Raw genomic sequence first — 571,907 nt, forward strand, 5'->3', positions numbered from 1 at the left:
GGGAGTGATAAAAAGCGGCCATCAAGTGGCTGGGAGATGGGGTGAGAGGAACAGGCTGCTGGAGACAATGGGCCCTTCCCCCTCCCGGCCAAGACAGAAGGAGCAGGGGAGCCAGACAGCACATGGCTGGTGATGACTGCAGGAGCTGGGTATGGGTAGGAGGCTGCTGGAAGGGGCCCCTGCCGCGGGACTGGAGCCCATTCCCTGCCCCGCAGAGTAGCAGAGAGAGCCCCAAGATGATACACAAGATGGGCTGTTACACGCAGAAGGAATTAGGCCCAGGAGGCTGGTAATTTTCTGCTTGTGGGAGTTGCTGGAAGGACACTTCAGAACCATTTTCCACGTGCCTGTCAGATTGAGTGTTTGGAGCTGCGCAACCGAACATTAACAGCCACTGCGCACTGCCCCAGGCCGGCAGCTCGGGCTGAGGCCCAGGGCAGTTCCAAGTTGGGGGACGGGTTTGGGTGGGGAGAAAAAAAATCACTTCCACTGCCGCCTCTCCTAGTTTGTTTCCTCTCCAGCAGCCTTCCCGGGGTGGTCTAGGGGAGGAGGTGGCTGAACCTGGAGATGCGCGTTACCCCCACCCCCGCCAGCAGCTCAGTACAACGCATCCCCATCCTCTCTTCGCATGGTGCTGCGGAGAGGAGCTAAAAGGCGGTGAAGTGGCACAATAAGCTTTGCTCCAAAGGATACCCTCTCCCTCCCCCCCGCATTAGTGGTGTAGCGAGAGGGGGGCAGTTGCTCCTGGGCACCATGCTAGAGAGGCACTGGACTAGGGTAAGAGCACGCAGCCAAACACGGCAGGGCCAGGCGGCAGAAGCAGGCAGTTCAAAGGTAGGGTTACCATACCTTTGAACTGCCCGCTTCTGCCACCTTGCCCCCCCAGTCTAACCCAATGCCTGGCTCTGGGATAGGGGAGAGGCACTGCGTTAGAGTGGGGGGGCTGGCTCTGGGGGAGGGGTGGGTGTATTTGGGGTACATATAATTTTTAAAGGGGTACTTAAAGATTAAGAAACATTGATCTAGTAGACGCCTGAGGGGTTCATGAGTGTGTATAAGAGGAAAGGTTCTGGAGGAAGGATTGCTCTCTATCTGTGCTCTCCAGTGTTAATGACAAGATATTTACATTTAAACAAAAAGGGTTTGCTTCTTCCTAGCCTCTCCACTTCATACTGCAGATGGAATAACAGCACATTTATTTCCATGTTACAAGACAGCAGGTGACAAAGGCTATGACTGTTCCGTGGGATTCCATCAGCATAGGCCTGTGGGAGAGATCTTGTTGAAACATAACTATTGCTTGTAATAACAAAGACCCAGATTGTACCTGGTCTTTATTCAACTGCAGAGGGCTGGGCAGGAAGTCACAAGGAGCCTTCCACAGTCCAATGTGTGCCTCTTCCTCAAGGCAAGGTGTAATGGTAATCCCCAAACTACCATGTGTAGTGTCCCTGGATCTATAAACCATTTCTAAACGCCATGAAATGTTGTACCAACCCTCCTGCATTCTCTAGACGGAATTGTGCCTACAAACCCGCCCCCGTGGTGACTGTTGGTAGTTAGTGTTCCCAACTTAGATCCCATTTGTGCTAAGTGCTGTCCATACATAAATTGGTTCCTCCAAGAGCTTACATTTAGGCATAACCTCACCTCAAAATTGTCCCAAGGTTAACCCAAAACCAGACAGAGTAGGTATTACAGAACACAGTGGGTCAAAATGCTGGGAAATAAATGGGGAGCACAAAAATAAGCTGACTGAATATTTGCAGTACATGGACCACAAGTCACTTTGTGTGCGGCGCTACAGGAGAAGAGTACTATCAAGAGACAGGCTGTGTCTACAATGCCATTTCACTGTGCTGAAACTGTGAAAAAACACCCTCCTGATCTCAGCAAGTTTCAGTGTTGTGAAGTGCCGGTGTAGATAGTGCTGTTAGCTCCTCCCCTTGTTGGGGTGGGCTTTTTAGAGTGTTGTTGAAAGAACTGTCTTCTGCCAGTATCCCACAGTGCCTGCCCTGATGAGTCTGCTCAGTGTTTTTTAATCTCTGCTGCACTGCAGGCATGCACCTCTCCCCTTTCAAAGCTCCAGAAAGTATCTTACGTCTGAGTGAGCTGCTTCCTTTGGGGAACAGACAAAAACCAAATCATTGGAATACTCCTGCTGCTGCAGGGGGAAGGCTGGAGAGACTGCTGTGCTGCTTTGGTATTCCTCAGCACAGAGAGCTCACAGAGATACAAGGAAATTCCAAGAAGTGCAGGACAACTGCAGAGTCCTGCACTTGGGATGGAAGAATCCCAAGCACTGTTACAGGCTAGGGACCGACTAGACCATTTATTGTTTTTTAAGTTTAGCTAAGCGGCAGTTCAGCAGAAAAAAACCTGGGGATTACAGTGTATGAGAAGCTGGATACATGTGTGCCCTTGTAGCCAAGAAGGCTAATGGCATATTAGGGTGCATTAGGAGAAGCATTGCCAGCAGATCTAGAGAAGTGATTATTCCTCTTTATTTGGCACTGGTGAAGCCACATCTAGGCTACGTCTACACTGGCATGATTTTCTGGAAATGCTTTTAACGGAAAAGTTTTCCGTTAAAAACATTTTCGGAAAAGCGCGTCTAGATTGGCAGGATGCTTTTCCGCAAAAGCACTTTTTGCGGAAAAGTGGCCATGGCCAATCTAGACACACTTTTCCGCAAAAAAGCCCCGATCTCCATTTTCGCGATCGGGGCTTTTTTGCGGAAAACAGTACTGTGCTGTTTACACTGGCCCTCTTGCGCAAATGATTTGCGCAAGAGGGCTTTTGCCTGAATGGGAGCAGCACAGTATTTCCACAAGAACACTGACGATCTTACATGAGATCGTCAGTGTTCTTGCAGAAATTCAAGCGGCCAGTGTAGACAGCTGGCAAGTTTTTCCGCAAAAGCAGCTGATTTTGCGGAAAAACTTGCCAGTCTAGACACTGCCCTAGAGTACTGCATCCAATTCTGGGCCGCCAACTATAGAAAGGATGTGGACACATTGGAGAGGATCCAGCAGAGGGCAACGAAGATGATTGGAGGGCTGGGGCACATGACTTATGAGAAGAGGCTGAGGGATTTGAGCTTGTTTAGTCTGCAGAAGAGAAGAGTTGGGGGGGATTTGATAGCAGCCTTCAACTTCCTGAAGGGAGATTCCAAAGAGGATGGAGAGAGGCTGTTCTCAGTAGTGACAGATGGCAGAACAAGGAGCAATGGTCTCAAGTTGCAGTGGGGGAGGTCTAGGTTGGATATTAGGAAAAACTATTTCACTAGGAGGGCAATGAAGCACTGGAATGGGTTTCCGAGGGAGATGGTGGAATCTCCACCCCTCGAGGTTTTTAAGTCCTGGCATGACAGAGCCCTGGCTGGGTTGATTTAATTGGGGTTGGTCCTGCTTTGGGCAGGGGGCTGGACTCAATGACCTCCTGAGTAGGGATGTTAAAGACTAGTCGACTATCTGATAAGCAAATACTTATTGGATAGTCAGTTGACTAGTCGAATCCCTCCCACCTTGCTGTCTCTATCAGATAGAGGCAGCAAAGGGGGGGGGGGAAGAGAGGGTACTTCAAAAGGGACTGAAAGGGACAGCTCCGCACAGCTGAGCTGGGGCTCAGTTGTGTGGCTGCCCCTTTGAAATGCTGAGGCAGCGTTCAAAGGGGCAGTGCTGCATAGCTGAGCCTGGGTTCTGGGGAAGCCACGCAGAACCTGCAGTCAGTTGCCGGCTCCAGCTTCGTGTGGCATTTTAAATCAGCAGTGCAGCGTGACAATGGGAGGCAGAAAAACTGGTTTGACCAGTTTTTATTTGTGGCTGTTTTGCTTGTGGTCAAAACTTTTGTTGCCAAACCTTCCTCGTATAGACATAGCTTTAGCCAGGGCTGCCTCCTATTTACCTGCATCATGCAGTTGCAGTTCTCAGCCCTGGCTCTGCATGCAAGTCTGGAAAAGCAGTGAGGAGGGGGGCAGGGAAAGAAGAGGGCCTCAGGGGGAAGGGTGAGGGCAAGAGTGGTGTATTGGGGAAAGAGGCAGGGGAGGGGAGGGGAGGGTCTGCAAAGAGAAGGGGAGAGGGAGTAGAGGTTTTAGCACTCTTGCTGGAGTGTATTGGGTTTTAAATTACTATAACATTGGCAACCCTAACCAGGCTGGTGAGTTTCACATCTGTACTTCATGTCTCATGATGTGTACACTTTATGGCAGAAGCTGCTGAGCACTTCAAAATTCTAGTTATAGCGTCTTGACAGATTGTCTTCTGGGCAGGCTGGAAATGACAATTTTCACACAAGCTCATAACTTCCTTCAAACAACTCAGGTTTCCTTTCAAACCAATTAAAGGTAGCAGTTCTGAGTGAAGAATCTGTCACGTTTTAATTTCAGCCATTTTTGCTGTGATCTTCACAAATAAAAAAATGTGTGTGTAGAATTTATTTTTTAAACGGGGGAAAGTATTTCCCTTAACTCAAACAAATAGGTTTCTAGTAAAAATTACAACTTTGTCAGGCTGGGACCAGGGAAAATGTCAGGCTAAACATATTGGTCTTTATGATCAAGCAGTAGAAGGGGTTTATGAATAGTGAAGCATTTTTATAAACTTAAAAATACATCAGCCCCACGTAGAATGAGATAAGTCATCACTGTAACAATCTGTTCTTTCTGGACTTCTGTACAGTACCCCTCACTGTAATATGTGTGGGACTAATTACCTGTTCTAATAGTTAGGGTTGCCAGGTGTCCAGTTTTGAACTGGACAGTCTAGTATTTGTGCTTTCTGTTCAGGAAACAAATTAAGAAAATATAAATGACCGGTATTTTCTAAATAAGATGTAATATAGACTGTGATGTAATATCAAGTGTGCCCAGTATTTTTGTTGAAACCATCTGGCAACCCTACTAATAGTTGTGAGCTAAGTCATAAGCTATCTTGTTATCTCTAATACCTCTAAAAGTATCAGTATCTCCAAATCGTAACTCATCCCCAAATCATGACTCATCGAGCAGGAAGTGGATTTTGCCTTTTTGGATTTTCCCATTTCAGTAATGCCTGTTTCCCCCATTCTGTTCCTTTTCCCACTTACCTTTTCCACAATAGGCTTCTAGTGTAGATAGTTAAATATCCTTCAAAGTGAATGCTGGTATTTCTTCAAGAATCAGCCATCAGGGGGTGCACTAACAGCAGAAAACAGGCATCTTTGTAAGGGATTCAATTAAATGTCACACATTCCTGGTGATACACCCCATTTCCCAGCTCTGCTCAGAACTGAATTTCCAAGGTTAACCCTAGAGTCCAGGTCAGTGTCCTATAACTAGTACAAGGCAATGTACTATAGTTTTCCTGTCTTCCAAGACTTTTCTGCAGAGCCTTTAATTATCTGTTTTGATATCTTTATTGTCTTTGCCGACCATAGTTTGATAATGGTGCAATTGTTACAAAAGTCAAGTAGGAATTAAACAAAAATACAATCTCCTTTGCTACGTGAAGGTATTAAAGCGCCTTCCTTTCTTCCTAATTTGCCATTGATGTGGCATTGCTGAGTAGTTTATTGATGAAGTGCTCTATTTGCTTTTCACTTCCCTGTTTTGTTCTTGGCCTTATCCCCAGGGCCTGTGAAACCCTATAGAAATCCCCACTGGTGTTCACTAAATGAGAACAAAGCTAATCACCTCCTGGATCTCTCCTGCTGTTGAAAGCAACTAACAGCCTGCTCAGTGAGCCTTTTGCCCAACAATACCTCTTTTTTAAAGTCAGCAAGAATTTCCCTCTGTGAAGTTAGTTACCTCAGGGCTCTTGCAAATGCCAGAGAATTAAGGAAAGGTCCTGACATAACCAAAACCAATTAAAGGCAATTCACAGAACTGTTTATGACTGGTGTAAAATGAGCAGAGTTCAGTTGCTTAGCCTAGTTTTCTTTGCCAGATCCCTTACTGTTATAAGACACGTCACTAGCTGCTCCTTTAATGAGGGATGGCCTAATTGTGATGTTATGACTCAAAACATAAGAAATCTTACTAGAAAATTAAAACCATGCCAAATAAGCAACACAATATCATGAGCTCATCTTCAAGTATTTCCAGCTGGCACAGGTAAGAGAAATTAAATCCCAAGCGTCAAAGAAAGAAAGTTACTTGAGAAAATTCCCAAAGGATACCATCTCAAAAGGAGGACTGTCAAGATGTCATAAAAATCCCACTGTTAATTGTGCTTCGTAGTTTCCTTGGTCTGTACCATCTTTTTAAGCACTTGAAAACATTTGACCTCACTTTCCAAGGTGCGTAGTACCTATGGCAGCCATTAGCAGAAAGATCAAAAGAAAGGGTGGGCTTCTGGTTTGGGAATTAGCCTGTGTTTTAATGGTTCTTAGTTCAGTTCCTATTTTAGATTTCCTATGTGAGTTTGAGCAAATCATTGAGGGCCTGTTTCTCCTCTTTCGGGTGTAAAACTAGTATAAATGGGAGGAAAATCAAACCCTTAGGCTCAGTTTTCCATTTGTAAAATTCAGCTAACGTTTGTCATGTCTATTTAGACAGATCTTCAGAGGAGGGAATATGTAATAAAGGGCAACATGACCTTGGTCCATGCCTGGACCTCATAGGCTTTGCTCTGCAATACAAATAAATCATTGGTGAGTCCTGATCTGCGTTGGAAATGCCAAAGAAAAACTTCACTCTGCAAAATCCTAAAACCCGTTGTGTCTGTGGTAGCTCTTAGGAGCCTCCATAGTTTCCTTCCTTACTCATAAATTCCTGTGTCACTTCCTGGATATTTCTCGCTAACCCATTAAATAGTTCATGGCCCTGCCAGCTTCACACGGTGTGCTTGCGTCTGTAGTAGTCTGCATCAGGCTCCAACAAATCTGCAGCATGACTCAGTCCCACAATTGTTCTAAAACCATACCACCAGAGACACCCTGGCTTCTCCCTTTGATTCATTAAAATGGCTCTCAGATTTATTAAATTTTCTTGTCTGCTTGTTGCACAGTTTAAGAGCAGTGGGCAGCTGCGAATAAAGGATGAATTGTGACTGGCTAGATTATACAGTGATGTATTGTGCCTGCAGAATCACATTTGAGGTGCTATGTTTTTGTCAAGCCACATCACTGATTGCCGTGTATAGGGACAGGGCTGGAGCAGTGAGAGCCCTGGCAACTTGTGGGAAGGCTGACGAAGAATAAGCTCCCACATATTGGATGTGGGAGTATAGCAGCTGGTGGTTTCAGGAACACCTGTTACAAGATTGTCACAGGGAAGGTGCGACAATTCTAAAGCATGCATAATGCTCTTGCTGCCAAGGCTAAAACCAGTCAAAACCAGCTTAGGTGCACATAGATTGTTGCCCCATCCCCAAAACCACTGGACAAGACATCAAACTCAGGCAGATCAGTTCTGTTAAAATCTAGAGAAGATCATTCATGATATTGTGCTTTTTGGATCTAACAACATCTTGTTGGGGCTTTTGCCTTGTATCCTGTGCATGCCCAATAGGGACAGACTGTAATGGCTTTTGCCTCAATGTATTATATTGCATTTGTTTAGCACCAGGGACAGAGATTGGGGGGCAATTAGGGGCATTGCCCCTTAAATTGCATCTTTTTTGCTGCTGGCTCTGCAAGGGACGCGGTATTGGGTATCCCTGGGGTGCACTACCTTTGGGGATGAGGCCTGGAAAATGTCAAATATGGCAAATCTATAAAAAGGGAAATAAAGGCTACCAGGGGGATTACAGGCCAGTTACCTTAACTTCAGTACTCAAAAAGATAATGGAACAAATAATTAAGCAATCAATTTGCAAACATTTACAAGTTGAAATGCTCTTACCTGGGATTCTCTGGTTCAGCAACATCCATAGGCTGGCATGGATGTCCCAGTGGAGGGCCAGCACATGCCATCAGGGCTGCCCAGCAGGCTTGGGAGACCCAGCATGCGGCTGCCCAGCAGGGCTGGGAGTGTCGGCACTGGTGCGCAGCGCATGTGGGGCTGCCCAGGGAACCCCAGCACATGTGGCTGCTCAGGAAGCCCCAATACATGGTGCGTAGGGCTGCCCAGGGAGCCCCAGCACTGGGCTGCCCAGTGGAGCCATGGAAGTGATGGCTGCCCAGTAGATTGGGAGGGTAGTGAGGCCAGCAGGAGGCAGGAGGTGGGGAGTCAGCTGGGAGCCCGGCATATGGGCCGGGGGGCTGGTGGCAAAGGTCCACAAATGACCTCCCCTGGTCTGGCAAAATCCCTCATCTGGGACCAGTCAGGTCCCAAGGGTGCTGAACCAGGGAGGTCCAACCTGTACAAGATAACAAGGTGATAAGTAACAGCATATATTTGTCAAGAACAAAACATATCAAACCAACATGCTAACTTTCTTTGACAGGCTGACAAGCCTGTAGATATGGGAGAAGAGGTAGATATAATATATATTGACTTTAGTAAGGCTTTCAATAGTAAGGCTTTTTAGTAAGGCTTGCATGACCCTCATAAACAAACTAGGAAAATACAATCTAGATGGAGCTACTATAAGGTAATTGCATAACTAGTTGGAAAATCATTCCCAGAGAGTACTTATCATAGAGCTGGAAGAAACCTCAAGAGGTCATCAAGTCCAGTCCCCTGCCCAAGGCAGGACCAGTCCCAACTAAATCAACACAGCCAGGGCTTTGTCAAGCCGAGACTTAAAAACCTCTAGGGATGGAGATTCCACCACCTCCATAGGTAACCCATTCCAGTACTTCACCACCCTCCTAGTGAAATAGTTATCAATGGGACACAGTCATGCTGGAAGGGCATTATGGGTTCTGGGACCAGTTTTTTCAGTATTTTCAACAATGATTTAGGAGATGGCCTAGAGAGTACACTTATAGGCTGTGTCTAGACTGGCAAGTTTTTCCGGAAATGCTTTTAACGGAAAAGTTTTCCGTTAAAAGCATTTTCGGAACAGAGCATCTAGATTGGCATAGACGCTTTTCCACAAAAGCACTTTTTGCGGAAAAGCGTCCATGCCAATCTAGATGCGCTTTTCTGCAAAAAAGCCCTGATCGCCATTTTCGCGATCGGGGCTTTTTTGCGGAAAACAAATCTCTGCTGTCTACACTGGCCCTTTTGCGCAAAAGTTTTTTGGAAAAAGACTTTTGCCCGAACGGGAGCAGCATAGTATTTCCGCAAAAGCACTGACAATCTTACCTGAGATTGTCAGTGCTTTTGCGGAAATTCAAGCGGCCAGTGTAGACAGCGGCCAGTCTATACACAGCCAACCTGTGAGGGAAGATTGAAAAAAAATTGGGCTTGTTTAGTTTGAAAAAGAAAAGACTGAGAGGGAACACAATAGCAACTTTCAAATACCTAAAAGGTTGTTACAAGGAGGAGGAAGAAAAATTGTTCTCCTTGACCTCTGATGATAGGACAAGAAGCAGTGGGCTCAAATTGCAGCAAGGGAGATTAAGGTTGCATATTAGGAAAAATTTCCTAACTGTCAGGGTGGTTAAACACGAATAAATTTCCTAGGGAGGTTGTGGAATCTCCATTATTATTTTAAGAGCAGATCAGATAAACATCTGGGGGGTGGTCTAGATGCTGCTTGGTCCTGCCATGAATGCAGCGATCTGGATCAGATAGCTTCTCATGATCACTTCTAGTCCCGTGATTCTGTGATTCTATGAATATTTCTTTCTGCAAACAGTTTTCCCTCTTCTTTGATGACAATAGCGACTGGATCCAGACCAGACTGACTGCTTCAGTTTTAACAGAGCCTTTTGAGAGGTTGTTGGTTGGATGGGGAAAGGAGGAAGAAATACACTAAGGTTACGGCTACACTAAGAGTTTTGCTGAAAGAGGCATAAGGATCTTGCACAAAAAGGGTTTTTGTGCAAAAAGGAAATGTCCACTATGCTTGTTTTTGTGCAAAAACCCTTTGCGCAAAAACAGACCGAAAGAGATTATGCAAATAAAGTGCGAGAAAATGTTAATCCGTGCTTCATTTGCATTGCCTCTTCTGGCAAAACTCACAACGTAGCCATAGCCTCAGAGTGAGCCTCACCCACATGCTGCCTCTTTTACACTGAGTACAAGTACTAGTGCCCTAAAAACTGTGTTCTGGATGGAAGAGAATTTCCCCAGTGCAGACAATGCAGGAAACAGCCATACATGACCCTACCAAAAATCTTTGGTATTTGAGGCATACTGAGGGTGCGGCTGTGGAAAAAAAGGTTGTTATGTCCTATGTAGGGATGTAAAATTCTGGCTAATCAGTTAACCAGTTAATGTTAGGTTGACCTAAACTTTAACCTGTTAACTAACAAAAGTGGTATCCCAGGCTGGACCCTGTGGAGTAACCTCTGTCCAGGCAGGCTGGGCTCCCCATGTACGGAGGCTGCTCCAGACGCCAGAGTAGCTCTTCCTGTGGGAGTGCCCAGGCCCACCATTGGACAGTGGCTTCTCTGGATGAGAGCAGTCTGTCCACAGTGGACCCTGGAGCAGCTCCCAGCTGCCACAGGCAGAGGGCTGCTCCAGCCCCCACCGATTACTGGTTAACCTTTCACATCCCTAGTTCTATGTATGGCATTGCCTGCAATCTCTGCAGCTCTGTGACTCAGGAACCTACCATAACGTCAACCAGGACTCAGGGCTAGTTTAAGTTCTGCAGAGCAGCGTAGGATTGAGAGGGCAAAAATGTGTCTTAAAACCACCTTACAGGTGCAGCACAGATGCTCACCCAGTATCTTTTCTGATTTAGTTTCTACTCCTCTGGCTCATTAAAACTGTAGGGCTACGTCTAGACTGGCATGATTCTCTGGAAATGCTTTTAACGGAAAAGTTTTCCGTTAAAAGCATTTTCGGAACAGAGCGTCTAGATTGGCAGGACGCTTTTCTGCAAAAGCACTTTTTGCGGAAAAGCGTCCGTGCCAATCTAGATGTGCTTTTCCACAAAAAAGCCCCAATCGCCATTTTCGCGATTGGGGCTTTTTTGCGGAAAACAAATCTGAGCTGTCTACACTGGCCCTTTTGCGCAAAAGTTTTGTGCAAAAGGACTTTTGCCTGAATGGGAGCAGTATGGTATTTCCGCAAGAACACTGACAATCTTACATGAGATCGTCAGTGCTTTTGTGGAAATTAAAGCGGCCAGTGTAGACAGCTGGCTAGTTTAGCTGGAAAAGTGGCTGATTTTCCAGAAAAACTGGCCAGTCTAGACACAGCCTAAATGTGATGGGAGAACTGCCGTTTCTGACCTTCAAACTGAACATACAGCCGTCTGAAGTGGTGAAATCTTTGGAGAGGTATGGGGCTCCATGTCTTGGAGACTGTCAACTCTCCTCTGTAGGCCAAGGTGCTATATTTGCTCATGTGACCTTTGGTTAGGCCTTTGCGTATGATGGAGCCAAGAATCTCACTCTCAGAATGTTTTAATTCCAACCATCCTGTTTAATAAAGGTTATTCAGAAAGTAGCAATGAAGCCACTACGGTTTCTTTTGGAGACTGCTGTGTTCCTTGACCGTTCTTAGAAGGAAGTTTGAGCTGTTTTTTTGTCCCTGGTGGGGTTTGTTCATTGCACACTGCCCATCCACATGCTGAGAGGCTATGGCTATGTCTAGACTACAAGCCTCTGTCGAAATAGAGCATCTAGACTACAACCAGTACTTTCAAAAAAGCAAGCCACTTTTTCGAAAGAGAGCAGCCAGGCAGTCTGGATGCTCTCTTTTGAAAAAGCACACTTTGCATTACATTGCACCTTTTTTCGAAAGAGCACTTTTGAAAAAAGACATTATTCCTCGTAAAACGAGGTTGTCCACCATCGAAAAAACTGCTGCCTTCTTTCGATTTACTTTCAAAAGAATGCGGCAGCAGTCTAGATGTAGGGGAAGGTTTGGTTTTTTTGTTCGAAAAAAAGACACTTTTTTCAAAAAATCCCTGTAGTCTAGACACACCCTCTGATGGAGATTTTTTAATACATCCAAAAAGGGATGTCTGACACACCCATGTTCAGATCAGTAGATCACATATGCATTTTCCAAAGATCTTTTTTAATGGGCTCATTCTTTCCTGAGCCTGTATTTGAATAGGAAAATAGTTATTATAATATCATCCAATAGCTTTGAAGTTGTGTTGACCAGCAACGAAAGCTGAACATTTAATTCATCACTAATCTTTTAAATAGCCACATTGTACTCACACTTTTCAGCCTGGTTCTTTAGACGCTGTATGTCTTCTTTTAACACTTTTAAGTTTGCAGCTTCATCAGATCTGAACAGAAGCCTGTAATACTACTTTCTGTGGTGACTAGCCTTCTGGGAGGTGTGGAGTAATAAAACAGTCATCTGGGTTGAATTGCAGATATCTAATCCTCACACAAACTATGCTTCTTTGGTTTTGTGAAATGAACAAAGCCATCAATTTAGACATTCTCAGGACTAGATTTAGGCATCCTTCAGACCTCCTGATTGTACCAATGATTAACCAATGTGCTTTGGTCACTTTAACACAAAGGGAAAGCTTAGACTAAAAAACTCTTTTTCATGAAGGTTATGAATGGTAGATTTTCTGATGTTCATTTTATATGGGTATAAAGAAACGGACTGAGATAGCCACAAAACACTGGACAGAAAGCACTCATGACTCCAGCAGTATTAGTGTAGTTTGGAAGTAGAACAGTTGCATTCAAACTATGACATCAACGAGTGAACGACAATGTTTGAAATATACTTTAGTATATTGGCTCATAAATTACAAAACCATCTTGCACCAATCTGAATCCATTTTCTCTGCCCTTTCTCCAAAATTCTCACTCTGAAATATCAGTTATAGTAAAACAAAAGTTGTAAGTGCCAGATAGGATGTAGCTAGGCTCAGATTCTGACTTTTTAAGATCCTCCCTTCTCTCCCCCCGCAAATGGGGCATTTGGGCTTATATTTGCAAGGGCAACAGAAACTGTTTGACATACTGCCTTTCTTTTTTCAAGTCTGCATTAGAACGCCTCACTGACGGAAGGGTGAGTATTTTGCTATCCAAAGATGAGCTTATAGCTCAGGGCCAAAGGGTGCTGAATTTAAATGCCTAACTTAAATGCATAACTTTAAAAAAAATATTGACTTTGGTGACAAAAGGCTCTAATAGCATGATGGAAGAAGGCATAACATGTTGAATGCTTGGAAAGTAGCAATTCTGGAGCTAATCTTCCATCGGAATGTAGGGCTAGGTTGAGTCTTGCTTTTGGTGGGGATGGGTAAATTTCACTTCTTTACTGCATATTCTCAATCATCTCTAAATGCTCAACTAAGCAAAGAGAAGACTCATAGAAGTGTAGAATTGGAACAGATCTTGAGAGGTCATTGAGTCCGCTCCCTTGCACTCAAGGCAGGATTAAGTATTATCGAGACCATTCCTGACAGGTGTTTGTTTAACCTTCTCTTAAAAATCTCCAGTGATGGAGATCACACAACCTCCCTGTGAATGCATTGCAGTTCTTAACTCCCATACCATGAGCATTAGAAAGGTTTTCCTAATGTCCAACTTAAACCACCATTGATTAAATTTAAGCCCATTGCTTTTTGTCCTAGCCTCAAAGGTTAAGGAGAACAATTTTTCTCCCTCCTCCTTGTAAAATGTTTAAAACTTTATTCACATGTGGTGCCAAAGAAGGAGCTCTAGTGTTATTAATTGACATACTTGGGGCAAAACACATATTTATAAAAGTTTACACTCTACACCCACAGATTTTTGAGGGGCCATAATAGTTTATCATGTGAAGCCTCATACAGTTCTCTTTTTAACAAACACACTGTTTTTTTTTTTAATGGATCAAATTGACACTCAGAAGTAATTTAAAGGGGCATGGCCAACATGCTAAGGCCCAAAGTCTTCCTTGCATAAAGGTCAGTCCTAGCCCCTGTTAAAAATTATACCCACATGTGTTAACAGAAACAACCCTTCTCTCAGTTGTTAGTCATGATTAGTATGGACAGAGTGACCACCAGGGCACCTGTGTTATTTCCTGGAGGCCTCCTGTTTCAAAAGAACTCCCTCTTCTGCATCCACACATGCCTTTTTCCGAAAAAGCTTTTTTGGAAAAAGGCTTATTCTTCGTAGAAAGAGGTTTACCGCTATCAGAAAAACGCCTCTGTTTTTTCGACTGTCTGTCAAAAGAATGCAATAGCAGTGTGGGCATAAGTATAGTTTTTCCAGAAAAATGGCTGTTTTTCCAGAAAAATGCTGCAGTGTAGACATACCCACAGGCACATTCCTTAAAGTGTTGGAATAGCAGCCATTCCAGAGTGTTAAATCAACTGCATGGGGTGACGATCAGCCCTGTTTCGACATTTTGTGCAGCTCCATGTCAGATTTTATTTGTGTAAGCAAGGCCTGAATAAATGCTTCCTTGACAGCTAGCTGGGAGGGGGAAGCCATTCAGGGTGTGTTTGTGTAAATACAGTTTTCTCCTGATTTGCTAGATAGTCCACAGATGGAACAGTGTTCTGCTTGTTGTAATTAACTTGGCTAGTTTTAGGCCACAAATTAGTACTGAATGCAGGGGTGGTGAAATATGGTTGCCAATGGGTAATTATTGTGGGAATACAGAAAAGCAGGACTGTGCTAAATCTGTTCCCAAGGAAGGGGCTCACACTTAGTAGAAAGGACCTTGTTAAGCAGAGACTTCACTGTCAGAGCCCTGTCAGAGTGAGATGGGTATTCTGGTCAGGAGGCTGCACACACTCTCCCCGGGGATATTCCCATGATCTGTTGTCCCCACTATTCAAAGAATAGAGCTAAATAGGCTTCATTAGGAGTCTCTTTGTTATTTAATTGCAGCACCTTTGAAGCTGAAACTAGTTGTAACAGAGCTGTGTTTCCGCTCTGCCTGCTAAGAGTTAAAATCAGGGGTGCGGGAGCAGTGTTTCTGTCCATACAGTGAAAGAGCTGGAATTATTGATGTGCAGAGGATACGGTTCAGAGGTAGATGGCAGGGAATAGAGACTGACAGCCAGCAGTGTGGCAGCAGAGAGGTGCAATGAGCAGCCAGCATGGTGGCAGAGGAGAGGCATGATGAGCAGCCAGCAGAATGGGCAAGATTGGGCAACTGTGAGTGGGGTGCAGAGAAGGCTCAGGCATGTGAAGGGGACCTTTGGGCTGTTGGACTTAAGCACCTAGAGAGAAAAGGACACTGCCCAACCTACTTAGGCTTGGTTTATGTTCATGGGCCCTGTTTGTGGTGTTTTCCCAGATTAATAACGAGCTACTTCCCAATTTTTATCAAAAGTTTCTTTTCTATGGCCAGACTCTGTGCTTGCATGCAGGGAAGCATTGCTCTCAGAGGCGCCCAGGGGTGTGTGTGAATTTCCCCGCTTACTGGGTGAGGGCTCAATCCAATTCTGTGTTGGATGGATGGAGAGGGCCCCCCCAGATATTGAACCCAGCCCTGTGACGCCTTCTGTCTTCCACCGTCTCTCACAGCTGGGGCTGGGCCTAGTAGGTGATGTTTTTGTACTAGCCACACACATATGACAAGCATCTGCATAATCTCTCCCACTCTCCCCAAAGTCAGTTGCAGTTACTGACCCCACTCCTCAAAGGTCAGTGAGTGTCCCCTATCTCTGAGCATCTGGATGTTGCTGCTGTGCCTGCCACTCTCCAGGGAGCCAAGGAGCCCTAGGCCAAAGTGCTACTGGGAATGTGTTGCAATTGTCATGTCCCCCTGGCCAGATGGAAAGACTGGGCCCATATAGCGCAAGGCTGTGTGTGAGGCTGTGTGATGGGACTGATCTCTTGGTGCAGGGAATGCTTTGACCGCTGCAGGCAGCAGCACAGCCATTGGGGAAGCAAAGCCTCCCTGTGCCAACAGGTCTGTCCCTGCAGCGCTGGGGCTGAATGGCAATGGGGAGCATGGAGGGGGCAGGAAGGACTGAGTCCCTCCCAATGGACAGAGGTGGGGGCCCAGGATTCCCATGGCAGGGAGCTGAGAGCTGGCCCTGCCTTTTCCATGCAAAACAGAGCCAGGGAAAGGTCTTCCTTCCCAGTCTTTTGGGGGTGCTAGGGGCAGGGAGAGGGCTTCCCCAAGCCCTGCCTTTAGAAAGCCAGGCATAGCACGTAGCTGGCTAAGTGCAGGAGCTGGATAGCGCAGCCAGCACAAGGGGATGTGCTCCCTGAGATACGTCTACACAGCAGGGCAAAAGTCGAATTAAGCTACGCAACTTCAGCAACATCAATTGCACAGCTGAAGTAAAAATAGCTTAATTTAGGTTTTGGTGCTGTCTATACAGCCGGAAGTCGAAGGAAGAGCACTCTTCTTCGACTTCCCTTATGCCTCGTAAAATGAGGGTTACAGGAGTCGGAGTAAGAAGTCCTCCTGCTCAACATTATTTTGAAATAATGGCTTGCAGTGTAGACAGGCCTTTTGTTATTCCAAAATAATTTCAGTTAGTCTGAAATAACACTGCTGTGCAGATGTACCCTATGGACTGGGAGGTCAGTAGGTCCTATGGCAGGGGGGGCCAACCCATGGCTCATGAGCCACATGCGGCTCTTTCCCTCTTAAAGTGTGACTCATGAAGCCTCCCCTGTGACTTGCGAAGCTGCCCCTGCACCCCTAGAAATGGTCCCTGGCTCCCTGTGCTCACCAGGGCAGGGGAGAATCCAGCGTGGTGATTCAAAATGGCGTCATCAAGATGGCAGCGGCTGAAGGGCTGGTGATATGGCCATAAAGCCTTGTCTTTTAAAGGGGCAGCATCTTTTTTTCCCTTTTTTGCTCAACAAATCTGGGGGGCTGGTGGGGAGCTCTTCTTTTTTTATTTGTGCTCAACAAAAATATTCTGGTGCAGCTTGTCGCATTTTTTCCGCCGCTGTTTCGGCTCTCTTCGTTTAATGGGTTGGCCACCCCTGCTGTAGGGTCAGTCCCTTATAGAAATCAGGCTGGAGCACTTGATCTCTCCCAGAAAACTAAAGAGGAGCAAAAAGAAACACTGGGCCATCCCCATAGAATTAGGGGGGAATGGGCATTAGAGCAGTAGCAATTTTAAGGCCATGCAAGTAGAAGCAATTGGGAGGCGGCAGGAACCCACAACTGAGTGGCTGGAGCAGAGGGGCATGATGCAAAAATGTTGGAAGAGCAGGGAGAGTACAGAGAAATAATATGAAATAGTTCCCAGGGAATCAAGGCTAGTGGGTACCAGTCCTAATGGGAAATGTTCAGTGCCAAATTCACCAGAAGGCTTTCTTGTGCTGTTTCAAATGTGGGGGGTTAGTTAAGTCTTTTTGCATCTTAATCACTTCACTGTTGCCCAACATACCAGGGTGAATCTATCCACCTATACACAAAGGCCAACACAAAGCATATTAATCTCTTGAGCCCCATTTATGCCCTCTAAATGAGGGTAAGTGAGCCCAAAGTGATGCACATGTCTTGCCCAGCCCAGCCAAATGCCATACACCTTGTACAGCACTCATTCATTTCCCTGTGTGGTAATACTCTCCTACAGAGCACCTGTGGTTGCATGCACAGCTGTAGGAAAACAGTCCATTCAAGGGACATGCCACCGGCCAGAGTGGGGATGCAGGGGCAGTGACAATGCTGAAGAAGGAAGGTGGACGATTTGGGCAGAAGCAGTCAAATGGAACCCTAGTAGAGGGGGCAGCTCTTACTCCCTGGCTGCTGCTTTTCCACTTTGAGCCCTATTCATAACCCACCAAAGCGTGTTTTTGCACAAGAAAATCTACAGTCAATCGACAGAACAGAGGGCTTTTAGCGGTGTAGGTATACCTCTTTCTATGAGGCATAACCCCTTTTTGCTCAAGAGTTCTTGCACAAAAAGGCATGTGTGGACGCTCAACAGGGGTTTCTTGCGCAAGAAGAGCCTATCAGAAAAAGCACAGGTGCTATGATGGCCATTCTGTGCATGGCAATCATAACTTTCTTGCACAAGAGTGTCCATGCAGCGTGGATGCTCTCTTGTGTAAAAGCACATTGCTTTTGCGATATGCTTTTGAGGTCTGGACGCGCTTTTGCGCAAGAAGTTTTTGTGGAAGAGATCTTCCACAAAAACTTCTTGCGCAAAAACACTGCAGTGTAGACAAAGCCCAAGAGACTAATAGGGTATGTCTACAGTACAGAGTTTTTTTGGAAAAATATACAATAATTGTATATACATGTTGAAGTTCTTTGAATTCATGATAATGGGTAAATGGCACATGTATACTATATTTAAAGCAAATTAGCAGAGATTCTCTGCTTATCAGACACAATTTAGACTCACGAGAAAATATGTTAATTCCAATAAAATATCCTACTACTCTGATATTTCTGTATCATGTAAAGGTCAAATCATATTCCAATAGTTCTTAAAACATGCAGATGTTTGTTACACTTGTCACATTGTTTATAAAAAGGCTTAACAAGAACTAGTAAATTATTAATATATGCGATAAGTATGTTGGAGATCTGAGTTGTATGTGTTTACAAATGGTTATAAGCACACCAGCAGAAGATATTGTATATGGTTATAAGCAAGTGATTGATCTGCTAAGCTCTGTAAAAATGGATTTATCCTTTAATTAAAAAGATCCATTCATCGTTTATTAAGTCTTAATAACAAACAGCTTCTAATGTATTACTATATGGAGCCTTCATATAAAGAGTGACCTAGATTGTAAAATTTTGTGCTAGATATAACTTTACTTACTGTGATAATTGTTTATAATAATGAAGAAATTGTTTTAACCTATAAAAGAAACAAATATCCCACTCAAATCAACCGTCTTTGCAAATAAAACGTTGTTGGATGCATTTTTTTTCAAAATATGCCTGTAATTTAATGAAACAAATGAACAGTTGAATAAATAGACATTAATGATGAAATTCACATTAAGAAAAGAGACATCAGAACATTTTGATTGATTTACTTGGTGGAATTTTGATAGCTATTGAAAAAAAACATACTATTCATGTTTAGGTGAAAAATAAATGGAGTCAAATAAGTGTCACTGCATAGTACTAGAAGGTATACACAGCCACATGTAAAAATGCATAAAACACAAACATTTATGTACAGCAATTTTCCTTTCAGTTTGTATAGAGAAATACTGTTTTATAATATGAGAAAGTATAAAGCAGACATACATGCAACAAGGACATGACAGTTACATATAACCCCGCCCCAAAGCTACAAATAAAAAAAAAGAGTTGAAACCTGGAATGTTTTCATATTGAGGTTTCAGGAGAACATCAGCTTTGAATGTATCTGAAATATTTTTAAAGGCTTGATCCAAAGCCACTGGAAATCAATGGAATTATCCCAAAGATCCCATTTTGCTCTCCCTCACAACCCAATGCTTCAGTCTGAGGATGAAAATAAACAATCATACCATACAAAATTTTGTATATTAGAATACAAAAGGTAACCATTTACTTTTTGTATAAAATACAACTTTTTTGATAGTATATTTATTTCACATATATATAAATATAACCCAAAGAATATGATTTATTATTCCTACCAAAATATTATTATTATTAATTTGTTTTTACAAAAGTTTACAAAAACAAATAAATCTTTATATTTACAACCCAATACTGCAAACAGCTCCTGGTCTATGGTGAAAAATATAATATAAGGGTAGTGCACGTAGCCACTGTTACACAAAGAGAGTTTGTTTTAAAGAGAACTGAGACTGGTTTCAAGTTTTGGACACAAGTCATTCATAAGCTCGCATTTAAAATGTATCATGTATGTTTTAATAGAACAGCATATGGCCTTCACTTTGCTGCATATGAATTTTAGTTTATTTAAAATATACATTGTTGAATACAAAGGTGACAGAATTTAGATTCAATTAAGGGCTTGACCCAATGCCTGCTATCACTGGAAAAATTCTTGTTAACTTCAGTGGCCTATTAGTGGCAGTATAGAGCCCCACCAATCCAGGAAGGATTGTGCCTGAGAATCTGGGGAACTACTGACCAATCAACCTCACTTCAGTCCCTCTAAAGATCATGGGTCAGGTCCTCCTGGAATCAATTTTGAAGCACTTGGAGGAGAGGAACATGATCAGGAACAATCAACATGGATTCACCATGGACAAGTCATGCCTGACCAACCTAATTGTTTTCTATAATGAGAATACTAGTTCTGTGGATATGGGGAAAGTGGTGGACATGATATACCTTGGCTTCAGCAAGCTTTTGATGTGGTATTCCAGAATATTCTTGCCAGCAATTTAAAGAAGCATGACTCAGATTAATGGAGCATAAGGTTGATAGAAAGCTGGCTAGATTGTTGGGCTCAATAGGTGGTGACTAATGGCTCAAGGTCTAGTTGGCAGCCAGTATCAAGTGGAGTGCTCCCAGGGTTGGTCATGGGTCTGGTTTTGTTCAACTTCTTCATTAATTATCCGAATAAGGGAATGGATTGCACTCTCAACAAGTTCATGGGTGACATTAAGCTGGGGGGAGAGGTAGATACACTGGAGGGATAGGGATAGGGTCCAGGGTGACCTAGACAAATTGGAGGATTTGGGCAAAAAAAATCTGAACCAGGAGGTTCAACAAGAACAAGTGCAGAGTCCTACACTTAGGAGGGAGGAATCCCATGTACTGCTGCAGGCTGAGGAGCGACTGGCTAAGTGGCAGTTCTGCAGAAAAGGTCCTGAGGAATACAGTAGACAAGAAGCTATGCCCTTGTTGCCACGGACGCTAACAGCATATCGGACTGCATTGGTAGGAGCATTGCCAGCAGATCTAGGGAAGTGATTATTCCCCTTAATTCAGCACTGGTGAGGCCACATTGGGACTACTGCGTCCAATTCTGGGCCCTCCATTACAGAAAGGATGTGGACACATTGGAGAGAGTCCAGTGGAGAACAACAAAAATTATTAGGGGTCTGGAGCACATGACTTATGAGGAGAGGTTGAGGAAACTGGGCTTATTTAGTCTACAGAAGAGAAGAGTGAGGGGAGATCTGATAGCAGCCTTTAGCTACCTGAAGGGGAATGCTAAGGAGGACAGAGCCAAGCTATTCTCAGTGGTGGCAGATGACAGAACAAGGAGCAATGGTCTCAAGTTGCAGTGGGGGTGGTCTAGGTTGGATATTAAGAACAACCTATTTCATTAGTAGGGTGGTGTAGCATTTTGACTTTGTCATGGCCTAGCTCAGATGATTTAGTTGGGGATCGATCCTGCTTTGAGCAGGGGATTGGACTTAACTTTTTGAGGTCTCTTCCAACCCCAATCTTCTATGATTCTATGCCACAAGGCAGCTGATTTTGATCCTACACCTGATTGAAACAGGTGGAACTCCATTATAGCAGTGGAGCCATTCCTGATTTCTACAGGTGTCTGGGAGTGCAGGGTCACACCTATGGTATTGCTCTACTCCCATATACCCCCTCACTTCTCTCTAAATCTGGATGGTCCTTAATGTGACTTGTGCTGAAAAGTTGTTCTATTTTTGGGGGCTAAATAAAATCTGCCCTTCCGCTCCCTAGTGACTGTACAGAGGAGACAGTCCTGCTCTCTGAGCCCAAGGTGTGTGGTTAGGGGAGAGTGACTATTGGTTCTGGCACTGCTGAGCACTCCAGAAAGGGCATGTCTGGGTGGGTTATAAATATAATCAGAGCCTGGGTCCCCCACACTGGGAGGCTGATACACCTTTTCTAAAGGTGCAGAAGGAGCTTCTGGTCTGAGTCTCCTTGGAGATAAAACCCTCCTGCTGCCACCATCTCTTGTGTCATGGGTTTCTTCCCTTCTGCCATCTTGATGCAACTCTCTTCTGGGAGCCATACTTGATTTATTTTAGTAGGACTCGGCACAGGTGCACAAAGTAGGGAGAGTGTAAAGAGGTTTCCCGCTAGGCCTCCTCCATTTCACCTCTATGGATGCTAGCTCCGTGAAACAGGGAGAGGGGTGGATAGGACCACGGAGCTGTCCCCACCTGCACAACCAAAAGAACTGGGCAAGTGCCTTGTGTGAGCATGGTGCAACTTCTCTAAGGGTGCTGGAGCTCCTGATCTTGTGTGTATATATTCCAGGAGCCAGCAAGAACTTCCCCACAAAGTAATGGACATCTCTTATTGGCACCCTCAGGACCTGACCGATCCTGAACCAGAGAATTTGCCAGACCAGAGAAGGTTCCCTGCCACAGCTAACTCTGCCAGCTCCAGGGAAGGGAAAGGGACTATCTCCAGCCCCTGCTGGGCTGCCCGCTGGGTTGCTGGCTATGCTGCTGCTGCCCCAGCTGGACTGCTTGCCGGGCTCCAGCAGCCTGCACCGATGGGGGCTGCCAAGGGCTTGGGCTCTGGCCCCACTTCTGTGGGCTGTCTGGGGCTTCAGCCTCATGCTGCCATGGGCAACTAAGAGCACAGGCTCCTGCCCCCAACAGCTCACAGACTCTAGCCCCGCTTCCATGGGCTGCCCAGGGCTCTGCTCCCATGGGCTGTCGCTGGCCCAATCCTGCACTGCCATGGCCTGCCCCAACCCAATCCCAGAGGCTGCTGCCCCACTGCTACGGGCTTCTGGGGATTGCCACCAGCCTCTCCCCTTCCTGCTGCTTCAGACCCTCCTGGATTGCCCTCATGCCACTAAGCTACCAAGGTTCTCTGATCCAGGAACATCTGTAGTCCTGCCGGATCATGGATGTTGCCGGACCAGAGAATTCCGGTTTTGGGAGGCACCTGTACTGGAATGTGAGGAAGAGAACCCTTGCTAAACTTCTTGAACCATTCAGAATGCCCCATATGGATTCAGGAGATCCTGTAAAGCGTCAGCTCCATTCACAGTGGCACACAAACATGGATTAATTAAAACCCATAAAGGTGGTATAGCGCTGCCTTTTGGGTCACCTCCTGGCATCTGCAAATGGGCTCTATTTTCCCTTGCTGTGTCTAGTCTCCTCTGACTCAGACTAGGTTGTGAAGGATTCTCACATCAGCACAAGCAAAATCCCTCCCACAGTGCTATAAACAGAACACTCATCCCCTGGCCAGCACTCACCCAAAGCTGGCTGCTTTGTGAATTGATGAGTGTGAAGGGCTGGATTCTGATACCTTGACCCTGGCTGAGAGTACCTTCCTCTGCGAGTAGGCCCACTGATTTCCATACATCTGCTGCATATCTTGGTTTCAGTGGGGCAACCCAGAAAGTCAGAGACTATTTAACCTGAGTAAAGGTATTGGAATCTGCATCACCAGCACTTTTAGTGCCCAAGCCTGTCTCTTTGACGACTCCCACGACCTGGTGAACGAGAGAACTATTGATATTCTCCACAGGAGTCACGCTGTGTATTGTCAGACTGAATCAAAATCAAAATGGAAGCCTTCCCATATACACAGATAGCCCTGGATGAAGCAAATAGCTGAATACACGGGGCACTCAGCCATGGAGTGGGGAGGTATTCTTTAGGGGCCTAATCCTCTGCCCGTGTCTCACTCAAGCTGTCCATTCAAGTCACTGGCACCATCTGTGGAAGCAAGGCAGCAGCATTTGACCCTAGAATTTTGGAATGGCTGATGGCATATTTACACCAGAAACTAAACCAAATCTGTTACCTATTGGAAAACCAGCCTCCCGGGTTACAGCAAACCAAACACCAGGTGAGACTGTGTAAAAGCTAGTGACCAGTGAGTGACACTCCGGCATGTCTCTCATAGAAACCACTTTCCTCCTTCCTTGAAAGAAACCACTTGCCCTTTTCTACACAAGTTAGGTGGTTTGAAATGAAATCACTCACCAGGGAAAGATGAGAGTTTCTACTATGTAGAAATGATTTTTATAACACACAAGAATTAGTTTTGCAAGGGGCCTGATCTTATAAGACACTGAGTTCTCCCAGTGAGAGAGGAGGGCCCTGAACACTTTGCTCAACTCTGTATGGGAGGTGGCCACTTGCATCTGAGACACGAAGCTGCATGATCTGCTCACCTTTCAGCACCTCTATTTGAAGAGTGCGTATTACACACCTTCCTAAGACAAATGTGGACAGTTCCCATGAGAACAGCAGGTGCATATCTACTGCGTTGGCTATGCCCCCTCCCCACACTGTTTTTAGCTTGACAGGTATAACTATCATCCTACATTAGACTTTCATCTAGGGAAAGTTTAGAATCAGCTTTTGTTCTTAAACCGTCTCTTCAAACAGGGCAATCTCTCTACTTGGATCCTCATTTTAAACCATTGATTCTTATGACAATTCAACTGCAGGAGAGTAAATTAATAAAGCAGATTGTTGCCTTTAAAGAGAGATCTATTGTCAACCCTGCCTGTTAGTACTTAGAGCATATGTGTTTTATCATCAGCATTGTCTCCTATGAGTGGTTCCCCAAGATTTCATCAAGGTTGATGTCTTTCATCCAGTCATCATTACCAGGTTCTGTTTTCAGTAAAGAATCAATAAAGTCTGAATCACTGTTGAGTGCAGGCCCTATGTTGTCACCATGCTGGTTAAGAAAGTCAAAGGCTAAGTCATTACCATGGTCAGTTCCTTGGTAAGCTCTAGAGTTTTGGTTGGTAGATGTAAAATTGGTTGATGACAGGGATGAAGGTGGTGTCATACTTGTTCCTGGGTGATTCAAGTTAGGCACAGTCTGTGCTCTGATCTGGTTTGGTCCTACACTTAAACCTCTTAGTGACCCAACAGGTTGTCCATTTACGGTTTGGTTCATTTGGTTTAGAGGAGGTCTCATTTGCGCCACTGTTGTTAGCTGGTTAGGAGGTGCCATAGCACGCTGAGGAAACTGCGGGTTGCCTATGGAACGCTGCAGAGATTGGTTAGGATATGCAGTGCTTGTCGGGAAACGAATGCCTGTCTGTTTCAGTGCATCTTGCTGCTTTGTTGCTGCCTCTTGAGGGGCCCAGTTCTGAGCAACAGCACTGGAAGTGATCATCACATTCGATGGTCTTTGTGCTGGGATACCTGTCGTTCCATGATTTATACCTGTTCTCACTTGCTGAGTGTTAACCACTGATCCAGCCCCAAAAGTGGCTACATTGTTTCCTTGTGTTAGGGTTGGCTGGCGAGACATTATGGGGTTATTTTGACTGGTTACGATTTGGTTTTGGTTTCTGTGTTGTTGCATTTGGTTCATTCCTGATGTTATGTTGTATGAGCCTGGTTGATTAGAAGGAATGTTTCCGTAACAGCCCATGTTCCGGGCTGCTGAAATTGAAGGCATTCTGGTTCCATGGGGAGTTGTTAAAAGACTAGAATTCTGTGACAAAATGCTGAGAGTTGAAATGGGATTTGATAAAGACAGATTGGAGCTCATACTCACTGCTGGGGAACCACCTGGAAAAAGAAAAGAAAACAAAAATGAATGTCTTTATTGATACTTTTTTTCATTAAATGTGCAGTAGCTCAGAATCTAATTTCCCTACAGTATAAACTCAAACTCCCATTTAGTGCATGTTGCCCTTGGTGGACTCATGAAGACTTTATAGGTTGGTGAGGTCTCCAAAATGCATATTACTTAAAGTAAGACCAGATCAAATTTCCATTTAAGTCACTGGTGGTCTTTCCATTGACTTAAGTGGAAGCTGGGTCAGATCCATAGTCCTTGACTAGTATCAGTCATCTGCAATTCTTCTGCCTCCAAAAATTAGAAACAACAAAGAAAGGACCTTGACAAAAAATTGACAACCACCACCAAAGAGAGACGAATTTACTGAATTTTTACTGCAATAAAACACTAGGTAATGGGGGGCAGTACACTTAAGTGATCAAAACGCAGTGAAGTGGGGATCAAGATTCCTAGTTTCTTATTTATCAAAGACCCAATGAAAATACTCTTAATATATTTAAAAGGCTAAAGCACAGCAGGGGGGACCTGGTGCGAGCTGACAGGCTCTTAATACATTTAAAAGGCAGAGCCGCAGCAGGGTTAGCTCCTGGGGCCGGAAGCTAACCCTGCTGCGGCTTCCCCACTTATTGACTAATTGACTAGTCGATGAAAAATCCATTGACTAGTCAATTAGTTAAATAACCTATATTTAACATCCCTACTTCCACCCCCTTTACAAGTTTCTCTCTGTCTGGCTTCTAGACATGACCTTACAATGGGTACGTCTAGACTACATGCCTCTGCTGCCAGAGGCATGTAGATTAGGCTACCATACATAGTAAAATGAAGCGGTGATTTAAATAATCGCCGCTTCATTTAAATTTACATGGCTGCTGCGCTGAGCTGACAAACAGCTGATCAGCTGTTTGTCGGCTCAGCGCGATAGTCTGGACGCGCGGGTGTCGACATCAAAGGTATTTGTTGACCACCCAGGTAAGCCTCCTGGAATGAGGTATACCTGGGTGGTCGACAAATACCTTTGATATCGACACCCGCACGTCCAGACTATCGCGCTGAGCCGACAAACAGCTGATCAGCTGTTTGTCGGCTCAGCGCGGCAGCCATGTAAATTTAAATGAAGCGGCGATTACTTAAATCGCCGCTTCATTTTACTATGTCTGGTAGCCTAATCTACATGCCTCTGGCGACAGAGGCATGTAGTCTAGACGTACCCAATATGTCATACATTCCAAATCAAGACAATTGGACCTCCACAGCACTAGTAGCCCTAGGAGTATGGGAGACTGGGAGAATGCAGCATGGTTCTACCACAAAGTGCACCCTGGGCACATAGTCACAGGGAATACTATCAATAGGCCAATGGGACCAAAGTAAAAATCAGTGCTGAGTCGATAATCTCATCAATTAATCTCCATTTGCGATGGCACTAACAAATAATTTCTTGTGTACTGTTTTATCTGAAATATGCTAACATTTGTCAGTGACACCAAGGGAGACCTGGGGCTTGATTCTTCTCTCACTACCAGCAGTGTAAAAGAGGAACAGCTCCCCTGAAATCAGTGGAATTACACAGAGATAGAATTTATGTCAGAGAAGAATTGGGACTCTGTTAGCAGGTTACATAAAGGCACATTAATATGTTTACGGAATCACTTCACTTACTGCTGGGATGAAGCCACTCTTCGGGTGGAACATGCCAGCTCTTTCACAACCCCAAGTGCTACCTCCCCAACCCAACTCTTGTGCCATTCCATGAGATCGTTACAGATCAGTCGTGCTCAGGACCTTGGTTCCATAACTCCTCTGAGAGACAAAGTTTGCTCTTTCTTTGTGTTACTATTTTTATCCTTGTATTTTTAACCAAAATATTTTCCACTCTAATTTCTTCCAGATGGGAAGACATTTTTTCCATAGCAGTGTTGTCCAGACAACATATCCAGTGCATAGACACCAAAGGACACAGTGGTACTCAGGAGAATTTATTGCTAAGTTCACCTGCCATGGTCAGGGGGGTTATTGTTATGATGGAGGAAAAGAGCCCAGGAATGCAATGCTCAATAATGCTTCTCGGTATCTTCATGGTATTTCATCTAACTTCTTGCTGTTCTGAGCTGTCTCCCTTCTTCTCTGACTTAAGCACAGCTATTCCCAGAAACAAGCAACAGATTCCCAGCTGCTGCTCTCTTGTGCAACAGTTTTCTAATCAGTCTCAGAGGGGTAGTCATGTTAGTCTGTAACTTTAAAAACAAAGAGTAGTTCTGTGGCATTTCCAGCCCATTTAATTAGCTGCATTAGCACCGATCCTACAAGTGACAGGTATCTCCTCCCTCCTTTTTTTTTCTGTTATAAATTCTGGATTTCTATTATGCCTCCCCAGATCATCTGAAGAAGTGGATTTTGCCCATGACAGCTCATGATACTATATATCTTTCTGTTAGTCTCTAAGGTGCCACAGGACTACTCGTTGTTTTTAAAGTTTCCTCATCAGTGCATCCATGGTTTTCCTGCAAGCATACAGGAAAGCCCTGTCTCCTATTCTACTCGGAACAGCTACTCTACTCCATATGTATGTGCAATCATTGCTAGTGCCTTGAAGGACAGAATACCAGTATACTTACTCCAGCCCTGGCATGGGGGATGGACAAGCTGACCTCTTCAGGTCCTTGCCAGCACCCTATTTCTAGGGCCATGTCCAGACTCAGGGGTTCTTTCGAAAAAAGTAGCCTTTTTTCGAAAGAACTTCCCCTGCGTCCAGACTCAAGCCGCGTTTCTCTTTTGAAAGATCCGCCTGCAGTCTAGACGCGATCTTTCGAAAGAGCCTCTTTCGAAAGATGCTTTCGAAAGAGCCTCTTTAGAAAGAAGCCTGCAATCTAGACATAGCCTAGGATTCTAGTACTGCCAAGCCCAAACCTTCAAAAATAAGGAGTCAGACCCCAAAGCATCATGAGGCTGGCATAAATTTTTTTTTTAAATAATCTTTTTGGTATTCTTTTTATTTGCCTTCTGATCTTTGAATTTAGGGTACATTGAGCGGGGGGAGGGGGACCTATTTCCAAGCTTTTCTCCTCAACTGTGAGGGCTAGAAATGTACTTGTTTTTAAATAAAAGCAGAGTTACCGTTAATCACGGAACTCCAGAAACAAATCTCACAAGTGTCCTAATCAAACTGCAAGAGCCATGCTGTTTTCACTTTTTGTTGCACTGCAGGTGATGTTACAGCAGCAACAAATTGGCTTCTGTTCTTTCTGGGTCCCTGGCTTGGAAGCAGGCCCTTTCCTACCTACCTACCTGTGACAGGCTCCTATAAGGGAGAACAAGCCAACTCTACCTGGCTGGTTGGGTTAATTAGCTAATGACCCAGATAAAGGATCACCAGGGGCTCCACTGTGGTGGTTCCCAGACAGTTGGGACTGGACAACAGGGGTAGATCACTCAATCAATTACTCTGTGCCGTTCATGCCTTCTGATGCATCTGGCACTGGGTGCTGTTGGATCACTGCTCTGAACCAATCTTGCCATTCTTACGTTCCTAGAGGGAGCTCCAAGGAAAGCTGAGCAAGAGAACTCTCTAGCACAGGGAGTCTAGAGGATGTGCTCCTAGAACTAGGAAACTGCCAAATAATGCCAGGAAGCCCAGCCAGTCAGGAACGACAGGCTGCCCCACGGAAGAGCTGCAGCAGACAGATCTCTGCACACCCCTAACTCTGGGGAAGGTTTCTTTGGATACTGGAAAGAGACCTGCTGTGAGAGACCACCTTAGAGACCTGCTGTGAGCCAAACCGAGAGCACATCTGGAAAGGAGCAGTGGATATGGATGGGAATACATAAACTGAGACTGACTCTGTTAACCAGCTAAGATATTTAGGTAAAGACTTGCTTGTATTTTCATTGGGTCTTTGATTAATAAAATGGATTCCGCAGAAGGTATATTTTCCCTAAGTAAAGCCCTGGTGAACTTAGTGATTATATCAAGGGAAACTGAGACAGGGCACTCCCCTACAGTGCCAGATATGGCCAGGAGGGAGCATAAAGGGAAGGTACACCCTGTGACAGTCACCATCAACAGAACTGCTTGCTAAATTTGAGTCACTGACACCTATAGAAACTTGGTGAAGACAATGGATCTGCTTAAAGGGCATAACTTGACCTGAAGAACTTTGATACTGAAGTAGATATATGGGAAGGATAGAACCCAGATGGACTCTCAGATCCCAAGCTGAATTTACAAAGCAGCTTGTTAAAAAATAAAATCCTTTTTACTTGTGGGTTGAGCACATTAGATACGGAGATCACTGAAAGGCAAATGCTACAGAATCCCACAATCCTGTTTTTACAGGGTCAGTCTTCAGAATAAAACCCCATTCTAATCTCATCTGCTACATTTTCTGCACTTCCTGTCCTCTTCTCTCTGTATGTCTTTCTTATTCCATGCTGTGCAACCTACTCTTAATGTGGGGTCAAATCTATCGATCTTTAGTCCTTATGTAGGCACAACTCCCACTGGAGTAAGGACTTGTCCCAAAAGGATTATACTGGAGTATTATTATTTATCTCTACTGGACAATTTTGACAAAGAAAGCGAAAGATATAAAACTTAAAATGGATCAAAAGAACTTTTTTTTTTTTTTTTTTTACACATTTAACTGACCCGTGGAACTTATTGCTCCAAGATATCACTAGGACCAACATTTCAAAAAAGGAGGAGATGGTTATGTGGTTATTGAGATCATCACAATTATATCAGATAGGATGAAAATGAATGAATTAGGGATAAAGACCCTCATACTTCGGGACATAAACCATCCACTGATGGGCAGATGCTTTCTTTAAGGAGGTTTCTTGCCTATTCCTCTGAAGCAGTTGGTACTGGCCAATGTCAGATACTCGATACCAGACTGTGGCTATGTCTAAACTACAGTCACCTATAGGAAAAAGGTATGCAAATTGTGCTCTGCAATCAGCATACCTTTTTCCTATAGTTTTTTCAGAAGAGGCTTTTCTGAAATTTGGCCCGTCTACACTGGGCCAAATTTCAGAAAAGCCTCCTCTTTTGGAAGAGTCCTTCTTCTTTGTAGGAAGAGGAAGACAGGGCTTCCAAAAGAGCGCGTCTGTTCTTCCGCAAAAAACCCCCCAAACCATAGTGTAGACATAAAATGAAACAACTGGCTAATTCTTATTCTTATTTCATTTGTTGTTATTATTTATTATTTTTCAATAATGACATAGCTATAATCGAGGTTCGCCAAATGGTGGCGAGCCAGCCACGCGGTTCTGCGCTTTGCGCATACGCAGATCGCTCTGCGCCGACTCTTCTGGGTTGTAATCTACTCGCCATGGGCAAGTAGATTACATTATTTGTCGAGCCCTGGCTATAATAATGTTTTTGAAATGTACAGTATAAGAATAACTTGCAGAACCTGCTGGACGAGATGTGTGTCTATCTGGAAGGTTCCCTCAGAAGATTTCCTGAGGGTTCAGGAACCTTCAAGATTTTATTCTCCATTACTCCAGCTACAGTTATGTACACTAGTGCAAAGTGCCACATCGGAATGGTGGCATTTCACACCCACTTGCCACTAGCTTTTCCATGATGTAAATAACTACACAGAGAATCAGGCCCACACTGTCAGTATTTGCAGAAGCCTTCTGGCTGGTCTCCATAACCATGGTTTTCTTTCCGGTTAAGTACCCTTACCAGAATACTGGGTTGCTTGCTGCATGCTGACCACATTCCTTCTTTGGTCTTTGTAATCTGGTGGTGGCCTTGTCAAGTGTCGGTTCAACTGATCTTGTGGAGCAATTTTCTCCTAGAGGATTAGAACAGAAATGGAAACACGTTACTTGGTTTTCTTTATATTTTCTACGCACAAAGTTGAAGCTGTTCCTTCCCTTTGCAATACCCTGCCACAGCGGAAGTGCTAACCAAAGTGTTCAAATTGCTCCTTATGTGCCCAATCCATTAAAGCCAGTGAAAGTCTTCCTTTGATTTGAATAGCTTTCAGTGTGGTCCTACCTCCATTAAAATTACTGTCAAGTGGATCAAGCCCTAGCAGTCAAGTAGTCTGTTTTTCCTTATTTTGTGTCCCAATAACTCAAACAAATCTGTGTCAGCTGATAAGTTTGTACTAATGTAATCAAGCCATGATTCTAATTGGGGCCATCAGGCACTGCCATAGTATTAATAAGTAACCTCAATACTACTAGTCTGGTCTCAAAGAAGAAAAAAGCAAGAAATAGTGAAAAACTGAGGCCTGGGAACTAAAATTTGAGCCTCTGCCCTTCAGCCTTTCTACCCCTTTCCCTTTTCCCCAAAGTCAACCCCTTTCCTCTTCCTCCTTCCTCTCCATTGACCCATTCTGCCTACACTGCACTGCTGATGAAATCCCCTCTGTGCTCCACTGTCTGGCTGCCAGCCCTTGTACTAAGATTGTGCCTCTGAGAGGTGATGCAGAGATGCTGGTAGCAGGAAGTGCACAGGCCTGTAGGAAAATGGCCTTGATAGCTAAAAGAAGCCAACCCCTATAGTGGGAAGGCTTGTGCTCTAAGGCCTTGATTTCAATGGCTAAGTCTGCGACATAGGGAGAAGAGGGGCACTGTGATGGGGGGGAATGGCCAGCATATGATTAAGGGCTGCCTGTCAATTCAGATGGACTGTAAAGGGGGGGAAGGATGTGTCCTCTTCTAAGGAGACAGAAATGTAGCCTGTTTTCACTCAGTGTGCAGCAGCAGTCAAAAAAGCAAACAGAATGTTAGGAATCATAAAAAAAAGGGATAGAGAATGAAACAGAAAATATCTTATTGCCTCTATATAAATCCATGGTACGTCCACATCTTGAATACTGCATACAGATGTGGTCACCTCATCTCAAAAAAGATATATTGGCACTGGTTAAGATTCAGAAGAGGGCAACAGAAATGATTAGGGGTTTGGGACAGGTGCATATGAAGAGAGATTAAAAAGACTGGGACTTTTCAGCTTAGAAAATAGGAGACTGAGGGGGGATATGATAGAGGTCTAAAAAATCATGACAGGCGTGGAGAAAGCGAATAAGGAAAAGTTATTAACTTGTTCCCATAACATAAGAACTAGAGGTCACCAAATGAAACTAATAAGTAGCAGGTTTAAAACAAACTAAAGGAGGTTTTTCTTCATGCAGTGCACAGTCAACCTGTGGAACTCCTTGCCAGAGGATGTTCTGAAGACCAGGAATTTAACAGGGTTCAAAAGAGAGCTAGATAAATTCCTGGAGGTTAGGTCCGTCAATGGCTATTAACCAGGATGGGTAGGTATGGTGTCCTTAGCCTCTGTTAGTCAGAGACTAGAAATGGATGACAGGAGTGGGATTGCTTGCTGATTACCTGTTCTGTTCACTCCCTTTGGGGCATTTGGCATTGGCCATTATTAGAAGACAGGATACTTGGCTAGATGGACCGGTGGTCTGACCATGTATGGCCATTCTTATGTTCTTGTGTTTTTCCCGAGGAAAAGGCCTGAAAAGAGACTTAGGCTTAGCCCTAAATTCTCCCTGGGCTGCTGAAGGAGTGTACCGTCTTGCAGCCATTGAGTTCAAGGTGTTAGATTCATAATCTGACTATGTCAACAGCACAAATCACACTCTCCTCATCAAGAGCTTGAGTCAACACACTCTGAACTCAGTGGCAAAACCCCTGTTGATTTTAAGGGTGCAAGACCAGGCCTAATACTCCTCCAGGAGTGTGTAGGCAAATACAATCTTGTTTGACTCAAAAATCTGTCTCCGGAACATTATTCATAAATTCACAAGCAATGACACCACCCAGGAATTGTGTTACTGTCCCTTATCTCCTCAATCTCACACTTTCTCCTCAGCGTGCCCAGCACTGCACTTGCGTTTCACACTTGGGAATAGTGTGGGCCTCTGGTCTGAGGCAGGCAGAACAGGAGCAGCCTCCACCAGAAAAATGCTTGGAAAATAATATAAAAAAATAGGCCTCTTGGTTTAGTGCTCCATTTGTAAAAAGTGGTGGGCGCATCTCTCGCCCTCACCCTGTTTGATTCTCTAGTACAGTGTTCCTCAAAATGTGCTCCGAGGAGCCCCAGGGCTCTGTGAGACATCTCCAGGGGCTCCGTGAGGTTGACAAACTGGAAACATCGATAGGTACAACACATACCGCTGGGGCTCCGCATATATTTTTTGCATGTAAAGGGCTCCGGAGCCCAAAAAGTTTGAGAACCGCTGCTCTAGTAAATACATGCCAAAAACCAGAAGCCCAAGTTGTGACACGCTCCATGAGTTTTCAACACTTCAGACAGAATCTGCTCACGTCTAACAGCCCAGCTTACACACCAGTGAGCTGGGGATGTGTTCTCTACAGGTTCACAGGGGTAGCATGTGGGTGGTCTCTGAAGATTCCCATCATCTGCGAGCAAAGGAAGCTGAATATTCTTTGCATCCAAACAGTCCTGGGTCTCTGCAACCTGCTTTCCCTGTGAACCTGCCAGCAAAGTCTGGCCAAATTCTCGCCTTTATCTGAAACACAAGCTATATTTGGGACAGAGGAAAAGAAGAGATTTTTTGAGCAGAGGTGAGGAAGGTGGCAAGTTGTCATCTGCAAACCTCTAAGGGCATAGATTTCAGAATCATGATTAGAACAAGGCCTTGTCTACACTACAGTTTAATCAATAAAAGTCAGTTTTTATTGATAAAAGGTATACACACTGAAATGCTCCGCTTGCCATAGTACCTCCCCTGCTACTCTGACAAAATTAAACCATCATGACAAGCAGCATCGAGTTTTTTGTGATGTAGTTATAGCGATGTAGACACTGCCCTTGCTGACACTGCGTTAACTGGCCTCCAGGAGGTATCCCACAATGCCCATCCTGGTTTGCAGTTTGAACTCAACTGCCTCACAGCTACACAGGCATGCGCCTCTCTGTTCTAAAGCTCAGAAACTTTTGACATTTCTTTTTCCATTTGCTCAGCATGGACTGTTCAGACAGCATCTTCCCAGCTGACCATGCCGGCTGTCCGCCACAGATGTAGTCCTGCCTAGAATACATTGGAGCTGTCGGATCAGCTGGGTCTTCGGGAAGAGGAGGCTATGCAGTCAAAGCTCCGCTCCAGCTGGAGGAACTTTGACATCTGTGGCGGATTGCTTGTGGCATGAAGAGAAGGGACACGAAAGGGATGTGCAACAGTGCTGTGCTAAGATCAAGGCGCTGAGGCAGGTGTGCCAGATGGCAAAGAAGGTAAACTGTTGCTTTGGTGCAGCACCCATGAGAACCTGCTTGCTATCCTCAGCAGTAACCCCGCTTCCACTGGCAACAGTTGGGGACGGGGGACTGAAGGCTGTGGCCAGCAAAGTAAACCCCAAGGATGAGGTGGTAGGTGAGGAAGTGGAGTTGGAGGATTCTGTGGGACATGTGACAGGGCCATCTGGAGGCATGGCAAAGCCAGACCCTATTTTTGACTCCGGAGGGGTTGAGCCCCAGTCCCAACATTCCAATTCCGGTGCTCAGGAAGCCCGAGGGGCAAACCCTGGTAAGCACACATTTTGGTTTAATATTGCATAGGGAGGGACAGACAACTGAGGTCTCACTTCTTTGTCATATGGTAGAGGATGGTTAAGGAATAGAAATTAACAATAGCGCCTACGCAGCTACATCATGGGGGCCTGGCAGAAAAGTTGTTAATGTGCATCAGGATGTATTGGGAATCCTCCATAGAGAGCTCTAGGAAACTTTGTTTAGATACTATGTAATCCTGACAGTTCCTTGGCAGAGCTGCCTTGTTCCTCCACCTCCCCTCCCTCGTAGGAAACTTTGCCATGCCAACAGGCAATTATTTCTGCAGGGAGCAAAGCAACACACAGACAAGCAGCATCTAGACCTCTCAGAAGCTGCACACATGCAAGCAATGCACTCTTGCATCCTGGGTTACCCTTAGGAGTGAGGTATCGGGTTTGATTACCCCATCCTGTGGAAAAGGGTGCCAATATTCAGAATATTCTCCTTAGGCCCTTTCTGCAAACCACGCAGACCCATGGTCTCCTCTTGCCCATTCCCCCTTCCCACCATATTTGGTTTGGGACTCTCGCCAAGCTACGAGCTAGCCAAAGGACAGTGAGGAAGAAATACATATAACTTTTATGAGTCATGGCTGAGAGTGGACATATAATACCGTCTCTGTTCATTATTTCTTTGGCTTCAGGAGATGTGTCCTTAAGGATTAACTCAAGCACACCAGCCGAGCACTTCTATTAGATAAGGAGGTGAATCAAGAGGAGGAAGAAGGATATGTTTTGCAAAGCACTGCAGTCAACACACACAGCAGATAGAAACTGAGAGTATTGATGGAGACATTTAATGAAAAACTCAGGCTGGACTCTGTTGCAGCCAATTCAGAATGCGGTTACGTGCCTGTGACGGACCCTCCTGCCTTATGAAATGGACTCATGGACACAAATGTACATAACTCAGAGATGCTTGGGACAAATTACCTCATGTAGCCTATCAACCTTAATGTCATAATCTGCTGGAATCTGTTTCTCTTATTTTGGTATATGTGTCATTCTTGTGTGTAAAGTTAGATATACGGAGAATGGAATGCTTTATGGTTTTGGATATGCGAATGAAATCTGTCAAGGGTGTTACCCTCAATATCTAGGTGACCAACTGTAAATGGCCTCTTTTGTCCTTTGCGTCTTAGGAGTGGTTAGTTCAAGGGAGGTGGTGGAATCTCCCTCTCTGGAGATATTTAAGAACAGGTTAGATAGACATCTGTCAGGGATAGTGTAGATGGAGCTTGGTCCTGCCTTGAGGGCGGGGGGCTGGACTCGATGACCTCTTGAGGTCCCTTCCAGTCCTATTATTCTATGATTCTATGATTCTAGGAAGGCATGTGACCTCCCCAACTGGTAGAGCTGGCCAGGTGATTTTTCCACGTAAGGGTAGAATGTAGAAACAGAATTCCTGCCCAAATGTAGAATCCGTAAAACAATGGGAAGCTAGTAGTTTCTTTGTCTTTGGCTGGTGTGGCACACCCAAGAAGATGAACCAGAGACCCCAAAGAGAGGGAACTTCCCTGGAATAAGAACAATTTTAGGGTGAGTTTGTAATAAGTTTGTACTGAGGTTTTAGTGTTAGAATTAGCTAAATGTGCTCTGTTATTTTAAATTTGTAATCTACTTTGCTGGTTTTCACTTGCAACCACTTAAATCCAACTGCTTGTACTGAATAAAATCACTTTTATTTACTATCAAGCCCAGTGTAAATAATTGTTACCTGGTGGAGCAATCAGTGTGTACATCCTCCTTTCATTGCTACAAGAGTCTTACCTAAATAATTCATTTGGGTTCTGATCCCATTTGGGGAGTGGTATCCCATGAAGCTGGGCCCAAAACTACATTTTCCTTGGACCCGAAGAGTTTCAGTGTCTGTACTGCTCTTTGGGGGAGGGGGAGAGCAGTGATCTCAGCTGTGCCTTGGCTGGGGAAGACCAGGAGCTGGCCCAGCAGGACAGGGCAGTGAGAAGCTCCAGAATGCAAGAAGGGTGAGTGTCAGTGGCCTTATCAGCACTCCAGGAAGGACCCCCAATGGGTCTTCTGTGACCTCACCCTGTCATAATGCCCTCCCCAACTCCCCCAGCATTGTGTTGCTTTATACTCCGCTCCTAGAGACTGGTTTCATGATGAAAGCTGGAATTACACACAACTCCGAGAGCCTTAAGGACATAACTGGGAGATTGTTCCTTATTGCAATGTCCTCTATTTGCAAAAACAAAACAAAAAGTATTTATCCTTTAATTCAACTGAAGACTTTTAAACAAAATGAGTCTTTGTGTCATGCACATGGTAGTTGCTACTAAAACTGAAAGACAGTGGCTGTTAAGCAGGAACATTTTCTGAGTATAATTAAAGTTCAGGAAGCAAGGAGGCCATTCAAGGCACCAAGTAAACATTGTCGGGCCAAACACATTACATACAGACACATGATTGAGACTCATTGTCCAAAAGTTCCTTCAAAGCCTCTTTGATTCAAATGGCATCCTGCTGAGCCCTTTTAATTACCCAGGTATATGGCTGGTCAAAATCAGTAGCCAGACAATCTACCTCAGCACTCCATGCTAGGAAAACTTTTCCCCATCACTTTGCAAATATCATGAAGAGTACAGCAGACTGCTATGACTACTGGAATATTATTTTCACTGAGGTCTAATCTGCCTAAAAAGCAGAGCCAATGCCTTTTAATTTTCCAAAGACACATTCAACAGTCATTCAGCACCAGCTGATCTGTAAGGCTCAATGAGCAAGGGGTAGGCTGGATCTCCAAGGATCCCTATGGACATTTGAATATCCTCCATTGGAATCTTCTGGTCTGAAAGAAATTCCCTGCTTACAGCTGTCTGTACAGGTCAGTGTTCATATAGATGTCTACACTGTGCACCTTCCTTGACTAACACATGCTGATGTCAGTGAAACAGCCACTGTGATCCACCAACATCTGCAAGACAATGGAGAAGAAGCCCTTTTGGCTGATGTATTCTGTGGCATGATAGTTTGGGGCCAAAATTAGGATATGTGTGCCATCTATTACCCCACCCTGTTAGGGAATCTTATTGCTTCAGAGCCATCCAGTATTTCCTGCACATTTCCCAAAGCCACAGTCCTTTGTAGCAGAAGGTGATTAATGATCCCACACACTTGCATCATTGCAACCCCCACAGAGGAGTTTCCAACTTCAAACTGATTCCAATGGGTAGCAGTCTGGAGTTGCCAGTTTCCACAGAGCAATTGCCAATCACTTTTCCACTCTGAAGTCAGCTCTTGTTCTGGTGTCCTTGCACCGCAGGGCAGGGCTGAGCTCCATGCACAGTTCCGGGAAGGGGTGTTGCATGCCCAAAAGTTCTGCAGCCATTGCTTGTCATCCCAGAAAGGCATCAATCGTGAATTGGTTATTTGTATTGTGCACAGCACAGCAAGCACCATAGGTTCACTTTCTGTTTCACAGTTCATGGAATACTGCAGGACCACCTGCGCTGCACTCATTATACTCATCAGCAGACTAGTCAGCAATCCAGGATCCATGCTTCCAGGCAGAGATATCAGGTGTGCAGTTTATCGGGGCTGAACAAAATGGTGCAAACCAAAGTAGGAAACCCATGGAATGATGGGACGGAAAGTACTATATCATGGGCCAGTGAGCATTCCCCAAAGATGCAATGCGATCTGTTCCCAATTGCAGAAGGCAGCAAACAGCAGAGTGGGATAGCTACCTACGATGCAATGCTCTCTCTGTCGATGCAAGAGCACCAACTGCAGATGCACTCTGCCAACACAAAGAGCATTGTGTGGATGTGCACAACTGATGCACCTGAACCAGCTCATAATAATCAATGTAACTTTTTAACTCTGTAGTATAGACATAGCCTACATATCCCACTGGAGGAACGGGAGAGAGGCTTCTCATTTACACAAAGGCTCCTGTACACCACTCTGGCAATGCATAGGGGCGTTAAAGTGGAAGTAGATTACTATTTATTTTCTAGAGTCTTTACGTTGCGAGTATGGTGAAAAGGGGCCTCAGAGTAAATGAGAATCAGGCTCTGGATGTTTATCTGCAGCTGTATAGAAATCAGAACTATTCTGACCTATTCTGCCTGGAATCTGACATAAACAGGCCTTCTTGTGAGAAATATGGTTCTTCTGCTTCCAGACATGGTTTTACAAACCATGAGAACACTCTGGCTGTGTCTACACTGCACCCCTTTTCCGGAAAAGGGATACTAATGAGACACTTCGGAATTGCAAATTCCGTGGGGGATTTAAATATCCCCCACGGCATTTGTATAAACATGGCTGCCGCTTTTTTCCGGCTCGGGGTTTTGCTGGAGAAAAGAGCTAGACGGGATCTTGCGGAAAATAAGCCCTTTTCCGGAAGATCCCTTATTCCTACTTTCAAGGGCTTATTTTCCACAAGATCCCATCTAGACTGGCTCTTTTCTCCGGCAAAACCCCGAGCCGGAAAAAAGTGGCAGCCATGTTCATGCAAATGCCACGGGGGATATTTAAAAACCCGCGGAATTTGCAATTCCGAAGTGTCTCATTAGCATCCCTTTTACGGAAAAGGGTGCCAGTGTAGACACAGCCTCTTTGTTGTGGTATTCAGGCATTCCCATATTGCAGTTTGGGAACCTGTGGTCTGCTTAAGATTTATCAATCTTATCTTAACAAATCTTCTGTGATGGGGTAGACCAGGCCTTGAAACCCCTGCTGGAGTCTTGTGGCCTTGCCGCAACCTACCCAGAAAAGGAACACAGAGAGGTTCTCCGAGGAAGCTAGAGTGGCTGTAGAAGAAGTGGCCAATTGGGGGCCAGAAGGCCCTATAAAAGGAGCTGAAGGACCAGACAGCAGGCAGTTGTTCTTGAGATCTGAAGCTGTGAAGACAGGATGACTGGCTGGATGAGGAAGCACAGCACTGTGGACAGCTTTGTGTGGCGACTTTAATAAGACTAATGGAAAATGTGGGTCTCTGAGGGTGCATCTACACTGCATCTTTACCTTGAAATAACTTATTTCGAAATTTGGCACTGTCTACACATAAATAAAATAAAGCGCTATTCTGAAACATCCCTTAGCCCTCATGGAATGAGGGTTACATAGATGCCGGAATAGCATACCCATTATTTCGATATCTATTTAAAAATAATGGGTGCTCTCAGAAGACACAGAATAGCTATTTCAGGATACTTCCGGAATCCCAAAATAGCTCTGAAGTATAGACATAGCCTGAGATAAGGGAGAGGAACCTGTCTCCAGGAGAGGAAGCCCAAGTGGTGAACATACTGAGACAGACACTGGGGTATGTTTAGATTACAGGGTTTTTTAAAAAAAAGTGGCCTCTTTTCGAAAAAACTTCCCCTGCATCTAGACTGCCGCCATGTTCTTTCGAAATTAAATCAAAAGAACGCAGCGTTTTTTTCGACAGCGGTAAACTCAATTTTATGAGGAAGAATGCCTTTTTTCGAAAGCTTCCACGAAAAGGCATTCTTGACCACAAAGACTTTTTTGAAAGAGAGCATCCAGATTGCTGTTTTTAAAAAGTGGCTGCTGTCTGGACAATTTCTTTTGAAAGAAGCTTTTTTGAAAGATTATTTTGAAAAAGCCTCTTCCAAAAGAGGCTTGTAGTGTAGACGTATCCTAGCAGAAGGCACTGAGATGGGCTCCTGTTAGATGTGTACACCAGTAGGGATTTCATTCACACAGTGTGTGACTCAGCCAGAGGACTGAAGAAAGCTTCCTACTAAGGGAGTGCAGACATATGCACTCGGCCAGAGGGGAGTGCCTACAAGAGGTGCTGCCCTTTTACACCATCCAACCTGAACCCTTGAAGAGAACAGACACCTTTTAGCTCCCATAAAAATGTTGGTCTGCAGCAGTTCCTTTAAATTGCAACTGAAACTGTTTTGTGCTGTACATATTGCAAGTGCAGAACACAAATACAGGCTGATCCACAGAGGGAAGCACTTTGCAATTATGTTAATTCCCTTTTAACTTTCCTTTCCTTTTAGCATTGCTCAAGCTGCATGTAAGGCCTGATTCATCATTGTTCCACTCCTTGTTCAGTCATGAAAAGTGGCTGAGAGGAGCTACCAACTCAAATTTGTATGATTTCACATCCACTTTACACTGGTGTCAAGGGCTGCACAAGCTAAAGGGCAACAGAAAATTGGGCCCCTATGATTCAGATCTACAAATAAGTCAAGCATGTGTATATCCTGTACCTCATAACATGATGATCTTGCTACACAGAAAGAAACTCTCTGCTTTCCCTCAAATCAAAGGGGAAATACAGTAAATGGCTAAAAATATCTAAAGGCACGTCAACTATAAGAAATGGGATTGATACAGCTCATGAGCCAGGAAAACACTTAAGTAAGGGATCAACTTTAAGCACCTGACATTGAAGTCAATGTTCCTGGTTCCCCTTCACACCAAAACCACTCTATGCCATGCTGCCTGGCTGTAAACATAAATTATACTCACTTGAAAGCCTTTCTACATCGTCAGAGGGGTTACAGTGGTTTCACTATAAATGAGAATCAGGTCATTTGGGGCCACTCATATGCTTTAAATTAAGCATATGCTTTGCTGGATTGGGGCCATAATCTGGAGTAACAAAATGAAATGTAGGCTCAATAGCAGGAAAAATCTCCTAATGGTGAGAATTGTTAGACTGTAGAATAGTCTCCCAAAGGAAGTAGTGGTATAGGTTGAACCTATTTAAATGGGGATTCTTTGGTCCAACAACATGAGTGGTCCAGTAGGACCACGGACGTTCCAGAACTAAAGAGTTACTGTGGAGGGCTGGTGGCTAACAACCCAGTGGGCTGGCAGGGCAGTGGGCTGCTGTCAGTGGGACCGGGTGTCTGGCTCCCTGTAGCTTGGTTGCCCAGTGCACTGCAGCTGGGCTGTCAGGAATGACCCAGCTGGGCTGCCCGCCACAGCCAGGAGCCTGGCGCACTGGAAGCTGGGCTGGAGCTAGGCTGCTCACTGGGTAAAAGAAAGCTGGCCAGTGTCTGGAATTCAGGGCTGGGTGGGTGGCAGGAGCAGGGGGAGGGGACCAGATATGACCTCTTCGGTCTGGCAAAATTCTTCATCTGGGACTGATCAGATCCCACGGGTGTTGGACTAGGAAGGTCCAACCTGTAGCTTCAAACTTGACTAATTTAAAATAGGCTGAACAAAGCACTATTATGCTATAGGGAACAACGGTCACTGCTCATTGGATGGACAAAATGACCTAACTGGTCTTTCCCATCTTTAAACTCCATGTATCTGATGAAAATAAAACAGACATTAGAAAGAAAACTTACCGCTTCTGCCAGCATCTGCTGCTGTAGAAGGAGCTGCTGTTTTTGCTCCATCATCTGCCTCTGCAGAGCCTGTTTCTTTTCCATCAGTTGCTGATTCAACATTGATTGCTGGGATGAGTTCATGTAACCACTTCCAGTGTTGGGATTTGAGCAAGTACTGGAATTTGGACTGGGGCCTGCACCTTGGCCTAGCACAGAGTGCTGCTGCTGATCCTGAAAAAGAACAAACAGCTTATGAATGATAAAATCAAATGGAAAAGCATCCGGAAAAGGCAATGACTCTTTTTACACCCATAAATTATTAAAGATCAAATGTGGGACACTGCCCTGTAAGCTGCAGGGTCAGAGACTGATAGCGAAGGCTTATATGAAGAAACAAGCAGAGGAAATAACTCTAATGCAGCATGGGAAGCTTTGAAAACCTACCAAGTGGTTTCAGTGGGAAACTGTAACATTCTAACAGGAGTTTCTGGAACCTCAAAGGAAGTAACTGAGCTGTCCTGGGAATTTTACAGGGAACTCCCATAAGAACACATGGCAATTCGTGTAATTACATGGCAACAAACACTGCTTCTGTTGACTCCTCCAATTTGGTTTGTTGTTGTTCCCATTACACTGAGACTCTCTACTAGAAGTGACAGCTAATTGTAACCTTATTAGAAAACAAGAAAGAGGCTAGTTGTCACTCTACAGTGAAATGACCGGTGCCTTTTCTTTGGCTCCTTCATATTCCCCCAGAAACAATATCGGTGAAAGAACAGCGTAAATTCTGGTGCTACAGAATCAGCTCCAGTTATTATTATTGATTGTGTTCTTCTACCAGTGCCTAAGGCGGGGTGGGTAAAAGGGCCTTCCTGGGCTGGATATGGCTCGTGGAGGCCCTGCCACTCCCCTGCCCCCAGGCCAATCAAGGCCAAGAGACAGGGAAGCGCATGGCACTTAGAGTCAACCTTGACAGTTGACTCTAAGCGCTGCGGAGGGCTGGATGTGAGAGGCCTTGCACGCTCCTCCCTGCCCCCAGGCCAATCAGGGTCTAGGGGTGGGGGGAACGTGCAAAATCTCCTTCCACCTTGCAAGGGGCATGTGGTGCTTAGAATCAACTGCCAGCTGCTGCTCAGTTGGCAGGTGACTCTTAAGAGTGGCGCTCGCTTGCAGGAGGAGGGCAGGAGCCAGAGGCTTCCTGTACTCCACTTCCCCCAGGCCCTGATTGATCTGGGAGCAGGCAGGGGAATACGCAAAGTCTCCTCCCACCACCAGGGACATGGGCGCCTAGAGGGAACCACCATCTTTTCAGAACAGCTGGAAGTTTTCTCAGGGGGGAGGCAGGAGCAAAGACTTTGCATGCTCTCCCACCCCCAAACCAATCAGGGTCTGTGGGTGGGGAAGCACAGAAGTGTCCTGGCCCCACCCCTTCTGCCTGAGGCCCCACGTTTACTGAGATGGCCCAGGGCCATTTTAAAAATGTCTGAAATAGCCCCCAGTCAAAAATTATTGCCCACCGCTGGCCTAAGGGCTCACAAAGAGAGGTACCCCCATGTGCCAGGCACTGTACAAACAGAATAAGAGACAGTCCCTACTCCAAAGTGTTTACAGTCTAATGAGACAAGACAGATGTGCAGGGCAGCAATATGGGGTCTAACACATAAGCAAAGAGAAAAAAGGGATAGCAACAAATGGCATGGTAATTCAATGCATTTTTCTGGTGAGGAGGGGTGAATTAGGAAGGGATTCTCTAAATGGGAAGCAAAGAGAAGTGGTGGGGAAGAGAAGACAGAACAGGAGGTGAGAGGGTAAAAGAGGTGTGAAGGGAACCTGAGGTAAAGAGACAGAGAGGGAGCAAGGATTAGAGTAAACAGCCAATCATCAAAGGAAAGAACAAATCCAGTCAACACTGTGCAGGCCCTCTCTGTCCAGTGGTCCCTGCTTTGGCTGATTCTGGCCCAACCAGCTGGCTCCTGTCTGTAGTTTTCCACACAAGGTCACAATAGTATGTGGAGAGGAAGGGTCGGGTGTCCACTTCTTCAAAATGCAAAAACAGGACAGATGCAGGAGCCCTATTTCCACTGTGGTCCTGTCCCCTGCTCCATCTTGTTCCCTAAGACCACACCCTGGTCCTCTTTCCCCCTGAGGCTCTGCCCCTTGGCCAGCCTGGAAGCTAGAACTGGGCCATGGTAACAGACACCCAGGGACCCCAGGCTATTGTGGGGAGTCCCAGACCCTCTCCCTGGCCTGGGCAAGGAGCCAGGGTGCCTGAGAGCAGCCCCCAGCCTCTGCCCCTGCCCTCCTCTCTCAGTGGTGGGTTTGAAGCTCCCCACATGGTCTGAGATCCCTGGCTGGGTCTTACTATGGCCCCCTCCAGCTTCTGGCCTCAATAAGGATAGGTCCTCCAGGGGTGGGGAAGGAGCAGGAACAAGGGGAGGGGCTGATGTAAAGTGGGAGTTGAGGCCCACCTCAGTCCTCCTGCTGGGAAGAGGCTGGTGCAGGTCTGGAGACTTGGGTAGGTATGGAGTGGTGCTGTAAGGAATCTGGGACAAATGCTCTCCCAGAATCTTTCAGACCAGGATCAGGACTTGAACTCTGCATTTCAGAACTGTCCTGCCCGATTCAGGATGGAGGCTCACCCTAAGGCAGGCGTGGGCAATAATTTTTGATGGGAGGCCACTCCAAGATTTTGGAAAGTGGTCGAGGTCCACACTCTTCCATGATATTAAGGAGAAGATGTGGGGTCTGGGATGGAGGATGGGTGCAGAAGGGAACTTGGGGTAAGGACTGGGGGACAGGAAGGGGACTGGAGTCTGGGAGGGAGTCGGGATGAAGCAGGAGGTTGTGATCTAGGGCAGAGGACTGGAGTGCAGGGGTTTGAGATGTCACCTCGAGTAGGAGGGGATTGGGATCTGGGGCAGGAGATTGCCAGATCAGGGATAGGGCATGGGTGTAAGAGGGAGGCAGAGAGTTTGGGTATGTTGAGTGGGTGGGGGGAAGGCAGAGAGCTGGGGTGCAAGAAGCAGGCTGTGGTGAAGAGACTTACTTGTCAGCTGCCAAACTAGCCTGCCTCTCTGCAGAGCTTAAAATGTTTCCCAGCCAGCCAGCCTGCCTGCTTGCCTGGCCATGTGCTTCATGAATAACTGAGCCCAGGAGAGGGGGCGTGATTCTTCTTAGCTGCCTGTTATTCTAACAAGCTGTTCGCATTAGCTGGTTTCTGCTAGTAACTGGCCAATGGGAATGTGCTGGGGGAGGGGCAGCTCCTGAAACTTCCTCCCTCCCCTCCAGTTTCAAAACAGAAATGGAGCCCTGCAGCTGCTTTTCTGCAGGGCATTCAGGGCTGCGGCTCAAACTGGGGAGTCTGCCTGGGGCTCCCCACTACCTCTGCGGGCTGGATCCAGTGGCTTGGCGGGCAGGATGTGGCCCGCAGGCTGTATTTTGCCCAGACTTGCCCTAAGGAAAGGGGGCAGTATCACGTGGATCCTAGTGCCCCCCAGAGCACATGGGTCTCCCTTGCATTGTTCAAGGGGGTTGCTGGGGAAAGGGATGGAGCCAGATGGAAGATGCAGGATTCCACAAACTAAGAGTTTATACAGTTCCTTGAGCACAAACTCACTCAGAACTCACAGAACATGTTGTACAGTTTGGTTTCCTTGTCATGTTCTAGAGCTCAGCAAGCCCGAAGCCAAATGCTGTGTTCTAGGAATCACCACGTCGCAACGGAGCCAGAGTAGAAACTATTCTCCAAGTGGTGGAAAAGGCCTGTAAGCGGGGGCGGGGAGAGTATCCAACCCTGCCTTTCACCCTCCTTCCCTGGGAGGGGCTGAAGCTACACGTGTTGAAATGATAACAGGATTGGGGTGCATAGGGCTGCAGTGAGGGTGGTGACAAAAAAGGACAGAATCTTCCATCTGGTCTATGTTGAGGGAGGCAAACATGTTGAGGGAGGGAAATGAAAGATTTAGAAAGAAGAAAGCGTGTTGCATTGAAAAGACTTTGGCTCAGATCCTCAAAGATATGTAGGCACTTAACTCCTACAGATTTCAATTCATTGCTTGCAAGGATAATCAGGTACCTAAATATTTTTGAAGGTCTGGGCTTCTGTGACAGGCTGCAGGAGCTAACTCCAGGTTTGCTTCAACCCCCCCCCCCCCCCCTCCCCCGGGCAGCTTCCCAGGGAAAGAGTTATGTACAAGTGGCTGCTCCAAAGCAAGTAAGGAAAATGCCTTGGGGAGAGTGGGGTCTCCATACCCAGGGGACAGAGGATTAGGACTCTGTCTACACTACAGAGCTGATGGCAGCATAGCCTTTAGGGTAGAGGCAGTTCTGCTGGCATAGTAACTCCACCCCCGCTAAATGACATTAGCTTTGCTAACACAACAACATTGTTGCACCTATACAGGGCTTTGCTGGCATCATGATGTCGGCTAGAAGATGTGAATTTTCTAGCACTGCAGGAAGACATTTGTAGTGGAGCTCAAAAGCTTGTCCCTTTCACCAAAAGGTTGGCCCAACCAAACATTACTTCACCCACCTTGTCTCTCTGTTGGTGGTTACTGATATTTCTAATTGACAATAATTCAGCAGCATTCAGACTGCCCTATATAGACTGACATGTTTGGGTGGCCACCTCATCTGTCCTATGGATGGGACCCACGGGACACAGAGTGGCCCAGGGGATTAACTGGGGGGCCTGGTGAGGGGTGGCAGGCCTCTCCCTTCCCCTCCCCACAGTGACACTTACCACAGTGATGGGAGCTGGAGCAACCTGGCTCTGCCCCCAATGCAGTCTACTTTGTTTCACTGTAGCAGTGGGGAGTGCAGCAGCTTGGGAGATGGGTGGTAGGGTAGAGCACAGCAGGCTGCCTGGTTGCTCCAACTCCTGCCATCATGGTGTGTGCATGAGGGCTGACCCCGGCTGCTGCCCTGCACCAGGCCCCTGGTAATCCCTGGGCTCATGTTGCTTGGAAGATGAGGATTTTGGGCAAAGGGGTGTGAGGGAGCAGATGGCGTGGGGCTTGGTGGGAGGGGTGGAGTGGAGGCAGGGCAGGGATGGGGTCTGCGGTGAGGGGTTGCCCTGGGCCCCCCAAGGGAAGACCCTGCACAAAGATAAAGCATTTAACAATCTAAACATGAAATAAACCCCACAACTTTATTTTGGATCCACCTGCAGCCCCCAAGGCAGCACTACAATTGTACCCCTCAAAATGTGATAGGCTTTTACACAGGTCTATCTTGCACATCTTCTTTCAATTCAAGAAACACTCCAGAACTGCTCAGCCACTGCCACATTCTTCAGCCCTTATGTTAGCTGTGAGACAGAAAGTATTCCTTCCACAGACCAGCTTGCCAAGATGTTGTGCAAACTTTTGTACTTCTTAAAATATTTTGAAAGGAAAAATATGTTACAATAAATTGGCTTTGACTTCCATATTCAAACTACACTTTAGCTTAAACCCAACCCACATGTTACAACCATTAATAGAATTCATCTGTTTTCTCATTGCACACAAAATGCAGATTTCACCAATGTATGTTTTTGAGATTCATGGTATATACCTTTTACTATATATTTTATAAATGTCTGTCTGTCCATCTATCCATCTTTGAGTCCATTGGTTCAAGAACTTCTCCTAAATCTGCATTTCTCAATCTGTGGGTCCCGACCCTCCAAGGGGTCGTGAGCAACTTAGAGGGGGGTTGCGGTATCACAAAGTTTGAGAACCCCTGTCCTAAACAGTAAGAGCAAGGACCACCAAATTTGGTATGCAGCTTTCCCATACCATAATTTGAAACAAGGTCAGAGTTTGGTTCTGCCCGGATAATGGCATGTTGCATGGAATTCAATTATTTCTCATAAAATGGAAAGGAAGGAGTCTGGTTGGAGAGAGTTACACTGCACAATGACTACAGGGGGAAGCAAGGGTCCAGAGATGGGGACTCGGACAGTTACAACACCATTGGGCAAGCAGGGAGCAGGGATGGAAAAAGGGTCAGCTATCTGCTGTATATTTCAGAGAATGTGTTTGTTTGTATGTCTCCCAGCTAGGGGACTTGCACCCCTCTCCCGGCTGTACCTGCTGCACCTGCTATAGCCATGGACAGGCACTTCTCACCTGGCCTCAGGTTGCTGTGGTAAGAGAGGGCTGGGGCTGTCCTCTCTTCCCAGGGCAGCCTGCATACTGAACCCTTCATCCCGAGCCCCACCCCAGAACTATGATTTAAATGAAGAGAAACAATACTTATTTAAGTTAAGAACCTGAGCAACGTCGGGTAAATCTTCTAGTGTGTGTGTGTTAAGGATGTTAAGAGGCAGGTAACTGGGCAATCGTGTAGTCGATACAATTTGTATCAACTACACGATTAGTCGACAAGGGAAGGTGCTCAGAAGGAGCTACAGCTGTGTGGTTTAAATGTAGTAAGAGCCGGGCATACAGGCAGCCTGGCTCCTACTGCATTTAAACTGCAGAACTGCAGCTGGGGTAGTTCCTGGACCCAGCACGCAAAATGACTCAGCCGGTCTTGTTCAGTCCCAATTTGCATCGGATCCAGCAACTCTTGTCCGTGGGGGTCCCAATAGGGAGCTATGACCTCCCCTGGCTTCCTCACACTGCTGCCTCTGGCCTTTTAAGCTGGCTTCCCCCATCACTGGTTCCTGTTCTCCACCCCCCCACTGCCTCTAGTAGAGGCAGTAAAGGAGAGGAATGCAAGTAGTTGACTCAACTAATCGACTACTCTTTTACATCCCTAGGGTGTGTGTGTGTGTGTGTGTGTGTATGTATAAGTATACAGAGATGTAGATATTCTCCACACACTACCCATGTAACTGGAGGTTTTATTTTCAGATAAGCTGGACAGTTTCACTTCTTGATACCTAATAAATGATTTTTAACAGTCATGTTTATAATAGCAGTTGGTGCCATTTGGGAAAAAGACACTGCAAGAGCAGTGTAAATCATTAAATATGAGCTGTTTTATTTTTCTTTGCTGTCCATGAAATGCGAGTGTTAGTCTATGAATCTATAATGTGTTATTTGTCCTACTTGCTGGTGTTCCAGAGGAGGCTGTGTGATGTGAGCAGTTGCCTAATAAATCATACTTGGTGCAGAGGATTAGTTGTGCTGAACACTGACTCTTAAAGAGCTGGTGCTATTGGGCCTGATTCCCCTCTCACACCAATATAAATCAAGAGTCAACAGAGCTGCACTAGTGTAAAACAGATGCAGGTGAGATCAGATTTTTAAGCATACGTATACAGTGAGAAATTCTGGCCCTGGTGGATTTACACTGCTGTAAGTGACAATAGAATTCAGTCCAATGTGTTCTATATCTAATTATAACAATTCTTTTTTACTTGAATTATCTTTCCTTTTTAACTGGATGCCAAGTATACTGGGCAAGTTCCTATCTTAGTTTTACCAGTGTAAATCCAGAGAAAGGCTATATTTACACTGTACCTCTCTTGTGCAAAAGCCTATGCCAATGAAGTGTGGATTAGTATATTGCCACACTTCATTTGCATAATTAATTGGGGCTGTCTACTCAGCTCCTTTTTGCGCAAAAGTCTGTTATGCAAAGACAGCCCTTATTTAATTATGCAAATGAAATGCTGCAATATGCTAATCCACACTTCATCTGCATAGGCTTTTGCGCAAGAGAGGTACAGTATAGACATAGCACTAGTGAGCGTAGCCCGTGTAGGGATCTTAAGGGGTCTTCCTACTCTTGTGATTCAAGTCACAACCTAGTCCTACATTCATTATGTGTTATAGACCATTTCATCTCCCAGAATGGAGGCTGACATCAATGGCATTGGTCTCTAGAAGGAACTTCCTGTGGAAACTAGGCAAATCCAAAGTCAGACAGGTTTGTAGGAAGTGCTGCCAAACCATCTGTGACAGAACAGGGTATGTCATTATTAAATTGCAAATTCTGTTTTCTGTTAAGACCTCCATCTTGTATAGGGTGACCATATTTTCCAAAATGAAAACAGGACACCATGCAGGGCTGGCCTGAGGCTTTCCTATCCCTCCTGCATAGGGGTCACTTGAACCTCCTGGTGTTATTGCTTGTTTGAGCCCCCACCATGCATAGAGCTGGCTAGAGGTCTTCACTCCCATGTGGGGCTGGTCCGAGCTGCCTGGTGTTGCAACTCACCCAAGCCCTGGGCTGGAGCTAAGGCTCGCTGCCTGAGCCCTGCTGCCTGGCATTGCTGCTTATCCCATCAAATATTCCTCCTCATCCCCCTACGGAAGTGAACCCCACTTCTGGGGCAAAATTGGTCATTTGTCTTGTTTCCTTTTGCCAAGTTGATAAGAGCAAAAGGGGCAAATGCCCAGTTTTGCTCCAAAAGTTGGGAGGTCTGAGACAGGGCTTTAAAAGGGGACTCTCTTAGCCAAAATGGGACATATGATCAGTCACCCTAATTATGTGTCAGGTACTGAACACCTCTAAGGTTGCACAAGGCAAGCCTCTTGAATTGTATTCCATATAGCCACCTTTCCCAGGAAAGATGGTTGACACCTTCTTGAAGAATCATCATGGAAAAGCCATCAAAAAGGCTAGCAAGACCATCAACTTTGATGGGTCTGTCAATTGCTGGTTCATACCCCTCTGAAACAATAAACTATCTACTCAGGGACCTGAAGGAAAAAGAGTATAAACTTTCCAGCAGATAGTAAAAGGAGATTATATTAAAAGTAGAACTGCTGCTCTGAATTTAGAGCTGCTTTGTAGTGTCTATCACCATAACATTAAAAGCTTTTCAAAAACAAGGGAGCAAGGCAGACTCTGCAAAGCCTGAAATACTAAGATAGCCCAGAATCACAGAGGAGTGAGATCAGATTAGGAAGTGGTACATTTCAGGACTTTTGTTCTTTTGCAGTCAGAGATCTGTAACTCTCTAGTGCAATGGTCACCAACCAGTGGATCGCGATCGGTTGTTCGCGGTGCCCCTAGGGGTCGATCGCCGTGGCCAATTGGCTGGGCAGCTGCCCTTCTTTGATCCAGCCCAACTGGGAGGAGGGAAGAGGTGCACGTGCAAACACACGTGTGTGTCCCCACTCTTGCCTCCTGCTCCGGGACGGGGCTGGGCAACTGGTACATGTGGCATGCTGGGGACAGGGTTACGCCATCCTGTCCCCGCAAGCTGAGTGCAGGGTCGGAGAACCACCTTCCCCAGCACCTTGCTACGCCTGGCCGGGCTGAAGCCAGCCCTGGGCTCTGCCTGCCCCAAAACCAGAGCTACTGCCTGCAGGCAAAGGGCTGACCTGCCCCCCTCCTCCTCGCCCCAGTGCTGCTCCCTGGAGGCTGCGAGTTCCAGCACGGCTGCCCTGCTGGTGAGTGTGCTGGGGGCACAGGGATATGGGGATAGGAGGGGGGTGGTGAAGGAGGATATGGGGACAGGATGGGAGGGGGGAGGGGTTACACTGAGGGACATGGGGTGATACAGGGGACCAGGCTGGGAGGAATCATGGGGCTGAGGGGAGTGAGGTTGGAGCAGAGGGAAGATGTGAAGGGGGGGGGAATACAATTTTACTTTGCAGAAACTGCACTTTCCTTTCCTCCCCACTTCTTTGCCTCCCTCCCCAACTAGCTATTTGGCTGCATTCTCACCCATCCAACCTTTCTGCATTACTGCCCCAACCCCTGCCCGCCCCCAAACTCCCTCTCTTGCCACCAAACTCCCTTCTAGACCCTGCACCCCTCCTCCCACCAAGACACACACACATAAATGTTAAGACAGAGTTTCCTTTATTTCCAATGTGTACATTAGGTGTAAAATACAATAAAAATGGTAGGAGAAGATCTTGTTTTAGTTCTACTCACCACCTATCCAACCTCCACCCCCATCCTCTAAACACCACTGTTTGTTGATATCACCATATGGTAAAATCACATGTAACTCAAAGGCAGCTCAATCATTGTTGTGAAAATATAATAAAAATCACCAAGTGACCCTGGAAGACAACATGTACTGAAAAGTTATGAATCCGAGCAGATTTTTAAGCCAAGATACATATCCTTGAAACAGGAATTAATGATGGAAACACTGACACGTGGAAGAAAACACTTTCTACTTTTTCATTGGGGATGACCAATGCACAGCTGACTCATGGGTCAGCTTTGTTCCATCCCACATGGGTTACACAATCGGCCTTGTGTAATTAAATTGTTTACTTATCCTTTACTTACTTATCCTTTATGGGCCAGGCTCCCTGACCAGACTACACTTTACACTTTGTATACAGACTTCTCCATGTTGCAGTCTCTCCCCATATGCTCTATATCCATGGTCACCAACCAGTAGATCGTGAGCTACCGGTAGATCTCAGGGGTTCTAAGAGTAGCTCTTGAGCCCTCTCTGAACTGCGCACCTGCGCAGTACATTTACATTAGATTTCCTCATTTGAGGAGCAGCTACTCACTGAGCAACAACACAGGTGAGTAGCTGCGAGGAATGGTGGGAGCTGGGAGGTCGGGAGGGCTGAAACACCCCAGACAGCTGACTGTGGCTTTCACAGCTGGAGCTAGGCGCAGCCTCCCTGGGCTGAGCGCAGGGAAGCCAGGCTGGAGGGAAGAGAAGCAGCTGCTTGGCCAGCTGGCCATGGTGCTCAGCCAGGGTGCACCACGCTCCACGTGGGCTGGCGCAGAGGAGAAGCTGCCTGGCCTGCTGGCTGTGGCGTTCAGCCCAGAGGAGGCTGAACTGCGCTCCAGCTGATTGGGCGGCTTCCCCTCTGCACCTGCCCATGTGGAGCTTGGTGGCACCCTGGCTGAGCACCATGGCCAGCTGGCCGGGCAGCTGCTTTTCTTCGCTGCAGCCCGGCTGCCCTGCGGTCAGTCCGGAGGGAGCGCGGGTCGGAGGCTTCCCTCCATGGCTAGTGTAGGGAACTCCCTGCCCCCAACCTTGTTCCCTCTCCTCTGCCCCAAATTGTCCCCTGCCCTCCTGGCCCCCGTTCCCTCTCCCTTGCCCCCTTGGCCCCGCTGCAGAAACCTGCCTCCCCCTGCAGAAACTTGTCCCCCGGCACCCTACCCCCCCTGCAGAAACCAGTTCCTTCTGGCACCCTGTCTCCTACTACAGAAATCTGTCCTCCTGCTCCCCTCTGCAGAAACCTGTCCCCCCCAGCACCCTGTCCCCTGCTGCAGAAACCTGTCCTGGCACCCTGCCCCCACTGGCACCCTGTTCCCTGCTCCAGAACCCATTAGCACCCCTCCCCAGTACTATGTCCCCTGCTCCCAAATGACTTTTCTATGGGACAGTGACCCCTGACTCAAGGCAGGTTCCCTGCCATTCTCATAAATAAAGACAATGCAGAAACTTTTTGTGTTTAACATTGTATTCCATTTAAAAATGAAGCCTGGCCAACAAACCCCCAATTGGGGCCAAGCCCCCATATGGCCACAACCACTCCTGCATTACCCCTTCCCCAGACCCTAGATCTGAGGCTATCAAACACTGGAACCTCATGCCCTCAGCCCCTCACATACCCCAACCCAAATTCCTGCACCCTCACATCCACAAGCCTGTGGCTTGCTTAGTATCCCAACACTGCCCAGCCTGGAGCCCCCTCCCCGAGCCAGTGTCCCCTTCTCCACCTCCTCCTGCATCCAGATTTCCTCCCAGAGCTTGCACTTCTCACCCCTTCCCACACTCAAATCCCTCATTCCCACCCCAGAGCCTACACATCCTGTCTCAACACAGCAAGGGTCCAGCTAGACTGCAGGAGTTTTTCAGGATTCTGGAGATATCCCAGAAAAACTCTTCTGCATCCAGGGTTGTGTTTGTTCTTCCGCTTTTTTAGTGGAAGAGCAAACAGGCTCTTTTGGTCATCCCTATATTCCTCTTTCCACAAGGAATAAAGTGGCTTCCAAAAGAAGGGTTTTTTTCAGACATTTGATCCAGTCTAGACAGGCCAAATGTTGGAAAAACCTCTTCCTACAGAAGAATTAAAAAAAAAACAACGCAGCAGTATAAGGATTGGGGATAGCAAGTGATGGAGAGGAGGAGAATAGAGAGGGCAGGGCTTCAAGGAAGGGGCGGGGCAGTAGATCTTGGCTTGGTCTGTCATTTAAAAAGTGATCTTGGGTGTAAAAAGGTTGGAGACCACTGCTCTGTATGTATATGGCCATGTTCACAATCATACTGCCTACATATCTGGAGCCCTGAGCATCACAAGAATTCTCCCTTTGTTTTATATTGGTAAAAAGTGCCTACGATTATATCCTGGACCTCTGTTTACCATGTAATACAATTCTGAAATGTTCTATATTTCATATACTAGAAGATTTACCCAGCATTGCTTTGGTCCTTAACTCTTTTTTTAAATTAAATGAAAATATGCATGCTTCATTTGAACAATTGCTCTGGGGTGGGACTCAATATGCAGGCTGCCCAGGGAGAGAGGTCTACTCCAGCCTATTCTCACCACAGTAGCTTGGGGTCAGGTGAGAAGCCCCTCTCCGTGGCCACTGCAGCTCCAGCAGGCAAAGCCAGGAGAGGAGTGCATATCCCCCAACTGGAGCCAGTCCAGGTTTGTCTGCCCCATATTTTCCTCAGTCAGAGAGAGTAATGCAGCAAACTGCACACGTTCCCCCTGCTCCCTAACAAAGGGGAATAGCCAGCAATGTTTCTGTACAATTAGGGGTGGGGGAATTTCAGCCCATTTCACCCTTCCTAAAAGGTACCAGGGGGGTGGGAGGCTCTGGGATGGGGCAGCCCCGGATGGGAGCAGAGCATAACCCCAGCCAACCTTTTCTACCTTCCTGGTGATTCTGTTTCTTTTCTGTATAGTTTTATGAGAAGCAATCCCATTCCAAGCACACCCCTTTTTCCTGGCACAACCAAACCTTTACCTTGCTTTAAGCAGTACTATGTAGCTTGTATTGTGTCTGTAAATCACAGAATTATGGAACTGATGTGACTAGGCAGAGTGGCCCAATGGGAAAGATGCAGCGTATGGAGTTTTGCAAAGTAGCCTGTCGCCCTCAACAGGCCAGGTATAAATTCGTGTAACTCCACTGAGATGAAGGACTGTCATAGGCTTCTGTGCAATTTTGGGCAAGTCACTTAGGCCAACCTTTTCAAATTCAAGTACCTCATGTTAGGTACCTTAATAAGTGGCTTGATTTTCAGTGATGTCGAGCACCTGCATCTCCCAGTGGAGGTTTAAAGCAGCATATATCGTCAGAGGTCCTTATAGTAAAAGGAGACACCAACACAGATTGAGCATGGTTGCCAACTTTCGAGATTGTCCTGGAGTCTCCAGAAATTAAAGATTTAATCTTTAATTTAAGATTATGTCCTCTGATGAAATATCCAGGAATTTGTTCAAACGAAAGTTGGCAACCTTTAGACTGAGGACAGCTGACCATGGATCCCCCAGAATCAAATGTTCTTCTTGGCTGTTTGCAGAATTCCAGCTCTGGGACAGAGCGGGAGGAGCAGGGTGTGAATCAGATGATTCGCATGCTCTCCAAGTGCTTGGAGGGAGGGGGAGGAATAGGTAAGTGTGGGGGTTCAGTGCCCCAGTGTGCAAGAGGTGCGTGGGGGAAGGGAGACAAACAGAGGGACTGCAGGGTCACAGGTGGAACCCCAGTGGGTCAAAGGCTGATGAGGTCCACTGAGGTGAAGGAAGGCCACTCCTGCAGCCCACCCAATATTTGTGGTTACCCATCCCTGTTATAGAAGCTTGATGACAGACAAACACCACAAAGCAAAGAGCATAAGTTGACATTCTAAGCCTCTCCCCACATTTCCCTCCCTGTCAGCACCTTGTTCAGGCCCCCTGAAATACTTTTGTGAGTGTTTCTGAACACATAATTCAAAGGCGTTTTATTGAAATTTTGCTGGAAAAATAGGCACAAACTTTTAGTTTCCTTTGCCCCTGAAAGGCACTGAAATTGGTGATTATTAATTTTGGTGGGAGAAAATGAAAATAAGGTTTACTAAACCACAGCATCCTCAGAGACTTTGCCTCCTAACCAAGGAGAGTTGGCACTTGTGACAAGATGGGGTTCTAATTCTTGATTTTCTGTCAAAAGGAGACTTTTTTTTCTGATTTTGTTTATACCACAAAGCAGCGTATTTTGTTTTCACAATGTCTGGCTTGGAGAAACAGCTCTTGCTTCTCTCCTGGCATTAGTGCTGCTTTAAGGAGACAAATACAGAATAAAAATAAAAAGTGAAGCTCCTCAGATATATTCACTGAAGTCTGCCCAAGGTCTGATGGTTGACTGATTAAAACCTCTAGCTCTAGTTCTCTCCAGGGGTGATGCTGGGTAACTTCTTGTTTGCCTGGCAACTAATTCTGTACATTTTGTTCATTTTTCTTAAGCAGTGCAACCCAGTTGCCTCCATCAGCATAGCAAGCTATTCATGGTATAGATCAAGGCTTCTACATAGATTCCCCCTCTACAAAGTAGTGAAATTTGCTCGCAAAATATTCCAAGCTACTGTAAAACAGACTCAAACACCAATAAAAGCACGAGTAAAATGACTGGCTTTAGCCTAACGCTGAAACAATGCTAACGTTGGCACTGTGCGAATATCCCGAGGAAGAGAATTCCACAGCCTGGGACCAAAAGCTGAGAAGGCCCTGTTCCGCGTAGATGTTAATCTTACCTCCATAAGTGGGGAAACGCTGAGCAGAGCCTCCCTGGCTGACCTCAATCCCCAGGCAGGTTCATATGGAGAAGACGGTCCTCCAGATACCCTGAACCCAACCTGTTTAGGGCTTTATAGGTCATAACCAAGAACTTAAATTGTGCCTGGAAATATACCGGAAGCCAATGCAGCTGCCAGAGCACTGGCATAATGTGCTCTGTACATCAAGTATTAGTTAAAACTTGAGCAGCTGAATTCTGAACTAGCTGAAGTTTCCGAAGGCTCTTTAGAGGCAGCCCCACATAAAGCGCATTACAAGTAATCCAGTCGGGAGGTAACAAGAACATGGATCACTGTGGCCAAGTCATGCTTGTTCAGGAAGGGTCGCAGCTGGCCCAAAAGCACTCCTTGCCACTGAAGAAATCTGGTTCTCAAATGTTAAAAAAGGGTCCAGGAGGACTCCCAAGTTGCGTATCTGTTCTTTCAGGGGGAGAGTAACCCTGTCTAGAACAGATACCATGCCACATTCATGAACAGATGGCCTCCTGATCCACAGGATATCAGTCTTATCTGGATTCAACTTCAGCTTGTTTGACTTAATCTAGTCAATCACCTCCAGACACCGGTTTAAATCAGTCACCACCACACTTGGTTCTGATGTAACAGGGAAACAGAGTTGGGTGTCATCTGCAGGGCTTGCCGAACTGCGGTGAGCCCCGCTCGTCAGCCGCACTGTCCGGCGATCTGCACATGTGCAGATTGCCCGAACCCGGCTCTTCCGGGGTACAATCTACTCGCCACGAGCGAGTAGATTGTATTATTTGTCAAACCCTGGTCATCTGCATATTGAGGGCACCATCCTCCAAAACTCCTTATGACCTCTCCCAGTGGTCTCATGTACATGTTAAACAGCATAGGGGACAAGATGGAACCTTGCAGGACCTCTCAGAACAATCGCCACGGGGTCGAATAGCAGCCCCCTAGCTCCACCTTCTGAAAATGTCCCAACAGGTAAAACCAGAACCACTGCAGAACAGTGCCTCCAATACCCAACTCCTCCAGGTGTCTCAGAAGGATACCATGGTTGATGGTATCAAAAGCTGCTGAGGGGTCCAAGAGAATCAACAGGGACGCACTTCCCCTATCTATCTCCCGGTGTAGATCATCTACCAGGGCGACCAAGATGGTTTCAGTTCCAAAACCTGGCCTAAAGCCAGACTGAAATGGATCTAAGTAATATGTTTCTTCTAAGAAAGCTTGGTGTTGCAATGCCACCACCCGCTCGAGTACCTTGCCCAAGAAGGGAATATTAGCAACTGGGCGATAGTTATTCAAATCATGTGGGTCCAGGGAAGGCTTTTTAAGTAGCAGTTTTATCACTGCCTCTTGCAAGGCATCAGGAACCATACCAGTTCTAAAAGACGCATTAATAATCCCTTCGACCCAACCAATCATCCCTTCCTGGCTAGTTTTAATAAGCCATGAAGGTCAGGGGTCGAACGAGCATGTGGTCAGTCACACTCTGCCAAGCACCCTGTCCACATCCTCAGTCTGCAATAGCTGAAACTGTTCCAAAGAAAAACTGGGCAGTGCGCTCAACACATTCTGTGCCCCCCTTACATAGCAGCCAGCTAGACAATCGCCACCCTGCCTCCTTGACCACTGAGCCGCAGCTGATGCTGTACCAAGAACCCAGCCGGGCACAATTGGGAAAGGTCAACACCTCACTCCACTCCTAGCCAGGTCTCAGTGATACAGGCCAGGTCGGCCCCTTCATCCAGGGTTAAATCATGGATGACAACTGTCTTGTGGGCAGGAGCAGCCCTAGATGAGCTGCCAGCAACTGGCGCCCTAGGTGAAACGTGCAATCGGCGCGTGATCGGTGCCCCAGCCTCCAAAGCCCTCAATGACCCTTTATCTTGGCACCCTAGGCAACCGCTTAGTTTGCCTGTATTGACGGGCCACCACTGCTTGTGGGATAGCGACCTGGCATTCAGCAGCAGCACCTTCAGGGAACAAGACCGGAACAAGGAATAGCATGTAACTGTCTAAATCTTGTTCCCCTTGGCTGGCCAGTCTGGATCTTACTGCCGTATCTTCCCTTCGCTTCACAACTGCCACAATGCTATCTGAACCCTCCCCCTTAGCCACCCCATCTGTGTTAAGCACATAACCAAAAAAAGAGAATAAACTCAACCCTTCCTTGACCTTCAGTGTAGGCAGGTAAGGGGGACTTCCTCTCACCAAGAACCTTCCCCTGCGCTCCCTGCTGTCATCAGGGAATGAATAGGCCACCACACCTCAGGCGGAAGAGGTGGGGCTGCCAGTAGGTAGCCCTTAGAACACCAGGAGAGTGTCACACCTCCCCTCCCTCCGCCATCAGTGCTGCCTATAGTGCAAAACACAGCACTCCTGCAGCAATTTAAAGGACCTGCTGCTGGTGTAGAAGTGATGGCTAGGAGCTCTGAGTGCTTTTGTATCTCTGGGCTCCAGGGCATTTGCTCCCTTTGTCCCCTCTTCCAGCAGGCCTGCCTGTGCCAGCTAGCCTGGGCTTGCAGGACTAGGGTTACCAGGTAGACCCCCCCAAAAAACTGGACACACTTGATCGTGGGCGGGGGTGGAGGGGGAAGGGACCGGCCAGGAGGGGGAGCGGGGCTGGCCAGAAGGAAGGGGAGGCGGGAAGCAGAGCGGGGGGGGGGGGGTGTCAGGGGCCGCGGGGCTGGCCGGGAGGAAGGGGGGGACCGGAGGAAGGGGGGTGGGAAGCAGAGCTGGTGGGGGTGCAGCAGCGCTGGCCGGCGGAGTTCAGGAAGAGGAATTGGCCGGCAGGAAGCAGAGTTGGGGGGCGTTGTAGGGGGGCTGGCCGGGAAAGATCAGGAGGGGAAGTGGGGGAGAACCGGCTGGCCAGGAAGGGGGGGGTGACCAAATTGGCCGGCAGGGAGTGGGACTTGCAGATCCCGGGGTGCTGCCTGTCCCGCGCAGGCTCCTGGCGATGCACGAGTGAGGAGGAGGCTTTCCCTCCTCCTTACACTAAACCAATTGAGGGCTCCCAGTGGCAATCACGACCTCGCCTCCCAGCTGGGACTCCCAGCCGCTCCCCCCGCCCATGCCAGGCTTCCGTCCGGTGCGCAGCCGGAAAAATCAGAAAATACTGGACACTGCACGTGTCTGGTATTCTCTGGTTTTTTTTACCGGACAGAGGGCGCAAATACCGGACTGTCCGGCACAATACCGGACACCTGGCAACCCTATGAAGGACTCTGACAAAAAGGTTCTTTAATTCTGGTGTAGACCTTTGGATTTGGGCTACTCTGGAACCATCCCCCCAGAATGTCAATCAAATAGCTCCTTTAGTCTGAGCCCAAAGTGCCCAAGTCAGCTGGCATACACCAGGCATAGGTTTTAATTGCAGTGTAGACATAATCTGTGAAGTAGAACTAATATTAATTATTACTAGGAATGTTAAATAGTCTATTAATTTAAATGATAGCAAAATATGTGGGGCCAGATCTTCTATAGGTGTAAGTGAACTTGTGCCAAATTTTACCATCTGAAAATTCGACCAATCCGTATCAGAGCTGGATAAAAATAATACTAATCAGAGAGGGCTTGTAAAGGAAGGTAGGCTTAATTCTCTACTGTCTCGTACCTTGTTTGGTTAAAGTAGGTGCAAAAGTCTACTATTCTGATTTGGTAACAGTTTGCACTCTATTTACTATCACTTTGTACATGTATACAAGATAACACAAGGGGTGAGGCAGTGGCAAATCAGGCCCATTATTTTGAAACTAAGGATATTGTTTTCACATACAGTGTTATCTGAAAATATATCAAATCGTAATCTATTCAGATGCTTTTACAGGCTTAGATCCTGCCAGCACAAACAAGTTTATATGCACATCTGTAACCTAATAGACTCTAATGTGACTGCTCACATGGATAAAGTTAAACACTTCTATAAGTGCAAGACCTGGAAGAGAACATTGTCACTTTTGGAGTCAAAAATCTGGAAGTAAAAAATGCCAAGTGAACAATACAAAATATTTTTCCTTGAACATTTTTTTAAATGTTCACAAAAATGTTCCCTCAGTCCCATGGTCCCACCTCTTCATTTGCCTTCCATTAACATCTTGAGCAGTCAACCTTGAATGGCAAAAATGTTTGTGGGAGCCACATTTCAGAGGCATATGTATTAGGATTTGCAACCAGATTTTGCAATGGCACTAGTGAGAAATGGCTGCCAGATATGCTTGTGCTCTCCAATAAGAGAAAGGAAATAAACAATATGTGACTTCTTTGATCAACCACAGCCGAGATATACAGTACTCAAAGTACAAATACACACGAACCAGTCCAAAGAGCACAACATTTGAAAAGAATGTCACCAAAACATTTGTAAATAATATATTTGTGGAATCATGATTGGCTATTGGATATTGCATGCAGATGCTGCTCTGTCTGCAACTCACCTGGATTTCAGGAGAGTATTTATACGGGCAGATAATTTTATCTATCCATCTCGAAGTAACAGGATCAAGAAATAATCTGAGTGGTCCAGCTGCATTATATATTTAAAGCACTACAGGGCATCAGTGCCTTACACTATTCTAGGCTGAGAAGTAGCCCTATCAAGGTCTTGATAAAAGACAGGATAACCAATTTATATCTATCTAAGGTGCTTACATGGCCCCGTTACTATAGAGTCGGAGTTCTTCACAGAGTCGGAGTTCTTCACGTATTACCTTCATAACACCATTGTGAGAAAGGGAATTACTATCATCCCCATTGTACAGATGAGGTGAGATGCGAAGAGATTAAGGGTCAGAGTTTTAAAGATATTCAGATCCCTTCATACACAGCTCGGCACCTAGTGGGATTTTCAAAAGCACTCAACTGCTAATCAACCTGGCCATGAGTGTCTTGCCAAAAGTCAGACAGGAAGTGTGTGGCAAAGAAGAGAACAGAACCTGGGTTTTGCAGCATCCAAAGTGAGAACGCCACTGACTGACCAACCTCTCTCTCTATGCGCTCATCTCTCCTATAGCAGTTAAAGATATGGGCTTATGTCTGGGACACCACTAAGTGACAATGAGAGGAAAAATTACAACCCCCCCCTTTTTAAATAGTACAATCATTTTATCCTGGCATTTCAGCCGAATCGTTCTCTGTTCTCTTGGAAATGTAAAGCAACAACAACAATAATAATAGCTTTACGTGCACAGACTTGGCCAATGTACAGAACCATATCCAAGCACCAAATCCCTTTTTTAAACAGCCACTTTCAAATTACAGATGAGAAAAAATACAACTCAGAATCAGTTATTTGTGCAGTTCTTACTATAAACACTTTTAAGCACTTTGTTTTTTAATGTCACAAACAAGCTACTCACTCCTAAAACCTTGTTTGCCAAGTTTCAACTTGCAGTGTTTTCTTTTCTTTTTGTTTTTTTTTTATATACTGTACTTTTGCTATCAACGTAGGAACATGGGAGTTTATGTGTGAAATGCCAAACGATGGTATTGCCAATAGTAGGTACTGTTATAACAGTGCTTACACTAGCTCATTAAAATCTGGGCAAAGAGAGAGTTGCCTTTTTTGCATGGGCTGAAGATCAGATTCAGCACTCACACAATCTCTTAGCAACAGACTCAGAAACAGTGCCTCGTTACTAGCCTTGTCCAACAATCAAGTCTTTAACAAGAACAAAGGTTGACAGTGATTAATCATTAAGCAGTTTCTTGTTCCTTTCTGCACGAGTTCTATGCAGTCTCCTGCAGAGTCAGTCTGGCATACTTCCTGTCTGTGCTATACAGTGCCCATGACCAGACAGAGAAGCCTTTTGCAAAAGCTAAACCCACAGCAGAACGTCTTGTCTCTTATTCGGAGTATGGCAAAGTCTGAGTGCATGGACATGCTACAAAAATAAGAAACCCTCCACTATACATCAGTTAGTATATGTTCTGTGAAAATGTCCTACATTGGGATTTGTCCACGCAAAACATCTCCCCAGAGATTTCAAGGATGTATTATTAGAACTTTCCCAAGAACACCAGAGTAATTTTGTAATGTGCTTGTCTGGCCTAATTAGTAATGACTATATTTAAAGATCTCCATTTTGGAAAGATTTTGTTTGTTTGTAATGACAATAATATGCCTGTGTTGAAATATCAGGAAAGTTATTATAAAATGTCTGCATCCGAGATCATGGGTGAAATCCTGGCTCCATTAAAGTTAGTGGCAAAACTCCCATTGACTTAATTGGCAATAAGGTTACACTTCATGTCTCTTGCCATCTCCAGTGATACCATGGCACTGTTCCCTCAGAGTGACCTTAGCTCATATTTTATGGACCAGATTCTCAGCTAGCATAAATGGACACAGACATAGATGTCTTGTCCTATCCTCAGACAGTATAGGTGGAAATGGCTCCGCTGAACCATGCATGGTGCTGTAATTTTGTATACAGGCAGCCCCCGAGTTACGCGGATCCGACTTATGTCGGATCCGCAGTTACGAACGGGGCTTTTCTCGCTCCGGGGCGAGAAAAGCTGCTCCTCGTTTCCCTGGTCTGCAGGGAGATGGGGAGCAAAGCCTTGGAGCACGCCCGCAGCGGGACAGCCCAGGCGCTCTTGGGCTGTCCCGCTGCGGGCGTGCTCCGCGGCTTTGCTCCCCGTCTCCCTGGTCTGACCAGCAGACCAGGGAGATGGGGAGCAAAGCCTCGGAGCATGCCAGCAGTGGGACAGCCGTGGTGCGCCTAGACTGTCCCACTGCCCGCGTGCTCTGCGGCTTTGCTCCACGTCTCCCAGGTCAGCAGACCAGGGAGACGGAGCAAAGCCATGGAGGACTTGGGCGGTCCCGCCACCCCCATCTCGCTGGTCTGCTGCAGGGGGGGTGCAGCTAGTGCCCCCCCCCCCCAGCAGACCAGGCTTTTCTTGCCTACCCCTGGGGTAGAGCAGCTGGGGGCTGCCGGGTTGGTCCCGCAGCGCCAGTCCGGACCAACCCGGCAGCACCCCAACTGCTCTGCCCCAGGCGTCCCCAAGTCAGCCGCTGCTGAAACTGACCAGCGGCTGACTACAGGAAGCCCGAGGCAGAGCTGCTCTGCCCCAGGTTTCCTGGAATCAGCCGCTGATCAGTTTCAGCAGCCGCTGACTTGGGGACGCCTGGGTTTCTTAAGTTGAATCTGTATGTAAGTCAGAACTGGCATCCAGATTCAGCCGCGGTTGAAACTGATCTGTTTCAGCAGCGGCTGACACCAGTTCCGACTTACATACAGATTCAACTTAAGAACAAACCTACAGTCCCTATCTTGTACGTAACACGGGGACTGCCTGTATTGCACGTGCTCTTATTTATATTGAAGTGAATGGGTCTCTTTACATGAGCAAAGATTATTCCCACAAAAAAGTGTTACCTTTTCTACTTCAACGTTATCATTTATTTCAAAGCTTTTAACAGGAAACTAAAGGTCAATACACACACCGCAGTAAACTAACACCTTCAGACTACGTCTACACTGGCATGATTTTCCGGAAATGCTTTTAACGAAAAAGTTTTTCGTTAAAAGCATTTTCGGAAAAGCGCGTCTAGATTGGCAGGACGCTTTTCTGGAAAAGCACTTTTTCCGGAAAAGCGTCTGTGGCCAATCTAGACGCGCTTTTCTGCAAAAAAGCCCCGATCGTCATTTTCGCGATCGGGGCTTTTTTGCGGAAAACACTACTGTGCTGTCTACACTGGCCCTTTTCCGGAACAGTTTTCCGGAAAAAGACTTTTGCCCGAATGGGAGCAGCATAGTTTTTCCGGAAAAGCACTGATGATTTTACATTAGACCGTCAGTGCTTTTCCGGAAATTCAAGCGGCCAGTGTAGACAGCTGGCAAGTTTTTCCGGAAAAGCAGCTGATTTTCCGGAATAACTTGCCAGTCTAGACACAGCCTCAGTGTGTGAGGGTGCATAAAACAGAATGTGCACCTACAAGGGATGTGAAGGACTAGTCGACTAGTTGCTTGCCCCCCTCTCCCTTTCTTCCTCTATCACAAAGAGGAAGCAAATGGGGGTAGAGAAGGGGGTACTTCAAAGTGGCAGTGCCACATGGAGCCTGGGGCCAGACCCTGGGCTCCTTGTGATGCTGCCACTTTGAAACGCTGCGTGCAGTCCTGGACTAGCTGAGGTGTCCCCAGGATGCATGCGGCATTTCAAAGCAGCAGCATCACGTGGAGCCTGGGATAGCCTGGGGACTCCCTCACTGACCCCAGGTTGCACACAGAACTTCTGCTTTGAAACACTGCAGAGAGCCTGGCGTCAGGTTCCTTCTGGTGTTTCAAAGCCACAGCACTGCATGGCGCCTGTGATCAGTGGGGGAGTCCCCAGCTGATCCTGGGCTCCGTGCAGTGCTGCCACAGGGAGCCCAGTGTCAGGCTCCTCCTGGCGTTTCAAAGCAGCAGCACTGCGTAAAACCCAGGATCAGCTGGAGTCCCCAGCCAATCCCGGGCTCCACATGGCGCTTTCACCTTTGAAGTGTAGCAACAGCTCTAGGGCTGTTGCTACACTTCAAAGGTGGAATCGCTCTATTGACTAATTGAATAGTCAATAAAAATACATTGAATAGTCAATTAGTCAATTAATCGATATTTAACATCCTTAGCACCTACACAACCCTGTATATTTCTCTCTCTTCTGTATGGCTGTGTCCAGACTCAGGGGTTTTTTCGGGAAAAGTAGCCTTTTTTCGAAAAAACTTCACCTGCGTCTAGACTGCAGCCGCGTTCTTTCGAAATTAAATCGAAAGAATGCGGCTTTTCTTTCGACGGTGGTAAACCTAATTCCACGAGGAAGAACGCCTTCTTTCGAAAGTGCTCTTTCGAAAGAAGGCGTTCTTGAAAGCAAACAGGCTTTTTAGAAAGAGAGCATCCAGACTCACTGAGTGCTTTCTTTCGAAAAAGCGGCTTGCTTTTTCGAAATTCCACGTGCAGTCTAGACGCTCTCTTTCGAAAGAGGCTTGCAGTCTAGACATAGCCTATGTGTTGAATATATTTGTATATACATTGAGATTTACATTTCCTAATGGCAGCTTAGCTGGAAACAATGAAATCAAAGTAGTACATACAAAAAATCTGCAGCTCTTTTCTCCTGTGAATAATCCTTGGGTGACCAAAGAGTCTCTCACTGATTTGTAATTGTCCCAGTGAACGAAGAGTACTCATATGAGTGTGTACAGGATAAAATGCTCACACTGCAGCTGTCAATGAGAGACTTTCTTAAACATTATGGACATAAAACTATACACACAAAGGGAGGGAAAGACCTGCTTTTCTCAGTACTTCGTACCAATACAAATTACAACACACCAGCAAATTACATTTACTTCCTTATCACTACAATTTTCAGGCTAATTGCCAGTCTGTTTTAATTTTTGCCATTGATACTTAGCCACTCTTTACCCAGCCATATCAGCTAATTTGAACTAATTTGTTTTGCTTCTCAGAAAAAACAGAACAATGAAATCATTATAAAACCCCACTCAGGAAAACAAAATCTCTCAACAAACAATACTTAGTGCTCAAAGGGGCTGAGTTTTACACTGGGGAGGGGCACTTCAACCTGAGGTAAAAAATGTAATGAAGAAAGGAAAATAATTAAGAAATGCAAAGAATGCCATCAAGAAAGAAGCCCCCATAGCTAGTGCCTGAACACTTCCATACAAATGGGCACGACTAAGATGACAAAACAGTCAGTGGCACATCAAAGCACTCCTGCTGTGAAGGCGCAGCAGGAACATGGACATCTTTAAACTGGAGCCTGCAGGGATCAACTTTCTAAACTAACAACCCTGATCTCTGAACTCGGATGGAAAACAATGCTGAACACTGAAAAGCAATACTTCTACTGTACAAATAGGGCCTCATAGCCTGGACCTGCCTGCCGCCTCCATGTGTGTTGATTAGCCCCCACATGCGGGAGATTTAAAACTTTAGGAAGGCCTAGTTTCCAAGCTATATATTCTTAAATAATGAATTACATAATTAGGAACCCGGGTGTCAGGATGTGGGTTAGGTACCCGTGAGGACAGAGTAGGGAGTAAATTGTTTCTTAGCTGTAGCCACCTTATCATGGGTGTGTTTGGGCAGCGGGTAGTTCTAGCTGATCAGGCCAAATACTCGTCTACTGCAATAATCTGGAGACTTAGTTTTAAATGGCTACTTGGGTATATAGCAATTGTAAATGTAGTAAGAACCATGCAGCTACACTTCCCCTACAATCCTCCATTTAGAATGAACCCTGTCTGTTGTAAGAAACCCAAGGGTATATATATTGGTGCTTAATTTGAAGGATAGTTTAGGGCTGCTGTCATCCCTCTGTTTTGCCATCCAAGTAGTTTAATAAAGGATGTCCATGGGCAATGATGGCAGCTTGAGGGTTAGACAGATCTACGTATTTTTTAATCCATCTAGGGCAGGGGTGCCCAAACTTTTTTCAAAGAGGGCCAGATTTGATGAAGTGAACAAGCGTGAGGGCCGACCATTTTGCCTGACATTCTTTGAACCATTAAAATTAAATGCAAATTAACTATTTTATGCAAAGTTTATTGCAAACGGCATACTTTTCATTTCGTCACATGGATGACAAATCTAAACAGGTGTTAAATCACTCTGCCTTTCATATCTGAAGGCCAGATGAAAAAAAATCCAGGAAGCTGAAATATATGTCAGGAACATTGTAAAGTACATTACATATTATTGGTAATAAAGGTTGTCTGTCAACTTTTAAGTTCCAAAAATATGAACAGGAACATAACACCAAGTATACATGTTGTGTCCAAATATATTTATAACTGATTTAGACCAACTGACATTAACTGAGATTTTACAATGTATTCATCTCAATACATATGGATTCGTTGGGGGCCATAAAAGATAGATATTGCCAAATTACCTGTGGGGCCGTATTAAACCGGAACCCGGGCCGCAATTGGCCCCCGGGCCGGACTTTGGACATGCCTGATCTAGGGCAAGAGTGGCTTCATTAAAATGGGAACAAAAACGGTTTTCCAAAGATCACTGGAGGAGTTTTTAAGCATCTTTTTGTGTGTGTGGGTGTCAAGAAATGGTAAGTCAGTGTGATTTTGTCATGTGTCCTCATCCATCTACATATATCTACTCTGCTTAACCCGTGGCATGACTGGGCACGGGGATTGTGAAATGAAGCATGCACTGTGCATGCACTGTGTGGTTGCATGCTCGTATCGACACACAACTTTACAGACCCTTCCCAGAGATGCTGAGGTCTGAGTATGCCGAGCAAACAGAAAGGCTTGTGAGGTGTGTGTGTGTGTGCACTGAATTATTTCATTTGTTCATAACTATAGCCTTCTCTTTAGTAATCTAAGTAGGGCCAGCTAATGGGGTGAGAATAGTTCTGTCCACAATGGACAGCTTCTCTCTGGGGCAACATGACTCTGAGTAATGGTTTGAGAAAATGCTTCCTTAAATCAGAGTGAAAAGAGAACGATAATGACAGCATTTATTATTTACAATGCCCTAATTGCACAGCGGGGGAAAGCTACACTATAAATAGACAATACAGAAATCCCCTTCCTACACCTGATAAGTTCCATTCATGCTGTTGGGAAACAAACAGCCATGACAAGCCTCTTCTGTTCCTTGTATCACTTTTCTACAAGGGCAATTAAGTATCTCCACCCCCCCCCCCCTTTTATTCCACTTTTCCAATGAATAAAAGAGAGAGGGCTACCAAACATGTACCACAATTTCCCTACTTATCAGGAATAAGGCTGTGTGCTCTAGTGGGTAGGGTCCTTCTTTTAGTAATTCAAGGACATGGGGTCTAGTTCCATTTTGGCTGCTAATCTGGATTGATCAACTTCATGGGCCTGTGTTTGTTTGTCTGTCTTGTCTAACTATATTGTAAGCTCTTTGGGACAAAAACTTATTGTCTCTTATTCTGCATTTGTACAGTGCCTAGCACATGGGATTCCAATTTTGCAAGGGACCCCTTGGGATTACTATAATACTACTAAATGCTTGAATACTGATGGCTCAATTTATTAAACAGATCCATTAACATGAACTGTACACATTTTTTGAATTTTTAAATTTATTTACATTTGGAATCTATACTCTTTGGGGAAGGAATCTTATCTTCCTCCCTGCTTTGTGCAGTGCTGAGATCACTGCAGTGGCTTGGTAGTAATAGTATCATCCATTTATGAAGTGCCTGTTGATAAACAGCCAAGTGCAGCACCACAAAACATTAACCCACTCCGCCTAAACACGCCTTCCCCCAAGAGCCAATAGGGAGGGTGTCTGAGATGGGCAAGAATAGGTTTGCTGAAATAAATGGGAGCTGTATGATGCTTTGTAGACCTGTGGGGCTTTGTCTGAAAAACAATTCCAACGTAAGAGCCATTGGATAAGAAGAACTGCATGGCAGAGAGAATCATTCAAATGCATGTGCCTGGATTATGCAGCACTTAGTATATAGTAAGCCTGAATTGTAGCTTTTAACATACCAAGAACCAGTATAGCTCACACAAGGTGGAGTAACACTGTTTCCTGGACTAAGGAGGAAAGGCTGGATTCAGTCCTGTGCACTGGGTCAACACAAGCCTATTGTCCATTCAATATGGGGCTCAAATGGGATTTAAGTGATATTTTGGCTTTGTGATGCCTGGTGTAGTAGTGAATTTTACCCAAATAGAACAGTTGCTCTTTGAGCATCACCAGAAGTCCCCTCTCCCAAACCCTGCACTCCACAAATTATTTTCTTTTGGCATTTGGGCATTAATCTTGCCCGAGGGGTCTTGAAAACCAGATCGAAAATCAGTAGAAAGATTCTCACTGGGCTTTGACTCACGCCCTGCCATAGGAGGGGATTTACCTCAGTCCCTGGAAAAATCATGGAGGGATCCTCAAGGAATCCATTTTGAAGCACTTGGAAGAAGAGAAAGTGATCAGGAATAGTCAACATGGGTTCACCAAGGGCAAGTGTTGCCTGACCAATCTGATTAGCTTCTATGATGAGGTAACTGGCTCTGTGGATGTGGGAAAATCAGTGGATGTGATATATCTTGACTTTAGCAAAGCTTTTGATACCATCTCCCACAATATTCTTGCCAGCAAGTTAAGGAAGTATGGATTGGACAAATGGACTGTAAGATGGATAGAAAACTGGCTAGATTGTCGGGCCTAATGGGTAGTGATCAACGATCAATGTCAGGTTGGTGGTCGGTTTCTAGTGGAGTGCCCCAAGGATCGGTTCTAGGGCCGGTTTTGTTCAACATCTTTATTAATGACCTGGATGAGGGGATGGATTACATCCTCAGCAAGTTTGCTAGCAAGTTTGCTAGATACTAAGCTAGTGGGAGAGGTAGATACATTGGAGGACAGGGATAAGGTCCAGAGTGACCTAGACAGATTAGAGGACTGGGCCAAAAGAAATCTGATGAGCTTCAACAAGGACAAATATAGTCTTGCAATTGGGACGGAAGAATCCCAAGCATTGTTACAGGCTGGGGACCAAATGGCTAAGTAGCAGTTCGGTAGTAAAGTGGATGAGAAGCTGGATACGAGTCAACAGTGTGCCCTTATAGCCAAGAAGGTGAATGGAATATTAGATTTCATTAGGAAGAGCATTACCAGCAGATCTAGGGAAGTGATTATTCCCTTTTATTCAGCACTGGTGAGGCCACATCTAGAGTACTGTCATGTTCGGGGCCCCCCACTACAGAAGGGATGTGGACGCATTGGACAGGGTCCAGTGGAGGGCAACCAAAATGATTAGGGGGCTGAAGCACATGACCTATGAGGAGAGGCTGAGGGATTTGAGCTTATTTAGTGTGCAGAAGAGAAGAATGGGGGAGGGGGGGAGATTTGATAGCAGCCTTCAACTTCTTGAAGGGTGGTTCCAAAGAGGATGAAGAGAGGCAGTTCTCAGTAGTGACAGATGGCAGAACAAGGAGCAATGGACTCAAGTTACAGTGGGGGAGGTCCAGGTTGGATATTAGGAAAACTATTTCACTAGGAGGTGAAATACTGGAATGGGTTACCTAGGGAGGTGGTGGAATCTCCATCCCTAGAGGTTATTAAGTCTCGGTTTCACAAAGCCCTGGCTGGGTTGATTTAGTTGGTATTGGTTCTGCTTTGGGCAGAGGGCTGGATTCAATGACCTCCTGAGGGCTCTTCCAGCCCTATGATTCTAGGATTCTAGGAGGGTTCTTAGTTAAAATGAATACTGAGATGTAGCCAGAAAGAGCAGCTAGAGAGGAGAAAGGGGGAGGTAGCCCACTTTTCAATCACAGGAGAGTGAGAAGACAAACTGACATGCAAAGGGGACAGCTATTTTTTGTGGGACCTAAGCCTCCAACATGGTTTCTCTGCAAGGTTTCTCTTACCACATCTCCTGGCCTCACATCTGCCATTTCTAAGGTATAGTGTTTTATAAACCAAAAAGAGCAATACAAATGTAATATTGCTTGTTCCATTAAAATCCAGTTCTGCTCTAAACAGTAAATGTAAACATGGCACCTTCTCACTCAACAGGCCTGTTCCCTGCAAGTTACAGCTCTTCGTTTTAACGACCAAATGTCATTTTTAAAAGCTTTTGTCTCCTGCAAGCTCTGCACAGCTACAAAGCCTGAATTGTTCTCTTGTGCTTCAGCAACAGAAAAGTTTATAAGTTCCAATCACTTCCATCTCTGATGACTGAGTGGAGCTGCTCGGGTGACAGGAGCATAAGTTAGCCTGTAAAATCTTTACTACTGGTAGAGATGCGCAGCTTGACTCAGAGCCCAGGTTGTATGAGCAAAGAGGGAAATTAGTAATACAGGCAGTCCCCGGGTTACATACCAGATAGGGACTGTAGGTTTGTTCTTAAGTTGAATTTGTATGTAAGTCGGAACTGGTACATATTATAGGGGAAACTCTAGCCAAACATTTCTCCAGAGCTCAGTTTTATTCTCCCATACCTCACTTCCCTCAGTCCTTTATTCTCAAGCTGAGGTGTCTGCTGAGAAAAGCCACTCCGCGTCTCCCTGGTCTGCTGGGGGGAGGGGGAGGGCGCTAGCTTCGTATCTCCCTGGTCTGCTGGGGAGAAGCAGCTAGTGCGGGGTTGCCTCACCCCGTTTGTAAGTAGGGATCCGATGTAAGTCGGATCCATGTAACCCGGGGACTGCCTGTATTGGGCTGGAGTTAAAATTTGTTTTACAGACAATGGGAAGACTTCCACTGACTGCAATGAACATTGGATCATAACCCATACTGAACACATTTGATGTGGAATGACTGACAAAATAAACATTGTGTCCCACAATGGCATTTTTACAGGCACCGTTCAGAGCAGAACTGTACTTATGGTTTGTATTGTTCTTTGTAAGGGTCATACCATCCCAAACAGTGTGGAAAAAAGACCTTGCAAGAAGATTCTGTTCCACTGTAACTTAACCTTAATTGCTGTGCTTTAGAAACATTACAAGACTTTCTTTCCTTTTTAACCATACTACTTTTGATAGGTTTCTCTCTTTACTACCTGTCCAATTCTGCCAGATACAACATCTGATGATCATCTGGGGGAAAGAAGTATCCTTTTGAGTTCAAATTGTAAAATACTTTTTGTGCAGATTTGTATATTTTCAATCTGTTCCATACGAGGGAATTTCAAGACATTACCTCCTAAATGACACCCGTTTTGTTTGTGCAGTAATTTTGCAATGGGAGGGACGTGTTGAAGTGTTTTCTGTCTTTAAATTTAGTGACCCTATGTCACATGGATCCTTGTACAAATCAACGTTCTCTGCTCTTCCTTGTCCCCTTCATACATAAATTGAGGGAGCTGATTACCCACTCTAGCATCAGTCTAGCTAAGCTGCTCAAAGCTGGTTCAAATAGGCAGATCAGAGGACAAGTGGGCATGATTTAATTGCCACTTATATTGACAACCTTTAAGGAGAATATTTCAGTTTACATCAAGTGGCTGTCAGCCTTCGACATCAATTAGTTCCAGTGCAATTGGACAGAGGTCAGATGTCCCAATCTTGGTTTACCAATATTATGTTTCCATGCATAAGAAACAGGCAGATTACCATCCTACTTTCAGTCAGAAGGACCATTGGTTTTCATCAGCGTTTCTCAAAGTGGTCCACGGATCCACTCTGAGAAGGCTGCCAACAGGCTGCTCCAGTTTGTTTATTTACCAGCGCCGCTGCCATTGGCAGTGGTTTGTTGTCTGCAGCCAAAGCAGCTGCAGGAAGCAGCGGCCTGGGCCACGTCGCTTCCCGAGGCTCCCTTTGGCTGTGAACGGCGAACCACAGCCAAAGGGAGCCGCGAGGCTCCGTGGCTGCAGCAGTAGTAAAGAAATAAACTGGAGCAGCCCATTGGCAGCTTTCTCAGAGTGGATCCGCAGACCACTTTGAGAAACACTGGTTTAGATTAATTAAAAAGAAAATGAATATTGACAAAGGAAAAACAAACAAAAATGTCCCAAGAGCTAGTTTGGCACCTTGCAATTTGCCATTAGTAAGTGTACACAGAACAACACAACATAGCCTCTTGCTTCATGAGGGAAGTAAGCTATACCAGCTCTTTTCCTGGCACATCTAACTTTTGCCTTTGTGCCAGCTCTGCTGTGCTAGCTGGCACACTGGGCAGCACCAAGAGTATACCTATTCCTCACCCCTGCCTACCCACAGCCACCCAGAGTGGAACAAAAAATGACAGCTTGTCTCTGCAGAGAACAGAGTCCTTAGAGATTTAAAGAGGCAGCACACAGGGTAATTTATGGGCTAAATGGCCCAACAGTTACATACCATTGCCAATTAGCTCAATCCTAATAAAGAGGAACAATCCTCTTCACAGTTGACAGATATATCAGCATCTTTGATATCATTGTTCTTGTGGGAGCTTTAGAATAAAGGGCCCCAGTCTCACAGAGCTTAATTATGGGTGATTTTTAACTTCTGGTAAAGAATATGTTCATTGAACCTCACTAGCTTCCACTTCTGACATATTCCTACTCTTAATCCCCAACAGAGAGGTAAAATATTATTACTCGTCTAATAAATAGGTAACCCAAACACTCCAGATCTGAAGAAGAGCTGTGTGGCTCAAAAGCTTGTCCCTTCCATCAGCAGAAGTTGGTCCAATAAAAATATTACCTCAAAGATATTACCCTGTCTCTCTCATATCCTGGGACCAAGATGGCTAGAACACTGCAAATTGCAATTACACTCAATCCTCACAGAATGTTCTAAAATCATTTTATTTGGCAGGGTGATGTTCTGTAATGATGCAGGTGTGACACAAAACGTAGGAAGAATTAAAAGTAAACTCCGATTATGTTGAAAACTGGCAGCTCATCATGACAGTCAGGGCTATATTCTTGCCTACTGAGTAAGAACTCTTCCAGGAAGGAACATGCACAAATTAAGAGACAGTCAGTTTTATAATTTGCTAACAAGCAACTTTCGGTTCCAGCCCATTCCTCACTCCTGCAGATGCTATTGCATTTCTATGGTGCATACACCTTGCCAAAACAACCCACTCTCTCTGGAGAACAGTGCATTATCTGGGGAGTCAACGGGATTTATTTCAGCTCTGCCTCTGCAGCAAAGTTCTGACCAAATAGGGTTTCCAGATGGTTGAACCAAAAATACCGAATACCCCCCCTGCAAAAAACAAACAAACAAACAAACAAACAAAAAAAAAAAACCACAAACCACCGCACTGGGGAAAAAATTCTGTTGAAGAAGAAAAAAGGGGGGACACCAAAAAAAAAAAGGGACTCCAAGACTTATTAAGTAAACAAACAAACAAAACCGCACATCACTAAAACAGCATGGCCTCTTTCAGAGTGAGTGCAGTCAGAATAGAGATTGGAACAGAGGAACAGTTGAGCACTAAGACCCAGGGAAGGCATTGCTTCCCCTTGGTCTTTTTGCCGGCAGCCATTTTGTGTTTTTAGAATTTAGCTTCCCTGCAGAACCAGCTAAGCATGGGGTCGGGGGGTTGGGAGCTGGGGAGAAATCTGGGGGGGAGGGGGAAGACTGGGTGCTGAGTGTTTGTAGGGTTGCCAGATGTCCAGTATTTTCACCTCCTGGCCAGGAAAAAAATCAGAAACTACTGGACATTTCAGGTGTCCGGTATTTTCTGAATTTTTTTACCTGTCAGGAAGTGAAAATACCGGACTGTCTGGGTCAATACCAAACAGCTGGCAACACTGCACCCAGGCTATGTCTAGACTGGCCAGTTTTTCTGGAAAATCAGCCGCTTTTCCGGAAAAACTTGCCAGCTGTCTACACTGGCCGCTTGAATCTCCGCAAAAGCACTGACTTCCTACTGTAAGAAATCAGTGCTTTTTGCGGAAATACTATGCTGCTCCCATTCGGGCAAAAGTCCCTTTTCCGCAAAACTTTTGCACAAAAGGGCCAGTGTAGTCAGCTGAGATTTGTGTTGTGCAAAAAATCCCCGATCATGAGAATGGCGTTCGGGGCTTTTTTGCGCAAAAGCGCGTCTAGATTGGCCACGGACGCTTTTCCGCAAAAAGTGCTTTTGCGGAAAAGCATCCGTGCCAATCTAGACGCTCTTTTCCGCAAATGCTTTTAACGGAAAACTTTTCCGTTAAAAGCATTTCCGGAAAATTATGCCAGTCTAGACGTAGCCCCAATGTCCACAGAATTAAATTTGTATATAATGGAGCAAAGCCCTAACCTTTGTCTCATTTCTCCATCTCTAATATGGGGATAACAATATCTCCTTTCTTCAGTCCTTCATCTAGAATGTCTATTAAGATTTTAAGGTTGCAGAACAGGGACTGTGTCATCATTTTTATGTACAAGCACAATGGGATCCTGATCTCAGCTGGTACCTCTAGCTATTAATAATGAATAAATAAATAAAAGAATAAAGTAACTAATAACAACACTGTCAGGATTATCTATCTATATCTCCACAAGCCTGTCTGTGAAATCTGTCTGTCTGAGAGTCCATTTGGTCAATAATTCTTCCTAAACAGGAAGAGCTAGGACCAACCAATTTGGTAGGCAGCTTCCTTTTATCCTAATGTAAAGCAAGGTCAGGACTTGGTTGTGCCATGAAAAGGGAAAGTGCCTGGAATGGGACTATTTTCTGTAACATGGAAAGGGAGGGAGCAGATCACAGGACAGTGATACTGAGGTATGACCACTGGGAGCAGCCGCACCAGCAGAAGAGTGGCCAGCTGGAAGTAGGGCTCCACATGGCTGGCCACCAGATCAGGTAAGTGATTCCTCTACCCCAAACAATGCTGGATAGGAGCAGGGAGTCCCCTGCCCTCTAGGCCCACTGCCATGCTCCCCGCCCCGGGACCACTCCTGGGACTGGGCAGTGCAGTCAGTAGGATTGCCAGCTTTCCAGTTTTGATCTGGACAGTCCAGTATTTGAGCTTTCTCTTCGGGAAACAAATTGAGAAAATAGAAATGAGAACATATAAATGTCCAGTATTTTCTAAATAAGATGTAATGTAGATTGTGATGTAATGTCAAGTTGTGTCCAGTATTTTTGTTGAAACCATCTGGCAACCCTAACAGCCAGTCCCCACCCACAAGAAGTCTCCCCCAAAGAGAGCCGGGGCCAGGAACCATGAAGGGGAGACAACCCTCCCTGGACCAGCGGCAGGGCTTTAGAAGGGTAGTGGCTGGAGGTTGGCCCTGGCCCCCTGGAACCGCCCCCCCAGATCAACTGCAGGTTGGGAGGGGCAGCAGGAGGCGGAGCCTTGCCCCCTCTCCACTTCCCCGAGCAGCTGCATGGAGAAGCAGCTGAAGGCTAGGGATGGTTTCTGGATCCCCAAGTCCCCCCGGATGAGCTGGAGGGTGGGGGAAGCTGTTGCCCCCAGAGACCCACCCAACCACCAACTGGTGGCTGAGTGAGCAGCTGGAGTCTGAGGATGGCTACTGGATTCCCAGACCCCCTGGACCAGCTGGTAGGAAGATGGGGTGGGAGGCAGCTGCAGCCCAGGCCCAACCCCCAGAGCTGCTCTCTCTTGAACCAGCTGCAGGCCTAGGGGGCAGCCACAAGCTGGGGCCAGCCCCCAGAACCCTGCCCCTTCCTCCCTCCCCCAGGCCATCTTCAGGGTGGGAGACGACAGGTGGCCTGTCCTCTTGGGAGGAGCTACCTCCCAGACAGAGCTACCCTTCCTGCCATAGTTGCCCTGGAAAGCTCCTCCTCTGACCTCCCAGCTCCCTGCCCTGAATTCTGCACCTCTCACCCTCTGCCCTGAGTCCCTCCATCTTCCTGCCTCTGCCCTGAGCCCCTAACCCTCTGCCCTCACTCCAGCACTCTCCACCCACTGGCCTGAGCTCCCTCAGCTCTCCCAGCCCCCTGCGCTCACTCCTTCACCTCAAACCCCTACCCTGACCCCATCACCCCCGTCCTAACTCTGGCACCCACCCCTTTCTGCCAGTGCCATTCCACACACAAACCCCTGCCCTGAATTCTGCACCCCTACTCTCTACCCTGCGTCCCTCACCCCTAGTCCTGATTCTGCACCCCACTCCTCTGCCTAGAGCCCCCCACACCTCTCAGCCCCATACCCTGACTCCTGTACCTCCCACTCCCTTCCCTGGGCTCCCCCACACCTACCAGCCCCCCTGCTCTGAGCCCTCCCCCCCCCATAACCAACCCTCACCCCGATACAATCATTTAAATACAGCATGTACATTTTTCTTTTAAATAAAACAAGCAAACATTCCCCCCCCCCCCCAACCATTATTATAGATAAGGACCAGAGCAACACCAGGTAAATCTACTAGTAAAATAGTACTATTATTATTTTAAATACAGCAATTTCTGTATTTCCCTGAGTGGCTGGCATGCAGTCTACAATTTAATAAAACTGAAATGTCCCTCTGTCAGTCTCAGCATCTGACTTTACCTTCCCCAAACAGGCATCATAACCCTTTGACTTTGGACACCACAAGATGTGCGAAACCGGGCAGCTACTTTTGAATCAGATCCATCCTGGGGAATTTGACCCAAGTTTTAGAACAGTGACTAGATTTGTTCCTGTACTGGAGTAAGGAGCCAATATGTTTGGGAGCTTGGCCAAAGCACCAGTTCTGCCCATTTACCTGATGCATTCTGGGAAATTTCTGCCCACAAGCAAAACTTTGGCTGGTTCTCCTCACAGTAACTGATGCCTCAGCAGAAACAAAAAACACGACCATGTAGCACTTTAAAGACTAACAAGATGGTTTATTAGGTGATGAGCTTTTGTGGGCCAGACCCACTCCTGGCTTTGCAGTTTCTCTTGTTTTAAATCAGCATTCAATTCAATGTCATAGCCATGATACAACAAGGTTGAATATAAATTTTTCCCATTAAATATTGTTGATTGTGACAACTGCCCTCCCCCCATGCCATCCAAAAGCCAACTGTAAAAAACACATGAAGTTAATAAGCAGCTTCAACTTCACCTGTTTAGCTTTCTGTTAGGACAGGGCCCAATCCTGCAAACTGTTACACATGCATATAGTTTATTTCACATTCCAATCAGTGGAACTTGTAGCAATAGACAGGGGATTACTGCATGTTTAGAGTTAAACTAGAAGAAGCTGGTGTAATTCAGGACTGACTCTAGCCATATGTCTCCAGATTACAGGGAGCTGGCTCTGGGTAAGAGATTCTGTCTGGCCTTTATGAGAGATGATTCAGCTCCAATGAGACAGGGATGGAAAGCTCCCCAGGAAATGGCAAGAGGCTGTAGAAGCACCAGTAAGGTTGAACCCATGGTGGGTGGGGCTATCAGGACAGACCAGAGAGGCACCTCACTGAGCTGCAGAGGAGTGAGAGGAATTGGAGGGAAGGCATAAAAGGAAATATCATGCCCAGGCATCCAGAGGGTGCCAGCTCTCTGGTCCCTCTCCAGTAAAAATAAGGACATATGGTGTCCACCACAATGAAAAAGTATATCAATGTTGGGGTCCACTACACCCCAGGGTGGATAACTACATGAAAAAGTGAGAAAGCTCTTCTGCAAAATGCCCTGCAGCCTTGGGGAAGCATGGCTGACTATAGGCTAGATGACCCTCAGCTGTCGCCCCCATCTTCTTGACTCATTGCTGTTAAAATTTCTCTGCATTTCACAACCCTTATTTTTAACTAAGGCATCATGGCCCAGACTTTTAAAGGTAATTAGCCCCTGCTGCATTGAACACATCAATGCCTAGACTGATTTAAGAGCCTAAGACTCATTTTCAAAAGGGATTGAGAAGCCTGAATCTCATGGAGAGTCAATGGGATGAGCCCATCAATACCTAAATACTTATGAAAATCTGGGGCCCTCCCCCCTACCTTGAGGAAGAGCACTCCTGGTTTAACAGGTGAGATAACTGAAAGGTTCCATGAGGTCACTTCAAGAACTCAGACTATTGCACAGCCAACTCTTATTCATTTTCCCCCACTGTCAGAATGATGGTGCCAAATTATGTGCTTGGCTGTCCTAACTGTAACCACTAAACCACACTTTGCTTCTAGAGTCAGGCCTCCTGATACTCCACATTCCAGCATCGTCTAATAAATAGCTACGATACCAGACCCTACTGTGACCTAGGTCAGCTCTAACTGATGCCAGCTAGAATAGTCTTCTAGGGACTGCTCTGCTAACCAAAGACTGCTGAAATGCGCTGTGGTCTGCCCATGCTCCCTGCACGCAGGCCCTGGCCTAATCAAGAATGATTTCTGTGCTTGTGGTGTAGAGCTGGCTATGTTTTTATGCCTTCTAGAGGTCCTCTATATCTGCAATCTTGTACACTGGGGGAGCAGCAAAAAACAGAGAGAGCTGGGGGCTGTCCAAACCTTTTTGTTTGGAATTAAGTCATGTTTATTTACCCACCCCCGTCAAATCCAGACCGCTATTGCTTTTGCTTGATGGGCAGATTTCTCCTGTCATCCCCATATCTCTCCTGCTCCCAGTAGGGTTGCCAGATGTCCAGTTTTGAACCAGACAGTCGGTATTTGAGAGTTCTGTCTGGGAAAAAAATTAAGAAAATACCGGAAACAAAAAAAAGTCCGGTATTTTCTAATTAGGTGAGTTTTATTATTATTAGGAGTATCAGTACCTAGTTGAGTACTGCCTGGCTGGTAGACATGCTCTCGCTCTGTGAGTGTGTCTACCAGCCAGGAAGTATGCAACCACACGAGGGAGGGGAGGGGCCGGGGCTGGAAGAAATCCCCAGGGCCGGACTCGCTTGTGCTTCTCTGGGACCGTGCGCGGGACAGGCAGCGCCCTGGGATCTGCGTGCGCCCCGGTCAGTCCTGCTCCCCGCTGGCCCATTCTCTCCCTCCGCTCTGCCCCGGCAAGCCCCGTTCCCCACGACCTACTCCCAGCCAGCCCTGCTTCCCATTGGCCGGCCCCCACCGCCATCTCCTCCAGCCAGCCCTGCTGTCCCTGACTCCCCGATCTCTCCAGGCCAGCCCCACTGCCCCTGCCGCTGCCCCTGCCAGCTCTGCTTCCCGGCAGTCAGTCCCCCTCCCCACACATCCTCCTGGCCAGCCCTGCTCCCCATCCAGCTGGTGTGTCCTCCCACCCCCAGCTGAGATCAAATGTGTCCAGTATTTTTTTTGAAGCCACCTGGTAATCCTAGCTCCCAGTGCCTTGTCCTGGCTGAACTGAAGACTGCCCTTACAACACAGCTCCTGATGTGGAAATTTCCTAAAGTGGCTGATAAGCTCCAGAAAGAGAAAAAGTACAAGTTGAAAAAGCTTGGACTTCAGTCCCTAAATCTTTCCTAGCTAGGCAACAGAGGTGTCTTTGCACTGCAAAGTACGTGGTAAACATTCTACAGCTGAGGTATAATTCTGGGCAGAAAGCGGTTTCCCAGCCACTCCTGACCAGTAGGCCAGAGAGGTATCTGGATAATTCACCCATAACTCCCCGATCAGCAAAATAATGGTTATAACAAGCCACCAGAACCTGATAATTTGTTTTACACAAGAACGGCTGTGACGAAAAAGCTGGATTTGTATTGTCCCCGGCTGCTTTCATGACTGTATGTTAGGGTTCTGAATTTTTCAGTGTTTCTCTGACCTTTTGAGACTTTCCCATCAATAGTCTTTGGGACAGCAAAGGATGCATCATATGAAGGGTGAGAATGGTCTGAATATCCATTGGAGAAGATAAGGGTACACCCATGCCTGCTGTAGCATTCTGGGGGCCGAGTGCCCACCTTCCCTGTGGCTCCAGGGCAGGGAGGCTGGAGCTATGTGTCCTCCTCCCACCCTGAGGCTCCGGGGTTGCACCGTGAGCCCTCCTCCCTTCCCAGTGCTCTGGGGCAGGGGAGGCTGGGTCCATACCACACACTTCCCTCCCTCCCTTCCTTCCCAGTGCTCTGGGGTTGGGGCTGCACCATGTACCTTCCTCCCTTCCCTGGTGCTCTGGGAGGCTGGGTCGAGTGCTCCCTTCCTTGTGGTTGGTGGGGTGCATGCATGGCATGCTGCCCTGCCTCCCCATGGGGGGCAGGGCCTCAGCAGCAGGAACAGGGCTGGAGGCTTGTCTCCCCCAGGCCTACCTTCACCAGCCACCCATGGGTACACTGATCTGTTGTGATTACCTCTGCCCCTCACCTTGCCATTTGAAGGGGGTCAGCTTTGAAATTTCTTCACACTAAGATGGGGGTGGATCTCACTTGTGGAATGTTCCTTGAATCATAGAGTCATAGTATTGGAAAGAACCTTGAGAGGTCATTGAGTCCACTCCCCTGTACCCACGGCAGGACCAAGCGCCATCTACACCATCCATGACAGCTTTTGTTTAACATGCTCTTAAATAGCTCCAGTAATGGAGAGTCTACAACCTCCCTAGGCAATTTATTCCAGTGTTTAACCACCCTGACAGTCAGGAAGTTTCTTCCTAATCTCCAACCTAAACCTCACTTGCTTCAATTTAAGCCCATTGCTTCTTATACTATCCTCAAAGGTTAAGGAGAATAATTTATCTCCTTCCTCCTTGTAACAATCTGTTAGGTACTTGAAAGTTGTTATGTCCCATTTTAGGCTTCTCATTTCTAGACTAAACAAACTCAGTTCTTTCAATCTTCCCTCATAGGTCATGTTTTCTAAACCTTTAATCATTTTTGTTGCTCTTCTCTGGAACTTCTCCAGTTTCTCTGCATCTTTCCTGAAATGTGGTACCCAGAACTGGACACAGTACTCCAGCTAAGACCTAATGGCTACGTCTACACTGGCCCCTTTTCCGAAAGAGGCATGTTAATTTCAGAGATCGTAATAGGGAAATCCGCGGGGGATTTAAATATCCCCCGCGGCATTTAAATAAAAATGTCCGCCGCTTTTTTCCGGCTTTTAGAAAAGCCGGAAAAGAGCGTCTACACTGGCCCCGATCCTCCGGAAAAAGCGCCCTTTTCCGGAGGATCTTATTCCTACTTTGAAGTAAACCTTTGAAGTAGGAATAAGATCCTCCGGAAAAGGGCGCTTTTTCCGGAGGATCGGGGCCAGTGTAGACGCTCTTTTCCGGCTTTTCTAAAAGCCGGAAAAAAGCAGCGGACATTTTTATTTAAATGCCACAGGGGATATTTAAATCCCCCGCGGATTTCCCTATTATGATCTCTGAAATTAATATGCCCCTTCCGGAAAAGGGGCCAATGTAGACGAGCCCCTTGTGTCTTGCTCACAACACTCCTGTTAATACATCCGAGAATTATATCTGCTTTTTTCAACAATGTCACACTGTTGACTCATATTTAGCTTGTGGTCCACTATGACCCCTATATCCCTTTCGGCAGTACTCCTTCCTAGACAATCACTTCTCATTCTGTATGTGTGAAACTGATTGTTCCTTCCTATGTGAAGTGGAGAATCTGCTCCTAGCCAAAAGCTTTACTGTGCAGCACTTATACACTCTTGTGATGGCTCACATGATTAGTCCCATTAACTCTGTAGCTAGGAGAGCTCATACATACTACTCATGTAAGCATTTACCACCATATGCAAAGGTTGTGTAATTTGGATATTCTGGATTAAGAAACATCACATGGATCTCTCCTACCAGTGCTTTTTTTTGTGACGGTACTGCCAGGTACATAGTACTGGCATCTCCAGACACAGTACCAGCACCTCCAGTCAGAGCTCAACAACTTTTCCCCTGGAGTACTGGCACCTTTTTTTTTTTTTAAACAAAAAAAGTACTGGTCTCTTGTCGCTTTGTCCCCTGCTGAAGGCAAAATGATCAGAAGTTTGACGAGAAATTTAAAGAGCATAAATGGATACAGTATCTTTCCTACTTATACGCTGGGATCTTTTAGGAACTGAAGCAGCAAGAACAGATCTTTAGATAATAGATTTGCCTGCTGTCATTTACCTCATGGGAACTTGAGGCAACATGCTTCAGGGTCTTATCAACCTATACCTTTTTGCTCTGTGGATGGAGGAATAGGTGTATCTGAGACTGTTACCTACTTCCTATAAATTGTGAGGAACTCAAACTGAAAACATTAGAACAAAGTGGCAAATGAGGCTTGAAGGCTGAAAATGAATTTGCCAGAGCGTTGTCTCTACAATCAAGTGCTCCCTCACATCAGGCATATCAGATGCTGAGTGGTGCTAAGTCACTGATGTTCTTTTGCAAAGAGCAGAGTCGACCTAAGAACATATATTTTCATGATGGATTTGAAACATTTTAAGAGAGAGGAAGTGAGTTGATAGGAAAATTATGAAAAATTTACTGATTTATTCTGACTAATTGAGAGGGCAGGAAGCAGAGAGTACCACAGTCTATGTGTATATAAAAACATTCAAAACTTCAGTGATCAAAATAAAAATATTACCCAGGTAAGAATTTACTCGCATATTTTCTTTGCTATAAGTAATCACAGGAGGAGGACAACATTCTGAAATGACTCTTAAAAGATACAGATACAGCTAAGCAGGAAGAAAAGATTATTTAACCAGAATGTAATCTTCACATTTGTAAAGTTGTTTTATTTGTGAACATTTTTACTATACTTTTTTGGAGGAGAGTCTAATTGACTTACTGTGATTATCTAAAAACTTGAATTTGAAATTTATCTCATTTTCTAAAAAATGATCTTGCTCATCTGACTTAATAAATGTCCAATGACATTGGAACACTTGTTTTGGATCATGGAACTAAGGTTTTTAAATTTTCTTTCTTATATACTCAAACTTCAGGAAAAAATGCCAGTTTTGAATTATAAACTGTGCCTTCACATTTTTTTCAGTCCCTCCTCCAGTTTTTAAGCTTATTTCACAAAGAGCCTGTATCGACTTTTTGTGTCTATTTGTACATTCTTTCAGCTGACAAAGTTATGGTGCAATCAAATGAAGACAAGAAAGAGTCAATGCTAAGCTCTTTTTGCACATGCATATATTCAAACATATTAAAAGAAGACAAAACATTTACTGATACATATCCACAAATAGCTTTCAGTTGTTAAGACAGTTGTTCAGCAACTCCTCTGATATTCCAGGTAAGATTTTAGTGCTGGGTATTATTTGACATATTTTCATAGAATCATAGGACTGGAAGGGACCTCGAGAGGTCATCGAGTCCAGCCCCCCGCCCTCAAGATGGGTAATGTACTGAGATGGGTAATGTACTGTACCCATTTTGAGATGGGTAATATACTGTACTTTGTTTAGTGCAAGGGGGAGGAAGTTTCACAGGACTGAGAAGAGATGTGTTGCTTCTGCATTCTTAATTTGTGTAGAATTCTTTTTGGATATCCCCCATGCCTTCTGGCTTTAGTTCTCCTCTTCAACAGCCCTGTCCCTCCATTTCAGACATTTGTGGACTCTGACAATAAGGGTTTTTGGGTGCTAGAAATTAGGGGTGAGTAAAATAGAAGATATTCAGATGAGGGTGATAAATTCTGGGAATCTTAAAGATCCACGCATTTCAGCATCCAAATCTATATATCACTCTGACCTCCCTCTTCCCCTTCTTCTCCTAACAGTCCCTGAGCTCCCCTACTGGCCACTACTTATCCAGAACCACTGGTAGGTCACTAAATTTTCTGGCTATTTATCACTAGGTTAGGTTGGCAGGAAGGTAGTAGAGGACAAGGAAACCTTGTGCCCCTTCCTGATATCTCTACGGCTGTGTCTAGACTATACCTCTCTGTCAACAGAGAGATGTAGATTAGGCACATTGAAATTGCTAATGAAGCAGGGATTTAAATATCGAAACAGAGCTTTTTAAAAAAACCCAGCAGTCTAGACGTAGATCTGTCGAAAATAAACCCTTTTTCGGCAGATCCTGTAAACCTAATTTTTTGAGGAATACAGGATCTGTTGAAAAAGGGTTTATTTTCAACAGATTTGCGTCTAGGCTGCTGTTTTTTTTCCGAAAGAGTTCCATTAAAAAAAAAAAAGCAGCGGCCATGTTTATGCTAATGAAGCATGGGATATTTAAATCCCTGCTTCATTAGCAATTTCAACGTGCCTAATCTACATCTGTCTGTCGACAGAGAGGTGTAGTCTAGACACAGACGGGGCATAGCCAGCTTCAATCCTCCTCTTTGGTTGTGAGGGGTCCAGGCAATTGTACATGCTTTCACTCTAATCACCCCGTTATCTTCTGTGGGATAGTTAGTACACACCACCTGGTCTTCCCATGTTCTACTGCAGTGGGAGAGTAAAGCATTTTCCTAGTCCTGGCACTGCCTCTTGCTTGTATTTTAGCTGATTCTAAGGCCTACATACCTCAGAATATGGCTCAACATCATTAGGAACATTGAGGGACTTTCATTATCAAACTGAGAAAGTGAATGAGAATATTTTCAGAATCTGAAAAAAATGAAACACAGACCAGACAAGAATTCCAGACACACTCTCTCTCTCTCACACACACCCACACCCACACCCTTGATCATCTTCATCTCTGAACACCTTCAGCTCATATATGGGTATCTCTACACTACAATGTTAGTTCGAAGTAACGGACATTAGTTCGAACTAACATTCATAGGCGCTACACTAGCGCTCTGCTAGTTCGAATTTGAATCGAACTAGCGGAGCGCTTAGTTCGAACTAGGAAAACCTCATTTTACGAGGATTAAGCCTAGTTCGAACTTACTAGTTCGAATTAAGGGGTGTGTAGCCCCTTATTTCGAGCTAGTGGGAGGCTAGCCCTCCCCAGCTTTCCCTGGTGGCCACTCTGGCCAACACCAGGGAAACTCTATTGCCCCCCTCCCTTAAAGTGGCACGGGCTGGCTACGGTGCCCGTGCCAGGTGCAAGCCTGCCAGCACCCAGCCAGCAGACCCTGCACCTGGCACGGCACAGAGCCACCCACCCGATGTCCCCCAGCCCACCCCCTCTTCCCGGGACCAGGCTGGCGGCTCCTGGGAGCTTGCCCGGGACCGCAAGAGGCGGGCACCTTCCTGGGCTAGTGCGGACATCGTGGACCTCGTCCACGATCTCCGCACTAGGCACAGGAAAGCGGCCATCTAGGGCAGGAGAGCTACCAGCCTGGCCACCCAGGAGCAGGTGTGCATGATAATCAAGGGGGTCCACTGAGACCCCCGACCCTGAGCCCTGAGCTTACAATGGCCGTCCTGGGTCAGACCAAATGTCCATCTAGCCCAGTAGCCTGTCTGCCGACAGCGGCCAACCCTAGGGACCCTGGAGGGGATGGACCGAAGACAGTGACCAAGCCATTTGTCTCGTGCCATCCCTCTCCAGTCTTCCACAAACTTTGGGCAGGGACACCACTCCTACCCCCTGGCTAAGACTACTCCATGGACCCAACCTCCATGACTTGATCTCACTTCCCTTTAAACTCTGTTCTAGTTGTAGCCTTCACAGCCTCCTGCAGCAAGGAGTTCCACAGGTTGACTCTTTGCTTTGTGAAGAGCAACTTTCTCTTACTAGTTTGAAGCCTGCTACCCATTCCTTTCCTTTGGTGTCCTCTAGTCCTTCTTTATGGGAACTCATGAAGAACTTTTCTGAATGCACACTCTCCACCCAACCCCTGCTTTTAGAGACCTCTATCCTGTCCCTGCTCCATCTCCTCTTTTCTAAACTGAACAGTCCCAGTCTCTGTAGCCTTTCTTCATCTGGGACCTGTTCCCAACCCCTGATCATGTTAGTTGCTCTCCCCTCTCCCAGCCTTTCTCTTCCCCTCTCTCACCTCCTTTTCCCAGTCTCCCCCAGTTTTGTTCAATAAAGACAGAGTCAATGTTGGAAGAAACGTTATCTTTATTTTGTACATCAGGAAGGGGGGCTAGGGAGAGGTAAGTGGAAGGAGGTGAGGGAGGAATGGGGCACGAGCCCCCGATGGGGAGGACTGGGCTGGCTCTGCGGGCTTCTGGGGGTGGAAGCTCTCCTGCAGCCCCCCAATTGCCCCCTCTCCCCAGATGGCAGCCTGCGGCAAGTGCAGCCGGTCTGATGGCCGAGTAGTGTGATGTGCCCAGTGTGGGCACTCCGGGCAATCCAAGCCAGGACTGGTTTTCAAGCAGGGCACCCCTGAGAACTGTCTGTCCGGGGTGGGGGTCGGGTCCCTTTAAGCGCAGCCCTTGGCTAGCCTGAGACAGCAGCTCCACGCTCTAAGTCCTCCTCTGATGCCCTGCCGGCACTGCTTCCGGCCATCCTTAAGCCCTGTTCAGGGTCCACTCAATGTGGACATGCTAATTCGAATTAGCAAAACGCTAATTCGAACTAGTTTTTAGTTCTAGACGCGTTAGTTCGAATTAGCTTAGTTCGAATTAACTAATTCGAACTAAGTTAGTTCGAATTAGCGCTATAGTGTAGACGTACCCTATCAGAGGGGTAGCAGTGTTAGTCTGAATCTGCAAAAGCGGCGAGGAGTCCTGTGGCACCTTAAAAACTAACTGAAGTGTAGGAGCATAAGCTTTCGTGGGCAAAGACCCACTTCATCAGATACATGTAGTGGAAATTTCCAGAGGCAGGTATAAATATGCAGGCCAGAATCAGGCTGGAGATGATGAGGTGGATCCAATCAGGGAGGATGAGGCCCACTTCTAGTAGCTGATCTGGAGGTGTGAATTCCAAGAGAGGAGAAGCTGCTTTTGTAGTTAGCGAGCCATTCACAGTCTTTGTTTAATCTTTGTTTAATCCTCCCTGATTGGATCCACCTCGTCATGTCATCTCCAGCCTGATTCTGGCCTGCATATTTATACCTGCCTCTGGAAATTTCCACTACATGCATCTGACGAAGTGGGTCTTTGCCCACGAAAGCTTATGCTCCAACACTTCAGTTAGTCTATAATGTGCCTCAGGACTCCTCGCCGCTTCTTCAGCTCAAAGAAGTTTGTCTGAGCAACATATATTTTAAGTATCTAAACTGTTGGATGTCTTTACCATTAGTTGTTAATTGTTGAATTCTTCCAGTGTGTTAGATGCTGAATTATGAAGGAAAATATAGCACTAACTATTTAAATGAGATTGACAGTGCAGCACAGATATGTTTATCCATTTTGGGTGGCTTTAGTTCTACTCTCTCCTCTGTCTTTTTCTGTCCATCCAGCGCTCCTCTTCCCACCTCTTTCCACTATTTAATTCCTTCTCTCTATTTGCTCTTCCCTGCTTTTTTTATTTACTTTGGCATTTTGGTAATTAAAGTCCCAGAATGTCCCTTCACTTCTACTGCCAGTGCTCACAGGATGTGGTCAGCTTGAAGATCTTGCCACCCCATCGGATCTGTGAAGAACCACAGATTGGCCCTCCTCCAGATCAGCTACAGATTTCACACTTTTTCAACGGATTGGTTACTGAGCTCTGGCAGGAGCTGTACAGAACACACAGCACAAGTGTTATTTGAGACAGAGGCAGTCAACAGGCTTCTCTGTCTTCAGGCTTTACTGAAATATAGAGAAAAGCCTCCTTTCACCTTTTGTATGTTCCCATGCAGGGTGGCCCGTGAGCCTAGGCAAACTAGGCAGTTGCCTAGGGGGCCCTGGCCTGGGCACCCGATGATGACGTCATGGCCATTGATGGTCGTGCAAGCGGGGGTGCTGATCGCACCGTCCGCCTGGGCACCAGCTGCCGTAGCCGGCCTCGGGTCACTCCTGTTGCCATGTACTTCTAACCAATAGGAAAACAGCGGGATTCCATCACATGACATAGAATCGTAGAACACTAGAACTGGAAGGGACCTTGAGAGGTCATCAAGTCCAGTCCTCTGTGTGTTTACAAATTCTAAAATAGCATCCACCTTCTAGTTACTCCAGCAACAATCTATGAAGCATGTTTTGAGCCAGATTCTCTGCCTGTGGAAACTGGTATTATCCCATTTTACTGAACAAGGTGTTTTAAAAATGCATATTCTGTGGACAGACTTAAAAAAAGGTTGTAGTATTACCCTAATTCCACTGCCATAAAAATTAAAGGGAGTTTTACCATTGATTTCAACAGGAGCAGATTTATTCCTATTGACTTCAACAAGACTAGAGTTGGGGTAATGCTAAACATTTTTTTAAATGCCACTTCCCAGTGGCCTGATTTTAATTAAAATAGTACAACTGTCCTTTAACAAGAGATGGTTAGATTTTAACAATCATGAGGGACCCTGGTATCTTGACTCCCCTTACTTTTGTCTATATATGTTGTGAGATATCACATCTCTTATTTCTCTACCACACAACCATTACAGTAATTAATTAGGGTATGTCTACACTAGCTCATTAGTTCGAGCTAGGTAGGCAAATGAGGGCAACCGGAGTTGCAAATGAAGCCCGGGATTTAAATATCCCGGGCTTTATTTGCATGTTCCCGGGCACCGCCATTTTTAAATCCCCCTTAGTCCGAACTCCGTGCTCGCGGCTACATGCGGCACGGAGTAGGTAGTTCGAATTAGAGATTCTAATTCGAACTACCTACTCTGCGCCGAGTGTAGCCGCGGGCATGGAGTTCGGACTAAGGGGGATTTAAAAATGGCAGCGCCCGGGAACATGCAAATGAAGCCCGGGATATTTAAATCCCGGGCTTCATTTGCAACTCCGGTTGCCCTCATTTGCCTACCTAGCTCGAACTAACTTGCTAGTGTAGACGTACCCTTAACTACTAACCCAAATGCAGTGTAAAGAGAGCTTCTTTCTTGAAGGCTATCAATAGATGTGCAGCAATGTATATGATGTTTGGTTTGTCTTGATGTTTGTTTGTTTGATGGTACTTGGTCCTGCTCTGAGGGCAGAGGACTGGACTAGATGACCTCTCAAGGTCCCTTCCAGTTCTATGAGATAGGTATATCTATAATACTTATGGCTGGCATTCTCTGATAGCTCATATCTATAGGGTTCTCTTATTGTTCTGTCATTTTACAAAACTATTATTATTCCCAATGAAAAACAAATAAAAGTGCTAAAATCTGTGTCTCCTGCATGACTGTTGTGCAAATTTCAAAGTTTCAGTGCAACATAGGGAATTACAGTGTAATAATAAGGAGTACCAGAGAAACGGAGAATTAGATCAGAGAAACAGTTTATTCTTTGATATGTTGCTTTCTACTGATGTTTTTATTTTATTTTTAGCTGTGTGCGTCAAAGCCCTACAAACATTTGCATAGGTGATTAGCTTTACTCCTATGATGTTACTTTAGCTGCTCACCTAAATACAGTTAAATGTGTGTGTGTGGTGTGTGTGTGTGTGTGTGTGTGTGTGTGTGTGTGTGTGTGTGTGTGTGTGTGTGTGTGTGTGTGTGTGTGTGTGTGTGTGTGTATGTTTCCAGGGCATATTGTTTGGATATACCTATTGATTAATGACTAATTTATTGTTATTGTTTAGCAATTTCTCTTCCAAAATGCCTCTGGATTTATTTTCTCCACTCTTTCACATTCTTTGTTTTTACTTTTCACTCTCCCTTAATATTCTTTTTTACTAACTATGCCAGATCTTCTGTTTTGCTGTCTCCCATCTTGCTCCTCCCCAAACATTCCTCTGTAGTCTGATCTGTCTCAGACAAAACAGATCTCAGTAATTTAATAGTCAACTGTATAAGAACAGAAAATAAACTCTACTTTCAACTGGAAGGCAGCAATGCTATGATTGAACTCCAAGCTTCAAAGAAAGTAAAAGGAGGAATTCAGGCCATGCTAGTTACTGCTGACTAACTACTGGTCACTTGATAATTAATTTCAGTGCCCACATTATTTTGAGCAGTGTTTATTTCTGCTTCTCTTTTTGACAATGTCTGTAACATCCAGCAGATGGCACTTGTCTCTAATGTCTAGCAATATTCACTTTGCACCCAAAGGCAATTAAAATACTTCATTATTCTCCCACAAGTAAATATTTTACATTATACCTCTGATGGAAAATGCTAAATGAAAAGCAAAGAAGAATAAATCTATACCATTACCTATGTGTAGCTTGAGCTGTTAGGTTGCATCTCTCTGTGCTCACAATGACACCAGAATCACAATTTAGAAACAGATCAGCACAAAGAGAACAAATTAATAGTTAAGGTTAGTTCCCTTTGTGATCGAGTCTATTAGTAGAGAGACAAGGTGGGTGAGTTAACTTCTTTCACTGGACCAACTTATGGACACCTTGTATCTCTCCTATCATGGGACCAATGAGGCTACTGCAACACTGCAAACAATAACAACACAGTCCTTCTAAAAACTTGTTTAGCGTGTCAGCTACACAACAGTCTACCATCTAACCAAGTACAGAAAGCACTCTGTAATATCACCCAGTGAAATGAAAGAAGGAAACAACAACAGCGCTGCTACAGCAATTAATGTTCAAATATCATTACCCATATACTCCCTCTCTAAGAAGGAGACTGTTACCATCAAAGAGTGTGTTATGAATGAATGACCAGAGAAGAGATTTACATGGCTGCTTTATGGATGCAGAGCCACCCTTCATTTACCATGGATGAAGACATGAGTGTGATTGAATGACTTCTAACGTCTAATGACACCTTTGCTCCAGTGCTTTGTAAACTTCACACATGAATACACTGATCCATTTCCAGATGATCCGGGAGGCCCAGTTCTTTTGTAGCTCACACAAAAGAAACAGGGAGGGGGAGCAAAAGAAACAGGCAGCCTATGGAGCCAAGCCTTGAATAAGCTCTAAACTTCTAAGGGACCTGCATCTACTTACTACTATATTAGTTCTGGTGGAGCTACACTTTACGCAATGTAGATGAGCTGTAGTGACACAATACAGGGCTTGTCCCAGTTAAAGAAAAGTAATACAGTAACTTATTTTGGGTGCCATGTAACACTGTGCTAGGGATTTCTAGAAAAAAGGATATGAGTATCTGCAGCCTGACCTAAAGCCCAATGAAGTCAATAGGAATCTTTTCATTGGATCCAGGGTTGGGTCTTTGAGAGGAGATCTGTAGCAGACTCACACTTGTAGGTATCAGACATAGAGGGCAGGACATAGAACATACTGAATAGTGGGTTACCCAGCCCTGTTTTATCCCAGATTGATGCATTTACTCGCTGTAGATGCATCAGAAGAAAAAAAATCCCCGTAAAAAGAGAGCTCCTGACTGGTAACTTAGCAGTTTTAAGAAGTTTTATGAGCACCTTTCATTGCTATTGAAGAGAAATTTTGGATCCATTTAAAGTAGGGTTGCCAGATGGTATCAACAAAAATACTGCACACCTTCACATTACATCACAATCTACATTACATCTTATTTAGAAAATACCGGACATTTATATTTTCTCATTTACATTTTCTCAATTTGTTTCCTGAACAGGAAGCTCAAATACTGGACTGTCTGGTTCAAAACCGGACACCTGGCAACCCTATTTTAAAGGACTTAGGACCAAGAATATGCTAAATGAGTCTCCATTAACATTAACTTTTCAATAAGCAAATGGAAATCAATCTAAAAGTGTAAAAGAAAATGGTGTATCTCCAAGAAAAAAATCCCTGTTGCTTCATCTGGGAATTGAAATCAACGAACACCATACCATTGCTAGTCTCTAAAGATAAGAGCTGATTTGCCTTCTGGCCTAAACATATAGGCCGTGTCTAGACTGGCATGATTTTCCAGAAATGCTTTTAATGGAAAAGTTTTCAGTTAAAAGCATTTTCGGAAAAGAGCGTCTAGATTGGCACGGACACTTTTCCGCAAAAGCACTGTGGCCAATCTAGATGTGCTTTTCTGCAAAAAAGCCCCGATCGCCATTTTTGCGATCGGGGCTTTTTTGGGGAAAACAAATCTCAGCTGTCTACACTGGCCCTTTTGCGCAAAAGTTTTACGCAAAAGAACTTTTGCCTGATCGGGAGCAGCATAGTATTTCCGCAAGAAGCACTGATTTCTTACAGTAGGAAGTCAGTGCTTCTGCAGAAATTCAAGTGGCCAGTGTAGTCAGCCTGGCAAGTTTTTCCGGAAAAGCGGCTGATTTTCCAGAAAAACTGGCCTGTCTAGACAGAGCCACACAGAACAAAGACATGAAGTAGGAGAAGCATAGAAGAAATGAAAATATCTGTGAACTCTTACAGAGGAGGTCAAATGTATCTATTCTGTCTGGCATCTATGTCTGAAATTGGATCTTCTTCTTCCTTGAACTAAGAGGAGGAAAAGTCCCAAACTGATTCGGCTCATGTCAATAGACTATTACATTGCTTAAATAAAAACAAGGGCTACATCTAGACTTGGCATGATTTTCCAGAAATGCTTTTAACGGAAAAGTTTTCCGTTAAAAGCATTTTCTGAACAGAGCGTCTAGATTGGCAGGGACGCTTTTCCGCAAAAGCACTTTTTGCGGAAAAGTGTCCGTGGCCAATCTAGACGCGCTTTTCCACAAAAAAGCCTCGATCGCCATTTTCGCGATCGGGGTTTTTTTGCAGAAAACAAATCTCAGCTGTCTACACTGGCCCTTTTGCGGAAAAGTTTTACACAATAGGACTTTTGTTAGTATTTCCGCAAAAACACTGACAATCTTACATGAGATCGTCAGTGCTTTTGCGGAAATTCAAGTGGCCAGTGTAGACAGCTGGCAAGTTTTTCCGGAAAAGTGGCTGATTTTCCGGAAAAACTGGCCAGTCTAGACACAGCCAAGGAGTAGTCCTGTGGCACCTTAGAGACTAACAAATATATATATACAGTATCATGAGCTTTTCTGGACAAAACCCACTTCATCAGATGATGAGCTGGGAAACTGAAGAAACGGATTGACAGAGCCAGACAAGCACCTGGGAATCAATCTTCTGTGGGTTTTGCCCACAAAAACTCATAATACTATATATATTTTTGTTAGTTTCTAAGGTGCCACAGGACTAATTATTGTTTTTAAAGTTACAGGCTAATATGGCTACTCCTTTGGGATTAAATAAAAACTTCACTCTACATAGACCTGTCTATACTTAATGGTTTTGCCACCGTACCCAGGGCTTGACAAATAATGTAATCTATTCGCCCGCAGTGAGATTACAACCTGGAAGAGCTGGCACAGAGCGATCTGCGCATGTGCAGGATGATCTGCGCATGCGCAGAGTGCAGAACCGCGCGAAACTGCGTGGCTGGCGAGCAGGGCTCGCCGCTGCTTGGCGAGCCCTGGCCATAGCTATATAATCTTGTGCTAACATAGTTATGCTGCCAAAAGCCCTAGAGCAGAGGCAGTTATATTGGCAAAAAAAGTATTTTTTTACTTTTGCTCAGGGAACTGGTATCAGTTCTACAAGCAAAAATACTTTTTGAACACTATTTTTGCTGGTATACCTATATACATAGAACTAAATCAGCAAAACCTTTTAAATGCCAAGAAGAAATTCATTATTGTCCAAAACAAAGTATATGATCAACATCAGTTGTTCCTACTAGTCAAATTCTAACCCACCCTCTATCCAAACACAAAATTCCCTCAAATATTCCCTTAAATGTCTGCTTCTTGGAGCAGCTAGTTTTAGAATCTAAAAGAGAGACAACTCTTAATTTAGCCCTAAGTGCAACACAGGATCTGGTACAAGAGTTGAATATAGTTGGATCACTTGGAAATAGTGATAATAATATAATTAGATTTAATATTCCTGTGGTGTGGAAAACACCACAGCAGCCCAGCTCTCAAGCATTTAATTTCAGAATGGGAGAGTACACAAAAATTAGGAAGTTAGTTAACAAGAAATGCATAGGCATAGTGCCAAAAGTGAAATCCCTGCAAACTGCATGGAAACCTTTTAAAAAGATCATAATAGAGGCTCAACTTAAATGTATACTCCAAATTAAAACAAAAACAGAAAAGTGCCATTGTGGCTAAACAACCAAGTAAAAGCAGTGAGAGACAAAAAGGCATCATTTTAAAAAATCCTAGGGAGGAAAATAGACAGGAGCCTAAACTCTGGCAAATGAAGTGTAAACTAGGAAGGCCAAAAAAGAATATGAATAATGGCTAGCCAAAAACTCAAAAAGTAATAGAAAAAAATTAAGTATATCAGAAGGCAGAGGCATGCTATACAACCAGTGAGGCCATTGGATCAAGGTGCCAAAAGAACACTCAAGGATGATAAGACAATTGCAGAGAAAATAAATGAATTCTCTGAATCAGTCTTCATAGCCGAAGACATGAAGGAGATTCCCAAACCTGAGTCATCCTTTTTAGGTGACGGATATGAGGAAGATTGAGGTGTCATTAGAGGAGGTTTTGGAACAAATTGATAAACTAAACAGTAATAAATCACCAGAACCATTCATCTATGGGATTTACCCAAAAGTTCTGAAGAAACTCAAATGTGAAATTGCAGATATACTAACTTTAAATCATCTTCTGTACTAAATGACTGGCGGATAGCTAATGTGACACCAATTTTTAAAAAGAGCTCCTGAAATGATCCTGGTAATTATAGGTTGATAAGTCTGACATCTGTACTGGGAAACCAGGTTGAATAGACCTGTCAGACATATAGATTAACATAATTTGTTGGGGAAGAGTCAGCATAGTTTTTGTAAATGGAAATCATACCTCAGCAATCTATTAGAATTCTTTTGGGGGGGGGGGGAGGGGAGCGACAAGTATGTGGACAAGAGGGATATAGTGAAAACAGTGTACTTAAGTTTCTAGAAAGATTTTGACAAGGTCCCTCACCAAAGGCTCTTAAGTAAAATAAACTGTCAGGGATAAGAGGGAAGGTTGTCTCATGGATTGGTAACTGATTAAAAGATAGGAAACAAAGGGTAGGAATAAATGGTCGGTTTTCAGAATGAAGGTGTCCCCCAGGAGTCTGTACTGGGACCAATCCTATTCAATACATTCATAAATAATATGGAGAAAAGAGTAATTAGTTAAGTAGCAAAAATTGCAGATAATATAAATTATTCAAGATCGTTAACTCCACAGCAGAATGTGAAGAGCTTACAAAATATCTCACAAAAGGAGGTGATTGGACAATAAAATGGCACATGAAATTTCATGCCGATAAATGCAAAGTAATGCATATTAGAAAACATAATCCCAACTATACATAGGTGTCTAAATTAGCTGTTACCACTCAAGAGAGATCTTGGAGCCACTGTGGAGAGCTCTCTAAAAACATCTACTTAATGTGCAGTAGCTGTTAAAAACGCAAACAGAATGTTGGGAATCATTAAGAAAGGGATATATAATAAGAGAGAAATTATCATATTGCCTCTATATAAATCCATGATATGCCCGCATCTTGAATACCTCATACAGATGTGGTCACCTCATCGCAAAAAAGATACACTGGAATTGGAAAAGGTTCAGAAAAGGGTAATAAAAATTATTAGGGGTATGGAATGGCTGTCATATGAGGAGAGATTAATAAGACTGGTACTTTTCACGTTGGAAAAATGACGACTAACGGAGGACATGACAGAGATCTATAAAATCATGACTGGTGTGGAGAAAGTGAATAAGGAAAAGTTATTTACTTGTTCCAATAACGTAAGACGTAGGGGGTCACCAAATGAAATTAATAGGTAGTGGGTTTAAAACAAACCAAAGGAAGTATTATTTCATGCAATGCATAGTCAACCAGTGGAACACTTTGCCAGAGAATGTTGTGAAGGCCAGGGCTTTAACAGGTTTCAAAAAAGAGCTACATAGATTCATGGACAGCATCCCTAGCCCAGCAGGGCTGGAAATGGGAGACAGGAAATGGATCACTTGATGATTTTCTGTTCTATTTATTCCCTCAGGGACACCTGACATTGGCCATTGTTGGAAGACAGGATACTGGCCTAGATAGACCTTTTGTCTGACCCAGTATGGTTGTTCTTATGGTCTTATGTTCAGTTGTGGTATTTAGAGTGTGATCTATTTCTGAGCCCAGTCACACATAATTATGTCTAGGTCACCCATACTAGCTAGTGTGGCTGAGGGAGGGAGCACAGTGTCATGTTTTCAACAAGAGATGCAATGTTGTCCCATACCACCTCGCCAGTGCCTCTAATGTGGCCCATATGGCTACTCCATTTCCAAGAAGTGCAGTGGGAGCTGGGATGCAAAGTTTGGGATGTACGTCCAGAAGTCAACGCAGCTCACACAACTGACTGCTTTGGTCTAGTATGGTTTATTTTAATGTAACTTAAATTAATTTCTACCAAATTTAAGTTATACAGAAAATAACCTTGTTTAAATGGAAATAAGGGAGTCAATGCAGGGAGTTGCACAGTTTAAATGAACCAGTTTTCAATCACAATATTAATAAAAGCAACTTGCTGGCAAGACCCATGTGAGTCTCACTGGCTGCATCTCTCATATAGCTACTAGTGTCTACAAGGCAAGTATGACATGCTGCATTCTCAGAGAACTATATCCTGCCTCTATTCCTTTGTTCAGCCAGAGTAGAGGAGGAGAGGACAAGTGAGAGCTGGAGCAAAGCAGCAGCTGTTGTGTACCTCTTACGTACTGAAATCAGACTTCAGGATATATTATGTAGCTGCCATAACAGGCTATTTACAGATCTATGTACTTGCATGAGCCAATTATACTAACAACAAGGGACTCATTGTTCACCTTTAGCTCCTCTGGGAACCTTTAACAATGAAGAGCTCACCTTCAACTTAGATTTTGGTACTGCTATAATTATATTGGTTTAAAGACTGATATAATTACAGTGATATAAGCAGTTAGCATGGACACAGCTATGCTGGTATATCTTATGCTTCTGCTACTTGTGTAACTATATTGTCAAGAGGTGGTTCTGCTGTAACTACTGTATATTAATTTCTAAACCAATATAATTATACCAATACAAAAATTGTAGACAAAACTTTAATGATTATTTCAGTCGTGGGTTCTCTGATTTCTTGGGTGGGTGTTTTTTGCACAGAAGTCTATAGTGTATTTCTAAACTTTCTGCCATCCCTGAGAGATTTAAAGAGCGATTGCCAGCTCCTCAACTGGTGTAAACTGGCATATTCCACTGATTTCTAAGTATACTAACTTACAGCAATGGTAAATCCAGTACCCTGCCCCCACCCCATCTCTTCTTCAAAACCTAAGAGTTATGTCTGTCAAATTAAGGAATAGAAATGATGCCATACGTTGGATGAGACCAATCACAACTATTCATCACACCTCAAATATTGAGTATCAGGTGCTTGCATTGAATTCTTCATGCTCAGTCCACAGAGTGAAAAACAGTTCTCAAAAGAAAAAAATAAATTAAATGTGAAAACAGAATGCTGCCGTGGAAATTCTGATCTCCCCATGGACATTCTGCAAGCAGATAATAGTAAAATCTATAAGGTAAGTTAGTCCCAATAAATTATTTGGTCTGCTCTAACTTTTACCAAGATGTTCTCTTTGAAATGAAGATTTATGTTTACATCATAGCAGTTAGCTCTAATAATCTGATTTTTAATTTCAATAACATTGGCATAGAAGATGATAAAAAGGAATATACTAGCCACTTTTTCTGCATAAAGATTAAAATACCTGATGATCTGAAGGCTCATAAATCCTGGAAAATTTCTCAAGATTGGCACATTATTATATTGTACCACCTGTTTTTGTACAGGCTAAAATTTAAGAGCGCTTTTCAGCCAGAAGTTGACCAAAGGTTTTTGTATAATCCAAAACCTTTCTCCTGAAAATAATCGAAGACTCAATGGGATAATAAAAGAAATATGAGATGAAAAAGACATCATTTTTCCAAATCTCTGTATTAAACCAATACAGTGTGCTTTTGAAAATATCATCCCCTTAATTGGAAAGGATCAGTCATTTTCTTTGGCTTTTTAGGAAAGCTAACTCCTGTCCTGCTGAAAAGTCTCAGAAGGGATAGTCGCATGGGCAGTTGGTGAAGGTATGGCTGGGGGAGACAAGCCTCCAGCTACAACCCCAGCTATGCCCTTCTGCTGGGGTCCAACCCCACATGAGAGCTAAGCCGTCTCCTTTCCCCCTGCCCATGGCAGCGCCTGGCACGCCCTCCCTCAAAGGGAGGGGAGTGAGTGGGTGCACAGCCCTAGCCCTCCTGGCCAGGAGCACAGAGAGGCCAGATACTAGGGGCAGCAACATTCAGCCCCCAGAACACCTACAGCAGGCATTCTGGAGGCAGAGCATGGGTGAGGCCAGGCAGGTGGCTTGGGAAGGCAAAGTCTTCCCCAGCCTACGATACTGGCTGCCCATGGGTAGCTGTGTTAGTCTGTAACTTAAAAAAGAACAAGTAGTCCTGTGACACCTTAGAGACAAACCAAAATATATAGAGTCATGGATAAAACCTACTTCATCAGATGAACAGCAGAATATGCTTGATCTGGATTCTAGAAGAATTGCAAGTTATGTACATACCTAGCTTAGAATAGTTACTGTAGCTCTTATGATAGTGGCATTTTTAATCATGAGGCAGTGATGCCTAGATTGGAATTCAGAGAGCTGGGCTATATTCCTGGCACTGCCACAGTCTCTTTGGGAGCTGGTCACGATGCTGCTCTCTGCCTCAGTTTCCCCAACTGTAAAAGGGGGAAATGCCAAATGTTTGAGGCACTTTGAGTTTGACTGGTGAAAAGCACTATATCAGTGGTCCCCAACCATTTGAGGTTGCCGGGCGCCAGAGGGGTGTGGCCGTTCACCTGCCGGGCACCAGAGGGTGGGGACACTTGCGCACCCGGGGGCGGGACCCCCCCATAGCTGCGGGCCTGGGGCCAGCACCCCCCATGCGCTGCACGCCTGGAGCCGGTGCCCCCTCCAAGGGCCACGTGCCCGGGGCCGGCGCCCCCCCTCAAACCCCGCACGCCTGGGACTGGCGCCCCTCCCAAGTGCCGCACGCCCGGGGCCGGCGTTCACCGTGTGCCATGGGCCACGTGCCCGGGGCCAGGCCAGCCCTGAGCACTTGGCGGGCGCACACAAATGCCCCCGCGGGCACCGTGTTGGGGACCACTGCACTATATAAAAGCTAGGTGTTATTCCTGAGGTTCCAGGGCACCAGTGACATCATTGCCTCTCCAGCATGAGCATGAACATTTACACTGCAATTAAACAGACCCTTCGCCAGAGCTCTGAGAGCCCAAGTCAACAGCTAATGATATGTAATGGAGTGTAGACACACCCTTGGTGTCCCCTGCCCCCATGAACAGGCATGGCATGGTGAGTATTTGGGTGAAAGAGAAACATAGCACAGAAAAGGCACTTTTCTTTTTTCCTTAAGCTCCAGCTGGGATCTGCACACAAAAGATCTCCCTTCACTCACAGAAGCAGAGGAGAGCATGAGGGATTTAATTATTGTAAAACTAAGATCTCTCTCTGCCTACTGACTAACCAAATCTGCAGACTGCTCTCAGATGCCTTTGTATCAGGCAGACATCCTTATTCCCCTTCCTCTTAAATTGTCCCTTTGTTTAGCAGGCTAAAGCATGAGGATTTTTCCATTGGGAAAATTGCTCCCTGTAAGACACACTGCCATATACCCACAGAAGTGAGCAGGCTAATGAAAAGGTTGGGCTGTTTTGTTGCATGATGGAAAGCATAAAATGTATTGTCCTTTCCAGCAAATTAAATTAAAAACAAAGGAAATTGTTTTTAAAATTAATTAAATTCATGTTGCCCCCAGAAAGTTAATGTCTCCCAGAAAACACCAGCCAGCTTCCAGGAAGGGGTTGAAGTGCACATGGTAGCAGAGACATGAATGAAAATAGGAAGTGAGAGTGACCATGATACAATGGTTTGAGTACCAACCCCTTCATTGCCACATTCAATCACTGCTGTGGCTTTATGATTGTCTTGCTACAAAGACTATGAGTTGGATGGGGTGGACAGATTATGGCAATCAAAGAGCCAGATTGTGTCCTCCTTGCTCCTGGTGAGTAATATTTTCCTCTCTGAGTAGTGCCAGTTATTTGTATGGGATTTCCTTATAGATGAAGGTACCAACTCAATGTGAAGAAGGCATAAATATGATCCTAAAAATCTACACCCAGTCTGGCTAGGTACAGTACTTTGTTTTTTACTTTCTTTGAGGCCCAGATAACTTAAGCAGGGGTTTTCCAAAACCTTCAGTAGAACTGGATGAAATGCTTAAGACAGAAAACATTTTTGATGAAAAATGCTAGCTTGTGAAATGCTTAGATTCCATTTAATTTGTGTTGATTTTGCTGAAGTGTTTGGTCATAACCTACCACGCCCAAATTGGAAAGAAATAAAAATGTTTATTTCTGACATTTTCAATATCAATCATCTACATTTTTCAGTTCAAATGAATTCACACTTGAAATTTCCTTTAATTAAAAAAAAACCTTCTAAAAAGGTTAAAATCAAAACAGTTCTATTTTATCAAACAGAAATATTAAGTTTCATCACAAAATGAAACATTAAGAGTAAGATTTTTTTTGAGTTTTCAATTTGCTGAATGAAAATTTTGAAAATTTTTGTTCATGGATCGATCTGAAACAAGTACAGTCTTTTTATTTTTCAGAATTTCCAGTGAATGGAAAAATCTGTTATTTGCAAATTATCCCTCAGCCTTTGCCGACCAAGCTTTTCTGGAGTCCATGATAAAATGTTAGCAGAGGTAGGTAAATGCTGAGGGCTTTGGAAAGTCGCACCTCCAGTGTTTACATGACAGATGGTCCATATAAAGATGTTTGGTGTGAGTTATTGTGGTGTGAGGTGAGATGTAGTTACTGAAGATTGGAAGGCAGATAATGCACAGTACTGGGAGGGAGGTGAAACAGACTCTGCTCTATCTGCCACAGATTTCCTGTGTTGAAAGCCTTGGGTCAAGTAAGTTCTGTGCCTCAGGCAACTCATCTGTAAAATGGGTTAGTTAGAACTTCCCTGACTTGAGTAATTAGACAAAGGCAAAACAGTACAAAATTCCTTCCTCAGATGTAAGCATAGAGTTCACATCGATGTGAACAAGAATACCACATGTCTTCTGGAGGACAGAATTTAGTTCTGAATGTGAATTAGCACAAGATTTCTCTTCAAGAGGCTTTGCAAATGGAGTTCATTTAGCCATATTTAGAGCAGATAACCCTCATCACAGAATTTGTACTCTGTGCAAGACAGGAGAAATGGTATGGCCCTCATACCAGATGGGCAATATTTTGTTTCAGTATTCTTGGATCGATATAAATCCATGTACCTTTAGGTATCCCACTATGTATTTCTTTTGTTATTTACCTGTATCTTTTCCTTCCCCTTGTACCTCTCCCCACCCTAACTGGTGGCTTTCCTTACATATTTGCATAGAATAATTAGCCTCATTAGCCTGCACTACTATTGACAGGTACATTTTTTTCTTTCTCTTCTTTTTCTGTCTCTTCTTTTTCTGTTATAATTCTGATAGTCCCACCTTTTTTCTCCACTCAAACTCATCTGAGGAAGTGGGTTTTCCCCACGAAAGCTCATGATACTATTTATATATAAATATATATTTGTTAGTCTTTAAGGCGCTACAGACTACACATTATTTGCATATAATGTCAGACACAATGGGGCCCAGGCACAAAGGAAAAGGGAGGAGAAGTTGATGAAGCCAAAAGGAAGAAAAAACCTCCTCGTCCTTCCTGCTTAGAAGCTTGAGCTGAGAAATCATAGCAATGGTTATTTCATTGGGTGTGTGTGTGTGGAGGGGGAGGGTGCTGTATAAAAGCCACTCTGCAGTATTTAATCTTTCCGGCTGGGATTTTCAAAGTAGTTCCAGTGAGCTGAGGGCCCAACTCCCATTGAAAGCCCACGAGAGCTGCATACCTAACAAACTTAGGCACCTTTAAAAACATGAACTGTAGTTTTGTGCTTGCTTGCCATTACCTTAGCTAGTGCTGTGTATTGCTGAAGCCAGTCCTTATTTCTCAGTTTCAGAGGGGTAGCTGTATTAGTCTGTAACTGAATAAACTTAAAAAACAACAAACAGTTTTGCAGCACCTTAGAGACCAACAAAAAAATGTAGATGGTATCATGAGCTTTTGTGGGCACAACCCATTTCTTCAGATTTTTCAGGATGCTCTCAGTCTCCAGTTGGTCGGCTGTATTTGCTGTTCTCAAAGGCTAGCAAGCACAGGTCTCTTGGCTAATCTGCAATGCACTAAGGTGAGTATCTTCAGAAACTATGATGTGTCAAAAATAGTAACAAAAAGCAGTGTCTGACTTCCAAAAGCGCCTGCCTTCCACATTCAGAGTATGCATTTCAGCAAATTACAAGAGGCATTTCTGTCCCAATAAATGTGTTTCTTGCAGCCAGCTGCATATCCGTATAACAGTAATGCTTCTATTTCAGTAGGCAAGTCTATTATGTCTGCAACTGTCTAGCCACAATCATTCAGAACACAAAAGCAATCACATAATCCCCTTATTCTCTGTGAGATAAGTAAGGTTCCAATAAATGGAGTACTTCTTCTCTTGAAGATTAAATCCCCATTTGAGGGTTTTTTATTTTAAATTATCATTCTCCTTAATAAGCCACTGGCAAGCAAGGATTTAGAATCAAAACTGTCCCTTAAAGGCTTAAAACATATATATTATTACACACAATCACTAGATTCAGAAGAACCTTTTGATTTGATTCCAAAAACATGCGCCTTTCCAAACAGAAATGAAGTGCCATGGTTTCAGGCCAGTGGTTTCAAGTCGCAAACTTTAAGCTTTCACTGACCTTTGTGCAGACTTTCGTACATACATACATACATACATACATAAATTGGCACCTCCAGCTTGATGATGACAGAAACAGACACAAACAGTGCCCTTCTCCAAGCCTCCCAAAAGGAAAATAATTAGCTACCTTGCCTTTTTAGTTTGGCAGTAAAAGGGCAACAAGCCTTTTCTTAAGTAAAAAAGGCATTTACAATAAGAGTAAGACTTTTTCTTCTTACACATCTCTTGTTATGAGTTCTGAATCAAGTTTAGATCTTGACACTGTTTATCGCTGTCAGGACTTTATTTCTGACACTGGGTGGCAAGATCCTGAACCTTTGCTGTCCTGGCAGCATGCCTAAGAGAAGGAAAAAATGGTTTCATACAGTTTCCTTTGACCTAAAAAGAGCTGTTTTCAGGATAAGAAGCAGATTGTGGCTTAAAAATTAAAGAGAAAAAATTGCCAGGCAAGACAGTGAATCAAGTTTACAAGAAAGGTATTGTTCATGAATGATTAAGTGAAACGATAGTCCCTCCCTCTACTAGTGCCTCATGATTAATGCAACATTAAAAGTACACTTAGGAAAGGACAATATAGATTATATAGCTGTTATCAGGAGAGCGTTGTTTAGACCCAGTCTTTCTCAGATTCTGCCTATTTCTCAAAGTCCTTTACACACATTGGGCACAGTAGGAAGACCCTGTTTTCCCCAATGAAAAAAGTATGAATAACGTTAAAATGAAAAACTGTTGCAACTCCAAAGCCCTTTGTGCCTCCAAACTCTTCTCATCTTGCACTAAAATCAAGAAGGCAAAACTGAGGGTGAGCCAGGCATTTCACTGCATGCAACAGGAACATACAGTTGATACACAGATGTGTTCTCATAGTATGGCAATGAAGATAGTCTCTGTAGTGATTCTGTCAGCAGACACCAACACTCTTGTTTCTAACTTGCTCTAAAAACAAGAACACTGAAATGTTGGTGAACTTTTGCATGAGTCCATCTATTTATTGACAATGAAATCTTAGTTACCTTAGTTAGCTGAGTCAACAGTGTGTTGTAGCCAAAAAGGTTAGTGGCATATTAGGGTGCATTAGGAGGAGCATTGCCAGCAGATCCAAAGAAGTAACTATTCCCCTTTATTCGACACTGGTGAGGCCACAAGTGGAGCATTGTGTCCGACTGTGTCTGGATCCCCCATTACAGAAAAGATGTGGATACACTGGAGAATGTCCAGTGAAGGGCAACAAAAATGATTAGGGGGCTGGAGCATATGTCTTATGAGGAGAGGTTGAGGGATTTGGGCTTATTTAGTCTGCAGAAGAGAAGAGTGAGGGGGGATTTGATAGTAGGGTTGCCAGGTGTCCAATTTTCCCTTCACCTCAATTGGCCACAGCAGCCCTCAGCCCACTGGGGTTCCAACAGTGGCCCTGCGGTCCCCTTGCCTGCGCTAACTTCTCTTTCCCTTTGCATGTACTGGGGCACCAGAGCCCCGCACTTACCTGCTCCTCCCCCTGCCCCAGCACTTTTGGAGTGTGTGAATCACCTTATTTGTACTCTGTCCCTGCTCCTTCCCCTCCTTCCAAGAGCTGGAATGCCGCGACCATGCCTGAGGGAGGGGAAGGAATGAAGATAAGCCTTCTCTGAAAGTACTGAGAGGAAGGGCGGAGGCGTAGGAAGTGTGGGGCTTTGATGCCCCAGTGTGCAAAGCACATGGGGGTGGGGTACAGGCAAGGGGTCCATGGGCTGCAGGTGAAGCCCCAGTGGGCCACATGTGGCTTGCAGGCCGCAGGCTGTCCACCCCTGCTCTATCCGGCAGAGAAGAACTGTCATTTACTCTCTGTTTGACTAGCTCCTGGCACAATGGGGACCTAACCTAGTTTTCATTTAGCTGTTACTGAAATATAAATGTTATTAAGAAATAATAATAATAGTACCCTAATAATTGTGTTGATTCTCTGATCCTCCAATCACTGACTGCAGTGGCATTATGCACATGAGCAGCATTAAAGGCATGCATAAATGTCTGTGGAAGAGCCTTACATTATAGGCACTTCAAGAGATTTGTTACGTTTTGTTCCATGCATTTCAATCTTACCCAGTGTCTAATGAGGTCAATGGGAGATTTAGCATAATGTGTAGCATATTTATGGACATGGCAAATAATAAAAATGCAACCATCTTAAATTATATTTGCAACTTTTGAGAGTGCTTTGGATAAGACTCAGTTTTAAAATAATGCAAGTTTTTAGAAAAGCGTTTAATTTTTTTAAAATATACTCTTAGTTTTGGGTTCAATAGTGTTCTCAGTTAGATTTAATTACATGGCTATGGAAAGCAAGTAGGTATTCAGGGACAGTCTTAAATTTTAATGTCCATTAACAGGAAATATTTTTAACTGTCCTTCTGCTTCTATACCTTCCAATGCTGACTCTGCAACACATGCTTAAACACTGCAATAAAAGTATGCTGAGACATTATTGCCGATCTTTGCTGTTCATCTGTAGTTCCAAGTCTTGGATCCAAGTGACATTTTTAAAAGGGAGACATTTCATTTTCAGAGTTAAAGAAAAGGTTTAAATCTCAAAAAGTACCTGTCATAAGGGTGTATCCCCCTTGATACAAATAAAAGTGGAGTCATTGAAAGGATGATTTCTATTGATTTCAGTGAGCCTTGGAGTGCACTGCCATAGATTTCATTGCATTTAATTGATTTTATTCAAATGATTACATAAAGCTACTCTCTGAACATCGTCAGTAGGCCAAATTCTGTCCTCTCAAGGCAACTGCTACTGGTAGGGTGTTGTGCCTGAGCAAGGACTGTATAAGTCATTTTCTTGTATTAAAAATGTTCTTTCCTCCCCTTGAAATGATTCTCTTTGAACATCTTGCCCTCCCATCCACTAAAGAGTACAGGCAGTCCCCGGGTTACATACAAGATAGGGACTGTAGGTTTGTTCTTAAGCTGAATCTGTATGTAAGTCAGAACTGGCATCCAGATTCAGCTGCTGCTGAAACTGACCAGTGGCTGACTACAGGAAGCCCGAGGCAGAGTTGCTCTGCCCCGGGCTTCCTGGAATCAGCCACTGATCAGTTTCAACAGGCTGAATCTGGATGCCAGTTCTTACATACAGATTCAACTTAAGAACCCCAGGCATCCCCAAGTCAGCTGCTGCTGAAACTGATCAGCGGCTGATTCCAGGAAGCCCGGAGCAGAGCAACTCTGCCTCGGGCTTCCTGTAGTCAGCGCTGGTCAGTTTCAGCAGCGGCTGACTTGGGGATGTCTGGGGCAGAGCAGCTTGGGTGCTGCTGGGTTGCTCCAGTAGCGCTGCTCCTCGGCGCTACTGGACCAACCCAGCAGCACCCAAGCTGCTCTGCCCCAGGAGTCCTGATTCAGCCGCTGCTGAAACTGACCAGCAGTGGCTGAATCAGGACGCCTGGGGCAGAGCAGCTGGGGTGCTGCCGGGTTGGTCCAGTAGCGCCCAGAGCAGCGCTACAGAACCAACCGGCAGCGCCCCAGCTGCTGTACCACAGGCGTCTGGAGCAAAGCCGCGGAGCACGGTGCCGCGGCTGTCCTGCTGCCCGCGTGCTCCACGGCTTTGCTCCCCATCTCCCTGGTCTGCTGGACTGCCTGTACTATAGTTCTAAAAAGGAACACATTCACTTCTAGCTGGGCATTGGGAACTTCCTCCACCAATGTGTTAGCATACTTAATCCAATGAGTGCACAGCCTCAGGTCTCCTTTTTCTCACTCACTGTAGTGCCAGATGTCTTGCATTAGCCAAGTGGGAACCACAAGGCAACACTGGACAGAAAATGATAAACGCGGTTTATCTCCATCCCTTATTCTGGTGTCCAGGGCAAAACTTTTGATGTACTGGGGTGGCTTCACTTCTGTTCCATGCTGAAGGCCTATCTAAAAACAAACCTCTCCCATGAGCATTTTGTTGTGACTATAAATACTGCTATACAGAGCCTACATATGAACAGGGATATATAAACTGGAAAAAAATAGGCAGCTCTTTCGAATATTCATCTTCATAAGACTGTATTTATGGAGGTCCAAAAATGTCTATGCAAAAATGGCATCTACTTATCCAATAGAGCTATTTCCCTTGTTTAGTTAGAAGCTGATCTACTTATGTTAGTGACAACAATAAGAGAGAGATTCAGCAGTATGGTTTGTGTGCTTTGCTCTGGTGTTACTAACATGCCATTTAATCATCTAATTAATCTAGGTTTTAATCACTTTACATCACTGAAGCTGTGTACAGCCTGAAAAGAGGGCTGGAAAATCTGCCCTTTAGCTTGTCCTAATAGCACTACACAACAAGAGCACATGTGGGAGAAGCCAGATTCTGGCATATGCATTGTCAACATTAAGAATAATTAACTGTTGCATCATTTTATAATTCATAGAATAACCACGCTCTGCCCTCAGAAGATAGTGGGACTGCACAGGTGGCATTGAGGATAGGATTTCATTAACACAACCTTTACTTAATCTACCTCTCCACTGTAGGATTGTATGCTACCACTCCTCATGTATCTGAGTCACTGACATGCTAAAAACATACAACCTCACAGGGCCACGTTCAGATTTACTTTACATTGCAGAATCACACATCTAAGCTTCCCAGCTGCCAGCAATGACAACTCCACCTGAAGTTTGAAATCAGACTGTGTTCTTTCTAGCCTACGCATCACCAGCAGTAACACAGTGTCTGCAATTCAAACACAGTTAACAATTCTGTTGATGATGAGAGAGCCAAACTATGATCTAGTCAGTTCTCCCTTAGATGTCACTGCTCTGCATTGCTAACAGGAGGAAAACAATAGTCAAGACTTGTTTGTAGCAGTAAAGCAAGCAGATATGACTCTAAGTGCACACAGAGGCCAGATCACTTGAGTATGAAAGTGCCTTTTTCATATCTTCACTTTTCTAACCATAGCCATACTTTTATAAACTAGTGGAACTCTGGCTTCTGTGTTAATATTGCAACAGTATTGAATAGTGTAATTGGAGTATCTTACACTATTTTCTTCCAAAAGCTTTTCTTATTGGTACACAAATGGATATTTAGCCTATGCAGTTATTTAATTAATTTTGTTCTCCTTCCCCTTTTTATTTCTTCCTGATTTTCTATTATTTTATTTCTCTCTGCTAGCTCTTCTTCTAATGAAAGAGCTAATAACTATAACAGCATCCCATGACAATTCCACTATGTGATGACAAATATTCTTTGCCGAGGTCAGAATCATATTATATTTCTAGTCATCAACTTCAACATTCCAGTCAACAGTGCATAGAACTGTTACAACTGCAGAAATCCTCTAATGGGCCAAGTTCATCTCTGAGGTTACTTCTGTATGTCTAAAAGATTTAAACAGAGGCAAATATTCTTTGGTAAGTGTTTCCTTCTGAAATATTTCTTTGTTAGATGATTTGTTGATAGTTCAAACTACTTTTGAACAAGAGCCATTCATAGAAGACAGTCACCAGCTACTAATAGTGTGAGCCAGATTTTCAAAAGACTTCTACTTCCATTTTATACTCCAATCTATATGGACAGATGTTCAGAAGAGCTCTGCATGCTGGGTTCTGGTTGGCGGCAGTGCTCTTTTGAAAACACAGCCACAAGAAACTCTGCGAGATGCTGGGAACTGAGCCCTTAAAAATCTGATCTTCTGCTCCTTTGAAAATCCAGAAGAACGTAACACTTCAGGGCCAGAGTTTCACACCAGCTTCACACCCACCAGCTCTTATTTAGGCTTCTGCATGATGCCAGGCAGACTTTTCAAAGCACCCAGCCATAAGCCCTTGTTCTCAAGAGGAACTGTTGGGGGCTGAACTTTTGGCTATCCTGCCACTTTTATTTGAGTGCCTTAATGGCAGCTGAGCACTTCTGGAAATGTGGCTGCCACATGGGTGAGGAGGACCTGTGGTAAGCTGGCACTGAAAATCACATGCTGTTTAACTCTGGCGTACCCTAATCCTCCTTTATGTCACTTTGGCAAAGTACAGAGGGGCTGTAAGTGGAATTAATGTAACTGGCTAATAGTTTAAGGCCTTTTTACATTGTCACTATAAAGAAGACCCAGGGTTACTGAGAGCTGGTCCCATGGTTCATTTGGAATTCCTGCTTTCAATTCTTATATACAGCATGATTAGGGATGTAATAGTATAACTGTTTAAATGGTTAACTGATAAGCTTGGTTAGTGTTAACGGTTATACGCAGGCCCCCTGCTGAAGAGCTGGCTGCTACTCCTTGCTGCTGGTTCTGTATCAGAGGCAACAGCACAGGATGGCAACCATTTCCTGGGAGCAGGGTTGCAGGTGGGAGCCGGTGCGTGCCAGCTCCCAAGGAGCTGGTTGCCAGCATGTGCTGCAGGCTGTGCAGTATAAAGCTTATAATGCAGAGTCTGCAGCGCAGCCAGTTCCCCTGGAATGGGGCCAGCTGGCTCTGCTTCTAGGGAAATGGCTGCACTGCAGGCTCTGCAGTGTAAGCTTTAGACTGCAGAGCCCACAGCGAGTAACCATGTAACCATTGAGATTTTCAGCAGTTACACAGTTATCTAATTAATCGCTTTTTAACGTCCCTAAATATGACACCTTTTCTCCACTCTGGGAGTGTAAAAGGCTTTGGAATGGGTTTAACTGCACCTATTTTAAGGTCCCTTTACACTGCTAGAGCAGCACAAAAGGGGCTTAGTGTAAAAGAGAATGTGGTCACATATGGTTTTGATTTATGACATAAACTTGGGACAATGAAAACTGCCAGTGATCACATGCGCAAAGTTCTGAGATCAAGACCAAGTGACAAGGCTAGCAAAGTAAGCAATCAGACAGGCTCTGCTCTTCTCTGATGAGTGAAAATGCCGTTTCACTGGTGAAAAGCAGAATTTTCCCTGTTAGCTTCACACTCAGAGTAGTTTTGCTCTTGTGTGCATCTTTCATAGAACTTTGATGTATGTCATTTATAAAGGCTAATATCTCTACTGCAATTTATTTCAAAGTTACTTGCAGTAATAGGGTTCAGATGCTATCATAGTGCACGTCTACACTGCACCATTATTTCGAGATAACTAGAGTTATTTCGAAATAATAATGTGAGCGTCTACACAGACATTCCGTTATTTCAAAATAAATTTGAATTAACAGATGGCTTATTCCGAAATCTGTAAACCTCATTCTACAAGGAATAACGCCTTTTCTGAAATAGCTATTTTGAAATAAGATGTGTATAGACGCTGCACTGCTGCTATTTTGAAATAGCCTCTCACCAGAGCCATTCTAAGTTATTCCTTCCCGATGCCTCCTGGGGTCCTAAATTGAGATAGCACATCTACAAACCTGCCTCAGACTAATTTTGAGGCTTCCCTGCAGTGTAGACATGCTATTTTGAAACAAGTCATTTCAGAATAACTATTCCAGAATAGTTTATTTCAAAATAAGCTTGCAGTGTAGATGTGCCCATAGTTAGAGTCATGTAACACCACTGAATGCAAGACAATTTTTTTTCACCCCAAAGACTATGTGATCAAAGAAATGGGTAGGATAGTTATAATTTTGTCACGTGCACATTTGCTCACTCTCGTTTAAATCCTCACATGACCCAAGTAGCTTATCTTACACAGCTGGGTTTTCCAAAACTAAAGCCACTGCCTCAAACATGTTTTGTTTCTTGTTTATATCTTGTTGGAAGACTAGAAACAGAAGCTGGTGGGACAGAAATTAAGATTTAAAAATGCTATTTCCTGTGAAGAAAATCCATGTCCCTGGGTTACAGTTAACAAATCTGTTTTACAATGCCAGATGAGTGCCAGCAGAATGACAGAATTTGGCAAAAAAATTCCCATCATTCCTAAAAATTCCCTCCATTGGTGTATCAGTCTGGAAAGGGAGGCTGGAGAGGAAAGGATAAAATGCCACAATCTACATTGGTCCATTATCCACGGGCAATAAGGGTATATTTGAAAAATATGTTCATACTCAGAAGTTACTGAGTGTACCTTTCATCTTGATCACGAAACATTGCTAATGACTTTGTGCCATTTGGCTGTGAGAAATATTGTTTTAGCTCTGCAGAATCATCTCCCGGAGGACTTGTGGAAGCATTACCTCAAACATCAAACATGCATATTTTAATGAACAGTATTAGTCTATGCTCTGCTTAGCTACAGTTCTAGGCTTTCAAAACAGAAAAGTTAATGAGTTCTCCCTTCTGCCAATCAAATACAAATAATTGAAAAAAATCTTTTTTGCTGGTGGGGTTCTGAAATGAGCTGTATTTTAAAAAAATCAAACACACCTATTTGGTATTTTAAAAGTTATTCTGAATGTATAGCCGAGGATGAGGAGCCCCCTTCCTAGTGTCTGTGATGTCAGTGGAGCTATGCTAGCTGAAGATCTGTACTGCAATACACGTTTATTAACCCATTCAAATCTTCCAAAGGCCACAGGCAAAATTCTGCTCTCTGTATAGCCAGGCACAAAACAGGAGCAATTCCACTGACTTAGTGGAGTTACTCTGGATTTGCACGATGGTATAAAAGAGAGCAGAAACAGAAATGAAACTGTGTTTGAAAAACCTGAGGAGTGGTCAGAAATGTACATGTTAGGCATGCAGGCACTGAGTGTTCTCTCAATAAACTTCTATACTGATACCACATGTGCCACAAAGAGCATAATGGCAGCCAGCTCCTCTGTTCCTACTGATACACTCTTACACAGATTCACATCATGACTGCTGCTGCCTGCTTTGCCTTCTCACAGTAACTTCCTCCATTCATTCTGAGCTAGGACGGGGTCCCAGGGGAAAGCTTAGGAATCTCACTTTTGGCAAAGGATCTCATTCCCATGGAAGTAAGCACAGCTTTTACACCCCCATTTAACGACATGGCAACATTCTCATACATTAGACTCATTTCCTCACTGCCTTGACACGAGGAGCAAATGCTGGAGACCAGCCAGCCTGTGCAAAGTGAAGCAAATTCTTAAACTGTTCATCTCCTCTCAGATGATGTACAAAAAACTCAACTGCATTCTGTCCTGTACTGTTAGTTTAGGGTCATTATAAATGCATGACTTTGGATCATTTTACATTCTGAACTCCCTGGACAATATAAACAGGCTGACCTGCAGATTTCTGAAAAACAACTTCAGTTTGTAAGCTCGTGTTTTAGACTGAATTTGCATCCATTTTGCCTCGACTGAAATGCGAGTGGGTGTAATTATGTGTAAAGAATTTCACAACAGCACAGTCATCTGATGGAACAAGGCGGGGCAAAAGAGGAAACTTTTGAAGCTGATCAAAGCTTTTCTTTGTAGCTGAAAACTAAAATAGATCAAACAAACGAGAGACAGACCTAAGCTGCAAAACTCAAAGATGGACTTGAAAACCTGCTCCCACCAGCTCCAAACCGTACAGTGGTCTGAAACCAGATTGGAGGATACCAGAGATTTTTATCCAGAGGCTACTTCAATTGCAAACGATAAACTTCTTCAGCACCTTCCCTCTAATGGGATGTTTGAGGCTAGGTTTTCAGTGCCCTGTGATGGTTTCTTCAACCATTCTTTGCTGAGCTGGCTCTCTGCTCCTTTTAAAAGAAGCCTTAAAAATAGGCCCAGTTCAGTGTTGAGCTTCACTTGTTACAAAGAGCAAGGATCTTGTCCATAGCTTATGGGTTCATGTCCCACAGGTCATCATGAGACAAGGCAGTGTGGAATCCAAACAATGCAATAGCATTTCTGGATGAAATCTAGTGTCTTCTCCTATGCCTGTCCTATTTTGACTATTCTCTCTCTCTTTCTTTCTCTTTCTCTCTCTCCTGATGATGGTGCTGCTGCTTGCAAAGAAGTGCAGTGAAGCCTGGATCTGATATGACTGATCTTGTCAGCAGAAAAAAAGAGTAATTTACTTAGAGAGTGTTCAAATGAGGAGACCACTTCCACATACCCTTAACTCTTTCCCATTGTGCTAAACTTATGTCTCCGAGCCATTCACGCTACTACATTTGCTATATATGTTCTTATACCACCCTCATCCCTGTAGTACTGGAATGTGCAGCAGACAAGATTCTCCCAGCAGGTACTACAGATGATAGCCTCCCATACGCTGGGAAGCACAGAGGTCTCCACATGTATAGTTTAACAGTAATGAGTTAGGGTTCTTGGGGTACTAGAGATGGCTGTCCCATTACAGCATATTTACAGTTTTTAGTGCTTTCTATACATATGGTATATAAAATTAGCAAACATATAATTTATTACCCTTTCTCACTGTAGCTGAATGTTTGAAACAGAGCACCTATTCATCACTCTCTTACTAGTCCAAACAAACAGGTCTCCAATGTTGATTGATGAATATATCGGGTTTCTTTGCTGCTGCTGCTGTTGAATTAATTATTCTGAGTTTACTTTCCACATGGTTTTCTTTTTTTAAACAGCCTTTGAAACACATAGGTTCAGACTCACTACCACAAAGGTTCCTGTACACCGAAGGGCACCTTAATGTGAAATTACATTTCCATCCTCTTTGAATGGCAAAAATAGGGCTTTAGGGTTAAATGAGAATCAGGCTCAAAGTCTTTTACTTGCTGTTCGTCACCAGTAAGGAATAATAAAACAAAACACCAAAAAATTAAGACATCCACAGTTATTTCTGCAGGACATTCTGACTACCTTATAAAGCCTTTTTGAATATTATAGGGGAAGCTGGCAGCAACCCTATATTGAGACTGCCTGACACTTACAGTTATAAAGGTTTCTTGCAGCTATTTTCAAAAAGTTCTAACCCTTCAACTGTTTGCAGCAATCCACTGAAAGTCAGCAGGGACAGTGCCCTGAAGCTAGAGACAGGCCTTTTGCTTCCCCATGAAATTTCATTCACATTTCGATGAGTTGCAAACAGTTGAAAATCATCACTTGCTTTTCATTGCTTGTGTTCCTCGGGGAAATTCTGGTATCATGGCAAACAATGACTGAACATTAACATTCTGAACAGGTGGGTGCACTCTACCACCAAAGCTTCAACAGCAGCACATGCTACACTGGGAACACCTGGCAAGTGCCAGAGTGGCTGTAGCACTGGATGAGGAAAATAAGTGAGTCTTTTCCTTAAATCTGGCACACATGACCTTCCCTTGGAGGGCACCACATGGGCAAGAGATACCAAACTTCATGTGTGGGGAAGGAGAAGAGAGCCAAGCTGGGCTTCCCACAACCAAGCTGGGTTTCAGATCCAACACATGACCTCTACTGCCCTTTCCTCCTTGGTAGCACCACACCAGCATGATATCCCCTACATCAGTGGGAGAGACAGAATTAGCCAAGCTCCTACTGATTGCTCCCTAGATCTCACATATTGCCTTGGTCAGTAGCTTCTCCCCTGCTGGAGTAATAGCCTACTCCTGGCTACTGGCAAACACCACTAGCTTTGGCGCTCAAGTGATAGATATCTGCATTCCCGTGGTGTAGGCGGAAAGTTCCTGGTAATCAACAACACAGGTAAGCCATTTTGGAAAAGTCCAAAACAGAAACATAGACTCCATCTTGGCTGCCCTTCTCCTTCCTGCCCTGAGGCACTTTCCCGCTCTTTTGATGTTTTGGCAGAAAAGCTAGACAGACACGTGACCTAGGTTCTGTCCAGCGACAGCAGCTTATTTAAGGGCTGTCTCTTCAGTTCCAAGGGGCTGCCCTTCTGAGTGGCAGAGTCTGGAGCTACTTAGAGGGGTACGCCAGCACCACACAGATAGGTTTCGGTTGTCGCCCCATCCCTGCTCACTCCATCCTCTGCTCTCCCTTAGCCTCTCTCACTCACTCATTTGCAGGGGGTTGGATGCAGAAGAGAGTTGAGGCTCTGAGGTGGGCTAGGGTGGAGGAGGGGGTTCTGGACTGGGGCTAAGAGGTTTGGAGTGCAGGTGTGGGGCTTAGGGCTGAGGGAGGGGGGCTTAGGATTTAGGAAAGTTTGGGTGTGGGAGGGGACTCAGGACTGGGGTAGGAGGTTGGTGTGGAGAAGAGGATGAAGACTCTGGGTGGCACTTATCTCAGGCTTCTCTCAGAAAGGAGCAATATAGCCCTCTAGATCCTCCTAGGTATAGAGGCGGTTGGGGCTCCACACACTATTCCTGCCCACTGGTACCATGCCCACAACTCCCACTGGCTGTGGTTCCAATGTAAAGTGAACATTCCTTTTTTAAAGAGGAATAAGGGATCTTTTGGAAAAGGCTTTATTTTCCAAAAGATTCCCGTCTAGACTGGCGCTTTTTTCCGGCAAAGCCCAAAGCCGGAAAAAAGCGGCAGCCATGTTTATGCAAATGAAGTGGGGGGGATTTAAATCCCCGCTTCATTTGCAATTGCGATGTGTCTAATTTGCATCCCTTTTACGGAAAAGGGATGCAGTCTAGACTCAGCCAATAGGTTCCAAGTTACTGACATGAATGGGTGCTCGCTTAGCACTCTTGAAAATCAATTTGTCTATTTAGATGCCTTATTGTGGCTCTGGGTGCCAAGCTTTGGCCATGCACATTTGAAAATGTTCACTATAACTTCTGTCTCTGTTTATCTGTAAATTGGTTAATTAGTTACCAGCATCACAGACATGGTGGGGGTGAATTAATGGATGTAAAATAATTGGAAGATGCTACATATGTGTGTATTTATTATTACTATGTAGTATTGGAATTCAGGTGCCACAAAGGACCATCTTTTCTCTTCCAAGTATCTCATTTGTGCTTTTTTATTTTGGTGCTTCTAGAATGAGGCTGAAACAATACAAAAACAGGTCTTTTACCATTTGGGCACTGCTATCCATAAGTCCAGCATTAGCATTGTTCTGTCACTATAAATGACTTGCTGAGGTACTAGAAAAATCTGTTAGAAACACAGACACTTGTACACCCAGAAGAGTTACAGGGGAGTTACTCTGGGAAATGCTGCTCTTTTCCAAGAGGCCCTGGACTTTGAAAACTTTATTCTAGTGAGCCTGCAACAGGAAATCAACTGCTTGCTCTATTTACACACACACTTTCTTACCCTGAGAATAACGTGCCACTTTTATTGTTCAAATCCATTGTATCAAATGTAAATTTAAAGCTAGAGTTCTCTAATTAGAAGCCCAGGACTGCTTTTTGTTTGATTTTGTTTTGCATAGTGGCATCTCCTGCATGAAAAACAACAATGTAGATGAATACAACAATCAATTAGCATCACATCCCTTTGATCACTGCAGTCCAAACATTTCTGCACTCCCGGGTATCAAATGTAGAGAAAATATCTTAGGGACTTTCATTTTTTTTCTTCCCCCCTCCCGCACAACTGGCTTTCATCAACTATCAATGTGCAAATGCAATGGTATCAGTGGTTTCTGACTTACTTTGGATTCCATTGGGGAAAAAAAAGGAAATATTCTTCTTGAACAGATCATAACAATAGAGAAAAAAACCCTAATGATAACTAGCATAGCCAGGGGCCTTTGTGTCAGCTGTACTAATGCATGGTACACACATTCCCAATCATACTCTTGCAAGGGTCTGTATTCTGCTCAGTACATGCTCACAAAATTCTCATTAGCCTTCATTATTGAGAGGCACACATGAACATGAAGCAAGAGAACAAATTAATGTTTCAGCTCATAAGAGGTAGTATACAGGGTAAGGTGGGGAAGAGAGGCAGCAACTGATCTGGAGGAAGAAAAAAGGCCTGGAAATATTAAAATCACAGAATCGCCCAGGAAAACACCTAAGCTATGTCTATACTGCCTCCTCTTGTGCAAAAAAATATGCAAATGAGGCAAAGCATGGAATATCGCCGCACCTCATTTGCATAATTAATTACGCTCAGTTTTGGCGCCAGAGTCTTTTGTGCAAAAAGGAGACATCTACACGGCTTCTTTTTGCGCAAAAACTCCTTCTTGCACAAGAGCTGTTCTTTGTGAAAAAAATGCTAAAGAACAGCTTTTGCACAAAAGCCTCTTGCGCCACAATGGAGCCTCATTAATTATGCAAATGAGGCATGGCGATATTCCATGCTTTGCCTCATTTGCATATTTTTTTGCAGAAGAGGGGGCAGTGTAGACATAGTCCTAATTTTCTTGAATTGAGGCACTCTGCAGAAGATAAGCACTTATGACACAGATGTCCAAATCCCATGTTTTGGCTTTAAAAATCACAGCCCTTAAGATTCATTTTTATACCTTTACAAATCAAGGGATAAATTCCTTAAGCAAATATTTCCAAGTTATTATAGCATAACACATGAGTACTTCTCAGCAAAGACTAAAAGCACTATACATTATTTTGTTTTAAAAAAGAATTTGCTTCATGCATGTGGCTATTAAAAAACAGCTACAAAGAGTCCAGTTCAAAGCCTGCTGAGGAGAACAGAAAGACTCGCATTGATTCCAATGTACTCTGGATCGGGCCCTATTACTTATGAAACATACTGGTCTGAATAGCGTTTTTAGGATGAAGCCAGGTGTTAGTAACCCAACTGCCCTTAGCTTATGGAGTACAACATTTCCATGTTTGCCACAGAGGATTTAGTTTGTGGACTGTGAATAATCCACAAGTTATTTACTTATTTTAAAAATAAAATTCAGCTCTGAAAACTCTACCAGAAGGCTACTGAGTGCTAACACCAAAGGAAGGGAAGGGTCTCCTATATGTAAACCCAAAGGAGATGACCTCTTTCTTGAGGTGCTGGGCCATATGGTAGTACACCCCCACAAGAAAGTCAGCTGCACGAGTGATAGGGTGCTTGAAGAACTGGAGGGAAGGAGTGGGACAGACTTTGAGGAGAAAGAGACAAAGGCAAAAAGTGAAAAGCGGGATGAGGGATTCAGCAAGATAGTAGAGGGAGGTCAGAGCAAGGAAGAGAGGGCAGAGTGTGGCACGGAAGTCAGGAGGCTACAAGGCTGAGATTCTCAAAGGGGACACTGAATTTTGGGTGCCTAATATCCTCTGTCTCTTTTTGAAAATCCCAGCCTAAGTCAAGAAGGGACAGCAATTATAGCACTGTAATTAACAAGAATAGATTAGTGAAACAGGTCAGCTAGTTACATAGTATTTGCCACTAATTAAACAGACAATCAGCAGGACAAGGCAGATTAATTAAATAGCCAGAGCATCAGTTATGATAGGAAAAGGGGTAGGTAGATGGTTGTAGATTCACTCAGTTTGTGTTTTGGTTTGGTCACTGTGGCACACACCTCTAAAACACCACATTAAAGAGACATATTTGGTTCTGTTATGATAGTAATGTAAGTCACCCCCAAGTCTGGATCAGCTCACTGCCAATGAAATATCCCATAGGGAGCACTGGTCAAAAATAAGAATAAATTGTCCCCTTTTCGCTGGAACTTTTTGAAATTCCAATGATTTTGACCAGGTCCATTCACAGGAAGGGAGAAGAATGGAAAACTCCAGAAGGATGTACGGCCCTTCCAATCATTCCTGGAGGAAGGGTCGGTTTTTGTCACCCCATGAAATGGCTCCCACTCCATGGCATTCTCAAAAGCCAAAATGAACCAATCCAAACCAATCCAAATGCACCAGATTACCCTTTTCCTGGACTAGCTGTGTTCGACACTTTACAGAACATAGAATGAGACAGCCTTGTCCTGAAGTGCTGACAGTTGATAGAAGCAAGCCAGACAAAGCATGGGAGAAAGGGAGTATCATTATCCCCACTTTGCAGATGGAGAATGAAGGTAGTGAGACATTAATGGCCTCATTCAAAGTCAATGGGAAACCTTCCATCCTAGGAAAAAGGCAGCAAATCCATTCCTGAACTTTGGGATCCCAAAGGAGGCCAGGATCCTCCATGTGAAGGCTCAGTTCTGAGAAAGAGAAGAGCTAAATAGTGGGAATCCTCTTGGCAAATATTGACCAGCTGGCCTACTATTACTATTCTGTTCTCCCATTGGAATGCAACATTCACCAGCATGAGAGATGAGAGAAATGTGCTGCTCCTACATCCACCATATTGGTCTTTTTTTTCATAAGGGGTTAAGTCTGTTAGATTTTACACTTTCTTTTGTGGTGCCCTGGCATATTACACTGTGCCAGATTTGTGAAACACTAACAAAATAAACGCCCAGCGGATAACCTGGTTCTTTGGATGCAGTTAAATTAACACCCAGCAGGGACAAATTTGCAGCTTCGGGGACAAGGGTTAAGTTAATGTGTTTTCATTCCTGGAGTATATTGGCAAGTGTGTGACAGTAAAGATATAACTCTTCAGGCAAACTGGGAGGGAACAGATGTGTTTGGATTAAGTATGAACCTACTCACGTCATCTGCTATGAACTTCAGTCTTTACAGTTCTAAACAGTTCTGTTAGGCTGCTTCTACACTGCAGCACTATTTCAGGATACTGGAGCAGAGCCAGCCCAAGGTACGGGCTAGCCGGGCTACCACCCGGGACGCCCCATTGTAGGGGGTGCCGTGAGGAGCTGCCAGGACGGGCGGGGATGACACTGCGCATGTTCCGCGTCCTCGGGGTGGCGCTACACATGCGCCAGGCGCCTGGTGGCGGGGCTGTGCATGCACTGGGTGCCCGGGGGCAGGGCCGCACATGCGCCGTGTGCCCGGGGCGGGACCGTGCCTGGGGGTGGGGCCACACATGCAGCACCGTACTCCCGGAGCCTGGGGTGCACGAATGGCTTGGGCCGGCCCTGTACTGGAGGTATCCCAATATAGCTATTCCGTGTCTTTTGAGCGTGTCCGTTATTTCAAAATATAATGTGCTTGCTATTCCAATGTCCCTGTAAATCTCATTCCACAAGAAGGGACATTTCAAAGTAATGATTTATTTTGAAATAACTGCTGTGTAGACAGTTCCAAATTACGAAATAAGGTATTTTGAAATTGACTCAAAGTAAGCTACGCAATTTGCATAGCTGATTTCGAGCTTCAGGTGCAGTGTAGACACACCCTTAACTACTATACTCTTGCATGGGTCCAGCAGAGACCAAGAAGGTCACTTCAACACAATAGGTTAAAGTCAAATTAAGCTACGCAACTGCAGCTACGTCAAATCGCATAGCTTTAGTCAAAATAGCTTAATTCAGCTTTTAGCGCTGTCTACACAGCAAGAAGTCAAAGGAAGAACACTCTTCCTTCGATTTCCCTTATACCTTGTAAAATGAGGGTTACAGGAGTTGGAGTAAAAAGTCCTCCGACTCTACACTATTTCAAAATAAAGGCTTGTAGCGCAGACACAAATTGTGTTATTTCAGGATAACATGAGTTATTCCGAAATAATGCTGCTGTGTAGACATATCAGAAGAGTGCATGAAAGAGGCTATTTTCTACTATTGCTATTCTAGCTGACAGCAGAAAACACGGACATTATCTCAAGAAAGCCTGGATTTTTCTAGGTTTACAGTTTAGAGAAGTTCAGATGAGTTTAAGCACAGGATAAATGTGGTTGCTTTTCTAACCTCAAACAAAGAACTAACCCTTTTAGTCATTCACCCTAAATGTAGAGCCCCTGCTTAGGGATAAGGAAGTCCATACTGCATCAGATCATCTAGCCCAGCATCCTGTCTTCTAACAGAGGCCAGTGCCAGGTGCTTCCCAGGGAATGAACAGAACAGGTCAGTAGCGCAAAGAAATAAGGGGGCACAAAGTTCCACATTATTCCCCTCTGCTGTTTCCTTGTACCGCAAGTGGTAATGCAAGAGGGGATGGAGGCTCTGTTTTTCTTCACCTCTGTGCAGGTAGATGGGAGTGGGTGGGAACTGGATGGAGCTGCAGCTCCATCTCTCGTTAGTAATGCTATGATTTAGTCACAAAAGTCATGGAAGACATGTAATCTGTGAGTTCCAAAGAACTTTAACCAGTGGCAGATGGGAGCCTCAAGGTCCCGTCACTGTCTGTGGTGGCGGAGAGATGCCTGGTAACCCTGCTGCCTGAGGCATTGGGAGCGCTCTGAGCTCCAACCTAGATCTTCTCCTGGCTGTTGTGAGTGGTAGGGGGAGCCCCACAGCTCCTCACTGCTGCAAGCAGAAGAGGGGACTCCACAGTAGGAGATGGCAGTGGCATCCCATAGATCCTGGCTGGGGGACCCCACAGCTCTCCATTGTTGTGGGCAGCAGGGGCCCCTTGAAGGTCCTGCCTACTGTGGGCAGCATGGAGACCCTTGCAGTTCCATACTGCCATGTGCGGAAGGGACCCCCACAACTCCCCGCCACTATGGATGTCAGGATGGTAATGGGGGGGGGGGACCCTGGCTGCCAAGATGGAGGGATACCCTGGATATGTGAATGCCCATGTGGGGATAGGGGTCCTCAGAGCTCCCAACTGGCCCCTGCAGCTGCCCAGCTGCTCCCCATTTTGCCACAGACATTTTTGGTAAAAGTCAGGGACAAGTTACGAGTTTCTGTGAATTTTTCTTTATTGCCTGTGACCTGTCCCTGAATTTTAAGAAAAATATCCAAGGCAAAATCTTTGTCTGATTCACTGATCATCACAGTTGTGCTGGCACACAAGATGATGTACATCAGGGTACTTGTCCTTTGGGGAAGGGTAGCAAGTACCACGAGGCAGATTGTAACTTGCAGAGGAACCATCTGTCTCCTTTTCTATTGCAAAGGAAGCATAGCAGCAAACTGCCCTTTTCTGGGGGCTTGGGGCATAGTCTTAGTTGGGATCACCTCCTATTACCTATTTTGATCCAATTGATTTGACATTGTTGTTTGTCCCCACAGGCAGTATAATCCAATAGATAAGGGACCTGGAGTCCTGCTGGCTCTAATTCCTGGTTCTTCCACTGACTTACTCCCTGACCTGGATAAATCAATTAACCACTCGCCACCTCACTCTGCCTGCCTGTACAATGGGGATATAATCCTTACTTACCTCTTTAATGCTTTATAAAGTTAGGCTGGGATTTTCTCTGGAGACTAAAGGAGTGAGACACCCAAATCACAGTGAATTTCAATTGGAGTCTAGCTTCAAACCCTCATAAAGAAAAAATGAGGACCACACTACATGAGTTTTAAATAATCACAGACCATTGGTGGAATAAACTTCTGTTTATTACACAGCATCGCTTGGGTCCACATCAGTGAGAGTTGGGGATTTTTGGAGGGTTTTTTTTTTTTTTTTTTTTTTTTTGCTTCTCACTTGTGTGGTCCGCAACTGATTTTTCTGTGGGTCAGTGGCCGCCGACCCAAAAAAGGTTCCCTATCCCTGCCATAAATAAAGACAACCTTTTATGTTGGACATCATAATTTACTTTATTAAAAATGAAGTCTGGCCAACAAGCCCACAATTGGGGCCCAGCCCCCACCTGGCCACAGCTTCATAACCCTACAGCACCACTCCCCACCAATTCTAAGCCCATCTTACACCTGAACCCCCTGCCCTGAGCTTCTCATACCCTCACATCCCCAAACTCCTGCACCTCCCACATCCCCAGCCCCCTGCCATAAGACTGACAGAAGACAGCCAGCATGCATACATGAAACTGGATTTGACCAGTTATGATGTAAACATCATAGAAATGTGCAAAAAGCTGCAGCTGCAGAAGTCCCATGAAATAAAGTCTGAGAGTACATTGTTTCATTTATGCTATTATTAATCATTATGTCAATTATCAATAATATTAAGTTGTATATTTTCAATCATGCAAATGGGCATTCTTATGCTGCTCTTATTCTTATGACTACTTCTTCTGAATTTTGATGTAGTTTGGCTCTTTGGCTTGAAAAGGTTGCCGACACCTGCCTTAGGAGATGGCACAAAGCCCTGTCAGAGTCACAAAAGAGCTCATCAGCCAAGTAGGCCAAAAACTTGGAACAGAGAAGACCTAGGGTCTGACCAGACTAGGGGAAGTGAGGGCTATGCCCCCCAAAAGAGTGACTCATCATATCACACTTCTGGGGTTTTGAAAAGAAGAAATATACTGCAAGCCTGGCATGCAGGAGGAGTAATGTCCTCCCCACACTTTCCAAAGGATGAGCCCAGCCGTAGATGAGATTATGGAAATGATGATTTATTACGTAAATGCTGACAATGCCATGGTCCCGGGTATTAATTAAATAGGCAACAGACTATGCACTGGGAGATCCAGAGGTTTAAGAATGAGAACAATTGATGGCCCATGTGAAGTGGTGAGTGAAGCTCTCATGACCTCCACTTAAACTGACCCCAAGATCTGGAAGTCACTGACTACATGCAGCTGTCAGGACATAATGGCACATGTCTAGAGCTGTATTGAATTACCGTGGCTTCAGTCCACTGAGGGACTTGGGGAATTTATTCTGATTTCTGTTCACTTGAGTTCCTTCCTTTCTCATAGTACATAAAAATTAAAAAGAATCTCAGCTGAAACTTCGGAGTTTAACTCGCTTTGGGTCAAAACCCTGAATGGTCCAGGACTTGAGATACTTAGGTTCTGTTCCTGGCACTGCCACAGATTTTCTGTGTGACTTTGGGCAAAACACTTAGCTGCCCTATCCTTCAGTTTCCCATTTGTAACATAGTAATAACACTACTTACTACCCAACCACACAGGAGTGCTAAAGATTGTGAGTATCAGAGGGGTAGCCGTGTTAGTCTGAATCTGCAAAAGCGACGAGGAGTCCTGTGGCACCTTATAGACTACATGCATCTGACGAAGTGGGTCTTTGCCCACGAAAGCTTATGCTCCTACACTTCAGTTAGTCTATAAGGTGCCACAGGACTCCTCAAAGATTGTGAGGCAATCGGATACTGCAATTTAATGGGCACGTGAGAAGAACTACAAGTAGTCAAACAATATTTGTTTGGTGAGTCTGTGTACATATTCTGTCCAATTTTATTTTAGTGATTTGATTAATCATATTTAATAAGCCACACAGCTGATCAGAAGCTTTCAACAATATTTGCTGCATTTATTCAACTCTAGTCAAAATGACTGAATTTTGCAGGGGTTCCATCCCAAGGCCTAGAGTCTCATCCCAAAATCATACTCCAGTAACTGGTCCATGGTCCCTAAAACCTAAGTGAAAACTTGATTTCAAACTTTTCCCCAAACTCAGTCATCCAGGATTTCCCTAAAACCAGCCCAGATTCACTAAAAGGACCATAAACTTCATTGAGCATGGGCTAGACTTGGACTTATAATGAAACCTGAAAGCAAGAGAGTTTGGAATTTTATTACAAGAGAGTTTTGTTGTGACTGTACACTTACTGGTAGAGAATGGGAAACATAGACACAGACACAGAATAAAACATATGAGCAAACAAAACCCCAATTCAATGCAGCTTCTTCCAGGAAACCAAGAATATTTCATTACAATAACTCGTCCCTAGAGGCTAAAAAGCAGCTAATTAGCAAGTCTCACAGAAAACCTCCAGTTTAACAGAAAAGTGACTGAGACAGGCAGAGAAATTATAAGCCTGACAGTCCATTTAAAAAAGCTTTAGCTGATACAGCCATGTCCAGATGCTTTTTTGGAATGTCAAATCAGGGGAAAAAAAACCCAGAATGATCTAAAGCACGTGAATTGATAGTTAACAGTGTTGTGCCATTTGATGGTGGAGTTACAGCAGCTCTCCATGAACTGTGTACTCATGCTACAAATCCATTGCTCAAGCTATAGTAGCAAAGGGCCAGATTCCACACTCTGCTTTACAGTGTGTACAGTATCTAATATAAAAAAGCACTGATAATAAAGTCAATTATTAACCATTAATAATTAATATTTTGTTACCTTTAATAATGAGTGTGAAGCCTCACGGGCAGGAGGTAAAGCCCATGAAAAAAGGGAGTGGAGTCTACATGACATGATCCTTCCTCTTTATGAGAGCTGTAGTTAGGATCTCATTAGCGTTACTGGAGTTACCCCATGGATGAATTTAGCCCCCTATGTTCCCCAAAGCCTCTGCTTCCTGGATACTCCCATGTCACGCCCCTCCATACAGCTCAAGACCCTTTTTCCTACTCAGAAGAGGATACCATGACAGTTTCATGTGCTCAAACAGTTTTTAGATTGCTTCTTTCCTTCTCATGGGAGGTTTCCACAGAAGGGAGAATAAAGGAGATTTAAGAAAATTAAACTGTGGGCAAGTGGGGGGAGGTATATAACTCTATGAGAGTATGATAAGTCATTTTTTATAAACATAATTTGCCATTGATATTTTCTTGGATTTTTTATTATGTATTCCCATGTTCTGAATATTCAGTTTCTTTTCACAAATGCCTTCTAATGCGGAATCTGCTCCTCAGGCTTGCTGGTCAATGTGTCTTTGATGGACATCTGGATTTTAACATGTTTTAATTAAAACAACAACAAAAAAACCCTTCTCTTCTTATGAAGCCATGTCAATGACTCCCTAAATAAAATTATAATTTACTTTTCATTTCATTAAAAGCCCAATTGGGAAATATCTGAAGCCTCTCCCCCATCTTAAAAAAAACACATTTCTGTCTCAGTTTTTGCACTGGCTGTCTCTGGCTATATGATAATTTTCTGTGGAACATTTGATGATAATCAGAAAAGGCTTTGGTTTCTTACGAGAGCTTGGAAAATGAGATCTTTTTTTCCTTTTAGAAAATATTTTTAAAATGCCATATCTCAAACTGGTTTTGAGCAGACAATCCTCTCTGTGTTTTATGTACATTCTATGTCTTTCTTGAGGTTTATTAACTTTAAGTGATTTTATGAAAGATTGTGGTACTGGTTTTCTGGGAACATCTGATGATTTCAACAGGGGTTATAAAAGCTTCTTGAGAGCTTCTGAATTGTTTGTCAGGTCCAAAGCAAAAGTTTTCAGAACCAGCAAACTCCACCAGCTAAACCACTAGTGTTCAAGAAACTGAAAAGCTCAACATCTCCTGTAGCACATCCTGCAGACTTTGTAATGTCTGGAGTGCAAATAGCCAGCAAATAGCCAGCTGAAGATGCTTGCAAATTCTTCCGGCTCAGCCTAAGGATTCTGTTGGCTCTGCTGGCTAAAAAGTGAGGTACGAAGAAGTTTAGCAGGTGAACAGTATGACAGTTACAAATACTGCAGGCCAATATGGGTTAATGATATCTCTCTGTAAACACAGCTCCTGCTTCTGAAGAATTTCACCACTGTGTAATGAAAAACAGGACTGTGTAGCACTTTAAAGACTAACAAGACGGTTTAATAGGTGATGAGCTTTCGTGGGCCAGACCCACTTCCATCACCTATTAAACCATCTTGTTAGTCTTTAAAGTGCTACATAGTCCTGTTTTTTGTTTCAGCTGCACCAGACTAACACGGCTACATTTCTACCACCACTGTGTAATGACTGCTACAGAGTTTTGAAGTGACCACTCTGGGGCTAAAAGAAGATGAGATCACTTCAGAATGCAGATGTTCCAGAGTTTCTGCTACAAAATTCTCAGAACTGGCTCTTGCCTTTCCAAGGCTTTGTGTAACTGCACTGCTATGGGCTAGCTTGCCCCATTCTGCTCACAAAACTGTGGGCAGGGATTATGAAGTGTCCCTTGCAGAAGCTAATGATAAGCATTCCTTATAGTGAGAAGTCATTGGGGCCCTGAAAAAATTAATATGGGCAAAAGGCTCCCAATCCAGTTGGTCCCTTGAATGCCCAGAGATCTCAGATCTGCATGTATTACTCATGCCTTCCTATTGGTTGGCTGGCTCCCTGCCCTCTGGCAGAAGGAGCAATATTCCCATTGGTCATGTCCCTGAAGCTTGCTCAGCAGTAGCGACTGGGTGAGGGACACAGGAGGAAGCTTAAAACTGTTTCAACCACATGACTGTTAGTGTTTTAATTTGTACCCAGAATGTCGTCTTGTATATTTTTCAAAAATATTCATGGTTATAAAAGTCCTGCCTGTCTCTGCTATGCTGACAGATTGCATGAAGAGCACCATCATGGCTATATAACAAGTCTGCTCAAATCCATCTGACATTGCCAGTCTGTGAAGAGAGTGGGGAAACATTTGTGTAAGGACCATAGAAGTACAGTGGCTAAAGCATAAAGAGATCAGCCAAGGATCAGTAGATCCCCTGGAACACAGACTCATAAAATATTAGGCTAGAAGAGACCTCAAAAGATAATCTAGTTCAGCCCCCCACACTGAGGCATAGGGTTGCCAGATGGTTTCAACAAAAATACTGGACATACCTGACATTACGTCACAATCCACATTACATCTTATTTAGAAAATACTGGACATTTATATTTTCTCATTTATATTTTCTCAATTTGTTTCCCGAACAGAAAGCTCAAATACTAGACTGTCCGGTTCAAAACAAAGTAAACCTAGGGGTGGGCAAAAGGGCCAGATCTGGCCTACCAAGTGGGTTGATCCGGCCCGCGGATGCCCTGCCACTCCCCACCCCCAAGTCAATTAGGGTCTGGGGAGCACGTGACGTCTCCTCCCACCCTGCAAGGGGCACAAGGTACTTAGAGTCAACCATCAACTGCTGCTCAGCTGGTGCTTGACTCTAAGCATAGCGCTCCCTTGTAAGGTGGTAGCAGGGAGTGAGAGACTTCCTGTGCTTCCCCTGCCCCCAGGCCCTGATTGACTTGGGGGTGGGGAGTGGTAGGGCATCCACGGGAAAAGTCTTCTCCCACTGCTAGGGCCTTGGGTGAGGGGGCAGGGGCAAAGAATTCACTGCTCCTTCCACTCTCAGGTCAATCAGGGTCTGTGGGCGGGAAAATTGTTGTCCACACTTACCTAGACCATCCTTGACATTTGTGGTATTTGTCTAATCCACTCTGAAAACCTCCAATGATGGGGGGGTCCACAACCTCATTGAGAGTCTATTCCACTGCTTAACTATCCTTATAGTTAAAAAGCTGTTTTCCTCCAATATCTAACTTAAATCTTTCTTGTGGCAGATTAAGCCAGTAAGTCCTGTCCTACCTTCAGTGGACATGGAGAGCAATTAATTATGTACCTGTATATAAAAGCCCTTAATAGTCTTCAAATATGTTATGAGCTTAGCCCCCCCAGACTTGTTTCCTTAGGACTAATTCAGGTTTTCAAAACCTTTGAACATTTTTGTTGCTCTCTGCTAGATTCTCTACAATTTGTCCATCTCTTTTCTACAGTGTGGAGCCCAAACATGGCCCCATACAGATTGAACCTCTCTAGTCTGGCACCCTTGGGACCTGACTGGTGCCAAACCAGAGAATTTGCCAGACCACGGGAGGTCAATGTTGTCTCACAGCATTACCAGCACTTCCATTGCTTACTGGGCTCTTAGAAGACATTTAGGGAGACATAAGAGCTAAATCACAGCTGCTTCCAGGGTTCTGGGAAACCCTGGGAGCAAATGCTGCCGCCATGTGTGGGGCGGGGGAACCCTGAGAGCAGCTGCCCCTTCACGTGCAGGACTGGAGCCAGGGAACCCCGGGAGCAGCTGCCGCCGCACACAGAGCTGGGGCAGGGGAACCTTGGGGAGCAGCAGCTGCTGCCACCATTCCTGGGTCCAGGAACCCTTGGGAGCAGCTGCACTGTTGTGTGCAGGGCTGGAACCAGAGAATCCTGGGAGCAGCTACTGCCACTGATGCCATGTGCAGGGCTGGGAAAAGCCGCCGCGTGTGGGGCCAGATCCAGGGAACCCCAGGAGTAGCTACTGCCCTGTGCAGGGCTGGGGACAGGGAGCAGAGTCCCGTGAGAGGGCTGGGGGCAGCAGATCCAGGCAAGTGAGCCAGAGGAGGTCAGGTCTCTGGGATCTTCTGGGGCAGTTGCCAGGAGGGGAGACCCGGGACAGCCCAGACACCTGACCTCTCCTGGTCTGGCAAATTCCCTTGTTTGGGACCACTCTGGTCCCCAGGGTGCCAGACAAGGGAGGTTCAACCTGTATTTCAACCAGTCGTGCACCCCCTTTGTTGGAAATTCATCTACACCACATTTTCATAGTTTCCTTATGAGAATGTCATGTAGGATTGCCAAAAGACTTACTAAATATCAAGATATATTATGTCTTCTGCTTCCCCCCATGCATGATGCCAGTATCCCTGTCAAAGAAGGAAATTGGTTGGGCATGATTTGTTCTTGACAAATCCATGGTGGCTGTTGCTTATGATCTTGTTATCCTATTACTTATTACACTATCAACATAATATTGTCCAGGCCAAAACAACAGCTGCTTCCTCGCCAGCTTCTTCAAACAAACAAAAAATCCTTTCTGCCTGAAATTTCTCATATACTGTCTCCTATGAGGAGATGACATTTTGAGGAGGCAGTGATTTATTGACCAAGTTGTCTGGGAAGCAAAAAATGAATTTTCAGTTATACAAGTCTTCTAATTCATTTATTTAAATTTCTGCTTTTTGTACCACCTGATTCCATGTCAAATCAGGTGGATGTAGAAACTCCAGTTTTTTTGACCCATTTATATTAGTGCTATTTACATCTGGAAAGTTTGGTTTAGTCCATTATCAGTCATTAATTATAGGATTTGCCTCCGCTCCCATCTCTGACAAATTCATAGGTTACCTAGCAGATTTTATACATTTGAAATATTGCTAATCACAAGAATTCAATCATAAATCAGCCCCCCCCCCCATCATAATATTGCCTTAATATCACGAGATTAAATAATCTCCAATAACATTTGAGATTTCTTTCTGGTTTCTGAGCCTATAGGTTACATTTGGGTCACATTTTTAAGCTTTACTCTAGAACCATAAAAGATAGAAATGTACTTAAAATCACATGATTCCAAGAGCTGGTGCTTTAGGAAAAGCAGCAGTCATCACTAGGCTAACGATAAAAAAAATCACAAGAGTTTGCAACACTGCCTTTGTCTGTAGGTAATTGTAGCGTGCTCATCACTAAGCATCTAAGTGCCTCTGTGAATTTTATTCTCACACCACCCTGTGAGGCAAGTATTTACTATTCCCATTTCCCAAGAGAAGAAGTGAAGCACAGGGATGCAGATTCTCCAGTGCCTTGTAACTTGTACAGCCATTTATGCCATGCTAGCATTTTATACCCACTTCGCAGAAATATAGATAAGTACAAGGGACAACGGGGAATCAAGCCTAATGAGATTAAGGCCAAAATTATCAAAAATAAACTTGTAGGTTTTGACTGTCTCAGTTTTTGGTGCTCATCCTCAGTTATCTTCTTCCTGCTACTTTCTAGTCCCTGCTCATTTCTATCACATATATAGGTATGTATAAACCTACCGAACCTTTGCATTTGCGCTTTTTTTTTTAAACTGATGCCCACCATTCACTCTAAACATACACACACTTACGGTTAGAATTTATAACATTCTTTTATGAACAATTTTTCCATAGAACTTAATACTTAAAAATGATGTTAAGCAAAAGCAGAAATTACACTTGAGCAGTTTTAAATTGTCTTAAAAAAACAGATAATAAAATTCCCTGACAAAAGTTTTTATCAAGTTAGAATCAATATATGTCTAAGAATATTATTCCCCCTCACCCACCGTGCTCCCAGAACAAAACAATGATGTTGTTTGTCATCAAAGCTTTGTAATGATGTTGCCTTAGAAAAGGCAAAAAATAATACAGTGGTTCAAAGCAGTCTAAATTAGGGATATTAAATATAGTTTAATCAACTAATCGTTGATTATTTTTCTGTCAATTAGTCGATAAGCAGGGGAGCCACAGTGAGGTTAGCTCCCGGTCCCAGGTAAGCTCTTAATACATATAAAAGGCTAAAGCGCAGCAGGGGGGACCCAGTGTGAGCTGGGACAGCTGATTTCTGGTTCATGCTGGGTCCCCCCGCTGTGCTTTAGTCCTTTAAATGTATTAAGATCCTGCGAGCTCTTAATACATTTAAAGGACTGGTGTGCAGCAGGGGAACTGGCGTGAGCCAGGCCAGCTGATTCTCGAGTCACACCGGGTCCCCCCTGCTGCACTTCTGATTTTTAAATGTATTAAGAGCCGGCAGCTTTTGTTTATCGGATAGTTGAGTAGTTGCTTACCTCCCTAATCTAAATGTAAGCTAGGAAATGCAGTTAAGACTTTGGGCTATTAGCTTTCCTTACTGGAAAGTATCCATGAAATATGCAATGGTGACATGTTAATTGTGTTGTTACTGGAAGAAAACACAATATTGTGAATGTCTTTCTCATAAAGCTCTTAGGCCTATGCATCCATGGTTTGCACAGTATGATAATTCAACATTTCATCACCAGCTCTTGGGAGATGAGTCTCCATTAAAGATGAGTGGCCTTTGCATTTCATTACAAATTCCTCTAGGTCCGATCTCACTGGGAGGAATGACAGAGTAGAGAAAAGGAAAGTTTTACTGCTGTTTAGAAGGAACACATCTTACCTGTCTGTGCTGTTGAGAGATGGGATACTGCAGTCCTGAAATGTGTGGGCTTTGCTGCATTTTCTGTAGTAACATCTTCTGCTGCAATGCCAATGGTACATTTGGTGGCCTTTGAAGAGGCTGGTTTTGGAGAGTTTGCGGAGGTTGCTGTTGTTGCGCTTGCATGGCACTGGGGTTCGGCTGCTGCTGAGAGTAGTGCAGAATAGAAGACTTGCTTTGGGACCCCAAAACTGAAGGCATCTGCTGGTTGGTTTGCTCTGAGTTAAAATGACACAAAGGCTTTGTGTTGCCATGATGCTGCTCTAGTGGTGACTGAGTGTTGTTCATAAAGTTTCTGTTGAGATCCTGAGGCTTTGGTTGTATTATTATGTCAATGGGATTGCTCTGGGTTGTGGTGTTTGGTTTATAGATGTAGTTACTCATCGCTTTGGACTGATTCCCATTGACAGGTACCCCTGGCATGGCTGAACTTTGGGGGCTGAACTGTTGCTGACGAAAGGAAGGGCTGGGAATTTTCTCTTGTCCAAATTGTCCTGGGGAAGGGCCTGATGGGGACAAGGTGGGCCAGCTGGATGGCTGAGGTTGCTGCTGCTGCTGCTGCTGTTGCTGCTGAATCAAGGCATGTTGTTGTCGGTTGGCTGCTATTTGTTTTAGCTGCTGAGCATGAGATACTTCTTGCCAGTTAGTCATTGGTCGATTTGAGACAGAAGAGACCTGTGTCGACTGTGCTTGATTCTGAGGCACCGAAGGGATTGGTGAAGAGGTGGACATGGCAGCACTGGACATAGTGAAGGCTGGTCCTGTAGAAGGAGGCCTCATTTGTGGGGAGCCCACAGGTGCCTGAGTCAAGCCCGGTGAATATTCACTCTTTATCACTATTTTGTCCATCTGCAGAGAAGATCTAGCAGTGCCTCTCTGGTTTTGCTGCCCAAGATCAATGTTAAATGGCTCATCTTGTTTTATAGTGGCGTTTATCATATTTTCTAGTTCTAGGTCACTCATTGGTGGCACCGATATGTTAGTCAGCTCATTAAACAGCTCCTGAAGCTCTGGGTCCATCATCTGTTCCCCTGTATCTTCCCCATATCTGTTAGGGAAAATGTTTTCATGGGGCATCTGATCATCCAGGTGTTTGCTGCAAGATATGGTTTCTCCTGGTTCTTTCTTGACCTCTTTTAAAGGCATATTAAACATATGCCCACTAGAGTGCATACTGTTTGCTAGGTTGCTGGTCTTTCTTTGTGATCCTTGCCCCCCAGACAAAGTTCCTGACATTGATTGGCTTTGGCAACTGTTAACATGTCCGCCTTGTCCCATAGAAAGATTCTCACCCACTCGTATCCTCTTAATATCAAGGAAAGAGTTATCTGAAATACCATTGGGTCTCTTGTTGTTGTTAACAGGTGATAGATTTACCACCAGCTTCCTCTTCAAGGTGCCCTGGAGCTGAAAGAAGTGGGGAGAAAATAAATAATTAAATGACATTCAAGATCCAATCAATAGTCAGCCAACAGCAGGTTGATACTAATTTGATGCTTATTACGAGAGTTTGAAAAATTATATAGCAAATATTGGGCAATAGAGTAGGATAATCTGGGAATTAGGAGACTTTTTTGTGATACTAAAATTAATGGAGTTAAAATCGATTTCATAAATTTTAAGGCTAGGCTTATGATAAATTAATCTGACTTCTGATGTAACATAGAGCATAGAATTTCACCCAGTTATTCCAGTGTCTATTCCATAGAAGTGTTCTTACTGGCTGGCATTGACTCTGAGGACTCTCTCTGAAAGATGTTTCCAAAGACAAAACGAGTAATTAGCCATCCGCTCCCCACTGATTTTTGGCATAGCCAGATTTATACCAGCTAATGATCTGGTCCACGAGATATCTTCTACTACTGTGTCCCCCCCACGCAAATATGTAACCTCCTCAAAACAGCATCAGGAAGATATAGAAATCCATCAAACCACCATTCCCTCCCCCCATTTAACATAAAAGAACAAATGTCATGTTCCAAAGATGGTCGGAAGAACTGCCATTTGCAAATCTACAATGTAGTTTAGTTCTTTCACTTTATAGCAAAAGACATAATGGAGCCTCATCCACCTAACTGAGTGCATTCAGTACACTGGGTTTGTATTTTCTCTCTTTCATGGCACACTGAGTGAGATTTTTGGGTGGTCATTCACACTACAGAGTGCAATGACTGTAATCTGGTTAGCATGTTTCTTTTAACTTAACACATGAGTCACTGTACTTTCCTTTCCATAAAACCAGAAAACTACATTTCCTTTCGCCATCATCTTGCTATCATTTTGTTTATTAGAAATCATTCTCAAGTCCTCGCTTTCTTCTTTATGGGAAATGGGGAAGTACATATTTTGCTCTCCTATGTTTTGCTGACAGAAGTGCTATATAGATGATGAATAATTTATTCTGTGCATACAAGTGGGTTACCTGGCACTCAGGCCTTTCTTGATGAGCTTTGCATTTGCATTGACATTTTGAAACATGATTATCTGTTTTAAATGTCTTTTGGCCTTCAAATAACCCACCAGCCTCTCCAAGCCTATCATGAGAAACAAGCTCCACACAGACTAGGACAAACCAACTTAAAGTGCCACCAGACCTTCCAGAACAACAGATGTAAACCCTGTAGACATAATCTCCACTGCTGCAATGAACAATACCCCCACAACAAGGTCCACAGGATCTATACTCGCCTACCAAAACATGTGGTTTGCCCTCATTCAGTGCCCCAATAACAATTATGTGGATAAAACCAGACAATCACTATGCTCTCGAATGAACTCACATAGGAAAATGATAAAAAGACCAAAAAACCCTATGACCTGTGGGTGAACACTTTGCACAAAGAGATCACTCTATATGGGTATGTCTACACTACAAAGTTAATTCGAACTAACAGACGTTAGTTCGAATTAACTTTGATAGGCGCTACACTAGCGCTCCGCTAGTTTGAACTTAATTCGAACTAACGGAGCGCTTAGTTCGAACTAGGTAAACCTCATTTTACGAGGACTAACGCCTAGTTCGAACTAGCTAGTTCGAACTAAGGGCTGTGTAGCCCTTTAGTTCGAACTAGTGGGAGGCTACCCCTTCCCAGGTTCCCCCTGGTGGCCTCTCTGGGCACAACCAGGAAAACTCCTCTCTTCTCCCCCAGCCCCGGGCCCTTAAAGGGGTAGACGCTGGCCAGACGGCACTTTGCAGAAACAGCCCTGCCAGCAGTCTCTGCCCCTGACCCAGTGGCCGCAGGATGAGCCAGGCAGCCAGTGGCAGTGACGGGTCCCCCGCCCAGTCCCCCAGCACCCAGGAGCCAGCCAGGGGCCGTAGACGGCGCGCGGCCTCCTGGTCTAGTGCGGAGGTCATGGACCTCATTGAGATTTGGGGGCAGGCCCCCAATCTCCATGATCTCCGCACTAGGAGGAGGAACGCGACTGTCTACAGCCGCATAGCAGCCGCCATGGCCCGAAAGGGACACAGGCGCACCCAGGAGCAGGTGCGCCTGAAAGTCAAGCAGCTGCGTCAGGCGTACGCCAGGGCCACAAGGGGTGGTGCCACAGCAGGGGCTGCCACCTGCCCCTACTTCCCTGCCCTCAACCGACTCTTGGGGGGGTGGGGCGGTCCGTGCCAGCCCGGGGGACAGCGAGCCGGGACCGGAGGGCCCTGACCCGGGCACACCGGAGGGGCCACGGCAGGATGTCCCAGCACCGGAGTCGGCAGGGTCGTCCATGGAGACCGTACCGGGTAAGTAGTTTGAATTAAGTAGTTCGGGGGGGGGGGGGGAAGCCGGAGGGAGACCAGAGACCACGTGCGTGGGCCATGCCTTCCATGGATCACGCAGACACCTGTGCACGTGCGAGCACATGCCATGTCACCCTTGGGCAGGTGGCTCTAGCTGCGTGACACCCAGGGTCCATGGCCCAATAGGCACATGCTTGCGCGAAGAGACCTGACATGCTCCCAACCCCGGGGCGGGACCCAGCAGGATGCTTTCCCTCCACATGTCCCCTCTACACGGAGGCAGGGGACATCTCTCCCTCCCCCCCCCCGCCCCGGCCACACTATACATGGCACAGGGACATGGGTGCAGTCTTGGGGCAGCTCCCAGTCCCGGGAAGAGCCAGACATCCTGACCATGGCCTCTGTACAAGCACAGCGGCTCTGACGGTGCAGGACACGGTCACCCTCACGTTGCGGGGTGGGGAGAGGGCTGGGCATCATCCTCTGCGTCCCCAGGGAGAACTGACCACTTCTCTTCTTTCTCTACAGCTGCACCAGCTGCTCGTGCAGGGCGCACCACCCCGCCCGGGACATGCTCCCGCACCCGCGGTCTGCTCCGGACCGCCAGCATGGAGCAGGAGTACTGGGACCAGCACCTGGGGGCCCTGCGAGCCGTGCACCGCACACTGGAGGCCTGGATGTGGGCAGACCTCCAGCTCCGCCAGGAGCAGCTGGCTGAGGTCCGAGGGCTGAGCACAAACCTGCAGGTCCTGCTGCAGAGCATGGTGCCCCGTGCCAGTCCTGCGCCTGTTGCTCCCCCAACTGCTGTCCCTCCTCCCATTCCTGCCCCTCCTCCCACTTCTTCCTCCTCAGCCCCCACACCCTCTTCCTCAATGTCCACACCCCCCACCTCAACCTCCGCACCCTCCACCCCATCCCCCCAGGGACGCCGAGGCCCCCTCCCTCACTGTGCTGGGAGGCGGTTGGCCCGGTGAGACCCCCACCCCTGATCCTTCAGTTTCCCCACCCCCTCCTTTCCCTTGCTTCCCCCTTCCAGCTCCCTCCTCCCAGTTTTCCCCCTCCCCTCTCCCACCCTCTCTGTTCCCCTCTCCCACCTCCTTTTCCCAGTCTCCCCGAGTTTTGTGGAATAAAGAGAGTTTCTATTTTTGAACACAATTGTCCTTTATTTTGTACATCAGGAAGGGGGGTTAGGGAGGGGTAAGTGGAAGGAGGTATTGGGGGAATGGGGTACGAGCCCCCAATGGGGAGGACTGGGAAGGCTCTGCGGGCTCCTTGGGGTGGAAGCTCTCCTGCAGCCCCCCAATTGACACCCCCCCCCCCGGATGGCAGCCTGCGGCAAGTGCAGCCGGGCTGATGGCCGAGTGCTGTGATGTGCCGAGTGTGGGCACTCAGGGCACTCCAAGCCAGGACGGCTTTGCAAGCAGGGAACCCCTGAGAACGGCCTGTCCGGGGTGGGGATCGGGTCCCTTTAAGCACAGCCCTTGGCTAGCCTGAGACAGCAGCTCCACGCTCTAAGTCCTCATCTGATGCCCTGCCGGCACTGCTTCCGGCCAGCTTTAACCTCAGTTCAGGGTCCACTCAGTGTGGACATGCTAGTTTGAATTAGCAAAACGCTAATTTGAACTAGTTTTTAAGTCTAGATGCGCTAATTCGAATTAGCTTAGTTCGAATTAACTAAGTTAGTTCGAATTAGTGCTGTAGTGTAGACATACCCTATCTGATTTCTCAGTGCTCAGCCTCAAAGCAAACCCACACAACACTTTCAAAAGATGAGGCTAGGCGCTTTAATTCATTACTATGGTAGGCACTAAAATACTGCACTGAACAGAGACACTGGATTTATGGCTTATCACAACAATCCATAACGCAATAAAGCCCCTCCCGTGGCTCCTTTTTCCCACCAACTCCTTTCCTTTCTCCCCACTTCACCCTGAAGGGACTCCTGAAATATGTGTTACTACTCATGCTAAACAATCTGTCCCAATTTGTATTCAGATGTGACATTCAGAATATATTCCCCAGTTCTCAAGGAGAGCTGTGTGTGGCTTAAAAAGCTTCTCTCTCACCAATAAAAGTTGGCCCAATAAAAGAGGTTACCTCATCCACTTTGTCTTTCTAACATCCCGGAACCAATGTGGCCATAATAACACTGCATTCATGAGATTCCTGACACACAGAGAAGTGACAAGGTCATCACACACAAATCAGTGGTAACACTAGTAACAATATCAACATCTCTGATTACCCTTTATAAAGCACATATCGCTCATGGTTCTCAAAGTGCTTTACAAAGGAGGCTAGTATCATTATCCCCATTTTACAGGTGGAGAAACTGAAGCACAGAAAGGAAAAAGTAACTTGCCCCCAGTTACTGGCAAAGCTAGGAATAGAATCCCGGTCATCTGATAGACAAACCAATGAGATGGCTGCTGGATCACACTGCATTTTCCCTAAGTAAACTATGTAATGACAGTGTAATGAATGTCAAGTATTACAATATGAGTGTATTGTTCTCAGACACATCTGGCAGGGCAGGGATGGGGGGACAGTGCATCCTGCTAATATACTTGCGGAAAGGGCCTATTCATTTTTAAGTTTTTAAATCTTCAGTACACAGCAAATATTAATAAATTATCCTGACAACAGCTCTGCGGTTATGCCCATTTTATATAAGCAGCAACTGAGACAGAAAGAATAAGAGGCAGATCCTCATGCCCTGATAGGGTAACTCTCTGCTCCTCAAGAGGTACAAAGGGACCTTCGAGCCGCTCATAAGGGGCAGCAGAGGATTCTACTCTCTGAGACTGATTTACCTCCCTTGTTTAGGCATGGGGGAAGGGACAGGAAAGGGAAACATACAAAAGATGGGACCAAAGCACTCATGCTTGATTGGCTGGAGCAGTCCTATAGGACTACACCAATTCCAGAGCCATTTTCCATACTCTCTTTAGCTGGATTGAGTTGTTCTGAAAACTGCAGTCACTTTATACTGCAAGTGTTTTCACCTGTATGTTTGGTCAGGTGGTGGGTTGTGTTGTATTTGAGTGAGTTATAATCCCTCCCTTGCACAGTGTCCCATCAGAAGCTTGAGAAGAACAATGCCTCTATACTAGCCTGGGATGAGGGAATCAACTAATCAATCCAATCACATTAGCTATGTTTTTATGTTGGCATCCACCATTGCAACATCTGAACATTCGTGAACAATTTGCATGTGGGCTGGGAGAGAAAGGATCAGACTTCATTCTACTTTAAAAAAACACACATAAAAGGCACCCATTGAACATGCTCAGAACTAATTTTTCAAACGGCTGATAACTATTTTAATTGCCCAAGCAAAGCACATGCACCTCATGGATGGGGGGGGGGGGGGAAGAGGAGGAGGAGAAGAGAGAAATCAGACAGTTCATTTTTAAACATCATCAGTTCACACTGTAAGGGAGGACTTTAAGATTTGGCTCACTGTATACACGACAAAAAATGTTTGCACCTAACACAAACACATTTTTCAGGCCAGATGTGTTTGTGATTATAAATATAAGGTGATTTGAACTGTAAAATACTGAAAACATCTATGATGGGAAATCTGACAGTAACTGGGAGCCGAAGAAGTCCTTTGTGTACAATGCCATCCCACAAAGGTTAGGCAGTACTTAACATCAAAGTGTTTCCTGGTAGATAATATTATTGTAAGATCTTTTGATAAGCAGGGTGCTGTGGGTTCATGCACTTACTGTGAGGGAGCTCTGGATTATTAACTGCTTAAAATACTGGTTGAGACAGTGCAGTACTTTTACTGAACCTGCAGCAGAATAGTGCCAAGAGAATGCAAAACTCTAGAGTTGACTGACCTAAATTTCACTGAGGGACAAAAGGAAAAATTACTTCACATTTCAACCCTATTGTGAGGACTTAAATGGGAATTAGGAGATATATAAATCTCGCGCTAGCTCGTCTGCTGAAGGGTGAATTTTACAAAACTATAGTGTCTAAAAATGATCATGATGGTGGTGAATTTTTTCAGTATTACCAAATTTCACTCTCACTGATGCTGTTGTAAATCTGGAGTAATTCCGTTGAACTGTTACAGTGGAGCAAAATATTGGAGGAAATTTCAGTTTTTGTTGAAAACACCAAACTTAGAACTAAACTTTTTTTTTTTTTTTTGCTAAAATGCTTTCACATTTTTGTTGAAATAAACAAGATGTTTTCTTTGGAGGTTTAGAAAAAATGGAAAATTTTCAAAAGTTCCAGGAAAAAATAATTGGTATTTTTCAATACGAGGGCCTGATTCTGACATTGGCTGCATTCACGGGTGTTGCACGTAGGTGACCAAGGACAAATTTTGGCCATCACTATAGGGAAACGACAAAGATGTTTTTAAAACTCCTTTTTTTTTATTCAGTCTCCATTTCCTTATAAAAGTTTGTTTGGTGCAGGTGCTTATGTTGGATGGCAGTCCAGAGTTCATATTTCCCCCTTACTTTTAAAGATTGTATGTGGATATGGCATGTATGAAAAGTGATAGGGTTGCAGACTTAAGTCTTCTGGCTTCTCACACAAGTAATGCAGAGTCTCTCCATTCTGGCCTATCAGAGTATGTCTACACAGCAGGGCTAAAGTCAAATTAAGCTATGCAGCTTCAGCTACATTAATTGCATAGCTTAAGCTGAAACAGCTTAACTCGGCTTTAGGCGCTATCTACACAGCAGGAAGTTGAAGAAAGAACACTCTTCCTTTGACTTCCCTTACTCCCCATGAAAGGAGGTTTACCATAAGTTGGAGTAAGTCCTCCAGCTCAACATTATTTCAAAATAAAGGCTTGTAGTGTCGACATGCTCTTTGTTATTTCAGAATAACATTAGTTATTCTGAAATAACACTGCTGTGTAGACGTATGCTTAGCCTACGTCTATACTACAATGCTATTTCGGGATACTGGAGTATCTCAAAATAGCTATCCCGAGTCTTCACAGCAAGCCCATTATTTTGGGCTCACTATTCCAACGTCCCTGTAAACCTCATTAGATGAATACAGGATGTTTCGGAATAGCACTTTATTTCAACATTTGGCACTGTGTAGACAGGGCTAAATGACTAAATAACCTATTTTGAAATAGCATCAAAATAAGATACATAATCTGCGTAGCTGAAATTGCATATCTTATTTTGAGCTAGGGTGCAGTGTAGATGCACCCTTAGTGATGAGGAAGAACATCCTAGTATGGGTAGCAGAATAACTTAGTTTCCATAACTAATCAATCCTTGACCTGCTTGCAGAGATTATCAGTTTGTATCAACTGTGAACATTTATCTTCTTTAAATATCTGTACAACAGGCTGGACAGAACCACCAATTCATTTCATGGAAGCAAACTTCAGATAGTAACAATTTTAAGTCATCAGACTCCAGTCTCCTAAGACATCACTGGAAATTCCATACCCAGCATGGCAGTGTTAACTTTTACATTAAAACAATGGATGACTTGCAGCACAAACTCATGCATGCAAAACCTTCATGTATGTCACTACCAACTTCAAAACAAGTGATTATCATACTTGGAAACGGAGTGAGGTAGAAAACATGGTGACATTAAAAATTCATTTGGTGTAATAGTTTTGACATGAATATAAACATCTTTGCACCTGCTTTTGTAAAAACAAAATACAACCAGAGCTGCTTTAGAGCTTTGCTCTCATATTTTTCCCAGTCTCAGATTTGTTGTACAGTTGTGCTGATTGCATTGATAGAGGTTCTGTCAATAATATTTTTTATATTGTGGGAGGTGGATAGGATTTTAAACTAGCTATATGAAGTTACTGAAAATAATCAAAGAAAGGATTTTTCCAGAAATTTTGTGAAAAAGAATGTCAAAAATAAAAAAGAAGCCCATTTCAAAGAAGAACACAATGCCGATGAGTGTTCCCTGTAAGCTGAGTGCTTGGGTGGCCACCCAGTAGATTCAGATTCCTCCCAGCTGATTGGCACAGCACCCATAGCTTCCCATAGCCTGCAGCACACGTTTCTTTTAGTGATGCACATCTGCATATGCCTTAGTGCATGTAATAAAATTTATTCTGCACATGGATGGAAAACATTAGAGGGAAGATGGTTGCAGATAATTTATTATTTGCATTGTGGTAGTCCTCTAATGGCCTCTATCATAGCTCAGGGACCCATTGTGCTAAGTACTCTGTGTCTTCCACTACCTGAACATGACTGTGGGTCTCCTTAAGGATTTAGGACATGAACCTGCCAGATGCTATTGAAACCATTCCTCCTACCGTGAGATGTATTCACATTATTTCAGGAGTAAATCCAATGAAACTCTCAGCATCTGGTACAATCTGGCATTTAATTTCACCGGAACTTGGTCCAACCCGAACCATCCCAGACAGATGCCTGATATCTTCCCAGTGTTGTCTCTTTTCCCATTGGGATGGAAACTGAGGATGGCAAAGAGATGGAATAAAACTCCCTTTGCTCCCCCTACCAGGGTAATGCCTCCAGAGTGTTCTACCTCTCCAGTGCTCCTTTATTAATTCTGCAACGCTAAGCCCTCTGGGTCCAGGAAGGAACAAGAGTCCTTATAATACTCTAAGAACACAAATGCTGCTACTAACACCTGGGGAAAATGACCTTCTACCACTGTTATTCTTACACGGTAGATTAAATCATCCAGCTGTTTTGACAGTTCTTTCCTGCTGAATGTGGACCTGACCTACTTACAATTGAGTGTTGAACTATGGTAAGGCCTGGCTGGCTTCACTGAGTCTTCTTAAGATTTAATGCACTCAGTCTTGTTTTGAGCAGCAGGCCTCTTGTCTACCATGTCTGCTGCATGAAGAACAAAGCTGAAACCATAAATTCTTTATCCTGATATTAGCTTTCACTTGTTCTGGTTTAAAACACAGGACAAACATGACACATATTACGGAGATTATACCACAAAGTCCAATCTCCAGGATGAAGTTCATCTTGGAAAAATCTTATTCATTCAAGATGGATTGAATTCTGGGAATTCAGTCACCCTTATAGCCGACAGTGGCACAACACAACCAGTGCTCTTGCTAACAAACTTGATTAAGAAGTGAAACAAGTCTTTCCCCCACTTACTGTAATAAACATCACTAACTCAGAAATTATAGTAACAGATAAGGATGTTCTCCAGCTGACAAGTATCCATTTAATTCTTGTTAGTTGGGGGACACGGATGGAATAGTAATCACTGTGTTAAAATCCCACAATTTACCTTCATTGATGGAAAAGCAACATCTCTTGCCAACTGACATTACCAACATACAAATGCATCTATATTATCCACAGTGCACTGTCTAGAAACGCAACATCATGGCTTTGGTCCAAGTTGCTGAAGCACAATAATTATATCTCTTACGCAGATTCTGCCTCTGATGGATTATAAAATTTCATGTCTAGTTCTTAGTGTTTAAGGAGAATAGGAACACAGAGAAACAGTACAGCCTTAAATAGGTCACAATTGCTAATCAGGATAGAGCATTTGTAATTTGGTGCAAAACAAATAGGCATGAAAGATCTGCATTCCTTATGCGATGCTCTGTGTATTTTTCTTTTAGAAGACATTCAGTTCTTTTCTCTCTCCGATCCCTTTCAACCATGAATAAATTAACAATCACGTTATGTGAAATCTACAAAAATTAATGTCAACATTTATTACCATGAAATGTGGAGCAAAAAGTAATGCAATCTGAGCTTGGGAAAATACAACTGCCTAACTGATCCTATCCCGATCAGAAGGAAATATTAAAGGCATGATAAATGGTGACAGGATGATCAGGGATGTAAAAGAGGTCACCCAACACCACCCAGCACATTGTTTATCAGTTTTGTAAATCAGCTTAAAATACTTAAAACGTGCACGGTCTCACACAGGAAGCTCCTAATCCTCAAAAAATGTGGCTGCTGCTATTTGATTTGCCTTTTAGACACCACCTATCGTAGATTTACACTAAGAGATTACTGGGTACAGTCTGGCAATTTTTTTTCAACGTAGCAATGCCTGCAGAATTAATTTTGCGGGGGCTTGATTATGGCACGCACATTATATCACGCCCCTAGATTTGTATTACAGATCCGTGCCCCTCCTATACAACACTAAACTGGGTTTTAAAAGTTCAGTCAGTGGAGGGAGAGAGAGAGAGAGCAGACATCCAACCAACACTAGCAACAAGGAAATAACCACACCACTCAGAGTTCTTACAAATCAACGTATGTCATCTAGGAGACTCAGGCCAACCCTTTGGTTCTGAGGTCTTCCTCAGGGCAATTTATAGTCCACTGGAGATAGTCATTGCTTTGAGTTGAAACCTCCCTTCAGCATATTACCTGGTTATTCTTCCAGTATCACACAGTCTCTACCATTGGAGCGGGGAAAATATTCCTCCACTGTTTTCACCAAGGTACTTAGAAAAAAAAATCAACAAAATCATTCCTCTTTGGAAGGAAGGGTAAATAATCTTTCGGCAAAAACTTAGCAGTGGATAAGTGAAATTTAGGATCAAATCTAGACCTGGCATAGAAACAACTTCCAAGGAATTCAAGCAGAGTTGATGATTTAATTTGACCCATACTGGCATTCAACCTCTGCTTGCACTGTATTTCTCTGTATTGCCTGGACTGCAATGTCTTCTTGCTTATCTATGGTAGCGAACCAGTTTGGGATTTCAAGAAATACTGTTTACATATAAATAAGCTCCAGTTTATGGCATCACCTATGCAGCATACTATGCACCTCTTCTGTTAGTCTAGCAACAAGTGTGGACAAGAAGACCACTGTTGGCCCTTGTTATGGAGGTTCAAGGCATACAGAAGATGTCCCAGTATGAATTGATACAAGTGAATTGTTCTCACAAATCTTTCCAATATCCTGAGCCTCCTAAATTCCTGTTCTGCAGGAAACAGCCCAGGAAAGAGAAAATTAGTTTCTTATGTGTCCATTCACTGTGTAAGTCACAAAAAGTTGTTACTGTGGCAACAAGCATATCACAAGGTCTTTAGCTGAGAGTTCCCAGAAGAAGCTAGTTAAAGATGCACACACAGATCAATGTGACATGTGATGGTAGATAACTGGTAAATGAATCTTTATAGCAAATTTATGAACGTCACCATCCAATGGATGTCACAGAATACTAGAACTGGAATACTAGATCTGGAAGGGACTTCGAGAGGTCACTGAGTCCAGTCCCCTGCACTCATGGCAGGACCAAGCACTGTCTAGACCATCTCTGATAGATGTCTATCTAACCTGCTCTTAAATATCTCCAGAGATGGAGATTCCACAACCTCCCTAGGCAACTTATTATACACACACACACACACATATATACAGGGGAGGAAGAAAACTTAACTATGCAAGATATTGGACTATTATGCTATTCCCTTAAGGGAGAGCATCATTTTGGTGGCTCTTTACTTGGCATAGATAATCATCCAACTATTGACCAATTCAACAGATTCTGAATGAAATGAAGCAGATTTGCTAAGGAAGCAATGACTTTCTTTAGGCCCTGATCCAAAACCCGCTGGAGTCCACAAGAGTCTTTGAAAGTACTTCATGGGGCTTTGGATGTTTCCTCTAGATTGTAAGGTTCTGTATTTTTTGAAAAATAATTAGGGACCATAAAATAAATAATTAACAGTCCCAAATGTGAAAAATGATAGGTTTCCAAATTCTAATTGGTGCTAATGGGAGATCAGTACCTGTGAAAATCAGGCCACTCATAAGTGCTGAAATATGGAGTCTAACTTTCAGCATCTTTTTCAAAAATCTGAGCTGAAATGGTCAAAAAGTCCTTTTCTCTTTAGATCACCAGTTCAAATCTGACCTAACTTTGAAGTGAGTGGAAGGCATTACAGTGTGATGTCTGTTTGTCAGCCTGTTTATATATTGAAAAGGGATCTCTCAGAGGGCCAGGTAAAAGTATTTCTTGACAGGATGTTGTGGTCGGAAGGAGGAGCATTATGCTTTTTCTTTTGAATCCTCACTTTTGTAGTGGTTCAGATACACTTTGATGGTAGAATGATTTTGGTAATGGTCAATGCTTGAAAGGTTGTCTATGATACTTCCTCTATGGTGTTGGTGTATATATTCCCAGGAAACAGAAGGTGGCCCTTGAGTCTTTCAAGGATCCCTTTCACTAGTTAAATTCCTTCCTTCCTTCCTTCCCCACTGTAACATAATTAGCTGGGTGGCATATGAATTTTCCCTGAGTGGCCACACAAATTCACACACAGCTTACAAGGAACACTGCCTGCAACCAGCCTTTTAGGTATAATGATGGAATAGCCAGATGTGTTGATGGCTCACTAATAGGAATTCAGTCTCCCAATGGCCACCTCAGAAGACTTTTCACAGAGAGCATTCAGACAATGGAGATTGTTTGACCAGTGGGGGTGGACCCCACCCATCATGGAAACAAATCTTTCCAGGAATCTGGATGAAATCATAAAAGAAGGTAAGTGAAATCATTACTTGGCCTCTCCTCTCCGGTCCCCACAACTTAACACCTGGAAACATGTCTGAAGAACAAAGATTTTGAACTTGCGGAGGAGTGGTCCCACGTTGGAAAAGAATCCCAGCATATGTATTGAGGATCTGTGATTGGTTTGTACCATCTGTCAGGGTAAGAACCTCCTTGATTCAAATCCTGTTTAGTTAGTAGAACTTAGTCTGCAAATTTTTGTTTCTTAAGTAACCAACTCTGATCTCTATACCTGCTACTTTTAATCATTTAAACTCTATCTTTCTGTAGCTAATAAACCTGTTTTATATTTTATCTAAAACAGTGTGTTTTGGTTTTGGTTGAAGGGCTTGGGAAATCTTAGCTCAGTTTACAAAGGCTAGTGAGTGTCCTCTCCACATTGAGTGTGGGACAGATTGGCTAACAAATTTACATTGGCCAGGCTTCTGAGCAGAGCAAGATGGTACAGTTTGGGGATACAATAGTGGGGAGAATTCACTGGAGGCTCTCTACTGTTGGTGTATGAGTGGCTGCAAAATCATTCATGAGATTATTTGGCTAACCGTATAGTTGATACAAATTGTATCAACTATACGATTAGTCAATAAGCGCCTCTGCAGAGCCGCAGCAGAGGTAGCTCCAGAGGGGCTGACTTGAGCCGGGACTGAGCAGTCCTGGCTCATGCCAGCTCCAGAGCCACCTGTGCTGCAGCTCTGCATTTTAAATGTAGTAAGAGCCTACTGGCGCAAAGGTGCAGCGATCAGCGTGAGCTGGGACTGCTCAGTCCCAGCTTGCGCTGAGTCCAGCAGCCCTTGTTTATGGTAGACAACGTTGTCTGCCATGAAGAGGGCTGGTGCCAGAGCAGCCCCTGCTCATGGCAGCCAGGGCTGGCTGCCGTGAACAGAGGCTGCTCTGGTACCAGCCTCTGTTCATGGCCGCCAAGGCTGGCCACGGACATAGGCTGCTGCCTAAGCAGCCCCTGCCCACAGCCAACTATGTTCGCTGCAAACAGAGGTTGTTTGGTGGCAACAGACCCTGCCCGCAGGGGAGGGGAGGCAGCTCCCCGCTGGGACCCTTACGGACAAGGACTGCTTCACAGCAGCATCCCCTGTTCCCCCCTGCTGCCTCTGATAGAAGCAGCGGGGCGGGGAGGGGTGGCACTGGCTCTCTTAGAGGCAGCAAAGGGGGGACACTTCAGGAAGCATGGGGACTGCTTGAGTCTTTACTCGCCCTGTGCTCCCTGTGGCACTTTTGCTTTTGAAATATACAAGAGCCCTCCAGGGCTTTGCCTCTGTGCCCTGCTGTGCCTCTGCCTCTCCTGCCCCTCACAAAAATGGTGCTGGGGGATCCATCTTCATTGAGCCTCTCCTGAGGCAGGGTGTGATAGACCACAAGGCTTCCAGCAAGGGGCCTTGAAGGGCCCAGTAGGGGAGGAGGCATAGGCAGCACCATGGAGACGATGCTGGAGGGAACCAGCTTTTAAGCCAGCTCTCTTAGCACCAAATCCTGTCCCCTCCCTTCCCCCCACTGCCTCTCTCTGATAGAGGCAGCAAGAGGTGGGGGCAATAAACTAGTCAAGTCGACTATCCAATAAGTATTTGCTAGTTGCTTTCATCCCTACACTGAAGCATCCCAGCCTTGGAAACAGCCTTGATGGCTTTCATTTACACATTTAAAAATCATAAACCATTCCATACTCCATATGTCTAATTTTATACACAATAACGATACATATACCAAAATAGGATAAACAGATCCAGCGGATTAAGACATTAAGATTGATAGGTTACATGAGGCAATTTGGCCAAAGCATCTTTGACTTATGCATATTTGTGTTCCTAAGTCCATTTCATAAAGGATGGGGGTGTGGGGTCTGCCACAATATAGACACAAACACGCCAAGATCATCTTTTCATCCCTCAAGTGGCCTCCAGAAAGGCTGGTTGTTAGGGCAACAGGGTGAAAACTTGCCAGCTAGACCTGTTCTGATGGATACATTTATTTAGTGAGTGTTTATTAGGCATTACAACTTGAGAAAACATCTACAAAAATTCAAAGAGATCCATATCTAGAAAGGAATCTATTGTATTCCATCTCCTCACCTCAGGCCCCAGCTGTAGGAAAAGTCTTGACAAACAAGTAGGCTTTGCAGCTTGCATATCTGAACTGTGGATGAGAATTAAGAGTTATTCTCCAGGGCTGTTGGTGCTCTAGCAGACACGGATGACTCAATTCTAAGAGCTGTCAGTCAAGACCCTTTTCATGAGAGCTTGGGGCAGGGACAAGAATGGGGGGTGGGGGGAGAATGTTTTCCCACTATTCATAAGTATAAATACACTTCCCAACTGCATGTATGCCAGTATTCATCCACATAAATATATGCAGCGTGGACAAGTGTTTAAATAAAATGAAATAATGGACCAAAGTCTTAGCTGGTATAAATGGGTGTAACACCTTTGACTGGCCCAGTGTTTTATGAATCAGGGGTGATGGCTGATATCTTATTATGAATCAGCATTTACTGTAACTGTGGATTCCACCAGGAACGTTTGACAGATGGCTGTTGCAATAGATGCTTTACTTTTTTTCTCCTGTGATACAGAGTTTTATTGAAAGAATTCAGTAGAGCTGGCTGGACACCAACATCTCTTGACCATCTAAGAGCGAAAAAGGAGTCTTCTAGCAAATAGCATTGGTGAGTAGCTGGGACGATGAATTAACAATCTCTGACGTTTCCCTTCCCTCTGTTCTCAAAGATTTTAGTAACAAAGCTGGCAGGCTGAAAGGCCTGTGCTGTCAGGGGGGAATGCTGACGTCTATATTGTCAGTTCAGAAACAGAGCTTTTGCATTTACACAAATATGCCCATTCTCACTGAAGTCGTCACCTATAAAAATAATGCTGGAGTGTGCCTAGTGTCTGATCTCCACTTAGTTCTGAAATCAGTTTGCAGTTAATCAAAATATTAACCAACAAAGAGCAATTTACCCAGGTTTTTCTTTTACAAACAGGGAATTTTTAAAGAAAAAAAAATCTTTGCCCCCTAAAGTCAATAGGGCTGAATGAAAGTAACCCAGTGTACAACTTGATTTTCTATTTCCAAGGTACCCCATTAAAAGGCTGCAGTTTTCTACTCTTCAGGAGGCAAATTCATCCTGGTGCAAAGGGCTAACACCAGGCCAATGACCACTAAAGTGTCTCATTTATGGTCTCAAAAACGGGCACACTGAATAGGTCAGCGGACTTCGGTCACTCAGTCAGAGGTTATGGGCCTACTACAGAGATGGAGGTGGTGATGAGAGAGGTTCTATGCTCTGTAATGTGCAGGAGATCAGACTTGATGATCTTGCTAGTGCCTTCTAGCCTTAAAATCTAGGAATCTTGCACTGCCCCTCTCTGAGCTGGAACTCCCATGAAAATAAGATGAGTTATTCTTGGAGTGGCAAAGAGGGGGCTTATCAATGGGAGACTTGCCTTGAGGAAGGGGTGATGATGTATCACTATGACAACATCTGAAGAAGTGGATTTTGCCTATGAAAGCTCATGGCACCATCTGCATGCTTTGTTAGTCTTTAAGGTGTTACTAGACTATTTGTTTAAGTTTTTCAGCATAAAATATGTATTTCTGCTCTACTGAGATACAAGTTCCATTTTTATTTAAAAGTAGAGAAAATACATCCAGAGCCTAAGAAAATTAGGTAAATTTTGCATTGGGGTCACTGTGGTTAAAGCACCAGAGAAAGGTTTGACAGCATAGGCCAAACAGCGTGACAAAGGGCTCTTTCTTTCTTGTAAATATTCAGGGAAGCCTAGTCATCTATGGCTTTTAAACCATCCATAAATGTTAACTTTTTAATAAAGTTCAGCCCGGGATGTTTGTAATCCTCCTGATTTAGATGTTTTAATAATGTGGGAGTCCATCTTGGAAAGATGGTAACTGCCAAGGAATGAAAACTGTATCGGTGCCTACCTCAGGCCAGGGACCCAGACAGAAGAATGAAAATATAATAGTATTTGACAAATAACATACACACCTCTCTTTTTAAAATGATTTCAAAACAATTCAAATTATATGCAGCATTTTATTGTGTAAGACTCTTTCCCAAGTGAGGTAGCCCATTACATATTAACAGGGCTTGACAAACAATACAATCTACTCGCCCGTGGCAAGTAGATTTCAGCCGTGCGCCCCGTTCATTTGCAGCACGCGCATACGCATTGCGGCTCTTGCACATGCGCAGTATGGGACTGGTGAGCGGTTTTCTCTGCCGTTCGTCAAGCCCTGCATATTAATTCTCTATTTTGATATAATTAGTGGGGCTTTTCAATTTAATTACCTTAATTAATAACACTTTCAATTAAGTGTTTCACATTTCATTTACATTACTATAGATTAATAAGGCAGTCATTAAATGTTAAATTTATTAAACATCATTTGGGGCCTGTCCTAATGTGCCCTAAAGTCTACAATAATCTTTCTACATTAGTCTTATCAATAAACTAGGCAAATACAACTTAGATGGGGCTACTATAAGGTTGGTGCATAACTGGCTAGATAACCATTCTCAGAGTAGTTATTAACCGTTCACAATCTTGCTGGAAAGGTATAACAAATGGGGTTTCGCAGGGGTGTGTTTTGGGACCGGTTCTGTTCAATATCTTCATCAACTATTTACATATCAGCATAGAGAGTACGCTTATTAAGCCTGCAGATTATACCAAGGTGGGAAGGATTGCAACGGCTTTGGAGGACAGGGTCATAATTCAAAATGATCTGGACAAATTGGAGAAATGGTCTGAGGTAAACAGGATGAAGTTTAATAAGGACAAATGCAAAGTGCTCCACTTAGGAAGGAACAATCAGTTTCACACATACTGAATGGGAAGCAACTATCTACGAAGAAGTATTGCAGAAAGGGATCTAGGGGTTACAGTAGACTACAACCTAAATATGAGTCAACAGTGTGGCGCTGTTGCAAAAAAAGCAAATATCATTCTAGGATGCACTAACAGATGTGTTGTGAGCAAGACATGAGAAGTCATTCTTCCGCGCTACTCTGCACTGATTAGGCCTCAGTCGGAACATTGTGTCCAGTTCTGGGCACCACATTTCAAGAAAGATATGGAGAAACTGGAGAGGGTCCAGAGAAGAGCAACAAGAATGATTAAAGGTCTAGAGAACATGACCTATGAAGGAAGACTGCAAGAATCGGGCTTGTTTAGTTTGGAAAAGAGAAGATTGAGAGGGGACATGATAGGCGTTTTCAGGTATCTAAAAGGGTGTCACAAGGAGGAGGGAGAAAAATTGTTCTTCCTGGCCTCTGATGATAGGACAAGAAGCAATGGGCTTAAACTGCAGCAAGGGAGGTTTAGGTTGGACATTAGGAAAAATTTCCTAACTGTCAGGGTGGTTAAACACTGGAATAAATTGCCCAGGGAGGTTGTGGAATCTCCATCTGTGGAGATATTTAAGAGTAGGTTAGATAAATGTCTATCAGGGATGGCCTAGACAGTACTGGGTCCTGCCATGAGGGCAGGGGACTGGACTCGATGACCTCTTGAGGTCCCTTCCAGTCCTAGTATTCTATGATTCTATGATTCCATGATCAGCTTCTTTGAGAGAAGGGGAGGTAGGTTGTAGAAAATGTATTTAACTGGCCTATATTGAGGGCTTTTTAATATTGTGTGTGGGAAGAGATAAATGATTATTTCTGTAAATGGGTTTTTTATTGTGTGGAGACAGCAATCCATTATTTGGCTATGTTAATTGCTAACTAAGGCTTTGTCTAAACTACACAGCTTTTAGCCACATGTCTATGCTGCTAAAAGTCAGGCAGTGTATAAATACTTCCACCCTCGATGAGCAGGGTCATTTTGTCAACAGGAGCTGTTTATGCAGCAAAACTTTTGTTTTTCAGGGTGAGGGGCAGGGAGGGGGCTTATGCACCTTTGAATGACAAAGTTTTGTTGTTCAGTTGGCAGTGTGGACAAAGCCTGTGGAGCTGGCTCTTGCAATGAGCTCAGCACAAGCCAAATTCTCTGCACTCAAGGGGTCGCAGGGAATTCAATGGAGTTTTGCAGACACAGACCAGATTTTAGGCAGGGAGCGTAAATAGTGAGAGGTCCTTCACAGCACAGGATGATGTTCATTGGTGATTTTATACATTGTAAGAAATTAAGTAAATTCATGTATAACCCCTCCTGTTCACAAACCTAGCATGAGGTTATTTAACAGAGGGGAAGCCTTGTGATTTTTTTATACAACTCTGAGAGACGAGGCCTGAGGCTTCTTTGTGTGCTCTGTGTTGTGTATTAGTGTGTGTGCACCTCAGACCGAACCCACTCAGACAAACCACCAGGAACAGGCTTTATTCTGTAAAGAACACAGAACAGGATCACAGTTCAGCAGCCCCTTCTCTCTGCATGCAGCCTGTGTGCTTCCACCTCAGTCCCTGTTGAGACCCTGCTGGGGGCAGAGGGGACATGCTGTCAGGAACCAGGAAGTTCTCCCATCATGCCGCAGTTTGTATTCTACAACTTCTTGTTCCCTGGGGTGCTGCTGAGGTGCACTGGATCTTGGGCTACACATGCATTCCCATTTGCTAATAGGCATTTACTGGGAATCACTAACCAGGTCAATATGTTCTCCCACCGACTGGTGATCTTCACTGCACAAGCTTTAATAACTTTTTAAAACTTCAGTAGAAAGGGCTTCTGAAATAACTACATGTCTGTAGCCTTTCAAAAGACAAGAATGCAGGGATCAAATAATATATCAGGTAGAGGAGAAGAACATTTGTCTTCTTAAAATGCGTCAGATGCTACTAGAAAGAGTCATGCTTTACAGAGAAAGTCAATGGAAAGATAAGGAGAAGAAAGATAGTAGGAGATGAAGGGAGTCATAGAATCAGAACCTCAGAAGGTCATCAAGTCCAGCCCCTTGCTCTAGGCAGAGCCAATCCCAACTAAATCAACCCGGCCAAGACTTTGTCGAGACGAGACTTAAACACCTCTAGGGATGGAGACTCCACCACCGCCCTAGGTAACCCATTCCAGTGCTTCACTACCCTCCTAGTGAAATAGTTTTTCCTAATATCAAACCTGGACCTCTCCCACCACAACCTGGACCTCTCCCACTTCAGAGTCATGTTGGTAAAGAACACAGGCGAGACTGCCAGCCAGATCAGTAAAATGAAGGAGGGGCCTTTCAGCCTCTCCCAGCTGTGGAAGGCTGCAGAGAGATGACAAAGAGGAACAGTGTGACTGGAGAATCAGGAATAGATGGATATATGTTTAGGCCCTGATCATAGAAAAATTTATGCACATGCTTAACTTGACTCACAGGAGTTGTCTCATAGACTTCAGTATAAACGTATGTAAGGTCAGGACCACAGAGAGATACTTCAGGGTATAGTAAAACCATGGAGAATTGTAAAGGGTGGAAAGGCCAGTTTTAAATTGGCGGCACTGATGAATTAGGTTAATATATTTCCACTTCCTGATATGCGAAAAATCAGGTGTTTCCAACTTTCTGTCCTTCATGAAGTTTAGAGAGTAGAGCTGGTCAGACAGTGGATTTGCTATCCAGTGAAATACTGACATTTCTAATTTTTTCTTCACAATTCAGGACAAAATCAATTTTGAATTTTTTTTGTGAAACAAAATGTTCAAACATTTATTTCAGGCCAATCAAAATATGTCATTTAAGTTTTGACTCCTTTTAATTGTATTTTATATAGTAATTTCAAAATGAAAAATCAAAACTATATGTAACACACACACATAGGCTAAGTCTACACTGCAGAGTTTTTGCGCAAAAACTTGCGGCGCGTCCACACTACAAGTGCATTCTTGTGCAAGAAAAAGTACAGCAAATCGTAAGAACACAAGGGCTGTGTCTACTTTCAAGTAGGAATAAGGGATCTTCCGGAAAAGGGCTTATTTTCCGGAGAATCGTGTCTACACTGGCGCTTTTCTCCGGCAAAAACCCCGAGCCGGAAAAAAGCGTCAGCCATGTAAATGCAAATGCCGCGGAGGATATTTAAATCCCCCGCGGATTTGCAATTCCGAAGTGTCTCATTAGCATCCCTTTTCCAGAAAGGGATGCCAATGTAGACACAGCCAAGGCTTTTTGTACAAGAGTTATTCCTCTTTTTACGAGGAATAAGCCTTTTTTTGCAAGAGCTCTTGCACAAAAAGGCATGTGTGGATGGGCAACAGGCTAAAATGGCCATCAGAGCTTTCTTGCGCAAGCGAGTGTCCACACTGCTATGGACGCTCTTGCACAAAAGCACATGGCAGTGTGGATGTGCTCTTGTGCAAGAATTCTTACGCAAAAAGTTCTTGTGCAAGAAGCCTGCAGTGCAGACATAGCCCTAATGTGGTTCACTGCCCCATGTAGTGGCATTTAGACCACTTACAGCCAGAGATAAGAACAAGGGAGCTCCACAGCCTAAGCTGAGAGCCAGTTGGCTTTATAGCTCAAGCTGTAGAGCAGGTGTGGGCAATAATTTTTTACCAGGGGCCACTTCAGAAATTTTTGAAGTAGTCCCGGGCCACCTCATAAGGTGCGGGGGCCTCAGGCAGAAGAGCCAGGGGCGGGACACTTCCATACTTCCCCATCCACAGACCCTGATTCACCTGGGGGTGGGGAAGCGTGCAAAGTCTTTGCCCCCTCTTTCCCTGAGAGGACAGCTGGCGATTCCCTCTCTGTGCCCATGCCCCTGGTGGTGGGAGGAAACTTCATGTGCTTCCCTCTGTTGTCCCCAGGTCAATCAGGGCCAGGAAGGGGGAGCAAGTGAAATCTCTTGGTCCCGGCCCTCGCCCTGCAAGGGAGGGAGGAGACTTCACACGCTCCCTGCGCCACCAAGTCCTGTTGGCCTGGGGGTGGAGGGAGCGTACGAAGTCTCCTCACACCCTGCCACGAGCACGTGGGGCTTCTAAGCACTGCGCACTCCTTGCAGGGTGGGAGGAGACTTTGCATGCTTCCCCCCGCCCCCAGACCTTGATTTGCCTGGGGGTAGGGGCAGTGGCAGGGTCTCTGTGGGCTGAATCAACTTGCTTGGCAGGCTGAATCTGGCCTAGGGAGGCCCTTTTGCCCACCCCTGCTCTAGAGGCTCCCACACTAAGCTCCAGAGATCCCTGATTCAAATCTGCTGTGGGGTGGTTACATTTACACCCATAAAAGTGTTAGAACAAGACCGACATTTTCAAAAGCGATTTAAAAAAAAATATCAAAACTGATACATTTAGTGAAAATAAGGTTTTATTGAACAGCAGTTGGGGAGAGAAGACTGTTTCAACAAACTTTTTCTGATCAACTCTCTTAAGGAATACATATTAGGAAACACAAGACAGAAGAGTTGGAATGCTCAAGATGGAAAGTGAATTTCAACAAAGGCTGGATCAAGCCAGGCAAGATAAAAAGGAGATTAGACCATGTGCCAAAGGATGGACAGAATCACAGACAAAGGAGATGTAGGAGGTGTATCAAAGATGACTCACTGGCTGTGTCTACACTGGCCGCCTATTACGAAATAGGCATGCTAATGTAGAACTTTGGAAGAGGCAAACGCGCGGGGGATTTAAATATCCCTCGCGGCATTTGCACTTTCATGGCCGCCGCTTTTTTCCGGCTTGGAGATAAGCCGGAGAAAAGCGTCCAGACTGGCGCGATCCTCCGGAATAAAGCCCTATTCCGGAGGATCTCTTATTCCTACTTGAAAAAGCGGCGGCCATGAAAGTGCAAATGCCGCGAGGGATATTTAAATCCCCCGCGCGTTTGCCTCTTCCAAAGTTCTACATTAGCATGCCTATTTCGTAATAGGCGGCCAGTATAGACACAGCCACTATGTTTTTTGGCACTGGCAGTCAAGTTAAAGTTTGACTTAAGGAGAGTGTAAGCTGATGCTTATTCCAAAAGGAGTTCTAATTCTTAGAATTATAAATTTGATATGAGTGGACTTTGAGCAATAGCATTTGTGGATAACTCTTTCTAGCCTACATCACAAGGCTGTCGCCAGCCTCTTCCATAGCATGATTGCCTTTCAAGTCTGCTATCCTGAAAAGTCTTTCAAGGAAGAAAGTTTCATTGGGAAGGGAGTAGAGTGTCCCGCTCTGAAAGCGTCACCAAGAGGCACATACATAAACCTCTTTATTGTGATACAAGATGTGCTCCTTATTTTTAGAGCCACAGTAAAGAAGTTCTGAAAACAAAAAGCATAATGAGTCATACTGCATGCTGCTTCTGCACTCTGGGCCTAACTGAGATCACATATAATAACACTGCACTACTTTTATATAGCACTTTCCATCAGCTTTCCGAAAGTGCTTTCCAAGGAGGGCAGCATCTTTTTCCCTATTTTACAGATAGGGGAAAAAAACACAGAAAAGAAGTAGGTTGCTGAATAGGGGAACTACACAAAAATGAGGAAGTTAGTTAAACAGAAATTGAAAGGTACAGTGACAAAAGTAAAATCTCTACAAGCTGCATGGAAACTTTTGAAAGACACCATAATAGAAGCCCCACTTAAATGTATGCTCCAAATTAAAAAACACAGTAAGAGAACCAAAAAAGTGCCACCATGGCTTAACAACCAAGTAAAAGAAGTAGTGACAGATAAAAAGACATCTTTTAAAAAGCGGAAGTGTATCAATTTGTTCCAAAACAAATTGACACCTCAATCTGGGACAATGCCTCAGATTTGTCACCTAAAAAGAATGGCTCAGGTTTGGGAATCCCCCCCAATATCTAGTGCAGAAAATAGAAAGAAGCATAAACTTTGTCAAATTAAGTATAAAAATACAGTAAGAAAAGCCAAAAAGGGGTTTGAAGAACAGCTAGCCAAAAACTCAAAAAGTAATAGCAAAATGTTTTTTAAGTACACCAAAAGCAGGAAGCCTACTAAAAAATCAGTGGGGCCCTTGGACAATCGAGATGCTAAAGGAGCACTCAAACATGATAAAGTCGTACAGGAGAAGCTAAATGAATTTTTTGCTTCAGTCTTCACAGCTAAAGATATTGGGGGGGATTCCCAAACCTGAGCCATTCTTTTTAGGTGACAAATCTGAGGCATTGTCCCAGATTGAGGTGTCAATTTGTTTTGGAACAAATTGATACACTTCACGGTAACAAGTCACCAGAATCAGATGGCATTCACCCAAGAGTTCTGAAATAACTCAAATGGGAAATTGTGCAACTATTAACCGTGGTTTGTAACTTATCCTTTAAATCAGCTTTCGTACCTAATAACTGGAAGATAGCTAATGTGATGCCAATATTTAAAAAGGGCTGTAGAGGTGATCCTGGCAATTACAGATCAGTAAGTCTAATATCAGTACCTGGCAAATTAATTGAAACTATAGTAAAAAATAAAATTGTCAGGCACACAGATGAACATAATTTGTAGGGGGAAAGCCAACATGATTTCTGTAAAGGGAAATCATGCCTTACTAATCTACTAGAGATGATCCAGTAGAAATAGTATACTTAGATTTCCAGAAAGTCTTTGACAAGATCCCTCACCAAAGACTCTTAAGTAAAGTAAGTTGTCATGGGATAAGAGGGAAGGTCCTTTCATGGATTCATAACTGGCTAAAAGACAGGAAACAAAGGGTAGGAATAAATGGTAGGTTTTCAGAGTGGGGAGAGGTAACTAGTGGGGTCCCCTAAGTCTGTTCTGAGACCAATCCTATTGAACTTATTTATAAATGATCTAGACAAAGGAGTAAACAGTGAGCTGGAAAAATTCGCAGATGATACCAAACTGCTCAAGATAGTTAAGATCAAAGCAGACTGTGAAGAGCTTCAAAAAGATCTCACCAAACTAAGTGATTGGGCAACAAAATGGCAAATGAAATTTAATGTTGATAAATGTAAAGTAATGCAAATTGGAAAAAATAATCCCAACTATACATACATTCATCATCAACAACCATGGGCTCAATGCCCGTTGGTATCCAATGCCTCCTTCACTATTCCTTTCCATCTTTCCCAGTCCAGCATTCAGTGGCTTAGTTTCTGTAGACTAGCTCTGCACCAATCTACTATATCATATACCCATTCTCCGTGGGGTCTGCCTCTCCTATTCGGACCATGCATTATGCCAAATACCAGAGTCTTAACTTTCTGTTTGTCGTTCATTCTACAGATATGCCTGAATAGCTGTAACTTCCGTTGTATAACCTTCTGCAGTAGGTTCTCTTTTGGCTCTATCTTCCTATATAATTCCTCGCTGGTGACCTTCTGCATCCATCCTATTCTCAGGATCTTTCTATAACAACTCCTCTTGAACGCCACTATCCTTCTCTTCAAATCTTTCGTTATCACCCATGTCTCACATCCATACAACAGTTTCTTGCCTTGTTCATTTCTTTCTCCACATCCATACATACAATATGATGGGGACTAATTTGGCTACAACTACTCAAGAGAGAGATCTTGGAGTCATTGTGGCTAGTTCTCTGAAAACATCCACTCAGTGTGCAGCAGTAGTCAAAAAAACAAATAAAATGTTAGGAATCATTATAAAAGGGATTAGAGAATTTGACAGAATATCTTTTTGCCTCTATATAAAACCATGATACACCCAAATCTTGAATACTCAGTACAGATGTGGTCACCTCATCTAAAAAAAGATATATTGGCATTGGAAAAGGTTCAGAAAAGCTCAAAAAAAAATTATTAGGGGTTTGGAATGGGTCCTGTATGAAGAGAGATTAAAAAGACTCGGACTTTTCAGTTTAGAAAAGAGGAGACTCAGGGGGAGAGATGATAGAGGTCTATAAAATCATGACCTAATCACAATATTAGAACTAGGTGTCACCAAATGAAATTAATAGGCAGCGGGTTTAAAACAAACAAAGGGAAAATTTTCTTCACTCAGTGCACAGTCAATTTGTGGAACTCCTCGCCAGAGGATGTGGCAACGGCTAGGACTTTAACAGGGTTCAAAAAAGAGCTAGATAAATTCATGGTACTTAGGTCCATCAATGCTTATTATCCAGGATTGGTAGGAATGGTGTCACTCGCCTCTTTTTGTCTGGAGGTGGGTGACAGGGGAGGGATCAGGTGAGGATTACCTGTTGTGTTCCCTCCCTCTGGGGCATCTGGTATTGGCCACTGTTGGCAGACAGGATATTGGATTAGATGGACCGCTGGTCTGACCCAAGGCCGGCCCGAGCCATTCGTGCACCCCAGGCCCCAGGAGCGCAGCACCGCCCCTGGGAGTGTGACACATGCGCGGCCCCACCCCGGGTGCACGGAGCATGCGCAGTGCTGCCCCTGCCCGGCCCGGCAGCCCTGCATGGCACCCCCTACAATGGGGCGCTCCAGGCGGTAGCCCCGGTTGGTCCATACCTTGGGCTGGCTCTGGTCTGACTCAGTATGGCCGTTCTTATGTTCTTATGCATGCTGAGTCACTCAGATGGACCATTGCACGGGGCAGGGGCTTTGCTGAAATCAGTTTGCTCTGCATAGGTACCACAGTCCACCACTCACCAAGATCATTTCACAGGATTGGGGCCAAGGTTTTCTTTTGTTGTGCCAACTAAGAGCCTTGTCCTGCAGACACAAACATGCTCAGCTTTATGCACACACACTTCAATTATTATTTGTGTTGCCATGGTACATAGGTTCCCTAAGAATGGACTAGGACCCCTTTGAGCTAGGCACTATTCAAACAAAGGGAACAGAAAGATGGCCCTTGCTGCAACAAGCTTGAGCCAGATTTCCAAAGGGAAATGTGCTTGATTTGCACCAGGGCTTGCCAGGGTTGAGCCTGGCACTTGGCAGTACATAGTCCTGGAACCTCTGGGCTTGCTGCCTCAGTTAGCAATGTAAAAAAAGAATTTGTGGTCCAGCACCTAATTGCTCGAACCCCAGCACGTCTTTTGTTAAGCGTTGGGTATATAGGCAGCCTAAGGTGTGGATAGGCATGCAGCGAGATTTTCAGAACTGCCTAGATACCTAAATCGACACTTATGAAACTCTTACTGTCCAGCACACCTATGTGCCCCATAAGTGCCTAAATACCTTTACAAATCTGATCCTTGGTCTCTGTGTGTCAGTTCTCCATCATTAAGGTGGGGGGAATAGTACTTCCTTCCCTCACAGGATAAAGGATAAAGACTGGAAGATGCTCAGATACTACAGTCATGAGGGGCCATCTGAGTGCCTAAAAGAACTATTATCAGCTCTGTCTTGGGCCTTTAAACCAACCGTTCTGGACTGTAGCAGTGAGAGCAGGCTCCTCGCGCTTGACTCCTCAACTGAGAATGCTCTGCCATTGGTTGCGACAACTTCTATTCCATGAACTAACAGCCAGAGCTTTCTAGTCAATCTTAATTAGTGAGGTAAGAGAGCACGACAGAAAGAGGCAGTCAGGGTCATAACCTGCCCCATGAATTACATTTGGAAGGGGGCAAATAACCAATGCAGGGCATGGAGCACAAGTTTTATATACTCAGAATGACAGTGGTTGGGTTGCCCTTCAAAAGTACCCACCTGGCTTTAGTTAAAGAGGGATTAAATTACATGAGCAATTCAACTGTCCTTCCTACTTCCCTTGATTTACTACAGGAAATACCCGTTTACTGGAGTTTATTTCAGGTGTTGCCAAAGTCAGGTTTTCACATGTTGGGCTACTATGCTAAAGCCTGGCACTGCTGCCAGCAAAGTTAGTGGGAGCAATACTGGGCCCCGCAACGGGCGTTGGTTCCCAGTCCAGAATCAGAGCGTGGCGCTAAAGTCACAAGTACTGGAAAAATAAATAGGCAAATGAATATAGAGAAGGGGGAGATGCTTCAATCTTCTCCTGGGGTTTGGGCTAGTAGGGTGCTATAGAATGATGCTTTCTGCATCAGCACCTCTCAGTTGTACAGGGATTCCCTTGGTAAGGCCATATTGATGAAACAAATATAAAAGTGGACATTCTACCCTGTGGTCCCGGATCCACCTTCCAGCCCCAGTGGCCCAGTCCCTCAGTCCTCTCACCCCTGCTCCATCTCCTAGCCCTGGTGGCCCAATCCCCTGGCTCCTTCTCTGCCTCCAAGCCCTGGCAATCCAATCCCACAGTCTTCCTAGCGGTCCAGTCTCCCAGCCTCTCATCCACTGCTCCACCTCCAAGCCCTGGTGGTCCAATCTCTCAGCCCCTTGGCCCTCCCATTCCACCTCACAGCCCCAGCAGCCAAACCCTCCAGCCCTCCAATTTCCTGTCCCAGGCAGCCGAATCCCCCACCCCCCTGCTCTGCCTTCCAGCCTCCAGCCCCATACCCCATGCTCTGAGCCCCTTCTGGCCCTAGCAGGCCCCATCCCATGGCTGTTTCCTCCACCAACCAGCACCTAGAACTCCAGTCTCCCACTCCACCTCCCAGCCTGCAGCTCCGGTGGGCTACACCATTCCCCCTTCTGCCTGTTCCCCCCACCCGCCCCCTGCCCTGTTCCTGCCCCCAGAGCTCCTGTTGCCATAGCCCTGAGCACAACCCCTCTGCAGAGTTTCTGCCCCTCTCCCCAGCAGGGGCTAGGGGTGCAGGTACTTAGACTGCCTAGGGACCAGAATTCATAAGGACAGCCCTGGATGACCTGACCAGATCCAATACAAATGCTGCAAACAGAGCTGGTTGGAAAATCGTTGGTGAACATTTCTTTTGAAAATTTTCCATGAAAATTCATAACAGTTTCAAATTTCCAAACACGTCACCCCAGCTAGCTTGAAAAAAAGCAAAACATGCTCTGTGAAAATGTCAAAAATTCAAACAAAAAGTAGCCAGCTGTAAACAGCAGGCCAAAATCTGATCCCATGTGGTCAAACCGGATGGACTTCAATAGAGTTACTCAAGGGTAACCGAGGCTCAGATTTAACAAGGTACTTAGGGTTGCCAATTTTGGCTGGATATATTCCTGGACATGACATAATGTTTAATTCAAGATGAAGCTTTAATTCTTGGAGACTCCCGGCTAATCCTGGAGAGTTGGCTACCCTAATCGGTACTTAAACACTTGACTAATTTTAAGCACATGAGAACTTCCATTAATCTTGTTGGGACTCAACAGAAGGAAATTTCTGATTTTTGTCATGTAGTCCTCAAATAATAAGATCAGTTTTACAGCATGACTGAAGGATCACTAGTTATAGGATCTAAGCCTGAATACCTCATCTACCTGCTTAGAAACCAATAGTGACCTGAGAAGTTTCTTATGGGTTCTTCACATTTGCAAAGATTTGTGGGGGGGATACACGTGTGTAAGTGATTTGTTAATATCCTGAAGGAAGAAATCAAGTAATGGAAACATTGCAATCCTGCCTTGTGTAGAATTTCAATGCCTCATTTTCTAATTATTAGTAGTACCTAATTTTAAAGAGTATGATTTTCCCAAGTGTGAACTCTCCTCTACTGGTGGATTATTTATTAAACAGAAACAGTAGATTGAAGCTGTTTTCACTTATGAACAGTTCATACAAAACCGAGGAGAGTTACCATAGTTACCTATGCAAGCTACTCGGCACAACACTGTTACTTACTAGATTCTAAGAGTTAAGGTCAGATAAATATTTTTTCAGGCACAAAAATAATTTGCTGCTTAGTGGAAGTTAACTGGATTTATCAAGGAGGAGAAAAGAAGTGCAAATGAAGGAAAAATTGCATGGTGCTTTTTAAATTTTTTTTTGGCCCAACAATTCTGTAGGGTTCACACCAGCTGGAAATTCTGCAGTGCAACTGGACAGCTGGAGAGTTCAGAGTAAAAACACATTTAGATCTTGGCACGGATTTCTGCCTTCGAATCCAGCTCCATCATTAGCAGCTTCTGTACAGTATTGTTCTGCCTCTAGGGGCTGTAAAAATGAAAAAAACCTTTGTTCAACCTAAACTTCCTTTCCTTCTCTGCTGTTCCTGCAGACTTTCCATTCTAGTGGCCCTATTGTTTCATTTGGAAATGTCAGAGCTGCACAGCATGCCTATTTTATAAGGAGAATGTTCCATTTTAGGAGGCCAAAAACACACACCATGTTGTTCCACAATTAATTTACTTTAAATTTGCTTGGGCTAACTACAGCTTCTCTGAAATGGTCCTTTTCAGGCCCCAGAGCTGCATTTGGACTATTAGTTACTTTTGCATGCACCAGCTTTGCATCGAAGCAAACAGGATTGCTGAGGACAAGGAGAGCTCCTCTGTGCCATAGGATGAAGGGCTTTTTTTTTCTACTTGGGTGATAAGGAAAGAGACTGAACACCGTATATCTATGAGAGCTTTTAGCTTGAAGCAAGGACTACTGAAAACAATGGAGGAAGAAGTGAGCTCATAGACCAGGAGAGGTAAGGACGAAAGGAGAAGTGGAGTGAAGGGAAAGACTCAAAGCAAGGTGGGAACGAGGAGTTAATGATTTTATATGCATTTATGGCAGAAGCACACTGACGCCCAAAACCCATCAGCATCGTAAATACACAGAACTGCTCCCCCATCCTCAACCCCTTCATCCTTCTCCCTCTCTGAACTCCCCCTTCAGCTTTCTACCCATTGCACCTGTTTTCCATCTCCTGCCACTAATCTCTCAACCACAAACAGCCACCTTATGCTCCAAGCTATGCTCCCCTTTGATCCTCCATTTCAGTTCCCAATGGGCCCTGATATTTTAACCCATCTCTGCACCAGGCACCCAGATTTGTCATAACTGAAGGGGATCAGAAGGGATTATAAGGCCTTTCATTCTGGGCCAGATCCCCAGTGGTGGGCATTAGCTTGGTTGTCCTCAGTTACTCTCTGCAGTTTACACTAGCTTGTGATCTGGCCCTAGTCACCAAACTCTGTTAAACAGGCATCTTCTTACTCAGACGGTCTGTTTGCTTCGTGTGCTCAAAATCATATCTTCTGTGAGTCAGATGGGGAGGAAAGTTTTCACTTGTTTTCTCCCTGCCCCTCTTTCTTGTTTAGCACTGCTCAGGGAGTGGAAAATGGATTTTATTCACAAAGAGTTCTTTAATACCTTCTTACCAACTCCACGTGATCAAAGCCAGTGAGGTTTAACCACTGTTTCTGAAGCAGAATCTGAAGAGCGTAGGCTTGCAGATGTGTGGCTTAGGGATTAATTTTATCTGCAGAACTTTTATCACTTGTGTTTGACACACAAGAAAAAAACAAAACAAAAAACAACCCTTGTCTAACTCAGCGCCTCAGTTGAGTTTGCAGGACCGGCAGCCAGAAGATAACAACAACAGACTTCTACTTGTAAAGTAAACACATCAGATCTAAAAATAAAAACGTATTCCCCCCCCCCCCCCCCCCCGAGACAACACACAGGGAACTCCCCAATGCTATTTTGACAAGCTTTCCCTTCAAAGGTGAACTGCACTGGAAGATTTTCTAATTACTCATTCCTAAGAAAGTATTTGGATTCGTCTTCACTATTTAACTGTGTATGATGAACCAGTTTAGCTCAAATCACTCAGGTAAAGATAGAGTTAAATAATTAACAGCATATGATCTTCAATGCAATTTTCAGTCTCAAGGGATTAGCAGACTTCATTTTATGGCAGCCTATTTCAATCCACCATTCACAGCAGAATACTGGACAAATTCTCAGTCTACAAGACCAACCAACTGTCAGATTCTCAGTTTGCTTTACATCTGACGAGACTTCTTAAAAGGAGAGATTACAGTTACTTACTAAACTAATCAATAAGGATGGCTATTCCAGTGGAACAGGCAGTTTGTTCCTGTTCTTTTGGGTTGAAAACCCCCAAAGCTTGCCTTCCAGGATCAGCTGCAGTTCTAAAGAGGGTGATTTAAGTGCAGGGAATAGCTACACTGGAAAAAGAGAGAACATATAATATGCTGGAACCAAACAGTGAGTACATTTATATAATATAGTGAACTAAAGACACTGCCTTTTTCAGAAAGTCTTGGCAAACCAAATCTTTTGTAAAAGTCATGCAACGATGTTCACAAGGAACCACAAACGTGCATATTATTTAACATCTCCAGCCTCTGCAACATGGTCCCAGATCAATATGCGTATTAAATACTGCTGAACAACCTGTCTGAAAACTGAGTTCAAAGTCTTTCTTGAATTACAGAACACTCCTCACTCCAAACCCACCATGCAAAGAAAGATTCTGGGAATTTTGTTGACTGTAAGGTCATTAGTACAGGCATTGTCATTTGCAATATAGTTATACAGCCTTAGTGTGTGTTCACCTGATTGAGGCCCCTTGGTGCTAATGCAATATATCCTTAAACATCAAAGGGATCTTTCCTGTTTCCAAGATACTGAGACTGGTGAACCTGCTCCAAAACAATAGTAGCCATTGCTGTGGGAATTACTCAGTGTTAATTTCTGCAAAGTGAGAGAGAAACAAAACCACACACTTTGTTTTGGTTAATTTAAAAACCATTCCAATTGATTAGAAATAGATCTGCATTTCACCAGCACTTGATTACTCACAACTTTCCACTGGAGACATAAGGAACTGCAGTTGTTCAACACCCAAGATCTGTTCCCAGGCCAGGCAAGGAGGGCAGTTATCCTGGGCCCCAACTTCCAGGGGTTGTTCTACTGCTGGGCCACTTGGCCACTATTTGTTTTATTTTGCTGATTCTCTGGCTGGCAAAATGCTTAAGAATATTCCTGACAGCATCTTTGAAATTCACACAAGTCAAGTGCATACATGCAGTTTTAGATTCCTAAATTTGGACGCCCACATTTGAAAATTTTTCCGTGATTATTTGCCCTAGAAATACATTGAATCTGGTACATAACTCACCTTGGCAAACAGCTCCACAGTCCTTTACTTATTTTAAATAACCTTCCAAACTTCTCTCAGAGGACTAAGTCCAAACTAACCCACTGCAATGAGAAACAAGCCACAGAAAAAGCATAAGTGTAATCCTTTTCACAAGGATCAGACATCCAGTTCATGACACCACAATCTGCATATCCAAGAGATCAATGAAAACATTCTTGCCCTATGAAACACGCTGGCATAGTATTTTAACAGTGGCGAAATCTCATCCCCACTGTAGTCAATGAATGTGTTGGCATTGACTTCAATGAAGCTAGGCTTTCACCCCAAAAATATAAATCAATTAGCTGTGTAAGACAAGACCAGAAGCAGCAATGGATAGTCTAAGGACAGATGAGTTATCTCTAGTCAGGAGGTATTGACAAATTTAACCTTTTTTGTTCAAAACTCTCCATTATAGTTTTGCACCCAGAGGGAGCAAAACCACCATGTGCATGGACATGGACATTAACCTCTACTTTTTAATTTATGTTCCTGATACATCCCACTCTTCTGCCTCTTTGGCATGTGACACACAACAGGATAGACTTCCTTAGACTCAGAGGCAGTTTATTGGGAAAATAAATTATAGGTCAGTAAGTGGATGAGAATCTAAATGCCAAATTGGATAAAGAGCTTGGGGCAAACCTGATTGAACCAATGAGAATCTTTCCACTGATTTCAGTGAACTCTGGATCAGGCCTTCTATCCAAAATAATTCCACTGACTTCAGCAGAATAACTGCACATTTACCCCAGAATAACAGAGCCAGAGTTGTCCCTAGATCTCCCATTTTGAAAGCAGACTCGAGGCCTGTGTGAATTTCCTTCAGTCAATTGAAGGATGGGGCATTAGTGAGTTGAATTTACACACTTAGAAGAAGGTGTAAATCATACTAATTTTCACCTCTGGATTTGACCAATTAATTTAAATGGAGCCCTTCCTTATTAATGGAAAAAGAAGCAAGTGAGTTAACAGCCACTTGTAGAAACTGGGTTTGTAGATCAAATTAGTTATTTAGTTTCTTATTAATGGTTCTATTGGGTGTCTTATTTTTGCACCCTCTACATGCTATCTGTTTCTCCTGATAAAGCTAACAATGCTGCAGTTGTTTTGCTCCTTATAGCTGTTTAGAGCTCTGTTTTTAATAGCAATTATCTTGAGGGGGGAGAGGGGAGGTAAAGGGGTGGGGTGGGAATGGGAAATCACCTTATCACTCACCCACATTGTTTATGAAGTTAGTGTTTAGTTTGACGTAGGGGTGTATACTTCTCCTGAGCCAACTCCTCCACCTCTTTAAATTTAGAAAACTTTCATCTGTAGCATCTCTTGCCAATAAAAACAGTCATTTTGTTTTTGCTTAATATATTCCTCAAATGGATCCTTTTGATCAAACTGAATCTTTTGCATATTTAATGTGCCTGTTTTTGTATCCCAGCTCCCTTCAGTGCTTGGCATTTGGAACCATATTAGTTCCTAGAAGCTATGGTGATTAGCACTATATAAACAGATGAGAGAGAAAAGGGCTGTCACCATTTCCCAAACTATCTTTAGCAGTCACTTCGGAATCACACATCCTCCTTATCTGACCTCTCCATGGCTCTTCTATTTGTATCTAGGAAGTAAAAATATATCTCTGAAAAATTAACACAATCCCTTTTGTTTCTAATTCCTTAGGACCAGATTCTAATATCCCTTACTCAGGCTGAGTAATGTCCTATTCTGCAAATAATCCCACTGAAATCAGTAGGACTCCTTGTGGTGATAAGGGTGGGCCTAGTCAATTATTTCTATTGTTTAATGAGTGCTTTGTCTAGCCATAGGGTTTTCTAAATAAACTCCGATATAGGGGTATTATTTATTTATATCTCCCTTCCAGGAGTTGTGAACCTACTGTGAGATACCAAGAAACATCAACTTCACAATGCTGAAAACCCTACAACTCTACTTACTGGCACTCTGACAATTTGGCCTTCTATCCAAAATAATGGTGGGTTGCTGAATCCCACAATCTTTAGTGCAAGTTGACAGCATTCAGCACCTCTCAGAATTGGGCTCATTTCTGTACACAGTTGCTTCTTTTTAATACAGTGATCTCACTGTGTCAGTATAAAGTACTCTTATCCTTGTATCTTGTTATGTTTAATTTGCACATTGCTTGTTTAATCTACAGGAGTTGTTTATATTCTGCTTTCACATCCAGAAAGGGGGAATAAAACCCTCATCATTTCAAAAGGCTTTGTTTATCAAACACATTTTTCATTGGCTAGAGATTTGTTGATCATTAGTACATCAAGACAGGCTTCTGTGTCTGCTTAAAGGAGCACAATCTATTTCTCCCTGCAGAACTGAGCCATTTGTACAACTCTGAAAACCCCACTTTCTGCTTCACTTCCTGTAAATAACTTTACACTTATTCTGAAAGCTGACCTTTCACTCAGACAACAATCTGTGCTACTGAAAACCTCTTGGAAGAGAGGAATTCCATTGAATAGCTTGCGCATTGAATAATTAGTCTATTTTCCTACGTTTGTGTTTCTATACTGTAGAAGAGTCTCAAATCATCTATATGTATGTAGCTAGAATCCAGGGGTCGGTGCCACCATGCTGTGCGACAGACACTTGACATAATTACCGTACTTAGTGACGGATGTTGGGGTGGGGGTTATGTCTTTCAGTCATTCAATTTTTTGAAAAATTACCATTGCCCACAACATTTTTACCACGGACACTTTTGTCCCTGTAAAGACACATTGCTGACCCCTGCTAGAATCTATGAGGATGAACTCTTCATGTATATTCTCTAAATCAGGGGTAGGCAATAAGAGGCCCATGGGCCAGAGGCAGTTCTCCAGTGTTTGCTCCTGGTGGGCTGCTGATGCTTTATTTACCTGTGCCTCCACAGGTATGGGCACTTGCAGCTCACCGTTCTCAGCCAACAGGAGCTGAGGGAAGCAGTGTCCCAATTCATGCCGCCTCCCAAAGCTCCCACTGGCCAGGAACGGCAATCCGCAGCCAGTGGCAGCTGCAAGCAGCTGTACATAAGGATGCACTGGTAAATAAGGGCACTGGGAGCCTGCTATCAACTAACCCTGGTGATCTGCCTCTGGCTCATTACTCACCCCTGCTCTAAACCAAGGCATAATAAAGTAGTTATTGGCATTAGTTTTTCCTAAACTGCTTTTAAAAAACAGCCATCACATCACAAGCTCAACAGAAGCTTACTACAATCAACAACAAGGTTCTCAACACACATCACAGGCAGGCTACGTCTAGACTGGCATGATTTTCTGGAAATGCTTTTAACGGAAAAGTTTTCCATTAAAAGCATTTTCGGAAAAGAGCGTCTAGATTGGCACAGACGCTTTTCCGCAAAAGCACTTTTTGCGGAAAAGCGTCCGTGCCAATCTAGACGCGCTTTTGTGCAAAAAAGCCCCGATCGCCATTTTAGCCATCGGGGCTTTTTTGCGCAAAACAGTACTGTGCTGTCTACACTGGCCCTCTTGCGCAAATGATTTGCACAAGAGGGCTTTTGCCCGAACAGGAGCAGTATAGTATTTCCTCAAGAACACTGACAATCTTACATGAGATCATCAGTGTTCTTGCGGAAATTCAAGCGGCCAGTGTAGACAGCTAGCAAGTTTTTCCGGAAAAATGGCTGATTTTCCGGAAAAACTGGCCAGTCTAGCTGCAGTGTAAATGCATGTAAGGTCCATGATGGAAATTGCTTTATGGGAAGCCTACATTAGTAACTGTTTGCAATAGGCCTATCAAACAAGAAAATTATCAGTAGACTCAGAAACAGATTGGGCTTGGTTTTAAAAATGCTTAGACAAAACTGCAAATCCAATGTGAGTATGCAGTTACCATGTCTGCTTGAGCAAAAGAAGTAATTGTGTATGCAGATGATCAGTGATGATCATTTGGGCATGTAATTACCCAATGCAAAAGTGCAATTTGCATAGCTGTATGTGCAAATCAGGTGCAGAACTGCATGCTATTGGGAGTCTGCTAATAATTGTAAAAATCAGACCCATAACTTCTACTATTAATGTAATTAAATCAGAGCAGTGGAATTCTGCATGCTGGATAAATCTAATTTGATTCTGTTTGTAATGATTTGCCAATAAGAAAGTGAGTAGACAGATTTCTTAGCAGGCAGTATAACTACAATGCTGCTTCATTCTTTCCTCAGAAAGGGAAATCGCTATCTATAGTATACATAATTAAAAATATAGGTGAGAGGGATTAAAACGTTTGCTAAAAGAGATCCAAGAGTGAATGAGAATCAGCAAGGTCTTCCTTAAAAGTTCTTAGCTTTATTATTTGTTTATAAATACATATCTACTACATATTGGATGTGATGTGATTTTTTTATTTGTATTCCTGGTCCACACAATTCCAAAGGAAGCAGTAGAAACTCCATCACTTAGAATATTTATCACAAAATTATGCACTAGTACTATTAGATATCTCGTATGCTGAAAGGAAAATGAATGAGAAGATGATCTAAAGGTATTACTCTCGCCGAGTCCAATGATTCATAACATTATGTTCTGTAGACTGCTATCTTATAATCCTAGTGCTAATTATGAATGCATTGGCCATTTGTACTACCTTCGAATTTCTAAGTGATTGTGATTTATAGCAAAATGTATCAACTTCCCAAAGTATTTCTCTTTGATATTTGTACTTAAGTTTTTATTCTTCCCCAGAGGTAGATTGTACATTTTATAAAGCACACCTATGAAAACACAAGGACCAAGGAGTAGCCAAGAGATCAAATGCAGTGTATGGCTCCTCTCCAGTTTGCGCTCTTACTTTTGGAGGTAGAGTCACTGGAGGATGCTCATTCTAATGGGCATGAGACCAAGTCAGATTCCTCTAACAGTTTTGTTTTTCTGTACTGGAGTTCTCAGCCAACATGACTAGAAACTTCATCTGCTCTGTTGCCAACTCTCACGATTTTATCATGAATTGTACAACATTTGGTGCCCTGCCTTCTAGAGTCACGTGGAATTAAGAATTTTAGGTTTGTTTTTTAAATGTTTCCAGCCCTCATGGTTGCAGGGAAAACTGGTAAGTGTGAAACAAATGCACCTTAAAAGGTCAGAAACTAGAAGGCATAAAAGGCCAAATTTGATTTTTAAGCCAAATTCATTATTTATGAATGCTTGGAGCTGGCAATATTTCATCTGTCAAGGAAGACAGATGTAAAGGAAAACAGAATGCTGATGTGCATTTGTCATTTTTTAGTATGTAGATTAATATGAAAGTTGGGCACAACCCTCTGTGCCAGTGTCAAGCTATCATTGATAATCTTGGTATCACAGTGTTTACACATTGATGAGATAAATGGCTCAATTCTGTCTTCAAAACCACATGGTAGACAAGATTCTGATTCTGGTCACCAGCATAAAACCACCATAAGTCATATCAGAATGTTTTGCAGCGGTCTCTGGAAAAGAATGTACCTTCCAGGGATGCTTGCAGTTTTCCTTAGGCATCAAATTCTCCTAGTCACTTAGCCCAGATCTACACTAGGGAGTTATTTCAAAATAACTCCCCTTATTTTGAAACAAGTGGCATGTCCACACTACCAAGACCTTTTGATCTGAGGAAGTGGGTCTGGCCCACGAAAGCTTGTTAGTCTTTAAAGTGCTACATTGTCCTGCATTTTGCTTCAACTACCCCAGACTAACATGGCTACATTTCTATCACTATACTACCAAGACCGTTACTTTGAAATAACGGGCTGGTTATTTTGAAATAAAAACTCCTGCTTTCCACTAAATAGTTATTTCAAAATAGCAATAGTGTGGTCACTGCACTGCTGCTATTTCGAAATAACTACTCACCAGAGTCATTCAGAGTAATTACTCCCAAGTACTTCTTGGGGCTCTAAGTCGAAGTAGTGTGCTCACATTAAGGGAGTCTGCCTCAAACTAATTTCAAGGCTTTCCTGTAGTGTGGACACAGTATTTCAAAATAGTTATTTCAGGACTTATTATTTCGAAGTAAGTCATTTTGAAATAATTTCCTAGTTTAGACATGCCCTTAGAGAACTGTTGGCCAGCATTTCAGGTTTTTTGAAGATGGACTTTTCAGAGGACAAGGGTATCTTCCCCACACCTTATCCAAATCACCGTAGAGATTCCCGCCTCCTCCAATATTACAGATATTGGAACAAGCCAGGATGATCTTTAGATAATGGAATTCTGACTTTATATATTGGTCTCTCTTATGTTCCGTGTTACAATTATGTAGGATATCATTCAAAGCCTAGTGGTTGTAAGATACACCTCATTCAACATATAGACCTCAGAATGACTAAATTAACCACATTTTGTCGAACATCAGGCTCTGGTAGAATGTTAGAGGAGGCCTATCGAGATGGGCCTTTCATTTAGAACACTTTGCTATATATGTGTGTGTAATACAGTGGTCTCCAACCTTTTTAACCACAAGATCACTTTTTCAATTTAAGTGCAATGTAAGATCTACCTCAAAGCCAAATACCCTTTCCCCGCTTCCTTCCTGCCTCTTCTCTGAGGCCCTTCCCTTGCTCTACCCCTTCTCCGAGGCCTCACCCTGCTCACTCCATTCCCCTTCCTCCGCGATCCTCACTCACTTTCACTAGGTGGTAGGGGGTTGGGGTGCAGGCTCTGGCCTTGGGCAATGGAGTGAGAGTGTAGAAGGGGCCCTTAGCTTAGCCCAGGGTCGGGGATTGGGGTCCAGGAGGGGTTTCAGGGTGCAAGCTCTGGGAAGGAGTTTGGGTGCAGAGGAACTCACGTCTGGGGCAGGAGGTTGGTGTAGAAGGAGGTTCAGAGCTGGGACAGGAGCTCAGGAAGCAGGCTCTGGCTGGGCACCATTTAACTGAGATGGCTTCAGTGGGGTAAAGGCAGGCTTACTCCTGCCCTAGCCCTGCACCACTCCTGAATGCAGCTGGCATGTACAGCAATGGTTTTTTGGTGCCATGTGCTGCCCCTCATCTACAAGCACTGAGCCCACAGTTTCTGCTGGCCATGGTTCCCCATTACTGATCAATGGGAGCTGCAGGAGTGATGTTTGCAGGCAAGGACAGTATGTGGAGACACCCTGTTGTGTAGCATTTCCAGATGGTTTAACCAAAAATACCAATCCTGCCCCCCCCCCAAAAAAAACCACCGGAGAGAAAATGAAAAAAATCACCCCCCCCAAAATAACACACTTTGCAAGCAGTAAAAGAAGTAACAACCACCATGCATGTATGTGTTGGGTTGGGAGATGAGAGTGAAAGACGGGTTGTGTTTGTGAGAATGACAGACACACACACTGTGTGTGAGTCACAGATTTGCATTGCCAAGCTCCTTCCGTCCCCTTCTCTCTGTGTGGAGATGGGGTACAGGAGTGTGGGGAGAAGGCACACCCTGAAATCAGTGCCCCCGGGAGGAGGCTCCCAGAGGGGCAGTTCCAAGACAGAGGGCAGGAGCAACATGACAATGGGTGGAGGGGCAACTGAAGTGCCAACGCTTGACAGCTTCCTGGCCAAACTAGTCAGGATCACCTGTCGGAGGCTCCAAGATCTACCGGTAGATCCTGATCTATATGAAGTAGCCACAATATCAGGGATAACCATTTCATCTTTTAAAAAGCAGCAGCCCAGAGAAGCTTGTTTCTGTGACAATGGAGAACCAAATCATTGCTAAGCCCAAGAGTCCTGTATGCTGACATACCTGAAATAGAAGGAAAAAATCAATGCAGTTATATTGATTTACAGCAGCTAAGGCTTTTGCTCTCCATGTCTATATACTTTACCAAAATTCACTTCTCAATGGGTCTTTGTTAAACCCATAACGAGCATCCAGGTTCTTTTGTAAAGGTTGAACCTCTCGGCTATGTCTACATTGGCCCCTATTCCGTAATAGGGATGCTAATGTAGCACTGTGGAATAGGCAAATCTGCGGGGGATTTAAATATCCCCCGCGGGATTTGCATTTTCATGGCTGCCGCTTTTTTCCGGCTTGTAGATAAGCCGGAGAAAAGCGCCAGTCTGGACGCGATCCTCCGGAAAATAAGCTCTTTTCCGGAGGAGCTCTTATTCTTACTTGAAAGTACTTCCTACTTGAAAGTAGGAATAAGAGCTCCTCCGGAAAAGAGCTTATTTTCCGGAGGATCGCATCCAGACTGGCGCTTTTCTCCGGCTTATCTACAAGCCGGAAAAAAGCGGCAGCCATGAAAATGCAAATCCCGTGGGGGATATTTAAATCCCCCATGGATTTGCCTATTCCAAAGTGCTACATTAGCATCCCTATTACGGAATAGGGGCCAATGTAGACATAGCCCTCTAGTCTAGCACCCTCAGAACCTAACTGGAATCACACCAGAGAATTTACTGAACCATGGGAGGTCAGCACTGTCTAGCAGCATTATAACACTTCCACTGTTTACTGAGCTCTTAAAAGACATTTAGGGGTAAATTACAGCTAACTAACAGCACAGAACACTGAGAGCCATGCCTCGAGGCTATAAACAGACTTTATGGGATGCTGAGATACTTTGCCACACCCGGGATAACTAAAATCATGCCGTCCTACAGATGTTGCCAGACCAGAAAGTGCTGGATTAGGGAGGTTCAACCTATAGTAGAGAATGTGTGTCTTGGTTGGCATATTGTGGCAAAGCTGTTGGTTGATGTAGTCAAACTTTGCCACACCCGGGATAACTAAAATCATGCCGTCCTACAGATGTTGCCAGACCAGAAAGTGCTGGATTAGGGAGGTTCAACCTATAGTAGAGAATGTGTGTCTTGGTTGGCATATTGTGGCAAAGCTGTTGGTTGATGTAGTCAAATTTTCCTATCTGTTTTTAACAGATGTTTCATTCCTTTTTTTAGTGGTGTTGCACATTACTTTGGCAGTCTTGGTTTAAACCTCATCACAGAAAGGCAAAATCATTCTGATCAGCTGTTGCAAGCATTCCTAACAACAGAGCTAGGTGGGTTTGGATTATTTTTAAATGAATTAATATCTTCACTGCAAAAAGCAAGATGTCATTCTGCAACATGCAATTCCATGGCTAGCCGAGTATGGAAATATCAAAACTTTATAAATAGGCACAACAAGAATACCCACATCAAGTTGTGGGTTCATTTGGAGCAGTGGTCTCCAACCTTTTTAAGCAGGAGGTCACTTTTTCAATTTAAGTGCAATAAAGGATCTACCTCAAACCCAAACACCTTTGCCCCGCCTCCTTAGTGCCCCTTCTCTGAGGCCCTGCCCTGGCTCACTCCATCCTCCCTCCCTCCCCCATCCTCTCTCACTTTTATCAGCCTGGGGATAGAGGGCTGGGGTGTGGACTCTGATCTTGCATTAAAGGATTTGGAGTGTGAGAGAGATTCTGAGCTGAGCCTGGAGCAGGGAGTTGAGGTGCAGCAGGAGATTCAGGCAGGCTCTGGGGGGAGTTTGGGTGCAGGGGGACTCAGGGCTAGGGCAGAGGTTTGAGGTGCAGGAGGGGTTCAGGACTGGGGCCAGGGTTCACAATGTAGGCTCCACCTGGGTACCGCTAACCACAGGTGGCTTCTGGGTGGAGGTGTGGGCTAAGGCAGTCTCACCCCTATTCTGGCCCTACACCACTCCCAAAAGCAGCCAGTAAACTCTCTCCATCCCTGCTCCTCCTCTCCCCCCGCTCTGTGGAGATGGAGGGGTTAGAGTGAGGGGGACCCTCAGATCAGCACCCTCTTCCTCTTCTTCCTGTGCCTTGCACAGAAAGCAAGAGGTGTGTGTGGGAGGGGTGAAGGAAGGGAAGTTCCAAGGCAGAGGGCTGGAACAGCACTGCAGTGCTGAGAGTGGCAGATGAAGTGCTGGCACTAAGCCTCCCAGACAAACCTGTCAGGATCACCTGTCAAAGGCTCCAAGATCTACCAGTAGATCCTGATCTACTGGTTGATGACCACTGATTTAGAGAGTCAATTCTTCTGTTGTGCAGAGGGCTCATGGCTTTTGAAGGGAAGAACTAACCCTTAATCCTTTACATGAATGCATACCGTCTAGAATGGGATTTGCAAAAGAGCTAAAGGAGTTAAGAATCCAGATCCTATTTGAATGTAAGTGAGTTGGAAAACATCCTTGAGACCCTTTAATGTTCAGTATCATTATCTCTCAAAATCAGAGCAATCAATTTAACCTCAAGCCTCACGGGTCCATTATGAATTCTTCATCAAAAATGTTGCTTGGTAATATAGATTTTTTGTTGTGTTTCCTGTTTGTGCTGACAGATGAGACTAAGTGTGGCAATTTCTAATCTTTCATCTCTTGCTTCCCCCAAACCAAATTTGCTAAATTTATATTTGTGCAGGTCCTCTGGGGAGAGAACTTCACAGGGGGTGCAGAATGTGCATTTGCATATGGATCATCACTGATCACCTATCACTCTTCCCCACCAGGATTACTTGTGCCCTCCCGTATAAACTGCATGTGTGTCTGGCGAGGAAAAAAGGTCTGTAGGGTTGGACATGCTATTCAAAATACAGGCACCAAATAAGGTCCTGATTCTGCAAGGTACTCAGATCTTCTTTGAGGGCTGAACAGCAACTCCCAGGACACTCTCTCTAATCAACACTTTAAGTGATTTCTGATAATAGGGGACTCTCTGATTTGAGGCTATGCCTACACTCGGGGGCAGCCCGTGAGCCTAGGAAAACTACGCAGTTGCCTAAGGCGCCGCTAGCCTGGGTGCCCAATGATGACATCACGGCCAATGACAGCTGTGTAGGCCTTCTGCCTGGGGCGCCAGGTGCCGCAGCTGGCCTCGGCCCACTCCTGCCTACACTTAAAATGCTGCAGCTGCAGCACTGTAATGCTCAGTGTCAATGCTCCCTACAGTCAGGGTGTGAGTGAGGTGGTGATGGTAGATGGCAGCTTCTCCCCTTAGTAAATCCACCTCCCCAGGAGGCAGTAGATAAGCTAATGGAAGACTACTTCCGTCTACCTAATCCTGTCTACCTGGAGCTTAGGTCATCATAACTACATCTCTTAGGCTATATTTACACTATACTTCTTTTGTTGGAAAACTGTATGCAAATTGTGCTCTGCAATTTGCATACCTTTTTCCAATTCTTTTTTCAGAAGAGGCTTTTCTTAAATTTGGCCACATTTCAGAAAAACCTTCTCTTTTGGAAGAGCCCTTCTTCCTCTTGAAATGAGGTTTACAGGGCTTCTGAAAGAGCACATCTGCTCTTCTGAAAATTTTTTTGAAAGAGCAGACGTGTTCCCTGGACACGGCAGAGTTTTTCCAGGATACCTCCATCCCAGAAAAACTCTAGAGTGTAGAAGTAGCCTTAGAGGTGTGAATTTTTTACACCCCAAGACATAGCTATGATGATGTAAGGCAGTGATCATAGAATCATAGGACTGGAAGGAACCTCGAGAGGTCATCAAGTCCAGCCCCCCGCCCTCAAGGCAGGACCAAGCTCTGTCTACACCATCCCTGACAGATGTCTATCTAACCTGTTCTTAAATATCTCCAGAGAGGGAGATTCCACCACCTCCCTTGGCAATTTATTCCAATATTTGACCACTCTGACAGTTAGGAATTTTTTCTTAATGTCCAATCTAAACCTCCCTTGCTGCATTTTAAGCCCATTACTCCTTGTCCTGTCCTCAGAAACCAAGAGGAACAAATTTTCTCCTTCCTCCTTGTGACACCCTTTTACATATTTGAAAACGGCTATCATGTCCCCCCTTAATCTTCTTTTTTCCAAACTAAACAAGCCCAGTTCATGAAGCCTGGCTTCATAGGTCATGTTCTCTAGACCTTTAATCATTCTTGTCGCTTTTCTCTGTACCCTTTCCAATTTCTCCACATCTTTCTTGAAATGTGGCACCCAGAACTGGACACAGTACTCCAGCTGAGGCCTAACTAGTGCAGGGTAGAGCGGCAGAATGACTTCACGAGTTTTGCTTACAACACACCTGTTGATACAACCTAGAATCATATTTGCTTTTTTTGCAGCAGCATCACACTGTTGACTCATATTCAACTTGTGGTCCACTATGACCCCTAAATCCCTTTCCGCCATGCTCCTTCCTAGACAGTCCCTTCCCATCTTGTATGTATGGAACTGATTGTTCCTTCCTAAGTGGAGCACTTTGCATTTCTCTTTATTAAACTTCATCCTGTTTACCTCTGACCATTTCTCTAACTTGCTAAGGTCATTTTGAATTATGTCCCTATCCTCCAAAGAAGTTGCAACCCCCCCCAGTTTGGTATCATCTGCAAACTTAATAAGTGTACTATCTATCCCAATATCTACATCATTGATGAAGATATTGAACAGTACGGTGATCACCAACCAGTGGATCAGGATCTACTGATAGATCTTGGAGCCTTTGACAGGTGATCCTGACAGGTTTGTCTGGGAGCCTAAGTGCCAGCATTTCATCTGCCCCTCTCAGCACTGCAGTGCTGTTCCAGCCCTCTGCCTTGGAGCTCCCCTCCCCCCCCCCCCACACACCTCTTGCTTTCTGTGCAAGGCACAGGAAGAAGAGGAAGGGGGTGCTGATCTGAGGGTCCCCCTCACTCTAACTCCTCCATCTCCACAGAGCGGGGGGAGAGGAAGAGCAGGGATGCAGAGAGTTTACTGGCTGCTTTTGGGAGTGGTGCAGGGCCAGAATAGGGATGAGACTGCCTTAGCCCACACCTCCACCCAGAAGCCACCTGTGGTTAGCGGTACCCAAATGGAGCCTGCATTCCAAACCCTGGCCCCAGTCCTGAACCCCTCCTGCACCTCAAACCTCTGCCCTAGCCCTGAGTCCCCCTGCAACCAAACTCCCTCCCAGAGCCTGCCTGAATCTTCTGCTGCACCTCAACACCCTGCTCCAGGCTCAGCTCAGAATCTCTCTCACACTCCAAATCCTTTAACACAAGATCAGAGTCCACACCCCAGCCCTCTGTCCCCAGGCTGATAAAAGTGAGGGAGTATGGGGGAGGGAAGGAGGATGGAGTGAGCCAGGGCAGGGCCTCGGAGAAGGGGCAGGAAGGAGGCGGGGCAAGGGTGTTTGGTTTGAGGTGGATACTTGATTGCACTTATATTGAAAAAGTGACCCCCTGCTTAAAAAGGTTGGAGACCACTGATGTAAGGTGTTAGACCAACCTAACTAAGACTTAACAAGTTCCAATGGCAGGAAGCTGAAGCCAGATCAATGCAGACTGGAAATAAGTCATTTTTTAAAATAATTAAGATAATTAACCATGGGCGCATCTTGCTACAGGATGTTACAGATTCTCTAGAATCAGACCTCTTTAAATCAAGATCGGATGGTGGGTTTGGGTTCGGACAGGAATTATTTCAGGGGAATTGTGTGTCATGCAAGACGTCAGACTAGATGACCAGCGGGGTCCCTTCTAATCTTGGAACCTATGATGCAGGCTTTACTGAGTGAAATTCTACCACCTATACTATGCAGAAGGTTAGGCCAGATGATTATAAAGGTCCTCTCTGGCCTTAAAAGCCTAGGAATCTGGAGCAGGCTGCATAGATCCCACTTACACCAGTGAGCATAGATAATGCCACTTAGTACTTACCATGTTGGCCCTTAATGTCAACAGAAAGCGACAGGTTTAGTTCTGGGGGATTGTTATAGCACTCATTAGGTAGCTGAAGTAAAGAGGAGCTGAATTTAGCCGAAACACATTAATCTTATCCAAATAAGATCTTGTTAAGTTTTTTATTTGATTAATGTTGGACAAAGTCCATTTGCTTCAGCTCTTGTCAGGTAATGGCTCCTGATGAGCAGTCTGGGAATTACCAAATGATAACAACAAATAACAACAACAAGAGATACAGGGTTAAAGGGAAGATTAAAGATTAGGGATCTTTGAATTCTCCATGGTACTTTTCTTTTAAAGTTTATTCCCATCCACATATGAGGCCTTTGTTGGCGCAGTCAGGCATAATTCAGCTCTTGTAAAATCTATTGAATTCAGGAAGCTGCCATAAATAAGGGAAGTTTATTGAAAACCTACAGTACAAAATAAGGCTAAATTGTTCTTGTGGCTCATCATTGAGGCTGTGTGGCTGTCTATAGGCTAATTGCCTGTTGCCTTGATAGATGATTTAGCTCTCCTCAATAAACCCCCATGTTGCCTCTAGTTACTGTGGCACAGATGCCATGTACAGTGAACCCTCGTTTATCGCGGTAGATAGGTTCCAAACCCGACCGCGATAGTTGAAAATCCGCGAAGTAGGGACATGTATATTTAACATGTATACAGCGAGCCCTCGCTACTTCGCGGTTCGACCATCGCGGATTCACGTATATACATAATGTAATGAAAAAGTCCGCGAAGTCGTGAATCCGCGATGGTCGAACCGCGAAGTAGCGAGGGTTCACTGTAGTCATAACAGACTCATCATGGCATCCACAGAACCAACTGCATGTGCAACAAGGTGAACTGAGGACAGGATGGCAACAAAGAAAACAATGGAACAAACTTTAATTTTCCATTGTCTTTGCTTTGTGCAAGGCATAACTAGTTATTTTCTGGTTATTTTCTAAACACTTAAATCAGAAGGCTGTTCATATTGGTTGAGCCTGAATGGGGAGCAGGAGAGGAATGAATGATTGTGACCTCCTAGGCATTGCTGGTTCATTTTGGCCCAATGACTGTGCTCTTTCCACCATTAAAAACAGAGCACACTGAATGGGTCATCCCCAGTCTTTCCAGGGCTTTAATGATATTCGATTGCAATTCTGTCTCCTCCCTCCCCCCATCTTACATACCCAACACCGATGTCAGAATTACTATTTAATTTAGCATTATTTGTTGACTAGCATGCTTGACACTAGTCAATACACCAAGGAGGGCAAAGTCCTTCCTTCACAGTACTTAAATTCAGGGTAGGACACATAATTCACTACATGTCCTTTAAAGAGAGTGTTCAAGGAACCCTCTTTGCATAACTGCTCAGGGAGGGTATGTCTACACTACAAAGTTAATTCGAACTAACGGATGTTAGTTCGAATTAACTTTGATAGGCGCTACACTAGCGCTCCGCTAGTTCGAACTTAATTTGAACTAGCGGAGCGCTTAGTTCGAACTAGGTAAACCTCATTCTACGAGGACTAAGCCTAGTTCGAACTTACTAGTTCGAATTAAGGGGTGTGTAGACCCTTAATTCGAACTAGTGGGAGGCTAGCCCTCCCCAGCTTTCCCTGGTGGCCACTCTGGCCAACACCAGGGAAACTCTACTTCCCCCCTCCCAGCCCCGGACCCCTTAAAGGGGCATGGGCTGGCTACGATGCCCGTGCCAGGTGCAAGCCTGCCAGCACCCAGCCAGCAGACCCTGCACCTGGCACGGCTCGAGCCAGCCACCCAATGCCCCCCAGCCCTCCTCCTCTTCCCGGGACCAGGCTGGCGGCTCCCGGGAGCTTGCCCGGGACCGCAAGAGGTGGGCACCCGCCTGGTCTAGTGCGGACATCGTGGACCTCGTCCACGATCTTCGCACTAGGCACAGGAAAGCGGCCATTTAGGGCAGGAGAGCTGCCAGCCTGGCCACCCAGGAGCAGGTGTGCATGAAAATCAAGGTGATCCACTGAGACCCCCGACCCTGAGCCCTGAGCTTACAATGGCCGTCCTGGGTCAGACCAAAGGTCCATCTAGCCCAGTAGCCTGTCTGCCGACAGCGGCCAACCCTAGGGACCCTGGAGGGGATGGACCGAAGACAGTGACCAAGCCATTTGTCTCATGCCATCCCTCTCCAGCCTTCCACAAACTTTGGGCAGGGACACTACTCCTACCCCCTGGCTAGTACCATTCCATGGACCCAACCTCCATCACTTTATCTTACTTCTCTTTAAACTCTGTTCTAGTTCTTGCCTTCACAGCCTCCTGCAGCAAGGAGTTCCACAGGTTGACTCTTTGCTTTGTGAAGAACAACTTTCTGTTACTAGTTTGAAGGCTGCTACCCATTCCTTTCCTTTCCTTTGGTGTCCTCTAGTCCTTCTATTATGGGAACTAATGAAGAACTTTTCTTGATGCACTCTCTCCGTACACAGAAGCTGGTAAAGGGTGGTGCCAATAGAGTGATTGCATTCCCTCTAAACACCAATGGTGCAACTCGTGTTCCTTCCCTCAAGTAGGGCTGTGCCTTGGAGGCACATTCATACCTTACATCGTTTGATGAGGTGCCTCTTTTCCCATGTCTAAACCACAGTCTCTTTTTTTTTGCATGCAGTCTCCAATTAATAGCACGTAAACGCTAGCCTAAGAGCAGGGCAGTTACAGTCCTGCACTTGCCACTGAACTGCTGGAAGAGAGTAATTTGAGGACAGGCCATGCCAGAAAGCAGTGGCAGTGCCAACTTCAGAACAAAGCAACACACTTGCTTTATAAAGTCCCACTTTGTGGTATAGGATTGTGGAAGTGTCTCAAATGGCTGGTAGCCCTCAAAAAGTCTTTCTCTTTCGGCTTGATCCTTGTCCTGGTTTGGATTTAGCATTATCTTTACATCTTCTGTCATACTGGGTCTGACAGAGCTCTACAGCAGTAATGCTAACTTGCCTTCCCCCTCAAAGCTGCATCCATGTTACATAACCTGGACTCTGTATTTCAGAAGGGTGCCTCCCAAAGCTGCTTCTGAAAAGAGAATCCAGATAAGAATATCACTCCAGATCAGGTTTAGGGATTGGGACTAGAAGAATTCTTTGTCTGTGAAAACAAGTTTGCAAAGTTCAGTCTACATTACTTACACAGCCCGGACGTTCACAGGCAGCCCACACAATCTCACTGAACAATGCACTGCGGGAAACATTCCTCTGCTTTCGTTGCAGAACTGCCAGAATGGAATTCAAAGCTAAGATTTATAGAGTTAAGAATTACATAATGTTATATGGCTACATAAAGTGCAGTTTACATTAAAAAATATTGTATAGGCTTACTGCATCACTGCTGTAGAATTTCATAGTGGACGGTATATTTTTTCCATTTCCTAGAGCACTGTTTAAAAACTGAAGGAAAAGTATCAAAAGCCAAAGTGATTTAAGCTATACATAGTTCTTATTACTCTTATTTAATAGTAAAAAAAGGAAGAATGAGGTTATTTTCGTTGTACATTCTTTAGGCTAGGTAAGAATATTGGTGGTCCCTGCTGGTGTCGTCACAATGCACATCACAGAACAGATTCCTCAATGCCTAGAAACAGCCTTCTAATCCAATTACAAAGAAGAGTGGACTAATGAATTTCAGAAATTTCATCTAAGGCAGTCTGATTCTGGCAAAAGCATTTTAAAAAATACTGAAATGACATAGGACATTGCCTAAATACAATTTACAAACAGTGCCAGCTAACTGGGAAAAAATAGCAATAACCTTTTAAAACATTAATTTAGGCTTGTTTTAGAATACAAAGGATCTCTAGTTTTTGAAAGCAGGCATTGTCTCCCCTTTGTATTTCAACAGAACTGTGGCTTGAATACAACACAGCAGGGTGTTTGTTTTTTAAACTTGGGTCATTATCTGAGTGTTCAATGCAGTTTGCCAATAAGCCTTTATTTGGCTAAGCTTAAAACTGCTGACAAATGAAATTCTTCCTGGAGCAGTAAAATAAGGCACAGCTAAATATGCCTAATTACAAAAACACACCAAGTAGTATGGGGAAATATATGAATTTGTGAAGATACACACAAATCAGAGAGCATGGAAACCCTCCAGTATCTGACACCTTACATCCCAGCCTATTAGTGTGGATACAAAGTGTACAAACCCATAAATATCCTTGATAAAACATTTGAGGATAAATTCTGCATTAGCGGACACCTAGACTTATTTTAAAAAATCTTCCAATAAACATTTATTTTTTAAACATTTTAAGATCAATTTAAATTTTCACAATTGCTGGAATTATAGAGGTGTCAGACAATTATTTAATGACACCAGACACTAAGATTAAAAAAGATAATGATTTATAAACCCTTAGAACTGAAAAAGGTATAGGTAAGTGGGAAATACATCAGGTCCCTTGATTTCATCCATATCTTCAAGGATTTGCTTAGTTGGCTTCAAAAATATTGCGCACCTCACTTCTTTAAGCTCCTCGCTGTTTTCCCCTGTCTCCTAAAACTTTCCATGCCTGTGTGTTAACTGATGAAGAGATTAGCACATAACTACAGACCGTTTAAAATAATGCGATTCTCCACGCTCCTTTCTAGGATAGAAGCATAGGGCTGGAAGAGACCTCAGGAGATCATCGAGTCCAGCCCTCTGCCCAAAGCAGGACTAAATCATCCCAGCCAGGGCTTTTTCAGCTGGGACTCAAAAACCTCTAGGGATGGAGATTTCACCACCTCCCTAGTTAAGCTATTCCAGTGCTTCACCACTCTCCTAGTGAAATAGTTTTTTTCTAGTATCCCACATAGACCTTCCCCACTGCAACTTGAGACCATAGCTCCTCTTTCTGCCATCTGTCACAACTGAGAACAGCCTCTCTCCATTCTCTTTGGAACCCTCCACTTCAGGTAGTTAAAGGCTGCTAACAAATCCCCCCAGGGTCAGGTTACTATAGGACTGAGTTTAGTAATAGCATTACTGTAGCATCAATGGGCCCTAGTCATGGATCAAAACACCCTTGTGCAGGGTGCGGTACAAACACAGAACAAAAAGACCATTCCTGCCTCCAAAGAGCTAGCTTTCTGAGAGAACAGAGTTTGAATTCAGCTGTTGTTCTCACACAACCACATCTATGCATAAGACCAATACATCGGTCATAACTTCACAGTAATCTGTGATATGACAATGGAGATGAATTTGGCCCATTGTGATAAGTGCTGTTTTTGAAGTGCTTTCACCTACAGTAGACAACTGTTTCTGTCTCAACTTCAACCAGCCAGCAAGCCGCTATGTGTCCTCAACATCCTCTGATGAGAAAATGTAAGCATAAAGAACAGCAGTCAAAGAGACTCATGTACAGAAAGTGCTTTGAAATTAGTTTTCCATTGTGGAACAAAGTACATTAGCTGACTTAGAATACAGCACTGATGCAGTAATTGTTCTTCTTTTCAATTTCAGGACATTTAGCAATATTCCTAAGTAAAACTCAGGGTAAAATGCAGTCCAAGGTGAACTGGTCAGATTCTCAGCAGGTGCAATTCTGTACTGCTTCAGTTAACTCCACCGAATGCTGATCTACACCAGCTGTAGCGCGGCACATACTAGCTAACAATTACTTGAAATGTAGTCCTATTTAAAATAACATTTGGGGTTCTATGTTATTAAGCTTGGTGATTTCCAGATCAGATTTGCTTAGTTTCCAAGACATTTTTCTAAGCACTACCTGTATAAATTCCTGTTCCAGTCTTGAAAGAGCTCCAGTCACTTAGGAGCAATGAAAGTCAATAGGACATAACTTTCTAAATATCCTAAGTCACTTTTGAAAATGAGACTCAGGTGTTCTTGACTTTTCACACTACATTTCAAATTGACCTTAACTGCACCAGTAATACACCTCATTAAGATCAGGATTACGGGTGATGACATATGAGCAGGAAAGAACCCTGCTCAATTTTTAGATCCCAGATTAAGTTTGCAGAGTTGGCATCCCAGTTGAAAGACTATCTTCATTTGTAAATTGATCAAATTTGATCTGTGAATAACTCAGACACAAGAAACCAAGCCCAACCTGAAAGTATTTTAAAAGGGCCCGTTTTCAGAATAGACAAATACTGGAAGGGGGGAGGGACCCACATGCAAATACTGTGATGATGCCCAAACACAAAAAAAATTAGTCTGCAAATTCAGAGTTGACCATAAAAAAATCTTATTATATGAAAGTGTTGAAGTGCATAGTTTGGGTCACTCAACTCTTCAAATATACCCAAAGCAGAACTCTTGCTTATGAGGTTCTCATAAATAGCTCTGATGTGACCACCTGGAATTCCACACAGTGCTAGGTACCTTAATGCCAGAAAATATTCACAAATTGGAGGGCATTCAGAATACACCTCAAAAGAGATCAGGGTTGATTTAAGAGGAAGAATTCAAAGCTGTAACTAGGCATAAGTGGGCTAAGTGAGAAGACACTTGATATGAACTCAGAGCAGGGAGAGTTAATTATTTAGTATAGCAGAAGGTATGTAACTAAGAGCAATATAGTAAAGCTAAGAAAATTAAAATTTAGGCTGAAAATCAAAAACTTTCTAAGTGTGAAATATTAGGCTGTGCAGAAGTCTGCTCTGGGAAGTGGTAAAAGCCTCTTTGCTTGAGTTATTTACACTATACTGAACTCAGTACTAAAAAATGTACTATAGGGAACAATTCTGTACCAGCAGGAATTTGAACTAGATGACCTGATACCCTATACAGCTCCCTCCCGATCTCTTGTTTGTGTAATTTCCAAATCACCTTCCAGAGAGTATTGGGTGAACCCCTTCAAGTCAAATGGAACCGTTAATCTTCCCCCATTGTTAAGGCATGTCTACACTACCATTAGACATCTGGGGTCAGGCCTGTGCCAGATGACTTAGGTTCAGCCTATAGACTTGTGGGACCCTCCAACTTCGCAAGGTCTTGGAGGCCAGGGTCCAGCCACAGCCCAAGCAATTAAACTACCCCTTAGCCTACAACAGATTCAATGGTATTGGCTGGCCACTGATTTTAATTGCAGTGTAGATACACACAGGCTGTGTCTACATTGGCCCCTATTCCGTAAAAGGGATGCAAATTAGCACTTTGGAATAGGCAAATCCGCGGGGGATTTAAATATCCCCCGCGGCATTTGCATTAACATGGCTGCCGCTTTTTTCCGGCTTGTAGATAAGCCGGAGAAAAGCGCCAGTCTGGACGCGATCCTCCGGAAAATAAGCTCTTTTCCGGAGGATCTCTTATTCCTACTTTCAAGTAGAGATCCTCCGGAAAAGAGCTTATTTTCCGGAGGATCGCGTCCAGACTGGCGCTTTTCTCCGGCTTATCTACAAGCCGGAAAAAAGCGGCAGCCATGTTAATGCAAATGCCGCGGGGGATATTTAAATCCCCCGCGGATTTGCCTATTCCAAAGTGCTACATTTGCATCCCTATTACGGAATAGGGGCCAATGTAGACACGGCCCCAGAGAATCATTTTAAACCAAATCATTTCTGAAGTGGTATTTCCCTCCACTTTGTCTGGAACTGAAAGTGGCAAAATGCCCCATGGAAGATATGTTCTCATAGAATTTCTAGCTGGTATTACAAACAAACAATGTCAGAAATCTGGTGAGAAAACTTGTTCTCGGGAGATTTTCAAACCAACTCTGCAAGTCTCTAGGGACTACTCCAGCAAACATCTGAAGTTGGAAATATAATCTGAGCAGAAAACTCCACTTCATTTGAAATTCCCCCTTTACTGGAGAGACTAGAGAATACTGTTGCTTTACCCAAAGTGTCTGCAAGCAAACAAGGGCACTGAAATACTAGCCCCAGAAAGCACAGAAAATGGCTGTGCAGGTACCGTACCTTTCAGACACAAGGGCTGGAATGAATAAAACCTGCATGACTTGTCAGATTTGTGAATGTAAACAAGAAGAGAGCTACGATATTTGTCTTGCTACACTATTATAACCAGAGACTGTTGCCAAATAGTCTCTCCATTACTCATCATAGAGGTGAAGTTAATAGAAGGGATAGAACTAGAACTAGGGGAACTAGTGTGCTGAGACACTGATTACCTCTGGTTTTGTATTGCACCAGCCCAAAGAGATCCAGATTAATCATAACAAATCCCACAAATAATTTCAATCTCATCTATAATATGAATTGTGGCACCGTCGCCTTTCCTGCATATACTGCAAAGAACATCAACTGAGAGGGTAGAGGCTAGTGGATAAAAGTCGAGGGCTGAGAGCCTGCACTCCTCAGTTCTTTCCTCAGCCGTGCTATTGATTTGCACTGTGTTCAGAGCAAATACCCAACCCCTCTCTACCTCAACTTGATCAGGACTTGTGGATGCTCAGCACTTCTGAAAAAAAAATCCAGTCCTTTGTGCTTTAGTTTTACTTATCTATAATGGGCGTACTTGCCTATTTCACAGATGTGTGCTAGGGATGTAATACTATAGTTGATTAACCAGTAAGCAAAAGCTTATAGTAGACTACGCGGATTCCCTCTGCCCCCCACACCAGTAAATTTTTAGCAGGCTGGCCAGCAGCCTGGTTCAATCCTGGTTTGCGCTAGGTCTGAGGCTTACCTCCGCTGTGGCTCTGCATTTTAAGTGTATTATGAGCCATGCAGGCAAGCAGCCTGGCTCAGTTCGGGCTCGCACCAGGTCTGGGAGCTGAGCCCCATCCCGGACAGGAGCTGCTGCTACCCCTGTACCAGAGGCAGCAGCGCGGGGCAACAGGCAGCCAGTCTGCAAAGGAAGCTGTTTTTAAACTAGCTCCCCTTGTGGACCAGCTCCTGCCTGGCACCCCACACTGATACAGAGGCAGCAGCATGGAGTGGCAGAGGGCTCCTCGGGAGTGGGGCCGGAGCGCACTGCTGCCAGCCCCAGCCCCGAGGACTACAGAATAGTCGAGTAACTGATAAGAATTCATGAAGTTAATCGACTATTCCAGGGGTGGCCAAGCCATTAAATGAAAAGATCTGAAACAGCAGTGGAAAAAATACGAAGAGCAGCACCACAATTTTTTTTGAGCAATTTTTGTTGAGCACAAAAAAAAAAAAAAAAAAAAGACTCTGCCCCTTTAAAAGAAAAGAGAAGGCTGTTTGGCAACATCAGGCTCCTGTCGGTCACATCGGGGGACCATTTTTAGGGGCACAGGTGCAGCTTCATGAGCCTTAGGAGAGACTTTGCAAGTCGCACTTTAAGGGGGGGAAGAACCACATGTGGCTCATGAGCCGCGGGTTGGCCACCCCTGGACTATTCAATTAACCGATATTTAACATCCCTACTGTGTGCTACAGATTAATTAGGGTAGCCTAGTGGATAATGCACTGGATTAGGATTCAGAAGACCAGCATCCCAGTTCTGCTAGCAACCTCATGGGTGACCTTGGACAAGTCACATTTTTCTGTTCCTCAGTTTCCCCATCTGTAAAATGGGATAATGATCATGATCTCTTTTGTACAATACTTTGAGAACTACTTATGTAAAGCTGTATATAACACCTGGCATTATTATTTTAAGTGATTTGAGTAGCTCAGAAGAAAGACATTGTGCAACTTACCACTGCAATACATTCATGAATGCTTACATTCTTTAAACTGAAGCCAGGAAGTGCCTTATTACTGTGAAAAATTTCCATACCAACAAATCTTTTTCATGGTGAAATGCTACTCATGCTCAAGAGTCAATACAACCAATATCTCTTTTAAGGGGTAGAGATAAGGATTGTGTGGTAGGAAGTTTTTTAGATGAGGTTCATTGCAAACATACATATCAGGACTATTACAACACACTGCTTAGCCTATACTGAATAATAATTATGCTAATCTACTAAGTGAAACGGAGACCCTGCTCTGAATACTGCCAGCTAACTGAGTAGTAACATTAGCAAAATATTGCTCATTGTGTGCTTTTTCAACTAGCCAACTGCCAGCAAACGATGAGCTTCTTTTGTGGTCATATAATATATCAGCAGCATCTTCCTGTTTTCTATTTCAACAGAGCCCTAAATGATAAGAAGCAATAATGCCAGAGTTCAAGCTTCTTCTCCTTGTCTTTAAGTTAGGGTTGCCACATACTTTCACAACAAATACTAAACATGTCAGGAAAAAAATTGGTTGAGCAAAAACCAACCAAACAAACAAAAAAAACCGGACAGGGGGACCAAAGTTGTTAAGTTGCTGCACCTTTAAATCTCCACACTCCCCCACGCTCCTCCTGCCCCCGCCAGATGCGGCAGGTCTAAGAAAAACAGAAAATACCGGACATTTTACATGTCTGGTATTTTCTGTTTTTTTTTACTGGACAGAGGCAACCCTAGTGTAAGCCCCTGCAAAACTACAACCCTCACTATTTGTCAGTTCCTGTCCCATTACATATCATGCCAGGGGAACGACACCACTAGCACCCAGAGAATTGAGACCTTTCAAAGTTTTGGCCCAAGCGAGGGGGTATGGAGGCGTCATTTGAGCTCCCCGCCTCAGGTGCCAAAATGTTGTGGGCCAGCCCTGCCTTTGCTTTGTAGCTGCCCCCACCCTGGGAGCCTCCTGCTTGCTGGGCAGGGCAAGGCAGGGCAGGGAAGGGAGAGGAGGGGGCACTGATGTTATGGTGCCCCCTTCCCACCCTGTATTCTATCTCCACAGAACGGATGGGGGGAGTTTGCTGGCTGCTTTAGGGAGTGGTGCAGGGCCAGGGCAGGGGTAATCCTGCCTTAGCCCCACTGCACCACCACCTCCCAGGAGCCACCTGAGGTAAGCAGTGTCCAGCTAGAGCCAGAATCTTGAACTCCTGCCCCAGTCATGAACCCCCTCCTACACCACAAAACCCTGTCCTAGCCCTGAACCTGTTGGACCCAAACTCCCTTACAGAGTCTGTACCCTGATTCTCCTTCTGCACCCCAACTCCCTACCCCAGGCTCAGCTCAGAGCCCCTCTCACACTCCAAATCCCTTAGCCCAAGACCAGAGCCAGGGTCCCAACCCTTTGCCCCTGCCCAGTGAAAGGGAGAGAGGACAGGGGAGGGAGGGAGGACAGAGTGAGTAGAGGTAGGGCTTCAAAGAAGGGGCACAAAGGAGGCAGGGCAAGGGTATTTGGGTCTGAGGTAGATCCTGGATTGCACTTAAATTAAAAAAATGATCTTGTGCTTAAAAAGGTTGGAGACCACTGACTTAAGGTATGTCGTTCCACTGTTCCATGCTTCTGGCACTCTCAGAGGGTTTTTTTTTCTGTTGAAGTAGAAGTTAATTGAGTTGTCTGAGAATCATTAACTAGGTCAACTGTGTCTACACTGGGAGTTAGGTCAAGCTAAGACATTACACAGGATGTGTAATTTTTTGCAACCCTGAGCAACACAGTTTGGTCAGTCTAATTTTTTAGCATAGTAGATCATGCCTTAGTTAAATTAAAAGCTAAAAAAGCCTGGACTAAGGAAACAGAAAAGATCTATATCATACCTGAGAAACACAAGACAAAAAATACCACTATTTGAACTTACAATTTTGGCAACAACAATAAAAAACTAGACACTCTTTGATAGGCTATTCAGCCTTTCTTTGCCAACTATGGGAATTTTGCAGGTGTTAGATTACCCACAGAAGGTCTGGTGTGTTGTTCCCTTAGGGCAAAAATTCTGCTCTTTGATCCTCATTGCTGATCTTGATAGGAGTTCTGCATGAGGCCCAAGTGAAAACAATATGCACTAATAACTGCACTCTTGAGAAGAAATCTAATATGCAGATCCAAGGTTTTCCCCAAAGAGCTTTGCTTTCTTTGTGAAGATGGGAAGAATGTTTTTCCCTGCAACATTTTATTTGTAAAACTTCCCCATGAATAGTGCACCCAAGAAAACTATTTTTCAGTACCTGATGTTACTTGGAATAAATCTGTGCACACGAAAAAATAAAGTTCCTTTGCTTGGCATTTGCCAAAGAATAGCTAAATCACCCATCTGGTTTGGTCCTATACAGAGAGTTAACTGTAGAGCTCTTTTCCTAAAACGGCTCACGTCAGTGCCCTCATCAGGTTTGATGTTCAGCTTTTACCGAGACTCTTCTCACAGAGCAGATTGGCATTCTGAAATGTAGAGCTTTTTCCTGAAAATATCTTGTCTTTTTGTTTGTTTGTTTGTTTTTTGGTATGGAAAATGTGTTCTGATCCTCCTTAGTACTAGATCGCCCTTTCTTTCTTGTACAATTTTAGTTTACACAGATCATTAGGGAGATGGAGGGCCTGAATCTCATGCACACTAAGACTCTTTTGTAAAGGAGCGCACTCTCGGGAATGCTTCCTGTTAGTTGTGTGTGGTGCTGCAACTTTTGCTGGCTCCTAGTGCTCTCCCCTCCCCCATAGTTGTTGACTTTGTCAAATAGGTCCAGCCTTTTGGCCAAGTCATAACGATAACAATGGATGAATGAACACTTTCCGGGGTCAAAACATACGAACAGGGCCTCTCGCTGTGCCCTTGTTGGTGTCTTTAGCCCTGTCTCTAGGCACAAGTCTCAGCCCCTTGAAAGCTACCTTTAAGTTCATCCCTGCCCTGCTACAGAGCACTGCCTCTATAGCTTTTTCCCTCAAGACTCTTTATCTTCACCTGTTCTTTGGTGTTCCAGGTCTCTAGCCAGGTCACCCCCTTAAGGATAACAAAGTTTCAACAAATGGTTGGCTCTTTCCAGGGTCTTAAGCCCCATCTCTAGGCCTGTTTAAATCTCTACGTTTATTTCTTGGGCTTTTAATAAATGGTATTATCCCTTCTCCCTGCTGACCAGTGGGGGAAACCCAGGCCCACTTGTGATTCTGGGTCCCAATCCAGGTAGCCTATAAACAGCAGCCATTCACTGCTTTCTTTAATGATTGCTGTTGCTGCATTCCCTGCTTCCCACTCAGTCCCATCACCTTCACCCATTACCCTATGATTACGGCGTGTTGGGGATTCCATCTGTTTCCTCCTTGAGCAGGGTCTAGCCCAGTGGTCCCCAACCTTTCGAGGTTGTCGGGCGCCAGGGGGCATGGCCGTTCGCCCGCCGGGCGCCAGGAGGCGGGGACACTTGCGCCCCGGGGGCGGCCCCCCCCATACCCACATGCCCGAGGGCGGCCCCCCCTCCATAGCTGCATGCCCGGGGCTGGCGCTCCCCCTGCCCAGCGCCGCACGCCCGGGGCCGGCGCTCCCCCCGCCAGCGCCGCACGCCCGGGGCCGGCGCTCCCCCGCCCAGCGCTGCGCGCCCGGGGCCGGCGTTCCCCCCGCCATGCGCCGCGCGCCCGGGGCCGGCGCTCCCCCCGCCCAGCGCCACGCGCCCGGGGCCGGCGCTCCCCGCCAGCGCCGTGCGCCCGGCGCTCCCCCCGCCCAGCGCCGCGCGCCCTGGGCCGGCGCTCCCCCCCCCCCAGCGCCGCGCGCCCGGGGCTGGCGCTCCCCCCGCCATGCGCCTGGTGCCAGGCCAGCCCCGAGCACCTGGCGGGCGCATGGAAATGCCCCCGTGGGCGCTATGGCGCCCGCGGGCACCGTGTTGGGGACCACGGGTCTAGCCCATGCTGGCTCCCCTGGAGAGTTTCTCTGGCTTCCAGCCCTTTCTCCCACCTTTCTGATTTCAGCCAGCATCTGACCTGCTCAGTCCCTTTAGCTCCTTTTATGTGAACCTGCTGCACTCTGATTGGCTGCTTTCCTGCAGACTTTCTAGGTACATCTGGAGGACCCACCTTCACTGAGCCTCTCCCGGGGAAGGGTGTGGTAGACCACAAGGCTTCCAGCAGGGGGCCTTGAAGGGCCCAGTGGGGGGGAGGGAGTGTAGGTAGCACCACAGAGATGGTGCTGGGGTGGAAACTGGCTTTTAATCTGGCTCCCTCCCAGTACTGGTTCTTGTTCCCACCCACTTGCTTCCTCTCATAGGGTATGTCTACACTTGCAGCCTATTTCGGAATAGGGCTGCAAATGCAGGCATTTGGAATTGCAAATCAAGCCCGGGATTTAAATATCCCACGCTTGATTTGAATCTTCCTGACCGGGCACCATTTTTTAAAATTCACAAGCCCGGAATAACTGCCCGCGTCTACACGCGGCAGTGAAACGGATGTTCGAAATAAAGCCCTATTTCGAACTACCTGTTAAACTTCATTGCAGGAGGGTTAAATCCTGGGCCTGATTTGCAATTCCAAATGCCTACATTTGCAGCCCTATTCCGAAATAGGCTGCAAGTGTAGACATGCCCATAGAGGCAGCAGGGAGGAGGGGGAAGCGAGTAGTCAATACCCCAGTTGACTACCCAATAGGCTTATGCTTCTTGGGTAGTCAACTACTCTCTAATATCCCTAACAAGAATACTTAAAAGATTAGCTTTAGTCAACAGACACAATGTCCACAGCAAGGGGATAGCTCATCTGTACTGATGAGGAGGAGACAGCAATTTCTGTAGGGCTGATCTAAGACTGTACAAAGAGTTTCAGAGAACCTCAGAGCCACCAAAAACCCTTGCCACTCTTTGCCCCAATGGCATACTGCACTTCACTGACCTCAGCATCAATAATAAGAACTGGGTATTGCAGATATTACATCAACATTAGGTGTAAAAAACAACAACCAACATTTAAAAAAAATAAAATTAAAAATTGTGTCTCATTTCTTTCCTAGGGAAAATAACAGAGTAAGGTAGAACCACATGACATGTGCAGTTCTGGAAGGCTCTCAGATTACTACAGAATTAAATAGGTTATGTTGCAGCAAGACCTAAGAGTATTTAAATAAAAGGAGATCTGAGAAATGATCAAACCACAGAACTGGAAGGAACCCCAAGAGGTCATCAAGTCCAGTCTCCTGCACTCATGACCTGTGCTAATCATTTGGAGGCAAAATAATATTGTGTAAACAAAAACCACTCTGTGTTTGCAACACTTCCATCCCTCAAGAGGGCAAAGAAATTAAGCTAGGAAGCTGAGCATCACTATACATCTCTGTTCTACAAACAAGTTTCATTATTATGGCGCTAATTGATTGAGGCAGCAATAGATGCAGGCGAGCGCAGGAGCTGACTAGCACCCAAACAGGCACAGGGCAGGGTAGGAGCAGTCTGTCAAAGCTACTGGCAACCCAATCAGACTGGAAAGATGGCTTCCTTCAGGATCCTGTATACTTGTCTTAGGACCAGCAGATTGTCTGAATGCTGGTAGAGTGGCACAGGGCATATCTCAAGGACTGCAGGTAATTGCCTCTGGTGACTCATCCCACTCTTGAGCAGAGATGACTCATCAGCCTGGGGTGGTAGTGTCAGAGGTAACTCAGGCTTCTGTGCAGTAAAACACCCACTGCTGGCCTAGGTCAGCTTACATGGACTGTGGGGTGATGAAACTGCAGCTAGACATGTACGCCCAGGCTGGAGCCTGAGTTGTGGGATTCTCCTCTCTCCAGGGTCCCTGTGCTTGAGCACAAATATCTTTCTAGTCTTGCAGCTCTTTTATTGCAGCATAGACATACCTTCAGGCTTAGGCAGGTTCAGACTCCGAGGTAGCACAGGCTCCCTCGGCTATAGTTATCTTAATTCATTTCCAAATCAAAAGCAAACTAAGGTCCCTTTGCTTCTGAACGAGAGCATCCATACAGAGATTTAATTCACTTTAAATTCACCCCTTCAGTTAATATTGCTTAGCTTCCTGTGCAGTCATGCCCAAAATTGCACTGTGTTTTAGATGCAAGCTAAACCACTACTGGCTACTCTTAAACGGAAAGGGATTTGCGAAATTGGTTTAGAAAAAACAAAACAAATGCAACATCTGTGTGCAGACACAAGGCCAGCAGTGCTGGGAGAATGGGAATAATGGGTAAAGGAGGACTCCCCTAAAGTTCCTTTGAGTCATAGCTGTGCTTCTGTTCTAAAATCTATTCTTGCCTAGTCTGCTGCCTCTGTTAGAAAGCATTGGCAAACCCTCAGTTAAGTTTCAATTTGCTTCACAAGACTGACAAACGGGACTTAATCCTTGGAATGTGCAAGCTGTAAAAGGCTGAGAGATAGCAGGCAACACAGGTTTGCTCTCATTGATATATCTGACCTGCCCATCTTAAGCTGAGAGTCCGAGGAGCTAGGCCAGCAAAACTGGCGAAACAGTGTGCGGAGTCAGGGAAACAGAGTGCAAAGTCAGGCCTACTGAGTGAAATCTTGGCCCCGCTGAAACCAATAGCAAAGCTCCTATTGATATGAATGAGGCCAGGATTTCACTCATTGGCTTTAATTTTCTAGTATGCTCAGCAAAATATCAGAGTTTGACATAATTAGGTTTAACGGACAGAATAAAAATGATGTGAAAAAACTCCCACCTAGATGCTTTTGACTTGTTTGGCAGAGGTGAAGGCCAAGAGCTTCCTAGGGAGTTAAGTGCCTAAATACCTCTTACAATCAGAGCCGAAGTTCTCATTACAAATGACATCAGGGCTGCTGAACCATTTAGAAAATGCAAACGACGAATAACTACAGCTACAAATATCTTCTTAGAAGGCGGATAATGGACATAATTTGCAATCAATTAAGGGGAAATATTTAGACATGCCATTATCACTTCCTGGCTAGATTACTGCAATCCATTATTTGCAGGCCGCTGTAAAACAGGGCTTCCTTCAGGGATTTGCAACTTTTGAAGAACTCTGGCTCCAGAACACTCCTGCACTGTGAGAACTTTCCTGACTTCCACTCTAGCAGAGAATTTACTTTCAAGATATTTTAGTTCTACCCTTTATGACTCCAAAAGTTTGTACACTGGTCTCAAACTTTACTTATATTTTAAGTTTTAAGTCTGCAAATTTGGAAAGGCATCAGGGCATTTGTAAAATAAAGGGTTGTAGACATCTCTCTTCAAACAGGATTACGAACAAAGGTTCACAATGGAACATTTTCTGTCTGCTTATTGTCACACAATTAATAATGAGAATTAACACTTTTCCTAAGACAATTTAAGCAGTTACTCATGGGCCTCTGTGGCATGTGACTGTGAATTTATGTTACATGGACTGAATTTTCAAAAAGGTCTCAGTCTCTCAACTAAGGTCTTAAGTCACCACTGAGTAACTCCAGTTTCAATTCAGTGTAATGCTACTGGAACTAAATGAATGGAGTTATACCACTGCAAAGAGGGAGTTATGCAATGGGAATCAAACCCCAAATCTTGATATCTGAACCCACAGTTTTGCTCATGAAAAATTTGAGCTCAGAACAGCATTTGCTTTCCATTTACCAGTCATGAAGCTGGGCATGAAATGCAAACAAGTGTTGTCACAAATACACAGTCCACTCTTGTCATTGTGTCCCACAAATACAATCGTAAGGATGGATACTACCATGAAATTAAAAAAGACTATTAAAATGATCAACTAAAAAAAACAAAAGCTCCATCTTTGACCCTTATTTTATAGAATCATAGAGCTGGAAGAGACCTCAGGAGGTCATTGAGTACAACTCCCTGCCCAAAGCAGGACCAACCCTAATTAAATCATCCCAGGCAGAGCTTTGATAAGCCGAGACTTAAAAACATCTAGGGATGGAGATTCCATCACCTCCCTAGGTAACCCATTCCAGTGCTTCACCACCCTCCTAGTGAAATAGTTTTTCCTAATATCCAACCTAGCCCTCTCCCACTCAGTGGCGGCCCATCAATACAGGCAAACTAGGCGGTCGCCTAGGGCACCAAGATAAACGGCCGTTGAGGGCTTTGGAGGCAGGGGCGCCGATCGTGTGCCGATCACGCGTTTCGCTTTGAGCGCCAGTTGCCGGCAGCTCGTCTAGGGCCGCTCCTGCTCCCACTGCAACTTGAGACCATTGCTCCTCATTTTGCCATCTGTCACAACTGAGAACAGCCTCTTTCCATCCTCTTTGGAATCTCCCTTCAGGAAGTTGAAGGCTGCTATCAAATCCCCCTTCACTCTTCTCTTCTGCAAACTAAATAAGCCCAAATCCCTCAACCTCTCTTCGTAAGTCATGTGCTCCAGCCCCCTGATAATTTTTGTTACCCTCTGCTGGACTTTCTCCAATATGTCCACCTTCTTTCTGTAATGGAGGGCTCAGAATTGGACACAATAGTCCAGATGTGGCCTCACCAGTGCCGAATAAAGGGGAATAATCACTTCCTTAGATTTTCTGGCAGTGCTCCTACTAATTCATAATAACATATATTATGTTAATCAATATGAATTGTTCATGGAAGGCTGAGAACACAGGTGACATTCCCATCTGATTTTTATTTTATCATTATATTTTCATCCTGTTTAGATAGATCTTTGAGCTCCAAAGCTATTCATTTTTGTTACCCGGTCAATTTGTAATTAACCACATCATCCCCACTCTGTTAAATACTGGGTTGAAGAGGCTTAAGCTTACACTAAGTTCTCTGAAAGGCAGCCAGAAGTAAAAATAACTGCTGGAACTTACCGGTACACCAGAGTCCCTGGCAAGGTGTGGGGGGGGGAGAGCAGCTCTGGGCCCCTGGAAGGGGTAAGGCCTCAGGCAGAAGGGGCGGGGCTTGGAGGCTCCTCCAGACAGCACTTCATGGCCTCTGCTGCAGTGGCAGTCAGGAGGCCCGGGGGTCCAGTGGCAATTTGAAGGGCCTGGGCCTCTTGGTTAGGGATGTAAATAATATTCTTTAACCAGTTAATCGATTAAAGAGGAGAGTGGGGGGAGGGGGTCACTCCAGCCTAGCTGGAGAGGCTCCCCCCTAGCCACCACTAGGCGGGAGCAGTCCCTGCAAGGGGCCAGGGCACCCTATCGGAAGGGCAGCTCCAGCCCCCACTAGTTAAACTAGGGGTGGGCAAAAGAGCCTCTGTGGGTCAGATCCAATGTGTAAAGAGGGTTGATACAGTCTGCGGAGGCCCTGCTGCTCCCCTATCCCCAGGCCAATCAAGGCCTGGGAGTGTGCGGGAAGCATGCAGCGTCTCCTCCCGTCCTGCCCCTGCCCAGCAAGGAGTGCACTGTGCTTAGAAGTGCCTCACACTCCTGGCAGGATGGGTGAGGGAGACCACGCAAAGTCTCCTGCCACCCTGCAAGGGGTGTGGCGCTGATGGTTGATTCTAAGTGTGGCTCTCCCTTGCAAGGCAAGGGCAGGGAACAAGGCACTTTTCGTGCTTCCCCTCCCTCAGGCCCTGATTGGCTTGGGGACAAAATGGGGAGTGCATGAAGTCTCCTCCTACCACTAGGGACACAGGCACCTAGAGGGTACTGAACAGCTGGCAGTTCTCTTTGAGAGGGGTGGGGGCAAAGATTTTGTGCACTCCCCATCCCCAGACTAATCAGGGTCTGTGGGTGGGGAAGCATGGAAGTGTCCTGGCCCCGCCCCTTCTGCCTGAGGCCCTACCCCTCAAAAATTTCTGAAATAGCCCCTGGTCAAAAATTATTGCCCACCTCTCAGTTAAACATTCACATCACTACTCCCAACCACCTGTGCTGTGGTAACGGCAGCTAGGAGCACAGGGCCCCTTTGAATCACCAGGCCCCAGATATTCTACTGGCAGGGCTGCTGATGGGGTGGGGAGCAAAAAAGGGCAGCGACGGTGAAGTATTGCTGTGGCAGTGATTTAATGTCAGCTGTATATGGGCTGGTACCAACAGCCGCTTTTTGGCGGTATACTGTATTGGCCAGCACTGGCCCACTTTGACCTCTGAGTGTAGCCTGTGGTACGTAACAGGACTTATTACCATGCCCCAAGCAATGTACTGAAATCAATTTTCTGATGGCATATAAAAATACACATCCCCTCCCTCTGGTGAGTGTTTCTTTCCCTAAAGGTATCAACTATGCACAGCACCTTTTAGTTTTCTTCAGCAGTGTCTACATAAGGTGGTTGGAGAGCTACATATTAGAGTGCTGCGGAATTCACTGCTCTCCCCTAAATGGTCTGTGGTGCCACTTCTCCCAGAAACCAGCCTGTCTCCCAGTTTGTCTATACCTAGCGTGGCCCCTCACAAGGATATGGGTCAGCTGCAGTAGCAGGGCTGGGGAGATGGAGTACAAAATGGCTGCCATGGACTTGTGCCTCTCTCCTTCCCCTATCCTCTTTTCCTCTGCTCCCTCCCCAACCCATCTCCTCTTCCCCTTCTTTTTCCCCTTCTCCCTCCCTTTCCTCTTCATTGCTGGCTACAAAGACTGAGGTCTTGTCTACACTACACAGTTTTGTCAGCAAAGCCAGCTTTTTTCAATAAAACAGTGGAGGTGTACACACTACCATGGTCCCTTCGCTGACTGAACAACCCTGATTAGATGACAAAATAAAACCATCTTGATGAGAGGCCTGGAACTTTTTGAGGCAAAGTTAGTGTCAGTGTAGACTAAGGGTGGGCAACCACTGGCATGCTGGCCACATGTGGGTCATCTAGGTTAGCTGCTGGTGGGCTGTCAGAGCTTTGTTTACCTGAGCATCCACAGACAGGGAGCCCCACAGCTCCCAAGGGCTGCGGTTGGCTGTTCCTGGCCAATGGGAGCTGTGGGAAGCAGTGCAGGCCGAGTCATCAGTTCTTGCACCTCCCATTGGCTGGGAACGGCAACCGCAGACACTGGGAGTTGAGACACTGTGCCTGTGGTCACACTGTGCCTGTGTGTGGGCTGGAGGTCAAGCACTGTTGGTGTAGATCAGTGTTTCTTAAACTTTTTAAGACTGAGGAACACCAAACAATAATTTTTTTTATGAGGAACATCAAGGATTTTTTGTTGACCAAAAAAAAAAAAAAAGGGTGCGGGGGGACAGTTATTGAGGAAAGAAATGGTCAGGGGAAAGTTATTGAGGAAAAAAAAAAGCTGCCTCAGCCTTTAAGGATGGCCATTTTGAATTATGTTATCCACGGCACTCAGGCGACCAGTGTGCCGCGGAACACAGTTTAAGAAACACTGGTGTAGATTCTGCATTCATTACATCCCAAAATTTTCACCACGACTGCTCTGCTCACTGTTTTGAACTCGGCTACCCTGCATCCAGCTTTACAGGCATGCACCCTTCCCCTTTCAAAGCCCCAGGAAGTTTTGAAACTGTGGAGGCCTCATAACTCCTGCCCAGCTGAGCAGACCATCTCTCAGCAGCAAACACATTCCTGCCTGGACTACAGGGGAGGGAGGTGGATCTTCTTGGTCTTGGGGAAAGAAGGCTGTGGGAGGACTTGGAGGGAATCATGTAATCAAAACATTAATGAGGAGTCTTGCTCTCCCTGGCACTAGGCAGGGCAGGCAGCTGCTGTGGAGTAGGAGGGGAGAGACTTCTGCTGCGCAAAGCCAGGGAAGGAGACAGGGGCAGATGTTGGGGTGTCCCCCTTCTCCTACCATCGCATTTGCCTCTGCTGAGTTGGGGTGGGAACAGGGGGACACCAGCTGTTTGTGCAACATATTCTGCCTCGGCATTGGTTGCTTCTAGCTGATATCTGAACTTAAAGAGACAGATTGCTAACATACTCATTCTCCCCTACGGTTGCCAACATGGTCATAATTAAAAACTGGACATTCCTGCAGAGTGCCAGACCCTCCCCCACCCTACTTCTTCCCTAGTGAGACCTTGCCTCTTCTCCCCTAGTCTCCGCTTCTGCCTCACTCCTCATCCCAAAATCCCTTTGCTATCACTTACTACTCTTCCCTCCCCTGCCCTGCCAGTGTCCAGAGGAGGTACCAGCTGTGAGCTAAACAGATGCAGCTGAATCTATTTAGGCTAAAAAGGTTAAATAGAAAGGAAACATTACTTTCCCAGGGGTAGCGCGACGTTGATGTTCTGGTCACAAGCCTGGGAGAGTAACTCTGGGACATATAGGGGTTACTCTGCATGGTTTTGTGCTTATGTAATTTGCATTTTTACATTTATTGCACATATGATCACAAAGGAGTAGCTCTCCAAAGATGTTTCCTTTTTAACTTTGGAAACATCCATATATAATAATTCCTTGCACATTAGTGCTGGTGTTAGCAAATCTGGGATGGAAAAAACCCCATGATTAGTCAGAGTGCATTTTGACTGACATTTCAAAACTCCTACTCTCTTGAATAGCACACAGAAAGAGCCTGAATAATCATTAATACAAGGCAGTTTGCTAAGCAAAACTCTTCCTGCTATCTGTGCTGCTGATAGAGCTATGTGAATCACTGTTTTTTTCCAGTTCACTGACTGAACTGAAATGTTAAAAAAAAAAAAAACCACCCACCCTTTTCTGGGTCAATCAATTTCCATTTTTTTTCTAGTGGAAACAAGTTACAAATTTCATTTTGGGATTGAAAAATGTTATTCCATTGGAAATGATTTAAAAAAAAATAGTGAAACTCTGAAACAAAACATCCTTCCAAAAGAAAAAGCTGAAGCACTGTACCAAAATGAGCTGCTGTGACATTTCCATTTTTTTTACTCAATTCAAACAATTTGCCACAGAAAAAGTGACCAGATTCACGAATTGTATCAGTCAACAACCTAAATCTGCATTTTTGCAAAAATGTAAATTAGCTGAGAAAACTTCACTTAGTTCTAGTTGCTGACAGTACATCACAGAACAGCTTTACCTGGAGTACAGGCCTTACAGAGAAGCCTTGATAGAAAGTGGACAGGGGGCCAAACAAAAAAAAATCACTGAACATTCAAAATGTTGGGATGCTCAAGATCCAGCTTACGTCATGTTGCAGAATAAGACAAGAGAGAAAGATAATGATGCCTTTTTTGGTGGGGAAAGGCAGGGGGAAGCTACAAAGAGACAGAATTAATCAAACTGAACCTAATGGTATTGAAAGCTGTATAACTCTATGACAACGTCTACACTGGCCCCTTCTTCGGAAGGGGCATGCTAATTTTGAAAGTGGGAATAGGGAAATCTGCGGGGGATTTAAATATCCCCCGCGGGATTTAAATAAACATGGCCACCGCTTTTTTTCCGGCTTTGGGAAAAGCCGGAAAAAAGCGTCTAGACTGGCCCGATCCTCCGGAATGAAGCCCTGTAATAGGACAAGATATTGACTTATGGACAAGATATACAAACTGGCATTGTTCACCATCTTGAGGTAGCCAGTCATAGGAAACAGTGGAAATCAGAAAGAAATATCCTTATGTATCAGTCTCAAAACACAGCGGAGTGTGAGAGGAAGTGGGTATCTCATATCTCCTGATAAATTAAACAGTATCAAAAGATATGCAGAATCTATCCCATGTCAGAAGGAATAAACGTTAAATCTCTCTCCATAAGATGGAGAAGACTCCCAGGGGTCCTCTGAGGAAATTGCCTCATTGCCTTAAAGAAGATTCAAGTGGGAGGAGGTTCTTCATGAAAGTAAGGAACTCACATTCAAGTCCTAACTCATTGGAGCTTCACTTGCCTCAGGACTGAGTTTAGCTTATTGCATTTAAATAATCATTATTTAAATTGCATTATTCTGGGTTTAGATCTAAATTTCAAGCTTTCTTAACATGGTTAGGCCTCTGAGGCCATGTCTACACTGGAAAAGTATTTTGAAATTACTAAATTTGACTTAACTCCCAATTTAACAAATTCAAACTAGAATGTCCACACTATGGGGAAGCCTTGAAATTAGTCCGAGGCAGGCTCCATTAATGTGGACACGCTACTTTGGACTTAGAGCCCCAGGAAGAACCGGGGAGTAATTAGTTCAAATTACTCTGGGGAGTAAGTATTTCGAAATAGCAGCACCGAAGCATCCACACTATGGTTATTTCAAAATAACTATTATGGAATTCGCATTACTCCTGATAAAAAGGAGGACAGATTTTGAATTCTGCAGACCATTATTTCGAAATTACAGGGTAGGTAGTGTTGGTGCTCTGCTTATAAATTCGACCTTGGGCGTGTTATTTCAAAATAAAGTCCTCGTGTAGACCAGGGCTGAGTGCAAGAGTTTAACTGTATGCAGAGTTTAAACAATATATTGGCATAACTAAGATCTATTTCTAATCCCAGTGGCCAATTTACTCTGCTGCTATTTGGCACAATTATAAGAGTGGACTCTTTAATCACTTCTTTTGGTCAAATATTCTCATAGGTGAAATCTGACAGCAAAGCAAGTTGAAGGATGAGTTTTGTATGAGAAACATTAGGAGTGCATGGAACAAGGTTTTGTATCAAATAACATTAAATCATCTCCCAGTTGTGGACAGTGGCTGTCTCATAGCATATTGGTCTTTTTAGTCTTAAATCTCGATGAAGTGGTCAGACTCCCTGACAAAATCTATAAAGGGAGTCTGGAAAAATTCATTCCCTAAATATGAAGAGCATGTTTCATGGAATCAACATGAATTGTTAACACACAGGGCTTCAGCTCTCTCTCCCCAGTGTTCTTGACCCGGTAGCCAAAGAACACAGTGAACATGTGGTGAATCTGATCGCTAGATAACTGTGCACAGAAGAATTGTAACGGCGTATTAGTATGAAAAAATAACACGCTGCCCAGCTGCATGAAAGTGGATCTGGTGCTTGTCAGATATATTTTAATATAAGATGCCTAGAGGGTGATGTCAGTAAAAGCATGCCACAACACAAAAGAAAGAGGAGAAAAATAAGATTTTAAAACAGATTTTGACATACAAAGCATTTGCATACAATAGCTGCAACTGAGGGCTACATCTACATTGGCCCCTTCTCCGGAAGAGGCATGTTAATTTCCAACTTCAGAATAGGGAAATCCGCGGGGGATTTAAATATCCCCCGCGGGATTTAAATAAACATGGCCACCGCTTTTTTTCCGGCTTGGGGAAAAGCCGGAAAAAAGCGTCTAGACTGGCGCGATCCTCCGGAATAAAGCCCTTTTCCGGAGGATCTCTTAGTCCTACAAGTATGAATCCTACAAGTATGAATCCTACAAGTCCTACAAGGACTTTGAAGTAGGACTAAGAGATCCTCCGGAAAAGGGCTTTATTCCGGAGGATCGCGCCAGTCTAGACGCTTTTTTCCGGCTTTTCCCCAAGCCGGAAAAAAAGCGGCGGCCATGTTTATTTAAATCCCGCGGGGGATATTTAAATCCCCCGCAGATTTCCCTATTCTGAAGTTGGAAATTAACATGCCTCTTCCGGAGAAGGGGCCAATGCAGACATTGCCGAGGTGTTTAAAGTTTAAATTCCCCACATTTCTTCCTTTTTAAACTTAGCATTAGAAATTTAAAGGTGCAGATCCATTGATTTCAATGGAATTATGGCAATTTAAACCAGCAGAGGATCAGCTCCAAGTAATCTAGTAGCAGCCTTGCGTGTACATTGTTCTGCAGCTCCAGTTAGCTGTCTTTTCTAAACTGATTCATACTTGTAGGAGCATTTGGGGAGGAGCGAGTGGGTCTGTAGCAACATGTGAATATAATGGTGGCTGCAGATCTTTGGAGAGTTTTGAATCAACCCAGCCTCCTTCAAGGTCTTGCTGGCAAATACTTTAGCTGTCTCTTCCACACAGAACCTTGCATTCTTGAGTTGTTTATTGTTCACATGCTGATAACCTTGCTGGAGACATCGTAAAAATGGACTCTCATCCTGGGGCAGGGGGGAGGGCTTGGCAATCAGCATGAACTTTGTGAAGCTGCCATCCCCCTATAGTGTACATTTTCGGCATGAGAAATATCTGGTGCTTAAGGCACCCATGTCATTAGTACTATGGAATATCTCATTTCAAAATGAGAACATGCTGCAAAACTCCAAGAGCCTGTAATGGAGCCAACACAGAGTAGATGGGGATTTCTATTCTCCCTGCAGCATTCTGACAGGATTTTTATTTCTAAATGTGTGCTGTGAATATTATAGCTAATCCTTACATTTGTGTACAAGGAAATCTTAACAATGTGGATGTTTTCAGGTAGAGAATGGGTTAATATGGCAACTTTAACTTAGACCCTAGTAAATATTTTTCATGGTTAGGAAACTAAGCCTAAGTGACAGATATTGCTTCAGGGGAGTTGCTGGTCAAGAACAAGCTGCGTTAACGGAGCTGTACTGGAAAGCTTGAATACTGGCAGCATGTAGCCAATATAGCCAGCCTGTGACCTTCTCAAAAACAAAAGGAGAGAGAATATAGTTTGAAAAGCATTTGCATTCTCACTAGACCCACTGTTTAGTGTTAGGGTGACCAGACATCTGTTTGCAGGGGACCCACTCCCAGATGGTTTTGCTAGAAAGTAAAACTGCAACTACAACCTGGAATGCCTGGTCACTTCCTTTTGCACTGGCAGCACTGGGGTAGGGAGGCAGGGAACCTCTGTGCCTTTAAACAGCAGGGGAGGGAGATGGCCTGACAGCTTTTGCTTTGTCAAGAGGGGGAGGGAAAAGGTGAAGCATCTGCAGCCACTGAGGTTTCCACAAGAGGGGAGGAAAGAGCAAAGAGCCCTTCTCCTTTAAAAGGGGTAAGAGTGAGGAGAGGAACAGTAGCCTGAGGGCTGAGACCAGGAAATCACTGACGGGGAAGCACTAATTGAGAGGGTGATTTTTTTGGAGGGGAGGGGTAAGAATTTGTTAAGACAACTGATTTTTGGGGTGCTGCTTCCCCTTGTTTCCACCCACCATTATCTTGTTGTTGCTGGAGAAATCTTGCACGCTCTTGAGGCTGTCAACAATCACTCTGCTTATCACAGCCCGGTAGGAGTGCTTGGCACTGAACAGCGGGAGAGCCGTGCCCAAGGAATAACAAGCTCCCTGACCCCAAGGGGAAGGGGCTTGTTCCTGCCCTCACTGAAACCAGCGAAAGCAGGACTGGGCCCTCATATAGCCACTGAAAGGCCTGATCTGGCGAGGTGCTGTGCAGGGCTGTCTGGAGAAGGTCGTTCCGTTTTGCGGGGGAGTTTGAAATTTTGTTTGAGTTTGCTTCTAAATGAAACCCACATTTTTCAAAGTTCTGCAGGACAGGGAAAGGAGCACTGGCTCCAAGGCATTCCACTTGGTGGGCCGTCCCAGAGAGGATGACAGGCCCTCCTCATGGCACACACAATGAAGCCAGGAGATTGCACTGGTAGGATGTCAGGCGGGCTCCCGACAGACCCCTGCCTGGCAGCCAGGTTTTTGGCAGAACTTCAGAACTGAACCATTTCTGCAAAATGGGCCTATTTGAACAAATCAGCAAATTCCAAGGAAGACATGTTGTTGGAAACTGTTCTGTCTAGCTCAAAAGGGCTCAATATAGCTAGATAGATTCAGGGAGGTTAGGTCCATCAATGGCTATTAGCCAGGATGGGTAGGAATGGTGTCCCTAGCTTCTGTTTGTCTGAAGGTGGGGGACAGGGGAGGGATCACGTGAGGATTATCTGTTGTATTCCTTCCCTCTAGGGCTTCGGATATTGGCCACTGTCGGCAGACAGGATACTGGGCTAGATGGACCTTTGGTCTGACCCAGTACGGCTGTTCTTATGTTCTAGCTCTAGTGCTGAGCACATGGGCTCAGGTCCAGAGGGCACCAGCCTCTGTAGTACAGAACAGCGTAGATACAATACACAGCTTGGGCAACCAGACAGAAGATGGGCAGGAGGTGGCCATTATAGCAACGTCCTGCATTCCATGAAGTCCCACTGAGAGTGGGATTGTGCCCCGTAACCTTCTGGTCAGGGAAGTTGTTATTTGTTTAGACCGGCTCTTCCACTGCTCAGTGCCATGCACTCCTACAGGGCTGTGATAAGAACAGAACCCTGACCTGCAAAACAAGGAAGGTGGTAACTCCAAGGTAGAGGGCAGGAGCAGCATGGCAGTGGGGAGAGAGGCAGCTGAAGAGTTGACACTTGACAGCCTTCTAGCCAAGGGATCATCCATCACAGGCTTCAAGATCTACAGTAGATCTACCAGTAGGTCACCCCACAAACACTCTTTGTCTTTCTCACTCATCTCACTCATTCTGATCTACTGGGTAGTGACCACTGTTCCACAGATAGGGCATTGAGAGGGACCTGTAAAATCTACCTATCTCCCCCCGACAGGTCACAAATGTAACCTGTGTAAAGCACAACATTTGTTTACATTGCCTTAGAAACTATGACAGCTGCTACACTCTTGGAGCTCAACCCTGCTAATTGTAATCTTGAGAACAGCTCCACTGAAATAAAAAAAAATCTGTGGGAATCTCTCTCCTGTGGATATGAGTAAGATTTCGCAGGAACAGATTCTACAGCTCTAAACACACCTACATCTTAACCTGTCTTAAGAGCAATACATGACTCGCACACTTTAATTTCAGAATTAATGCATAACCTGGTCAAATCTGAAAGTCTGGAAACAGATTTTGGTTTAGGTCACAAAGCAATTCACTGAAGGCCTGATCCTAGACCGAAAGGCCCACTGATAAGGGTGGGGAAGGTGAAAGAACAAAGGGGGCAGTTGCCCTGGGCCCCAGAGATTCAAAGGGTCCAGGGCTCCCGGCTACTACCATTGGCACAGCAACAGCAGTGATGGCTGGAGCCCCAAGCCCTTTCAGTTGCTGCTACAGCGTCATGATATATGTTCTCTGCGATTCTCAGGGCTGGAAGGCTGGCTCTCCCCATCCCTGTCCCATCTGCCTGAGGCCCCACCCCTTCCAGGTGTGCTGAGCTGCCCCCCACCTTGCCTAAGCTCGTGGGCTCCTCTGTACTCCTACTAGATATTTGTCCACACAATAAAAGCAATGTAAATTTGGAAATCACTGTTCAAAACAGGATCCCAGTTCTGCAGCCTTTCCCCAGGAGAATATGCCACGTAATTCACCCCCCTCTCGAATGACCTGTGCACCTCACAAATATTACTGCCATTTTCTCCACAATGCTCCCATAAGATCAGTGTTAGTGGGCCTGATTCAAAGGACACTGAAGTCATTACAACTACTCCCACTAACTCCAGATCAGCATTACTGTCCATTTGATAAAAGCAAACTGACGTACACAGACAGATCCTCAGCCGGTATAAATAATCACCATACTCCTGTTGACCTGCACACACTAAAAATCTGGCTCCCTCTGAGTTCCAGTAGACCACACAGGGACTCATCAGAAGGGGAAGGTCTGTAACCTAAAGCTCCATAGTCCTAGGGTAACCCCTTACCAAAAGTCCATGTTTCTAGTGCCAGTCATGACTAAGAATGAGCAGAGTTGGATAAAAATTGCAGAGGAGAATGGGCAAACTTTCCCAGCATAATTTTAAACACAAATGAAGTCATTCCAGCTGATTTTAAATGTAACTACAATTTAAAGCAGTTTTTAAATTAGTAATAAATTTGAAAAGTGACCCAAAATAAGTGAGACGTTAATCTCTTCTTTTAAAAAATTATGTGTGTGCGGGGAGGGATACGATGTCGCCTTTTCTCATTTGAAATTCATAACTTTTTCATCGCTACTTTTTAAAACTGTGTAGTTATAATGTCTTCTAAAATAAATGTCACATGAAATACTGTATGTGTTAGGGGCTCTTGTATTCTCAGGGAATGTGAATGTTCATTTCACTTGTCCTATTACAACTTCCTACGAATTTACTCAGCTGGCTTCAATCAAAAAAAAAAAAAATCTGTGGGAATCTCTCTCTCTGTGTATACTATGAAGCTACCAGGCCCTCACACTGATAATTTAACACCAGTTAAGTACATAAGCCCAGATGGGAAAATCTGAGCAATTCAGTTTCATGTGCTTTCCAGATTCTTGATCTATACAGAAACAGAGAGCACAGTGTGCTAGCCTATGAGGTAGAACATAACCAGCACCTCTTTTCTAGAAACCTAAGGACGCTTCTGCTTAGCATAGAGCACATTGAAGATAATGGACTGGTGGTAGAGACGTGGGGTGGGGGATGGGGTTAAACAAACACAGTAGTGAGCAGAATGATCTACTGCAAGGACATGATCCTTTGAGGTGCGGAGCACTTCCTGTAGGTTAAAGGGAGTGGCTGGCATTCAGCTTCTTACAGGCGCTTATATTTGATCCTCAGGGTCAATTGAGACCCGGGGGCAGGGGTGTACATAAAGTCATTTGCTGTTTAAAGCAGCTGGTGGTTCCTTCCCCCCGCCAGCGGCACGTGGCACCTAAAGAAAACCACCCCTTCCCCCAAGGCCCCACCCCTTCTGGGGCAAAGCTGTCCTACGGCCACTACCCATAATTCGTGAAGTGGCCCCCATTCGAAAATTATTGCCCTCCCCTGCTGTAATATGATTTCATTCCTTGACCTCTCAAGTGAGCTTTTCAACAAGAATACCAGCCAGTGATAGACTGTGTTGGCTGGGCATGCTGTCATGATTTAGCAGTGTGGAACTGGCATATGAATAAAAGGCCCTTTATATCAAACCTATCTATGTGATCACGAGGTGAAAGTCCAAGAACATCAAAGGCGCTGACCCTCAAAGATATTTAGGTGCCTAACTCACATTGATTTCAACTGGAATTAAACTCCTTTGAGATCAGGGTTCGGGAGAATAAGTCCCAGTTTCAAAAGTTATTTTATGGACTTATGGCCAGATTTACAGAGATTTTGAGGGACCCAAAGATTACCCAGGGTGATTTACAAAAGCACCTAAACAGAGTAGGTGCTTGAATCCTTCAGTGGGAGGTAGGTGCTTAAGCACTTTTGAAAATGGCACCCATTGGCATCTTTAGGCCCCTAAGTACAGTGGGAAAGGGTGAGGAGAGAGATTGCTGTGAATACAGGCTGCAGAAAAGTGGGGATTGGAAGGCAGGACTGTGCCACAGAGTCCTCCTTACTCGCCAGTGACTGGCCTGACAGTCTGTTCCATGACAGCTGCTTCACCCTTCCTCTGGGTCCTGTTCTCATCTCTGCTTTCCTCACTGCAGCCCCAAACATGTCTCTCCCATTTCCACTCTTTGATACTCCCCACAAGTAGCCATGGGCGGTTGGTGAAGGGAAGGCCTGGGGGAGGCAAGCCCCCACCCCACCTTCAGCCCCGTCCCTTCTTCTGAGGCCCCGCTCCTTCCCCGCACCCACGGGGAGGCAGGGCAGCACATTGTGCACACCCAACCATGGCCCCAGCCTCCCGAGCCCCTGAGAAGGGCACACTGCGCGACTGGGCACAGCCCAGCCTCTCCAGCCCCAGACCACCAGGGGAGAAAGGAGGGCACTCTACATGGCCTCTCCAGCCCCGGAGGAGGTTGGAGGGCACATGGCGAGGCCTCAGCCACCTCATCCCCGGAGGAGGGCATGCTGTGTGGCCTGACCCAGCCCCGCATCTCCAGCCCAAAGCTTGGGGAGGGCAGGCGCTGGCGGCAGATGCACTCTGCCCCTCAATTCCTATTGCAGGTGTTCTGGGGCTGGAATGTGGGCAGGGCTATGCCTGACAATCTGGGAAGGCAGAACCTTCCCCTGCCTTATATACTGGACTTGTATACTGGACTTGTGTAAACTAGTTTCCCCAATTATCACCTCTAATACCATTAACTCACAAACATCCCACTCTCCCTACCTCTAATATCATCAATTCACAGACACTTACCTTCCTTCCTTCCCCCCCCCCTGCATCCCCCTCCTGTTCTGCAATGTGATTTGTCCTTTTCATATTTGTTCATTTTTTTAATTGTATCCTTTGGTATATATGGTTGTGACTACTTTCTTCCACTATTTGATCTGAGGAAGTGGGTCTGGCCCACGAAAGCTCATCATCTAATAAACCATCTTGTTAGTCTTTAAAGTGCTACATTGTCCTGCATTTTGCTTCAGCTACCCCAGACTAACACGGCTACATTTCTATCACAACTCTACCCTGCACATCCTAAGGTACACCGAATTTCAAGGAAAACCAACTAAACATGTTTTTAGAAGAATTAGAAAGGTTGACCTTTACACAGATAGTTGTGACACAACCTTAACTACAGTGGTGTTGCCTCACCACTATAATTATGTCCAAATGGCACAAGGAAAGAGGCATCAAGGCAAATGTATACCAACATATGCTGCAAATTCTCTAACTTCCTCTGCCATAGGCTTTCTGTGTCATCCTTATTTTGTAGAGATTCACACTCTAGAGCTACGTCTACACTGGCCCCTTTTCCGGAAGGGGCATGTTAATTTCAGCTATCGTAATAGGGAAATCCGCGGGGGATTTAAATATCCCCCGTGGCATTTAAATAAAAATGTCCGCCGCTTTTTTCCGGCTTTTAGAAAAGCCGGAAAAGAGCGTCTACACTGGCCCCGATCCTCCGGAAAAAGTGCCCTTTTCCGGAGGATCTTATTCCTACTTCTAAGTGCACTTTTTCCGGAGGATCGGGGCCAGTGTAGACGCTCTTTTCCGGCTTTTCTAAAAGCCGGAAAAAAGCGGCGGACATTTTTATTTAAATGCCACGGGGGATATTTAAATCCCCCGCGGATTTCCCTATTACGATAGCTGAAATTAACATGCCCCTTCCGGAAAAGGGGCCAGTGTAGACGTAGCCCAGAAGTGTTGCTGTAGTAAAGGGATAAGGTTTAAATATATTGTAGAACAATGAACTATGTGTTTCTCCAGTGGAGCTCCTATTATGTACACTCCTGAATTTTGAATTGATAGGTATGATCTTGAAAAATAACTTCAAGCCATATTATGTTCCTCAATATGACACACCTGTAGAAGGGCCAGGGTTTAATGAAAACCCTAGCTCATTTCCACTCACCCCATTTCCCTACTGGGGAAGGAACATGGTTGACTATTTGCATGAGAACTGTCTCCTTGTGGTAGCAGAGTGCAGCACATGATGCTTGTGAAGGATTGTGTTTCAGGCATTTGCATTTCAAGCCTTTCAGCCGCAAGTGGACTGGCAGCAAGGACCTCGTGGCTTCTAAAGATTAGGTAGCTATATTTTGAAGTAAAGTCTGGGACAATTTTGTGCCATTATTTTTTAGAGTTATGTCAGCACTTTCATGCAAAACTATAGTGCAATTTCAGTCACCCTTTATACAAAGCATTAATAGATTAATAGATGTAATAAGCATGTTACAGACACAAATAACATGCTTCTGGAACAGTCACCACGTGGGCCAATGTACACAGCAAAAAGCATGAACTAAAAAGCCCAGGCCCTAGCATGCAGCTCTGGCAGAAAATGTTGTTCAGGTGCTCTGAGATTCTTGGATGAAAGGTGCTAAGTGCCTAAACATTAAAAACACCAGCCAACGCTGACAAAAAGATTAGAGGTTTCCCATGTCAATGAGGTTTTCAGGATGAGATGCTACTTTTTTACACAACGGAAATTGGTGGGGTCCCAAGTCCTACATTGTTACACATATGCCATTCCACTAACTTCAATGGGATTGCATAGATGTGTCATAAAAAGAGGGGGAAAAGTGCTCTGATAGGGCCTGATTTTCAGGGTGCTGAGCACCCCAAGCTTCACTAACTTCATCGGGGATTGGGGTCGTTCAGTCTTTCCAAAAGTCAGATCCCTAATGTCATATCTCACCCCAGCATCATCAGAAAATGAGAGAGGTACTGTCAAAGGACACTGAGATGTGACTCTTTCATTTTATCTTGTTTGGAACAGGTTTGAAAGCTACAATAAAACTTTTCTGAAGCACCATGAGGTTTACTGACCACGGCAGCAGCTGTGGGTCTCAAAAAATTGGTTCCTGTTGATTATGTTCATTGAAACACCTGGAGGACTAAGGTAGCACTCACTAAGGGTACATCTACACAGTGGCGCTATTTTGGGATAACATATGTTATCCCAAAATAGCGTTGCGTGCATCTTAACAACACGTCCGTTATTTCTAAATAGATTTGAAATAATGGTCGTCTTATTCCAGCTTCCTTATTCCTCGTTGCATGAGGAATAAGGAAGATGCTGGAATAGCACTCTATTTCAAAATGTGGTGCTGTGTAGACAGTGCCAAATTTTGAAATAGGCTATCTCAAAATAAGCTACACAATTTGCGTAGCTCAAATTGTGTAGCTTATTTCGAGCTACATTTGACTGTGTAGATGTACCCTAAATGTTCACTGGTAAACAGCTGTTTTTGGAGCATTGGTCTTTAGAAAGATCTGAGTGTCAGGCAAGAGACTATCATAAAAACTCCACATCTTTCCTACCAATGCTTAGACATAATAGGCATTGTGGATTTGGGAGATTGGAGAGAAATGGGTGAATGGATGTGTGTCAGGCACGTGGTTTTCTAGAGGGAGTGGGCAGAGGAAACAATTCCGACATGAAGAACTTTATGGAAGGGAGTCAAATCAAGAAAACTCATGAGCTAGCACTTTGCTTTGATGGTCTTGAAACAGAGGCCAAAGCACAAGGCTGGCCAGTTTGAGCATGTGTTGCCAACAAGAAGTCAAGAAAGAAACAAAGCTGGCAATGAATCAAATTATTATATTGACAGTGACAGAGCAAACTCCCTTGGAACTCAGCCACATGGCCTCACATGCTACCATGTGAGCAGACATTCTGGTTCAAAGATTGTGCCGCACCAATGGCTTCAATGCACTAGGCTCCAAGCTTGCGGAATTCCCTTTTTAAGCACTAGCAGGCCTCTTAGCATTCTCAGGCCTGGGTTCCAACAGGCCTTTACTCTAGTTATTTTCTGAATCCTTGTTGCATACTCGGTGATACTGCTTGATATTCTTGTTGAGTAAGTTCCTGCCTCTCCCCCGGGCCTGAGTCAATGGAGTTTGTGCCAAGAACATGGGGGTTGGAGTCAACCTCCACAGACAGGCAGGGTGCAGAGTTGCTCCACAGTCCCTCTGTGGTCACTATTTTTGCTTCAGGGATAGTGTTTGAAATCCCTACACATACCTTATGTGGGTGTCTGTGGTCACTAGATGTATGTAATTTTGGATTCATGGGCTACACCCCTGTCCGTTCCTGGGCCAGTGCTCTCTCATAGCCAGGGAAAGGAAATCATGGTGGAACAATGTGGGGAGTGGAAAATAAGTTTTCAAAACAAGCAAATATGTTGAGAATTTGGCACGTATCATCATTTACATCCCAGCACCTCTCCATTCAAGAGCTGTCTGACATTACACAAGAGACCAGAACGACACTGTGGGTGTGCTAAGAGGCCTGATATGGCAGTCCTGACCAAACCTAAGTCCTGCTTGACTTCTGTGAGATGTTCTACCTTAAGAACAGAGCTGCAGGATCACACCCTCGATAAAACTGGCTTACCCCTAAAGAAGACTGTTAAAAAGTGACTATTGTATTACACAAATACAGTAGCCAATACAATAACAGCATAGCAACCACCTATTCTATAACTGCTACCAAGCCAGAGTGTACCACTGAATCAGGGGTGATGGATTCAGCCTAAAAGCTTGTGGGGGGCACAAGATCCTGCCCCCTTCATGGCTTCACTCCTGCCCCATCTCTTCCCCCTGAGGCCTTGCCCCCCCATCTAAGCTGGTAGCTGGAGAGATGGGCCAAGGAGCCTGAGGTCCTCCGCCTGGTTGGGATGGGGGGGCCCGAGAGCAGCCCCCCCATACTCCCTCTAGGTTTCCTGCCCAGAGCAGAAGGAGGGTTTGCAGCTCCCCACAGCTGCCCAAACTTGCCAGCTGGGCTTTGCTGTAGGGGTAAGAGGTGGGTAGGAGGCTGAGATTATGATGACAAGTAGATGGGCCAGGTCTCTGACCCTCCCTCCTCCCACTCCTGCCCCCACTCTGGCGTTCCTGCACTGAGTACATGTACATTAGTGCCTATATAGCAGAATCCTCACCAGAGTAGTCAGGATCAAGGGTCAGGGCAGGGTCAAACCTCATGCTGAGAGTAGCAGCAGAGTTAGTACACAGGTTCCAGGCAAGCACAAGCACTGGTACCATGGGGCAGAATTTGAGGCAGATTTCAGCATCTGGCAGTGAGATTAAATCCAGTAGATCAAGAACTTAGAGCAGAATTGATCATGGCATCTATAGAGGCTCCACACTGTTGCCTGGACACTTCCTGGAACACCCTTTGAGTTTATATAGGGCTGGGAGCTAATCAGAAGCCACAAGGCTGCTGCTTGTCAGACCCCTTGAGGTAGCACTTTCCATAGCCTGTGTCAACAGCAGGTCATGGATAGAGTGTGCACACTGATAATAGCTGCTGCTGGGGGGAGAATGGGGGTGTTCAGCCATCAGGCTTGGGTTTGAGACCTGCTGGGCCTTATACTGTTCATATGTTCGTGCATGTTGTTGTGCCATCAACCCACTATTGTCCGTACCTAAAGCCCAGAAGCATATGTCAGAGGGCTGAAGTTGGTATGTTTTAATGGATTCCCAGCCTCCGCACCAACATCCCCTTTTGCACTGGGGCTAAATTCCTAATTTTAAGGCCCTGAGCATTGGAAGTATTGTGCACTGATTTTTGCTTCCTGGACAGTGTGCCATGTTCTGCTATGTTTCTGTGGGTATGTCTACACGGCAACATTATTTCGAAATAACCAGCGCTATTTTGAAATAACTTAGTCCGTGTCTGCACAGAGGGCAGTTATTTCAAAATAATGTCGAAATACTGTCAAGCAGGAGGACTCTGACTCCTGAAACCCTCCTTGTATGAGGAGTAAGGGAAGCCAGCGGAAGAGTACGCTATTTCAAAACAAATGTTGTGTAGATGCTCCCAATTTTGAATAAGTTATTTGGAAATAAGCTACGCAACTGATGTAGCTCAATTTGCATAGCTTATTTCAAGTTAAGCCCTGCTGTGTAGACGTACCCTGTGAGTCCAAACAGCAATGCTAAAGCCACAGCACTGTCAAGTCTTATCCCCTTACCTAGCTCCTCTACATTACCCCCTCCTTCCAGTCCCCACTCCATCTAAATGGCAATAAGAAGAGGTTATTTCAATACCAGGCACTCAATACAATTAATATTAACAACCAGGGGCAAGGAGTGCAAACCAAAAATGGAGAATGAACAGGTTAAATAATATTTAGATAAGTTAGATGTATTCAATTTGGCAGGCACTGAAGAAATTCATCCTGGTGTACTTAGAGAACTAGCTGAAGCAATCTTGGAATTGTTAGCAATTATGTTCAAGAACTTGTGGAGGATGGATGAGGCCTGGAGAAGGGCAAACATAGTACCTGTCTTTAAAAGGGTGATCAAAGAGGAGCTAGGGAATTATAAACCAGTCGTCTAACTTCGATAACTTGGAAAGATACTGGAACAAAGTATTGAACAATTGATTTGTGAGCATCTAACACTAATAGAATAATGAGGCTCAGAGGAGTAGCTGTGTTAGCCTGTAACTTTAAAAACGAGTAGTCCCGTGGCACCTTAGAGACTAACAAATATTTATAGTAGCATATGCTTTCGTGTTGATCCATGAACTTTTTTGTCAGTTGGCAGGCGCAGGAGAAGGATTTTCTGGTAATGCTGGGGGTGGGGTGGTTGGGAGCATGGGCAGTTGGTGCAGCGGGGGTTTGGGGAGGCAGGAACCCAGCCCCACCTACAGTCCTACCCCCTCTGCTGAGGTCCCCCCCACAGGGAGGGAAGAGGTGGGTCTGCGTGCCAAGCATGCCTATCCCCTGGGAGGGGAAGGAGGTAGTGCAGTGTGCTGAGCATGCCCCAGCCTCCCTGGAGCACCAGGGAGTGGAAGAGAGGTGAGGGAGCACATGCCCCACCTCCCCAGAGCACCAGGAGATGGAAAGAGAGGCGAGGGAGTATATGTGCACAGCACAGCTCCCCCACCTCCGTGGAGCACCAGGGGAGGGGAAGAGAGGCGAGGGAGCATGTGCACACAGTGCGGCCCCTTTATTTCCCTGGAGCACCAGGGGAAAAGGCCATGCAGTGTGGCTTCTGGAGCACTGGGTGGGAGGGAGGAGGCTGTGCAGTTCCAGCCTCCCTGTCCTGGAGCATGGGGGAGCTCGGGGCAGCATCACTCCATCCCAGAATGCCTAGAGCAGGCAATCTGGGGGGCTGAGTGTAGGTGGGGCCAGGTTAGCGGTTTGGGAAGGCAGAGCCTTTCCCTGCCTAAGCCACCGGATGCCCATGCTTGGGAGGGTGGGCATTGCTCGGGATTCACATTTTCCTTTGCATGGAAACTCTATCTGCCAGCTGAGAAGACAATTTCCAATGAAAGTACTTCCCAGTCCTGTACATAAGAACATAAAAACGGCCGTACTGGGTCAGACCAAAGGTCCATCTAGCCCAGTATCCTGTCTACCGACAGTGGCCAGCACCAGGTGCCCCAGAGAGAGTGGACCGAAGACAATGATCAAGCGATTTGTCTCCTGCCATCCCTCTCCAGCCTCTGACAAACAGAGGCCAAGGACACCATTTTATCCCCTGGCTAATAGCCTTTTATGGACCTAACCTCCATGAATTTATCCAGCTTCTCTTTAAACTCTATTATAGTCCTAGCCTTCACAGCCTCCTCTGGCAAGGAGTTCCACAGGTTGACTACACGCTGTGTGAAGAAGAACTTTCTTTTATTAGTTTTAAACCTGCTACCCATTAATTTCATTTGGTGTCCTCTAGTTCTTCTATTATGGGAACTAATAAATAACTTTTCATTATCAGCCCTCTCCACACCACTCATGATTTTATAGACCTCTATCATATCCCCCCTCAGTCTCCTCTTTTCTAAACTGAAAAGTCCCAATCGCTTTAACCTCCTCTCATATGGGACCCTTTCCAAACCCCTAATCATTTTAGTTGCCCTTTTCTGAACCCTTTCCAAGGCCAAAATATCTTTTTTGAGGTGAGGAGACCACATCTGTACACAGTATTCAAGATGTGGGCGTACCATAGTTTTAAACAGGGTAGGCATGTTTCAGCAAATTCCTGGTGTAGCCAAAACTCTAGCTGGGTCTTTAGGTTCCACAGCAGTGCAAATCTGCTTGGTCCATCATCCCAGTTGATCAAACCCCTTCATTCAGTAATGTATAGAGGTGTGACCATTAGCATAAATATCTCTTTGACATAGATTGCCTGGTCTCTTCCAAAGGACTGGAAAGCCACTTGTCTTTTCCATTCTAATACCTTGAAAACGGCTATGTTCTCCATAAGCTGGCCAGCCATTAAGACATCATTCCAATCCGGTAACATGGCCCTGGGCACTACCTCCCTCCCTTGAGGCTCAATTTTTAAAAACATTACTACATGTGTCATACAGTTACTAGCCTCTGCTCCTTCCTCAAGGCCTTCAGAAGTTGTCAGACAATCCTGGGTTGTGAAATGGTCACCGTCCTGGAATGCTGAAAACTATCAAAATTATGGCCTTCTGGAACAATGTTAAATTATAAATGTGGGAGGAATTTCTGCCCTGGTCTTTGAACTGCTAGACTGCTAGGCCCTTCAACTCCTGAGAAGGAAATCATTCCACTCAGAGGGCAGGAAGAAAAGCTTATAGGGATAGACAGTAGAAACCAAGAACACTGTAAGTTACTTGGGTCATGGCAAGATTGGGATTCTCAGAAGTGGGACATCCTGATTATCCAGCTCATGGAGCGAGAGGTTTTCCTTAAGAAATGGGAACAATGTCTAATGTAGAGGCTTGTTGAACTGGTGGCCAAACAAGGTTGGGGGCTGTTTATTGCCAAAACCACTGAACAGGCTCATGATCCACCACTTTTTCCTTCTTTAATTGTCACACTGAGTACTGTTGAGTCAGGGTATCTTGTATCAAGAGCCTCACTGAGTGACCAGGAGGAGAACATGGAGCCGTCAGTATTCCTTTGACCTCTACTGGCACTCAAAATGCCTCACAAGGGAACCTCCCTGAAAAAACAGGAGCAAGACAAGGAGCTTGCACGAGTCCAGAAACTGTACCAAGTGCCAATCCCCTAAACCCAATGCAGAAAACATCTCCAGTTTTTCTCAAGGGTCATTTCCCCCCATCATTTCCCCCTGGTCAAGGGAGGATAAAGGAAATGGATACATTTGGCTAGTATTCCCTGTTGTGTTCACTTAATTATTTTAAAGATTTGTGTTGAACTTTCTTTTAAAAAATTCAGTGAGATGTTACATTTAGCACTCTTAATAAATGCTACACATTTCCTTGACTCATGTGTGGTTTCCCCATCCTAAGTCTCATGAACTGATGTTGTTTTCAGGTTCAAGACTGGGTCCTGTGATTCACAGCACATGAGACTAAATAGTACAGTACAACTGTGTAGTGCCATGAAATGGAAAACACTTTTGTTGGTCCCCTATCCTCCAGAGGATGCAATAGAAGGCTGGGGGAAGTGTAGTTATTGTTATGTGCTTACACAAAGCATTGCAGTTCTCAGTGTAGTAGCAGCCTAATGCCCAGAAAAGGGGGATATGAATGTCTTTATGACTTAGTTTGTATACAGAAGATAAAAACACCATTTCAGTAGCAATACAAGCATTGACAGCATTTGCTACAACCCTGTACACAAATGACTTCTCCTCCCTCTTCCCCATCCCCAACCTTAACAGGTTTCATCCACAGTATTCTAGGGATTATCATGACCATTAAGTGCAGATAGCACTGCTGACAATGAAGGGTTAAAGTGAATACCCCCAAGCAAATCTTTATAGGGCCAAGTCAGAGAGACTGAGTTTTCCTGATAACAAAGATTGTAAACAAACGTGAAGATAAAAGCATTGCACAATGACCACAGTGCAACTCAGCAGCCACCCTCTACAGCCCAGACACAATCTTAAGGTGATAACCCAGTGGATTTGCCCTGTTATAATTGTCTTTGATGTATGCAATGTCACAGGAACAAACAGCAATTAACCTTTGGCTACAGGGGAACAAAACCCTCACACAGGTATGTAGCCCCACAAGTATGTCCCAATGTTCCCATACGTGCATTTCTAGCAGCTATAAAGGACATGAAGAATTCCCTGGCATAGGCAGTTGGCATCATTTCCTTCCCTGCAGTGCCAAGAGGTGTGCACATATGGCAGTGGTTTTCAACTTGTTTCAGTCCACGGACCACCAGGCCAATCAAAAAATTTTCATGGGCCACCTCCTTTTTGAGACTGCGTGTGTTGACAGATTTGGGTAACTCCCGGTCACACTGGCCCAAAATTTCTCTCTGGTAGTCACGCCGTGTGACTTTGGACAATTTCCTGTGGACCACCGAAAAGTCACCATGGACCACCAGTTGAGAACCACAGACATATGGCATCTCTTATTTCTCTGGCTTCGTGACCAGTTTGCATGTAGGTGGGATCTGGCTATTTGTAACATGTCTGTAAACCAGACTTGGGAAAGAAGCACTTCCCTCACAAATGTTATGATATGTGCAGCAGGCAATGATTATACAAAGATCATTTACCACTCTGCATCCAGAGAAGTATACAGGCAGCACCAACGAGCTTTCAGACTACCAAACACAAATTCTACAACATTCTACAGCTCTTGAGCTTGAAATGAATTCTCTTTTTTCCAGAGACACAGATGTTAGGATATGGTTTCATGATCCCAGTTAGGAGTGGGTGTGAGAGGTCCCCCAAAATAACACTTGGCACAGACACACCATACAGAACAATTTCATTTCTGGGGAATAAAGTTCTTTCTTTGCCTTTCAAGTACAATCTTTATCTTTTCAGTACTCTGGTGTCATGAACTTTTCCAGTTTTTCCCACAATGATTTTCATGAATCTGTCTCTGTGTTCTAAAAGGCTTAGCAGACCAAATGAATAGTAGTCTTTTGGGTTCACAGACTCACTCAACCCTTATGGTGAGCAAAGAATTCAAATAGGGTGCCACTGATGGTCCCTGCACGGTTCAGAAACCCCATCCTCTCAAATCCATGAGTAAATCATTGTGGTAGCTGCCTCAAAACCTGCACAACTATGACAATGACAATGGATTCCCTACCATGAAGTGGTTTCCAATAGATGTTTAGCTGGCTGGTGTTTCAAGCTTCCAGAGAGCTTTCAAGCTTCCACAAGTCACCATCTTCTCTACTGATGTGGCTTCACTGAATCACATGCCTCGGCAATGGAAGTTTGTTGTAAATGCTTCACATAGCTCCACGAAGGTCTGTGTCCTAATACAGAAATTCTGAAGTCACCGATCTTCATCCGAAGTTTCCAGAATGATGTGATCCCACCACACTGTGCTGATTCTCCTGAGTGATGGCCCACCCAATATTGCCATTCACCATAACTGTGCTATGTGAGCCGAACGAATTGTCATAGACTCTCAAGGTCAGCCATTTCTGACATGTCTGAAAGTTCTGCTCAAATTCTATTCAGCATGCCGTCAATGACCTACTCCACTGCATAAATCTGTTCTGCAACAGGGAGCAGGAGCAGAATCAGATCGTCACCTCATTACTGCGTGTCTTCAACTCCCTTCCAACAGCTCCTCTCCACAGCTCCCCAAACACTTCCTAGGCTTTACCATCACTGTTTCTTGGGTGCCACTGCCTCCAACTTGCTCTTGGCTCAGGACAAAATAATTCTCCCAGCATCCTCAGGGCTCAGGACTCTTTAGCTTTCGCTCCAGTCTTCAGGATTCCCAGGTTTCTCTCATGTTTTAGCTCAAGAAAGGAAACTCCCAGCAACATATCTCCTGGGTTTCCGACTTGGTCCCTCTTTTCCACTGCACTGTTCTTGCTTCTTATGAAGGCCCAGCTCCTCTCTAGATGGGTTTAAACACCAACCAGTGGCTGATGTGGCTAGTCTCGGAGTAGCCAAGGCAGCAGTGGTTCCAATGGTGACAGGAGCAGCAGCAATCCTGGCAGATAAAGAGTGGGTTCCAAGGCCCTCTCCCCACAGAGCAGAAGTGCCCCAGAAACAACTAAGATTTAGTCAGGGGGATTTATAGTACAAGTCCTGACAAGTCAGCAGCTGTGAATTTTTGTTTATTGCCCATGATCTGTCCATGACTTTTACTAAAAAATGCCCATGACTAAATCTTTGCCTTAGCTATGAGAAATGTTCTCCCTCCTGACCAACATGTATCGCTTCAACTGGAGTCAAATGAATTTTTGCATTCAAATACAATGGATATATTTGGCTCTATGGATAAATTGCAGAATGTCAATGTATGTTACACATGTGACTATCTGCACTTAGCAGGCTGTCAAATAAAAAAGATGAAACTGAGAATTCCTGTGTCTTATTTCCCGCCACTAGGCATGAGAGAAATTTCTTTGTGGAATTAATTTATGCTCATGGAGGAAAACAAATGAAGTACAAGCACTAAAGTTAATGCAATGTTAAAGCTGAGAAACCACCAACCACATTAAAGTCAAGTAAATCCAGAAAAAAGGAAAAAATAAAGCCAAGCCACCTAATTTGCCTACGCAAAATAGAGGCGATGCTGGTAAGAAGAGGGAAGTGCTAAAACTTGCATCTTATTTAACGTCCGACACTACTGAGGGCATCTGCTCTCAGATCGTTAAGCTGGTCTGCAGCCTTGGGATCTTTTTGGACACCTAAATACTACTAGATGCCCGAATCGCCATGGTGGTAAAAAACACCAGTGACTGGTGCCATCCTATCACACATAGACCTAACTGTGATGATCCAGGCATTTTTGACCTCTAGGTTTAATTCCTGTAATAACAACAGGCCAGCCTGTGAACTTATTGTTCACATTTGTGAACCATACACGCTTCTCTTCAGTGGAACTGCTCTTCACTCCTGGTCTGCAGTGGAACTGCTCCTGAGAGCACTGCTGTCAGAAAGGCCTATATCTAGAACTGCCTAGGCCTACATCTATGGCCTGATGCAACTCCAGTTCCAACTGGCAGAAAACACAGTGGGCCTGTGTGAACACATCATCCCAGTGCTCTGCTCTCTATGGTGACTTCCCCCGAATACCAAAGCTTTCCTCTTCTGAAGTCTTCCCTGTGAGTGATGCCAGATACTCGAGGAATCCTCTCCTTCCCTGTTCCAGTCGGTATTCCACCAGAACATTGAAACCATCAACTACTAAGGGCTTGTCTTGTCAGATGCATCAGTGAAGATGCTCCTATGCCGACAGGAGAGCTTCTCCTGTTGGTGTAGTTAATTTGCCTACCCGAGAGGCTGTAGCTATGTTGGCAGGAAAAGCTGTCCCATCAGTATAGCACAGTCTATGGGGTGGAGGGTTAGGATGGTATAAATACATTACTCAGCCAGGTGGATTTTTTTGACCCCTGAACCACATAGTTATACAATACAGGTACGTAGGGCAGATCTGGCCACCAACAGGCAGATTTGAACATGGTTCCTCTGGAGCATAGTGCATGAATCTCTACAGCTGGAGTTATAAAGCCAGCTGCCTCTCAGCTTAGGCTGTAGAGCTCACTTGTTCTTATCTCTTGCTGTAAGTTGTCTAAGTGCCACTACATGGAACAGTGAACCACACCCATTAGATGTGTTGGTTACACAAACACCAGTTCAGTGATTTACCCTCCCCTTGGTCATGTCCCCACACACAGGAAGGGGCAAACACTTATGCAGGGAACTCTATGTCTATGAATAGATCCATTAGTTCACTCACACCTGTAAAGTTACTCATCTGTGTAATCAAGGACACAGATTTTCCAGTCCCTATTCTGCCCAACAACCTTTGCCTCATTTCGGCTGCATAATGTTAGATTACCCACACTTTATGCATTTCACCTCGTAACTAGTGTGAGAGATTTATGAGTACCTAGCTCTGAGGCTATGTCTACACTCGCGGCTTCTTGCGCGAGTAATATGCAAATGAGGCTAAGCGTGGAATATCGCCGAGCCTCATTTGCATACCTAATGAGCCACCATTTTTTTCAAAAGAGGCTCTTGCACGAGAAGGAGCGTCTACACTGCCCCTTCTTGCGCAAGAAAAACCCTCTTGCACAACGCCGTTACACCGATTACTTTTCAGAAAGAATGGCATTGCGCAAGAGGGTTTTTCTTGCGCAAGAAGGGGCAGTGTAGACGCTCCTTCTCGTGCAAGAGCCTCTTCTGAAAAAAATGGTGGCTCATTAGGTATGCAAATGAGGCTCGGCGATATTCCACGCTTAGCCTCATTTGCATATTACTCGCGCAAGAAGTCGCGAGTGTAGACATAGCCTGAGAGTGAGGGTCCAAACTGCTGATTGTGTCTTTGAAAATCTCCCTCTGGTTCACTATAACCCACCTCAGTATAAATGGGGCATGTCTTACTCTGATTAGTAGGAAAGCACGTTTTGTACCTTTCAAACTCTGGGTCTGATCTTGTCAGGCCTTCTGTACCTTCTGGGAGCTGCTCTGTCCCCTTATCATGCTCATGGACTTCAAAGGGAGTTGAGGTTACTCAGCATTGATGGTGGATTTAAAGGAGATCAAGATTGTCAATTACAACAGGATCCTCTCTTTCTGGGATCCTTCATGTGGCTTGAAGATTTGAGAGATATTTAACATTAGTCTCTAAAATGGAGCTCCCAGTTCATCTGCTAGCCAGGGGCCATTATTTTTAAGCCAGCACCTGCTCAGCAAACAATAGGAGGTGCTCAGCACATTACAGAATTAGGGTTTGCAAGGGGGATAAAGATATACACAGAGGGCATGTCTACACAGCAGCGTTATTTTTGAATAACTGACGTTATTTCGAAATAACAAAATGTACGTCTACACTGCAAACCATTCTTTCTACATAATGTTGAGCTGGAGGTCTTCTTACTCTGACTCCTGTAACCCTCATGTTACGAGAAGTAAGGGAAGTGGAAGGAAGAGTGTTCTTCCTTTGACTTCCTGCTGTGTAGACAGCGCCAAAAGCTGAATTAAGCTATTTTTACTTCAGCGACGCAATTGACGCAGCTGAGGTTGCATATATTAATTCAGCTTTTGCCCTGATGTGTAGATGTGCCTTACCAAGGGTGAGGGACAGGGAATAAAAAAACAGGACCCAACCGCAAGACAGGGAAACCTATAACAAAAAGTCAAATGCTAAAAAAGAGAAAGTGATCCATTCCTTTGAATAAACACAATAAAACTACAGCCTAAACAGTCCTTCAAGGTAGTTTACTCCCGTCATTGTTTCATAATGAGATATATTTCAATCCCAATAAAAGCTGCTGTCTTCTTGTGTCTGTTGCAGCAAATCTTTTGGTGCAGTTGTAAAAATCTGTGGCTTTGGGTGCTTTGAGCATCGCTTCTTTTGTGTGTGTGTGTGTGTGTGTGTGTGATCTTTCTGTTCTGAAACTCAGTGCAGCAGAAAGTGTCTTAAATATGATTTGCTGGCCTACTCTTATTCCTGTTAAAGTGTACTAGCTGAACTGTAAAAGTGGTCAATGCACTACCGCTGCACCTATTAAAAAAAACTCATGGAAGCAATAAGTCTGCTGTGATAAAATAATTTGGAAACAAAAAAGCTTCTGTTCTATATTGATTTGAGGGTGGAGGAGTTTCACATTGGCAACTTTCCAAGTATGAGTTAACACACCAGGCGGCATCCTGCAAACACTCACACAAGCGACTTCACTCATAAGTGTTTGCAGCATCAGGCCCCAGATAGGAATAAAATGGTGCAGCATTCAGCTACTCCTGACCTTTTTTTCAGACACTTGTCCTCTATGTTCTGACGTGTAATGTTCCATTTGCATCTAAGCTGTGTGTGTGTGTGTGTCTCTATATATGTACAAGTCCTATATACGTATAAAGGTAAGACTTAATTTTCAAAGTATGGATTTTATTCTTGCAATAAAATTTGCCACACATGTTCAGGGTGGTCAAGGTAAAAGCCACGAGACAAATGAAGTCTGTCCACACAGCTTTCAGTATTGCCAATCAGAAGCATTCAAAAATTTAGACTCAATCCCCATAAAAATGAAAAGACTGGGTTAAAAATTATGAGAATTTAAAATAAATGATACACTCAGGAGATCTCTTTATCGGCCTGCTGGGATTTATTTGCCTTTAGGGTGCACTGAAATCATACATTTGGGCTTTTCTCTGCAGCATAAGGGCTAAAAAAATTCAGCTTTCCTTAAAAAGAAATAAAAACAAAAACTGAGTTTCCCAAGAAATTGCCTGGGGCATGAAGACAAACATCAAATATCGTGAGAATTGGGACAATATCGCAACACAGAGCTCTCCAGTGCAGCTTGTTGCCATCCTAACCTTACGTGTGCCACATGGAGACTACAGGCCTTGTCATATCATGTGATCTGGATTGCGTATCGCATGCTTGGGACACACATGGGCTGTGTCTACATTGGCATCCCTTTCCGGAAAAGGGATGCTAATGAGACACTTTGGAATTGCAAATCCGTGGGGGATTTAAATATCCCCCGCGGCATTTGCATGAACATGGCTGCCGCTTTTTTCCGGCTCGGGGTTTTTGCCAGAGAAAAGCGCCAGTGTAGACGCGATTCTCCGGAAAATAAGTCCTTTTCTGGAGGATCCCTTATTCTTACTTGAATAAGTGATCCTCCGGAAAAGGGCTTATTTTCCGGAGAATCGCGTCTACATTTGCGCTTTTCTCCGGCAAAAACCCCGAGCTGGAAAAAAGCGGCAGCCATGTTCATGCAAATACCGCGGGGGATATTTAAATCCCCCGCGGATTTGCAATTCTGAAGTGTCTCATTAGCATCCCTTTTCCAGAAAGGGATGCCAATGTAGACACAGCCATATAGTTTCCACAGGTTTCCCTCCATATTAAAAATAAATGTAGTCCATGGGACATGGTGTCAATCTCTGTTGGACACGTTTGACTTACACTTAGCTCAATTCTGTTCAAACTGCCTGTTAGGAATAATATTTGGACTTGGAAGATGACATCCTGTGACTGAATTAAGAAGAATCAGCAGCTTTCTATGTAGATCAAGTTGGAGCAAGACACACTCTGGGATGTGGTGGGCTGCACCTCTGCTTTATGGAAACATGTTTTTGTTTATTTTTATTTCATAAATCTACATAAAATTAAGCAAAGGTGAGGTGGCTGCAACCTGCCACTCTTAATAGCAATTAAGTGGCGGTCTGAGGATCCTGGAGAGCTGACTATATGAGCATAAAATAGAAAGTTTGGAGGCGCTGCATTACAGGATGTGTGATGGCAATAAAACAAGTCAAGAAATGCAGGCCTAATGCGTCTAATTTTTTATAGGGGAAGTCAAAGTCCTTTAAAACTTCTGTTTATTTAAGGTAGTTGTTTTTTTCCTCTTTTACCGTTGATGTCATTGCTAGTATAAGCCTTTTATGGTCATCACTTAATAGTTGTCTCTCTGTTTCAAAATCAACACACAGCAAAGAAAAAGAAGAAAGAAAGAAAAAAGCCCCTGCTTCCTCCTTGGGAAATGGTGCATGTTCATGGAGGAAGCTGTCTTCCTGTTTTCTCCATAATAGCAGCTTCACATGGTTTTAGCAAGTTCTATGGCTCTAAGCCTCCTTAGTATGATGAATGTTCCTCTAAACATCTGGCTGCTTTTTTATTGCAGGGATAAAACACATTTATGTTCCAAAATCTATACACAACATTACTTGCCTAGCATATGATCTGCTGGGTCCCTAAAAGTAAAAATATACAATGAGATCAGGATTAATTCTGTGATTATACTGGAATGTGGCACAAACCCCACTTTAAAAAAATCATATATGTTTTCCGGGATTCAGACTCGTATGACATCTTGAAATAAAAAATAATTCCGACTCCAGACAGCTTTGCACATTCGAGTCAGATCCAGAAGATATATCTATCAATATTTTTTCCTGGCCTATATATATATATATATATATATGAAAGACTACTGTTTGGAAAGGAACAAATTATTTAGTTAGTTTAGAAGCCATCTTTCTCACTTATCTATGCGATAAAGCCCAGACCATAAAGTTCAGAGCACTGTACATTAGGAAAGAAAAGAGAGTTCCTTTATTATCTAATGGCAGTCTGGTTGCAACATCAAATCTCAGTGGGGAGGGCACTCAAGCAATAAACCTAGAAAAAAACATTATAAATCAACAGATCGTGTAAGCTTCCCATTCCAAATGCTGTTATTTTTAGCCAGGCTGCATCCATGGGGGAAGCAATAGCATTGCCGAGTGCTCCACCAAAAAGTTTTAATTTTTCCTTTCAGTGTTTCACTTGCTGTTACCATCTGTAATGATATATAATTGTATTGCATAAAACAACCCTAAAAATGCTCAATCGCTGATATTCTGAGAGATCTGGCAAAAGACTGGCCCCCCAATTGCAAACAGCCAGACTGTTTGGGGACAGAGCCATTTTCCACACATGACCAGTGGAGCTGGCAGCCACCTCGGACACCGGGGAAAGATGTGGGGGGTGGTTCCATGCTTCCAGAAGGGTTGGAACTCAGGGCAGAAGGGGCAGGATCGAGGGAAGTCAGCACATAGCAATGCCCAGACTGCAGCGCTGCCCCTTCCCCCTCGCCCAGCCCTCAAAGCTGTTGGGAGCACCACTCCGGTGCTCCTGTGGCAGTTCAAAGAGGCCCAGGGTCCAGCTGCTGCAGTAATAACAGCAATGGGCAGGAGCTCCAAGACCCTTTGAATGGCCGGGCAAATTTGCCCCCTTTGCCTCCCTATCCCCCCCCCCCCCCCGATAGCAGGTCTACACATGACAAGAAACAAATCGAGATACAGGCACATAAAAAAGGTTGTTTTCTTCATCTTGCAGCCCTTATATTTGTGCAGTTTCCACATAAGCAAAGAGTTGTTATGCTTAAAACCGACAAGAATTAAAACTAAAACTGTAGAACCTTCTAGAACAGTGGTTCATAAACTCACGACTCCTTCCTCTTGCTCTGCCCTTTCCTGCTCCTCTTCCCCTGCCAAACTGGGGGGACACAGACGGGGGTAAGGGAATGAGCTGGGCCACAGCTGGATGCAGCAATAGGGGCAAGACTAGGGGCAGACCTGAAGCCAGGGGCTGGAATGGAGCTAGGTGGCAATCAGGTGTCCCCCTAGAGGGAAAAAGGGGAACATTTGGGTGTCTGCAGCTGGGACTAGGCCAGCTCTCACAGGAGATGGGGAAAATTAACTCAAAGTCTAAGCCTGAAAAACGTGATTTTTTTCAATAATAATGTCCTGTAGTATAGTAATATGGAGAGTTATTTACAAAAAGGAAACAATACACATCTCTCTTTACCCTAATATCTAAGCATGAGCCATGTAAGTGTTTGATAAACATGACCATCTATGTACTTATTACACATTACACACCTGAATATGCAAGTCATCAACAATTTAGATATTAAAGCTACTTGCTCAGATACCCAAGGCACATCTAATTTAGCTTCTGCTACAGTTAAACAAACTATTTGTTTGAATACAAAGTTACCTGATGCCAGAACAGCTCTGGATCCCTGGCAGTAAGCGCCATGCTCCAATATGAAATAAGTGTGCTAGTAACACTGCATATAAAATTTCTCTCGGCTGTGTCATATTTCTAATATATTGTAATGTCACAGTGCTGCCACTTTGAAATGCCTGATGCTGGGCTCCCCACATCATTTCAAAGTGGCAGCGCCGCATGGAGCCCGGGGTCAGCTCAGAATGATTACTCAGAGTCCCCAGCTGACCCCAGGCTCCATGTGGCGCTGCCACTTTGAAACGCCGCAGGGAACAGAGGACCAGCAGGGAACTGCTTGAGTTCCTTGCTGGCTCTGTGCTCCCCGCGGTGCTTTTGCCTTTGAAGTGTAGCAACGGCCCTGGGGTTGTTGCTACACATCAAAGGTGGAGGCATCCTTATCAACTAATCGAATAGTCAATGCAAATGGCATCGACTATTCAATTAACCTATTCATTTAAATTTAATATCCCTATTGAAAGCCATGAAGGTCAAACAGATGCACTAAGCTGACTAGGGAAATATACTAGTTGGGGGTGTGTTCATTTTTTGAATGTACAATTTTAAGCCATCTGATCAGGAAGGAAAAAAGAGGGCATCCCCCATTTTCCAAATGCATTGCCACAGACACATGCATGCACTTTTAAAAATTTATTAGCAGTGAGTTTTTGGGCTGTGGGATTCCCATGAGTCTTCCCCACAAACTAGAGAACTTCCTAAGACCATTCATTTCCTGCCTAACCTGGATCTGAAGTTTTCTTTTTTTTTCCTCTGCTAATCCCCAAAGACTGGTATTACATTATCTTTGAATCCAACAGTGGCTTACACATTTCAAAACAATGATTACATGTGTAGTTCTGAGCAACTACTTAAGTATTAATGACTCAACTGGATTTTTATCAGCTAGGTCATGAACAGTTACAGCAGATCTAACATTTAGCTACAACCTGTTACATGTAAAAACATATTCACACCATTCACAATTTAAAATTAGCTAAAAAATAGAAGCCCTTACAACTATGCATATGTGACCTGTTATCGTAGAAATGGCAGTGCCTCCTAATGGGTAGAGCCCCAGAGGTAGTGATTAGGAGTTCCTCGCTCTAACAGTGATTCATAGTGTGACCTTGGACACCTCACTTAACTTCCGTATGTCTCATTTTACAGATCAGTGAATTTGATACCTCACAGGAGCTATGCTTAACTCACTAATGTTTGTAAAGTACTGTGAGACCCCAACTATTTATGGAAGGAGAAAAAGTGATAGTGTATTATCTATCTGGTAATTAAGTACAGTGAAAGTGAAGAAAGAAAACTGCAAGGCAGATCCTTAGCTTGTGTAAAATGCTGAGGATCTGCTCCTGTATATGTATATGTTAGTCTTTAAAGTGCTACATTGTCCTGCATTTTGCTTCTCCTGTATATAGAGCATCTGGTATACAAACTGCATCTGAGTCCCTTTAGAGCAGGGTGGGGAACCTTTTATAGGTCGGGGACCACTAATCAAGAGACATATCATCTGCCCCCCCCCAAAAAGTACACCCTCCCCCAGATGTGGTGTGATGTTCTTTATTTTTTTTATTTAGAATGTTAGTGTGATGGCTGAGTTTGCTTTTCCTTGCCCAGCTGTGGCCACCCCTTCTTCTGTAAAGGTACCCCATGCAGGTAAGGGGCTGGGGAGGAGGTTTCCCTCCCCTCCCTCTCCTCCCTTCCCCCAACACCTCCTTAACTGTTAAGGGGGCACTGCTGGCAGCGTGTGGGCACTCTATGCAGGGAAGAGACGGGGGGGGGGGGGAGAAGAAGCTGGTCCCGCTGTGGCCTCTCCCATGCAGGGAAGAGGACTCAGGGGCTTCCCTTCCCTCCCACTCCAGGGACGGATTTCCCCCTCCCCTTCCTGGTCCCTGCATGTCTCCTTAACAGTTCCAGTGTCTTCCCAGCTGCTTGGTGGGGGTGGGGAAAGGAGGAAAACACCTAGCTCCTGTTTACTCCAGAGATCCAGCAGGTGGAGCTTTTCCCTCTGGCCAGATCTCCTGCATGCAGGAGAGGAACCAGAAGCATCCGCCCATGCTGCAGGGGAGGCTGGGGAAGTTTTTAAAGCAGCCCCTGGGACTCTCCGCAGCATTTCACAGCTGCTGGACCCCACTCCCCCCCAGGGCCGGATTAAATAATTTGGTGGGCAGGGTGCAGCCCACGGGCTGGAGGTTCCCCACCCCTGCTTTAGCAAGTCAAACAGTACCGAACACCAGACTGTATCTTGTATAAATTATTTTTATAGTTGAATCTCTCTACTCCGGCTCTTTCTCCAGGTCTGGCAACGTCTGTGGCCAGCATGATTTTAGTTAGCTAGATGTTCACTTCTCAGGGGTGTGGCCAAGTTTCTCGCAGTTCCATAGTTTGTTTACACTGCCAATCCTGGCTCTCAGTGTTCTGTGCTGTTAGTTAGCTCTAATGTACCCCTAAATGGCTTCTAAGGGCCCAGCGAGCTGCGGAAGTGTTGGTAATGCTGCTAAACAATATTGGCCTCCTGTGGTCTGGCAAATTCTCTGGTTCGGCACTGGTCAGGTTTTGAGGGTGCCAGGCTTGAGAGGGTCAATCTGTACTTCTGTAAACAAGAGTTATGAGTAAACTCAGTGGAAAGCGCCAGATTTTCCATTGGAAAAAGGAAAGCTAGGACTGTTCAGAATGCTGCCATTTGAATGTGATAGTATTTTACACCCCCTTTGCATGGATATACATGAGCAGAGAAGGCGCAGTGAATAGCTCCCTATTGTGAAATGAAAGGGGTTGCATTGGTAAGACTTCTGCTAAACTTCACACTTGCTGCTTCCCAATTCCTCCTTTCCTAGTTGAATGCTACATATTTATATGGTCTAACTAGCTAGACCAGTGGTCCCCAACATGGTGCCCGCGGGCGCCATGGCACCCGCCAGGCCATTTCTGTGCACCCGCCGAGTGATCGGGGCCAGCCCTGTCCCCGGGCACGTGGTACATGGGCAGTGCCAGCCCCTGGGTGCGTAGCGTATGGGTGGCCCCACCCCTGGGTGAACGGCGCATGGGCGGTCCCGCCCTCGGACACGCGGTACATGGGCTGTGCCGGCCGCGGGCGCGTGGCGTATGAGCATCCCTGCCCCTGGGCATATGGTACAGGAGCGGCGCCAGCCCCAGGCACGCAGTGCATGGGCATTGATGGCTCCTGAGCGTGCAGCCCAGGAGCAGCGCCGCCCAAAGGAGTGCGGCGCATGGGTGGCACCAGCACTGGGCACGCAGCGTATGGACGTCACCACCCCTGGGCACATAGCGCAGGAGTGGTGCCAGCCCCAAGCGCGCAGCGTGTGGGTGATGCCAGCTCCTGGGCGTGCGGCACAGGAGCGGCGCCAGCCCCAGGAGGGCAGCGCATGGGTGGCACCGGCACTGGGTGTGTGCGCAGCCGCAGCCCTGCCCCCGGGTGCCCAGCGTGTGAGTGGCCCCCCCCCGGGCACCCGGCAACCCTAAAAGGTTGGGGACCACTGAGCTAGACTATCAAATCTTCAGCTCAGGGACCTTGGATGAAATTCTGGCCTTCTTCCAGTCAACCTGAGGTTTGCGGCTGCCCTTAGTGGGTGTGCCTAAACTGCAGTATAAACCTAGGCTGCAGGACCTGTGCTTGTGGAGTCAGTGTTTCCAAGCCTACACATGAGCATCCTCACTGCCTTATAACCCTGGGTTTACAGTTGCTGGACCTGGGTCTCACAGCCATGCTAGTGCATCCATGTAGCACTACAAAGACCTTCTGACTCAGTCTGGCTTGAGCTGCATCCACACTGCAAAATGACGGGGCTTGAAGTCACCATGAGACTTGGACCCATCCCTTGGGAGTCCTAGGACCTGCATCCTGAGTGCTTAGCTGACCTGGGTCAGACTGTCTTGTGTCTGGATGAAGCTCAAGCCTGAATCAGAGCATGGGCTTAGTGTGCAGTTAGTTATACCCAACAGAACCAGGTTTTTACCCTTTGTCTCCATGCCTGTCTATAAAACTCCGAACATGCCATGAGAGCACCACTCAATACAGAACTGTTTCTAAATCAGCCAGGATGTTATATTTCCGGCAATGTCAGCGAGAAGGATGACATAATTGATAGTCATTTTCTGACCTTGTTCTCTTGGCTGACCACGTTTTAAACAAAGAGGCAAAATCCCAGACCTAATCATTTGTCACAGTGAGAAAACTGGGCTCTTTAAAAAACACACCAGACTATTACAGAGTTCAACAAATGAAAGTTCTAGAAAATAAAATGGCAGAGGAGGTTAAGGAGGTAAAGTCTGGGTGGCAGTGTAAGTGGAGCACTCTGAAAAATAGCAGGTTTTTTTTCTCCATCATTTTACTAGTTAATCTTCCTAGGAATAGGATGATATTTATTTGTCCCAGGAGAGAGTGGAGTTGTCAGGAATCCAAAAGATACCAAAAGATAAAGTTTAAGACTATCTACGCCATTAGTCATCTAATGGAAGAAAGTGCCACAGTTCTTTGGAAATGCTTTATGCTTTTCTCCTCCTTGCAATTTAGTCTGAATTTCACCAAAATTAAATGTGGGTTTAAACCAGGTGTGAGGAATAGGGTTGCCAGGTGTCCAGTTTTGAGCCAGACAGGCCGGTACTTGAGGTTTCTGACTGGGAAACAAATTGAGAAAATACTGGACATATTTTCTAATTAAGTAAGTTTTATTATTATCATGAGTATCAGTATGTAGTTGCGTACTGCCTGGCTGGTAGACATGCTCACACTGCATGAAGCCAGGCAGTACGCAATTACAAAGTAGAGGATGGAGCAGGGCTGGGGCGGGACAGAATGCCTGGGGCTGGACTCGGCCATGCGCCCCGCCGGGACTGTGCACGGGACAGGCAGTACCCTGGGATTTGTGTGCGCCTAGGCCAGCCCCACTTCCCACTGGCCAGTTCCCTCCCACCCCCGCTTCCCCTCTGGCCAGCCCCGCTCCCCCCGACTCTCTCCTGGCCAGCCCCGCTCCCCTCCTGGCCGGTCCCCCCCACCCCCAATCTGAGATCAAGCGTGTCCCATATTTTTTTCAAACCATCTGGTAACACTACTGAGGAACCTTTTTTGGGTCAGGGCCACTGACCCACATAAAAGATCAGTTGGGGGCTGCACACAAGTGAGAAACAACAACAACAAAACCTTTACACCACACCAGCATGGGCTCTCCAATGCTGGGGAAAGCCCTGAACCTCAGGGGCCAGATCCAGGCAAGCCAAGAGCTGCATCTGGCCCCCAGGCCTTCGGTTCCCCACTCCTGTTTTTAAACATACTCTGTGAAGAATATCCTTCTGCCCTGTGGAATGGAATTCAGTCTGTAGGATGTAAAAAATTGTCAGGCTAATGCAGCATGGCCCCAATAAAAATTATAACACCCCGTGAACCCTTTCCAAAAACAGAAAGTTAACACATAGAAAGATTAAGGCATCCTTCTTTCCACATCACTTTCTACTGATTGCATTCACATATAGTGATCATTGAACTCTAAGCGGTGAGGCAATGACAGACATACAGACGTTAAAGGAGACAGAGATTTTCAGTCTACAGCTCCTGCTGTTGTGCTTTGCTCTTTCCAGTTGTTGACAGGAGCACAAGGAAGAATGCACTGTTGATGAGCCACAGGTAGGATGACCAGATGTCCCATTTTTAAACAGACAGTCCGGTATTTAAGCCCTCCTGAAGGTGCCCTGACTTCTTAAAAATGGGCTAATTGTCCTGTGTTTTCTGATTCCGCCTAGCAATACTGGTGGGTCCTGCTGCTGACCAGATCCCTGCCCACCAGCCACCTGCTCACCAGAGGTGTGTGCAGGGGAGAGTCCAGTGGCCAATGATGGGGGTGAGCATGCAAAGTTGGTGGTGGGGCAAAACTGTAGTGTGCCGGTTCAGCCTCTCCCCCTGCTGCCCATCAGTGCAGACCCTGCTGCATGCTGCCTCTCAGCCAGCAGGGGACACCCCCCATCCCATTTCCAACTGGCACTGACTGTGCCCTGGGAACAGCGGTGGCTGCTGAGTATGGGCAAGTGACACACACTAGCCAGTTAGTTACCTGTCACTTCTGCCACCCACTCATCCCTCCTTTAGTGCGCCCCTTCTTGCTGTCCTCCCCCCGCCATAACTCTTCATGCTCCCTGGCCCTGCTGCTCCTCCATTTCTCCTCTGGATGGGTGCATTCCCCCCATCCCGGTGTAAAGAACCGGCCTCTGGTTGGAGCACTCCGCTCAGCCACACCTTGGCTGGCAGGCTTCTTCCCTCACTGCCTCTGGCTGGGCTGATGCCCTGGGAAAGCCCAGGCCACTGGCCAGGAAGAGCTGAGCCCTGTGTATACCAAAGCCCTGCTGACATGGGGCAGCTTCTCCACCCCTCAACTAAGCTCTGGTATGGCAGGGGGGTAAAGCAGTTTCCAGCTTCCTCAAGGTTCGATCCTTCAGGCTTCACTGCAGCCCCCTGGGCAGGGGCTTAGCACCCTCTTTAGCACCATCCCCCTTCCCTGGCCCCTGGCCTCAGGGCTGCTTCACCCCCCTAGGCCAGTGTTTCCCAAATGGTGTTCCGCAGAACCCCAGCGTTCCGCAAAGTGAAACTAAGGGTTCAGCGAGAAAATTCCATACAATTAATATTTAAGAATTTATGAATTTTATTGAAAATAATTTTCATTTGTGTTTGCCATGATAAGTGGCCCTGTGTAATGCCAGCTTAGCCAGAGAGTGGGGATGATGATGTCACTACTCAGCGCTGCGGGCGCAGTCAGTCAGAGGTGCAATCGCCTGTTCTATATCACCGTAAATCCCTGGACTCACTCTCAGGGAGCGTGGATCACGTGGGTAACTGAAAATGAATATATTAGCACAAAGTCCAAGCTTCAGCTGTCAAACCAGTTGCTTGTATGGGAGTGCGCAGGCAGTGCTCTTGCGAATACTTTACTTTGGTATAGTCGTGTGATTTCTTGTATTTAAAAATTTAACTGTGACAAATATAAATGGACTATGATAGATTCATCTACATATCATGACCTTGTTTAGCATTTGTTTATTATTATCCTTACTTATTTGTGGTCTACTTTTTCAGCTCCATATACAAGACTCTTATTAGGGGTTCTGCAAAATTCTTCGAGTTTAAAAGGGTTCCCTGGCCAAATAAAATTGGGGAACACTGCCCTAGGCACTCTCCCCTGCTGAGCTACCTTACTGGCGGGGCTCACTGAAGCACATGTAGTTAGGTTCCCTGGGCCCTGGTGCACAATGAATCCTTAGGGCATAACCCTTTCCTGCCTGTGGCCCACTTTGAGAAACACTGCCATAAAGCAATTACAATCCCAAATACAGCCAATTGTATCTCTTGCCCCAACACTGACTTCAGCTGACTCATCCTCTCTGCAAGTCCAGCCTATGTGGCTACAGATTCCCTCTCAGATGTCCTCTGCCTGGCTTATATGCATGACAAATTAGAGAGAATCCATCACCAGAACTAGGTGAGCAGGAGAAGAGGCGGCATGGATGCTCTCTTGCTCTTTGGAGTAGTGCAGGCAGGGCAGAAAAGGGTTGTCAAGTGAGAGTTTGTTGCTTGCCCATTGCTCTGTGACGTTTTTCTTCCTATAAGTAAAGTGGATGTATTTAGGAAGTCCCTCTGCAAAGCCTGAGAGTTCCTTGCTTTAACTGTCCAGTCATCCTCAAAGAGTTAAACTATACACCAGAGAGCCCTTGAAGGCAGAATTCTGGGAAGAGTGAGTATACGCTACGGAGGAGATGCAAAGGTTTCAGCACTAGTCTTGGGGACTCCATACCTGGGCCCCACACTCCAAGAAGGGTACCAGATAGGGAGTCTGCACCACAGGAGTGTGCCTGAGATGCCGGATGCTGTTCAGTTAGCTAGAAAGCACACAGAATCCAAAATTCCAACTCTGCACAGCAAAAGGACCCTTGGCCAGGGATGTAACACCACTCACCCGGGAAGGACTGAGCAGACATCTACATACCTAGAGCCAAAGTCCAGATGGCTCGTACTTTGGTGTGTGACCATGTAGTCCAAGTCACGTTCGTGATATGTGTGCACCAGAATATGAAGACACTCTGTTTTATCATAATTACATCCTTTTACAATGTGATAATGCACTGGTGTCAGATAGGCTATGTCTACACTACAAGGCTATTCCAAAAAAACTTATTTCAAAATAATAAACTCCCGGAATAACTAGGGTACCAGGTGCTCTGTTTTGAACCGGACAGTCCAGTATTTGAGCTTTCTGTTCGGGAAACAAATTGAGAAAATATAAAAGAAAGAATATAAATGTCCGGTATTTTTTAAATAAGATGTCATGTAGATTGTGATGTAATGTCAAGTATGTCTGGTATTTTTATTGAAACCATCTGGCAACCCTAGGAATACCTGTTTTGAAATAGCATGTCCATACTACAAGTAAGCCTTGAAATTAGCCCGAGGGAGGCTCCCTCAGTGTGGACGTTCTACCTCAACTTATAGACCCAGGAAGCACTAGGGATTAACTATTTTTAATGACTCTGGGGAGTAGTTATTTCGAAATAACAGCAGCCAAGCGTCCATACTAACCCTATTTCGAAATAGCAATTTTGAAATAGGTGTTATTCCTCGTAGTATGAGGGGTCATTATTTTGGGAGGGCAGGCCTGTTATTCCAAAATAATTTCAAAATAACGGGCTTGCTGTTTGGATGCTCACCTTGTTTCAAAATAAGGGGAGTTATTTCAAAATAACTCTGTAGTGTAGATATGCCTTTACGGTCTTGCCCCACTCAACAAAATGTTAAAAGTTTTTATTAATATTATATCAACAGATGTGAGCAAATGTATTCCCGAGATGTCATGGGTTTTGCAGAGCTCTGGAGAATGATTTTTCTACAGTCTGCAGCACTGCAAACCAAAAAAGGACTTTTCCAGTTTAACTGCAAACCTGGAAGCTCAGATTCTGCCATAGAAAGAGGTGCCTGCCAATTCCCTGACAACCTGCAGTCAACTTACAATATTTTGATAAAGTAATACAATGAAATATGGAAATGTTCCGAACAGTTGATCCATCCACCTCCATTCCACTCTGTCCCAGGAAGACTGAACATTCCCTTAGACATTTACATTTTGTGACGCTTCCCTTGAGTTTCAGAAACTTCTGTCCCAATGCGATGTAATGCAAAAGGAAACATTTCGCTGCTCCGGTGCCCAGTTAGACAGCAAGGTTGCACCAGCGGTCAAGCATATCAACTTTCCTGACATTGGAGTGCAGGGAAGTGTTTCCTTTGCATTGTTTAGCGTAGGAGAGTATGGCAGGGCACCCACCGCTCCTGCTGCCTTAGTCAAGAGAGAGGTTCATCCCCATCCCATTGGTGCATGCTGCCTGCCATGGACCATGTCTCTGCACCATCACTCTTGCACATGCAGCACAGACTACCACTAAAAGCAGATCACACTTCACCAGCACACTGTTGGGCCCATCATCCGCTCCCCACTCTCTCTACTGCTGCTTCCCAGGTATAGTGATGAATTAAGTATTATTTTCCCTTAGCTCTCTTCTTCCTCTGTACAGACTCAGGTCAGCCCAAACACACTGATTGCATAGTACATTTTACCTCTGGAAGCTATCAACAGTGCAAACATTTAAAAAAAATTGATTCCACATTTAGATAATAACTCTTTGGGTTTACATTTTCCACATCCTTTTTGCAATACTCAGTTATGCATTTAATCCACTAGCACTAGTGTGAGGGTGTTCCATTGCTATACAAGAGGCAAAACTTTTATACCCAGTTAAGTCAAGGGTTAACTAGCATAAAACACGTAACAGGCCAGTATAATCCCTAGTGCAACTCTATTAACTGTAATGGAGATTAAACGGACACAATGCTCTTGCTTCTGATTTTACATCACTTTTCTCACAACTGGCAGTCCACTGACTTCAGTGGAGTTAATCCTAACTTGCACCATTTTAAAGGTGATCAGAATTAAGTCCATGATGTTGAAGGTTTCGGATTTTCATCCTTTACACCAACATGTATCAGGAATCTAAATCACATTCTCCTCTGGAAAACACATGTCTGTTCTTTCTTGTGATTTTATTCGTACATTGCATTTCGTGCCAATTAGGTCTCTGGCTATGTAGCTTTTCCTTAACTCCAGGGTGTGATATCAATGAATAGCAGCGAACAAGTGAAAAAAGAGAGGTGCATAAAAGATTCAGAAATGAGAACAATGGCTTGCCAATGTTTACATGCTTACGATTGAATACAGCAGAGACTATCTGCCAGAAAGTTTCATTTGGATAACAAATTACACATCAGGATGTCTGAATGTTACAAGCATTACTTTATAGCTCTTGCACTAATGTATGGCATTTTCCTTTAAAGTGTTTTCTTGCAAGTTAAAACCTAGTCCTCCTAACAATATGTGTAATTCAATACTTCCTCTGAAAACTTTCCATAGGAAGATTAGAACAATCTTAGTGATTACAAACTATCTAGGGTCTACAGATGCCAGTAATCTATGGAAATTGTGAACTCCCTAGTTTTGATGTCCAAATATGATTTAAAATACACCGTCAAGTCTCCAATTTTTAAAAAGTCCCCTCCCCCCCCACACACACTGAATTACTGTACACAATACTAACATTTACTTCAAATACAAACAGGCACATGCTGGGGAATTAACATGGTTTCGTTGTTTCTGACAATGCTCACATTTGGTTTGCTCTGCATGGAATAATCCACAGTAGTTCCAACAACTCCACCAGATAAAGACAGTCTGCTTTGGAATCTGTCTGCAACAGTGTCAGTGATGAAAGGCAGCTGTGGAAGGTTTTAGTTTATTCTGTTTAAAGGCCAATAGTGCACTCCCACACAAATGGGAATTTAAAACAGGGTCACAAATCAAAACTGAACTGTGCAATCTTCTTAGGTGAGCACTATTTGTACCATATGTTTTACAGGTTAATTTCACTTGAATATTGAATAAAACTAAAATTAAGGCCAGATTTTCGAAGGCAGAACCTATGATGTGTCCTCCAGATGTGCGCACACAAACTATATTTGCAAATCCTGCAATTGTATATGTAAAGGGTTATTTGCGCCTGCAAACTTGGCACATGTACATCTACTTGCTTGTCTGCACATGCAATTTGTGCATGTGGACTTTGTGTGTGAGGTGGGTGCATATTCAACTTTTGCTAGCAAATCTGAGGTGTCTGCTTGAAAATTTGCCCCAAAAGGCATCACACTCACAACACTTAAGCTGGGAGATGTGAGTCCCAACTCAGGTTAGCTCTACTTAAGCTAGTGCATTGAGACCAGGTCTACACTATAGCTATCTAGCCATATAACTACATGGCTCATGGGTATGAAACATCCACATGCCTGAATGATGCAGTTATACCAACCTAACTGCCCCCCACCTCACGTGTAGCCAGGTATGTGAGCAGAGAGCATGCTCTATCAACACAGCTATCATTTGTAGGGGAGGTGCATTAACTATGCTGATTGGAGAAACTCTATTGATGGTGTAGGAGCATCTTCATCTAAGTACTAGAGCAGTGGAGCTGCATTTTAAGGGTAGTCTGAAGAAAAGCAGTGGATCCATGGAAGTGTAGGAGGTGTTTCAGGCTAGCCACCTGAGGACAACCTTGCCTGAGATCCCAGGTTATTATTCAGGTGGCTAATAACGTGCACTGCTGCAGCCAGCTGCTATCTAATATGCCTCTCCCTCCACCCATCACCGCTGGGAATTACAACTTCCTGCTGCAGGGCTGTTTTCTAACCTTTCTATATTGGGGATTATACATGCAGACCCTCACACATGGAGATGAAATGAAAACATATTCCCAGGTCTTTAGAATCAGCTTTCCATTGATATGCTTTCAACCTTCACCCATAACAGCACTCACTGAAACTCTGTCAGATTAAAAGACTCAGTTTGTTCAGGTTGGAACAAGTGGACCGAGCTGAACGGATCTAAAACATGGCATGCCTCCAACAATGGGTTCATAGCAGTTATCCGTGCCAGAGGGCCTGACGAGATGTATTAACAAATGGCAAAAAACTGGGCCCATGTCAGTGAATGCTCCTCTTCCCAGATGGAGGATTCAGACTCAGTGGGTCTGAATCAGGGTTTAGGTTTTCAGCAATTGAAACATGACATTTTATTACCCCTAAATCTGGCTTTAATTTGACTTCATTTCTATAGAAAGCTCTTGCAGGACTATGCCACATTTTCAAGGAGAGGTCAAGCAAAGATTCCAAACCAGTGTTATCCATGAGTGGCTGGGCACAGTGTAGGCCAGTTTCTTGTCATGGAGGAGCTTCTCAAAGCTTCTACCCAGGTGTTTCTAGCTCTCTTGGCTTTCAGGATGCTGTTTTAATTTGGTGCTCCCTTGTGTTTTGCCTCATTGCTTCCACCTCCATTTTGTCAATCACGTGGGCCTCTGTAGCCTCTCATTTTCTCACGGTAAATCTGGAATCTTTATTAAATACAGATTTGTCTCTTGCAGGTGAAACGTGCACAGGTAAATCTCCTGATAGGCAGCCATCTCTGACTCAAGAGGACATTTAATCCTGCAGCTGTCAAATGGAAGGTGGTAAATCATCTTCAGCTGAGGTTCAGAAACCTTCTCCTATATCGTCATATCAGCCATGGTGGCTGACACTGCCATAGTTAAGAAAGCAAAACAATTTCCATTCTAATCCCCTGTTTTCACACCTTTCCTAACCTTTTGGGCTGAATTTTTCCATGCTTGGTCTCTAAAGATCTGATCCTGCTCCTAGTTCAATCAATGGTAAAACACTGCACAGGATCAGACCATAAAGAAGATTATAATAAAAGAATAACAACCCTTGGTCAAAATCCTGCTAACCAGTTTGGAGCGAAGAATGGGTTAAAAAGTTGCTTAGTTCCAGTTTAAGCTAGTGATCCTTTCAGATGAGCTGAATGGGCAAACCCCTGCATCATCACCAAGCCTCGCTGAATTCACTGCAACACCACAGGTGAAGGAGTTTACAGAACAATTGTAACTGAAAAAGAGTTAGTGAGGGTCTACTGGCAACACCTGTGGAGCCTGCAAATTTCCCAAGCCAATTGCTCTGTTTTTTCATTTAAAAAAAAAAAAAAAAAAAAGAGAGCCCTCAGTACTGCAGCTCTCCCACAGTCTTTGCATGGCATTTTTATACACATATACACAGGACTGCATGCATTTCCTGTGAAGAATGCAATCCCTTTGGGGCAGAGATCTGTCTTCCTAGATATTAATTAAGCACCACCCAAAGGCAACCCATATATGAAAATAAACATGACTGAAAGTCAAGCATAGGTCCCCTGACTGTTTAGGAGAAATTAAAAGGTAGGTAGCAAATGATGGAGAGAGATACAGGAAGCAGAAGGATAAAAAGTTTTGGGTATGAAATTTCCTGGGCTTTTTAATAAGAAAAGTATAAAAAACCAGAATTTTCACTGATTAATTTGTACAGCTGAAAGACACTCCAATAAAGCAACAACAGTATATTTTCATGAAAAGTGAAAGAATGTGAAGAAAGGTTCAGGTTTTCTTAAAAGAAAAAAAATTGAAGTATAACCCATGTGAAAGCAGATAAAGTACTTTAAACAGAACAGTCAATAAAGATAATACCTCAGTGTAATAAAATGACTACTGAAAAGCTTAGGTTATCTTTTTAAATGTAAGGATTTTCCTCTTCAGCTTAGCAAAAGAAACACTGCTGTTCATATGGGTAAATTGCATTGTGGTATCACAGTCTAATAACTACAATAGCTCTGCTTGTGGTCTATGGGGCTGGTTTTTAGAACAAGTATGTTGAGGTGGGATAAATATTTATTCTTCTTACCATTTTATCTTTCACAACAGAAAAGATTGTTGATATCAAACCCTGCTACTACATCCTCTGAACAAGATAGAAACAGAACAAACATTTGTGCCCGACATACAGTCTATCCTCATTGACAGAAAATGTCCTTAACAGTACTGACCGTTGCTCATGTTACCATATATATTTACCACATCATGGGGGGATCATTGTGCAGTGATGAATAAATGCAATTGTATTGTTTTCAGGGGAGTAATAAAAAGCATTTTCTAGAGCTGGCCAGGAAAACAAATTTGAGTTCTGGGAAAATTTTCAAGTTTTCAGATTTTTTCCCCCTCCTGAATCAGGATGAAAAGCCAGAAACTCAAATATTTTGTGGGACTAAAAATCCTGCTATAATTCACTTTGAAAACACTGACACATGGTATTTCCAAAAGGAAATAAGCTCCCCAGGATTCCTGGCACCTGCTCACTGAAATTGACATGATTCTTGTCAGTTTCACACAGGCCAGCACTGAATAGCAGCTGAAGCTGATCAAACTCCTTCACATGGGGCCCAGTCTAACAGTGCTCAGCACTGTCACCTTTCATAGAATTCAGCTTCTATTGTTTCCATGAGACTTGAGAGCACTCATCACCTTACAAGGCTGTACATGTAGGAGTAGCCTTCCTTCTATTGCAGAACTGCAAGTCATAACAAACCATTCAGTACGACTCTTCTATTATGTACCTGAGATACCTCAGTGTAATAATCATGATGATAAAACAATAGCGGGACTTTTTATCTAAATTCTCAAGCTTCAGTAGCTTGGATAACATAGACCCTATATCCAAACCAAGTTTGTTTTAGGTTAGGAAAATCAGACTTCAATCAATAAAGTTTTTCAAGGGAGAAACGAAAAGTATCTCCATTTGCCTGCAAGAAAGCCAGGGTATGACCAAAATCCTTTATTGAAACCCTCTCCATCCAGCCCAGAGTTAGGACATTTGGTCTTGCTAAAATGAGGCCTACAAATACAAAATCTGATTGATGAGTAAACTTTAACCCCACAGCCCAACTCTAGTTAATATCAAGCAGAACTATGGTGATCTCCATATGAACTTCAAATAGATTTGAACAAGAGGTTCTTTATGCTAGACCATGCATGTTCTTTTTGATGGCAACGTGAGATAATTTCCCACTAACATGTGGTTGCCGCCCCAGATCTGTCACCACTTTGGGAAAGGGGCTACGAGAAAAAAGTGAGGGAATAGACAACAGAGGAATATGCCAGCTAGGTCGACCTAGTGGGCCAAATTCTGCCCCCAGAGTGTGCATATCGCTTCCATTAAGTGAAGCGAAGCTGTGTTGGTGAAAGTGACAATAATCCCCCAAAGGGAAAATGGGACACCACATGGGACTAGCCCAAGCTTCCCTCCCCCACTGCCTGCATGGGTCTAGCCTAGGCTGTTTACCTGAGCCCCCTTTCATGTGTGAGACTGGCACTGGAGTTGCTGCTTACCAGAGTCTTGCCTCCCTCCTTGTGGGGCTGACATCTGCACCTCTGCATACCTGCATCATTCCTCTGCACACCTTTTTTTCACAAAAGTGGTCATTTGTTCTGTTTGTTCTTGCCAACTGAGGAAGAGGGCTGTCCTGACGAAAACAGGTCATAAGGTCACCCTAGGAGGGGCAGAATTTGTCTGATTTGGTTTAAAATGTGAACCCTAGATTTTGACACTTACGGGATGTATAAAGCTTCCTCAGAAACACTTCACATAAACGGCTAGGAGTATTGTACTATAACTGTGCATGACCATTCACTGCTCTAGACCAAGACCCAGACCCTGCCATCATTATCTGTCCCTTAATCAGGAAGAAAATTCCACTGACTTTATGGAGAGTTGCCTTGAATAACAGCTGTAGGATTTGCCCCTCAATCTTCAATCCATGTGTTTTACACCTTTCTGAGCACTAATAAACATGCTGCGAATCTGTACACACACAGGCTGTGTCTAGACTGCATCCCTTTTCCATAAAAGGGATGCAAATTAGACACATCGCAATTGCAAATGAAGCGGGGATTTAAATCCCCCCTGCTTCATTTGCATAAACATAGCTGCCGCTTTTTTCTGGCTCAGAGCTTTGCCGGAAAAAAGCGCCAGTCTAGACGGGGATCTTTCGGAAAATAAAGCCTTTTCCGAAAGATCCCTTATTCCTCTTAAAAAAAGGCTTTATTTTCCGAAAGATCCCCGTCTAGACTGGCGCTTTTTTCCGGCAAAGCTCCGAGCCAGAAAAAAGTGGCAGCCATGTTTATGCAAATGAAGCAGGGGGGATTTAAATTCCCGCTTCATTTGCAATTGTGATGTGTCTAATTTGCATCCCTTTTATGGAAAAGGGATGCAGTCTAGACACAGCCACACACTAATGTAAACCAGCACCCAAATGACATTAGGACAGGATATAAAATGTACTCTAAAGGAGGAGAAGTGACACTGCACTTCTTTCTGTTGCTTGACAAAAGTGGTTAAATGGAGCTAAAAGGAGCTTTTGAGGACTCAGTGTCAGCTGACATTCTAATGAGAATTCACAATCAGAAATAACCAGCTTAGAGGCCAAACAATTAGCCAGACAATTAAAAGGGTATGTTGTATGAGGGTTTATGTGGAATGGATAATAAATCTGCAATATTTGTACCAATAAAGCATAACAATAAAGATGAAGTTAATTTCCCTTTTCAGCACTTAACTGAACGGTTTATTCAATTTTAGTCAAACAAAAAAGAAGCAGTTTTCCTAGCTTACCAAGAATATTGGGTATCTTCTGGTTACAGAATTAGTACCAGATCCTATTGATGTTGCGTTGCTGTAGTTCTATTACTAGAACTATACTCATGAGTGGTTGGTGAAGGTGGCGCTGGAGGAGGCAAGCCCCCAGCTCCACTCTTCGCCCTGCCCCTTCTACTGAGACCCTGCCCCCCACAGGAGCCAAGTCGCTTTCCCACCCCCTCGACAAAGAGAGTGGAGGGCGTATGTTCCCAGCCTCCCTGATGCCAGAGCACAGGGAGGGTGGGCGCTCAGGGGCAACACTCCACCCCCAGAATGCTATGCAGAGCAAACCCCATGGAGAGCTTTGGCAGGCCTCTACCTTCCCCTGCTTAGCATACCAGCCACCCATGACTATACTGATAGAGTAGAAGAAGATCCAGTCCTATACAGCCTGGAAATAGAGTGGGGAATTTACTGAGATTGATCCTCAGATTCTCAGGCCAGCACTGTTATACACCAAAGTGTTAAAGGAGTGAATATAAATTGGGATAGAGGACGGAATATTGTTTCTGGTTCTATGCAAAAATGTTAAGGTTGATGTTGATTGGTCAAGATGATGCAGGAGAAAGGCCCCAGTTATATGTCCCCCAAGAGAGCTCCAGTAGGCCCCATACATCTTTCCCCTTTTGCTTTAGAACAGGGCTACTCAACACGCGGCCCGTGGACCACATGCGGCCCGGGGTGCGGTTCAGGTTTACGCGGTGCTCAACATGCAGCCTGCAGGCGGGCACCAAAACAAAAGAGTAGTCAATATAACGGTCTTCTGTTGATATGTGTTTTAGTAGTTAAAATTCCTAGACTGTCATTGCTCATTAAACGTGCTGTCACATGGGTGGAAATCGGGTAAATATTGCATTTTATTAATATCAGCAGAACTGACTTAAATGGGGCCTGTGTGTTGTGTACTCTTGCCTTAATCTTTGTATTCATGCCCCTTAGTGCATAGATATTTGCATGTATATTCAACCACACTTAAGCTGCGGCTCTCAGCATGTGCTATGAGTATCATTGTGGCCCCTGGGACTTCCGAAGTTGAGTGGCCCTGCTTTAGAAGGTACAGGATGCTGCCAGAAGTGTGTTGTCATGTTCTGCATTAGGTTACTGGGTTCTGTGGTGTACCAGATGTCATGTGGTGTTGTTTAGCAGACGGTATCAACAAAGAGTGAAAACTGATTATTTTGGTTTGGTGTCTTTTGATTGCACAAGACTAGGAGCAAGGTTTTGTCCATGAGATAATTGAATTCCCAAGAAAACAAACCCTTTGGCAAAAAAGCTGCTGCTAAGTTTTACACTGGTTTGTACACTGTTGTGTTTTGTAGCGATGATGCGGTTTTTATTTTGCAGAGGCTCACCGCACTTACACAGAAGACATTCCAGACCTGGTCAGTTTCTCACACTGTCCCCAAAATGTCTGTGAACTGCCATGTGTCAACATCACATACTCAGTTCCAAATGTATTTACAGCACATTGTCACGAAGCAGCTGAGACTGCAATTACCAAATTATAGCTGTGGCCGTGCTTAGCATTCCAAATACAGTAAAACTCCATTGGTCCGGCATCCAATGCTTCCAGCACTCCTGATGGTCTGGCACCATCGGGAACCCGGAAGTGCGGGCAGCCGGACAATTGGAGCTGCTCTGCACCCGGCTTCCCCGATTCAGCCGCTGCTGAAACTGACCAGCAGCTGAATCGGGGGCAGAGCAGCTGGGGTGCTGCCGGGTTGGTCCTGTAGCACTGCCCCTCGGCGCTGTGAGACCAACCCGGCAGCACCCCAGCTGCTCTACCCCAGACATCCCCAATTCAGCCACTGCTGAAACTGACCAGCAGCGGCTGAATCTGGGACGCCTGGGGCAGAGCCGGACTATTGGAAGGGGGGGCTATGAGGGATCTGGGGAGAAATACCCCCCACCCTACCCCAGACCCCTCATATCCCCCCCTTCCGATAGTCCGGCATATCTGATAATCTGGCACCCCCTGGGTCCTAAAGGTGCCGTATTATCAGAAGTTTACTGTAATGCCCAGATGTACAAACTGGTTTTCCTCTACCATGAAACAGTTGAGAAGAAGGAGAAGTGCCTTGTATTAGGAGGATACAACAGTCCTCTCTAATCAGAAAATGCCATAACTAAAAGTCTCATTTCTGCTACAGTGAGTGTATGCATGTTGAAATGCCTGCCATCCACGCTACTGAAATATCAGAGCATAAAGATGATCACTCTTGTGTGTATTTAATCAATGCATTCAGTTGCGTAACTGAAGTTGTATCCATTGTTCTCTATTTTTAGCCATGAGGAAGGACTCTGGGGACCTGCTTGGAGGTACTTTCCTGCTTCTTGGACTCTGGCACCATGAACCCTACCAATGATCCAGACTGAGGGGCCTCTCACCTTCCTTACTGGCATGCTGATCCAAATGTGAGGTATCCCTGTAAGCCTTAGATCAGTGTTTCTTAATAAACTATGTTCCACGGCACATTGGTTTGCTGTGAGGCAGTTGGAGGTATGCTTCAAAGAACAACAGAATTCAAAATGGACGCCCTGAAAGGGGCAGGCAACTTTTTTTGTTTTTGCTCAATAACTTTCCCCCAACCCTATTTTTCCTCAATAAGTTTCCCCCTGACCTTTTTTTTTTTTGCTCAACAAAAAATCCTTGGTGTTCCTCATAAAAAAAAATTATGTGGTGTTCCTTGGTCTTAAAAAGTTTAAGAAACACTGTCTTAGATTTTTGCCCACTTCCTTCCTTTCTTAGACTGTCTTTTTGTGTCAGTCCAGACTCTCTGTATTCACCCTTTTCCAGAGAAGCACATTTCAGATTCAGCACAATGAGTGGTAGTGCAGAGCACATTGAGAGCTGCTGGAAGCTGCTGCATACCAGGGATCAGACTATGCCTTCCAGGATGCTCACTCGGGTAGAGGAGTGGGAGGTTAGACACCAGCTGTGTGATGGTACCCGGGAGGCATAATTCCATCTTATCTGTCGGGGGTAGGAGCACTGGAAAAGGTGTTTGACAGTCCTTTGCAATAAAAGTATAAGCACAGGGGTCCATATCAGATCTCTATGTCACTTTCCTTCTCCCTGTCTCACATATACAACCGCGTGGCATAGCATCCTTTCCTGTTCCGTGTCTCTTTGTAGGAAGCAGAGATAGCTCAGAATGGCATATCTCAAACCTGCACAATATACGGCCTGAGGGCCGCATGCAGCCCGCAGGGGCTCACTGTGTGGCCCGTGCCGACTATGGGCGGCGTGGCCCCATCCAATCTGCCAGCCGGGCAGAGGAGTGGAGTACCAGTGGGGAGGGGGAAGTGCGGCAATTCTTACCGCTGGGCTGACTGCATACAGCTCTGGTGCAAGGAGTCAGGGCGCAAGCCAGAGGGAGGGATGCCAGCAGACGCAAGGATGCTGGCGTGATGTGCCGTTGTGACGTCACGGCCGGCGAGCGCCGGATTAAAAAAGGCTTCAGCAGCCCCGCAAACTGGAAGGCAGAAGCCAGGTAGCAGGGGAAGGGGCTTGTGCTGAGGGGAGCGGGGCAGGTCAGGAGAATGGGGAAGGTACCAAGATGCAGGGTGCAGGAGAGACATATGCCTGGGGCCAAGTGGAGACACGCGTGGTTTTTTTTGCTCAACAAAAATTTTTAGCCCATGTGTTCAGTATTTTTTGGAAGAGCATCCTACTTGCGGCCCACAGCTGTCTTCTTTGGAGTAATATAGCCCTTGCCACTTTCCGAGTTGTGCAGGCCTGGCATATCTGAACGGGCATGGACTGGCATGGCAGGATGGCTGTGTTGGATAGTGTGCAGTCAAACGCCTTTTTCATGGTGGTGCAAGGAGTTTTTACAGTCTTTGCATTTCATTTTCATTCACATGCAGAACTGGCAGAAATGTTACCTTGGATCAAATTCAGGAAGGCTCATGATAATAGTATCACTTTCTGCACACCGAGAGCGGCAAAGCAAAAAGTGGAAGTTACTCACAATGCTACCAGAGATCAGGGCAGGCAAGGCTGCTATTGCTGCTATTGCTAGAATTTCTAACTGCAGACTGGCTTGATTTTAATTGTGCATTCTCCCTCACTAAAGATGCTGCGATACAGTGATGGGGCATAGATGGACAGTCTGCAATACAAATTAATTCTTTTAAAAAATGCATGGTCACATGCTGATTCTCAGCAAAGATTTAAGAGTGAGTAGTGTCAGTGTGTCTCTTGTTCTCAAGACTTCATTACCATTGCAAAGCATTCAAGGGCCTGTTCACTAGGGCACTCTAATTATCATTAAAAACATACCACTACATGATATTCAGTGCTTTGTTTAATGGCATTTGTTTGCTGATTTTGCCGATGTCACTGGGCCTCCCTGTCGGTACAAATCAGATTAAGTTGTATATCCTTGTAATCAACATTGAAATGAGAATCGATAAAAGTGTGTCACAAAATTCCATTGATATTCAGACTAGGCATAAACTCCTGACTGGACTGGAGGAGGCTCGGGAAGAACTCTGAGATAAGAATGTCCTGTCCCTGAAGAGCCTAGCTTGCTTCAGAGGTAGGATTTAAAAGGGAGCCACACAGCTCAGATAGGGGCTGGCAAGCCATGGAAAAGGACATTCTCTGGGGGCTCCAGGGAAGGATGTGAGCCAGAGAATGTGGGAGACATGGCACCCAGAGACTGGAATCAAGACTGGAAGCCCAGAAGGCAGCGCTCGCCAGGGACGGATGGTGGCCAGCTGGGATGCAGAGGGAGGTAGAAAGAAGCACAGGTAAGCTTCTGAACCCAATGGTTCAGTGAAATGCAAAGGCTTAGGTTCCCATACTCCACCCATGGACTGTACCATTAAGTGGAGAGGCTGCTTGTGAACTGCACCCAAGAGGTGGTATTGCTGTCCAGGGCTACCCATCAGCACAGCTGCTACTTGAAAGCTGCACCCACTAGGTGAGGTTCTTGCTGGAAACAAATCATTGGGGGTAACTGCCACCTTGGGCTCTAATGGCTAGGTGGGAGATGCTGCCTTCCACCCATAGATGCAATTATTGCAAAGCATGAATTACAAGTGTGCCATGAACATCAGAGGAGCAGTAAATATAGTGCAAAAATCAATGGACAATGTTTTCTGCACTGGTATTGACACACAAACTATACTGAACTCCCACTGAATTCTATGGAGTCAGTATTTCCCCCATATGGCTTAGATTGCCCATTAGTCTGGGATTCCTTCCAACACAAGAACTAGGGGCCACCAAATTAAATTAATAGGCAGAAGATTTAAAACAAACAAAAGAAAATATTTTGTATTCATGCAACACACAGTCAACCTGTGGAACTCCTTACTAGAGGATGTTATGAAGGTCAAGATTATAACAGAGTTCAAAAAAGAACTAGATACATTCATGGAGAATTGCTCCATCAATGGTTATTTTTCAGGATGGGCAGGGATAGTGTCCCTAGCCTCTGTTTTTCAGAAACTGGGAATGAGTGACAGGACAGGGATCACTTGAGGGTTTGCTGTTCTGTTCATGCCCTCTGGAGTACCTGGCACTGACCACTTTGGTCCAACCCAGTATGGCCATTTTTGTGTTCTTATGATCCACACCATAATGAGGCCTTTCCCGTATTGTATTTATATTCTCCATTGTATGTCTTGGGCCTCTGAGCCCATCTCTTACACTTCAGGGTGCATTTTCCTTGTGGTGTGTAGAGACTTAGCTCCTTAATGTACTGTTAATAAAATATGGCAGCTCAGTCCCTGCACATCAGACTGATAATGTCCCCTTTACTGGAAAAAGGTTTGCCCACAGAACATTCAGCAGCAGAGCCATCTATCTGCTTTGGAATTTCAATGACTTTCAAGTTATAATTACCAAATCTCAATATTTACCGAAAAACGACCTCTCGATTGAGCAGCTAGCAGCACAATCCCGAATGTGCGAAATGCCAATGTGCTGTAAATAAGAGAGCTGTTCACTAACATTCAAGAGCAGTTAAACCCTAAAGAGAAACTGACTTTTAATGATGACAGTGTTTACCAAAAAACAGCTGCTCACTAAGCAAAATTCTGTGGAAATGCAGTGGGAGTAGAAAAAGGCACAAGGGAACCTCTTCCTTGCCCCTACCAGAGACAGAAACAATTGGTATCTAGTATTCCCTGGTACTGTTGGCTTGATTACTGACCCTAGAGGCATGCCACAGTCCCAAAGAGCAGAGCCATCTGATTACATGGATCCATTGGCCCGGAGCCTCCACTCTCCAGTGTGCCAATAAGACAGCATGGCAGACTGGGCGGCATGGAGGAACCTGTGTGCCAGGGAGCAGAACAGCAAAAGGAGTAGCAGAAAACCTCCAAGAGTTTCAGCAGCAGACTCAGCAACGAGAGAGAGAGACCGTTCTGGCTCTCCTGGCATGCAGAACATCAATGGATCCTCCAGCAATTTATTATAGACCAGGCGCAGCTGTAGCAACGAACGGTTCATGGAGAAGTTGGTGGGGCCCCCAGCAGGAATGTTCCCCAAGTGCCAGACAGGCCCGACACCGATGCTTTTTTGTTCATATTCCAGAGGAAGGCTTTAGGAGCGGGCTGGGAGAAGAGAGTTTGGCCTTCTGATTAGCTCCCTCCCTCTCAGGAGAAACACAAGCTGAGTATGTGGCAGAAAGTGGTATACAAGCAGCTGACTCTCCTACAGTGAAAGCAGCTATTCTAGAGCGAATAAAAGTATCTGCTAAACACTACTGGCAGACGTTATGCTTGGCCAGAAGGTCAGAGGGGCCATGGCCTAGGGCCTTTGTTCAAAATTTATCTAATTAGGGCCACTAGGGGTATGTTTACACAGCGCGCTCATTTCAAAATAAGCTATTTTTAAATATTTTTTCTGAAATAGCTTATTTCGAAATAGCACATCTACACTACAGGAAAGCCTCAAAATTAGTCCGAGGCAGGCTTCCCTAATGTGGACGCACTACCTCGATTTAGAGTCCCAGGAGGCACTGGGGAGTAATTACTTTGAATGGCCCTGGGGAGGAGCTCTTTCAAAATAGCAGCAGTGGAGCATCCATACTACTGCGATTCCGAAATAGCTGTTTTGAAATAGGTACATAAGAACATAAGAACGGCTGTACTGGGTCAGACCAAAGGTCCATCTAGCCCAGTATCCTGTCTACCGACAGTGGCCAGCACCAGATGCCCCAGAGAGGGTGGACCGAAGACAATGATCGAGCGATTTGTCTCCTGCCATCCCTCTCCAGCCTCTGACAAACACAGGCCAAGGACACCATTTTATCCCCTGGCTAATAGCCTTTTATGGACCTAACCTCCATGAATTTATCCAGCTTCTCTTTAAACTCTATTATAGTCCTAGCCTTCACAGCCTCCTCTGGCAAGGAGTTCCACAGGCTGACTACACGCTGTGTGAAGAAGAACTTTTTTTTATTAGTTTTAAACCTGCTACCCATTAATTTCATTTTAATTTCATGAGGTGTTACTCCTCATGGAATGAGGTTTACAGAAGTTGGAATAAACCGTCCGTTATTTCAAAATAATTTTGAAATAACGGAATTGCTGTGTAGACACATTGTTATTTCAAAATAACTGTGCTGTGTCGACGCACACTAGAAGGCTGAGTCTGGATGACTGAGGATTTGGGATTATTATTATTACTATTCTACAGAGTCTCCTTGTAGTCACTAGGGTTTGGCTGCAGCAACACCAATCCACTATGTGAGAAGCTGCCATAAACTTTCCTGAGGAGTTTGTGGAGGCAGAGACCCCAATGAATCAGCCCATTCATTTAGAGGATGCAACCCAAGGAGGAAAGGCAGGGAGTCATCAATGCAAAGGATACCAGTACAGAAGAGGATGGACAAGAAGGAGATCACACCCATCACTGTCCAATGCTGAATTATCAATGTGAGGGATCAGGCCAGAAAGGGTATGGCCAGGGTGGGCAAGGTATTGGTCAGGAATAGGTCAGGAAACCATAGGAAGGTTAGACAAAGAAAAAACGGGGCATGCTAGCTAGAAGAGATGCCAAGAACCCAGAGCCTGGGAGAACACCCCAAGGTAGAGGGGACTGAAAAGGGACAAAAACAGAACAGGATTTTGTGGAGAAAGAAGGCTTAAAGGGATGTAAGCAGGACCAGAGGGCCCCTGATTAAGAACAATTGGGTTCAAACACTGGAAATAACTCAGGGGAGGAAAGAGGAAGGGAAACCTTACAAATAGAGGAGAAGTCTGGTAAGGCACAGGATTGCCTCTGGTGTGAGGAAAGGAAGGCAGAGACAGATGTGACCTATCTGAATACATCTTTTGCAGGTGGAAAACAGAGATGACTTCCATAGTGATAACAGAGAGCCAGTTGAGAGAAACCTTGTCCCATGAGTGGGGACAATAGCTCCCAGAGCAAGGGTTGAGACAAGGAGAGACTGGAAAAGCAAGGTGTGTGTATGGGAGGAGGGGGAAGAATGGGGTATGTGTGAATGACAGAATGTGGGTAGCTGGTTGACAATACAGGGTCAGATTGACCCAGCTACATTGGTCAGGGGTGTGAAAAATCTACATCCCTGAGAGATGTAGTTAAGCCAACTTGACTCTGGTATTGATAATGCCAGGTCAACCTAGCTACCTCCTCTCAGGGAGCTGGATTCCCTACAGCAACAAGAGAACCCCTCAAGGTGGTGTAGGGAGCGGTTACACTGCAGAGCTGCAGTACTACTGTAGAATGCCAAATGGAGACAAGCCCTAACCTCCTGGCTCTTTGCAAGTGTCCCTCCATGGGGCAACCTGAGGAGATGATTGGCTAAGCAGCAGGTGATGAACTAATTAACATGGTGATTCAGCTGGTCAGGAGGATAGTGAACGGAGAGAGAGAAGGCCAGAAGGAAGGAGCAGAGAAGCCCAGGAGCTCAGAGCTCCCCTCTCTTCTTCCTTCCCCCCCATCCTGTGGTTTGCTCTGTGCCTGGGGAGATGAGGCCTTATTGTGGATGACAAGAGCACATTGTAAATAAAGCAGGCGGTGGTGACCCAATGCAGCGGTGTGTGAGAACTGTTTGGGTAAGGAATTCAGAGTGAGGGAACCCCGCCCCGTGACACCAAGCCCCAGGTTCTTTGCATCTGGCAGGTACTCTGAGGAACGTACGCTGCTTCTTTCAAAATCACCTGTAAGTCGTGCTAAGCAGCCTGCTCCCCATGGAGAGCTTTGGCAGGCCTCTGCCTCACCTCGTCATGAGCACTCTGAAGCAAAGCAAGAATACCATTTGTTCCCTGGCCGCTGTGCCTTTTGCAGGAGCTGGCCTCTTGTATTAGTTCTTTAGACGTGCCATACATGAGGTGTAAGCCCTCTTTATGTGGGAGGCTCTTGATTCTCACCGAGAGCTGATATGTTCCCTAGTATCAAGAATAATGCCACATATCGAACTAACTGCTGCTCATGGGAGGATCTTAATAGTGCTTTAGAGAAGTGTCAATTTACTAAGCCCACATATATCTCTGTGTTTTAGGGTTTATTTGGATACCCTTAAGGATGGCTAAATGGAAGCGAAGAAAGATTCCGCAGTTCACACAGTGGCAGGCTGGCAGAGTCCTTACTCTCAAAGCCTGATCCTGGAAAGCACCGAATGTCTCTGGGGGATGCTAAGCACCCTCAACCCACTTGTAAATTGCGGGGCCCTCTGCTCTTGGAAAGACCGGGGCAGCAGAACTCTGTCCTACCCATTAGAATCCAGGGGCCAAAAAGAAACCGGAGGCTGTTGAAAGCTCGTGCATGGCTGTTATTTTCCACAAATGTCACTGGGCAAGTACCTCTGCTGCCGTGCTGCAGAGCCTCTCGGTGCCAGTGCCTTTTGACCACAGAGTCAGTTAAACTGGCCCCAGGAGGAGCAGGCCATTGTAATGCCGCTTTGGAGGTACAGATTTGGTACAGATACTTCCTCATCAGCACACTTTCTTCTGCCGGTGTTCAGGTGTGGCCAGAGGAAAGGGGATGGAGTTGGATTGCCTACCCTGATTCCCTGTAGTTGTTTCCATGTATCAGTCTGCTTTGTCTCATGCTTGGGGACCAGCTCTGCACTCAGTAACCCCAGGACTACGAGAGTGAACTTTATGTCACCTCGACTCTTCAGTGAGCCAGATCCAAAGACCTGACGCATTGTGCAGAGAAGGCAAACAGCGGCTGTTCAGTGTAATAACTGTTCCTTTGCAACTGTTATATTCCACAGTCTAACTATTTGGCTAGCAAAATCCACTTTTCATAATACTTTTATGGACAGCCCATGTTCTCCATATCCTGACACATTCTGTAACTATTTACTTAACTAAACTGTGAAAAAGCAAAGCTTCAATTCCCCAGAGACTCTCTTGTCGGCTTGTTTATCGCTGTGTTGCAATGGTTCTGCTGTTGTGAAATCCTCAAGCTGAAAATTTGAAAGGAAATTTCTAGTGACAAAGATTTCCTTGAGGCGATAAACAAACAGAAGTCATCAAGGAGAAAGGAATAGAGGCAGAAAACACCCTAATTACTAGACACATGCAAAAACTGCTTTTCAGCAGAATCACGCTAAAAAAAAATCCTTGTGCCAGTTTGGTGTTATGTCTTTCACTGACTTTAATGGCAGCTGAACTCAGAGAATCATGTTGCACCTTTAAACAACATATTTTCATGTGCCAAGCTCAGAAGTGCTAAGTCCTTTCTTTACCTGTTTAAACAAACTCCCAAAACATTGCTTGAGGAAGTTTGCAGGTGTTTGCTCACAGACAATCTGATTAAATTTGAAAAAATCATGAGCTCAAACACCAGCTGACAATACTAATGATTTTTTTACCCATAGCACCGAGAACTTGTATGTTCTGGCTTCATGTTAAAAAAAAAACGAGATAGACCATAGTATTATATTTTTATGTAGCCTAGAGTTGAATGAATTAGTGGCAGGAAGCACAGCTCATGAAGTCAATCAAAAATCCTTTCATTTGTCAAAGCCACTTCCTGTCCGTTTTTTAAACATCTGCTTCTCCTGTTCACGACAGAAGAAGGCTTTGTTAAAATAATAATCATTCACCGATACTCCCCTTGAATGCAGCGTGCAGTTTCTCGATGCAACATGCTTCCCCCCTTCAAGTTTATTGTATATATCTGTAATAGCTTCCTCGGACCCTTCTCTTTCTTTCCGCTTCTAAATTCTGGAAAATCTCAGACTGACAAAAGAAGGCATTTTTGAAACTGCTAACACACACACAAGCTTAAATGGCCCCTCGCCTTGCGGCCAATCAGGAACAAGTGTTTGGGCTGTTTCGCTGGCAGCCTTGCCAAGAATCACTTGCACGCCTTAAATGGCAGCCGCTTCCTGTTGGAGGACGCCCACACTAGCCAAACATAAATCCAGTATAGAAGGCCACAGAGGGAAACAGGAGGTATTGCTCAAAGTTGAGCTCCTCAGGACTGTGAAACGGCAGCTGGGCCGAGTGAGCAGAAGTGCCGCCAGTCTTTTGTCATCAGCCCTCCAGTGAGGCAGTGCAGCTGAGCCCAAATCAGAAGGCCCAGATGTTAAGTCTGCGAGAAAAGCTGAACACGTCCTTTTATATAGATATTCCATTTACAGTAACCAATAATGTAATTAAGCCTCTTTTGCTCATCTTTCGATTTCCTGGCCTATACTCTTTATTTATCTATGCAAGCGATGGCCCTCAGCAGTCTGAAAATATCCCCATCCCCATCCTTAAATGTTGTGTGCTCCATTTTCTAGCAAAGGTGGAATCAACACTTTTTTATCTACTCATTTTTGCATTTTCAGGTGGCTCCATATTTCCTCCCGGGAATCTAACAAAATTACATCATTCCCATGAAATGTCTAAATACATATTTTGCGCTAAATCTTTTTAAAAGAATTGGTTCTTAATGATAAAAACAACAACAACAAAAAACAACAATGACAATTCCAAGCTGTTTTATAGCACTTTTCTCAGGTAATCTTAAAGCACTTAACTAAAGATATCAGTATCATTACCCCCATTTACAGATGGAGAAACTGAGGCACAACACTGTGAAGTGACTTGCACCTAAAGGATCCCAAATTCTTTTTTCAGCTTTTTGCCCCACTATACAAAATACATAGTGGAATTACTTCATCCACCATCAAACTGTAGTCAGAGCATAACTGTGGCTAAATAATACTATGATGGGTTCTACAGATAATCTCAAAAGAGAGAGAGAGAGAGAGAGAGCTATAATACTAGGAATGTTTAGAGTTGGAAAAGAAGGCAGCCATGCTAGGGAGAAGCAGCTCGCGATAGTTAGGGTTACAGTTACATTTGCAATATGCTCTGGATATCTGACCTCTTTTTAAAATGCTCATGAAAAGGCAGGAAAGAGTAAGGTCAAGAAGAATTGCATGCCAAAAGTTGACACAAAGTAGAAATTCTTAATGCTTTTGTGTCACATCATGTCTTAAAAGGTGTGAGGTGAGGTCTAGGGGATACTGCCTGCAAGTATTGAAAAGCTAACATGACAGTAGATGCTGGCTTTCCAGTGAAATTGCTCTTTTTAAGAGTAGCTCACTTTCGTCAGAAGAACCTCACTTTGGGCCTCATGCAGCACTACTTTATTCCTGTTTTTGGCTAGGATAACTTCAGTGAAAGAAATGGAGTTACTCTCGTTTTACATCAGTGTAACTCGGAGGCGAATCAGGATCTTTAAGTTTTTGCTGTTCTCCAGTAATTCATTTCTCTTCACAACTTGAAGTCTAGCTTAATCAAACTTGTGCAACTGGCAGGGCCGGTCCTAACCAATTAGAGGCCCCAGGCCAAGCAAAAAAAAAACCGCTGGGGAAAATTTGTCAACCACAAAAAAAAAAAAAAAAAAGGGTCGGGAAGTTTGGGAGGTTGGGCCGAAATGTGGTCGCGGCCCCCTGCCATTAAGACTGGCTCTGTCGGTGGCCCCTTCAAAATGGCGGCCCAGGGCAACCACCTGGCTCACCCTCCTCTAAGACCAGCTCTGGTGACTGGGCATTCAGCTGAAATTGCAGACTTTTCATACTTTGCATGAACCTATATCGAGATACATGTACAATCTTAGAGCAACATGCAGTAGTTGCAGTTACTGACCTCTCCTTACTGTATCACAGAAAGCTTTTGCACTGCATCTGTTGTTGCTGGTATGCAGACACTTAGATTAGGGCCCAACTCTGCTCCCCGTTACATAAATGGAAATTTGTCATTGGCTTCAGAAAGCGAAGGATTGGACAGTAAGACCCTGATTCTGTACAGACTTAGTATGAGTTTAACTTTATACACATGTGCAGACTCAGAGAAGGTTGTGACAAATTCAAGGCCCTGAGGGTAACAGTATCCTTTGCCCCTCAAATTTCCTTAGGCTTTGTAAAACCTGTGCAACCCACAAATAGCAAATATTCCTAAACCCTCCAGGGAATCTCCAATTGCACTCTAGTCTACTGCCCAAAGTAGATTTAAGAGAAGGCCGGTAGAGAATTCTCTAAGGGTGCATCTACACAGCAGCGTTATTTCAGAATAATGATTGTTATTCTGAAATAACAATGCGAGCGTCTACACAGTAAATCCATTATTTTGAAATAAATTCAAAATCACAGGCAGCTTATTCCGACTTCTGTAAACCTCATTCCACAAGGAATACAGCCTATTCCAAAATAGCTCCACTGCTGCTATTTCAAAATAGCTCCTCCCCAGAGCCATTCAGAGTAATTGCCTTCTGGGGCTCTAAACTGAGATAGCATGTCCTCATTAGGGGAGTCTGCCTCGGACTAATTTTGAGGCTTCTCTGTAGTGTAGACGTGCTATTTCTAAATAAGTTATTTCAGAGTATTTCTTCTGGAATAGCTTATTTCGAAATAAGCGTGCAGTGTAGACATGCCTAGGGAATTCAGCCAGCACAGCTACTATAAGTACCAGATACCACCCTAACCCATCACATAAGAAGAGGAAGGGGGAAATTCTGGAGCCTCCCATTGGCAGGCAGGACGGGCATGTTAGAGCAGACACTGAGGGACCAAAGGACAGTATCATTAGTTGGAGCTTCTCTTTTGCAACTCTAATGTGCACCAAGGAAAGAGAACTTTAGATCAAGGAGTTGCAAGCTAAAGGAATAAGGGCCATAGGCAAGAACCTGGCCTTTACTCCTTTTTATAATTTTCAGTATATTTTCAAGAGCTCCTTTGAGAGTCAGCTCTGAATGCTTCCTCAGCTAAGAGCAGAAGAGGGAGGAAAAACTGAAGAGGGGTGGGGAGACCTCCTTAATCCTACTAAAACCCACCAGGCAAAACCCAGTAGTTTGGTGCAGTCATTTCTCAAAATACAGATCCAGGACAACTCTCAGGTTTTCAAGCCCCACTAATGAGGCTTGGGGGCAGCGGGAGGTGTCACCTTCTTTCATTCCTATAATAAAGTCCCCCACTTTCAGATTCCAAAAATCTACAGATGTTGTTGCCTACTTCTTATCTTCCTGTTACCCTAGCCCCTGAACAACAACTGCCTTTCCTTCAGTCTAAATTTCACTTCCGTATCTTTCCAAGGAAGGGTGGAGATTAGGCTTTTTAATTTCTTTTGTGCCTCACTGAAGACAAAGGGCATATGCTCCCCTCCCTCTCCATGGTGTACATCCAGTGAAGTTAGTGCAAAAGGAGAGGAGAACCAGGCCTCAAGTGAGAGGAGACTGTGGTTAGGAAATCAGAGGTGGTGCTGTAAGAGGCCTTTGAAGTGCTGAGGCCCTGTGTAGCTGCCTAGGCCTAAAGCAAACACTGCACAGGACGGCCACTTTGCTAACAACCATGAAAGCAGCTCTGGAAAGGTCCCGCTTGTCTGGACAGCAGAACAGTTTCCTGAAATATTTACAAATTCAAAAATGAGGAACTTGTCAGGGACCCGTCTCTCAGCCCAGCAGTGCTCCCAGCCCCCGTACGCTGTCCAAACTTAATTCACCACAGAACAAGGCCATGATTCACACACAGTTGCTTCTCTTTTCATGTTGAACATGATCAAAAGGATAATTACACAGGGTGGAATTCTGCAAGGACAAAAATTGCGTGCGATCCTCCTAACATAAAGAACTGGCTGTGCGGCTGCGAACCCTCCCATTCGTTCTGCAGACAGGCAGCCTGAGCTTACAGCCTGCCTTCACTGAGACCTTCCACTGTAGTCCACCCAAGTGAACTACTCAGTCCGCCTCTTCAATGATACTGGGGTTCAGACTGCAAAGCCTGGGGAGGGTGTCCACATTTTTTCTGAAGTCAAGCTGTTTGTTAATGAGAGAGGCAGAAACGCCCACCTGATGCACTGTGAACAGGAAAATGGGCTCTGGAGTTTCTTATGAGGATTTCAGGGTTAAAGAGTGGGGGAAGGCTCACACAACAGAATATTTCCTTAATATTCTTTCCTGGCCTGCCTCATCTCCTCAGATACACAGTGGAAAAGTCTTTTTTCCTCATAGATCTTCACTCTGGGTCAAATCCAGTTCCCACCTCTTCAGCTGTGGAGCCCCCCTTGTGCAGTAGGCAATTACTTTGCTGTTATCATGCCAGGGACAGCTTTAGGGGGAGTCCTAGGGTTGCCAGGTGTCCGGTATTCACCTGGACAGTCTGGTATGTTTGGCTCCTGTCCGGTCAAAAAAATGCAGAGAATACTGGACACCTGAGATGTCCGGTATTTTCTGAATTCTCCCCCGGCCAGGAGGAGAAAATGCCGGGCACCTGGCAACCCTACAAACACTCAACACTCGGCCTCCCCCGACCCCTCCTCTGGCTCCCAGCCCCCATGCTTACCTGGTTCCCCAAGGCTGCTGGCACAAAATGGCTGCCGGTCAAAAGACCTTGGGGAAGCAATGCTTTGCCTGGGTGTTAGTGCTCAGCCGCTCCCCTGTTCCTATCCCTGCACTCACTCTTAAAGGGGACATGCTGTTTTTTTTTTTTTTTGGCTTACTTGGAGTTCTTTTTTTTTTGCTCAACAACTTTGCCCCCCCCCCCTTCTTCCCCTTCAACAGAATTTTTTCCTGGTTTTTTTTTTGGGGGGGGGGGGGTGTTCAGTATTTTTGTTTCAACCATATGGCATTCCTAATGGGGACAGCATACTAGGAAGAGGAGATGGGGACTGGACTAGATTACTTCTCAAGGTCCCTTCCAGTCCTACATCATTATACATGTACATCAGAAGAGGCTGTGCACATTCTCCTCTCACCCACATTGTGGGACTATTAGAAGTTCAAGTTCAAGTCTTCAAGTAACCTCAGTGGAGCAGCATAGATAGGGCAAGGATGACTCATGCAAGCTGCCCTGTGCATGTCTTCCCTAGGTTCCATAGGCTGAGGTCTTGACCCTATAACCAGAGATTCACTATAAAAAGAATGGCTGTCTGCACATGGCAATATGGGATTTATCTATAAAGGGTGTTTCACTAGATCTACATTTCTGTTGTACATTAATTCTTTCTCCTCCCTTTCAGCTGCTTTTTCCTTAAACTTGACCCTGAGTAAGAATTGTAGACTATTGACTGAATCTGGTTGGTGGTCTACACTGTATGATCTCTTGTTAATTTTTCATATCCCGCTCTACAGGTAGCCTGAGATTATCTGGCTTGTTTTTGTTAATAGGAGACAGATGGGAACTGGATGTCAAGTTGCTATTCTGAAATGTAGGAGCTTTGTAGCCATTTATAAAATGCATGGTATTAAAGATAATTTAAAATGAAATTAGTTTCTGGCATTTAACAATCGGGGAAACTAAATATAAATGTGTGCTCAATAAGGGGACTAGAGGGGGATAATTAAGTGGTCTGAGCTGGAACAGCTAGGTTCCTAAACAGCACAAGCTACAGTAATTAGATTTGGTGCAAAGGGCCAGATTTTTGTTGACACCAGCACTGCTCTGGAACTGTAAAGAAGATTTAGGGTACATCTACATTGCGGCACTATTTCGGGATACTGGGGAGATTGGGGTGCAGGAGGCGATGCAGGATCTGGGAATGGGTATGGGTTCAGGAGAGGATTCTGACCTGAAGGAGGGGAGTAGAAGGAGGTGCAGGTTCTGGGCGGGTATTGTGACCTGGGGCAAGAGTGTAGGAGAGGGTGCAGGAGATTGGGGTATAGGGTCTTGAAGGGGATAGAGGTGCAAAGGGTTGGGGGGAGGAAGGGACTGGGGTGCCAGAGGCAGGTTACATCTAGACTGCTGGGGTTTTTTCGGAAAAAGACACTCAAATTGCGAACCGCAATTTGGGTATCTTTTTCCACTTTTTTTTTTTTTGGAAGAGGCTTTTCTGAAATTTGGCCCATCTACAGGGAACCAAATTTCCAAAAAACCTTTTTCAGAACATTCCTTATTCCTCTCATTGAGAGGACTACAGGGATGCTAAAAGAACGTGCCTGCTTTTTTGGAAACTGTTCCAAAAAAGTGGACGTATTCCCTAGACACCGCAGAGTTAAAGGTATCCCGGAAAAACTCTGCAGTCTAGACATAGCTCCAGGCTCTGGCCAGCGGGCACTTACCTGGGTGGCTCCTGGCCAGGAAGGAGCCCAGCAGATTCCTCAGCCAGGCTTCTTGCCATCCATGCCCCCACACAGAGTTCAAAGCATCCTAGGGCAATGATTGTCTTGTATATCACATGCTCTGTCTAGTTTACAGAAAGGGGGAGCTACTTACATAGTGCACAAGGGCCGCAAAATTATTTAATGTGAGCCTGGATATCAGTTAATATTTGCTACATCTGTCTTCTTGTATGGGCTAGTTACAGCCTTCTGAATTGCAGTATTCTCTGGCAACAAACTGTCAAGAATACACGCATGACTATGAAGTACATTTCTGGACACTTCTGAAGGAATAAAAGTTTGTTTTGGAATGTTTGCCGTCTCAGAGCTGAATTAATACACTCCTCACCCCCCATTTTGAAAAACAAAAGCTAATGGCTGCCCAGAGCCTTTGAAGTATCTCCATTCATAATTATGGATAACACAAGTGCCTCCATCCATGTTATTACATGTATTAGTATGGTAATAATGAGCACTGCAACATACAGCTTTAGCTGGGCTAGGAACAGCTCTGATGGAGGAGGGGACAATAAAATAAAAGTGCCGGATCTTGAGGCCACCCTAGCAAACTTGTGGTTAGTGTTTTGCACCACTGTACAGGAAACCAGGGCTTGACTCTCACTGTCCAGGCCAGAAGACTGTGCACACAACCACTGCTGAAGCGGAAATTAAAGCCATGTAGGTTTAGCTCAGACATTCTCAAATTCTGGATTAGTTTGGGTTTGTCTGCTTTGGCAAAGCAGCAGGGGCTCATTTGACCTCTTTGGGAGTCCAAAGACTCTTAGCTTTTGCTTTTACTTCTGTTTTACTTTTTGGGGGGGTCTATCTCTTGATCTAGATGGATAGCCTCAAACCTCCAGTGGCTCCACTTCAGGTTAGATGTGATACTGCTTGCTCATTAGTTTTACACCGGTGATGCACCATGATTTCATGTCAGGTTACTCCTCATTCTCACCCGCGTAAGTGAAAGGAGATTCAGGCTTGCTGTGTTCTGAGTTCAAACAGGGTGTTTTGGGTTGAGTCATGCGGTCCTTTCAAACAGGACAACCAGACCTGATAAATAGCACTATAGACATCACTCTGCCAGCTGTATGCTATTTGATTGCCACCACTGTTTTTGTGCTTTTAAAATGTGAAATGGCAGCTGAATAGCTGATGAGTGTAGTTTTTACATGCATTTATTAGCTATTTGTCCTCACAAATGCCACCAGGATCTGCAGCAAGACTGTAGAACACCTGCCATTGGTCTAAAGATCACATTTTCTCTGAGCCCAGCTCAGTGCGAGAACAGCTCATCACAATCTACTGTGCCAATAAACTAGGAATAGAAATATGCCCTACAAGGGTGACAGCAGAGCTAACTTCCCAGGGCAGTTTTCAGCCTGGGATTTCAGTGTGCACTCATAACTCAATGACCCCCTACTGTGACTCAGTATCTGCCAACTCCATCCTTCCCCCACTTGCAATTTCTGGAGACTTGCCTCTTATAACTGATTGTGATCCATTTTCAATTCCTATGCAACCTTGCAGTCTGGAGTGGGACCTTAAGGGTTGGGGCTGTACTGGCCCATTGAGTAAAAGTGCAGTCGGAGGAGAAAAACACTGTCTAGCTAGCTGAAACCTCTAGAGGCATTGGGCTGTCTGAAATTCCTGGAGCTGCCACAGTGTGACCATAGGAGAGTTACACAACTTCCCCATTCTTCAGTTCCCGGGCAATAAAATTAGGGTAACAACACTTCCCTACCTCCATGGAAGTGGACAGCCACACTGGGCCACTGGGCAAGGTGGCTGGGGAGAGCAGCTCTGTGCTCTCAGAAGGGGTGGGCCACAAGTGGAAGGGGTGGGGCTCAGCTGGCCCTCAGCTAAGAGCACAGCTGGCCCTCAGTGCTGCCTGGACAGCAGTGGCTTCCCACTTCAGCAGCCATTTAAAGGGTTTGGGTCTCTGGGCACTGCTGCCGTAGGAATTGCCCTGCCTACCTGAAAAGCTGGTTCACTACTGCTTGTGTAAGGGGACTGTTACCCCTTACTAAAACTCTGTGGGAGTTTTTTGGTTTACCAGCTTCAGAAGGGGAAGGGTTCATGAGACTGACAGACCCCAGAGACAATGGAAAGCAGTCAACACTCCAGCTCAGCCTGACTGACAGCTTGTAAGTGGGGATTGTTCTGGCTCTGTCTCTGAACAAACAAGCTGTGTGCAGAAGAGGTCCTGCAAAGACAGAGAGCTGAAAGAGGAGTACAAGAAGAAGTCCTGCAGCGACAGAACCAGACACAGACTGGCCAAGCAGTGCAGACCCTGTGTTGAGCAGCAGACTGGCAGTACTCAGAAAGCCAAAAGGAACAGAGAAACAACACAAGGAGCTGGAACTGGCCAAGCAGCACAGCCTGCAGCTGGATGTGGTGAGCTACTGGGACCTGCAAAGTGTGGGGAAAGGCTCTGGACTGGGAGAGGGGTCTGGCCACTTAGAGACTGAGGCTGTGTTGTCACTGCCAGTGCAAGTGTGTCCAGCCTGCAGCCCCTTGCAGCACTTCCAGGGCTTCTAAGGAAGAGACTGTGAACTGTCCTTACACTCTGCAGACTGCTGTGTTGATGTCCCTGTGCTACAGAGCAGGGCTGTGTGTTCTCATTTAACCATTCTCATTGTTTCTTATTCTATTCTCTTTAATCAGTTGATGTTTAATAAATTGTATTTGCTTTGAACCTTATGAAATGATCACTGCGCCAAGAAGGCCTGCAGTGTAAAGAGAGCACCTCGGAGTGGGGACACCCTAACTCCTGCCCCTAGTGACTACAAGGTCAGGGATTAAGCCCCAGGAAACCTGGGCCCAGCCTTATTGGGGTTTCAAGGGCTCTGCTACTCAGGAGAGTGGAGGGGGAGCCCTCAGGATCAGGGAGCCGTGGGGTAAAGGAAGTGGGAGCGGGGACTCAGATCCTTTCGCTGGTTCATTTCACCGGGGTGTATAGAAGCCAGGAAAGTTCCCCACAAGAGCGGGACCATTCCCCCGCTTACACTTGCAAAGCATCTTGGTGATCCTGGAGGGAAGGTACAACAAAATTGAAAAGGACTGTTGTTTTTATTACTTCCTACTGGGCCCCACGTAATGGCCATAACTGCTACAAAATATTAGGAAACAGCATTGAAATCATATTCGACTCAATTACAATTTCAATGGCAGAAATCTCTACTGCTCACTAAATAACAGGACCCTGACTGCTTTTAGAGGACAAGCAGTTTTACCTTGTGTTAATTCTATGAGAAGGAAACAAGGGCAAAGCAATGATACTTTGACATGAGGGAGTAAACGCACAAAGACTGTGAGTCCAGGCTGTCACTGAAGCCTAAGAGGCTGCTTCTGACTCTTGCTGAAGCACAGCTGAGGGAAAATGCATGTTCAAGGTAAAAGCAGCATACGGAATTTCTCCATGTGTTCAAGGCAGATGTATATCAAAGGTGTTGGATAGGCAAGTAGGTAAGGGTAAAATGCACCAATTACTAGCAAGTGTTATCTATACTTGAGCTTGTCTTGACTAGGAGAATTGAGAGTTGAAGAGGAGTTTAGCTAACATACACTTCTTCTAAATGAATATGTGATGACACCGACCCGTCTGGAACACTGGATGGCTGTGTCTACACTGGCAAGTTATTCCGGAAAATCAGCTGCTTTTCCGGAAAAACTTGCCAGCTGTCTACACTGGCCGCTTGAATTTCCGGAAAAGCACTGACGATCTAATGTAAAATCATCAGTGCTTTTCCGGAAAAACTATGCTGCTCCCGTTCGGGCAAAAGTCTTTTTCTAGAAAACTGTTCCGGAAAAGGGCCAGTATAGACAGCACAGTAGTGTTTTCCGCAAAAAAGCCCCGATCGCGAAAATGACGATCGGGGCTTTTTTGCGGAAAAGCGCGTCTAGATTGGCCACGGACGCTTTTCCGGAAAAAGTGCTTTTCTGGAAAAGCATCCTGCGAATCTAGAAGCACTTTTCTGAAAATGCTTTTAACGGAAAACTTTTCCGTTAAAAGCGTTTCCGGAAAATCATGCCAGTGTAGACGTAGCTGACATGTATTCGCCTTGCTAGCACATGCTGACATCCATGCTGTTGTTTCTTCATTGCTAGTCTTTGCTGTGCTAGCTAGATCAAGAGTGCAGATATGCCTGCTCAAGCTGCAATCATCTTCCGCTGCAGTGCAGACATAGCCTGAGATGTTTGGGTCACAGCACAATCACTTGATTGGTTAAAATTGAGATAAAATACTTTTCCCTGTAGCTGCACTATGGGAAAGGATACTTTTAGGTTGGGTTTAACTAGCACGTTAGCTGAGCCTGACAGAGTATGTAATACAAAAGGAAGTTTCATCTCCCATTAGTGAACTGAATTGACTGTTTTTGGTCTCTGTATCCTTCAAGATAGAAGTAGTAAATTTTATCCTCTCGCACTTAGCTTTTATGCATAGTTTAGAAAAGGAAAACAAACATTCCTGCCTTTTCAATTCCCAATCAGCTTTTTAACTTTGAATCAACTAGTCATGGAATCCAAGTGCAGGTTGAAACCTTCTAGTCCGGCACTCTTTGGTCCAGAAACATCCATGATCTGGCATGATTTTAGTTATCTGGTTGTCCACTTATGAGTGTGGCCAATTTTCTCTGTAGTCCCATAAAGTGTGCTTACCACCACCAATTTTGGCTCTGAGTGTTCTGTGTTGTTATTTAGCTCTAATTTACCTCTAAATGTTTCCTAAGAGCAGTAAGTAGTGAAAGTGTTGGTAATGCTGCTAGACAATATTGACCTCCCGTGGACTGGTAAATTCTCTGGTTTGGCACCAGTTAGGTCCCAAGGGTGCTGGACTAAAGTGGTTCAACTGAAATGGAGAAAATATTCTTTCTGACTTGCAGATGAGGCTCTTGTCAAAAGCTGGTTTAGCATTTCATCAAACTCTAGTGCCAGAGTCCTTAGACAACAACTTATACCAGTTCAATGCCTTTCTTTAAAACTTCCGCAGCAAATGTGTACTGATTAATAATATTTTTATTTGACATAACTGATTTTAATAGATTATAGTAAATTCAGGCCATCTAAATTGTACTAATTTCAAATTTGATTTTAAATGGGGTTATTTTTATAAACAAATATATACTTAATTTACATTTAAAATAATCAGCTTTTTTGTCCTCGCTGATCAAGACCCTCTTGGGAAAATCCCCCATTGGCTACTGAAAATTACTGATGATATTAGAAAGTTGCAATTTTGGTCTGAAGTCTGCAACACAATCTGAAGGTGACTGACTAGTCTGTCAATTGGTGTGTATCCCCAAGAACGTATTCCTGCAAACAGATTATATACCTGGGTTGAAAGGAAAGGTATGACAGTATGCTGTACCCAGTTCTGATTTCATTTGCATTGTTATAAATCATGAATAACTACATGAAACTAATGGAGTCACACCTGTGTAAAACCAGCAATGGGAAAGTTCAAACTATAACTCATAGGCTTCGTCTAAAAATCCAAGAACAGACATAAAGATTATATTAATGCTTTCTGAGATTTATGATACAATTCCAGGCTGTGTAGGGGTATTTTCCCCCCATCTTGTCTAGCTGCTCACAAATAATAATAAATTGGAAACAGCTAAAACCAAAGCATCCAATATCTAGGCGTCTTGATATTGTGGCTACTTATACCAGAATTTTTCCCTTTAGAGTTTTTCTCCCTGAGACATGTAATGTGTAATGCCAATGTATGTGAACAAAGTTAATTTATCATGGTGGCAATGATACCGCTATATAGAAAGCAGCAATTACATTTAAAAATATATTCAAAAGAAAAGGCTTGATCTACCAGAGCATTACTCCAGTTTGAAATCAGTAGAATTAAACTGATGTAAATGAGGTTACACAGCCTATAACTGGAGTAACAAAATGGTAAATTAGGACCACAGTATAGATAGAAAGGACATTGGTTTTATCAATTTTATCAGTATTAGGATTTAGGTTTTATGAGGTGTGGTATAAGTTAAATGGATCAACTTTTTCTAGATTTTTGTGGAGAAAGCTAACAAAGCACTAAAAAGTTCATGGGCCCAATTCTGCTCTCAGTTCCACTCATGTAAATCCAGGTGTAGCTAAGAACAATGGAATCAGTCCAGACTTCCACCATTGCATCTAACAGCTGAATTTGGCCCTATCTTTCAGTTTGCTAGAAACTGGTACAAGAAAATGAGACAGTTTCAGGAAAACAGAAATGTAAATTGCTGGTAGAAGGCAAAAAAACCGAAGCAACCACTTGCATTTGGTCTATCTCAAAAGTAAAAAGCTTCAGGGCTCCCACGCAAACAAGAGCTCCCTTTTCAATCATATTAGCTACAAACTGAATTAAAAAAAAAGACAACCGAACAACCTCAGCAGCAGCACAAAACATCCTTTGTTGCCGGACGTGAGAAAAACACACTAGCTTCTAAAAAAAGCCATAGGAAGGAAGTGGAAGAACCTCAGAGGCGAGTAGGAGTGTGAAAGGAATGCTGCTGCATTTATTTCCCCCCCCCTTTCCCGTGCATGCAAGATTGATGTGCACAGCCAAAGAAAACCATTTAGGGTTCCAAAGCTTGGATTATTTTACTTAAATCCCAGTAACATGTCTAGAACCCCCCACTGAAATACGTAAGATGCTAAAAAACTGCTACACTGGTGAATCCAGAGGAACTCTGAGTTAGATTCTATACAGCCCCAAAGCTGAGGCTGCCAAAATGAACTGAAAACAGAAGAGTCATTTGAAAACAATGTCATGAAAAGGAAATCAATTTGGTATGCATTTCTGAGATTAATGACTAGCACAAAGCAGAAAAAAAAACCCATGGACTGGAAGTCTGGAATTGCCTTTATAACTGTGTTTTTTGCAGAGATTCATGGACAAAGGAATACAATACTTTCTACCTGTACCTACATGCTGTCTATATTGCAACTTCAAAACATCTAATTGCCTCAGCACTGACCCTCAGTCCAATAGCCTAAAATAATTAACTACCTGCTGCAACACAATTACAACTGCAAACTCTGGCTTCAAAGGACGCTTATTTGCTGAGCAGTGTTTCAAAGGCAGCATTTGCTTGAACTTGAACAAACACTGAATCGGTTTAACAGAAATTTGAATTCTTCCCCAAAGAGCATGGAAGAGTTATAAGAAAATTCAGACTTTTACTGAACTCAAGAGATGTTAGACATTGTACTTAATCGTTTTTTTTTTTTTTTGTTTAACAAGATGTCAGTGTTTTTCAAACACCAAATGGTTAAATCTCACAACCTGGGAAGTATTAGGAATTCCATTGTGCAGATGGGCGATCTGAAACATGAAAGGGCTTACTTTCCTTTCACTGGCATAGCTCCTGTGAATTCAGTGAAGTTAACTCCGGTGCACACTGTTGTAAGAGAAGAAGATGACACCCAAATAATAGAGACAAATATTTATATTTTGTATTTTTTTCATTCATATTTTGATCACTGATGAGGTGATAAAGTCTATCTGTTCCTGTTCCACTTGAAGTCATGATTTTCCACTGCTGGATCATCCCAAGTTGCAGTAAAAATTATGTCATCACAAGGAGGCATGAGTGGCTTTCGAAGGAGGTCAGCAGCAGAAGCAGAGGATGGCAAAAGAAACAAAGTCCCCTAGGCAGACACACCAGAACAACAAGTTGCGTACACTGCACGGCTTGCTACACACGCAGTTGATGCCTACCACATTGTCAGGGCTATTTTTAGTCATGTAGCATCCTGCTATTTTCCCCCTGCCAGAGCCTCTCACTGCCATGTGTGGCTACACATGCTGTCGTGTGAACGCAGGTCAATTTTCACTGCTGTGTGCAGTTATGTGTACCCAACACACTTCTGCAAGCATAGATGAGGCCTATCTATGACGTGACCCAGGTCACACAGGGATGCATGGCAGGGCAGAAAATTGAGGACACATTTCCTGCTTTCCAAGTTACTGTCCCAACCACTGGCCTCACCTTCCTCCCTGCTCAATGATGGGTGCGTGGTGTGCCTGATTCTGACAGAGCCAGATTTTACTGACTGTCTGGACGTCTCACAAGAACTTATGCAGGCTTTTCCTGAGGGGATGACTTGAATGGCTGGGTCTTGGCTTTTTTTTTTTTTTTGGCACCTTCTGTTTTTTTTTTATTGTGAGCTGACATTGGGTTCAATATATACCGAGGGTGATGGCTGTTATTTAACTGCACAGATAGATAGATAGTTCATGTGGTTTCATTTTTTGTTTACTTGAGCAAAGACTACACTGGCTCTCCTTTGGTGTTCCTTCTCCCAGCCCTACTCCTACCCTGGGAAATAGAGAGACAGCTGGGGCAGAGGCAGCTGGGAAAAAGCTTGGGCAGCATTGCTTCCGTGGAGCTACAGTGGGTCTGGCCCTTATTGTTGCTGTGATTCAGCCCTTGTGTAACTGCTGCCAGGCAGATTTGAACCTGGGACCTCAGTATAGGAGCGTCTACCCTTTGAGCTAAAAGCCAGCTAGCGGTCAGCACAAGCAGTACAGGTCTCTAGTTCTTATCTCTTGCTGTGGTCTAAGTGCCACTGAATGGGTACGTCTAGACTACAGGCTTTTGTTGACAGAGGCTTTGTCGACAGATACTGTCAACAAAGCTTCTGTCAACAAAGAGCATCTAGACTACATTCAGTTCTGTCGACAAAGCAAGCAGCTTTGTTGACATGAGAGTGTAGACGCAAAGGATAGTGTAGATGCAATAACGCCTTTTGTTGACAGAACTCTGTCGACAAAAGGCGTTATTTCTTGTAGAATGAGGTTTACTGCCGTTGACAAAACTGCCGAGTTCTGTCGACGTTATGTCGACAGAACTCAGCAGTAGAGTAGACGCAGGTATAGTTTTGTCGACAAAAGTCCACTTTTGTCTAGACACACCCTTAGGTGTGTGGGTTACACTTGCTCTCCTGTTTGTATGTTGTAGCTCTTCTTCCTCCCATCTTTTGTCTAGTTTGGCTGCGACACTTCAGGTTGCGGTGGCCTGTCTCTTGACATGTGTCTAGCAGCACTAGTGCAATACAAATACTAATAATAGAAGGTTCTGTGCTTGCTGGAAGACGACACTGCATATTTTCTGTGCCCCAGAATTCTCCCAGTAGATATTTCCATGGCACGGGGGATCTGGGAGCCCATGAGCTACCCTTCATGTAGCTTGTGTATTGCTCTAGGTTGATCAGACACCAAAAACAGTACACTACATCCTAGTGTGAATGTAGTTATGATGGTAAAACTGCTTATATCCTTTGTTGTTACATCAATTCTGTCAACATGTCAGGACATCTGAATGTCAGATGTGCCATGCTGCTTAGATCGTAGTTAAGGTTTGCACTGTAGTGCCAGTTTGAAGTTGGGGGTATGTATCTGTTGGTGATAGAAGCAAAAGTTAACAGAGCATCAAAATTTATTGATTAGTATTATGGGCAAGGTGGAATAGAATGCACTAATCTTTCCCTTACCATTTTATTTCCTTGCTTTTCAGATTTGGGGAGGACAGGTATGTCCTACTGCAATTAAACCTAGTTTTTATCTGCTGATTATTATGTACATTCAGTTCTTTAACCTACTAACAAGGATGCCAACTAGTGTTGACCTCACAGAAACCACCATCACAATTTACACTTGCTCATTAAGACCTAAATGATACCCACCAGTTCATTTCAGAGAGGCCATCAAACAATAGGTAGATGAGTCCAGTTCTGGTCAGTGATCTGAAGCAGTGAGTTAGAGAAGAAAATGGCTATAACCCATTACCCAGCTTCTGAGCCAGCCAGTCCTTTGTTTGTTTTCTCTACAGCAATCTCTTGAGTGGTTGCAGAAATGTAAACCGAAAGCGCTCCTGACAGATTTAAAACAATTAGGAATGTCTTAAAGTCAGTCAAGCAGTGCTTTTGTTATGATAATAAAGAATGTTCTTTGCTGGTGTATTTTCAAAGAAGAAAATTAAAAAGAAATACATCATGAAGGAGCTGACAGTGCTCAAAACCCACATCCTGTTGTTATCCATTGGCCTAGTACTGGATAGTACTGGTGGCTGTGAGGTGAACTTTCCCATTAGGCCCCTTCCAAGCCCTTAATCCTGACCCACAGGGACCTTCTTTCTTTCTCTTAAAGAGAGAGAGAAATCAATCTCTCTGCTGACTCAGCTGTGGGCCTCTTATGTCGAAGAATATTAACCCTGAAAAAAAGTGAACTTTTTGTTTTTTCTTTAAATGAAGTGGATCAGTGATATTTATGGCCTAAGTTCCTGTCCCTGGGGCCCATTTGTTGCAATCAAATTATTTTCCTAAGGCATCAAAGACTGGGATTCTAGAACAGGAACACCTTGTTTGGTCTTCGTTTCTTCCACCCTACTTAGAACCAATAATGTCCAACACCAGATTAAAGTCACACATGCTACTGCTCCTAGCTCTTGTAAATCACCTCTTGCAAGACTGCTTTACTCAAGAACCCTAGCCCCCTTTATTTTTCTCAGGCTTCTTAATGGCTACCCACGTGTCTTTAATTTCCTCAGACAAGCCCAGCTCCTTTCAAGATGTTCCCCTGACTCATTCCTATTACTGTCAGATGTTGGGCGTGCGCACACACTCTCTCGTTTTTTCTGCTAAGTGCTTTTGGGAATAAATTTAGATATATTTTTTATAAGACAACCTTTCCTCCCCTATCCTACTGTGAAGCTGCTTTGTTCAAAGTGACGCTGTGAGAACTGATCCTACCATACTTCACCCGAATTTTCAAATCTTTGCAGTCTTTTAAAATGCTAATAGTGCCTCATTTAGATGCAGGAGTAAAAAGTTCACCAGAAATCTCCCCATCTGGAAACATTTACAGGTTCATGGTATCTCTGCCTTTTGCTGTGTTTCTACAAAGTCTCATTTACAAGCAAACCAGACTTTCTCCTCAGAATGTCAGGAAACCGTTGGCAAAATTACTTTTAAATCAGAGCCTCCCTGAGGATCAGAGCTTGAAATACAAACAGGGATTTCCCATATTCCATCATTACAAAAACTGATACCACAGTGGCTCCTTGAGAGTCACTTTTAAAAGGATACAGCATTTCAGGCTATTTGGCCATATTCAGTGCTCAGTGATATCAGTGTAAAACCAGAATAACTGCTTGGGGAGCTGCCAAGTCTGATTCTGATATCAGTGACACCAAAGTTGGCCCATGTAACTCAAGGAGAATCAGTGGATTTCAGTTTTCTGGATTCACAGAGCTGTAAGAGATATCAGACTTTGCCCAGTCTATCTCTTCTGTTGCACTTTGTGAAAATGCTGATATTCTGGCAGAGCCGTGACAGCCATATTTGCTAATATAAAGCAGAGGGGCCCAGGAGGTAAGACTGCTGGGATTGGATCCCAGTTCTGCCCCGTCACCATTTGACTCAGATCAATGTTTCCAAATTTGGAGGAGAGGGGAAGCCTGATTCAACATTTTGCTGCTCTCCTCCCCTCTAAATTTTACTGCTCCTATCAGGTAGGCTACTGTGGGCTTACTTCTGGGAAGTACCCCTTGTGCAGGCAGGTTGGTTCCCCATACCATGTGCTGGCTTCACTGTTTCTGCACAGCCTTTGCAGTAGCCCTGGAAGCAGAGAGCATTCCAATGCAAGCCAGAAGTGCAGTGGCTGGTGTAGATTTTGAAAGGCCCCTGAATAGGCTATGCCCAAATAGTTTTCTCTGGTTTCTGGTGCTGGCATATTTTTTTGGGGGGGGGAGGGGGGAAGGAGACAATCAAATCTGCCTACTGTGGAGCATCTTGGACCTACCTCTGAAGCATTTGGTGATGGCCACTGTCAGAGGTAGCTTAGTGAACTAGATGGGCCTTTGACCTGCTGGCACAAGCACACAGGAATTGTTACTGGATCAGAAGGATGAATCTGGTTTACATTTAGACCCTTAAATCCATATTATAGTTACAGATCTAAATGTAGATTTAGGATCCTAACTTTAGTGATCCAGCTTTGACACCTTTGGCTTAACCACCTCCTGCCCTGCTGTACAGGGGCTCACTTTCTCCTTTACCAGACAAGGGGGACTGTGAAGCGGTAAAGAATTAATGGCTGGAAAGCACTTGACGATCAGATCACTAGTAACAAGGCTCTACAGCAGAGAGCCCAGAAATGGAGATAAGAACCCTGCATTTGTTGTGCTTGTTGTTTTAAATAGATCATGATTTTTAAGCCAATATAGGCAGTCCCCGGGTTACGTACAAGATAGGGACTGTAGGTTTGTTCTTAAGTTGAATCTGTATGTAAGTCGGAACTGGCGTCAGCCGCTGCTGAAACTGATCAGTTTCAACCGCGGCTGAATCTGGACGCCAGTTCTGACTTACATACAGATTCAACTTAAGAAACCGAGGCGTCCCCAAGTCAGCTGCTGCTGAAACTGATCAGTGGCTGATTCCAGGAAGCCTGGGGCAGAGCAACTCTGCCTCGGGCTTCCTGTAGTCAGCCGCTGGTCAGTTTCAGCAGCGGCTGACTTGGGGACACCTGGGGCAGAGCAGCTGGGGTGCTGCTGGGTAGCTCCAGTAGCGCGGCTCCTCATCGCTACTGGACCAACCCAGCAGCACCCCAGCTGCTCTGCCCCAGGCGTCCTGATTCAGCCGCTGCTGAAACTGACCAGCAGCGGCTGAATCAGGACGCCTGGGGCAGAGCAGCTGGGGTGCTGTCGGGTTGGTCTGGAGCGGCACTGCGGGACCAACCTGGCAGCCCCCAGTTGCTCTACCCCAGGGGTAGGCAAGAAAAGCCTGGTGTGCTGGGGGGGGGGGGACACTAGCTGCACCCCCCCCCCCCAGCAGACCAGGGAGACGGGGGTGGCGGGACCTGTTTGTAAGTGCGGATCCGACATAAGTCGGCTCTGCGTAAGTCGGGGACTGCCTGTATCATGGGAGGGGGTGGGGAGGTTGGTAGCCAGCCCTAAGTGGTCAAAAATCATAAGCATGGCTACTGACCTCCCCACCCCCTCCCATGATATTGGCTTACAAATCATGATCTATTTATAACAAGAAGAACAACAAATGCAGGGTTCTTATATCCGTTTCCTGGGTTGATCTCTTAAGGGTTCATGTTTTCAAGCTTTTCTCCACAACCATGAGGACTAGGAATGTGTCTTTATATTTTGTACACTGCCTAGTACAGTAGATTGCAGGTCCATGACTAGCGCTAGAGGTGCTATGGCAGTACAAATCAGCAATAACCACAAGACTCTGGGAACAGGTCCTGCCCATACTATGCTCCTTCCCTGAGGCTCTGTCCTTGCTCCGTCTGCTCTCACCCCACTTTGACCAGAGGCTCTGACCTCACTCCATTACTTCCTGGCCCCATTCCATCCCCTTCCCCCAGGCCTCCTGCTCCCCTACTGCTTACTTCTCTCTGTTTTTCCTCCCCTGAGTGCCTGGGCTCTCTGGAGTTTAGTGCATGAGCCTCTACAGCCTGTGCTAAAAGTCAGCTGGCTCTCAGCTAAGGCTGTAGAGCTCACCCAGGCTACATCTAGACTACAGGCTCTTTGCGTGAGAAGCTTTTTTTTGGAAGAGATCTTCTGCAAAAACTTCTTGCAAAAGAGAGCATCCACACTGCAAAAGTGTATTGAAAAAGCAATCTGCTTTTTTGAAAGAGAGTGTCCACACTCACTGGACACTCTCTCACATGTAAGCAGTGATTGCTATGGACAGAATGGCCACCAGGGCACCTGTGCTTTTTCCTCTTCCCTCTTCTTCCAAAAAACTCCCTCTTTTGTGAAAGAGCTCTTTCACAAAAGGCTTCTTCCTTGTAGAATGAGGAATACTAATTCCGCAAAAAGCCCTCTATTCTTTCGATTTACTGTCGAAAGAACGCGCTTGCAGTGTGGACATAAATCAGGTTTTGTCGGAAAAACAATTGTTTTTCCGACAAAACTCTGTACTCTAGATATAGCCTCATTCATTCATTCTCTCTCTCATCTAAGTGCCACTATGTGGGACAGTACACCACACCCAGAAGTTGTATGGGTTACATACAGAGTACACATTGGGAGGGGGAGAGCTTTAGCACAGTGCATAATTTCAGCATAAAAATCCATCTGCGAAAAAATCATAATCTCCTGGCTCACCAATTTGTATAGGCCCAGGAGAGGAACGTGCTTAAAAAGAGAAAAGCCTTTTACTCTTACCACTTGCGAGGAGCTCTTACATTTATGAACTTGATTTTCATCCACGCAAAACTTTGTCAAAGTAAGCCATTGGTTCTTATCTGTCAGCGCCATCAGTGATAATCTAACTTTGCAAAACACTTTTTTCCCACTAGAGATAAAAGACTTTCAAAATATGATACTGCTATATATCAGTACTCCAGTTAAACGATCACTTGGACAACACATTCGTGAGAAGCTTATTTCTGCTTGCTTGGCATGTACACGAAGAAGACAGCCAGGAAAATAATGAAGTGGGGCTATAGAGGAAGTATTCTCCACTGATTAAGGCATCAGTGCACAATCTGAGAGATCTGAGTCCATATCCCAACTCTGCAACATATTTCCCATATGACCTTGGGCCTCAATTCCTCATCTCAGGGATGTTATGAGGATACAAGCTTTAATGACTGTGAGGTGCTCGGATACTGTGGGAATGGAATGGAGGGGACACATAAGTGCCATAGGGTATGTCTACATGACAGACTCCACTGATAAGACTATGTGCACTGACTTGGGCTCTGGCTGGAGGGCTCTAAGGGTGCTTCTACACTGCAGGATTTCACTCAAAATAAGTTACGCAAATTGAGCTGCGTCCATTGTGTATCTTATTTAGAAATAGCTTATTTCGAAATAGGGAGCGTCTACACAGCACTGATTTCGAAACAGAGCACTCTTCCTCCGACTTCCCTTACTCCTCATACAATGAGGGTTACAGGAGTCGGAGTAAGAAGTCCTCCAGCTTGACAGTATTTCGACACTGCTGTGTAGACGCGGACTAAGTTATTTCGGAATAGCGCTAGTTATTTCAAAATAGTTTTGCAGTATAGACATACCCTAACATTGCAGTGTAGACATATGGGCTAGAGATTGAGCTCCAGCCTAATCCCATATGTTTGCTCTGTAGTTTTATGGCCCCGCACCAGGAACCACAAACCTGAGACAGGTGTTTTATTGCAGTGAGAACATACCCTTGGATGTGTTTGTTATTGACTGGTCCAAATGACATTAAAACCCATGAGAACTAGTTTTACCAAAACTTGAGGAATTTCCGTTTCTAACATTTAAGATTGTTTTTCACTAAATTGAGCAGGTGTATTGGCCTAGAGCTCCCTCCCAGTCTGTTTCTCTTTCTGTATTGCAGTGGCAGCCAGAGATCCCAGTCAGGACAGGCCGCTGGCAGGGCTGCGATTCAGAACACGCTGTCCAGAGCAGAGTGACAGTAAATACTTTCAAACCTGCAAGACAGAAGCCCCACACCCCAGTGCCTCCCATGGGGCTAACACCTTATGCCCCAAACCCTACAGAGCAGAAGTCCTGAGTCCTGATGCTCTGGAAGTACTATAAGAATTTAAGCCCTGGCCACTGTTGTGCTAGGCACTGTACACATGCACAACAAGGCATGATTCCTATTACCACTCTCTTCCAAATGTCCTGAGAATAACTGGTGGGACCCAACCAGCACTTTCTGTTTCCCTGCATTAACTATTATGCAGCTAGCTATTAGAATCATCAACAGCATCTGTTTAGCAGCAAAAGTGTGTTAATTCCCTTTTTTCTTTATTACAGCCTTTCAATTAACTAATCCTCATACCTTTATGGGTATGACTGGTCTCACAGCTTTATTATGGGGGAAAACCGAGGCACAGAGTTGAAGTGACTTCCTCAAGGCCACGCCATGAGTCAGTGGCAGGATTCCAGACCTGGAAATACTTTGAGTACTATGATCACTCCTCCGGGGCACAGTGCCTGTAACCGCTGTAAAACAAGGAAGGGGTCCTGCAATATTCCAGCTTACAAAGCTATAAATACAGCTTAAAGTTCTGGTGAGACGCTAATAACCCACAAGAGTGAAATCTGAGCCATTTATGTGTGTGTATATCCAGGACCCTGAGAGGTGTTTATAACACTGATTGCAGATTTCCTGTATTTTATATTATATTTTGGAGCCAGTGTGGACAGCAGCATGTTACAAAAGAGAATATATTCCTCATAGGTGCTCCGCTTTCCTGGTTATCTCCCAACTTCCAAGCTCCAGCTCTTCTGTTTTGCCTCCTGCTGTTTGTTTTCTCCCCAGCCTGGAGCTTTCACAATCTCTTGGTTCTTCTGCTTCTGGCTTCCTGATGGCCTTGGACAAAGGGACCAGCCAGCCAGCAAATCTGGCCAGCTGGGAATCCTTCTGGTAAACCTAGTGTCCTCACCTGCTGCAGAGCCAGCAAAGTGGCCTGAAAGTGGGGGGCATGGATAGGGCAAAAGACTTTGGAGGCGTGGCAGAGTGCAACTAAGTTCCATCAATTCCTGACTACCAGACTAGCCCCATGTGTGCTCTAATGTGCCTAAGGGGCAAAATAACTCTTAGCCAGCCCCAGCTCAAGCAGAAAGCCTTGCTATCATTTCCTCCCTTGGATCCTGCACTGTACACAGGCTGGAGGTTGCCTAAGAACCGTGGCCCTTTTCCCCAGCTCTCTCCTACCTCTTGTCCCTCCTTCAAACTCCTTTTCCTCACTACTCTTGTCCCTCTGCCCTGCTAAGGAGAAAAGTTATTTCAGAAACAAGGGAAAGGTCATCGGAGCCAACATGACTTCCCCCCTTTTTTCTGGTTTATCTTAATCCCAACTTCCTGCTTTTCCACCATACTCATCAATTCTTTCTTCCACAAACAAATCTAGGTTTTTACTTGTACTCCCGCATCCTCTTTGCTTCAATAACCTTTCCTGGTACTTTACTCTGTATGTTTATTACCCTTTATCATTCCTCTCTTATTTTATGCTACCAAGACTTGCTCCTTGGGCCAACCACAGCAGGCACCAGCCTCAGCTTTTCCCATGTCACTCTCCCTGGACATGGGATGGTCAACTCTGTCAGTTGCTTGGGAGCTTTTTTGGCTTTTTCTCCTGAAAGCAAGCAGAGCTGAGGCTGTTCGGCCTAGAAAACTGGAGGAAAACAAAATATCAAGAGATGCTGCTGAGTATGTATGTTGGGAGCTGTACAGTCTCAATTAACTAATAGTTTCTTTTCTATGGTTCACTCTGCTAATTTTAAAGTGCTTTAATGAAGCCTAATTCTAAACAGAATATAAGTTCCTTGGAGCTTTTTGTTCTGCTTGGGTAGCATCTACCAGCAGCTTCCACAAGACAAATAAAGAAGCGTATTTGAGTACAGAGCTTTTCCAACAAGCCCGTTGAGTCAATTTTCTTACACACAGGACTTCTGCTAGGACTGGTGGGCCCAGCGCTGTTGGCAGAAGTGGGACATGGGGACCATATTCTGGCTGGTTCTGTGGCTGCTGACAATATTCCAGCATCCATTGGATGGTTGTATCCAAATCGTCCTTACGCTTACAGGCATAGGGCATCCATCCACTGCTAGGGGGTTTGCTGTACTTCCTTCCCCTGCCCAGAGAACTACTTGTTCTACAAGTCACAATTAAGCCATGAAAATCACATGCTAACTCCAACTTGCACTGCTGCCTGCTTAGGCCTAATTCTGAAAAATGCCCTCTAGTTCTGGAGGCCTGCATTTTTTAGTCTCCTTCCTGTGCTGAGCGCAGAACACCTCCTGATGTAAGGGCCCCTTGCTTCCCAAGCAGCCTTCACTCCTTGGCTGCCACTGGGCAGCTTACCCAGAACTACTGGAAGTCAGGAGCTAGCAGGCACTGCCTATGAGGATCCTGATTGGGGATAATACCCAGCCCCATTGATTGGCCAACCATACTATTTCAAAGACTGGTTGCTGCACGGCACATAACTCTTTCTTGGTTCCTGAGTCAGGCCCTTGCCATTAGGCTTGACCATCCCTGCTCCAACCATTAGGTCAGACTGCCCATGTCCCTTTACACTCAGGAACTGTAGCACCCACGGTAGTGGACAGTGTAGAACAATTAGACCTTCAAACCTGAAGTAACGGCAACCTGTGGATGAGGCCTGTAACTAGTCCTGGACAAGTCACCATGCGATTACTGCCATGAGAAAGATTTGATCCCAGAGGGCACAAACACACTATACTCTTATTTTAAGAGCTGATTAAAGAGGAGGAAACTACACACAGAGTTTCCTACCACAGGGGCTCAATTCAAAACCTCACCATGGATCTGTCTCGTATCTTGTTCCAGCCATAAATTCACTCTGTTCTGGAATGACAGTAGGTTTTTATCAGGAAGTAATTGTGTATTTCAAATGTCTGGCTCGTGTCCTAAGCGCCCTAGTTTATAACACTGAAGTTTTAAAATAAGCCATAAAATGTATTAAAATGCTGTGCTCCCAACCTCAAGCTTTTAAAAGTCGTAAGCTAGGCCCCCTGAAACCATGAATGGCTTCAAAATTCATGAGATTGGCTTAAAATGATAGTAAAAAGAATCCATCACTTCTGGTTTCCAGTGATGCAGGAACAATTTGTGTAGTAGAGGTGCTGAAACACACTGAACCAAACTGTAAATCCTATATGTGGTGGGAACCACTTCACGCCACGGGCACTGTAGCACCCCTGCATCCTTATTTCAAGAACTCCTGCTGGTTTCTGAGCCTGTGAGTGTATTTGCTTTGTGTTTTCAAACTTTTTTTTCTCCTGTACCTATGGGAACCAGAAATGTACATTCAAAATAAAGCTGAGATTCTTACCTAACCACATGCTTTCAGAGGCTGAGGCTTTACAACACACACCAAAGAATGCAAGGAGTTGGTCATGATGCAAATGCAAATTCACTTTAGTTTTTACACAAAAGGTAGTCAGCTACTACGTGTGAAATCTGCCACTGCTGTAACTTTATTGACTTCAAGGGAGTGATCTCAGGGGACAATTATAGCCTATGTTGCTTAAGCGAGATGCACTATGTATAATAGACAGGGTTTGACCAGGCAGAGTGGATCTGCTCATTCCAATGTATTCTTTAGCTGCAGGTGAGATGGGCTCCATTGGGTCTGACACTGCTCCTGTTGAAATCAGTCGCGAGCCGACCCTCCACACCCGCTAGCATGGACTTCACTAGGAGCAGGACCCGAGGCAGGCTAAAGAAGGAGGCTAATTTCAAGAATGAATCTGGAGTTGTTTTATGCTGTTTTAACAAGCCCCCTGAGCAGCATTTGGATTGAACAGCTGGGCTGGAGCTGGATAGCTGCCTAAGGAAATGGGGGAGGAATCTCTCCTCCTGCCTGTGGAGTGGCTGTGGTGTAACTCTACGGCATCATGCTAAGCACCACAAGCAGGAGACTGCAGTGGGAGATTCCCTGGCCCCTCCTCAACCTGCTCATGACTACCCACCACATGCCAGACGGGGGGGGGGGGGGTCACCACTCATGGAGCAGAGCCCCATGCATTGCCCCACAGAATCCAGCCCCTGCTAAGCAGTGGTGCTACTCTCAAGGGTGCTAACGCAAGGGGAGGGGCAGGATGTGCCCTAAAATCCATGCTGGAAAACGTCCCTGGAAAGCCTCTTCTACACGCTGAGCGATGCTTTCCCGGGAAGCATCCAGGGCATGTGTAGAGTGTGGGACGCACTGGATCAACAAGGTATGGAAATGTTTACTTCATCCAGGAGACAGTTCCAGAGGATTTGACTATCCTGGGCGGACTGGCCTTACTCTGCAAAGCTTTATTTCTGTAAATAATTGATAAGACGAGAGTAAAAAATGCCTCTGAATGACTGTTAGACACAAACTGCCCCTCCCACTTGTTTAAATAACATGACGGTTGTGGCACAAGCTGACAAAAGAAAGGAAATTTGTAGATAGAGCAGCATAATTCAGCCAAGTCAAACATGTCCTTGGGAACCTCCAGCCTAAGGAGGTCACTTCCATAATTTGGTTCCCACAAAGAAAAAAAATGCACCGAGATGCCCAATGGAGAGATATGTGGGCGTGTGTCAGAGTGCAATCAGCTAAAGAGAGAGCAGCTTTCTGATTGGCGTGTCTGATACAAGGGGGCACATCTCAGCGTGGTCTTTATCGCACAGCCTGTTCCATTAAGTGCTTACTGTGAAAAGGATTCATGCTGGTCCAGGGCTTTGGAGACATAACATGCTCTGTAAGCGTAGCACTGACAGGCTGAACCAAACCGGGGACCTCTGGAACTTCTTCTGGGAGCCTCCACCGCTTGAGCTAAAAACCCTCAGCTAAGGTTGTAGATCAAACTCATTTTCTCTCTCTCTCTCTGTAAGTGATCTAAGTGCCACTCCTTGGGATAGTGAACCATACCCAGTAGTTGTGTGGGTTACATAAACACTTTGGGTTTACTTCAGTCTGTGAAATCAGTCCTCTTGAGCACTTTGACTAGGATTTTCACAGGCAACCGACTCCCAATAGATGCCACTGGTATTTGGGTGCCTGACCCCCTTCATTGCCTTTGAAAATCTCAGCTGAAGGGCTCAAATCTAGTTGTAAGCTCCCACATAGGGTAGGGTGTGGAGTTGCACCACGCCAGCCAGGGCGTCACAAACAGTGCTCTTCAGGCAGGAATAAAGGCGGCTCTATGGACGGCACAGACGAGTGGCAACACAGCCCCATCTCTCTCTACCCTGAGAGGAGTCTAGTGCTGGCAGTGATGCTAGACTCTCCCATTACTTGAGTTTCCCTGCGTTCAAAGAGAATGATGGGGCCCAGCCCCTAGACGGGGGAACAAGGGAGGAGAAAACTCTCCCCACTCCATGACTTTCCAGCTCATGCCCAGCGATAGCCAGATTCTCCTCTCCCACCTATTCAAATTGGGAACAACTCCACTGAAGTCAACAGAGTCTAAACCCAAATGTAAGCAAGAGCAGATTCAGGCCACCGCAGAGTACCTCACAGGTATTATTTATGCAATCCAGGAAAGCCCACCAGTGACAATGCAGACACAGAATATTGAAGTTGCTGAGATTTTTGCTAAAGCTATTTCAGCCCATCAGCATTTCCATGATATATGCCCCTATTTGCAAGGGCTTATAAATCAGATACAAAAATTCACTTGCAATTTGCTATACAGCCTTTTCCTCTCCATATGCTTTAGCAACTGAAAAACAGCTACACTAAGACGATTATTGTACAGCACATTAGTCCATATTATGAACTACTGCTGCTTTCGAATTTCCAAAGAAAAGAAAACATTTTTAGATTTTGAAAAACAAGCACCAGAACTTTTATTTCCAGCAAAGAACACACCACAATGGTTTTGTCAAAGGCAGTCAGCTTAAGAGTGTCTGGTCTTTGAATGGCTCCTCTCCTTCACCAATCAACTGGCCTGATAATTTGTACCTAAAATTCCCCCGAGTCAGCAGTCACATGATACACAGAGCCTGGAACCTCCTGCTAAAAGAGTTCCTTAAGACCTGGATACAAATAGGGTGACCAAGAACATTTCCTGTATATCCAGAAAAGGATCCAATCTCACTAACAATGTTATTCATGTACCAGAGTCTGCCTTTTTTCTCTGGTAACTTCTATTTTTATACTATGCCAAGCTCCACAGTAGCAAGGATGGGAAGTGTGGCTGGCCTGTAGTACACCCAAAGTCCTTTGGATGTGGCGGGTTTATTTGTGTACCCTCTGCACCAGCCAACAGAACAGGTGGAGTTAAGGTTCTGAAAAATACTTCCTGGGAGCATTCCTTTCTGCAGGCTGGGGCAGAGAACCATGATTCATTCATCTGCTAAAAATACTCCTGTCCCAGAAAATGATTACTCTTAAAGAAGGCAGAATGCCCAACTTTGCCCTTGAAGGTATAAAGCTCCTGTCTCTCCTTCTGTATTATTATTTGTACTGCAGCATCACCATGGAACTTCAGGCATGTGGTAGGTGTTGTACCGATGGGACACAAACATGGTCCAGGCCCCAATAGTTTGCCATCTAAGTATAAGACAAGAGTCGACAGGCACAAGCTGGCAGGGAAGCACAAGGATGCAGTGAGACAGTACCGATGAGCATGACAGGCAGTGGACTGAGTGTTTCACCTAACTTTTGGGGTGGCACCATCACCGTGGTTTGAAGGAGGATAATAAGGTAGCTTTGTGCATGTCTGTGGGGAGCTTCTCCCAATCATGAGGGGTAGCATGAAAGAATGCACGAAGGTGCTTGCTGGACAATTTAACCCACGGGAGATGAAGCTGGCGTCATGAGATGACGAGAGACAGGAGGAGGTTTCTGAATAGTGTAGGAGAGCTAGTCTGTGAAGGGCTTTGAAGATCAGTAACTTATGTGTGATGTGATGAAGACAGTGGAAGGACCACAAAATGTATGAGACATGGCCAAAGAGACCAGCTAGGAAAATTATCTTTACAACACTGTTTTGAATAGATATAATTTTTTTGTCTATCTTCATGTTTGGAGGTATCAGGAGTTTGAATAATTGCACCTAATTCTCTGTGCATGTCTATTTTCAGTGAGAATTGAGGTTTGGCCAAAGATTTTTCACTAGCAGGTTTTCTGAATTCTTAGCCGTCCTATCTATGGCCTGAGACTGCAAAACCCTTGCTCAGGTGAATAATGCAATTGGGATCGCTTGCATAAGTAAAGTCCCATCAGTGGGATTTACTTAGGGTTGTATAACTGAGCCCTGTTCTGTGAACAAACACTAAAAAATGAATGCAATGGGCCAAAAGCTTTCAAAGGGCAGAATTTAACCAATAATGTAGAGGCAGCATATGTTATTCATTATTTGGCTACACAGTAAACACACTGGGTTCTTAAAGAGTTATCCTGAATTTAAGACCTGCAAAGAGTGTACTTTCGAGCTAGATATTTTTCTAATTTGGTCTAATTAACTGAAAACAGTCCACTTAATGCAACACATGATAATGCTTTATTGTTTTTTTATTATCTGCAATAGATTAGCTGGAGAGAATTTACACTCAATGCCCTAATCAGACCGAGCCATAATTTTCTTTTCATGTATCCATAAAGAATGATAAATACGTGAACAAAATCATCTTCTCTCTCATTTCTTGTTTTGATACAGCCCTAAAGAACCCCCTTGCACAACTCCCTTCTGTTTGTTCTCCTTTAAAGGATAATTTCTAATAGACAATTCAACCAACTGCAGTGTTTTTTCCATATATGATGCCAGGGAATAAGAAGCAAACAAGATCCTTTCTTATCATTTAATCATTTCTATTCAAGGCAGAAAACGACCTAACAGCAATGACAAACGAAAGGCAGTGTAATCCTTCAGCTTTAACTTTGGATCACTTATGTAATATGCAAAGAAACATTTGATAAAATAGTTGTCAATTGTCAGGTAACTGTGAAAGATGAGAGTTGGGGACAGAACATCTCATCAAAGAAAAACTAACCATAATTTCACTTGAAAACACATCTCACACTAGTGATTAAAATCTGTCAACAGAGACAAAAGACTCATCTTCATTAAGGACCAGGGCCCTGATTCAGCAAGCCATCATGATTTAGTAAAGCATGTAAGCATGTGCTTAATGTTAAGTGTATGCTGAAGTGTTCTGATGAACAGAGAGGGATGTAAGCAAGCACTTGGGTGTTACACTTGCCTTCTTGCACAATTGCTGTAGCGCTAAAAGCAGTTATGCCTCAGAAAAAGAGATTTACCTAAGGCGGAAAAAGCCCTCTGTTCTGCCGTTTAACTGCCCATTTAATTGCACAAGAGCTCATTTGAGGTGTGGACACTCCGGGTTTTTGCGCAAAAACCTTGTCGTGTAGATGTAACCAGGGTGTGGAGCATTCGGGCCTTGGCAAGCATGCTCTTTAGGTTATAAACTGAAGAATGCAGCTGATGCTGTAGTAAGTCATTGCAAAGAGTGGGCCTAAATGCAAGCAGAGATCAAGCAATTGTAGAGAAGCTTGCTAGCTACACAATAGGTATCTATGCCTGCAAAGTAAATACCTGCCCATGTATAATTACCCTTTTAGGTATCAGAAGCAGACAGGAATACAACGGTATACAAGAGTTAAACTAGCAAATGATCAGCCATCAGATACAAAGGGGAAAACATCACTATGAGCCCTAAATCACGTTGGGCAAAAGGGGCACAGCGCTTGGTGCTGGTGAAAGAGAAGAGACGCTATGACAAAATAATGATTATAGGGCAATCATCCCATCAATAAAGGGAGAAAAGCAGTAGCGTTATGTACTTTAGCAATAACATCTGGGGGAATTCACTCCAGTTAATAGCCACAGTCAGAAATGTATAAGGGCTGAGGGCAGTTAACAGGCCATTTGGGAATATTAATCTGATGGGAGATACTCTGGAGAATGTAACTTTGATTAATAGGCACTGCCTGGTGTGATATATGGACAGAGGGCTTTAAAGCGAAAACAGACGGCTCAGAGCAGTGCACCGAGGGGAGGAGTATGGCCTGGAGGATACAGCATGCAATGGGAGCAAGGAGGCCTGGGTTCTGTTACTAACTCTGGGGTTGGACTGCCCCGGGGCCTTGCAGCCACAGGGGTGGCAGTGGGGTAAATGAGAGGAGAATCGCACCCGAGGTGTGCAGCCAAGATTTGGCTGTTGGCTCTGTCTAATTATGATGTGCCGAGAGCACTCGCTACCTCACAGGATGAGGCCCTCAGGCATGGCTGCCCCAGTCTGGAGCCCCAAACAATCCAAACATGCAGTAAGATTCTCTTCCTCACCATGCCCAGACGCAGGCACGTTTGCTCGGAGAGCGTGTGTTTTAGCTTGATAGTTCACATAGACTTACAGGTCCAGTTTACACCCAGGCTGTGTCTAGACTGGCAAGTTTTTCCACAAAAGCAGCTGATTTTGCGGAAAAACTTGCCAGCTGTCTACACTGGCCGCTTGAATTTCCGCAAGAACACTGACTTCCTACTGTAAGAAATCAGTGCTTCTTGTGGAAATACTATGCTGCTCCCGTTCGGGCAAAAGCCCTCTTGCGCAAATGATTTGCGCAAGAGGGCCAGTGTAGACAGCACAGTACTGTTTTGCACAAAAAAGCCCCAAATGGCTAAAATGGTGATCGGGGCTTTTTTGCGCAAAAGTGTGTCTAGATTGGCACGGATGCTTTTCCACCACTGCATCGGCTGATTTCAGGCTGAAAGGGCACACACTTCACCCACTGCCTTTGCCAGACTCCCTATGTGGAAGAAGAGCATCTGGCGAAGAGCAATCTAAGCCCTTCTACAACAACCCCTCTGTCGCTGAGAAGCCCCAGCTTTCCAGGTACTCTGTACTGAGCACCCGGGGCCTGAACGGAGAACACGGCATTCCAAACGAGTGCAATCAGGGATCAAACCACACTGGCACCCGGGGTCTGAATGGAGAACACGGCATTCCAAACGAGTGCAATCAGGGATCAAACCACACTGGCACCCGGGGTCTGAATGGAGAGCACGGCATTCCAAACTAGTGCAAACTAGGGCAATCAGGGTTCAAACAGCACTGGCCTCAGCACATTGGCCATACTGCCTCTTTTGTGTCTTTCTGCTTACTGAGTATTGGAACTTTTGCCATAAAAATGTAGGTTAAAAAACCAAAGAACAATATAAGAGAGGGCTGGAGGGGGAATATATTGGGTCAAACTCACTTGCATTTATTTTTCCCTGGATTGTAATGAATTGACTCCTGAGACGAGTCTGGCCAATTACATTTAGTTAGGGGGGCAAATTGGCCCTCACACAATCCCATTACAGTCAAGTAAGCAAGGGCAGAATTTGGGTCCTAGACCTGATCAGTTGTCCTTTGATGGCAATTTTGAAGGATAGATTATTAGGAACGGCAAATGGCACCTATAGTCTCCAACTTTCTGGGGTCTCTTGCATGCACTACAGAAATAACAGTTGCGCCAGGCATTATCTGCATCACAGCAGGCAGCCCCATCTGCCAGCTGTAGACATGGTGCGTTGGGCTTGATTCTGCACCCGTTGAAGGCAACATCAAAACCCCTATTGCCTGAGCAGGCTGCCACTACTGCTGAATCACTGGGGCCCAGGGCAACTCCCCATTTGCCCCACCTTCATTGGCAGGCCTGCCCTTGAGAGATGTAGCTACATGAGCTGGCTCCTTGTGTAGGCAGCGCTAGGTCAATGGAATAATTCTTCTGTCAACCTAGTTTCCGTCTCTCGGGGAGACAGTGACAGAAGAACCCTTCTTGTCAATACAGGCAGTTTCTACTCTGAAACACTGATGCAGTACAGTGCCAGTGCTGCAGCTGTGCCACTGAAGCATGTTAAGTGCAGATGTACCCTCAGGTCTGGTCTACATTACAGATCTATATTAGAGTAACTACATGAACTCCACACCCCTCCACGATGCAGTTATACTGACCTAAACTCCCATGTAAACAGCGCTATGATGGCAGGACAGTTTCTCCTCTCAACACAGCTACTGGCTCTCAAGAAGGAGGATTAATTTAGATGATGGGAGAGCTTTCTCCCATCACTTACAGGCTGTGTCTACACTGCACCCCTTTTCTGGAAAAGGGATGCAGATTAGACCAGTCGGAATTGCAAATCCACGGGGGATTTAAATATCCCCCGCGGCATTTGCATTTACATGGCTGCCGCTTTTTTCTGGCTTGGGGATAAGCCGGAGAAAAGCGCCAGTCTAGACGTGATTCTCCGGAAAATAAGCCCTTTTCCGGAGGATTTCTTTCAAGTAGGAATAAGAAATCCTCCGGAAAAGGGCTTATTTTCCAGAGAATCACATCTAGACTGGCGCTTTTCTCTGGCTTATCCCCAAGCCGGAAAAAAGCGGCAGCCATGTAAATGCAAATGCCGCGGGGGATATTTAAATCCCCCGCGGATTTGCAATTACGATGTGTCTCATTAGCATCCCTTTTCCGGAAAGGGATGCCAATGTAGACACAGCCACAGTATCTTCATTAAAGTGCTACACCAGTGCAGCTACAGAGGTGCAACCATGCCAATGCAGCATGTTCAATGTAAACGTATCCTCAGTTTCACCTCAGCATCATCCAGGAGGTGCCCAGAAACTCAGAGGATTAGACTCAGACTTTTCAAATAGTTTGCTCTCCATGCCAAATAATCTGCCATCCTAATTTATACCACCCAATGGAAATAATCTCTCCAGCATAGTAAAAAGCATCCGGACACCATTACACTTTACCTTTCAGGGTCAGGGAGCCATCTGGGATTCAGTGCCTTTCATTCTCAGTGGCAGCAGGGAAAATATGTTCTGCGCATTCCCACTGCAAGATCTGTCTGAAGGGTCCATTTTTTAATTCCTTTACAAACTTTTAAAGTCAGTAATACAGGTGTTTTAAATAAGAATGGATCACGCACAGAGCTGAATTTAAAACCAGTTGTAATCCCAGTTAGATTATTGTCAATCCCCAAACATTCAAAACCTCATGAGTCAGACCCGCCCTCCCTGAAACAAAAGGGTGGGAGTGTTGAAAAGTAATACATTCCAGTTCTGATTTCTGACCCATTAGGATGCACTCGGGTCCTGTTTTTAAGTTTTTCTCCACAACCAGAGGGACTAGGAATTTACCTTGGCTTCTCAGTGAAGGCTGAGATCCTCACATTATCCACTGTATCCAGGAGCTGGAGCTCTGAAATACATTAATTAGGCTATGTCTACACTACAGAGTTTTTTTCTGAAAAACAGCTGGTTTTCCGAAAAAACTTCGCTTATATCCACACTGCAATCGCATTCTTTCGAGAGAAAAAATTGAAAGAACAGAGGGGGTTTTCTGACATTGGTAAACCTCTTTCTTCGAGGAAGAAGCCTTTTTCCAAAAGGCGTGTGTGGATGGGAAAGAAGGAGTTCTTTTGAAAGAAGAGGAAAAAGGAAAAAGTACAGGTGCCCTGGTGGCCACTCTGCCCATAGTAATCACAGTTTAAATGTGAGATAGCATCCATTCGGTGTGGACGCTATCTTTAAAAAAAGCAGAATGCTTTTTCGATGTGCTTTGGCAGTGTGGACACTCTCTTTCGGAAGAAGTTTTTTCTGAAGATCTCTTCCGGAAAAGCTTCTTCTGAAAAAAGTCTGCAGTCTAGACATAGCCTCAGTGTGAGACTTAGAGTAGATTCATGAGCTGTCTCCTCTGCTTCTGGAAGTATAGGGAACCCGGAGCAAGCAGACGTGGGTTGTGGGGCAAACAGGAGCGGAAGCTTGCTGTGCAGCGTGCTGTTTCTGGCATAGGCTTTAGAGTTTACATCAAGCAGGGCCTGAGAGACATGGCTCCTTTCTATGCCATCCCCCTGACTTTAACCTCATAGGCCTTCCCTGACCAGAAAAATGCTCCCGTGCTAATCACCATTATACGCTGGCTCCCTGACACCCTGAGGGAGATTCTGAGGAACAGACAAAAGAAGGCAGAATAGTGGAACTATACTGTTGGAAGGGTTAGACCAGGGGTGGGCAAGAGACTGCCAGCGGGCTGGATCAAGTCCACCAAGCCACTGGATCTGGCCTGTGGCCACTTTGCCATAACGCTTAGGTAGAGAGTAGCTCACACTTTAAATAGCCGGTTGCTCTCTGCTCTGCATGGCTGGGGAGGGAGGAGGAAGTCTTTGCACGCTGACCCTGCCTCCCCAATAAAATCTCTCAACTCCCATTGGCCAGTTTCCAGCCAATAGGAGCTGACAAATTTTGCTGGGGGCGGGGCAGTGTGGGAAACCTTCTCCCTCCCTCTCCTGCCATGCCTGGAGCAGAGCCACGTGGAGCAACCAGCAGCCTGCAGCAAACAGTCTGCCTCAGGTTTCTACAGGGCTGCTGGCTGGGAGCTGCCTAGATAAGTGCCTCCCAGCCAGAGCTATCCCATCTCTCCCCCCAACTAGCTGCCCTGGGCCACCATCCAAACCCTCTGTACCCCTTTTACCCCTTCTCCGAGGTCACAACTCCTTCCCAGGTCCCGCACCCCATCCCACACTCCTCCCCCAGGCCAAAATCCTCTCCTGCACCCATACCTCCTCCCTGACCCTGTACCCCATTCCCCTGCCCCAGGTCACCACCCAAACCCTCTTCACCCCCTTCACCCAGGTCACAACTCCCTCTCAGACCTTGCACCTCCTCCTAGAGCCCCTCCCTCAGAACAGAATCCTCTCCTGCACCCATACCCCCATTCTGGACCCTGCACTCCAATCCTCTGTCCCAGATCACAGCTCCCTCCTTCATCCAAAGTCCCTTTCAGATCACTCACCACCTCCTGTACCCGCTTTCCTATCCCAAGCTCCCTTCTGCACCCAACCTCTGTCCCAGACCGCACCCTCCCCCATAAGTGCGGCCCTCAACCATTTGCCAAAATCTTGGAGTGGCTCCCCATTAAAAATTATTGCCCACTCCTGGATTAGACAGTGCTAGGAATCAGTGTGGGGGCACATGGCTGCTAGGTGGACAGCACTAGCCTCTGAGGAGTTAAGGGACCATTCTCCCTGTACCGAGGGAAGGAAAAACTCTGAGGAAATTTCATCTGAGACTAGCATTATTTCTTCCCACACTGAGGAGACCAATTTGCTGAAAATATATCCAGTTATAAGTGAAAATCCACTGCCCATGGCTGTCACCTTCTAACCCGAGGCCAGTGCAAGTTATAGCTTTATGGAAGAGGGAGTATGACCTTTATTTATCTGAAAGACAGCACATAGTGCTGTCCTGTTTACAAAATAGACAACCCAAACTCCAAAATAGCCGCATGAGCACCGCTTGTTAGTCACAATATGTGCATTATACTCCTTGCTCTCCAAAGCACACTTCAGTCACATGCTTTGAACTCTCCCTCAATTCTGATGGCATAAACTAAGACATAGCGCCCCTAAAATGCAAAATCCCCAGGAAGGGAACAATTTGCAAAAGAGCAAAGCAACTTGAACCTGCTCTTCATCAGAGCTGCTAGAGCCCAGTGCTGCCCTGAACATGAGGGGAAGAGGGAGAACCTACATGTCAGGTTCTTTTTATTTGCCTTCTGGATTTTGTGCTTTCAAGATTCATGCTTTCAACTGTTCTTCACAATGACAAGGGATAAAAACGTATTGAAAAATGAGATTCTCTCATAAACCATGACTCCAGGAGCTAGGGATTTAAGAAAAAACACAAACTATCATGAGACTCATCCTAAAATTGCAGAAAGATGACACCACTGAGGAAGTAAACTCTGCAAGCTATTCCAAAAATTTTAAAAGTCGTAAACACAAATTGCATGTTCTTTTTTAGCACACCTGAACTCACAATAAGAGCCACAGTCTAACATACACCTGCAAACAATCCATCTCCGAAACAAAACTGCCAATGCAGATGCGCATAAGAAAACAGCACTGTGAATGAAATTTAATTTAACAAAGTCATAAATCCTTTCCTGAAAGTTCGAAAATAGCAGTAAAAACCGACATCTCCAGTCAGCATTTAAGAAGAGTTGATTAGAGCCAGCTAGAGTTTGACTGTAGCTGCATGACGAATATGTATAATTTTGCTCTTATTAAAAAAGCAGGGACATTTTGAAGCCCCTTCCTTCCTGCCCTGGGTATTTTGTTGTGTGACAATAAGAACATAAGAACGGCCGTACTGGGTCAGACCAAAGGTCCATCTAGCCCAGTAGCCTGTCTGCCGACAGTGGCCAGCACCAGGTGCCCCGGAGAGGGTGGACCAAAGACAGTGATCAAGCGATTTGTCTCCTGCCATCCCTTTCCAGCCTCTGACAAACAGAGGCCAAGGACACCATTTTATCCCCTGGCTAATAGCCTTTTATGGACCTAACCTCCATGAAATTATCTAGCTTCTCTTTAAACTCTATTATAGTCCTAGCCTTCACAGCCTCCTCTGGCAAGGCTCTCTGTTGAAATGAGTAAGCGGAGTTGGTGTTGGTAGTTTTGGTTGCTTTGTGACAGTTACTCACTCCATACCTAGCCTGTCCTAATGATCACACCTGCATGCACAGGGCACAGCCTGAGAATCTGGGGGAGGGTTAATGAGATGATTCTTAGAGAGGCACAGCAACTTAACTGACTCATGTAAGCTGAAAAGTGAACCTCGGGTCTTTCTAGTACCAAGTTCATGCTTGAAGAGAAGCAAATTCCTAATGCTTTGGGCTGTGCACAGCTGCCAGGACGACACATGGTTTTGCAAGGGAGGGTTATCCAAACAGGTCCAACATCAGGATGCGCTAGGTTTGCAGTCATTGGTAATGTTGGTATGAATTCTGGTGTATTTTTAGCACAAAAATAGGGGCTTTTCCATTGTATCTCACTAATCGTCCCAATGAAGTTCAGTATTACTGCTCCCATTTTACGGATGTAAAAAGGCTTGACTAAGCCCATACTGAGAGACAATCTCCAAGTCAGGATTAGAATGAAGGAGTCTATTGAGTTCAGTCCTTGATTAGCCTACTAGGCCCCCATGCTTCTTGTCTGGCTGAGCAGCATCATAAGGTATTAAAGGAATTAGGTAACAAACTTATTACATGACTGACAATTACTCCTTTAACATTAAGGTAAACCAAACCAAAGACAAAGATTAAAGAAAAGCAGCTCTAATACCAAGTTCTACATAAGTCTTAACGAGTGATCCTGATAATTACAATCTTTTAATTCCAGTCACTCTCCAAAGTAACATAATGGAGCGAATATTAAGAAAAAAGAATTGCTAAGCAGCCCGAGGGTAACTGGAATAAGAGGCAGTGTGGGTTTTAAAATCTGATTACCTTTTTGTTTCTTGGTTAAAATTACAAAATTATTAGTGGACAAAATGAGAAATGAAATCAAATGTGCTTGGATAGAGACAGTGTCATGTGAACAGAAAACTGGCCAAAGGCTAATAGTCATGGGTGGGGAGGGGGGGCCTCATGCAGTAATTTAAGTATCAACGTTAAGAGAGAGAAACATCAAACAGTGGGGACAGATGCTAAGTGACCTCATGACATGGGCAGAAATGATAGCAGCCTGAGTTGTAACGTGGAAAAATGCATGCTGCTACATCTGGGGATTTATTCCCTGACACGCATTCATTAATTGGGATGGGAAACATTCAAAGGGCTAATATGGACAGAGACCTAGGGGTGACAGCAAGCCACAAACTAAATAATGAGTTTGCAATATGACCTGGTTCTGGGACACAGCCTCCCAAGGTGCCTTGTCCTGGATCTGGTGGCTGGCTGTATCAATGCCATGTGATTGCATGTAGAATATGTTGGCCTGAGCTAGGCTCTTTTGGTCCAGAAAGATGCTGACAAATGGAAGAGACTTTTGAGAAGAGCAAGGAAAACACTCTGGTGACTCTACCCTTGGTCCCGGCTCTAGCTGCCCTGAGGGAGAATACGAACACAGGCCTCCTCGGGTGCTGCAAGGCCAGCTCTACACTGCCGTCCCTGTAGGGAGCAAGCTGGGCTGGCACACCTAGAGGTCCCCCAGATCCTCAGCCCCGCAGACTGCAGGCAGCAGCACTCAGAGCAGCCCCAAGGTGGCTTTAAATGGTGCCGGGGACTGTTTCCATCCCTGGCTGGCCTAGGACTAGGGGAGATCCACCTTCCCTCCACCCCCTCCCAACTTCCTCTTGGCATCACAGAGGCCTCAGCCCAGGGGCAGGAGGGATTGATTTATGAGGAAAACTCTGCATAGTTTGGCTCTGAAACAAGTGTGGTGGGAGGGGGAGGGAGAGGACCCTCATGATAACAAGCTGCAAATACTGAAGGGCAGAAAGCAAGCAGGAAAGCAACGTATTTTCCAGTGTTTCTCAGTACTCCCCAGCTCCCTATATGGGTGCGTCACTGAGGTGCTCCAATGGGTGCCCAGCTCTTTTGCAAATCCAGCCCCAATTTTGAGTGCTAGGCCCTTTTAAAAATCTGGCCCTACTGTGTGTGTGTATGTGTGTGTGTGTGTGTGTGTGGGGGGGGGGTGATCAGGGCTAGGCTGCCTATCTAGAAACATGCACTGCTGGTGAGATGTATTAGGCTATGAGCCAGGGGCCCAGGGGAGGTTCCAGAGGCTGGGAATTTTAAGCTAGATTGAACAAAGCATAAGCAAAGGCCCTGTGGGGCTCAGTTCTTCCAGGGGAGGCCGAGGGGCGGGAGGAACTAACAGGTCTTTTCCTCCTCAGCTTGATTCTGTGATTTGCTGGGTGGGTTCCCCTGCAGCACAGTGAGTGTTACGGAAAAGGAGCACTGGAGCCCAAATCAATAATCCCCCAAGAACTCCCACCCAATCAAAACAACTGTGAAGGCGGAAGAATTCTAGGAGCAGATGTAGCCTGCCCCCTAGTCCCATCTGTTCACATCAGAAAACCACCACGCAATCTGGCACAGATAGCAATCTCTACTTAAGACAGACCCTCGACTGGAATAGCTGGATTGTTGCAGGTCAGGATTGAGACATGCTAGCAGAGCTGTGTGGGAAGCTTACATAGCATCTGCCAGTACAACGGCTGGCTAAAGTCAGAGCGATCACGCCCTAAATAGCTAGCAAAGTCTTGGGAAAATAAAGAACCGGTGTCAGAGAAGTTTCCCCCTGCCAAGTCTCCCGGCTGAAGGAGGAGCATTAGACACATCTCTCCCTCTCCCCAACAAGCCTACTTTTCTCCTGACGCCTCCTTCTCCTCTACTCCGCAGCTGCTCCAGCGAAATGACACATCTATCAAATGGAATTGACCAGTGTTGGGAATAGGAGGCAAAAGATAAATTTCTTGTTTGGTCACAGGCTTCTTATGTTATCCTGGGCAACCTACTATGGGCTTCAGTTCCCATCTGTTAAATAGGACTGGTGGCATTTCCCAACTCCCCAGGGGCATGGTGAGGACAAATATATTTCCGATTGTGAGGTGCTCAGATACTGTGGTGATGGGGGCTATATACCCAGGCAGGTATCCAGCCTCTATCAGTAGAGCTTGCCTGTCACCCTATAAATGGGGGCAGTCTAGGAATATCAACCCCTCACCATGCCTTTCCTTTCCGGTACAAACTCAAGGTGCAGTATTCATTATTAAAAATCTACCGGTAATCTTTGGGGGCATCAGTGGAAATACAGAGATGATCATGTGCCCTTCCCCCTTTCCCCAGTAAAATAACAATTCATCTTATTTCTTCGATTACAAACTATTACTGGGTGCTCCTTGTGCTTTTCTATTAGTCGCTGACGTGAAAACCTACTAGTGGGCTTTCGTGTTGAAACATCCTTCTTAATGGCTTTGCGTGTGTTGGTGTTTGCGGAGTGCTTACTACCCTCTGGAAGGATAAACATCAGGGATTATTTTAGGCCTGTGTGACCTTGCTGAACAGTAACATGACTCCTCCATGCAGCACTGAGCACAGACTTGGCAGACTCCATCTGTAAGGAAGTCTTCTATTGTGCAGACTTGCTTAGCCTGTGAAGCAAAGAGTGCAGCTTATATGCACCAAGCTGTTACAAGGCTTTAAAGAAAGTAACTGACTCATTTTTAGAAAATCAGACAGGATCATAGAAGGAAGTAATAACTGGCCTTAGAGGGATATTGCTGCAATTTTACAATGTGCTGGAGCCACACTTACTATGAACAAGAAGGAAGGAAGAGACTCCTTTCATGGTGGAAAACAAGACACTGAGTGCAGCTTGAACTGGCAGTCGAATTATGACAGATTTTTTTTCTAAATCTTCACACAACAACCCAGCTCAGCATCTGAGGTGATGTTCTCTTTTAAACTAACAAAGCCACATTTCACGTTCCTGCCTGTGAATCTCGATCAGCCAACAGCAGATTCTGTTCTTCCAACAAAATGATTTGTTGTAATAGAGACGGGGATAAGTCACAACAGCTGTAAATCTGAATTCTGCTTCTCTACGCAGGCCTTCTGCACCTGCAAATGAACTTTCTGCTCAATGGCTGAAACAAACAACCCCTGCAATAAATGGATTTATTAGCTGTAACATGTTGGAACTACTGCAGGGCCCTTGAAACATGCGTGGACTTACGAACTACTGAAGATTCATTCCGGTTGTAATCTATGCACTGTAATACAATTATTTTCATGCTGTTTCCACATAGCTTGTTGTTCTTTTAAATCTCTTCTTTGAATTAAAGAAAAACGGCAACAACAAATACTCATTTGAGCGAAGCCCTGATTCAGCACAGCACGCTAGTCAGGGAGCATGTGCTTGGCTGTAAGCACATTTTTAGATCCCAATGGCGCCAGCGAAACTTAAATGCTTTCCTAAACTGGGAGTAGCATTAAGACCCTGTAAGGCAATAGGGGCCTGATTGCTTGTCTATAAGCCCTGGAAGTAGAGGTGTGGGGGATACTGCTGCACCCCCAGGTTTTGAGCATCCCGGTGCCCAGCTCCTGATGCTGGGGTCCCAGCTGCTAGACCCGCCGCTGTCCTTAGGCTCCATTGCCAGCCTTAGGCCTCACTTGGTCTTACACCCCATGCCCCATTGGTCCCAGGGTCCCAGGCAGTTGCCGGCTCCCTGCCCGAGGACTTTGCCACCAGGCCCTGTATGTGGGGTCCAGCTCAAGTGCTGTGCCTGAAGTCCTGGCCACCAGCCTACATGTGGGGTCCCAGCTGCTTGCCCCAACTCCAGGGGGCAGGGAGGGGAGTGGTTAGTGGCAAGGGGGGTGCAGTTCAGCACCTCCAGGCCAAAAGCTGTTTCAGGGCCACTGTGCTTGTCTATTCAATTTAATGGGAACATGGACCTTTGCCTTGACTTCAGTGAGTGCTGCCTCAGGCTCATAGAGCTAAACAGTTAGGGTTAAGTTTTGCCCACTTGAGGTATAATACAGAGGGGCACCAGAGGACATAGGAGACTCCACAAGGTCCCCTTTAGTTTCCTTTGGTTTCTCCTCAGAGGAGAGGGGTTAGATGCCTTTGAAGCAGTGGGCGGGATATGGCCTCTAAGCTCTGCAGCTTCTCCAGATGTGTGGGAGAAGAGAACCGGCAGCACTGCTACTGAGGCACAGGCTGTCACTAGGTACTCTGCCTGGGCTCAAGGAAACCAACCGCCCTCTTCGGGGAGTGAAGGAACAAAGCAGGATTTCACGGAGCTTACAGCTCCGAAGGGCAGCGGTTTGGTGGACTACAAGGCTCAATAGGGAGCATGCTAAAGAATCTACAGTCCCACTGCTTGATCCATACACAGCCCAGTCTATGAGCATGGGAAATGTCAACTCTAGCAAAACAGGTCCAGGCCAGGTTGGGTGTGATAACTAATCTCTACCGAACCATGAACACATGGGTTTTTCTTAACCCATTAAAAGGTTCAGAAAAGGGGAACAAAAATGACTAGGGGTTTGGAATGAGCGCCATATGAAAAGACAGTAAAAAGACTGGGACTTTTCATCTTAGAAAAGAGGAGACTGGGGGGGGGTTATGATAGAGGTGTATAAAATCATGACTGGTGTGGAGAAAGTGAATAAGTAAAAGTTATTTACTTGTTCCAATAATATAAGAAATAGGGGGGGGGGTCTCTAAATTAAATTAATAGGTAGCAGGTTTATAACAAACAAAAGGATGTTTTTCTTCATGCAGCACACACTCAACCTGTGGGACTCCTTGCCAGAGGATGTTGTGAAGACCAGAACTTCAACAGGGTTAAAAAAAGAACTAGATAAACTCATGGGGTATGTCTACACTACCACCCTAGTTCGAACTAGGGTGGTTAATGTAGGCAACCGAAGTTGCAAATGAAGCCCGGGATTTAAATAACCTGGGCTTCATTTGCATCTTACAGGTCGCCGCCATTTTTAAAGCCCCGGTAGTTCGGACTCCGTGCCCGTGGCTACACGCGGCACGGAGTAGGTAGTTCGAATTAGGCTTTCCACGAGGAGTAATGGTAGTTCAAATTAGAAAGCCTTATTCAAACTACCTACTCCATGCCGCGTGTAGCCGCGGGCACGGAATCCGAACTACCGGGGCTTTAAAAATGGCGGTGCCCGCTAAGATGCAAATGAAGCCCGGGATATTTAAATCCCGGGCTTCATTTGCAACTTCGGTTGCCTACATTAACCACCCTAGTTCAAACTAGGATGGTAGTGTAGACATACCCATGGAGGTTAGGTCCATCAATACTTATGAGCCAAAATGGGCAGGAATGGTGTCCCTAGCCTCTGTTTGTCAGGGGCTGGAAATGGATGACAGGAGAAGGCTCACTTGACAATTATCTCTTTTTTTTGTTCTCTTTCTCTGGAGTATCTGGCATTGGCCACCATCAGAAGACAGGTTACTGGGCTGGATGGACCTTTGGGCTGATCCAGTATGGCTGTTCTTATGTCCTTTCTCCTAGCATGGCCCATATTACAATAACTTCTACCTCCACCTGACAGGCAAAAGTATATTCTGAGGGAGCTATTATGCACCCTGATCTACTCCCTCAAAGCCAAAGGCATCACAGTAGGTCCAGACTAGGGAAAAAGATGGTGGTTAGGTTGAAGTTAGTGCATTCCTCCAGTTCAACCCCAGCCCGTTGTTCTAGTGTAAACAAGCCCAATGTGAGTTTCCACAGAGCCAGGGGAGGAGGGAGCATACAGTGCAGACTCTAACACAAGTCTGCTGGATTTCATTCGCCGATGCTTGTAGAAGAATTTGTTACCACATACCACCAATATTCAGGAATGGGAAGCCATATAAACCATTGCAGTTAGTCATGGTGATGTATATTTCCTTGGCTGGATGCGATCCACTAGTTGCTCTGCATATGATAAAACTGTTTTCCCATGGGGAAGAAAAACAAAACAGGAGCAGCGGAAGCTGACATCCCAACTTTCTCTGACAGCACAGTGTGTGTCACTATAGACAGCTATTGCTTCTGTCTGTACCAGCTCTTCCTGCAGAGAGCCTTTGGCAGATCAGGGCAATGGAAGGACACTGAAGAATGGAAAGGTTCTAGGGAAAGAAACGTGAAGTCTACAAAGAATGAGATGGGCAAGCACTGCCTAGGAAAACATGCATTGATGATACCCGGGTTGATCTGGGGGTTAGTGCCTTTCATTTAAAAGCTGTGTATCTGGATGGTTTTACTCTGTACTCATTAGGAACATTCTCTTTGGAAGCCGTGGTAGAGTTGTGCCCCCTATTGCCAGAGGTCAATTTGACCTACCAGCTAGTAAAAAACTCCCTCTTCCTTTCAAGGAACATTACTCACATTAATCCCAGATATATCTGGTGTCTATTGCTGAACATTATCAGGCCAAATTTTCTTCTTGATGCAAATTAGAGCACCCACACTGAAGACAGTGGAGTATCACCAATCTGGTCCATCTACATGAGAAATAATGACTCAGGAAACTGAGGTTACTAAAAGGGTGATTTACCCTAAAAGCATGAAAAACAAGGCAGTTTCAGTTTCCTGCTTGAACACATGTCTTCTGACCCGCATTTTTGCTCTTTGTCACAGACTGCATCCCAGACTTGGCAGTCTGAGAGGTATGATTACAAATATTGATGTTCTCATTCAGTTTGAGTGTCCCTGAATGGGCAGCAACTCCAACGCTGGCTGGAGGATTTGAATTTGTGCTCCAAAATGTCAACTTTCCAAACCAGCCAATATTATAAGAAAAGGGAAAACAAAAAACACACAAGAACAGTTACAACCGCCCTTCAACTTGAAAGCAAAACTCATGTGGCAGATCCTAGCTATAAATGGCTATAGTTCCACTGAAGTCACTAAAACTATATTAATATCAGTGGAGGATCTGGGACTTTGCTCTCTCTCTCTCACTCACTCGACAGTCACACTTCAACAACTATACTTCCGCTCTACTCTGTGCTGATTAGGCCCCAGTTGGAGTATTGTGTCCAGTTCTGGGTGCCACATTTCAAGAAAGATGTGGAGAAATTGGAGAAGACCCAGAGAAGAGCAACAAAAATGATTAAAGGTCTAGAAAACATGAGCTATGAGGGAAGGCTGAAAAAACTGGGCTTGTTTAGAAAAGAGAAGACTGAGAGGGGATATAATAGCAGTTTTCAAGTATCTAAAGGGGTGTTACAAGGAGGAGGGAGAAAAATTGTTCATCTTGGCCTCTGATGATAGCACAAGAAGCAATGGGCTTAAATTGCAGCAATGGAGGTTTAGGTTGGACATTAGAAAAAACTTCCTAACAGTCAGGGTGGTTAAACACTGGAATAAGTTGCCTAGGGAGGTTGTGGAATCTCATCACTGGAAATATTTAAGAGCAGGCTGGATAGACATCTATCAGGGAAGATCTAGACAGTGCTTGGTCCTGCTCTGAGGGCAGGGCGCTGGACTCTATGACGTCTCAGGTCTCTTCCAGTTCTATGATTCTATTATTCTACTTATCTGGAAAACTCAGGCATGGAAATATTTGGAAACTTTGTTTTTTATAGCAAAACCAAATACATGCTGCTAAATGCAGCAACATACAGTCTTAGACCTTGACCAGTTCCCAGTAAAGTCAGCAGAAGGTTGTGTCATTATCTTCAATGTCTGCAGCACCTAGACCCAAACTTCTCAGTGAAAACCATGGGTCAGAAAATCACCGTGGCTCCACCAAAGCCAGTGGTCCTCATGGGTTTGCTTACATCATGACAGAAGGGTGTGCAAGATTCACCCTATGAGTGAAATCCCAGCTCGACTGAAGTCAATGGGAGTTTTGCTGATGACTTCAATAGAGCCAGATTTTCATCCTTTATTCTTGTACTAAATTCTAAAACAAAGTTACTTAGAAATAGTTTCCTTCAACAGCTTATGTAACCCTTATGTGGTGATGAAAAAGCATTTATAGCAGAATAAGGATGATTAACTTTCCACTCTCTGAGTAATGGACTAGTCACAGTGTGTAAAGTTAAGCCTTGCAAGCTCAGTGCATTCACTTGCCTTGCACGAGCTACGCAGCTTATTTACTTGTTGCATTTCATTCAGCTGAAAACAGTCAAGTCTCTTCCTACTTTTGTGTCTGGAATAGCTCAAAGGCCTTAATGGGCTTGGGCTCAGCAGAACTGGAAGAGTTCCTTGCTGTACAGACACAGGCAATTGAGCTGTTCTGTGGGCTTCCAGGGGTGCTCACTTGAGATCTCATTGCTTTCCCAGCTCAGAACCCAGTGCTTAGGGGGAAGGAGAACCGTTTTGCGACAGAAGATGACAGAAATTTTTGTTTGCAGCTCCCGTATTTATTGAAATGCAGCCTTAGTAAAGTGCACTCCCTTGCTCCCTCATTAAAGCAATCCTCCTCCTTTGAATGGCTACACGGGGATGTAGTTCTGCAAGGCTTGCTCACTCACACAGTTGTAATAAGTCAGAGCAGCTTGGCTCACCGCCCAACAAAACACAAACTCCCCTGAAGTCTCCAGCTTTCCCATGGCAACATCACAGTCATCAGCACAGCAAACAATCGCGCCAGTCCATTCTGCTTCTCCCCTTGTAGCACAGAGAAGGATATCATTGCACCCAGCTCCTGGACCCATACTAATTATCATCCATGAAAGGAGAGCGCGTCTGAGATCAAGTTACCCTCTGCTCCCAGCTTTCAATGAGATCAAAGGAAGGAACAGGCATAGAAACACTGAACACTTTTCGGTGTATTTTTTCTTAAAAAGACAAGAGCAGAGCTGTACGCCCAGTGTGGAACTGCTGAAACAAATGTAACCACAACTGTGTTCATCGGGGGGAGGAGGGAGAGATTTACATGTGTCATTAGAACCCTGCTATGGCATCCGAAGGCCTGAATCTTCTCTCAGTTACCCACCTGTGGCTCTACTGGGCCAGATTCTGACATCATGGATTCACTCCAGACTTTGACAGTGCAATTGATATCTGAGTCTGAGTCACTGAATTCAGTCCTGCTACTCCTGATGTAGAGAGGTGTGAGAGATTAAGCAGAACTAGAGAGTCTGGATTGCCACTGCCTTGCACCTGATGTGGTCATTTACATCTGTGCAAAGTGAGGTTAAAACACCACTGGTAGCACGTTACATCCAGTTTGCACAGACTTTGCACAAATGCAAGGTCACGGCAAATAAGGCCTATAGGGCCCCAAATCTTGTTTCCACTATAGCTCCTTTACATGGTTCAATTCCCTTTACACTCTGGCCATGGTTTAATTCCCTTTACACCCACATAGCTATTGCCACTCATTGGGGGTAGTGTAATTATGCTGAGGGGAGAGCTCTCCACTGTTGGCGTAGAGTGGCTACACGAGAGATCTTACAGCGTCGCAGCTGCAGCAGTACAGCTATGTCACTGCCTGTAAACTTTTGAGCATAGACATGATCTTGCTGTTGGCTGTCATTACTTTTAGAGCTCTATGCAGGAATTGTGAAACTGACACGAAAGGCAGTCAGTCTTCCTGTGGTGAATCCCGTGCCTGCCTCATAGCTGGGTGTCACCCAGGGGCAGGTGCAGGCTTCCGGGTGGAACCTGGCTGCCATCCAGGCTCCCTGCTCCCTACTGGGAGCCCTGCTGCTGCCCAGGCTCTTGGCTCCCTGCTCCAAGCAGGACTACTGCCCAGCTGCCCACTTGTAAGCCCAGATGCTGACTGGCTCGGAGCAGGGAACTGGCAACCCAGGTAGCAGCCCAGCTCAGAGCAGGGATCCAGGAGTTGGGTGGCCTGGTAGCAGCCTGACTCGTACCAGAGAGCTGGGATCCTTCTTCAGTCTGTGCATGTGCTTCTGGGGAGGAAGTTTTCCACCAACAGAAGGAGAGTAGCATGGACACTGTAATAACTGAGGTGGTTGTATGTCGACTTAAGTCTCTAGCACAGACATGTCCTCACTGCAAGGCCTCTTTACACTATGAGAGCAGTAGCAGGGGGCTTAGGCCTGGCCCACTTGAGCAGTGTTACACCATTTCAGCCGTGTGCTTAGAGAGTGATTTTTTGCAGATGTGGCCATGCAGTGCAAATCCTCAACTGCATCCAGTTATACCAGGATGAGCACTTTTGCACCAATAGTGTGGTCTCGGAGGGGTTTGCTGGTTTCACCATCCTGGCACAGTTAAAGCAAGGCAACTTTCTAGAACAGACAAGCTTGTAGTGTAAATAAGAATCAGCTCCATTGTTTTTTTTCTAAACCACTATAATCAAGCAAACTTTTCCATAAGAAAGTACCTTTGAGCCTTCAGTCCTGCACCAAGACCAGTTTGCATCTCTCTGGCCATGTAAAGGGGCCCTGAAGTAGGAAATTACATTGACATCTACATTAAGAGTGCATTACACCCCTAAAGCTGTGTAAAGCCCCCTTATTGTCCATGATAATCAGGGCAACTAGACTGAAGTATCTCAGAACCCAAATGAGTTTTTTGTGGGGAATAAATTTGGTAAAATTCCATTGGGCCCTTTTGAGTCATTGCCCTGTGCATGACGGAGTATTTCATGTTTCTTAGTATTTGAAAAATGGCTTCATGGTTAGACATTCAAATTGCAAATAACAACACTCAGACTCCAATTCTTATTTACATTAAAATCCCTTAACACTGTTCTGACACCATAGGAGGCCTTGGAATGGGTGTAAATGACACATAACAGAGCAGTGTTAAAGGGGCCTTAATGAGACTCAAGTCTGGTTTCCTTAAACAATGGGCCTAATTCTCATTCCCATTAAGGCTTCTTGACACCATTCCAGCCGTGTAACTGGGCCTGAAAGTGGGTGTAAATTTGTTTAATACCGAGCCTCCATATCATAGGCACAATATCTGCTAGGTCAAGGCTGACAAAAGGAGCTCAGAATAAATAAATTATACATATATGAAAACAATGTTCTATGAATTAGCTAAATTACAGTGACACCCACTTTAAAGAAAAACTTTAAAAAAACCCAAATAGACTAGAAGTACCTTAAAGACTAACAAAATATGTAGATGATATCATGAGCTTTCGTGGGCACAGCCCACTTCTTCAGATGAATGGAGTGTTAGAAATCCAGATCCAAGAATAAATAAAGGGGGGCAGAAGGGGAAAAGGAGAAAAAAATGAGGGGAGGAGGAAAAAAGAGAGACAGTGAGTAGATAAGCTTCAGAGGGGTAGCCGAGTTAGTCTATAACAGGAAAGACTTAAAAATAGCATCTTAAAGACTAAATAGACTAAACAGACTAACTCGGCTACCCCTCTGAACCCACTTCAAGGTACATTTTTAAAAAGCTGTGTTATTTCAATATGACAATCCCATATTCCAATCACATCCCCACCTGCTTCATTCTCTAGTACTACCACCAAACCATTCACGCCCATTAGAGGACTGACTTGACACAATTCCTTCAGTATGTTAAAAAATCCCAAAGAAGCAAATGGTGTTCAAAATCAAAGCCTGAGATGCAACACCTCTCATTAGTTCCAATAGAAGTGTAGTCTGGGCAGCAGCCATGCAAGCTTCCACATTGCCCTACTAAGGTACTTCAGTACCAACTTGGAAGAACATAAGAACGGCCATACTGGGTCAGACCAAAGGTCCATCTAGCCCAGTATCCTGTCTTCTACAGTGGCCAGTACCACATCCCCCAGAGGGAATGAACAGAACAGGGAATCATCAAGTGATCCCTCCCCTACCTCCTGTAACCCTTCTGCCGGGTAGGCCCGGCAGCAACCAGGGCCGGGTTCAATATCTAGGGGTCTATCTCACACAGAACCAGCTCGAACCCCCACCCAGTAGCCTGGGAAATTCACACACCCATGGGTGCCTCTGAGAGGCAATGCTTCCCCACTCGCAAGCACAGAGTCTGAGTGTAGAAAAGAAACATTTAATGAAACAGAGAGAGAAGTCATACGGCATTAACTTGGGAAAATACCACAAACAGAGTTCATAGCCCAAACCATGAGCAAAGTCCAACACCACAAGAGTCTCTGGAGGCCTGTAGCCCAAAATCTCCCAGAGTCCAACACTCCAAAAGTCTCTGTCCCTGGTCAGTGCCGCCCAGAGTTCAAAAGTTCACCTGCAGGGTTCTACCTCCCAACCTGGGTGGAAAGGGGGGCAAGGAGGTTGATAGGGCCACCTTACATGGTCCGAGGCCGACTGTGCCACCTCTCTCCGTACAGTTCTGATGCAGCCTTTACCATAAGCCACTCCGCCATGCTCCAATAGCTGTCTTGTTTCACTCCACTGGCCACTCCACTGGTTGCCTGCTGCTGTTCCTACTGGCAGTCCACTGGCCGTTCCCACCGGCTACTCCGCTGGTCGCCTGCCACCGCTCCTACCGGGCCACCCGCTGGTCATTCCCACCAGGCACTCCACTGGCTGCAGTGGGTCTGGCTCCCAGCCAAACCAGTGATTTCAGCTCTTAGGCTGTGTCTACATTGGTGCGATCTTGCGGCAAAGCGGCCGCTTTTGCGCAAAAACATGCTGCCTGTCTACACTGGCGGCGAGTTCTTGCGCAAGAACACTGACGTTCTAATGTGTGAAATCAGTGCTTCTTGCGCAAGAACTATGATGCTCCCGCTCAGGAATAAGCCCTCTTGTGCAACTGTTCTTGCCAAGAGAGTGTCTACACTGGCATGGATGCTCTTGCGCAAGAGCACATCTCTTGTGCAAAGGCATATGCCAGTGTAGACGCTCTCTTGCGTAAATACTTTAACGCAAGACTTCTTGCGTTAAAGAGTATTTGTGCAAGATCATGCCAATGTACTTGTAGCCTTAGTGATTTCAACTCTTTAGCCATTACCTAGGCTGGCAAAAGATCCCAGCTTCCACTGGACTAGCAAAAAGGCTCCTTATGGTGTCTCCTTCAGGTCTTAAAACAAAAAGGGGGAACGAGGCAGGTTGGGCCAGTCTTATAATTCACACCTGGCAGGCATTAAGCAGGCTGACTCAAGCCCTTTAGCCCTTCCCACCCCCCACCAAACTCAGTTCACTCAACTCTGGAAGGGGGGAGGCTTGTTCCTCGGAGACCTTTTACAGTGATGGTATCTGTCCTGCAAGCACTGGTGTCATGTTTTACAGTTCCCACATTTAGGGGTAGCATGATTTGCGACCCCCACAACAGTCCCAAATTATTTACAATACACCACATTCCATTCTAACACTGATCCTCCATCAGCCCTGGCTGAGTTGGATTTACATAACCACACCTCGGATTCCTTCCCCCTCCTGGCATGAGCAGTATTTAAATATCAACAGTAAACAGTTAATTACCTTGCAGAGCTAAACAATTGGAGTGAGCACACCCACCCCCAGAGCAGCTCCCTCCTTTTAGCTGGCTGATAAGCAGTAGTTCAGCCCCTGCTTACACTCCCATTCCCAGCTTCTGATAGAGGCTAAGAACACCATTCCTACCCATCCTGGTGAATAAGCATTGATGGACCTATCCTCCATAAATTTATCTAGTTCTTTTTTGATCCCTGTTAAAGTCCTGGTCTTCACAACATCCGCTGGCAAGGAGTTCCACAGATGGTGTGTTGTGTGAAGAATATTTCCTTTTGTTTGTTTTAAACCTGCTACCTATTAATTTAATGTGGTGATCCCTAGTTCTTATGTTATGAGAACAAGTAAATAACTTTTCCTTATTAACTTTCTCCACACCACTCACGATTTTATATACCTCTATCATATCCCCCTAGGGTATGTCTACACTATGGGATAAGGATGAATTTAAATATGCAACTTCAGCTATGTTAATTGCATAGCTGAAGTAGAAGTATCTTAACACAACTTTTGGCGCTGCCCACACTTCAGGAAGTTGAAGGAATAGTCTCCCTTCGACTTCCCTTACTCCTCGTGGAAGTAGGACTACCAGCATTGATTGGAGTGCCCCTCTCAGTTCAAATTAGTGTGTCTTCACTAGACCTGCTAATTCTAATTCTAGAAGAATGACAGCAGCAGCTTTGATCTTCCCTGTGATGTAGACATACCCTTAGTCTCCTCTTTTCAAAGCTGAAAAGTCCTAGTCTTTTTAATCTCTCTTCACAAGGGACCCGTTCCAAACCCCTCATCATTTTTGGTTGCTCTTTTCTGAACCTTTTTCAATGCCAATATATCTTTTTTGAGATGACGCAACCACATCGGCACGCAGTATTCAAAATGTGGGCATACCAGGGATTTATATAGCAGCAATAAGATATTTTCCATCTTATTGTCTATCCCTTTTTGAATGATACCTAACATTCTGTTTGCTTTTTTGACTGCTGTTGCACATTGAGTGGATGTTTTCAGAGAACTATCACAGTGAAAGACAGAATCCTCTTGACCCCTTTATTAATTATCAAAGGAATCAAGTCACCCATATGGGCCAAAATGTCAGTCTTACTACAAATGAAGTCTGTTGGTGCATGTGTGTTATGTAGTCTCTTCCCCACAAAATATGACAAAATATGATTCTTACCACTCTTACTCTAAGGCCCTGTCAATACTTACCCAGAGATCGATCTTCTGGGTTTCGATTTAGTGAGTCTAATAAGGACCTGCTAAATTGAATGTTGATGGCACGCCCATTTACCCCAGTACTCCATGGGGTCATGAGGAGTAAGGGAAGTTGTTGGGTTGACTTCAGCTATGCTATTTCTAGTAGCTGTAGTTGCATATCTTAAATCAAATTTCTCCCCCAGTGTTGACCTGACTTAAAAGATGGCTTGTTAGCTCAAGCAGTAGAGGTTTGTGATTTGATCCCTGTTGTTTGCCAGAGTAAAGTTAATATGAGTAAGAGTGGCAGAGTTGGGGGGAGGATTAGTGTGTGTATATGTTTATGTATGTAAACACACACACACACTACACAGAGGTTCAGCGCTGACTTCACGTCTGAACAATAATAATAGCAAAGACTGATTCCTCCAAAAAAATTCTTTCCTTATATACAGCCAGTTTTAGAATTCAAAACAAAATGTCATTTAAATACATTTGGGGGATGATCGGTTCCCTATTTAGCTTAATGATGAAATTCCCACCAACTCTAGTGGAAGGACTGGGCCTCCAACATGATCAGTGAACTGTGTTTTCAGTTACCTTGTCAGGGCTAACACTGGCCAACCTGGACATCATAAGAATGTAATTCCACTGAGGGATTCCAGTGTCATCATACCCAAGAGAGAGAGCAAAGATCAAATGGCTTATTAAGTGGAGATGGAATTTCAGCCTTCTTTCTCTATGCACTGGTAGAATGTGATTCTCCTCTCACACTGCTGTAAATCAAAAGTCAATTGGGGTTACACAGGTGTAAATCTAGGGAGAGGCTAATCAGGCTCTGTAGGCACTCTCTCCTGGGTACCAGGGAAACAGGGACCATGCACTGTTTACCCAGAAACAGCCCAGCTGGAGCTACTCAGTATTTCAGTCACCCTTGCACACCCAGCACCAGGAGACTGGTTATGCCTATGCCTGGCCTCCCCATAGCTGTGCCGGGGGGAGAGCTCCTCCTCACCATTCTTCCAGCATTTCTACACTGGAAGAGAAATAATTTAACTCAGGATAGAGAAATGAATGAGGCGTCCTTAATCCCACCTTCCGAGCTGACAGTGCAATTTTTCCCATTCCAGAACTAAAATCGAAGCTTCCATTTTCAAAGGTGCCCTGGGGAAGTGAATGCTCAGTTCCCATTAACAGAAAACCTCAGACCCATTTTTCACTTTTGTTTCTTTCTGTCTTCTGCCCCTCTCACTTTTTGGGTGCACTATTTACTGTTAGATTATAACATTTAGGTAAACCAAGGAGTGGAATCTAAATAAAACCTAAATGCTCAAGTTTAGTTCCATGTCTCTTTCCTCAGGGTGGAATTTTAAATGTTTATTAAATAAACAGAAGCTGCAAAATGCTCAAAGTATAAAATGCTTAGGTTTTGTCTATGCTAGCACTTTTGTTTGCAAAACTTTGGTCAGTTGAGAGTGTGAGAAAATTCCCCTGACTGACATAAGTTTCACTGACAAATGAAACAGTATGACACAAAGACTGCTGCTCGTTGGGGGTGGTTTAATTATGCTGGCCGTGCAGGAGAGCTCTCTTCTGCTGGCATAGAGCAGGAGACCTTATGGGTACAGCTATACCCATTGTAAGGTCCTCAGTGTGAACACAGCCTCAGTGACAGAGACTTTGCCTGCTTGCTGTAAAATGGAAAGACAGAGGACTCTCTTCTGCAACAACATTCCTGCCTCTACCTAGTAGAAACGTGATTCTAGCTTCCTGTAGTCACGTTTATTGCTAATCATGAGACGACTGCTCCCAGTTTTAAAGGGCCAGAACAGGTGCTCTGACAGTTTTTGTACACTTCTGGCATATTTGGGGCATTTCTCATTATTTTAATAATTATATAAACTTCTGCTTAAGGGATAACATCAAGTCCCTTTGACTCAATATTTATGCTTTGTAAAAGGAATCAATGGGAAGGTTTTCATGTTTTAAAAACCGTTAACATAAATTAAAACAGATTTGGGGATGTGCTTTTTTAGAAGATATCAGGGTTATTTTATCCACACGTGCAGAAAATAGGAACCTGACACTGACTAGAAATAAAAGTGAAACTGACTGTAGCCCATTTCCATTGCCCAAAGTGAGTGAAATCCAGACTATGTGGAAACAGTAGAAGGGGGTAGGGTGGGGAAGGAGAAATCTCATTAACATTGTTTCAATTTGAATAATCAGATTTATTATTAGTAACAAGTCAAAAGCACTTCTTTTTTATTTTGATCTGTTCAGTGTGATTTTTTTTCTAAATGGCAGGAATATTATGAAGTCATTTGAACCAACAATAGGCACATCAGTCACATCAAGTCTTGGTCTCTTCTTTTAAATGAGAACAAGTGCAAGTCCATGATCCCTGCAACCAATCTGTGCAGGCAATCCCTTATCACTGAGTCTGGTGGAAATCAATGGGACTCCAGAAAGATTTGCCAAGTCATGGTACAAGACTCTTAACTTTTCCTTGTCATTTAAATTATAGACATCAGGTCTCATTTTCTGTATCTCTATACTGCTGTTTCTACCAAGACACTAATATCGTAGGGTATGTCTACACAGCAAAGTTATTTCAAAATAACTTTCCTAGCGTCTACACAGCCAAACCAATTAATTTGAAATAGTGGAGCACTTATTTCAAATTTGATAAACCTCATTCCACAAGGAATAATGCCAAATTCAAAATAGCTATTTCAAAATAAGTGATGTGTAGACGCTTATATCAAAATAGGGGGCCTCCAACCTTCCCAGGGTGCCCTGGTGGCCACTCCAGCCTCAACCAAGATCACTTCTCTCCCTCCCCCCTCCCAGGAGCCCTTAAAGGGGTTGACCCTGGACAAAGTTCCTGTGCCAGCTCCAAGCCTGCCATCCCAGAGCCAGCAGTTATTGCCCCATACCCAGTGACCCCAAAACATGAGCCAGCTGGCCACTGGCAGCCAGCCCTCCACCACTCCCCAGGAGCAGTCTGCCAGCTCCCAGGAGTCTGCCAGGGCCCGGAGAAGGCGGGCGCCTTCCTGGTCCAGGGTGGAGATCATGGTCCTTATTCAGGTTTGTAGGGGATGCCCCCAATGTCCATGATCTCTGCACTAGATGGAGGAACGCAGCCATCTATGGCAGGATAGCTGCCAGCCTGGCCACCAAAGGCCACATGTGAACCCAGGAGCAGGTTTTCATGAAAATCAAGTTGGTCAGGCAAGACCCCCAACCCTGAGCCCTGAGCTTCCCCTCCCCCTTCTTCCCCTTGCTTCCCCCTTCCAGCTCCCTCCTCCCAGGTTTCCCCCTCCCTTCTCCCACCCTCTCTTCTCCCCTCTCCCTCCTCCTTTTCCCAGTCTCACCAGAGTTTCATTCCCCGCCCCCCAGTTTTGGTAAATAAAGAGACTTTGTGTTCATGAAAATACATGTATTTTATTTGACATCAGGAAGGGGGATTAGGGAGTTGTAAGTGGAAGGACGTGAGGGAGGAATGAGGCACAAGCCCCTAGGGGGGCAGACCAGGGAGGCTCTTAGTGCTCCTCAGGGTGGAAGCTCTCCCGCAGGGCATCCTGGATACTGACAGCTCCCCGATGGATCTCCCGGATGGCAGCCTGCAGAAAGTGCAGCCAGGCTCGCAGCAACATGTCCAAGAGAAGCACCAGAGTGCCCAGGGGCAGCTTTGGCTCCATGTTGCAGAGTGCTGTGGTGTTCCAAGTGAGGACAACCAGAACACACAAGACAAAATGCTTTGCTGTCCCTCATCAAGGTAGGCAAGCAAGCAGGGAAAGCTGAGAACCAGCTGTCTGGGGTTGGGGTGGGGGGTGAGGTCCCTTTAAGCTCAGGCCTCTGATAGTCTCAGGAAGCAGCCACACAAAGTAACTCCTGACCTGATGCCCAGCCGGACTTGGTTCTGGCCAGCCTTAAATGCAATTCAGCATCCACTCAGTGTGAATTCACTATTTCAAAATAGCAAAATGCTATTTTGAAATGCATTTTGTGTGTAGACGCATTATTTTGAAATAACTTATTTCGAATTAACTATTTCGAAATAAGATATTTTGAAATAATGCTGTAGTGTAGACATACCCATACCTATTATTCCTGGATAACAGGGCAATAAAAGCATTAGAAATGCTGATACTTCAGATTAGATCAAATAGATTACAGAGTGGAATTTCTTTACCAGTTTTGAATGGAAGCCTAACATATATCTTACATAGCACCAGTATAATCTCTTTAATTTTGTATTCAAGATCACTGCTAATCTAACCTTGTACCTAGATTGCTTATTATGCCACTGCTATGCACTGGGCTAGATGGTATCAATGCTTTTTCTGTCACTAATGCTACGCGTTATTTTTCTGATCAGTATGCTGCTCCATTTGGAATATGTTCTCCAACATGACTTCTTGCTCCCTGTGTATTTGCTGTCCTTCTTCCTAAAAAATGAGGTGAGTAGGATTCTTTTGAAAAAGGTTTTTTTTTTTAAAGAACTGAGTCTAAACTGTTTTCTTTTTTGACAGAACCTCTTCCAATAACGCGATCGGAAGAAGATATGCAAATTAGCTCTGAATTTGCATATCTTCTTTCCGCAGAAGAAAGCAGTCTAGACGTTGCCTATGAGAAAAGCATTTAAGCATGTGCTTTAAGCATTTTCCTGGACATGTACATACTTCAGTATTATGTGGTTAAATTCCAAATATATGATCCCTACACTCTGACTGTATTAATATAATTTTTTTTGCCCAGAATTTTTCATAACAATGTAAAAACCACACTTGAACTAGTCTCACAGAAGCATTTAGCAAAGGGGAAGTGATGCACACATTGTTATTAAATAATCAGTTGAAAGAAACAGTAAAAGAGAGAGAGAGAGAGGGAGAAGAAGAAGCAAAAAATAGGAGTAAAAAAGGGAAATGTTAAATAGCCAGAGTGAGAAGGGGGAGACATGGTTATAGAAGAAAGATTAGGGGAGATGAGGAGAACATGTGGGAACCATGTGTTCAACATGTCTGTGTTAGTCTGTCTCTAGCACAGAAGAAAAACATAACAAGGCAGTGTCAGGAGCATGAAAAGAGGAAAGGCAGGCAAAGACCATAGGTGAAAGGAGAGTTAGTGTGCAAAAGGAAGGACAGCTAAGTGATGGGGAGGAGAAGAGTGGGGGGGGGGGGCAGAGGAGCAGTCAACCATCAGGGATAAGAGTGAGGGTGTATTTGGTGTATGACTTTTTAATTTGTGCCAGAAGAACTATACTTTGGCCGTATGCCTGGAGATCCAGGTACATATAGTACATCCTGGGAGTAATGTATCTTACAGCACCATTATGGAATATTTCTGTAAATAGGCATATAGATACATGGGTTATCCAAATAAATATTTATGACCTATGGGCCAAACAAAATAAATATACATCCAATATAGAGGGTTTTCAGATGGGCTGTTATTGACTTTACATGCCGTCATGGCATTAATTAAGTAACTAGAATTTATCAGGTATAGTAAATATGCCTACTGAAGATTTTATATGTGTGTGTATATATATAGAAAATGTTTAAAGTACATGCTGTTTATCCAACAGACTGGACTGACTTCCTCTGAGCTATTCTGGTCTATCCTGCAAATATGTGTGTTAAAAATCCTTATGAAAAGTAGTTACTGTGCATGTACAAAATACACTTTCCAAAGCTAAATTCCTCCACTTGTTGGTTTCTAACTACCAAACATGACTGGATCATGTCACAGAGTAATTGGATGCCAAATTTTATTTTGCAACTCAAACCTGTTTTTCAACTATGCTGGTGGGAAAAATGTGTCTTAATCTTTTAGTGCAAATTTCTGTTCTGAATAACTCACATCCGTGCCTCTGCACTTAAGTCCAATGGTGATGTAGTACAACTTAGCACAGTCTGTTTTGTAAATACATCTTTACAAAAGTGAAATGGCTCTTTTAACGTCAACTTGCACAAAGAAAAAGAAATAAAAAAGTCTTGCCAGCTGCTAGCCATCAAATGTCAATTCAGCCTCCAGCAAATGTTCACAACTGTGTTCCAGCTCCTGAGAAAGGAAGCTTTTGGGGAAACATTGACACAGCCTGGACTACAGCAGCCCAAGTAGAACTGCTATAATTACCAGGATTATATTAAGTATTCTACTTGGAATTAAGGGCCAAACACCCATGACCCCCTTTCTCCTCTTAAGCTGGCCAAAAAGTATAATAGAAACTTACTATGTAAATATTCAAAGTCAGGCAGGAGAAACTAAAGAAAAAACTCAACCTTTGAAAATGGATCACCAGGTCTGTTGCTGGAATCTACTAGGGGTAAACAACCAGAAAGAAAAATGAAGGCATGGGTATGAGGTTGATCAATTGGAAAATGGAAAGTGGTTTAAAAGAGAAAAAGTATGTGATTTTGTTGAGAAAATAAATCCAACAGCAATAAAGACTATTTGTATTTATTTATCATTTATTATTAATAATAATAAAATAAATTTATTTATTATTAATATTATTATTAATAAAAGAGTTCCCTCTCAAGATTGGGGCCAGCTGTGCTAGATATTGAACAAACTCAAATGCTTATGTACATTTTCATTTTACATAAGATTAATCCTATTGACATCAATTGGACTAACCACCCAGGCATATGAAGTTAAGCTCATGCATAAGTATTTGCGTGATCAGGGCCCCAGAGATTGACTGCCATTGTCTAGAAGATCATGCAGTCCAAATAAATCTATCTTACAATGCCACAGAATCAAATCCTTTCACAAGGTGGAAATCAATACAGTTCTTTGCAACCATCTCTGAGTATACACTAACGTAATCAACAGAGATATAGGGCTTGACCCTACTTTAAAATTAATGGGAAGTTTTCCCATTGATTTGAATGGGATCTGGATCAAACCCACAGTCCTGAGGAAATTTCTCTACGGGTAGGACCTCCCTGGTCCTGCACCCTTGGGACGTGACTGGTCCCGGATGAGGGATTTTGCTGGACCAGGAGAAGTTATTTCTGGACCCCATGCTGCTGGCCCTCCTGCCCAGCCCTCTGGCCTCCCGCCCAGCTTCTCACCTCCTGCTGGCCCCGCTGAACTGCCAAGCCTGCTGGGCAGTCACTGCTGCCCTGACTCTGGGATCCACAGGGAAGCCAAATACGCACTACACTGGGGGTCTGGGACCTGCCGGGCAGCTGCATGCCATGGCTTCTGCCTCCCCAAGCTACTGCAGCTCCCAGCTCCACTGGGCAGCCACATGCGTGTCTCCCAACCCTTCTGGGCAAACCTGCTGCCATGCGCTGACAGTGGGCTCGCTGCGGGCAACCCACTGCCCTGCCGGCCCCACAGGGATCCTTGCCACAGGCCCTCCACTGGGACTTTCTGGTCCTGCAACATCTGTGCCAGACCATGGATGTTGCCAGACTAGGGAATCCCAGTTAAAAGAGTTTCAACCTGTATACATAGTTTTTTACCTTGAGCCTCAAATATCTGCCAGTCCCTATGCAGGTGTGTACTCTCTCCCCTTTCCTTGCAAGCAAACAAGACAGAGCTTAGAGATCTTGGTCTTACCAGAATATTTATTGCACTGAAACACCCTTTGCAACTATTATAGAGTAGTAATAAGAATTAGGGTCCAAATTCTAAAACGGTGACAGATTATTAAAGGTGCTGTGTACCCAACAACTCCCACAGAAGTATTGTAATGGGAGCTGCTGATTGCCTAGTGCATTTACAATCTGGGGTCAAAATCCTATAAGTTCAGATGCTCAGACACTACAGTGGGCAGTGAGCAGTATAAGAACCTAAATAGAATAGAAAAGCAAGCGCCTAAAATTAGCCTTCTAATGCCATAGTGAGGCTCCTAAATATGTTGTCTGATTTTCAGAGGTGATAAGCCTACAGCGAACAATCTTTATGGCACTTTTGCTAAATTCCATTGCAGTGGCATGTCTGAAATCCGGTGGACCGGCTCCACAAAAAACAACTGCTGCTGTCAACAAGGTCTTTTCCTCCAAGGCTAATTATTCTAATAAGAAAGCAGGAAAATAATTGGAAACGCCCCAGTTTGGGGTTCAGCTCAGTGATTTAGTGTGAAGCCCAGGATTCTTAAAGGCATTCTCTCCACCTGATCTAATATGTATCCCCTAAACACCTATGCAAGGGATGGGGGAGCTGAGCTCGAATTAACCCCTTATTCACTTATACTTGGTATAGCTTCCATACCCCGTCTAACAACATTTTTCTTCCCACTCCATATTTACCTCCTCTTTTGTGTTGTTGTACTAAGTAAAACACAACTGGGGGTATGGCGCCAAGTGTGGCCCTGCTGATATGCAGCATGGTCTGGTTTGCTCTGAAAGGTTTTCATTCAGAGCTCATTGTAGTGAACAGAAAGACTCCTTTTGGGTTCAGTGGGGGCTGGATCAGGCCCCGAGGGTACACTGCAAACTGCTGTGCAGCATTCGGACCTGACATGCACCCTTCCGCAGCTGGCCCAAAACAGGCCTGACTCAAAGAGATTTTCCAAAGGAGGGCTATTGCTGTTGAATAATTTACATTCAGGAGGCCTGCAGACATTACCAGTATGTGCTTAACATGGTGACAGTTATTCAACAGACAGGGCACACTGCGTTCCCTAAATCCACTTCTTTACACTGCTGTTACCATGACTAAAGAAAGTGATTCTCTCGCTGTTCACTACAGACTCTTGATAAGTCATTATCACTCAGCCAGAGTTTTGCCTCCAGTCACATTTCTGAAGAAAGAAGCCACAGTTTCAATTAACTTTCAGTTCGAGACAATCCAACTCTAGGGCTTCTTCTGAAGGAGACTGCATCACACAGTGAATAATGAAAAGAAATACATATCACAAGTGTCTCCTTATTGCTGATAGTTTACTTTCTGCATGCTTTATTAGTATACTGGGTAAACTCCATGAAAAATAACTGTTGCGACATGATTCCAAGCAATAAATAATTTACACCAAAAGCATCCATGCTAAATACTCAACAGTCATGAGTAACCCCAGAGTAGCAAAACAGTGTGCAAACACTGGAAGGAAAAAAACAACACGGGAAAAAAGTTCAGTTTGAAAACACCAAGAGATTATTAACAATGTATTTTTAAAAATTTTGCACAATACCTTGCCAGGTACAAGGAGGAACAATCAGTTTCACACGGACAGAATGGGAAGCGACTGTCTAGGAAGGAGTATGGCAGAACGTGATCTAGAGGTCATAGCAGTCCACAAGCTAAATATGAGTCAACAGTGTGACACTGTTGCACAAAAAGCAAACATGATTCTGGGATGTATTAAAAGGAGTGTTGTGAGCAAGAGATGAGAAGTCATTCTTCCACTCTACTCTGCGCTGTTTAAGCCTCAATGGGAGTATTATGTACAGTTCTGGGCACCACATTTCAAGAAAGATGTGGAGAAATTGGAGAAGATCCAGAGAAGAGCAACAGAAATGATTAAAGGTCTAGAAAATATGAGCTATGAAGGAAGACTAAAAGAATTGGATTGGTTTAGTTTGGAAAAAAGAAGACTGAGAGGAGACACTTAACAATTTTCAAGTATCAAAAAGGGTATTAGAAGGAGGAGGCAGATAGGACAAGAAGCAATGGGCTTAAATTGCAGCAAAGAAGGTTTAGGTTGGACATTAGGAAAAACTTCCTATCAGGGTGGTTAAACACTGGAATAAATTGCTTAGGGAGGTTGTGGAATCTCCACATATCATTGGAGATATTTAAGAGTAGGTTAGACAGACATGTATCAGGGATGATTTCGATCAGGGGTGGGCAAAACATTTTAAAAGGGGGACACTTCACAAATTTCTGAAGTGGTCCTGGGCCGCCCCAGAAGGGGTAGGGCCTCGGATGAAAGGGGCTGGGCCAGGAAACTTTTCTGCTCCCCTACCCACAGACTCTGATTGGCCGGGGGGGGGGAGCACGTGAAGTCTTCCCCCCCTCTAGAGAGAATCACCAGCTGTTTTTAAACTGCTGGCAGTTCCCTCTAGGCGCCGCAGAGGGAGGAGACCTCGTATGCTTCTCCCACTCCCCAGCCAATCAAGACCTGGTGGCGTGGGGAGCATGCGAACTCTCTTGCCCCCTGCCCCTACCCTGCCAGAGGTGCGCAGCAGCCAGTTGTTTTAAAACAGCTGTCATTTTTCTCTAGCTGCCACGTGCTCATGATGGGGGAGGAAACTTTGCACACTCCTCCTGCCCCCAGGTTTTGATTGGCCTGGGGTGGGGGAGCAGCAGGGTGGCTGCAGACTAGATCCGTCAGCTTGGTGGGCCAAATCTGGCCCGCTGCGACTTCTTTGCCCACCCCAATCTAGACAGTGCTTGATCCAGCTGTTAGGGCAGGAGTCTGGACTCGATGACTTCTCGAGGTCCCTTCTAGTTCTAGTGTTCTATGATTCTATGATTTTATAGTGAGATTAGCATGTAACCCACCAAAACATCAGCAAGCTCTGAATCCCTGACCACTACACTGATTAAAGATCCTGTATAATGGGACAGCGCCCTTATGGCCACGTGTGCCAGTTACTGCAGTGCCTGGCAATGGGCTACATAACCTCTTCTGTTCAATGTGATGCTGGTGAGCCATAGCTACCAAAACTAAAAATTGACTCTGACGCTTTTGCAAAGTTTTCTTTGCATTCCCTGCAGACCTGCTGGTCACGGCACACAAAGCAAAGAAACCATTACTGGGGCTTGGACTGGGAGTCAGGAAATCTGGGCTCTTGTCCCAGTTTTGCCACTGATCTACTGGATGGCCACAAGCAAGACATGTCACCCCTTCGTGCTTCTGTTTCTCTTCCAACCACTAGCCTGCCTTGTCTTTTATGATTTCTGAGCTAGGAGTGCTGCAGCACCCCCAGGTTTTATGTGGGGCCTAACTGCTGACCCTGTACAGGGGGATCCGGTCCCCAGCCCAGGGCTCAAGTCCCAGTCGCTGGCACTAAGCTCCTCACTCCCCTGCTGCTAACTCCATGCCCATGCCCCGGGCTCTGTTCCCGGCCCCATGCTCAGCACCCCACACCCAAGAGTTTGCTCCCCAGGCACCAGCCCTGCTCCCCAGCTGCTGGCCCTGGGCCTGGGACGCTACACCCCATGCGCCTCTCTCAGTCTCACACCAAAAGCCCCATGCTCCAGTTTGTGGCTTGAGGGTGCCAAAGGACTCCTCATAGTTTTTGAAATGGGGTTTACAGGATCTTTCGAAAAAGGCTTCTATTTTAGAAAGAACCGCGTCTAGGCTGCTTTTTTGAAAGAGTGCCATGACGCGATTATGCAAATGAAGCGCGGGAAATTCAAATCCCGGCTTCATTTGCAATTTTGAAGTGCCTAACTTACATCCCTCTGCCAACAAAGGGGTGTAGTCTAGACTCACCCTTACAATAAAATCCAGCCTTTGTGATTGCTAAGATATAAAAGTGAACCAAGGATCAACTGGCACAATGTATTTTTTCTGAATCTGCTGCTCACATGGACGCCTCCTTTACTGCTCAGAGCTCCTCCGGGCAGCAGCAGCTGAGCACTATGACCTAATTTGAGCCCTTTGGAAAGCAATGTGCTGCCAACAATCATACCAGCTCCATCCAGCTGCTGTTGGCAAAGCTACTACAGGTACTCTCTGAGGAGTGGGACCCAACATTTGGAAACTAGGGAGAGGCAGAAGATCCAAGACCTCATTCCCTTCTCCTTCTTCACAGGGGCCTCATGCCTGGGGGGTGGATGGAGACTCCTGGCTTCTATGGAAATGTGATGTACTCTACTGAAATTACTCTTAAAAACCTACAGTATTGAACAAAGGCCTGTTTAACCATCCTGTAAGTCTACAGCACTTAACTGGTGAGGATCCCACCTTCATATCTGTCTTTGGCTAGTTAGTTTAGTCCTCTAGCAAATTTTTCAATTCACTAGTACAACTGCAGAGCACAAACAAATCTTCCTTTGCATTTAGGGAAGCAGTTTTCTTTCAGGGGTGGGTGTGAGGGGTAGGGGGAAAAATCTTCACATCATTAACAAATAATAATACCAAGTTAAGTCAAGGTTTTGGAGAAGCAGCTCATGTGACTCACAGAAGCACAGTCACCCTTTTGAGAGTTCAGACTTCCCCACAGAGAAATTTACATTTTCGCTGAGTCACACTTCTCAGCACAGAGGAAATAGAAGTGTTACCACTTTCCTCTGCTTGTGTAGGAGCACACACCAAGAGTCTGAAAAGGACTACATGCATGTGTAAACCATGCTGCAAAATTTGGGATCAGGGCCAATGAAAGCTCCCTATCCAAGTCTGTTGGCTTGGATGATTTGTCAGGACAAGTCACACTGGAAGTCTGTTTTGCTGCTTGATAGCTACCGAAGCCCCGTAGGTGCAAACGGCAAGTTAAATTACTGAAAAATTGAGGGGAATTCCCTGGAAAATTATCCAATGGTGTCAAGTCTTCAAAGGAAGCAGGTGCTTTGGCTATAAAACCAGAACTGAACAAACCTGGCCCAGTGTCTCAACGAGCAAATACTTAACAAGTGTAACGTATTCAGCATTTAATTAAAAATACACTTTATATGGCTCCCGAGGGTTCATTTAGATTTTGGTTCAGAGAATGGTTACAGAGCCAAAATAGATTAAGACAAAAAGGCGCCCAGATCAATCTAACCTATGGTTCCCTCCCGGCCAAAGAGCTCTGAACAGTGACTCAAAGCCTTTCTACTTACACAGTGTTGAGAGCAGATGCAGAGAATAAACTTCCCTTATCAGCACACAGCTGCGGCACACTGCAGAAACATACACAACAAACAATTCTCCACCCCCTAAGGTAGAATCTTCAATCCAAACTTTGTGGTGTGAAGATGCCCCTCCTTCTTAGATTAGTGGTCCTTGACTTCATCCCCTCGTGCGCAGGACTTCACCACTACTCCAACTCGGGGCGGCCCAGCCATATAGGCAAACGAGGCGGTCGCCTAAGGCCCCAAATTAAATGGGGCACCAAATGGTGGCGCAGTATCATTGAGGGGTTTGGAGGTGGGGACGCCAATTGCGTGGTTTGCCTAGGGCACCAGTTGCTGGCAGCTAGTCTAGGGCTGCCCCTGCTCCAACTCTTGCACACTTGTGAGCAATGGCCCTTCACGCAGCTCCACCTGGCCAGGAACAGTGAACCACAGCCACTGGGAGCTGCAGGGCTCCATGCCTGTGGATGCTCAGGTAAACAGACCATTTGGCATTACGCCAGCCGCTAACCCTCATGAATTGCGAGTGGGCTGGAGGTTCCCTGCTCTTGATTTAAAGTAAAAATCTACCCTGAAAAGTGACTTTCAAACTGGCATTGGCATGGTGAGGGCTCAGTGGCTCTTAGTGATTTCCAGGACAACCACCTGTAATAAAAGTTCTGCAAGTCAATTCAGCGCTCCACATCACCTGTGCAATCCTATTGCCATCAGACTAGGCCCTTGGCAGCTCTATGCAAACCCATTGCCATCCCCAGGTTTGCACAGGTGTGACTGAGTGGAGCTTAGTGAACTAGAAGGGACAGAATCCAGCTCCCTGTTAGCTACATTCCCTCTCCAGAGCTGTAAAGCAGGCCAAGCTTTTCTCTTTTTCTTTATTTTCACTTACGTGAGCAGGCGAGCACACACACAGGGAGAAGGCGCGTGAAGCAAAATCCCATTTTCACCTAATCACTTTCCAAAGGGCAGCAAAGAGCAATAAAGAAGCCCATTGGCAGCTTTCCCCCAGGCTACGTCTACACTGGCCCCTTTTCCGAAAGGGGCATGCTAATTTTCAACTTCAGAATAGGGAAATCCGCGGGGTATTTAAATATTCCCCGTGGGATTTAAATAAAGATGTCCGCCACTTTTTTCCGGCTTGGGGAAAAGCCGGAAAAAAGCGTCTAGATTGGCCCGATCCTCCGGAATAAAGCCCTACTTCAAAGTAGGAATAAGAGATCCTCCGGAATAGGGCTTTATTCCGGAGGATCGGGCCAGTCTAGACGCTTTTTTCCGGCTTTTCCCCAAGCCGGAAAAAAGCGGTGGACATCTTTATTTAAATCCCGCGGGGGATATTTAAATCCCCCACGGATTTCCCTATTCTGAAGTTGAAAATTAGCATGCCCCTTTCGGAAAAGGGGCCAGTGTAGACGTAGCCCCAGTGGAGAGAGTGAGTGACCGTAGGAAAGAATCACCTGTCACAGGGGACAGTGGCATCACTCAGTGCTCTTGTGGCAAGGAGCTACCATCGTGATGGTCATTGTATAAGATCCTGAAGAGAACAGTAATGTCTGTGAGAGGAAATCCCTACAAGGCCCAGTGCATGGTACTCAATCTCCACTGGAAAAACAAAAAGATGAATCAGCCCTGCTTGGATTAGAACCTGAAGTTCCAGAGTCTCTAGGTATTACAAATCTACTGTTCAGACCACTGGAAAATGCCCTCTGGCACATAATTGGAACAGATATGCAATTAAAACCAGAACAGTCCGGCTGTTACAGTTTGTGCTGGGAAGAGTCAGTTCTTTAAAAGATAGCTGCACGCAGACAGTGTAATAAGGTCCCCCAACACTCTCCTAGAGAGGAAATTTGTCACTCAGTCAGATACAGTCATAGGAGTTCAGACAACAAGTCTGGTCTTTATCCTCCAGTTACAAAATATTGCTGGAAAAAAATGCTTTATTAAGGATTTTTTTTTCTGTTGTAAACTGCGAACTGGAAATTGATTCATATCAAATAAAAAACTCCACACAGTTGTACTGATTCTTTAAACCATTTTATACTTTCAAGGTAACAGTGTTTCCAACTTTATGGGGCGTCATATTTAGTTTTGTGTACCATCCACCAGATGCCCCTGAAACATGGCAGCCTTTTGATAAAGTGATTGACAGTATTTGGCCATGCCCAATCTTTCACTGAAGTCTGCATATGTCTACACTGCAACATAAGCCCAGGCATAGAACTTGAATTAGCAGAAGTTTGTTAACCTACGGCTTGAGTGTTTATACTCATTTGTAACCTCAGGTTAGGAATTGTTGAAGCCTGGGTTCCAACCTGGGGCTTCAGCACCATACTGCATTACATGGCTTGCATCCATATTCAAGATTTCTTAGCACCCTTCCAAAATGTGGCCACTCTAGCCCTTTGTTTGTGGTGTTGTGTGGGAAAACTTGACTCTCCAGAGGACAAAGAAAATCAGTCTGTGGGATTGTGGGATAATTTTGGTGGATTCCCTGAGCATAAATCCAGTGGGACACTGGGATTGAATCTACCCTGCAAAGTACCTGGGCTTGACTCCTGGGTCCCAGTTTAACTCAAGTTGGGGCCCTAGTTCCAATCCCTGGCAATCCAATACAAATGACAGCATTTGTATGTAGGCAGAAAGGAGGTTAGGCTTGAGTCCGAATTTGAACCATGGGTTTACACTGCAGTGTAAACAAACCTTTGTTGCATATATGAAAACCTGACCTTACTTACTTGCAGTTAATTCATCTTTATTCAGCTCCTGCTCCCACTGAAGTCAAGGAGAGTTTTGCCACTGACTTCGACAGAACCAGGATTTGGCTCCCACTGTGTTTGTAACAACAGCTAATGGGACCTGTACAACAAATTTCTCCTGGTGAATTCTGTGTCACTGCACACATGCAGGATTCATGTCCCCTGCAGATTGTATTTTCTCCTTAGAATATAGATTCAGCTGCAGAGGCAGTGCAGTTACAGCTTTCATTCATCAGGGCTGCTGTGGAACTAGAAGAGATGGCAGCCAGCTAGACAGGCTGTGTTCCCCACAGTGGGGCCAGGTGAGGAGCACCAGATCGACAGAGCAAGGCACACAGGGTTGCTGGGGCAATTACAGCCTGGGGTTCAGAAGAGCAAGTGCAGGGAACAGACTGGGGCATGGGTTTCTGAGCTAGTGGGATGACAGCATTGTGACAGGGGCTACATGGGAGGTGTGCTGCAGGGCCACATGGAGACATTGGTTAGGAGTACGTAGCCACATGAGGACAAAGGGATAGGGGGTGGCAGGCCCCCGTGGGGGAGAGGGGTTGAACAGGCATATTGGGAAAGGTAAGGACACATGGTAAGGGATGCAGGGACACAGGGGGCAGGGACAAATGTGATTGGGGGCAACTAGAGGTCCGCCCAGGTGTACACGAGGGAGGCTCCCCAGATTCCTAACAATCTTTCCCTCCTCCAAAAAATCCTTTGTTCCATACTTCTCCCACCGTCAGCCAACAATCCTTCAGGTTCACTCCCAGGCTCCTTCCTGCTCCCTCAGCTAATCCAATACCCCTGACTCCCCAATGGCTTTGCACTGTGTCTGAAGGGTGCGAGAAATACATTTCTATATTGTTGTTCATGGGAATTACTCCACATTCTGTATTAATATACCTAGTAAGGATTCCAGCTGCCAAAAAGACATTTCCTGAATCTTTTGTTGTTGTTGTTGTTGCCTGTGTTGTTACAGACAAAATTGCTGACAGGCATTTTGAAATACATTCCTAAAATAATTGAAACAGGCATGATTATACTGTCTTACTTTGACAAATAAAATATGTAAAATTTTGCAGAATTTTAAAACGTGTGAAAAAAAAATTGGCCAAAATTCCCCAGGCATCACAAATGTAATCCCCCAGCATTCCTCAAGAGATAAACTACAGGCTAGATCCTGGCTGGTGCGCAGGCAGAAGTTCTGTTCCACACATCACAGGGAGTTAGGCCTGTCTCAGGCCTTGTCTACACTGAGGATAAGTACAGAGGGCTACACCAGTGTAAGTGCACCCTGGCACAACCCTAGGGATTTGCATCAATGCTGTTTCATAGTCTATATGGGTGTAATGTGCCTGCACTAGGGGGGTTGCATCAATGCAAAAAACCTCGGATAGGTTTCTTGGCTAGAGCTCCTATGGGAGATCATGGGAGTGCACCCCAAAGCAGTAGCTCAGATGCCCTGGGAAAAGGTGAAGAGGGTGTTCACTAGCATCATCCATCAGATTCTGCTGTGTGGGGATGCAGGGTCAGAGGGCCAGGATCTCACTCTTTACGCAGTGAGCATCCTCTGGATATCTAATGTAGGGTTGCCAGGTGTCCGGTTTTGAACCGGACAGTCCATTATTTGAGCTTTCTGTTCAGGAAACAAATTGAGAAAATAGAAATGAGAAAATATAAATGTCCATATTTTCTAAATAAGATGTAATGTAGATTGTGATGTAATGTTAAGTCTGTCCGGTATTTTTATTGAAACATCTGGCAACCCTAATCTAATGCGACGCAGGGCTTGTTCTCCAAAGTCTTGCTATGGCTGGAACCCATGGAGGGCCCACTTAGGCCATGTCTACACTTCCAGGCTTAGAGCAGCACAGCTCTCCCATGGCCGTTAGAAAGCCAGCTGAGTGAGTGGCAGTAGCTATGCCGGAAGGAGAGCATCTCCCACTGACACCGCGCTGAGCACATGAGTGCTTATGCCAGCAAAAATGATGTGGCTCGCTGGGGTATTTTTTTCACATCCCTGAGCGACAAAAGTTTTGCCTAACTAAGTGTTAGTGTAGACATGGCTTTATTCTCTGGCTCTTCATTTTGCCCTGTATTTTGAGAGCTCCTTAATTGAATAGAGCAATTCAGTATAATAGTACCCCAGTTTTATGAACACCAGAGTTGTGAACCGACCAACCACACACCTCATTTGGAACTGGAAATGTGCAATCAGGTAGCAGCAGAGAGCAAAGGAAAAAAAAAAGCAAATGCAGTGAAGTAGCGTGTTAAACTATGAAAAAAAATAAAGGGAGAGTGGCATTTCCCCTTCTGCATAGCAAAGATTCAAAGCTGTATTAAGTCAATGTTCAGCTGTAAAGTTTTGAAAGAACAACCAGAGCATTTTGTTCAGCTACAAATATTTCTAACTTGCAACTTAAGTTTACAGCTGAACATTGACTTAATACAGCTTTGAATTTTTGCTATGCAGAAGGGGAAATGCTGCTCTCCCTTTATTTTTTTCATAGTTTAACACGCTATTCTACTGCATTTGCTTTTTCTTTTCTTTGCTCTCTGCTGCTACCTGACTGCACATTTCCAGTTCCAAATGAGGTGTGTGGTTGGTCAGTTCGTAACTCAGGTGTTCATGACTCTGAGATTCTACTGTACTTGGCATGTGATATTTGACCATTTGAAATTTACAATTCCATATGCAGAAGCCAGGGGTGCAAGGGTCAGGGATTGAATACCTGAGATACTATGTCAAAGAGCAATTGGTAAGGAGAACACGTACTTCTCTTATGCATAACAGTGATTTAGAACTGGTGGTCCTTAATTAGCTAGTCCTCCCAAAGAAGCAAATGAATAAAAAAGAATGTCTGTGCAGAGTGTCAGAAACAAAGTAGAATTAGTAATGTGCAGTGACAACACTGAACCAATGCTGCTTCATGAGCCAGCACTTCTTAGAGCAGGGGTGGGCAAAAGGGCCTCCGCGGGCCAGATCTGGCCCACCAAGAGAGTGGATCCGGCCCTGGGAGTCCCTGCCGCTCCCCCGCCCCCAAGCCAATTAGGGCCTGGAGGTCGGGGGACAGCACAAAATTTCCTCTGTCCTGCCAGGAGCACACAGTGCTTGGAAGCACCAGGAACTCCTGACAGAGCTGGAGGAGGCTTTGCGCACTCTCCCACCCCCAGGCCTTACCCCTTCTGCTCAAGGCCCTACCTCTTCCAGAGCAGCCTGGGACCACTCCAGAAATTTTTGAAGTGACCCCCGGCAAAAAAATTTTGCCCATCCCTGTCTTAGAGTCACAATTTGGTTTGAACATTCAAACATAATTCTTCGGGAAGTCATCCATTGCATTGGTAGGATCTAAATCCCCTTGGCATGCAGGTACACAAAAACTAGTGGGATCATTTCAAATCTCTCTCTTCTCAGAGGTACACAAGTTTAGCTCCATCCTGGAGGCAATTTTGAGTTGTTCAGGGAGCATAAGAAATTGAAGTTAAGTACAGTGTCTTCCAGCAAAAAACATGCTGGCAACATTTGATACTGATCCACAAGCAAAGATAAAGCCTTCTTCACTGAAAAGAAAAAAATCAAAGTATATTCTTGAGACCTGTTTGGTTTGTATTTGTAGTACTGTCAAACTGCTTCCTGCAGTTATTTCATAATAATCGTCATCACTAGTGAAAAACCATCCGGCCTGCTCACTGAAATTAGAGAGCGAAGCTTTTTGGAATGGACATGATTAAGCAAAAGTCTTTTATCATATTAAAGATAAATGCAAAGCATTTAATTAACACTCACTGAAAAAATAAGATAATAGCTTACTTGACTGTGATGGGAAATGCAGAGCTGTAATCTGAATGCTAGATCAGGTCTGAGTGTCTAAACTGCCTTTGGACACAATGTTATCCCATTTATGCTTACATCATCACCCTCAGTATGATGCCAAATAATATGGCCCCAAATGTAGATCCACAGATTGCAGTGCATGCCAGTATAACATGAGAGAAACAGTAATGCCAATCCCATTTTTAAATAAATGAAGTATTAAAAAGGCATGTGTGCGCACGCTCACTAGTCTATTTTCAGTCATTCAAATAACAGCCATCAATGTCATTCTTTTTTCTCACTGATAAATGATACCATCTGCATGTTTTGTTAGTTTTTAAAGTGCCACTAGACTATTTGTTGTTTTTTAAGTTATTATTTTTTCTGGCGTGGTGCAGAGGAAACAGAACATACTTTAAGGGAGACAGAAAGAGTACTAGATGAGACTTCCCTCTTTTGTACCTAAAACACCTACACTTTCCAACTTAAAAATATCAAGCTTGTCTTTTCATCATGTCAGGGCATTATTTGTAAAATGCATGAAACTTTGCCCTATAAAACATGTCCTGTAAAAACAGCAAATAAGGGGTTTCTGGGTCAAGGTCACAGTGTAAACACCACATCTTAGAAGCAGTTGTTTAGCTACACAATATTATATAAGATTAAGAATTCATTATATTTAAGTGTTTGCTGATCTTTAGAACTTAAAGCTAACCTAAACACACATACACACGTGCATATTTTTTTCACAATCTGTACATGGTATAAATATTGGCAGGGTGTAAGAGCAATAGCAACAAACTATTGCCCAGAGTTAGAATTGTTTTGTGATTGTCTGAAACCCTGGACACTATGGTAAAATGCACCAGGGATCATTTTACCCAATAGGAATATTTATAATGCTGCTTTTCTCCTCTCAGTAAATATTCATTTTGATCTTTTAGATTTTGTTTTAATCACTGTCTGATTATGTGGTTTTAGAGCTGGCTTGAGCTGGAAGGTAGAGACATTGACAAAACAATGGTGCCAAGAGCACATATATAATGGAATCAGGGGTATCTTCTGCCTGTGGAATTCTGACCAGTAATGCTTGTTAGGAGGGCAAAGTCACATGCTACATGGGATCAAATGCATACCTATAAACTGATACAAAAATCAAAAAGATTAAGCAGTCAGTCTAGATCCTGCATATGGCTCCAATCCTGCAAAGACACACAAACACGCTAAACTTTGCCCACGTCAGAGCTATTGTGTAAAATTACAAATGTGTGCAAGTGTTTTCAGGGTTGAAGTTTTAAGGCCTGATACCTCAGCAACAAAGTTAATAGATGTTTTGCCATTGACTTCAGTGAATGCAGGATCAAGTCTAGTTGCCCACGTGTAAAAAGATAAGAATTTCCAGACTGGAACAAAACAATGATCCATTTAGTATGGCATCCTGTTTCTATGAATTGCTTCAGAAGAAAGTTAAAATGTGCCTGTATACCCACATAGATAGAACTGCGTATAGATAGTAATATCTTACCTTGTATTTTAAAACAAGTGTTTTAGAAACAGTCGTATAACTTGTCATGCCAACAAAGCCCCATTCAACTGCACTGAAATGGAGACATGTATGTATGGGGAAAATATGCTGGCTTGTTTCCATACAGGTATATCTTATATCTAGACATACACATCGGCTTTGGAAGATCCTACTTGCCCATTTACCTTAGACCAGTTCTCGCCCCCCCAAAATCATAAAACTAAATTGTGAGTTTTGCGTTTGGGAGGTATATGGGTGAGGTATATGTCTAGTACACATGCTGGGGACATCAGAAACATCATTGTAGTTAGAAATAAAGCAGGAAACAAGAAGTTGTGATGGGCATGCTGGAGGCTTTCCCCGCCTTTGCTGCTGACAGACGTGTCATTTTGTACATATACTAATAAACATATGGGCAGCAGGTTCCCACACATCTCACAAGTGGCTGCACACTCTGCACCAGTTGCATAGGCACCCTGCCCTGGGGGCATTCAGGGCTCATGCCCTGTGTATTCACACACTCCACAGTAGCAGCACCAGTGCTGCTACCCATGCACCTGTGCCAATGGCCCAGCGAATCCATGGATTCTACTCAGTAAGCTCCCAGTGCTCATGCCCTCCAGTGGCACTAAGTACACTACTGGTGGCACCCCATATGTGCCCAATACCCTAGTCTCTGACATCCTAGACCAGAGACACCCAGTACCCAATGCCCCATACCAGTGGGACCTAGTACCCAACATCCAACCCCAGTACTCAGCATCCCATACCAGTGGAACCTAGTACCCAACATCCTACACCAGAGACACCCAGTACCCAAGGCCGCATACTGGTGGCACCCAGTTCCCAACATCCAACACCAGAGACACCCATTGCCTCATACTGGTGGCACCCTACACCAGACACTCAGCACCCACACCATGCACCTCATATCCAATACCTGACACCAACTGCACCTGGTACTTACACACTCTGCATCTGTGGCACCCCGTGCCCACACCCCCCATGCCGACCAGACCAGTGGCACCGGGTGCCCATGTCAGGGCCAACAGCAGGGGGCGCTGTGAGCTGGAAGGAAATAGGGTCTGACTCACCGCAATGAGGGCCGAGTTCCTCTGCCCCCCTTCGGCCGCTGAGCCCGGCTGCTGCTGCTGGTCCCCGTTGATCCCACTGCTGCCCCCAGCAGCCCCGTTGCTGAGCAGCTGCGGGTGATAGTCCGGCGGCGCGGCGGGGGGAGCCGGCCCGGCGCTGCCCGCCCCCTTGCTGTGCTTGCCGCTCTTCCTGCCCGCCTGGCCGTGCTGCACCAGGTTGAGCAGCTGCAGGGTGCTCTCCCGCTCGCGGTCCGAGATCTCCGCCCGGCCCCGCTCGTAGCGTCCCTCGCAGCTCTGGTGGTGCTGGCGGCAGACGGCGATGCGGGCTCGCAGCCGCTCCACGATGGCGCTGTGCACCCGGGGGGCTACCGAGCCGCCTCCCAAGAGACCGGCCCCGAGATCCGGAGCCTGGGGGGGAGCCGTGTCCCCCATCCTGCCGGCCACGCTGCTGCTCGCTGCTCCGCCTGGCTAGCGCCTGCGAGGCCGCCCGTGACAACGCCGAGCTGTGTTCTCACTGCCACATGGATGGGGACGGGGACGGGGAGGGAGGGACGGGCGGGCGGGCTGTGGGGAGAAGGGATCCCGAGCTTAGGCGGTCCCCAAAGCTCGGTCAGTCCCCCACCCGCACGCAGTCGGGCTTGACAGCTCGGAGGGAGTTTGCCAGACAGGGGGTCGGGGCGGGATGGGGCTGACCCGCGAGGTATTTGCCAACATAGAATTAAATGTGAGGGGCGGTTTGCGTCCCAGCCTCTAGATGACCATCCGAGGGAGGGAGGCTGAAACCATTAGAACAAGGGAGAGGGTGACTGGCTCCTGGATGCGCGCAGAAAAAAAAATCTCTGGGGAGGGGAGAGATTTTGGGGGAATAATAACAAACCAAATCAAGCCACCACCCCACCGCCTTCAAAATTCGCCCTCCGGACAAGGGACTCTCTCCCAAAGGAGAGAAACTGGGCAGCTTTTAGTTACTTATTTAATTGGGGGGGAGGAAAGAGATTCTTTCAGGGGAAATTTCTCCAGAGGAAGAAACTGCAGTGATGGGTCGCAGGACCCCAAAGACTTTCCCTTGTTTTGTTTTTCAGTTTGGCCGGGAGGGTTTTTTATGTATATAAACGTGCAAATCAAGGGGAGGGAGGAGGAGGTTCGGATCAGTTAAGTCTTTGTGTTTTCTCGTCTCTTTCTCGCTCTCCGGTCTCCTCGCTTTATTGCTGTCTCCAACTGCCTGCTGCTAATATTGTAGCTCCTCTAAAAATAAAAGAGATGGATCCCCAGTTGGTAACAATGTCAGTAATTGGACTTCCAGCCCATGCTTTGCTTTCAATTAATCCAGCCACTGTGTCAAATTCGTATTCAGTGTTTATCTCCTCCCTCCGCCCCCCCAAGCAATAAAAGCAAGCTAAGAACGTAGGCAAACATCACTTTTAGCATATTTTCCCTTTTGCTCCACTTTTCTCTCCCCGATATTTCAGTTTCAAATACAGTATCAAGAAAAGACGAGAAAACACACCCAGCCACCCCCTCTTCAGAGCAATTACAAATGATAGTGAAACTTACAAACTTCCAGCATTGTGCACTCAGAGTAATCCACTGATTTTCCTTTGTGTTTTTGCATGTTCCAGCCCCCAAACAGTGGGTCTAGGTGTTTGTGGTGCAATTATCAGCGATGACTCTGTTGGATTCCCCCACTTGATGAGTGAAAAGTGCCTCCTACTATCCCTTTCTCTTTCGGGTCTGTTGTTAGCTGGTTTGCTGATACTGGCTCACTGCACGGGGGTTACGGATACACACAGGCTTTCATTGTGCTCGGGTAAGGCAGAGCGGCGGCGGCGGCGAAGGCGTCTTGGGGCGCCCTAGTGGAAGGCCAGTGCCACCGCAGGAAGGAATAATAGATACCGGGAAGGCAAAAGAGAAACACGAAGCCTCCAAGCGGCAAAGGAGGTGAATGAGAAAAGAGAAGCAAATTATGAACGATGGTCCAAGTGATTTATTTGCATGCATGGCAAATAAAGCCAAGGAAATCCCTTTTGCCATCCCCAGGCCTATTATATGCTACCTCTTCTCTGGCTCTGAATATCCCTTATTCAGAGGGAATGCATTTCCCTCTTTCGGTATAGTTATCTTTGTATTACATAATCATTCTCTAACTAGATTAGGACACACTACTTCCCCTCCTGCCCCAGCATCAAGCCCTTTGTGGAGTTACTACCAGCTTCACAGATAAATCACAGCTATGAACTCTTAGCAGCTGGATCTCTCTGTGGTATAAGTGGGAAAAAAAGAGGAGTCATTCTTGTGCAATGCAGTGTGTATACATCTGAGCAGACCACGGGTGTCTGTCCACAGTGTAAGGACTCAGGAACTTTGGGTTCAATTCTCAGCTCTGTCAGTGACTGTCACAGATTTCCTGTCTGTGCTTGGGCAACTCATGTAACCCCAGGTCTTTACATGTCTAACTCCCAAGGTTAGTTGCTTAAATTACTTAGATCAGTGGTCTCCAACCTTTTTACACCCAAGATCACTTTTTAAATGACAGACCAAGCCAAGATCTACCGCTCCGCCCCTTCCTTGAAGCCCCGCCCTCTCTATTTTCCTCCTCTCCATCACTTGCTATCCCCAATCCTTATACTGCTGCTTATTTATTATTAATTATTATTATTATTATTATTATTATTATTCTGTAGGAAGAGGTTTTTCCAACATTTGGCCTGTCTACACTGGACCAAATGTCAGAAAAAAAACCCTTCTTTTGGAAGCCAACTTATTCCTTGTGGAAAGAGGAATATAGGGGTGACCAAAAGAACCTGTTTGCTCTTCCACTAAAAAAGCAGAAGAACAAATGCAACCCTGGATGCAGAAGAGTTTTTCTGGGATATCTCCTGCAGTCTAGCTGGACCCTTGCTGTGTTGAGACAGGATGTGTAGGCTCTGGGGTGGGAATGAGGGATTTGGGTGTGGGAAGGGGTGAGAGGTGCAAGCTCTGGGAGGAAATCTGGATGCAGGAGGAGGTGGAGAAGGGGACACTGGCTCGGGGAGGGGGCTCCAGGCTGGGCAGTGTTGGGATACTAAGCAAGCCACAGGCTTGCGGATATGAGGGTGCAGGAATTTGGGTTGGGGTATGTGAGGGGCTGAGGGCATGAGGTTCCAGTGTTTGATAGGCTCAGATCTAGGGTCTGGGGAAGGGGGAGTGCAGGAGTGGTTGTGGCCAGATGGGGGCTTGGCCCCAATTGGGGGTTTGTTGGCCAGGCTTCATTTTTAAATAGAATACTATGTTAAACACAAAGGCTGTGCCTACACTGGGCCACTTATTCCGGAAAAGCAGCCGCTTTTCCGGAATAAGCTGCGAGCTGTCTACACTGGCCGCTTGCTTTTCCAGAAAAGCAACGACGATCTACTGTACAAAATCGGACGCTTTTCCAGAAAAGCTATGCTGCTCCCACTCGGGCAAAAGTCCTTTTTCTGGAAAAGCTTTTCCGGAAAAGGGCCAGTGTAGACAGCTTTTCCGGAAAAGCAGAAGAAATGGAAAAAAGCGGTTTGGACGCCGCGAGACCCCGTAGGAGCCCTGGACTTCCTGGTAACCCGAGCTCCTACAGAGCTCGGAGGCTGCTGGGCACACGTGGCAGGAGCGTGCCGCAGACCCTGCTGTCTGAGCTCTGCCACATGCCGCTGTGCTGCCCAGCAGCCACCTCTGAGCCCAGCATGGCAGCTCCGGGCAATCAGCAACCTGGACCCCCAGTGGCTGCAAACGGCGGGCCCCATCGTGGACCCCCAGGGAGCTGGAGACCATCCTGGACCTTTGGCAGGAGGAGGAGGGGCTCCACGACCTGCACTCAAGGCGCCGCAACGTCGATATATACAGGCAGCTGGCCGACAACCTGGCGCAGCAGGGACACCCCACCCGCAACTGCGAGCAGTTCTGCTCCAAAGTAAAAGAACTGCGGCTGGGGTACGTGCGGGCCAGCGAGGGCAGGGGGGCAGGCCCAGACGCCTGCCCCTACTATGAACACATGAATGCCTTTCTGGGCCAGCCAGCCCTGCAAGGCCCGGATGTCCCCGTGGACACGTGCCAGCGCCTCCCCATCGTCCGACCCACCGAGGCGGGGGAGGGAGAGGAGAGCGGCAGCGCATCTGGTGCAGAGGAGGTCAGCGTTGCCACCTCCCAGCACGCATCCTCCAGCAACTCATCCGATGCCGAGGCTGGGGAGGAACCCACTGGTGAGTCTTTGCAGTTTGCACTCCCAAAGGGCGGGGGGCGGAGGGCGGGAGGAGCCAGGTGCCTGGAGGGAGGAGGGGGAGAGCATGTCACTCAGGCCACGTGAGCTGCACGGTGCGTAGCATGAGGCAGCAAGCAGCAGGTGCAACCACGTGCAGCCTGGTGACCGAGCGGCACGTGGCCGCGGCAGGCAGCTGCAGGGCACGCCGGGGACCGTGCTGCTCACACACATGCGGCGGGACCAGGAGGAAGGGTGGATGCTGGCTGGAACCGGCCAGGGCCCCAGGGACTCAGCCCAGAGCCCGCATCTCCACCAAGGGTGCAGCACACAGAACGGCACACTGTCCCATGCCTGGCTGTGAGGCACAGCCAGCTGCTCCTGGGAAAACCACAGCGTCACAGTCCTGTGACCATGGCCCCCACCAAGCCCCTCGCCTGCTCCTGGTGCCTTGGCTGGTTCCCCGAGGGAAGTCCCCACTGTGGCCACACATGTCCCTGGGCTACCGGCCTTGTGGGAGGGATAGTGGGAGGGACAAGGGCCCCTGAGTGTTGCTGCAAGGATGGAACATCCCCCCACCCAGTCACTCTTCTGATTCTGTCCAGGAGATATCCCACGCGAGGGGATCTGAGAGCCCAGACCGCCTCTGCCAGATGTGCTCCCAGGCACTGCGTGGGGATGCATCTCGCTCCCTGTCAAACACCAGTGATTAGCCCAAAGCTTTTCACAGTCTCCACCGGCAGGGAGTTCCACAGGTGAACGCAGCACAAGCACCCTCCTGTCCTCCACGGGGCCAGGATACAGACCGGTGCTTACAATACTGGAGGGAGGACCCTACTCCAGGGGCGGTCCTCCTTGCCAACATATAACACGGGGGCAGGAGGGGAACTGAGTGGGCCCAAGCCACACAACTGTGGGGTCACCTGGGCTCAGGGGTGGAGGGCATGCAGTGTGGGGACAGTGGACGGCCTGCCTGACTGACCCATCCTTGCTTCTCTTCCCTGCAGTGGGACCCAGCACCAGACCCTCCACTGCGGCAGCAGCGGCACCCCCAGCAGGCCAACCCCGGAGGCACAGGCTGCGTCAGAGGTTCCAGCTTTTGTGCCGCCACGTGAATGCCGTGGAGGCAATCCATGCCTCCATTGCAGAGCGGGTGCAGGGGGACCTGCAGTGGCGGCAGGAGGGCTGGGCTGCCTTCCTCACTGAGTGCTGAGGGATGCGCAGCTCAATGGACATGCTCACGGCACATTTAGTGCATGCCATACACTATGGCATGGCTGGACCCTATGCCCCCGCCATCCCTCCTGGAGCACAGCCCATGCCCCCTCCTATCCCAGCTCCTGCCCCTGCTCCTGCCCACCTCCGCGTGCAGCCTGCCCCGACGCGGTCCGCCCAGCGTGTGCAGGTCTGCCCCCGGAGGAGCGCTTGCAGGGGTCACCCATCCCAGTAACTGCCCCCCCGTTCCAGTTGAAGGTCTCTCCCCCCCTTGTAAATAAGAAGTTTTCTATTTTTCAGTTCATTCTTGTGTTGGTTATTGTGTTACTCTAGTAACTGTAAGAAATGATTTGAGATGCCAACTAGCCACTTAAATTTAACAGGGTTACAAACTGTGGTCAACAAATTCTTTACTCTATCACCGGGGGGGCCCTTTGTAAGTGGTCACTGGTTTGTGGCGCATAAAGAAATACTGAGACTTTTCAGTAAAATGTAAACCACAAACTATATTTACATAGCTAACAAACAAGCAAGAACGGTTAAAAGATGCACACTACAGATTATTAAATATAGTCTAGGCACAGGGAGGACGATTGGTGGTGTTGCTGGCCACCTCAATCCTTTGGTCCTTCCGGGCCTCAGGAGAGGAACAGCCAGGAGATCCCTCGAAGACGACTGGAATCAGGTACGCTGACTTGAGCCTTCCGCACAAACCCCGAATCCTCTTGGCTGTTCTGCAGGACAGGCGATGGTGGCCTAAACCCTAGCCTAAATTAAAAAGAAAAACCCTAACTAAGCCCGACACACCCGACAAACAGTCACGATGACGGCCGATGTGCTTTGACCCGACGCTTTACAATGGGGGGGGGGGAGATAAGAGGAGGGGGTGGGGAAGGGTAGGGGATGGGAGGGAGTAGTCTGGGGAGACCCAGGCGACCCTACTACGGGGCTTGGGCAAACATGTCCACCAGGGCCTCTCTGATGCGCACCGCATCCTGGGTGCGCCTGACGGATGGCAGCTGTGTCGGGCTGTTCCAACGTCTGTGCCTCGGCTGCCACCCATGCAAGGAGGAAGGCCTCCCCACTGAGCTCCACAATGTTGTGGAGCACGCAGCACACGGCCAGGACCTCCGTTGCATTCTGCTCACCCATCTCGAGACGGGTGAGCAAACAACGGAAGCGGGCTTTTAAATGTCCAAAGGCCAGCTCCACTGGGTTTCAGGCCTGGTTGAGGCGGTCGTTGAACCGGGCCCGGTTCTGGTCCGGCTGCCCCGTGTAGGGCCGCATTAGCCAGGGCATCAGGGGGTAGGCCGCGGCCCCAACGACGCAGATGGGCATACGCACATCCCCGACAGTCAAGTCCCGCCGGGGAAAGTAGGTGCCCGCCTCCAACCTACGAAAGAGTCCAGAGTTCTGGAGGATGCGGGCGTCGTGTGCCTGGCTGGACCAGCCCCCGTAAATGTCCAGAAGCGGCCCCGGTGGTCCATGGGGGCCTGCAGAACAATGGAGCAGTACCCCTTGCGGTTCCTGAAATGGCCCGTTCGATGCTCCGGGGCCCGGATGGGGATGTGGGTGGCGTCCAGGGCTCCCCCGCAGTTGGGGAACCCGAGGGCTTCGAAGCCGGCCATGGTATCATCCACGTCGCGCAGGCGGATGATTCGCGGGAGCAGGACATCATTGATGGGGTGGACGACATGCAGAAGGGTGCAGAGAAACACAAGGGAACACATCACATACGGCAGGGGTGAGTGTGCGCTCCCTTGGGCCCCCCTTGATTCCCTCTGTCCTCACACACACACACACACACACACCTCCACACACCCCAGGGCCCCTCTCGCCCACGCCCCCCCCCCCACCAGGCCTGTGCAAGGGAGGGGTGGCCCAAACCCCTGGGCGACCCAGCCTGGAGTCTTGGCTGTCCCTGGGCCTGGAGTGCAGCACCCTCCCCCCATCCCACTCCCCTTGGGACTTACCTCCTCAATGATCACTCTGACGGTTGATCTTCCCACCCCGAACTGCTGTGCCACCGGGCGGTAGCTGTCCGGTGTGGCCAGGTTCCAGAGCGCGATGGCAACCATCTTGTTCATGGGGATGGGAGCCTGCAGCTGGGTGGCAGCTCTCTGCAGCGTGGGGATAAGCCAGGTGCACAGCTGCAGGAAGGTCTGCTTTCTCATCCAGAAATTCCTGATCCATTGCTAGTCGTCCCATAGTCCGAGGACCACCCGGTCCCACCAGTCGGTGCTGCTCTCCAAACTCCAGACGGGCCTCTCTACGGTGGGGTGCTGATGCGACAGGGTTGCCAGGGCCCCCCTGGTGAGGGAGTCCAAGACGATCTCTGCCTCCTGGTACATGAACACCATGGCACTGGCCAGCAGCACGAGCAGCAGGCACTTGTACAGTTGCAACAGGGGCCCGAGCAGGCACATGGCCACCCACGGCTCCATAGTAGACAGAGCAGGGCAGAAAAAACAAAACTCAGGGAAAAGCAGTTGGGGGCCAAAGGGTGGTGTCCCCAAAACTCAGAGGGCAACCACCAAACGTGCTAAGGGTGCTAGTCCCTGGCAGAGGTCCCAACGCAGGGGAGTACGAGACCAACGGCTGTCCGGCGAGACCCCTTTAAGCATGTGTCTGAATAGAGCTCTGGCCCCGCCCCCAGAAAGGTCTGGTGGCCTTTGCCCTCTTCAAAATGGTTCCGGGCTTCTGCTTTTCCGGAAAAGCATGCCGCCAATGTAGATGCGCTTTTCCGGAAAAGCGCATAGTTATAACGGTAACTCCGGGGCCAATGTAGATGCTCCTTTTCCAGAAATACTTATTACGGAAAACTGTTCCGTTTCAAGCATTTCTGGAAAAGGGTGCCAGTGTAGACGTAGCCAAAAAGTTTCTGCATTGTCTTTATTTATGAGAATGGCAGGGAACCTGCCTTAAGTCAGGTGTCACTGACCCATAGAAAAGTCATTTGGGAGCAGGGGACACAGTACTGGGGAGGAGTGCTAGTGGGTTCTGGAGCAGGGTGCCAGTGGGGGCAGGGGAGAGGGGGCAGGGTGCCAGGACAGGTTTCTGCAGCAGGGGACAGGGTGCTGGGGGGGGGGGGGGACAGGTTTCTGGAGAGGGGAGCAGGGGGACAGATTTCTGTAGTAGGAGACAGGGTGCCAGAAGGAACTGGTTTCTGCAGGGGGGTAGGGTGCCGGGGGGACAAGTTTCTGCAGGGGGGGCAGGTTTCTGCAGCGGGGCCAGGGGGGCAAAGGAGAGGGAACAGGGGGCCAGGAGGGCGGGGGACAAGTTTGGGGTAGAGGAGAGGGAACAAGGTTGGGGGCAGGGAGTTCCCTACACCAGCCACAGAGGGAAGCCTCCAACCCGCACTCCCTCCCGACTGACTGCAGGGCAGCAGAGCTGGAGCGAATAAAAGCGGCTGCCCGGCCAGCTGGCCATGGTGTTCAGCCAGGGTGCCACCAAGCTCCATGTGGGCAGGCGCAGAGGGGAAGCTGCCCAATCAGCTGGAGCGCGGTTCAGCCTCCTCTGGGCTGAACGCCACAGCCAGCAGGCCAGGCAGCTTCTCCTCTGCGCCAGCCCACGTGGAGCGTGGTGCACCCTGGCTGAGCACCATGACCAGCTGGCTGGGAAGCTGCTTCTCTTCCCTCCAGCCTGGCTGCCCTGCGCTCAGCCCAGGGAGGCTGCGCCTAGCTCCAGCTGTGAAAACCACAGTCAGCTGTCTGGGGTGTTTCAGCCCTCCTGAGCTCCCAGCTCCCACCATTCCTCACAGCTATTCACCTGTGTTGTTGCTCAGTGAGTAGCTGCTCCTCAAATGAGGAAATCTAATGTAAATGTACTGCGCAGGTGCGCAGTTCAGAGAGGGCTCAAGAGCTACTCTTAGAGCCCCTGAGATCTACCGGTAGCTCACGATCTACTGGTTGGTGACCATGGCCTTAGATGATCTGGGCTCTAATCTCCATGGTGCTTCCACACTGCACCCTTAGCTTGAAATAAGCTACGCAATTTGAGCTACACAAATTGTTTAGCTTATTTCAAAATCTGGCACGGTCTACACAGTGCCAAATTTCAAAAGAGAGAGCTATTCCGAAACATTCCTTAATCCTCCTGGAATGAGGTTTACAGGGACATTGGAATAGTGCATCTGTTATTTTGAAAGCTAATTTGAAACAACAGGGGCACTGTCAAGATGTGGAAAATGCTATTTTGGGATACCAGAAATATCCTGAAATAGCATCACTGTCTAGACGCACCTTGTGTTTCAATACCCATCTGAGAATTGAACCTGCTTCTTTGGCCTGCCTTCACCAGTTAAACTATAACATCTTTGGGACTGGGGCTGGGGCTGCTTCTCATGACCAAAGGGCTGTGTCTACACTGGCCACTTATTCCGGAAAAGCAGCTGCTTTTCCGGAATAACTTGCCAGCTGTCTACACTGGCCGCTTGCTTTTCCGGAAAAGCAATGACGATCTAATGTAAAATCGTCATTTTTCCGGAAAAACTATGCTGCTCCCGTTCGGGCAAAAGCCCTTTTCCGGAAAAACTGTTCCGGAAAAGGGCCAGTGTGGACAGCACAGTAGTCTTTTCCGCAAAAAAGCCCCGATTGCGAAAATGACGATTGGGGCTTTTTTGCAGAAAAGCGCGTCTACATTGGCCACGGACGCTTTTCCAGAAAAAGTGCTTTTCCGGAAAAGCATCTTGCCAATGTAGACGTGCTTTTTCCGGAAATACTTATAACAGAAAACTGTTCCGTTTTAAGCATTTCCAGAAAAGGGTGCCAGTGTAGACGTAGCCTGATTGTATAGCACAATGGAGCACCATTCTGTAACAATGTGACTGTGTTATAGTGACACACTAGAAATGTTTGCTTGAAGTGAAAAGGCACACTCATTTCTGAGCCTTCATTTTCAGTCACTTTCCACAAACATTCTTTTTACTTAAATTTAGAAATAAAGGAAAAGGTTTTTAAAAATAATCTAAAGCATAGGTGCTGCCTAAATATGCATGTTAACCCAAACATGCATGTTTCATTGTGATCCTGGACACGAGATCAGTCAAGAAACTACACGTCAAATAATCACTCATAGGAGGTTCTCAGGCTGTGTCTAGACTGGCAAGATTTTGCGCAAAAGCGACTGCTTTTGTGCAAAATCTTGCTGCCTGTCTAGACTTGCCGCGAGTATTTGCACAAGACCACTGACTTTGTACTGTACAAAATCAGTGCTTCTTGCGCAAATACCCCGATGCTCCTGCTCAGGGATAATACCTCTTGAGCAAGTATTCTTGCGCAAGAGGGCCAGTGTAGACAGACAAGTTGATTTTTTGTGCAAGAAAGCCCGATGGCTAAAATGGCCATCGGGGCTTTCTTGCACAAGAGAGCGTCTACACTGGCATGGATGCTTTTGCGCAAAAGCATCCGTGCCAATGTAGACACACTCTTGCGCAAATACTTTTAATGGAAAATCTTTTCCGTTAAAAGTATTTGCGCAAAATCATGCCAGTCTAGACGTAGCCTTAGTGTTAACTGTGCCTGAGTGAAAACTGCAGACTGGTCCCACAGCACAGTCAACTTGTGGGACCAAACCTTATTGCCCTGTTCTTTTTTATTCAATATAACCTAGTTCTTTGATCTTGAGGCATGCTGCATCTTGTGTCCCAGGTATTTGAAGGATCTGAATTAATAAGAGGGAAGTATGATGACTGGTGGATAGATGATTTTTGTTTAGCCCTGAATGGCTGAATAAATGTGGAAGAACATATTGGTATTTATTTGAGACATTTAAGAGAAAATAACACACACAGGCCTAGAGCAACCATTTGGAAAAACCTATATTAAGAGTTGCATTGACTGCAGGGAGATTGAAGAACATGCTTACAATTAACCATCTGCTAAAGTGTTTTACTGAATTGGGGCCTTGAATTCCGAGCCATTTCAATAATTAGTTTTTCAACTATGCTTCTTGTCTCTAATTAAAATGCCTGCAGTTTGTAAACCTTTTGGCTCCCATCTAGTTTTCTCATCTAAATATACAGCTTGAACATATTCTGTAGTCTGATGGATCATTGAATCTAACAGGCTCAAGGGGTGCTATCCTATGTTCATCCTGTGTCCATTTTCTCTAGTGTATAACTACAATGCCCTGGTTTATTATGGCTATGTCTAGACTGCAGGCTTCTTTTGGAAGCACCTTTTTTCCAGAAGAGATCTTCTGCAAAAGCTTCTTCCAAAAGAGAGCATCCATACTCAAAAGCGCATCGAAAAAGCGATTTGCTTTTTTGAAAGATAGCATCCATACTGAATGGAAGCTATCTTGCATTTAATCTGTGATTACTATGGAGGGAGTGACCACCAGGGCACATGTGCGTTTTCCTTTCCTCTTCTTTTGAAAAAAAACCCCCTCTTTTCCGTCCATACATGCCTTTTTCCAAAAGAGCTCTTTCCAAAAAGGACTTTTTCCTCATAGAAAGAGGATTACCAACGCTGGAAAAACCCCTCTGTTCTTTCGATTTACTTTCGGAAGAACGTGATTGCAGTGTGGACGTAACTCAGGTTTTGTTGGAAAAACAGCTGTTTTTGAGACAAAACTCTGTAGTGTAGACATACCCTATGTGCTGCTATGCGGACATTGCAAAATGGACCTCCCAAGTACAAAACTCATGTTTGAACTATTAAGAGCTAACAAAAAACAGAGTCCTTAAGAGTTTGCCTGTGTATGTGTTATTTCACAATCCTTAAATTTTCAATTTTAGCTTACATTAACTTTTTGCCCAGCGAGATACTGAATACACATAAAACATTCAGGTTACTGAAAATGAACACTAAGGTATGGAGTCCTATTTAGAACTGGAGAGTAAAAAGAAAGCACGATCATTCTAACATTTTGCTACATCCTATGTTTTCTTAAGCTTTTTGGCAGGGGCATCTGAACTCAAAACATTTCACATTAAAAATAAATAAATAAATAAAGTGTAACCAATAAAATGAAAACCTCCTAATTCTGACTGAGAGGGCATGCCTGACAGTGCTGGTAGTTCTTCTGGTCTTCACGAGGAGTAACAGAAGTTGACAGGAGCACATGGACAGCGTCAAAATGCAATTTAAGATACTTTAACTCCAGCTACATAATTAACATAGCTGGAGCTGCATATCTTAAGTCAACTTTCCCCTTTAGTATAGACCAGGCCTCATAGAGCAACCCTCCCTCTTCCCCCAAATAATTTGCACCATAAAAATAATACAGAACTGATTTAAAGAAAACACTTAAAGCCTGTGTCTATTTCTGGAATAAGTGGCCCAGTAATCAGCCGCTTTTCCGGAATAAGCTGCGAGCTGTCTACACTGGCCCATGAATTTCCGGAAAAGCAACGATGCTCTACTGTACAAAATCAGCCGCTATTCCGGAAAAACTATTCTGCTCCCGCTCGGGCTTAAGTCCTTATTCCGGAACACTGTTCCGGAAAAGGGCCAGTGTAGACAGCCCAGTAGTTTTTTCCCGGAAAAGCACATCTACATTGGCCACAGACGCTTTTCTGGAAAAAGGGCTTTTCCGGAAAAGCAGCCTGCCAATGTAGATGTTCCTTTTCCGGAAAAACTGAAAACGGAATAGTATTCCGTTTTAAGCATTTCCGGAAATTCATGCCAGTGTAGACACAGCCATAGGATGCCTGTGACAGCCTCATCTGGTTACTCTTTCCATAACAATTAAGTACAGGCACAATTTGCTTTCTTAAATAACCAGGAAAATAAATGTTGAAAATTTATTAACACAAAATTAAGGTCACATTTTAATGAAAAAATGTTAAGAAATGAAAAATTAAGCTTTTAACTCTCCCACACTGCACACACTACATAGTCAGACTATTCAACATTCAGAATTGTGTGTGTGTGTGTGTACACACACACACTCAATATATGCAAATATTACTTAAATTTAGTAGTGATCTGTTTAAGTAATATTAAATCAGAAATCCAGAATTTTGAAAGAATAATTTGGAAGAATAATTAAGAAGTAGCGCAAGTTCCTCTGCATTCTGCAAAACGTAACAGGTAATAGTAGGACGAGTCTAGATGGGAAAGGCTGGTAAGCTGCATACATCTCACCTACTTTATACAAATATGTTTGGGGCTCTTTGGGAATTCTAGCTGGCCATAAGAGGCAGAGCTCAGAAAGAGATGTTTATACTGTGTGGCACTATTAGTCCCCATGTAACTTTTCTGAGCAAGTACATGTTGGGTTCTGAAAAACCTCTTTGGCCACACTTTCCACCTATTTCTTCCTTTCCAGATATCACACAATTACTGGAGAAAATCCATCCTCAGCCTTAATTGCATTGTCCTAGCTTTCTACTCTTAAGTCCTATGAATTTAAGGCCAGGTTTTTTGGAAGATTGGGGAAAGCCCTTACAGTCCCCACTACTGATTAAACAGTGTTCTGTTTACACACATGTAACAAGGAATGGCTACAGACACTGCAGCTATTAATCTTTTTACTAATGCCTTGCCCTGCTTTTAATTTTGCTTATACAGGGTGGAAGGTCTAAAGCCAGAATTGACACTCAAAGGCTGGAATGTGCAAGTCAGTAAATGGGGATGTACCGAAGATGAAGATACTTACATGAGTCAGAAAAAAGTGTCATTACACTCAGATGTCTCTCTCAGTTTTGCTCCCTGATCTGTCAAGTCCTCTTGCATGATGTTTTTGTAGTAGATTTTCAGCCTTTCCATGCTATGTGATGGGTTTGTTGCCAGTGATAATCCATTTCTTCCCATACTTCTCTAGTGAGGTGATTTTTTTCTATTGTGGACTAAGCCTATTTATTAACTAATCCTTTTTGTTTTGGGTGGGAAAAATATTTAGTATGTCAAAAAATAGTCCAAAGTAATATCTAGATGTATTATATGGTTTCTAGACAACACAAGAGGAGGCACATACCTAACAGAGGACTTTCTACTTACTCTGCATTAAATACTGTTTATTACTAATTCTTTTCCTTGCATTCATGAGAAAGAAGTGGTGAGAAAAAGGTGCAAACCACATTAATTTTTATTAAAATACATCCCCTCTTTTGTCAGTGTAGCTGACAAGTAGATATCTTCCACTACATGCAGTACACAGTTACATCAGTTTCAAAACCACTTTCCACATTAGTTGTTTTTTGAGCTCAAGCTTTCTGGACATGAACACTGTAAACTTAAGCATACTAAATGTTAGATACAGAAAACCTCTTAAATGCTAAACACAACATGAAGTGGAAAAAATCAATGTCCTCACCTACTTTTGCAAAGGAGTTTAAATATAGAATTCTTGTTTCTGAACTTTATTTCTCTGCAAAGATGAAGATGATTAGAAACATCAAAGAAAAAGTTGCATGGAAAGATGAGTACTATGCAACAATATTTCAAGTGGTATTGTTTAATAATTTCACCTTCAAATGTTAACTATGAATACATGGAGCACAATCACAACTGGTGTAAGGTGGTATATAGATTTTGTTAATTCTCTTGGTGCACTGTACAAGAGGCTTGGTCTTCCTAAAAAAAAGTGATGTGATCAGGGGCAAATGCAATAGGATTTTCCCCAAGAGCCTGATCCAAAAATCCCTCGACTCTGACAGGCTTTGCACTAAGCCCCAAATAGCAATTAAAAAAAGGGGATGGAGGTGGAGGAAGCATGTTAACACCACAGGAATATGCTGTGTGATCACTTATAGGAGCCAGTATGGAAAAGTTAGCCATCCTCCTCTTGTGTTGTCTAGAAACCATATAATACATCTAGATATTACTTTGGACTATTTTTTGACATACTAAATATTTTTCCCACCCAAAACAAAAAGGATTAGTTAATAAATAGGCTTAGTCCACCACAGGTATTCTGGAGAGTGATTAAAATGTGTGTAGCAAATACATCAATACATTCTTCAGACACTATGTAGTTCAAGGTGTGAAGACATAATGGGAAGTATGTAATTGAAATGCATGGGTATGATCTTATTACAGATACTTCTGTGAGTAGATCATGTACTTAATATGGATTCATTTTCCAGTGTTGATTTACAAAATAATTTTAACCACAGACTATCCTTGCAACATGCTCAGCCATTAACCAATCCTCCCAGGGTGACAAGCATGCATGATTACAGGGGTGCAATAATACTATATAATACTGAATACATAGCACTGTTAGGTCCTCTTCATAGATATGATGACTTATTAAAGAGAACGTTTATTTTTGGGGTATTTCTGTTCCTGCATGGGGCATAAACAAATGTCCTTTACTTTCCCAGGAGATAAATATAGTTGGAAGCAGTTCACAACTTCCACAACTAAAGCAAAAAGAGCAGCATTTACCTTTCCCCTTGTGACCAGTCTCTATGCTAGCTCACTTCCACTGCTTGCATTCTTTTATGTGCAACAAGTGGGCCAAAAGGTTAATGTGCACCATACTTTTTATCTTTTCCTACATCTCTGAAGAATCAGAAGAGGGAAGGTAGGGTTAGGGCTTTTCAGAAAGGTACTACACCCAGCACACACCCTGGTAGACATAACACAAACAAGGTTTTGCACTCCTTCCCACCTGTGAGCCAGGCAATTACTATTATTATCCACTTTTCTTTCAGCTCATGGTAGCAGCTACTGTGCATTCTTTATTACACATAGACATCTTTTATATCAGCTGCTCTGTCTGTATGCAAACTGCAGTATTCTAGGTCTTCAGGGATAAGAAATGAAGGTGGTTTTGATACTGAATTAAGAATGAATGTATCTGGTTATGTTTCATCCTCACTATAACTAAGCTATTTACTGCTCACATTTCAAGTTCACAGAGATGAGATGGGATGCAAGTTATACTTTCTACTGAAGCATCTTCCTACCGTTGCTTAAATTCCCACTGCAAAAAGGTAATTAGGGCTCACCATCTCTCTCACACTTTGCCATCTATACGCAGAAATTTGTCTTTCATAAATACGCAGGTACTTGAACACTAGCCTTTTTAATCACAAAGGGAAGTTCAAGTGACCTATCTGTAACTGAAGGTTGTTTACTTCGTAAAACAACTTTAAATCACTATTTTGTAATTTAAAAATAAGTGGAGTAAAAGAAGATGCAGCCTTTGCTTTTTAAATGTATGGCAATTTACAGCTAGAGGCTAGAGAGTTAAATACAATATAGAGTAAGAAAACATCCCAAAAAGCATTTGGAGATATTTTTGTGTACAGGTGGATACCATAGCTAATTAGCAATTTTTACAAAGCTTCAAAAAGATGCAGGAACGCTAATCCATTTTCTCTTCTTGGAAGTAATCTGCATCATTTATATATTCTTCCAGATGATCATATCTCTGCATACAAAAAACAAACCACATGTCAATTCATTAAAGAGAGCAACTGAATGAAGCAAATACATTTCTTGTTGTGCCAAACTTATTTCACAAATAAAGCTAGCAAGCACTGATTCAGAAGCAGAGAGAACCAAAGCCTATTTGGTAAACTTGCCTCGACTTAGGTAATTTGTCTTATAGGTGTTTTATTAATCCCGATACAGAAACACTGGAAGCTTAGCCATGAAATACATCTCATTATCTAGGTATACTTACATTATTTATCCACCTTTTTCGTTTTAACAGAGTTCCCAGTACCTTAACACACAGAACGTGGACAGACTATTGCAGCAGCATATACAAGTGTAAGAAATTAACATGTATTATATTGTTACTAATATTTACATCAGGTATTTTGTTATGACATTAATATGGGGTCATTTTGCCAAAAATATTTATGCTTTAAAAACTTATAAATAAGGGCCCTACTATTTCTATTGGAAGTTGTCCATTTAGAGAAACAAAAATGGGTCCATTCCAAGAGAAACGTGGCCTGAAAGTCACATCTTTAAATGGAGGAGAATACACGTGAAAGAAGCTGAATTTGCTTGGAAGTCTGAATTTGAAATCCAGTGGATGAAGGTCTATCAGACGAGTACATAAGCTGCAAGAATTTTAAATGACCGGAGCAAAGCCCTCTTTTGTCTCAGATTGAGATATTTTTCAGTTTAAGGATTTCCCTTTGTTGGGTCAAGTCACTGGGCCTCTCTCAAGAGTCAAACTCACATATTGTCACTTCATAAAAGTTCTCACACTTATGCAACACTGGTGCCTTCATATTCATGCTTTGAATTACATCTGTGCAAACTCAGAATCTTTAACTGTAACTGGAATCAGATAAACTACTTTGCTGTGGAACAGAATCCAGCTCCCCCATCTTAAATGTCCCAGCAATGCTAAAATGAATAAAAATCAGTTAAGGTACTTGCTTATTTTTGTGACTAAAACAGACTGATTACTTACAAGGAGCAGCTTTGTTCTGTAAATAGGTACTATTTTTAGTCATTTTTCAGAGCAGAACTGCACTTTATAGGAAGTCATTACAGGTCCTGCATGGCTGATGTCTATTTACCATATCAAATCAACTACAGTACATCACAAATGCACACCTTCTTACAATTCACTGCTTAATTTAAACATAGACATTTTATTTAGCACTGCTGTCATGTTCTTTGATACAAAGGAATTTTACCCAATGACATATTCCATCATACCTCCTGAATCCAGCCTTTTTCTTCCAATTGACTGAAAAGCCTATCAACTGTGTCTTTGACTGGCTCATCTTGAATGCCATCTACCTCTGTAACAGAGCAGCAGCGCTGATACAACTTGTATTTAAAATGTTTCAGATTGTGATAAACCCTTGTACGACTTGCACACACCCTGCCAACCTTCAAAACCTATTAAAAAAAAAAGGTGAACAAATTTGGTTATCTAAGAAAAAATAACTTGCAGCAATGATCACTGGCAATATAAGTCATTGCTGTCAGTTTAGTATTTTGAAATAATAAATTAACCAGCCTTTGATGTTATGATTTACTCTATTTTATATGCACTGTAGCTCTTACACTCTTTGTACCCCAACCCTTCAGGATCAATGGCTGGTGATTCAGTGCAACTGCAGTTCCATCTGCCCCTGCTCCTCAAGAACTACTCTGTGCAGCTGCACAGAAAAAGTAAAATGCTGCCAGTGGATCTACCTGAGCAACTATGTTACAAAAATCCTCTGCAATGCTTACACTGATGTTTGGACGAAAACAGATTTAATCCTTTAGATTTATATTAGGGGGCTGCACCCCCTCTCTCTGGGGGCAGGCAGCCCTGGCTCTCTTGCCGCAGCCACTGGGGAGGGCCAGGCCAAGGCCGCAGCAGTGTTGGATTCAGCTCAAACTTGCTGGGAAAATCACAGGGAACTATAGAATGACTGAAAGCCTAACCAACTTAGGGGTGATGGCTGAAGTCTCAAGACAAAGAGGCACCCTTGAGCAGATGACAAAAAAAGGGGGTGGAAAGTGCACTTAATCATGGCACTTTTTACTGACTTTTTTCTAGTTTTAAACAGGAAATGGAGATTACATCCTTGTCCTGGATAATTCATTACCCCCTTGAGTTTAGGTGAGGCACATCTTTCCTATATGGCCAATGGATCGGTTTTGATATCTGCCCTGGGAGACCCATGTACTTCCCTACAGCAGGAATACAAGATTTACAGTTGACTTGAACACACTTTACATTGAATTTGTTCTCATAGGCCATTAAGTTTTATTGCTGATCTGAAAGATGAAGCGAAAGAGGAAAACTAGATTAAGGCTCTTGCTCCCATCATCCTGGAATAGAATATCCAAAATGTGTTAATTATCAGAAACATAATAAGGCTAATCTATTTTCTCAATTAGTTGCAAGTTATGATTTAATTGATTATTTCATTAATGTTTTGTGGGTTGGAGTAAATCTTGATAGATTGACTGAATGGCATTAATGTCTTTATTTTTAAATATCTATGCAAATGTCTAGAACTTTAGGATATGTGACAACAAATTTTAGAAGAAAATAAAGTTTGCAATTTACAAAGGACACTAAAATATTATTGATTTTTTTTCAAAAAACTATAAAAGCCATAGATTAATAAAAGTCAAGAAGTTCCCTATAAAAATAAGGTTCAGATAACCTGAGAAATCACTAGGTCTGCTTATAAAAGAAATACTGATATTCTGTAAAACAGTATTTTTGGATTAGACTTCATAGAAAGTATAGATTAACCTGAGATCATGGGTGAAATTTCTAAATTTTTTCTTTATGGTGGAAATATACATATATTCACCAGGTGTTGGTCAATTACTTGCTATCCAGACATTTCTTTCAAGATTTTAGGCTTCAGTAAGGTAAAGACTAATGGTGAATAATGATGCAGATATGTGCATTCAGAGCAACTAACTCCCCAGACCCCGAAATCCCCCCACAGCACTCCTGGGGATTAGATACAATGATGGGATCATCTCTCGGTGTTTTGCGATCTAAAACATACAGAGCAAAAATTACCTGTTTGTCATGCGACATGAAGTCATCTGTTTCCAAAGTTCTATTGTTGTACAGCTTTCCTGACAGCAATATGTCAAACTTACAATATCGGTGCAGTTCACAGGCTTGACAGCATTTACTTAATGGAGTCTTCATTACTATGTGGACTTCAGGGTAACAATTCACTCGCTCCTACAAAGATATATTACATAAAAGTCTTCAACTGGACATCACTAAACGAAGGCAAAAACTCTTGATCACATGAGGTGCTGAGCTCTCTCAACTCTAATGTCTTTCGGGCACTAACCAACCCCATTCATTTCAGTTAATCTGAGGGGTGGGGAAACTCAGGTCTGTGGGACACATGTGGTTCATTAGGGTTAGCCACTAGTGGCCTGTGAGGCCCTTTGTCTGCCTGAGTATCCGCAAGCATGGCCACCTGCAGCTCCCAGTGACTGTGGTTTGCTGTTTACAGCCAATGAGAGCTGTGAGAAGTGATGTGAGCTGGATTACCGCTTCCCACAGTCCCTATTGGCCTGAAATGGCAAACTGCAGCCACAGGGAGCTGTGGGGCTCCATGTCTGCAGACACTCAGGTAAACAAACCATCTGGTGGCTAGCCGAGAGCTAATCTTATGAACCGCATGTAGTCCACAGCCAGGGGTTCTCCACCTCTGCTTCATCTGAGCCTGTTGTAATTATTCTCATCATTCACATGCATAAGACTGAATTTTTTCATACTAATTTAATATTTTCAGTTGTAGCATCTACATTACGAATGCCTTGGAAGAAATACAATTTTTGCATTGGTCTGTGTCTTTAAAAGAAATATCCAAAAATTCATTATGACTGTAACTAACTGCCAAAAGATGCTTTTTGACGAGCACGTAAGGGGCATTCACTGAAATCAGGGGAACATGGGTTTATACATCTTTCAGGGCAGAATCTAGCTAGAAATACATAAAATAGCCACAACATATTTACACACTACTCCTGAATATTCAGATATGTTTATCAACTAGTTTGTGCAACTAGTTACTGAACATACAAGCAAGAATCATACGTGATTAAAGTATGCAGAAATGCCAGCATACCAAGGGGCAAGATCACGTCCCAAAATATGGAAAGACAACTAATTATGAAGATGTCTCAGAAGGGTAGCCATATTCATCTGTAACTTTAAAAATGAGTAGCCCTGAGGCACCTTAGAGACTAACAAAAATATATAGTATGATGAGCTTTTGTGGGTAAGACCCACTTCATCAGAGGAGTTGGAATCACCTCGGGAAGTGAGGAAACTGATTAACAGAGCCAGACAAGTACCCAGAAGTCAACTACTTCAGGACAGGCTGCACAGGACACCATTGGTTATCACTCACAACCCGCATCTTAAATCCGTCCAGCGCATTGTTGACAATCTCCAACCTACCCAGGAAAACAATCCCTCACTCTCATAGGCTTTGTGCGGACAAGTCAATCCTCCCCTACAGATAACCCCACAACTTAAAGCAAATCCTTTCCAGCAAACACATCTCAGATACATACATTCACTCTACCTACTCATGTAACAAACCTTGTTACCAACTTTGTCCACATATCTATACAAGTGACACCATCACAGGACCTAAGGACATTAAGAGGTGGGTAATCGTGTAGTTCATACAATTTGTATCCACTACATGATTAGTTGATAAGAGAAGGTGCTCAGAAAGAGCTATTCCTGTTGAGGCTCTGTACTTTAAAGGTAGCAAGAGTCGGGAGTGCAGGCAGCCTGGCTCTTATTATATTTAAAGTGCAGAGCTGCATCAGGGGTAGCTCCTGGACTTGGAGCGAGCCAGGACTCAGTCCTGGCTCACACCTGGTCCAGCAGCCCCTGTCCGCAGGGGGTTGCAGCAGGGCTGGGACCCCCCATGGACAAAGGCTGCTGCTGGAGCAGAGTTGGCCATGGACAGCGGCTGCTGCCAATACAGCCGCAGGGAAGGTGTGAGCCCTTTAAATAGAAGCAATTGAAAGGATTTGCAGCTCCTGCCCTCTGCTAACGCATTGCCGGGAGCCTCAGAGGAGAGCTGAGCCATTTCAACTCCTGTTATTTAAAGGCACATCCCTCCCTCCCGAAGCCAGCGACCACTTTGAAAATTTTTTAAGTGGCCTCCATCTTCAAAAGTTATTGCACTCCCCTTCTCTAATTTGATATATGCCATCAAGTGCCAGCAATGCCCCTCTGCTATGAATATTGGCCAAACCAGACATCTCTGTGACAAAAGATAAATGGACACAAATCAGACATCAGAAATGGTAACAAACACAAACCTGTAGGTGAACATTTTAACCTTCCTGGTCACTCAATCATGGATTAAAAAGTAGACATTCTTCTACAAAGGAATTTCAGCACCCAATTACAGAGAGAGAGAGACTGCAGAACTGGAATTCATCTATAAATCTAACATGGTTATCCTGCGCTTGAATAAAGACATTAGCTGGTTAATGCACTAGAAAGTTAATTTTCCCTGCCTTTGACATCCACATTATCACATCAAAACCTATAACGGGACACATCCAACCCACTTAATTAGCTTCATTAATATGGATCCTACAATTGAAGGTACTTCCTTCAGTTATTTCCACTGCAAGTCATCCGATGAAATTGGTCTTTTCCACCCACACTCATGATACTATATATTTTTGTCAGTTTCTAAGGGTACATCTACATTAAAGAGGAAATTTGAAGCTGCCAGTGTCGATCTTCCAGGGTTCCAATTAGTGGGTCTAGTTAAGACAGCTAATTCAAACTGAGGTGGCACTCTGGTCAATGCTGGAAGTCCTGCTTTCACAAGGAGTAAAGGAAGTCAAAGGGAGAGTGTTCTTCCTTCAACTTCCTGCAGCGTAGACAGCACCAAAAGCTGAGTTAAAGTATTTCGACTTCAGCTATGCAATTAACGTAGCTGAAGTTGCATATCTTAATTTGACTTTGTCTTGCAGTGTAGACGTACCATCAGGTGTGATAGGACTACTCATAAGAACAGCCATACTGGGTCAGACCAAAGGTCCATCTAGTCCAGTATGCTGTCTTCCAACAGTGGCCAATGCCAGATGCCTCAGAGGGAGTTAACAGAACAGGGAATCATCATGTGAGCCCTCTCCTGTCATCCATTTCCAGCCCCTGACAAACAGAGGCTTGGAACACCATTCCTACCCATCCTGGCTAATAACTATTCATGCATCTAACCTTCATAAATGTATCTAGCTCTTTTTTGAACCCTGTTAAATTCCTGGTCTTCACAATATTCTCTGGCAAGGAGTTTCACAAGTTGACTGTGCACTGCATGAAGAAAAACTTCTTGTTTGTTTTAAACCTGCTACCTATTAATTTCATTTGGTGACCCCCTACTTCTTACATTATGGGAACGAGTAAACAATTTTTCCTTATTCATTTTTTCCACACCAGTCATGATTTTATAGACTGCTATCATATCGTACCTTAGTCTCCTCTTTTGTAAACTGAAAATTCTCAGTCTCTAATCTCTCTTCATACGGGACCCATTCCAAACCCCTAATAATTTTTGTTGCCCTTTTCTGATCCTTTTACAATGCCAATATATCCTTTTTGAGATGAGGCAACCACATACTGTACACAGTATTCAAGAAGTGGGCATACCATGGTTTTATACAGATGCAATAGAATACTAGTTCTGGAAGGGACCCCGAGAGGTCATTGAGTCAGTCCCCTGCCCTCATGGCAGGACCCAGTACCATCTAGACCATCCCTGATAGATGTCTATCTAACCCGCTCTTAAATATCTCCAGAGGTGGAGATTCCACATACTCCCTAGACAACTTATTCCAGTGTTAACCACCTTGACTGTCAGGAAGTTTTTCCTAATGTCCCTTGCTGCAATTTAAGCCCATTGCTTCTTGTCCTATCCTCAGAAGATAAGGAGAACTATTTTTCTCCTTCTTCCTTGTGACACCCTTTTAGATACTTGAAAACTGCTAGCATGTCCCCTCTCAGTCTTCTTCTTTCCAAACTAAACAAGCCCAATTCTTTCAGTCTTCCTTCATAGGTCATATTCTCTAGACCTTTGATCATTCTTGTGGCTCTTCTCTGGACCTTCTCCAATTTCTCCACATCTTTCTTGAAATGTGGTGCCCAGAACTAGACACAATACTCCAATTGAGGCCCAATCAGTGCAGAGTAGAGCAGAAGAATGACTTCTCATCTCTTGCTCACAACAAACCTCTTAATGCATCCCAGAATCATGTTTGCTTTTTTTGCAACAGCGTTACACTGTTGACTCATATTTAGCTTGTGGTTGACTACGCCCCCTAGATCCTTTTCTGCAGTACTCCTTCCTAGACAGTTGCTTCTAATTCTGTATGTGTGAGACTGATTGTGCCTTCCTAAGTGGAGTACTTTGCATTTGTCCTTATAAAACTTCATCCTATTAATACGTTCATCTCTGCCTTATTCTCTATCCCTTTTTAATGATTCATAAAATTGTTTGCTTTTTTGATTGCCACTGCACATTGAGTGGATCACAGAATCATAGAACCATAGAATTGGAAGAGACTTCAGAAGGTCATCAAGTCCAGCCCCCTACTCTAGTCAGGGCCAAGCCCAACTAAATCAACCCGGCCAGGGCTTTGTCAAGCTGAGACTTAAACACCTCTAGGGATGGAGACTCCACTACTTCCCTAGATAACACATTCCAGTGCTTCACTACCCTCCTAGTGAAATAGTTTTTCCTAACATTCAACCTGGACCTCTCCCACCTCAACTTGAGACCATTGCTCCTTGTTCTGCCATCTGTCATTACTGAGAACAGCCCTTCACTATCCTCTTTGGAACCTCCCTTCAGGAAGTTGAAGGCTGCTATCAAATCCCCCCTCTCTCTTCACTTCTGCAGACTAAACAGACCCAACTCCCTCAGCCTCTCCTCATAGGTCATATGCTCCAACCCCCTAATCATTTTGGTTGCCCTCCGCTGGACCCTCTCCAATGCGTCCACATCCTTTTTGCAGTGGGGGGCCCAGAACTGGACACAATACTCCATATGTGGCCTCACCGGAGTCGAATAAAGGGGAATAATGACATCTCTGGATCTGCTGGCAATGCTCCTCTTAATACAACCTAATATGCCATTAGCCTTCTGGGCTACAAGGGCACACTGTTGACTCATATCCAGCTTCTCATCCACTGTAACCCCCATGTCCTTTTCTGCAGAACTACTACTTAGCTGGTTGGTCCCCAGCCTGTTACAATGCTTGGGATTCTTCTGTCCCAAGTGCAGGACTTTGCACTTGTCCTTGTTGAACCTCATCAGATTTCTTGTGGCCCAATCCTCCAATTTGTCACTCTGGACCCTATCTCTGCCCTCAAGTGTATCTACCTCTCCCCCTAGCTTAGTGTCATCCACAAACTTGATGAGGGTGTAATCCATCCCCTCATCCAGGTCATTAATAAAGATACTGAATAAAACTGGTCCTAGAACCAAACCTTGGGGCACTCCGCTAGAAACCGACCGCCATCCTGACATCGAGCCGTTGATCACTACCTGCTGGGCCTGTGCTTCTATCCATCTTACTGTTCATTTATCCAATCCACATTCCCTTAACTTGCTGGCAAGAATACTGTGGGAGACCATGTCAAAAGCCTTGCTAAAGTCGAGGTATCACATCCACTGACTTTCCCACGTACACAGAGGCAGTTACCTCATCATAGAAGCTAATCAGATTGGTCAGGCACGACTTTCCCTTTATGAATCCATGCTGACTATTCCTAATCACTTTCCTCTCTTCCAAGTGCCTCAAAATGGATTCCTTAAGGATCCCTTCCATGATTTTTCCAGGAACCAAGGTAAGACTGACCAGGCTATAGTTTCCTGGATCGTCCTTCTTCCCTTTTTTGAAGATGGGCACTACATTTGCCTTTTTCTAATCATCCGGATTTCTCCCAACCTCCACAACTTTTCAAAGATAATGGCCAAAGGCTCCTCAATGACATTTGCCAACTCCCTCAGTACCCTTGGATGCATTAAATCCAGACCCATGGATTTGTGTACGTTTAGCTTTTCTAAATAGTTCCTAACCTGTTCTTTACCCACCAAGGGCTGTCCATCTTCATCCCATCTTGCGTCACTTAGCGCATTAGTCCGGGAGCCCACCTTATCCGTGAATACAGAGGCAAAGAAAGCATTGAGTACTTCAGCTTTCCCCATGTCATCTGTCACTAGGTTACCTCCTTCATCCAGTAGGGGCCGCACGCCCTCTCTGATCACCTTCTTCTTGTTAACATGCCTATAGAAACCTTTCTTGTTGTCTATCACATCCTTAGCCAGTCGCATGTACAGATGTTTTCAGAGAACTATCCATAATAACTCCACCATCTCTCTTCGAGTAGTTATAGCTAAATTAGCACCCATCATATTGTATGTATGGTTGGGATCATTTTTTTCCTCCAAATGTGCATTACTCTACATTTATCAACATGAAGTTTCATTTGCCATTTTGTTGCCCAATCACTTAGTTTGGTGAGATCTTTTTGAAGCTCTGCTTTGGTCCTATCTATCTATCTATCTATCTATCTTGAGCAGTTTTGTATCATTTGCAAATTTTACCACTTCACCATTTACACCTTTCTCCAGATCATACCCTCTGCTCCTTGTTTCCCACCCCTTCTTCCCTCCCCGCACTTCTCCCCTATTTATTTTTGGTATGCACATCCTAAACTCAGAACTCCAGTCATCTGAAGAAGTGGGCAAGCTAGATGGGTTTATGAAGGGGATGGTTTGATGAGATAACATGATCTTGGTAACTAATTGACCACTCATTATCAGTGGGAAATAGGTCAATGGAGGGATGATAGGAGTTACTATAGAGAACTTTCTGGGTGTCTGGCTGGTGAGTCTTGCCCACATGCTCAGGGTTTAGCTGATCGCCATATTTGGGGTCGGGAAGGAATTTTCCTCCAGGGGAGATTGGCAGAGACCCTGGAGGTTTTTCGCCTTCCTCTGTAGCATGGGGTACAGATCAAAGCTAGAGGATATCTGCATCTTGGGGTCTTCAAAGTATATGAAGCCTTCAATATCTGAGATATAGGTGAGAGGATTATTCTAGGAGGGGTGGGTGAGATTCTGTGGCCTGTACTGTGCAAGAGGTCAGACTAGATTATCATAATGGTCCCTTCTGACCTTAAAGTCTATGTATCTATGAGTCTATGATACCATCTACATGTTTTGTTAGTCTATAAAGTGCTACCAGACCATTTGTTGTTTTTTAAGTTTATCATTTATAAATAGTTCTTATAAATACTCGCTCTTTTTAGGTGTCAGGATGTGTATTTTCAGTTTGGGTAGATAGATATATTTCCACACCTGGAGCCACTTCATTGGCCAAGACAGAATCTAGCTACCTTATATCGTTCTTTCCAGCGACTTCTAGAGACTAAGTTTTCAAGACGAGGTTGAATAAAGCGATCATCCAAATAATGGAGTGAGGTTAGCATTTCTTTTGCATATCTCTTTTGCCTTGTTCCATCTGTTCAAAGAAAGAGTTACTATAAAACATTTGCTGAACATCATATTGTACATGTTTCATCCAGTCATAATATCTTCAAGGACATAAGTCTACACTAGAGATGTGAATGACAGTCGACTATCCATTAAGCAGATACTTATTGGATAGTCGACACACTAGTCAACTCATCGCTTACCCCCCCACTTGCTGACTCTATAAGAAAGAGGCTGCAAGGGAAGGGGAGAGAAGGGAGTGCTTCAAAGCGGCAGCACCGCGTGGAGCCCGGGGCCAGTGGGGGACTCTCCAGCTGACCCCAGGCTACATGCGGCGCTGCTGCTTTGAAATGCCACGAGGAACAGGGGCCAGCGGGGGACCGTCAGGAGTGTGTGCTGCACCCCTTGCCGCGCAGGAGACTTCGCCCACTCTCCCCAGCTAAGAGGGGGCTGGGGAAGCGCGCACGAAGTCACCTCTCGTCCTGCCAGGAGTGCACAGCGCCTTGCAGGGCGGGTGAACAGTAGGAGCAAATTTTGCGTACTTCCTTGTCCTTAAGCCCTGATTGGCCTGGGGGTGGGGAAAGCAGAAAGGTCTCTGCAGGCTGGATCACCTTGCTTGGTGGACAGGATCTGGCTCGCGAAGCCCTTTTTGCCCACCCCTGCTGTAAGGCAGGATTTCTGTAGCTTTTCTCTTCAATCAATATACTTCTTAAATTATCAGTGCCACAATTGGACACTATATTCCAGCAGCAGATGCACCAGTGCCTAATAAACAGATAAAATAACTTCTCTACTCCCAACGCAAGAGTCTATTGCTTATGAATCTAAGAATTGCATTAGCCCTTTTGGCCACAACACTGCACAGGGACCTCATGTTCATCTGGTTACCCACCACAACCTCCAAGTCTTTTTCAGAGTCATTACTTTCCAGGATAGACTCCTCCATCCTGTAAGCATGACCTACAGTCTTTATTTCTAAATATATAAATTTCATTTAACCATATTAAAGTGCATATTGTTTGCTGGCACCTAGGTTTACCAGGCAATCCAGATTGCTCGGTATCAGTGATCTGTCATGTGTTATTTACTAGTTCTCCAATTTTGGTCATCTGCAAACCTGATCAGTGATTCTGTGTTTTCTTCCAGGCCATCGATAAAAATCTTAAATAGCACAAGTCTAAGAACCAATCCCTATTGGGCTCCATTAGAAACACGCTTACTTAATGATGGTTCTCTGTTTATTGCATTTTGAAACCTATCAGTAAACTGGTTTTTAATCAATTTAATGTGTACCACATCAATTTTATATCACTCTAGCTTTTTAGTTAAAATGTTATGCAGTCAGGCATCAAGCTAAACACCCCACAGAAGTCTATTACAACCCATATTACTTTGACTAACCAAACTTGTAATCTTATAAAAAAAAAAAAAAAAGATGTCAAGTTAGTTGGAGAGGATCCATTTCCTATAAATCCATACTGATTGGCACTAATTATATTTAATATAATTATTAACTGAGCCTTGTATCAACTGCAAAGGAGAAATTCCTGATACAGAAAGGAACTCACCCAGATTTCAGAAAAACTTTCCAAACCATTAAGAATTAAGCCCTACAGCACTCGTTTTAGGATTTGTCCACACAGTGACTTTGGTATACTTTCACAGTCTGGTTCCACTAGGATGCATAAAACTGATCAAATCTCGTAAGGACCTAATTCACTTTGTGTCTAAGTTTTCCTTAGGAGCCCATGTTTCCTCCTTTGAGCATGCACATTGCTGCCTCCCTCTAAGGTTCTGGACACCTATCTACCAGGCCCAGGGTGTTTAGCTTGATGCCTGACTGCATAACATTTTAACTAAAAAGCTAGTGATATAAATAAGAAAAAACAGGCACTGGTCCACTTGAGTCATGTGCAGGGCCCTAAAAGTTAGGCATTTCTTTGCTGAGTGTGATGGCACCAATGGGCAAGTTTACACTTAAAACACTGCATTGACACAGCTGCACCAATGCAGATGTACCATTGAAACATAATGAAGCTTTAAGCCAACAGGAGAGAGCTATCCTGTCAGTTTAGTTAATCCAACTCTGAAAGGCAGTAGCTAGGGGTATGTCTACACTACCACCCTAGTTCGAACTAGGGTGGTAATGTAGGCAACCGGAGTTGCAAATGAAGCCCGGGATTTGAATTTCCCGGGCTTTATTTGCATATTGCCGGGCGCCACCATTTTTAAATGTCCGCTAGCGGAACGAGGAGTAACGGTAGTTCAGAATAGGAAGCCTAATCCGAACTACCTAGTCCGTGCCGCATGTAGCCGCGGGGCACGGAGTCTGCACTAGCGGACATTTAAAAATGGCGGCGCCTGGCAATATGCAAATGAAGCCCAGGAAATTCAAATCCCGGGCTTCATTTGCAACTCCGGTTGCCTACATTACCATCCTAGTTCGAACTAGGGTGGTAGTGTAGACATACCCTGTGTTAGAAGATGCTCTCCTGCCAACAGCACTCTCTACACTAGCACTTGGGCCAGTACAACTACATCGCCTGGAAGCATGGATTATTTATGTCATGAGTGATTTAGTTATACCCAAGTAATTCTGTAGTGTGGACTGGGGTTCAATCCCTTTGTGGCGCCAACCCTAAGTCTCCACATATCAAAACCATTTATTCTCTTCACTTCACAGAGGGAGTAAACTGAAGCAGAGAAAGGTTATGTGATTTGCCTAAGGTTACACAAGCAAGTCAGTAGCAAAATTAGGAACAGAACCCAGGAATTCTAATCCTCAGACCCACACTAAATACCAAACATGACTTCCATATGCATGAATACCATAAGAATTACCCTATAGGCATTACATTTTCTGACATGTAGTGTTACTTACCATACAATGAACTCAAAAAAGTGTCATCAATTGTGTTGATGAGGAAAGCTTTTACAACTCTTTGGAAGTGGATGTAATGGTCACAACGAGAGACTGTAAAAAAATGCAACCAGATAAGGGAATTAAGAGCGTAACAAAGTCTCAAGGAATAAATTCACTATTTATATACAGACCATACAAGTTTAGTGCAAAATCTGATAGAGCTACCTAGTCTCAAACACCATGAATATAATTTTAAAAGCAATTTTCAATGCAACTTCAAAAGTCTTCTGTTTCCATACAGTACCTTTCATCCTGAACAATATCGAAGACCGTTACCATACAAGACATATATGTACACAATCACAGGATTCCACCTTGAAGACCAGGCTATAATAAAAAATTATTTTGTACAGCACCTGGCCATATCAAAGAACAGTTAATGACAGGGCTGCTGGGCTTTCTGCTGAGCCACTGTGCGGCCCCACTTCCGGGTCCCTGGCCTGTCACCAGGCAGCCCTGCAGTCTGGTTGCTAACTCCACAAGGCAGCTGCTCCACCTCCTAGTCCCACCGGGCAGCTGAGTCACTTGGTGGTAGTGAGGCTGCCAGGCTCCCGGTTGTGCTGCCAGGTGGCCCCGCTACCTTCCAGTCTCACGGAGCAGTTTCGCTGCTTGGCTCCAGCCCCGCTGTCACCCACTGCTCCCTCACAGTGTCAGCACCAAGTGGCAGCCCTACTGATAGGCTCCCAGATTCGCTGCCACAGGTCAGCCTCGCTATTGGGCTCTAGCCCTGCTACTGGGCTCCCAGCCATCAGCCCTCCACCAGAGCTCTCTGGTCCTGGGACATCCGTGGATATTTCCAGACTAGAAAGTCCCAAGAGAGGTTCAACCTGTATTTTGAGCTAATATGGACAAGTTCTAATAAAAGCAAAATCATAGGTGTACAAACAAAGAATTCATATCAACTTGTTACTTATTTTAACCTTACAGCGTGGAATGTAATACTTCAGTAGTTGGAATTCTGATGTAGCCAGTTCATTCCGCTGTGGTTGATTTTCATCCTCAACAAGTTCTGCACTTTCTTCCTCATCCTCAACTATAAAGTCTTTCATACTATCATCATCATCATCATCATCGCTGCTTTCTGTTGGTGTGAGGGGTAAATGATAGGATGATTCTTCTATTATTTCCACATCATCATGAGAATCCTAAGTAAATTAAAAACAATCTTAAAATAAACTATCATTTGAATACTTTTATGAACATTTTCAACATTTGCATTACATAGTAAAATATGAACTTTTGTGTGCACACAAACACACACTCTTGGCCTTTGAATACTGCATGTTCAATTAACAAGAAAAGAGATGCCAAAAGATTAACATTCCAAACAAGAGGAAGTTTATTTCACCTGTAATTTATACTGATCTCTATTCCTGCATTTGTAGTAATCTTCTTAGCTTTAGAAGTCTAAGCTACCTCAACAGGTGACATGTTCCTCCACTACCGAGTTTTGTCAGCCCCCTCCAAAGTCTCTGTCATGTTCTTGTCTTTCAAAATTCCTTTTATTTAAAAGAAAAAAATACGGTGAGAAAAAGGGAACATATCCTTTACTATTTGGAGAAGATGGACAGATGAGAGTTCTAATGCTATATAATCAGGTCTTCTGGACGACTCTGGGAATACAGGCAGTCCCCGACTTACGCGGATCCGACGTACGTCGGATCCGCACTTACGAACGGAGCTCTCTCACCCCGGAAGTCGGGGCGAGAAAGCCCCGTTCGTAAGCTGCTCCGGTGCCCCTGGTCTGCTGGAGACCGTCTCCAGCAGACCAGGGGCACCGGTCGGGTTCCCGCGCTTCTGAGGCTTTGCCAGAGCAAAGCCTCAGAAGCGCGGGAACCGCTGCTGCTGCCCCTTGAGACCCGGTACCTGTGGTCTGCTGGGGACGGTCCCCAGCAGACCACAGGCACCCAGACTGAAGCCGCAGCCGCGGCGGGGTCCCTGCCTCTGAGGCTTTGCCAGAGCAAAGCCTCAGAGGCGCGGCACTCCGCTGCCGCTGCGGCTCTGCTCCCCGTGTCCCTGGTCTGCTGGGGAGGGGGGGGGGGGCGCAGCTAGTGTGCTCCCCCCCCCCCCCAGCAGACCAGGCTTTTGTTTTGGACTCTGGGGCAGAGCAGCTGGGGCGCTGCCGATTGGTCCTGCAGCGCCCGTGGGCACTACTGGACCAACCCGGCAGCACCCCAGCTGCTCTGCCCCAGGTCCTGATTCAGCCGCTGCTGGTCAGTTTCAGCAGCGGCTGAATCAGGACGCCTGGGGCAGAGCAGATGGGGTGCTGCTGGGTTGGTCCAGTAGCACCCCAGCTGCTCTGCCCCAGGCGTCCCCAAGTCAGCTTCTGCTCAAACTGACCAGCGCTGACTACAGGAAGCCCCAGGCAGAGTTGCTCTGCCCCGGGCTTCCTGGAATCAGCTGCTGATCAGTTTCAGCAGCAGCTGACTTGGGGACGCCTGGGGTTCTTAAGTTGATTCTGTATGTAAGTCAGAACTGGCGGTCAGTTTCAGCAGTGTCTGAATCTGGACGCCAGTTCCGACTTACATACAGATTCAACTTAAGAACAAACCTACAGTCCCTATCTTGTACGTAACCCGGGGACTGCCTGTAAATAAAAGGAACTCTTCGGTCCATGGCAATTAAAAAAAAAAGCAAGCTAAAAGCACCAGAAACAAGTACATGTTGCAACTATGCAGTAGTGTAGCAAAAATGTGTATTTTAGTAGTAGTCAGTATTGATTATAAGACCAGGTATGATATATAATGATTTGATGTATAACGACTTGCTTATAAGTTCTGTCTGCTTCTATTTCTCTCTCTGTTTCTCATGATTAGATAATGTTACTATAAGGCCTTGCTCCCTGTTAGCACTACAAATTAAGTTGTACTCCTGGTATGCATCACAAACTAAGTTGTGTCTTTTAGTAATTATTGATCTTGTCTGAAATTGAACCATTGTGTGTGTGTGTGTGTGTGTGTGTGTGTGTGGGGCGGGGGGGGGGGGGGGAGTATGAGAGAGAGAGCCATCACAGATGCCCAGGTGATCAAGAAGTGGAAACTTTGAAGATAACAAGGCATCATGCATTGTGGCTTGATGCTGAATTAAACTGACAACCTTGGATACAGGCAGAGACCCCACCAAGACTGAGAGACAATGATGGAAAGCCTGACAATCCTCATCAAAGGATAACTTTGGAAAACAGATTAACATCTTCTAAGGGTGGATGGTTGCAGCATGACATTGCAATATCCAATGGGTTCAGTCCTGCAAGTCAAGCCTCAGGGGAACCTCGACTCCTCACTCAGTCAGCCTTGCCTCACATGGACTGGTAACTATGCACCATCTGCAGGACTTGTGTGTGTCTGTATGTGCGGAAGCTTCAGGGGGTAGCCAAGATAGGCTATACAGGATAAACGTAAAAAACAACAAATGGTCTGGTAGCCCTGGTATGTGTGGGTTTGTTTTTATAAAGCATATGCTAACTGCTTCTTTACTGTATTCTCAATAAACAGTGTATTGCCTTTTCCCCTGAAAAAGATCCTGTGTGCTTCTTATAATCATAACCAGGGCTCGACAATTGGGGCAATCTACTTGCCCATGGTGAGTAGATTTTAGCCCGGCGCGGCCGCGCAGCGCGGTCTGCGCATGCACAGCATGCGATTCCACGCAGCTGGCGAGCAGGGCTTGCCGCCGCTTGGCGATCCCTGAGCATAATATTATGTCTGCTGAAGTGTAGGGGATGAAACTCTTTTGAATTTTTGCAGAGCTCCCTATATCTCTTGGGAGTAAAACTGTGTGAGGTGTATGTATGAAAAAAGTGTTCAGTAATTGAATTTCAGAAGTGAAAACATACCTCACAATATTTACTGTTACTGGATGTCCGAGTAGATCTTTGTCTTGCAAGTTCTTTCAGGTTAATTAGCCTCTTCTGTTTCCCATTAGTCAAGTCTTCTGCAGAAGGGGTTTTAGTGTGTTCCTGTTCTTGGGAACTCTCATCTTCATCCATTATGCAATAACGTTTAGCAAATACTTTTCTAACAAGGATGTCACTGTCATCACTCCTGTCACTGTCATACATTACAGAGGTGCTTGACCTCTTTCGCTTCCCTGGTGTTATGCATTCATCCTCCGCGTCCTCTGTGATTGCGTCATCATGGTCTTTCTCCTCATGATCTGAAAGGTTCTCTCTCTTAACTACAGTTTCTTGTTTCTCAGCCAATTCATCTTCTGATGTAGTTGAGAGTTGTTCATCTTCTGAAGCAGATGTGGGTTCTGAAGTAGATGCGGGTTCTTCATTACTTTCAAGCAATATGGTTTCTCTTTTAGTCCGCCTCCAATCAACCCGAGATTTGAATGCTGGTTCTTCTATTCTTGTGTGCCTCCTTGTTTCATATCTTCTGTTAACTGGTTTTGTTTCCATTGAAAAGGTACTACAATAATGAAAACATATTATGATATTTACAAAAAACAAAACTCAACAGAGTAGCTATGATGCCAAAATTTTCAAAAGCAAGGAAGGAAAAGTATGTAGGGATAACATATCAATGTATTGAAAATGATTCCCCCAAATGGAAGTGACTCCCCATAATTTGTTCCCCACAACTTAAAGTGTTTAGATTTATTATTAATTCTTATTATTATTATTTGTTAAGATTGTTAAATATTTAGATTTATTATTATTATTGCCCCTTTAGAATATAATGTATTATAGAACTGTTAAGAATATAATCCTATGTAGCCAGAAACAGCCCCCCCCCCTCCGCTCCAGGGCATGCTCAAGCTTGTGCAAGGGGCTGCTTGAAATTGACATTGCAGAGATACATTGTAACAATGCATTGTCAAACCACTAACTCTGCTATGGGAGCCAAGCCCTGTAATTGACTAAGGGCATTGTTACTTACTTAACGCCTGTTCTCTTTAAAACATTGTAACTTTATTCAGCACTCAGAGAATGTTTTAAGCAATACCACCCAGAAACTTTTTGTAACTACAACTCTGAGATATGTAAAGCTATTATTATACAAAAATATTGTATGAGAAACATTAATTAAGGAATGTATGTAAGAGAGAGAGAGTGCTTGGACGATGAGTGAATGGTTCTGAGAGGTGCCAGCCTGAGAATACAGCAACAAAGGGCTGAAGAAGGCATCAGGTGCCAGTGCAACCAAAAGGTGTCAAGTGGAGAAAACCAAGTACTGGAGGTCCACCCGGTGAGATCACTGACGAGCACCTGGCAGCCACCCTGGAGACATCAGCATGATGCAGCAATTTCCATAGACTGGCATAGGAAGAAATTCCTATAAGAACTGGACTAAAAAACTATGGAATCAGAGTCCAAGGTTCTACTGCCAGCCTACCAGGAGCTTCAGATGCGCATCTGATCAGGACTTTGCTCCCCACTACCATTACTTGTGTACAGAGTACCTGGCCAGTATTCTGTCACAAGCAACTTCCAGGCTGGTAACTATAACAAATACACAGAACCTGAATGAATGGATGAATGAATGTTTATATGTATAAGGGTTAAGTAGTTGAACAACGTTGTTTGCTTCTATCTTTTCTTTATTTTTTGTATTATTATCTTTACAATAAATGTGGCTTTTTGCCTTATCCCCCTCATAAAATCCTGCTTGCTTTTATTTGGTACAACAAGCATGCCTTATTAGCCCTAAAAATCTATGATTAATGATTTATTGCTTAGATCTTAGATATAAGGGCTCAGTGAGCACAGCAATAATTTCACAGTAAAACATATTGTTATCAAGAATTACAAACACACACCTTCTCAAATACCAGGCATTAGAAACTGAGGAAAGACAAAGCCACAAATAAAACTAAGAAACCCCCCCCCCTCATTTTATGAAGGTTTTTAAATGCACAGATTAATCAATCTTAATTCAGCCCCTTACTGATGTCCAGAAGACAAGCATGTGTAAAAAGAATGGAACAGGAAAATATTTAAAATAAAACTTATCCATCCGCAACAGAAAGTCTCCTCTCAGAAACCACAAAAACAAAAATAAAAACACACTACAATGCTTTACTCTCTCAGAGTGGCGGTGCAAATGCAGGCTCTGTATGACCATTAATTCAAACAACCCTGTGATGCAGTGGTCACCAACCAGGAAATCAGGATCTACTGGTAGATCTTGGAGCCTTTGATAGGTAATCCTGACAGCTTTGGCCAGGAAAGTGCCGGCACTTCATCTGCCCCTCTCAGCACTGCTGTGCTGCTCCTGCCCTCTGCATTGGAGCTACCCCTGCAGCCCTGGGAGCATCCTGCTTGTTGTGCAGGACACAGGAAGAAGAGGAGGGGGGAAGATTCTGATGTCAGGGTGCCCCTCTGCCCATCCTGTGCCCCAGCTCCACAGAGCAGGGGGAGCAGGGATGGAGAAAGTTTGCTGGCTGCTTTTGGGAGTGGTACAGGGCCATGGCAGGTGTGAGCCTGCCTTAACCCCACTGCTCCACCACCTAGAAGGCACCTGTGGTAACAGATGCCCAGCTGGAGCTCACATTCCAAATCCCTGCCCCAGGCCTGACCCCCCCCTCCACTCCAGGCCTTAGCCCTGAACCCCTCCCCATACAAACTCCCTTCCAGCGCCTGCATCCTGAACCCCTTCACTCCTTGCCCCAGGATCAGCTCACAGCCCCTCCCACACTCCAAATCCTTTACCCAAGCCCAGAGCCTGCACCCCCCTTTTCTACACTCCAACCCTCCGCCCCCAGCCAGATACAAGTGAGGGAGGAGGGGGAAGGAGCGAGCAGAGGTGGGGCCACGGCGAAGGAGCAGGAAGGAGGCGCAAGGGTGTTTGCGGTAGAGCCTGGCTTGCGCTTCTATTCGAAAAGGCTGGAGACTAGGGCTGTGATGGTCCAGGAGTTTCCTAAAGTTATTTTAAGCCCACGACGCCTCGCGCCCCTGCTGTCGGGTGGGGCGGGGGCAGGGCGGGGCCAGGGCTCTCCAGGCTCGAGGCGGCTAGGCCACGGCAGAAGGCAGCCGGGCAGGGCGCTCTATCGAGCCTGCAAGGGCGTTTGCAAGGAGCTGCCCCGGGCCAGGGGGCTGAGGAGCGGAGCCCGCCCTCCCGGCAGCAGAGCGCCCTGCTGCTTTTCCCGCCCCGCGGCCGAGCGGCGACACCCCCGCGCGCTCGGACCGTCCCTCCTCAGCCACGGCGGCACCAGTCACCTCCGACCGTCCCCGGGCTACGGGCTCCCGCTGGGACCGTCCCGACCGGCAGCCCCCCCCGCGCGGCGCCGCGAGACCAGTCCGGGCCAGGCGGGAAGGTAGCGAAGGGGCGGCGCCCGCGCCCCTGACAGCCCAGCCCCCCCGCGCTGGAGGCAGGGTTGCCGGCGATCCCCGCGGCCAGGCCAGGCACTGACCCGCCGGCGCCGCACGTGGAGGGGAAACGGCCACGCTGCGCCCCTCCCCCCGCACGCACACTCACGAGCCGTGGTCGCGCGGCCCCCGAGAGTCCTCGCGCCCAGCGCAACTCCCCACCGCTCCCGCCTTCTGCTGCCTCGCAGGCTGCGATTGGCGCGTCCTGTCTGTCACTCGCCCCGGGCTGTGTTGACGGAAGTGCTGGGAGGTGGCTGGGGCGCTGCCTGCCTGGGGGCGGTTGGCGGTTAGGAAGCGCCCTGTTACTTCTGGGGTGGGAACCGCCTCTCTGGCCGGCAGAGTTCCCGAGTTGCTGGTCTGGAGGGGGCTCCTGAGGGAGCCTCTCCTGGCTGTGACCCTCGCTGGGCTGGGCAAGAAGCTTGGGGGCAGGCTGCTGGGGCCAGCCTTGCCCGGTGGGGACAGGCCTTCGGCACGGCGTTGAGTGGCCAAGGCAGTGTAAAAAGACCGACGTGGGAGCAGGCCTGACCTGGCAGGGACATGGCGTCCTAAAGCAGAGGACAGGGACGGGGCGGCAGAGTCTTCAGTTGCCCCTATGCACGTCAGCCCGTGCGCCATGAGAGTCAGCAGCAGAACATATCTCACTTGATGGGAACATAGAGTACTGGTATGGGGATCCTATTTTCTGAACCAAAATTAGAGACGTATTAGCCCCCCCCCATTCCGCTCCCCACCACAAGAAGTCACACCTCTGGAGGTAGTACTCTCAGGGTACGTCTACACTAGCCCCCTAGTTCGAACTAGGGAGGCTAATGAGGGCGACTGAAATTGCAAATGAAGCGCGGGATTTAAATATCCTGTGCTTCATTAGCATGTTCGGGGTGGTCGCCATTTTTGGAAATTGACTAGCCTGGAGTAACTGTCTGCATCTACACGCGGCAGTGAAACGGGAGTTTGAAGTAACCCCTTAACTCGAATTAGCTGTTAAACCTCATTCCAGGAGTAACAGCTAATTTGAGTTCAGGGGTTACTTTGAACTCCCGTTTCACTGCCATGTGTAGACGCAGGCAGTTACTCCAGGCTAGTCAATTTCCAAAATGGCGACTGTCTGGGGAACATGCTAATGAAGCACGGGATATTTAAATCCCGTGCTTCATTTGCAATTTCGGTCGCCCTCATTAGCCTCCCTAGTTCAAACTAGGGGGCTAGTGTAGACGTACCCTCAGGGTTTAGATGACCAGCAGTAAAGGGTGTTGTGTGACCCCACTAAGAACTCCTCCCACCATCCTCCTACCAATAGGGATGAGTTTGGCCCCCACATGGGGTTGCCAGGTGTGTAATTTTGAACTGAACAGTCCAGTATTTCAGCTTTCTGTTCAGGAAACAAATTGAGAAAATATAAAAGAGTAAATATAAATGTCCCATATTTTCTAAAGGAGATGTAATATAGATTGTGATGTAATGTCAAGTGTGTCCAGTATTTTCATTGAAACCATCTGGCAACCCTACCTCCACAGGACCCCACTCCCCATGCAACTATCCTGCAATTTCATTAACCTGATTTTCATTGCACTAACTCAGGGTGGGGGGCGCAGGGGGGGGGAGAGGCTGGGGGAAGTGTTCCCTCTAAGATTTTCCTCCCATGAACTGTCTTGTGTGTCAGTATTGAGTTAATGTGCGCCTGTTCGGATGTGTGCCGCTGTGTCACCCAAGTTATTAATAAATATCGTATAAACCTCTCCCTTTTCCCTCTGCTGCCATGTCTCCTCCCCTCCCCTCGCCTCATCTGCTCCCCTGGTGCCTTCTGCTTCCACCCCTCACCTTCCTCTCCTGTCCTGGCTCCTGCCCTTCTTACTCCCCTCTGCCCTTTGGGGACCTCCCCCTTCCCTGTACCAGCCTTTCTCTTCCCCCTATGCCCACTCCTCCTCTAGCCCCACTCTGATCATCTGTAGCTACCCCTTCCCACCTCCTCTGCTAACGCCTCCCTCTATCCACCTGCCCTGCCTCTCTCCTCTGTCCTCTGGTGCCCATCCCTCCTCCCCATGTGTCTGCCCTTCTGTTTTACCCCCAAAATCTCCTGGCACCTGCACCTTCCCTTACCCCTGCACTTCCTGGTGCCTCCCCCTTCCCTCACTGCCCCTTCCCTCCTTGCCTCTTTCTCTCTGGTGCCCACCCCCTCACCATCCTTTGCCCCAGTTCTCCTCAGGCCCCTCTGTGACCTCACACATGACTTGCTCCATCCCCTACCTTCCTCATGCCCACCCCTTCTTTCAACCCTTCTTCTCCCAAGCACCCACTCCTTCCCTCTCCTCTTCCTCCCTCTTGCCCCCATTGCCTCTCCCCTCTCCCAGCATCACCCTGTTCCCTCCCTTCTCCCACCCCCACTGACATCTTCCCTTCCATCTCTCCTCCTGCCCTTTTCCTCATTGTCTCCTCCTGACCCCCTGGCATTAGTCTCTCCTCCAGCCTGCCCCTTGGTGCCTGCCCCTTTCTTCTCCTGCCCTGCCTCCCTCTCCTCTCAGCACAAGCCCCTTTCTTTCCTCACCCACCTCCCTCTTAATTCTCCCCCTGCCCTTTCCCTCACCTTCTTCCTTCGACATGGAAAGCAGTTTGTGGGGCTGGAGCTGGGGCTGCACACTATTTTTATTATAACGGTCTGGTCCCAGAACAATTCCCCATAGCCCCAGCCCCAGCTGCTCCTGGGGGTGGGACTGTGGGCTGTGACTGGAGTAGAGGCTGTCCGTGGTTCTATTTTTAGTACTGTGGTCCCGGTCCCCGTGGGCTGCTTGGCTCCAGCTGGAGTCAAGCAGCAGTTGCATGAGGCCTGTTCCAGTGAGGCTGCCCTGGCTGGAACATGCCTTATGCTCATGCCCACCCCTCATGCCCTGCCTCTTGACTCCAGCTGACGCAGGGCAGCCCACTGGGACCTGGACTGCAGTACTAAAAATAGCATCGCGGGCAGCCTCTACTGCAGTCCTGGCCCCTGTTGAGCCCAAGTGCACCCCGCAGCCTCCCAGCCGGGCTTCGCATGGCTCCTGCTGGGACTCCAAGGTGGCCTGAAGGAGGACGAGGGGATGCCACCAGACCAGAACCCCTCATGGCAGAGGTGGTCCTGCATAGGGCGGAAGGGGAGGGGACAGGGAGGGTCTGCACACTACTAGAAGCCAGCTCAGCTGCCTTATATGCCCTGCTGGGGAGGAGGCTGCTGCACCATACGAGGACCAATGGCACAGTGCCATTTCTTGCTTCTTCCCGCAAGCCAGAGTCAAATAGTGAAATGTCCGGTGGGACTTTCCGGGACATTTCACTACTTGATGGGGCACTGGGACAGAGTATTTAAATTTGGGACTGTCCTGGAAAAATTGGGACGTATGGTCAGCATAATTAGTGGGAAAGCTTTTGCCTGCATCAGAGACCAGTGGAGGCTGCTTCTTATGACAGTTGTTCCTAAATAACATAATCTAGCCCCCAGAGGTTCTTTTCCCAAGCCTGGCTGTACCACAAACTTCCTCTGTGGACTTTGACATGTCATTTTGAAAGTGTAGGCTTGATTCTCAATTGCCCTGTAGTGACTACAGTAATTTACACTAGTGCTACATTGGTGTAAAGGCTATTATTATATTTTCAGAATGTTTTGTACCCACTTTTTATGGAGTTGTGTGGCTCAGTTACTCACACCAAGGGAATACTTTTCTCAATTGATTGAGGGTTTTATTTTGTTTTTAAAGAGTAGCTTGGGCCATTTTGGAAGCAGATGACAAGTATTTTCTATTGTCATATCTTCCATCCTAGTTGGCTTTATTGACAGAATTGAATTTATTTTTCAGATATTAAAGATTTGACTATTGCTGCCCTTGCCGCTGTAAAAATCTACTTCAGTTCCATGTTCTATAGTGCATTGCAGTTAGTGGATAATTGAGAGATATTTAAAATATTTTAAAATAGAGGTATTTTTTGTATCATGTAATAGGGTTTATTAATATTTTCAGAACAAGTCAATGATACAACAATACAATGATATTAACTCTGAAACCACCGGTCTTTCCCTTGTGCTGTTTTTTAATATTTAATTTTGTGTTACAAGGTGAATCAAAATCAGCCTTGTAAAAGGATCACAGCCCAACTCCTCATAAGGAGTCAAAGCTTTTGAGGATCTGCACCCATTTCCTATCTCAGCTATTCATAAATTCACAGTGATAAGGCTAGAATATATCCTTAGGTCACCTAGTATTATCTCCTGTTTATTACAAGACATAGCATTTCACCAAGTCATGCCAGTACTGAGCCCAATAATTTGTGTTTGACTAAAGCATATCTTCCAAGAAGGCATCCAGTCTTGATCAGAAAACATGAAAGAGATGGAAAAATCCATCACATGCCTTAATAGTTTGTTCTAATTGATATTAGGGATGTAAAAAGCCTTTAAAATGTTAACCAGTTAAATATATAGTTAAACTGGTTAACTGTCTGTCAAGGCAGGGTGGGCCTGGCTGAGCAGGAGTACCTCCCTCTCATGGGCAGGGGACTACTACACTGGCTGGGCTAGGCACTGGTTAGTCAGTTACTGATAAGCATTATACTGTTAACTGGTTTCCCATTTACATCCCTAATTGTTACCATTCTCAGCTATGGTATCTTATGTTCAGAAGCGCTGAGCATCCATAGTGCTGATTGATGTCAGTGCTCAGTACCACAAAAAAGTCACTTCTGAAGTGATTATTTTCCTATTTAGCTAATGGCAAAAATCCCTCATTGATTTTCAGTTAGAAGCAGGATGGGTCCCAAAGTACTGGGAACAGAACTATTAATAACTCTGTTAAGTTTTATAATACATTAACTGAAATTAATTTATGCATTTCTAAGTAGATTTAATCACACAAGGAGTTTGAAGGGGGAGTAGCAAGCTGTGTTTGAGTTACAGGTCCTTAAAAAGCTGTCCTGATTTGAGATGGTCTTTTTTCTATTGTTTTTGTCTCCATCCAGCTTACATACAGTATAATTTAAATTTTCTTCCACCTTTGTACAGACCAAATTATTGTCCTTTGCTTCAGAGCAAACCTGACAATTCTAGTTTTCCAAACCATATCATTTGGGGTTGGAAAACAAGTTTTTACAAAGGAAGCTAGCTGAAGCCCAAATGGTTGAGTTTCTATAGCCATGTTATATGACATCTGGTGGTGATATCCATGTAATAAATTGCATTTTTCATGCACTTTTGACCACTTAAGCTGTACTGTTCTGAGTATTCTATCCTCCTTGGGAATTATTCTAAACAGTTGTAACCTCCCACACATTTTTTTGGGCGGGGTGGGGGAGTGGCGGAGATAATCTCCCTAAGTCATGGCTTTTCTGCTTGTAAGTAATGTGACTCTTCTGAATGCATGCCACACTCTACATGTAATACTAGTTGTGGAATACAACAGAGTAGTATTTACATTATATATACACACCCACACTAGCAGATTTACCCAGCATTGCTTGGGTATTTAAGGTCATACTCAGGCCCCATGAGCATGAGGGAAGGAATCCCCAGGGCCTGGGTGCAATGGCACAGAGGAGAAATCGGGAATCCCAAATGTGTGGGTAAAGTCAGGGGGGAAAGAGAGAAGGGAATCCCCAGGCCCTGAGTGAAGGCAAGGGGGAAGGGAATCCCCATGTCCTGGATGAAGTGGTGCAGGGGAGAGATTTGGGGGAGGGGGAGGGAATCCCCAGGCCCCCTGAGGAAATGGGGGTGGGGGCGAAGGGAATCCCCATGCTTCAGGTGAAGTATCAGGGGTAGGGGAAATTGCTAGGCCTCGTGGGAGCCCTCAACAGGGGATGGGAGAATCTTCATGTGCCTTCATGGAGCAGCAGGGGATGAGGAATGTGCCCTTAGGTGGGAAGAGGAATTCCCAGGTGCCATAGCAGGGTGTGTGTGTGTAATGTCCAGACCCTGTAGCTGCAGGGGAGAGAGGGGAACTTTATCCATAGAAGATGACCTGGCTGGCAACATGCAGAGCACCATCCTCAGCTGATCAGTCTTGTGCTGATGTGCCTGTCCCCAGTGCTCACTCTGCAGCATCCTGTCCCCACTTGCTGCCCCCAGTGAGTGTGAGGATCACATCCCTTCTCTCTCTGCCCCTTCTTTCACATGTTGTGGAAAACAACCCCATTCCTGCCACTTCCCATGTTCTTGTCCCTGACCTTGCTTTTAGTTAGGGTAAGAGGAAGCTGCCTACCATTTAGGAGGTGTTCTTGCACAAACTGATGGACAGACATTTCATTTCTAATATATAAGTTATCTAAAAATAATTTATGTTGACAGATACATAGAAGATTATACATATGTTTGGACCAAGATTAACATTTTATAGTATATAAACCATCAAATAGTTTGTAGTAATTGAGACTTCATGATCTTTGCAAAGTATTCTTTACCTGGAACAAATATTACAGTTGCACTGATCTAAGATGTGTTCATAAATATTGAATCTTGTTCTCAATTTTATTTTCAGGTGTAACTGTTATGTAGACATCCTTTAAACATCCTTTCCCCCCATATATTCTTTTGAAGCTATGAACAGTTCAAATAAAAAATAATATGTTGAGGTGGATAACATGTCTGTCTTTGTGGTACTTAAAGAACTGATTGATCAATCACTTTTCAATGTTGATGTTTTATTACCCAATAAATGCTCATGGTACCTTTCCCCCTTTTGCAATTCTCCACCAAAATGTTGTATCTACAATAATAGTATAATGTTTTATAAAAACTTTGTATTAGTCTGACAATGTAGTCTTCTTATAATGCTTTATATTGTAGAAACTTAGTATCAAGTCCTTTCATAATTTGTATTTAGTCTTTTTATATTATAGAAATTTTGTATTAAGTCTTTTTTATAACTTTATAGTCCTTAGGAATAATTAAGGCTAAGAAAATGTCTTTGTATTAGAAGTAGGATAGATCTCTCTCCTTTGACTTGAATGTGGCCCTCTTGAATGAATAAGGTGTAAATGAATGAGGCGTGGAAGGCAATCACCTCCGAGGATGAACGGCTGCAACAATTGGAAAGGGGAAGAATAGGAGCCAAACCCAAGGGCACTAAGACCTGTCAAGTGGGCTCACTGAGAAAAGATCTGACATACTGGTGGCCTTGGGAGTCAGAAGCAAGCGTCTTCTTTTGAAGCAAATTCAATAACCCTCTTTGAAGATGAATGTGGAAGCATTGAGGACAACACCTAGAAGAAGGCACAACAGATGACTAACACAGCTAGACTGCATAAATTTGCCTAAGAAGACTAACTGATACTGCTAAAGTATATAGATTTGCATGAGAGGGAGGCAATTATAAATGAAGGATGCCTTGCAGAGGACCCCAGGTCTCATCTTGTCAACATTGGAACATCCATCTGGATCGGCAGAAGCCTAGCTCCTGCCCTCCCCCATTTAAATCACCTGGCCAGTGAAGTTAAGCGGAGGAACAAGTTGGTAATAACAATAAGATGGAGTGTATTTGTGTGTGTGTATGAGTGTAGTATATCATATGAATATGATACAGTGTTGATTGAAATCTATAAATCTAATCTCAATTACCAATAAATGTGACCTTTTACCTTATCCCCCTGAAAAAGATCCTGTGCAGTTCTTTAAGTACAACATCTTTACTACCTAAAAATTGCAGTTGATTCTGGTCAAGGTTCGACATTTTTTTTTAAAGTTACTCATCCCAGATTTGTTTTTCCTCTGCTTGGTCTACAGTAGCAAAACAGATACCTGTCACTGAGCTCAGTCTCTTCCTATTGATACTAATATTGCAGCAAGGTCTTACTGACATGCAGACCTTTCCATATAGTTCTTTAAAAATAAATGATAATAAAAATCACAATGATAGGAAATAATATGAATGGAATGGCCAAACCGTGTCCATCTTATTTGCACCGTAATGGCATATATTTCATATATCTCTCAAAATGAACAAAGGATTGAAAGGAGTTTTTTTATTGTTTGGTTACGTTTCTGTTTGAAATGATTATTTTAATGCTGCTGGGATTTGATTGTATCATCAATGGTGTGTGAAGATGCTTAGATACTTGGATAGGCTTTTTTCATTATTTTAAGTCTAATTAATTAATTAATAACATATTCTGTAAATAAACTGTGTAGAAATTGACCCAAAGTGGTTAAGAGGTGCGCAGGACTTCCAGGCCGCACCTCAAGACTGACAACCCATCACACTGTGGTTTAGTATTTTCTCCAAAGAGGGAGAAATCTTACATTTCAGGAGTACTATAGTACTATAGAAACAAAAACACTTAGAGTATGTCTACACCACAGTGTTATTTCGAAATATCTAATTTAGAAGTAGCTTATTTCGAACTAACGCGTCTACAAACAAAATGCATTTTGAAATAGCATTTTGCTATTTTGAAATAATGCGTCCACACTGAGTGGACGCTGAATTGCATTTAAGGCCGTCCAGAACCAGGTCCGGCAGGGTATCAGGTCAGGAGTTACTTTGTGTGGCTGCTGCCTGAGGCTAACTGAGGCATGTGCTTAAAGGGACCCCTTACCCCCCGGACAGCCAGTTCTCAGGTTTCCCTGCTTGCTTGCCTACCTCGATGAGGGACAGCAAAGCATTTTGTCTCTGCGTGCTCTGGTTGCCCTCACCCAGGACACCACAGCACTTTGCAATATGGAGCCAGAGCTGCCCCTGGGCACTCTGGTGCTTCTGTTGGACATGTTGCTGTGAGCCTGGTGGCACGTTCTGCAGGCTGACATCTGGGAGGTCCATCGGGGGCTGTCAGTATCCAGGAGGCCCTGTGGGAGAGCTTCCACCCTGAGGAGCACGAAGAGCCTCCCTGGTGTGCTCCACTGTGGGCTTGTGTCTCATTCCTTCCTCACGTCCTTCCACTTACCATTCCCTAACACCGCTTCCTGATGACAAATAAAATACACGTATTTTCATGAACACAAACTCTCTTTATTTAACAAAACTGGGGGCGGGAGGGATGAAACTCTGGTGAGAGTCGGGAAAGGAGGCAGGAGAGGGGAAGAGAGAGAGTGGGGGAGGGGAGGGAGACCTGGGGGGAGGGAGCTGGAAGGGGGAAGCAAGGGGAAGAAGGGGGAGGGGAAGCTTAGGGCTCAGGGTTGGGCGGTCTCGCCGGACCAACTTGATTTTCATGCAAACCTGTTCCTGGGTTTATATGTGGCCTTTGGTGGGCAGGTTGGCAGCTATCCTGCCATAGATGGCTGCATTCCTCGGTCTAGTGCAGAGATCATGTATGTTGGGGGCATCCCCTCCAAACGTAAATAAGGTCCATGATCTCCACCCTAGACCAGGAAGGCTCCCGCCTTCTCCAGCCCCTGTCAGGCTCCTGGGAGCTGGCAGACTGCTCCTGGGGAGCGGTGGAGGGCTGACTGCCAGTGGCTTGCTGGCTCATGTTTTGGGGTCACTGGGTCAGGGACAGTGACTGCTGTCTCTGGGCTGGCAGGCTTGGAGCTGGCACAGGCACTGTGGCCAGAGTCAATCCCTTTAAGGCTCCAGGGAGGGGGGAAGGGAGAGAAGTGTTCTTGGTTGAGGCTGGAGTGGCCACCAGGGCACCCTGGGAAGGCTGGAGCCCCCCTATTTCAAAATAAGTGTCTACACAGCACTTATTTCAAAATAGCAATTACAAAATTGGCATTATTCCTCATGGAGTTATGTTTACCAATTTCGAAACAAGCCCTCCACTACTTCGATTTAATTTCGAAATAACGGAATGACTGTGTAGATGCTAGGATAGTTATTTCAAAATAACAGCTGTTATTTCGAAATAACTTTGTTGTGTATTCATACCCAAATAGAAAAAGACAGCTGATAACATCCCCATCTAGTGGCAAGAAATATGAAATAATGAAAAATGTTTAGTACACTTTAAGTAATAAAGGAATTAGAACACTGTACATGACTAGCTAAGAAAAAATCTTAAAATAGTGATTTTATTCTTTAAAACTATTTATACTTATTTCTGATAACTTCATTAATACGCAGAAGACCATTGACTCATCTCAGAAAATGGAATACACTACACTACAACAGCCAGCACAAAGCCGGTTTAGAGGCTTTAAATGAGATTTATGAGGTTTGTAATCCTTATTGTTGCTTTCTGTGAAGGAATGAATTTCACATAGAGTCATTCTTAAACCAAATGACTTTATGGAGTTAATATTTAGCTTCTCCAAAGACTCTGTCCTCCTGGGATTCTGGAATCCTATTTCGTGGGTAAAGAATTCTCTTTGTGTGCTTTTCAGATCAGTCATTCTTACTAGAAAAGTTGTCAGTCATGTCTATGGGAATTCTTATTCATGTAACTTAATGGTCATGATTGCTGATAACTCCTCATTTTTATGGGGGGCAATTAAAATCTTTTAATCTTCAAACCCTAAATATATAGATCTTGATTATATAAGAGAACCAGCTCTGATATGGGTGAGGTTGAGGACCACTATGTTTAAATCACAGTTTGTCGGTATTGATTTTGCTGAAGTTACACTCATAAACCTGTAGTAATACAATGGCAAATCAGGCTCAGAAGGTGTGGAATATACTCTGACACATTTAAAAAAAAAGAAAAAAGAAAAGCAAAGTGTTTCCTTTCTAGGCTAGATTTGACATTTAACATAAATCCCATTTGTCCATATCAGTTAAGAATCTGTTTCCAGCAAGGGAATGGTTCTGTTTAGAATAGTGTCAAGCTTTGGACAGCACAGCTCACACCATGCTAAGTTTGATGTGGTAAGTTTTGAACTAGATGAACCTAATACCTAGCACATGAAGATCCCCAAAGACTACATAAGGACACATCAGAGTCACAGAAAAAAATACATGGAGTCTCACTCATTTTAGGATTTCACTTGCATTTTGACGTTCATTAGACGGCTGACATTTTCACCCTTCTGCCCCTAGCTTTAAATTTTTCATGTCCTCATTGCATTCCTCCAGAAAAGGCCTGGAATATCAGACAAATCTTACTATGTACCCTGAAGTTCAAACTTGAGTCTGATAAACCAATGTGGAAGCAAATTACTTAGTTGGGAGTCCAACGCTGAAACTCCTGTCTCCAAGTTCCTCATAAAACAAAGGACAATAATGTGAGGGCCTCTGAGGATCACAGCCACATACCAAACAAAGAGAAGTAATTGGAGATAGTCTATCAAACTTCAAATTAATTATGTTCAGGTTAAAGCCAATACCTAGACCATGCTCAGAAATGAAATGGAAGCTAGCACAGAACATGGAGAAAAGGAATGTGCTCTGAGAAATGCCGCACAAAAATGTTCAGCCATACTCTATATACATTTTTCCCAGAGACCCAAATAACATTGTGAAGAATGAAATATTAGAGAGGCTATCAAAATAAAGAACTCAATAATAGTGAGGGATTTCAACTGTAGAGGTAAACTGAGGCAGTCCATGGTATTTTGTCAAGAACCCCTATCCAATCCCAAATTTGAGACAGGCCTGGGAACACACAGCACAAGCAGTTAACATGACCCTGGTTACCTTGGCAACCACATTCCAAGAGGGCCTCATTCCAATAAGACACTGGCTGGCACGAAAACAAACTTTGTTAAGGTTAACGAGTGTGATTTGTACTTACTATCTTCCTTTAATCCTAGATAATAAGCCTGGAACCCACGGACTACACCAACGCGAGGCAGTATCACCCTGCAGTAGACGCATCATAATTTCAACAGACAAAGTTGCCGTTAACATGTTTGTTTTGTTTATGTTGGCATATTTAGCTTGTTAGGAATAACTACCTGTATTATTGATAAGATTTTTAAATGGTGATGGGCGGAGATGCTGTGTAACCTTTGTAGTTTATTGGCTTATGTGCTCATTTTGTCTCACCGCCAGACCCTATCAAATTGCTTCTTCTCTGTCAATCTATTGCGTATATAATCTATTGTAATATTTTGATTTACCAGTGTTCACCAGGTTAACCGCTGCGGTACACTCCACCAGCTGTGTGCAATAAATCCTCTTCTTGATTTCACCTGCATACAGAGTGGCCAGAATTATTCCCTACACAGCTATCCCTATATTGACTGGGTACATGTCACCTCAGGATAGGAAGCAATGATAAAATTTCTTGGTACCTGAAAGTACTGCTTCTTGGAGCAGCTGGTTCTGGAACTTACAAGGGGAGAGGCAATTCTTGATTTAGTCCTAACTGGAGCACACGATCTGGTCCAAGAGGTAAATATAACCGGACCGCTTAGAAATAGTGACCACAATGTAATACAATTTAACATCCCTGGGGTGGGAAAACTACCTCAGCAGCACAACACTGTGGCCTTTAACTTCAGAAAGAGGAACTACACAAGAACGAGAAGGTTAGTTAAACAGAAATTAAAAGGTGCAGTGACAAAAGTAAAAACCCTGCTAGTTGTATGAAAAATTTTCAAAGACACCATAATAGAATTCTAACTTAAATGTACACCCCAAATTAAAAACACAGTAAGGGTACGTCTACACTTGCTCCCTAGTTCAAACTATGGATGCAGATGTAGCAGACTGACATTGCTAATGAAGCGGGGATTTAACTAGGGTTTAAAAATGAGGAGTAACGTTAGTTCGAACCAAGGGGTTTGATTCGAACTAACGCGTCTTGGAGCGCATATCCAGGTTTGAATCAGCTGGCGAGCGGAATAGTGTGCGGGCGAGATTATGCTAATGAAGCATGGGATATTTAAATCCCCGCTTCATTAGCAATTTCGGTCGGCTACATTTGAATCCCTAGTTCGAAGTAGGGAGCAAGTGTAGACGTACCCTCAGAGAACTAAAAAAGTGCCACCGTGGCTTAACAACCAAGTAAAAGAAGCAGTGAGAGATTATCATAATCAGGAGTGCTGACCAGAACCTGGTGAGTAAGGGGTTAACTAATGTCTCCTGTACTTAGCCAGGTAGGAATTTCAAATGGGAAAAGAGGGGTTTCTTTCTCTGTTCTTTGTTTGAGAGGCAGAGCAGTGTCTCCCAAGTACTGAGGGAGAAGAGAGACACTTCTCTTTCCAAGAACGGACTTCTTACAAGGTGTAAGTAGGGAAAAGTTTAGCTAGTCCATCAGGATTTGTTGTTTTCCTTGTTTGGGGATTTGGAAATAATGTCTGAGCTGTTAATGATGTTTTTTTTTCTTTTTTAACTAAGGCTTTTAGCCCAGGGACTTTCCCTGAGTATCTATATCAGTTGGTGGCTCTTTCCATCTGGCCACTTTACTATGCTTGCAACTGTTGTTTTGTTTTGATAATAAATGATAGTTTCTTTTTTCTAATTAACTGGTATTGGTTGACGTTTGTGTCCTGGAAGGTCTGTCTGTGTGTACCTGCATACCTGACTGAGGGGTTAGCTACCACAGACTGCAGCTTGTTTTTCTCTTTTCTTTTTCAAGCTCTTTTGGGGAAAAAGAGCTTGGGATACCCCTCGGGTTGGTTTCAAGTGTCCCTGCCTGTTTATGGTTTCAGAAGCGCTTGATGGTTCAGTGGATTCCCCAAAATCTGGGTATTAGGATTTTGGAGGCAGAGGGCTTTGTACCAGAGCCTGTGCTCTTGCGGGCCCCCAACTTATGCATTCATCATGCCAGAGTGGGGAACAGCCTTGACAGAGATAAAAAGGCATTGTTTAAAAAGTGGAAGTTAAATCCTAGTGAGGATAATCGAAAGGAACACAAGCTCTGTCAAATTAAGTGTAAAAATAGGAAAAGCCAAAAGAGGAGTTTGAAGAACAGCTAGCCAAAAAAATAAAAAAGTAATAGCAAAATGTTTTTTAAGTACCTCAGAAGCAGGAAGCCTGGTAAACAACCAGTGAGGCCTCTGGGCAATTGAGATGCCAAATGAGCACTCAAAGACGATACAGTCTTTGCAGAGAAACTAAATTAATTCTCAGTCTTTACGGTTGAAGATGTTAGGGAGATTCCCAAACCTGAGCCATTCTTTTTAGGTGACAAATCTGAGGAATTGTCCCATATTGAGGTGTCATTAGAGGAGGTTTTGGAACAAACTGATAAACTTAACAGCAACAAGTCCCTGGGACCAGATGGCATTCACCCAAGAGTTCTGAAAGAACTCAAATGTGAAATTGCGTAACTGTTAACTGTGGTTTGTAGCCTATCCTTTAAATAAGCTCCTGTACCGAATGACTGGAAGATAGCTAATGTGACGCCAATATTTAAAAAGGGCTCTAGAGGTGATCCTGACAATTACAGACTGGTAAGTCTAACGTGAATATCAGGCAATTTAGCTGAAATTATAGTAAATAATAAAATTGTCAGACACATAGATGAACATAATTTGTAGGGGGAAAGCCAACATGGTTTCTGTAAAGGGAAATCATGGCTTACTAATCTACTAGAATTCTTTGAGGGGCTCAAGAAACATGTGGACCAGGGGGATCCAGTGGATATAGTGTACTAACATTTCCAGAAAGCCTTTGACAATGTCCCTCACCAAAGGCTCTTAAGTAAAGTAAGCTGTCATGGGATAAAGGGGAAGGTCCTCTTATGGATTGATAACTGGTTAAAAGACAGGAAACAAAAGGTAGGAATAAATTATACTTTTTCAGAATGGAGAGAGGTAACAAGTGATATCCCCTAAGGGTTTATACTGGGGCCAATCCTATTCAATCTATTTATAAATGATCTGGAGAAATGGGTAGACAGTGAGGTGGCTTTGGTCTTAACTATCTTGAATAGTTTTGAACCATCTGCAAATTTTGCCACCTCACTGTTTACCCTTTATATACAATATGATTGGGACTAATTTAGCTATAACTACTCAAGAGAGTCATTGTGGATAGTTCTCTGAACACATCCGCTCAATGTGCAGCGGCAGTCAAAAAAGGAAACACAATGTTAGGAATCATTAAAAATGGATAGAGAATGGGACAGAGAACATTTTATTGCCTCTAAAACCATGGTATGCCCACATCTTGAATACTGCGTTCAGATGTGGTTTCCTCATCTCAAAACAGATATATTGGCATTGGAAAAGGCTCAGAAAAGGGCAACAAAAATTATTAGGGGTTTAGAATATGTCCCATATGAAGAGAGATTAAAATGTCTGGGACTTTTCAGCTTAGAAAAGAAGAGACTAATGGGGGATATGATAGAGGTCTATAAAATCATGAGTGACGTGGGAAAAGTGAATAAGGAAAAGTTATTTACATGTTACCATAACATAAGAAGTAGGGGTCACCTAATGAAATTAATAGGTAGCAGGTTTAAAACAAACAAAAGGAAGTTTTTCTTCATACAGCGCACAGTCAGCCTGTGAAACTCCTTTCTAGAGGAGGTTGTGAAGACCAGGACTTTAACAGGGTTCAAGAAAGAACTAGATAAATTCATGGAGTTTAGGTCCATCAATGGCTATTAGCCAGGATAGGTGGGAATGGAGTCCCTAGCCTCTGTTAGAGGGTGGGAATGGGTGACGGGAGAGATATTGTTTGAAGATTCCCTGTTCTGTTCACTCCCTCTGGGGAATCTGGTATTGGCCACTGTCGGCAGACAGGATACTAGGCTACATGGACCTTCAGTCTGACCCAGAATGGCCATTCTTATGTTGTTTGTGTGAAGATGACAGATAAGAAGAACCTCGGAGGCTTGGACCAGATTTTATCTCAGATTTCTTAGATTAATAATATAGCATCCAAGTTCAATTCCCAGGCTTTTTAATTTCTGTTATCTAAGCAAATGGTGTATTTTTCCATTCTAAACTTGAAGTACATAGTTCATTAATTACTAATATAAGCCTCACGACAGGCTTGTTAATTGTTGCAGCCTATATGGGAGGATATTTTCAGGGCATTGAGAATTTTTTTTGTTTTCATTAGACATGGGCATTTGCCAGTAGCTTGATTCCAAGTCAAACAATGACTATACTTTTGATCAGTTAAATTCCTGTATTGTCTGTTTTCACTGGAAGTTTTCCCATTATTGACTGTAAACACAAACTCAGAATAAAACACCAACATGTTGTTTAGAACTATGATCAAGTTACAGAAATTGAAAATACTTAATTTCAGGAATCATCAGAAGTTTACAGAAGAAACTTAGAAAACTTTTAATTGAAAACTATGCAATCCAATTTCTACTTAAGTCAGATGCCACAAAAATAAGTGGTAAATTAAAAAGAAAGATGAAAATGCAACTATATATGTTACAACTAATTTAAACAAACCTGCCACTGTTCCTTGCGCAAAATTCTGTTACTCACACATTCTGGGGACACCCAAATTTACCAGATTCCTTAAGCTCAAGATGCAACCATCTTAATTTAGGCACCTACCCGTACCCAATTCCTGGGGCTCAAGGCATGGTCTCTGTGGGATTTGCAGGACCTTTTTCCTGTGGAAGAGCCTTACAGAGTAATATCCTTATGCTCTATTGTTGTATCATGGAAACAAGATACTAACAAACTTCAACAGGACTTTGTTTACCAAAAGTGAAACCTCTTTACAAAGCTGCTGCACCCCTCTGTAGCTCTCACTCAGCCCTGGCTAATCTTCTCCCCCATTCTTCCTGTTTCTTATTTCCTGTGCTTCCAGACTCCCAACAGCCAGTGCTCTCAGTTCTAATAATTACAAGCAGTATCTAAAAAAACACATTCCCTCTTCTCTTAAGAAGCTTTCTCAATTATAAACTAAACATTGTTGTTCTAACCACAACAACAAATATGGAACAAGCCACTATACTATTGGCAGACATATTACACTGAAAACACTGTAAATACTACATAAGATAGTCTCTAGTCCAGACAGGTGGTTGTCTGGGTCTGACAGACTGTCTCTCAAACCCCAGTTCTAGTGCAATGTCTTGTTGTGTTGGTACTATGGTGAAGTCATCCAACATGGACTAGGTGTTGGCATCATCTCCTCTTGGTGCATAGGCAGGTGCAAGATAAGAAGTATTCCATATCTGCCCATCAGAAAGTCGATAGATGTAAGGTCCCTTCTTCTCAATGATTTTAAGAGATGTGAATTTATGGTCCCCTTTGCATAAAATTCCAGGTTTTCTTGCTCTAATGAAGGAACCACACTCAAACTTTGGTTCCTTAGCACCCTGCTGTTTGTTTGTGAAAGCCTTATACTTTTCTTGGTTTTGTTCAACTGTTCTTTGGGGTTATCTTCTCTGCTAAAAACTGTAGCGAGGAACTTAATTACTGTAGCAGAAGAAATTTGCAATGTAAACACTACTTCAGGCCATTTACTGAAATAGTCTATTAAAGTGATGGCATAACGACAGTCAATTGGAGCAGTATCAAAGGGTCCTATGATGTCAATCACAACTTTTTCCCATGCAGAATCAGGAAGAGTAACAGGCTGTAATGGTGGGGTACATGTCACTGCTGTCTTATCATGCATTTGGCAAGTGACACAGGATTTTATGATTGCTTCAGTTTGGGAGTCCATCCCTGGCCACCAATACAGATCCCGTAGTTGTTGTTTCATCCTGACAATTTCTTGATGAGTATCATGTGCCAGGTGTATGAGTTTTGACTGTAATTCTTCTGGCACAAATAGGTGGTGTATATCTCGTAGCACACAGCCATCAAGCAAAGAAAGTTCATCCTGAACTCTAAAATAAGGCAACAAAACTGGGTCATGGTTTTTAGGGTTACTGGGTCATCTCTTTGTCAGAATTTCCCATAGCTTTTGTTGATTTGGACATGCTGAACAAGCAGCTTAGAATTGCTCTTTTGTAACTGTACTAAGAGTGCTTGTAAAAGCGCAACTACTTCATCTTCATCCTCCAGTGGACCACCTGGTGAACAAAGGCAGGAGAGAAAGGCAATCAGCTATCACATTTTGGTTTTCAGGTTTATATTCCAGTTCATAATTGAAAGAAAGTAGTCTTGCAGACCATCTAGCAATACGATTTCCTGTTCTTCCCAGTCCTTTTGTGGTTAGCAATGTTGTCAAAGGGCAGTGGTCTGTACTCAACTTGAATGTGTGGCCCTACAGGTAAGTTCTCCATTTCTCAGTAGCCCAGACACAGCAAGTGCTTCTTTTTCAACTGTAGAATATTTTCTCTCAGCATCACTCAGTGTCCTTGAAAGAAATGCAACAGTCCTCTCTGTATTGTCCTCATGAAGTTGTGTGAGAACAGCCACAAGTCCATAATCAGAAGCATCAGTAGTTACAATTGTGGGCAATGAAGGACTGAATAGTGCAAGTACTGGACTATGTACAATCAGGTCTTTCACAGTTTCCAAACTAGCTTGTGCATCCATCGTCCACGCCAAGGACTGGGCTTCCTGTATCCATGCTCTTTCTTTTGGCTTCTGCTATAGCTGACTCAATCTGGGTAGCTTTTTCCAGTGTAAGTTGTGGTTCTAGAAGCAAGCATTCTCTTAAATGAAGCATGGTTGTTTTTTCAATGAGCTGGTCTCTAATCATCTCATCTGCCATATTCCCAAAGTCACAAGTTACAATCAGACTCCTCAGAGAAGCAATATACTGCATTATAGTCTTCCCTGGTTTCTGCTCACGCTGGTGAAATCTGTAGTGATTAGCTACTACATTCACTTTTGGCACAAAAAAGTTCTTTAATGCAGTGAGTGCAGTCTCATATTTAGCATTTACAAGGGGAAAAATGTAAAATATATGCTGCCCTACTGCTCCAAGGCAGTGGATTAACAGCACATTTTCTTACTTCAGAAATCTCTGTAGCACTGATTGCAAGCAGATAAATCTCAAACATATGGATCCAGGCAGTAAAAGCAATTGGAGGCTCACCTGGGCTTTTCAGAAAGGGTGCAGGTGTGTTCAGAGGCAGAAGATCTATCATCATCGCCAAAATGTTGTATCATGCAAGCAAGATACTAACATACTTCAACAGGACTTTATTTACCAAAAGTGAAACCTCTTTACAAAGCTGATGCCCCCCTCTGTAGCTCTCACTCAGCCCTGGCTAATCTTCTCCCCCCTCCTTGCTGTTTCTTGTTTCCTGTGCTTCCAGACTCCCAGCAGCCAGTGCTCCCAGTTCTAATAATTACAAGCAGCATCTAAAACACCACATCTATTTATTGACAATCACCAAGCAAAATAAACATACTAAACATAGTATCAGAAGGGTATCTGTGTTAGTCTGAATTTGCAAAAGCAATGAGGAGCCCTGTGGCACCTTATAGACTAAGGGTATGTCTACACTACAGTGTTATTTCAAAATAGCTTATTTCAAAATAACATGTCTACACACAAAATGCATTTTGAAATAGCATTTTGCTATTTTGAAATAGCGCGTCCACACTGAGTGGACGCTGAATCGCATTTAAGGGCAGCCGGAACCACGAGGAGTAACGGTAGTTCGAATTAGAAAGCCTAATTCGAACTACCTACTCCATGCCACGTGTAGCCGCGGGCACGGAGTCCGAACTACCTGGGATTTAAAAATGGCGGCGCCCGGCAAGATGCAAATGAAGCCCGGGATATTTAAATCCCGGGCTTCATTTGCAACTTCGAATGACTACATTAACCACCCTAGTTCGAACTAGGGTGGTAATGTAGACATACCCTAACAGATTTATTGGAGCATAAGCTTTCGTGGGCAAAGACCCACTTTGTCAGATGCATGTAGTGGAAATTCCAGAGGCAGGTGTAAATACTAAACATACAATGCTATGCTCACCAATCCTGATCAGGCAAGCAGATTTTTCCTGTTGGCTAAGCAAGGTCAGTCTCATCTGGAACAGATTCTGCTTGTTGCATGTCATGGTCATGCAGGGGCTTCTTAGCAGCTTTGATCTTAGGCTTTGTCTTAGAGGGGAATTCTTCCAGGTCTTTCCTTTTTATTCTCCTGTTCTGTCTTCTGATCTCCTTCTTGGACTCCAGTTTAGATAATGAAACTTGGGTCCTGAGTAGTTATACCATAACCAAGCATTTTACTGAAGTATTACTAACCAATCTGAACAGATTGTAACAAAATTCTTTAGTCCGTCATACCCCACAACCTTAATTGTTTTATACCCAACACAATGAATTATGTAATGGACAAAAAGAATGGAAGAACTAAAGCTCATGCGAGTTCATGCAGTCAAAGAGCAGAGAAGTAAGGAACACAAACAATAAAGGAATAAGGATTTCACAACCACAGCTATTGAGAAGTGCTTTCTTGCCAGATAGAATACTATCAAAATAAATGTTCTCTAATGATCTAAAAATCTGACTTTTGTTTAAATCTGGTGATACTGAATGCTATTAGGACAGGATCTCCTTCTTAACAGCCTGATATGACATTGTTTTAATATAATTTAGATGGAATTTGAGGATGTGACTTCCTGCTTCTTAGCTAATGGCTGCTGCTCTTCTAATATGGCTTCAGACAAAGGCCTTAGGCCTTACAATATGGCTACAGGAAAAGGCCTTAAGCTTACACCACAATATACAATTTGCTACCAACTTCTATGATTGCACATAAAAGATTACTGGTAACTTAAGGTTAACAAATTCCAGTTTCCTCCATATGAATACCATGCAACAGTACTGATTCTTGTCCTCACTGAAGGTGCCTGCTTCAGGACTAGTGTACAAATTATTGAGATAATGCTTTTATGTTAGCAATGTTATCAATAATTTCATCCATAAAAATTGGCAGGCTAAATTCAGAAGTAACATATGCAATGGTGCAAGTTACATGTTGATAAGTTCCAATAATTTTATTACTTATGCATATTGTAGTAGCTAAGGAACATGGACAGACCAACATTGGATTATAACAGGTATTGTCCAATCTTTTCCATGTTTTTATACAGCACAAGAGTGACCTAATTCTATCTGGGGTTCTTTGGAGCACTACTGCAATGCAAGGCATTGGGGAAGCTCTTTTGCTGGAGGTTTACAAAAGGAGGTGGGATAACCATCTGTCTAGGATGGATTAGACATAATACATCTTGTATCTTGGGGAACAGCTACACTGAATCTTGGGGAACTTCTTCACTGTACGTCTATTTCGGGATACCTTTCCCCAGGTTTACACAAGCCACCCATTATTTCGAAATATTTTTCGAAATAATGGGTGCGCTACTGCGGCATCCCAGTTGTCCTTGTTCCACTAGGATTAAGGGATGTCTCGAAATAGCATGTTATTTTGAAATTTGGTGCTGCATAGATGTGCCAAATTTCAAAATAAGCTATTTCTAAATAGATTCGAAATAAGATATGCAATTTGTGTAGTACAAATTGCATATCTTATTTTGAGTTCAGAGTGCTGGGTAGACACACCCTTGGTGTGTGTGTGTGGGGTAAGGGAGTGGGGGAGGGAGTTTAAACTAAATCAGTGGCTCTATCTTTCCTGACTAATTCACCCATTTTAAGGGTCTGACATCCTCTACAGCCCAGGTTCCATCTCACTTAAAATGTCGTTGCTTACATAAATCAGACAAAAATGAAAAAGTGCCACCGCACACTATTGCTGAAATTGCGTATTCTTTCGTTTTTACCATACAATTAGAAAATAAATCAATTGGGCTATAAAATGTTGTACTTAAATGTCAGCAATGCAATATAAGCAAATAGGAAATTTTAGTTTGTACTGACTTTGCTAGTGCTTTCTATGTAGCCTGTTGTAAAACTAGGCGAATACTTAGATAAGCTGATATGTCCCCAGGAGATCTCTTCTTAACTCCAGGGCATGCAGACCTGCCTGTTTGGGAACCAGTGGACTAGATTATTTTTGTGGTCCCTTGTAACACTGTGGTGCTATCATTCTATTTCAATTTCAGTTATGTGTTATGATTATTTGTATTCTGGTAGTGCCTAGAGACCTTCTCAAGGCCTGGTAGTGCTAGGCACTGTAAAGCTATGTGCAACAACAAAAACCAATAAAAAACAGCAAGGCCATCTCTAAGCACCTACTTGGGAAACAAAACCGATAGTGGGCTCTTCAGTCTAACAGACGAACCTGTAACAACAGGAAATGGCTGGAAATTGAAGCTAGACAAGTTCATACTACTAAAAAGGAACAAGTTTTTAACCGTGACAGAAATTAGCCATTGGAACAACTTACTAAGGGTTGTGATGGATTCTCCACCACTGGTTTTAAACCAAGATTGATTCCCCCCCCCAAAAAGCTTTGCTCTATTTCAGTTCAAACAATAATTAATCCAGGGAAGTTCTATGGCATATGTCATACAGGAGATCAGTGGTTCTCAATTAGGGGCTGTTACCTCAACTCTGTGCCTTTGCTGGAGGAGACCAGAGCATCCAATTCATCAGGATAGAGTGGTGAGATGTTCCAGAGGGCAGGTAGCTGGGCTCTATGGTATGATCAACACACCGGGTGACTGTCCCAACAGGACCTCTGTGATCCAACCCGTCACAGTAAGGTCTTGATTATAAGCCACTATCCTAAAAAGATTACAGTGAAAAGCTCATTGGGATTCAGTACACAAACAGAATAGAGAAGGACAGGTGAAAACAATGGGTTGGACTAGCTTCAATGATTAAGTTAAAGTAAAGCTTGGACCACTGTATATTTCTCCTAATAAAGAGGGGACAAAAACTTGAGATGAACCTAAATAATTAAGTGTTATAAAGCAAGGAAAAGCTTACAAAAATGCAAATAGTCTTTCAGCACCATAGAGACTAACAAAGCATATAGATGGTAACATGAGTTTTTGTGGGAACAACCCACTCCTTCAGATGAATGGAGTTACTAAAGGTCCAGTTTCTAAATAAATAGCAGACAGGGGAGGGAGAGAGGGGAAGAGGAGGGAAGGAGGGAGAAGAAAAAAAAAGGAAAAAAAAGAAAAAAGTAGGAAGAAATAGTCAATTAGAATGCCCATGCTACATGAAGCTGATAGGGTACGTCTACACTAGCCCCCTAGTTTGAACTCCTCATTCCACAGTTAATTTGAACTAAGGGTTTTATCTAGGAATCCCGCTTCTCTGCCGCGTGTAGACGCGAGCAGTTACTTCGGGCTAGTCAGTTTCCAAAATGGCAACCGGCCGGGATTATGCTAATCAAGCGTGGGATATTTAAACCCCGTGCTTCATTAGCAATTTTGGTCACCCTCATTAGCCTCCCTAGTTCAAACTAGGGGGCTAGTGTAGACGTACCCATAAAGAATTAACACCTTCTCTATCAGCTTCATGTAGCACAGACACTCTAATTGACTATTTCTTCCCCCTTTTTATCTTTTGTTTCTTCTTTTTCCTTCTCCTCCCATACCCTATTTATTTAGAAACTGCACCTTTAATAACTCCATTCATCTGAAGAAGTGGGTTGTGCCCATAAAAGTTCATAATACCATCTACATGTTTTTTTTAATCTCTAAGGTACAAGACTATTTGTGGTTTTTCCAGTTACAGACTAACTCGGCTTCCCCTCTGGTGCTATAAAGCAAGTTGAGAATCCCAGGATTGAGTAAACATAGGACCCACTGAATGAGTCCAAAACTCCCATGGATTTCAGTGACCAGAACTAGGACCTACTGAAGATAGGGTACCCTGTCACTTCTGTTAGCAATCACTTCTGGTCAGATTGAGGCATGCTGGCAGAACAGTTGGTAAAGGTTGCCTGGTCATTGCTCAGGCTGTGTCTGTTCTGTGAATAGTCAGAGGTCTGTCAGTTCAGCAACATTCATAATTACCAGCATTAATTTTATATGAAAGATATCTTAATCTCTAAACTAAATAAATAATCTTCTCCTGTCACATTTGCTTTCTATCATCACAGAATTTGAGAAAAAGAATTCTAAAAATATTTAGTACAGAAAATTATATTTTAACCATAGTACTTTAAAAAGTCTATTTGGAATGTTTATTTTAAAGTGTCTTTTAGGGTGTGTCTAGACTACAGGGTTTTTTCGGAAAAAGTAGCCTTTTTTCGAAAAAACTTCACCTTCGAAAGTAACTTCACCTTTCAAAAGTAAATTGAAAGAATGCGGCAGTTTTTTCGATCGCGGTAAACCTCATTTTAAAAGGAATAACGCCTTTTTTCGAAAGTACTCTTTTGAAAAAAGGCGCTATTGAGAGCAAACTGTGCTTTTTCGAAGGAGAGCGTCTAGACTCTTTCGAAAAAGTGGCTCGCTTTTAAAAAAAATCTGCTTGTAGTCTAGACGCTCTCTTTTGAAAGAGGCTTTTTCAAAAGATTCTTTCAAAAATGTCTCTTTCAAAAGAGGCTTGTAGTCTAGACATAGCCTTAGGCTACGTCTAGAATGGCATGATTTTCTGGAAATGCTTTTAATGGAAAAGTTTTCCGTTAAAAGCATTTTCGGAAAAGAGCGTCTAGATTGGCACGGACACTTTTCCGCAAAAGCACTTTTTGTGGAAAAGCGTCCGTGGCCAATATAGACGTGCTTTTGCGCAAAAAAGCCCGATCGCCATTTTCACGATCGGGGCTTTTTTGCGCAAAACAAATCTCAGCTGTGTACACTGGCCCTTTTGTACATGAAGTAAAGACATCGGTTTTGCTACGCTTCTGAAAAGTGCACATGGATACCCCTCTAAAAAGTGTTTTGGTTAACTCAAACTGTATTTTATTGGATGGTTCATAATCTCAGAAGTTTACGGAGCAGGAAAACAGGTTGCTTTGTTTTTTGATCAGCTCTATTAAAAAACCTTAAAGAATGTGGATTGCTTTTTGCTTCTTTAATTCAAGCTCTCAGAACAAATTTGGAGGCATGGTGGGAAGCCTTAATAAATGAAGTGTAGGCACATATCTCACACTAAAATTGCTTCCCCCCCCCCCCGGGAGGTATAGTAAATAAATATTAAACCACAAGTTTCTTATAGAAATCCATCTAGTATACAAATGGGGATAATGATAGAGAGTTGTGAAAGGGAATGCATACCGCTTAGTTGTCAGGCAGGGATGAATCAGGTTGTCTTCCTTCCAGGCATCCCATTTTCCTACTGCTACACTCTATCGTGGCTAGTTTTTTGAGTGACTTTGCCTTTCAGTTGCATTGTGTATTCAAGGCTGCTCCTTTTAGTGTCTGTACAAGGAGAGCAGAAATGGAAAAGTCTTTGGGACTGCATAAATATTTAAACTGGTTAACACACTACAAAGACAATTTCCCTTCTATTGATATTCACATATCCCCATCAGCTGCTGTGAATAAGCCACATCCACCCTATCTTGATTAGCCTCATTAACACTGGCTCTACACTTGATAAGCAACTTCTTTCTTTTATTGTACGTATATACCCCTGCCTCTGATGAAGTGGGTTTTAACACAAAAGCTTATGCCCTAATACATCAGTTGGGGTACGTCTACACAGTAACATTATTTTGTAGTAATTAGTGTTATTTCAAAATAATTTAGTCTGCATCTACACAACAGGCAATTATTTTGAAATAATATCAAAATACTGTAAGGCTAGAGGACTTCTTACTCTGACTCCTGTAATTCTTATTGTACGAAGAGTAAGGGAAATTGGAGGAAGAGTGCTCTATTTAGAAATAAGTGCTGTGTAGATGCTCCCAATTTCAAAATAAGCTACAAGTAAGGAAGGGCACAGTACTCTGGAGACTTAGTTCTTCCCAGAGGGCTCTACTAAGGACTCTGTCAGAGGTTTCTTCTTTTTTTTAACATGCAAGGTGCTGCAGCCAGGCAAATGCAAGGGAGAAAATGAATGACAGCAGCACCCCCAATCACGGGGAAAAAAATGTCCTGATTCTGGTCGCTCTAAACTGGAGCTGTAATTAGGAAACCAGAAGAAAAAGAGTATAGGGTATCCCCACTGTAAGTTGCCCCTGGTATACATCTATTCTGCACTATAATCGTTGACGCTGGCAGGAACTGATGTGTTATTCCCCACTCTTTAGCCGCGCCAACCTCCCTCCCCCCACCAATTTGCGCAAATGGAAATCAGCCACGGGAAAAAAATTCCCTGCTTTACGTTGTTTTGCTCTAAGTCCAAGTTTTTTGGAACATATCTTGGACTAGCGAGGATGGCCTGTACTTGCAATTTGCCTCATTTGCCCAGTAGATGGCACCTGAAGCTCACACTGTAAATCATTAGCCATGTAATTTTAATGTTTCTTAGTTTTCATTGCTCAAGTGATTGTTAATTAATATACACCGTTATTGTCATCAGCACTGGTCAAATGAGGTCATTTTGACCTTGATTAATAAAATGTGTAATAATTTTGGAAATATTTAAAGTTAGAGACCTGTCAAGGAGTGTTCCCCCCCCCATCAATAAAACAAAATCTAAATTGCAAATCATGCAGGGTCCATTCTGATGTATGTTTTAATTTTTTTGTTATGATTTACACTCTCCAAAAATGATTTACAAATGTCTTTACAGACATGAGAAAATAATAAGCCGAAATTTGCCCTTTCTTGTTACTTTTCAAGGAGAATAAGTAATGTAAATATACTGAAAATTATTGCTGCCACAAAACATGGCATTAATCAAATGCCTTTTAGTAGAGTACATTGTGCTTTGGCAGGTTTCCAAGCAAGTTTGTAGACTTTTCGCTTTCTCAGTTTAAATGTTCAGAAAGTGGGGTTCAGGTGGGGTCGTCATCTTGTATATTCAATGGCTCTGGCCAGACACCAGAGGGCAGTCTTTCCCTGCCATCTTTTACATGCCATGTTCAAATCAGCACCTTACCTATTGTAGAAATAAGACTAAATTCTCCACTGTTGTACAGTGGTGCTCCATTGTCAATTGTCAGTTTACACCAGCAGAGAATCTGGGCCCAAGTATTTTATTTAATGTTTGATGAGTTTATGAAAAAAGGTGGTGGAGAAATAATAATGTCATCCCCTGTCTAGGACAGCATACTGCCCCCATTATGCATTCACTCAGTCCTTGTTCTCTCTGGGGGTATGTCTACACAGCAGCATTATTTCAGAATAACTCACTTTATTTCAAAATAACATAGTGCGTGTCTACACAGCAAGTCATTATTTCGAAATAATGGCGAGCTGGAGGACTTCTTACTCCAATTCCTGTAACCCACATTTCACAAGGAGTAAGGGAAGTCGAAGGAAGAGTGCTCTTCCTTCGACCTCCTGCTGTGTAGACAGTGCCAAAAGCCAAATTAAGCTATTTCGACTTCGGCTACGCAATTGACATAGCTGAAGTTGCATAGCTTAATTCGAGTATTGCCCTGCTGTGTAGACGTGCCCTGAGGGAAGAATTTCAGAAATAAGCTTGGTGTCTTACTCTTTTCTAGATAACCCTCAATTTTCGATTTTATATCCAATGGAAGAAGTTGAGCCTTGCTGAAAATCATATTTGGAAAAACCCAATCATCTCCTTATTCCAGCTATTTCTGGCTACGTCTACACTGGCATGATTTTCCGGAAATGCTTTTAATGGAAAAGTTTTCCATTAAAAGCATTTTTAGAAAAGCGCGTCTAGATTGGCACGGACGCTTTTCCGCAAAAGCACTTTTTGCGGAAAAGTGTCCGTGCCAATCTAGATGCGGTTTTGCGCAAAAAAGCCGCGATTGCCATTTTAGCCATCGGGGCTTTTTTGCACAAAACAGTACTATGCTGTCTACACTGGCCCTCTTGCGCAAATGATTTGCACAAGAGGGCTTTTGCCCGAATGGGAACAGCACAGTATTTCCTCAAGAACACTGAGATCTTACATGAGATCGTCAGTGTTCTTGCAGAAATTCAAGCGGCCAGTGTAGACAGCTGGCAAGTTTTTCTGCAAAAGCAGCTGCTTTTGCGGAAAAACTTGACAGTCTAGACACAGCCTCTATGTTTAATGCATACTTTCAGTTATTGTCTAAGAAATCATCTCTTCATAATTTGCTGATTCTTTCTCTTTTGTGTGTTGAATCTTCCACAGCATTTTATAAAAGTCCAATATTTGCTTAACTGAATATTGCAAAAAAGAAATATATATTTTAACAGAACACATAGAAAACTAAGTTTTTTGATTGCTCTGGGATATGTACCTTACCCTATTTCCATAACCCTGACACTTTCAGCTGCCTGCTTGGGAAAGCACACAAGTTAAGCCTAATTATGCCCTGGTTCAGCAAAGCACTTCTCATGTGCTTAAAGGTAAGCATGTGCTGGAATTCCATTGAAACCAAAGGCATGATTGAAGTGCTTAAGGTCAAATGCATGCTGAAATAGTTTGGTGGGACTGAGGATTTAGTCATCATTTAGACTTCTAGAGAACTGCAGCCAGTGCTGTTGGCAAATGTGAATCAATACACTCTTGTCTGAAACCCTAATTCTGCCTTGTGATCTGCTGGCACAAACCCCTGTGCTGTATGGCATCCCACTGGGCACAAGGATTGGTGATAGAGGATCTTAATGCAAGCGATCAGAGCTTAAGTCAGTAGTACATCAATGTTCCAGCAGGAGGTTAACAGACATTGCACTGCTAGCAATGCTGTCTTCTCAGTATGTTGTAATACCAAGGTCTTTCTTGACCACATGTCGTCACTAAAGAGCCTTTAGAATTGTTTGCTAAAGTGTGGCTCTAAAGCCATGGCCAAATTGTAGTTGGGATTACATGCCTACATATGTTCCCGCTGCAGTTTCAATTACCATTACTCTTTTGTGTAAGCTGATTTAAGTATAAGTCAATCAACACTGGTTTGCAAGGATAATCTCTATAGAAGTATTGACCCTGCATATGAAAAAAACTCAATAAAATAGCAAAAGCCTCACTGTCTAAAACTAGCTCTTGAGGCATTTACAGGCACTGCATTGTCTAACCTCGCTTTTTCAGTGCAGACAATCTGTGGCTGTTTCTATAAACTGTCCTTCTCCCTCTTTCATCCAGAAATTTGATTTAAAAACTTTCGCCACATCACTTCCTCTTTTATTCTCATGTCATGCTATGCTCTGTTGAACAGCTACTCTTTTCAACTGCAGCAAGTCATTTCAGAGATGTGTGAAGGGATTCCTTTGTATTTGGGGCCAAATTCTTTTACCTCAGCCTTACACAGGGTATAAAGCTGAGCAGAATACTCCTGTAAAGTGATTTAGGACTCCAAGGCTGTGTCCAGACTCAGGGTTTTTTTTCGAAAAAAGTAGCCTTTTTTCGAAAAAACCTCACCTGCGTCTAGACTGCAGCCGCGTTCTTTCGAAATTAAATCAAAAGAACGCGGCTTTTCTTTCGATGGCGGTAAACCTCATTTCACGAGGAAGAACGCCTTCTTTCGAAAGTTCCTCTTTCGAAAGAAGGCGTTCTTCAATGTAAATAGGGCTTCTTCGAAAGAGAGCATCCAGACTCACTAGATGCTTTCTTTCAAAAAAGCAAGCCTCTTTTTCGATAGTTCAACGTGCAGTCTAGACGCTCTCTTTCGAAAGAGGCTCTTTCGAAAGAGGCTTGCAGTCTAGACATAGCCCAAGATTGAAGGTATATGAAAAGATAAAATGGAAACACTGAAGTCATTATAAGCATCTTCCAGTCACAGAAATACTATTTCAGTATTTTGCTTTTTGATGTCTAATCGGACTACTCTTGTGATACTGCCTCACAAGGGTGTAGTCAGGATAAAATCCAATAAAGATGAAGGCTAGTTTAGTGGTTAGAATAGTAGCCTATGCCTTAGGAAAATTTGGCTTCATTTCAGTGCTCCACCACAGACTTTTTGAGTGACCTTAGGCAAGTCACTGAGGACTAGCTCCACAAAGGAATTAGGCATGACAATGCTGAATATCACCAGGCCTACCCTTTAGGTGACCAGAAAATCACTGGAATTCACAAGCCAGGAGGTAGGTATGTAGACTCCCTATACAATGAATGGGGAGAGATAGGCATTATAGAATGGGATTGTCGAACCAGCATGCTCAGTAGAGGTGCATTTACACTGCAACCTTTCCTCAAAATAGCTTTTTTTCAAAATTTGGTGCTATCTACTCAAAGCCAAATTTCAAAATAAAGCACTATTCTGACAAGTCCCTTAACGACAAGGATGCCAGAATAGCATGCCCGTTATTTCAAAATATATTTTGAAATAATGGGTGTGTTTAAAGTTGCGGAATAGCTATTTTGGGATACTTCTGGTATCCCAAAATAGCGCTGCTTCTAAACGTAGCCTAACTGTGATGGAACGACATATGGATTCTCACTGATACTATGAAGTTGTATTTACAGAAAGTCACCTAAAGTACACAATTCTAGCTACATAAATTACATAGCTAGAGTTGATGTATCTTAGGTTGAGTTATTGCATTGGATGGATGGAAGAAACTCTCCCTTCGACTTACCTTACTCTTCTCATTGGGGATAAAGTATGGGGTCAATTGCTGAAAGATTTGCAGTTGATTTGGTGAAACTTCACTGTACCTGCTAAATCAACCACCGGTGAAGGATTGTAAAGAGTCGATCATCGTTATAGTGTTGATGTAGTCTTAGAAAATTTTCTATACCTTTATTGCATAGGTGCCGACTTTCAGCTTTCCTCAGGTGTACTGTCATGAGGCCCTGCCCCTCTGCCCCTTCTCTCAAAGCCCCAGCCTCACTCTGTCTCTTCCTGTCCCTTCTCTGTCCCCTTCCCCAAGTGTACCCTGTCCTCATTCTGCCTTTTCCTGCCCTTGCTCCTTTCCTCAGCAAGCAGATGATTGGTGGTGGGCAGGAGGTGCTGGTGGGTGGTGCGCACTGAATGGTCCATGAGTGGCTGCTGGTGGGTGCTGAGAACCCATAATTTTTTTCTCTGAGTGCCCTTTCCCTGGCGCTAGACTGAGGGGTATGACATTAAGGATGTTCTCTAAATGACTTGAACTCTCTTTGGCAAGTAAGTGAAGGTTCATGGTGTTTTAGAGTCCCATGGAAAATAAGTGTGTATCCCACATGTCACACACCCTTGAAGAACTGATCCCGGGTTCCAGGCTGCCCACAAGGCACACTTTGGAGTTCTGAGAGAGGGTTTTTGGAATGGAGGAGTCTAGGAAGGTGGGGAAGGAGGGCCAGTGATAGTTGCAGGGTCTGGAAAGTTGCACCATGAAATGTTAGTTCAGGAGAAGTGCTAAACAAAGGATCTGCACCCTAAGAGCATGCCATGGGTATAGGGTGTGGGACTCTGTTCAGACTCAAAGGGCAGTTGGATCCCTCATGACAGCGTCAGGAGTGCCCAGGGTGGGGTGGGAATTTGTGTAGAATGGTGATGGTATGTAAATCCACATTGAAATCACATGAACAAATGGCCTGATTTTCAGAACTTTTGAATCATTTGAAGTCAGTTTGAAAATTGAGCCCTTAGTTCACTAATGTTTGTAACTGGCTCTCAAAATCTGAGAAGCAAGACACTATAGAGATACATAAATGTATTACTTCCTCAAGTGGCAATACTATGGTGTCTGGACAGGAAGAGAATATTTTGAAAAGAATCTGCTGGCAAATTAATCACTTTTTACAATGCCAAAACCAGGGTCAGATTAACTTTTCTTGTGGCCTGGGGCTTCTAGATTTTGTGGTCTCCCCAGGCTCTGAGGTGAGGTCAAAATTAGGGTATCAGTGTGAAGGAGAGGACTGTGGGTTGAGGCAGGAAGGTGTGTACAGTACAGGAGTGGGGGTGTGGGCTCTGGAGTGCAGCTGGGTTCAGGAGGCTCCAGTCTGTGATCATGGGTTTTGGCATGTGGAAAAGGGCTCAGGGCAAGAAGCTGGGATGGGGGTGCAAAGTCTGGGAGGGAGCTAAGGTGCGGGAGGGGGCTCAAGGCTGATGTAGGGAGTTGGGTGTGGGACCTTACTTGGGGCAGCTCCCATTTGGTGTGGGGGCTCCACATAGCCCATGCTTGCTTGCAGGCACTGCCCTCTGCAGCTCCCATTGGCTGGGAATTGTAGACAATGGGATCTGTGTGGGTCAGAGCCTGCAGGTGGGGGCAGCACCAGGACAGAGCTCATTGCGGTGAGGTAGCTTTGGGGAATGGGGGAGGAGGAGGAACAGTAGCATGTGGAGCCACCTCCCTCCCCTGCCAAGAAGAGCTGGCCCAGAATGCAGCATGGGGCCCTCGGCTGCAGCCCCTAAAGCCCTCTTGTTAATACGGCCCTGACCAAAACACACTATCTAAAATAATCTCAAAATGCCACTGAGGTGTGACAATAGTGTCTTTATAAACCCACCTGAAAGACAACTCAGCTAAAATTATAATAGTTCAGCCAAAAAGAGACACACAGGGTGACATCTACCTGACTTCAGTCTATTGCAGTCCCTATTGGCTCATCCAGAAAGAATCTCCTCTTTTTGGTCCCAGCGTGAAGTTGCTTTCTGTAAACCACAGAATGTCCCATATTGCATCTCAGCTCCTCTTGATGTGCATTTTGCCACCACACTGCGGCCTTTGCCAATTAGGTAAGTATGTTCTTGTGTCTGGCTACCAGATGCCTGATGCAGTATTGCTAGGTGCTGCCTTGTTACAATCGGTTAATATGTCTGGATTATGAACTTTTCTTCTGCCGGGAGGAGGGGGAAAAGAATGGGCAATCTAAGGCAGTTTCAACCCATTTGCTCTCCCGTCCCTGCCAAAAGTCTAATTTTCAATTAGGAATTTCATCAGCACTTTCACGTCTTCAGAAAGCAGTTGAGTAAATGTTCCAGAGAGATTTATGTACCATAGTGGTAGACGTATCACTAACCACCAGGAAGCCAGCCCTTATCAGAAGTTAGTAAATGCATTATTGTTGTTGGGTTTTAGAGACATCATTATGCAAGGTGCTCAGCTGTCAGATTTTGAGCCAAAGCTGATAATCATGTTCTCCCAAGGGGCCAGATTAGGCTTTTAAGGCAATCTTGTGACAGGGCTGTGGGGAGCTGCTGTGCTTGAGGGGGAACTCAGGGAGGGACTTTAGGATAGTGCAGCCAAGCCCCAGGCCAGTCTAGAAGGGGACCTCCTTGCTGCCGATGGAATTCCTGAATGGAACTGTCCCTTTTCTCTGATGAGCACAGGGACTGTAGCAGACGTTGGCCCCTATGCAGCCCTTCCCCCCTGCACAATCACGTATGATCCTGTCATAGTCTGGCCCTGTTTCTATTGAGATTCTTACACCATTGCATTGCCATGGTGTCTGAGCTCTAATAAACCAGGACCTGATCCTGCAAGATGCTGCACACCTCTTGGGAGGGGCTGAACGTCCTCAGCTTCCCAATTATTTCTGTGGAAACCAACGGCATTCAGTCTCCCACAGTAGATGATCAGCGTATCCCAGATCAGCACCTTGCTCATTAGCTGTTACTGTTACTAGTCTCAGAGGGGTAGCTGTGTTCGTCTATATCTGAAAAAGCAATGAGGAGTCCTGTGGCACCTTAAAGACAAACAGATTTATTTGGGCACATGTTTTTGTTACTAGTTCTTGTTACTAGTGTCTATGCAAATTCCATTTTCTAATAATTATTGTCATAATATAACATGGGTTCAAAGTTAAAATGTAGGGCCACATTTTTAAGGGAGCCTCAGTCTGACTAAGAATTTTGCCCTGAAAGATACAGTGGTCAAAACAAAACAAACCCCTAAAGACATGTCTTAAACGAGCCTATAATTAACTGCGTGCACACTAGCTGGAGGGTGTGGGATTCCCTGCTTGAAGAGACACACTCAGGCAAGCTCTCCTCAATCGAGAGGAGGGGGTTCTCAAAAGTCACCCCCTTCTGACAACAGCAATTACCACATGGCCCGAGAAGCAGGGATTGAAGGCAAAGCCTGGGCCTGAGGGGTAAAGACAAAGCCCAAGGGCTCCAGCCTCAGGTATAGGGGGCCCGTAGTATTAGCCTTGCTCTAGAGATAAAGCCCTTAGGCTTGGGCTTTGGCCTGGGCAGTGGGGCTTGGGATCCGGCAGCAGCCCCAGCAAATCTAATACTAGCATTGGCAACCCCATTAAAACAGTATTGCAACCACTTTGGGGTCCCAACCCACAGCTGAGAACCACTGATCTGGAGTGCTAAAGACCGGATGTAGCCATGGCAGCAGAAGTGCCAGGAGGGGCAGCCATCCCCAGCACATGCCCAACAGAGACCATAGGTGTGAACTCGGGGCAGCTAGCTCCCCTACTGCTCATGTCGTTGAAGCTACATCTGTTTTCAACATGCTGAGCTACGTGATATGCCCTGCTATGGCTCACCCCTAGGTCCATGTACAGACATACCTTGACACAGCTAACTGCCTGATTTGCGAATACAGTCAAGTAAATAGATGGTTTTCAAAAGTGACCAGAGATTTTTGGTTGCCTCATGTTTTGGCTGCTTAATCTGTGACATGTTTAAGAGCTACATTTTCAGAAAATGCCCATACTCTGAAAATCAAGCTTTTAAGGTGCCTCAAGTTGGGTACTCAGAAACTTAGAAACCCAAAATCATCCATCATTTTTGAAAATCTCAGCCCTCAAATTTGCTATTTGTGCCTCCAGTTACTAGGGGCAGAAAATGAGAAGGTGTTTTTTTTTGAAACTGGTGCATAGTGTGTTCTTTAGCAATTATAATTGCAATGCACTAGTATTATGTTTTAAATGTAATTGAGGAATTTCCATCTGACAAGTTGGTCTCTTTTTCATAGTCGAATGGCTCACCATTGCCAATCAGAACCAAATACACACTCTATTAAGTTTGTAATTATTGTCTATTTGAGCATTTCACAGCCCACTTAGCTATCAGAGTTCCCTGAGTGCTCTCTGCTCACGTTTCTTCCTAACTGATTGTTTTACAAATGCTTTAAAACTGGTATATGAGTTAAAAACATGTAGAGTAACTCTCAGGCAGATTAGCTGGGCTAAATAGGTCCGGTGACTGTCACTAAGACTATGTCTACACTACAGGCTTTTTGTGCAGGAAGCTTTTTGCAGAAGAGATCTTCCACAAAAACTTCTTGCACAAGAGCACGTCCACATTGCAAAAGCACATGGAAAAAGCGATGTGCTTTTGCGAAATAGAGTGTCCCTATTGCATAGATTTTCTCTGGAAAGGAAACTCTAATTACTATTTACAGAATGGCCACCAGAGCACCTGTGCTTTTTTCAATTGTCTCTTTTTGCGCAAAACCCTCGTTTCCCCATCCACGCACAACCTTTTTGCATAAGAGCTCTTGTAGAAACAGGAATAACTATTGCACAAAACCCCTCTGTTCTTTGGATTTTTTTTGTGCAAAAACGCGCTTGAGGTGTGGACGCTCCGCAAGTGTTTGCACAAAAATGTCCTCCTGAAGTCTCTTCCAACCCTGATTTTCTATGACTCTGTGTTACCAATTGGGAAGTTGAATGAGCTGCAGTCAACTGAATAATTATGGTAATGGGGAAATATCTACTCTCTCTTAAAGCTGGAACAAATTGCCAACATTGCAAATCTGTTTAAATCAATGGGGTTGGGTTTTTTTTGGTCAGAAGGACAGCAAGACATTAATTATAAAATTGAAAATTGAAAACAATTCAGGAGAGTCAGAGCAATCTGCTGTCAGCCATAATTTGTTTTGTTATAAGGAGGTATGCCAAGCAGACCTAGTTGAGTTTAAATATATTTTCTGTGAATATTGGTTTTTTGAACTTCTGAATGAATTGTCTTTGTGTTTGCACCTCACTTGTGTTTCATTTCCACAGATATTCTCACACATGAGTGTAGAGACAGGAAAATTCACTGCAACAGAACTTTTTAAGCAACATTGCAAAACTTTGCCAAGAAAGCAAATTCCTTACTGGTAATTTTGAGTATTGACAGCAGAAAGCAGTTTTAAGGGTTACACTCATCCAGTCAGGGAGCAGAAACATGCTATGTAATCTAAGTGTCTATTCAGAACAGCGTGAGTGTCAAATATGAACAACATAGAAACTATGGTTACACTTTGAGTTTTTCTGCAAGAGGCAATGCAAATGAAGTGCGGATTAGCATTTTCTCACGCTTCATTTGCATAATCTCTTTCATTCCAATTTTGCGCTAGGGTTTTTTGTGCAAAAACACGCAGTGTGGCTGTGGCTGTTTTGCGCAAAAAACCCTTGTTTTGCAAGATCCTTATGCCTGTCCTGCAGAGGCATTAGGAAATGCTGCTAAGCCTTGCTCTTCAAAGAACCCTTTCTGCCATAGCAAGAATTATATTACATTGATGCCTCATTTTTCACGCACCCCACCCAATGTGCCCAAAGGAACCCTGAAACAAAAACAACTAGTGAAGTGAAGCTTTTTTTACCTCAGAAAGATAGACGTGCTAGAGCAGTGGTCACCAACCAGTAGATTGGGATCTACTGGTAGATTTTGGAGCCTCTGACAGGTGATTCTGACTGGTTTGGCCAAGAGGCTATCAAGTGCCAGCACTTTAGCTGCCCTCCGCTCACTACAGCTCATCTCCAGCCCTTTGCCTTGGAGCTGCCCCTCCCCCTGGGGAGCCTCCTGCTTTCTGGACAGGGCATGGGAAGGAGAGGAGGGTTGCTGATGTCAAGGTGCCTCCTCCCACTTTGTATCCTTTCTCCACAAAGTGGAGAGGGGGCACAAGAGGACTTGGAATGGAGGGAGTTTGCTGGCTGCTTTAGGGAGTGGCTCAGGGCCAGGGCAAGGGTGAGCCTGCCTTAGCCCCACTGCACCACCAACCAGGAGCCACCTGAGGTAAACAGGGCCCAGCTGGCGCCCACATCCCGAACTTCTATGCCAGTCATGAACCCCTTCATACACCACAAGCTCCTGCCCTACTCCAAGCACGCTTGCATCCCAACTGCCTGTCCCAAGAGCAGCTCAGAGCTCCTCTCACACGCCAGATCCCTTAATCTAAGACCAGAGCCTGCACTCCAACCTTCTGCCCCAGCCTGATGAAAGTGAGTGAGGATGGGCAAGAGAGGGAGGATGGAGTGAGCAGGGGTGGGGCCTAGGAGCAGGATGGGAAGGAGGCGGGACCAGTTTATTTATATTTGAGGTAGATCTTGGATTGCTCTTCAATTCAAAAAGCGATCTTGTGCTTAAAATGTTGGAAACCACTGCGTTAGAAACTCAATGAAGTGCACCAAGGCCTTTGTGATGGTTATTGATTTTACATGAAGGGTGCTCAGATACTAAGGTGATGGGTGTTGTATAAAATCTTTAAACAGATAGGCTACATCTAGACTGGCATGATTTTCTGCAAATGCTTTTAACGGAAAAGTTTTCCATTAAAAGCATTTGCGGAAAAGAGCGTCTAGATTGGCATGGACGCTTTTCCGCAAAAGCACTTTTTGCGGAAAAGCATCCATGCCAATCTAGACGCGCTTTTGCGCAAAAAAGCCCCGATCGCCATTTTTGCGATCGGGGCTTTTTTGCGCAAAACAAATCTGAGCTGTCTACACTGGCCCTTTTGCACAAAAGCTTTTGCGCAAAAGGACTTTTGCCCAAATGGGAGCAGCATAGTATTTCCGCAAGAAGCACTGATTTCTTACATGAGATCGTCAGTGTTCTTGCGGAAATTCAAGCGGCCAGTGTAGACAGCTGGCAAGTTTTTCCACAAAAGCAGAAAAGCTTGTCAGTCTAGACACAGCCATAGACTTATTCACAGAATGTGTTTTGCCAACCCTTTCAAATACATGTGCATAAACACTGTGGTTTTTTTCATACAAAAAGGAGACAAAGCTATTTGAGCAAATTATTCATCATAAACTATTCTTTCTGCTGTAATGTCTCTAAGGTTATGAAGTACCATCAGTGAATTACAATGAGACAATAGTGGAGAACAAGTTGTCATCTCTCTGGCCTTGATCTTCATAGCACTTAAGCATATTCACATACTCAGAAGCGGATTGGACTTAAACATTAGTTCAAAGTTAAACACATGCTTGAATCCTTTGCTGTGTCACAGCTTCCAACTCTAGGGGAGAGAAATACAGATTGTAGTTAGTTTCTGTGCTCATCTAATGAAGTGGGTTTTACCCCTAATAACTCATGATACTACATATTTTTGTTAGTCTCTTAGGTTATGTCTACACTACAAAGTTAGTTCGAACTAATGGACGTTAGTTCGAACTAACTTTCATAGGCGCTACACTAGTGCTCCGTTAGTTCGAACTTAATTCGAACTAATGGAACGCTTAGTTCGAACTAGCTAATCCTCATTCCATGAGGATTAAGCCTAGTTCGAACTTACTAGTTCAAATTAAGGGCTGTGTAGACCCTTAATTCGAACTAGTGGGAGGCTAGCCCTCCCCAGGTTTCCCTGGTGGCCACTCTGGCCAACACCAGGGAAACTCGTCTGCCCCCCTCCCAGCCCCGGACCCCTTAAAGGGGCACGGGCTGGCTACGGTGCCCGTGCCAGGTGCAAGCCTGCCAGCACCCAGCCAGCAGACCCTGGACCTGGCACGGATCGAGCCACCTACCCGATGCCCCCCAGCCCTCCCCCTCTTCCCGGGACCAGGCTGGTGGCCCCCGGGAGCTTGCCCGAGACGGCAAGAGGCGGGCACCTTCCTGGGCTAGTGTGGACATCGTGGACCTTGTCCACGATCTCCGCACTAGGCACAGGAAAGTGGCCAGCTAGGGCAGGAGAGCTGCCAGCCTGGCCACCCAGGATCAGGTGTGCATGAAAATCAAGGTGGTCCACTGAGACCTCCGACCCTGAGCTCTGAGCTTACAATGGCCGTACTGTGTCAGACCAAAGGTCCATCTAGCCCAGTAGCCTGTCTGCCGACAGCAGCCAACCCTAGCGACCCTGGAGGGGATGGACCGAAGACAGTGACCAAGCCATTTGTCTCATGCCATCCCTCTCCAGCCTTCCACAAACGTTGGGCAGGGACACCACTCCTACCCCCTTGCTAATAGCACTCCATGGACCCAACCTCCATGACTTGATCTCACATCCCTTTAAACTCTGTTCTAGTTCTAGCCTTCACAGCCTCCTGCAGCAAGGAGTTCCACAGGTTGACTCTTTGCTTTGTGAAGAACAACTTTCTGTTACTAGTTTGAAGCCTGCTACCTATTCCTTTCCTTTGGTGTCCTCTAGTCCTTCTTTATGGGCACTAATGAAGAACTTTTCTGTATGCACCCTCTCCACCCAACTCCTGCTTTTAGAGACCTCTATCCTGTTCCCCCTGCGTCTCCTCTTTTCTAAGCTGAAAAGTCCCGGTCTCTTTAGCCTCTCTTCATATGGGACCTGTTTCCAACCCCTGATCATTGTAGTTGCCCTCCCCTCTTCCACCCTCTCTCTTCCCCTCTCCCACCTCCTTTTCCCAGTCTCCCCCAGTTTTGTTCAATACAGACAGATTCCATTTTGGAAGACACGTTATCTTTATTTTGTACCTCAAGAAGAGGGGCTAGGGAAGGGTAAGTGGAAGGAGGTGAGGGAGGAATAGGGTACGAGCCCCCGATGGGGAGGACTGGGCTGGCTCTGCGGGCTTCTGGGTTCTGGAAGCTCTCCTGCAGCCCCCCCAATTGTCCCCTCTCCCCAGATGGCAGCCTGCGGCAAGTGCAGCTGGGCTGATGGCCAAGTGGTGTGATGTGCCCATTGTGGCTACTCCGGGCACTCCAAGCCAGGACTGCTTTGCAAGCAGGGCACCCCTGAGAACTGTCTGTCCGGGGTGGGGGTCGGGACCCTTTAAGCGCAGCCCTCGGCTAGCCTGAGACAGCATCTCCACGCTCTAAGTCCTCCTCTGATGCCCTGCCAGCACTGCTTCCGGCCATCCTTAAACCCGGTTCAGGGTCCACTTAATGTGGACATGCTAGTTCGAATTAGCAAAACGCTAATTCGAACTAGTTTTTGTTCTAGACGCGTTAGTTCGAATTAGCTTAGTTTGAATTAACTAATTCGAACTTAGTTAGTTCAAATTAGCGCTGTAGTGTAGACGTACCCTAAGGTGCCACAGGACTTCTAGTTGTTCTTAAAGTTTCAGACTAACATGGCTTCCCCTCAGAGACTTTCTGTTTGATATTACTAACAGAAGTATCAACACTAGAAAAGATTGTCCCATGTTCCTTCCCCAGTGCTACTTATGGTACCTAAATGATTCCTTGTACTTCTGAACTAGTCATAACTCATAATACTGATTGAGGAATTTAATGGAAGCAGTACAGGTTGTACCTCCCTTAACCGGGATTCTGTGGTCCAGCAACATCCAGGGTCTGGCAGGACCACAGATGTTCCTGGACCACGGAAACCAGGTATAAGGAGTTTGGGCCACAGGGCAGGAGTGGGGGAGGAGGGACATGACTCAGCCAGGAGCCCTGTGGTGAGGGAGGGGGTGCAGCAAGGAGTTCTGGCTCCTGCTGCCAGATGGTAGTGGGAGGCCAGCAGTGGCCGAAGAATCCTAGCTGTCACGGAGCCTTAGTGCTGGTAGCTGTGGCAGCTGCAGAGCTCCAGCAGCCCCAGAAGTCACACAACCCTGGCAACCCCAGAAGCTGAGGCAGCCACAGAGCTCCAGCCTGGGGAGCTATTGCAGGGCAAGAAGCAGTGGGGTTCATCTGGAGTCCTAGCCGGGGGCAGCACAGGCCATATTGGGAGGAACCTCCCCTTGTTCGGCAAATCCCCTTGTTCGGTACCAGTCAGGTCACAAGGGTGCTGGACAAGGGAGGTATAACCTGTAGTGGGAACCACCAGTTAAAGAAGTTAGAGATGGGAAAAGACTGCTTGTGTCTTCTTATTCATTCCTTGAAGATGACGTCTAGAATATAGTTTGGAATGCTTTCTTTTGTCCAGTTCTTTTTCAAACCAGTTAAGCCATAAGGCTTCCATCACTTCCCTTGGGGAAACTACTGCATAATTTAATAGCTCTCACTGCTTTAAAAGTCTTTTCTCACCATTTTGGCAACACATTAATTCCATGACTAGCGCTATTGGCAGCAGCTTCAGGATGAAATGGAGAGAAGATAAAATGGGAACAGAAAGAGAAAATGAGAAGAGAAAATTGTTCCTTAATTTTGCTCTAGGCAGTCTCTCTGCTAGATCCTCCTTGAAACAGGAGGGAATTAAATGGTGCCCATTTCTCATTGAGACACTTCAGAAATAAAATGTGAAAGGCACCTGTAATGAGACTGTGACATACAGACATCCCGGCTAAGCATCATGCATGTGACATATAGAACAGAACTCAGGAGTTTCTGCATCAAAATAATAACCTTTAACAAATGAGCTAAGGGAGAATCTTTGATATTGGTAGTGGTAGTATTTGGGCTTACCTTTTTCATAGGTTAGACACAAGTAGGAGAAATAACTGAATCCACTTTAGTTAGGTCTTTTCTTCCTGAGAAGAGGCAGCAGTGGTATGTGTATTATTAGCTTTCACACTATATGCCTTTCTCTATTGGCAAGATATTTTGGTGTTTCTCCTATGTGAGTAGTCCCATTGAAGTCAACAGGACTAATCACATGCTTAAAATTAAACATGTGCTTAAGTGTTGTCCGAATTGGGCAGTGGCATTCAGCACCTTGCAGAATAGAGCTCTTAAGGCCCAGCACTGCTCACATAGAAGTTAATAAGTTACTATTGCTTTCAGTGGGAAGAGGAACTGTTCCCACAAGGTATGTGAATTGTTTAATTGCCTAATTCTGAAGTGAAATAATCAATGAATCACAATTAACTAAGGGTACATCTACACTTGCTCCATGCTTCGAAATAGGGAGGCAAATGAAGACGACCGAAGATGCAAATCAAGCGCGGGATTTAAATATCCCATGCTTGATTATCATAGTCGTGGCGGGTCGCCATTTTGGAAATTGACTAGCCCGATTTAACTTGCCACGTATAGACTCGGTACTCCGAGAAAAACCCCTTAACTCGAATTAACGGGCTAGTCAATTTCCAAAATGGCAACCGGCTGAGACTATGCTAATCAAGTGCAGGATATTTAAATCCCACGCTTGATTTGCAACTTCGGTCACCTTCATTTGCCTCCCAACTTCAAAGTAGGGGGCAAGTGTAGACGTACCCTAAGTGATTAATGAAAACCAAATTAACTAAATTAAAAATAGTTGTGATAAAAGCTGTGATTAATCATACTGTTAAACAATACAAGAATACCAATTTAGATTTATTATAAATATTTTTTGGACTTTTTTTCTACGTTTTCAGACATGTTGATTGCAATTAAAACACAGACTACACAAAGTGCATTATACTTCATAGTATTTTTTATTATAATTAATTCCACTGAAAAACAGGTAAAAGGAATAGTGGTTTTATTTCACGTCAACTCATATAAGTACTCTAATGCAAACTATTGTGAAAGTGCAGCTTAAAATGTAGAACTATTTTTATAACATAATTGAACTAAAAAACAAAACAAAGGAAAACTTGAATTTCTCCGAGTCCACTCAGTCTTACTCTTTGTTCAGTCAATCACTAAGAAAAACAAGTTTATTTACATTTACAGGAGATAATGTTGCCTATTTCTTTTTACAATGCTACCTGAAAATGAGAACAGGCATTTGCATAGCACTGTTGCAGCTGACATTCATATGCTCCTTCATGCTTTGACCACCATTGCAGAGGACATGTTTTCATGCTGAACTGAAATTGACGTTCTATTATTGTTTAACTTCACAATTAAAATGACAATTAATCTCATGATTAATTGTGATTATTTTTTAATTGTTTGACAGCCCTAGTAATAACAATAAATAATTTTTTAAACTAGATTGAGGTGAGGTCCGCATTGTGCTAGGAGAGGGCATAGAGGAAGGCATTGTTTTTATTCCCTAAAGTGCACAGCACAAGAGACAAAATATTTATGACAAGAAACAGAAAGGATCTAAATTTAAAAGCAAAGTTGCTAGGATCATGACAGGCATATAATCTGTAGTTTAGAGTTTATTTATATAGCTATAGAGCCAGATGCTCAGTTGGTGCAAATGGGTTTAACCCTATTGAAGCCAAGGGCAGTAGAACAGTTTACCTTAGATGGGGATCTATCTCAAATTAATACTGTTAGTTTGTTTTTTAATTTTAAAAAGATATTGCTGTGCCTCTTCCTTGTGTTACATTGGGATCAGTGAAGAGATGATTCCTTTCCCTAGCACACAAAGTTTCATTGTCTGAATAATCTAATAACCTCTTAATGACAACTGCTGAATATACTATATTTTCTAATGTTCCCTACCAGTTAATCCCGGTGTCACACCAGCTATGGAGGAGGACTGGTAATGGAAAGGACACTGTAGTGAATGAATAGCAAATATTGCTAGTGCTGTGTGGGAAACAGGATTTCCAGTATGTGGGAAATTCCAACAATTTTTCAACTTGATTATGTTCTGAATCAGAACAAAACTCAAGCATTTCTAAATTTCTTGTAGAACAAAATTTGGGTAATTTGGAAGGCTTTGTTTTGATATCACAATGTCCTTTGATTTTCTGACTTTGTTTCAAAATTCATTTTATATTCTAACAAAGTAATTTTGAGATGAAAAAAATCAGTGTTTTGATTAAAAAATCAGTAGACCATGTCAATATTCTTCCTTGATATTTTCAAGTGAAACTTAAATGAAATCAACATTATTTACAGATACAAACATTCCTGTAAAATGTGTGAATTTTGATGAACTGGCATATTCTGACAGAAAAAAAATTCTATTTGAAACAGATCATCTAGTTCCAATTATTGCTACTACAACACAAGAATCTTAATTATGCTGCATTTAATTCTCATCTTCTATTAGTGTTTCCAAAAAGATGCTGTTTCCACAAATAGCCTTCTACACTTTGCTGACTTCTTGACCCAGATATTATAAATGTAAAGTAAATGTAAAAGGTACTTCAGATGTAAAATCAACATTATTCATTTAATTCATGCTCACTTTTGATAGGAGCACATTTATATTTCATGGTTTTAAAATTCAAAGTACTGTTGTATCCAGATCTGGATGGCTGCTTTCAGGGCAAAATGATAAACAGCATTGTCCCTTGCAGTTAGATAGCAATACTGGAGAACAGTCCATTCAGCAACAAATCAAAAGATTTATATTAGTAGGAAAGTCATATTAATCTTGCTTAGGTAGCACTGATGTCAAAAACTTATTTAAAATGTAAGGCAGAAATAGTATCCTATGAAAGAAGATGATTACACTTCAGCCTAGGAAGGCAATAACAGCACAATGATATAAAAAGGGAAGTAAACTCTGTGTAATTTAGAATAATTTTTTCTCCACTTCAAAACAGAAAACTCTGTATCTTCAGTAAGTGATGAAAAATAATGTGCTTTAGCTGGTATTTTGCAGGTGCACTACCTCCTGGTCCAGACCAATTACATTTGAAAAGATGCATTGCATTGTGTGTAAAACCTCTTTGTTGTGGGTATAATGCTGCTAGGCCTTAATATTTTATCTTCTGTGAATTTTTATATAGTGGGAATTTTATATATTATATATGATATACAATAGGTTATTGTAGTTACAGTGAAGAAAAAATGAATATTTAATGCAATGTGATAGATGCTACAGAGTTGCTTTAATATATATATATACTTATTCACAGGTTCAGTGTTTTTTTTAAAGCATGTATAAAATAAAACTGATATCCAGATACCATCATTATTTTAGCTCAGGGAAAAGTAGTAGCAGGTTGACTCATAGACTCATAGACTTTAAGGTCAGAAGGGACCATTATGATCATCTAGTCTGACCCCCTGCACAATGCAGGCCACAGAATCTCACCCACCCACTTCTAGAATAATCCTCTCACCTATATCTCAGATACTGAAGCCTTCAAATACTTTGAAGACCCCAAGATGCAGAGAATCCTCCAGCTGTGATCTGTACCCCATGCTATAGAGGAAGGCGAAAAACCTCCAGGGCCTCTGCCAATCTACCCTGGAGGAAAATTCCTTCCCAACCCCAAATATGGCGATCAGCTAAACCCTGAGCATGTGGGCAAGACTCACCAGCCAGACACCCAGAAAGTTCTCTATAGTAACTCCTATCATCCCTCCATTGACCTATTTCCCACTGATAATGAATGGTCAATTAGTTACCAAGCTTAGGGCTGTCCATCTGTCTCCACTGAAAAGTTACATTGGCATAGCTGCGTCTGTTAGGGGTATGACAAACCCACACCTCTGACAGATGTGGTAAGACAGTTTAACATCTGGTGGAGACAGTGCTGGGCCCTAGCTACTGACTGGGGTGGAGGGAAGTGGGATTACCTACAGCAGGGGCCTCAAAGTCCCAGTCTGCGAGCCATCCCTGGCCAGAGCAATTGCACAATCTGTTCTAGGAATCCTGCTGGGCTTGGGGAATGTGTCTGTTCCCATTCTTCAAGTCCCATCCTTTCATGCCACCACCCCATTCCCTCCTGCTCATGGCCCCCAAGGATGTGACTTTGGGAATTACCGGGAGTGCTTGGCACATGGCAGAGCAGCAGTAGCCCCCCATTCCTTGTGGTGTCAGAAGCCATGGGGAAGTAGAGCATAGTAGAGTGAGTGCATCCACTAAGTGCACTCTGTTTCTCTGCAGCTAGTGCCACTGTGTCTGGAGGGCCCAGCCATTGCTGCCATCCTGTGCCTGACCCCCCTCAGTAATCCCTGAAACCGTGTCCTCAGGGGATAGGGTGCCATGAGCTGGGATGGTGGCGGGAAGGTATGGGACATGAGGAACAGACAGGCCCTCCTCTGCCCCTGGCCCACCATGATTCTCAGGCTGGATTGTGCAACTGCTCCGGCCAGAGGTGGTCCACAGGCCAGGAGTTTGAGATCCTGATCTACACAGTGATAGTAGAGCCCTTCCCATTGCTGCAGTATGTGTCAACACTGAAGTGTTACAGGGATGCAGCTCCCCGCTGTAACATATTTGCTACATCTAGACTGGCATGATTTTCTGCAAATGCTTTTAACGGAAAAGTTTTTCCGTTAAAAGCATTTGCGGAAAAGAGCATCTAGATTGGCATGGACGCTTTTCCGCAAAAGCACTTTTTGCAGAAAAGCGTCCGTGCCAATCTAGATATGGTTTTGCGCAAGAAAGCCCCGCTCGCCATTTTCGCCATTGGGGCTTTTTTGTGCAAAACAATACCACATTGTCTACACTGGCCCTCTTGCCCAAAAGCATCTTACACGAGATCATCAGTGTTCTTGCGGAAATTCAAGCGGCCAGTGTAGACAGCTGGCAAGTTTTTCCACAAAAGCAGCTGCTTTTGTGGAAAAACTTGCCAGTTTAGACGCAGCCATTAAGTGTAGGCATAACCTAAGAAAGATCTGGAACTTCATTAGGTGACTCTTGGAAAAGAGGGCATCAGGAAATGGAGACCAGAAATGGCAATGCCCGCTAGAAAGCTTCGGGGCCAGGATTGGTATTGCCAATGGAGGGCTAGTGGTGTTGCTATGGAGAACAGCATAAATAATAATTGAAAAGTACTTTGCATGTCGTATCTCTTCAAGAATTCTTGTTTGCACCAATGTCCCACACAGCTCAATAAACGCATTTTGTTTTCTGGTAGACAGATAATGGACTTGCATGAGTTTTCCACTTTCTTGTGATTCGTGAACATGCTTAACTTGGCCTGATAAAAGTGGATCATACTTGCTAAGAAGCTCAAATATACCAAGAAATTTTCCATTTGTAGGATCACTGATATGTTGTTTGGAACCAAACCAAGTTAATCTCCATTCACAAAGAAAAAAAATGACATTCAATATGCTCTCAAGGAGTTTTTTCCAGTTATCAGTTTCTGTGTATATTTCACTCAGGAGTAAGTTTTCAATTGAACTGTCAGCTAGTGCTGTTCTACTAGCTGATTTCCATGTAACATAGTTATCTTTATGCAATACTGAAGTTTCATGTGCAGATATTCAGTTTTTAAACTTACTCTACCCTCTACTGACGCTCCAACCAGATGGATCAGACAGTACTGATACATTTGAAGTATTACTGTTAAAAATGAAACAGAGTACACAATACAGAGCCTGCTTTTCCATGCTTCAGCAGAGTCAGTCTCTTGTGTAGATCTCTCCATTTGGATGAGTTTATGTCAACAGATGAGTGGGAAAACCACGATGTTCAGCATCTTTCAGTATATTACTTGGAATTTTAAAACAACTATCTTTGAGAAACAACTTCATTTGAACAACATTGTTCTTATCAACAAGTCCAATATCAAGTTCTGATGCCACTTTTGTTACACTGTGTCCTGTGCTAGTCATAAGTTCTTGCTCTTGCTATGCAGCATCTCCAAGATCCTCATTTTCGGCCTGCATGGTCTCTACATAGAGAGTAGATTCTGCATCTGTCATTACTGTTAGCATTTCTGCGTCTTGATTAATGACCTCCTCATTTTCAGGCAGTAGCATTGAAATTTTATTTATGAGTACAATGTTTTCATCATAACTGGAAGTGTCACTGTCAGAATTGTCACCGTATAATGCAGGACTACTCAACTTTGGAAATCCCTGGGGCCACAATGATACTCACAGCACCTGCCGAGGGCCGCAACTTAAGTGTGGTTCCATATACATGTAAATATATATGCAAATAGCATCTTTCACACTGACAGGCATAAATACAAAGATTAAGGCAAGATTATACAAGATGCAGGCCCCATTTAAGTCAGTTCTGCTAATATTAATAAAATATAGTATTTACCCGATTTTCACCCACATTACAGCACTTTTAATGAGCAATAACAGTCCAGGAGTTTAACTATTAAAATGTATATCAACAGAAGACCATCATATTGACTATTCTTTTGTTTTGGCTCTCACCCGTGGACAATATGTTGAGCCCCATGTAAACCTAAACCACTCCACTGGCCGCAAACAAATGGGCCACGGGCCATGTGTTCAGTAGTCCTGGTCTAATGCATCTTTTCTATGAGAAATGATATTATTGGCTTTAAACTCTTAACTTCTGCTTCACTCTGTTGCTTCCACTGTCTCTTACTTATGCCACTTTCAAATCTTTTGCTTCATTTTTATAAAGGGGTTCTTTAAAAACACAGTAACACACAATACATTAATGTGCTTAAGGCTATTTGTTATATGAAATGTTAATTGTATATACTTCACAATAAATATTATATAATAATGGTTTGGGGATGTTATTTACTACTGCTCTTCTAGCCTTATTTCAAAGTCTTGAAATTTCATTTGCTAACATGTTCTTGTTCCCAGATTAGATATAAAGTTTATTTAACAACTAGAATTAAAAGTTTATTATCACAAAAAAGCCTTTAAAGGTGAATTTAAAACTGGATGAAGAGGTAGCTTAAAGCTGAGCCTGATATGTTATTGTATATGAAGACACATAAGAAAAAACAGGAATGTGAAAATCTTCCATGCAGAGATAAACATCTAATAAAAAGATTAAATTCATCCTCAGACCAAGCAAAATCACTTTATAGTAAAAGAATTAATTATGACTTTCAAAACCTCTAAACTATGCAAAGATTGTACATAATGCTTCATAACACGGAATCACTAATCACCAGTCACGCGGATGAAAACTTAGATGTGACCAAAAAATTGGCAAAGGCTTGAGGTTTCATAATGATTTAAATCAATTTTTTGCATGTATATATAGCTTTTTTCTGTCAACTCTGTTATAACTACCAGGTGTATAATAAATGGAAATGACTTGGTAAAAAAATGTCAAAATTTGAGGCCCCTTTTTCTCCTGAGGCCCAGCCCAAATGGCCCTCCTGATCCTTCTCTGATAGGACCTGGATGTTGTTTTTTCCCAAGGTCCCAATGAATGGTAGCTGAAAACTAAAAGGGTATGTCTACACTACAGTGTTATTTCGAAATAGCTTATTTCGAAATAATGCGTCTACACACAAAATGAATTTCGAAATAGCATTTTGCTATTTTAAAATAGCACGTCCACACTGAGTGGACGCTGAATTACATTTAAGGCTGGCTGGAACCAGTTCTGGCAGGGCACTAGGTCAGGGCTTACTGTGTGGGCTGCTGCCTGAGGCTATCTGAGATCTGTGCTTAGAGGATCCTCCCTGGACAGCCAGTTCTCAGGTTTCCCTGCTTGCTTGTCTACCTCGATGAGGGACAGCAAAGCATTTTGTCTCTGTGTGCTCTGGTTGCCCTCACTCGGGTCACCACAGCACTCTGCAACATGGAGCTAGAGCTGCCCCTGGGCACTCTGGTGCTTCTCTTGGACATGTTGCTATGAGTCTGGCTGCACTTTCTGCAGGCTGCCATCCGGGAGATCCATCGGGGGGCTGTCAGTATCCAGGATGCCCTGCAGGAGAGCTTCCACTCTGAGGAGCACCAAGAGCCTCCCTGGTCTGCCCCACTGGGGGCTTGTGCCTCATTCATCCCTCACGTCTTTCCACTTACCCCTCCCTAACCCCCCTTCCTGATGCCAAATAAAATACACGTATTTTCATGACCACAAACTCTCTTTATTTAACAAAACTGGGGGGAGAGGGAGAAATGAAACTCTGGTAAATCTGGGGAAAGGAGGCGGGAGAGGGGAGAAGAGAGAGTGGAAGAGGGGAGGGGTAAACCTGGGAGGAGGGACCTGGAAGGGGGAAGCAAGGGGAAGCTCAGGGCTTAGGGGTGGGGGTGCTTAGACCAACTTGATTATCATGTGAACCTGCTCCTGAGTTCGCATGTGGCCTTTGGTGTCCAGGCTGGCAGCTATCTGGCCATAGACTGCTGCTTTCCTCCATCTAGTGCAGATATTGTGGACATTGGGGGCATCCCCCCCAAATGTGAATAAGGTCCTTGGTCTCCACACTGGACCAGGAAGGTGCCCGCCTTCTCCGGGCTCTGGCATGCTCATGGGAGCTGGCAGACTGCTCCTGGGGAGCGGCAGAGGGCTGGCTGCCAGTGGCTTGCTGGATCATGTTTTGGGGCCCCTGGGTCAGGGGCAGTGACTGCTGGCTCTGGGCTGGCAGGCTTGGAGCTGGCACAGGCATAGTAGACAGAGTCTACCCCTTTAAGGGCTCCAGGGTTGGGGGGAGGGAGTGGAGTGTTCTTGTTTGAGGCTGGAGTGGCCACCAGGGCACCCTGGGAAGGCAGGAGGCCCCTTATTTTGAAATAAGTGTCTACACAGCACTTATTTCAAAATAGCTATTTCGAATTTGGCATTATTCCTCGTAAAATGAGGTTTAGCAAATTCGAAAAAAGCGCTCTGCTATTTCTAATTTATTTCAAAATAGCGGTTTGGTTGTGTAGATGCTAGGAAAGTTATTTCGAAATAAGGGCTGTTATGTTGAAATAACTTTGCTGTGTAGACATACCCAAATAGACTCTAGGTATCTGAATTGTTGTATTGCACTATACAGGTGTTGGTGGCAGGAATTTGAATACATTATCCAGAACAGATGATAAAAAAAGAGAGTCTGAATGGTTTCTGGAGTGACCAAAGATTGGGGTGGGGCAGAAGTACACCTTACTATGCTACAAACAGTGAAGCAGAGTCAGAAAATACTTTTGAACTATTTCAAGGAAATAAGCTGTCACAGAGACATTTGAGAGGATTATCGTCTCAAAACCAGACAGCTGCAGGGGTGGAGTCTTCAAAAGCTTTGTAAGAGTCAGATAATTTCTTTGCTCAGTTGCTCTGAAGGATATTGTGTTCCTTGCCAGTACAGTTAGGAAAATATATTTTCCCTGCTACAGAGCTGTCAGGAATCTTGTGCAAAACACCTGGGAAATATTGTGTTTGTTGGCACACACCACGTGTCATGATCATGATGAAAGCCAGCAAAGAAGCTCATATTTCAAATCTCCTCAGCTCTGTCTATAAAACCCTTTGGCCTATAAGCATTAGTTTTAAGTGGCACATCTTCATGCTGGATTTCACTGAAACTATCATGGTCAGAAAACATCACTGGTCCCTGTTCAGCTCTCATAGAAGTCCTTTGCAATCAATGGTGTTACACCAGGAATGACTTGAGCCCAGTGACTGCTAACATGTAACCTCAGAGAAATCCTTTGGAAAAGGTTGTAACTCTGAATGGATGATGAGGGCAGAGTTTTCTAAGTAAAGCCAAGGAAAATAAGAACCATCTCCTCCCCAAACAACCAACCAACCAAAAAAAGAAAAAGTTCTGCATGACCTCCAGATCTTCCTGTTTAATCTCCCTTCATCTGTTTTCATGGTGTTGCCTTGCTTTCTCCAAAGTTTTTTCTTTCATCATCTGTTCAGGTTTCACATCATTCTTTGGCTTTATTACTTGGGGTATGTCTATACTATAGTGTTATTTCAAAATATCTTATTTCAAAATAACGCGTCTACACACAAAATGCATTTCAAAATAGCGTTTTTCTTTTTTGAAATAGCACGTCCATACTGATTGGATGCTGAATCGCATTTAAGGCTGGCTAGAACTTGTTCTGACAGGGCATCAGTTCAGGGTGGGGAGATCCACCGTTGGTGCCATGCTCATGCAGGTATGGCAATTTCCGGCGACTGTGCCAGGAAGGGAGGGGTGGAAAGAGGGAATGGACTGTCCTAGGGAAAAGGGGGCGGGGGGAGGTGGTGCAAGTCCCCTCCCTGGGAGGGTTTGTTCTGTCCCACCTGCACTAAGGACTGCCCGCGGTGGCCAGGATTGCAGGGGAGGTTGCTCTTAGGGAGTGGGGGAGCAGGGCAGTGGCAGGGAGGGGGCACTCTCAGCCGCCCTGGCACCCCAGTGACTCTCGGTTTTGTGTGTCCCTGTGCAGGTGATGTCCTGGGTGGTGTGGTGTGTCTTCCACTTGAAGCTGGTCCAGCTGTGGAGAACAAGGACAAATGGTTAGTCATCCCTGAGAATAGTGCATGAAGCCCAGCCCTGATCTGCAAGGTGAGGATGACAGTTCTCCGCACCATCAGAACCGATGTGCTTGCACGCAGGCTATGTTCGGGATGTCCTGCTATCCCAGTAGCTGTCCCGAGACTGCACCCATGCCCCTGTGCTGCGTATCTGTGTGTGTGTGGGGGGGGGGAGGAGATATCCCCTGCCTCTGTGCAGAGGGGGGCTTGTGGAGGGAGGGCGTCCTGCTGTGTCCCACCCAGGGGTCAGGAGCTTATCATATCTCTCCACACATGCTTGTGGCTAACAGGCCAAGGTCCCTGCATGGCAGCCAGCTGTGGCCATGTGCCCAGGGGTGGCACAGCACCTGCTTTGCATGTTCACAGGTTGCTGCCTGATCTGTGGCCAGCAAGGCCCATGCTCACAGTCCCTGGTCTCCCCTCCCCACCCCTCGCATAAGGGGACAGTGATGGCACTCACATGTTGCTTCCCCAGCTTCAGACAACACCTGGGACAGGTCCGCAGGGATGGCTTGAGGGTCCTGGCTGAGTGGCATGGTGATGCTGGCCTCCTGTGGCTCCTGGCCCTCCTCCTCCTCGTCTGTGCCATCAGCAGGGCCCTCTGCCCCAGGGTCGATGACCGCCTGGGGGGAACAGACCATCCCGCCCCCCAGGATGTGGTCCAGGGCATCGAAGTAGGGGCAGCTATCTGTCTGCACCTGGTTGGGAGCTGCCCCCTGTGGCCCTAGCATAGGCCTGCCACAGCTCTTTTATCTTCATCCGCACCTGTTCCTGGGTGCAGATGTGGCCTCTGTTGGCCATGCTGGCAGCCATCCGGGCATAGACAGCTGTGTTCCTGTGCCTAGTGCGGAGATTGTGGAGGTTGGTAGTATCCCCCCAAACATCAATAAGGTCCATGACCTCTGCACTAGGCCAGAAAGGCACCCGTCACTTCCGGCCCCTGGCAGGCTCTTGGGAGCTGGAGGACTGGTACTGGCTGGCTGGCTGGCTCATTTTGTGCCACTGGGTCAGGGGCAGCAGCAGAGTGGCTCAGAGCTGGCAGGGCTGGTGCTAGCCACAAAAGGCTCTGGCCAGACTCTGGACCTTTAAGAGCTCCGGAGGGGAGGGGGAATGAGAAGAGTTTTCCTTGTGAGAGCCAGAGTGGCCAGCAGGACACCTAGGGAAGGGCTGGAGGCCCTTTATTTTGAAATAGCCCCTATTCCCTGTCTACACAGAACCTATTCCGAAATAGCTATTTCAGAATAGGCGCTATTCCTCGTAGAATGAGGTTTACCAATTTTGAAATAAGCCCTCCGCTATTTCGAAATAATTTCGAAATAGCGGTTTGGCTGTGTAGATGCTAGCAAAGTTATTTCGAAATAATGGCTGTTATTTTAAATAACTTTGCTGTGTAGACATATCCCCTGTTCTCTTCTCTAAAGGACCTGTTTTATTTTTTGGCACTATAATTTCAATCCATGAAGTCTCTTTTAAATGTTACTTTGTACTAAGGCTAAGCAACAATCCTAATGTAAGCAGGGGCTGACCAAGATATTGAACCCAGCCCTGGTTACTGCCAGGCCTACCCGGCAGAAGGGTTACACTAATACTGACTCTGCCTTTCAGCAACACTTTGCTTACCTAATTTAGTGCAGACATGTAATGAAACCCACTCATCGCCAACTCAGATGCAGTGAAACTGCATACATGTTTTAGTTAATTGAAAATTGAAGTTCTGTTAATTGTACCTTTTTGCTCATTGCTTGTTTAATGAAAAAGACGACTTCACCACAGACCTGGTCCACTAAAATCAATGCAGGTCATTGATCCTATACCCATCGAAGTAATTTCAAAGATTTCCATTGACTTTAGTGGACATTAGATCAGACTCTGTAGAAGTGTTCCACTCTATCCATAGCACTTCATCATTATGTTAGAAGTTCCTCACAAATCCATACTTCTTGGGATCCAATTTCAGCAAAGACTCCCTTTTGGTTATAGATGAAGATGATGAAGATTTAGTTTAAGGTTGTAACCCACACCCTTCCTGGGTGTGGTTCACTGTACTATGTAGTGGCACTGAGACCACTTACAGAGAGAAAGAGTGAGTGAGCGAGTGCTACTGCCTTAGCTGAAAGCCAGCAGGCTTTTAGCTCAGGCTGTTGAGATTCATGCACTAAGCTTCTAGCGGTCACAGGTTTGATTCCACCTGTCAGCATTATAAGTGGGGGCTTGTCCCAGATTTCAACTGAGATATTTCTGAAGCACTTTCTCAGCAAGGGGAAGTATTTATCTCACACACTGACTAAGTATGGTGCACTGTCCCAAGTAGTGGCAATGAGATCACTTACAGACTGAAGGAATGAGGCTATCTCTACACTACAGAGTTTTTTTCGGAAAAACGGCTGTCCACACCTCAAGCGTGTTTTTGCGCAAAAAATCAAAAGAACAGAGGGGCTTTTCCAGCATAGGTATTCCTCATTCTACAAGGAAGAAAGCCTTTTTGCAAAAGAGCTCTTTCTCAAAAAGGTGATGGTGGACGGGGAAGAGGAGTTTTTTTGCATAAAAAGAAGAAAGAAGAAAAAGCACAGGTGCCCTGATGGCCATTCTGTGCATAGCAATTAGAGCTTACTTTCAAGAGATCATCCATGAAGTCTGGACGTTCTCTTTTGCAAAAACACATCACTTTTTTAATGCGCTTTTGCGGTATGGACATGCTCTTGTGCAAGAAGTTTTTGTGGAAGATCTCTTCTGAGAAAAGCGTCTTGTGCAAGAAGCCTGCAGTCTAGAGGTAGCCTGAGTGAACTCTACGGCATTAGGTGAAAGGCAGCTGTTTTTTCAGTTCAGGCTGTAGAGGCTCATGCACTAAGCTCCAGGGGTCCCACTTCAGTTCTGCCTGTCGGCGTTACAAGGTGTCTTCGTAAACATGTTTTCCTGGTAGGTTTTCTGAGTTCTGTCCATAGATTTGATCAGATATTAATTTTTATGCCATTTTCTGAAGCAATGAATGCATTGATCTGCATCTGTCTCATAGATGTGACTTTAAAAATATTCTTAGAAAAAAATCAGTCTTTGAAAGATCACTGGATAGAACTTGAAATTGCTTTTCCAAGTAATAAATCTGTTGCAAGATAAAATAAGGCAGTTGTTATTTTTCTGAATTGGGATTTTCTAGAAAACTAAATGGAAAACAGGTTTTGCCAAAGATGTCTTTGCATTTTGTCACCTTTGTAATAGTAGTTATTATATTAAACTCCCAACTTCTATTAAAATGAGGGATTTACATGTGTTTTGCTATGGAAATGGATTAAAAGTCTGGAAAAGGCCAGAGTTTAAATCTTGGGGAGGGGGGGCGCACGGGAGACAGAGGGGAATAATAATCAATATTATGCAAAGAGATTTGGCAGCACAGCTCCCATTTCATCTAAATCTTTGCATACTGCTTTGAAAAATTACCTTGTTATGTCTTGGAGGAGGCAGATGTTTATTGCTAGATGCTCCTAATGACATGAATACAGTCCCTTGGAAATATCTTGGTTTGGATGGTGATGACTGTGTTTTCTTTGCCAGTGCAGACAGAATCAACAATGTTTCTTTTATGGTGTGTATTTGTGTATGTGTGGAGGGTAGGTGGGTTGTAAAATGAGACTTTTTAAAAGAACAAACCTATTGATTGCAGGAATTAAATGGTCCGATGTAGCTGAAGGCTGTTTCAGAGTTATGTTCTTATTCTGCATTCTTAATAGAGCAAGAGGGTCACATGCATACTTGCACAGACACACTCTTCTCATCAAAATTAAATCTAGGTTTATTAATCTGTAAAACTACTTCTAGGAGACTAATGTACTGACAAGAACTTTGCAAATGCAACATTAAGTCTGAGATTGCAAATCTATGGGTTTCTATCAGTTGAGATAACCAACACTTATAGCTGCTTTGGACAACTGTTGTCTACATGCATCTCATGCTCAAGACTTTCCAATGGATGGCTTTTGAAATAACTTTTGGCAAATGTAGACCCTAAGGTCCTTAGGGTCATATAAACTAGGAAAATAGTCTGTTAGTAACAACCATCCTAAATGGGCACCAGTATAGGTAAGAGTTTGATGTAATCTGTACAAAATAGGTTTAAAATAAAGCATTATGAGTGGTTTTTGCACATGAAAGCTCATGATACTATATATACTTTTGTTAGTCTCTAAGGTGCCAGAGGGTTACTCATTGTTTTTAAAGTTACAGACTAACACAGCTACCTTTCTGAGACATTATGACCATGTATATCATTGTCGCTACCACTGTTATACAATTGTGACACATCTTAGCCAGATCTTGTGTCATGTAAGCTAGCAATGGAAAAGCTACAGTCATGCCAACATCCATACCAACAGGATGATCCTATATTTATGTTTGCATCTGAAGTTATGATATTTGATATGTACCTGAATTTCAAGTGTGTCTGATGCTGAAGTAACACCAATTAGGTAAAAATTGACTCTTACAATGGGCCATAGAGGAAGCTCCTCCTCACTTGGTAAGCCTTCCTGTGGATGCCTTAGAAAGAATATGGGCATTGACTGCTCCTGGGAGTCATCAAGGCATGTAAGAGCATGTGACTTGCTCATGTGATCTTGGACTCCATCTTGTGCAAGTAATTTTCTACAAACTGAGACACAGCTATTTTGGGACAATAAAATTCCACCCACATAGCAGAAGGTATAATGACTATGGGACTATCTCCATTTTGTCTTCTTTTCCCAATTCATTTCTCTGGACTAGACTTCTAACACAGAAGCTCAGAATAAGGACTGATGACCCGCAAGATGTTTGGATAATTTGAAGATAGACTTTTGCAAACAAGCAGTTTACCACCATTGCTACTAAGAACATTGCAATGATTGTATGTATACGATCTATTAACTATAGTAGCTCTGTATTTCTTGTCTCTTCAAATAAATCTTTAGATTTTAGCTGTTAACTTAGGGCACGTCTAAACTACATTCCTCTTTTGAAAGAGGATTGTAAATGAGCCTGATCGAAAATGCAAATGAAGTGTGGATTTACAAATCTCATGCTTCATTTGCATAATCGCATGAGAGCGCTTTTTCGAAAAGGTTTCATTTTTTAGGCATACAGGTTCTTTCAAAAGAGGTTTTTTTTTTCAAAAGAACCCCGTCTAGACTGCTCTTTTTTGAAAAAGCACTCTCACACGATTATGCAAATGAAGTGCGAGATTTGTAATTCTGTGCTTCATTTGCATTTTTAATCGGGCTCATTTACATTCCTTTTTCGAAAGAGGAATGTAGTTTAGACATAGTCTAAAAGATTGGCAATGGTGTGACTGTTGGATAAGATCTGAGTTATTTATTGGCCTGGCTACATGGCTGGTCTCTCAAGATCAGAAGAATCTTTTGTTTGATTAAACTGTTTTTCAGTAACTACTCATGGTAAAGTCTAGTGTCTGAGTGGTGAAATAAGGGCTGGAATACCAAAGGAGACTCATTTTTAACTTCTTGTTTACCTGTGTGGTGAGACAAAAATTTGATTTTGTTACTGGTTTGGTATATCTGAGGGTGTGTCTAAACTACATGGCTCCATCGACGGAGCCATGTAGATTAGGCTGGTTGGCAGAGCGCGGCAGCCATTTAAATTTAAATGAAGCCGTGATTATTTAAATCACGGCTTCATTTCCCTCTGCCGATCAGCCTAATCTACATGGCTCCATCGACAAAGCCATGTAGTTTAGACACACCCTGATAGTAGAATTACCACCTGGGGTATGTCTGCCCTTTTTCTCAGCAGTTCATCCTAAATTTGTCATCCTCAGCTGTGACCCACTGAGGCACAGTAGCAGCTGTGATGTGAGTACTTCCTGGTTCTGGAAGTTCGGCTGGTATTGTGAAGATGCAGGGTTAAACCTGTAAGTGAGAGAATGTAATATACATCTGTTTTGCTTCTGGCAGCACAATATAGTTATGCCTTTAAATATATTGCAAATTTATGGTGTGAGTGTACCTTTAAGACAGTCTCACCATATGGTGGGGGGGGGGAGGGTACAGAAGCAGCAGTACCACCTCTTTGTAAAAGCCTGACCAGAGTACCTCTTGTGGAGGCTTTGAAAGGTGCAACATACATTTCCTGGTGCAAACTCAGGGTGAGGCCATGCTTACTTCCTCACCTGCCTACTTTAGGGAGGATGGTGCTGCTTTTTCAGCAGCCTGAGTGCAAATAATGGGATTATGTCTGGCCCTGAATGCACACCCAGTCTTGCATATCTGGCTCTTGGCACAGAAGAGGCCAAATTGAAAATGTGTGGAGTTGAAGTTGTTGATGGCTGTGACACTTTGTACCTCAAAATAGCACCCTGGATCCCCCTATATTCACTGAAGTGATATGATTTATGATATGTTTTTTGTGAGCTATTATTTTAAAAGTCTTGACCTGTTGGATTGCATGTGTTATCATTTTATGTGAAGTCATAAAGTACTGCAGCAAATGTTAGTGAAATATGTTGTGAGGATGGGAACACCCACAGTCAGCCTTTCAAGTACAGTAATGGAGAAGCCAGACAGCATTAATAGCTCATCAACACCCATCAAGAAAAGAAACTACAATCCTAGCAATTTCTTGGAAGAGGGACATACATTGTAGGACTGGAGTGTGCCACCTCACAGCAAAGATTTTTCAAGCAAGCTAGAAGAAAGTATAAAAGAGGGGAAGTAACATCATCCATTGGCCTTTCTGTCCTCTCCCAGCTCAACATCTGGAGGAACATCTGAAGGACAGAGACTTTGAATTGGGGGAGGATGGTCCCAGGCTGGAAAAGCATCCCAATCTATGTACTAAGGATCTGTGACTAGTTTGTACCATCAGTCAGGATGAGACACTGCTTGATTTGAATCCTGTTTAGTTTGTAGACCCCAGACTGCAAAATTATTTTCATTTTTTAAGCAACCAAAGTTGATCTTGCTTGCTACTTATAATTACTTGAAATCTATCCAGCTGTACTTCTTGTTTTCTATTTTATTTAAAACAGTATGTTGTGATTGAAGGACTTGGGAAATCTCAGCTCAATTTACAAAGTCTAGTTTGTGTCCTCTCCACATTGAGGGAGTGGCAGGTTGGGTAACAGATTGCCTCTGGCCAGGCTTCTGCCCCCTGCAAGATGGCACAGTTCTAGGGTGCAAGTCTGTGGAGCTGGGGGGAATTGGCTAGAACCTCCCTATTGATAATTCATGAATAGCTGGGAGACAGAACTTTCTTGTAACTCAATTGTGTGTGTCCCAGCCTGCAGATGGCTGTGTAGGTGAAGAGCCTGTCAGAGGGCTGTGGCCTGACGCAGCATCACCATACCCTACGTTGGAGGGACAGAGGGCACAGCAGTCCCACGGACCAGTTGCACCGTAGGGATCCTGTCACAAGGGGTTTGACGCAGCTTTGTGAACATCCCAGAAACAACGGAAAAGCCAAAAGGAGCTGTATGCTGGCAAGCTCTCAAGCTGTGGAAGGAGAAAGGAATCCCGACTACAGGTCACTTCCTATCTCTTTCTTCAGGGATGGCTTTATTCCTTTAAAAATAAAACCCTCTCCATAACAGAACATAAAATCTCAGACCACAAGGTTAGTACTAGCTGAGGACCTTCCAGCTTCAGCCACTCAGGCTATGTCAACACACAGCGTAGCTTTTTCCGCTTTTTTTTTTTTCCGGAATATCCCTTCTTCCTCATAAAAGGAGGTTTACAGGGATGCCAAAAAAGCGTGTCTGCTCTTCTGAAAAAAATGTTGGAAGAACAGACACGTTCCCTGGATGCAGCAGGGTTTTTCTGTGATACCTCTAGTATCCCTGAAAAACTCTGCAGTGTAGACATAGCCTCAGAAAAAGAGAATGTATCTTTCCCCTTTTCCTTTTTAATCCTGCTAGAGCAGCCATGTGATGGATAGGAGTCCAGTACCCATGTGCTGATGTGTCTAGATACCTTGCCATAGAAGGAGTGTAAGACATGACTCTGCATGCCCTCTGCCAATGTCACGGTCATTGAAATCAAGGGGCATTGAATGAGCTGAGGGTTTTCATGTTTGGGCTGGAACTCCAATATTTCCCATGTGTTTCCTGGCATCATGTGATTGTTATGGCATGTAGTCAGGAACTCTGGGGATATGTCTACACAGCAGCATTATTTCAGAATAACTCATGTTATTCTGAAATAATGGTGAGCTGGAGGACTTCTTACTCCGACTCCTGTAACCCTCATTTCACAAGGGCTGTGTCTAGACTGGCAAGGTTTTCCGGAAAATCATCTGCTTTTCCGGAAAAACTTGCCAGCTGTCTACACTGGCCGCTTGAATTTCCGGAAAAGCACTGATGATCTAATGTAAAATCATCAGTGCTTTTCCGGAAAAACTATGCTGCTCCCGTTTGGGCAAAAGTCTTTTTCCGAAAGACTTTTGTGCAAAAGGACCAGTGTAGACAGCATAGTACTGTTTTCCGCAAAAAAGCCCCGATTGTGAAAAAGGCGATCAGGGCTTTTTTGCGGAAAAGCGCGTCTAGATTGGCCACGGACGCTTTTCCACAAAAAGTGCTTTTGCGGAAAAGCATCCTGCCAATCTAGACGCGCTTTTCCAAAAATTCTTTTAACGGAAAACTTTTGCGTTAAAAGCATTTTTGGAAATTCATGCCAGTGTAGACATAGCCAAGGAGTAAAGGAAGTCGAAGGAAGTGTGTTTTTCTTTGGATTTCCTGCTGTGTAGACAGTGCCAAAAATCAAATTAAGCTATTTCAACTTCAGCTACAAAATTGACATAGCTGAAGTTACATAGCTTAATTCGAGTTTTGCCCTGCTGTGTAGACGTGCCATGGTAGAGTGGAGCAGCCTGCATTATATGAGGAAAGACACTGATAAAGGTCCCAGTTCATCTGGGTACTCACATCTGTGAGTAATCTTATCAAACTGGGACATCTCAGATGTTTTAAGTTTGGTGTGTGCTTAAATATCTGCCAGATTCAGGGCTTGGAGTTACTGAATTTGCTGGTAGTAACTTAAACTATAAAAACTGTTTGCTAACTGCTAATCTGGTGAATAGCTAATCTTTGTTTGTTGTAGTAAAAAAAGGTGTATGGATTATAGTGCAATATTGGCTTCTAGTGGTTAGTTCACTAGTTACAGCTCCCCAATAGCTTCATTTATTTTTCAGCAGCATTGAGAGTCATTAGGAAAACGCCCTAAAATATTCACAAGGTGAGCACTCCGTAGGTCAGTGGCTACATTCAAAAGTGGTTTACTCAGCAATAAAATCTTCACTAAGGTTTAATTACCATAAACACACGGTGACAGAACTACTTCAGAGTTTTGCACCACCACACAAGGGCACTACATTAATTCACATTTACAATTCCCATGAGATTACCCAAAATTATTCAGGACATTCCAATAATTAAACAAGAGGCAAACATAAAATTAATGAACTGCAAAGGTCAATATGTGACTTTCTGAGTAATACAAAAACTTATTGTAAATGCTAGTTAGAGATAAGTACAAAATATAAACATCCCTACATTGCATCTGTCTGACCAGCCATGCATAGTGTACAAAGATCATTGCAAAACACCTCCCCGTGGTGCTTTGTATTAGGATGCTTCTGAAAGACCTGCACGGCAGATGGTCAAGCCAAGATTTAAAAACCACCAGGGATGGAGATTCAACCACCTCCCTAGGTAACGCATTCCACTACTTCATCACCCTCCTAGGGAAATAGTTTTTCCTAATATCCAACCTAGACCTTCCCCACTGCAACTTGAGACCATTGCTCCTCATTTTGTCATCTGTCACCACTGAGAACAGCTTCCCTCCACCCTCAAATCCCTCAGCCTCTCCCGATAAATCATGTGTTCCAGCACCCTAATCATTTTGCTGCCTCCTGCTGGACTCTCTCCAATGTGTCCACCTCCTTTCTATAGTTGGGGCTCCAGATTTGGACACAAATACTCTAGGTGTGGCTAGAGTGCCAAATAAAGGGAAAAAATCTTGTCTTTTAAAACGTCTCACATTGGAATTTTGATATAGGCAACAAATAAATTAAAAATTTTGAGATAAAGCATGTACATATCTCTGTATTTTTAATTTTGTACAAATGCAGACCAAATATCGTGGCTGAGACTGCTAAATTACGGTACCACGGTTTAATGAGGTGTAATTATAGGTCCAAAAATACTTTGTGCATGGAAGAAAAAGCTTACTGTACACCCTTAAAGTGTTTTATGTCTAGATATGTCCAAGACAACTGATTATGGGGCCCAAATAAGCATAACTGTCCAAGAAGAAGTAATTGAAAACAATCCTTTAGATGTCAAAATAAAACCATATATCCTGTGATTCTGTGAGTGGTTATTAAATAGCTTTGCTGCTATAGACAAGCTTCCTTAGTGGTTCATAGCTTGTAAGGCAAACAATACTTATAATTTGTAAGATAAAACCTTTGTTTCAGTAGGCATTAGCACGAAAGGGCAAAATCTGTTGACAACGCCCAGCCTGAGTAACTAGACTGAGTGCTAGGGATCTCTGAAAGAACATGATGGGAAAATTATCCCTCCCAGACCACCTCGCCAGCCTACCTATGCATTTGTATTGGGCCCATCACATTGGTATTTCAGCAGATCTGGTCTGCTGTGGCTGTTCTACCCCTCAGGGCTAGAGTAGTTTTTATGGTCCTTGCTCTCCTGATGATGGGAATGTGGAGGGTTTGGGTAGTACAGTCCTGGGATGACAGTAACACAGCCAGCCCAGGTTGTGCATGTAGGCATGGCATTCAGACAGGGCTGTCTCTGACACAGCTACCCCAGCTACACTATTTTAAGTCTATTAGCTTGATCAGATTGAGCATAAACATGTCTACATGAGCTGGGAATCACATCCCCTGCTCCAAGTGGAGACATACTCTTAGGGTACGTCTAGACTACATGGCTCCGTCGACACTATAGGATAAGGCCGAATAAAGATATGCAACTTCAGCTACCTTAATTGTGTAGCTGAAGTCAAAGTACCTTAACTCGACTTTTGGCGCTGTTCACATTGCTTGAAGTCAAAGGGAGAACACATAGTGGAACGAGGAGTACAGATAGTTCGGAATGGCTACGTAGTTCGAACTATCTAGCCCGTGCCGTGTGTAGCCGCGCGGCACGGGGTTCGCACTAGCCGGCTTTTAAAAATGGTGGCGCCGGCTTTATGCTAATGAAGCCCGGGAAATTCAAATCCCGGGCTTCATTAGCAAGTTCGGTATGCATACATTACCCCGCTAGTTCGAACTAGCGGGGTAGTGTAGACATACCCTCTGTAAGTAGCCTTAGTGCCACTGGATAGGACAGTACATCCCCCCGCAGGTGTGTGGGTTACCCAGAGCTTAGCTGCAGTAACATGATTAAAGAGGTGTGGAGGGTGGATTGCTGCATGGGTTCTGTACACTCACTCCAAGAGCTGCAGAGGAGTTGTAATCCTTTGTGGTATTACATAACAGTGTTGCGGAAATAAGCAGTGTAACAAAAGTTCAGTGTAAGCTTCTGCCATTTAATCTGTGCTGAGGTGGGAGAGACTAACAGCTCTGCAGTGGTGCCCAATGGAGCCTAATGGAGAGCAGTGGTGCCCAAACTTTTCCTGTAAAGCCCCCCTCCCTGTTTCCAGTAATCTACTCATAGACTCCCGCTGCCCTGGTCTACACTAGGGAGTTATTTCCCCCTTATTTCAAAACCCCCTTTATAATAAACCCCCTTATTTTGAAATAACAAGTGGAGCATTCATACTACCAATCCCATTATTTCAGAATAATGGGCTGGTTGTTTCAAAATCTGTTCTCCTTTTCACGAGGAATAATGCTTCTTTTGAAACTGATATTTCAAAATTGCATTAGTGTGGATAACCTGGTGCTGCAAATGTAATCCATGTACCTGGCAGGGAGCTATCTTTTTAAGAGACCCCAGGGAGGGCGGAGGTAAGAGTGAGTAGTGTCTGGGACACTGTAGCTGGGCGGATTTAGCACTCGACACGCAGAAGCTCCTGGAACTGGGTGTGGTAGTGGAGGGTCACGCCAGCAGGTTCTGTCTCTATTGCTGGGGTCAGACTCCATGAGCAAGCAGGTAGGGCAGCTGCTTTTCTAAGGGCTTTGTGCCCTGTGTGAGCTGGGAGATTCTGAGCCAGGAGCAGAGAACTTTGGGAAGAACTTTGCAGGAGGTAGTGAGGCTGTTAACCCCCTACCAGGGCACATGGGCATGTTAATTATAGCAAGAGGCAATTGGGAGGGGAAATAATTTCTTTTGTGTTAACTGGCTAAAATCAAAACACCATATAAAGCATACAAACTGTTTTAGTTCACTTTCTCAGTCAGTGTGATTCTTCAGCTCCCCTTTCAATGTAATAATGGGAAAAGAGTCATTTCTGTTTTGTTATTCTCAGTTTTTGTATTTTCTTGTCACAGGGTTTCTTTAAGCCTGTTCACTTGTGAGTTAACTGACTGGTTAATCAATTAGCTTCTTGTTTAGTAGTGATCCACAGCAGGGGAAGAGTCTGCCTGGACTCCAACTGAGGTTCCCCACAAGCAAGTGGAACGATGGTTCAGACTCAGCATATGGTGCAGATTTGATGATGAGAGATATAAATTAAGACTTTGGGAAACTAAATCTAAGCTTGTGGTCTCTCAGTTTCTTATTGTGTTGTGTGGCTTGAACTATTCAAATCTTACTTTTGGTTTTCTTTTTATTTATGTTCGTTGTCACAGTGAAGACAATGTCTGTGAGTTATAAAATAGCTGTCTTATGTTGTAAAAATTAGATTATTTGTTTCTTCCTCGTAAGATTTTATAAAGTTATTTAATTAAATTAATTTCCTTTGTTTCTTTTGGTACGTGAATGCAGGGAGGCTGACACTGGGCAATCCTTGCTGAAATTCCTTACAGACTGAACTCTGGATCTCCAGTTACTTTCTATGGGTATGTCTACACTACAGCACTAATTCGAACTAACTTAGTTCAAATTAGTTAATTCGAACTAAGCTAATTTGAATTAGAGCATCTAGACTTAAAAACTAGTTCGAATTAGCGTTTTGCTAATTCAAACTAGCATGTCCACACTGAGTGGACCCTGAACCGGGTTTAAGGATGGCCGGAAGCAGTGCCGGCAGGGCATCAGAGGAGGACTTAGAGCGTGGAGATGCTGCCTCAGGCTAGCCGAGGGCTGTGCTTAAAGGGTCCCGACCCCCACCCCGGACAGACAGTTCTCAGGGGTTCCCCGCTTGCAAAGCAGTCCTGGCTTGGAGTGCCCTGAGTGCCCACACTGGGCACATCACAGCACTCGGCCATCAGACCGGCTGCACTTGCCGCAGGCAGCCATCCGGAGGGGGGGGGGGGTGTCAATCGGAGGACTGCAGGAGAGCTTCCACCCCCAGAAGCCCGCAGAGCCAGCCCAGTTCTTCCCATCGGGGGCTCGTACCCCATTCCTCCCTCACCTCCTTCCACTTACCCTTCCCTAGCCCCTTTTCTTGATGTACAAAATAAAGGACACGTGTTCAAAAATAGAAACTCTCTTTATTGAACAAAACTCGGGGAGACTGGGAAAAGAAGGTGGGAGAGGGGAAGAGAGAGGCTGGGAGAGGGGAGGGCAACTAAAATGATCAGGGGTTTGGAACAGGTCCCATATGAAGAGAGGCTAAAGAGACTGGGACTTCTCAGCTTAGAAAAGAGGAGACTGAGGGGGGATATGATAGAGGTCTATAAAAGCATGAGTGGTGTGGAGAGGGTGCATAAAGAAAAGTTCTTCATTAGTTCCCATAATAGAAGGACTAAAGGACACCAAATGAAATGAATGAGTAGCAGGCTTCAAACTAATAACAGAAAGTTCTTTTTCACAAAGCAAATAGTCAACCTGTGGAACTCCTTGCTGCAGGAGGCTGTGAAGGCTAGAACTAGAACAGAGTTTAAAGAGAAGTGAGATAAAGTCATGGAGGTTGGGTCCATGGAGTGGTATTAGCCAGGTGATAGGAATGGTGTCCCTGGCCTCTGTTTGTGGAAGGCTGGAGATGGATGACACGAGACAAATGGCTTGGTCATTGTCTTCGGTCCATCCCTTCCAGGGTACCTAGTGTTGGCCGCTGTCGGCAGATGGACCTTTGGGCTAGATGGACCTTTGGTCTGACCCAGTACGGCCATTCTAAGCTCAGCGCTCAGGGTTGGGGGTCTCAGTGGACCACCTTGATTTTCATGCAAACCTGCTCCTGGGTGGCCAGGCTGGCAGCTCTCCTGCCCTAGACGGCCACTTTCCTGTGTCTAGTGCGGAGGTCGTGGATGAGGTCCACGATGTCTGCACTAGACCAGGCGGGCGCCCGCCTCTTGCGGTCCAGGGCAAGCTCCCGGGAGCCTCCAGCCTGGTCCCGGGAAGAGGGGGAGGGCTGGGTGGCAGCAGGTGGCCGGCTCGAGCCATGCCAGGTGCAGGGTCTGCTGGCTGGGTGCTGGCAGGCTTGCACCTGGCACTGGCACCGTAGCCAGCCCGTGCCCCTTTAAGGGGTCCGGGGCCGGGAGGGGGGCATACGAGTTTCCTTGGTGTTGGCCAGAGTGGCCACCAAGGCAAGCTGGGGAGGGCTAGCCTCCCACTAGTTCGAATTAAGTGGCTACACACACCTTAATTCGAACTAGTTAATTCGAACTAGGCATTAGTCCTCGTACAATGAGGTTTACCTAGTTCGAATTAAGCGCACCGCTGGTTCGAATTAAGTTCGAACTAGCGGTTTGCATGTGTAGCGCCTATCAAAGTTAATTCAAAGTAACGTCTGTTAGTTCGAATTAACTTTGTAGTGTAGACATACCCTATGGGAGTTGAGGGGTTTTCTTAATTTTAGACACTAATTCAAAATAATTGGCCTCCAGAGGCCTCTCACAGCAGCACTGTGGCTGCTCTGGCCACACCTGCCAGCTCCACTGCTACCTTCTCCTTTGGAGCTTAAAGCAGCAGGCTGAAGGAAAAGAGCTTGTGGCCCGTGAAGACCTTTGCCAGCCCTATGCCACACAGCACCCTTCCAGGAGCCATGGCAGACTCCAGTGTTCCCACTGAGCCCTCCTCGGCTGCCAGCACTCCTGCAGCACCCTCTGCTGCCATTGGCCAGTGATGCAGGAGAGCAGTGGCCTAGACTGGCGTAGTGATCCTAGCTCTCACTGAGGTCTGGAGTGAGGAGACCAATCTCCAGGATCTCCACACCAGAAAGAGAAACACTGATGTCTATGGCCCAACAGCCTTGCTGAGAGAGAACACATCCGGACCCTTGACCAGGTCTGGATGAAAACAAAGAGCTCCAACAGTCCAGCAACAAGGCCAGGGAGCAGAGCGGACACTCTGGGGCAGCACCTCACATGTGCTGATACTACGAGCCACTTGATGCCATCCTGTGAGGGGGACTGGTCACCTCTCTCCCCCATCATCATTGCATCTGGTCTGGACACATCCGGCATAAGCCTCCATGAAGGTGGGGTTGTGGAGGCCAGATAGGCAACCATGTCCACAAGCCAGGCGCTGCTCCTCACCGTGAAGCCAGTCCCTGCTCCCAGGATGTCTCCCAGGCATTGGACAGGGCCGGCCTGATGCGCAGCCTGGGGCCCGCCCCCGGGATGCACACCGCATGCGCTGCCCAGCCTGGCTCGGCCAGCTCTCCTGGCGCGTGCGCCGGGCCGTGCAGGACCCCGCAGCCGTGGGGGGAAGGGCGCTGCTGGCCAGCGCCGTGGGGCTAGCGCTGCGGGAGCTGGGCACGCGACGCCTGATGGCAGCCGTAAGGGACACCGCATGCCCCTTACAGCTTCCATCAGGCGCCCCCCATCAGTTGGCGCCCTGGGCAGCTGCCTGGCTTGCCCACCCCTCGGTCTGGCCCTGGCATTGGATGAACCTGGGGAAGGCACTTCAGGTGAGTTCTATAACTGTCCCTATATACATGCAGGGGATAGGGGGCAGCTGCAAGGGGCTGAGCACTCCTTGCTTGGCCTACTCGGTCTGGGGGGTCTCACAACAGCCTGTGAATACGGGTGCACATGGAGCACCAATCCAGAGCACTCAGTCCCATGACACTCTCACACAAGAACCCTTCAATCCTTCTCACAAGGTTCCTGGACAGGCCTGCCTTACTCCAGCCTCCATGGTAGGACACTTTCCCATGGCAAGCCACCAGTAAGGAGGCTGGGGTCATGGAACCACAGCAGTTGTTCCTGCTGGGGGGAGGAAGAGGACAGGACCCCAGTAGCACGCTCTCCAGCAAGTGACATCTGCTGCTCACACACATGTCCCCCAACCCTCGCACCCTCCTCCAGCGGGCAGGGATATAAGTTCTCTCTGATTAGGATGCTGCCAGAGCTGGACCCAATGTGTGTGGGACACAAAGGGAAGCCAAGCCACCCCATCCCACCCACAGGCTCCTGGTCTGGCCAGCACTTTCCCATGACTGATTGTCTCTGGGACTTGGGGTATTAAGATGCCCACTTGGGATATCTGTGCCCCTGCTGGAAAGTGCCTGCTGTCTAGGCAACATATGGCTTTGTTCGAAGCACATTGCCACAGTTTGAACTGAGACCTTCAGTGCTAGCTCAGAGAACTTTTCTTCACAGATGGACCAGCTGCAAGCATGGCACATCCACCACCTCCCATGCCATCTTCCAAATTCTGTGGGCGCTGCCAGAGGAAATACACCCAGGAAGACCTGATGCATGAACAGATGGCCTGCCTCTACTCCCTCATCTGGGGGCTCAACGTGGAGCGCTGGGAGCAGGCTGCTGACCGGGAGGAGCACCATGCTGACTTGGAGCAGCGGAAGACCACCTGGAACCAGCTGGTGCACCAGCATGAGGCCATGTGCTCCTCCCTCACCTCGGTGATGGAGCGCATGACCTCATGCATAGAGTGGGCCACTAGCCACCTCCCCACCCCCAGTGGCTTCCCCTCCTAGCCCCACCAGAGGCCTCCAGGGCCCAAGAACATGGGGCAGTGGGATGTTGAGGGCAGCCAAAGCCTCTCTTGCTGACCGAGGCAGGTGCCACACCCAGCCCCATCCCTGAGCCTCTCTCTGCCCTCCTCTTTCTTTCCCCATTCCAGATTCTTTCCCTGGTCCCTTCCCTGTTTTATATACCCCCGCCCCCCAATAAACACACTTGGGTTTTTTTTTAAAAAAAGAGGCAGGGGAGGGAGGAAGGTGGAAAGGGAAGGCGTGGGAAGGGACGGGTGGAGGAGGAAAGGCACACAGGGAGAATGCAGGGGCCTCTTGTGGAGAGGCATGGGAGAGAGGCTCACAGCTGGCCTTGGCTGAAACTCTCCCTCAAGCCCCCTGATGTGCTCGTCGAATTGCACTGGTGTCTAGCTACTTGCGAGGGCTTGCAGCACCATTGAGAAGTACCCCTTTCTGTTGATGTAGTCTGAGGCAGGATGGTCAGGGGCCAGGATGGGGATGTGTGTGCTGTCAAAGTTGGGGAAATCCATGGCAGTAAAGCCATGGACAAAGCTGTTAATGTTGCCCAGAGTGATGACCCTCCATAGCAAGATGTTGATGGCCTTGGCTTCATTCAGGAGCCCCGCCCTGCCTGTGGATCTCCCCACACTGAACTGCTTCTTGACAGTGTGGTAGCTGTCCGGTGTGGCAAGCTTCCACAGGGCAATGGTGACTCTCTTCTGCAGGAGGATTGCAGTCACAGTTGGGTGTCCTGTTGCCGGAGGGCAGGGGTGAGCCACTCGCAGAGCTCCAGGAAGGTGGCTTGCCACATGCAGATGTTCTGGAGCCAGTGCTGGTTGCCCCATAGCTGCAGGACAATGCAGTCCCACTAATCTGAACTGGTCTCTCCTCACCAGAAGCGGCATTCAGTTGTGTCCAGGGGATTAAGGGGCATTTGCAGCAGCAGGAGTGCCAGGACCTGAATGAAGGCATCTTCCAGTTTGGGCTGGTTGTTGCCCTGCAGGAGCAGAACGTGGCTGTCTGGACAAACTGTGCCATGAAGTGCAGCAGGAGGCCTCTGAGCCTGGCACTGCTTTGCAGCAGCTCCATCTCCATGTTGTGAGTGCTGTGGCATCTGCAAGGGCAACCAGAGCCCACTGCATCTGTTTTGAGTCCCGCGAGAGGGGAGGCAGTGAAAGAGTGGCGTGTGAGACATAAAGCAGCCATAAAGTGGACCTCCTTTGTGTTGCAGCGTGTCTAACCAAGTAAGTAGATGCCCTCCTGGTGCCTCCCCGAGTGCTTCCAGGAGCTCTGAATCTAAGGCAGGCTCCAGTCAGTGTGGACACACTATTTCAAAATAATACTGAGCAATTTTGATGCTCCCCTGTAATGAGGATGCACTATTTCAATTTTGTTATTTCGAGTTATTTCAATTTTACTTATTTTGAAATTATTTCCTAGTGTAGACACACCCTCTGTTACTGCACAGTCAAGACTTCCTCAGCAGAGGAGCTTGGGCTGAAGGCAGAGCTAGGGCAGAACTGGGTAAAGGAGAGGAGCTGGAGCTAAAGGCAGAGCTGGCCTGGGCATCAAGAGCAAATGAGGACACAGCTGGGCTGGGGGCTGAGTAGGGGGCAGAGGTGAATCTGGGTGGGGAACACAGGGGGCTGGTTAGTGCTCCATTCCTACCTCCCGTGGGAGCTGGCCTGGGCCCCACCATGTGCTCCCCTGAACATTCCTCCTTGCCCCTCTGCGGGTGTATGCCCCACAGTTTGGGGACCACTGATGTATGGAGAGGATTGGGGAAATACCATTTACTGATGTTTTACTGCACAAGGGGAAGAACCTTTAACTTGGAGGAGAGATGGTCCAGCTCTTGAGTTACCCTAACGCTGCAGAGAGCCGAGTTCAACTCCTTGCTTTGATAGATACCTGCTGTGTCACTTAGCCTCTATGACCTTCAGTTTCCTAGTGTCAAATAAGGATATTAAGCCTCTGCTGCCTCACTGGAGTGCTGTGAGTATAAAATACATGTAAACGATTGTGAAGCTCTTTGATCAACTGATGAAAAGTGCTGTGTGCGTGTTAGGGATTGTAAAACTCTGTTGGTAGTCAGAATCAGTACTGTCTTGCAGAATGACTATCCAATCAGCACCAGTTTTTAAACAAGGATAAAAATTCATTGAATCTGTATTGTATTTTAGCTTTTTACTTTATTATTCACATAAACTTTGCACACAAATGTTAACAAATCTTATTCAGAACCTGTATTTGTTATCTGTAAAACATGCATTTGGTTTTGGTCATCCTCTTAGCCTGTGTTTTAGTTTTTTCAAAATTCTAAAACGAGTAATTATACATTATAAAATCTACCTGGTATTGAAAGGACTTCCAATACTTCAGACAAGATGCATATTATTAACTAGTCTCTTTTTTCCTCTGCATTAATTTAACTGCGCCTTAACTCAGTCTAGACTGTTTTGGGGGCTGTGCTGTGAGTATTTAGTGCAAAAAATATGATGAAAGTGATGATTGAGAGCAAGGTCCAGAAATTCAAATTTCTATCACTTTTTTTTTACCAAAGGTAGTTTTTCAGAAATACTAAATATGAAGGGAATTAAATGATCTAACACACTCTTTCTTGCCTAAAGAACCATTACATTTTATTTGGCTGGGTTTCATTATCATGTAATTTCCTTGTGTCAGATCACCCTCTTACATAGAAAGGCCGATGGAAAGGTCCAGAAAATGCCTCAAGATTCTTCTTGTGAAGTTCCTATCAGATTTGGAGGGCCCTTACCTGGCTGGTGCTTTTAGGCACTACTGTAATGGAAGCATGAAATAATAATAATGGAGTTAGGAGCAGCATTTCAGGTATGGCTACCCCTTCTCATGGCTTTGCTAGCTTCTGTGCCCTCCATAGCATGGGCCTAAGTACTGTAGTAGGCTGGCTTGCCCGATGACAGGATGAATCACATGTGGGTAGAATCAGGTGAGCCCAAGACAACCAGAGCAGGAAGTTGCAGCAAAAGGAAAAGGGAGGGGGGTTGTTTAGGGTTGCCAGCATTTGCCTGGATTGGCCAGGAGTCTTCCAGAATTGATACCTATATCCTGGTGGCTATCAAAACCTATCCAGAAGATTTTAGGCCACTAGAAGTCCAGTGGGCAGTGCAATAGAAGCGGCTGGCATGTCCTGCTGGCTTCTAGGCACAGGCATAGCCAGGATGTCTCTGCATGCTGACTCCATCCCTAAATCCTTGTGCCACAATTCTCATTGTCCTGGAACTGTGACCAATAGGAGCTGCAGGGATAGAACCTGCAGGCAGAGGCAGTGCAGAGAGCTGCCTGGCTCTCCCGATTCTAGGAGAGGGACATGCTGGTTGCTTCTTGGAGCTGCCCAAGGTAAATGCCACCCAGCTGGACCCCACACCCATCACTCCTCTTACGGAGCAGCCCCTGCCTCAGCCCTGACCCCTCCTACACGTAAACTCCCTCTCAGAGCCTGCACCCACACTTGCTCCCACAACCTAACCCTCTGCCCTAGCTCTGTACCCATTCCCACATGCTGAACCCCTCAGCCCCACCCCCAGGCCAGAGCTGGCATTCCAGTTTGGTGAAAGGGAGTGAGGGTGAGGAAGAACAAATGATGGGGGTGTGGAGTGAACATGGGGCAGGACCTCAGAGAAGGGGCAGAGCAGGAGTATGGCCAGGGGGAAGGGAGCAGGGCCATGGTGTTCAGGTTTGTGTGATTAGACAGGTTGTTGCTTCAGGAAATTGCAGATATAGCCACAGATATTATAGATAACAAGAAGATTCTTGCAGGGCCCTGAGTCATCAGGGAGAAAGTTCTCCAGGCAGGCAAGGAGGCCTGAGGAGAGACCTTAAAGGTCAGTTGAGATGGAGACTGGGCTTGTGTTGTTTTGAATTAATTGGGAGACAGATTGAGGCCAAGACTGGGCTTGAGGCCAAGAGGGCTATTGGTACTGGAGGACTCATTAAATTGGATGCCCAGAGGGATTTTGTTTGAACTATTTTTGCACTGTATGGGTGCATCTAGACTGGCAAGATTTTGCGCAAAAGCAATTGCTTTTGCGCAAAAACTTGCCAGCTGTCTACACTGGCCGCTTGAATTTGCGCAAGAGCACTGACTTTGTAATGTACAAAATCAGTGCTTCTTGTGCAAATACTTTCACGCTCCCGCTCAGGAAAAAGCCCTCTTGCACAAGAATACTTGTGCAAGAGGGCCAGTGTAGACAGGGAAGAACTGTTTTGCGCAAAAAAGCCCCGATGGCTAAAATGGCGATCGGGGCTTTCTTGCGCAAAATCACGTCTAGACTGGCCATGGATGCTTTTGCACAAAAGCATTTTTTGCACAAAAGTGTCCGTGCCAATCTAGATGCGCTTTTGCGGAAATCCTTTAATGGAAAAACTTTTCCATTAAAAGTATTTCTGCAAAATCATGCCATTTGTTACCAGATTTGCCCAATACTCTGGGGTATGCTCATTTATCAGGGTTACCCTTATGGGACTGGGGGAAGGTTAACAGTTCTATCAGTGTGCTGTTGGTGCTTACTTGGGCTCTCATATGGAGCTGAATTCTCCCTGCTGCCAGTTCCCCCTCCCACTGAAGCTCTCCTGCAGGAACTAGGTTCCTCAGGATGGGGTTCTTCCCACCTTAGCAACACACACAGACACTCACACCCACTAATGAGAGCACATCTGAGAGGACTGGGTACTCAGCACTCACAAGCTGACCCCCTCATATGTCCCTGGACTCAGCTGGCTGGGTTTCACAGCAATGCCACACTGCACCCTCATGTGCCTTTGGACTCCATGGGCTGGATTAAACAGCACTTTAAGCTGCCATCCTCATAAGCCCCCAGGTTCAGCACCCCCTATCCCCACTTTCACACCACAGTCATTCACAGGTAAACCACACGATGAGCAAACCCCACAGGATTTTGGGCACTACAGGGATCTTTAGCTTGGGTACAAGAAGCATTGTTGCAGAGCGAATGGGGAAGCCAAAACAACACCCCTTAAGGAAGAGTGAGCAAAAGAGAAAGAAAGAGAGAGAAGCAACCAGTTTAACAATGAAAGTGATTTATTTCTGAGTAGTGAATAGATATCAAACAGTTACAATATTAAATCTAACAATTACAATATTAAATCTAAATTGAAGCTGATTACAAATGTTAGGTAACCATATAACAGTTTACACAGGGCAGGGTCAGTAGGCTATGCTTAGAGAGATAGTTGAGAGAGAGAGAGAGAGAAAGGGAGAGAGAGAGAGACCTCACCACTCCACGGAACTTGCACTGATCGGGGTTCCCAGATGATGATGGTAGCCGGGGGTCCAGAGGGCAGGAGAAAAGCAGGACAGAGCCTCCAGCACGATCAGACAGGAGATGAAGAAGTCTCAATGGAACTGATGCAGTTTAAGTCCAGGTATCAGAACAGTTTTCTTGGGGCAAGGATAGGAGTTTTTATAGGGATAGTTCAAAGAGAAAGAGGAGAGACAATAGAGACTGATCACCCCTGGTTATGGGTGATGTTCCTTGAACGAGCTCACAATGCAACTAGGCAGTTTCAGTATTTTAGATGTCAATAGGATCGTTACTAGAATTGGTCTGATAATGACTAATCTGGGTGTGAGCAGGCTTAGGTTCATTAGCATCTGGAGCAGGGATTTCCCATCAGGCAGTGCTTCTCTGCTTTCGGTGTCCCATAGTTCAGTGCGGTTCCTGCCTTGGAAGCGCTGCTCTCCATTCTGTATGCTAATGAGATGTCCCTCTGTTCCATCTTTAATGTAAATGAGGCTGGGGTGTTTTCTTAATTGTATCACCCTTGTCTGAAGCAGCTAGGTGTGTCTTCCCCGGCCTTTTCTTTGCTTTGTCTTTGATTCTAGCAGAGGCCTGAGGGAGGGGGATGGTTTTCCATGAATGTCACTCCCTGACTCCCCAAGAGCACAAGGCTGACAGGCGACCATGTTCTGGTTCCCCAAGAATCACAGAGCTGGTGGGTAACACAGTCTAGATGCAGCCTATGTGTTTTAAAAGGACCCTGAAAGGAGAGAGCGGAGCAAGATGGGGGGGAGGGGGAGAAGGTGACTGTATTACAGTCCCCCTGAGGTTGCTATGTGGTGGGGAGAGAACTAGAGTGAGTTCTTTATAAACCATAAGGGCCTGATTCTGCCACACTCATGCTGAATGTGGTACCTTGTTGCACAAGTGGTCCCTAGAATAAATAAGGCTTCTTGGGGAGGAAGGTGCTGTTCAAAATAAGTAATGGTGTCAGCTGGACCCTAAGGACAGGATTTTCAAAAGAGCCTAATTGACTTGGAGCATCTGTGCTGCACTCAGAGGGTGATTGTAGCATATACAGATGTAGCTAATTGCAGTAACAGCAGTGAAGCTGTAGCAGCTTAGGCTGGAGTCTGTCTGTAATGTCCTTGGCAGGGTAGTACAGATATGCTGCCATGGCTTCACTGCAATTATCTGAGTTAGCTGGAAGATGTGAGCATGCTGCTGTTGTAATGCTGGCAGATCTTGGTCATCTGCAGATGGATTAGAACCTGGGACTTAGTTCATGAGCCTCTTCTGCATGAGCTAAAAGCTAGCTGGCTATTAACTAAGGCTGTAGAGCAGGCTCATTATTCTCTTGGTAAGTGGTCTCAGTGCCACTGGATGGTACAGTACATCAGACCCAGAAGGTATGTGGGTTACACTGTCATATCTCTGACTGCAACATAGATATGTCCAAGTGTCACTGACTTGCAATGGGACTTGTATTCCTTACACTCGTAGGCCAACTTGAAATTCCCAATCTAAGTAGAATCACAGGACTGGAAGAGACCTCAGGAGATCATTGGGTCCAGCCCCCTGTCCAAAGCAAGACCAATCCCAACTAAGTCAACCCAGCCAGGGCTTTCTCAAGCCAGGACTTAAATACCGCTAGGGATGGAGATTCCACCATCTTCTTAGGTAACCCATTCCAGGACTTCAACACCCTCCTAGTGAAATAGCTTTTCCTAATATCCAACCTAGACCTCCCACACTGTAATCTGAGACCATTGCTCCTTGTTCTGCCATCCCTCACTGCTGAGAACAGCTTCTCTCCATCCTCCTCTTTGGAATCTCCCTTCAGTAACTAAACCAAGAAACAGCCCTCTGAGGTAGGTAGATGAAATCAGTATTACCCCTGTGATGGATAGGAGGGGTGCTGGCCAGCATTCAATGACTAAAGGGTTAAATTCAGGTAGCTACAGGGTATTGGCAGGGAGCCAAGCAAGCCAGTGGGGGAGGGTGTTGAAATTTGAATTGAAAGGGATACCTGCCTGCTGTTTTCTTTGTGGGAGTTTTTAAGCTAGAAGGTGGGGAAACAAATTGAATGGAACCAGGCAGAACTACCATGCCAACAAGGAATACTGGGCATGGATATGGACTGTACCTTGAAGCACAGATTGTTAGTATATAGGAAAATGTCTATTTAGTCGCAATCAGATTATTTGCTTTTTTTAAATTGTATCCTTTGGTATATATGGTTGTGACTATTTTCTTCCACTATTTGATCTGAGGAAGTGGGTCTGGCCCACGAAAGCTCATCATCTAATAAACCATCTTGTTAGTCTTTAAAGTGCTACATAGTCCTGTATTTTGCTTAGACTATGTAGAATTTTTGAAAGAGGATCCTCTGCTCTCACTTTTGAAAGAGGATCTTTCAAAAGTGAAAATAGTCTGGATGTGGTTTTTTTAGGAGGAAACTAATCCTAACAAGCAAATTCCACAAAGGTCTGGAGGAGACAGGTCATGGTCCTTATTTTTTGTGTGAAATGGCCACAAGAGTTACCACCGACTGGCTTAAAAGGCAGTGTATCATGTGAATAAAAGGCATCGCCTGCACCTGGCCTTGCTCTGATTGCTCAGGGGACCTGGGCTATCACCCTCTCTTTGGGCACAGGCCTGAAAATGCAGCAGCAGAACTCTCATCCCCTGACCTCCTCTCTTGGAAGGAGATGGGCTCTTAACTGGGGGACAGAGCCAGGCACTGAGAATCAAGAGAGAGATAGGGAGGCTAGCCCTGCTGGGCTCCACTGCTTAGAGCAGCACTCTTCATAAAATGGTAGGGTGTGAGGTAAGCATAGTAATGGGATATTTCTGATACAATTATCCACAATGAAAGAGTTAAACATCTTGTCACTTAAAACAGGCAACCTTTAAACTTCAGATTCTACAATCTGTGTAAATTGGCAGAGTCACTTCACACCTCCATTGGATTTAGTGTTTTGGGTTTTATCTAGCCTAGCATTTACCTTGTGCCAAGTGGGTGGCTTTTTTGCTTTAGTATCCACTTTGCACAAGCATAAAGGACTACATGACTGGCAAAGCATTTGAGAATCTGTGCCAGGATATGTATCTTAACAGTAATAGTTATCTATCTCTCTGCTGCAGGTTGGTAGGATTAATACCAGTTTCTTTAGAGATGGTTCAGCTATTTGCTATTGGTACAACTTAATATACCAGGGGAATTTATTGGAAAGATGCATTTAGTTAAGAGTTCACGGCTGCTGAAGCCACCCACCCATCAGTCAATGTATGTGAATTCTGGCAACAGAGGTTTTATTATTGCCTTGGACCTGACAGATGATGATGTTCGTCTAAGTACATGCATTTTTCTGACTGAGAAATGATTCAGTCATGGAGCTAAAAGAGATGGCGTAGCCTTTGTAGAAGCAGATATGAGTTTAGTCATGACAGAGAAAGTGAAAGTTATAGTCTCCCAGTGGTAAGGATAAGCTCAAAATAAAGTAAAAGAGCTTCTATCCTATCTTATCTGTTGTGAGGACTGCTGTCGAAGGCATTTCATCCTCCCTGGAGCAGGCTGTATGTGCTATTAATGGTACACTGAGGAGAGCTAATAATCTTTTGCTCCATTAAACATTATTATTTTCTGTATCTCGCTAGTGGTTTTTATGAGTATGCCACTAAGCCCAAAATACTATAGTAACTTCACTCTTCTGCAGAAGATGAATTTGCTCAGTTATGATAGCTACTTACACTCGTCTAATGTACAACTGTTTAACTGAAGCTTAGTTAACTGAAACTCTTGGTTAATAGGATAATTATGTATGCCCCCAGGATTGTGTTGTATTCTGCACTGCATTCTGCATTTCATTTGGATTTGGATCTTTGCTGGGATCCATGAACTTTTTGGTAAACCTTGGTCAAGTTTCAGGTCACTTCCTTTGTAGTCAAACTTATGATTTCAGATGGAAATTACATGACCATTTTCACACCAGGCTAGGAATGTTAAGAATTGGGGGATTTAACTAATGGAATAGTCAATAGAATTTTTATCGACTACTTGATTAGTTGATAAGCAGCTGGCTCAGCCCTGGCTCATGCTGGGTCTGGGATCAAACCCCGCGGCGTCTCTGCAATTTAAAAGGCAGTAAGAGCTGGGCAGCCAGTCCTCCGGCTCCTACTGGGTTTTAAATTGCACAGCCGCAGCAGAGTTTGGTCCCGGACCAGCATACACAGTGAGGGTATGTCTACACTACAAAGTTAGTTCGAACTAACGGACGTTAGTTCAAACTAACTTTCATAGGCGCTACACTAGCGCTCCGTTAGTTCGAATTTAATTCGAACTAACGGAGCGCTTAGTTCGAACTAGGAAAACCTCATTTTACGAGGATTAAGCCTAGTTTGAACTAGCTAGTTCGAATTAAGGGCTGTGTAGACCCTTAATTCGAACTAGTGGGAGGCTAGCCCTCCCCAGCTTTCCCTGGTGGCCACTCTGGCCAACACCAGGGAAACTCTTCTGCCCCCCTACCGGCCCCGGACCCCTTAAAGGGGTACAGGCTGGCTACGGTGCTCGTGCCAGGTGCAAGCCTGCCAGCACCCAGCCAGCAGACCCTGCACCTGGCACAGATTGAGTCAGCCACTCGCTGTCCCCCAGCCCTCCCCCTCTTCCCAGGACCAGGCTGGAGGCTCTCGGGAGCTTGCCCGGGACCGCACGAGGCGGGCACCCGCCTGGGCTAGTGCAGACATCGTGGACCTTGTCCACGATCTCCGCACTAGGCACAGGAAAGTGGCCATCTAGGGCAGGAGAGCTGCCAGCCTGGCCACCCAGGAGCAGGTGTGCAAGAGAATCAAGGGGGTCCACTGAGACCCCCGACCCTGAGCCCTGAGGTTAGAATGGCCGTCCTGGGTCAGACCAAAGGTCCATCTAGCCCAGTAGCCTGTCTGCTGACAGCGGGCAACCCTAGGGACCCTGGAGGGGATGGGCCGAAGACAGTGACCAAGCCATTTGTCTTGTGCCATCCCTCTCCAGCCTTCCATAAACCTTGGGCAGGGACACCACTCCTACCCCCTGGCTAATACCACTCCATGGACCCAGCCTCCATGACTTGATCTCACTTCCCTTTAAACTCTGTTCTAGTTCTAGCCTTCACAGCCTGCTGCAGCAAGGAGTTCCACAGGTTGAATCTTTGCTTTGTGAAGAACAACTTTCTGTTACTAGTTTGAAGCCTGCTACCCATTCCTTTCCTTTTGTGTCCTCCAGTCCTTCTTTATGGGAACTAATGAAGAACTTTTCTGTATGCACCTCTCCACCCCAATCATGCTTTTAGAGACCTTTATCCTGTCCCTCCTCCATCTCCTCTTTTCTAAGCTGAAAAGTCCCAGTCTCTTTAGCCTCTCTTCATATGGGACCTGTTCCCAACCCCTGATCATTTTAGTTGCCCTCCCCTCTCCCAGCCTCTCTCTTCCCCTCTCCCACCTCCTTTTCCCAGTATCCTCCAGTTTTGTTCAATACAGACAGATTCCATTTTGGAAGACACGTTATCTTTATTTTGTACATCAAGAAGAGGGGCTAGGGAAGGGTAAGTGGAAGGAGGTGAGGGAGGAATGGGGCATGAGCCCCAGTTGGGGAGAACTGGGCTGGCTCTGCAGGCTTCTGGGGGTGGAAGCTCTCCTGCAGCCCCCCAATTGTCCCATCTCCCCAGATGGCAGCCTGCGGCAAGTGCAGCTGGGCTGATGGCCGAGTGGTGTGATGTGCCCAGTGTGGGTAGTCCGGGCACTCCAAGCCAGGACTGCTTTGCAAGCAGGGCACCCCTGAGAACTGTCTGTCCGGGGTGGGGGTCGGGACCCTTTAAGCACAGCCCTCGGCTAGCCTGAGACAGCATCTCCACGCTCTAAGTCCTCCTCTGATGCCCTGCCGGCACTTCTTCCGGCCATCCTTAAGCCCGGTTCAGGGTCCACTTATTGTGGACATGCTAATTCGAATTAGCAAAACGCCAATTCGAACTAGTTTTTTAGTCTGGATCAGTTAGTTCGAATTAGCTTAGTTCGAATTAACTAATTCGAACTAAATTAGTTCGAATTAACGTTGTAGTGTAGACGTACCCTAACTGAGCCGGGATGCCTGCCTGCCCAGGTCCTACTACATTTTGAATGCAGAGCCTGCTGTGGCAGCAGCCTCTGTCTGCAGGAGGTCATAGGGGGGGAGTTAGGACACCCCGCAGATGGGCTCCTTCACGGCCACAACACCTGCACGCGGCCCCCCGCTGCTGCTTCTGATAGAGGCAGCAGCAAGGGGGGGAAGCAGCACCACGGAGATGGTGCTGGGGGGAGCAGGCTTATAAGCTGACACCCTCCAGCACCGGCTCCTGCTTCTCCTCCACATTCCTCCCCCCCCTTTTCCTCTGATACATTTTGGATGCATTCAAACCTGAAACTCGGAGCTACAGGGTGGAAAACCTGCAGCATTTGATTTTCTAAACAATTATTAATAAATTATATTCTTCTTTTGTACCTTGCACAGTGATTTAAGTAAGTACCAGACTCCCCATTTTACAGATCAGCAAACAAAGGCACTGATAAGAAGGTACTTGGCCAAGGTCACTAAGGGTAAATCTACATTGCAGCAGAGAGGCGTAATTCTCAGCTTGAATAAACATATGCACAGTAGTTTTAATCAAGCTGTGGCACCAAAAATGCCTGGACATACCTAGCATCTCAGACAGGCTAGTGTGTAGAAATACTCAAGCTGGGATTTATACCTCACAGCTGTAGACATCCGGGGACACCTATGTAGGTGGGACTTGGAATAGAGCCATCTCTCATTAATGCACACTGTGCCCATTTGACTGAGCCATGGATACCTCTGAGGAGCCTGAGTCAGAAGGCCTTGCTGTGAACAGTGAGGAAGAGGTCGGGGGTGAGAGAGAGGAGGAGAAGTAATATGGGAGACAGACCAACAGAGGATCTAACTATGCAGTGATCCAGGACCTGTTTTTTGACTCCACATCAGTCCAGCCAGTCCTTCCTGTGGAGAACAGGTGAACCTGATGCAGGAGAACGAACTTCAGGTAAACATGTAGTGACTACTTCCACTGTGGTTTTGTACTACAAGCACTTGTACTGCAGAGCCACAGTGTGGGTTGATGCCAGGTCCCGGCACACACTCATCCTGAGCCAGCCTGCCTGCATGCCAGCACTTAGTGTCGGGGCCTGGCATCGGCTCCCGCTGTGGCTTTTCACTACAAGCACTAAGAGCCAGCACGGGGCTTAAGGCCAGGTCCCAGTGTAAGCCGGGACTGAGCCAGCCTGTCAGCTATCCTAATTCGAACTACCGTTACTCCTCCTGCAATGAGGAGCTTTAATTCGAGCTACCTAGTCCGTGCCGCGTGTAGCCACGGGCAGGGAGTTTGAACTACAGGGCATTTAAAAATGGCGGTGCCTGGGAACATGCAAATAAAGCCTGGGATATTTAAATCCCGGGCTTCATTTGCAAGTTTGAATGCCTACATTAGCCACCCTAGTTCGAACTAGGGTGGAAGTGTAGACATACCCTCCCAGACTCCAGTCTCCCTCCTGCATCCCAGTCCCTTACCCCAAGCTCCCTTCCACATCCAACCTCCATCCCAGACCCCGCATCTCCTCCATTAATATCATGGCCTTCGGCCATTTTCCAAAATCTTGGAGTGGCCCCCCATCAAAAAGAATTGCCCACCCCAACCTAAAGGATGAACATTTCTGACTGCCTAGAGAAGGAAAGAATGAAGAGGAGAAAGACTCAGGAGTCCCAGCAGGAAAAGCAGATGGAGAAGCACCAGGAATAATAGGACCTTCCAGGCAGGAAACACAGGTACTGTAGACTCTGGTAGACATGCAGGTTCAACAATCCCTGGCTTAGCTTTCTCTGTTGCCCATTGAGAACTTCATACTCAGGCCTTCCTATACCTTCCCTGCGGCACATGGCATTAGGGGCTGCTGACTACCCCTACTTTGCCATTCCTGGGGACAGTAAAGACAATCAGAGCTTCACATACAGGTTGCTGGATGTATAGCTGAAATGGACATTCATACGTTTTGTTCTCTAAATATATTACATTTTACTTTGTTTTGTTATTTGTATTTGTTATTAAATGCCTGTTTTTGTACTGATTTTTACAGAATACATTCTACTATTTTGAATATAATTCATCTTTATTAGTTCACAACCTACGCTACTGAGCATTCAGCAGTTCTGAAAGCAATGAATTGCCTGTCACTGCACAGTGTCACTCAACTCATAGTATCGTTCACAAACAAAATGAATAAGTGCATTGATAATGTATACCAATCACCATATAATTCCTCCCTGGCCACAAAAGAGCAGGACAAGGTAGAGCACATTATAAATAGCACATGCTACTCTGGCTGACAGTTAAAATGGTCTTTGCAAGCCTCCCTGAAGTCTCCATGTAGCTCTGTGTTGAGTTTTTCTACTTGCCCTTGTATCTGGCAAACAGCCACTCCACCTTCACCCTCTCAGAAATCCCCCCCCCCTACTCCGCCTTGCTTCAGAGATAGTATTCAGGACACAGCAGGCAGCTATATTGCTTGGGATATTTTTCTATCTGAGGTCCAGTCACGTGAATAAACAGTGGCAGTGTCCCTATAAAGAGCCAAAAAGAACATTAAACTGACATTTTACATCATCTGAACCAGTAATTGAATTGTTCCTTGGTACTGCTGAAGTCACTGGCATGTGGCTTTCTAAGGCAGGGCAGAAAAGGATAGGCTGGGTCCCCCAGAATCACTATTGGCATTTCAACTTTCCCAAAGATAATCTATTGGGAAAGAAGGTCCCTCCTTCCAGCTTTCTGAAAAGTCCTGTGTTCTTAAAGATGCAAACATCATGCATCTTCCCTGACGAGCCTACACTGATATCAGTAAAGCATCCTCAGTGTTCCATCAAGGCTTGCACAACCACAGAAAAGCAGACTTTCTGTCCATGCACTTGCTGGCAAGATGGCCAAAATAGGGATATGCATACACTCGCTATTCCTCCCCCACAGTTCAGAAACCCTTTTGCTGAAAATCCATTTGCTATGTTCTGCATAGTGCAGAGAGCCACAGTCCTGCGTAGCAGTTTGTAATTAATGGCCCTGTGCACTTGCATCACAATGCCCCTCACGGTGGATTTCCTGGCTCCAAATTAATTCACACCTGATCAGTGCAGCACAAGTGTCCACATCGCAATCACCCCTTGCTTCTCCACAATCAGTGCGGCTCTCATTTTGGTGTCCCTGAGCTGGAGGGCTGAGGCGAGCTCAGCACAGAATCAGGAATGTGGTCCTGTGTATATGAAGGTTATACAGTCTCTGCTCATCATCCCAAACCTGCTTTACAAGCTGATCCCACCTGTCAGTGCTTGTTTCTCAGGCCCAGAAGAGGTGCTCCTCCAACTGCTGCTCCTCTGTGAACACCACTAACAACTGTGTACTGGTTCTCTCTGTCTCCCACTGTCTTCCAAGGAATCAGCATGTCCTCCAATCATCCAGTTCTTCTTGTGGCACTTCAAATACTCCAGAGTTGTGCAACTGGTTCTTGCAATGCTCATGGCCATAGTGCAGAGCTATGCAGGCTCCATGAGGCTCTCAGAGATGGTGGATAGTGGAGGAGGACTGTGCAGGTTTGTGCTATTTTGAGACAAAAGACACAAGAATTATAGGACACATAGTTTTATGGTATTGGGATATTTGCAAACGGGGAAATTGATCTCCTGTTCCCATTCACCCTTGCATGACTCATTTTGGCCCAATCATGCGTTGTGCTGGACAGTGGGGAATTCAACAATGGGATAACAACCCTTGGTGAGCCATACTCTGCAGTGATCTAAGCACCCCTGGTGAGTATGCACACCACTGATACAAAATCAGATATGCACAGAGGCAGATTAAGGTTTCCTGGGGTCCAGGGCCAGAGCAAGTGAGGTGCCCCTTGGCCTCCACACCCCTTCTACCTGTGGTTCTACCCTTGTTCCACCACTTATTCTGCAGGACCATGCACAACCACAACCCTTTCTGTCCCTTCCCTAGGATCCTGCCCCTGATCCACACAGGGTCCCCCAATTTCCCCCCCCCAGGGCAGTTCTGCAACCCATTTACTCTCCTTCACTGCAGCCCCAAGAATGGAGAAGTGCATCCCTTGTCACAACCCCACCTCACAGCAGGGAGTGAGAGCTCCTCTAGTCATGGGGCTGGAGCAGGAGTACATCTGGTTGGGCTTCCCCTGCTACCTCCTGTGCTTTTGTGGGGGCCAGGGTCAGGGTGCTGGTGCTTCTCCTGCTTTGCTTGCCTGGGACAGGGTGAAGAGGCTTCCCCTACAGCTTCTGCTAGGAATGGAGTTGGGATGTTCTGGGGCTTCCACTACATCCTGTATTCTTCTAGGGATGGAGTCAGGGAACACTGGAGTTTCCCCCAACCCTTGGCTTCTTCCGGATCCAGATTAAGAAAATGGGGGCTTCCAGTCATAGGACAAGGCAGGCAAATGAAAAAATGACATTATAGATTTTCCTAATCCAAGCTGAAAAAATTAAAAAAGTAACTGAAAACCATAAAGCCATAAACAGGGACAAGTAATTTGGAGTTTTAATTTTGATTCACTTTTAATAAACTAAGGCAATGACAGTAACATAAATCAAGCAATGTCTTTTATAATGCATCTTTTTCAAATGGACTGTGTCCCTTTAAACTTGGTGGTTAAAAATGCTCTGATAGAAGGAATATAAGAACATAAAACACATACGGCAAATTGTGTTTTCTCTAATGTGATCTTTTTATGTTAGATTGAGGAAGAAACAGAAACTTGATTTGTGCTTTTTCCAGTTCAGCGTAATCACTTCTGGGCAACACTTAATAATGTTAATCAACTTTGTGACGATGCTACTGGTCTAGGTTGGCAGCAATGCAGTGTTTAATCACACAAGTGGAGGGAAGTTCAATAGCTAAATCAGTAACTGCCTGTACAATGTTGCATTCTTTAGCCCGTGGGAGTTTATCACAATAATGTCACACATATGGGAAAATGTGCTTTTGGCTCTTTGCATAACTAACAACTTCTAACCTGAGTTAGACCATCCCTGAACAATTTCAGAAGCATCGAACCAGCACCGTGCAGAAAGAAGACAGAGGTCAGAGTCAAGGTAACATTTTGGAGGTGAGGTTAGTAGTGTGTCTTGTGCTGAAGGTATTAAAAAATATTTTGCATTTACACAGCAGTTTGGATCAGAGAATCTCAAAGTCCTGTACAAAAGCAAGTAACTATCATCTCTCTTTAGACAGAGTTGAGGCACAAAGAGATGAACTGATTTACTCAATGTTATACAGTGGCAGTCAGGACCAGAACCCAGGGCTCTTACTCGTCTACACTCCACAAAAGATCAATGCTGCCACAGTCAGTTTTTGAGACTTTGATTTAGCGCAGGGGTGGAGAACTGTTTCTGGGTCAGGGGCTGCTGATCCCCAGAAAAATCAATCGGGGGCCACACACAAGTGAGAAACAAACAAAAAATCCTCCACAAACCCTCACTGATGTGGCCCTGACAGAGGAGAAAGACACTCCTCACATATCAGAGCCTAGATAGCCCAGGTTAGTAGATTTTGTGTGCTCCAGCCCTGCAGGGGGACTGGTGGGGGTGCTGGAGCAACAGTGCGGGCTCCCCAGTGCTAGCGGGCAAGCCCAGATCCTTGGGGGCCAGACCCTCAGGTTCCCCACCCCTGATTTAGTGGGTGTAGTATATACCTGCTAGATTGAACTCAAAGGGCACCCTCTTGGCACTGGTACTCCTGCTCTTTGTAAGGGAGGCCAACGGGAGTGTTTGCTCCCATCAGCCTCTTGCTATGTGGACAGAGATTTAAGATACGTCGACTCCAACTATGTATTTTACTAATTTTGTAGCTAAATAACAGAATTGGTGGCTGTAAAAAAACTTTATGGAAAACTTGGCCACATTCATGATAAACAGACATCTGGATAACTAAAATCATGCCGGACCACGGATGTTGCCAGACAAGAGAGTGCCAGACTAGAGAGATTTAACCAGTACTAGCATGCAAGTCCCATGTGTCTGTGTGGTAGAGAGTTTGGAGTCTGCAAGTCTGAAACATAGCAGCTGTCTACAGCCCCACTTTGGCTTCCACCAGCTTTGGTTACTATTTGAAGCACGGCCCTAGTACAATCCTAGGCCTAAAATTTCCTCAAGCCATGTGCCCTGAAGCGATAACTCACAAGGAGTATTTTTTACAAAGATGATGATGACAGCATGTAGAGTATGAATACAGGGGTGCTTAATGTCACCAGGTTGCTTCTCCTTTTCACCCCTGATTGTTTCAGCTTCCCAACCTGTCAGACACATTCAGTGTGGTAATAACTGTCACCCTTCATGCCTTGTTACATCTTTCATATTTCTTTGTGTCTGACTCATAGCAGCTGGATATCTGGCCCACACTGTTAGAATACGTTGTTGGTTGAGTTACTCTTCTGGTCTGGTCTGTGAGTTACTTTAATCCAATGATCTACAAAACTAAGAACCAGTTTCTCACATGGAAAGCTCATGAAGATGTTTCAACACCTCAGAAAATCAGGCTATTTTAATTCTTATCTTTTGATTTAGGTGCCCAATTTTAGACATATTTGAAAAGGTTGATTTCAGATTCTGTCATCCACAATATTTCCTGTAAAGCCCAGCAACTTCTGTTCACGCTGAACATACATTACATACACACACACATATATATATGGAGAGGGAGGGAAGGAGAGAGAGCTACACAGCTTGTAAAAGACTTCAAAGTTCAGTCTCTTGCTAAACAACTCATTTTCGGAGCTTTCTTCACATTCATTGCCATTTTTCGAGAGTACTCCAACCCATGTAGTAATAATTGGAATGGGTAGTGACAGAGCTGCAAAACAGCATGCATCTATTCTTATGCCTATATAATCTTCTGTAATAATATGCCCATAAAAGAACTTGAGTTATTCCAAACTTGCTTTGTGAGGTTGAAGTAAGATATTTCCTCTGGAAAAATAATAATAAAACACAGACGGGATGCAAAGATCCATTAAGAAGAGCACACACTTAGCCTTAATTTACCCAAAAGAATACATACTTTTCTAACATTTGTTAGAACCACCCACAGAGGGGCTTTTTGGTGAAGGAAATAAATAGGAAATCAAAGAAATCTAGAAGACATCTCTTATTGTAAATTCACAGCTATGTACTTATTTGTGTAGCTTTTTCTTAATAATCCAGTAGTTTCTGCTATGCAGCAGTTTCATTAATGCTTTGATCATACTAGTAATATAAAGCCAAGCTTATTGCAAAGGCTTCATTGCCCTAAAGAGGCTGTAATTGGCCAAATGTCTTAGAAAGATTTGCTTGGTTTCACCACAGTGCAAGTAAAAATTAATTACCCCAACAATTGCTACAATGCCATAATACAAGGATGTCAAAAAGTAGTCTTTCCAAATGGCACGTTCTAGCATAGCATTAGATATGAGACTTACCATAAACGTGATTTGTGAGGGTCATTAATGAAGTACTAGACCTAATTGACTTCTCTTGGCTTTATGACAACATAAAAAAGTTCTGCGCTACTAATGATATTTCTTTTAAGCTTCTACAGTTGAAACCCTGATATTATGGATTTTTGAAGAAAGCAGGATTGAATCAAGATTTAGGTGGGCTCAAGATTAGTGCTGGCTGGAAAACGACTTTTCCACTTCACAGAAAAAAATAGGGTTTCAAAATTTGTTTTTTTGCTCCAACGTGGAATGGAGCCATGACAATTTTCTGTGGAAAAACACAACAGGACAGACCCACCCTGAATAGCCAATACTCCAGTGATTAGTGCTAGCACATGGAATGTAGGAGACCCAGGTTCAAGTCTCCTTTGTCTGAGTCAGACCAGGGATTTGAACCTAAGTCTCTCATTTTCCTAACAAGTGCTCAGACCACTGAGTGATAGAGTCCACTACCCTATTAGAGATGTTCCACTTTATGTTAATAATTAATATTCCTTGTGCATGGTGGTTAGGTCTTTGACCATTCTTCTTATCCCTTGACTGTATCTTCACTAATCTATGGGAAAGGGATATAAGCTCTATGGAGAGCAGCCTATTCCAGGAAAGCCAGGAAAATGCAAGTCTATATGCTAACATTTTATGAGCATCATCCTGCCCACACCAGGCAAGAACCATTTTTACACATATACAAATGGTGCTGTTACTTTTGAGCTAGATCCTGACCCCAGGGAAGTTTTGCCTTTGACTTCAGGGGGTGAGGCCAGGATTTTACCCTAAGGCTTTTCTAGGTATTTTCTTAAACCACTTTTTTTCAAAGTGAAGTATCTAAAGGCAGTAAATAGTCTGAGGAGACCAGGGAGACGGGGAGCACGCCCGCAGGGGGACAGCTCAAGCACACCCGGGCTGTCCCGCTGCGGGTGTGCTCTGTGGCTTTGCTCTCCGTCTCCCTGGTCTGCAGGAAGACGAGGAGCAAAACCTTGGAGCACGCCTGCAGCGAGACAGCCCAGGTGCGCTTGGGCTGTCCCGCTGCGGGCGTGCTCCGTGGCTTTGGTCCCCGTCTCCCTGGTCTGACCAGCAGACCAGGGAGATGGGGAGCAAAGCCTCGGAGTACGCCAGCAGTGGGACAGCTGCGGCACGCCTGGACTGTCCCGCTGCCCGCGTGCTCTGCGGCTTTGCTCCGCGTCTCCCAGGTCAGCAGACCAGGAAGACGGAGCAAAGCCGTGGAGGACTTGGGCGGTCCCGCCACCCCAGTCTCCCTGGTCTGCTGGGGGGGGGGGTGCAGCTAGTGCCCCCCCAGCAGACCAGGCTTTTCTTGCCTACCCCTGGGGTAGAGCAGCTGGGGGCTGCCGGGTTGGTCCCGCAGCGCCGCTCCGGACCAACCCGGCAGCACCCCAGCTGCTCTGCCCCAGGCGTCCTGATTCAGCCACTGCTGGTCAGTTTCAGCAGCGGCTGAATCAGGACACCTGGGGCAGAGCAGCTGGGGTGCTGCTGGGTTGATCCAGTAGCGATGAGGAGCCGCGCTACTGGAGCAACCCAGCAGCACCCCAGCTGCTCTGCCCTAGGCGTTCCCAAGTCAGCCGCTGCTGAAACTGACCAGCATCTGACTACAGGAAGCCTGAGGCAGAGTTGCTCTGCTCCGGGCTTCCTGGAATCAGCCGCTGATCAGTTTCAGCAGCAGCTGACTTGGGGACCCCTGGGTTTCTTAAGTTGAATCTGTATGTAAGTCAGAACTGGCATCCAGATTCAGCCGCGGTTGAAACTGATCAGTTTCAGCAGCGGCTGACGCCAGTTCCGACTTACATACAGATTCAACTTAAGAACAAACCTACAGTCCCTATCTTGTCCGTAACCAGGGGACTGCCTGTATATAATATGTGAAAATCCTCAGTCACACCTTTTTCTCAAACAATGTGCTGTTTTTTTGTGGGAAGTGGTTGAAGAAAGGCAGGATTACCATCCAGGAACCAGTTATAGCAAACTCCATCATTATATTTATTAAAACATATGGTAAATTAGAATCTTCAGAATAAAAAACAGAATGGGATTAAAGGTAATGAAAAGGACTTTAAATATTTACATTTTTGGTGGCATAAAATGGAAATTTCTAAGTCTTCACATGCCTTAGTAACCTCAGGCAGATGTATGGGCTGTATTACACTAGCATCTGAACACCTGGCACACCTGGAGTGTAGCTGTCCTTACAGCATCCCAGTGAGATAGGGATTATCTCTATTTTACAGATAGGGAAAAGAGGCACAGGAAGGTAAACTGAAGGGAACTGACAGCCTCTGCAGGCCCATGGGTAAGGTTGGGCGGGTGGTGGTGGGGGAGGTATTTCCATGTTTCTGGAAGGGGTGGGACCTTAGTTGGAAGAGGCAGGGCAGAGGGCAGCCAGCTCAGCGTGCATCTTGCTCCCCAGCCCTCAGAGCTGCTTGGAGTGTGCAGCGTGGTGCCCCAGTGGTGATTTAAAGATAGCAGTGGCAGTGGCCAGGAGCTTCAGGGCCCTTTAAATCACTGAGCCCCAGGGCAGTTGTCCCCTTTTGCCTCCCCTTCCCCCCCCATACACAGGGTTCGGTAAAGTGACTTGGCCAAGATCACCACAGCATTCTGTGGTAGAGCACAGAATTGAAATGCATTGGCTTCGCTACTAGGGTAGTGCCCTGACTCAATCATTCCACATCTTTGTGCTGGCTCAGGTTCCCTCAGATCCCTCCAGCGCACCATTTGCCTCATAGGGAACCTGCCTGTGACAGGAAGTCACTTAGCCAAGAGGAGCTGACCTGGGAGACGCGGAGCAAAGCCGCAGAGCACGCGGGCAGCGGGACAGTCCAGGCGTGCCGCGGCTGTCCTACTGCTGGCGTGCTCTGAGGCTTTGCACCCCATCTCCCTGGTCTGCTGGTCAGACCAGGGAGACGGGGAGCAAAGCCGCGGAGCACGCCCGCAGCGGGACAGACCAAGCACGCCTGGACTGTCCCGCTGCGGGTGTGCTCTGCGGCTTTGCTCCTGTCCCCCTGGTCTGCTGGGGGGGGTCCAGCAAAGCTGCTGGACCCCCCCAGCAGACCAGGGACATCTGAGCAAAGCCGCCCAGGTGGCGGCTTTGCTCGGGTGTCCCTGGTCTCCTGGGGTGGTCCAGAGGCTTTGCTGGACCCCCCCAGCAGACCAGGGAGACCGGGAGAAGCTTTTCTCACCCCGAAGGACACGAGTGGCGACCCGCCGCCCGTGAGCTCCGGGGCGAGAAAAGCCCCGTTCGTAAGTGCGGATCTGACTTAAGTTGGATCCGCGTAAGTCGGGGACTGCCTGTATAATATAGCTGCCAGTGGGCAGATTTGAACCTGGGAACTCTGGAGCTTAGTCTTAGGAGCCGCTACAGCTTGCTCATAGCTTAGGCTGTAAGTGGTCTAAGAGCCACTACATAGGACAGTGAACTACACTGGGGCTATGTCTGTGCTGCAGTTCTTTTTTGGAAAAAGATACGCAAATTGCGAACTGCAATTTGTGTACCTTTTTCTGATTCTTTTTCTGGAAGAGGCTTTTCCGACATTTGGCCTATCTACACAGGGTCAAATGTGGGAAAAACCTCCTCTTTTGGAAAAGCCCTTATTCCTCATAAAATGAGGAATACAGGGCTTCTGAAAGACCGTGCCAGAAATTGATCTGGAAAAGCAGACACTTTCCCTGGATGTGGCACAGTTTTTCTGGGAACTCTGTAGTGTAGACATAGCCTAGGTGTGTGGATTACAGTAGCATAGCTGTAGAGAGATTGGCAGGAGGTACCTAGGTACTCAGAATTATTTTACAATGTTTTCCTCTAATTTTAACCCTAAGTGGGCACTTACGTATCGGATGGCTAGATTGCTCAAGCAGCATCATAGACGCTCCAGAATGTCAGAGATGCACAGAAGAAGGTTCAAACATTTTCTCTTCCTCACACTAAAGAGGTTGGGGGAGAGTGAATAACAGAGAAAGGGGGATAGAGTGCAGCCTCAGAAAAGGGGTGAGGCAAGGGCAGGGCCTCAGTGAAGTGACAGGGCAGGTGATCCCCAAAAAGTTTTAAATGAAAATGGGGGTCCTCAGGCTGCGGTAGTGTGAGAACTGCAGCTCTAGGACTCTCATTTTCTTTACAAAGGAGCATTTTGGGTCAGATCACATTTTCCGTTTCTTAACATTTCTCACCTCTGTATATTCTAAATGCCTGAGAATTTGAATTTGCGTCTTGAATTTCTTTGTCCTTTTGGGCCGATTAGGTAAATTCATGTACTAAGCTTGTTCAGCTGATGTTGGTTTAAATATCAGAAGGCTCAAACATTTTCCCTCTCTCACACTGGACATTAATTATTGAATTTATCTTGTACCTGTCAGGACTGAAGGATCTGCTGAGGAGAGAGTTGCACATTTTTAAACTTCCTTGACTCAGGCTAGGATCAAATTTAACATTCTACCACTTCATCCTTCCTTCCTTTGCTATTCAGAGGTGTCAAAACGCTCCCTTTTAGAATCTTTACATAGGGTCATTTTGAAATAAGCTTCATTGCACTTCCTTTGATTAAATTCCTCTTTAAGACTGTGGTTTGAATTAGTTCCTCCCCTGAACATTAAAGAAGGGTTCAGAAACTCATCCTTTATTGTATTAGGACTCAGGGGCTATGTCTACACTGGCGGGTTTTTGCGCAAGAACACATCCACACTGTCATGTGCTTTTGCGCAACTGCATCCATGGCAGTGTGGATGCTCTCTTGTGCAAGATTGCTCTGATGGCCATTTTAGCCACAGGGCTTTCTTGCGCAAGAAACCCCTGCCACGTGTCCACACTGCCCTCTTGCGCAAGAGAGCTTACACTTGTTAAAAAAGAGCATAGCTCTTGCACAAGAAGCCCTCTCTTACCATGCTTTACTGTAAATCTTCTTGCGCAAGAGCAGGCGGGCAGTGTGGACACTCTGTGGACGAATGGCCATTCTTGCGCAAGAACCCACCAGTGCAGACATAGCCAGGATGAGCTGACTACTATTAAGATGTCTGCTCCAGTATGGACATCCCTAGTCCGGCACCCTGACTGGTCCCAGATGAGGGATTTTTTCAGACCAGGGGAGGTCATTTCTGCCCCACCTGCTACCAGTCCCCTCCAGCCCTGTCCCGACTTCTGGCCTCTCATCCAGCTCTCCCCTCTTGTTGGCCTCTGCTGCCCTGTCAGCCCCTGCTGCCCTGCCAGGCAGCCCCACCACCTCCGCGCACTGGGCTCCTGCTGCTGCACTGGGCAGCCCACTGCCTCCACTCGCCAGGCTCCTGCTGTCACACCCGGCTTCTGCTGCCTCTGCTCACTGGGCTTCCACTGCTGTGCAGGCAGCCCCACTGCTTCTATGCACCAGGCTCTTGTTGAAGTGCCTGGCTCTCGCTGCCTCTGCTTGTGGGCTCCCACTGCCACAGTGGACAGCCCTGCCATGTGCAATGGACTCTCTGCATGCACCAGGTTCTCGCTGCAGCACCCAGCTCCTGCTGTCGCACCAGACAGCTCCACTGCCTCTGCTCGCTGGGCTCCTGCTACCCTGCCAGCCTGTAGGGCTCCCAGGGTGTGTCTAGACTACAGGGTTTTGTTGACAAAAGTGGACTTTTGTCGACAAAACTATACCTGCGTCTACACTGCCGCTGAGTTCTGTCGCCATAACGTTGACAGAACTCAGCAGTTTTGTCGACGCTGGTAAACCTCATTTTACGAGGCATAACGCCTTCTGTCGACAGAGTTTCTGTCGACAGAAGGTGTTATTGCATGTAGACTGTCCTTTGCGTCTATGTGACGGTGCGTTGGGGGTTCCCCGTCTCCTGCACCCCGAAATGGCACAAACAGACTGCACCAGCCAGTGGAATTGAGGGTGGTTTATTGCTCCTCCAGCACAGTGCAGCACAGATGTAATCTGGTTACAGGAACTGGGGCTAAGAGGCCTCAGTGCCCCCCCTTGAGATAGGGGAGTCCCAGCCCCCTCCCCAGCTCCTTATTCCCTGCCTTCCAGATAGGAACTACCTAACCCTCTCCAAGCCCTGCCCCCCAGCCAGGGCAGCATTCCACCTTCCTTTGTTCCTCTCCATGGGGGGTGTCTGGCCACTGGTTCAACAAGTTTGGCATTACCTCTGCCTAGTGAGGCTTTCCCTGCTGGGTCTTGCTCCAGACAGCAGGGGTCACCACAGCCCAGCAAGTACCCCCACTATGTCACAGTCTACACTACCATTTCGACAAAGCAGCTTGCTTTGTCAACAGAACTGAATGTAGTGTAGACGCTCTTTGTCGACAGAAGTTTTGTCGACAGTATCTGTCGACAAAACTTCTGTTGACAAAAGCCTGTAGTCTAGACATACCCCCAGGTACTAGCTCTCCACTGGGACTCTCTGGTCCTGGAACATCTGTGCCGGACCCCGGATGTTGCTGGACCATACAGCCCCAGTTAAGAGAGTTTCAACCTGTATTCTTTTATGTAATGATATTACCAAAGCATTATAGAGGACTACCTTATTAGCATACAGAATTTGTCTAGTTTCACATTCCACACACTGGATCGTGTTATACCTATCTCTGAGAGATTGGAGAGCCCATTATTAAGGCATGTTTTCTCTCCTTCAATAATTCTTGTAGTTCTTCTCTGAACCCTCTTCAGTTTATCAGCATCCTTTTTGAATTGTTGGCCCCAGAAAGGACATAGAATTCAAGCAGCACTTGCACCAGTGCCATATACAAAGGTAAAATAACCTCTACATGACAGTCTTCTATTTAAGGATGCTAGGATCAATCACATTAGCTTTTCTGACTGCAATGCCAAACTGGGAGCTCATGTGTAGCTGATTATCCACCACAACCCTCCGAGATCTTTTCCAGAGATTCTTCTTCCTAGGACAGAGTCCCCCATCTTATAAGTATGGCCTATATTTGTTACCAGAAGCATACATTTACATTTATGCTTATTCAAACATTTTATGTTTGTTTTTGCCCCTTTTACTAAGTGATCCAGATAGCTCTGAAATAATGCCTTAGCCCTTTCATTATTTACTATTCCCCAATTTTTTGTGTCAACTTCAAATTTTATCAGCGATTTCATTTCCTTTCAGGTCATTGATAAAGATGTTAAATAGCATAGGACCAAGAACCGATCCCTTAATGGCCCCACTAGAAACAAACCTGCTTGACGACAAATCCCTTTGGGTATGTCTACACTACCCTCCTAGTTCGAACTAGGAGGGTAATGTAGGCATACCGCACTTGCAAATGAAGCCCGGGATTTGAATTTCCCGGGCTTCATTTGCATAAACTGGGAGCCGCCATTTTTAAATCCCTGCTCGTTCGAACCCCATGCAGCGCGGCTACACGCGGCATGAACTAAGTAGTTTGGACTAGGCTTCCTAGTCCGAACTACCGTTACTCCTCATTCCACGAGGAGTAACGGTAGTTTGGGCTAGGAAGCCTAGTCCGAACTACCTAGTTCGTGCCGCGTGTAACCGCGTGGCACGGGGTTCGAACGAGCAGGGATTTAAAAATGGCGGCTCCCAGTTTATGCAAATGAAGCCCGAGAAATTCAAATCCCGGGCTTCATTTGCAAGTGCGGTATGCCTACATTACCCCGCTAGTTCGAACTAGTGGGGTAGTGTAGACATACCCTTTTTGAGGTCTATTAGCCAGTTTTTAAAAAAGATTGTTAGTTTGACAGGACCTATTTTCCATAAACCCATGCTGATTTGCATTTATTAGATTACCTTCTTCTGGTTCATTATTAATCAAGTTCTACATAATAGAATGATAGAACAGGTAGGGACCTCGAGAGGTCATCAAGTCCAGCATCATCATTCAGACCATCCCTGACAGAGGTTTGTCTAGCCTGCTCTTAAAAATCTTCAGTGATGGAGATTCTACAACCTCCGTAGACAATTCTAGTGCTTGCCCATCCTGATAGTTAGGAAGTTTTTCCTAATGTCCAACCTAAACCTCCCTTGCTACTGCTACTTTTCATATTATCAGAGGTTACAGAGAATAATTTTTCTCTTTCATCCTTGTAACAACCTTTTAAGTACTTGAAAATTGTTATAATGTCATCTCTCAGTCTTCTCTTTTACAGACTAAACAAACCCAGCTGTTCTAATCTTCCATCATAGGTCATGTTTTCTAGACCAGTAGTTCCAAACCTTTTTTATACCACAGACCGGCAAACCCATTCACAAGCTTTTTGAAGACTAATTGGTTTGAAGACTAATTGAAGACTAATTGATTCAGGTGACATGAAAACAAATGTGTTTGCAATAGGTTTCTGGGTGGGTAAGACATGCAAATGAGTACAACTACAAAAGGCTGAAAACCTTCCTTAGCACCTTGTTCAGTTCATCCAAATCTTTCCTGAAATGTGGTGCTCAGAACTGGACACAATATTTCAGTTGAGTCCAGTCACTCCATAATCTTGCCCTGGATTGATATGAGGTCGACAGGCCTATAATTATTGAGGCCATCCAATATATTTATTTATTTATTAAATTAGCACAATGTTAGGTGTCTTGAGCCCTCTAAAACATTGGCAGTGCTCCAAAACTTAAGATTGATTTTTCAATGGGGGTTCAGCAAGCTCCTCAGCCAGCTTTTTTACAGTTCTTAGATGCAAGTTATCTGGATTTGGTTACTTAAATATGTTTAACTCCAGTAGTTTCTGTTTAATCTTGTCCTGAGGTACTAGTGTAATGGAAAAAGTGAGGAGACTATATTATGATGCCCAAGTATGATGAGATAGTATTATCTGTTTTGACCAAAACACCAATGAAATATTTACTGAACACTTCTGTCTCTCAGAAATATTATTGCTAATTCTACCATTTCCATCTAATAATATGACTTCAGGTTTTTTTGTTCCTAATATATTTTAGAAATTCCTTCTTATTATCCTTAATTCTGCTGATCTTAAATTGTGCCTTATTATTTTTATAAGTCCTATTTTCTGATTTATATTCATTACTATCACCTTCTCCTTTCTTCCAACTGTTACATATGTATAGTTTTAGCCTTTTTGCATATACTCCACATTCAGCTCGTCCCTAGGCTTGAGGATACCTGGGGCGAAATGTCTCACAATGAAAGTAATACACTTTTAGCAAAATCCAGAAATTCTCTTTTTTTGAGCTATGCTCTATCAGTTGTTGGATTTCCATGACATGCAAATACAGATTTAATGTGTTTGACTGTTGCTGCGGCTCTGCTATCTTTAGGTGTGATTATCTATAGAAAACTCATAAAGTAGTCTATTGTAACCAGTGATAGAAATGTAGCCGTGTTAGTCTGGGGTAGTTGAAGCAAAATGCAGGACAATGTAGCACTTTAAAGACTAACAAGATGGTCAGACCCACTTCCTCAGATCAAATAGTGGAAGAAAGTAGTCACAACCATATATTGTAACCAGGTGATCATGTCTTCAAAGTTGAGCCATTCATGCCAACTCTGTCCTATGGAATTGAGATGTCTATGCAATATCACTGATTTCTTCTGATGGGAATTTCTGTATGACAGACTTGTTCCACGTTGGTCTGACCATTTCTTCAATATCACTATTCATCTGTGGCCAGCATACAACTTTACTAGCTCTCCTTTTTGATTTGGTCATTACCAGGTATCCTTTGTATATTTGATCCAGTATTTTGCATCGCATCACAGTGGCCAATGTCAGATGCTTCCGAGGTAATAAACAGATTTGTGTTGCCTTCCAAAGCACTCCTGAGCCTACTAAAATTTCATTTTTATAATGGGAATAAGCAGGTGGGAAATATAGCTTACCACTGCTTGCAACATGTCATTTTGACCTATTTCTGTCTCCAGTTCATCCCATGCCTGAAGATGCAGCACATGACATTTTTGTCATAGTCATTTGTTTACTGCTTGCTCAAGATCATCTTACTTTGTAGGCAGATGGAGTGTATGCTCTTGTGAGTGTCTCTGCCATTCCTAAGTGATGCCCATATAGGAACTCCAGGATCACATCATCACAGTTTTATATTTTTTAAAAGTAGTTGCTGAATTCTTGGTGACAATTCTCCAAGTCCTGTTTTTGTCTATTGCAATAATCAAACGCTTGTGATCAGTTTCTGCTTTAAAGCCACAATCCTAGAAAAAATTATGAAATTTTATATATTTATATGGCACATTTAGTGTCATTTTTGAATCTGTGCCTACATCTTCTCTGCAGCTGTCATAGTCCCCGATGGATATGAGACTGGCAATCAATCAGCTTCATGACACTAATAAGCTGTTCCCAACCCCCATTTGTGAAGAGTTTGTTTTTCAACAGGTCAAAAAGTTGTAGCTTTGGAGTTGATGTCATAATGTGCTTTAAATCTCTGAACTCTTTCATGCTACGACATCCATATTCACTCAGTAACCTTGTGGTAGAGATGACTTAGGTGACTTGTGTGAGTTGTATAATTAGGTTTGGAATTGCTGATATAAATCACTGAATCTAGCAGCTTCTGAATTTCCTTTTTATCTTTAGATTTCAACATGTTCAGTATTGCTTGACTTTTTGAGTCACTGAGCAAGAGTCCCTTAGAAGTCAGTCTCTCTCCCATGTATGTGTTTCCATTGTTTGAAATTGACATTTGGTTGTATTCAGTTTAAGATTATTAGCTCTGGAACTCCTTGCCAGAGGATGTGGTGAAGGCTAAGACATTAACAGTGTTCAAAAAAAAGCTAGATAGATTCATGGAGGTTAGGTCGATCAATGGCTACTGGGTAGGAATGGTGTTCCTAGCCTCTCTTTCTCTGGAGGTGGGTGACAGGGGAGAGATTACATGATGATACCTGTTGTGTTCCCTCCCTCTGGGGCATCTGGTATTGGCCACTGTCGGCAGACAGGATACTGGGCTGGATGGACCGTTGGTCTGATCCACTGTGGCCGTTCTTATGTTCTTAGTTCTCATTATTTCTAGTATTCTTCTCGGTTGTTCTTGCTGATCTAAGTTATGATCTCCTCAATGTACACTTTCAAGCCTGCTAGGCTGTCTACTGGCTCACTGTACAGTGAAACCAATGAGATTCTGACAGGCAGTCTTAGAAAGCATTATATGAAAAGGGTGTATTGAAAATACAGATTTGGGAGCTCCCACAATGCAAAGGGATTTCTCAGAATCCAGATGATATATCTAATATTCTGAAAAATGTAGCTCCTGCCATGTCAGGAAATAGTTGGATATGTTCTTTTTGTTCAGCTCCTTAGTGTCTCTCCTAGCTTCAGACTCCCAGAATGATTGCCACCCTTAGGAATATTGGAGATAACATAACATCACAATGGTCAAATTTAGTCAGATCAGCGGTCCCTCTAGCCCTGTATCCTATCTTCTGACAGTGGCAAATGCCAGATGCTTTTGAGGTAATAAACAGAACAAGTAATTGTCAAGGAATCCATCTCCTGTCACCCACTCCCGGCTTCTTGCAAACAGAGCCTAGGGATACTCAGAACACGGTATTGCATCTCTGCTCATCCTGGCTAATAGCCATTGATGGACCTATCTCCCAGGAACGTATTTAATTCTTTTTGGAACCCTGTTCTAGCTTTGGCCTTCACAACCTGTGCTGGCAAAGAGTTCCACAGGTTGACTGTGTATTGTGTGAAGAAGTGCTTCCTTTTGTTTTAAACCTGCTGCCTATGAACAGAAGGATCTAACCCTGCCTTTTCTTCCTCTCCACACTTCTCACTGCTCCTTACACTATGCATGGCTGGCAAACAGCTGCACCACCTACCTTAGGCCGGTCTGCATAGCTGTAACTCCTGAACACATGCTAGAACCTCAGTCCTGGAGAAGTACCTTAACCACCTGACTTGGCTTTGTTCCAGAAAAAATATCATTACACCTCCCTCAAACCTTATGACTGCCCAGTAGACCTACCATCTGGGACAAAGGTGCCCTATGGACCAATATGCTCCATGTCTGAACTAGAACCCAATATACGCTGTAGAAAACCTTGCCCAGAGCTTCATTTAGCAATCGACCTCTCTATCAGGGGAACCAGTCCTCTTTGTGAAGAAGAAGGATGGGTCACTATGCCTTTGCATAGCATATTGTGCATTGAACTACGTAACCATTCATAGCCGGTACCTCTTGCCCCTCATTTTGGAATTGCTGGACCACTTGAGGACTTCAGGAATCTAGATCTTCAAAGGGCATGCAATCTTGTGTGCATAATGCCTAGTGCTGAATGGAAGACTGCTTTTCATACCTTATATGGGCACTTAGAATACCTGGTGATGCAGTTTGGCTTAATGAATGCCCCAGCAATATTTCAATGTTTTGTAAACACTGTGAACAGTGATATCATGAACCAGAAGTGACTATCTGCTTTGATAATGTACTGGTATTTTCTGAGAACCTGGAGCAGCACTATAACCATGTCCAGTTTGTCCTGAAGAAACTATGGAAGCATGGGTTGTACACCAAACATAAAAGTACACCATTGACAGGCCATTATTTATTTTTTGGGGGGTATATAATCTCTTCAGAGCAGCAAGTGGGTCACAAGAGTAGCCCTCCTTCATCTCAGTGGGTTGCAAGATTGTCATAATCAAGATAGTTTTGGTAACTGCGCTTGCATACCTAGAATTTGCAAGGTGTGCCAGTTGAACTATAGCAGTGCTTTGACTGGATGCAGAGGGAATGCACAATCAATGTTGTGTGCAATCATCATGCAACTCACTTCACATTCCCTCGCTTTGAAAATTTTTTTAGGAGATTCATTGCTAACTTCTCCCAATTAATAATGCCTTTCACTTTCCTCCTTTGCAAAGCCATGCGATTTGCTTGGCTGCCTGAAACCCAGCTCACTTTTGACCCTGCTGCTTCATATGCCTGATTCTCAGTTTGCTCTCTGGCCTATCTCGGACTCCAACCTCAGGGTATCTGACTACCAACTCCTGCTCTGACTATTGGGTCTGATCACCCTCATCCTGGTTGTGACAGGCATGCCTAGTGGAACAATCTAATCTTACTGCTAAGGTCAAATGGAGTCTGGGGCTGAGGTAGCAACAGAATCCAGGTCTGAGCCACGAATCCATCCATCCCTCCTTCTTTATGGCATGTGGCACCTTGTAACAAGCAACCAATTTACTATGAGTGAGTACTGAGGGAGCTCTGCATTCCATAAAAGATGATCAATACTCTGAAGATTGAGCCCTAAATGAGGGAGGGGAATAAAAATCTCCTTTTTCACTAAAGGTCAGGTTTGTTGACTGTACTTTGCTTTAAAGCCAGTGTTGGGAACAGAGGTCAAATACCCAAGAATGTAGCCACATTTATTTAAAATTTGTTTAATTGGCAGGCATTTTCTCTATAGTTTCCTAATGACTTTATTTAAACAATGTTTAAACAAAATGGCTCTTTGATGCCAGTTTAAATGTATTCATATGATAATGTTGTCAGGTAGCTGCTCTATTGTTATTTCATTATTTGGAAAGGGAACTTCTGTCTAATGCCTCATTGAGATTCAGTGGGATCTTTCCTGCTTCAGTAATTTTTCTATTAAATTACAACTATTAGCACTAGTTTTTCATCCTAAAGGAAACCAATAAACTCACCCAAACTAATGAAATAGTTTTCAGCAGGAAATACCTTGTTATGGGGGTACATACTTCTAATTACTGTTAAAATGAACTGGAACACAGTGTCTCCAGAATGGGATGTCCCAGAGCTATCAACCAAACTCATAAACATCTGTGCACCTCCTAGGCTATTAATTTAATCTTTGTAACATCAACACAATTCAAATAATTTTAAATGGTGTGTTGAGCAACTGACTTCATAGGAGAAAGAGGGTTCTGGTAACCCAGGCAGCAAGATGGACAGGATTTACTCTTTGTGCTGTTGTGCTCCAAGAAGGTAAAGAAGCTGATGTGCACTCCGCTATTCAATGGCCATGAGGTGCAATCTGCAAGCCTGGGGGTGACCACATCCACCAGACATGTAGTAGAGCAAAGACTTCAGGGAAATCAGTATCTTTGATATCTTCACACTAATACGAGAAGTATGAGGAATAAGCAGGAAGAACTTGAAATGCTAGTGAATATACAGAACTATGACACAACTGATATCACAGAGACCTGGCAAAATAATCTGCATGACTGGAATACTGGCATCAAAGAGTGCAGCTCACTTAGGAAGGACAGGAAGGGAAAAAAGAGAGGAGATGTTGCCTTGTATAATAAAAATGTATACATGTTGACTGAAGTTAAACTGGAAATAGGAGGCAGACTTGTTGAAAATCTCTGGGAAAAGATAAAAGGGGTATGTGATGGGGCGGGCCGCCTCCACCCCGCAGACGCGGACCCACCCTGCACTGAACCCACGGTCGCCCTAACACTCCTCGGGATGGCCCGAGAGGTAAGGGCAACGTGCGGTGCATGCTCTGCCACCGCCACCCAGCTGAGGAGTGGCGTGAAAGGTCCTCTACCGGTAGGGAGCTGGGGGACAGGGGAAGAGGCGGAGCTAACGTGCGCGGTGACCAACGTCACCATGTCAGAACACCGGCATGGACATTTAAAATCTAGCTGGGCCAGGAATAGGGGAGAAGGGGGCAGAGGATGTGGGAGTGGAGGAGGTAGAGGAAACAGACTAGGGAGGAGAGAAGACGGACCCACGCGGCTGGGACCGAGACTGGTAGGGGAGTCACGGGGGAGCCAGAGACGGAGGGTCTGAACGGGGAGAGGGGAATAGGAAGCAGCCCAGGGCAGGGCGAGGAGCTTGCGTGCTGGTGAGTTTCGGGCAAGCGCCCCACCGGCAGGACAGGACCCAGTGATCCTGTCCTTAGGGCCCTGGGCTGGGGTCCGGGAGAGAGGGTGGGCCCGGACCCCTATATTCCCCATTGGCGAGAAAATCGAGGGTGCCACAGCAAACAAAGGGGAGTGGTGGAGAAACAGAGAAACTGAGAGAAACGGAGGGTGGGCTAGCCACCTCCATTACAGGGTAAAACAAGGGTAACATTATGGTTGGGGTGTACTACACACCACCTAACCGGGAAGAAGAGGTGGATGAGGATTTTTTTTAAACAACTAACAAAATCATCCAGAACTTAGGACTTGGTGGTGATGGGGGACTTCAACTATCCAGATAGATGTTGGGAAAATAACACAAGAGGGCACAGATTATGCAAGTCATTGGAAAAATAGAAGACTTTTTTTTTTTTCACTTCAAAAGGTGCAGTAAACTTTTAGGAGAGAGGTTGTTCTAGGTTTGATTTTGAGAAATAGGGAAGAACTGGTTGAGAATTTAAAATTGGAAGGAAGCATAAGTGAAAGTGATCATGAAATCAGAGTTCATTATTCTAAGGGATGGTAGGACGGAGAACAGCAAAATAAAGAAAGTGGATTTCAAGAAGGCAGACTTTAGCAAATTTAGGGAGTCGATAGGTAAGAGCCCATAGGAAGATTGAAAGAATTGGGTTTGTTTAGTCTAGAAAAAAAGAAGACTGATGGGATTTTATAACGGTTTTCAAGTACCTAAAAAGTGGTTACAAAGAGAAGGGAAAATTATTCTCCTTAATTTCTGATAACAGGACAAGAATCAATGGGATTAAAATGAAGCAAGGAAGGTTTAGGTTGGATGTTAGGAAAGCTTTCTAAGGTTATGTCTAGACTACAAGCCTCTTTCGAAAGAGAGCGTCTAGACTGTAACCACTTCTTTCGAAAAAGCGAGCCACTTTTTTGAAAGAGACCACCCAGGCATTCTGGATGCTCTCTTTCGAAAAAGCCCTGTTTGCATTCAAGAATGCCTTTTTTCGAAAGACCACTTTTGAAAAAAACCATTCCTCCTCGTAAAATGAGGTTTACCGTGGTTGAAAAAACCACCACATTCTTTCGATTTAATTTAAAAAGAATGTGGCCGCAGTCTAGATGCAGGGGAAGTTTTTTCGAAAAAACCCTGTAGTCTAGACACACCCTAACTGTCACAGTGGTTAACCACTGGAAGCAGTAGGTTAGACAAACACCTAGTTAGCATGTTAGACAAACTTCTGTCAGGGGTGGTCTAGATGGTGCTTGGCCCCACCAGAGTGTAGGGGACCGGACTTGTTGATCTCTTGAGGTCCCTTCTAGTCCAATGAGTCTATGAAATGCATGCTGTTTCTATGCAGAGCTCAAGTTATGGGCAGCCGCTAAAATATACTACAAGGCCCCCTGCACTGTTCCTGTACCTGCAGGACACATGAGTGTTTTATACTGATAAACAGGTAACAGCATAATCCAAGTGATTTCAGAATTATATTTAAAAGATCACTAGTTTTTATACCATCAAACACCAATGCCTAGCCTCCCCAGCCCAAATGTACATATCTAATGTACACGATTAGTTAAGGTCAGAGGCTACCTTACAGCAGAAATGAACAAGGACATTTCAAGAAATAGCTTTAGTCAGTATAACCCCATTTCATGGAAAGCAAGTATAGTTTATAATAATCTTACCAAAATTAGATGAAATGGGGCTGCTAATTTCATTTAATTCTCTAAGAGCATCTAACTTCGATATACTTATCAGTTCATAACACTGCTGGTCAGAATTTGCATGTTCATATGAATCTTGGCAGTGAGAAACTAACATAGCCAGCTGGTGAGAAGAGACACTTGTAAATAAATATGCTTTGTGAAAATCACGTAAGTGCTACAGCAGCAAAGTATTCTATATTCTTGCCTTCCTTCCAATCACCATAAGTACATTTATCCATAAACACCTGAACTGCCACATTTATTTGTTACACTTGTCGTTTTTATTGTATTTGAAATGAATTTCAGGAGAAATTAGGCTATTCTGACATTGGCGTCTTTTTTAGAAAAAGCCTGGTGTTTTTAAAATCCAGAATAATTTATTTATCAAAGGAGAGTAACAGGAGCAAGAAAAAAATCAGTGTCATAAATTCAGATTATTCTTCCTCATAAAGCTCTGTAAGGAAGTTCTCACCGCTCTATGTAAAAGTTTCACAATTTGTTTCCATACTCTATTTGTAGAATTACTTCACTTTGGATATTTGGTAAAAATAGAAGACTATGTTTGAACAGGCAAGATGGAAAGATTATCCACTTTTCTTCCAAGGAAAAAATAGTGTGATATAATAAAGTGTCTCTTAAAAAGCATCTGTAACATGTAAGGTAATAAATTTCCCCTATGTAAGTATAGAGAAGGCTAATGTGGCAGACAGTTATCAATGGAATCTGTCGCAGAGCAGCTATGTGTGAAGAACCCTCCTGCAGCAGTCCACAATATGACAGATGCGCCTACCTCAATTTCCCTCCTGAGTCTTCCAAAACAGTCCAGTTTTAGTGCAAACAGCCCTTGTGGGATTCATTTATTACAAAAGCATAGTCTGTTACAAGAGCCCTAAACAGTTTTTTTCCTCACCCAAATGCATGCATTGAACTCATAAAACCACACCTATCAACATCACACACCAGTGTCTTTGACCATGCCCAAACTGTCAGTATGCCCCTGTCCATGTACCACGGCAGTTACCCTAGCTTTTACCACCAGAGTGGAACCCTGCTTTTCTCAGTGGGAATTTCCATAGCCTGTCTGCTAGGAGCATTCTTGCCAGCGGAGCATCTTTCATTTCTCCTGGCCCTCTCACAGTTATTCTGGGACCAGCTCTCTGGCTCTGGAGATATCAGTGAGTAAGTTCTTTCACTTTTCCTCTGCCTTCCATCCTCTCTGGTCCTTGGCTATGGCTTTCAGGCTTAGAGCCAGCAGACAGCTCCCTTTTTGCTGCTCGTCCACTTTCAATCTTCTCCCAGGAACCACCTTCTGCTTCCCTTTGGGACCATTCCAGTCCCCTGGTCTCTGGCCCCTCTCATCCACCCTTCCTGACTGAACCAGCTTGCTGAGACTTTGGACTTCCCCTGATAGGACCTCTCCTTGCTCCTTAAGTAATAGGGATCATGACCATGAGATAGCAAAGACCCATGTATTTGTAATTAGCCATAAATGGGAATTATAGCCAAAGTTCTGCTCACAAAGGGATGGAGGTTTATGACACACAGAAACTGCATCCAGCAGAGAAGGGGTTAGAGAATATCTTTCAGTGGAATGAGAGTGCCTAGAGCAGTGTTTCTCAACCTTTTTTTATTAAGTACCCCTTTTAAAAAAACATTATGACTGTGTCTAGACTGCATCCCTTTTCCTTTTTTTAAGAGGAATAAGGGATCTTTCGGAAAAGGCTTTATTTTCTGAAAGATCCCCGTCTAGACTGGCGCTTTTTTCCGGCAAAGCTCCGAGCTGGAAAAAAGCGGCAGCCATGTTTATGCAAATGAAGCAGGGGGGATTTAAATCCCTGCTTCATTTGCAATTGCGATGTGTCTAATTTGCATCCCTTTTACGGAAAAGGGATGCAGTCTAGACACAGCCTATAAGTATCCCCAGTACCTATAGGTTTCAGACACACAATATTTGTTTCTACCATTACAACACATTTGTTTAAACAACTTAATCGTAGCCAGGTGGGCGATGAAATTTTTGGGTGTAAAAAGTACAAAAATAATAAAGTGCCGTAAAACTTAAAACAAAAATTCAGTTTTCTCCAAATTTCAGTTGTGTTGACGTACCCCCCAGACCTCTCTTGAGTACCCCTAAGGGCACTCGTACCACTGTTTGAGAAACACTGGTCTAGAGAACCTCTTACAAATTCTACAACTCCCCTGCACTCTTCTAAAATGATTCAGTTCTTCATTGGGGCCTCCAAGTTCCCTGCTGAACTCAGAGGATCCACCAGCTATTGTTCCGTCTGCTTAATATTTCCTAGGGACCAATTATTTTGGCCCTAAAGCACTGGCTGAGACTCATCTTGTATCCATCAAAAGCCTGATCTTGCATGCCTCGTATGCCCAAAACTGTCATTAACCTCAGCATCAGCACTATAACTCTCATCTTCAAAGAAACATCTGCCAGTTGACTCTTCTCAATGTGGTTATGTTTACATTGCAATCAGAAGGGGTGCTTGTAGCTCATGTAGACATATCAGAGCTAGTACTAATCTATCTAGAGCAAAGCTAGCAAGCCTAACAATAGCAGTGCATCTTTGGCAACATTGGTTAGCCTCCTAAATCCAGCCCCACTCAGGACCCTAGACACATAGGCTGTGTCTACACTGGCATGAATTTCCGGAACTGCTTAAAACGGAATACTATTCCGTTTTCAGTTTTTCCAGAAAAGGAGTGTCTACATTGGCAGGCTGCTTTTCGGGAAAAGCCTTTTTTCCAGAAAAGCGTCCGTGACCAATGTAGACGCGCTTTTCCGGAAAAGAGCCCCGAGCGTCATTTTCGCGATCGGGGCTTTTTTCCAGAACAGACTACTGTGCTGTCTACACTGGCCCTTTTCTGGAACAGTGTTCCGGAATAAGGACTTATGCCCGAGCGGGAGCAGAATAGTTTTTCCGGAATAGCGGCTGATTTTGTACAGTAGAGCATCATTGCTTTTCCAGAAATTCAAGAGCCAGTGTAGACAGCTCGCAGCTTATTCTGGAAAAGCGGCTGATTTTCCGGAATAAGTGGCCCAGTGTAGACACAGCCAGCCACTTGAGTGGCTAGCTAGTCCTATCTAGCTAGCTAGGCTGCACTCCTTGCAGTGCTATTGGTACATGATCCCTAGCTCAAAGCTAGCTCAGGTATACCTATGTAAACTGCAGCCATACCTGCCCTAAAATCTTATGGTGTCACAAGTGAATTATATTCAATTGAGAAAGCAAATGCAGAACAGGCATTCACCTGCAAGTCAAGTCCTTACTCCAAATCAAGCACAGTAAGGATTCGAGCTTGGGTCTCTCATACTGCAACAGGGTCACCAAGGTGCAACCTGGACTGTGACCTCTTTGACCCACCAACTTGGGCTGGCTCTCAGAGTGTGATGCTGCTATTGAGCTACAAACCTTTGGCAGGTACGGTGCTTATACAGACATCCACTGGCTAGCACATACCCAACTGAGTTACACAAATGTCCTCCCAGCCACTCTTGAACCAACAATAGAAAGGCTCCAGTAGACATAGGAGCCCCAGCCTTGCATCCCAGAACTGTACTGTTTTGTCTTGGTCAGAAGACTGGGTCAGAAGCCTGGCCAATATCAATTCATTACCCAGCCTGCCCTTTCCTCAATGTCGAGTGGACAGACACTGGCCTTTGTAAACTGAGATAAGATTTCCAAAGCACTTCTTTCAAAACACACTGTTTTTAAGTAAAATATAAAAAAGACTAACTACAGAAAGATAGATTTTAAATGGTTATAAGTAGCAGGCATATAGAGAGATAGAGTTGGTTACATAAGAAATAAAAAGATTGCAGTCTGAGTTCTACAAACTAAAGAGGGTTTGAATCAAGCAGTGTCTAACCCTGACAGTTGGACCAAAGAGGTCACAGAACTTCCATATACAGACTGAACACCCATCTCCATCATGGGCCCGCCTTTCCCCAGTTCAAAGTTTTGTCCTACAGATGTTCTTCCAGCTGTTGAGTTGTGGTGAGAGAAAGGCCAAATGATAATGTCACTTCCTCTTTTATATTTTCTTCCAAATTCCTGGAAAGATCTTTGCTGTGGTATGGTGGTGGGGGAGGGAGGGAAGGGTTTTGTGTGTCAAGCAATCTCCATTGCATATGTGCTTTTAAGAATAGTCCCTGGGATTCTTTCCTTGATGACTATTGGTGAGCCATTGATGACTGTGTGGCTATTGATGGCTACTCCACTGTTGTACCTGAAAGCAGAGGTGTAGCGAAGGGGGGGCAGTTGCCCCCGGGGGCCATGCTAGGGGGGAGCTGGGCTGGGGTGGGACTGGAGCACACGCTGCTCTGGCCCACGTGACGCTTTGAACTGAGACCCGGGAGCTACTGGCTAAGTGCTGCTGGCCGGCTCTCTACATACTGCGAGATGAAGCAGCCACGCTGGGTGGGAGGGGCAGTGGTTTTAAAGGTAGGCTCTTCCAGTGCCTGGCTATCCGGGGGGGGGGGGGTGGGGGGGGGGTGGGAGGGTAGCAGGGGGAGAATTTGATTGGGGGAGTGCTCCTGGTACTAGGGGTGCCTTGCTCTAGGGGAGGAGTGGTGAGTGCATGGGGGGGCTGGCTTTGGGGCAGGGGTGAGGTGAGTGTATTGGGATGGGGAACACTGTGGGGGGGACTGGCTCAGGGGGAGGGGTGAGTGCATTGGGATGGGGGGTATGAGAGGGGGCTGGCTCTGGGGCAGGGATGGTTGTGTTGTACTTAAAAATACTGTATGGGATCTTTTGGGGGTAAAAGACAAAATGCCACATTTATTATAAGCAGTCAACATTTATATGCATATAATACAGCACACACACATGCACACACACACCATGTCTTGTTTTGACCAATATTCCCCTCCTTTCCCCCAGAGCCAAGCACTTCCATTCCTCCATTCTAACCCAATCCCCCTCCGCTCCTCCAGAGCACCATTCCTCCCACTCTAACTTATTGCTTCAAGTGCTTTCAAAAAAGTGAGTGAAATTCTGGAGTTGTGTGTCACTGATTTAAAAATATTTCTGAGTGTTATTTTAATAGGCAAGTTAATCTCTTAGGGTATGACTACACTAGCCCCCTAGGGAGGCTAATGAGGGCGACCAAAATTGCAAATCAAGCCCGGGATTTAAATATCCCGGGCTTGATTTGCATGTTCCCGGCAGGTCGGCATTTTAGAAATTGACTAGCCCGAAGTAACTGTCCGTGTTTACACGCAGCAGTGAAATGGGATTCTGATTTAAAGCCCCTAAATCAAATTAGCTGGTAAACCTCATTGCAGGAGGAATTTTGCCTTTGCCCCTGGGCACATAACACCCTAGCTATACCTCTGCCTGAAAGGTTAGTTGTGGGTGTTCCCAACCTTGCAACATATTTCAATGACCCATATAGCAATATTTCTTAACTTCACTTGTAATGATAGCACACTCAATCTGACAACAGACCAAGATTTTTAAAATGATATCTCGCAAAAGATGTACTTTGTACAAACCATAGTATAATCATATCAGCATAGTGAAAATGGGGGTTCCAGTTTGCTACTTTGAGTGTAACACATATCCTAAGTGAATGCCAGGCTATTTGTAGATCTAGGCACTCTCTCACATTTTCTGACAAATATTTTGTCAAAAATTTCCTACCAGCTGTATATACACCACAAAGAAACCACCCAAAACATCACACATTTCAAGCTAAGTGCAATAATTGTCAGCTTCAAGTCTATCCAGACTACAAAGGAGTGGTGTGGGGAAAATAGCTAAACATTCTCACATCTCAGAAATCATGTGGCTTACATCATCTTCACTAAAAGGACTAATAATCAGGAAGCTATTCTACTACATCAATACACTTGACAAGCTAAAAAATAGCGACACGATTTAATGAATATTTTTGTGCAAATAGCATTTGTTAGTGTCAATTCTTCCCTTGCTGTGGAGTCTGCATTAGTGTCTATTCTCCTATTTAGTTAGATTTAAGCTCCTCTTTTGTTTACTTTTGCACCAAATTCTATTTTGGTGGAAAATGCATTACATACTTTAGAAGGATGGTTCTTAAAGTCCAGATGGTAACAATAATAATTTATCTTTAATGTTTATGTTCTCCAATCTGATATTTTAAATCTATTTTCATGTTGTTTTATGGGTTTGTAGCAGTTGAAAAGCTACTTGTTATATCCTCATTCAGAGGAATTCAGTGGTCATAGGTGAGTTTGGAACACACAGACTCTGGGAATGGAGGGTCCAGCATGCAGGAACAGGATTTGGGGCAATTCCTGGGAGGTGGTGGAAAGGGGAGAAGACACCGTATATGTAGCATGGAGCTCATATCCCCTGGAAATCCATGTACCCTGTGTGATGAACCAGAGGATTTTTATTTTAGTGCTGAGGACTCATCAATATATCAAATGATCCCATAGCTGGAAATTAAAGCTAGAGAGATTCAGACATGAAATAAAGTGGAACTTGGAATCCTTTACCAATGGTTATGGTAAATTCTCCATCGCTGACCATTTTTAAATCAAACTAGAAGTTTTTGTAGGAGTTCTGCTGCAGGAATTATTTGACAGAAATTCTATGGCCTGTGTTATACAGAAGGTCACAGTGGATGATCACAATGGTCTTGAATTAGAAGCAAGTGATGCATGTGCATTTACTATTTGGAAAATTAAACATACTGGATTTTAAATCACATACCCACTGTCATTCTTGTACTGGTCATTTTTGTATAGAACAGGAAACAAGGTTTGCTTTTAGTTGTTATGTTTCTTGAGCTACAGTATTCTCTTTTCCCCTTGGGATGTATTTAGGTTTCTTTCAGTATAATCTTTAAAAGGATAAAACTGTCATTAATGCTTAGCCTTAGTTGTCCGTGTGAAGCAGCTTACTCTGAAGGCACTGCACCTACAAAAATCTTTCCTTCCACTAGAGAAGGGCTAGACACTGCTGCCTTTAAACCCTATCAAGGCTGCTCTGACTTCACCAGCAGGATTAGAGTATCACATTGTGCACTCTGCTGTAGAGAGTGGATTAAACGCCTGTGTAACTGCTTTTACATAGTACCTTTGTTCAGTGCCCAAGTGATGAAGGCACTTCACTTCCACTGATTTCAGGGAAAGTTAGGTCCAAATCCTTAGACATTGAGGTGCTTTTGCCATAGCTGGGCTACACGTGCTGGACGATCTGTTCTCTGCTTCCAGTGGATCTCCACTGTAAATTGCCATTAGCCAAGGGAGGTTCAGGTGCATAGAAGGAAGCTACTATGCTATTGTTTATAAAGTAACAGTTAAACTGCTGTCCCTCCACTCCAATGCCCCCCTCAAACCACACTGCTCCTCTGCTTATATATCCTCTGTAACAGGGTGACTGAGCCCCTATAAGAACGAAGGACTCAATTCTCCCGCTGCTGCACAGGTGCACTTGGTTAGGGGTGGACTCAGAGTCACAAAAGCGAAGCAATGCTCCATGGCAGCAGCAAACACAAACCCTTCCTCCCATCACCTTATGTCTGAGCACATACATAGTTGTGGATGTGAGGAAAACTTCAAGGGTGTGTCTACACTAGGCCACTTATTCCGGAAAAGCAGCCACTTTTCCGGAATAAGCTGCGAGCTGTCTACACTGGCCCCTTGAATTTCCGGAAAAGCAACGACGCTGTACTGTACAAAATCAGCTGCTATTCCGGAAACCCTACGCTGTTCCCGCTCGGGCATAAGTCCTTATTCTGGAAAAGCTTTTCCGGAAAAGGGCCAGTGTAGACAGCTTTTCCGGAAAAGCAGAAGAAACGGAAAAAAGCGCTTTGGACTCCACGAGACCCCGTAGGAGCCTGGACTTCCTGGTAACCCGAGCTCCTACAGAGCTTGGAGGCTGCTGGGCGCCCATGGCAGGAGCCTGCCAGAGAGCATGCAGCTTGAGCTCTGGCACGTGGGGCTCTACTGCCCAAGAGCCACCTCTGAGCCCAGCATGGCAGCTGCGGGTGGTGAGCCACCTGCACCCGCAGGGGAGGAAGCCGCCAGGGGCCGGAAACGCCGGGCCCCATCCTGGACCCCAGGGAGCTGGAGACCCTCCTGGACCTCTGGCAGGAGGAGGAGGGTCTCCACGACCTGCAGTACCGCCGCTGCAATGCAGACCTGTATACGCGGCTGGCGCAGAACCTGGCACAGCAGGGACACCCCGGCCGCAACTGGGAGCAGGTGTGGTCCAAGGTCAAAGAGCTGCGGCTGGGGTATGTGCGGGCCACCGACGGAAGGGGGGCAGGACCCGATGCCTGCCCCTATTACGACCGGCTCCATGCTTTTCTGGGCCAGCCAGCCCTGGAAGCCCCAGCTGTCCCTGTGGACCCCTGCCAGCGCCCCCCCCCCCCATCAACCATCCCACCGAGCCAGGGGAGGGAGAAGACAGCGCCAGCGCGTCCGGCGGTGAGGAGGCCAGCGTTGCCACCGCCCAGCAGGCCCCCTCCAGCAGCTCATCCGAGGCCGAGGCCGGGGAGGAACCCACTGGTGAGTTTGTGCAGTTTGCTCTCCCAACAGGTGGAGGGCAGGAGGGGGGCCAGGTGCCCAGAGGGAGGAGGGGGAGAGCATGTCACTCAGGCCACGTGAGCTGCACGCTGCGTGGCATGAGGCAGCAAGCAGCACGTGCAACCACGTGCAGCCTGGTGACCGAGCGGCACGTGGCCATGGCAGGCAGCTGCAGGGCACGCCTGGGACCGTGCTGCTCACACACATTTGGCGGGACCAGGGGAAAGGGTGGATGCCGGCTGGAACCAGCCAGGGCCCCAGGGACTCAGCCCAGAGCCCGCAGCTCCGCCAAGGGTGCAGCACGGAGAACGGCACACTGTCCCATGCCTGGCTGTGAGGCACAGCCAGCTGCTATTGGGTACACCGCAGTGTCACGGTCCTGTGACCCTGGACCCCCACCGAGCTCCTCGCCTGCTCCCGGTGCCTTGGCTGCCTCCCTCAGGGAAGTCCCCACTGTGGTCACACATGTCCCTGGGCTACTGGGCTTGCGGGAGGGATAGTGGGAGGGGGAAGGGCCTCTGAGTGTTGCTGCAAGGATGGGACATCCCCCCCATCCAGTCACCCTTCTGGTTCCGTCCAGGAGATATCCCACGCGAGGGGATCTGAGAGCCCAGACCGCCTCTGCCAGATGTGCTCCCAGGCACTGCGTGGGGATGCATCTCGCTCCCTGTCTAACACCAGTGATTAGCACAAAGCTTTTCACAGTCTCCACCGACAGGGAGTTCCACAAGTGAACGCAGCACAAGCACCCTCCTGCCCTCCACGGGGCCAGGATACAGACCGGTGCTTACAGTATTGGAGGGGGGACCCTACTCCAGGGGCGGTCCTCCTTGCAAACATACAACACTGGGGGCAGGAGGGGAACCGAGTGGGCCAAAGCCACACAACTGTGGGGTCACCTGGGCTCAGGGGTGTAGGGCATGCAGTGTGGGGACAGTGGACGGCCTGCCTGACTGACCCATCCTTTCTTCTCTTCCCTGCAGTGGGACCCAGCACCAGACCCTCCACTGCGGCAGCAGCGGCACCCCCAGCAGGCCAACCCCGGAGGCACAGGCTCCGCCAGAGGGACCAGCTGCTTCGCCGGCATGTCAACGCCGTGGAGGCAATCCAGGCCTCCATCGCGGAGCGGGTGCAGGGGGACCTGCAGTGGCGGCAGGACGGCTGGGCTGCCTTTCTGAACGAATGCCGAGGGATGCGCACCACAATGGACACGCTGATGGCACATATTGTGCATGCCATTCACTATGGCATGGGCAGAGCCCAGGCCCCCGCCATCCCTCCCATAGCACAGCTTCTGCCCCCTCCCATTCCAGCTCCTGGCCCTCCTCCCATTCTAGCTCCTGCCCCTGTTCCTGCCCCTCCTCCTATCCCAGCTCCTGCCCCTGCCCATGGCCACCTCCGTGTGCAGCCTGCCCCGACGCGGTCTGCCCAGCATGGACAGGCTGGCCCCCGGAGGAGCGCTCGCAGGGGCCGCCCATCCCAGTAACTGCCCCCCTTTCCTGTCCCAGTTGAAGGTCTCCCCTCCTTCCTGTCCCAGTTGAAGGTCTCCCCCCCCCCCTTGTAAATAAACAGTTCTCTACTTTGCTGTTCATTCCTGTGTTGGGTATTGTGTAACTCTAGGTAGTGTACGAAATGATGTGAGATGCCAAGTAGCCATTTAAAGTTAACATGGTGGCAAACTGTGGAGAACGAAATCTGTACTCTATCACTGCGGGGGGCCCTTCGTAAGTGGTCAGTGGTTTGTGGCGCAGAAATAAATGCTGACACTTTTCAGTAACATGTAAACCACAAACTATATTTACATAGATAACAAACTAGCAAGAACAGTTACAAGATGCACAAAACAGATAATTAAACATAGTCTAGGCACAGGGAGGACGATTGGTGGTGTTGCTGGCCACCTCGATCCTTTGGTCCTTCCGGGCCTCAGGAGAGGAACAGCCAGGAGATCCCTCGACGGAAGATGACTGGAATCAGGTACGCTGACTTCAGCCTTCCACAAGAACCCCGCATCCTCGTGGCTGTTCTTCGGGACAGGCGATGGTGGCCTAAACCCTAGCCTAAGCTAAAAAGAAAAACCCTAACTAACTCCGACGCACCCGACGAACAGACTCGATGACGGCTGACGTGCTTTGACCCGACGCTTTACAATTGGGGGGGAGGTTAGAGGAGGGGGTGGGGAAGGGTAGGGGATGGGAGGGAGTAGTCTGGGGAGACCCAGGCGACCCTACTACGGGGCTTGGGCAAACATGTCCACCAGGGCCTCTCTGATGCGCACCGCATCCTGGTGCGCCTGGCGGACGGCAGCTGTGTCGGGCTGTTCCCAGGTCTGTGCCTCGGCTGCCACCCATGCAGGGAGGAAGGCCTCCCCACTGCACTCCACAATGTTGTGGAGCACGCAGCACGCGGCCAGGACCTCCGTTGCATTCTGCTCACCCATCTCGAGACGGGTGAGCAAGCAACGGAAGCAGGCCTTTAAATGTCTGAAGGCCAGCTCCACTGGGTTTCGGGCCCGGTTGAGGCAGTCGTTGAACTGGGCCCGGTTCTGGTCCAGCTGCCCCGTGTAGGGCCGCATTAGCCAGGGCATCAGGGGGTAGGCCGCGTCCCCAACGACGCAGATGGGCATGCGCACATCCCTGACAGTCAAGTCCCTCCGGGGGAAGTAGGTGACCACCTCCAACTTGCGATACAGTCCAGAGTTCCGGAGGATGCGGGCGTCGTGTGCCCAGCCGGACCAGCCCCCGTAAACGTCCAGGAAGCAGCCCTGGTGGTCCACGAGGGCCTGCAGAACGATGGAGCAGTACCCCTTGCGGTTCCTGAAATGACCCGTTCAATGCTCCGGGGCCCGGATGGGGATGTGGGTGGCGTCCAGGGCTCCCACGCAGTTGGGGAACCCGAGGGCAGCGAAGCCGGCCATGGTATCATCCACGTCGCGCAGGCAGATGATTCGCGGGAACAAGACATCATTGATGGCATGGACGACATGCAGAAGGGTGCAGAGAAACACAAGGAAACACATCACATATGGCAGGGGTGAGTGTACGCTCCCTTGGGCCCCCCCCTTGATTCCCTCTGTCCTCACTCACACACACACACACACACACACACACCACGGCCCCCCTCGCCGCACGCCCCCCCCCCCCCCACCGGGCCTGTGCAAGGGAGGGGCGGCTCAAATCCCTGGGTGACCCAGCCGGGAATCTTGGCTGTCCCTGGGCCTGCACCCTCCCCCCATCCCACTCCCCCTGGGACTTACCTCCACGACGATCACTCCGACGGTTGATCTTCCCACCCGGAACTTCTGGGCCACCAAGCGGTAGCTGTCCGGTGTGGCCAGCTTCCAGAGTGCAATGGCGACCCTCTTCTTCTCGGGGGTGATGGGTGCCCGCAGCCGGGTGGTGGCTCTCTGCAGCGCGGGGGTGAGCCAGGTGCACAGCTGCAGGAAGGTCCACTTTCTCATTCAGAAATTCCGGATCCACTGGTAGTTGTCCCATCGTCCGAGGACCACCTGGTCCCACCAGTCAGTGCTGATGTCCAAACTCCAGATGGGCCAGTCTACGATCGGGTGCTGATGCCACACGGTTGCCAGGGCCTCCCTGGTGAGGGAGTCCAAGGCGATCTCTGCCTCCTGGTCCATGAACAGCATGGCACCGGCCTGCAGCAGGAGCAGCAGGCACTTGTACAGTTGCAACAGGGGCCCGACCAGGCACATGGCCACCCGTGGCTCCATAGCAGACAGAGCAGGGCAGAAAAAAAACCCGCAGGCAAAAGCAGTTGGGGCCAAAGGGTGGTGTCCCCAAAAGTCAGAGGGCACCCACAGACCCTGCGAAGGGTGCCAGTCCCTGGCAGAGGCCCCAAGGCACGGGAGCAGGAGACCAACGGCTGCCCGGCGAGACCCCTTTAACCACGTGTCTGAACGGCGCTCTGGCCCCGCCCTAGGAAAGGTCTGGTGACCTTTGCCCTCTTCAAAATGGCTCCCGGCTTCTGCTTTTCCGGAAAAGCGCGTCTACATTGGCGGCGCGCTTTTCCGGAAAAGCGCTTCGTTATGACGATAACTCTGGAGCCAGTGTAGACGCTCCTTTTCCGGAAAAACTTTTCCGTTTTAAGCATTTCCGGAAAAAGGGGCCAGTGTAGACGTAGCCCAAAGGTTCACATGGCACATAGGCATATAGTACAGGTTGAACCTCTCTAGACCTGTACTGGTCTGGCAACACCCATGGTCCAGCATGATTTTAGTTACCCATGATAAATGGACATCTGGTTGTGGCCAAGTTTCCTGCAGTCCCATAAATTTGTTCACAGCCACCAGTCCTGGCTCCCAATGTTCTGTGCTGTTATTTAGCTCTTATTTACCACTAAATGTCTTCTAAAAGCCCTGTAAGCAGCAGAAGTGTTGGCAATACTGCTAGACAATATTGACCTCCTATGGTTCAGCAAATTTTCTGGTTTGTCACTGGCCTGGGGGCGTTGTACTAGATAGGTTCGACCAGTACTATGAGTCTGAGTCATCTGACAAAGGCCAGAGGTGGGTGTTGAACTGCAGTGTAGACATGTCATAGCTAACACAGGAAGTTACATGAGTAGAGTTGAGAGCCGAATCCAGAGCCCTGGAAGCTCAGTTCAGTGCACTAATCACAAGATCCTACTTCTTCCAAAATCAGTTAACCATATAAAACCTCAGAGGTCTCTCATGCATGTGCCTTGTGGCTAAGGATGAGGGCAGGGAAAAGCTCAATTCTCACACCAAGTCTCGTTTACACCACCATGACAGTCTAAAGCTGGGATGGGCAAAAATCTTTGGCTGCACCTTCCCCATCCACTGACTATTATTGTTCTGGGGGTGGGGGAGGCCCTTTGCCCTCCCCTTCCCACTAAGCACCATGCTCCTGGTGGTGGGAGGAGATTTCCCGTGCTCCCCCACCCCCAGGCCAATCAAGTGCTGCATGCTCCTCCTCGTAAGGTGGTGGCAGGGCAGAGGAAACTGTGCGTGCTCCTCCCGCCCCCAGGCCAATCAGGGCTTGGGGGCAGGGGAGCTCAAGAAGTCTCCTCCCGCCTTACCAGGAGCGCGCAGCACTTCAAAGCACCACGTGCTCCTGGCAAGGTGGAGGAAACTTTGTGCGCCTCCCTCTGCCTCCAGGCCCTAATTGACCTGGGAACGGGGGAGCGGCAGGGCCTCCTCAGGCCAGATCCACCTCAGATCTGGCCCGCGGACGCCCTTTTGCCCACCCCTTGTTTAAAGGGACATTAAAATGGGTACAAATTATGTCTATGCTCCCTTGAAAACCTCTTTATGTTACCAGAGTACTGTAAAGGGACCTTATCGGAAGAGATAAGCTGCACTTTAACATCTATATATCCAAGGAGAGATCCTTACCCCAATCCTGGAAAAAAGGTCTGGAAAGCTGCAAAAGCACCCAAAACCCTGGATTTCCTGAGAGAGGCTCCCCTAGAGCAGGCACTAAGGAAGAAAGTTGTAAGGCTGCTTTCTGACAAGACCTTTGCAAACCCTGGTGCAGGGGGCAGCAGAGGCATGTTGCAAGCTCGGCCACATCACCAGGGAGTTACTGGGCAGTCCAGTGATTCCAAGAGTGGAAGCTGCTGTAAAATCAGAGGTGCAGCACAGTTACCCCTTCAAAGTTACTTTTTTGGGCCAGGTCTTGCAACCTCTACTTACATATATTAAATCCATTGACAGATAATGACTGTACCTCTGTACGGGTGAGAGATGGGACTCAAAATATTTAAGGACCAAACACAAAACCCAGATACCTTTCCCTGACACATTCAGATAATGTTTTTTGATCCTATTTCTTATGGGGAAAAAGTAGCTCTCATCCACCTTCTGAGGCAGCCCAGACACAATCTTTGTTCAGCAATCAAAGGGGAAACAGGGCCATGATTGCCTTTTCATTGGTCCACTGCCTAAAGATGATAGGAGGCTCGGGCTGCTGTCAGTCAGAAATGGCATAGGGAGCTACTCAATGCCAGGGGAGAGGGGGAAGGAATAAAAAGAGGAGGGGGGGGGGGGAGAGATTTTTATCGCCTCCAGTATCCAATAAAGTCAAAGTTGCACTGCCAAGTCAATTTAAGAAAAACCAGTAAAAAAAAAATTATTCAAGGAGTTCAGGGAAAAAATTACCCCCCCGCCCTTCATTTCATTTCTACAAATGCCATTATGTGACATCTCTCTCCTGCATGCCATCTACTATATACCAGGATTACCACACACCTTCTCTTCTCCCGTTCACCCTGGAGAACAGTTAGTGGCTGACAGTTAAGGAAGAGGAATCTAATTTGACAGCTCTGTGATAGCTGAGGCTGACAATTCTTGATAGTGGTATAAGAAATCCCTTCTGTCAGAAACCACCATGTAGTTAAGTGTCTGCAGGAAAGAGTTCTAAACATTCTCTGCTAAACACAGCTAGTATGTGTGCATCCCTTGTACTACTATGGTCCGTCGCAGAGTAGGTCAAAGCAAAATCAGGTATTTAAAATTTATTTTGCTGAAATAAAGCTATCATAATGACCTGATTGAAATTAAATCTTCTACAGGGACAGACAGCTAATACATCATGCTCAAAGCAGGTGCATGGGGGTGTGGAAGAATGTTGTTTTCAACCACTGCACTGTGGTATCAATACAGTGTTGCTCTACTGTTAATTTTATTTCAGTAACACGTAAAGGCCTCAGAGATTGTGGGCCCCTTGTGCTAGGCACTAAACAAATATGTAACGAGAGCTGATGCTCTGAAGAGCTTGCAGGTTGAATATGCAAAGCTGGCAACTCACTTGCAACCATGTTTGGAAGGAACTGATGCCCTTAGTGGATTGCATCCCCTTGTTGTGCTCCCCTTCCAAAAGTTCAGATTTATCAGGGAGCAGGAAAGGAGCACAATTTTGTTATAAGTATGACGGCTTTCTAGAGGTTTGCTCTAGGCCACCATTGGTATATTCTGTGAAGTGGGAATCTGTAAAGGCTACTTAAGGGATTGCTATCCCTCTGGGGAACTGAGGCATAAAAATTAAGTGGTTTTCCTGAAACGACACAGGAAATCTATGGCATGAGTCAGGAGCTGATCCTAGATTGCCTGAGTTCCAGTCCTGTGTCTCCGAAAATGTTGACTCCAGATTAGACTAGTGTAGCTGCAAGTAGAATTTGATCCCCTATAGTTACTTGAACAGGATACTCACTCATCCTATTTCTAATTTCAAAATCAGTGGTCCTCTTCATAGGAGGTTTTGAGTGGGTACATTTTCTTCTGACTGAAGAATCTCATGAGGCAATTCCAACTGGCCACAGGTTCTAACTAAGCATGTGACCTGAGTGGTTCATTTAAGGCATGGGAGTCTGTTAGAAGTAGGGGTTAGTACTGGAACACAGCAGTGGAAAGTAGTGTAACAAATGCAGCGATGTGAAAAGAGCTCTCTGTTTTTATGCAGTCATGAAGCCAGGTGACGCTAAGCTTTGCTGGTACTTTCGCTATAAAGGCTTAGTTCAAATATATAGTTACTTGTGCTTATTATAATAAAAATAGAGTAAGATTGGCTTCAGTCCATCCACGCACTTCTCGTCTCAATAAACCATTCAGGAATCAAGCCCTTCTTGACAGTTTGGACAGAGCAGTCTGCATCCACTCTCATGAATGTTTTTGGGTAGCTGTAGTGAAGATGCATATACATGTACATTCTCTGCACTGTACACACCAACACTCTTGCAAAAAACGTATACTCCAGTGGCCTTTTCTCCAAGTACAGTAGCTTTTTCTTTTTAAAAATTTAACTTAGTGCCTTCTGGTTTCACCAATTTAATGTTAAGCAGAGGCTAGCAAGTGCTTATAGTTCTATTATCCAAAGTGGAACTCAGACCTTCAGTTAACAGTATTGATTTTTAAGATTCATGTTAAGATTCATAAGTTATTTTGAAATAATTTCCTAGTTTAGACATACCCTAAATAACTTTAGAAATCTGGCCCTCCTTTACCTCAGACAAGCTTATTCTGAGAAGCTAAAATTCTTTAGAAATGTCTTGAACATATGCAAATGTAACTCCCCCCCCTTTTCTCCCTGGGTTACTTGGGAGGAGGCCATGCTCACCTGAGTGCCTGATGCATTTAACAATAAAGGAGATTCTGAGTACACCAGTGGTGATGTTGTATAGTTGAGGATTCCCTATCCACCCCCTTGCAGCAGTCCCTTGTTCCTAAAAGAATATACAATGGGGGTGCATCCACCTGGCTGGCCCTGTACACACTTAATGGTGTGCCTTTGGAGTCTTCAAGAATAAACTTATTCCAGTAATAATCTGGATCCAACTCTGAAACAACAATTATAAATAATATACATCTAATTGATTAAATTAGAATTAACACACCTTTACTTAACAATTTAAAGAAACAGGCTACGTCTACACTGGCCCCTTTTCCGGAAGGGGCATGTTAATTTCAGCTATCGTAGTAGGGAAATCCGCGGGGGATTTAAATATCCACCGCGGCATTTAAATAAAAATGTCCGCCGCTTTTTTCCGGCTTTTAGAAAAGCCGGAAAAGAGCGTCTACACTGGCCCCGATCCTCCGGAAAAAGCGCCCTTTTCCGGAGGCTCTTATTTCTTTGAAGTAGGAATAAGAGCCTCCGGAAAAGGGCGCTTTTTCCGGAGGATCGGGGCCAGTGTAGACGCTCTTTTCCGGCTTTTCTAAAAGCTGGAAAAAAGCGGCGGACATTTTTATTTAAATGCCGCGGGGGATATTTAAATCCCCCGCGGATTTCCCTACTACGATAGCTGAAATTAACATGCCCCTTCTGGAAAAGGGGCCAGTGTAGACGAGCCCATAGGGTTCAACAGACTAAAAGTGAATAAAATCAATTAAAGTGCACAAAAATAAAGGAAACTTATCTAACTGACATTTGCACTGCCGCCATTCATCCCACCCCAGAGTGTGCACCCCCTGGATCTCAGAGTTCTAGAAGCTTATATGGGTGTGCTTGAAGGTCTGGACAGCAGTGTGCAGGTTCTGTGTGTGTCAGTCCAAGTTAGGCAGCCAGAGCCATGCTAGGCAATCCAGTAGCTCTGGTTCACTGGGCAGATCGCTCTGCCTCTCTTCTGAACCAGGGTCAGTTTATTTTCTGTGCTCCATCCCAGGCAGCACTTTCCCAAACAGCCACAGTTACACACAGTACCTTCTATGCAGGATTATGCAGGCCCTTCTCAGCCACAGGCACAGCTAAAGTCTCTCCCCTCCAGGGACAATCACCAACAGCCCCTGAAGCAGCCTGCTAGATCCAAGCTCCAGCATGCTCTTAGCAGCAGGAAGGCTCTAGCTTCCAACAGCAGCTCCTGGCCTGGGAAAGGCTCTGTACCAGTAATCAGTAATTTGGATCCTCTCTCCCAAATGGAGCGCCCTCCCCCAACTCTTTCCCTGCATTGCCTGGTGTAGTAAGATGAGGGCATGAGACATAAGCCAATATAGCACAGGCCTGATGTGAGGCCCGAGGCCTAGCTAACAATGGACAAAACATGTCAAACATAAAGCAAAGCTAAGCTGTGAGCAAAAGCAGACCCCTTGCTCACAGACCTTGGCATGAACAAGGCTGAGACTAATTGGTAATAGGTTCAGGGCAAAGACTAACTGGTAATTGGGACTTATCATGAGTTGTAAACACATAGCTCATTGAAAAAGACCATGGTACCCACTCCCCATTAATACCAACTCAGGTTCAGGGAGGAGGAGAAGTTAACAGTCTGATGGATGTTTACTCCCCACAACTACCAACTCAGGTTCAGATCGATACATTATGGATGGAGATGGTCTAATCCAGTGGTCTCCAAACTTTTTAAGTGCAAGTTCACGTTTTAAATTTAAGTGCAATCCAAGATCTACCTCAAACCCAAATACCCTTGCCCTGCTTCATTTGTGCCTCTTAACCAAGGTCTTGCCCCTGCTCACTCCATCCTCCCTCCTGCCCCCAATCTCCCTCACTTTCACTAGACTGGAGCAGAGGGTTGGGGTACAGGCTCTGGTCTTGGATCAAGGGATTTGCAGTGTGAGAGGGGTTCTGAAATGAGCTTGGGGCAGGCAGTTGTGGTGCCAAAGGGGTTCTAGGTGTAGGCTGGGGGATGGCTTTTGGATGCAGGAGTGCTGGGGGCTAGGGCAGAGGCTTGGGGTGCAGGAGGGGTTGATGACTTGCGTAGGAGTTCGGAATGTGGGCTCCAGCAGGGCACCACTTACTTCTGGTGGCTCCTGGGTTGTAGTGTAGTGGGGCTAAGACAGGCTCACCCCTGCCCTGGCCCTGCACCACTCCCAAAAGCAGCCAGCAAACTCCATCCCAAGTCCTGTTGTGCCCTCTTTCTGTTCTGTGGATATAGGATGCAGACACCTTGATATCAGCACCCTGCTCTCCCTTCTCTGATCTGCACAGCAAGCAGGACACTCCCCGGGGATATGGGGGGACAGCTTCAAGGCAAAGGGCAGGAGATGTGCAGCAATGGGGGGGAGCGGCAGCTGAAGTGCCAGCACTTGATAGCCTCTTGGCCAAACCAGTCAGGATCACCTGTCAGAGGCTCCAAGATCTACCAGTAGATCCCAATCTACTGGTTGGTGACCACTGGTCTAATCAGATCATGAGGCACAAAGTGATTGGTGGTAACCTGTCAACATCAGAGGGTGTCAACCTCACCTGTCAGCAGTGATGTATGGCTGTGTCTAGACTGCATTCCTTTTCCATAAAAGGGATGCAAATTAGACACATCGCAATTGCAAGTGAAGCGGGGATTTAAATCCTCTCTGCTTCATTTGCATAAAAATGGCTGCCGCTTTTTTCCGGCTCGAAGCTTTGCCGGAAAAAAGCACCAGTCTAGATGCAGATCTTTCAGAAAATAAAACGTTTTCCGAAAGATCCCTTATTCCTCTTAAAATGGTGGAGAGGGTGGGCCCGGGTCCCCCTCCCCCCTCCTACTTCAGCCCCCACCAGGGGATACACAGACACACTCACACGCTGGCAGGCATATCAGGCAAGAGCCGATGAGGTTAGGTCCCCCTTACAGAGGGGTCAAACGCTGAGCCTAGGACCCAATAACTGAACCGAAGGACGGACCACGGCTTCACTGAGTCCCCCCGGCTCACCGGAGAGGGGGTGATTGCACTTAACCAACAGACCCTGGGACCGGGAATTCCACCCCGGGGTCAGGCAGTCGGGCGAGGGGGTCTGCTAAGCCCCCCCTGCCCAGCCGGCAGGGGATGATTGCACCCCGCAACTCGTCCACACTCCTTGGCTATGTCTAGACTGCAAGGCTCTTTCGAAAGTATCTTTCGAAAGAGCCTCTTTCGAAAGAGCGCGTCTAGACTGCACGTTGAACTTTCGAAAAAGCGGCTTGCTTTTTCGAAAGAAAGCATCCAGTGAGTCTGGATGCTCTCTTTCGAAGAAGCCCTATTTACATTGAAGAACGCCTTCTTTCGAAAGAGGAACTTTCGAAAGAAGGCGTTCTTCCTCGTGAGATGAGGTTTACCGCCATCGAAAGAAAAGCCGCGTTCTTTCGATTTAATTTCGAAAGAACGCGGCTTGAGTCTGGACGCAGGGGAAGTTTTTTCGGAAAAAGGCTACTTTTCCCGAAAATACCCCTGGGTCTGGACACAGCCCTTCTGTCTTGACTATTGACTCAGGTACAGTTGCTGGCAGGGTCTGGTAGAGCAAGAGAGAGCATCTGGCTCACTAATGGAACTGAGTAAGGACTGAGCCTACGGAGGGCTGCAGAGATATCAAAAGAGAGGTACTGGGATAGGCTCATGGTGTACTGCAGAGGTGGGGAAACATTTTTGGGTTGGGGGCTGATGACCTACAGAAAAATCAGTCAAGTGAGAAGCAAACACAAACAAACATCCCCTGGCTGAGAAGAAGAAAGACACTCCCCACATTCCCCTTGCACACGAAGGTGTGTGTGTGTGTGTGTGGGGGGGGGGAGCAGGCTAATAGACTGTATGTTCCAGCCCTGCGGGGGAGGGGTTGGAGCACCAGCACGGACTCCCCGATACTTGGGGGAAGGCCTGAGTCTTGGGGGCCAGACCCAGGCAAACTGGGGGCTGCATCCAGGCCTGAGAAACCATTGACAGGGGTTACCACATTCAGAGAGAACGCAGGCACATGTACTTGACCAAGGGGTGCTTGTGAGTAAAGGGTGCCCTGCCATTACAAGAACACTGAACAGCATATTTCTGATTTCAGCCTCTACTGCTTTCAATATCTGGCAACTGGAGGTGGAAAAGGCCAAGACTGCAGGTTATAGGAGACCCTAGTTGAGAATATATCCAAGATGTTCCTGTACCTCTGGGTAAAACAGGAACATGTGCCAGATGTAAACTGTGCAACAAAGATGCAAGGCCTGACTGTCAGAATGAAAAGCGTTCTTCAAAAGGCAATGACTTTAAAGATGATTAAGACAGGTTTCTACAATCTGGGTCAACTGGTTAGTTGATTTATTTTTGTACTCATTGTACGGATTACCCTCTTACGGACTACCTTCCATGTCTTACTATGTTAATAAGGGATAGCTCAGATTTTCATTTGAGTTTGGATGGATTGCTCATGAATTTCAAAGTGTTTTTGTTCAAAATATAATAGGTACAGTTGTGGGAGTAAACATCAATAACAATAAAAAGTAACTGCTGGGCTTCAAAATGGCTGAATAAATAGTCAAGCATTCTAGGTGAATATTTCCTGTTTAAAGTTGGTAGGTTTGAGTTTTAACACTTTAAAAATATCTTTCAAGCTGCTTGATATGTTGCTAACAATAAGTGTTAAATCTATTAACAAAGCTCTATGATTAATTCCTTTCCCTATAAAACTGGAGTTAGAATAAATCTTTTAAACAGTGGTACAAACAGCTGCAGCAGGAGAAACCATTCATTTACTGTTTAAAGTAGTTCACTGAGTAATACTCAGTGAGTGACTTTACCATCTTGTCCATCTTAGACATTAAAGGGTTCTGAGCATCCATAAGCAATGTCTAAATCTTCAAATCATTTACTGGTACCACCAGCAGTGCTGCAACCAAACATATGTCAGACAGCCTATTACCTGAATCTAATAACTCACCCAAAAAACATGGATGATTTTGGAGCCAGGACCAGTGAATTCCAGCAATACTCCAGAGGTAAAAAAATTGCTCATTTCATTTAACAAATTCTCCCTTTCGTCTTGTTCATAAAGATTTCATTGATCTAGTTCGATCATGATGACTAGGCTATGCATCACCCAGCAGAGCACGCATTGCTGGAAAATTGGATACAGCATAAGAGGAGGAAATTGAACAGTGTGCAAAAAACTGATGGGGAAACTTGTTAATCCGAGCCTTGATGAGTATACCAGTGTACACATTGATCCAGTTATATGTATTTGTTTAACAAAAATGGGGTTGTTTCAATAAGATAGAATCGATGACCCAGGCCATGCCCATGTATCAGAATAAAAAGATAATACGAACAAAAAAAATGCAATGTCAATTGTGTATTTATGTCACAGAGCATGCAGAAAAAATTAGAATATGATAATGAAGGGAATGTGAAACTTACATGGCTGGAGTGCTCATTTCAATGCATCTTTTAGATGGAGTCTTTAAGTGTAACTTAAGAATAAAATCTCACAGGGGTAGCTGTGTTAGTGTATAACTTTAAACAATGAGCAGTCCTGTATCCCCTTAGAGACTAATACAAGTAAAGAAGCAGATCAAACACCTACTCCACCTAATTTTCTTGCCAGTATTTTAAACCTAAAGTATCAGGGTAGATGCCTAACTGCTGAAGATGCTATGCTATGGGCAAGCAGGTCATCCATTATTCATTCTGACTATAATAAATGCCAGGGCTGGAGGTGAGACATTCAAGCAGTACATGTTTGCTGATGATGTCTTACAGAAAGTTCACTAACCGGATGGAAGTCACTAGCTACACATCTGGAATGAGAGTCTGAAATGCTAAACTAACTTCTAGAAAGAGGCTAGGTGGGTGAGGTATTATCTTAGTGGACCAACTTCTGTGGGTTAGAGAGACAAGCTTTCAAGCTTACATGCAGTTTTTCAGATCTTGAGGAACCTGAAGGGCAGCTCTGTAAGCTTGTCTTTCACCCAGAGAAGTTGGTTGACTAAAAGATGTTGCCTCATCTCTCTTGGATGTCCAATATTCTAGGACCAATACAACAAATGAGCTTTTGATAGAAGTAGCCTCTTCGGGCACAGAAGGAATATTTTCTTTATTTGGACTCATTCTTTCAAACTTGTGAAATAAATTGGAAGTTGAAAAAGCAGCACATTTTGTTTCTTCAAGTCTAGACATAAAAAGTGGAAGGCATGAGCTCTACTAGCTTTAAAAGGAGTAGCTTTTTGAAGGACAGCATAAGTAATTTAGGAGACTAGTCTCATTTTCAAGTCACTCCAGTGAGCAGTAACTTAACCTTCAGCCACTTTCACTTAGGCATACTTGACATTTTTCCCAGGCTGACGTGAAATGAGTTTAATTCACAATTAATCCCTCTGTTCCTTTAATAAATCATGCAGTTGTAAATATGAAATGTTTTGATAAGGTTAAGGTTGTTTATTATATGATTTAATTAAATTTACCAGCCAAACAGCTTGACACAAATCATGAGCAAAAAGTATCTAGTAAATAAGCAATTTATCACTCACCAGTTTCTAGCATACTAAAAATGTACAATGAAGAATCTGAAAATATTAATCCATATAATTGCTTAAGTGTATTGTGTACCTTCCTAGCTTGCAAAGAGATGTACCAATCTAGATAAAAGACCTATTTTGTTGTAAGTATGTCTTAATGGCTATATCAAAAAGTGAATGTACCTTTCTTTGGAAAATTAAGTTTATTAGAATTGATGATTTAAGGCAAGAGCTTTCTATTTGGTGATTTAAATCAGTCTACTACCTGGAAATTTAACTATTGATAGTAACAAAATACTCCTAAATAATCCACAAGCATGATCCCAAATTAGGTGGATAGACCAAATTGTAGGGTTCATATCCTTTCCAAATGCTTGAGGAACAAGGTAGTTTTAAAAAGAGTCATTCTGCATTATTATAAACTTCTCTGCAGCTGGGGAAATATTCTATTACATTAAAAATACCAAGCTAAGAAAGAACTTCTATTTTATGTTAAGAAAACACATCGTTTGTATCTTGGCCATTCTTCTCATATCATGCCTCACACTGCACGTCAAGCCCAGTTTAATATTTGTAATTGCTTTCCCTCTTTCTCCTCACAGCTGGCAGTTGGCACAGCTTCATCTACATCACTTCTTGACAGAGGTGTTGGTTGCTTGGGAACACATAGCGTTATTGAGTTCATTCCCTTTGATCTATACATACTTTGAGCAAGGTGCAATCATCAAAAGTTGATCTATTTTCCCCCTTCTGTTATGGCATTATCCCTTGAGCAATCAACAGCTGTTGGGGCAGTCTGTGTATTCACCCACTGAGGTGCATGGCTTGGACTCTTAGGTGTGCTGCCAGTACATCTAATAAAGGACAGTGTAAGTTTAGCAGCAACAGCCAGTCTGACTATTTCAGAAGTGGCTCTCTGCCCTGAGTCACTTCCCAAGAAGACCTGAGGGTCTAAGTTAGCCAGCAAAATGCAATGCACATGTTGCTTTGATTTAGTTTGGTGAGGAGAACTCACTGCTCAAGTGAGCGTTGACTGCTTCTGTACTTTGCACGTTATTGCCATGCCTTAATCAAAATGGACATAATGAATAAAAAAAGGTCAAGTTAGTAAGAAGGTGAACTGATACCTGCTTAAATGAAATGCCAAGGAAAGGAGTGATCTCTTATATCTTTCCTCTGCTGTGGATAAGCTGCTTTTGTATGTAAGCAGGGGAATGGTCCTGCTATTATGGAGAACTTTCCTGGCTTCTATACTACCCTGGTGAAATGGACCAGTGATAGGATCTCAGTCCCTGTGCTCACTTCTTTTACCCAAAGGCCTCCCTGACCCTGAGGGCTCCTCTTTCACTCTCCTGAGTAGCAGAGTCCTTGAAATCCCAACAAGACTGGGCCCAGGTTTTCTGGGGCTTAATCCCTGTCCATGTAGTCACTTAGGGCAGGGGGTAGGGTGTCCCCACTCAGGGTGCTCTCTTCACACTGCATGCTTTCTTGACCCACTGATCATTACATACAGTTCAAAGCGAATACAATTTATTAAACAGCAACTGATTAAAAAGAAAAGAATAAGGAAAAAATGAGAACACATAGTTCTGCTTTGTAGCACGGGGATATCACAAACAGCAGTTTGCAGAGTATAAGGACAGTTCACAGTCTGTTCCTTATAGGTCCCAGGGCTCTTTCCCAGGCCCTGGCTGTGCTCCAGGGGGGCTGCAGGTTGGACACGCTTGCTCTGGCAGCGACTACACTTCAGGTTCTAGGTGGCAGGACCCCTCTCCCAGTTGGAGTTACAATCCCTCTCCAAGTCTGGCCTGCAGGGCCTCTTGGTTGGTGGCATCTCCCTGCCCAGAGCCTCTTTTTCCCTTTTTGCTGGTCCCAGCTGCTCACCACACCCAGCTCCAGATAAGGTTGCCAGGTATCCAGTATTGACCCAGACAATCTGGTATTTTCGCCTCCTGTACAGTAAAAAAATTCAGAAAATACCAGACACCTAAAATGTCTGGTATTTTCTGATTTTTTTCCTGGACAGGAGGTGAAAATACTGGACACCTGGCAATTCTATAACACACTTGGCAACTGGGCCCAGCCCCTGGCCTCCCCACCCCCGGGCTCCTGACACCCCCAGGTCCCCACCCTCAGACCCCTTGCTTACCTGGTTCTGCAGGCAAGTTGTGTTCTGGCTTGATCAAGAAAACAAAATGGCCACCAGCAAAAAGCCTAAAGACCAAGGGGAAGCAATGCCTTCCCTGGGTCTTAGTGCTCAACTTCTCCCCTGTTCCTATCCCTATTCTGACTCTGCACGCACTCTGAAAGGGGCCATGCTGTTTTATTAAAACAAAAAATTTTTTTTTTGCTCAACAACTTTGGTCTCCGCCTCCCTCCTCCCGTAACAGAATTTTTTCCCTGGTGGTTTATTTTTGGAGAGGGGTGTTCGGTATTTTTGGTTAAACCATCTGGCAACCCTAGCTCCAGACTATGCTGTTTTGTCAGCCTTCAGCTCCTTGCGTTGCTTCTCTGGTCACCGCAGGTCTGCTTCTTAGCACAGGGTTTGTGCTCTTTGGGCTGTATGGGCCTCTTGCTCTGTCACCTGCAGATCCGCTCCTCAGCACAGCTTGCTCTCCTTGCTGCTTTTCTCAGCTCTCTCCCCCTTTGACTCAGAGACCCAGAAAATCCCAGTTCCCATGAAGGACGGGACCTGGCCTCCTAATTCCCTCATTGGCCTGTCCAACCTGTGAATCAGGCTGACCTGGAGTGTTGGCCTCTTCCCATAGCCCCTGGGGACTGTCAGTCTCAGGGCCCTGGTTACTCATAGACCCTTTCCCTTTTGGTACTGGGAGCTGGCCCATCAAAAACTCCTGCTGAGTTTTAGTAAGGGGCTAACAGTCCTCTTATATTTAGTATCTGATTGGCTGTATACAAGCCCTCCCTAATGGCCTCTGGTCACTAAACAGCCATCCTGCCTTGGTTTCCCTCTTTGTCTTATGAAAACATTTAGCTGCCGAAAAGCACTGCAATACATTTCTCATTACAGTGTTAGTGCATAGGAAAGCAGTCTGTGAATTTTGCATTTGCAAGGATACATTTTGCAAAGCATTGTGTCGATTTTAGTTTCACTGCTCCTGCAAGCCAGTAAACTGTAATTAATAATAGGATTGCTTGGAAAAAACAAACAAACAAACTGGGCTCTGCTTTGAAAGGTCATTTAAAGATAACTAAAGTGACCAAATGGGATTTAAGGTGTTGCCATAGAAACTGAACACAGTATGCAGTGAGTGGTCACTGCTCATGGTACCAGACTACAACATCAAGGGTATGTCTAAACTACAAAGTTAATTCGAACTAACAGACGTTAGTTCGAATTAACTTTGATAGGCGCTACACATGCAAACCGCTAGTTCGAACTTAATTCGAACTAGCGGAGCGCTTAGTTCGAACTAGGTAAACCTCATTGCATGAAGACTAAGCCTAGTTTGAACTTACTAGTTTGAATTAAGGGCTGTGTAGCCCCTTAATTCGAACTAGTGGGAGGCTACCCCTCCCTAGCTTTCCCTGGTGGCCACTCTGGGCAACACCAGGGAAACTCTATGCCAGTCTCCCCCAGTTTTGTTCAATAAAGAGAGATTCTATTTTTGAACACACGTGTCCTTTATTTTGTACATCAGAAAGGGGGGCTAGGGAAGGGTAAGTGGAAGGAGGTGAGGAAGGAATGGGGTACGCGCCCCCAGTGGGGAGGACTGGGCTGGCTCTGCGGGCTTCTCGGGGTGGAAGTTCTCCTGCAGCCCCCTGATTGCCCTCTTCCCCCGGATGGCAGCCTGTGGCAAGTGCAGCCGGGGTGATGGCCAAGTGCTGTGATGTTCCGCGTGTGGGCAATCAGGGCACTCCAAGCCAGGACTGCTTTGCAAGTGGGGAACCCTGAGAACTGTCTGTCCGGGGTGGGGGTTCGGGTCCCTTTAAGCACAGCCCTCGGCTAATTCAAACTAGCATGTCCACATTAAGTGGACCCTGAACAGGGCTTAAGGATGGCCAGAAGCAGTGCCGGAAGGGCATCAGAGGAGGACTTAGAGCGTGGAGATGCTGTCTCAGGCTAGCTAAGGGCTGTGCTTAAAGGGACCCGACCCCCACCCCGGACAGACAGTTCTCAGGGGTGCCCCGCTTGAAAACCAGTCCTGGCTTGGAGTGCCCGGAGTGCCCACAGTGGGCACATCACACCACTCGGCCATCAGCCCAGCTGCACTTGCCGCAGGCTGCCATCTGGGGAGAGGGGGCAATTGGGGGGCTGCAGGAGAGTTTCCACCCCCAGAAGCCCACAGAGCCAGCCCAGTCCTCCCCATCAGGGGCTCGTACCCCATTCCTCCCTCACCTCCTTCCACTTACCCTTCCCTAGCCCCTCTTCTTGATGTACAAAATAAAGGACAATTGTGTTCAAAAATGGAATCTGTCTTTATTGAACAAAACTGGGGGAGACTGGGAAAAGGAGGTGGGAGAGGGGAAGAGAGAGGCTGGGAGAGGGGAGGGCAGCTAAAATGATCAGGGGTTGGGAACAGGTCCCATATGAAGAGAGGCTAAAGAGACTGGGACTTCTCAGCTTAGAAAAGAGGAGACGGAGGGGGGACAGGATAGAGGTCTCTAAAAGCAGGAGTTGGGTGGAGAGGGTGCATACAGAAAAGTTCTTCATTAGTTCCCATAAAGAAGGACTAGAGGACACCAAAGGAAAGGAATGGGTAGCAGGCTTCAAACTAGTAACAGAAAGTTGTTCTTCACAAAGCAAAGAGTCAACCTGTGGAACTCCTTGATGCAGGAGGCTGTGAAGGCTAGAATTAGAACTGAGTTTAAAGGGAAGTGAGATCAAGTGATGGAGGTTGGGTCCATGGAGTGGTAGTAGCCAGGGGGTAGGAGTGGTGTCCCTGCCTAAAGTTTGTGGAAGGCTGGAGAGGGATGGCACGAGACAAATGACTTGGTCACTGTCTCCGGTTCATCCCCTCCAGGGTCCCTAGGGTTGGCTGCTGTCGGCAGACAGGCTACTGGGCTAGATGGACCTTTGGTCTGACCCAGGACGGCCATTGTAAGCTCAGGGCTCAGGGTCGGGGGTCTCAGTGGACCCCCTTGAGTCTCTTGCACACTTGCTCCTGGGTGGCCAGGCTGGCAGCTCTCCTGCCCAAGCCGGCCACTTTCCTGTGCCTAGTGCGGAGATCGTGGACAAGGTCCACGATGTCCTCACTATCCCAGGCGGGTGCCCCCCTCTTGCGGTCCCGGGCAAGCTCCTGGGAGCCGCCAGCCTGGTCCCGGGAAGAGGGGGAGGGCTGGGGGGCATCGGGTGGGTGGCTCGATCCATGCCAGGTGCAGGGTCTGCTGGCTGGGTGCTGGCAGGCTTGCACCTGGCACGGGCACCGTAGACAGCCTGTGCCCCTTTAAGGGGTCTGGGGCCGGGAGGGGGGCAGAAGAGTTTCCCTGGTGTTGGCCAGAGTGGCCACCAGGGAAACCTGGGAAGCCTTAGCCTCCCACTAGTTCGAATTAAGGGTCTACACAGCCCTTAATTCGAACTAGCTAGTTCGAACTAGGCTTAATCCTCATAAAATGAGGTTTACCTAGTTCGAACTAAGCGCTCCGCTAGTTCGAATTAAATTCGAACTAGCGGAGCGCTAGTGTAGCGCCTATTAAAGTTAGTTCGAACTAATGTCCGTTAGTTCAAACTAACTTTGTAGTGTAGACATACCCCCACAGTTTTGTTAAATAAAGAGAGTTTGTGTTCATGTAAATACATGTATTTTATTTGACATCAGGAAGGGTGGTTGGGGAGGGGTAAGTGGAAGGATGAGGGAGGAATGAGGCACAAGCCCCCAGTGGGGCAGAACAGGGAGGCTCTTAGTGCTCGTCAAGGTGAAAGCTCTCCCACAGGGCCTCCTGGATACTGGCAGCCCCCCGATGGACCTTCCGGATGGCAGCCTATAGAAAGTGCAGCAAGGCTCGCTGCAACATGTGCAAGAGAAGCACCAGAGTGCCCAGGGGCAGCTCTGGCCCCATGTTGCAGAGTGCTGTGGTGTCCCAAGTGAGGGCAACCGGAACATGCAGAGACAAAATGCTTTGCTGTCCCTTAGCAAGGTAGGCAAGCAAGCAGGGAAACCTGAGAACCATCTTTGGGTTTAGGACATACTGTGAGATAGTATATAATTCTTGCTACTAGCAGCTGGAGGGTATCGCTTAGGTCTGTAAGCATCAAGTTACGGCTGCCTGGAGAGTGTGTGTGTGTGTGTGTGTGTGTGTGTGTTTGTGTGTGAGGTGAGATGAAGCAGCATATTTACACTGCAGTGTATGCCTAAGGTTCAAGCTCAATCTCAGCCCTAATCCCTCCTTTCATCTACACACATACTAGTAAGTCACACTAACCATGGCTTGGACCTAGGGTACTGGAAGCGGCAGTAGGTTTTCAGCCTGAGTTAAACTGGGACTCAGGGTTCAAGCCCTATGGCTTTGTAGTGTAGACTCAGCCCCACTAGACACATGCTCTGGGAGTCCACCAAAAATATCACAGAACCCAACTTTTTGTCCTCTGCACAAAACCTTTGGTGCATAATCAAGTGTTCCCCACACTGTTCCAGAAACAAAGGGTTACACTGGCCTCATTTTGGGAGGATGCTAAAAATTCTGGGATGTGGGGGGTTGAATTTAGGCCTGAAAATTGTAGTGTAGGTGATGGAGCCCCATGTAGGGAGCCAGAGTTCAATGATTCCTAACCTAGGGTTACAAATAACAAGAGACTCTCAAGTCCTCTTGTGTGCTAACTCGAGTTCCACTATTCTAGGACTTTTCTTTTAAACCCTGGATTTTACTAAAATCAGCTTGTCACTTAGCAGAAGCGCCTATCTTCTTTGTAAGAATGTTAGAATCCAATACTGTTACCTTCCACCCCAGAAATATGTGTGTTGTTTTCCGTGCTCCTAGCCATGAAACAAACTGGGCTCTTTATACAGTAAACTTCCGATAATCTGGCACCTTTAGGACCCAGGGGGTGCTGGATTATCAGATATGCCGGACTATCAGAAGGGGGGGCTATGAGGGGTCTGGGATGGGCTGGGGGGGATGCCACCCCAGACCCTTCATAGCCCCCCCCCTTCTGATAGTCTGGTTCTGCCCCAGGCATCCCCGATTCAGCTGCTGCTGGTCAGTTTCAGCAGCAGCTGAATCTGGGATGCCTGGGGCAAAGCAGCTGGGGTGCTGCTGGGTTGGTCCAGTAGCGCTGCCCTTTGGCACTGCGAGACCAACCCGGCAGCACCCCAGCTGCTCTTGGGGATGCCTGCGACAGAGCAGCTGGGATGCTGCTGGGTTGGTCCTGCAGCGTCAAGGGGCGGGCACTACAGGACCAACACTGCAGCACCCAGCTGCTCTGCCCCAGGCGTCCCAATTCAGCCGCTGCTGAAACTGACTAGCGGCTCACCAGAATCAGCCACTGGTCAGTTTCAGCAGTGGCTGACTTGGGGACGTCTGGGGCAGAGCAGCTGAGGTGCTGCTGGATTGGTCCCGCAGCGCCGAGGAGCAGCACTACGGGACCAACCCGGCAGCACCCCAGCTGCTCTGTCCCTGGCTTCCCCGATTCAGCTGCTGGTCAGTTTCAGCAGCGGCTGAATCAGGGAAGCCGGGCCCAGAGCAGCTCCAATTGTCCGGCAGCACTTTCGGGTTCCTGATGGTGCCGGACCATCAGGAGTGCCAGAGCATTGGATGCCGGACCAATGGAGTTTTCCTGTACATGCCAATTATTGCAGGCTATTGTTTGTGTTTGCACCTCTCTTCATCAGCTATGATTTCAGGCACTTGTTGCTATTGGGTATTTTTTCTCCTGTACATGATAACAATTATTTTTTCCATATTTATTGGAAGTATCAGTGCTAGAAGTACATCAGTTTCTCATGCTGTTACATCGATTCTCAAACCTCAGTTTTCAGTCTAAGGCCCTTTTCTCTTTCTCTGTTTTAGAAATTGCCCTTTGTCTTCTTAATTTGACAGAGCCTGCACTTGATATTCTTGTCACAGTAGCTCTGTTCCTCATACTCTTCTGTATTTGTCACTGAATTAAATTTGTTACAGCATTTGTTTCATTCCTAATTCCAGTTTCCAATAGTTGCCTGCTGCAGCGGATTCAAGATGTTCTCTTACAATACATTTGTTTGAGCATCTGGAGAAATGGTTCATCGGTATAGCTCATTTGTATTGTTAAGAACCTTACCCTGGGGCTAGAAAGTTTTGAGTTGCTGTTCCAGAGTAGGGAATTTGGTTTGTGTCAGTGCAATACCAGTCATTTCCAATGGGAAATGACTATCTAGGAAGGAGTACAGCATAAAGGGATCTAGGGGTCACAGTGGATTACAAGCTAAATATGAGTCAACAATGTGATACTGTTGGGAAAAAATATAATTCTGGTATGTATTAAAAGGAGTGCTGTAAGCAAGACACAAGAATTAATTCTTCTGCTCTTCTCTGAACGGATTAGGCCTCAATTGGAGTATTGTGTCCAGTTCTGGGGACCATATTTCAGGAAACATGTGGAGAAATTGGAAAAAGCCCGGGGTATGTCTACACTGCAGTGTTTTTTTGGAAAAAAGGCCATTTTTCTGAAAAACTTCACTTATGTCCACACTGCAATCGCGTTCTTTCAAAAAAGAATCGAAAGAACAGAGGGTTTTTTCTGATAGTGGTAAACATCTTTCTATTAGGAAGAAGCCTTTTTCCGAAAGAGCACTTTCAGAAAAAGGTGTGTGTGGATGGGGAAGAGGGAGTTCTTTTGAAAGACACGGAAAGAGAAAAAAACTCAGGTGCCCTGGTGGCCACTCCATCCATCGTAAAGACAGCTGAAATGCGAAATAGCGTCCATTCAGTGCGGATGCTATCTTTCAAAAAAGCAGATTGCTTTTTCGATGCGCTTTGGCAGTGTGGATGCTCTCTTTCGGAAGAAGTTTTTTCAGAAGACCTCTTCTTGAAAAGCTTCTTTCAAAAGAGGCCTGCTGTCTAGACATAGCCCCAGAGAAGAGTAATAAAAATGATTAAGTCTAGAAAACATAACCTACGAGAGAAGATTAAAAGAACTGGGTTTGTTTAGTCTAGAAAAGAGATGGCTGAGAGGGGATATGATAAGAGCTTTCAAGAATCTAAAAGGTTGTTATAAGGAGGCGGGAGAAAGATTATTTTCCTTAACCTCTGATGATAGGGCAAGAAGCAATGGACTTAAGTTGCAGTAAGGGATGTTTAGATAGGGCATTAGGAAAAAAACCCACCCTAACTGGCACAGTGGTTAAGCACTGGAATAAATTGTCTGGGGACGTGGTGGAATCTCCATCATTGGAGATTTTTAAGAGCAGGTTAGAAAAACATCTGTCAGGGATGGTGCTTGGTCCTACCTTGAGTCCAGGGAACTGGACTTGATGACCTCTTCAGGTTCCCTCCAGTTTTATGATTCTATGAAGATGCTATAAAAGTATATTAATTTTATACAAATAATTAATGTTTTTATTAATGTGATCCCTCATTTGTGCATGTCTTCATTTCCCAAATGTTCTTCTGGATGTCAGTTGTACATTTCTTCCTCCAACTATCACATTTTCATGTCATCAATAGTAAAATAATTGGTCTCCCCACACCAAGATGGAACTGAGAACTAGCCAAGATCACTGATAAAAGCATCATATATGAATACAGACATTGCTAAGTAAGTCTACATAAATGCTTACTAATTAAGAGGTCTGCAAGCAGAGGCTGGGGAGGAGACTGAAAAAAATCCTTCTAAAAAAGCCAAGAGGTTGCCCTGCAGTTCTAGGAATCTGTCCCATTGTCTGATGTTCCTCCAATTTGTGTTAACTTCACTTCAAATCCTGATCATATCCCAAATTTGAGAGTGATGGTATTTGAGTCATGAAAAAATGGAGTGAAATTCAATGCATCTGTGGAATTTCTTTTTTTTTTTTCAGTTTCAGACAAGCAGTGTTCCTTAGAACTTAAGAATGGCCATACTTGTGCAGACCAATGGTCCGTCTTGACTAGCATCTTGTCTTCTGACAGTGGCCAGTGTCAGAAGCTTCAGAGGGAGTGAACAGAACAGGGCAATTATTGAGTGATTCATCCCCTATAGTCCTGCTCCAGCTTCTGGTAGTCAGAGGTTTAGGGATACCAAGAGCATGGGCTTCCATCCCTGACCATTTTTGCTAATAGCCACTGACAGACCTATCCTCCATGACTTTATCTAATTCTTTTTTTAATCCAGTTATACTTTTGGCATTCATAAAATCGCCTAGCACTGACTTCCACAAGTTAATTTCCATTATGTGAAGTATTTCCTTATCTTTGCTTATTACTGTCACTGGGGGTAGGCCTATACTACAGAGGAAGACTGAAGCTGTCTAGTTAAGACAGCTAATTCAAACCGAGAGGGACACTCCAGTTGATGCTGATAACCCTGCTTTCATGAGGAGTAAGGGAAGTCAAAGGAAGAGTATTGTTCCTTTGACTTCCTGCAGTATATTCAGAGCCAAAAGCTGAGTTCAGCTACTTCGACTTCAGCTATGCAATTAATGTAGCTGAAGTTGCGTATCTTAATTCAACTTTGTCCTGTATTGTAGACATACCCTGAGCAACCTCAAATTCCTATTAGGTGAAGAGATGAATAACACTTCCTTAGTACTTTCTCTACACCATTTCCCCCAGTTGTCTCTTTTCTCAGGTGAACAGGGCCAGTCTTTTTAAATCCCTTTCTGCATAGAACGTGATCCATAGCCCCTAATGATTGTTGTTGTCCTTTTCTGAACTTTTTCAAATTCTGATATATTTTTTTAGAGACAGGGTGACCAGAATTGCATATGGTATTCAAAGTGTGGAAGTATCATGACTTTATCTGGTGGCTTTGATTCTTTCAGGCTTAGTATCTATCCCTTTTCTAACGGTGCATAATATTCCATTTACTTTTAACCAGCACCACAAACTAAACAGGGATTTTCAGAGAACTACACACATTATCACCAAGATCTTTTTTTCCCCGAGCGGCAACAGTTAATATAGACACATAGAATCATAGAATAATAGGACTGGAAGGGACCTCGAGAGGTCATCGAGTCCAGCCCCCCGCCCTCAAGGCAGGACCAAGCTCTGTCTACACCATCCCTGACAGATGTCTATCTAACCTGTTCTTAAATATCTCCAGAGAGGGAGATTCCACTACCTCCCTTGGCAATTTATTCCAATATTTGACCACCCTGACAGTTAGGAATTTTTTCCTAATGTCCAATCTAAACCTCCCTTGCTGCACTTTAAGCCCATTACTCCTTGTCCTGTCCTTAGAAACCAAGAGGAACAAATTTTCTCCTTCCTCCTTGTGACACCCTTTTAGATATTTGAAAACCGCTATCATGTCTCCCCTTAATCTTCTTTTTTCCAAACTAAACAAGCCCAGTTCATGAAGCCTGGCTTCATAGGTCATGTTCTCTAAACCTTTAATCATTCTTGTCGTTCTTCTCTGTACCCTTTCCAATTTCTCCACATCTTTCTTGAAATGTGGCGCCCAGAACTGGACACATTACTCCAGCTGAGGCCTAACTAGTGCAGAGTAGAGCGGCAGAATGACTTCACGAGTTTTGCTTACAACACACCTGTTGATACAACCTAGAATCATATTTGCCTTTTTTGCAACAGCATCACACTGTTGACTCATATTCAACTTGTGGTCCACTATGACCCCTAAATCCCTTTCCGCCATGCTCCTTCCTAGACAGTCGCTTCCCATCTTGTATGTATGGAACTGATTGTTCCTTCCTAAGTGGAGCACTTTGCATTTCTCTTTATTAAACCTCATCCTGTTTACCTCTGACCTTGTACATCCTTTTGTAAGTACAGTTGGGCTTATGTTTTCACATCTGCATTACTTTGCATTTATCAACACTGAACCTCATCTGCCATTTTCTTGCTCAGTTGGTCAGCTTTGGACTTAACTTTTCTGAATCGTTTTGTATTCTCTGGAAGCTTTGTTACCTTACTGTTTACCTCTTTTTTTCCAGATCATTTATGAATGCACTGAACAGCCTTGGTCCCAGCACTGATCCTTATGGGACCTCATTGTTTACCTCTCTCCACTGTGAAAACTGATTATTCTTATCCATTGTTTTCTCTCTTTTTAGCCAGTTACTGGTCCCTGAAAGGACCTTTCCTCTTATTCCATGATTGTCTACTTTGCTTAAGAGCCTTTGGTGAGGGACTTTGTCAAGGGCATTATGAAACTCCAAATACACTATATCCACTGGATCACCTCGGTCCATATGTTTGTTTCCATCATCAAAAAATTCTAAGATTGGCATGGAATGATTTCCCTTTACAAAGCTACGTTGACTTTACCTCACTATATCAAGTTCATCTATGTGTCTGATAATTCTGTTCTTTATTATAGTTTTAGCCAGTTTACCTCCTCCCACAGTGAAGCTTACAGGCCTGTAATTGCCAGCATTACCTATAGAGCCTTTTAAAAAATGGCCTTACATGGATCTTTGAGTCATCTGGTACAGAGGCTGATTTAAGCCATAGGGTACATGTCAGGGTGCATCTATACTGCACCGTTATTTCAAGATAACTAGCGTTATTTAGAAATAATTACGAACATCTACACAGCCATTCCGTTATTTCGAAATAATTTTGAAATAATGGATGGCTTATTCTGAAATCTGTAAACCTCATTCTATGAGGAATAATGCTTATTCTGAAATATCTATTTTGAAATAAGGCATGTGTAGATGCTCCACTGAGGCTATTTCAAAATAGCCCCTCACCAGGGCCATTCTAAGTTACTCCTCCCCAATGCCCCCCGGGGCTCTAAATTGAGATAGCATGTCTACATTAGGGAAGCCTGCCTTGGACTAATTTTGAGGCTTCCCTGCAATGTAGACGTACTATTTCAAAATAAGATATTTAGGGATAACTATTCCAGAATAGTTTATTTTGAAATAAGCTTGCAGTGTAGACCAAGTTACTTATTCTGCAATTTCATGTTTGTAGAACACTTAGGTAAATACCATCTGGTTTTGGTGACTGTTTAATTTATCATTTTATTCCAAAATTTTCTCTATTGACACCTCTTTGGAGGACATTTCCTCAGTTTTGTCACCTAAAAACAATAGTTCAAGTGTGGGAGTTACACATATAGTTTCAGCCTCTGTTACGATGCTTGTAAAATGTTTCAATGCAGCATGAAGGCTTTTCACTCTTATGGCTGTTCTTTTTAATTTCCACATGACTAGACTTCCTTCGAGATTTGCAGAATAATTCATGCACTTTTACTTGACTTTCACAGATTGAATTTTATTCCACTAAAACACAGATTTAAATGTCAACACCCAAGGGATGTACTGAGCCCAACTCATTCTGTTTGAAGGGTTAATCTGGCATCTGAACCTAGAATTTATACTAGCTCATTTGCAATAAATGTATGATTTTCTGGTATCTCTTAGACAAGGAAAGAACCTGATCAATCCTAGTGGGATCTGGGGGAAGGAAAATTATTTTCTAAATATGCAGGAGATACAAGAGTTGGTAGGTACTGTGTGTGTGCATGTGTTTGTGTGTGTGTATTATATTGTTAAGCCTAGTGCGGAGACATGAGTTCTATCACCATCATTAGTAAGATAAAAATTCTATGTAGCTGCATTTTGACTCCAAAGCAAAGGACCAATTAGTAAAGTGTTAGGTTCACTCCTAATTCCAAAAAAATCAATAGGAGTTTTGCCATTAACTTCAGTAGGAGCAGAGCTAGGTCCTTTGCTCTTCCACCACTTTGGTTAAATCACCTCTTCCTCAATAATCTTCTCTGGCTCTTTTTTCACTTCAAGTTCCTGCCTATCTCCTATTCTTTTTTAACACTGTTTACAAGCTTCCCTTCAAATGCTGATCCATATCCTCCTCCTCCACCTTCTCTTTCTGTCTCGGTTTCTTTGTGATCATACTTTGTTAATTACTTGTATGAGCCAACCTGTTGCTAATACACTTTTAGTGGAAAGCTTCATTTTCAGAAGCTACTGCATGTAAGTGATTCATGACAATCGGGGAATGATTTTCCACTTCCACTATCCATGCATTACAACGGGGGAGCTGAAGCTGCTTCATTTAAAAGGAACACAAGTATGCTGCAAATACAATTCTGCGAGTTATATTAAATGTGGGATGTACTAGAACACAGTGTTGTCAGACTAATAAATAATTGCCATACCACCCTTTCCACCATATTTGGTACCACAACCCAGAAACCTATTAAATATAAATAATTATTGTAGCACCTCCCCTGGAACATTATGCACTAAACTGCTCTCAGACAGATTAATGCTTTCTTTTTCTGCAATAAAGTCTTAGTTTTCAATTTTTGGTACAATTAAGGAATGTTGTAAAACACTTTTATGATCTTTTGCTCCACCAGAGAAGCAATTATTGCACTGTTTGTATATGCAGCAAACTATTCAAGTATTAGTCATTTTCCTTGTTATTAGCTTCTAGCTTAAATTGTGTTATAATGAATTATGAACACATTTATGATCACACAGAATTTGTTTTCTTTTGCTACAGTGTGGCAGCTGCAAATGAAAAGACAGCTCATGCACTGGATGCATGGAAGCAAAGAAGATGTTGCACTGTTGAGAATAATAATTTGACATTTGTGGAGTCATGGGGGCATTTACACAGACACACCCACAGACACAGACATACACACTCTTTTAAAGCCTTCCTATAATTGTTAGGTTCCGTGTTTGATCTGCATTTATTTACAAAAACAAGTTTTCATTTACATAAATATCAGACCAAACTCTCTTACAGCATAAATGTGCTGAGAATTTGATCCAGAGTGTTTACCGCTGGCAGAATTTTGGAACATTGCAGACTAGCAGCCAGAGTATAAGACCTAACAGGTCTAGACCCCTGTCTTGCACAGCTACAGAAGCTGGCATCTCCAAGCTGCCACCCACTATAGCTGTGGACACCTCAAAGGTTTGACGGACAGCAGACACGTCACTCCTTATGGACTCCCTGCCCTATAGAAACCCAAGAGGCATTCCTGGTGACTGCATGGATCTTCTGTAGCTGCCATTCCTATTCCTAGTCCTTGTTCTTGAATTCCTGGCTTCACCTTGGCTTGATTTGGACTTTGCAATCTGACTCAGACCCTGAAACCTGTTTTGGACTTTGACCTTTGTTATCAAACCTGGCCTGGACTCTACTGCAAACTCTTCAGCTTCTCCTTGCATCAGGTTTTCCTCCCTCTCTGCCTTTTGGCCTTGACTTCCCTTGCTGGACCACACAAGCCCATAGTAAAGACATACCCTGGGGGAACATGGAACCAGCAGACTACTCCCACCCAACCTATCCCAGGAGGTACTGGAGATGCTTGAACTGACTGAGTTGCTCCCCACACCCAGAGTCCAGGTATCATACATAGCTCACAGCAGAGAACCGAGCTCTCCTCAAGCAATTCTCCCAGCTCTATGAGGAAAATTTGATACTACAGGCCAAACTAGCACAGCCTCCTCAGAGAACCAGACACTGTGCTGTAGTCACATACCCAGATCAGTCCCCCAACCCCAACATTTCAAGGGAGACTACAAAAATTCAGGGGAGTTGTTAACCAATGCAGTTGGCTGTTTCTGATCTGTCTCTAGTTCTACTCCACCAACTAAGCAAAAATAGGGCTAATTATTAGCCTGCTGATAGGATATGCTTGGAGTGGGCTTCAACCCTGTTTCAGTGAGTGAGCCCTGTGCAATTAAACTGGGATACCTTCCTTCCAGGCATTCTCTGCCCTGGTTGACGATCCCCAGCTTGACAGAACTGGTCTTGCACAAACTCCAGCAGGGGCAGGCACCAACCTCGTCTTATGTCACCCATTTTCAATTTCTAGGCTCTGATTCTGAGTGGAATTAAGCAACTCAACTCTATCAGTTCTGGTGGAGGCTACGTAATAAGATTAAGGATGAGGTAGCCCATGTGGAGGACCCAACCAACGTGCGTGGCCTTGTTACTCAGGATTTTCTAAACCCAAATTCTTGGTAATTTTACTCGTGAGAGAGTGTCAGGAAATAAACCAATGGAGATACAGCACATCCATCTGATTTATGCCGGTATAAATAGTACAAATGAGCACTTTTACTTTATGTAGTCTCAAGCACTTAAACACATCTGCAGCACCCAACTGTGGCTCAGAGGTGTGCTAAAGGCCACTGAGCCACACACAGTGAGATCCCATTTCCTATCTATCTGGTCATCAAGTGTAGCAGAGACTGGGTTACATGACTCCATGTGTTCAGGGCAAAATCAGGGCTGTTGGCCAACCATGCCAGGCAGATATCCAGAGTTGGGGCTGTGGGGTGCAGGTGCTTTTTTCTCCCATGACAACCAGCACATTCCAGCTGCATGAGTTCAGAGTCCAGTTGGAGACAGGCATGGAGAGGTACTGGTCACCTGGTAACACACACCCCTTCCTTTCCTCATGTTGTTTGTGCAGTTGATTGTCATTATGTACGACTAGATTGATGAAGGTGTAAGAGGGATTTTGACAACCAGCAGAATGCCTAATCACCTAGAGCCACATTAGTTACATTTTCCTAACTCTTTCATGAGCACAGATTATAAAGCCAGAAGAGACCACTGTGATAGTCTTGTTGTAGCTCCTGTATAATACAGGCCAAAGGACTCCCCTGAATTGATTCTTGTTTGAGCATATCTTTTAGAAAAACATCCCTTCTTTATTGGATCTTGTTATACTTTTGTCCCCCCTCTGTTACCAAATATATTCCCCATAAAGGTACATGTAGACTCTGATCATCTAATGCCTTAACCTTCTATTTGTTAAGCTAAACAGATGGAAACCACTCTTTTTGGCCATAGAGCCATACTGGAAGCTCATGTTCAGCTGATTATTCACTATGGTTCCCCCAAGTCTTTTTTCAGAGTCACTGCTTCCTAGGGTACAGTGCCCCCATCCTGTAAGACTGGCCAGCGTTGTTTGTCCCCAGTGTATGACTTTTCTTTTGGCCATGTTAAAATACTTATTGGTGTCTTCATTTTTATTTACTACGCCCCTCTTCTTTGTGCTATCGAGCATCAAGTTGCACGTGTGTAATGTGCCATAAAAGACAATTACGCCAGTAGGTATAAAATAATGGTGTTCAAGGAAATGTGTTCTCTGGAGATTTTATAACCTACTGGGGATAACATTTAGTATAACAACTAGTGATGCTTTAGTGAGGTTTGTTTTGTTTCTCTAGGGGTATGTCTACACCAGTGTTTCTCAAACCTTTTTTTTATAAAGTACCCCTTTAAAAAAATTATAAGTACCCCCAGTACTTACAGGTTTCAGACACACAAATATTTCTACCATTGCAACACATTTGTTTAAACAACTTAATTGTAGCTGGGTGGGTGATGAAATTTTTGGGTGTAAAAAGTACAAAAATAATAAAGCGCTGTAAAACTTAAAACAAAAATTCAGTTTTCTCCAAATTTCAGTTGTGTTGGCTTATCCCCCAGACTTCTCTCGAGTACCCCTAAGGGTACTCATACCACTGATTGAGAAACTCTAGTCTACACAGCAAAGTTATTTTGCAATAATGGCCATTATTCTGAAATAACTATGCAAGTGTCTACATAGCAATTGTGTTATTTCAAAATTCTTTTTTTAAAAAAGGCCTCTTATTTTGGCATTAGTAAACCTCATTGTACGAGGAATAATGCCTTTTCCAAAATAGCTATTTTGAAATAGGGGCTGTGTAGACAGGGCAGGGGCAGTTATTTTGAAATAAGGGGCTTCTAGCCCTTCCTAAGGTTGCCCTTCTGGCTGCTCTGTCTACACTCAGCCAAACTTATAGTCCCCACTTCCTCTGGAGCCCTTAAAGCTGCAGCCTCAGGGGAAAGTACTCGTGGCACGCAGGAGGCCCTGACAGCCCTGAGTCACCCAGCAGCTGCCACTGCCCCACATATTGCCCCAAATGAGCCATTCTACTGCTCCCACCCAGCCCTCTACTGCTTCCTGGGAGCAGTCAGGCAGCTCCCAGGAGCATGGCTGGGGCTGAAAGAGACACATGGCTTCCTGGCTTGGTGTGGAGATCCTAGACTTCATTGAGGTCTGGCTTGAGGAAGCAAACCTCCAGGCCCTCGCACCAGATTCAGGAATGTGGAGGTCTGCTGAGAGCCTGGCCAACAAGGGGCACATCCTCACACAGGCGCAGGTGTGGATGAAAGTGAAGGAACTCTGCAAGGTATATGCTAGGGCCTGAGAGCACAGCTTCCGCTTCAGGGCGGAACCCTACACCTGTCCTTACTACGATGACGTAGAGCACATCTGGGGGGGCAGAGCAGTCCCTTCCTCCCCCAGTAATAGACTTGGGGCTTGAGACGCCAATAATCATTCTTCCTGGGGATAGAGACATGGAAGAAGAGGAGGAGCTGGATGAGGCCAGCACTGTCACCCTCCTGATCTTGAAGCCAGTCCTCCAGCTCTGGATGTGTCCCAGGCATTGTCTGAGACCAGGGAATCCACATCAGGTGAGTTCCATCATGTTCCCTATACACATACGGTGGAGGGGGAGGGAGGCAAGGGTCTGGGGCGTGCTCCTTGCTCGGCCTTTGTGTCCTGGGAATTGTGCAACTGCCTGTGCACATGGGAGTATGTGGAATGACAGTCCAAGGCACACAGCTCCAGTGGACCCTTGTGCTATTGGTCACAGGGTGTCTGGAGAGGCTTCCATACTCATGACACTGGGGTGCAACACCCTCCCTCCACCAGCCACCACTAGAAGGAGGCTGGGGACATGGACACACACACACACACACAGCAGTGCCACACATGGCACACAGCCATTCCTGCACTATCTGAGCAGCCTCCATTCCCAGGGACAGCGTGGTGAAATGCAGGAGCATCTGCCGCTTATCCCCCTCACCCTCAACACCCTATCCCCCTCTTCCCCAGCAGACAGGGATAGAAATGTTGTCCCTGCAGGATGCCTCCACTACCAGACCCTGCAAGTGCATGGCATGGAGGGAAGCCCAGATGCTCTGTGGCCCCCCTCCACCCAGAGGATCCCAGTCTGCCCAGTACTTCACATGTCTCCTTGTCCCCAGAATGGGGCTGTAGTGAGGCTCTTCTCTCTCCCCCTCCCGCCCACCAGGACATCTGAGCCCCTGCAGGCAAGAGCTCACTGGCTAGAGCACTCATGGCCTTGCTCCAAGCACTTCACCTTTGTCCGAGCTAAGAAGTTTTGCTGTCGGCTCAGAGATGAGGGCTAGGCTTCAGGTACAGTGTCTCTTGGGATGACTGACTGTCTCTCTTTATATAGTGAATGCTAGTGGAAATGGGGTAGGTTTAGAAGATAAAATAAAAAAAGAACAAGTTAAAAATTACTGAGAAAAGTTAGATGTCTGCAAGTCACCAGGGCCTGATGAAATGCATCCTAGAATACTCAAGGAGCTGATAGAGAAGGTATCTGAGCCTCTAGCTATCATCTTTGGAAAATCATGGGAGACAGGAGAGATTCCAGAAGACTGGAAAAGGGCGAATATAGTGCCCATCTATAAAAAGGGAAATAAGAACAACCAGTCAGTTAAACTTCTGTGCCAGGAAAGATAATGGAGCAAGTAATTAAGGAATTCATCGGCAAATATCTGGAAGAAAATAAGGTGGTAGGTAACAGCCAGCTTGGATTTGTAAAGAACAAATCATGTCAAACCAATCTGATAGCTTTCTTTGATAGGATAATAAGTCTGGTGGATAAGGGAGAAGCGGTGGATGTGGTATACCTAGACTTTATTAAGGTATTTGATACAGGCTCGCATGATCTTCTTATCAATAAACTAGGGAAATACAACTTAGATGGGGCTATGATAAGGTGTGTGCAAAATTGGCTGAATATCCATTCTCAGAGAGTAGTTATTAATGGTTCACAGTCCTGCTGGAAGGGCATAACAAGTGGGATTTTGAAGAGGTCTATTTTGGGACTGGTTCTGTTCAATATCTTCATCAATGATTTAGATACTGGCATAGCGAGTATGCTTATGAAGTTTACAGATGATACCACATTGGGTGGGTTGCAACTGTTTTGGAGGATAAGGTCATAATTTAAAATAATCTAGACAAACTGGAGAAATGGTATGAAGTAAATAGGATAAAGTTTAATAAGGACAACTGCAAAGTACTTCCACTTAGGAAGAAACAATCAGTTTCACACATACAGAATGGGAAGCAACTGTTTAGGAGGGAGTACTGCAGAAAGGGATCTAGGGGTCATAGTGGACAACAAGCTAAATATGAGTCAACAGTGTGATGCTGTTGCAAAAAAAGCAAACATGATTCTGGGATGCATTAACAGGCGTGTTATGATGGTGTGGTCAAGGAAAAAAGTTCCAGCATGCAACTTTTGGCACACAATGGAGTTGTGGAAGATGCAGGTGTTGTGCACCTTTCCTGACACCTGATATAGATGTCCATAAACTTGCCCTATTGGTCTGTAACAGTTTGCAGGACCATTGAGAAGTATCCCTTCCAGTTGATGTCAACAGAAGCCTGGTGGCCAGGATGGGCATGTAGGTGCCATCAATAGCCCCCCCCCCCATTCAGTTGGGGAAGCCCATGGTGGCAAAGCCAGAGACGGTGGCTTCCACACCATCAAGGTGGATGACTCTGCACAGCAAGATGGTGTTGAAGGCCCTCACCACCTGTAAAAGGAGACAAACAAACAAACAGAGAATCACAAGGTGGACAGAGCCCTCGGGAGATCCTCGAGCTCAACCCCTCCCCCCCACCAGGAGCAACACCCCCACTTACCCCATACCTCTGCAGGGCTTTGTGAGGGCCTTGTACACACACTCCTGAATCTTCTACCTCCCCTTTCTCTAGGGAACAACATTCCAGCAGTCCATCCCCTTCCTGGGACAGTAGTCCTAGAACACCATGCCTGTATGACCAGGGCCCCAATGTCAGTTACCCCACATTGAACTGCTTCCCGACAGATAGGTAGCTGTCCGGTGTGGCAAGCTTCCACAGGGTTATGGTGACCTGCTTCTGGAGAGGGCTGGGGAGTCTCATGTCAGTATCCTGTCACCTGAGGTCAGGGGTGAGTCACTCACAGAGCTCCAGAAATCCTTCCTCATCTGAATCCTTCCTCATCCGAAAATTCTGTAGCCACTTCAAGTCGCCCCATTGCTCCATGACGAGCTGGTCCCACCAGTCTGCACTGGTGTCCCGACCCAGAAGCGGTGGTGCACGGTGTGCAGGGGAGGCCGTGCAGGATTCAGCAGCATGAGCTGTGCCTGCAGAGAGGCATGGAGGGTCTCCAAGTGGAGAAGGGGGTTGGATTCCTGCAGGGTCTGGGAGGCAGCCTGCAGAAACTGTTGCATGAGATGCAGCACAAGCTGCAATAGCCGAAGACTACCCAGAGGCAGGTTCACCTCCATAGTTGGATAGTTGCGGTGTCCACAAGGGCAACCACAGCAGGCAAAGGAATGGGTTTTCTGTCCCTCAAAGAGGTAGGTAAAGGAAAATAGCCTGAGACATAGTTATACAGGAGGGTTCCTTTAAGCACAAGCCTCAGATAACCTCTGCCAGCTGCTCCAGGAAGTAACTTCTGTCCTGATGCCCTGCCCAAAGTGGTTCTGGGTGGCCTTAAATGCAAGTTAGCATCCAATCAGTGTGGATGTTCTTTTTTGAAATAGCTAAGCACTATTCCAATGAGCTTTTGGTATGTAGACACACTATTTTGAAATAAGCTATTTTGGAATATTTCTTCTGAAATTGCTTATTCCGAAATAAATGTGCAATGTAGACATAGCCTAGCTGAACCAGATACACCTCAGCACTGGGTCAGAAGAGGACTTCCAAAAAGCCACCCAGATTTCCTAGAATCCAGGAGTCTCCTGTGTCTAGATTCCTCTCCTGGTAGTGACATCTATATAGTTTCCCCTGCATTTTATTTTACCTCTAAGGGTATGTCTAGACTACATGGCTCCATCGACAGAGCTATGTAAACTAGTTTACCCGGCATAGGCAAAGAAGCAGGGATTTAAATAATCTCCACTTCATTAAAATAAAAATGGCCACCACGCTGTGCCAACGATCAGTTGATCTGGCACAGTGGGGCAGTCTAGATGTGGATCTGTCAGCTGGGGAAGCCTTTGCGGACCAATCCTGTAAACCTTGTTTCATGAGGCATAAGGGATCAGTCGGCAAAGGCTTCCCCAGTGGACAGATCCTCATCTAGATTACCTCGCTGTGCCGTGTCAGCTGATTGTTGGCACAGCGCGGTGGCCAGGTTTATTTTAATGAAGCAGGGATTATTTAAATCTCTGCTTCTTTGCCTATGCTGGGTAAACTAATTTACATGGCTCTGTCAACGGAGACAAGTAGTCTAGACATACCCTAAAAGACGACATCAAAAGGCCTGATTCTTCTCTCATCTGTTTAAAACCAGAGCGATTCTGATTTGGTCAATGTTGCATAGGTTCATCATTCCCTCATTATACAGCTCGTTTCTGAAAACTATATTTGTGTGGTTTAAAATACAATTTATTGCTGCTGCTGCATAACGGAGCAAAATAGCTCTGCTCCTATTTGACTCCAAGTAAGGGTCTCTTTCTTCATTCCTTACTGAGGCAAAACTCACAGTGAAATCACTGGAGCCTTCCATGAATAACAGTTCAGCATCAAGTCCCAGAGAAAAATAACAGTAAGGCACAAGAACTTGATTCATTGTAACTGTGACCCAAATGAACAAATCTTCAAAGAGAATGGACTCATCCGTTCCATTTCCTGTGAGAACCTTTTCCTTTGCTTGTAAGGAATTCTCTACAGATGATCACACTCTAGTTCTATGCTCACATTTGCCCAAATATGCTATTACATTTGCAGCTGATGCAACGTGATGATTCTTATCTGACTAACCACACTGAAATGCCCTAGTTCTTCCCCTCTGCTCCCACCCAAAAATTGAGTAAATAAGAAAAAAAAAGACAAACACTAGGCTTCTTACACAAAGCAAGGTCTGAACTTTACCTTTTCTCAGACAAAACTTCTGAGTGAGTGGCTGTACTAATCTAATTCCCATTTGTTTTGCTTAATGTACCCTTTCTAAAAGGTTAGAATTCCATCTGCCTCTTCTTTCATCAGAGACTCTGAGAAGTCCCAGTTGCAGATGTGGCAGTCCCAGTGCAAAATATCAGCAGCTTAAACATTCTCATTTCCAGCCTAAATGTGAGAGATTTTTGTCTTCAAGGAAAAAAAAATCTGTCCCAACCTAGCACTTTGTGAGTGTCTCTATGGTTCCATAAATAAAAGCAGCACATATGGTGGGCACAGCTGCAAATAACCTTGTAAGAGCCTTGATAGACAGGTTTCCTCATCTTAACATATCCCAAGTATAATGATTGTATTCCCACAACTCTCCTCCCAGGCAGCTTCTGAAGAACACATCTCAAAGACCGAACTTCCAATCTGAGCAGTGACCTGACTCACCTACCAGGCTGTAGCAGCCGTAGAATTCTTTTTAAAGTCTGTACTACAGAGAAACCCTCTGGGACAGTCATAAAACTCTATTTCTACTGAAGTCAGATAATGGTCTTTAATATTTTCAGTAAATTGTGATGTCACTTGCAGAATTGTAATCTGCATAATTAATAAACCTCATTAATATATTGAAAGTAGAAGGGATACCCGGCCCTTGGGGTTGGAGGCAAGTAGCCAGCTGATTAGTTCTGTCTGCTGCACCTGAAAAAGTGCTAGGGCTTAATTACCTGACCCTTATGAAAAAGGGCAGCAGAAAATGGAGAGGGAAATTACAACACCCCTCAGAAAGCTGGGGGATGTAATGCTCCTAATGGACTGTTGTTAGAGTTACTGTGGAAAGGAATCATTCCAGAAACCTAATGGACAAAAGACAGGCCGTGTAAAGTCCTTTATTGCTAAGGTAAGAGGCAGGAAGTTTTAAGTTACTGAAGTGAGTCTTACCAGTGATTTTCAGGGAAAAGCAAAGTTGAATCTTCTTGCTGCGAGGGCTTAAAAATAAAATAACTAATCTTGCTGGAAACTGGATTCTCTGAGGGTATGTCTACACTTGCCCCCTAGTTCGGACTAGGGAGGCAAATGAAGCATACTGAAGATGCTAATGAAGCATGGGATTTAAATATCCCATGCTTGATTAGCATATTTGCAGCCGGTCGCCATTTTAAAATGCTGGTTGCCCAATTTAACTTGCTGCATGTAGACGCAGTAGTCCGATCCAAAACTCTTCCCTTGAATTAACTGTTACTCCTCACTGCACAAGGAGAATTGCCCCAGGTCCAGGGACAGAGCACTTAGTCTGTGTCTCTATATGGGAAATGGGGACCAGAGAAGTGCCCTGCCTCACAGGGCACTTGAGGATAAGTCCCCAAAGATGGGGAGGTGCTCAACTACTGAATCTCAGACTGTCTTAGATAACAGACATGATTGTAAAAGTGTATCCATATTTAAGGGCTTGCTCACCACTATGGCTCCTCCTGCTGGTTGTCCTGGGAATTAACTTTGTTCACTAGCATGTCTTCACCTGGAGTTGCCTCATCACTGTTGCATAAAAAGCCTCTGCCTGAGCTTACTTGATTTATACACATGCATTTTCTGAAACTGCACTGAACTATAAAGTCTAAGATTTTAAACTGCGACTCATTGTGATCTTTGTCAAACTTTGTAATCTTTGTAACTCTTAGAAATTTACTATAACTTGCAACTTTGTAATCTTTGTAACTCTCAGCTACCTTGCTTGTAACTTGCTCTAAACTTCATTCTTCCCTGAGTGTGAGTGTTTGTGTTTGAAGAAGACTGGGAACAATGGAGTACATGGTGATGAGTCATCACAGACTGCTGCTTTTGCTGGATAAAAGGAAATCTGGGCATGCTCCCTGATGATGAGATGAATGAGTCACAGGAGCTATCCAGACACTATATAAGGAGAGGGAGCACATGAGACTTTCTTCCCCTGCTCCTGAGGAACTCCAGTCTATAGCCAGTGTGTCTCCTCCTCACAAGTTTCCCCAGTTATGAGCAGACAGACCCTCCAGGATCTTCATGCCTTGGCTCCTTCTACAACCCATATGCCTGTGTAAGTGTGTGACTGCCTGAGGGCAGGAATGAATGTGTGTGAATGAGTGAATGAATGGAGGTGTATGTGTGCTTGTTTGTTTGTGTGTGTGACAGAGATAGCTCTGTATCTTCTTTAGTTTAAACCTTTGGTGGCAGCTCTATCTTCTTTGGTTTAACCTTGTAGTGCAAATAGTGGAGTGCTAATTCCTTAAGCAATAAACCCATACTAGTGTAACCCTGGGTGGACACCAGTGAGAAAATTGTTACCCCAATATATATATATATATATATATATATATATATATGGGTAACAATCACCATCACAACACCAGGGAGTGTGTTGTCCCCATGAATGACTGTCTTCTCTGGAACACAGTCCTCCAGTAATGGGGAACAAAGCAGAACACCAGCACTTTCTGCAGCATATCTGTACTGACTCCAGTCCTGTCCTCTGGTCCCCTGTCCTGTCCTCCTGTTCTCTAGTGTTGCTTCTTCACAGACAAAGGAGACCCTGCTGGAAGGGCTGAGGATGGTACAGCCACATTGGAGGAGCTTCTTGTGCACCCTTCTCGTACACCACACCAGCAAGATACTGAAGTTCCTCTGGCATGGCTTTTCCATCGCCAGCTGTGGTTCTAAAGTCTCTGGTGCAGCAGGAGGACAGAGGCCCCGCTCCCCAGGAAAGGGGGTTGGATCATGGGAAGGAGATGGGGAAAATATGGGGCACTCAGACTGAGCAGGCAGAATCACATACAGAGTCCTATGCCCCCATTAGCTACACCCTCTCCATACCAGTGAGAAATGGATTCCTCTGTCACCATTGATAGTTGGCTATACCCAAGTCATATTCCTTTTCAGTTTCTACACAGTCTGGATCCCAGACACACATTCAAAACCCTGTTTCTTCAATTCTATCTTTTCCCAATTTGGTGGTGCCACTTTAGCTTGGTGGATGGGACCCTAATGTGATAGAGATGGGATTTGAGCTTCCAGGGGAGTACCCTAACTAATGAGCAATGAGAAAGGGGCAAGTAGTGAGGTAGTAAAGTTTGCGGATGATACCAAACTGTTCAAGATAGTCAAGACAGAAGCAGACTGTGAAGAACTTCAAAAAGATCTCACCAAACTAAGTGATTGGGCAACAAAATGGCAAATGAAGTTTAATGTGAATAAGTGTAAAGTAATGCACGTTGGAAAAAATAACCCCAACTATACATATATTATGATGGGGGCTAATTTGGCTACGAAAAATCAGGAAAGAGATTTTGGGATTACCATAGATAGTTCTCTGAAAACTTCCACGCAGTGTGCAGCAGCAGTCAAAAAGGCAAATAGGATGTTAGGAATTATTAAGAAAGGGATAGAAAATAAGACACAGAATATCTTACTGCCCCTGTATAAAACTCTGGTACACCCACATCTTGAATACTGTGTACAGATGTGGTCGCCTCACCTCAAAAAAGATATTTTGGCCTTAGAAAGGGTTCAGAAAAGGGCAACAAAAATGATTAGGGGTTTGGAACGGGTCCCATATAAAGAGAGGTTAAAGCGACTGGGACTTCTCAGTTTAGAAAAGAGAAGACTAAGGGGGGATATGATAGAGGTCTATAAAATCATGAGTGGTGTGAAGAGGGCAGATAAAGAAAAGTTATTTATTATTTCCCTAAATAGAAGAACTAGAGGACACCAAATGAAATTAATGGGGAGCAGGTTTAAAACTAATAAAAGAAAGTTCTTCTTCACACAGCGTGTGAAGTCAACCTGTGGAACTCCTTGCCAGAGGAGGCTGTGAAGACTAGGACTATAATAGAGTTTAAAGAGAAGCTAGATAATTTCATGGAGGTTAGGTCCATAAAAGGCTATTAGCCAGGGGATAAAATGGTGTCCTTGGCCTCTGTCTGTCAGAGGCTGGAGAAAGATGGCAGGAGACAAATCACTTGATCATTGTCTTCGGTCCACCCTCTCTGGGGCACCTGGTGCTGGCCACTGTTGGTAGACAGGATACTGGGCTAGAATCAGAAATATAGGGTGGAAGGGACCTTAAGATGTCATCTAGTTCTAGTCCATCCCCTCCAAGCCCCGCACTGAGGAAGGATTAAGTATATCTAGACTATCCCTGATAGCTGTTAGTCCGACTTGTTCTTATGGATGCCCAATGATGAGGCTTTCACAACCTGTCCAAATAAACTGCTGCAGTGCTTAACTATAGTTAGCATTATAAAGTTTTCTCTAATATCCAACCTAAATCACTTTTGAAAAGCAGAACAGATTCAAGGGGAGAGATTGAGTAAGCCCCATAACAGATCACACATCCTGTGCATGCATACACAGCAGGCAGCCCCTGAGCATGCCTGGGATTCTGCTGGCAGTCCCAGGAGAAGCGACACATGTCTGTTCCGGGGGTGGGCGGGGCACCACTGCTGGAAGCAGGCTACTCACAAGGGTACAGGCAGTCCCAGGAGTGCCGCACACAACACACGGGCATGCCTGCATGTGCAAGAGAGCAGCCACTCCCACAGTTAGTGCTGTGAGCTGAACATGTGTGTGGACCCCAGGGAGGGCCGGGCTGCTTACGGCTCTTCTGCCACCCATGAGGGGATCCCACTGTGGCTGGACACTTCCTTTGCCTGCTTGTCTGTGGGCCGGGGTTGGGATGGATGGGAAGTGAGCAGCATGGTTTTCTGGGTACTTCAGAGTCCCTGTGAGGCATGGCCCGCTATGCAGTCCACACATGGCCTTGCACCTGGGACATCCCCCTCCTCTGGCCTGTGAACTGTTGGTCGCTGCTCACAGAGGAGGGCACAGCCTTAGGGACAGTGTCTGCATGGATGACTGACTGCCTCTTCCTCTTGTGTGTTCTCCACAGCCGGGAATGAGGGCTGAGCCACACCACTGCAGCTACCAGCCAGAGCCTGGGAGACCCGAAGGCGTGCCAGGGTCCTTGAAGACCTGATGCACCAGTACATCCGTGTCTTTTGTGACATCCACCAGACCCTGGTGCACAAGGTCCACGTGGACTTGGAGTGGTGGGACCACACCTGGCCAAATGATGCAGTGGTGTGACGTGTGCTGTCACATCCCGCATAACAGCTCACCCGCCTGATGCCACTGCTCCTGGCTTCCACCCTCCTGCTCCCCCTACTATGCCCATTCTCCATCCGCCTGCCCCACCTGCTATGCCTCTGCTTCCTCCCCATGCCATTCCTCTTCTCCCTCCCTAGGTGATGCTCATGCCCCCTCCCCAAGTGATGCCTATGCTCCTTCCCCCCCCCCACCCCAGCAGCAGAGCTGTGTGAGAGCGGGATAGCACAAGCCCCCAGGGACAGGGCTTCCCCCCCACAGTTCCCAGTCCCCCTTTCCCAAGGATCCCCCTTATGCAACACTCTTCCCACCCTCTTGCAGGGACTGCAGCCTGAGAGCTCCTTACCTCCATGAAGAGGGCCCCAACCGTGGACTTCCCCATGCTGAGCTGATTGCCCACTGACCGGTAACTATAAGGGGTGGCGAGCTTCCAGAGGGCGATGGTGACTCACTTCTCCAGTGGGATGGTGGGCCACAGGTGAGTATTGCATCTCCAGAGGGCAGGGGCGAGCCAGGCACACAGCTCCAAAAAGGTGGCCTTCCACATGTGGAAGTTTTCAAGCCACTGCTGGTCGTCCCACTGCTCCATGACCAGCCAGTCCCACCACTCTGAACTGGTGTCGAGCCTCCAAAAACTCCTCTCTACAGTGGCGTGCAGTTGCCAGAGTGGAACAGCTGCAGCCACAGAGAAGGTCCCCAGAAGGAGCTCGGGGTCCAGGTTGTGCGGGACCAGGAAGGCAGCTGACAGATAGTGCTGCAAAAACTGCAGCATGGCCGTGTGGGGCCATCTCATTCCCAGGAGCAACTCCGGCTCCGTGGCACAAAGAACAAAGCTGTGAAATCCACAAAAGAGTAGGGCAACCACAGCAGGCATTGTGAGAGCTTTGTTGTCCCTGAAGAGGTAGGCAAGCACGCAGCAGAAGCAGAGAAACGGCTGTCCAGGGGGGTCCCTTTACGCATGTGTCTCTGCAGGGCTCTGACACCAGCACTCGGAAGCAACTGGTGACCTAAAGCCCTGCCTGAATTGGTTCCGGTGGCCTTTTATGTAAGAGAGCGTCCGGTCAGTCTGGACGCTCTTTTTCACAAAAGCACATCACTTTTTCAATGCACTTTTGTGTGAGGTTTTCGGAAAATCTCTTCCAGAAAAAGTTTCTTGTGCAAGAAGCCTGTAGTATACACACAGCAGATTGCCAGGATCAATAAAAGCAAACAGAACTACTGATATTAGAATCTTTATTCTGTAGTCAATTTCACATAGTACTTAGTACCTAAGTTTGTCTAAATTTGCCATCCTAAAAAAAGTAATTCCTATAATTAAATGTCAAGTACGTCTTGAGCTAGAGATCTAGTTAAAGTATCCAATTTCATTAAGAAGTCACTCCTCAAAGACACATAAGAAACTACTATAGACGTCTGTCAACGTTCTAACAGTATATTTGTTTCTCTAGAACTCAGCTTCCTTCTCATAAATCAAATTTCATGAGCACTAACATCTAATTACTGATTTACACTTATACGGTATATTATCCTGTAATGAAGACAAAGACTATCAGAGCAGGCAGTTCACTGCAAGTTCAAACACTGGAGAATAGTAATTCTGGGATTTCTGCAAGTAAGCCATGGCCTGGGTTTGCAGCTTTTTGTTAGTTCAGCCTGCTGATTCAGTGATAACTGGCGCTGGCTGAATTATTAGCAAGGAACAATTTCTGATGGATTTATTGATGTTTTCTGTTCAGAGCACCCATGAACAGGCTTCTAATTTAGATGCTTTTTAGGGCACTAGTGAAATATTATTTATAATCTGTACTTGAACTGCAGTGAATATGCAGAGCCCTTATTCTCATTCACACTGAGGGCAGGTCTACATTACCACTTAAATTGATTTAACTTATGTTGCCCACAGGAATGAAAAAGAGATCCCCCTGAGTGACACAAGCAATCTAGGCACTGTCCACTCCTCTGGGCTAATCAGTTTGGAGTCCTCTAGGGACTTCTGGATTGTCAATATCTAAGCTTCAGGGTCTCTCCATGCAATAAAGTTTTTTCCCTGCTCACACTCAGGGCACACATGGCTCAAATTTACATATCTTCTTCTGTTTTTTCCCCTGGAAGAGGCCTTTCCTATATTTGGCCCATTTATATGGGGACAAATATTAGAAAACCCCCTTTTTTGAAAGCCCCCTGTAAATCTCCTTTTAGGAGGAATAAGGGGGCTTTTGAAAGAGGTTTTTTTCCCCGATATTCGGCCCCATGCAGACGGGGAAAAGCCTCTTCCGGGGAAAAAAAAGGAGGAAGATATGCAAATTTGAGCAGAATTTGCATATCTTCTTTCGGACACCGCGTGTAGTCTAGACGTACTCTCAGTCTCCCTTCACTCTGTGGGTATCTGAGAGGCATCTGGGCCTGAAGACTTTTGGTGTGACCCAGGTGCTCCACTCTGCTGGTGCTCTTGGGGCAGTTGGCCATCAAATGCCCCAGCTCACTACCCTTAAAACATCATCCACTGGAAGTTGTCACTGGACTTCACTGGAGAATGGGGTGATAAGAGGACACGGTGTCTGGGGCTTCCCTTATGATGGAGAGGGCTTCTTCCTGCAAGGTAGGCCCTGGATTGCCCCTGGTGGTGGTATACCATATCTGGACGCTCCTTCTGGTATCCCCACCAACTATTATTCATTCTGTGGCTCTCTGTCACCTCCACCCATCTGGCTCCAATTTCCCACACCTCTGTTTAAGTTTTGGGCTTTCCATCTTGGATGTATCTTTGTATCTCTACATGAAAACCCTCTAGGAACTGCTCCATTCTCATTAGGAAAAATAGCTTGTCCATGGTAGGATAGGGTCTGGTTACAGAAGACGCCTTGAGGCTGTTTCCCAGGGTGCTAATAAAGCTACTGATACTCGCCTTCCTGCTCACCTGGACTCCTCCCCAACCTGTCCTGCTGGGCCAGGTCTTTTGGTCTCCCCCAGCCAAGGCATAAAGCTGAGATAACTGCCCCTGAAGAGCAATGCAAAGAGTTGGTTTTAGCGGCGGCAGCTGCCTGCAACGTGAAGGCTTCAGGAGCTGAAGCCAGCTGCTGTGCGGTGGCTCAGAGGGCAAGGGCTGGGGTGCACCTCAGCCCTCCAAGCTGCTGCACAGCAGCTGGCTTCAGCTCCAGAGGCACTGTGAACAGCTGGCTTCAGCTCCAGCAGCCGCCAGCCATGCACCCCAGTGTATACTCTAGCCCCACTGTGAGGCCTGGCAGTGTACTGCGGCCTGGCAGCCAGGGATTTGCGGCCGGGCAGTGGTCTGGTGGTTGGGAACCACTGCAGTAGAGTATTTCTTGTTGTGGAGAGCATATAATTTAATTTGTAGGTTAAATAGTTCACAACTGTGACAGCTTACCACATTATAGGGATACAGGGTGAGAAGATAAGGGGAATTAATTTAATTCAGTGTGATCCAGTGTTGCTCAGGGTTATTTGGATGTGATGAGGGAGCTTCATGCAGTTGGATAAACCCTTGTCCATCAAGACTGATGACATTCAGTAGAGAGTATCTGCGTTCATTATTGATACTTTTCTGTCTCATTCATCTATTGCAACGATACATTCGTGTTTGTATTTTACTTGAGAACCTGGAATGGGACATGTTACAAAATGAAGATTATTGATATTGACTTTTTGTGAGGGTAAAGTTGCTGGCCACCTTCATGCAAATTAGTTTCTTGTACAAGAAAACATCAGGAACAGCCACATTAATGTTTGCCTCTTTTTGGCCACATTCCTCCCTGTTTTGGGAATATCCCCTGAGGTTTATTGTAAAGTGCACTCTTCAGAGCACAACAGATTCTGAGGATCCTGCTGTCATGCTAAAGTCAAGGTAGCATATCATTTCATAGGCTTATCTGAAATCTATGCTGAAACTCTGATAGGAGGAGGCAACTTTTAATCCTTATCGTGAATCAGTGAATGCATATACTTCTGCAATAACATTTGATAGTGGAGGGGGCGGGGAGAAGGGGAGATTCTATATTGTCTTGCACATTGAGTGGCTGTATGCGCATGTCTGAAATGCAGGTCAAAGACTACCAGCTCAGACTTCTCTGTTCTCTGGCACTAGAGATTTTACCTACATTTTATGTAGGTCTCAGGCTTTGCTCCACTATGCTGGGGATCGACACTGCAGTGATCAATCCACCTGCCAAGGATTTAGCATGTCTACTTAGATGCAATAAATCAATCTCTGAGCACTCTCCTGTTGATGCTGGTTCTACACCAGGATGAGAAGACAGGAGATCAGCACTTGCCAACCTTAACCGCCCACAAGATGCCACGGTAAATATATCAACTTCAGATATGCTCTCTTCTGTTTAAGGTCTAGACTGGGAACATATTCCTCACATTGGTGATGAATCACACTCAAGAGCAGTCACACTGTGAACTCTTTATTCACTCTGGATGTGTCTGTTTGGCCCTTTCCCATTAAAACATGATTACTGTTCATGCATTTTTATGAAAATTCATGTGATGACAAAAGTATGGGTACAAAAGTCTCAGAGAAGTAGACATGTTAGTTTGTAACAAAAATAAACCTTAAAAATCAATGAATGGTCTTGGAGCACCTTAGGGTATGTCTACACTACCCCCCTTGTTTGAATTAGGGGGGTAATGTAGTCATTCGGAGTTGCAAATGAAGCCCGGGATTTGAATTTCATTTCACGAGGAGTAACTACCTAGTTCGTGCCCTGTGTAGCCGCGCTGCACGGGGTTCGAACCAGCGGGGTTTTAAAAATGGCGGCTCCCCGCTTATGCAAGTGAAGCCCAGGAAATTCAAATCCCGGGCTTCATTTGCAAGTGCGGTATGCCTACATTACCCCGCTAGTTCGAACTAGCGGGGTAGTGTAGACATACCCTAAGAGATTAAGATACAGTTTTAGAAGCAGTCAAAAAACCACTCTGACCAGTGGCAAACTAAAATGGCTTGGTGAGAACAGCATCAGCATGCATAGGCCCATGCCAGGAGTCACCGACAGACCTGCATGGTACCTCTACTTCTCTGTATTGCTCCCACCAATGGTGTGATTCACATTAGTTCAGGAACTGAGTTTTCCCAGCTCTGTCAACACAAATGCACCTCAGCTCTTCTGTAACACAGAGACTGGACTTAGCACGGAGCTAATCTTAAGAGTATGTTTGTGCCTCCCAACCTAGCAGACAAGACTCTCACTAGCTCTATGTAAGCTAGCATACTGAAAGCGCAGGGTGGCAACCTGTGCTAACCATATGAGTATGGCCTTACCAGTTTCTTGGCCTTGAAAAATGTGTCATGGGCTGTGAAATCTAGTCTCCCCATGTGAAATCTAGTATGTTGTATGCTTTTGCCCAATACAACACAGATTTCACAGGGGAGAACAGCATTTCATAAATGGGGGTCCTGACGCAAAAGAGAGATACAAGTGGTCACACGTTTATGGAGGTGGGTCATAGTATTTCCACCCTTACTTCTGCACTGCCTTCAGAGCTGGGTGACTGCAGAGCCACAGGTGTTGGCCATGTGCCCAGCTCTGAAGGCGGCACCCTGTCAGCAGCATCACAGAAGTAAGGGTGGCAACACCATGCCATGCTTCCCTTATCTCTCCACTACTTCTTTCAGAGTTGGGTGGCCAGAGAGCACCAGCTGCTGACTAAGGCCCCAGATCTGCTGGTAGCAGCACAGACACAGGAGTGGAAATACAATACCATGCCATCCATATTTCTGTTCTGCTGGTGGCGGTAACTCTGCCTTCAGAGCTGGGGTCCAGCCAGCATCTGCCACTCTGCAGTTGCCCAGCTCTGAAGGTAATGCCACTGGCAGCAGAATTGCATAAGTAAGGGGCAGTGGTACCCAACTCCCCCTGTAATAACCTTGTGACCCTCCCACAGCTCCTTTTTGGGTCAGGACCCCTACACAGGCCCACTGATGGAGTGGGTAAAGTGAGCGGTTGTCCCAGGGCGTAGTGATTCTAATGGGCCTGAGGCTCCCAGCTGCTGTTGCGGCTACTACTGCTATTCCTTGTGTAGTGTTCCAGCCACAGCCCTTCTGCATGAAGCCCCACCCCTTCTGGGCATGCAAGAGCCCCCCTCCCCTCCTGCCGCCTGGCAATTCTGTCAGCTCCCCCACCCTTACAATTACAAATGTCCTGACATTTTAGATTTAATCTCATGAAATTGACCAAAATGGACTATTAATTTGGTAGGGCCCTACATATGAGTGCAAGCTAATCTGCCCCACCAGTTGAAGTTCAGGAGGGGCTAGCCAGGTCACAGTGTCCACACTGCTCTTTATAACATGCTTGTTCAAAGGGAACAAGCATATCTGTCTGCCTGAGCTAGGGTATGATGGCTGGGGAGCTGGGTTTCAATAGAACACCTGGTTGAAAAGGGCCCCTCCCCAATCTGGTGAAAATGAGCAATTGAGTGAGGGTGGAGTGAGCGAGTGATGGAGCATGGAGGAGGATGATGGGATGAAGTAAGTGGGTCAGGACCTTGGAGAAGAAGGCGGGTAAAGGAGTTTGGTTTTATTCAGTCAGAAAGTTGGCATGCTCCCAGGTGCAGTGTGGACATATCTTCATTGCTTAAAATCTAAGATTTTACAAAATGGTCGCCTAGTGTTTGCCTTCTATGGGTGCATCTCTGCTACACCGTTTTCCCAGAATAATGACTGTTATTCTGGAAAAACATTGCTAGCGTCCACACTGGAATTGCTTTCTTTTGAAAGAAAGTCGAAATAGCAGACGGCTTTTTCTGGTGCTGGTAAACCTAATTCCACAAGGAATAAGGCCTCTTCTGAAAAAAAGGTAGGCAAGCAAGCAGAAGAACCTGAGAAACAGCTGTCCGGGGGAGGTCTCTTTAAGCACGCATCTCAGCCTCATGCAGCAGTCCCAGGAAGCAACTGCTGACATAATGCCCTGCCTGAACTGGTTCTGAGTGGCCTTAAATGTGAGATAGGTTCCACACTGATTGGATGCTATCTTTCAAAATAGCAAATCACTATTTGGTTGTGCTTTTTGTGTGTAGATGCATTATTTTGAAATAAGCTTTTCCAGAAGATATCTTCTGGAAAAGCTTATTCTGAAAGAAGCTTGCAGTGTAGACATACCCTAAGTCTATATTTAGGTAGTTAAATAAGTGGCCTAATTTTTCCAAACTATTAAGAACCCACAGGTCCTATTGGCAACTTCACAGGCTGGGGGAATCAAAACACAAGGAAGTACAAGGCTAGTCTTGCCATCTGTGGGGTGAGATCTCCAGAGCCTCATTTAGTATCCCACACATAACACAAGCAATTGTCAGGCAGATGTGTGAATTTCTCCCTAAAAAGAGGAAAAGATAAGGACTGATGAATAGAGAGCATGGACTTGGCAGGGTAAGTCAGTAAAGAGATAATAGCGGGACAGTAATTTGCAATAAAATACACTGGGATTGCCATCTCTATGAGTATGTGTGAAATTCATCCTGACTAAAGTTTGCCATTGTGCCTTCCAGTGACTGCCAACCACATTTATAATGAAATGCCATTTAGAATGTAATGTCTCTGGGAAAAAAATAAAAGCGAATAGTTCTGAAAAGGTAGGATTTGGTTCAGACATTTTTCTAGCTCCTTTTTCAGTCTGACTAATTTTAAAAGAATGGTTTTTGAGTTAGGATCTTTAATGAGTTGAAAGCAAGTAGAATTGATTTTAAATGGAGCTGAATTCTGAGTTTTTCAGGGCAACCTCTGTTAATGGTTAAACTTCAGTAATGACTTACTGTAATTTTTATACAACTATTGTCCACCTACTGAACAGACACTGTCCGTGCTATCTTGAACTCATTAAAAATAGGGTGACCTTTCTTGCAACTAGACAGATGTCAGCGCCAGTATCCAATTCCTGGCAAAATTCAATTCTGGCGAACACCATTCTATATGTCCTCAATTAGTTACAGTTGTTTCATTTCTCCTCCGAACCCACATATTGTATTCCGTTTGCATTGGCTTGGCTCTCACATTTCCACCTCCAGAAGCAGCTGCATTTTCAGGATTAGCAGAAATCAGCCCTGTAGCTAGCGGGCCAGATGCTCCCTGCTTGCACTGTATAAAGGAAGTCTTCCAGGAAGCATAAAGAAGCCAGACTAAATGCAGTCTTTGGTATCCTGGGACATTTCCTGCCTAGGACAGGTCAGTCACAGGCTGCAGCAACAAAGAGTAGTAGAAAATTTTGTTACCTCGTTTTTCGTGCATAGCAAAGGTTTTATCTTGAAACTGTTCTGTTCATCAGTAAGATGCTACATGCTATTGGCCATGGAAGGCACGATGTGCTGAAAGACCAAGTGCAGGCCTGCAGATGGGGGAGGGGCAATTTAAAAGAGTCTGGGGGCCACCAACCTCTGACAGCAGCACAGTGTTGTCGCATGCTTCCTGCCTACCCTCACTCAGCGCCATGCCCATGGCCCTGGTGGGAAGGTGTCTCCTCTGCACTGCCCCTGCCTTGAACATAGACTCAGCAGCTGCCATTGGCCATGCATGGGGCCCTGCTCACTGCCTGCCTAGAATCTGCTGCCAGAGGGGCGTGCTGGTCATTTTTGGGAGCTGCACAAGGTAAACACCACCCAGCACATCTCTTCCCACACCCAAATGCTCTACCAGATCTCACACCCTACACCTCTTCCCTCATCCAAACTCCCTCCCAGAGCCTGCACACCGCACCCCTCCCTGCACCCAAGCCCCCTGCCCCAGACTGGTGCAAGTGAGTGAGGGTGGGGAACAGCAAGCAACAGAGGGAGGGGGGATGGAGTGAGCAGGGGGTGGGGTTCAGAGAAGGGTTGGAACAGAGTGTGGCCTCGTGGAAGAGGCAGGGTAAGGGGCTGGGCTAGGATCTTTGGGTTTGCATAATTAGACAAGCTAGCAATGCTGAAGGTGGGTACCAGCCAGTACAGGTGCAGCACCACTGAAATATCAGGCAAACTTTGTGCACGGGGCCTATTGACCGTTCTGCCTGGGGCCCAGAATTGCTGCCATCAGGCCTGATCCAGTGCGACAGGTAACACTGAAATAACTGCTATCGAGTCTGTGCAACTGCAAGTAACATCCCAACCCATCCTGCCTGTCAGGGAAAATGCTGAAGATGCCTGGAAAAGGCCCCCAAACCAATTTGAACTGTAAAAGTACACCACAGGGACAAATAAAATGGAGGATGAGCAAAAGATGGGTCTGCTCAAAAACAGTGGCAGGCGCAGAAGTCCTAGACCAGGGGTGAGGAACCTTTTTTGCATCAGGGGCTGGCGCCCCACAGAACAATCAGTCGAGGGCCACACGCAAGTGAGAAGCAGAGTGAGAAGCCCCTGACTGAGAAGGAAAACGATGTTCCTCCCATTCCCCTCACACACCGGAGCCTGGGGAGGAGGGGCAGGCCAGTAGATTTTTTGTGCTCCAGCCCTGTGGGTGGGTGGCAGAGAGGCTGGAGCACCAGTGTGGGATCCGCAGTGCAGGACAATCCCTCAGCTTTGGGGGTAGGATCCAGGCAAGCCAGGGGCTGCATCCGGCCCCAGGGCCTGAGGTTCCCCAATCCTGCCCTAGATATATACAATACATTCTAGGAAGAGAGGGGTGGGGAGGAGAACAGATATAATGTTTGAGGATCATTGTGTCCTGAGAAAAATGCTACTTATGAGAGACATAGATTCAGAATGAAAACAAAATGAATGGGGAAACAAGAAAGGAACAGCGGATCTGGGTCTCCCTGGGGCTGGCTGAGGAGATGTGAGCCCAGTGACCAAGGGACAGGGGAGCCTGTTGATTTGCTGACAGATCCCAAGAGAGCCCAGAGTCTGTCAGCAGCAGAGCTGACCTCCTCTGGTCCAGCAAACTTCCTCCTTCGGGAGATGATTCTGACACTAGAAAGGGCAATATGTTTTCATAAGAATGGCCATACTGAGTCAGACCTATGATCCATCCAGCCTTGTACCTCCCTCCAACAGTGGCCGTACCAGAGCTTCAGAGAGAGTGTTTTAAACAGGACAGTTTTGGAGTGATCCAACTGTCCTCCCACAATTGGCTTCTGGCAGTCAGAAAGTTTAGGGCCACCTCATCTTGACTAATCGCCATTAGTGGATCTATTGTCCTTGAAATTACTTAGTTTTTTTTGAATCCAGTTCATCCACAGAACAACGACGAAACACAAAGGCAACGAAACATGACTGTGAGAACTATAGCTGAACCAGCATGACAAAAGTTCAGAGAAATTAAATTGGCCAAAGACAGAAACATGGAAAGAAGGAAGAATGTCAGCAGTGTGGTGACTAGAATGTATATAAGAAGTGCTCAGCACTCTGGCAAATATGCGAAAACTGTTATAAATCCAATCATTATGCCAAAATATGCAGAGGAAGCAGGAAAGCAAATGCATTACATGCAGAATGGGATTCCTCAAATGAAAAGTAAGAGCTGTTCTTAAGCATAGTAACAGAGGAGGCTGAAAACGAAAAATATTGGTTAAAATGTGCAGAAACGGCATGTATGTGACACACAAGATGACACTGGGTTGCCAGTGAACGTAATAGGAGAAACCAAAATAGAGAGATGAAAGGAACACATAAAAGTGGACCAGTCAAAAGTGCCTGTGAAATACTATAATGGAGGAATAATCCCAACTGTGGGAGAGTGCACACTGACACTGAAGTGCAAAAAGAAAGGGATAAAACAAGAGTTCATGGAGCTACCACACAGGCAAGCAACCATTTTTGGGCATATACACCTGAGATGTGCTTGGCCTTGATAAGAGGCTATATATCATCAGAGAGGTAGAAAAATAATACAGAATATAGACACGGATGGAGGCAGGGCTGGAGGCAGTACAGCTGAGCAGCTGCAGGTACAGGGTGCAGGCTTCCAGGAGTAGCAGCAGCACATTCCTCTCCTTTGGCCTCAGCATCTCCTTAGAGTGGAGCCCTGTTGGTCAGTGATTTCTATCTGCAGGTATCTGCATCCATGGGTAGAAATGTGTATCCACACAGAGCTCTAGTTAGAGCAGGGGTTGGGAACCTCAGGCCCGGGGACCCGATGCAGTGCCTGGCTTGCCTGGATCTGGGCCCCTAAGGCTTAAGGCTCCCCCCAACTTTAGGGAGCCTGCATTTGCACTCCAGCCCCCCCACAGAGCTGGACCACACATAATCTACTAGGCTGGGCCCCCCTAGGCTCTGGTGTACAAAGTGGGGAGGATCTTTCCCCTCAGTTGGGGACCATGTCGGTAAGTTTTTTTTTGTTTTTGTTTTTGCTTCTCACTTGTGTGTGATCCCCAAATGATTTTTTCTATGGGCCAGTGGCCCCCAGCCCAAAAAAGGTTCCCCCACCTCTGTGTTAGAGGGTCTAGAAGGCATGAGAGCATGCACCGATGACATAATTTGGGGCAGCACTGCCAATGAACATCAGGATCAACTGAGGAGTATTGAAAATTGTGAGAGCTAATAACCTTAAACTAAGTAAGTCCAAATGTCAATTTTAAACAATGGGACAATGAGAGAGAGAGAGAGATCTCCAAGGGACTCTTGCCCAGTGAATCAAAGATTCAAGCAACATGCCAAGACCTAAAGATAAAAAGGGAAGATTCAAATCTGCTAGGCATGTCAGCAAATTCATACCGACCTATCCAGTTTGCACAATTTACCTAAGACATCTCCTCTGCAAGGTCACTGGATAGCTATGGATAACAGAGCATGAAAAGGAGTTCAGTGATTTAAAGCCCATTCTGACATCGGCTCCAGCTGCATTTTTTGACCTTTTGAAAGACACCAAGCTCTCGAAGGGAGGGCTGGGTGCATTCCATTAGTGTTATGGACTTGATTGGTTACCAGTATCATGCATCTAGGGTTGAGGCAGCTGCCGAGAAGATGTAAATACAAACTGAAAAATAGATGCTAGGTCTGGTATATGAATGTACAAGATTTTGTTACTTTCTTTGCTGTTGTTGCTTTAAAGAAGAAACAGATCACAGACCACTGATTACAACAGACAAGAAAAGGACTTGGAGAATCACTCCCCAGAATACAGAGAATTTTTTTATGTTAACCTGGAGTTCCAGCCTAGAAATCACTTAGTAATGCCAGGCACATGCTCAAGAGCACTGCTCCATCCGACAATACACAACCTGATGATCTGGAACAAGCAAAAAAAGTATGTGCTAACATGATAAAAATGTCATCTGATGTATCTCCAGACATTTGGAATGAACTGGAAATAGCAACAGGTAAAGATGAAAAGTGTCAAGCAATTAGCAAAGAAAGAAAACTTCAACACTTCCTATTTGCTTATTTTTAGTATAAAAATGAGCTTTCAGTGACCTCAACAGTGACCTCTGGAAAGGAACAAAGATCCTGGGTCTCACTACAATGAGAAGGGAAATATTTGAATAAATATACAAAGTGCTGCTAGGAAAGGACCAAATCAAAAAGAAGACCCCCCAAACATTTGCATTGTGGTCACAGATGAATTGTGGACATTGAAGATAGTAAGTAGATGTGGAACATGTCAAAAGTACAGAAATTTCCAGTAGAAAGAATAAATGATATTGCACAGACAACTCACAATTCCACAGGACAAAGTTGAACAGATATGTTCAATTTAGGTAGACATGTTCACTTGGCTATAATGAACTATGTTACTAATTTCATGGTAGTCATATTTGAAAATACCACAGCTGCAACAGTTGGCAGGCACTTAAAATCTGAATTTGCATGCCAAGGAATTCCAAGAATAGTAATTTGCTAAAATGTATGATTTTTGTCATGATACATCTAGCCCAAGGTATCCTCAAGCTGAATGTGGAGTACATTTAAGGAAAAACTTGCTAAAAAAACTAATTTCTGGAAGAGAATCATAGAACTGTTGGCTTGAAAAGGACCACAATAAGTTATCTAATCCAGCACCCTGTGCTGAGGAAGTACCAAGTATTCTAGAGGTGCTATTTAACCTTAAAAACCTTAAAAAAAGTTCTTAAAAACATTAAATGATGTGGATTTCACAACCTCTCTTTGAAGCCTATTCCAGTGCTTTATTGTCCTTACTGTTGCAAAGTTCTTCCTGATGGTTATGTCTAGACTACTCAGTGAAGTTGGAAAAGATACGCTTTTCTGCTTTTCTTTCAAAAGAGGCTTTTCCAAAATTTGGTGTGTCTACATGGCACCAAATTTTGGAAAAAACCTGCTCTTTCGAACCATCCCTTCTTGCTCATACAATGAGGTTTACAGGGATGGAGAAAGAACGCATCCACTTTTCAGAATTTTTTTGCGGAAAAGCATCCGTGTTCCTTGGACACGGCATTGCTTTTCCGGGGTACCTTCGGTAGCCTGGAAAAGTGCTGCAGTCTAGATGTAGCTGCTGTCTAAACTAAATCTCCTTTGCTGCAGATTAAATAGATTACTTCTTGTCCTATCTTCAACAGATATGGAGAATATTTGATCACTATCCTCTGTATAACAGCCCTTAATGTATTTGAAGACTGTAACCAATTCCCCCCTCAGTTTTTTGAACTTTTCCTCATAGGCTGGCTTTTGTAAACCCTTTATTAGTTTTGTTGCTCTCCTCTGACATTGCTTCAGTTTCTCCACAACCTTCTTACAGTGTGGGGTCCCAAACTGGAGACAGTACTCCAGCTGATGCCTCACCAATCCTGAGTTTGATTGGGATAATTGTCTTCCATATCTTATAGAGGACACTCCTGTTAATATTCCTTGAATGATATTAGTTGTTTCTACTACTGCATGACATTGTTGGCTTATATTCAGTTTGTGATCCACTAACATTCACCCACCCATTATTTTCAGCAGTAGTACTGCCTAACCAGTTATTCCGAATTTTGTATTTGTGCAAAGTTGTACTAAAATCAGCGAATCACCTTTACAACTTCCCCACTGGCCTCTAGATGTTTAACAATTGATTGTTTATTACACTGTGCCAATATCTTTCCAGATATTGAGTTAGGCTGACTAGTGTGTAATTCCCTGAGTACCCTTTCAAAAGACAGGTGCCATGTTTGCCTTTCTAGAGTTCTTTGGGATCTCTTTTATGCCTTATGACTTCTCAAAGATAGTGGCTAGTTGTTTTGAGATTCCTTCCGCTAATTCCTTAAATAACCTGACTCCTGGAATTAATACATCTAACTTATCTAAATTTTCTATAACTTGTTCTTTCCTGGCTTATGTTCTAAGCCCTTTGATGGTAATATTAATTGTATCAAGTATCTGGTTACCTTTAACAGCCTCTAAAGGTATTTAGGCATCTAACTCCCTATAATGAAGTGGGCTAGGCCCAGCGTCCCCCTGCTGGAGGCCTCACAGTGCTACCACATCTGTCCAAGGAAAAGGACCAGCAGAACTAAGTCCTTCAAGTGGCCTAGGGAGAGACTGTGAAGTAAAGCAACCAATCAGTAGGAGGCTGCAAGAATTTGGCCAATCAGAAAGTTGCAGGCTACTATAAAAGGAGCTACAGTGCAGAGTAGAGTCAGTTTCTTGCTGGAGTTGGAGATGGCCAAAGAGAACTTCAGCACCATGGACAGCTCAGTGGTGGCAGGATCCAGGGAGCAAGGATGGGATCCTGGATGATTGATGTGAGGGTGAAACACTGGTGAAGACTGGAGCTAGGAGAAGGTGGCCAGGGAACAGAAAGCAATTTTGTTAAGGGGACATGGTATGGCTGTTGTTCCTAGGTCCATTGGCTGGGGCCCACAGTAGTGGGTGATCTGAACTAGAGAAGGACCCTGAGAGGGTGAAGCCTTTCTCTCTAGGGAGAAAACCCTGGATATATGGCTTGGTACCACAGCTGGGTTGGTTTAAAGACCGCAACACATATGACCAGAAGAGATACTTGCAAGAAGTGGTTGCCACCCTGTTTTACTCCTGTTCATTTAAATATCTTTAACAGTCTAGTTCTAGGCTCAATACTACCTTTCTGGAATAGCCTTCAATGAGACTCTCTGCATGAATAAATGCTCATTGGCATTAGTAAGCATTGCACAATCATTCCCTAATAAACATATATACACATACCTATAATAATCTTATAGTGCCTGTGGTAGACTCCATGAATCACAGAACAAAAGAGAGTTCCTGCTCTGGTTAATTTATTGTCCGGTTTTACACATGATGTAATGGAGCAGGACAGCAGGCTGAATTTATACCAGGCTAATATCTAACTAAGAAGGCTAGTATCTGACATGAAGCAGCCAGGTCTGGTGCTGTGAGGTGGTCTGTGATTTTAGGTAAGCTGATCAAAAAGAGACAGGGGCATATTTGTGGCCTGGGTGACTCCTAGCAGGAAGAGGCAGTGCTTGCAGACAGGTGCCTTTGTATCTGGGACAGGAAACAGTTTCATGGAGTATGATGTGCTCTGTGCCCTTTCTGCTGTTTTAAAACCATTATTCTAAGGCTCTGTAACTTAAAGATTTTTTAAGTCAGTATTTGCTTAAACATATAGGCTATGTCTACACTGGCATGATTTTCCGGAAATGCTTTTAACTGAAAAGTTTTCCGTTAAAAGCATTTTTGGAAAAGCGCGTCTAGATTGGCAGGACGCTTTTCCAGAAAAGCACTTTTTCCGGAAAAGCGTCCGTGGCCAATCTAGACGCGCTTTTCCGCAAAAAAGCCCCAATTGCCATTTTCGCCATTGGGGCTTTTTTGCGGAAAACACTACTGTGCTGTCTACACTGGCCCTTTTCCGGAACAGTTTTCCGGAAAAAGACTTTTGCCCGAATGGGAGCAGCATAGTTTTTCCGGAAAAGCACTGATGATTTTACATTAGATCGTCAGTGCTTTTCTGGAAATTCAAGCGGCCAGTGTAGACAGCTGGCAAGTTTTTCCAGAAAAGTGGCTGATTTTCTGGAATAACTTACCAATGTAGACATAGCCATATTGCTTTGCTAACAAACAAAAGCAGCTGCAATAAAGCAGAGTATTTCCCCCCAACAGGAATGACCAAAACTTGGTCATCTGGATGAATTAGAGCTTGGCATACCTACTGCCTCTACAACTTTAACCTGAGGCTTATGTGCTATTAAAGGACCCACTGTAAGTTTCTTTGAAGCTTATGAATCCAGTTAGAACAGAGACTGCAGTACCATCAGTGTTCTTCTGAGCCCAATGTGAGCAAAACTATGCCCTGGAGGGAGATGCTTTCTTTTAAATGAAATACTAATAACATACTCCATGGTAAACATATTTTGCTGCTCAGGCTTTCAAGATATACTGAGATACATGAGTACTTGTATGGACATTTAGGGCTCTTTACTTTTAGTGTTGAGTTCACAGTAGTGATCATCATCAAATCATAAGAAATTAAATTAGGTTTCCAACTGTGAGCGTTTCGATTCAGATAACTTTTTAATTTGCTGAAGTAAAATTAGATATGTGCCACCGAACTACACTACTTGATATATCATGACCATGTTCTTAATGCACTACAGAAATATTAAGTATGTTTCTACCAGCTCATGGTCACATATTTAGCTTACCAGCCAGGCTGAGAAGTGATGCAGTATGATATTTCTAATGGATTTGACCTTCCCACTGGGGGCTGTAACAAAGTGGTCTGCCCCATGAGCTGGAGAGCCTAGGGGTAAACCCACTCTTATTACAGGATGAGCCACAGCAAAGTTGAACCTGGCATTCCCAGAATGAAAACAGGAGGCTGTTGCAGGGATGTACAGGGGACTGTAGGTATGGCTGTTAGTACTGCAGAGAGGAAGCTCCTGCAGGCCCTGAGAAAAGGAGGAGAGAGTGGGAGAAAGCTCTTAAGGTGCGGGAGGGGGAAAGACTAAAAAAGTTCAGCTGGAAAGTCCTGTTGAGAAGGATAGACTCAAATTAACAGGGATGGAAAGCAGACACAGACACAGGTGGTGGTGGTGGTGGTGGTGGTGGTGGGGGGGGCTCCTAGCTGAAACTGTTTGAAAACCATAAGAGTTTGACTGTTTTGTGTTGGGTTACTGGGAGCAAGACACTGAACTAGTGTTGGGGCCTGAATGGCCAATATGTACCTGAGGACTAAATAAATGAGATCCCTTCTGGTGACTGTCTGAATTGTTGTGTGTACTGGGGGTTATCAAGGGACCTGGAAGAGATGGGGCAACCAGAGAGACAGGGTACAGTAGAGTGGGGTGTGCTCCAGAGGCAATCACTCAATAGCCCACTGCTACAAGGGCAAATAGGGCTAGCTGAACATGGGAGTTTTTCAGGATGTTATGAACTCTTGTGAGGGTCAAGAGTAATGTGTTACCAATAAGTTGGGTCTTTCAAACAGCTTCTTGCAGGGGAAGAGTGAAGTTATTCCAGTAAATGTAGGAATAGATTTTTCTCTTACCCTTACAGAGCTGTCTGAGGAGAATGAATGTTCTAAGGACCTGGCACACCTCTTGTATGGACTGCCTGAAGGAGAAGCTCACATGCTGCATGATACTGAGAACACATATCTCTAATCACTGGAGGGAAGGATTGGTTACATTTTTGTAATCCTATTGTAACCACCACCCAGTGGAATTGAACCGGGGCCCTCTGGAGCTGAGTATAGGAGCCTCTACCCTCTAAGCTAGAATCCTGCTAGGTCCCAGCCTGTGCAGTAAAGGTTTCTTGGTCTTAATTGTTGCTGTGATCTAGGTACCACTTGCATTGCTCAGTAACTATGTCTACACTGGCACAATCTTGCGACAGATATGCAAATGAGGCTAAGCGCGGAATATCGCTGAGCCTCATTTGCATATCTAATGAGCCGCCATTTTGTGGAAGAGGCTCTTGAACCAGAAGGAGTGTCTACACTGCCCCTTTCTGTGCAAGAAAAACCCTCTTGCGCAATGTTATTATTCCTGAAAATAATCAGTGTAGCAGCATTGTGCAAGGGGGTTTTTCTTGTGCAAGAAGGGGCAGTGTAGACAGCTCGTTCTGGCGCAAGAGCTTCTTCCGCAAAATGGCTGCTCATTAGATATGCAAATGAGGCTTGGCGATATTCCATGCTCAGCCCATTTACATATCTCAGGCACAAGATCGCGCCAGTGTGGACATAGCCCAGGAGTGGGTTACACTATGATTGGGCATTAAGGTATTTAACTGGTGAATTCCTTGATTTTATTATTGCATTAGTAGAATTTACACTTGAAAAACTGTATGTGTTTTATATTAAAATGTGTGTGGGATACATTTGTGTGCATCTGTATATAATATAACTAATACTGTACACACAATGGATGAAGCTGGAAATGATACAAACTAGAGATTCCTGTATGTTCTGATGAGCTAAAATGTTCCTAGTTGGGTGTTCAGAATTAGCCTCCCAATCCCTTAATTATTTCGACACCTACATTTCCTGATTGTCAGAAGTACTGATCCTCTTTAGCTCCCACTGACTCCTATCAGAATCTGGATGCTAAATGCTTCTGAAAATTAGGCCACTTTTATCTAAATACCCATTTTATGGATTTAGGAAACTAGTGACTGTGGGTACCTAGTTAGGAAACCATTATTTTTTAGGACTCTTTCCTTTAAACAGATGGTCCTTTGCTAGTGTCACCAATGCAGCCTAACGACTATCTAATGCTTCAAGTGTCACCTTAGCTTTGACAAGGCAAACTTTGCATGATCAAACAAGGCATGTGAATGCAGTGTTGCTTTAGTTATTACTGTGAAAGCTGAAACAGCCACTGCAAGAGGTCATCTGTTATAGGACATACTGAAACTCATCAAGCAGTTATATACAAAGAATAAAGATTGCAGTGACCCTTAATAGTTTCTTCTCACTGCCCTTTTAGCCGTACATCATACTTCTTGCTGTCCCTGGACACTCTTCCTTTTCTCAGCCCTCACTAAATTAGTTCCTTGTTAATCCAAAGGCTCCCTCCTTTCTTTCTGTTTCTGCCATGTAGGTGCATTACCATTAGCACTGCTAATGCTGACACATGCTAAAATTAGAAATGCTGATCACTGTGACCTCTGGTGCTGGGAAAATACCAGGGTCCAAATTCCTCCCTGCTATACAAGCTCTACAATTACACCAATGATGAATCTGGCACCTGGCATAAAATTTACTGATGTTTTATACAGACTCTGTGTCTTCTACCACTGCTAATTATTGTTTTTTTCTGTTCAATAAAAAGATATTTCATTTGCTGGCTCCTGTCAGCTATTGCACACATCCACTGCTGAGCTAAGAGAGGAGCAGGTCACAGTTACTCTTGCGATTAGGGTGAATGTTGATCCCTAACTGGGTGGGACAGTCCCAAAAATGTGCATTTCCAGTCCAAATCTTGGGCCAAATGACTCTGGGACAGCATTTGTTCCAGATTCTCTGTGGCACCTCTCTATCATAGAATCATAGAATCATAGAATAATAGGACTGGAAGGGACCTCGAGAGGTCATCGAGTCCAGCCCCCCGCCCTCAAGGCAGGATCAAGCTCCGTCTACACCATCCCTCAAGGCCAGCTCAAGGCTAAGGGGCACACCAGTCTTTCTCCAGGGTGTGTGAGAGGTGGGCCTTAGCCCTGCCTCCCCAGCATGAGACCCTACCCCCTGCTCCTCCTTTTCCTGCCACCAGGCCTTCCCCCTGACTAGGCCAGAAGTTGCAGCCAGGCAGTAATAAGACTTGTGCAGGCCATTGTGGGGAGTCCAGACCTTCTACCAGCCCTGGACAGCATGCTCTAAGAGGGTGGAGACATGGACTGGGGCTGCTCTTGGACACCCCAGCCTCTTGCCCAGGAGGGGTCTGGAGAGGGTCCAGGGCTCCCCATAGTGGCCTGGTTGGCTCTTACAACGGCCTGTATCTAGCTTTTCCTCTGCCTGAGGCCCCTCTCCCGAGCAGGCCAGGAAGAGCAGGGGGCAGGGCCATAGAGGGAGTGGAGTTCCTGCATGTGTCCTGTTTATTGCACTTAAAGGTGGTCACCCTGCTAGGTCATCCTAGCAGTCTTTCTAACACATGATTGTAAGTTGGCATTTAGCCAGCATGTATAGTGGATGTTCCTGGTGGGCATGAGTGGCTGACCCTTCCAAAGTCTAGTTATAAAATACCGTGGTACACAATTTTCTAAAACTGAATTTTTTCCCCACACAAAAGCGCAAACCTGAAACTAACCAATGCACCAATAACAGTGTTTAAATTATTATATTTATTTTTATTGATAGGAAGGGAGTGCAACAGCAGAAGTTTACCCTTTGCTTTTAGCTTTTAGTATAGAAGATTTGGAGACCAGCAGAGATCACAATGGTCATCTAGTCAGACACTCTACATAACATGGGCCATAGAACTTCCCTGACATAATTCATGTAGGTATGTCTCTGCACTGGGGAGTTATTTTGAAATAATTCCTCTTATTTTAAAATAACAAGGCAAACGTCCACACTACCAACCTTGTTATTTCGAAATAAAGGGCTTGTTATTTTTAAATAATAATTCCTCCTTGTGAAGAGGAATATACTTATTTTGAAATTGTTATTTTGGGAGTTATTATTTTTAAATAACTTATTTCAAAATAACCTGGTAGTGCAGCCATAGCCTGTATGAGGGAACATCTACACTACACACTTATTTTGAAATAAACTATTCTGGAATAGTTATTCTGAAATAGCTTATTTCGAAATAGCACATCTACACTGCAGGGAAGCCTCAAAATTAATCTGAGGCAGGATTCCCTGATGTAGATGTGCTATCTTGATTTAGACCCCCCAGAAGGCACTGGGGAGGAATAACTTAGAATGGCCTTGGTGAGGGGCTATTTCGAAGTAGCAGCAGTAGAGCGTCTGCACACGCCTTATTTCGAAATAGCTATTTCTGAATAGGCATTATTTCTCGTAGAATGATGTTTACAGATTTCGAAAGAAGACATCTGTTATTTTGAAATTATTTTGAAATAACAGAATGGCTGTGTAGACACTCACATTGTTATTTTGAAATAACGCTAGTTATCTCGAAATAATGGTACAGTGTAGACGCACCCTAAATGTCAAGGGACTGATTTTCAGAAAGCACCCATTTTGGAAAAATGCCCTGGAATGTGTCTCAGTGAGTGCCTCCCACCAAAAAAATCCAAGCATGCAGTATTACTATTCCCTTTTGAAAATCTTAGGAATGGTGGTGTAAATCCATATTTAGGCACCTAAATCAGTGAAGCTGACGAAAACTGTAGGGGTTCAGCCTTATTGTAATATCAGGCCACTGATGGCGGTGTCTAAATAATGAACTTTAGAGCCTAACTTTAGTCACCTATTTTTGAAAACTTTGACCTAAGAAAGTGACCTGATAGTTGAGAGAAACGTCTGAAATCAATGCTTCTGAAAAACAGTGGCTATTATATTTGAATGTTCTGCTTTGCAGTTAAATTTTTATTTCTCTCTCTCAAATTCAGGCTGCTAATCATGCTCATATACATACTAGGTCTCCACATGCATTTGACTAGGTATTCTGTTGACCTACAGCATTTGTTTCAGCTCATTAAACACAGCTGCTCTGGAGAAAATTAATTGAATCTAAAGGGAAGGACATGATTGACAGAAACTAAATGGAGTGGCTATTTTAACTACAGTGAGCATTAGAAATACAGACATTAGTGCTAGAAAAGACCTTTTTTTATTAATAATATCTAGCTTTTGGGTAGCACTCCATCAGTAGATCTCAAAGTGCTTGATAAAGGAGTTCAGCATCATTATCCTGCTTTTTAGAGATGGGGAAACTGAGCCAGGGAGTAATAGCTAGCCTAGGCTCACCCAACTGATCAGTGACAGAGCCAGGAATAGATTTCAAATCTTGACTCCATATCCAGTGCTCTGTTCATTAGGCCATATGGTCCCTGTCTCTCCTTATCATTGTAGAGCTTGTCTGTCCCTCTGCCCTTACAGGAATGTAATAGACTTGACTATTTGGAAGTCTTTACTGATACAATTAAGGGAAAACACAGGTGTATCCAAGTCATCCACTTTCTACTAGCAGAAAAAAGCACATTTATTTGTACCTTGATATTTTACTGTAGGGAAGAATCATGTAATGGTGGAATATAAGCTAGTTTCTTCATGCAAGATGGGCCTATACATCTAATTGAGTAACCTGAGTAGTTTGTGTACAGTTATTCTAATCTATATAAAAAAACTTACTTAAGATGCATGTCACATGCCCTGAAATACATGGCCTTGCACATTTTGTTTTTTTTGGTAATTTCCCTTATATTCTCTTATATAATCCAAAGGTCATAGAATCATAGAATACTAGGACTGGAAGGGACCTCAAGAGGTCATCGAGTCCAGTCCCCTGCCCTCATGACAGGACCAAGTACTGACTGGACCATCCCTGATAGACATTTATCTAACCTACTCTTAAATATCTCCACAGATGAAGATTACACAACCTCTGGGCAATTTATTCCAGTGTTTAACCACCCTGACAGTAAGCAACTTTTTCCTAATGTCCAACCTAAACCTCCCTTGCTGCAGTTTAAGCCCATTGCTTCTTGTTCTAGTCTCAGAGGCCAAGATGAACAAGTTTTCTCCTTTCTCCTCAAGACACCCTTTTAGATACCTGAAAACTGTTATCATGTCCTCCCTCGATCTTCTCTTTTCTAAACTAAACAAGCCCAATTCTTTCAGCCTTCCTTCATAGGTCATGTTCTCTAGACCTTTAATCATTCTTGTTGCTCTGCTCTGGACCCTCTCCAATTTCTCCACATCTTTATTGAAATGTGGTGCCCAGAACTGGACACAATACTCCAACTGAGGCCTAACCAGTGCAGAGTAGAGTGGAAGAATGACTTCTCGTGTCTTGCTCACAACACACCTGTTAATGCATCCCAGAATCATGTTTGCTTTTTTTGCAACAGCATCACACTGTTGCTTCATATTTAGCTTGTGGTCCGCTATAACCCATAGATGCTTTTCTGCCATACTCCTTCCTAGACAGTTGCTTCCCATTTTATATGTGTGAAACTGACTATTCCTTCCTAAGTGGAGCACTTTGCATTTGTCTTTATTAAACATCATCCTGTTTACCTCAGACCATTTCTCCAATTTGTCCAGATCATTTTGAATTATGACCCTATCCTCCAAAGCTGTTGCAACCCCTCCCAGCTTGGTATCCTCTGCAAACTTAATAAGTGTACTTTCTATACCAATGTCTAAATCGTTGATGAAGATATTGAAGGTCCTAAGTTGCTTTACACTAATGCCATTTTCAGTTCAGCCATTAAAGAACTAAAAGAACATAGGACTGGAAGGGACCTCCTAGGTCATTGCATTCAGTCCTCTCTCACAGGCAGCCTTTTCGCATAAACCCTTTTATAAAGACATTGAGCTCCATTTTAAAGCCAGTTTGGTTTCTTGCCCTCACTGTTCCCCTTGATAGACTGTTCCAGAATCTCACTCTTCCGATGGTTAGAAACCTAATTAACAGCCTACATTTGTTCAGGGTCAACTTATACCATTTGTTTTTGTGTCAACATTGTCCTTTAGCTTAAATACTTCTCCCTCCCTGGTGTTTGTGCTGTATAAATACATCAGGGGATAATCCTACCCTTTCAGCCTTCATTTTGCTAGGCTAACCAGCCAAGCTCCTCTAGTCTCCTTTCATAAGTTAAAAGCTTCCCCTTCCCCATGATCATTGTCATGGCTTTTACTGGGCTTGTTCCTGAGCATGGGTGATCAGAAATTTCTATGGTATTTCAGATGAGGTCTTACCAGTGCCTTGTACAATGGCATTAATACTTCCCTATGGCTACGTCTACACTGCAACACTATATTGGGATACTGGAGTATCCTGAAATAGCTATCCCACATCTTCACAGCCTGCCTGCTATTTCAGGATCGCTAGTCTGATGTCCCTGTAAATCTCATTTTACGAGGAGTAGGGACGTTTCAGAGTAGTGCTTTATTTTGAAATTTAGCACTTGTAGACATCACCAAATGATGAAATAAGCTATTTCGAAATAGCATCGAAATAAGATATGCAATTTGCATAGCTCAAATTGCATTTCTAATTTCAAGTTAAGGTGCAGTGTAGATGCACCCTATCTCTACTGGAAATGCCTTACCTGATCGATCCTAGGGTCACATTTACCTTTTTCATAGCTGGTGGCTCATTGTCATCCTGTGATCAACAAATACATCAGTTCAAGTCTTTCTGAAGTGAGATGTCTGTTAATACAACACCCAGCTCTTGAGAGATTACATGAATCTCTACAAAGAAGTTAGTGCCATCATTAGATGAATTAGTCTGTATGGATCATGATTGAGCATTTTGTTTAACATAAATCCAACGTAGTTGTAAGTCCAGACAATTTTGAATTGTTTTTAGTAGTGTTGTACCTATTATAAACACCTTAAATGCTGATTCTGTGCAAGCTGATTAAAGAATTTGCCTTATGGTTTTATTTTAATGACAAAACACTGAATCTTTGAAGTGGAAACACTGAAAGACCTTTATTAATGCAAACAAGAACCCTGACACTTCAATACTTGTATTATTCTGTTTTTGCTAGATAAATGCTAAAGGAAACAAGAAGACAAAAACATCTGTTATAACCTAGGGGCATAGGCTATAAAGCTGATTGGCATTGCTTCTGGCACATCCACTAAACATACAAATGCTGTTAAAACAAAGATTGTTTTTAATCCTATAGATGCTTAGTATAATAAAAGCTTAAATAGCCTGCAAACATGTTTGACAATGACATAGAATGGCAATAAATAAAAACCATACAATAGATCATGAGCCACAAATGGATAAAAAAGAAAGGAACTCATAGAAAAAAAATCAGTTGCTTGCTATTTTCTAAGTACTGAACAATAAAAGTGACCTGTTTTATTTTTTCCATTACCGAAAAGCTTACCTTGGGTTTTTTTCAACCACATTGTAAAGGAAAGCCACTATTTATTTATTATTCATGCAATTGCCAGCCTATAATATACACATGGATTAGAGACCATATCACACAGACTTTGATTTTAAAAGTCCTTATACATCACCTACCACAGATACAAGGATCAGTCATTTTGAGCTTCAGTGAATAACTGTTTATCATTAGATCTGATTTAGTTAATCATTCCATGAAAGAGCCTGTACTTGGCTTACATACTTTACAATAGTGGGTTTATGGTAGAAATTAGATATTTTTATTGCAATATTTATGACTAATCAATTTTTCCCCAGTAACACAAAATAAATTTTTGTAATATGCTCACACCGTGGTTTTGTTATATGCCTTCATTATAGTAGCTTCCAGAATTTCTGCTTGGGGAAGCTATCCATATTTAGAGTAGTTTACAAAGGAGACAGGTGCTCATATTTAATAACACTTGTTATAAACTACTATACACTGTAGCTGGTATGTGACTGAGATAGTCTAGAAAGGATTTTTTAAAAAAAATCAGCTGTACAGGTTGGACATCTCTGATCTGGCACCCTTGAGACCAGACCAGTCCTGAACCAGGGAATTTGCCAGACTAGAGATGGGTCCCTGCCACAGCCCTCAGCTGCTGACTCTGCCAGCTGTGGTGGTGGTAGTAGGGAGAAAGGACTCCCTCCAGCCCTTACCAGGCTGCCTCCTGGGTCATTGACCCTGCTGCTGCTGCCCCAGCTGGACTGCCTGATGGGTTCCAGCACCCTCCGCTGCCATAGGCTCCAGACCTGCTCTACCACGGGTTGCTGAGGGCTGGATCTGGCCCTGGTTGGGCTGCTAGGGGCTTGGGCTCCAGTCTCAGCCCACAGTAGCCTGCAGGCTCTGGCCCCACTTTTGGGGGATGTCTGCGGCTCCTGCCCCACACTCCTATGGGCTGCTGGGACTTTCTCCAGCCCCAGACTCAGTCCTTCTGTCATGGGCTGCTGAGAGCCTGGGCTCCTGCCCCACGGAGGCCCACACGCTCTGGTCCCACTTCTGGGGGGCAGTCTGGATGCTCTCTTTTGAAAAAGCACAGTTTGCATTACATAGCACCTTTTTTTGAAAAAGCACTTTCAAAAAAAGATGTTATTTCTTGTAAAATGAGGTTTTCTGCGGTCAAAAAAACTGCTGTGTTCTTTCGATTTACTTTTGAAAGAATGTGGCAGCAGTCTAGATGCAGGCGAAGTTTTTTTGAAAAAGTCCACTCTTTTGAAAAAACCCTGTAGTCTAGACACACCCTTGGGCTGTGTCTAGACTGGCAAGTTTTTCCGCAAAATCAGGTGATTTTGCGGAAAAACTTGCCAGCTGTCTACACTGGCCGCTTGAATTTCCGCAAAAGCACTGACGATCGCCTGTAAAATCATCAGTGCTTTTCCGGAAATACTATGCTGCTCCCGTTCGGGCAAAAGCCTTTTTCTGAAAGACTTTTGTGCGAAAGGGCCAGTGTAGACAGCATAGTACTGTTTTCTGAAAAAAAGCCCCGATCGCGAAAATGGCGATTGGGGCTTTTTTGCGGAAAACCGCGTCTAGATTGGCCATGGGCGCTTTTCCACAAAAAGTACTTTTGCGGAAAAGCATCCTGCCAATCTAGACGTGCTTTTCCGAAAATGCTTTTAACGGAAAACTTTTCCGTTAAAAGCATTTTCGGAAATTCATGCCAGTGTAGACGTAGCCTTGGTGTCTAGCCAGGTCCCTTTTCAATGGAAAGTGAACTTTCCATGGAAGATACACTTTTGGAAAAGCTTATTCAAAAGCCCAATCTTCCATCAAAAACAATTTTGATGGAAAACGTCAGTGCTCTATTTAAGAGTACTAGAAGATCTTAGAGGCATTATGGGCCAGGAGCTTTGGGAACTTAGTACCTACATCTCACTTCTAGGCTACGTCTAGACTATACGCCTTTTTCAAAAGAGGCTTTTTTTGAAAAAGCCTCTTTTGAAAAAGAGCACCTAGATTGCATTATGTGGATTGAAAAATCAATCCGTTTTTTTGAAAAAGAGCATCCAGACAGCTGGACGCTCTTTCGAAGAAAAAAAAGGCACCCGGAAGTGCTTCTGGCAGAGCATGTGGGTAGCCTTTACTTCCTGGTGCTGCTGCATGCCCTTTGCAGAGATGAGTGGTTAAAGGGATCCCCCTGGACAGCCCTTGCTCTGATCCTTCTTCTGACTTGCCTACCTCCTAGAGGGAAAGCAAAGCTGCTGCAGTGCTTTCTCTGGTTGCCCTGCTTTCTTGGACACCACAGCAGTTTATTTTCTGGGCTTTTTTTCTGCTTTTCACTGTTTTTTTGGCCATGGAGCCTGAGCTGCCCCTGGGCAGGCAATGCCCCCACACTGCCATACTGAAGCTTCTGCTGCATCTTCATGACTCTGTCATGAATCTCCTGCCCCATATGGACCCATACCAGACCTAAGAGACCTTTGTCCAGGATGCAGGAGCTCTGTCCTTGCCCCCCAACTTTTTTGGGGACAGGCAGATTTGGAGGCATGAGACGAGTTTAGACTGGTGGGACTGGTTCATCATGCGGCTCTGGGACGACGAGCACTGGCTCTGCAACTTCCGGATGCGGAAGGCCACATTCCAGGAGCTGTGTGCCTGGCTCACCCCTGCTCTGCAACACCAGGACACCCATCTGTAGCCCACAATCCCCCTGCAGAAGCGGGTCGCAATCACCCTTTGGAAGCTGGCTACCCCCGACAGCTATCGCTCCGTGAGACACCAGTTTGGCGTGGAGAGGTCTATGGTCAGGGCCATTTTGATGGAGGTAAGTCACTGTCAGGGGACAGGCCCTGCTGAGCGGGGGGGTTGAAGAAGGGGAACTGCCAGGCAAGGGCAAGAGGGAGTGGGGGATGGAGTGGCACTTGGAGGTGGCTCCTCGGCCAACCCTGTGCTGATACGGGGGAGGGGGCATCCTGATAAGGGGAGGGGTGGGTCGGTTGGGGGGGGTTCTCCTTCTAAGCTTTTAGGTAACCTGTCTAACTCCCTGGTTTCTGTCTGTCTATTTGTCTCTTGCTGCAGGTGGTGAGAGCTGTCAATGCAGAGCTGCTTAAGAAGCTCGTCTGTCTCAGGGACCTGGACAACATCATTGCCGGGTTTACCGCCCTTGGCTTCCCGAACTGTGGAGGAGCCCTTGATGGGACACACACCCCAATCTGTGCACCAACCCATCGAGCAGCCCAATTTATAAGCCGGAAGGGTTACTATTCGATGGTGCTGCAGGCCCTGCTCGACCACCAGGAACATTTTATGGACATTTGTGTCAGGTGATCGGGGCGGGCACATGATGCCTGCATATTCTGCAACTCCTACCTGTACTGCAGGTTGCAGACAGGAACATTTTTCCCCTAATGGGACCTCGTGCTTGGGGACGTGCAGATGCCGGTTTGCATCGTGGCCAGTGTGGCCTACCCCCTGATACCATGGCTCATGAAGCCCTACACTGGCAACCTGAATGCGAGCAAGGAGCTTTTTAACATGCATCTTAGCCAGGCTCGCATCCAGGTGGAATGCGCATTCGGACATCTGAAAGGGAGTTTCCGTTACCTCCTAACACGCCTAGAGATGGGTGAATGCCACATCCCAGAGGTGGTGGCTGCATGTTGTGCCCTCCATAACCTGGTGGAGAGGAAAGGGGAGGCCTTCCTGCCGAGGTGGGGACAGGTGCTGACAGTGAGGGAAGGCAATTTGAGCAGCCCCGGACTGCTGCCATTCGCCAGGCTCACCAGTCTGGTGTCTGAATCCGAGAGGCCCTGAGGGAGAGATTCTCAGAAGGAGCCACTGACTCTCCCCATGGTAGTGCGCTGCTGGACCAGCTCATCCAGCATCCTGTTGCACCACTTGGCCTCTGCCTCCGTCCTCTGCTGAAGAGTCCTGTTGAGGTCCTGCAGGGCTGCTATGTGCTCCTTCAGCACGTCAGGGTAGATACGCCGGTGCCTGCGGGTGCCACGTGTCCAGGATGGTGGTTGGGCAGGTGTGGTGCTCCACTCTTGGGTGGAGAGTCCGGCTGTGGAGGAAAAGAGGAGGAGACAATCAATGTCTGTGTGCACCCCCACTGTCCCCGAGGGCAAGCCATCACTATCAGGGGCTCTCCTTTGGACAGGAGACTCAGGGGTGTTACACGTGACACCATGTGTGAGTTGGGCAGCAGCCTGAAAGCATCACAGGGGCCCCACAGTGGCAATGGGACTCGATGCCCCCCCCCCCCACTGTCAACCCGCCCTTGTGTGGCCCTTCAAAGCACTCACCTGATGTTCCCTCCCCGATGTCCATGGACACCTGGGAGATCTCTGAGGTCTGGAGGACTGGCTCCTGGGAGAGGATCCTTGCTGTCTCTTCTTCCTCCTCTTCCTCCTCTGGGTGCAGCTCTCCCATCCCTCCTTCCTGGTCATCATCCCTCAGGGGTTGGTCCACAATATGGTGGGGTAACCCGGACTCCACCACACGCAGTGGAGTCTGGGCTTCCCCACTGCCCAGAATCTGCTCCAGGTCTGGATATTATGGGCAGGTCTGTGGGGCTGCCCCGTAGAGGGAGCTCTGGTCTCTGGCCTTGGCATACCCCTGATGCAGTTCTTTTACCTTGGCCCTCACTTGGTCCATGGTGCGGGGGTGATGCCCTTTCTTGGCCAGTCCCAGGGCCATGAGCCCAGATATGTCCATGTTCCTGCGGCGCGACTGCAGGGCCTGCAGGGATTCTTCCTGGGACCAGAGCTCCAGGAGGTTTTTAATTTCTGGTGCTGACCAGGCTGGTGCCCACCTTTTGGTGTCCCAGGGTGGGTTCTCCTCACTGTCCTGAGATGGGCCAGGGGGGCCTTGAGGCTGGGACATGGCTAAACGGGTGCTCTGGCTGGCTTCCTGACAGCAGTGCCTGTCTGGGTGCCTGTGCCTTTAAGAGGCTGCAGATAGGAACCATAGAGGTGCTCAGCAAGTAAAAGATGGACTGTCCACCAGGGCTTCTTCCTGGAGGCCTTTTTTTTCCTCGAAAGAACAGGCTCTCCGCGTCCACACACACCTTTTGTCTACAGATCTCTCTCAAAAATAGCGTTCTTCCTCATAAAATGAGGTTTACCGCTGTTGACAAAACCGCTGCGTTCTTTCGATTTACTGTTGAGAGAACATGGCGGCAGTCTAGATGCAGGTACAGTTTTTTTGAAAAAAGGCCACTTTTTTCGAAAAAACCCTGTAGTCTAGACACACCCCTATTGATCTTTATGTGGATTGCAAGTAGCTGGCACCTCACAAGAAGCACTTGGTATCTTTTAGGCTTGGGCTTTTAACTGGCCACAGAGGACACTGATCAGTTCACTGGAAGCAGGAATAGGTCCTCTACCAACAGTCCATTTCTGGATGTGGTGGTGCACATGGGTGGTACCATGATACAAGTGATATAAGTGTCCAGGGAGAAGTCTCTCGGCGTTAACATAAGCAGCTATCTTCCACCCTGTTGCAAGCCTCCAGGATTACAGGAATATCTTGCGCTAATTTGGGAGTAGCTGAGGAGTCTCAATAATGCTCACTGCTCCATAACCTGTTCCCTCTGTGCTTGCTTCCTCTTTTGCACAATCAACTCCCTAGGGCCCAGACATACAGATTTCACTAAGGCAAAACTCCCAATGAAGTTGACTCAAGCTGATCTTCATAGAATGTTTTTGTTACACCAAGGTAGGAGCAACAACTATAAGCTATACAAAAACATACCCCAGGGAATGGATGTTACATCAATTTTTCTAAATAAAATATGCTTTTAAATTCAAATTACAGCTCCTCCTTATATAAGATAACAAATTGAATCTTCTTATGTCAGTGTCAATTAGTTTGCCTTAATTTTTTCATTACTCTAAAGGAATTTGATTGCACTTTATCTGTAATTGTCAAATCAGAACTAAACATCCCAAGGTGGAATGAGAGAGGTTTCCTTTCATCGTCCTCTCTAGAGACTCATTTTTTAAATTTATGACTGCTGTAACTGCTGTGGAATTTTATGATAAGATCTCCCATCCATGCTCCCAAAGAAATATGTCTGTCTTGTAAATCATTTTAAAATTGATCACAATGGACTTTAGTTCTTCAGATATTTTGTGGGATATTTGCTTTTTTAGGTGGGTTCAGGTGTTTGGTTTGTGGGTGTCTTGTGTATGGTGAGTGAATGTATTTTGGGGATGGTGGTTATAAAACATCAGACTAATTTGCTTGGAGTTATTAAAGGTGATACATTAAAATAGCTTCACGTATTGTAAGAGAATCAGGCATTACTGAGGACTACATGGACTCGCCTTTTTGACATATCAGTAGCTTGCAGCCTCTGGAGAGAATTAAGAGGGTTTGGTACAAAATGGAACCAATACCATGGTCATCCAGACTTATTAAAACCTTGTGTCAGCTCTTTCATTTGGAGAAGACTAAAAGCAAATAATGTTTAACTGATCTTCTCATTCTCTCCTTGCACAAGAAATTTAATGGCACCAACTGTTTGCTGAGTGAGCATACAGAGTGGAAGAGCAAACAAATCTTTCCCTCCAGTTAGTCAGTGCCTGAGTCTGCTCACAATTATTGCACTGCCCCAGAATAAGGACTGTTCCCTCCTGTGCCTATGAGGGCATGCTTGTCTAAAGGGACAATATACTTGCTTACTTGCTTTTCAGAATAGCAATTGGAGCGCACCTGGGCAAAGGGAATAAATTCTGCTCTAGCTCAAGGGGTAAAAACACTAAGAATGGACATGCTTTCTTTCCTGTCTAAAGCTCCCTCTAGATCAGTGTGGTACTGCATCGCCCTTACTCAGTGCTCTGCTTAAACATCAGACACTGGAAAGATGTCTGCATCAATGTTCTTCCCGAAAAAAAGCCATAACCATTAATTGCCAAGCTCTGCTTTCTATTCTGTATATTTTGCATGTGTATGTATACTTTTGTTCTGAAGTTTGTCCCTCCCCTCAAAAAATGTTAATGCATTTACTAAACTCAGCACATGGAAATCAAAGATGCTGAGGATTATCAATGCAAACATAATCTTGGTGCTAACATGATGGCAAGAGCTGAAGATCTACTAAAACATTGCAAAGAGAGCTAGACTTCACTGAAAATAAGTATATATGAAAGATTCTGGGCATTAGTTAGAAAGACTTAATGAATAAAGACATCTGAAAATTGTCAATCCTCTGTTTTCACCAAAATCAGAAGGAAATATTTGGAGTACGTACTTCGGATGCCAATAGACACTCACCCATGAAGTTGTTAAGTAGAAATCATTTGGTTTAAGGAAACAAGGGTGACCAAGAAAAATGTTAAGGGTCAGCCTTAGATGAAAAGGCAGAATAATCAATCTCAATACCATACAGAAATGGAGGCAGTCACAAATGACAGCAGAACGGCAGAGAGTCATTTCCAATCTGTGCACCCCCAGTGGTGTTAAAAGCCTCAGCTGTTGAGCAATAAAGCATGTAGGAGTCAAGAAGTTCAAAGCTAAGGCTTAATGTTCAATCTTAACGCTGACCCATCAGCTTATGTCTTTAAAATATGAACATCTAGTCAAAAGCTATTATAAATTTGAGCACTGTTTGTTTTAAAAACACCTATATGCTTGACTGATTATAGCTACTTTGTGGTGTTCTTAGAACTGGTCCCATGGTTTAGATTCTTTTAAATGCAATCTAAATCACACGAAATGATGGTATTCATCACCTTTGGGACATATTCAGCAGTAGGCTGCATTTATGTCTTGGATGTAAGGCCATTAATTTGCTCCCAGTAATATACAACCCTATTTATGATATTCCTGTAAGATTTTTTGAGTACACCTTAAGGCTTTTCTTCATGGAATAAAAGGTTCACTCTTAACATGCATTGCCTCATATTTGAGGCAAAATTCAAGATGGTTTGTAGCTTTCACATGAGTTAGCAGACTGAATTAAAGACAAGCCCCTGCTGAATATCTAATATGTGAAAATTGCTAATGTGAAAATTACAACCTGCCATGTCTTCACTAGGCTTTTATCTTGAGTTAAGAACATGCCTCTTCTCTCTCCTCCTGCCTCCCCTAACAGTGAAGACAAGTTTAAAAGTTTGGAGGGCTGGCGAGTAAGCTACGTTTATCTGAAAATTGTCTGAATCTTGCTTCATTGTAATATATAAAGTGTTCCCTGGTTTCAACAAGGTGAACAAATGGTGGGAGGAGTGTGCTTAAAGGTGTGTTTATGCAAAGTACTGTCCTTAAAATTCCAGCACTCCATAATAACTAGGTTTGGCAGAACCTAGACTTTTATCTTTTAATAATTTTAGCAGATAATCTTGATCAAGCTTTCTTAGACATGTATGGGTTTAAATGTTCAGTTTGGGAAAATTATGCAGGGCAGGAAGGATAGGGAAGGCATCAAAAACTTTAGTGGCAAACATTGAGATTCAAAAAGTTAAAGCTTTATAACTGTTAAACACATCATCAGCATCACATGTCTAAGTATTAAAATAGGCTGAACTAGATTCAAGTAGCATCTCTCTTTCTTTGCCTATTTGTAGACATAGATCATTGCCAATTTAAATATTTTTGTCAATTTATGTATTTATAGAGAAATCTAGTTTACTAATAAAAATCTAGCCCTTTCAAGCTTAATTAATATAAACCAGATTCCAAAATTTTTCTTTGGGAAAAACTCTCACAGAAAGAAGTCAAAGTACTTTTAAATTATAATGACCATATTTCTCACCTTCTGTTAACATAGCTTGGTATGGCAGAACTAGCCAGGAATTTAAGATTAGAAAGAGAACGCCCCTTTCTCCTCCCCACAAGACCTTGGGGTGGGAGAATGAAGCGGCTGCTCTTCGGGTGCATCTATACTGGCAAGATCTTGCACAAAAGCGTCCGCTTGAATTTGCACAAGAGCACTGACTTTGTAATGTACAAAATCAGTGATTCTTGCGCAAATACTTTCACGCTCCCACTCGGGAAAAAGCCCTCTTGCGCAAGAATACTTGCTCAAGAGGGCCAGTGTAGACAGGGAAGAACTGTTTTGCGCAAAAAAGCCCCGATGGCTAAAATGGCGATCGGGGCTTTCTTGCGCAAAATCACATCTAGACTGGCCATGGATGCTTTTGCACAAAAGCGCTTTTTGGTCAATAGCATCCGTGCCAATCTAGATGAGCTTTTGCGGAAATACTTTTAATGGAAAAACTTTTCCATTAAAAGTATTTCCCCAAAATCATGCCAGTCTAGATGTAGCCTTCATGATTTGTTCTCATTTAAACAGTCATCAAATATATCAAACAGGTCAATTGTTCTTCACTTTCCCAAAGGGTAGGGCAAGAAGAATTGGCATAATCTGTAGCAAGGGAGATCGAGGTTGGATATTAGGAAAATCTTTCTAACCACAAGGTAGTTAAGATCTGGTTACCTATAGAGATTGTGGAATACACATCCCTGGCGATGAAGAGTATGTCTACACTGCAGTTTTTTTGAAAAATGTCCATTTTCCCGAAAAACGTCACTTACGATTTTTCCAACAGTGGTAAACCTCTTTCTACAAGGAAGAATGCCTTTTCTGAAAGAGCTTTTGCACACAGGGAGAGGGTCTCAAGAATGAACTCCATGTCGAGCTTGTGGAGGGCCATGAAGGCGGCCTGCAGAAACTGCTACAGAAACTGCAGCATGGCCGTGTGGGGCCATTGCATGCCTAGGGGCAGCTCTGGCTCCATGGCAAAAAGAAAAATGCTGTGGCATCCAAAAAAGCTGGGCAACCAGAGCAGGCACTGCTAAAGCTTTGCTGTCCCTCAGAGAGGTAGGCAAGCACGCAGTAGAGACAGAGAAACAGCTGTCCAGGGGGTCCCTTTAAGCCCATCTCTCAGCTAGACTTAAGCAACAGTACTTGGAAGCAACTGGTGACCTAGTGCTCTGCCTGAACTATTCCTGGGTGGCCTTATATGCGACATAGTGTCCAATCAGTGTGGATGCTAACTTGGGAAAAAGCAGATCACTTTTTTGATGCGCTTTTGCGGTGTAGACGCTCTCTTTCGGAAGAAGTTTTTTCAGAAGAACTCTTCTGGAAAAGCTTCTTCTGAAAGAAGCCTGCCGTCTAGACATAGCCAAAAAGAACAAGTTAGACAAACACTTGCCGGGGATGCTGTAGATGTGTACATGGTCCTGACTCAGTGCAGGGGAATGACTTCCTGAGTTCCCTTTCAGCCCTATATTTGTAAGACCCTGTGATTAGCCAAGTGAACAGGATTGCTTCTCTAAACTGCATCATCTTCCTTACAAAGCCTTTCAGTGGCTGCTGCTGTAAAGCCAAAGATGAAAGTGGCCAAAGGCAGCACTAGCATGGGCAGTGGGTGAAGCTGCTGGTTGGGGAGGCATGCTCCCCAGCCTGTGGCCCCTCCCATATTCTACCCCTGCTGTGTCCAGCCCCCACTAGGTTTTGCTCCCTCCCCACTGTTTCCCCCTTCTCTTCTCTTCCCTTGCTGCTCACTCCTTCCAGCCAAATCCCTGAACCCAAATGTAGCAAATGAGATTTAAAAAAAATACTCTTCTGAAATGTCCTTGTAAAGAAAATGGAGCATGTTTTTCACTGCTTGCCCAATTGTGAAGACTGGGTATGCCAAAATTACCTAATTAAAAGCACTACATCTGGGAATAAAAAATGTCCATCACAGGTTTTCTGATATACCCTGAAGTCGGTCAGTGATTTATTTGCAAAAAACTTTATAGTAAGGGCCAATCAGCTGTCCTGCTGAATACGATATTTAATATTATGAAATACATGATGGAGCTCTTCTCTGTTTTACATTTTCTTAAGCAGTATTTCTAAGCTGAGTTTAGATTCTAAATGTACTCTTAAGCCTTCATAAAGTAATCATTCCAGATTACTACATATTTAATGCATTGAAACAAAGACATATTTTAAATTGATCACTCACAGTGGTTTAGAGTGTTTTAACAAAGTATGTTGCTTTTAGAAAAAGATCATTTATTTTGTGTGATCTCCATAACAATAGACATGTTTATGAAATTTCACCTATGTTTATGTTAAAAATATATTCCCAAAGATTTTAGGCATAACAAAGGATTTATATCTTATTAAGGTACTGATTTTGGTGGAGAGTTCTCTTAAAACTAGTTCATCAAATAGTCAGAAGTAAACAAACTCAGCTATCTGGAAGGAAAGGCATGCTGTCCCTTTAAGGGCTATCATCAGTAGGGTGGTGAAGGGAGATATTACAGCAGGGACAGACAGAAGGGAAGACTTTGGAAGCAAGTTTTTGTACTATAGTAATTAAAAGTTTTAGATAAGGGTGGTCTTTTGAAGAATTGTTTTTTTAAAAAAACATATGTCTGAAGATCCGAGCATTTAAGATTAAAGCCAAATACTCAGATTGTGCATCTAAAAATCTATGCAAAAATTTGTAGAGATGTGATTTGATAATCCTCAGCAATAATCTAATGAAATAGTCAAAACAAATTTTAAACTAAAGTCCTGTAGTCATATTGCAGTAATGCACAACTGTCTTTATCAGTAAAATTCAGAAAACCCCAGACCTCTGGGTTGGAATATGTGGGTAAAATGGCTTCATTACCACTTAATGCCTCTTTCACAGGTTCAGTGTTATGGAGATAGGTCTGGCAATCTGGAAAGCTTTTTACTTTTTAGCTACTAAGGCTATGTCTACACCGTTGGGTTTTTTTCTGAAAAATGTACGCAAATTGCCTTTTTCTGATTCTTTTTTCTGAAGAGGCTTTTCCGACATTTGGCTCTTCTTTCTTTCTTTCTTTCTTTCTTTCTTTCTTTCTTTCTTTCTTTCTTTCTTTCTTTCTTTCTTTCTTTCTTTCTTTCTTTCTTTCTTTGGAGCAAGAATGGAAAACACAACATGCATGTACTCTAAAGGCTCAGAAACCTAAGGGGCCTGGGTTAAGATTTTTGAACACTTCTTATTAATGATACTTGTTGCCTTCTATTCCATACAAGTTCTTATCATCACTGTAATATGAACGCTGTTCAGTAGTTCTTTAAGAAACATAACTCTCATCTGTCAGATGAGGTTTAAGAACATTTACATCCTACCCAGATATGTAAAACCCTGCAAAGCCATGAATATCCACTTTATATCCATGGGTATCTTTAACTGCAGGTGTGGGTGTGATTATTTGTGGCTAATTTTTGAGGATAAGGATGTGGATACAAATTTTGTATCTGGAATCCTGCAAAGTTGCAGATATCTGCTTTATACCCATGGGTATCTGTGGATGAGGATACAGATACTGATGGATCATTTTTGCAGATGCAGCTGTGGATGCCAGTTTTGTATCTGTGCAGGACTCTATAGATGTGCACTTGGATGACTTAGCTTACAGTCCAGAGGGCTGACCATTGCCTTCTATTACACATCTGAAGAATTGTCCTGTTGGGACCTCTTGCCCTGGAGAAGTGCACTAGATCAGTAGCTTAAAGAGTGCCCTGCTAATCAGTGAAAACAGTGCATAAAGAATTGGAATTTGTTTTCACTGATAACTGAGATGCTATCTTTTAAAAAAGAAATCTAAATACTATTGATTCAGGTGGATTTAATTTGTCACCAGTGCAACATACCTTTTTTTCCCCAAATGAACCCCGGCTGCTCCTGGAGAAGCCTGACACAGCAAGTGACAGAAAATCATTTAGCTGGGGAAAAATGTTTAATATTAGCCCAAGGACTCAAGCATTTACTTTAATGTAAGCTTTTAAAGCTGGAAGTGATTGATAAAGGGGATATGAAGACACATTAGGACACAAATGAATCTGGAGTGAACAGGGGTGGGGAATAGAGTTCAAAAGGTGGTGCTGTCTCAGGCTTCCCCGAAGGTCTTCACCCCAGACTGCGGAGAAAATAGGAAAGTCACTTTACTCTGAATGGTCTGTAATCAAACCAGACTTCTTTTTTTAAAATCTGCTTTAAGAGAATGGCTTTCTCCCCATGTAGCTCAGCATGTCTCAAAGATCGAGAAAATCAATGCAAAGCAATGTCTGTGAAAGGTCATAAGTGAAAAAGAGTGCAGCCTAATCATATTTTAAAGCACCATGGAAGGGATATTTCATAAAATATTAAAAAATCAATTGATGTTTCAGGAAACTTCGTGTTGATATCAATACTGAGGATGAGGGGACACTGAACAGTGAAAAGCTGTTGACGGGGCTCTTTGTTCAGATTTGTACAGCTGTTGTCATCCGATTGAACAGTTTTTGCTGCCCTGTATTGAATGGAAAAGAACATTGTCTTAGAAAAATGGGGTCTCAAGTTTTCTGTCTGGTAGAAATTTATCTCTACTTTCCTATGCCAAGCGCACAATAATTTAAAGGCTGCAGTCTGCCTAAGAAGACTTCCTGCTGCCTTGCCTTGCCTTCAGTTTGAATGATGTATGCCAGCTTCAGAAAGAATAGAAAACTTTTTAATCCAGTCGGCTTCATAAAACTATCTTGCTGCTCCAGCATAATACATTGAATTGCTTCTCAAATGTGAGTTCTGATTGCTGAAAAACTGACTAGGGAAAAACACTTAACTTTCAAATTAAAAACCTTAAGGGCTGTCACATATATAGTATTTGTGGCCTGTACATCATGACTATATTCATAAACCAACTTAATTCCTTCTGTTTAGATTTTTTTCTTTACTTATTTGCAATCAGCAGATGAGACACAACAGTAGAATTGTTTAGCTTTGGAACTCATAAGTCTCACATTTATTGCTGTCCTACTGACTCTTTCTGGATCTTCAGACTTTTTTTCTATCCTAATCTAGTCTGACTTTTGTTCTTTTATTCTGAGTATCAGCCTCCTTTTCAAGGATCTAATGTCCCTTTCTTGTTTCAATGAGACCAACTCTTAAATGTAGAATTCCTGTTAATTTCAGAGAGCGTTCCATGCATTCAGAGCTTATAGAGCTCTGATTTGTCTCCTGTGGAGACATGCATGGATATAGAAACTATGCAGGTGCAGCTATACTTTCAGGAGAGCTGTGAATAGGTGAGCACAGATTATCACAAAGCTTCTTAAATTAACACTTTTAACATGAAGTTCATTATGTCTAAATAGCATACCAATTCCAATTTTCTCAGTGAAAATAGACCCGCAATATTTGTCAGACTTCAAAACATCTAAAAATGGCTGGCCAGAAATCCTTACTCTTCAGGGCACAAACCAGCCACTATCTGCGTGGGATATGGAAAATGTCTTTCTATTGGAAGGTTTTTATGCAGTTCTTTTTTGACTTTCCTTAGAGTCACCTGGTACTGGCCACTAGAAGCATTTTGTATTTGTATATCCATTTTCATCTGCCGACAGGATAGGAGAAGAACTTTCTGGATGGGGGTTCATGTAAACTATTCTATTCTACTTCATGTAGAGGCCTCCCAGTCTGTCAGGTTAATTATGCATACTAGTTACCTCCCGCGGAGACATAACTATGCCAAAAGATTTTTCCCTACCCTACTTATAGAACATCAGACGTAATGGGGCTCACTCCAAAGCCCATTGAAGTTAATGGAAATATTTCTGATTTGTTCAATGGGCTTTGTGTCATGCCCACCTTCTTCCCCTAGTCAATCACTGACACAAGAAACTTATGTAACTCTCACACCTGCTGGGTGGGATGTGCTATCCCATGCAGTAGCACTGAGACAATGTCCAGAGAAAATAATGTGTTTTCTTTACAGCCTTGGCTAACAGCCTGATAAAGTAGGACTCATGCACTAAGTTCCAAAGGGTCCCCAACTGGATTCCACACACAGATGATTGGGTTCAGCCTTTGTTACACTTATTCTTCATAAAAGCCTCATGACAGTCAGCTGTGTACATCTCTACAACAACCAGTCTTTCCTCTAATACTCTATGGTCAAAATGTGGTGGCCCATCTTTCAGTTGTTACTAAGTCCATATCTTAGAGATTCTCAAATTGTTGATAAAGAAATTTTCAGAAACTATTCAGAACCCTTTCCAGGAAATGAAGTAGAAGATAGGAGATCAGTGGAGTTTGTCTGGATAAGGCCTGAGTGAAAACTGAAAGTCAGAATCTGTCACTGTGGCTTGGATTGATTTCAAGTAACTGTTAACAGGATAAGGTACCACCCAGTGTGAATGATGCTGGCAGAATCCAGCCATAAAGAATGCCAGTCATGTCTCTATGTTCAGATTACTCTATTGGATGTGGTTCTTATCTTCTTTAGCATTTTAACAATTAGTCATTTATGTTTTACAATCTCTCAGATAAATAATTTACTAATAAATTATTTTATAACTCATCCTTAATTCTTTTTTAAATGCCAGGAGGTAGTGAAGGACTACTAATAACTCCTAGTAGTTTAGCTGTTCTTCCTTGGTTTCATTTAGCTATTTTTAGTGCTGTCTTTCTATTGTATTAATTTCCATGAATCAATAGAATGGTATTTCATGTACCATGGAGCAGGCAATCAGACACAAATATAAATGGGATATAAAATGAGGAATTAGCTAATGATTTATAATGTAAACTTAAACAATGTAGTTGTCATTAAAGGAAAGAGTATTTTAAAATGACTAAATTAGTAAATGAACATATATTTATGGTACTCTAATAGGGAAACTTACTCTAATATAGTACTCTAATAGGGAAGCTCCATTTAGAGTAAAACCTGTGTTATCCAGCACACTTGGGGATTAGGGCGTTCTGGTTATCTAAAAATTGTGGTTATCCGAGGGTCCCATCAACCTAGGAAAAACCAATGGACAATAATAGTAAAACTCAAGTTTTTAATATTGGTAGTTTTGGAGTGTGAGGTAGTTGGCATCACATTTCTATTTTCAGTTAAAGATGATTAGAACAAATAAAAAATTGTTAAGCCAATCATGGTAAACCAAGCCAGGCCTGTGCACCTGAAAATGTGACAGTATTGTGGCTGGGGGCAATGCCGGTTAAAAACGTTTTCTGATTAACAGAGTGCCAGATAACAAAGGATTCACTGTATTGAGGATTCACAATAATATTTAGTATTTTTCAAAATAAACAGATGCCAAAATCATCTTTTGCATGGATTACAAATAAATAAGATGTAGGTTGTAACTATTATACTGCATCTAGAAAGGAGCTGTACTTTATTAATGAGTTACTACTAATTCAGTGTTTAGAACCTGTAGACCTAAGGAAGTAATTATTTTTTATTCATCAGTTTGAAGGCTGAACCAAAAAATCTAAATACATTTTTGTCAATTCACGCTGATATGGACTCTTATTTTTTCTTGTCTGTTAGCCAGTATGTATATAGAATATGTATGAAACACCACATCAATGCGTGTTACATTTTGACCATTAATATTGTGCACATTGAATCATGTATGAATGTTGGGTTGTTATGCTAAGTTGTATAGCCATTAACTATATATTGCTCTTCCTAGAATGCTGTTCATTCATGCAAAGGTATATAATGTAGCCCAATAGAGCTCTAGTCTCACTATAGGCAAACTCAAAATGTGTTAGTCACAAAATGAATGACAAGGAAGATACAGGATGGTACAGACCAGTCAGTGGCTGAATTACCCTATCCTGTAACCAGGGGTGCCTTTACAATGCCTTGCTACTATAGCCTCCAACTTGGACTGCTCTCAAAGGCTATGTCTAGACTGCAAGCCTCTTTCGAAAGTGGGGAGTTAACTGGGACAGGGCGGTGCTAGGGGGGCCTGGCTCTGAGGCAGGGGTGAGTGCATTGGGATGGGGAGACTGGGAGGCATGGCTCAGAGGGAGGGGGGGTGCATTGGTGGTTAGTGTGCAGTCCCAAACTGGACAAAGTGGTGCAACTTTTGCTTAATAACTTTGGCTCCCACCCCCCTCTTTTTTTTGTGTTAACAACTTTGGAGCAGTGGGGGGGGGGGGTCACACAAATTCATTTAGCATTTTAGGGGGTCGCGGTATCACAAAGTTTGAGAACCCCTGCTTTAAGGGAATAATTCACACCTGTTTCAGTGAATTTATACAGACACTTAAATTAAACACACTGGATTAGAAGATAAACTTAAAAAAACAACATATAGTCTGGTATCACTTTAAAGACTAACAAAACATGTAGATGGCATCATGAGCTTTCGTAGGCACAGCCCACTTCTTCAGTTTCTTTGTGAAATTGATGGAATTCCACTCCCTACAGCTGAATGCAGAGCCTTGCATGTTCAGAAGCTTCAGGAAGTAAGGGTATGTCTACACTACCCTCCTAGTTCGAACTAGGAGGGTAATGTAGGCATACCACACTTGCAAATGAAGCCCGGGATTTGAATTTCCCGGGCTTCATTTGCATAAGCGGGGAGCCGCCATTTTTAAAACCCCGCTGGTTCGAACCCCGTGCAGCGCGGCTACATGGGGCATGAACTAGGTAGTTCGAACTAGGCTTCCTAGTTCGAACTACCGTTACTCCTCATTTCACGAGGAGTAACGGTAATTCGAACTAGGAAGCCTAGTTCGAACTACCTAGTTCGTGCCCCGTGTAGCCACGCTGCACGGGGTTTGAACCAGTGGGGTTTTAAAAATGGCGGCTCCCCGCTTATGCAAATGAAGCCCGGGAAATTCAAATCCCGGGCTTCATTTGCAAGTGTGGTATGCCTACATTACCCCGCTAGTTCGAACTAGTGGGGTAGTGTAGACATACCCTAACTGAATTAGTTTATACAGGATAAACTTTAAAAAACAACAAATAGTCTGGTAGCACTTTAAAGGCTAACAAAACATGTAAATTGTATCATGAGCTTTCGCGGGAAACAATAAAACAAATGTATTGACTATGAAGGTTTTAAGTGAGTACAAGCAATGAGGCATAAAAGTTTAAAATGGTGTCAAGAAAAATAAAGATAACACTCTCTAGTGCCTACTTAAATCAAATTGGATTCAAAGCAATGTTTCTCACCATATGGTTGCATTTGTATTATTGACCAAACCCTTTGAGTCAGGATCTATTCCCTCAACGTCTAACAGCTATTTTCCTTTGTCCTTTTAGGTGTGATTCCAAGAGGAACAGACAAGAGAGTTTCTTGAGGTGTTCGGGCCTCATTTGTATAATTTCAGTCCTGATCTTGAAAAGCATTTCCAGCTGAGAACCTGCAGGCAAAGAGTTTGTGTGGAAGGATGTTCCCTGCTGGGTTTTTTAACCTGTGAGCTTTCTTTGTTTTCCTCCCTTCCCTTTATTCTTGAAGACTGTTTACTGCTTAAATGCAAATTAAGACAATTGTAAAATCCTTTGTTCAAGATGGACCTGTTTGATAACTCCTGCCTGGACAAGTCTAGGGGTTTTGAAGAAGAGCTAATGAATAAGAACATAAGAACGGCCGTACTGGGTCAGACCAAAGGTCCTTCTAGCCCAGTATCCTGTCTACCGACAGTGGCCAGCACCAGGTGCCCCAGAAAGGGTGGACCAAAGACAATGATCAAGCAATTTGTCTCCTGCCATCTCTCTCCAGCCTCTGACAAACAGAGGCCAAGGACACCATTTTATCCCCTGGCTAATAGCCTTTTATAGACCTAACCTCCATGAAATTATCTAGCTTCTCTTTAAACTCTATTATAGTCCTAGCCTTCACAGCCTCCTCTGGCAAGGAGTTCCACAGGTTGACTACACGCTGTGTGAAGAAGAACTTTCTTTTATTAGTTTTAAACCTGCTACCCATTAATTTCATTTGGTGTCCTCTAGTTCTTCTATTATGGGAACTAATAAATAACTTTTCTTTATGCGCCCTCTCCACACCACTCATGATTTTATAGACCTCTATCATATCCCCCTTAGTCTCCTCTTTTCTAAACTGAAAAATCCGAGTCGCTATAACCTCTCCTCATATGGGACCCATTCCAAACCCCTAATCATTTTAGTTGCCCTTTTCTGAACCCTTTCCAAGGCCAAAATACCTTTTTTGAGGTGAGGAGACTACATCTGTACACAGTATTCAAGATGTGGGCGTACCATAGTTTTATACAGGGACAGTAAGATATTCTGTGTCTTATTTTCTATCCCTTTCCTAATAATTCCTAGCATCCTATTTGCCTTTTTGACCGCCACTCCACAGTGCGTGGAAGTTTTCAGAGAACTGTCCACGATAAGTCCAAGATCCCTTTCCTGATTTGTCGTAGCCAAATTAGCCCCCATCATACTGTACGTATAGTTGGGATTATTTTTCCCAATGTGCATTACTTTACACTTATCCACATTAAATTTCATTTGCCATTTTGCTGTCCAATCACTGAGTTTGATGAGATCTTCTCAGAGTCCCTCACAGTCTGCTTCTGTCTTGACTATCCTAAACAGTTTGGTATCATCCGCAAACTTTACTACCTCACTGCTTACCCCTTTCTCCAGATCATTTATGAATAAGTTGAAAAGGATTGGTCCCAGGACTGACCGTTGGGGGACACCACTAGTTACCCCTCTCCAATCTGAAAATTTACCATTTATTCCTACCCTTTGTTTCCTGTCTTTTAACCAGTTCTCAACCCAAGAAAGGACCTTCCCTCTTATCCCATGGCCATGTAATTTACACAAGAGCCTTTGGTGAGGAACCTTGTCAAAGGCTTTCTGATAATCCAAGTATACTATATCTACTGGATCCCCCTTGTCCGCATGTTTGTTAACCCCTTCAAAGAACTCTAATAGGTTAGTAAGACAGGATTTCCCTTTACAGAAACCATGTTGACTTTGGTCCAACAAATTATGTTCTTCTACATGCTTCACAATTTTATTCTTTACTATTGTTTCGACTAATTTGCTCGGTACTGAAGTTAGACTTACCGGTCTGTAATTGCCAGGATCGCCTCTAGAGCCCTTTTAAAATATTGGTGTAACGTTAGCTACCTTCCAGTCATTAGGTATGGAAACCGATTTAAAGGATAGGTTACAAACCATAGATAATAGCTCAGCAATTTCCCATTTGAGTTCTTTTAGAACCCTTGGATGAATGCCATCCGGTCCCGGAGATTTGTTAACATTAAGTTTTTCTGTTTGTTCCAAAACCTCCTCTAATGACACTTCAATCTGGGACAGTTCCTCAGATTCATCACCCACAAAGTACGGTGCAGATTCGGGAATCTCCCCAACGTCCTCAGCCGTGAAGACTGAAGCAAAGAAATAATTTAGTTTCTCTGCAATGGCTTTATCGTCCTTGATTGCTCCTTTTATAGCTTGATCATCTAGGGGACCCACAGGTTTTTTAGCAGGCTTCCTGCTTCTAATGTACTTAAAAAACATTTTGTTATTTCTTTTTGAATTTTTGGCTAGCTGTTCCTCAAAATCTTTTTTTGCTTTTCTTATTATATTTTTACACTTGATTTGACAGTATTTATGTTCCTTTCTATTTATCTCACTAGGATTGGACTTCCACTTCTTAAAAGATACCTTTTTGTCCCTCACTGCTTCTTTTACATGGCGGTTAAGCTAGGGTGACACTGTTTTAGGTCTCTTGCTATGTTTTTTAATTTGGGGTATACATTTAAGTTGGGTCTCTATTATGGTATCTTTAAAAAGTATCCATGCAGCTTTCAGGGATTTGGCTCTAGTCACTGTGCCTTTTAATTTCTGTTTAACTAACCTCCTCATTTTTGTGTAATTCCCCTTTTTGAAATTAAATGCCAGGGTACTGGACTGCTGAGGTGTTCTTCCCACCACAGGAATGTTGAATGTTGTTATATTATGGTCACTATTCCCAAGTGGTCCTGTAATGGTTATTTCCTGGACCTGATCCTGCACTCCACTCAGGACTAAATCGAGAATTGCCTCTCCCCTTGTGGATTCCTGCACCAGCTGCTCCAAGAAGCAGTCATTTAAGCCATTGAAAAATTTTATCTTTGCTTCTCTTCCTGAGGTGACATGTATCCAGTCAATATGAGGGTAATTAAAATCCTCCATTATTATAGAGTTCTCTATTTTGGTAGCCTCTCTAATCTCCCTTAGCATTTCAATGTCAGTATCGCTGTCCTGGTCAGGTGGTCGGTAATATATCCCTACTGCTAATTTCTTATTATTGGAGCATGGAATTTCTATCCATAGCGATTCTATGGAACATGTTGATTCATTTAATATTTTTATTTCATTTGATTCTACATTATCTTTCATATACAGTGCTACTCCGCCACTCACCCGGCCTGCTCTATCCTTTCGATATATTTTATATCCCGGTATGATTGTGTCCCACAGATTTTCCTCATTCCACCAGGTTTCAGTGATGCCTATTATGTCAATCTCCTCATTTAATATGAGGTACTCTAGTTCACCCATCTTATTAGTCAGACTCCTAGCATTTGTGTAGAAGCACTTTAAAAATTTGCCACTGGTTATTTGTCTGCCCTTCCCTGATGCATTGGATTCCTGTGAATGCGGTTGTTTGTCTGCTTTGGCCCATGGTTTTTCCTCTCCCCTCCTCTCTTTCTGACTACAGCTTAGAGAATCTCTTTCAATGGATTCTCCTCTAAGAGAAGTCTCCCTCTGATTTACGTGCATCTCCGCACCAATCGGCTTTCCCCCATCTCTTAGTGTAAAAACTGCTCTATGGCCTTTTTAATGTTTAGTGCCAGCAGTCTGGTTCCACCCTGGTTTAGGTGGAGCCCATCCTTCCCTGTATAGGCTCCCCCTCTCCCAGAAGTGTCCCCAGTTCCTAATAAATCTAAACCCCTCTTCCCTACACCATCGTCTCATCCACGCATTGAGACTCTGAAGCTCTGCCTGCCTACCTGGCCCTGCACGTGGAACTGGAAGCATTTCCGAGAATGCCACCATAGAGGTCCTGGATTTCAGTCTCTTTCTTAGCAGCCTAAATTTGGCCTCCAGGACATCTCTCCTACCCTTCCCTATGTCATTGGTACCTACATGTACCACGACCACCGGCTCCTCCCCAGCACTACACATAAGTCTATCTAGATGCCTCGAGAGATCCGTAACCTTCGCACCAGGCAGGCAAGTGACCATATGGTTCTCCCGGTCATCACAAACCCAACTATCTATGTTTCTATCGATTGAATCACCCACTACTAACACCTGCCTCTTCTTAACTGGCATTCCCTCCCCCTCAGAGGTATCCTCAGTGCGAGAGGATACTGCAACATCCTCTGGGAGGAGGGTCCCAACTACGGGATGGTTTCCCTCTGCTCCCATTGAATGCTCTGTTTCCTTGAGATTTTCATCCTCCTTAAGAGCACTGGGGCTCTCAGACTGGAGGTGGGACAGTACTACAGTGTCCTGGAAAGTCTCATCAACATAGCTCTCTACCTCCGTTAGCTCCTCCAGTTCAGCCACCTTGGCCTCCAAAGCCCGAACTTGGTCTCTGAGGGTATGTCTACACTACCACCCTAGTTCGAACTAGGGTGGTAATGTAGGCAACCAGAGTTGCAAATGAAGCCCGGGATTTGAATTTCCCAGGCTTCATTTGCATATTGCTGCACGCTGCCATTTTTAAATGTCCGCTAGTGCGGACTCCGTGCTGCGCGGCTACACGTGGCACAGA

The 571,907-nt window shown here is 44.9% G+C and overlaps 2 protein-coding genes across 6 annotated transcripts; both read right to left on the bottom strand.

The window, feature by feature from the left end:
- Positions 1–18,854: 18,854 nt before the first annotated feature.
- Positions 18,855–333,738, bottom strand: MAML2 (mastermind like transcriptional coactivator 2). 2 transcript variants are annotated; one of them, XM_089775734.1, is made up of 6 exons: positions 333,508–333,738; positions 331,957–333,198; positions 131,940–133,385; positions 42,118–42,330; positions 30,957–31,068; positions 18,855–25,248 (listed from the first exon to the last, which is right to left on the bottom strand). In XM_089775734.1, the coding sequence occupies exons 2-6, from the start codon at positions 332,383–332,385 to the stop codon at positions 24,269–24,271; spliced, it is 3,180 nt and encodes a 1,059-aa protein (XP_089631860.1). In that variant the 5' UTR covers positions 332,386–333,198; positions 333,508–333,738; the 3' UTR covers positions 18,855–24,268. The 2 variants fall into 2 exon arrangements, with proteins under 2 accessions (XP_089631860.1, XP_089631861.1); XM_089775735.1 differs by lacking the exons at positions 331,957–333,198; positions 333,508–333,738 and adding an exon at positions 148,309–149,844.
- An 11,370-nt stretch (positions 333,739–345,108) lies between these two features.
- On the bottom strand, positions 345,109–369,739 carry CCDC82 (coiled-coil domain containing 82). 4 transcript variants are annotated; one of them, XM_089775736.1, is made up of 8 exons: positions 369,609–369,739; positions 366,023–366,599; positions 363,113–363,332; positions 362,146–362,238; positions 359,168–359,292; positions 351,782–351,952; positions 349,957–350,142; positions 345,109–348,703 (listed from the first exon to the last, which is right to left on the bottom strand). In XM_089775736.1, the coding sequence occupies exons 2-8, from the start codon at positions 366,587–366,589 to the stop codon at positions 348,638–348,640; spliced, it is 1,428 nt and encodes a 475-aa protein (XP_089631862.1). In that variant the 5' UTR covers positions 366,590–366,599; positions 369,609–369,739; the 3' UTR covers positions 345,109–348,637. The 4 variants fall into 4 exon arrangements, with proteins under 4 accessions (XP_089631862.1, XP_089631864.1, XP_089631865.1 ...); XM_089775738.1 differs by having other exon boundaries at positions 369,603–369,716; XM_089775739.1 differs by lacking the exon at positions 369,609–369,739 and adding an exon at positions 369,350–369,496.
- Between the last annotated feature and the right edge of the window lie 202,168 nt (positions 369,740–571,907).

This window comes from Pelodiscus sinensis, chromosome 1 (genome assembly GCF_052426305.1).
Source record: "Pelodiscus sinensis isolate ZL-2025 chromosome 1, ASM5242630v1, whole genome shotgun sequence".
NCBI classification, from domain to species: domain Eukaryota; kingdom Metazoa; phylum Chordata; order Testudines; family Trionychidae; genus Pelodiscus; species Pelodiscus sinensis.

Bases quoted from the DNA above. Each gene is read 5' to 3' on its own strand.
- MAML2 (XM_089775734.1), bottom strand. From the start codon at position 332,385: ATGGGGGACACGGCTCCCCCCCAGGCTCCGGATCTCGGGGCCGGTCTC. The intron at 42,331-131,939 runs GTAAGATGTGTT...GTTCTTTTTCAG, and splicing joins TCTCTCAACAGCACAGACAG to GATCAGCAGCAGCACTCTGT. The intron at 25,249-30,956 runs GTAAGGGTACTT...TTCTTTTTCCAG, and splicing joins GCAAGCAACCCAGTATTCTG to GTGGTTCCCCAGCAGTGAGT.
- CCDC82 (XM_089775736.1), bottom strand. From the start codon at position 366,589: ATGGAAACAAAACCAGTTAACAGAAGATATGAAACAAGGAGGCACACA. The intron at 359,293-362,145 runs GTAAGTAACACT...TTCTTTGAACAG, and splicing joins TTTTTTGAGTTCATTGTATG to ATGGAACAAGGCAAAAGAGA. The intron at 351,953-359,167 runs GTAGCTAGATTC...ATATCTTTGTAG, and splicing joins GCTGGAAAGAACGATATAAG to GAGCGAGTGAATTGTTACCC.